The sequence below is a fragment of the Mobula hypostoma genome, chromosome 9, assembly GCF_963921235.1.
Source record: "Mobula hypostoma chromosome 9, sMobHyp1.1, whole genome shotgun sequence".
NCBI classification, from domain to species: Eukaryota; Metazoa; Chordata; class Chondrichthyes; order Myliobatiformes; family Myliobatidae; genus Mobula; species Mobula hypostoma.
The window spans coordinates 42,272,256-42,848,971 of record NC_086105.1 but is presented as its reverse complement, the minus strand read 5'-3'; the positions used below and the strand labels follow the sequence as shown (position 1 = coordinate 42,848,971).

Sequence of the window (576,716 nt, the reverse complement as noted above, 5' to 3'; positions counted from 1 at the left end):
GGAAGCAACGTTTTCAGTGCTTTCGTGGGTATCTCAGGATATTTATCCTTGACTTTGGTCCAGAATGCCGGCAGAGATGTTATGTCAAACATACTTTTCAGCCCGCCGTCAATTGCAAGCTCGAGGAGTTGATCTCCTTCCCACGCTGACATGGATGACGCGTGGGTAATGACCTCGCGTGTGTTCAAGCTCAACAGTGGGTGTGACAGGGAATGAGGAAAGGTGCAGCTGATTTATATCGCCAAATCATATCGTTTCTTCGTGGCCCAGTAGCGCATGCTTTGCAGCCCAGTACCGGTCCGCGGCCCGGTGGTTGGGGACCGCTGGACTACGGTATTAATGGATTTTTGGCTAAATTTGCCAATGATACAAAGATAGGTGGAGGAGCGGGTAGTGTTGAGGAAACAGAGAGCCTGCAGAGAGACTTAGATGGTATAGGGGAATGGGCAAAGAAGTGGCAAATGAAATACAATGTGGGAAAGTGTATGGTCATGCACTTTGGTGAAAGAAATAAACAGGCAGACTATTCTTTAGATGGGGAGGGAATTCAAAATGCAGAGATACAAAGGGACTTGGGAGTCCTTGTGCAAGATACCCTAAAGGTTAACCTCCAGGTTGAGTCAGTTGTGAAGAAGGCAAATGCAATGTTGGCATTCATTTCTAGAGGTATAGAATATAAGAGCAGGGATGTGATGTTGAGGCACTCATGAGACCACCCTTGGAGTATTGTGGGCAGTTTTGGGATCCTTATTTTAGAAAGGATATACTGACATTGGGGAGGGTTCAGAGAAGATTCATGAGAATGATTCCAGGAATGAAAGCGTTACCGTGTGAGGAACATCTGGCAGCTCTTGGGCTGTATTCCCTGGAGTTCAGGAGAATGAGGGGAGATCTCCTAGAAACATTCCGAATGTTAAAAGGCCTGAACAGATTAGATATGGCATTAGATATGGATTCAAGGACAAGAGGGCACAACAGGATTGAAGGACTTCCTTTTAGAACTGAGATGCGGGGAAATTACTTTAGTCAGAAGGTGGTAAATCTGTGGAATTCATTACCACGAGTGGCTGTGGAGGCCAAGTCATTGGGTGTATTTAAGGCAGAGATAGATAGGTTCTTGATTAGCCAGGGCATCAAAGGGTATGGAGTGAAAGCAGGGGAGTGGGGATGACTGGAAGAATTGGATCAGCCCATGATTGAATGGCAGAGCAGACTTGATGGGCCGAACGGCCTACTTCTGCTCCTATATCTTATGGTCTTATGGTCTTAATTGTTTGTACTTGTGTAACAGATGAGCTGGGATATCCCTATAGACACACTTCAGACCAACATGGAGGTTGAACAAACATCAATGTGGTAACGACTCTCATGTGTACCTTGCAAAGTGGATTTTCTGCACAGTTAGCAGCTCACAATAAAAATACAGATGGTAGGTTTACACATCTTGTTACTTTGACAAAGCAGCCAGCATGATCAAAGACCCCACCCACCCCAGCTATTCTCTCCTCTGCCACATTCCCTCAGACAGAAGATACAAAAGCTTAAAACCACCAGGCTCAAGGACAATTTCTAGTCTGCCATTTTAAGATTCTTGAATAGATCTCTTTTGTTTTAATGAAGAAAACTTGACCTCTCAGCCTAGCTCGTCATGGCCCTTGCATGTTACCTGTCTACATGCCTGGACTTACTCTGTAACTGCAACACTTTATTCTGCGTTCTGTCCTTGTTTTATTTCCCTTGCACTGCTTTGAGCTACTTATGTTCTGAAATGATCAGTGGTTTATTTTTATTACAGGTGCCTTGTTTATATGGCATGTAAACTAGGCACATGTAACATCAATAAACCAATTCCAATTCTGATTCTCCCTCCCATCTTTGCACCAAGATCACCTTCCATCATGTTCTGTAGCATCGCATCATGCTAAATGGGACCGATGTAGGTCAGATCCTGCTGCTTGTTACTGAGCATTCATGAGACACTATGGACCATCAGAAAAGCACACCCACAATTTCCAGGCCCCTGGAACAGTGCACCCCTCACTCTTCCATTACTTTCAAGCCAGAAGCTCAACAATGGTTCGCCAAGAAGTGCAGAAGAGTTTGCTGGGAACAGCATCAGATGTAGATAAGTAAGAGTGTGGTGCCAACCTGACGAAATGGCTGGACACCTAAGAAAAGCACACAATCAACTGAGCCGATTCATTCCACAACCAATGGTTCAGATCAAAGCTCTGAAATCCTGCCACAACAAATGATGAAGAGCAATTCATGATTCAACAACTAATAGGAAGAAATGTCTCTATTTTCGTAAATATGGGGACCCTGCACACATGCAAAAAACACCAAGGCCAATGTATTTATGACCAGAAGTGCCAGTTCTTCTCAGCTTACTCCTCAGGTTCCTACAGAAGATAATTGCAGCCGATTTTGAATTCACTGCACCTGATGTCAAAAAGTAGCTGAGAGCATTGGATGCAGCCAACTGTTGTGCTGAAGTCTGTGCCTTGGAAGCAGCCACACCTCTAACTAAGCCATTTCACAGCAGTTACAACACTGCCATCTGCCAGACAAGATGAAAATTGCCAAGGTGCCGTATATCCTGTTCACATATAAATGCAGGACATATCCAAGCTGCTAATTCCTTCTTGTGCACTCGTGATGATCCCAAAGTGATGCAATGTGTTATTGACAGTGCTATCAAGTTGTTCAGACTGCTGTAAAGGGGAACCTACTCTCCACTAACTTGTCACCAGGGCCCAGTATGAATTTTGCCGGGACCTTTCAGCTCCTGACATCCTCGAAGCCAAACAGGGACAGGAGACCGGATTCCAAGGCAAGTTGAGTGATTGCACAAGGCTGCACTTTGACAGAATGAGGCATCTAGAAGTTCCGACTGAACTGGAGTCAGTGAGCACCAAGGGGAGAAACGTCCACTGGTCAGGCAAAGGAAGATGGTTAGGGTTGTTGCAAGTTATTCATCACAGCTCTAGGAGATCATTGCTCAACTTTACCAGACCTGTGTCCTATGCCGTATTCTCTGCAGCTGCTTCATCAATGTTTTTCCTTCCATCATTAGTTCAGGGGTGGGGATGCTCGTTGAGATTGTGCAATATTTTATTCCATTTGCACCTTCCCAGCAAGTGGAACAGTTCATGGCCTGAATGTAGCACAACCTGGATAAAGTTCAAGCATAGCATGGTATGTGCCAGGAAAAATCCTCGCCATGGTAATGCCAGGCAATGGCCATCTTCAGCTAACAAAAGTCTATACATCTGCCTGTGATATTCAGAGGAGCTTTACCATCACTAAGGTCGGCTAAAGGACCTCTTCCGGGGGAGGTATGACCTGTTCAAAAATGACGGGTTGCACCTGAATCCGAGGGGAACCAATATTCTCATGGGCAGGTTTGTTAGAGCTGTTGGGGAGGGTTTAAACTAATTTGGCAAGGGGGTGAGAACCAGAGTGAAGGGACTCAGGATAGGACAGATGGTAAAAAAGCAAACATAGCGTGCAGTCAGACTGAGAGGAAGAGCAGGCAGATGATAGGACATAATTGCAGCCTGCAGTGTGGCTATCAGTGCATTAGAAATGCAGAATCAAAAAGGGTAGCAAATACAGTGCTCAAAGTGTTATATCTCACTGCACGGTTTATAAGAAATCAGGTGGATGATCTTGTCGCACTATTACAGATTCCTAGGTATGATATTGTGGCCATCACTGAATTATGGCAGAAGGATGGTTGTAGTTGAGAGCTGAATGTACAAGGTTACAAGTTATATCAGAGGGATAGGAAGGTAGGCAGAGGGGGTGGTGTGGCTCTGCCGGTAAAGAATGGCATCAAATCAATAGAAGAATGTGACATAGGATTGGAAGATGTTGAATCCTCGTGGGTTGAGTTTAGAAACTGCAAGGGTAAAAGGGCCCTGATGGTAGTTATATACAGGCCTCCCAACAGTAGCTGGAACCTAGACCGCAGATCACAACAGGAGATAGAAAAGGCGTGTCAAAAGGTCAATGTTATGACAGTTATGGGAGATTTCAACATGCAAGTCGGTTGGTAAAATCAGCTTGGTAGTGGACCTCAAGAGAGTGAGCTTGTTGAATGCCTAAGAGATAGCTTTTTAGATCATTTTGTCGTTGAGCCTACTAGTGGATCAGCTATACTGGATTGGGTGTTATGTAATGAACCAAAGGTGATTAGGAATCTTAAGGTAAAAGAACCCTTAGGAGACAATGATCACAATATGATTGAGTTCAACTTGAAACTTGATAGGGAGAAAGTAAAGTCTGACATAGCAGTATTTCAGTGGAGTGAAGGAAATTACAGTGGTATGAGAGAGGAGTTGGCCAAAGTAATTTGGAAGAAGATTCTGGTAGGGATGACAGCAAAGCAGCAATGGTGTGAGTTTCTGGGAAAAATGTATTCCAAAAATGAAGAAGTAATCAAATTACAAAATAGTACAAAACATGGCTAACAAGGGGAGTCAAAGCTAATGTAAAGGTAAAAGAGAGGACATACAACAAAGCAAAAATTAGCAGGAAGATAGAGGATTGGGAAGCTTTCAAACACTTACAGAGAGCAACTAAAAGAATCATTAGGATGGAAAAGATGAAATATGAAAGCAACCTAGCAAACAATATCAAAATGGATAGTAAAAGCTTTTTCAAGTATGTAAAAAAAAGAGAGATGACAGTGAATATTAGACCATTAGAAAATGAGGCCAGAGAAATAATAACAGGGGACAAGGAGATGGCAGATGAACTATATGAGTATTTTGTATCACTCTTCACTGTGGAAGACACTAGCAGTAGACCAGATGTTGAAGGGTATGAGGGAAGAGACGTGGGTGCAGTTACTATTATAAGGGAGAAGGTGCTCATAAAGCTGAAAGACCTATAGGTACATAAGTCACCCAGACCAGATGAACTGCACCCCAGGGTTTTGAAAGAGGTCGCGGTAGAGATCATGGAGGCATTATCTTTCATTAAAATTGAAAACGTCACTCCACTCTTTAAGAAAGTAGGAAGGCAGCAGAGAGGAAATTATAGACTAGTTAACCTGACCACAGTGGTTGGGAAGATGTTGGATTCAATTGTTAAGGATGAGATTATGGAATACTTGGAGGCACAGGACAAGATAGTACAAAGTCAGCATGGTTTCCTTAAGGGAAAATCTTGCCTGACAAACTTGTTGGAATTCTTTGAGGGGGTTACATGTGGAATAGATAAAGGGGATGCAGTGGATATTGTATATTTGGACTTTCAGAAGGCCTTTGACAAGGTGCTACACACAAGGCTGCTTACCAAGCTAAGAGTCCATGGTATTACAGGAAAGTTACTGGCATGGTTAGAGCTTTGGCTGATTAGTAGGAGGCAGAGAGTGGAAATAAAAGGATCCTTCTCTGGTTGGCTGCCAGTGACTAGTGATGTTCCACAGCATTGGGACCGCTTCTATTTATGCTGTATATCAATGATTTAGATGATGGAATAGACGGCTTTGTTGCCAAGTTTGAAGATGATTCGAAGATGGTGAAGAGGTAGGTAGTGTTGAGGAAACAGGTAGCCTGCAGAAGGAACTAGACAGATTAGGAGACTGGGCAATAGAGTGGCAAATGATATACAAGGCTGGAAAACGCATGGTCATGCACTTTGGTAGTAGAAATAAATGTGCAGACTATTTTCTAACCAGGGAGAAAATCCAAAAATCTGAAATGCAAAGGGATTCCTTGTGCAAAACAACCTAAAGGTTAACTTGCAGAAAGAGTCGGTGGTGAGGAAGGCAAATGAAATGTTAGTATTCATTTCAAGAGGTCTAAGATACGAGAGCAGAGATTTGGTGCTGAGGCTTATAAGGCACTGATGAGGCTTCACTTTGAGTATTGTGAGCATTTTGGGACTCCTCACCTAAGAAAAGTTGTGGATGTTGTGCAGTACATAACACATCCTTTTACAGACCAAAGCCTCCCACTATCTAAAAGTCGCAGGTCAGGAACATGATGCAATATCCGTCTGTTGCCTGGATACACTGCACCCACTCTTCAGAAATTTGGCCATGCAGAGACAAAAGGTTCTGCAGATGCTGGAAATCTAGAGAGACACACATAAAATGCCAGAGGAATTCAGCAGTTCAGACAGGAGCTATGGGGGGAAATGAGCACTGAATGTTTCGTGCTGAAACTCTTCATCAGAAATGTTAAAATGCCAAGGGCTTCCAAAAATTCGTTTGACAAACTGGGGTCGGGGATGTAAGTGCTCAGATCGTAGATTATCATGAGAGATTTGATGGTCCATTGCACTTTTACTTTACCTGTGTGTCACAGCTTTGAACATGAAGTACCATTTACACTAGTGCAAATAGCACCATCAATAATACCACAGAGAAATGTCAACTGTCATTTGATTCAGCGTGCAGATGGAAGAATTTTTGGAAGATAAATATGTCTTCACATTTAACAGTCACCATTCCAAAATAAAAGCCTGGTTAGGGAGGATTTGATTTTCTCTTTTTATTTACTTTCCATTACAGAGTCTTGCCTATATTAAATAATGCTGATTTATGAAAAAACAACTGTAGGAAATTTATACAGAGTCATTTTTCAGTGAGGGATCTTCATGCTAAGTGTCTGGTATTAATGTAATGTATGGATGAATGGATGGATGGAGGGACCTTGGCTGATCTTTCTTCCTCTGCACAGAGCTCAGTGGAGTTTTGTTAACCAGTGTCCTGGCTTAAATAAAATTAAATAGCATTGCCCAGCTATTCATTGTGGGTTTATATGGCTTCGTTGTGCATATGTAATTAATTTGAGATACTGTATATAGTGCAGAAAGCAGAATGTAGGGCTGCTATTTATTGTGCTGGTCTTATGTTTTGCATTAGTCAAGGGTTTGCATAATTTGAGATGAACGGAGTTTAAATTATTCTTAAATAAGGAGCTATACGAATATTCGTTAAACAAATAGGAATTGAGGGGCTTTTTCCTTTTATTTGAAAGTTCGAAAGACAATACTGTATGATATTTGAGACTCACTTTCTCTTTTTTATGTTTTGTAAATCCCTAATCAATGCTGATTTATTGTAATTGCACTCCCTATGAAACTGTAAAAGCTATCAATCTACATCCCTCCACCCTGAAATAAATTACCTTCTATTCATTCTTTGAGTTACAGAAATAAATGATCCTACTATTCGGCTTAATATTCCTCCAGGTTTTTTGCACCTGATGAATGTGTGAATACTCGAGTTAATTTAGCTGTTTTTAGAAGCAGTCACTACTGCCAACTTCAGTGGCCAATGCACGATACACCCTCATTTATTAACTGGCTGAAATGATATACAGCCACCGACAAATGCAAATTATGGCTTCTTAATGATATTATCAGTGTTTGCCCATTCAACTGATAAATGTAAACAGAACATATTATTTACATGTATAATTTTGCATCAGGTTACTTAGAATATTTTATAAGCAACACAGCATACATTATGAATAATAAACTGATGCTTTCAGTGTAAGCAAGCAATTTACTGTCTAGTTACTTACATATAATTTATTCCGGTGTTTTGAGCTTAAATCACCTTCAGGTAATAAGCAATTGACGGATAGAATTGATGCAATGGTTCCCTGCATTATTAAAGAGTTATCATTTTCAAATAATTTTGAAATAATTATGAAAATAACACCTGTGAAGGATACTATGGTTACTGGCATTGATGGTTGGTTATTTTTTACATGTAGCAAAATGCAAAAGATGAACCATTGCAATTGTGTTTTGGAATGAACAGCTTAGTTGAAAGGTTCAAAGTAAATTTATTATCAAAGTGCATTAATGTCATTATAAACAGTCCTGAAATTCATTTTCTTGTGAGCTTCCTCAACAAATCCAATAGCCATAATAGAATCAATGAAAGACCACAGAAACAAGGTGGACAACCAGTGTGCAAAAGAGAAGAAACTGTGCAAATGCAAAAATAATGAATGAATGAATGAATGAATAAATAAACAAACAAACAAATAAATTAAAAGATCAATAAATACATTCATACATACATTAATATCAGGAACATGAGATGAACAGTCCGTGAAAGTCCAGTGATGGGGCAAGTGCAGTTGAGTGAAGTTATCTCCCCCGGTTCAAGAGACTGATGGTTGAAGGGTAATAACATTTCCTGAACCTGGTGGTGAGAGTCCTGAGACTCCTGTACCTTCTTCCTGATGGCAGCAGTGAGAAGAGAGCATGACCTGGGTGCTGATGATGGATGCTACTTTCCTGCGACAACGCTCCCTGTAGATATGCTCAATGGTTGGGAGGGCTTTGCCCATGATGGGGACGGAACCGTATCCAGTACTTTTTCTCAGATTTTCCATTCAAGGGGATTGGTGTTCCTATACCAGCCTGTGATGCAGCCAGTCAATATACTCTCCACTACACAGCTATAGAAGCTTTTCAAAGTTTGAAATGTCATGCTGAATTTTCACAAAATCCTAAGGAAGAAGAAGTGCTGCTGTGTTTTCCTTATAATTGCACTTACGTGCTGAGCCCAGGACAGACCCTCTTATCATTTATATACAGAGGAACCTAAAATTGCTGACCCTCTCCGTCTCTGGCCCCCTGATGAGGACTGGCTTACGGGAATCTGGTATCTTCCTCCTGAAATCAGTAATCAGCTCCTTGGTCTTGCTGACATTGAGTAGGAGGTTATTTTTGTGGCACCACTCAGCCAGATTTCCAATCTCACTCCTATATGCTGCTTGGTCACCACCTTTGATATGGCCAGTGACAGTGGTGTCATCAGCAAACTTAAATATGGCATTAGAGCTGTTCTTAGCCTCACAGTCGTAAGTATAAAGTGAGTAGATCAGAGGACTAAGCACCTTTGCTGATGGAGATTGTAGAGGAGATGCTGTCAATCCAAACTGATTTGGGTCTGCAAGTGAAGAAACAGAGGATCCATTTGCACAAGGAGGTATTGAAGCCAAGGTCTTGTAGCTTATTGATTAGTTTTGAGGGGATGATAGTATTGAATGCCAAGCTGCAGTCTTATATATCTGATTGCATCATTACTTGTTACATGAAATCCACTTTGTGTGTCCATTTCACTGCTTCTACTCAAGGCTAACAGACCTGTTTATTTCCTTGTCAGTTGCCATTCAGTCAGTGCTAATCTCATCTCTGTTGTGTCACTTGGAGATCTGAGCAGATGATCATTTATTTTTTATTGGGAAATACAACGCTGAACAGGTCTTTTTGACCCAACAAGCCATACCGCCACTTAACCTCAGCCTCACTGCAGGACAATTTACAATGACCAATTAACCCACTAACTGGTATGCCTTTGGGCTGTGGGAAGAAACTGGAGCACCTAGAGGAAACCCACATGCTCAGGGGAAGAGTATACAAACTTCTTACTGAGCTGTAATGGTGTCACGCTAACCACTATGCTCCCATGGCTACCATGGTTAGTAGCTCCCTGTGACACTCTCAGGATGTGGCACTGTCTATGACCTCTGCTTTCAGGTAAGACATTAAGTCAAGTTGAAGATAAGACATTTTACAGTAAAGCTTGAAGATGACCAACAGAGTGCTTTCTGTGTCTGGAAACTTGCTGTCCACAAGTTGGCTATTTTCTTAATTTACTAAATATCAAATGAACAGCATAGTTTCAAAGCTTTTGTGATTCTGAAGGACATGGCAATAAATCCTTTCTATTTGTCTTCTACGTATAATTGGAACACTGTATACCAACCGATTACAAAGCTCAGGCACAATGGTTATAGCATGCCAATTATGCTTCCACACACAAGACATCAACCGATTCCATCAAAATAACAAGTATTTGCGATGCATCTGTCTAATGAATAAGAGCATGATGAATGGGAGCAAAAGTGAGCGGGCTCCACCATATGTTACAAATATGGCTCATCTAATCATACACGTAAATCCACTTCCCTGCACATTCCCCATAACTGTTGACTGACCTATAGGCAGAGATGTTTTTATGGACCTGAATATATTCAGTGAAATGCAACCTCCCCCCGCCACCCCTAGCAGCTCGTTGATGGAGAATTCACTAACCTCAGTGAGAAGATGTCCCTCTTCATTCTCATTTTAACTGGCAATCCCTTATTCTGAAATAATGCTTCCTGATGGTAGATTCCTCCAGTGAGGAAGATCTACCCCTCAGAATCTAAACAGCCTAGTTTCCTCCGACTCTCATGCTTGTGTAAGACCATCTGCAGTTTGTACAAGTTCAACTCACTCAACAACTAATGTACACAATCTCACAAGAGAAACTATTAACAGCAGGTATGATTCTTGGTCAGCAGGGACCGGTTGGACAAAGGACCTGCTTCCTTGCTGCACGACACTATGACTGTATGATAATGGTTTTCGGTTTCTGCAGGTCCCAATTATATAGATGACTGTTTATAAATAATCTGCAAATCAATGTACAACTCTCTAAGGAAACTTCATCAGCTATGTTGATTTGTCTTCTTTTAGAGCGCTTTATTTCTATCAATAATAAATACTACTATTGTTTGAGGAAGGTGAGTAATTGCTGATGAAGAAGTTTTAAAATAGTTTTAACTATCAACCTTTTTCACTATATTTATGGAAGAGCCAAGATTTAGGATCAAAACACCAGACTACAAAACGAACTCTATTGGAATTCAGTGTGGGAACAGCCCTATGTTTCTTCAGTAATCACATTCTTCAGCAGTACTTCAAAATGCTCAGTCCCACTAAATGTCCTTGAGGTGGTGAATTCAAAGAGATGAAACACATCGTATTCTCTTGATCTCTCCCAGCTGTGCCAGGAGCTGATGTCACCAGTCGATATTTTGATATGGCAAACTTTATTGGAGATAACTGTTTTGTTTTTAATGTGTGTTTTTAAAATTCATGATAAATGCATGTGCTCTTTGGTTTTGTGTTATTGAAAGCTTGTTTCTTTTAAAGGCCTTTGTAGAAATGGCAGAAGAGGTTTATCAGGATGCTGCTTGGATTAGTGTAAGGAGAAGGCATACAAACTTGAGCTGTTTTCTCTGAAGAGGTAGAGGCTGAGGAGAGACCTGATGGAGAGTTATAAGAGCTATTGATAAAGTAGGCAACTGATATCTTTTTCCCAAGTCAAAATGTCTAATATCAGAAGGAATGCTTTTAAGGTGGGTGAGGGGTAAACTCAAAGAAGGTGTGAAGGGGAAGTGCTTTACACAGAGGGTACAGGGTGTCTGGAATGCACTGCCTGGTGTGGTGCTGGAGGTAAATATGATAGAGGCATTCAAGAGGATCAGAGATTGGCACGTGAATGTCCAAAGAATGGAGGAATGTGCACGTTGTGTGGGCAGAAGGAATTGGATTGGATAGGCATTTAAGGAATAGTTTAATGAGTTTAATACAACATCATGGGCCAAAAGGCCTGTTCCTGTGCTATACTGTTCTACGTTCTACTGCCCAGGCACCTTCTCCCATCTTGCTTTCTTTAAGTACATGCATCTCCCTTCACCCTTCTTCCTTCACAAACACATTGCCCCACTTTGCTTCCTGTCAGGACTCAAGTCTGTTTTCCCAGTTTTTCTGTTGTATTAGCTCTGATGATGAGACCTCCCATACCAGTGCTTCTACTATATAAAAGCATGTTATAACCAAGCCCAGGTGCAAGAAAGGAGGTTTGGGCACAGGGCCAGCAGCCCACTCCAGTAAAAAACCCAAGCTACGGAAATGCAACAGAAGCTCCAAAGGCCTCACCTGTGGGAGGGGAAGGATCTTTGAAGATGGACTACACCTGGGGACAAGTTTAAAGACTTGGCCCAGGACAGGAGAATCGGTCAAGCTACTGTCGGTGGCCTTTGCCCCAATAGGGGGGAAGGGCTTAAGTAAGTAATAAGCTTTTACTGTATGTTTCTTTTTTCCTAAACTATGGCTTCCCCTACCCAATAGTTGGCAGCTACTTGGCCTCTGCAGTGAGACCTCATCTAAATATTGTGTTTGATTTTGGTCACCCAGATTTTGGAGAGATGCCATTAAGCTGGAAAGACTGCAGAAGAACGCACGAAGTGAGGGGTCTTAGCCCAAAATGTCAACTGTTTATTCCTCTCCTGACCTGCTGAACTTTGTGTGTTGCTCTAGATTTCAAGCATCTGCAGGATCTCTTGCGTTTAAGAGTGCAGAGACTTATGAGGATGTTGCTAGGACTTGATGGACCTGTTAGAGCAGAAGCATTTCATTTTGTTTGATGCCAGATTGGAAGTAATGAGGTGGATTATTCTGGGACTGGTTCATACCTCACTATCAGCCCCAACACTGACCTCAGGGCTGCACAGCTCCAGATCACCTCAAGGCTTCTTCATTGTGATCAGTCTGAAAATCTCACAACCACGGATTCGGCAGTGCAACAGATACAGCAATCACGCTCATGAATATGTACATGTCAGCTAATTATTATTATACATTTTGAAAGTATTTAATTCTATTCTTTCCATTGTAGTGCTTGTTGAGACTTGGACACAGCACAGCAGCGCTTCATTGCCTGTTTGCACTTGGCCTTGCCTGAGAAATTGGGCTGTCGAGTCAACTGACTCTGAAGACTAGCGGTATTCGTTTTATATTTAGTGATTCCTTTCAGCTGCAGAATAGGCTTTGTTTTCCATTTGAGTATTTCAGCTAACGGCCCTATTTGGCCTAATGCTTATTGTTTTCTTTTCCCTTTTAAGTCTGTTCGCATTAAAGTCTGTGATCTATCGAGCCGTTTCAATGTTTCTCACTCCGCACATGGGCCATATCGAAACCTGGTGACAGGAAAGTAGAGCAGGCAGGCAGTGACCATCATGTTGGCCTTGGGCTTTGCCACCAAAGGTCTTGCCAGACTGTTGGAATCTGTCTCACTGCTTCCAAAATAATGCTGAGGAACCCAGACACTAGGAAATAGTTGCAAAAGACCTGATTTAAAAGAAAACTTAATTTAATGACATTTTATAAGTTAAGATGCTGTTAATTAATTTAAAATAGTGAACAGAAATATCCAGTGAAAAAAATTGAACTTACCTTTATAAACAAGTGGGCCAATGCCATCCAAATTATTTATGAACTGAAGAAACGGCGATGAAGACTATTTGGACCCTCAACCGTGCATTTTTCCCAACTCCCTATTGAGTCAGGCATTAGGGTGGTGACAGGTGCCAGAGCAGCCAAGCTTCAGTGCATTCTTGTGCACTGCAGTTAGGATCACCCTTGTCCTACACACTGTGGTCCGCTGTTAATAGTATGCAGTCACCAGTATCATGTGTAGCTTGTATGTGTGAGGGTTCGACGTGACTTATATTCTCGTTCACACAGCTGCAAGGAAAGGTTTAATAAAGCCATAGATCTTCCCGTTTAAAGTGTGCAACATCACATCACTGAAAACATTGCCCGCACCATTTTGGTCTGTAATTATCTGTGGTAGCTGGACCGGAACGGAACAGGCTAATCCAACAGCCTACCTTTCTAAGGTACTGGCTGGGATTAATTAGCTGAAACACCAGGAAAGAACCAAACTGTGTTTTATTTATAAGGCTATCTGAAATAATTTATCTACAGTTCAAATATGTCTATGGTGCACATTCCAGAATGGTTTGCATTGGAAAATAGGATTTTGCTGAATCAGTTGAGTAATGCATTCTGACTTTACTCATGTAATAATGATAATATTTCACTTAATTAGATTTCACATCTACTTTTACATTATTGTTTATAATCCAAAAATAGATTTAATGCTTTGAAGGTTCACTTTTTTAATTATTCATTTCTTGCGTTCGACTATCATTTTAAAAGCTGAAAACAACCTACTCCTTTGAACAGAAAGCTACTTTTGGATATAGATCAGAAGAGGAAGTGCATTTCTCCCTTCATACCATATTCTGCTTCATTGCACTCAGCCAGGTAGAAGGGAAATAGTCACAACAGGACGCCAGTGTGGAGATGATCCTCCAGAATGATCCCAGGCAAGTTACATGGAAAGGCTGGATAACCTGCAATGAGTTCTCATGGAAACAAATATTCAATTATTAATTATGATAAATCATAATCTGCAGTACCACTTCAAAATAATCCAAATACATAGAAATAATGGGGAAAATCCTTCCTGGAGAAGTTCTGAGCCTTCATCCAGTTAAATCGCAGACATAAATCTGAGAGCTTCTGTGTGTGAGACGATGATGCCGACTTGAGCGACACACACAAATGCTGGTTCCACTCAATTCCAGATCATGGAGAAAGGCCAACAGTATGTGCAGAAAGGCTGAATTTGAACTAAGAAACTGGTAGAAATTCTATCACATTATGTTATCTGCACATACAATCCTAAATCTATCGCATTATGTGTTTGTTACCCTGCTTGTCCATTTTGCGGCCTCTAGGCAACCTACGGTTTGCAGCACACATAATGTGACCTTTTGCACATAGTGTGCCTTTCGTGCATTGAAGACCTTAATCAAAGGGTTGAAGTATTAATTAACAGGAGGCCAAATTTCCCTAGATCTCTGCCAGAAAGCCGGTGTGCAGATTTAACCAGGTGTCTTTTTTTATGATCGTCACTCTCAGGTGGAAGGCATACAGGATGTTTCCTCATCTCCCAACCTTTTCACTATTCTGTCACCCAGAGTAACCTGATCACCCCAACACCAGTCACCTTCCTGACCCCAATCACCTCCCTCTGCTTCATTGTCTCTCTTCACATTCCTCCTCCCATAATCCCCTCCCCATGAGGCTCTCTCCCTGCAACTTCACTTCCAGTTCTGGCAACCGCTCCCACACTCATTTGCTCTGAAGCCATACTCTCTCCAACAGCTGGGCTAATGGAAGGCAAGACTCTGCAAAAGAGTAGTTGTGCAAGGTTCATTCTTATACTACACATAATGCTCTGGACTTTTTGTATGATGATAGCCATTGCAAACCTCTCTCTCTCACGGAACTCTGCTGCATTCACAGTGGTGGATATAGCCCTGTCTATCAAAGGAAAATCCTTCCGCACCATTGAGCACATCTACAAGGGGTGCCGCTGCAAGAAGATAATGTCCATCATCATGGACCTCCAGCATCCAGTCCATACTCTCTTCTCACTGATGCCAAGGTAGGAGGTAAAGGAGCCTTGGGTTCACATCACCAGGTTCAGGAATTGTTCATACCCTTCAACCATCAGGATCCTGAAGCAGCGTGGATAACTTCACATACCTCAACACTGAACTGATTCTACAAATTATGGACTCAATTTTGAGGACTCTACAACAAGTTTTCAATATTATTTAATTATTTATTTTGCATTAATGCCAATTTGTCTTCTGCACATTGGTTGTCAGTTTTTGTTTGTGTGTAGTTTTTCATTGCTTTTATTGTACTCTTCGTTCTACTGTGAACGTCTGCAAGAAAATGAATATTAGGATACTATATTGGTTGTCATAGCCAGGGCTGGTAATTGGGATAAGCTCCCATTACCTATAAAGTGCTCCAAACTAACAGCCTCTGACAATCAAGTCCAACTCTTGGCCTTCACATTTGGCTTAGTTACTAGGCCCGGCAGAACTGTTTCTACTGACAAGAGAAGGGCTAAGGCAGACCACTGGCACATCAAATCCAGTTGCTTTGGGCAGGTGGGGCCTGTCAGCCTTGGACAGCAGCCTGCCTAGGAGATGGAAAACTCTGATTTTAAACCTCCGCTGCCTTGCGGCCATACCCACCCACAGGAAAGGCTTCTGGAGTAAACCCCGAGGAAGGAATCCAGAGCCGGACTCACTAAGGCAGTTTGATGTTGTTTACAACTTCACTCTGGCAATCTCTGCGATGACACCGGTGCCAAGCTGTATTGGCACTTGCCCTTCGCTTGGACTACATCAGTGACGTGGAGAGGGGGAACCCGCTGCATGGGCAACAGCCGTTTTTTCAAATCTTCCTGCCTAGGCTTGCGCCCAGGAGAGGACACTCCAGGATTGCTACTCACCATTGACACAACACAGGAGGCAGCAGTTACCAGTGATAAGCCACTGCACTTGATTGGCGTAGAGTGAGGCGCCAGAGGCTGCTTCTAATGGTGAGAGAGGTCCTAGGACCTCACTGGGCAGCTACTGCCCGACTCCAGCTGGGTAGTCCCCAGTCAGATAGGTGCTGCCTCACCACGGCCCACTTGCTCAGGCTCAGGGAACCCCAGCAAGTGGATCGATAACCTTACACCTGGCAGAAAAAGGAAAAGTCAGAAGTATCCGGCCCTCAAGATAGGTACTTGGAATGTATGGACCATGACACCAGGCCTTACAAAAGACCTGCAAGACCACTGTCATCAACAATGAATTGAGCAGACTGCAGATGGACATCGTCACGGAAGCCTTCGAGAGGAAGACTTCTCCTTCATCTGGCATGGAAAGCCATCAGAAGAGCCCAGGGGGCATGGTGTTGGCTTCTCCATAAGAAACAGCCTGGTTGGTGCCATCACACCACCAACTGAAGGAACTCAAAGACTGCACAGGGTTCAGCTTCAAACATCTGTGGGCCTGGTTAGCATTATCAGTGCTTATGCACCTACATTAACCTCTACCCCAGGAAACTAAGGACAAGTTCTATGATGAACTCAGCGCTGTCATCAAAGCAGCTCCTTCTCAAGAGCCACTATTCATTCTCGACGACCCTGCTGCCAACATGACCCCTGTGTCACTAACACCTTCCCCAACACCAAGCCTCAGCACAAAGTGTCATGAGGTCCAAGCATTGGCACCAGCTGGATCTCATCCTCGCAAGATGCAGCAGTCTTCAGACTGTCAAGCTGACGCGCAGTTACCAGAGTGCAGATTGTGATGCTGACCACTCCCTTGTGTGCAGCAAAGTAAAACTTCAGCCGAGGAGACTTCATCATTCCAGAAGGGAGGGGAGGCTGAGCATTGACACCAGCAATACTCATGACCCTGAAAAGAGAGCCATGTTTGAGCAAGCCCTGGAAGAAGCTCTGCATGGCTCTCCTGACATCAAGGTCAGCAAGAGAAGGGAAAACCTGTGGGACACCATCTACAACAGCAGTCCCCAACCACCGGGACGCGGACCAGTACCGGGCCGCAAAGCATGTGCTACTGGGCCACAAGGAAACGATATGAGTCAGCTGCACCTTTCCACATTCCCTGTCACGCACTGTTGAACTTGAACATAGGGTTTCCAACTGTCCCGTATTTGCCAGGACATCCCGTATATTGGGCTAATTTGGTTTGTCCCATACGGGACCGCCCTGGTCCCGTATTTCCCCCGCTAAAGTAGAGCATTCCTATGAAACCTTTCATGCCGAAATGGCGTAAGGCGAAGAAGCAATTACCATTAATTTATATGGGAAAAATTTTTCAGCATTCCCAGACCCAAAAAATAACCTACCAAATCATACCAAATAACAAATAAAACCTAAAATAACACTAACATATAGTAAAAGCAGGAATGATATGATTAATACACAGCCTATATAAAGTAGAAATAATGTATGTACAGTGTAGTCGGGAAGATTAAGCCAAAACCGATTTCTGGGAAAAAAAATTGGCACATACACGCATGTGCACGTCACATATGCACACATCACACATGCGCACACAGGTGCCCGCGCAAGGCTTCATGGTCATGGTAGTCTTTCCTGGGGTAAACAGAAGTGTCCCGTATTTGACTGCTACTTTTGTCCCTTATTTGGGAGTGAGAAAGTTGGCAACCCTAACTGTAAAAGACATGTTGAGGTGAGTTTAACCCTACTTGAACACCACACCCGCCGGATCGGCCGGTCCGCAAGAATATTGTCAATATTAAACCAGTCCGTGGTGCAAAAAAGGTTGGGGACCCCTGATCTACAATACTGTGATATCCACCTTCAGAAAAAAGGTAGTCAAGTCTGCTGACTGATTTGAAGCCAAATCTGAGGTGCTGTTGCCTCTGATAGAGAAGAAGAGAAAAGCACTGACATTGTACAAGTCCTCTCCTAGTGAGAAGAACCTGCAAGTGCTCCGGTCTACCCGGAACAAATTTCAACAGGCTGCCAGGCAGTGTGCCAATGACTACTGGCTCCAGCTCTGCTTCAAGATCCAGGAGGCTGCTGACATCAGCAACATCAGAGGAATGTATGACTGAATCAAGCAAACCATTGGTCCATTACAGAGCAAGACTGCCCCACTAAAGCCATCAACAGGAGAGGTCATCAAGGACAGGACACAACATATGGAATGCTGGGTAGAACATTACTCGGAGCTGTATGCCAGAGAGACTGACATTACAGAAAAAGCTCTGAACACCATTGAACCTCTGCTCACCATGATCGAACTTGATGTATACCCCACACTGGAGGAACTTAGTGAGGCACTGGAAGCACTTTCTTCTGGGAAGGCACCAGAAAAAGATGGCATCCCTTCCAAGGTTCTCGAATGTACCAAGGGCACCCTCATTGCAGAGTTGCACCAAACCCTCTTCCAGTGTTGGAGGGAGGGCAGTGTACCCCGAGGCATGAGAGATGCAAACATCGTCACTCTCTACGAGAACAAGGGTGACAGGAGCGACTGTAACAACTATCGCAGCATCTCTCTTCTCAGTGTTGTGGGGAAGCTTTTTGCTCGAGTCGCACTGAAGAGGCTCCATCTGCTCACAGAAAGGGTCTGTCCCGAGTCTCAGTGTGGGTTCAGAGCTGAGCAGTTCACTATCGACATGAACATGATACTCTCCCTCAAGCAACTGCAAGAAAAGTGCAGAGAACAGCAGAAACCACTCTACATCGCTTTCATCGATCTTACTAAGGCATTCAACTTTATGAGCGGAAAGGCCTCTTTGAGATCCTCGCCAAGATTGGCTGCCTCCCAGTCCTACTCAGTATCATCAGGTGATTTCATGATGACATGAAGGGCACCATAGTGTCCAACGGCTCCACATCAGAGTCCTTTAACGTGCAAACACGAGGAGATCTGCAGATGCTGGAATTTCAAGCTACACACATAAAAGTTGCTGGTGAATGCAGCAGGCCAGGCAGCATCTCTAGGAAGAGGTACAGTCGATGTTTTGGGCCGAGACCCTTCGTCAGGACTAACTGAAGGAAAAACTAGTAAGAGATTTGGAAGTGGGAGGGGGAGGGGGAGATCTGAAATGATAGAAGACAGGAGGGGGAGAGATGGAGCCAAGAGCTGGAGTCCTTTAACATCCTCAGCGGGGTAAAACAAGGCTGTGTCCTCACTCTGATGCTATTCGGCATCTTCTTTGCAGTCCTGCTCAAGTCCGCCTTTGAGGAGGCCACTGAGGTCATTTACCCCCGTTTAAGGTCAAGACTCAGAGCAAGGACTAAAGTGCAGATAAGGCTCCTCCAAGACTTCCTGTTTGTCAATGACGCAGCTGTCGCAACTCACTCACAGCAGGAGCTACAAGATCTCATGACCTGCCTTGCAGAAGCCTGCGGAGAGTTTGGCCTGACTATCAAGACACAGGTGATGGAGCAAGATGCCGACAACAAGCCGTCCGTTAACATTGCCGACTATGAGCTGGAAGACATCCACAAATTCACATACCTGGACTCCACAATCTCAGATAACAAGTCACTCGAAAGCAAGATCAACGAATGCATTGGAAAAGCAGCCACAACCTTCTCAAGGTTAACTAAGAGAGTCTGGGCCAACAATAAACTCACCATGAACAACAAATTCCAGGTGTACACAGCGTGTGTACTGAGCAATTTACTGCTCACCAGATAAACTTGCACCCTACACACAAAACAAGTGCAGTGACTCAACACTTTCCATATGCACTGCCTCAGAAGCATACTTGGTATCACCTGGGAAGACAAGGTTACCAACAACACAGTGCTCAAGAGAGCAGGCACCACCTCCATGTTCACTTTCCTCAAACAGAGGCGTAAGCGCTGGCTTGGCCATGTCTTGCACATGGCAGAAGGACCTTCTCTCTGGGGAGCTGGAGTCTGGAAAGAGGCCAACGGGAAGTCCCCAGCATGACCTCAAGGACCCTGGCATTAGCACCGCCACGTGGCAGTCACTCACCTCAGACAGGTGTGCCTGGAAGCAGGAGGAGAAAAACAGGCCTGTTGAGGTATAAGACCACTCTGATGCAGCAAGCAGAGGGAAAAAGAGCCCACTGATAGCTCGGTGCCCAAGCTGCCCAAGACATCAGAGCTGCCTCAGAGTTCTGCTGTACACAGTGTGGCAAGGACTATCACTCCCACATTGGACTCCACAGTCACAACAGACACTGCCCAACCCAGTCCACCAGAGGCACAAACCCATGATCCCCTGGGATCAACAGCTGCCTGTTGCTATTGTGACATGTACTGTATATATTTTAATAATGAATTGACTTTGAACTTGTAATTGTAGCCCCCACCCCCGGAAAGCCTCAGGATCGCTCAACTTGCTGTCGTCTAGGGAAACAGCCCTTAGCCCCTCCGAACAGGGTAATTAAGTTTGTGTGGACGCTGTGTGATGTACCCCACCCCACCAAATAACAGACAATACACCATATACGATTAAATGAATTACAGTTTATAGATATTACTGGAACGATATAATTAATAGAGATAAAATATAAAAGGAAAATAAAAGACGTCACACTTATCAAAGTTCAATCTCTTCATGCACAAACAGTTGGAGCTCTAGTAACGATCCTTTCTTCACCATTCGATCCCCTCTGACTACGTCGACCTGCCACCTGGGACCAACCACGGTGGTCGACCAGACGCTCCACACGAGTCTGTCTCTGTCTCCACTTTCCTCGCCGAAGACCCTGGACCTCGGACTCCTGCTCAGGGTCCGACCCCATTATCCAGCTCACAGCACCTTGTCCATTCTCTCTCTGTCCATCGCGACTTCTCTCCAAAAACCTGCACATCACAATAACTTACAGACACACTAGAAAGAATAACATCTATCCCAATTGGTTCATCGCTCTCTTATCAATAACGTAATCCAAACAAGCTGCTAGCAGGGGAACTTTCTCAGCAGTTAACATAACAGAGAAGCCATTTTAATCAGCCTATGCAGTAACATAAAAGAAGAAACCCCTACATCATTTTGAGCATTGGAGTGCCTCTTCTGTTGTGTCACAATTCTGAGATGAAGTAAACTGTTCTAGTCTCTCGACACTCATGCCTGTGTAGCTAAGCTCAGTTCAAGCACCACTGTTGTTGGTAGAACCTCAGATAGGAACAGTGAGGTGTACTGGAGTGTGATAGATCAGCTGGTGGAGTGGTGCCACAACAACAGCCTTCTGCTCAACATCAGCAAGACCAGCAAACTGATTGTCGACGTCAGGAAGGGGAAGTCAGAAAGACGCATACCAGTCCTCATTGAAGAAAAATGCATACCAGTCCTCACTGCAGATCAGCAGTGGAAAGGGTGAGCAGCTTCAAGACCTTAGCCATCAGTATCTCGGAGGATCTGTCCTGGGCCCGGCACGTTGATGCAATCATGAAGAAGGCATGCCAGCAGCTCTGCTTCATTAAAGAGTTTGAGGAGATTCAGTATGTCACCAAAGACTCTTACAACTTTCATTCAGATATGTCTATATATGGCCTCCTCTACTGCCATGATGAGGCTAAACTCAGGTTGGAGGAGCAACACCTCATATACCGTCTAGGTAGTCTCCAGCCCCTTGATATGAACATAGAATTCTCCAACTTCTGGTAATTCCCTCCCCTTCCCTACTGCTATCCCTATTTCACTCTGCTCCCTCCCCCAGCTGCCTATCACCTCCCTCGTGGTTCCACCTCCTTCTACTACCCATTGTGTTTTCCCCTACTCCTTCTTCACCTTTCCTGCCTATCACCTCCCTGCCTTCCCTCCCCCACCCCTTTATCTTACCCCTTACTGGTTTTTCACCTGGAACCCACCAGCCTTCTCCTTCCCACCCTCCCCCCACCTTCCTTATAGAACCTCTGCCCCTTCCCTCTTCAGCGCTGATGAAGGGTTCCGGCCCAAAACGTTGACTGATCGTTTCCATGGATGCTGCCCGACCTACTGAGTTCCTCCAGCGTGTTGTGAGTGTTACAACTTTCCATTGATATATGCAGAAGAGCATTCTGCATCACAGCCTTGTAGGGAGCCTCCAATGCACAGGATCACAAGAAGCTGCAGTGGGTTACAGAATCAGCCATCTCCTTCACAGGGACAACCCTCCTCACCACCATGGATATCTTCAAGGGGCAGTGCCTCAGGAAGGCATCATCAATCATGAAGAACCACCACCATCCAGGAACCTTGTTCTTCTCATAACTACCATGACGAAGGAGGTACAGGATCCTGAAGACCCACACTCAATGATTCAGAAAAATGTTCTTCTGCTCTGCCATTAGAATTTTGTATGGTCCATGAACCCATGAACAGCACTTGGGTTTTCCTCTCCCTTTGTACTATTGATTTATTTTTTGTCATTTATAATAATTTTATGTCCTTGCACCATATTGCTGCCACAAAACAAGTCAGTGATATAAATCAGATTCTGAAGCTAAAATAAGAAATATTTTTCTCTGCCACCACTGAAGTTGCAGAATAGGTTCAACAATCTGCATTTATAGACTGTGTTAAACAAAAGAATGCACCCTGTTATACCGCAGGACTGTAATGAGATATAAAAAAAAATCTACTGAGAAGAGTTTAGCTTGTGTACATTGAGCCCATGTGATTGTTCAAGATGTGATTGGTTGTTATAGAGTTACATAACTGAAGAATGAAGAGTTACAGAGCAGAGATGACCACCGGAAATGTTGGTGCAACAAAAAAGAAGCAGAAATCAAACCAAAAGCTGCTGATCAGATGAAGGCAGCAGGAAAGGCAGAAGTTCATCTTTGATGGGATGCCATAACTGTTAGCTTGGTTTTATTGTCTGTATGATTTCTCTCTCTCTCTCTCTCTCACTCTCTCTCTCTCTTTGAACTTTGAATTTGCCTTCGGCTAGATCAAAGACAAAACGTTTGGCATGGAGCTGAAAAAGGTGCAATCATGCGTTGGCCTTATTCAAGGGCAAGGTGCTTTTGTACTTCCTAAACATCTTAGGCTGCACAATAGGTTAAATCTCCCTATTGCACTGAATGGAAACTCTTCCTGCATCTAGTTACTAACCATCATCTGTGAAGAGAGCCAGTGGTTATTAATTGCCTTTCAGTGGGTTGAGTGCTTTAATAAAGATAGAATAAATCACAATGAGGCTTGTAATAAACAAAGTTAGATAATTACTCATTAACCTGAGGAGACATCACTGATTTATACGTTTGGAATAATCCTGGCATGCCAATTAATCTTGCATTGTCACTATTTTTTTTCACTTTATTCACATGCTGAGCACTTCATATTATCTTGCATGTGGCATCTGAAATATTAGTGGAGTAACGATGCTGCACTTGATAGCCAAGGTTTTGGTTTAGAGTCCAGCTAAATGCTCTTCAGAATTCCCAGTTGTTTCAGTACTCAGGTGAATGTTCCTGAATATGAACGTCTGAATTTTCAGAACTTGCAAAGGTCATAAATATGCTGTATTATTTTTTCCCCAAATATACAACAGAAAGACTGCACTACAGAATCCAGGTGTGAACTCCTGAAAGCCATTAAGGGCGCCAAGAGGCAATATCGAGCCAAGTTGGAAGCCCAGGCTAACCAGAGTGATGCTGGTAGACTATGGCAAATGAGATCACTGGGCGCAAAGAACAGGCTGGGAATATCAATAACTGTGGCGCTTCTCTTCTTGACGAACTTAACGTATTCTACGCAAGATTCGAACAGAAGAGGAGCGCCCCGCTCCCTCCGGATGAACCGGACCTGGTGGCATCGAGATTCATCTTCACCAAGGTTAGAAGGGCCTTCCTGAAGATAAATCCAAGGAAGACGATGGACTCAGATGGCGTCCCGGGACGGGTTCTCCAGGCCTGTGCAAGCGAGCTAGCTGGAGTGTTTGCTGACATCTTCAACTGCTCCTTGCTTCAGTCTAAGATCCCCTCGTGTTTTAAGAAGGCAACGATAATCCCGGTGCTGAAGAAGAGCAAGGTGGCATGCCTGAATGACTATCGACCTGTGGCTCTGACATCAATTGCTATGAAGTGCTTCGAGAGATTGGTTATGGCACACATCAACCACAGCCTACTGGTCAACCTCGCCGCTTTGCAATTCGCCTACCGGAGCAACAGGTCAACGGCAGATGCCATCTCTCTGGCCTTACATTCCTCCTTAGAATACCTGGAGAATAAAGACACATACATAAGGCTCCTTTTCATTGACTACAGCTCTGCCTTTAATATCATCATTCCAAATAAACTGATTCCTAAGCTCCGGAACCTGGGCCTCAACACTCAGATCTGCAGCTGGATCTTCAACTTCCTCACAGACAGGACCCAGGCTGTAAAAATAGGGGACAAGCTCTCCTCTATAATCACTCTGAGCACCAGTGCCCCACAAGGCTGTGTACTCAGCCCCCTGCTGTACTCACTGTACACCCATGATTGTGTAGCCAAGTTTCCATCAAACTCAATATATAAGTTTGCTGATGACACAACAATTGTAGGCCGTATCTCGAGTAATGATGAGTTTGAATACAGAGAGGAAATTAAGAACCCGGTGGCATGGTGCGAAGACAATAACCTATCCCTCAACGTCAGCAAGATGAAGGAATTGGTTGTTGACTTCAGAAGGAGTGGTGGACCGCACGACCCAACTTACATCGGTGGTGCGCAAGTGGAACAGGTCTAAAGCTTTAAGTTCCCGGGGTCAATATCACAAATGACCTGACTTGGTCCAACCAAGCAGAGTTCACTGCCAAGAAGGCCCACCAGTGCTTTTACTTCCTGAGAAAACTAAAGAAATTTGGCCTGTCCCCTAAAACCCTCACTAATTTTTATAGATGCACCGTAGAAAGCATTCTTCTAGGGTGCATTACAACCTGGTATGGAAGTTGTCCTGTCCAAGACCGGAAGAAGCTGCAGAAGATCATGAACACGGTGCACCACATCACACAAACCAATCTTCTGTCCTTGGACGCAGTTTCCACCGCATGCTGTCGGAGCAGTGCTGCCAGGATAATCAAGGACATGACCTACCCAGCCAACACACTTTTCATCCCTCTTCCCTCCGGGAGAAGGCTCAGGAGCTTGAAGACTCATACGGCCATATTTTGGGAACAGCTTCTTTCCAACTGTGATAAGACTGCTGAACGGATCCTGACTCGGATCTGGGCCGTACCCTCCAAATATCCGGACCTGCCTCTCGTATTTTTTTTTGCACTTCCTTACTTTCCATTTTCTATTTTCTATTTATGATTTATAATTTAAATTTTTAATATTTACTATCATTTGTACTCCAGGGAGCGGGAAGCGCTGAATCAAATAGCTAGTTCTAGTATCAGTTGTTTGGTGACAATAAAGTATAAAGTATTTATAAATCACTTTCTGATATAACAGTTGAATAATATTGTCTGGGGGAAGTCTCTCATGATAAGATAAAGTAAGCAATTAATATCAATGCCAGACATCCTAATCGATTAAAGTCTGCAACAAAAACAAGAGTGATCTTGGTTATGGGATTTTCAGGAGGAGAGGAATTTGTACGAATTGGCTTTAGGAGGAATATATGAGTGTGTCCTTACAATCCATGCCGTCAGAATCTCATTCCACCTATTGTTCATTGGCATGTGAGGATTGACAGTAAAGAAATCACTTGCGGCCACAGTATATAGCACTGGGCATCAAAATGTGTCAGCCTTGAAGAAGCAGATTTGTTACATTTTATGAGCCCAATCACTTTGATATCCATTGGTAATGTGACCATGTCCTGCTCTGAGGTTAATATTGTGGTTGCGTTAAGTGACAGACTGTGGTCAGGATGCTCTTGTTGAAACATGCTTTATCTCGCTGAAGCTCAGATACACAAATTCCTCGATGAACACCTTGGATCAAATGTCCCACTAAATGCCCCTCTCCCACACCTCCCGTGTCTCCCCTTCTGCTCATTGTCCCAATAATTCCCGATGCCTTCTCCCAACAGTGCCTCACAGAAATCAGAACTATTTAATTCAGTGACCATTGCACCAAACATTGGTGAATTCAGAAGCCAAAGGAAGGACAGGAATTATCAGTCACCCAACAGCAGTAATTAGTGTTTCCACCCAACGACCATGGTGGGGTCTATTCATAGTTTGTACACTTGTTCCAAGGTGAAAAATCAAAAGATAATGTTAGCTGGAGCATTGCACTCTCAGGTGCTTTTAGTGAGTAATAGCCATATGCATACTAATGTCCTCTCCAAGTAAAGATATGACTGCCACAGAAGGAAGTCTTTGTGAAGTAAACTAACTTCTGTGCGACTGAAGCAATGGTCACCAAGTCCATGGAGTATACTGGCTGCTTCACTTATTTTTAGCTAACTTCCATTGCATCCAAGTACATTATTCAGCCGGATAGACTTTTGACTTTTTATAATCTTAAAGGATTATTCCTTGGAAGGGAAAATGAAGAGGCTCAAATAAATAAAACAAACATACACAATAGCAGTTGTTTTTTAGGAATAAGGTCAATAAAATAAGATTAAATGATTTTCAAGTTAGAAGTCTGTTAAAATGGCTGCTTGACATACCTTCTAAAACTTGGATTTACCACATTTCCCTTTCCTTAGAAAGAAGATTATTTTTCAAGAGGACAAAATCAGAGTTATATAAGTACCATTCAGAAACACCGCCCCTTTTTTCTGGGTTCCTTAAGGTTGTTAAAACCAGGGGTGGTAGTGGGGATAAGCGCCAACAACCTACTAAATGCTGTACTCCCAACGGGCTGCGTCTCAAATAGCCTCTGATAACTATGTTCAGCTCCTAGGTTTCACATGTGGCTTAGCTACTAAGCCCAGTGGAACCATTTCTACTGACAGGAGAAGGGGTAAAGGCAGGTTAGTGGCACCTTAAAACCAATTACTTCAAGCAGATGGGACTCAGCAACCATGGTTGGCAGCTCATCTAGGAGAAATAAAACTCTGATCTCAAACCTCCACTGTCTTGTGGCTATACCCACTCATGGGGAAGGCTTTGGGAGTAAACCTAGAAGAAAAACCTGAAGCTGGAGTCCCTAAGGCAGACCAATGTTGAGTTCAACACTGACTGGCAACTCTTGCAACACCACTGGTGCCAAACTATATCAGTCTCTGCCGTTCCTTTGGGCTCAGCAGTTGCATGGAAGGGGAGAGTGTGCTACATGGGCAACAGCTTGCTCTCCATATCGTACTGCCCTGGCTTGTGTATCACACAGACAGCTGGAATGAAACATCCACGGTCAATCCTGACCAATGGAGGGGTGGGCCTAACATTTTTATGGACTTCCCTAGCAGAAAAATATTGAAATTTACTGAACAAAAGAGCTAATTAAACTATTTGGAAAATCTAAACTTGTAAGAAAAGACATTTCTGTTCTTAATGGAAGGTATTAATGGAAGATGTTTGTCTTTTAAGAATGTACATTAGTTTGTTTCGTATTAACACCTTTTATTAACTTATGAACAAAGTGTTCTGTTCAAACTATAATTAATTATTTCCATAACAGTATATGAGTTCAGTATCTATTACAAAGTAAATTTATCTTCAAAATGCCCAGACTAAAACAGACAAAACATGTCATGACAAAAATGTACTTGGTATGAGGGCAGCGTGAGCATTGCCTATCACGTTGGCAACACAATTGTGCAGCTAGTACAGTCACTGCCTCACAGTGCCGGGGACCGGGGCTCAATCCTGACCTCGGGGGTTGTATGGATTCCCTCTTCCTTCCCCTACATTGCTCTCCACAAGGATTCACAGGTGGTAGCTTAAACTGCCACTGTAAATCGCCCCTTGTGTATAGGTAAGAATCTGAAAGGAGTTGATGAGGATGGGGAGGGAGTAAAAATAAAATTAATGTAGGATTAGTGTAAAAGAGTGGTTGATGGTCGACATGGACTCAGTGGTCCTGATTCTGGGCTGTATGTCTCTATGAAATACAATCAGTTATGCCTATTATGGACTATTCTAGATCTCCATATTCATTTTGGCTGAAATTACTTGGAATTTTTTAAGGAGAATACGACCAACATATAAATTAATTTTAGTGGGGGCTCACTTATAAATTTCTGTTTTCCAAAGGAGTTTGCATATTTGTGATGTGCCTATGGTGGTTTGATGAGCAAGCTGCTCATTTTCAGACAAAATTGAATGTCCAGACAATTTACAATATACCTAAGTGGATTTCTGCATCAAGTAATAACAAATGCATTGCAAATCAATTTTAAAACTTGTTTACAAAACAGTAATACATCATGTAAAGTTCTCATGGTCTGGTGATTTAAGGGAATGGACAAGTGGATCAATATTTTCGAGGCATGTTGGAACACTGCAGTTACTGAATGGGAAGCACTTGGGTTGGTTTATAATCTTCATAATTACTTCATTTTTTCTGGCTGCAAATGAAGATAGAGACAACTTTAGGTGGGACAGTAACATAGCGGTTAGTGTAATACTGTTATAATACCAGCAGCCCAGGTTCAATCATGCCACTGTCTGTAAGGAGTTTTTTACATTTTCTCTACGACCTCGTGGGTTTCCTGCAGGTGCTTCGGTTGCCTCCCACATTGCAAACAAATTTGGCAGGGGGATGGGAACCAGAATGATAGAGAGAAGGAAGGGGAAAACAGAAATAAATCTAAGATAGTGAGCAGTAAAGATGTCAGGAAAGACAGGCAGGTGATGGGGCAAACTTGTAGCCATTGGGATGAGTTGCAGCGCAATCAAAGCGAAAAGCACCAAATACTGGTCTTAAGGTGTTATACTTAAATGCACGCAGCATAAGGAATAAGGTGGATGATCTTGTCGTACAACTACAGATTGGCAGGTATGATATTGTGGCCATCACTGAGACGTGGCTAAAGGATGCATGTCTCTGGGAGCTGAACGTCCAAGGATACACGGTGTATCGGAAGGATAGGAAGGATAGGAAGGTAGGCAGAGGGGGTGGCGTGGCTTTATTGGTAAGAAATGATATCAAATCATTAGAAAGAGGTGACATAGGATCGGAAGGTGCAGAATCTTTATGGGTTGAGCTAAGCAATCACAGGGGTAAAAGGACCCTGATGGCAGTTATATACAGGCCTCCAAACAGCTGCAGTGATGTAGACTACTAATTACAACAGGAAATAGAAAAGGCTTGTCAGAAGGGCTGTGTTATGGTAATTGTGGGGGAATTTAACATGCGAGTGGATTGGGAAAATCAGGTCGGCACTGGATCTCAAGAGAGGGAATTTGTAGAATGTCTGCGAGATGGCTTTTTAGAACAACTTGTTGTTGAGCCCACTAGGGGATCGGCTGTATTGGATTGGGTATTGTGTAATGAACCGGAGGTGATTAGAGAGATTGAGATGAAGGAACCCTTAGGAGACAATGATCATAACATGATTGAATTCACTGTGAAATTTGAAAAAGAGAAGCTGAAATCCGATGTGTCAGTATTTCAGTGGAGTAAAGGAAATTATAGTGGCATGAGAGAGGAACTGGCCAAAGTTGACTGGAAAAGGACACTGGCGGGAAGGACGGCAGAGCAGCAGTGGCTGGAGTTTATGTGAGAAGTGAGGAAGGTGCAAGACAGGCATATTCCAAAAAAGAAGAAATGTTTGAATGGAAAAAGGATGCAACCGTGGCTGACAAGAGAAGTCAAAGCCAAAGTTAAAGCAAAGGAGAGGGCATACAAGGAAGCAAAAATTAATGGGAAGACAGAGGATTGGGAAGTTTTTAAGAGCTTACAAAAGGAATCTAAGAACATCATTAAGAGGGAAAAGATGAACCATGAGAGGAAGCTAGCAAATAATATTAAAGAGGATACTAAAAGCTTTTTCAAGTATATAAAGAGTAAAAGACAGGTGAGAGTAGATATAGGACCGATAGAAAATAATGCTGGAGAAATTGTAATGGGAGATAAGGAGATAGCAGAGGAACTGAATGAGTAATTTGCATGAGTCTTCACTGAGGAAGACATCAGCAGTATACTGGACACTCAAGGGTGGCAGGGAAGAGAAGTGTGCGCAGTCACAATTACGACAGAGAAAGTACTCAGGAAGCTGAATAGCCTAAAGGTAAATAAATCTCCAGGACCAGATGGAATGCACCGTCGTGTTCTGAAAGAAGTAGCTGTGGAGATTAGCGATGATCTTTCAAAAGTTGATAGATTCTGGCATGGTTCCGGAGGACTGGAAGATTGCAAATGTCACTCCGCGATTTAGGAAGGGGGCAATGAAGCAAAAAGGAAATTATAGACCTGTTAGCTTGACATCGGTAGTTGAAAAGTTGTTGGAGTCGATTGTCAAGGATGAGGTTACAGAGTACCTGGAGGCATTCGACAAGATAGGCAGAACTCAGCATGGTTTCCTTAAAGGAAAATCCTGCCTGACAAACCTGTTACAATTTTTTGAGGAAATTACAAGTAGGCTAGACAAGGGAGATGCAGTGGATGTTGTATATTTGGATTTTCAGAAGGCCTTTGACAAGGTGCCACACATGAGGCTACTTAACAAGATAAGAGCCCATGGAATTATGGGAAAGTTACATACGTAGATAGGGCATTGGCTGATTGGCAGGAAACAGAGAGTGGAAATAAAGGGATCCTATTCTGGTTGGCTGCCGGTTACCAGTGGTGTTCCACAGGGGTCCGTGTTGGGGCCATTTCTTTTTATGTTGTACATCAACGATTTGGATTATGGAATAGATGGCTTTGTGGCTAAGTTTGCTGATGATACGAAGATAGGTGGAGGGGCTGGTAGTGCTGAGAAAACAGAGAGTCTGCAGAGAGACTTGGATAGTTTAGAAGAATGGGCAAAGAAGTGGCAAATAAAATACAATGTTGGAAAGTGTATGGTTACGCACTTTGGCAGAAGAAATAAATGGGCAGACTATTATTTAAATGGGGAGGGAATTCAAAGTTCTGAGATGCAATGGGACTTGGGAGTCCTCGTGCAGGGTACCCTTAAGGTTAACCTCCAGGTTGAGTTGGTGGTGAATAAGGTGAATGCAATGTTGGCATTCATTTCTAGAGGAATAGAGTATAGGAGCAGGGGTGTGATGTTGAGGCTCTATAAGGTACTGATAAGACCTCACTTGGAGTACTGTGGGCAGTTTTGGTCTCCTTATTTAAGAAAGGATGTGCTGACGTTGGAGAGGGTACAGAGAAGATTCACTAGAATGATTCTGGGGAATGAGAGGGTTAACATATGAGGAATGTTTGTCTGCTCTTGGACTGTATTCTTTGGAGTTTAGAAGATTGAGGAGGGACCTCATAGAAACATTTTGAATGTTGAAAGGCATGGACAGAGTGGATGTGGCAAAGTTGTTTCCCATGATGGGGGAGTCTAGTACGAGAGGGCATGACTTAAGGATTGAAGGGCGCCCATTCAGAACAGAAATGCAAAGAAATATTTTTAGCTAGAAGGCGGTGAATCTATGGAATTTGTTGCTACGGGTGGCAGTGGAGGGCAAGTTATTGGGTGTATTTAAGGCAGAGATTGATAGGTATCTGAGTAGCCAGGGCATCAAAGCTTATGGTGAGAAGGCAGGGGAGTGGGACTAAATGGGAGAATGGATCAGCTCATGATGAAATGGCAGAGCTGACTCGATGGGCCAAATGGCCGACTTCTGCTCCTTTGTCTTATGGTCTTATGGTCTAAATATTTCACTTTCTTAGAAGTTTGCCAATATTTGGAGTATCATCTAAAACTTTGACAATCCTATAGATATTGACTGGTTGCATCATGGCCTGGCATGGAAACACCAATTCCCTTCAAATGGAAAACCTACAACAAGCAGTAGATATGGCCCGGTCCATCAAAGTCCACCCCACCTTTGAGCACATCTACGTGGTGCATTGTCACAGGAACGGAGCATCCATCATCAAGGACCCCTGCCACACAGATTATGCTCTCTTCCCATTGCTGCCATCAGGAAGAAGGCACAGGAGCCTCAGGACATGTATCACCAGTTTCAGGAGCAGTCATTACCCCTCAACCATCAGGCTCTTGAACCAGAAGGGATACCTTCACTCAACCTCACTCGCCCCATCACTGAAGGGATCCCACAAACTATGGAAACACGAGGAAATCTGCAGATGCTAGAATTTCAAGCAACACACATAAAAGTTGCTGGTGAATGCAGCAGGCCAGGCAGCATCTCTAGGAAGAGGTACAGTCGATGTTTCGAGCCGAGACCCTTCGTCAGGACTAACTGAAGGAAGAGTTAGTGAGAGATTTGAAAGTGGGAGGGAGAGGGGGAGATCCGAAATGATACATGGAAACATAGAAACATAGAAAATAGGTGCAGGAGTAGGCCATTCGGCCCTTCGAACCTGCACCGCCATTCAGTATGATCATGGCTGATCATCCAACTCAGAACCCTGTACCAGCCTTCCCTCCATACCCCCTGATCCCTTTAGCCACAAGGGCCATATCTAACTCCCTCTTAAATATAGTCAATAAACTGGCCTCAACTGTTTCCTGTGGCAGAGAATTCCACAGATTCACCACTCCCTGTGTGAAGAAGTTTTTCCTAATCTCGGTCCTAAAAGGCTTCCCCTTTGTCCTCAAACTGTGACCCCTCGTTCTGGACTTCCCCAACATCGGGAACAATCTTCCTGCATCTAGCCTGTCCAATCCCTTTAGGATTTTATACGTTTCAATCAGATCCCCCCTCAATCTTCTAAATTCCAACGAGTATAAGCCTAGTTCATCCAGTCTTTCATCATATGAAAGTCCTGCCATCCCAGGAATCAATCTGGTGAACCTTCTGGTGATAGGAGAAGACGGGAAGGGGAGGGATGGAGCCAAGAGCTGGACAGGTGATTGGCAAAAGGGATACGAGAAGATCATGGGACAGGAGGCCCAGGGAGAAAGAAAAGGGGGAGGCGGGGGAAACCCAGAGGATGGGCAAGGGGTACAGTGAGAGGGACAGAGGGAGAAAAAGGAGAGAGAGAAAAAGAATGTGTGTATATAAATAAATAACAGATGGGTTACAAGGGGGAGGTGGGGCATTAGCAGAAGTTTGAGAAGTCAATGTTCATGCCATCAGGTTGGAGGCTACCCAGACGGAATATAAGGTGTTGTTCCTCCACCCTGAGTGTGGCTTCATCTTTACAGTAGAGGAGGCCGTGAATAGACATATCAGAATGGGAATGGGACGTGGAATTAAAATGTGTGGCCACTGGGAGATCCTGCTTTCTCTGGCGGACAGAGCGTAGGTGTTCAGCAAAATGATCTCCCAGTCTACGTCGGGTCTCGCCAATATATAAAAGGCCACATCGGGAGCACCGGATGCAGTATATCACCCCAGCCAACTCACAGGTGAAGTGTTGCCTCACCTGGAAGGACTGTCTGGGGCCCTGAATGGTAGTGAGGGAGGAAGTGTAAGGGTATGTGTAGCACTTGTTCTGCTTACAAGGTTAAGTGCCAGGAGGGAGATCAGTGGGGAGGGATGGGGGGAGAGAAATATGTGCTTAGTGGTGGGATCCCATTGGAGGTGGCGGAAGTTACGGAGAATTATATGTTGGACCCGGAGGCTGGTGGGGTGGTAGGTGAGGACAAGGGGAACCCTATTCCTAGTGAGGTAGCGGGAGGATGGACACAAACTATGGACTCACTTTCAAAGGCTCTTCACCTCATGATCTTGATATTTGTTGCTTATTTATTTATTTATTTATTTATAATTTTTTTTTTGTTTCTTTTCATATTTGCAGTTTGTTGTCTTTTGCACATTGGTTGTTTGTTCATCCTGTTGGGTGTGGTCTTTCATTGATTCTATTGCATTTCTTGTATTTATTGTGATTGCTCATAAGAAAATGAGTCTCAGAGTTGAATATGGTGACATATATGTACTACACTTTGACATTTACTTTGAATTTTGAGGATGTATGTGTTGTTATGTTAGTTGTTTACATTAGTATAATTCGGCCACTGGGCCAGATTGGTCTGTTACTGTTGCTGTATCTCTGTATTAAAAAATAACATGCAATGCCAGCCCAACTTCTAAACATAAACTAGTGAGGAGGCATTTAGAAGCTCAGAGATCTATAATGTAGCACAGTAATTTGAGAGTCATTTCTCTATTAAATAGTCAGTGTGGGGAGGTTCAGTGTTCATCACGCTGTACTATTGCACAAACCTGATTCATCTGAATTAAGATCACCTTGACTATCGATATACACATTCAGCATGCATAAAACAAAACCTTTCTTGGATTTCCTCATACTGGGTAAATCACAAATACTGTAACCAGTTCAAACTGTAATGTAGCAGCATTGTTATGCCCCAACTTACACATCAACCAGTATACCAACAATCTGACTAAGTTACTCTCACCATGATGGAACTGAACAATATCAGTGAAACTTACAGAAAACTCAATGCAAGACACTAAACCTATATTCAGTGTTCATAAAATGAAAAATACAGCTTATTTTATGAATGCCTAAGTCTTGTAAATGTTCCAAAATGTAACAATTCTATATTAGCAATAATAAAAGGTATTTAAATTAAGGTTAATTCAGTGCCCTTACTGATTTTCTAATACCTACATTATTTTTAAAGTAATTACACACAATTCAAAATAGTTTCTCTCAGGCATTTTGTTCTCTTTGACAATGATCCTCTGTAGCATTAGTTTTGTCATGATTTGATTACACTGTTATTTGCACATTGTCCTCATCAGAGACCACAAAACCATAGAAAAGAGTTATCCTTGATACAAAGGGGAGAAGGAGAAGGAGGAGAGGAAGAAGAAGAAGAAGAAGAAGAAGAAGAAGGAGGAGGAGGAGGAAGAAGAAGAGGAAGAAGAAGAAGAAGAAAAAGGAGAAGAAGGAGAAGGAGAAGAAGAAAGTGATAATGAAGATTAATAATAATAATAATAATGCTATTATTTATCATCAGATTCATTGTCAAAGAGAACATAATGCCTGAGAGAAGCTATTTACTTGAGAGTCAAATAAGGCGGTGCATATCCCATTAACGTTGCCACCAACTGTTCCATCAAAATGATGAGCTTTAATGATGTGCACTGCAAAAGATTAGACTATCATGTTTCACAGAATTTCATCAGTTGATGTGGATAAGCTGCTCTTTTCCATCGAGGTGTCAGTAGTATTTGTGCTGAATAAAGAATTTTGTTTTAAAATTCTTTGTGGAGCTCTGTGGCCAATGTTACCCCATCCACGACTGAAATCCTTATCTCTATCTATTCGTAGCATCATAAAATTATAGTGACACATAGGACAAGCTATTTGATCTGGTCTCACATGGGTTCCTAGTGGAGCAATTCTGATAGCCTCATTCCTCAGCTGTTTCCCTACAGCTTTGTTAATTATCCTGTCACAAAGGCAGCTCTCTTCTATGTCTCCCATTCCTGACAGGCACTGTATTCCAGCTGACTATCACAACACTTGAGGATTCCAACACCCGGGCTGCACGCCTTCTTTCTACCCCTTTTGAATGCTCACATACAGACCCCTTCACCCCCTTCCTTGTGCTGCTGACATACCTTCGCTCCCAGTCAAGCAAAACTTCAATTTAATAATTCTAAAACTTGTTTTCAAGTGCTTTAATGATCATAACAAGGACAGATGTCTTCAATTAAAGAAAAAAAAGCAACAAGATAGAACAGAAGATAGTGAAGGATGCAATGTTAAATAAGTGGCATCTGTGCAGAGAGAAACCTATAATGTAAATTCAATCAGTAACTCAGCATTTGGTCATTGGAGCAGAGAAGCTCATTGTGGAGATGGAAGTAAATAGTTTTGAATGTGGATATGTGGTCTGAATCTGTTCTCGGGATCAAATATGACATCCACATTCCAAATGATTTGTTTAACCCAGATGCCAGGAGGAAGAAGTAGGATTCAGAGGTCCAATGAGGTCCAAATCCAATGCAGTCACTCTTTAGCTAGAAGAATATTGTTCTCATTTCAAGCTGACTTTCGGACAAGAATATGAACAATCTGGAATAAACATGTAGAGAACGTACAGCTGTTCTTGGTAAATCATTATTATGTGACCATAGTTAACGTCAGAAATTTCACTATAATTTTATAAACTACCTGCAAACAAAGAGATGTGATATCTGGATATTTTAAAACCACTTTTGTTGTTGACCTGTGTCCTGGTAAACAAACAATGTTGACTTCAGAAGAAATGTGTCTCCTCTCCACCCACTTTTCATCAACAACTCTGGAGTTAGCACTGTTTCAACATTCAGGATCCTGGGCACCATTATTCCATCCTCCTCTGTTTATTACCTCAGTCACTGCACTGCACTGCGAACACTTTATACCACTTTTATAATGCAGTTTACACTGTAAATACATGCTGATATTTATGTATTTATGCATATTTTATTCCATATCCATATTTTAAATTCCAAGTTTATTTTTTATACGATTCTTTATTCCTATAATTTCTGGATGTTGTTTTTTGTTGCACATCATGACAACACACCTCAGCAAATTATTAATATATAAATATGTACTGTATATGGCAAATAAAGTTGATCCTAGAAGTTATTCCAAAGTGTAATTGAAAAGTGATTACTAACTGCGTAGGCTGGCTGCTCCTCCAACAAGTTAGATGCAGTACTTTCCACTTGTCTGGATGTTTTCCATTTCTGGCAAAACTTTCTAGCAACGGGACAAAGCAATCTCCTAACAGACAACTCCACAAGAGTTCACTTAGCATGCTGCAGCTGTAGCATACTCCTTCCTCTGATGACCACGGTGTGGATATGAAACATAGAAACATAGAAACATAGAAAATAGGTGCAGGAGTAGGCCATTCGGCCCTTCGAGCCTGCACCGCCATTCAGTATGATCATGGCTGATCATTCAACTCAGAACCCTGTACCAGCCTTCCCTCCATACCCCCGATCCCTTTAGCCACAAGGGCCATATCTAGCTCCCTATTAAATATAGCCAATGAACTGGCCTCAACTGTTTCCTGTGGCAGAGAATTCTATAGATTCACCACTCTCTGTGTGAAGAAATTTTTCCTAATCTCGGTCCTAAAAGGCTTCCCCTTTATCCTCAAACTGTGACCCCCGCGTTCTAGACTTCCCCAACCGAAGTCCCACCGAATTGAACAGTGGTTTCATACTCATGGTTCTGCTGTCTTTACACCTCTAGGTGGTATTGCAAGAGACTGTGGGCATATGGCTATTCCTTTGCTGTCGTTGGCCATAATCCTGGAAGCATTAACCAATAGCACTATGGGAGCACCTCCAGTTTGTGGACTGCAATGCAGGGCAGAACAGGAGGCACACTATTTCAGAAAGGACCACAAAGAGCGGCATTGCAAGTGACTTACACACCATGCAAAATAGCACAAATAAAACTGTTCTAAACCATGAGTGGCATAGTGTCTTACTCTCTGGTAATGTGGGTACAATCCAAAATTTCAGTGCTATTTGTGTGGAGATCGTATGTTCTCTCTGCAAGTATGTGAGCTTCCTCCAAGAACTCTGGTTTCCTCCCACGTTCCAAAGCTATGAGAGCTGGTGAATCGTCGTCGTCATCGTCGTGGCTATCCCACGAGGTTGAGGATGATGGTCTTTGTTCCATTGATCTATTTATGGGTTCACAAGTGGCTTATGAGTCCAATCTTGGCTTTGAAAGTTCTTCTGCATTCAGGACAGGTAGTTCCAGATGGCAGATCGGGCTTTGGTTGTTGCTGCCTCTCTTTCCATTTTCTTCTCTTTTCTTCTAATTCTGCACATCTGTTGGCTTCGAAAGTTGCTGTTCCTTCTCGGATGATGGCTTGCCAGAGTTTCCTGTCCTTGGCATTGGTTTCCCAATTGTTGATGTTGATGTTACATTTCTTCATGTTGGCCTTTAAGATGTCTTTGAATCTCTTCTGTTGTCCACCTCTTTTACGTTTGCCTTCTTTAAGTTGGGAGTAGAAGATTTATTTCGGCAGATGTTCGTCTTTCATCCAAACAACATAACCGCTCCATCTTAGTTGGTTCTTGATGATGTAGGCTTCAATGCTTGTTGTTTTTGGTTAATTTAGCACACTGACGTTGGTTCTTCTATCTTCCCAGCTGATATTTAAGATGTTTCAAAGACAGCGTTGATGGAACTTTTCAAGTGCCTTCAGATGTCATCAGTATGTTGTCAGGTTTCGGATGCATACAGGACCATTGGGATTACCACTGCTTTGCACACTAACATTTTGGTGTCTGTTCAGATGTCACGGTCATGAAAGACTCTTGTTCGGAGATGTTCAAAAGCTGTTCCAGCGCTTTTAAGGCAATGTTGGATCTCGTCATTAAAGTCAACATTGGAGGGGAGGTGACTTCCAAGATACGGAAAGTGGTCCACGTTTTCCAGGGTTGTTTCGCCAAATTGAATTGATGGTTCAATCCGATTTGTCTCAGTTGGTAATGGTTGGTAGATGATCTGAGTCTTCTTGAAATTGATGGTAGGTCCAAGTTTCGTGTATGCATGGTTGAAGGCAGTCAGAATCTGTTGTAGGTGGTTTTCTGAGAGAGCTGCAACACTGTTGTCATCTGCGTATTGGAACTCGATGAGGGAACTTATGGATGTCTTGTTTTTGGACTTGAGACGGGCAAGATTGAAAAGTCTGCCATCTGTTCTGTGGACAATTTCTATTCCTTCTGGGCTGGTGTATCAATTGGCCACTATAAGTCACCTTTACATGCACTACAAGAATTGGCTAGATTATGAGGAGGCTAAATGGCATTATGTTAACAAGTCCTTGATGGTCAGTCTGGACTTGGTTGGCTAATGATCCTGTTTCCAATTTAAATCCATTCCCCTGAATTTGTGCAGTTCAGTATTGCTCCCTGGTAAGTCTTTGTAGGGAACCAGATTAGCCATTTCAAAAATAATGGATCATGAAGTAAACAATTTCTTTCAATAATGTTTTGCAGTGATTAATCTTGGTTGGTTGGTTTGGTTATTATTATTGTCACATATAGTGAGGTACGGTGAAAAGCTTGTCTTGCAAACTGTTCAGACAGATCAATTCATGACACAGTGCATTGAGTTAGTGCAAGATAAAACAATAACAGATGCAGAATAAAGTCTGAGATTACCACAGTACATTTGTTATTAAACATTATAGACCAAATCCTTCAAATGCTCAAGGGTGAAGCATTTACATTGCAACAGGTTTACAGACATTGTTGTTATTATTTAAGCTTTTGAGAGAGTTCATAGACCTCAATATAAATATGAATGTTTGGTTCAGATAGCAGTATGAAAATTATATAATGAAAATGATTTATTTTTTGCAAATGAAAGCTCAGAAGTCAGAAATGAACAAAATAAACTAAATAACAATTAAGTTAATTCTCATTTCGCAGAGGAATTTATCCTATTCATTCTTAATTTCAAAGAAATTACTTTATACTGTGAAAATAAAACATTCAGTCCATTAATTTGGGCATTTTCTTGGAATATCACTCAGAAGAGGATATTGGAATTTAAATCAGGAATTAGCATTTACAGTAGCAAAAGAAAAGCACTTTGATTTGCATGGCATCCTTCTCTTTCAGAGATTTAATCTCTGGCTGAGCAGACTCGATGGGCCGAATGGCCAACTTCTGCTCCTTTGTCTTATGGTCTTAATCAGAGCCAAAGACAAGGTCATACAAATGATGACCATACATACTGTAGGTTAGAGATTTGGGGTTTCGTAGGAACCAAAAACAATTTTGGAAGATCAAAGAGATGGAAGTGTCTCAGATGACAATTCCAAGTATTGAGGGTCTGACTGCAAAGGGAGTAGAAGGTGCAGAAAAGAATATACTAGGGAGATGAAGAATTAAAATGTTTAAAAAACTGAGGAAGGTTCAAAGGAGAAAGAATATGAATGGTGTGTGGAAGTAGGGCGTAGCGATACCGCTAGCAGAGCTGCTCCCTCATATCCTCAGAAACTCAGGTTATAGCCTGACCTCCTACTGCAGTCTGTGTGGAGTTTGCATGTTGGCCATGTGACCACATGGGTTTACCCCAGGTGCTCTGGTTTTTACCACATCCCCGAAGTTATGTATGTTAATTGGCCACTATGAATTGCTCCTGGTGTAGGGTTGGTGATAGAATCTGGGGGTAGCTGAAGGGATTAGAATGCAGAGGATAGGAGTGCTACGTGAGCTGGCATTGACTCAGTGGGATGAATGGCCTCACTATGTCATATGGAAAAATGGAACTGAAATATGAAGATAAGTATTTGAATTTGAAGATGTTTTGGGAATGAGAATAGGTTAGTGTCCACAGTACTGATGGATGTGCATGACTTGGTGTGGGCCAAAACATGGCAACAGAGTTCTGAGTGTTTGAAGAGAGTTGATGTTTGGAATACACTTCGTGGTGTGTGTGGGAATAATGGGTTTAGTCATCCCAGTGTCCTGCTGATCATAATTGCTATCAACCCATCTGGATAAGGGGTCTGTTAACAAAGAGGCAGATGAGGTGGCAAAGGAGCAGATGTTAAGGTAGAGCTGACTGTCAGCTGGCAGACTGCCGGTGACTAGTGGTGTAACGCAGGGGCCATTGGTCGATGTGATACTTTTCACGTTCTACAGTACGTCAATGATCCAGATGATGGAATTGATGGTTTTGTGGCCAGGTTTGCTGATGATACAAAGATAGCCAAAAGGACAAGTAGTGTTGAGGAAGCAGGAAGACTGCTGTAAGAATTGGACAGATTAAGAGAATGGGCAAAGAAGTGGTAAATATATCCTTGTAACTCTTTTCACCTGCCTATTACTTCCCCAAGGTCCCCTCCTCCTTCCTTTTCTCCTCTCCTATCAGATTCCTTCTTCTCCAGCTTTGACATTTCCCATCTACCTGGCTTCACCTATCACCTTCTAGCTAGTCTCTTTCCCCTCCCTCCACCTTTTCATCCTGGCATCTTTCCCCTTCCTTCTCAATCCTGTAAAAGGGTCTCAGCCCGACATATCGATTATCTATTCACTTCCATAGTTACTGCCTGACCTGTTGAGTTCTTCCAACATTTTCTGTGTGTTGCTTTGGATTTCCAGCTTCTGCAGAATTTCTTGTTTTATGCAATGTTGGGTAGGGTATGGTCATGCACTTTGGTAGAAGGAGTAAGGGCATAGACTATTTTCTAAACTTGGAATGAATTCAGCAATTCGAGGTGCAAAGGGACTTAGGAGTCCTCATGCATTATTCCCTAAAGTTCAACTTGCAGTTTGAGTCAATAATAAGGAAGGTAAATGAAATGTTAGCATTCCCTTTGAGAGGACTGGAATATAAAAGCAAGGATGTAATGTTGAGACTTTCTAAGGTATTGGTCAGACTACATTTGTCATATGCTTGGAGCTTGGAGTACTGTGTTCAGTTCTGGTCACCTTACTATAGGAAGGATGCGGATACTATAGAGAGAGCGCAGAGGAGATTTACAAGGGATGTTGCCTGGATTGGAGGGCACACCTTATGAGAATAAGTTGAGTGATCTTGGCCTTATCTCCTTGGAGTGACAGAGGATGAGAGGTGACCTGATAGAGGTATAAGATGATGAGGGGCATTGATCGTGCGGATAGCCAGAGGTTTTTTCCCAGGGCTGAAATGGCTAACATAAGGGGACATAGTTTTAAGTTGCTTGGACATAGGTACAGGGGGACTGTCAGGGGTCAGAGAGTGGTAGGTGCATGGAATGCACTGCTGGCATTGGTGGTGGAAGTGGATACAATAGGGTCTTTTAAGAGCCTCTTAGATAGGTACACAGAGCTTAGAAAAATAGAGGGCTATGCGGTAGGGAAATTCCAGGCAGTTTCGAGAGTCAGCACAACATTGTGGGCTGAAGGGCCTGTAATGTGCTGTAGATTTCTATGTTCTATGTTTATAGAAATGTGTTTTAAAGCATGTTGTATGACAATAGCTACATATAAAAGAAACAGACAATGGTTTTCAGCATGAGGCATTATCATTATCAGATTCAGATTTAATATCATTGGCATTTGTTGTGAAATCTGTTGTTTTGTGGCAGCAGTGTGTTGCAATACATAATCATTTTTAACTGTAAATTGCAATAAAAATATCCAAAAATTAAATTAAGTAAGCAGTGCAAAACGAGAACAAAACAAAGTGTTCATGGGTTCATTGTCCATTAAGAAATCTGATGACAGAGGGGAAGAAACTATTCCTGTTCAGAAACTATTCCTAAAACATTAAGTGTATGTCTTCCAGGCTCCTGTACCTCCTCCTTGATGGTAGCAATGAGAAGAGGGCATATCCTGGGTGATGAGGATCCTTAATGATGGATGCCACCTTTTAGAGGCATTGCCTTTTGAAGATGTCCTTGATGGAGGAGAAGCTGAGTTTACAATCCCCGCTGATTTTTCCAGTCCTATGCTGTGACCACTGGTACCCTTGATAAATATGTTGTCAAAGTAATATTTCCATTTTTAAAACAGGATGTAAAATCTATTTTCACCGGCTATTTGGTGAGATGGACATAAATAGCAATACATTTTCATTTAACAAAGAACATAAAGATGCTTATTTTGCAACTGGATCAGATTCTGTTGAGCAGTCTACATGCCTTAATGGGCTGATGTCAAATAAAACTTATTTTTAAAGAAGAAAAGGACTGTGTTTTCGACTGCTGCTTTTAAAAGATTAAACAGGATGTGGAAGGGTAGAAATATGCAAACAAATCTGAATATAGGAGTTCTTGAAATGATGGCTTTGGCGAAAATATTATGCGGATCTGAGTATTGGAATATAAAGATGGACAAACTAAAGGCACTCAAATTTGGGAGGAAAAAAAAGTCAGATGTATATGCACTGTTAAAAAAATCAAATAACAAGGACAGAACTTGGACAAAAATAATGTTTATACTCAAAACCCAAGAAGCATTTGGTGAAGAATGGAAAGCTAGAGCTGCTGGATTTGTGTGGAAAGGTACATGAAACAACAGACTGAGGGTGACATGCCCTGAAAGAGGTAGAGATAACTTGAGGAGCTGGGCTGGTTCAGAACCAGTAATATTGAAATGAAATCATTTGGCAGGATTTAGTATTGCAAGGAACCCTCTATTTAACTAGCAATGCCTGCAAGTAGAATTATTGGCTAGTTCATGCTAATCATCCTCCAATAAGGTGTCACCACCTCAGAAATAGATCTACCTTTCTTCATGGTGTTCTCTTACATGTGTCTAAACTTCACAAAATAATGCAACATTAATAAAGCATCTAGTAAAGAGCTTGAAGCAAGTATGTTAAAATCTATGCCGGTTGGCAAAATCAAAGCTAATGACATTGACAATAATATATTAAATTGACCCTGATTTATTTTAACTTGATCTTTCCAGTGCTAAAGCAAATAGACTCATGATTCAGTGCAAAGAGCAGATTCTTCTTTAAAAGTTGCTATCTCTTTCAGTCATGTAGCACTGTTCCAAAGCCAAAGACACATAACTGTTAATAAGCTTTTCAGCTCAAAGTAAGTAGTTCCCATTGATGCTAAACCTTCTGGGACAAATCTTCTTATGACTGCTCCTTCTTAATTAGCGTTAAAATAGCTCCTGATTCTTGTGGGAGAAATTTTCAACCTACAGAATTTTCAATGGTTTAGAAAGAATCAGCTCACATTAAATGCTGGTTGTTAAGTTTTAACCACCTGCACATTAATCTCAGTATATCTTTAGTCACTATTGAGCCTTTGGGAAAAGTCCGCAGAGTACTGGTATCTGCTTCTTTTCCATGGAAATAATCATCCGTTATTATTGTCTTTGATTCAATATTATAGTTTGCTTAATTGTGAACATCTTTTCTTGGAGAAGCCAATACATAAGCTATATTTCGTGACGGGAGGTGGAAACCATTTCCATTTCAGGGTCGCACATTGGCACAGCCAGTAGAACTGCTACATCACATGGAGTTTGCACATTCCATGTAGGTTTTCCCCTTGTACTCTGGTATTATTCCCACATCCCAAAGACAGTGTATTAATTGCCCTGATGTCTAGGTGAATAGTAGAGTACACAGGGAGTGATGGGAGGGTGAGGAAAATAGATCACAGGAGAAATTAGCGGGGGAGTGGGACTCTACTATGAGCCAATATAGAGCTGATGAGCGCCAATATTGTAAGGACATAAAGAAAGATGCCTCTGACATTTTTAGATGTCTATAGGTTCTATTTCTTCAGTTAGTTAGTGCAGGATAGGCCCTTTAACCCTTTGAACCATGCTATCTGGCAACACCTGACAACCTTGATTAATCCTTAATGGAATCATGGGACAATTTACAAAGACTAATTAACATATTTGGTATATCTTTGGACTGCGGGAGGAAACCAGAACAGTTGGTAAAAACCCAGGCATTCCAGGGGATGACGTACCGAGACACCTTAAAAAGGTTCTAGGAAGACCAGTTGTCTAATCAGTTGTACCTATAGCCAGACATCATCTGAAACAGACAGTTCATTTCCTTTCTCCATTAAATTGCCTAAAAAAATTACCTTTCATTTCAATAAAGAATAATTCATCAGAGCAACACCTCAGGTGTTCAGAGAGTGAGTCTGTTCAGGTTCTTCTCTTCACCAAATGAATCCCAGAAAACTCAAATATACAGTAGAAAAAAAATATTTTAAGGTTTATTGACTCCAAATGTAAATAGAAAGAGAGTTTAAATTTAATAATTTTTTAAAATCCTCTTCGCTTTGTAACTCCAGAAATTAATTAATTGAAAGAAGAACACAGAAGTCTGAGATAAACATGCCTACTTCATTTTTTATTTTTGTGAGGCGCACCCTTAACGACACGGTGATGTGATGACGTAGCCATTCACGTACTTTTACATAGACCACTAATAAATCATGTGAACAACAATCAATATATTTATAATATTACTTAAATATTAAATACAATGGCTATAAAAGGTATTCACCCCCTTTGGAAGTTTTCATGTTTTATTGTTTTACAACAGGGGTCCCCAAACTTTTTTGCACCACGGACCAGTTTAATATTGACAATATTCTTGAGGACCCGCCGACTGGGGGGAGGGAGGGTGTTAATCACGACCGAAATACAGGCGATAAGTCAGCTATAAGTCACTTATAAGTGGCTAATACACTCAATTTCGTTTCTAAAGGGGTTTATTTAATGAATTTAATATTAAACACATAGCGCATATTTTCCTCGCATGAATACAGTGATAAGTCAATTATAAGTGGTTCCAAACCTCCAGGCCGCGGACCATGTCGCGAAGAATGCAGCAGTGGTCGGAATGCACCCAGCACATCTTTAAGTAAAAAGCCGAAATAAACAATCTAATTGATTAGGTGCTGTCTGGCACGTAAATGTCAGCCCAGATCAGAGGCGACGCAATCAGCAATCGCCTCTGAACTGGGCCGACATTTACATGCCGGGTGGCACCTAATTAATTAGCTTGTTTATTTCAGCTTTTTTCTTAAAGGTGTGCTGGCTGCGTTCTGGCTACCACCATACCGCTGCATTCTTCGCGGCAATGTATCGGTCCGCAGCCCGGAGGTGGGGGACCACTGAATTATAAGTCACTTATAAGTCAATTGCATCATAACATTTTAAGTAATGTTTGGATATTAAACACACAGCACTTATTTTCCTCGTATGAACTTATAAAATCATTGCGACACACCAATATCGCTGTATCAGTGGGAGCCCTGGTCTTGTTTTCCTGCAACAAGACGGTCTCATTGAGGGGTAATGGGAGACAGCGATACTCGAAGGGGGTTCCTTATGTCCAATCTATTCCACAATTTAGTTTTCATTGCAGAAAACTCCGCTTCGCAGCAATATGATGTTGGAAATGGAAGCAATGTTTTCAGTGCTTTCGTGCCTGTCTCAGGATATTCAGCCTTGACTTTGATCCAGAATGCCGGCAGAGGTGTTATGTCAAACATACTTTTCAGCCCACCGTCATTTGCAAGCTCGAGGAGTTGATCTTTTTCCCGCACTGACATGGATGATTCACCGGGGACATTCACAGATGGGTCACGGACCCATTCCTTTGCACATCTTGGGTCACTGATGAACTTGCATGCGCTAAAGTTCAACAGTGGGCATGACAAGGAATGAGGAAAGGTGCAGCTGACTCATATCGTTTCATATCGCCAAATCATATTGTTTCCTCGCGGCCCGGTAGCACATGCTTTGCGGCCCGGTGGTTGGGGACCACTGTTTTACAACATTGAATCACAGTGGATTTAATTTAGCTTTTTTGACACTGATCAACAGAAGAAGAATCTTTTGTGTCAATGTGAAAACAGATCTCTAAAAAGTGATCTAAATTAACACAGTAAATGGCAGGATACTTGGTAGTATGGAGAAGCAGAGGGATCTGGGGGTACATTTCCACAGATCCCTGAAAATTGCCTCACAGGTAGATAGGGTAGTTAAGAAAGCTTATGGGGTGTTAGCTTTCATAAGTCGAGGGACAGAGTTTGTGTCGCGAGGTAATGATGCAGCTCTATAAAACTCTGGTTAGGCCACACTTGGAGTACTGTGTCTAGTTCTGGTCTCTTCACTATAGGAAGGATGTGGAAGCATTGGAAAGGGTACAGAGGAGATTTACCAGGATGTTGCCTGGTTTAGAGAGTATGCATTATGATCAGAGATTAAGGGAGCTAGGGCTTTACTCTCTGGAGAGAAGAAGGATGGGCGGAGACATGATAGAGGTGTACAAGATAATAAGAGGAATAGATAGAGTGGATAGCCAGCGCCTCTTCCCCAGGGCACCACTGCTCAATACAAGAGGACATGGCTTTAAGGTAAGGGGTGGAAGTTCAAGGGGGATATTAGAGGAAGGTTTTTTACTCAGAGAGTGGTTGGTGTGTGAAATGCACTGCCTGAGTCAGTGGTGGAGGCAGATACACTCGTGAAGTTTAAGAGACTACTAGACACGTATATGGAGGAATTTAAGGTGGGGGCTTATATGGGAGACAGGGTTTGAGGGTCGGCACAACATTGTGGGCTGAAGAGCCTTTACTTGGCGTTACTATTCTATTTAATCCAATTATTAAACACAAAATAATTGATTGCATAACTATTCACCCCCATCAAGTCAGTATTTAGTAAATGCACCTTTGGCAGCAATCTATAAGTCTTAAGCCTGTGTGGATAGGTTTCTGCAATTTTTTCCCATTCTTCTTTATAAAACTGCTCAAATTTTGTCAGATTACATGGGGATCATGAGTGAACAGCCTTTTCAAGTCCAGTCACAAATTCTCAATTGGATTGAGGTCTGGATTCTGACTTAGCCACTCCAGGACATAAGCTTTGTTGTTTTTAAACCTTTCCTGTGTAGCTTTGGTTTTATGCTTGGGTCATTGTCTTGCTGGTAAACAAATCTCCCAAGTTGCAGTTCTCTTGCAGACTGTAACTTTTCCTCCAGGATTTCCCTGTAAATTGCTGCATTCATTTTACCCTCTACCTTAACAACCCTTCCAGAACCTGCTGCAATGAATCACCCCACAGCATGATGCAGCCACCACCGTGCTTCACGGTAGGGATGGTGTGTTTTTGGTGATGTGCAGCATTTGGCTTACACCAAATGTAGCCTTAGGTCTGATGGCCAAAAAGCTCAATTTTGGATTCATAGAAACATAGAAAATAGGTGCAGGAGTAGGCCATTTGGCCCTTCAAGCCTGCACCGCCATTCGGAATGATCATGGCTGATCATCCAACTCAGAACCCTGTACCAGCCTTCCCTCCATACCCCCTGATCCCTTTAGCCACAAGGGCCATATCTAACTCCCTCTTAAATATAGTCAATGAACTGGCCTCAACTGCTTCCTGTGGCAGAGAATTCCACAGATTCACCACTCTCTGTGTGAAGAAGTTTTTCCTAATCTCGGTCCTAAAAGGCTTCCCCTTTATCCTCAAACTGTGACCCCTCGTTCTGGACTTCCCCAACATCGGGAACAGTCTTCCTGCATCTAGCCTGTCCAATCCCTTTAGGATTTTATACGTTTCAATCAGATCCCCCCTCAATCTTCTAAATTCCAACGAGTATAAGCCTAGTTCATCCAGTCTTTCATCATATGAAAGTCCTGCCATCCCAGGAACCAATCTGGTGAACCTTCTTTGTACTCCCTCTATGGCAAAGATGTCTTTCCTCAGATTAGGGGACCAAAACTGCACACAATACTCCAGGTGTGGTCTCACCAAGGCCTTGTACAACTGCAGGAGTACCTCCCTGCTCCTGTACTCGAATCCTCTTGCTATAAATGCCAGCATACCATTCGCCTTTTTCACCGCCTGCTGTACCTGCATGCCCACTTTCAATGACTGGTGTATAATGACACCCAGGTCTCGTTGCACCTCCCCTTTTCCTAATTGGCCACCATTAAGATGATAATCTGTTTTCCTGGTTTTGCCACCAAAGTGGATAACTTCACATTTATCCACATTAAATTGCATCTGCCATGAATTTGCCCACTCATCTAACCTATCCAAGTCACCCTGCATCCTCTTAGCATCCTCCTCACAGCTAACACTGCTGCCCAGCTTCGTGTCATCCGCAAACTTGGAGATGCTGCACTTAATTCCCTCATCCAAGTCATTAATATATACTGTAAACAACTGGGGTCCCAGCACTGAGCCTTGCGGTGCCCCACTAGTCACTGCCTGCCATTCTGAAAAGGTTCTGTTTATTCCCACTCTTTGCTTCCTGTCTGCCAACCAATTCTCTATGCACATCAGTACCTTACCCCCAATACTGTGTGCTTTAAGTTTGCACACTAATCTCCTGTGTGGGACCTTGTCAAAAGCCTTTTGAAAATCCAAATATACTACATCCACTGGTTCTCCCCTATCCACTCTACTAGTTACATCCTCAAAAAATTCTATGAGATTCGTCAGACATGATTTTCCTTTCACAAATCCATGCTGATGTTCCAAGTCCGATGATTTCACCGCTTTCCAAATGTGCTGTTATCACATCTTTGATAAGTGACTCTAGCAGTTTCCCCATCACCGATGTTAGGCTAACCGGTCTATAATTCCCTGAAATTTCTTCCAGCTGACTTCAAAGTCTCCCACATGCCTTCTGGCAAACTCTAGCTGAGATTTCACGTGAGTTTTTTTTAACAGTTGCTTTCTCTTTGCCACTTTCCCATAAAGCTGTGACTGGTGAAGCATCCAGGCAACAATTGTTATATGCACAGTCTCTCCCATCTCAGCCCTGAATCTTGTAACTCCTCCAGAGTTGTCATAGGTCTCTTGGCAGCCTTCCTCACTAGTCCCCTTCTTGCACGGTCACTCAGTTTTTGAGGATAGCTTGCTCTAGTCAGATTTACAGCTATGCCATATTCTTTCCATTTCCTGATGCTTGAGTTGACTGTGCTCCAAGGGATATTCAGTGATGTAGAACTTTTCTTGTATTCATCTCTCGACTTGTGCTTTTCGCTAACCTTTTTGTGGAGTTGCTTAGAGTGCTGTTTTGTCTTCACGGTGTAATTTTTGCCAGGATACTGACTCACCAGTAGTTTGCCCTTCCAGGTACAGGTTTATTTTTACTACAATCAATGGAAACACCTTGACTGCTCACAATCTCCAAAAACAGATCTGCATTTAGCAAATTATGTGATTTCTTTAACCCAACTGGCTGCACCAGTGATGGTTTGATATGACATATTAAAAGGGGGGGGGGGGAGTGAATACTTATGCAATCAATTGTTCTGAGTTTTATATTTGTAATTAATTTGGATCACTTTGTATGGATTTACTTTGACACAAAAGAGTGTTTTTCTTGATCAGTGTCAAAAAAGCCAAATTAAATCCACTCTGATTCAATGTTGCAAAACGATAAAACATAAAAACTTCCAAAGGGAGTGATTTTTATAGGCACTGTACATAATACATGTCCCTACTAAGGTCTTAAACTAAGCCCTTAAACTCTTGAGTTAAGCTCTTAATCTAAGCTCTTAAACTACACTCTTAAACTCTTAAGGTAAGCGCTTAAATTTTTAAGATAAGCTTTTATTCCAAGAGTTTGTGAGCTTATTTTAAGAGCTTGCAAGCTTATCTTAATGGTTTACGAACTTATCTTAAGAGTTTACGAGCTTTCGGTTTTGATGTTACAATTTTGTTTATGCTCACTTTCATTCCTGACTGCAACTCAGTTGCATCTCTGGCTGCCGTTTCCATTGATACAGCGATTTCAACTGCTCTTTGAAATGTGAGTTGTTTTTCAGTTAGGAGCCATCTTTGAATGCTTTCTTGAAAGATTCCACAAATGAAGTGATCCCTCTAAGCATCTTTAAGCCCATCATTTTAGCCACATATACTAAAATGGAGTCCTCTCCCTTTCAATTCCACTTATGAAGCTTAAGGCTCTTGTATTACTTCACTATATCATCAAAGCTCATTTTGGCTGGTTTGGATGGAGTATTTAAACTTCTAAGCAAACTGTATGCGTTTCCACCAATAATACTCAGCAAAACTTGTTTCTCGTGGGTATAATGAGAGAGCTATGGATGGTGGTGAACCCAAGTGTAGAGCCAGGTCTAGAATTAACTCAGACTCAGACTTGAAATAAACAAGACAACACAAACAAAATCCAAAGACAGAAATCAGCAGTACTAAAAATGGAACTCCTATGATTGAGCACTGAGTGCTCAGCATGAGGCCTTTAAGTACAGACTTTCCATGAAGGAAAGTGGCAGGCAATAATTGGCAGTCTGAGTCCTAAAGGGACAGTGGCAGCTAACTATACTGCAGGGAAATAAAGAACCAAAATGTGGATGCCTGCAGCTATTTAGTCGGGACCATGACAGAACACCACCTCCAATGGCCATCTTCTGATGACCCAGGTTGATCAGGGTGGTGCTGCTGAAAGTCCTCTATCAGGTTAGTGTCCAGGATGTACTGTGAAAGAATACAGCTTTTTAACTTGTGGGCCAATTCCCTCCCAATCCACACTACCTTTTACCTCAAACAATGTGGGTATCCAAAAGTCACAGTATTGTGTGGGAGGGTTGTCCTTCATCAATTCTGGGAGGCGGAGGAGATTTGGGAACCGGGGTCAAGGGGCTAGAACTCAAGGGCTGAAAGCGGGAGATGTGGAGTATCGGGTGAATCCACATGGTGCTTAGTCGTTGAGACTATATGTAATTGGGTTGATTCATTGCAAGATTTTGAATGGATCAATTAACAAAGGGCCAATTTCTTTTGGATTCAGTCTGCATGGGGATATCTCTAGTTGAGAGCCAAACCAACTAACTGGGAAGAAGTGCTGGTCCCTGACTTCTCTGGTGGTCGGCCTGATCTTCTTGTTGCCACGAATTGGCCAATGTCTCTCTCAACATAACCCATTTCTGGTGACATTTCGGGACCAGATGGTCTGCTAATGGAACCCCACCCCACCTCTGCTTCCTATTCCAGGAACAGCAGAGGATGGTACCAAATTGGCATTTGAAAGGGGACACCACAATAGTTGATTGCTGAAGTGTGTTGTGCACAAGCTCTGCACAGATCAGGCCTGTCACATCAGGTGGGAGGGTTCCTCAAGGCTAGACATCTAAGTGTTCTCTTTAGGTCCTGGTTGACCCTCTCTGTATTTCCATTGGTCTGCGGATAGGATTGTTACAACACACCCACCCGACCATGCCAGCCTCTGGTGATTAAAAGCTCAAGCTCAATGAAATACGGATAGCTGACACAGTCCCTTTAAAGATTCAGGCCCGCCCTGCTAATTGGCATCAGGATCTTAATATGTAAAGAGCACCTGAACTGAAGTTTGGTGCCCAGTCATCAGCTCAACTTAGGATTCTCACCTAGCATCTAGTTTCAAACCCTGTCTTTGTTTCAGTTTCATATTGCGTCTCAATTCCTGTCTTGGATACTCCAGTACTTGGGTCCTAACCATCCTCGCCCAGGTCTCTCGTCATAGTACGATTGAGCCCAACACGGACCAAGGGGATATCAGAGCCTCTCAGCTGTGGTCAGCCACAGCAAGAAATTTTCTAGATAGAGCCAGGAGACACATGGCCTCCAGTTTGTCATACATCACCTATCACAAGGCGGACACCAGAGCTGCTAGCCGTAAGTAGAAAATTTCTGGACAGAGTCTCGAAATAAATGACCTCCTGGTCATCATGCGCCAACTATCACAAGAAGGAAGCCTGAGTCGCTCAGGTGAGGCTGTCTGTCATTCTGTGGAGCGAGTCCATCTTCTGACCCTGGAGAGATTCGCCAGTGACCCGGTCTCTTGCCGCGGCTTCCTCACTCAATGTTCATTAGTGTTGGAACTCCAGCTGTCCGAGTTTCCTTCAGAGCATGGAAAGATGGCCTTCATGATCTCTCTCGTGGCCTGGGCCACTGCGCATTGAAAGGAAAGGATGGAGATTTGCTCGGATTCAGAGGAATTCATGATCCCCATGAAGAGGGTGTTCCATCATCCTGCTGGAGCCAGCAGAGCCTTAGACTGTCTGATGAAGCTGCATCAAGGTAGTCAGTCAGCAGCGATCTATGCTATTGAATTTCGGACTTTGGCTGACGAGAGTGGCTGGAATGGGGAGGTCTCGGCCACTTTATATGGCCATAGACTCTGAGGTGAACTAAAGGATGCCCTTGCCTTGGAAGAGTTGGTAGAAGACTTAGAGCTTAATCCATCAGCTTCGATAATTGCCTGACAGAGCAAGATTGGGACTACCTTGAGATTGAAGAGGAATGGCCCAAGTCTGGCCTTAATGCATTGCAGTTCCATTTCCCAACCTCAGACGTGACCAGCCCATCTCCTCCTCAAGATCCTGTTGAGCCCAAGATCATGGCGAGCAGCCAATACTCCCAACCCTACTGATTCCAGTGTCACGCTGAAGGCGGAGAACTTCTCGGGAAGGAACCAACAAGAGGTGAATGCCTTTGTGTACTCTGGAGCAGCTGGTAATTTCCTGGACTTGGGGACCACCACTCAACTCAACAAAATTCTGCAGGAGCTGAACCAGCCCATGCCTGCAGCAGCCCTGGACAATCATCCTCTTGGTTCCGGGCAGATCCTGCAGCAGACCTAGTTTGTGCAGATGAGGACAGGGGAACATGCGGAGGACATTTGATTCTGTATCATCGATTCTTCTCACATACCCCTGATCCTCAGGCACACTTGCCTGCCCCAGCATTACCCTCTATGAACTGGAAGGAACCGAGGATCATTGTATGGTCCCGTCATTGCAAGAGGGTAAGTTTCATCTTGGTGTTCCAACCCCCAGACTCTCCCGAGACCAGCAGATGACGAGGAGGCAGAAGCCCAACAAGAGTTTATTTGTTATTAGGCAGACTTCTGATTGGGATAATGTGGAGCCTTTGGGAGACCCAGACCTGCTCCCTAGGGCAGGAAAGCCAGCTCCAGCCAACAGGACCGTGCGAGTCCCAATCCTGTCTAGTCAGGGGTGTGCCGGAACTAGAGAGAGACTGTCTCTAGATCAGGAGCAAGCCAAAGTGTCCAAGCAGTCTGGAACCCTAGCAGCCAAACTTAAGCAATTCGGTTGCTAGTCCCCATCTAAGGGAAAGGCTTCTAAACATAAACCCTTGGAGCCTAGTCCCAGAAGCACAAAGACCATTTGTAGCATCTTGTTGCTGCTGTCTGAGGATACAGACAAGGATTTGGACACTGATTTGGTCCGTTTTTCAACTAAAGACTCTATTGAACCTATGGAGGAGACTGAGGTCTGCCAAATCACCCCTGTCACCTAAGAATCCTCAGGAGTCATCCTCCGAGGGAGGTTCAGAGGTATTTGCAACACCTAAGCTGGTCGAAATCCCTTCCATCTACGAGGATTTAGAAGAGGTCTTCAGCAATGGAAAGGCCTCAACTCTTACGCCATACTGTTTCTACAAGTGTGCTATAGATTTGCAGCTGATACTTGTCCTCTGCACTCTCAGGCCCAGAGGGAAGGCTATGGAGGAGTACATAAAGGAGGTTGTTGCCCTGGGATTCACTCAGCCCTCTACTTCACCTGCCAGTGCAGGATTCTTCTTTGTACAGAAAACAGATGGGAGCCCACAACCATGCATTGATTGTATAGGACTGAATCGCATAATGGCCAAAAATCGTTACCCCCTTCCACTCATGAACACTGCCTTCAAGATTCTCCAAAGGGCAAGAGCATTCTCGAAGCTAGACAAGCAGACCAGATGTATGCACTCCGCATAAAGGAGTGGAAGACTGCATTCAACACACCAAAAGAGCACAGTCAGTAACCAGTCATGCCCTTAAGCCTCGCACAAGCGCAAACAGTTTTCCAGGCCGTTATAAATGATGTGCTTCAGGCTGCTTTCCATAAGTATCCCTTTGTCTATTTGGATGATATCCAAATCTTCTCAAAGTCCATGGAGGAGTATGTCACTCACACCAGGGATATCTTAAAGAGCCTTCTAGATCATGGACTTTATATCAAGCTGGAGAAATTCGAATTTCATATAACCATCACTTCATTTTTGGGTTTTATCATCTCTGATGGCAATCTCAAGATGGACTCTACTAAGACACGAGCAGTCAGACATTGGCCAAAACCATCCAGAAACAAATCCAACAATTTCTGGGATTTGTCGACTTTTACAAAAAGTTCATCAGGAACTTAAGCTCAGTGGCAGCTCCGCTGACAGCACTAACTAAGAGGTCCATGGGCCCTTTTGTCCGGACTACCGCAGCGGAGGCTGCTTTTGCAGAGTTCAAACAGCAGTACACAACAGCTCCCATTTTGGTTCACCTAAGCTGTACCTTCCCTTCATCACAGAGGTGGATGTCTCTGATGTCAGAGCAGGTGCAGTCTTGTTTCAACAGACACCTTCAGACAATAAACTGCAGCTGTGTGCATTCTTCTCCAGGTTGCTATCCCCAGTAGAGGTGAACTATGACATTGGAAATAGAGAGCTGCCCACGGTCAGGTTGGCTTTAGAGGAACGGCATCACTGGCTTGAAGAGGCCAAGAACCCATTTATCATATGGACAGACTACAAGAACCTGGCTTGTGTTCAGGAGGCCAAAAGACTGAATTCAGGCAGGCCAGGTGGTCTCTTTTCTTTAACCACTTCAATTTCATCCTTTCGACCGGGGTCCAAGAATCAGAAATCAAATGCCTTGTCTCATCAGTTCGGCCAGCCCGAAAGAGGAGCAGCCTACTGCCATTTTGCTGCAAGCTAAGGTGATAGTGGCAACTTGTTGGGGTATCGATTGTCATGGTCCGGTCCGTGAAGTCTGTATTCCGGTTCATGGTCCGGTCCGTGGACTTCGGACTCCAGGTCTTCCAGCTGTCCCTTGTTTGAGTTAATCATAGGCACCTGATTCCCATCTTTGGGCTTGGAATTTAAGTAGCCTTGGGGTGGAGTTTGGGCTGCTGGTTTGTCTTGTCAGTTCCCCCTTGGAGTAACCTGCTGATGGAAGGCTAGTGAAACCGTTTGTGATCTCTAGGCCTGGCTGGAGGACCACTGCTTCATGGAGCCTTGTTGCCACTTGTTGGAGTAGTCTTTGTTGTATGTATTTGGCTATTTCCTGGGCCAGCTGAGTGGCTGCAAGCCACTCTGAGCTAGGTAGAGATCGGGCTGTTTCTGTAGCCAGCTGAGGTTGCTGGATGAACTGAGATTCGGAGCTTCCCCGGAGCAGAGATGGAACTGTCTGTTGTTCTTTGGTGTTTGTCTCTTCTTGTCCTTGCCTCCATGGGGTAAGCCAGGCTGTTTTGCTGTTGCCCTGTGGGGGGAATCTGTCTTGTTTTTCTTTGCCTCTGTGGGGTAAGTCTGGCTGTTCTGCTGTTACCCAACAGGTGGTCCTGTCCCACCTTGGTGTGGAGATAAAATTGAGTCCTGGCTTGTCCATGGATGAGTCCTTGCTCTATGTCTATGTACTGTCCAATCTCGTATTAGTGTAGAGTTAAAGATGAGTCCTGGCTTTTCAAAGGATAAGTCTTGGCTCTCAGTTGATGTATAGTTCCCAGTCTGTCTCTGAGTTCTAGCCTCTGAGTTATCAGCCTCTGGATTCCAAGACCCCAGCTCGCAGCCTGCAGCCACGCTCAAGATCCAAGAACCCTAGCCTCGAGGGACCTGCAGCCAAGCTCAGTCCTCTAGACCCCAGCCACATCCTGTCCTGAAGCCATGTCATGTCCTTGCCTGGTTCTGAGGTCCAAGCCCAAGGCAAGACCCAGCTTCTGGGTCCTTGTCCAGTTTCGGGCCTAGAGTCAAAGCCCTGTCTCCTAGTCCATGGTTTCTAGTCCTGGTCCTGCCTTCCCTAGCCCAAGTCTGCGTTCTTGTCCTCGCTCCTTGCCCGGATCCTGTCATGTCCCTACTCTAGTCAGGTCCTGTTCCTTGTACTTCAGTGTCTGTCTCGTATTTGGGTCCGTTCCCGGCACCTCCCCGGTGTGACATCGATGCCATTGTTCGCAAGCTCCAGGCACAAGAGGAGATTCCCAAGAACGGTCCTTCAGGCTGTCTGTTCATCCCAAGTTCCATCACATTTCAGGTACTTCAATGGGGACACTCAGCAAGAATGACTACTCACCTAGGGATTGCCAGGACCATCGAGTTCATTGATAGAAGATACAAGTGGCCTGGAATAGTGAGCGAGGTCCGACAATGCATGCAGGCAGAACGAGGTGTGCGCAGAACAAGGAGCCCTGCACCCAACCTCAAGTGCTCCTTCATCCTCTACCTGCCCCTGACAGACCATGGGCACACCTCTCCATGGACCTTGTCACGGGTCTTTCATTGGGAAGACAGTCATCATGGTAATTATGGATTGATTTTTGAAGGCCTGAAAATTCATTCCCTTGGACAAACTACCATCCATGGTGGAAAAGGCAGAAATTGTCCTTCACTAGGCCTTCAGGATCCACAGACTTCCGGTGGGCATTATGTTGGATCACGGTCCTCAATTTGGTTCACGTTTTTGGATGGCGTTCTGTTCAACAGCGAGTCTTTCATTTGAGTTTCACCCGCAGCCGAATGGCCAGACTGAGTGGGTGAACCAGGATATGGAACAAACCCTGAGATGCTTGGCCTCAGAAAAACCAGATGAGTGGTGCGACCATTTGATGTGGGCATAGGTCGCCCTCCACTTTACAACATTCTGTGCATGGGATGTCCCTGTTTGAATGCCAGTTTGGCTATTCTCTGAAACTCTTCTCTAAGCAAAAGGCTGAGGTAAGGGTTCCTGTGGCCAAAAATATCATCCAACACTGCAAGGAAAAATGGACTAGGGCAAAGGGAATTTTGTTGGCCTTTACCTGGAAGTCTGAAATAAAGGGAACCCACAAGAGAAGACTGGGACCAGCTTTCCAGCCTGGGCAACAGGTCTAGCTGTCTGGTCAGAAGTTTCCTCTCTGAGTGGAGTCTATGAAGTTGGCACTCAAGTTCATCGAACCCTCAAAGTTCTCAAGAAAGTAAACCCACTGGCTTACAACCTGCAGCTCCCCAGAACCCTCAGGATCGATCCCACCTTCCACATTTCCAAATTAAAACCTGTAAACACCAGTTCTTTAGCCCTACCACCATTAGTCACATTACCACCCAGGTTTGTCGATGGGGAACTGGTCTTCACCATAAAAAGACTTCTGGATTCACAGACTGTTCTGGGTGTTCAACAGTTCCTCCTTTATGCCCATTGAGTTTGCTCCAGTACTCAGTCATGGCTGATCCTTTTTCCCCTCCTTAACCCCATCTCCCCGCCTTCTCCCCATAACCTTTGATGCCGTGTCCAATCAAGAACCTTTCAATCTGTGCTCTAAATTCACCCAATGACCTGGCCACAACAGCTGCCCGTGGTAACAAATTCTACAAATTCACTGCTTTCTGGATAAAGAAATGTTTCTGTATCTGTTTTAAATGGATGCCCCTCTATCCTGAGGCTATGCTCTCTTTTGCTAGACTCTTCCACCATAGGGAGCATCCTTTCCACATCTACTTTGTCTTGGCCTTTTAACATTTTAAAGGTTTCAATGAGAGTCCCCCCCCCCACCCCCACCCCATCCTTCTAAATTCTAGTGAGTACAGATCCACAGCCATCAAACATTCCTCATATGATAATCCTTTCATTCCTGGAATCATCCTTGTGAACCTCCTCTGGGCCTTCTCCAATGTCAGCACATCCTTTCTGAGATGAGGAGCCCAAAACTGTTCACAGCACTCAAAGTGCAGCCTCGCCGGTGTCTTATCAAGCCGCAGCATCACATCCTGGCTCTTGGGGAAACTGTGAATCCTGCAGATGTACAGTAGCATTAACTTGGCGATCTCCAAAGCCGATGGTCGTTGGGAAATGGGTACGAAGCAGCAGACCTTGGAGAATCGGTGTATGATCACCGGGAATACTGCATTACTGAGATTCTGGAAGACCAGTGACAAAGTCCATAAAAAAGGTGGGACCAAGAGTGAGTCGGATTGGGGAGAGGCTGAAGCAGATCTTGAGGTTATCCTCGAGGTTCTTTATGTCATGAACAGACATCACATGCTAAGACATATTCCCGGACATCTTTAGTCATGCCTGGCCACCTGTACAATCTTTTGATGAACTCTAGGGACCAAGGCCCCCCTGGATGCCCAGCCAGGTTTGAAGCATGCCCCCATTTGAGCACCTCCAAACAAGAAGGTTTGGGAACAAAAATACATCTGGGAGGACTTTACCCTGGTCTGTCCCATGTTGCTCTTGGGCTAAGCAAACTATTATGTTCCAGCAGATGGGTGCCAACAGTCTAGAGCCAGGGATTCTGGTTGAAGGATTCTCTCCTCCATTAGGTGCTCGGAACTGTTGCGAGAGGGTGTCTGGTCTCTGAGTTTTTTGGTGCTGGGTGGTAAATAACAAGGAAATTGAACCTATTAAAGAATAGGGACCAATCGGCCTGCCTGGAACTCAGCCTCTTTGCATCCTGGAGCTAGGCTAGGTTTTTGTGATCAGTCCATACCACAAACAGATATTTAGACCCCTCCAGCCACTGCCTCCACTCCTCCAGTTCAATGGCCAACAAATTCCAAAATTGCAAAAAACCCTCCTCTGCTCTGGAGTGAATAAAGCGTCTAGGGAATGTTGTTTTCAATTGGAGACCAAAAACATGGGAAGCACCACTCTGAAGGGAGTTGAACCAGGAATGAGGCTAGTAACCATCACAGCCCTACCTACGCTGGATGGACCCAGGAGTTTCCCAGCAGATCAGGACAAGATGTCCGATAATCTCCAGCCTCTCCACCGTAAATGCAGCACCTTTCCCCTCCTCCAGCTCGAGAGAGCCTGGTTCAGCCTATTTGCAAAGGGTCCTTGAGGCTGGGAGCGGCAGTCGGGGGAGGGGGGTGTGGAGTCCTAACCCAGAGAAAAGGAGAGGACAGAAAATAAACCATGGGAAAGAGTGTCTTCAGAATAATCCCCTTTGTCTATCCCTTCTCCTTTCCATTGATCAGTTACAGAGTCAAATCTGCAGGTACACAGGACTCTCTAGATCCTTCACCAGGTTGTAGGTTGCATCCTTTAGCTCGGCACTCAATCTCTTATGAAATAATGTTTCCATATTCCAATTGGCCTCTGTGGCCAATGTACAAAGTTCTGTGGAATAATCAGCCACAAACCAGTTGCCCTGGTGCAAATTGAGAAGCTTTGTTACAGACCCATGTCCTCCAGCAGGTGGATAGAACACCTTCCTCATAGTCTCTGGCACAGACAGATGAATCCTCCTTCCAGAGTGCAGTTGTCCAGTCATGGGCTCTTCTAGTAAGGAGTGAGCTGATATAGACTACCTCACTGCATTCGAACAGGAACTTGGATGGCTGCAACTCAAAGGCCAAGGAGCAAAGTAGCAGGAATCCTCAGCATATTTTAGGGTTACTGTCAGCCACGCAGGACCCAGTAGGGTGCATTGATGCCTCAAAAGAACTGACCAAGTTTCCAGCTTGAACATAGCAGGAACTGGCAGCAACTCCAGCCTAGCTCAGACACTGCCTACTGGAGTCAGAGTGCTTCTGAAGAGTGGTGAGGATCTCCCTGATGCATGTTGCCATGTCTGCCTACCATTGCTCCCTGGCAGGCTAATGTGGTTCATAGACATTCATACTCTGCTGGGTTCACAATGGCCCAATCATGCTGGAACAAGACAGCTATGGATAGTGGTGACCCAAAGTAGAAAGTAAGGTCTGGAATTAACTCAGACTCAGGATCACCAAGACAACACAAATAAAATCCAAAGTTGAACTAAAAATAGCAGCACAAGCAATGGAACCCCTACAACTGAGCACTGAGTGTTCAGCATGAGACCTTTCAGTGTAAACGTTCCAAGAAGAAATGTGGAAGACAATTATTGGTAGTCTGAGCCTTAAAGGGACAGCAGCAGGTAACCATACTCTGGGGAACTGGAACACCAAAACTTGGATGCATGCTGCTATTCAGTCAGGACCATGACAATGGGCTATTTCATTTACTTTAAAATACTGCTAAAATCGTTTAGTATACATACATCACACAGTACGATCGAAAGTGTCTGTCTTTTCGATGTAACCACCCATTTCTGTTTCTTTTTATTTATTATTATTAACACCCAGTACTCACTGTTTATGAAGCCGTGAATTTCGTCCATTTTCTGCCTTTTTTTTAACTCGACAGTCTTTCTCCTCTTCCAAAGTAACCACGCGCTGCGCTTTTTGTTTACTCAATTGTTTCTCTCCTTTTGCAAAGAAAATGTGCTGAGCTCTTATTAACTCAAACATCTCGCCACGTTTCAACAAGTAGGTAGTCATTTTAGGTTTGTTTTAAAATGTATTCGCCACCACCGTGACATTCTGTAACTCCATAAATTAATCGAAAGAAAAACATGGGAGCCTGGGGTAAACATGTCTATGCCACTTCTATTTTTGTTAGGCATGCATTTATGATGTGGTGGAGTATGCCATTCATGTACTCTTACATTTAACCCATAATGAATTATGTATAAAACAAATAATTCTTAATCAAGCAATATATGTACAATATTACTGAAATATTAAATACACTACAGTGTACTTTCTCTTAAATGATTATGTCTAACATATTCCTGCACTTTGAAGAAATCTAAAAGTAGTTCCTGGTAACAAAATGGCTAGTTTATTAGTATTGCATTAATATGCATGTAAGTTATTAAATATGAATGCAGGAAAGCAATGGGTTAGTAGAAATTTCTATGTCTGATCTGAGTTTGAGAACAAGGGATTCATTAATTTAAACTCCGAAGAGGTCATTGAACAACTGAATCCCATCCACCTTCAGAATGAATTAACAATGCTAGTAATGCAGGGTCACAGACCTGAAATATTAACTATTTCTCTTTCTCTGCCTGATCTGCTGAGTGTTTTAAGTATTGTCTGTTGTTTGTTACTGATTGCTCAGCAATTGCTGTTCTTGTGTTCAAAGTTCAATCAGCGTTGTACAAGGCCTTGGTGAGACCACACCTGGAGTATTGTGTGCAGTTTTGGTCCCCTAATCTGAGGAAAGACATCCTTGCCATAGAGGGAGTACAAAGAAGGTTCACCAGATTGATTCCTGGGATGGCAGGACTTTCATATGAAGAAAGACTGGATGAACTGGGCTTGTACTCGTTGGAATTTAGAAGATTGAGGGGGGATCTGATTGAAACGTATAAAATTCTAAAGGGATTGGACAGGCTAGATGCAGGAAGATTGTTCCTGATGTTGGGGAAGTCCAGAACAAGGGGTCACAGTTTGAGGATAAAGGGGAAGCCTTTTAGGACCAAGATTAGGAAAACCTTCTTCACACAGAGAGTGGTGAATCTGTGGAATTCTCTGCCACAGGAAACAGTTGAGGCCAGTTCATTGGCTATATTTAAGAGGGAGTTAGATATGGCCCTTGTGGCTACGGGGATCAGGGGGTATGGAGGGAAGGCTGGGGCGGGGTTCTGAGTTGGATGATCAGCCATGATCATAATAAATGGCGGTGCAGGCTCGAAGGGCCGAATGGCCTACGCCTGCACCTATTTTCTATGTTTCTATATCCTTTACTATATATGTACTACCATGCAATTCATTTTCTTGCAGGCATTCACAGTAATTTCAAAGAAACACAATAGGATTAATGTAAAACTGCACAAAAAAAAGGACAACCAACCAATGTTCAAAAGACGACAAATTGTGGAAAAAACAAAAAGGGAAAAAAATTATCCTGCAATGAAGGCAAATATATTATGACACAATAACATTATGGTATGTATTTGTAGTTTTCTTTTCCAACTGATTACACATTAGAAACAATGGTGTCTCTGTTTATTAGGATATATACATTATCGGACATTTCGGAGAGCAATTAAAATGTAGTCACTTTGGTGCATCTGGAGTCACATAAAGACCAATCTAGGTAAGGATGGTAGTTTTCCTGCAGTTAAAGACATTGGTGAATCAAATCTGTTTTATGATAATCCAGTACCTTCATTGCTACTTTCACTGATGGGCATTTTTTTTAGATCCAGGTTTATGTAATTAACTGTATTTGAATTCCTGAGCTGCTAAGCTGAAGCATTAGGATCCCTGTCCTCTGATTTATATTCATAACTTCGCAACTGCTCTGCTGCTGAAGACTTTTTGTTCTTCCAGATATTACGCAGCAATACCCTGAGCACAGGGTTTAAGCAAAATGTAACACAAACAACAAATTAAAATATTCACAAAGCAACAAGATGAAATACAAAAAGCTAAGTTGTCTCAGAAAATTTCAAGTGACCGTTAAGAGGACTAAATCATTGCATGTCCACTTGACTTAGTGATGGTTTGTGTCACCATATTAGCCAGAGAATCTTGTCAAGATCAATATATTTACTCAAAGTAAGGATGACAAGCCATTTGCACAATCAAGATCAACAGTTTCACTACTGGCTAAATGCTTATTGAGATGCACTTGAATGATTCAAGCACTGTTCCCAACCATTTGATGTGACTCAATTAAGCAATAGCTTTAAAGCTACATGATTTTATCCAGTTTTGTCATGCACTTGGAAGGAGAAAATAATGTCAAGGAATCCCTGTTCGAAATGTAAAGGGATTGATGAATTGGAACAGCTTGTTTAATTCTGGCCTGCATAGCTCTCTACATTAACATTACATATCTATTGTACTGAAAGATACTCAAATTTTCTGGTTACTGTTCTGTGATTGGTGGTTCTCTTTTAGTTTTACTTTACATCCCCACAATTGCACAACATCACTCATTTTAACAAAAAAATACTTTCTTCATTGGTGTGAATGTTTGGGCCTTCTGATCACTTAGAATTCTGTAAATTGATTGTGCATATACATTATGAAAAAGAAAAGATTGCTTTGTGATGTTCAACACTGTTAAAGGTTGCAGAATATCAATAGCAAAAGTTTTCAATCAAGAAAAAAAACAGAAAAAAGTTCTTACTTAACTTTAATATTATTTAATATTATTATTAATTTAAGATTCAATTCATAGGTGTGGTGAAAACATTAATGAACTGAATGTTTTTGAAATTAATACGGAGTACATTTTCTAACTCTTGGCAAAGGGTTTTGGTATCAACAGTATAAGTAATGTTTCCTTAAGCATCCTTTATCTTTTATGTTTTTATATCACTTTGATTTCTTAGAATTTCTCTGACACTATTTACACAAGGTCTTTATCCTGAAATATTGAAAAGAGTAATGAGCTAAATGTAAAATTCAACTCATCTGATTAATCCCAGTCCGGTCTACATTGGTCTGGCAGCAACTTTGAACGAGGTTAGGGAGACCAAAGCACACATGACATTGGGCTTCAATTTTGTACATGAGATTAATAAATCAGAAGCATTTTTGGGTGTATCCAAACAGCCCCCTGGCACAGAGAATTCCAAATTCATTAGTGTGCACAAATTTATGTTCCTTTGTTATATTGCCTCTGCCCGAAGCTCTCCATACATCTTTGTGAATGAAGATGAAAAATCTAGTAATCTGTTGAGATGCCCTGTCCAACCTCTAGATTAACAATCAGAATAACCTCAGGATAGAATATGACAGTTGCCTGTATCTTTGGATTATGGCTGAAATATGAGGTTTGAAAATAGGGACATGGTTGTCGTAGTGACAAATGTGTTTATGATTTGCAGAAATAAATCCGAAGCTTTATAATTGCAACAGAAGTTATAAAATACTGTGGTCTACAACCGCTTCAGCTTTGAACAGAGGGATATAAATGTAGTCATGCTTTCTAGTGATGATGTAATAAATAGACTTACATTAAATGTTAATCACAGCTTCAAACTCAGTAATCTCTGAAATGCCAAATAAAGCAAAAGCTTTCTTTATAATAACCAATATGAATGTGCTTATTTTTACTATAAACTGTAGGTTTTATGCTTCATTTCGGCTTACAAAATCACAATATAAACGTAACAGTGCTATAGTCCATGACAGTTAAGTTTATTTATAAAATGCAGACCACTACTGACATTTCCTCCTGAACTAACTGCTTTTTCCTTTTTGGTTTCAGATCCATATGTCATTGTCACTCAGTTTATATCCAGAGTTAAACCTTTGACCTCAGATTCTGCTGCATTGTGCTTTGAACTCAGGCATTTCAGGTTCCCTGCTCTTCCAAATTTCCTCAGTACATAAGAGGATATTCTTCCCTTGACCTATGCTGGTCCTCAGGGAAATCCTGTCAGTTCAATTCCCTCACACATTTCCCGGCAAATTTATTCTCTTTCACGTGCCCACCAGTTCTCTCCTGTTTTACTTTGCCACCCAGCAAGGGGTGATTTACAGTGACCATCCAGCCTAGCAGCATGTCTTTCGGATGTGGGAAGAAATGAAAGTATCCAAGGGAAAACCATGCAGTCATAGGGAGAATGTGCAAATTCCTCACGCAGCACCCGGGGTTGAGTTTGAACGCAGGTGGCTGGAGTTGTGAGACAGCAGTTCTACCAGCCACCGCGCCATTGTTGAAAAAATGAAAAGAAAAGTGTTGGGGGGGGGGGGAGGAGAAAGAATGAAAGAGAGGAAGAAAGAAAAAGAGAAAATAAAAGAGAGAAAAGAAAGAGCAAAAGAGATAGAGAAAAAGACAGAGATAGAAAAGGAGAAAGGAAGAATAACATACAGCCCTTCAACTGCCCTATGTTTGCTAGCACAGCAAACTTTCAACCTTGACTAATTGGCTGGCCGATTCCCATGTTTCCTGAAGCAAAATACTGTGCGTGCTCGATATCCAAGACAGCGAAAAGTGGGAGCACTCAGCTTATGAAGAGTCATCCATTAACAGAGTTAGCTTTTTCGGTCAACTCTTCTCATTTTAGGTGATTTCATTTTGGGTTGTAGTTGGTTAGTGATCCCTTATGATTGCTTGATTCCAATATTTTAGATCATAAAAGCAAGGATGCGACGCTGAGGCCTTATTGGTCAGACCGCACTTCAAGTATTGTGAGTTGTTTTGGGCTCCCTATCTAAGAAAAGATGTGCTGGCATGGGAAAGGGTCCAGAGAAGGTGCACAAGAATGATTTCAGGAATGAAATAGTGTAAGAGGAGCATTTGTTGCCTTTGAGCCTGTACCCGCTGGAGTTAGAAGAATGAAGGGAATTTTCATTGATCCCTATTAAATATTGAAAGGGCTAGATAGAGTGGATGTGGAGAATGTTTCCTATGGTAGGAGAGGGCACGAGAGGGCACTACCTCAAAATACAGGGATATCCCTTTAGAACAGAGATGAGGAGGAATTTCTTTGTACAGAGAGGTGGTCAGTCTATAGAATTCATTGCTATAGATGACAGTGGAGGCCAAGTCATTGGGTATATTTAAAGGGGAGGTTGATAGGTTCTTGATTAGTAAGAGTGTCAGAGGTTACGGGGAAAGGCAGGAGAATGGGGTTGAGAAGGATATTAAATCAGCCATGATGGAATAGTAGAGCAGCATTGATGGGTGGAGTGACCTAATTCTGCTCCTCCATCCTATGGTTCTATGGTCAGTCCTATGGTCAGGCCATACTTTTAGACATCCATTACGGTTTTCTTTGAAATATCAGCCCTAGTTCTCTCCCCAAAGACACTACTTGACCTATTGATTGTAACCAGAATTTCTGATTTTGGACCCCATAAAACTTGATACCTTTAGTGCTCAAATATTTACCAATTTCCAGTAAAATGATGGTGTCCTCGGACACAATGGCTTCTCTGGGTGAACCAAAGGTGTAAATGTTCATCCTTTATGTCTTTTTCATGATCGCAAGACTCTGCTGGATAACAAGCACACCAAGTACTGCAGGCCAAGCACACCAAGTACTGCAGGCCTACCCCACCAGTGAGTTACTGGATAGCAGTAGAGCTGGGCATGTTCCACACCATGTTGCATCCTATTTCTCCACCCAGGGAAGAAGGCATCAGTGTCACTGCGTGGAGGATGCGCGTGATCCAGTGGACGTTGTTTCATTTGACTCCATTCAACCTGAACTTGAACTACAGCCAGATTAATGGGCATCCAAAACTTGAGATATTGAAGTTCAATGGTTTACAATGCTCCTCACAGACATCTCATTTATGTCTTAAATAGTAGACCTCTTATTATAACGCTGCACACTTTATAGACTCCTTGGGTTGAGCATATACGCTCTTAGCATTTACCCTGTCAATCCTTCTGAAAATCTTACATGTTTTGACAAGATTACCTCCAGTTGTCCTGAAACGCAAAACACTCAAATGATTGATTCTCACATTAAAGCAACTAGGAATTGGTCAGAAATACTTTAATAGTTAATTTAATTTGTCGTATCCTGTGCAAGTAACAGTCCAGAGGAGAATCCGTTCAACACCACAAAAATTGGACAAGGAAATATATCTCACTAATCAATTGGAATGTTTAGCTCAGATCCAAGAAAAGTTGAAAGCAAGTTTGCATTAAGAAAAGATTCGACCAGCCAAAACACATCTTAGTCTAATTTGGGCACCAAGTCTACAAGTTAGTACAGAATGACTAATCGGCTCTCAGAAATACAGTGAGGTGGATGAACATGATTGTGATTTCTATATTACAAGAAATTTGTTACCATTTTTACACTTATATATAATACAATAAAATGAAATGATATATAATTCATATCTCTCTTTTATCTCACTGAACTGTAGTATCTTTTAGAAGGTTGCGGAAGTGTATATATGGATGATGCTGATATCCAATCCACGCAACATGAAGGGATGTGTTATTCCATCCCTGCCTCTCACAGAGGTCCGTCTGAAGAGTGAGTTATCAAAGTGAGGGACAGATTGTGAGTACCATGCTTCGGGTGAGAACACCAATGTTTGGACTTATAACTGTAACATCCTGGGAAAGGTTTCACTGCTAATGTAATGGTCTTTCTGCATAAGGTGTGATTGGGTTATGGTTAGAGATAACGGCTGCTTTGGAATGTGAGCCGTCCAGTGAGGGGAGTGCGTTTTCGTGCTGTGTGCCTGACACCAAGGTAATCTGGGTCTTTTGTTTGGCAGGAGAAGACACTGGACAGGAGAAGCCGTAGGAGTGGACTTGGAGTGGGGCCAGGAGTCAAAAAAGCCCATTGAAATCGATGGAGGGTCGTCAAAAGTGAAACCGTGAGCTCCAACATGTACACATTAGACGGTTTCATTTAAACAGGCCCTTTTCTTTTTGGCTTTTTCTTTACTAACTCCTTAATCAAATTAAGAATTATACGGCAAAATTGTTTAATTGTGTATGGTATACTGTCTGCTATTTCTTGTTACTGATTTGTAGCAAATCAGGCAGCATCCACCCAAACAGAGGGTTTCAGGTGAGCTTACACCTCAATCTCATGCGTTTGGCGGGGCCAGAGATTGTCTTCCCTAGAATTACACTGCCAACAGGACCTGAGTATTACATAACACAGTACTGAGAATATTACAGCACCGTGTAGGCCCTTTGGCCCATCATGTCATACCAACCTTATAACCTACTGTAAGATCAATCCAACCCTTCCCTCCCACATAACCCTCCATTTTTCTATCACCCATGCGCTTATCTAAGGAATTTTTAAAATGTTCCTAATGTATCTGCCTCTATCACCAACCGCACCCCTGTCCAGCAATGCGACCTCTGCCCCCACCGCTCTCTATGTAAAGAACGTACATTACCTCTGACATTTCACCCCACTTAGGACGTCTTGGGAGTTTTTTTTTTAACATCGATATCGGGCCCATGTGGAAAAGCAAACTTGTGGGCAACAAACTACATCACATCGGGAACAATCGTTTTTTTAATAACTACATGATAGAATATCAAAATTCCAGTCACTAGGCATGATCAGGCACTTAATTTACATGACAGGCTCCATTATACTGGTGCACCCCTCTGATCCTGTTGCACAAGAATATAGTGGAGGCCACAGTGTAGTAATGTTAAGTTGCAAAGAACAGATAAATGCCATCACTTTCTGCCATATTACTGACGCTTGAGTAATATCATCAGTTGTAAGTACACCGGTCCTTAGCATTTCGGCTACATCAGCCTATATTTGTGTACTGAGTACATATTGTATCACTCGGAGCACAGCAGGGAGTCTGAATGAATGCAAGCTGCGTTTCTGGAATTCTCATGAGCAAACATGAGATGCTGGAAAACAAGACGTATCATGAGGAAAAGGAAAACAAACCTGTGTGGTAATTTTACCCGAGGCTGCAGGAGTTAGATAATTGGGTGACAGTCAGGGAAGTGAAGGGAAGAGCTCAGATAGTAAAGCGCACCCCTGTGGCCATCCCCCTCAGTAATCGTTATCTCATTTTGGTTGCGGTTGAGGGGGATGACCTGACGGAAAATGACCATGGTGATCGAGTCCCTGGCACTGAGCCTGGTTCCGTGGTGCAGAAGGGAAAGAGGAAGATGAGGAATGCAGTAGTCATAGGGGACTCCATAGTGGGGGGAACAGACATGAGGTTCTGTCAGCCTGATAGAGATACCCGCACAGTACCAATGACATAAGTAGAAAAAAAGAGGAGGTCCTGAAGAGAGAATTCAATGATTTGGGTAGGAAGCTGAAAGGCAGGACCTCCAGGGTAGCAATCTCAGGATTGCTGCCTGTGCCACGTGGTAGCAACTGCAAGGATAGCATGATCAGGTGTATTAATGTGCTCCTTGACAATAGGTACTCCTTTTTGAGTACTGTTGGGGGGGGACAGCGTACCTGGGGGAAGTGACAGTGGCCAAGCCTCTGGCACAGAGTCCAGCCCTGTAGCTCAGAAGGGTAGAGAAAGAAATAGGAGGGCAGTTGTAATAGGGGACTCGATAGTAAGGGAGTCAGAAAGGCGATTCTGTGGACGCAGTCCAGAGACCCGGATGATAGTTTGCCTCCCTGGTGCCAGGGTCTGGGATATTTCTGATCGCGTCCAAGATATCCTGAAGTGGGAGGGTGAGGAGCCAGAGGTCGTGGTACATATAGGTACCAATGACATAGGTAGGAAAATGGAAGAGGTCCTGAAAGGAGAATATAGGGAGTTAGGAAGGGAGTTGAGAAAAAGGACCGCAAAGGTAGTAATCTCGGGATTACTGCCTGTGCCACGCAACAGTGAGAGTAGGAATGCAATGAGATGGAGGATAAATGCGTGGCTAAGGGATTGGAGCAGAGGGCAGGGATTCAAGTTTTTGGATCATTGGGACCTCTTTTGGCACAGCTGTGACCTGTACAAAAAGGACGGGTTACACTTGAATCCTAGGGGGACCAATATCCTGGCGGGGAGATTTGCGAGAGCTACTGAGGTGACTTTAAACTAGAATGGTTGGGAGGTGGGAATCAAATTAAAGAGACTAGGAGAGAGGAGGTTAGTTCTCAACAGAGGGATGGGAACAAGTGCAGAGAGACAGAGGGGTGTAAAATGAGGGTAGAAGCAAAAAGTAGTAAGGTGAAAAGTAAAAGTGGCAGGCCGGCAAATCCAGGGCAAAAATCAAAAAGGGCCACTTTTCAACATAATTGTATAAGGGCTAACAGTGTTGTAAAAGTGAGCCTGAAGGCTTTGTGTGTCAATGCAAGGAGCATTCGTAACAAGGTGGATGAATTAAAAGTGCAGCTTGTTATTAATGAATATGATATAGTTGGGATCACAGAGACATGGCTCCAGGGTGACCAAGGATGGGAGCTCAACATTCAGGGATATTCAATATTCAGGAGGGATAGACATGAAAGAAAAGGAGGTGGGGTGGCATTGCTGGTTAGAGAGGAGATTAACACAATAGAAAGGAAGGACATTAGCTGGGAGGATGTGGAATCGATATGGATCGAGCTGCATAACACTAAGGGGCAGAAAACGCAGGTGGGAGTTGCGTACAGGCCACCTAACAGTAGTAGTGAGGTTGGGCATGGTATTAAACAGGAAATTAGAAATGCGTGCAATAAAGGAACAGCAGTTATAATGGGTGACTTCAATCTACATATAGATTGGGTGAACCAAATTGGTAAGGGTGCTGAGGAAGAGGATTTCTTGGAATGCATACGGGATGGTTTTTTGAACCAACATGTCGAGGAACCAACTAGAGAGCAGGCTATTCTAGACTGAGTATTGAGCAATGAGGAAGGGTTAATTAGCAATCTTGTTGTGAGAGGCCCCTTGGGTAAGAGTGGCCATAATATGGTGGAATTCTTCATTAAGATGGAGAGTGACATAGTTAATTCAGAAACAAAGTTTCTGAACTTAAAGAAGGGTAACTTTGAAGGTATGAGACATGAATTAGCTAAGATAGACTGGCAAATGACATGTAAAGGGTTGACAGTGGATATGCAATGGCAAGCATTTAAAGATCGCATGGATGAACTACAACAATTGTTCATCCCAGTTTGGCAAAAGAATAAATCAGGGAAGGTAGTGCACCTGAGGCTGCCAAGGGAAATTAGGAATAGTATCAATTCCAAAGAAGAAGCATACAAATTAGCCAGAAAAAGTGGCTCACCTGAGGACTGGGAGAAATTCAGAGTCCAGCAGAGGAGGACAAAGGGCTTAATTAGGAAAGGGAAAAAAGATTATGAGAGAAAACTGGCAGGGAACATAAAAACTGACTGTAAAAGCTTTTATAGATATGTGAAAAGAAAAAGATTGGTTAAGACAAATATAGGTCCCCTACAGACAGAAACAGGTGAATTGATTATGGGGAGCAAGGACATGGCAGACCAACTGAATAACTACTTTGGTTCTGTCTTCACTAAGGAGGACATAAATAATCTTCTGGAAATAGTAGGGGACAAAGGGTCCAGTGAGATGGAGGAACTGAGGGAAATGCATGTTAGTAGGGAAGTGGTGTTAGGTAAATTGAAGGGATTAAAGGCAGATAAATCCCCAGGCCCAGATGGTCTGCATCTCAGAGTGCTTAAGGAAGTAGCCCAAGAAATAGTGGATGCATTAGTGATAATTTTTCAAAACTCGTTAGACTCTGGACTAGTTCCTGAGGATTGGAGAATGGCTAATGTAACCCCACTTTTTAAAAAAGGTGAGAGAGAGAAACCGGGAAATGATAGACCGGTTAGCCTAACATCGGTGGTGGGGAAACTGCTAGAGTCAGTTATCAAAGATGTGATAACAGCACGTTTGGAAAGCCGTGAAATCATCGGACAAAGTCAGCATGGATTTGTGAAAGGAAGATCACGTCTGACGAATCTCATAGAATTTTTTGAGGATGTAACTAGTAGAGTGGATAGGGGAGAACCAGTGGATGTGGTATATTTGGATTTTCAAAAGGCTTTTGACAAGGTCCCACACAGGAGATTAGTGTGCAAACTTAAAGCACACGTTATTGGGGGTAAGGTATTGATGTGCATAGAGAATTGGTTGGCAGACAGGAAGCAAAGAGTGAGAATAAACGGGACCTTTTCAGAATGGCAGGCAGTGACTAGTGGGGTACCGCAAGGCTCAATGCTGGGCCCCCAGTTGTTTACAATATATATTAATGACTTAGATGAGGGAATTAAATGCAGCATCTCCAAGTTTGCGGATGACACGAAGCTGGGCGACAGTGTTAGCTGTGAGGAGGATGCTAAAAGGATGCAGGGTGATTTGGATAGGTTAGGTGAGTGGGAAAATTCATGGCAGATGCAATTTAATGTGGATAAATGTGAAGTTATCCACTTTGGTGGCAAAAACAGGAAAACAGATTATTATTTGAATGGTGGCTGATTAGGAAAAGGGGAGATACAACGAGACCTGGGTGTCATTATACACCAATCATTGAAAGTGGGCATGCAGGTAGACAGATAGATAGATATACTTTATTAATCCCGAGGGAAATTTGGTTTCGTTACAGCCGCACCAACCAAGAATAGAGTGTAAATATAGCAATACAAAAAAACCCCAACAATCAAACAACAAAATGCAAACTATGCCAGATGGAAAATAAGTCCAGGATCAGTCTATTTGGCTCAGGGTTTCGGACCCTCCACGGGAGGAGCTGCACGTTCGATGGCCACAGGCAGGGACGACCTCCCGTGCCGCCAAGTGTTGTATCATGGTGGAATGTGGCTGAAGTCCAACAGTAAAAAGTTCAATATCCAGTCTACAAACACGTTCCTCGATCGTAATATGCCCTGGATTGCACCATCCGTTGTTAGCCAGCACAGTAAGCACCCAACTCCTTTACGCTTACCGCTCTCAGTGCACTTCCGGTCAGGTGGAACGGTATTACCCACCGAACTCCTCTTCTCCAAACGTCTCTGTTGTCTTGACCCAGTCCTCTTTCCTCGGCTTTGTGTTCCCCCTCTGCATCTTCTGTGTGTTTTCCTCCAGATTTCAGCAGGGGTGTCCGCCGCTCTGCTCGCTACACTGGCCGGCATTTGCTGGTCTGTGGAATACACAATGCAACCTTGCTTCTGTCCCACGTGTCAGGATGTAACCATTTCCAGCACTAAAGAAAACCCAAATAAAACTCTCTCTACCAGCGTGTTAGAGAGGGTGCAGCTTCGACGTGTTACTGTGAGAAAAAAAATACAAAAAATAACCGTAAATTAAAAAGGAAGAAGAAGAAAGTAAGAATAGATCGGAACAGCTATACCAGGCTGCATGCACGACCGGCGCATGTGCACGAGGTACAGCAGGCAGTGAAAAAGGCGAATGGTATGCTGGCATTTATAGCAAGAGGATTCGAGTACAGGAGCAGGGAGGTACTACTGCAGTTGTACAAGGCCTTGGTGAGACCACACCTGGAGTATTGTGTGCAGTTTTGGTCCCCTAATCTGAGGAAAGACATCCTTGCCATAGAGGGAGTAAAAAGAAGGTTCACCAGATTGATTCCAGGGATGGCAGGACTTTCATATGATGAAAGATTGGATCGACTAGGCTTATACTCATCAGAATTTAGAAGATTGAGGGGGGATCTTATTGAAACGTATAAAATCGTAAAGGGATTGGACAGGCTAGATGCAGGAAGATTGTTCCCAATGTTGGGGAAGTCCAGAATGAGGGGTCACAGTTTGAGGATAAAGGGGAAGCCTTTTAGGACCGAGATTAGGAAAAACTTCTTCACACAGAGAGTGGTGAATCTGTGGAATTCTCTGCCACAGGAAACAGTTGAGGCCAGTTCATTGGCTATATTTAAGAGGGAGTTAGATATGGCCCTTGTGGCTAAAGGGATCGGGGGTATAGAGGGAGGGCTGGTACAGGGTTTTGAGTTGGATGATCACCCATGATCATACTGAATGGCGGTGCAGGCTCAAAGGGTTGAATGGCTTACTCCTGCACCTATGTTCTATGTTTCTATGTTAATGTGTGGCTGAGAGACTGGTGTTGGGGGCAGGGCTTCAGGTTCCTGGATCTTTGAGGCCTCTTCTGGGGGAGGTATGACCTGTACAAAAAGGGCAGGTTATACCTGAACCCAATGAGGTGCAATATCCTAGCAGGCGCATTTATTAGAGCTATTAGGGAGGGTTTAAACCAATTTAGTGGGGGATGGGAAACAGGGTGATAGGGCTGAGGAAGGGAAAAACAGAAATAAATCAATGATAGCGTGCAACAGAGACTGTAGAAAGAACAGCCAGGAGGTGAGGCTTAATCAAAGCCAGTGGCATGAGTTACAGGGGAATAGAGGCGTGGTGCAGTAAAAACAGGAAGCAACAAATACTAGACTGAGAATGTTGTATTTGAATGCGTGCAGCATAAGGAATAAAATAGACTATCTTGAAATTCAGCTACAGATTGGCAAATATGACATTGTGGCCATCTCTGAAACTTGGCTAAAGGATGGCTGCCATTGGGAACTGAACGTCCAAGAACATATGATGTATCAGAAAGGAGTTGGTGTGGCCCTGTGTATAAGAAATAATATTAAATCATTAGAAAGGGATGACATAGGATTGGAAGGTGTAAAGTCTCTATGGGTTGAGTTAAGAAATGGCAAGGGTAAAAGGACCCTAATGGCAGTTGTATATAGGCCTCCAAACAGCAGCCAGGATGTGGATTACAAATTACAGCAGGAGATAGAAAAAGCATATCAGAAAGGCAAATGTCATGATAGTCGTTGGGAATTTTAACATGAAAGTGGATTGGGAAAATCAGGCCAGTACTGGACCTCAAGAGAGAGAATTTGTAGAATGTCTGAGGGATGGCTTTTTAGAAAAGCTTGTTGTTGAGCCCACTAGGAGATCGGCTGTGTTGGATTGGGTGTTGTGAAATAATCCGGAGGTGATAGAGAGCTTAAAGTTGAGGAACCCTTAGGGAACAATGATCACAATATGATAGAGTTCACATTGAAATTTGAGAGGGAAAAAATAAAATCCAACATGTCGGTATTTCAGAGGAATAAAGGAAATTACAATGGCATGAAAGAGGAACTGGCCGAAGTTGACTGGAAAGGGACATTTTGCAGGAAGGACAGCAGAGCAGCAATGGCTAGAGTTTCTGCGAAAAATGAGGGAAGTGCAAGACAGATATATTTCAAATAAGAAGAAATTTTCAAAGGGAAGAAAGACACTATCATGGCTGACAAGTAAAGTCAGAGCCAAAGTAAAAGCAAAAGAGAGGGCATAGAAGGAAGCCAGAGGTAGTTGGAAGCATAGAGGACTGGGGAGCTTTTAAAAACTTGTTGAAGGAAACTAAGAAGGTCATTCGGAAGGAAAAGATAAATTATGAGAGGAAGCTGGCGACTAATATCAAAGAAGATACCGAAAGCTTTTTTAAGTATATAAAGGGTAAAAGAGAGTCGAGGGTAGATATAGGACCAATTCAAAATGAGGCTCGAGATATTGTAATGAGAGATGCAGAGATGGCAGAGGAACTGAATGCGTAATTTGCATCAGTCTTCACAGTGGAAGATGTCTGCAGTATACTGGACATACAAGAGTGTCAGGGAAGTGAAGTTTGTGCAGTGAAAATTATGACTGAGAAGGTGCTCAGGAAGCTTAATGGTCTGAGGGTGGATAAATCTACTACACCTGATGGAATGCATCCTCGGGTTCTGAATGAAGTAGCTGGAGAGACTGCGGAGACATTAACAATGATCTTTCAAGAATCAATAGATTTTAACATTGTACCAGATGATTGGAAAATTGCAAATGTAACTCCACTATTTAAGAATGGTGGTAGGCAACAGAAAGGAAACTATAGACCTGTTGGCCTGACATCAGTGGTTGGGAAGTTGTTGGAATCGATTGTTAGGGATGAGATTACAGAGTACCGAGAGGCACATGACAGGATAGGCCAAAGCCAGCATGGTTTCCTGAAAGGGAAATCTTGCCTGACAAACCTACTGCAATTCTTTGAGGAAATAACAAGCAGAGTAGACAAAGGAGATGCAGTAGACATGGTGTACTTGGATTTTCAGAAGGCCTTTGACCAGGTGCCGCACATGACGCTGCTTAGCAAGATAAGAGCCCATGGAATTACAGGGAAATTACCAGCCTGGGTGGAGCATTGGCTGGTCAGCAGAAAACAGAGAGTGGGAATAAAGGGATCCTATTCTGGCTGGTTGTCGGTTACTAGTGGAGTTCCACAGGGGTCGGAGTTGGTACCGTTACTTTTTACGATGTATGTCAATGATTTGGACTATGGTATTAATGGATTTGCGGCTAAATTTGCGAATGATACAGAGATAGGTGGAGGAGCGGGTAGTGTTGAGGAAACAGAGAGCCTGCAGAAAGACTGAGATAGTTTAGGGGAATGGGCAAAGAAGTGGCAAATGAAATACAATGTTGGAAAGTGTATGGCCATGCACTTTGGTGGAAGAAATAAACGAGCAGACTATTATTTAGATGGGGAGAGAATTCAAAGTGCAGAGATGCAAAGGGACTTGGGAGTCCTTGTGTAAGATACCCTAAAGGTTAACCTCCAGGTTGAGTCGGTTTTGAAGAAGGCGAATGCAATGTTGGTATTCATTTCTAGAGGTATAGAATATAAGAACAGGGATGTGATGTTGAGGCTTTATAAGGCACTTGTGAGACCACACTTGGAGTATTGTGTGCAGTTTTGGGCTCCTTAATTTATAAAGGATATACTGACATTGGAGAGGGTTCAGAGAAAATACACAAGAATGATTCCAGGAATGAAAGGGTTACTGTATAAGGAACATCTGGCAGCTCTTGGGCTGTATTCCCTGTAGTTCAGGAGAATGAGGTGGGGGAATCTCATAGAAACATTTCAAATGTTAAAAGGCCTGAACAGATTAGATATGGCAAAGTTATTTCCCATGGTAGGGGATTCTAGGACAAGAGGGCACGACTTTAGGATTGAAGGACGTCCTTTTAGAACTGAGATGCAGAGAAATTACTTTAGTCAGAAAGTGATAAATCTGTGGAATTTGTTACCACAAGCGGCTGTGGAGGCCAAGTCATTGGGTGTATTTAAGACAGAGATAGATAGGTTCTGGATTAGTCAGGGCATCAAAGGGTATGGGGTAAAAGCAGGGGAGTGGGGATTACTGGAAGAATTGGATCAGCCCATGACTGAATGGCAGAGCAGACTCGATGGGCCAAATGGCCTACTTCTACTTCTATATCTTCTGGTCTTATGGTCTTAATTGTTTGTACTTGTGTAACAGATTAGCTGGGATATCCCTATAGTTTCAAGTCCTTGATGAACTGGGAGGGTGCTGAAGTTGCAAAGGCATTCATAAGCTTTAGATCAAAGTGTGAGCTAGCACTCAATAGTTTTCTGAAAGACACGGTTGTAGAGAAGATTAACAATGACTTTCTATGGATGGGGAGAAAGGATTAGATATAATCAAAAGCTGGTATATAAGTGAGATAGAAAAGTAAAATTGCTGATGGGAACATTGAACATTTTAACACTCCATGGGCTGAGATCTAATGGCCAAATCTATATACTTGAATCTTCAATCCTGAGGAAAGAAATAGGCAAACCAGCAGATTATCATCCTAAAAAACTTTGAAATACTGCCATTAAATACAAATTTAAGGAAATGGATGAAAGATTGGTTGTCCAATTTATTTCAGAATCAGGTTTAATATCACTGGCATATGTCATGAAATTTGATTCAGATTCTGAAATAAGATTCAGTGTACACAGTCAAGCAGAAGTTGAAGCTCACTATAATTTAAGTTGTACATACAGCCAGATCACAGGGGAATCCAAACCAGATGAAGATGCTGATTACTCAAGCAGACAGTTCAGTCCTGGGAAAGGAAACAGTGGTCACAGCAGTCCAATGAAAGAAACAAATGGAAGGGAACCTGACTGAACAAAAGCAGTAGATGTGGATCACTGCATGAACGCCGAGAGGAACAAAACATCTCGGCATCCAAATCAAAGTTCAAGCTCAACAACTGGGAAAAGATGCACAAATCAAAAGTTGGAACACACGTAGTAAATGGAGAAACGAGTGACAAGACAGATAATCTGATACCTCGTTTTGTAATTAGGGTAAGTTCAAAGGAGTGAACATGCCAATGGAATCAGTGCTTAAGAGGGTGATTATAGAAAAGAGAAATGAGTTACTGACAGTGCTGCTGATCCAGGGAGCTGTGCGTTGGGAAGCTGATGTGAATACCTGCTCTTTTGTGCTCCCACATTCTTGAATGGCTCAGTGTGGAGAGGCAGCCTGTGAGGGTGTGGGGACCATGGCTGGACCCTGGATGTCAAAGGGAGTGTGGGCTTTTGGTGGTGTCTCTCTGCACATTCTCCAAGTGTTGTTGGGGAGGGAGAAACAACAGCTTCCATCCCATCCAAAAGGAAGCTACGAGAGAGACGGTGGGAATGAGGTTGGGGTGAGGCAACATTCACACCAGTTTCATGGCACAGAAGTGCACAGGTCAAGTGGGTCTCATTTTTAAAATAAGAGGTATATGATCTGGAGCAGCGATCCCCAACCACCGGGCCGCAAAGCATGTGCTACCGGGCCGCGAGGAAACAATATGATTTGGCGATATGAGTCAGCTGCACCTTTCCTCATTCCCTGTCACGGCTACTGTTGAGCTTGAACACACGCGAGGTCATTACCCGCGCGTCATCCATGTCAGCGCGGGAAGGAGATCAACTCCTCGAGTTTGAAAATGACGGTGGGCTGAAAAGTATGTTTGACATAACATCTCTGCCGGCATTCTGGATCAAAGTCAAGGCGGAATATCCTGAGATAGCCACGAAAGCACTGAAAACGGTGCTTCCATTTCCAACATATTTCTGCAATGAATGCAACGAAAACTAAATTGCGGAATAGACTGGACATAAGGAAGCCCCTTCGAGTATCACTGTCTCCCATCACCCCTCGATGGATATTGGTATGTTGCAATGATTTTATTTGTTCATATGGGGAAAATATGTGCTGTGTGTTTAATATCCAAACGTTGCTTAAAATGTTAAGATGCTATTGACTTATATAACCATATAACCATATAACAATTACAGCATGGAAGCAGGCAATCTTGGCCCTTCTAGTCCGTGCCGAATGCTACTCTCACCTAGTCCCACTGACCTGCACTCAGCCCATAACCCTCCATTCCTTTCCTGTCCATATACCTATCCAATTTTTCTTTAAATGATAATATCGAACCTGCCTCTACCACTTCTACTGGAAGTTCGTTCAACAATTACTTCAAGCTCCCCTGTCCTCCCCTGATAATTGACTTATCACTATATTCATGCAAGGAAAATATGCGCTGTGTGTTTAATATTAAATTCGTTAGATAAACCCTTTTAGAAACGAAATTGAGTGTATTAGCCACTTATCAGCTATATTCCGGTTGTGATTAACACTCCCCCCACTCCTGAACAGAATCGCTAAAAGCGATTTGTAGGGAAAAAATCGACACGTACACGTATGCGCAAGTCACACATGCGCACTGGTGCCCGCGCAAGGCTTCATGGTCATTGTAGTCTTTTCGGGGTAAACACAATGTATTTGACTGCTACTCTTGTCCGTTGGCAACCCCACCCCCCCTCCCCCCAGTCGGCCGGTCCGCAAGAATATTGTCAATAATAAACCGGTCCGCAGTGCAAAAGAGGTTGGGGACACCTGATCTGGAGAACCAAATGCAGTATAAAGAATCAATTCCATGCATTGGAACAAGACAGAGTTCAAGGACACATTCAATCATTCAATATTCAAACTACAAGTCTGCATGGAGTGACTGGATGTGATGGTTCTCAGAGAACTGTGATTGTAGTGGCAGAGGCCAACATTTGCAACAAACAATGTCACATTCAGACACTAGAATGTGAAATTTGTAGAATCCACTGGCACCTTTAACACAGCTTTACATATTTCAACATTTACCTTTAGACCTCACAATAAGATGGAAAATGCTCCATCAAAAAATAGAGAATTATTTTCAATACAAAGGTATTTAATGGCATAGCAGATGACATTTAGCTGACAAAGATAAGTTAAATGCTGACAAATGCATTATAAAGGAAAAAATTCTGGTTTATTGGAACAGTAAACGTGATGGTAGTATCAGAGGAAAAAGAACTGAGAAGTTTTTAGGGATAATCAAATAAATAAATCTGTTCATTCCTCACATGTCAAATAATACAGGATATCTGAAAGAACTTTCAAGAGGAGATGCCAAAGGCACAGTCCCATGAAGCAAATTTCAAAAGAATCAGGGAAGTGTCATGTTTCAACAGCAATAGAACCTTTGCCTTGCAGATGGATTTTCCTTTTAAAGTCCTGGGAACAGCCCAGGAACAAAGTGGCAAGTGAATAACATTCAGTATGATGTGGAACACAGCAACAACTTTGTAATGATTTAGAATAATGATAATATATGTTCTACTTATTTGATCAACACTTGGAGATATGTGCAACTAACACAGTTAAAAATTACTTATGGAACTTCATTAAACAGTGTTTGTCATAACGGATCATTATGTGACAGGTGGAATGTCATTTCATCATGTGTATAAAAGAATGAGATTTTGCCATTGATGGAGAGATCATTGTTCATTGGCTGGAGTGGAAACTGGTGTCAAGGAACAAAACTGAAAAAGCATGTGTATACAGTTGCAAGTAAAAGTTTGTGAACCCTTTGCAATTACCTGGTTTTCTGCATTAATTACTCATAAAATGAGGTCTGATCTTCATCTAGGTCACAATAAGGGACAAACACCTAATCTGCCTAAACAAATAACATACAAACAATTGTACGTTTTTACTTCTTCTCATTGATACTGAGTACACCATTTAAACAGTCACAGTCTAGGTTCAAAAAATTATGTGAACCTCTGGGGTAATACCTTCTACTAAAGTTATTTGGAGTCGAGTATTCTAATCAGTGAGGTGAGATTGGACGTGCAGGTTGTAGAGGTGCCCTGTCCTATTAAAAAAAAGACACAAAATCAGATACTGATAGAGCCTGCTCTTCTCAAGAAAGTTATATTTATGTGCACCATGCCTCGATCAAAACAACTTTCAGAGGACCTTTGAAGAATTGTAGAGATGCATTAGATTAGATTATGGGGACACGCAGTCCTCTTTTATTGTCATTTAGTAATTCATGCATTAAGAAATGATACAATATTCCTCCGGTGTGATATCACAGAAACACAGAACAGACCAAGACTGAAAAACTAACAAAAACCACATAATTATAACACATAGTTACAACAGTGCAACAATACCATAACTTGATGAAGAACAGGCCATGGCACAGTAAAAAAGTTCAAAGTCTCTCGAAAGTCCCACACCTCACGCAGATGGGAGAAGGAAGAGAACTCTCCCTGCCATGCCCGACCACAGTCCGACACTGAGTCATCCAAAAACTTTGAGCTCCGATTGGCCCTCCGACACCGAGTACCGAGCACCATCTCTGCCGAACGCTTCGATCTCAGCCTCAGTCGCCAGCAGCAGGCAAAGCGGGGGATTTTGGGGCCTTCCCTCCGGAGATTCTCGATCGCACAGTAGCAGCAGCAGCGAACTGGGCATTTCAGAAATTTCTCCAGATGTTCCTCTGTGCCTTCTCATGTCTGTCTCCATCAAATCAGAATTGTGCACGGCATCCTACTTACAAATACAATATCATTTCACCGGAGAGCTGCTCGCACTGCATCACGCCGCCATCTTCTCCTCCTGCCCCCTTGAAGCTGGAAAAGGCTACAAAAGCATTTCTAAAGAACTGAGTGTTCACCAGTCCACAGTAAGAGAAATTGTCTAGAAATCGAGGAAACTCAATACTGTTGCTACTCTCCCTAGGAGTGGGCATCCTGCAGAGATCACACCAAGAGCACAACGTGCAATGTTGTAGGAGGTGAAGAAGAACCCAAGGGTAACAGCAAAAGACCTGCAGAAATCAAAAACTTGCTAAAGTCCCTGTTCAAGAATAGAGACGATAAGAAAAACACTGAACAAGAATGGTGCTCATGGGAGGACACCACTGAGGAAACCACTGCTCTCCAAAAAAAAAAGATGTTGTTGTATACCTTAAGTTTGCAAAAGACCACCTGGATGTTCTGCAACACTTCTGGGACAATGTTCTGTGGACAGTTGAGACAAAAGTTAAACATTTTGGCAGAAATGCACACTACTATGTTTGGAGAAAAAAGTGGACTGCACACCAACACCAAAACCTCATCCCAACTGTGAAGCATGGTGGAAGAAACATCATGGTTTGGGGCTGCTTTGCTGCCTCAGGGCCTGGACAGCTTGCAATCATTGAGGGAACAATGAATTCAAAATTGCATGAAGATATTGTACAGGAGAATGTCAGGGTAGCAGTCCATCACCTGAAGCTTAATAGAAGTTGGATGATGCAACAAGACAAAGTCCAAAACACAAGAATAAATCAACTACAGAATGGTTTAAAAAGAATAAAATTTGTATTTTGGAATGTCCAAGCCAGAGTTCAGACCTTAACCCAACTGAGATGCTGTGGCATGACCTGAAGGGAACTGTTCCTGCAAGGTATCTCAGAAATATTGATAAACAGAAACAGTTTTGCTGAAAGGAATGGTCTAAAATTCCTCCTCTCCATTATGCAAGTCTAATCAGCAGCTACAGGAAATGTTTGGTGGCTGTTATTGCTGCTAAAGGAAGTTCTACCAGTTATTAAATACAAGGGTTCGCATACTTTTTCCAGCCTGGACTGTGAATGATTAGACAATGTGTTCAATAAAGACAGGAAATGTACAATTGTTTGTGTTATTAGTTTAGGCAGATTGTGTTTGTCTATTATTGTGACTTAAATGATCAGACCACATTTTATGAGCAATTAATACAGAAAACTAGGTAATTGCAAAGGATTCACAAACTTTTTCTTGTGACTGTATTTGCTGTTGCCAGGGTTACGGAACAGCAGAAGGGATGTGTGAGTATTAGTTTTCTCTTCAGAACTGTTTACCTCCTGGACTCATTTAGCAGAACTTACCTCCAGTTAGGGGTAATTTACAATGGTTAATTGATCTACCAACCTGCATGTCCTTAGCATGTGGAAGGAAATTGGAGAACCCAGAGGAAATACATATGGATCAAAGGGAGAACGTGAAAACTCCACACAGAGAACATCCATGGTCAGAATTGGTCCAAGGTTTCTTGAGCTGAAAGATGGGAGCTCTGTTATATGTGTCACAATGTTACCAACTTAAAACACTCACACTGGTCGTATATCAAAATAGAAGAGCTATTTGTGGTTGCATATGCGTGTGAGAAGTTCAATAACTATCTCCTTTGGGAGGGAGTTTGCAGTAGAAAGTGATCACCAACTTGGAAAGAAAATCCAGTTCAGTGAACCAAAAAGTTTACTACCGGGCTTCAGGGTTAGGATTTCACTCTGAAATGCAAACCAGGATATGAAAAGGTGTTAGCAGATGCTCAGTCTCAATTGTCACCGCAGGGGAAGCACGAGATGTAGGTGCGATGGTGCTGCACACAGCAAGCATTAGACATGCAAAGCTGAGTGAAGTCAAAGAGGCTGACAAGGATGAGAAGGTACAGCTGTTTTCACAGCAAGGGGTCCAGAATGGCCCGAGAAGATGAAAGAAACACCAGCAGCCATATCACCAATGGCAGCTGCCGCAAATGTAACCTCTACAGCAATGGGAGTAAGTAACACAGCATCATTGAATTGAAGCCTCAAAGCAGTTTAGAGTGAAACGACCACAGTTTAACAAAATAGATTGTACAATGTCGGTTGATCAGGAACAATGTAGCAGGTAATGATGGAATTTAAAAATATATCATTCAGCTACAATATTAAATATAGGATTGTTAATTTACTGCATGACTGGGCAGGGAACTATAATGTATGTATACTATCTTGAAAAAGTTGTACTGCCTCACTCAGAGATGCACTAATTCTAGATACTGAATACACAGTGTTTCACTTAGAACATAGTACATGGAATCTGAACACTGTGAGCCATATATCTCAGTCTGGAACTCTAATTAATGAACTTTGTTCTGGAAAATGAGATATTGAACTTAATATTCTCCCAGCACATGCAGTTTACAAGTGGCCTAGCTCTTGCATACAGAAGTAAGTCTTAAATGCAGTATCTAGGCTTGTTCTTGTGACACTCAAAGGGCCTTTCCTGACCTACCGATCTGGCAGCGAAGAACCATTCGGGAGCTGTTCTTCCGAAAGCAAGATTTCTGTTTCATCCTCGGTGATCACCACCTCCTAATCCCTCTAGATCCTGTTCCTTTCCATTATTCTCCATGTCCCCTCCCATATCTCCATATGCCCTCTGCTCTTCTTCATGTCCTCATCTCATCATCATCTTCCCTTCATCTCCCTCCAACTTCACCTTAGTGTCCTCCCCAACCAAATCTCAAAGGCTTTCCTTTAATTTTGTCCCAATCACACCTGAATTTCCCCATCAGCAGGCCATCTTTTCACCCCCACTAGCTCTGCCCTTAACCTCTAATAAGAAAACATAAGAACATAAGAAATAGGAGCAGGAGTAGGCCATCTGGCTCATCAAGCCTGCTCCACCATTCAGTAAGATCATGGCTGATCTGGCCATGGACTCATCTCCACCTACCTGCCTTTTCCCCATAACCCCTAATTCCCCTACTATGCAAAAAAAAAGTTTCAGCTGCCCCCACCCCAATCTTCTTTCCTGGCTAGCTCTCTCAACAGTACTATCCCCACTGCCTTCAATTACCCCCACGACCTTCAGAGCCAATCTCCCACATTCTCCTAACTCCTCTCCCACCCCACCCTCTGTCCTCCGCCTTACTGAGATTGCAGGGGAATAGTCTACCATATGTCTTATGCTAAACTGGTGAACAAACCCCAGAATTATTAATGCTTATATTTTAGAAGATGGGACCCCCACAACCTACCACAGGCTGTAGTGAAAGTATTGAAGAACTTCCAGCTCCCTGTCTTTCTGTCTCCAGCAAAACCTGTTCCCTTAGGATTTGGTGGTTCCCTTATAACCGTGTCCAACTTCCTGAGTCCTCCTTGCTCTGGAAGCTCCAACAGGTCAGCTCTGATTGCACTATACTTTAGTTTACCAGCACCATCCGACAGGGACTTGGTGGCAAAATAAGAGATGGGTTTCAGTCATTAAAATTCCGTTCCTGTATCTGAAAACCTCAACTTGGATATGACACGGTACAAAGCAATATTGTTTAATCATCATGTGTTTTCATGAGAAGGAATCAATTTCTCGCTGGAAAAGCAATTGAACCTTGAGGGAAAAGTCATAATAGAACATGATTTCTCTTTAGCTGAGCATCGAAATTGGTAGCTGAGTCCACATTATTCATACTCAAACTATAGTAACTATTGGATTTCAGGCTCCTTTGAGAAAGCGTCAGATAGCTGACGTAGAACATAACACTGAACACTACAGCACAGTACAGTCCCTTCGGCCCACAATATTGTGCCAAGCTTTTAGCCCACTCTAAGATCAAACATACCATTCCCTCCAAAATAGCTCTCCATTTTTCTATCATACAGGTGCCTGCCTGCTTCTGCTATCACTCCTGACAGGCCATTCCGTGTACTCACCACTCAGTGTCATAAACTTAACTCTATCAAACCCCATACTTTCCTCAAATTGCCTTAAAATTACCCCCCTCCCCTCCTGGTATAAGCTATTTTCTCCCTGGGAAGAAGTATCTGGCTAACCACTTGATCTATGCCTTTTACGTTGGGAGGAGGAGAAGATGGCGGTGCAATGCAGCGTGCGTGGCCTCTCTGGTGATGTATATCTGTAATCTGTCAAGTAGGAGGCCTTGCACAATCCTGATTTGATGGAAGCAGACGGAAGAGCACGGAGGAACATTTGGTGAAACTTCCTAAATGCCTGCTTCGCTGCCGCTGCTACAGTGCGATCCGAAATCTCCGGGGGGGGGGAAGGCCCCGAATCCTCGGCTTTGCCTGTTGCTCGGCAGCCGGGGCCGGGGTCGAAGCGCTCGGCAAAGATGGTGCTCGGTGTCAGACAGCTGGTCAGAGGCTCAAAGTTTTTGGACGGACTCAGAGTCAGACTGCGGTCGGGTGCTTCCAGGATGCTGCATCGGCAAGTTTGTGGCGCTGGAAGCTCATGGCTGGGAGAGTTTTCTTCCTTCTACCGTCTGCGTGAGATGATGGGGCTATCGGGACTTAGAGACTTTTTTTTACCATGCCCATGGTCTGCTCTTATCAAATTACGGTATTGCTTTGCACTGTTGTAACTACATGTTATAATTATGTGGTTTTTGTCAGTTTTAGTCTTGGTCTGTCTTGTGTTTCTGTGATATCATACCGGAGGAAGATTGTATCATTTCTTAATACATGCAAATGGCAATAAACGAGGACTGAGTGCCCTCATAATCTAATCTAATCTAGTCATCCCATACATCTCTACCAAGTCACCACTCGTCTCTCATGTCTGGAGCCATTGCACAAAGCCTCTGCAATGACCTTCACCTTATATTCAGGGATGTACAATTCTTCTTACGGTCCAGAGAGCACAGAATCAGAGAAGCTTCTCTCATGTTTCTCCTAGCTTACCCTGCTGACACAATGTCTCCAGTGATGCTTATTTATAAAGAGCTGGCCTGGTTCAATCCAATGAGATCCCAAAGCCTTATTGTTCTGTTTGAAGGTGACCCCATGCAAACCTGAGATATAGATGACCACCCAAGATGTAGGGTGGGGGTGCTGTCAGAGGGAATCGGCAGCACAAGTTTCTCATCCTGAATCTATTAGGTAGTAATGGGGTGGATAGTTTAGAAAGTTGTCATGGGTTATTAGGGAATATGGACTGGTTGGTGGTGCAGTGGATAGTGTGGAAGGTTGTCGTAGGTTATTAGGGAATAGGAGGAGGAGAAGATGGCGGCGCAACGCAGCGTATGCAGCCTCTCCGGTAAATGATATCTGTAATCTGTCAAGTAGGGGACCGTACACAATTCTGATTTGATGGAGACAGACGTGAGAATACGGAAGAACATCTGGAGAACTTCTGAAATGCCCGCTTCACTGCTGCTGCTACTGTGTAGTAACCGGAATCTCCGGAGCAGAAGGCCCCAAGTCCTCGAATTTGCTTGTTTCGGCGACCGGAACTAGGTCGAAGGCGTTCAGCAGAGGATGGTGCTTGGGAGGCTGTATCAGAGGGGCTGGTCGGAGGCTCGAAGTTTTCGGATGGATAGACTCGGTATCGGCAGTGCTCGGCTGCTTCAAGGGCATCGGCAAGTTGTCGGTGCCTAGGAGGTTTATGGCAGGGAGTTTCTCCCTTTTGCCACCTGCTATCGGGGACTCGGGAGTCGATCGGGACATGAGACTTTTTTTTACCGTGCCCATGGTTTGTTCTTTATCAAATTATGGTATTCTTTTGCACTGCTGTAACTATATGTTATAATTATGTAGTTCTGTCAGTGTTAGTCTTTGGTTTGTCCTGTTTTCTGTGATATCACTCTGGAGGAACATTGTATCATTTCTTAATGCATGTATGCATTTCTAAATGACAGCAAAGAGGACTGACTGTTCTCATAATCTAATATGGACAGGTTGGTGATGTAGTGGACAGAATGAAGGTTGTTGTAGGTTATTAGAGAATATGGACTGGTTGGTGGTGAAGTGGATCGTGTGCAGTTTGCGGTTGGTTATGAGGGAATATGGACTGTTTGGTGGTGAAATGGATAGTGTATAGTTTGCTGTAGGTTATTAGGGAATATGGACTGTTTGGTGGTGAAATGGATAGTGTGTAGTTTACTCACTGTTGGTTATTAGGGAATATGGACTGGTTCGTGGTAAGGTGGATCGTGTATAGCTTTCTGTTGGTTATTACGGATGTGGACTGGTTGCTGGTGAACTGGATAGTGTGTTGTTTGCTGTAGGTTATTTGGGAATATGGACTGGTTGGTGGTGTAGTGGATAGTCTGCAGTTTGCTGTAGGTTATTCGGGACTATGGACTGGTTGGTGGTGAAGTGGATAGTGTGCAGTTTGTCGTTGGTTATTAGGGAATATGGACTGGTTGGTGGTGAAGTGGATAGTGTGTAGTTTGCTGTTGGTTATTAGGGAATATGGACTGCTTGGTGGTGAAGTGGATAGTGTGCAGTTTGTCGTTGGTTATTAGGGAATATGGACTGGTTGGTGGTGAAGTGGATAGTGTGTAGTTTGCTGTTGGTTATTAGGGAATATGGACTGGTTGGTGGTGAAGTGGATAGTTGGATAGTGTGTACTTTGCTGTAGGTTATTCGGGAATACGGACTGGTTGGTGGTGAAGTGGATAGTGAGTAGTTTGCTGAAGGTTATTAGGGAATATGGACCTGTTGGTGATGTAGTGGATCGTGTGCAGTTTGCTGTTGGTTATGGGGGAATGTGAACTTGTTGGTGGTGTAGTGGATAGTGTGTAGTTTGCTGTTGGTTATTAGGAAATATGGACTGGATGTTGGTGAAGTGGATAGTGTGTAGTTTGCTGCTGGTTATTAGGGATTATGGACTGGTTTGTCGTGAATGGATAGTGCGTAGTTTGCGGTAGGTTATTAGGGAATATGGACTGGTCGGTGGTGTAGTGGATAGTGTGCAGTTTTCTGTTGGTTATTAGGGAATATTGACTGGTTGGTGGTGAAGTGGATACTGTGTAGTTTGCGGTAGGTTATTAGGGAATATGGACTGCTTGGTGGTGAAGTGGATAGTGTGCAGTTTGTCGTTGGTTATTATGGAATATGGACTGGTTGGTGGTGAAGTGGATAGTGTGTAGTTTGCTGCTGGTTATTAGGGAATATGGACTGATTGGTGGTGAAGTGGATAGTGTGCAGTTTGTCATTGGTTATTACGGAATATGGCACTGGTTGGTGGTGAAGTGGATAGTGTGTAGTTTGCTGTAGGTCATTCGGGAATATGGACTTGTTGGTGATGTAGTGGATCATGTGCAGTTTGCTGTTGGTTATTAGGGAATATGTACTGGTTGCTGGTGAACTGGATAGTGTGTTGTTTGCTGTAGGTTATTTGGGAATATGGACTGGTTGGTGGTGTAGTGGATAGTCTGCAGTTTGCTGTAGGTTATTCGGGACTATGGACTGGTTGGTGGTGAACTGGATCGTGTGCAGATGGCTATTAGTTATTAGGGAATATGGACTGGTTGGTGGTGAAGTGGATAGTGTGTAGTTTGCGGTAGGTCATTAGGGAATATGGACTGCTTGGTGGTGAAGTGGATAGTGTGCAGTTTGTCGTTGGTTATTAGGGAATATGGACTGGTTGGTGGTGAAGTGGATAGTGTGTAGTTTGCTGTTGGTTATTAGGGAATATGGACTGGTTGGTGGTGAAGTGGATAGTGTGTACTTTGCTGTAGGTTATTCGGGAATACGGACTGGTTGGTGGTGAAGTGGATAGTGAGTAGTTTGCTGAAGGTTATTAGGGAATATGGACTTGTTGGTGATGTAGTGGATCGTGTGCAGTTTGCTGTTGGTTATGGGGGAATGTGTACTCGTTGGTGGTGTAGTGGATAGTGTGTAGTTTGCTGTTGGTTATTAGGAAATATGGACTGGATGTTGGTGAAGTGGATAGTGTGTAGTTTGCTGCTGGTTATTAGGGATTATGGACTGGTTTGTCGTGAATGGATAGTGCGTAGTTTGCGGTAGGTTATTAGGGAATATGGACTGGTCGGTGGTGTAGTGGATAGTGTGCAGTTTGCGGTAGGTTATTAGGGAATATGGACTGGTTGGTGGTGAAGTGGATAGTGTGTAGTTTGCGGTAGGTTATTAGGGAATATGGACTGCTTGGTGGTGAAGTGGATAGTGTGCAGTTTGTCGTTGGTTATTATGGAATATGGACTGGTTGGTGGTGAAGTGGATAGTGTGCAGTTTGCTGTTGGTTATTTGGGAATATGGACTGGTTGTTGGTGAAGTGGATAGTGTGTAGTTTGCTGAAGGTTATTAGGGAATCTGGACTTGTTGGTGATGTAGTGGATCGTGTGCAGTTTGCTGTTGGTTATGGGGGAATGTGAACTCGTTGGTGGTGTTGTGGATAGTGTGTAGTTTGCTGTTGGTTATAAGGAAATATGGACTAGATGTTGGTGAAGTTGATAGTGTGTAGTTTGCTATAGGTTATGAGGGAATGTGGACTGGTTGTTGGTGAAGTGGATAGTGTGTAGTTTGCTGTAGGTTATTAGGGAATATGGACTTGTTGGTAATGTAGTGGATCGTGTGCAGTTTGCTGTTGTTTATGAGGGAATGTGCACTGGTTGGTGGTGTAGTCGATAGTGTGTAGTTTGCTGTTGGTTATTAGGGAATATGGACTGATTGGTGGTGCAGTGGATAGTGTGCAGTTTGCTGTTGGTTATTGGGGAATATGGACTGGTTGGTGGTCAAGTGGATAGTGTGCATTTTGCTGTTGTTTATTAGGGAATATGGACTTGTTGGTGATGTACTGGATCATGTGCAGTTTGCTGTTGATTATTAGGGAATATGGACTGTTGGTGGTGATGTGGTTACTGTGTAGTTTGCGGTAGGTTATTAGGGAATATGGACTGCTCAGTTGTGCAGTAGATAGTGTGCAGTTTGTCTTTGGTTATTAGGGAATATGGACTGCTTGGTGGTGAAGTGGATAGTGTGTACTTTGCTGTTGGTTATTAGGGAATATGGACTGGTTGGTGGTGAAGTGGATAGCGAGTAGTTTGCGGTAGGTTATTAGGGAATATGGACTGGTTGGTGGTGAAGTTGATAGTGTGTAGTTTGCTGTAGGTTATTCGGGAATACGGACTGGTTGGTGGTGAAGTGGATAGCGAGTAGTTTGCGGTAGGTTATTAGGGAATATGGACTGGTTGTTGGTGAAGTGGATAGTGTGCATTTTCCTGTTGGTTATTAGGGAATATGGACTGGTTGGTGGTGATGTGGATAGTGTGTAGTTTGCTGTTGGTTATTATGGAATATGGACTGGTTGTTGGTGAAGTGGATAGTGTGCAGTTTGCTGTTGGTTATTCGGGACTATGGACTGCTTGGTGGTGAAGTGGATCATGTGCAGTTTGCTGTTGGTTATTAGGGAATATGGACTGGTTGGTTCTGATGTGGATAGTGTGTAGTTTGCTGTTGGTTATTATGGAATATGGACTGGTTGTTGGTGAAGTGGACAGTGCCTAGTTTGCTGTTGGTCATTAGGGACTAAGGACTGGTTGGTGGTGAAGTGTATAGTGTGTAGTTTGCTGTTGGTTATTAGGGAATATGGACTCGTTGGTGGTGAAGTAGATAGTGTGCAGATTGTCGTTGGTTATTAGGGAATATGGACTGGTTGGTTGTGAAGTGGATAGTGTTTAGTTTGCTGTTGGTCATTAGGCAATGTGGACTCGTTGTTGGTGAAGTGAATAGTGTATAGTTTGCTGTTGGTTATTAGGGACTATGGACTGGTTGGTGGTGAACTGGATAGTGCGTCGTTTGCTGTTCTTTATTAGGGAATATGGACTGGTTGGTGGTGAAGTAGATAGTGTGCAGATTGTCGTTGGTTATTAGGGAATATGGACTGGTTGGTGGTGAAGTGGATAGTGTGTAGTTTGCTGTTGGTTATTAGGGAATATGGACTGGTTGTTGGTGAAGTGGATAGTGTATAGTTTGCTGTAGGTTATTAGGGACTATGGACTGATTGGTGGTGAAGTGGATCGTGTGCAGTTTGCTGTTGGTTATTAGGGAATGTGGACTGCTTGGTGGTGAAGTGGATAGTGTGTAGTTTGCTGTTGGTTATAGGGAATATGGACTGGTTGGTCGTGAAGTGGTTACTCTGTAGTTTGCGGTAGGTTATTAGGGAATATGGACTGGTTGGTGGTGAAGTGGATAGTGTGTAGTTTGCTGTAGGTTATTCGGGAATACAGACTTGTTGCTGGTGACCTGGATAGTGTGTTGTTTGCTGTAGGTTATTAGGGAATATGGACTGTTTGGTGGTGTAGTGGATAGTCTGCAGTTTGCTGTTGGTTATTCGGAACTATGGACTGATTGGTGGTGAAGTGGATCGTGTGCAGTTTGCTGTTGGTTATTAGGGAATGTGCACTGGTTGGTGGTGTAGTCGATAGTGTGTAGTTTGCGGTAGGTTATTAGGGAATATGGACTGCTCGGTTGTGCAGTAGATCGTGTGCAGTTTGCTGTTGGTTATTTGGGAATATGGACTGGTTGTTGGTGAAGTGGATAGTGCGCATTTTCCTGTTGGTTATTAGGGAATATGGACTGGTTGGTGGTGAAGTGGATAGTGTGCAGTTTGTCGTTGGTTATTAGGGAATATGGACTGGTTGGTGGTGAAGTGGATAGTGTGTAGTTTGCTGTTGGTTATTTGGGAATATGGACTGGTCGTTGGTGAAGTGGATAGTGTGTAGTTTGCTGAAGGTTATTAGGGAATATGGACTTGTTGGTGATGTAGTGGATCGTGTGCAGTTTGCTGTTGGTTATGGGGGAATGTGAACTCGTTGGTGGTGTAGTGGATAGTGTGTAGTTTGCTGTTGGTTATTAGGAAATATGGACTGGATGTTGGTGAAGTGGATAGTGTGTAGTTTGCTGCTGGTTATTAGGGATTATGGACTGGTTTGTCGTGAATGGATAGTGCGTAGTTTGCGGTAGGTTATTAGGGAATATGGACTGGTCGGTGGTGTAGTGAATAGTGTGCAGTTTTCTGTTGGTTATTAGGGAATATGGACTGCTTGGTGGTGAAGTGGATAGTGTGCAGTTTGTCGTTGGTTATTATGGAATATGGACTGGTTGGTGGTGAAGTCGATAGTGTGTAGTTTGATGTTGGTTATGAGGGAATATGGACTGGTTGGTGGTGAAGTGGATCGTGTGCAGTTTGCTGTTGGTTATCAGGGAATATGGACTGGTTGATGGTGCAGTGGATAGTGTGTAGTTTGCTGTTAGTTATTAGGGAATATGGACTGGTTGGTGGTGAAGTGGATCGTGTGCAGTTTGCGGTTGGTTATGAGGGAATATGGACTGTTTGGTGGTGAAATGGATAGTGTATAGTTTGCTGTAGGTTATTAGGGAATATGGACTGTTTGGTGGTGAAATGGATAGTGTGTAGCTTGCTGTTGGTTATTAGGGAATATGGACTGGTTCGTGGTAAGGTGGATCGTGTGTAGCTTTCTGTTGGTTATTACGGATGTGGACAGGTTGCTGGTGAACTGGATAGTGTGTTGTTTGCTGTAGGTTATTTGGGAATATGGACTGGTTGGTGGTGTAGTGGATAGTTTGCAGTTTGCTGTAGGTTATTCGGGACTATGGACTGGTTGGTGGTGAACTGGATCGTGTGTAGTTTGCGGTAGGTTATTAGGGAATATGGACTGGTTGGTGGTGAAGTGGATAGTGTGCAGTTTGTCGTTGATTATTAGGGAATATGGACTGGTTGGTGGTGAAGTGGATAGTGTGTAGTTTGCTGTTGGTTATTAGGGAATATGGACTGCTTGGTGGTGAAGTGGATAGTGTGCAGTTTGTCGTTGGTTATTAGGGAATATGGACTGGTTGGTGGTGAAGTGGATAGTGTGTAGTTTGCTGTTGGTTATTAGGGAATATGGACTGGTTGGTGGTGAAGTGGATAGTGTGTACTTTGCTGTAGGTTATTAGGGAATATGGACTTGTTGGTGATGTAGTGGATCGTGTGCAGTTTGCTGTTGGTTATGGGGGAATGTGAACTTGTTGGTGGTGTAGTGGATAGTGTGTAGTTTGCTGTTGGTTATTAGGAAATATGGACTGGATGTTGGTGAAGTGGATAGTGTGTAGTTTGCTGCTGGTTATTAGGGATTATGGACTGGTTTGTCGTGAATGGATAGTGCGTAGTTTGTGGTAGGTTATTAGGGAATATGGACAGGTCGGTGGTGTAGTGGATAGTGTGCAGTTTTCTGTAGGTTATTAGGGAATATTGACTGGTTGGTGGTGAAGTGGATACTGTGTAGTTTGCGGTAGGTTATTAGGGAATATGGACTGCTTGGTGGTGAAGTGAATAGTGTGCAGTTTGTCGTTGGTTATTATGGAATATGGACTGGTTGGTGGTGAAGTGGATAGTGTGTAGTTTGCTGCTGGTTATTAGGGAATATGGACTGGATGTTGGTGAAGTGGATAGTGTGTACTTTGCTGCTGGTTATTAGGGAATATGGACTGGATGTTGGTGAAGTGGATAGTGTGTACTTTGCTGTTGGTTATTAGGGACTATGGACTGGTTGGTGGTGAAGTGGATAGTGTGTAGTTTGCTGTAGGTCATTCGAGAATATGGACTTGTTGGTGATGTAGTGGATCATGTGCAGTTTGCTGTTGGTTATTAGGGAATATGTACTGTTTGCTGGTGAACTGGATAGTGTGTTGTTTGCTGTAGGTTATTTGGGAATATGGACTGGTTGGTGGTGTAGTGGATAGTCTGCAGTTTGCTGTAGGTTATTCGGGACTATGGACTGGTTGGTGGTGAACTGGATCGTGTGCAGTTTGCTGTTGGTTATTAGGGAATATGGACTGGTTGGTGGTGAAGTGGATAGTGTGTAGTTTGCGGTAGGTTATTAGGGAATATGGACTGCTTGTTGGTGAAGTGGATAGTGTGCAGTTTGTCGTTGGTTATTAGGGAATATGGACTGGTTGGTGGTGAAGTGGATAGTGTGTAGTTTGCTGTTGGTTATTAGGGAATATGGACTTGTTGGTGATGTAGTGGATCGTGTGCAGTTTGCTGTTGGTTATGGGGGAATGTGAACTCGTTGGTGGTGAAGTGGATAGTGTGTAGTTTGCTGTTGGTTATTAGGAAATATGGACTGGATGTTGGTGAAGTGGATAGTGTGTAGTTTGCTGCTGGTTATTAGGGATTATGGACTGGTTTGTCGTGAATGGATAGTGCGTAGTTTGCGGTAGGTTATTAGGGAATATGGACTGGTCGGTGGTGTAGTGGATAGTGTGCAGTTTTCTGTTTGTTATTAGGGAATATGGACTGGTTGGTGGTGAAGTGGATACTGTGTAGTTTGCGGTAGGTTATTAGGGAATATGGACTGCTTGGTGGTGAAGTGGATAGTGTGCAGTTTGTCGTTGGTTATTATGGAATATGGACTGATTGGTGGTGAAGTGGATAGTGTGTAGTTTGCTGCTGGTTATTAGGGAATATGGACTGCTTGGTGGTGAAGTGGATAGTGTGCAGTTTGTCGTTGGTTATTAGGGAATATGGACTGGTTGGTGGTGAAGTGGATAGTGTGTAGTTTGCTGTTGGTTATTAGGGAATATCGACTGTTTGGTGGTGAAGTGGATAGTGTGTACTTTGCTGTAGGTTATTCGGGAATACGGACTGGTTGGTGGTGAAGTGGATAGTGAGTAGTTTGCTGAAGGTTATTAGGGAATATGGACTTGTTGGTGATGTAGTGGATCGTGTGCAGTTTGCTGTTGGTTATTAGGGAGTATGTACTGTTTGCTGGTGAACTGGATAGTGTGTTGTTTGCTGTTGGTTATTTGGGAATATGGACTGGTTGGTGGTGTAGTGGATAGTCTGCAGTTTGCTGTAGGTTATTCGGGACTATGGACTGGTTGGTGGTGAACTGGATCGTGTGCAGTTTGCTGTTGGTTATTAGGGAATATGGACTGGTTGGTGGTGAAGTGGATAGTGTGTAGTTTGCGGTAGGTTATTAGGGAATATGGACTGCTTGTTGGTGAAGTGGATAGTGTGCAGTTTGTCGTTGGTTATTATGGAATATGGACTGGTTGGTGGTGAAGTGGATAGTGTGTAGTTTGCTGCTGGTTATTAGGGAATATGGACTGGTTGGTGGTGAAGTGGATAGTGTGCAGTTTGTCATTGGTTATTACGGAATATGGCACTGGTTGGTGGTGAAGTGGATAGTGTGTAGTTTGCTGCTGGTTATTAGGGAATATGGACTGGTTGGTGGTGAAGTGGATAGTGTGTACTTTGCTGTTGGTTATTAGGGACTATGGACTGGTTGGTGGTGAAGTGGATAGTGTGTATTTGCTGTTGGTTATTAAGGAATATGGACTGGTTGGTGGTGAACTGGATCGTGTGCAGTTTGCTGTTGGTTATTAGGGAATATGGACTGGTTGGTGGTGAAGTGGATAGTGTGTAGTTTGCGGTAGGTTATTAGGGAATATGGACTGCTTGGTGGTGAAGTGGATAGTGTGCAGTTTGTCGTTGGTTATTAGGGAATATGGACTGGTTGGTGGTGAAGTGGATAGTGTGTAGTTTGCTGTTGGTTATTAGGGAATATGGACTGGTTAATGGGGAAGTGGATAGTGTGTAGTTTGCTGTTGGTTATTAAGGAATATGGACTGGTTGCTGGTGAACTGGATAGTGTGTTGTTTGCTGTAGGTTATTTGGGAATATGGACTGGTTGGTGGTGTAGTGGATAGTCTGCAGTTTGCTGTAGGTTATTCGGGACTGTGGACTGGTTGGTGGTGAACTGGATCGTGTGCAGTTTGCTGTTGGTTATTAGGGAATATGGACTGGTTGGTGGTGAAGTGGATAGTGTGTAGTTTGCGGTAGGTTATTAGGGAATATGGACTGCTTGGTGGTGAAGTGGATAGTGTGCAGTTTGTCGTTGGTTATTAGGGAATATGGACTGGTTGGTGGTGAAGTGGATAGTGTGTAGTTTGCTGTTGGTTATTAGGGAATATGGACTGGTTGGTGGTGAAGTGGATAGTGTGTACTTTGCTGTAGGTTATTCGGGAATACGGACTGGTTGGTGGTGAAGTGGATAGTGAGTAGTTTGCTGAAGGTTATTAGGGAATATGGACTTGTTGGTGATGTAGTGGATCGTGTGCAGTTTGCTGTTGGTTATGGGGGAATGTGAACACGTTGGTGGTGTAGTGGATAGTGTGTAGTTTGCTGTTGGTTATTAGGAAATATGGACTGGATGTTGGTGAAGTGGATAGTGTGTAGTTTGCTGCTGGTTATTAGGGATTATGGACTGGTTTGTCGTGAATGGATAGTGCGTAGTTTGCGGTAGGTTATTAGGGAATATGGACTGGTCGGTGGTGTAGTGGATAGTGTGCAGTTTTCTGTTGGTTATTAGGGAATATTGACTGGTTGGTGGTGAAGTGGATACTGTGTAGTTTGCTGCTGGTTATTAGGGAATATGGACTGCTTGGTGGTGAAGTGGATAGTGTGCAGTTTGTCGTTGGTTATTATGGAATATGGACTGGTTGGTGGTGAGGTGGATAGTGTGTAGTTTGCTGCTGGTTATTAGTGAATATGGACGGATTGGTGGTGAAGTGGATAGTGTGCAGTTTGTCATTGGTTATTACGGAATATGGCACTGGTTGGTGGTGAAGTGGATAGTGTGTAGTTTGCTGTAGGTCATTCGGGAATATGGACTTGTTGGTGATGTAGTGGATCATGTGCAGTTTGCTGTTGGTTATTAGGGAATATGTACTGGAGCTGGTGAACTGGATAGTGTGTTGTTTGCTGTAGGTTATTTGGGAATATGGACTGGTTGGTGGTGTAGTGGATAGTCTGAAGTTTGCTGTAGGTTATTCGGGACTATGGACTGGCTGGTGGTGAACTGGATCGTGTGCAGTTTGCTGTTGGTTATTAGGGAATATGGACTGGTTGGTGGTGAAGTGGATAGTGTGTAGTTTGCGGTAGGTTATTAGGGAATATGGACTGCTTGGTGGTGAAGTGGATAGTGTGCAGTTTGTCGTTGGTTATTAGGGAATATGGACTGGTTGGTGGTGAAGTGGATAGTGTGTAGTTTGCTGTTGGTTATTAGGGAATATCGACTGTTTGGTGGTGAAGTGGGTAGTGTGTACTTTGCTGTAGGTTATTCGGGAATACGGACTGGTTGGTGGTGAAGTGGATAGTGAGTAGTTTGCTGAAGGTTATTAGGGAATATGGACTTGTTGGTGATGTAGTGGATCGTGTGCAGTTTGCTGTTGGTTATGGGGGAATGTGTACTCGTTGGTGGTGTAGTGGATAGTGTGTAGTTTGCTGTTGGTTATTAGGAAATATGGACTGGATGTTGGTGAAGTGGATAGTGTGTAGTTTGCTGCTGGTTATTAGGGATTATGGACTGGTTTGTCGTGAATGGATAGTGCGTAGTTTGCGGTAGGTTATTAGGGAATATGGACTGGTCGGTGGTGTAGTGGATAGTGTGCAGTTTTCTGTTGGTTATTAGGGAATATGGACTGGTTGGTGGTGAAGTGGATACTGTGTAGTTTGCGGTAGGTTATTAGGGAATATGGACTGCTTGGTGGTGAAGTGGATAGTGTGCAGTTTGTCATTGGTTATTATGGAATATGGACTGGTTGGTGGTGAAGTGGATAGTGTGTAGTTTGCTGCTGGTTATTAGGGAATATGGACTGGTTGGTGGTGAAGTGGATAGTGTGTACTTTGCTGTTGGTTATTAGGGACTATGGACTGGTTGGTGGTGAAGTGGATAGTGTGTAGTTTGCTGTTGGTTATTAAGGAATATGGACTGGTTGGTGGTGAAGTGGATAGTGTGTAGTTTGCTGTAGGTCATTCGGGAATATGGACTTGTTGGTGATGTAGTGGATCATGTGCAGTTTGCTGTTGGTTATTAAGGAATATGTACTGGTTGCTGGTGAACTGGATAGTGTGTTGTTTGCTATAGGTTATTTGGGAATATTGACTGGTTGGTGGTGTAGTGGATAGTCTGCAGTTTGCTGTAGGTTATTCGGGACTATGGACTGGTTGGTGGTGAACTGGATCGTGTGCAGTTTGCTGTTGGTTATTAGGGAATATGGACTGGTTGGTGGTGAAGTGGATAGTGTGTAGTTTGCTGTTGGTTATTAGGGAATATGGACTGGTTGGTGGTGAAGTGGATAGTGTGTAGTTTGCTGTTGGTTATTTGGGAATATGGACTGGTTGGTGGTGAAGTGGATAGTGTGTAGTTTGCGGTAGGTTATTAGGGAATATGGACTGCTTAGTGGTGAAGTGGATCGTGTGCAGTTTGTCGTTGGTTATTAGGGACCATGGTCTGGTTAGTGGTGAAGTGGATTGTGTGTAGTTTGCTGTTGGTTATTAAGGAATATGGACTGGTTGGTGGTGAAGTGGATAGTGTGCAGTTTGTCGTTGTTTATTAGGGAATATGGACTGGTTGGTGGTGAAGTGGATAGTGTGCAGTTTGTCGTTGGTTATTAGGGAATATGGACTGGTTGCTGGTGTAGTGGATCGTGTGCAGTTTGCTGTTGGTTATTCGGGACTATGGACTGGTTGGTAGTGATGTGGATAGTGTGTAGTTTGCTGTTGGTTATTATGGAATATGGACTGGTTGTTGGTGAAGTGGACAGTGTCTAGTTTGCTGTTGGTCATTAGGGACTAAGGACTGGTTGGTGGTGAAGTGTATAGTGTGTAGTTTGCTGTTGTTTCTTAGGGAATATGGACTGTTTGGTGGTGAAGTGGATAGTGTGCAGTTTGTCGTTGGTTATTTGGGAATATGGACTGGTTGGTTGCGAAGTGGATAGTGTGTAGTTTGCTGTTGGTTATTAGGGAATATGGACTGGTTGTTGGTGAAGTGGATAGTGTATAGTTTGCTGTAGGTTATTAGGGAATATGGACTGGTTGGTGGTGAAGTCGATAGTGTAGTTTGTGTTAGGTTATTAGGGAATATGGACTGGTCGGTGGTGTAGTGGAGAGTGTGCAGTTTGTCGTAGGTAATTAGGGAATGTGGACTGGTTGGTGGTGTGGATAGTGTGTAGTTTGTCATAGGTTATGAGGGTATGTGGACTGGTTGGTGGTAAAGTGGATAGTGTGCAGTTTGCTGTTGGTTATGAGGGAATGTTGACTGGTTGGTGGTGAAGTGGATAGTGTGTAGTTTGCTGTAGTTTATGAGGGAATATGGACTGGTTGGTGGTGAAATGGATTGTGTGTAGTTTGCTGTAGTTTATGAGGGAATGTGCACTGGTTTGTGGTGTAGTGGATCGTGTGCAGTTTGTCGTAGGTAATTGGCGAATGTTGACTGGTTTGTGGTGAAGTGGATAGTTTGTTTATTTTTTATTGACATACATCACAGTGCCGGCTCTTCCGGCCCTTTGAGCCGCATCAACCAGCAATCCCCCAGTTCAATCCAAGCCTAATCACAGGACAATTTTCAATGACGAATTGACCTACCAACTGGTATGTCTTTAGACTGTAGAAGAAAACCAGAGCACCCGGAGAAAATCCACGCAGTCTCTGGGAGTACATTACAAATTCCTCACAGGCAGTGGTGGGAATTGAACCGAGGTCACTGGCACTGTGAGTGCTGCGCTACCTACGATACTGTGCCGCTCCAAAGGAAAGATTTTTTTACATGGTTAGATGTCACTAAGTAGATAGTAATGCTTAACCATTTGCTTGTGGAAAGGTCACTTGTCCCCTTCCATCCTTATCAAAGGGAGTGCTAACCTTCTCTCCTTTCATAGTGCCGAAAGTTGTTGTAGGGTTGTTAGAGAATATGGGAAACATGGACTGGTTGGTGGTGTAATGGATGGTGTAAAAGATTGTCATAAGTCATACTGGGATGTTGACAGGGTGTAGAGCTGCATCTGAGCAGAAACGTGACATATGGCATTCAGCCTGGAAAATTTTGATGAGATACACTTTGGAAGACGAAATTTGGAGGCAGAGTAGAAGGGTAATGGCAGGATTCTTAGCAATGTGGAGGAGCAAAGGGATCTTGGGGTCCAAGTCCATAGATCCCTCAAAGTTGCCATGCAAGTTGATAGGATGGTTACAAAAATGTCATGGGCCCCGCAGGCCTCTGCAGCTTACCGGACAACATTGACCCTCTAGGTTTCTCGAGCACCTATATTTACTAACTGTTATCTTAACTAGAGCCATCAAGCCCTAGTGCTTTCAGTTTAATCTTTTCAAGTTAATTTTTACTGGCATGGGTGTACTACATTCTATGATTTTTTAAAAGGCTCTCTAGTTAGCTCTTTTTCAGCATCCTACTGTGTTGTAGAGAATGATTTGGCTCGCTCAGTCATCTCTCCAAGGCTCTGTAGTATTCCTAAACCTAACCTCTAGTTTCAGTCTGTTCATGAGGATTCTACCATTCCTCCACTCCTGAGTTTAGCCTGTGCCGGTAACCAGTGTGACAGGGAGTCTGCTGAGCGCACACTGTGACACAGTGTATGGTGGGCTCATTTCCTTTAACTGGGGGATTAAGTTCAAGAGCTGTAAGATAGTGTTGCAGCTGCATAAAACTCTAGTTAGACCACACTTAGAGTTTTGAGTTCAGTTCTGGTTATCTCCTTATAGGAAGGATGTGGAAGTTTTACAGAGAGTGCAGTAGAGATTTACCAAGCTGCTGCCTGGATTGGAGAATATCTCTGAAAAGGAAAAGTTGAGCAAGCTAGGGCTTTTCTCTTTGGAGTGAAGGAGGATGCAAGGTGATTTGACAGAGGTGTATAAGACTATAAGAGACATAGATAGAGTGGACAGCCAGAACCTTTTTTGTAATGTGACAATGGCCAATACCAGAGGACTTGTTTAAGATGAATGGAAGAAAGTATAAAGGTGACGTCAGAAGTAAGTTTTTACAGAGTGGTAGGTATCTGAAATGCTCTGATGGTGGTGGTGGTGGTAAAGAAATGATTCAAAATGGACCTTTAACTGACTCTTAGATAATCAGCTGTATTTAAGAAAAATGGAGGATTATGGGCTGTGTAGAAGAGACGGGTGAAATTCCTCATGGAGTAGGTTTATCTAGGTCAGCACAACATTGTGGACCAAATAGCCTGTACTGTGTGGTACTGTTTTACCAGGTACATGTGAAAACCATGTTAGGAATATCAGGTTATCCCTCTTTCTCTTCATAGGCAGTTCTCTTGGGATTGAGGATTGCTAGCAGTCACTCCCACTTTGTGATTTCTAAGTTAACAAATAATGCCGTTGTAGGAACCCTTGACTCTTCCAAGAATTGGCAGAAGATGGCTAACAGGACAATTATGTTGGTGGTTCAGGGGTTCCTTCTGTCACTTACTCACGGCTTATTGTAATCCTGATGTATAGCCTCAGGATCATCAATTCTGTCTTGAATGCCCCTTGTCCAGCTTGAGTGGTCAATGGCCAGACTATTCCAGGAAGTGATAGTTTTTTTTTGCATTTCTTCACGGAAGCTTTCAACCATACATTGAAACTCTTTCTCTATTTACCTCATAGTATATTCTTGTGACAGAGTTTGGAGTAGACTCTGATTAGGGATTTTGGTGTCAGGCGTGCAAGTGGCACGTCTTCTCTGATGTAGCTGACTAAAGTCTAGCGTCTCAGTAGTGGGAGATTGGCCTGGGACAGCAGACTTTCGTTTGCTTGTTCCTCTAGTGAATTTATAGCAGCTCGCAAAAGCAGCATTGAGGTACTGTGGGCAGTATCTGCAAAACAACATATACTTAATGACTGATCAAAATTCCACCCAGTATTTTATTGGAGACTACAGACTTAATAGCAACCTTAAAAAGGAACAGAGACTGTGAGTTGAAGACGGCTGAGAAAAGTTTTTTTTACAAACAATTGTAATGCAAGTACACTATTACTGTTTTCTTAATCACCTGATTGCCCATGGAAAATTTGTAGAGTAGGAACAGCATCTCCAGGTGTTTATAAGCTCAGAGTCCTGCTAATCACAATACTTCAGTGAAAACCAATGAGAGCGAACAAATTTGCTTAAGATGCATGGGACGCAGGAAGGGTCAACACAAAGTAACATAAACTATAGAGTGTAAGACTTGTGATCCATCTGATACAGGGGCTGGCAAGGAAGGGAATGCTTTGTGTACTTGATGGAACAGGGTAGAGTAAATTGTGAAAGCTGAGGGATTAAAGGTAATGTAAAGTGAGGAATTACATGTCAGATTTGGAAACAAGACCAATAGTTGGGGGATTACTCACGGCTTGATGTATGATGAATGTATATGTATTCACATTTAGGTGTTTTCTTCTTCTTAAGCCCATCACCCCTGCTGGGCATAGACTGCAATCGTAGCTTGCCAGAGTCCTCTGTCCTGGACTGAAATTGGCTCCCACTTTCACTACACAACCTCATACACCGAGGTGAAGATCCTTCCTTCCAAGGGATGAAGTCTTTGGAGCTTCTACTGGCATTTCTGTAGCTGTTTGTTTTTACAGGATGGGGCTGCGAGATCCATGCCCAATCCCCCTCCTTTTGCAGCTGGGCTTGGGACCGTCCATGCTGGAGTTATTTAGGTGTCTGGCAACTCTTAAACCGGAGCAGATATGGAATATCACATTTACCTTTAGAAACAACAGCTACAATGTAAGATTTTGGTGAAAATGAGAAAAGTCAGTTTGAGTATACATCGGATAGGGAAATTCTAGCTGGTTTGCTCCAAGCCATCAAGAATGCCCAGCCTGAGGTAACTTGGGATGACTCATGACGGAAGTTTGTTGGTACAGAAGAGGTAATCTATATAAGATTATGAAACAGATAATTTGTAGGAAGGGGAACACCCAGAAGCATTTGGTTAATAGATAGTAGGCTGTGTCTAATTAGATGTGAAAAGGACGGTTAGATAGGAATCAATTGGCAGGATACAAACTCCTTTTTTTTGGGAGCAGACTTCTTCGGCCAAATGATCTAATTCTGCTCCTATGTCTTATGGTCTAAGCTCCATTAATAGTTAAGAGTACTTGTAGATTAGGAGGCCATTAGACATAGGGGCAGAATTCATCCCTTTGGTCCATCAAGTCTTCTCCACTAGATATACAGGCATTTCACTACCTCAGCCCAGTCGGAATTTGATCTAGGATACTTGGACATGACAGTACCATCAGTGTTAATGAAATTGTCTGTATTTTAGCAGGAGAAACAGCTTAAATTCCCTTTAGCAATGAGAAGGAGTCAGTGTTTAGATCCTATGAACAGTGGATTTCAACTTCTTTTGCACAAATGTGAGGAATCAAATCCAGTAAAATAAAAATCTAACACGTTTTCTTAAAATAAGTGGAAAGAAGACAGGTCTGAAATGAAGGATGTCTCTAGTAGAGAACACTTTAATATGGCATGACCAGAGACATTGCCTTGCTTCTGTCAGAATCAAAGGTGAGAAAGATTTCAGTCCTCTGGAGTTTTGGTTGATGTGGGGTTGGTTGAGAGTGTGCCTTTGCATGAACAATATCTTCCAGCATTCCTGAAATGTTTGACAGTCCGTTTGAAATGTATATGCTTACGTTTTATACTGCCCTGTATTTCTCTCTTGAGAGAGAGTCATATTTTGCTTCATAAGTAAAATGCTTGGCAACTCTGTGTTTAGTGAGAGAGAGAAAGAGAGAATGCATGGGTGTGAATGAAAATTCCCAGATACTGGGAGGAAATGTGAATTAATCCTGTATTCTGTAAAACCAAGTGTCTGCAATGCAACAGGATGCAACTAAACAAAAGATTCTGTGCTATTTAATGAGATGCTGCTGGATCTTGCATTGCACAAGGCAATGTCTCTGCATTTGTTCACTGTCCCATTCTGATGGCCCGCATTAATCAATCAACCAGACGGTTCACTGAACCATGAAACCACGTTAGCAATATGCTGCTAGAGATATTCCCTTTGTCCTATCCTGCACTCCCCCAATATTTCTGCAGATTAAAAGTTAACTCGCTTTCTCTTTGCACAGATCTGTCTGACTCAGCTGAGTAATTCTGGCATTTTTGAAGAGCTGTTAAAATTCCACTTTTATGATTTATTTGAAATATATCTATTTATCAGGTCCAGGGTGTATCATGATGCAGTATGATAACATTTTGTTGCACAGACGCACCCTCTGAATCCTTTCTCCCATAGAGAATGGGCCTTGGAAATTTCCAACTCCTGGACATTTTTCCGGAATCTCAACTTTTTACATTCAACCAGACAGGAATCCCTTTTCCCTTTCTCTTCCCCTTTTGATTTCTTGTTCCTCCTCTTATGTACAGACACTCCCGCTCTTCCCGTAGTACATGCCACAAATCCTCAAATACTCATGCATTACAATCACAATTTTGAGCTGTTAACCCTGCTTTGATGGTGCTATCTTTCAATTAGCACACAGGTGAGACAGGGCATTAGCACTGCTCTGACCTCTTCATGTGTTAACAACAGAAAGGCATCGCCAGATACTAACCTACTTACCTACAATGTACATTTAAGGTTGCAGATATCTCACTGTCACCTGTAAACTTGCAGATAATTAACCTGTCTCATGTTCAGGTACAAAGAATTAAACCAATTCTATAGGCTATACTAATGATGGAATCCAATGCAAAACCTTCATCATTCTAGACCAAATTTATACATCTCAAAATGTACGGTCAATATCACAACAGCTCAGATCTCAGATCTCAGGCTCTCAAATACTCTGGTCCAGTGTTTCCCATCTTTTTTTTAACCCAATGCCCTATAAAGCATATTCATACTTGCCAAAGCTGACCTAAAGCACCTTTATACTTGCCAACGCACCTCCTGGGCACAATTTACTTTCCAGTACCATCATAGTGTAAAAATATGTCTACCATATGCTAACATGAGAAAAAAATGGTTCTGCTTTAAATTTTTATATCTCCTTAACCCTAGTTTACACAGTACCTGTGCTTCAATATTAATCTGATGCTTGAGCTTGATGGTTTTAGCAAAAGTTGAAACATGTAACAATTTCCAAATGGTTTCTGACTTTGGGTGAGTATGTGGTTCACTGCACTGAAGCCTCCTTCAACAAGGTAGGAGGATGGAAATGCAATGAAGAGCAGTTTGGCTCTTCTCCAAAGCCAAACACAACAAAAGCCAACATTTTTGAAAAGCATTTTTGATTCTCCATCATTCTGAATTTTGATAATTTCTTCTTGCAAGCGCTCTTCCTGTTATTCCACCTTGCAAAGAAATAGGTTAATCACCCAGTCCGGAATTTCCAGATCATTCAAATCCTTGAATCAATTCTGAAAATCCTTCCTCAGTAATTGCAGGAGTAAGCAGTACTCTTCCAAAACATCATCTGTGAAAGAGAGTGCCATATTTTCCAAGCAGGGAAACTGTGATACAGGTTTCCCCCACCATCCAAAGGTAGAGCGTTCCTATGAAACGGCTCGTAAGCCGAAATGTCGTAAAGCGAAGAAGCAATTACCATTTATTTACATGGGAAAATTTTGTGAGCGTTCACAGACCCAAAAATAACCTACCAAATTATGCCAAATAACACATAAAACCTAAAATAACAGTAACATATAGTAAAAGCAGGAATGATATGATAAATACACAGCCTATATAAAGTAGAAATACTTTTCCACTATCATTACTGAACTGTTCGCTGAAGCAAAAATCTCATACAAGCGCCGTCGGCAGAAAATCTCACGCAAGCGCTGTTGGCAAGAACACTCTCTCCAGTAACCTTTAAGCTATGAAGCTGCCAAATCATACCAAATAACACGTAAAAATACACAGCCGATATAAAGTAGAAATAATGTATTACAGTGTAGTATCACTTACGGGAATCGGGAAGACAGTGCCCAGCACACGATGGTGTGTTAGACTTGTTGGAGTTCGGGTGGTGCAGTGGCCCCCACCCTCCGGGCCACTGAGCGATACATTGCCGCGAAGAACGCAGGGGTCCAGCGATAGCCGGGAGGTACACAGCACATCTTTAAGAAAAATGCCGAAACAAACATGCTAATTAATTAGGTGCCGCCCGTAATTGTCGGCCCAGATCGGTGCCAATTTCCAATTGTGTCATCTCTTATCTGGGCCGACAACTACGTGTCGGCGGCACCTAATTCATTAGCATGTTTATTTCGGCTTTTTTCTTAAAGATGTGCTGTGTGCCTCCCGGCTACCTTTGCATTCTCCACGAATCGGTATCTGTCCGTGGCCCGGGGGTTGGGGAGGTGGGACACTGGGGTGTCATCTCGTCACCTGTTTCCATTAGAGCAGGCAGCTCATCTTCTTCTATCTCCGCCCGTCTCAATGTCGAAGGCCGCGGTTCGTCATCTGCTGTGTCTGATGTGGAAGGCTTGCTTGACTGCTGAGCCTCGCGCATTTTTCTATCACACAGTTCTTTAATAAGGACTCAAACCATCCTGAAAATATCCCCTAAACCGACGTACCCTTTCAAAATTAAAGTCGTACTTTATCATTACTCATTCGGTTTCGATTGTTATCCTTTTTTCTTCCAATTGCATCAGCTCTTCATCTGTCAGTTCTTGGTCATGGGATGCCAAAACCTCTTCAACATCATATTCGTCAGCTTCCACAAGCCAAACTCACGTTGTCCGTACTTCATTCACCATGATCAAAACACTTAATTATGTCTAGTTTTACCGTAAGTGTAACACCCTTACGAGCTCTTTCAGGCTTTTCCGATACCATAGAACTCATCTTGTAAATGGCTGCTCACAGGCACGTGTTAAAGCAAAGCAGTTCCCAATCCGGGGAGAGCGGCTGCTCGGGGCGCGCTGCCTTTTATCGTGCACTGATTTTTTCGCACACTGATTTTTTATCGCGCGCTGAATTTTTTTTCGTAACAGTGAAAACACCTTCTGAAAGCGAAAATAGGGTACTAATGTAGGTTTTTCATTACAGTGAGGTTTTGTAAAGCGAATGTTCAAAAAGCGGGGGACACCTGTAGTCATCTTCTCCCAATGTTTTGCTTATATATTTCCAATTTTCTGATATAAGTGGACACTGCACATTTTGCCTGAATTAAATTGAAATTCTCACCCCATGGCTTCATACTTAGAATGTTCATTTTGTCATACAGATCAGCTAGGTATGCCACATCTCCACATAGAAATTCAATCTTGTTTCCCAAGCTGTTGTCGACTTTCAGCAAAATTCAACTGCACTGTCAAAATGATCAAAAAAAATGTTTTAAGCAGCAGCCTTTTGGCAGTCAATGCACTTCAGTGTGAAGAAGCAAGCATTCAAACTCTTCATCATTATCTTAGCATAACTGGTGAAATATTCTGCTATTTAATGGATGAGCTTTAATTTTGTTGATAGCAGATATTACTAGAGTCATGTTTGAAAAAAGTCGCTGAGGTTTTTGGCTGTGAGAAGTTGATGATGAATTGCAATAGATTGCAAACAGACTTGGAATTTCTTTTCTCGTAAATGCCACTAGACCAGCATGGCGACCTGTGGTGCTCCATCTGTTGCAGAAGAAATCATGTTCCTAATCAAAATACTTTTATCCTTAATATACCTTTTGAGCTCATTGTAGAATGATTCTCCATTGATACCTGTTTTTAATTTTTTACAAAAGAGAATCTTTTTATAAACTTTCCCATTTTTAATAAACTGTACATATGCCAAAAGCAATACCTTGTTGTCTCGCACAGTTGACTCATCCAGTTGTATTCCAAAATCTGTTTTTTGTAGCTCTGTGCATAGTTGATTCTCAATGTCTTCATTCATTTCGTTAGGGTGCCGCTTACCACCCCTGGACAACTCCCCTAGCACCCCCTTAGCAAACATAACCACCCCCATTGAGAATCACTGCTCTAGTCCATTTCTATGCAGAGCTTGAATAATGACAAATTTGTGCTTTAGTGTACTTCAATATTGCAGACTGTAAGTTCGTCAGATGATCCTGGATCGATCTGAGGGAGAGCTGGATTATCAGAGGCACTGTGTTGTAGATAAACCGAGGAAACACAGCACTGCAAGCAACATTGTTCTAAAGCAGTTGGGTGATAATGATCAAATAATCTGTTTCAATGATAAATGTTGGCCAGGACACTGGGAATATCTTTAATGTGCTTTTCCAAAACTGTTCTAAGTTATTTTTTAAAATAAACACTGTGTGACAAGAATACACATAGATTACGATGTAGCTGGCCTGTGCTGGCACCAGTGGAATCAGCAGTTGGTCTGCCACCTGTCTTCAGGAGAGAGAGAGATATAAGGAAAACAATGGAGCAGCACTTGGAGATGTTAATGAAGGGGAAGGAGAGCTGTCAAGAGCAGCTCCTCCTTTGAACCCTGAACTGTTTGAAGTGATGGACAGGTGATACCCCAGCAGGGGGATAAAAAGGGACAGGTTCACTAAGGCAGAACACACACGACACCCCGAGGTAACGAGACCCTGGAAGTGGTGCGTCTCTCACAAGTCGGTGGGAAGTTTTGGACGGCAAGTCGCGGGACAAGCCATAGACGCTCAGGATGGAAAGGCACGATCGGCGGGAACCTGGTGTGTGTCCACCCTTGCCTGGGTGCTGGGTTCACCGCAGGGAAACGATTGCATCTGGAAACGGAGGGGTCACGGTCGGTGACCTCAGATGACATCACAAAGGACTCGCCCGAAAGCTGACTGCGAAGGTCTGTGTGGAAGCCTTGAATATTCATTCATTTTTGCTCCCTCTCTCCTTCCCCCCACTGTCTGCGAACTGAACTGAACTAAATTGAACCGAACTTTGCGTCACTTTGAAACTGGTCATTTACCGCTAGACAACGATAGAGCTTGATTGATCCTGTCATCTTAATGCTGTGTACATGTATGTTTATCATTGCTGAACTGTTACATTCATTATCCTTTTGATTAGAGTACTGTGTTGCTTGTTTCCTTAATAAAACTTTCTTAGTTCTAGTAATCCAGACTCCAACTGCGTGATCCATTTCTGCTGGTTTGGCAACCCAGTTACGGGGTACGTAACAACTGTGAGCTTTGTTTTAAGATATCAACAAACAATTGGCTGGGGGAACTCAAAGCTGAGCAGCATCTGTGGGAAATTTCAAGTTCCTGGGTATCGACCTCTCTACGGATCTATCCTGTGCCCAATATATCAAAGCAGCTACAACAAAGGCACAAATTAGGAGTTTGAGGAGATTTAGTACACTTGCAAGTTTCTACAGATGTACCAAGGAGAATGTTCTAACTAGCTACAGCACTGTCTGGTACGGGTGGGCTACTGAACAGGATTGAAGCAAGCTGTAAAATTAATCAGTTCCATTATGGGTACCAGCCTCCGTAGTATCCAGGACATCTTCAAGGAGTGATGCCTCAAAAAGGCAGCGTCCATCATTAAGTGCCTCCATCACCCATGATATGCCCTCTTCTCATTGCTACCACTGGGGAGGGGGTACACTCTCAATGATTCAGGAACAACTTCTTCCCATCTGCCATCCAATTTCTGAATGGACATTGAACCCGTATACCCTACCTCATTACTTCTTTTATTTTTATTTTTGCACTACTTATTTAACTATATATATAGTTAAACAGTTAAATTAATGGTTAAGATTTTACTGCTAATGTGTAGAGTAGTTCACTTAAAGGCGTTCTGTAGAAGCAGTGTGTTTTGCTGGTTGTGTTTGGGTTATCGTTAACAATGAGGGGTTGCAATGTTCACCTTAGGAATGTCGAATCAGCCAGAGTACGATCTGTTATTTCTTGCTGATGGATAATTGCAAGTGAGCAGTAGTTACATAGTATTTACTCAGATCGTCGAAACATCCCAACTTCCCAGTTTTGGTGGAACCCAAGTCATATCAACCCTAGACGCACAAAGTTTGAGAAAGGTGGCTTTCGCATCACTGAGCCCAGTGGCTGTTAGCGATTGGCTAACAAGGTGTTTTTCTATAGACGCCCAGTAAAAAGGGGTTTCATGTGGGGGCTATCGACAGCCCAGATGATTTGCTGATGAGAATTTTAAGTTCAGTTCCAGTATTAGGGAAAGTTACAATCATGGAACAGCAGCTTGACCAAACAGCAAGCAAAGATGTCATTTTAGTTCAGACTAGCAATAACATGATGGGAGTGGATCTGCCTGGTACGACTGGGGCACCTGGAGAGGTTACAGACCATCCATACTCTTAGAGAAGAGAGGTTGCTGAATTGGAAGTTGGGTTTCCCATAGCTGAGGGCGGAAACTTTAAAGATAAGTTGCTCTTGTTTCTGCGGAGCGAGGGGAAGGTGTTGTCTGATGTGAAAGGTCTAATGAGTCCTTCAGCAGATGGTGAAAATTCTGAGTTGGTATCGACAACTGCGTCCCTGGTGGATGAATGGCAAAGTGCACCAACAAAGAGTCAAAGTTATCATAGGCTGAGAATGTTCTCAAGAGTGAAGCCCACCCCCAAGGAGAAGGAGGAATATGAGATTTGGGCAGAGCAGACATCTCAGTTACTGGATGAGTGGCAGTGCTTGATAATATGAAAAGACAGCAACTGGTCAATAGTCTGAAAGGTCCGGCTGCTGAGGTGGTGAGGTCCATAAAGTCAGAGAATCCATTTGCTACTTCCTCAGGCTACATGCAAGCATTAGAAAGCATTTTTGGCACGCTGGGAAGCCCAGCGGAGTTTATAATGAGGTTCAGATGTATATTCCAGGAGAAAGGGGAGAAACTTGCTGCCTACATTTTCCAGCTAGAGAGACAGCTGCTTTACTTGTGTCATAAAGGGGCCATTCAACTGGCTGAAGTGAATCAGTTAAGGATGGACCAAGTGGGGAAGGGCGCACAGTCACGTGACATGGTTGCTTTAAGCCTCCGAATATCTCATAAGACACATCCCCCTCCCTCGTTTGTTGAGCTGATCAGAGAAGTACGAGAGGAAGAAAACACAATGGAGGAACAGGAGGCCTCAGTCAGCAGGGCACAGTCCTCAGTAGTAGCCTCTGTTGATGAAGCAACCCTTGATGCCACACAAATGGCTGTTTTTGCAGGATTTTGTGAAGGATTTGACAGCCCAGGAATCTCAGTTGGTGTCAGCTGGTGCTGTCACCAAGCATAACAAGGCCGGTAGGGAGCTGGTCCACTGTTGGGACACACTAAGCAGAGCGCTGCTACTGAGCGGGGTCTCTTGAGCAGGGAAGCACTGGCATTTTCTGTTACAACTGTGGAAAGGATGGACGTTTCAAACCGGAGTGTGAAGGGCAGGGGAGGCTTTGGAAAGTGAACCAACAGTTCCTTAAATAGAAGGGGAAGTTAGGAAACCTCGGTGAAACCCAGTAAGGGAACAGCCTGGCATTTCAGGTGGAACACGTTCTAATCAATATATCAGGGAAAACACTAAAGTGAGAAAGCCTATTCCAGAAGGCTTGGTGGGGCCAAGCTTCAGTGTATTCCTATGGTTGAGGGTACTTATGCTAGGGCCATACTTGACACAGGTTCTCAGATTACTCTACCTTACAGATCCTTCCTCAACTGGTATTTGATGCATTTATCATTGACATCGCTCAATCCGCTAGAGCTTTAGGGCCTTAGTGCTAACGACTACCCACATGATAGTTATTGGTCATTGAAGCTGGTGTTTTTGGAGGCAGATATTGGAGAGCTGAGGCCCTTGGTAAGTTAGTGTTGGTCTGTCGGGACCCAGTTGAGATGGGTGAAGCTTCTATTCTTGTGGGTACAAATAGTCCTACTGTTAGAAGGCTAGTGCAAGGAGAGAAGTGGAGAGAGTTTGCTGAAAACCTTGCCCGGTGTTCAGAGCTTTTTCTGAGAAAGTGCAAGCCCAACCTTGGCCAGATGATGAGCACAAATGAGGGACTGTGTAGTAAACAGAGTGACATGGACCCCACACCTAGTAGGGGACTCTGCAACAAAGTGGGAGAAAAGAAAGACAATCAGTTGAGAGACCTGAATGGGACCTAACCACTGAATGTTGTACAGACTCAGAGGATGAGGAAATAGGGGTGTGCTATACGTTACCTCCCCAGAAATTGATGGAGATTCCTGAATCTCCCCACACTGACTCAGATGAAGCGGTGGTGGAGGGGAGGAGGGGGAGTACTAGCACTGGACAGGCAGACTCAGACTAGACAATGGAGGGAAGCTGGGCTCCAAAGTATTTGGGGATGAAGCTGAGCTCAGTAAGTGACAGGGGATCCCAATTGCTGGAAGATACGAGTAATGGACAGGGGGAGGCATCCCCTCGTAGACAGGAAAGACCCCAAGGTCTTGGGGCTGAAGGTGGGATAAGGAGGTCCCAAAGAGTCAGGAAACCCCCAGATAGGTTGGCATATGATACAACGGGGAAACAGAACGTTGTGTCTATCCCCTTAGTGAGATACGTCACTGCCATTTACAATTGGATTGGAGGTCCTGACATCACAAAATTCCTTTGAAACTGTGTTATTAATGATGGCTTGGTAAATTTCAAAGACATGAGGACATGACTGTTTTTGGTAGGGGGAGAATATAATGCCCTGGTTAAGATTTTACTGCTAATGTGTAGGGTAGTTCATTTAATAGTAGTTGGTAGAAGCAGTCTGTTCTGCTCGTAGAGAATGGTTTATCATTAAAGATAAGGGGTTGTGATGTTCAGCTTAGGAATGTCAAGTCAGCTAACTAGGATGGTGGAATTGGGAGAAGGTTCTAGAGCAAGCTGAGCGGAGAGGTTTTGTGACGGACACTGGGGTTGGTCAAGGTCTTTTCAGTGGGAGATGGAGAGAGAAGATCAAGAGATCCAGCAGTAGGATTTAATCCAATTGGAATGCGCAATTCAATGGAGCAAGATGGGAAATTCTGTCGGTGATCGGTGAATAGGAGTTAACTCCATGAGTAAATGGATACATCCAGCTTTTGGAAGATCTGAGCTCCAACCTTGTGCACATTTGACTGTTTTAGTTATAATGAGCCCTTAATTTTTTTTCATCCTTCCTTAATAACTGTTTGATTAAGTTGACATTCATAAATACACCTTCTTTGTAACTGTATGCAGTGTACAATCTGTTATTTCTTGCTGACGGATAATTGCAAGTGGGCAGTACTTACACAGTATTCATTCAGATCAGGGTGCAGGTAATTGAAACATCCCAACATCCCGGTTTTGGTGGGACCCAAGTCGTGTCAACCCTAGACGCACGGAGTTTGAAAAAGATGGTTTTCTCATCATTGAGTCCAGTGGCTGTTAGTGAGGGGCTAATGAGCTGTTTTTCTATAGACGCCCAGTAAAAAAGGGTTTTTATATATATGGGTCCCAGTGGTGGTAGCCCAGTAGGGGTTCTGTGCTGGACCCCTTGCATTAATACTACATCTGCCCACAAAAAACCTCTGGCTGAGAGTGACAAGAACAAAAAGAGTCATGCCAGCTTGAATGTCGACCGGATTAACAAGGTATGTGCCAATGATTGATGAACCGGGACCATCTGGTGAGAAATTGGCTACCGGAGCAAGCCATAGATGGACAAGATTGGACAACAAGGAATTAATGGAATGCCACCTTAACAGAGGATACATCAAGCACATGTGGGGACTCTAACAACAATGAAGACATTCACAGAAAAACAACTGGTTACCCAGCGATCAAACATATTCAACAGAAGATTGCTATATTGCTACCACATCTTGAATTGGAAGACATACAATCATGATGCACCACAGCAACATCACCACAGAACCAAGCTGATCAGGAAATACAAGTTCAATCCTCACCTTGGGGCATATCGATGCTGGCTGCAGCAATCAGAGAAGATAATAGCTAAACTGGCAACTATAATCAACAAACTAGGCTCCCCAGAGTTCGTGATAAAATTCCATCAGACAGCATGCTAGAAACAGGCAATGAAGCACTACTCACAATTGAAATCTCCAACATAACTGAGACAGTCCTTGAAATGCTGGACTACAAAATAAGATACAGTGCAGAGTGTTCTTATAACACCCCCTTCACCCCCAGAGATGGTGATTGGAAGCCAAGATGAAAACCACAAGGATGGAGCTCAGCTGACTGAGCTGCAGAAAGGTGGGAAGGCTACTAAGGAAGTACAGAGGTAAGTTCATAGCTGAAGCCCTGGAAACCGCCAAGCAACATTTAACAGCTCTGGCTATACCAGACTACAGAGGTGCACCAAGAGTGCAGAGGCCAAGCAAATAGATGCACTCTTCTGCAAAGAACCAGGAGGAGTTTTTGCAACACACATCAAAGTTGCTGGTGAATGCAGCAGGCCAGGCAGCATCTCTAGGAAGAGGTACAGTCGAAGTTTCGGGCCGAGACCCTTCGTCAGGACTAACTGAAGGAAGAGCTAGTAAGAGATTTGAAAGTGGGAGGGGGAGAGGGAGATCCAAAATGATAGGAGAAGACAGGAGGGGGAGGGATGGACAGGTGATTGGCAAAAGGGATATGAGAGGATCATGGGACAGGAGGCCCAGGGAGAAGGAAAAGGGGGAGGGAGGGAAAACCCAGAAGATGGGCAAGGGGTATAGTCAGAGGGACAGAGGGAGAAAAAGGAGAGAGAGAGAAAGAATGTGTGTATATAAATAAATAACAGATGGGGTATGAGGGGGAGGTGGGGCATTAGCGGAAGTTAGAGAAGTCAATGTTCATGCCATCAGGTTGGAGGCTACCCAGACGGAATATAAGGTGTTGTTCCTCCAACCTGAGTGTGGCTTCATCTTTACAGTAGAGGAGGCCGTGGATAGACATAACAGAACGGGAATGGGATGTGGAATTAAAATGTGTGGCCACTGGGAGATCCTGCTTTCTCTGGAGGATGGAGCATAGGTGTTCAGCAAAGCGGTCTCCCAGTCTGCGTCGGGTCTCGCCAATATATAGAAGGCCACATCGGGAGCACTGGAGGCAGTATATCACCCCAGCCGACTCACAGGTGAAGTGATACCTCACCTGGAAGGACTGTCTGGGGCCCTGAATGGTGGTAAGGGAGGAAGTGTAAGGGCATGTGTAGCACTTGTTCCGCTTACAAGGATAAGTGCCAGGAGGGAGATCAGTGGGGAGGGATGGGGGGGACGAATGGACAAGGGAGTCGCGTAGGGAGCGATCCCTGCGGAAAGCAGAGGGGGGGGAAGATGTGCTTAGTGGTGGGATCCCGTTGGAGGTGGCGGAAGTTACGGAGAATAATATGTTGGACCCAGAGGCTGGTGGGGTGGTAGGTGAGGACCAGGGGAACCCTATTCCTAGTGGGGTGGTGGGAGGATGGAGTGAGAGCAGATGTGTGTGAAATGGGGGAGATGCATTTGAGAGCAGAGTTGATAGTGGAGGAAGGGAAGCCCCTTTCTTTAAAAAAGGAGGACATCTCCTGTCTTCTCCTATCATTTTGGATCTCCCCCTCCCCCTCCCACTTTCAAATCTCTTACTCACTCTTCCTTCAGTTAGTCCTGATGAAGGGTCTCAGCCTGAAACGTCGACTGTACCTCTTCCTAGAGATGCTGCCTGGCCTGCTGCGTTCACCAGCAACTTTGATGAACATTGACTTCTCTAACCTCCGCTAATGCTCCACCTCCCTCTCGTACCCCATCCGTTATTTATTTATATACACACATTCTTTCTCTCTCTCTCCTTTTTCTCCCTCTGTCCCTCTGACTGTACCCCTTGCCCATCCTCTGGATTTTTCCCCCGCTCCCCCTTTTCCTTCTCCCTGGGCCTCCTGTCCCATGATCCTCTCATATCCCCTTTGCCAATCACCTGTCCAGCTCTTGGCTCCATCCCTCCCCCTCCTGTCTTCTCCTATCATTTTGGATCTCCCCCTCCCCCTCCCACTTTCAAATCTCTTACTCACTCTTCCTTCAGTTAGTCCTGACGAAGGGTCTCGGCCCGAAACGTCGACTGTACCTCTTCCTAGAGATGCTGCCTGGCCTGCTGTGTTCACCAGCAACTTTGATGTGTGTTGCTTGAATTTCCAGCATCTGCAGAATTCCTCGTGTTTAAGGAAAAGTTTTCACACAGTTCCAGAGCAACAACATGCCAGTACTTGAACCAACCAAAACGGCAAATGAGGAGTACTGGAAGAGTATATGGGAGAAAGGAGCATCACATAACACCAGTGCCCAATTGTTGAAAGACCTACAATTAAGCCTCTGCAATATCCTGGAGGAAGAACCAGTCACCATCACAGTGGTCGGTGTCCAGCAATGGGTAGAAAGTATGAAGAAATGGACATCACCAGGGCTTGACATGATCCACGCCTATTAGCTGAAGAAACTAACAGCATTACATACATGGCTGGCAGCTCAAATAAACCAGCTGCCTGAAGCAGGCTCCCATCCTAACTGGTTAACTTAAGGAAGGACAGTACTCATAATGAAGGATTCTCACACAGGAGCAACACCATCAAACTACTGGCCTATAATCTGTCTGTCAACAACGTGGAAGGTCCCATCAGGCATCATAGCTACCAAGCTGAAGGAAGGTGTGTGTAAGTTCCTGAGCCTTGCTCAGAGGGGGAGTGGTAGAGGGTCCAAGCACCAAGTAGACAAAGCAGTCATGAGAGACTCCAAGACCAGGCAAACCAACCTAAGCTCTGCCTGGATTCACTATCAAAAGGCATATGACTCAATGCCCCACACATGGATCCTGAAATGTCTGTGTCTGTACAAGGTCAACAAGACATGAGGGACCTTCATCAAGAACTCAATAGGCCATTAGAGGACAATGCTAAAAGTTAACTCAAAGCCAATAGCACAAGTGGCCATCAGATGTGGAATATACTAGGGTGATGCACTATCCCCACTGCTGTTCTGTGTAGGCTTGAACCCCCTCAGCCAGATCATCTCAAAGAGTGGATATAGGGACAGGTTCAAGAGTGGAGTGACCATCAGCCAACTCCTGCACATGAATGACATCGAGCTGTAGGCTGGAAGTGAAAGAGACATTGACTCACTAATCTACCTGATAAGGATGTACAACAGAGACATCGGAATATTATTTGGACTGAAAAAGTGCAGCTGGATGGTAGTGAAAAAGGCAAATTCATCAGGACTGAAGGAGTTGAGTTACCTGAAGGCCACATACCTGATGTACAGGACAGTTACAATACCTGGGGATTCTGCAGGCGCATGGAAGCCACTATGAGGACACAAGGAAGGCTGCAACACCCAAGTACCTCCAAAGAGTGAGACAGGTCCTAAAAAGCCAGCTGAAAGAGAAGAACAAGATCAGAGCCATCAGCACATTCGCCCCACCAGTCATCAGATACCCAGTCGCAATAATGTACTGGCCAATGTGCTGGAAGCCACTGACATCAAGGCCCAGAAGCTACCAACAATACATGGAGGATTCTATCCAAAGTCCAATGTTGATTGACTGTACACCCACTGGAACAAAGGAAGACGGAGACTTGGAAGTGTCAAGGCTACAGTCCTGGAAGAAATGCGAAACATCCACGAGAACATCCCCCATGGATGAGCTGCTCAAAGAATACGTCAGATGGCACACAGGGGAGATGAAAATGGAAGCGGGTGAGGCAGAGCCGAAGGACCAGAGGCCATGCCAGAACAAGCCACTGCACGGGATGTACCATCGCCAGATATCAGAAGCGGCTGACATAATGAAGTCCTACCAATGGCCGGAAATGGCAGGGTTAAGGGACAGCACAGAGGCGCTGCTCATGGCTTCACAAGAACAGGCACTGAGCACAAGAGCAATAGAAGCAGGGGTCTATCACACTAGACAAGACCCAAGATGCACACCGTGCAAGGATCTGCTGAAACTGCCCAGCACATAGTAACAGGGTGCAAGATGCAGGCAGGGACAACATACATTGAATGGCACAACCAGGTTTCAGGAATTGTGTACAGGAACAGCTGTGCTGAGTATGGATTGAACACTCCCTTGTCCAAATGGGAAACATCCGAGAACGTAGAAGAGAAAGACAGAGCCAAGATTCTGTGGGACTTGCAAATACAGGTAGAAGAACACACCATTAGGAACAGCAAGGATACTGCTCAGAACCCTTAAGCTCTTGGGCCTCTGGTAGAGGATCTGAAATTGAGAGAAAAATATACATACATACCACCAATAAGGGGCGAGAAAAAGAAATTTGCCAGTGATATTAAGCCTGATTCTGAAAGAAATTGTCGATATTTCAGGCTGAAACCCTGCATCCATTCCTCCCACAGATGCTGCTCGACCTGCTGAGTTCTTCAAGCAGATTGTTTGCTGCTCCAGCTTCCAGCATCTGCAGTCTCTTATACAGCATCTCCATGTATTTGGAGATTGCATCTCCGAGGGTATATAATATTAAGACAAACTATTTTTTTATACAGGAAAAGAAAAGAACATCAACTATTCTAACTAAGCTAAATAATCTTAGTCATCATGTCTGTAAAGGTATTTTGATGAAGGTTTGACCTGAAATATTAACAATTTCTCTTTCTGCAAATTCTACCTGTTCTACCGAGTGGTTTCCAGATATTCTGGTTTTATTTCAAACTTCTGTCATTTGCAGTTTGTTTTAAATATCTGATCTTTACATTATAATGTTAAGAGTCACAGCAGAGGAGAAAATGGGGGAAAATCATTACTGGACGTGATAAATACCTCAATTACAGAAACTTGTTTCAGGATCACTGGGTTAAACCAACCAACACAGTAACAGAGATAAAAAAAGTTAATGGTAATATTCATGTAATTGTTGACCTAGATAAGTACAGTGGAGTAGAGAGTCAGATAATGAAGCTGAAGTCAAACTAAGCAGATCCATTTTATTGCTGGAGATGAACTTTGTACTTCTAAAATCAAATGGAGGACAGGAAATGTAACCCTGCTTTGAAATTCATAAGCGAAATAGTGATTGTTGTTCTTATTTATTATTCTGGCAAGTGGCAATTTAAACACTAATGGGACCCGATGGAAATGGGTCATGCAAGTGGCATTATAGCAGGGAGTGGGTGCACAAATCATACAGCTGTGATTTGAATTAATGAAGTTGTCTTGCCACATTTAAACTGTGTAATTCAAAATACTTTCTTAATACAATGTTCCAGGAGTCAAGTTAATAATCAGATGCAATTCAAGAACATACTATAAAATACAGGGATATTTTAATGTAAACTGTGTGGAACAAACATTCAGTCTTGAGACATATCTGTTTTTCAGAAGTAGCCAAAACCAGCGCAATGCTCGGAAGCTGTTCTTGTCAGCAACAAACACCTTGGCCTGTTGATGTTGTTGTATACAGGAAAAAAATTAGAGGATAATGTTGTACTATCCTTTGGGCACATTCCATGAATATTTTAACATCAGTACAAGATCACAAGAACAATGTTTTATATAATTGGGTTTGTCAGAAAAGGGCAAACAAATTGAATTAGCTGTTAAAGTGAAAGGGAATGGTATTTTGAGACTGTAAATGCTTAGCCACTGCATTGGAAGTGGGGTGAGTGTACTGTACAACAACTAGTTAATTGTGCAGCAAAGTTGGTTTACCTGGAAAGGAATGTCTATATGAGAAGCAGAGAAAATAAAAGTCACATCAGCTTTTCCCAATAAATGCAGTTTAATCTCTTCAGAAAGATGGAAGATTTGGAGGATAGTTCCATACAAATTGAGTACATAAGGCAAGTCTCTTACAACAATGTAGTCATCAAGAGAAATTACTCAATTGCCTTCAGTCTTGAGTAATGGAGAATGGCATTGGACATCCATTCTGAGACTACTCAGTTACAACGTAAACACAAAATGCAGCCAAACGGGAGCTGGAGGGAAGCAGTAAACAGATTAGAAGATGGGGAATGGTTTCTGAACTTACCTATAGTAGAAAACAGAAGATTAGAATATATTAGTATGAAAGTGAGAAAGTTGGTTTGGAGAACCTATCATATACTATATCACCATGGCAAAGTTCAGTAGTTTATAAACTGGGTGGCAGGGTGGAAATATGTCTCTGCCAAAGGAGGTGTAAGGCGCTCCATCCCTCCGTAATCCTGCAGGTCACCCTTGAGCAAGCTGTAGCACTTGCTTAGCCCCCCGATCAGGGTCACGTGAAGCCATGGGAAGAGGTGGTGGATGGTCATATGAGCAGCTCTTACGCATCGCAAGTCCTGGTTATGCAACCACTGATGTGAGGCAGACAATCGTGGAAGATTATTGATAATATCTGAGGTCTCCAGTTTTGTAAAGACACGGCCCAGAAGACAATGGCAAGCCACTTCTGTAGAAAAATTTGCCAAGAACAATCATGAAAGATCATAATTGCCTACATCATACGACACAGCTCAGAACAAACAAACAGTAAACAGGCTGTTGCAGAATCACTTCTTGGTAGGAAACACCTTATCTAAATTAGAAAGAGGACTAAGGTAATGCTGCCAATTTATTCCTCAAAGGATGATTTGCTGTTGTTTGGTGATCATTGGGGAGTGTGCAGCAGAGATGAAAATGTACATTGTAGCACATAATCCTACCGGCCAAGAAAGAGTGAGAGAGAGAAAGGCTGCAGGAAGCTACATAAACCAAGCAATTACAGGCTTCTCAATGAAGTATGTCTAATTTATATTCTAAAAATGTCTCCGTTTTGCATTGTACTGGTTCAAACAAAACATTAAAATGAAAATCACAAATAATGATGTCTATTGCCATATTCTCTGGAACTAACTGTTTTGATTATGTGTGCCATGCCTCAGTGTGCACAGAATAATACCACCATGTCTAATTGTACAGAAGCTGCTGAGTGATCAGGAAACATTAGAACCAAGTTGATAAGTATATTACTCCAGTTAAGTGGTACCTAGATTCATGTATTGAATCCAAATAGATTGTGTTGCTTTTCCATCTGTCATAAATGGTGTCAGGCCTGTAACAGGCGGGCATCCCACAATCTCCAGCCGCAACCTGTCATGGTCCGGTCCATTAACTACTCCCCCACCGCGGCCCCCCCCCCCCCATCTTCCACCGGGCTCCTTGATTAGGGCACCTGATCTTCATCTAACCCAGCAGGATAAAAATCCCGGTTTACAGCTACTCGGGGCTGGTCCGTCACCGTAGCCAGGGTGGCGATGAATGTTCTGAGCTGCTAAGAATAAGGGACCATCTTCATGAGCTTCTCCATGTCAAGATTCGCATTATCAGTTGTTTCTTTTTGTCGTCTCGTGTCCAGCTGAGTGTTGCCAGCCGTTTTGCCGCTGCTCCGAGCCGGGATGCAAGTAGTCTGTCGTTGTTTGTCTGGCCCAGCCCCCGAGTCAGAGCTCCTCCTGTTTGTTGTCCCGCATCCTCTTCTGCATAAGAATTCTATCCTCGCTGCCCAGCTTTCCTGGCAACTATTAATAAACACACTTCTGTTAATGTTATTTACGTGTCTGTGTCCTGCTCTTGGGTGCGCTCCCTACGCCCCCTTGTAACAACCAGTTGCTCCTAGCCTTCAGCTGACTTGTTGCCTTGTAATAAGTATCTGTTTCTCTTGTTTTGAGGCCCCTCGTGGCTTGTTAGTTTGCTCTTTATTAGTAAAGTGATAGCTCATTGCTAAATTGTCTCCACTGCTCTGCATTTCGGTCAAGCTTCCTAAATCTCATGTCAGGATGAGTGAACCCTTGATTGACCCAGTACAGTTTGTTTGCCTGAAGTTGTCCACCAACACAAATACACAATCCAGAAGCAGCAAGTAACCATTGACCACCTGCTCACTGCTCTCACCCAACTCTCCATCCAGTTACAGCCACCCCCTCACCAGTCAACCTTCTCCCTCAGAGCCCCGGATTCTGCTGCCCGATCGCTTTGATGGATCCCCAGCCTGATGCCACAACTCCTTGTCCTCGTCCATCTTGTACTTCAAGCTGCAGCCATCTCTGTATTCTATGGACTGAGCCATGATTGCTCTTGTTATCTCTCTTGAATGAGTGAGAGAGAGAGATGGAACAATGGAAACACTATCTGCAATAAATATGAAGAATTCACCACTGAGATGCACTTGGTTTTCAACCATCTAGGCAGTGGAAGGAGGCAGCCGGCTGAAATTTCACCTGCATCAAAGCTCATACTCAATACTGGATGATACCTTGGAATTCAGGACCTCGAGATGGAGTGCGGCTGGAATGCAGATGCACTGCCTGCCCATTACCATCACGACCTTTCAGAGTGCTTGAAAGATGAGCTGTCTACCTGGAAGATGCCCACCTTCCTCGAACGCCACATTTCTCCGTGTTGACAAGCATCTTATAGAACAGCCCTCCCAGATAACCAGCCAGAACCTCAGTTCCATTCCCAGAACTATTTCAGGTTACAAGCCCCTCATCATCAACACCTACAGAACCCATGTAGTTAGGGAGAGCCCCCCTAACACCCCAAGAGCGTGAGCATTGGTGGAGAAAATGTGTGTGCTTACTGTGGAGCAGCCAATCACCCACATATCAAATGCCCATTGCTTCCGGGAAAACGGTACCAGGTGGAGATGAGGCACCTTCTATCTGGCACACTCCCCCCCCAACTCCCAGCCTCTTGTTCTAGCTCCATAGCCCAACTGACTGTCCTCCTTCACTCCCCAACAGCTCTACACAGACGGGTGGCTCTGGTGGATTCCGGTGCAGCAGTCAACTATCTGGACCAGATTCTGATTGTGCAGCTTGGACTTCCTACCAAGCCTATCTCTCAGCCCCTCTGCATCACAGCCTTTGGGGTCTGGGATGGTCAGACCATCTCACGGCCTGTGCACATGAGCATCAGAGAGAACTGCGAGTACATCTTTTCTTTCTTATCAACTCACCCAATATTCCTCACATCTTGGGTTACCCTGGTCTCTCCACTCACAACCCTGACTTCCCCTGGAGATCCAGTTCTGAGTTGTGGACCCACCTACCAGACCACTTGCCTCCAGCCAGTTTGCATCACCCCATAAATCTGTGGAAATGGAGAGAAACCCTCAACCTCACAAAGCATGCACAGAAAAACCACAACTCAGCCATTGCCATCTGCAAAAGGCAAGTCAGCACCCTGATGCCTCACCGTCCACACGAATGCGTGATCAACTTCCTCCTGGGCACCACCCATCACTGAGGTTGCCTGTTCTCCCTCTCCCCTCCTGAGACCGAAACCATGAATGACTATATTGCTGAAGCACTGCAGCATGGCTTCATTCAAAAATCCCAAACCCCAGCCGGTGTAGGATTTCTTTTTGTCAAAAAATGAAGATATGGGTCTCTGTCCCTGCATTGACAACCATGGACTCAAAAAAAAAAAAAAAAAAAAAAAAGTCAACTGCTAGCCTCTCGCCTTGATGTACAGCACATCTGAAACACTCCACAGGGCAGATCTTCACCAAACTGCAAACTGAATCTATGGAGCACATACAACTAGATCCACATCTGCCACATGGTTGAGTGGAAGAGGGTGTTTATAACGCTACAAATACTTGGTGATGCCTTTCAGAGTTTCCAACAGTCTAGCCCTTTTCCTAGCTTTCTTTCATGAGATCTTCCAAGACATGCTATATGGATTCATCCCCGCCATCCTTCTCCACCAATCTCCCTCCCAGCACTTATCCTTGTAAGCAGAATAAGTGCTACACATTCCCTTACACTTTTTTTTTTATAAAAAGATTAGATTATGAGGACACGCAGTCCTCTTTTATTGTCATTTAGTAATGCATGCATTAAGAAATGATACAATATTCCTCCGGTGTGATATCACAGAAACACAGGACAGACCAGGACTGAAAAACTAACAAAAACCACATAATTGTAACACAAACAACAGGAATTCTGCAGATGCTGGAAATTCAAGCAACACACATAAAAGTTGCTGGTGAACACAGCAGGCCAGGCAGCATCTCTAGGAAGAGGTGCAGTCGACGTTTCAGGCCGAGACCCTTTGTCAGGACTAACGAAGGAAGTCCTGACGAAGGGTCTCGGCCTGAAACGTCGACTGCACCTCTTCCTAGAGATGCTGCCTGGCCTGCTGCGCTCACCAGCAACTTTTATAATTGTAACATATAGTTACAACAGTGCAACAATACCATAACTTGATGAAGAACAGGCCATGGCACAGTAAAAAAGTTCAAAGTCTCTCGAATATCCCACATCTCACTCAGACGGGAGAAGGAAGAAAACTCTCCCTGCCATGCCCGACCACAGTCCGACTCTGAGTCGTCCGAAAACTTCGAGCTCTGATCAGCTCTCGGATACTGAGTACTGAGCACCATCTCTATCTGAACGATTCGACCTCAGCCTCAGTCGCCAGCAGCAGGCAAAGCTGGGGATTTTAGGGCCTTCCCTCCGGAAGACTCTCGATCGCACAGTTACAGTGGCAGCGAACCGGCGTTTCAGTAATTTCTCCAGATGTTCCTCTGTGCTTTCACGTCTGTCTCCATCAAATCAAAATTGTCCACAGCCCCTATTTAACAGAAACGATATCATTTTCATTGGAGAGCTGCACGCGCACGTCGCGCTGCCATCTTCTCCTCCCACCTGGACACTTCCATTCAGGGCCCCAGATAGTCCTTCCAGGTGAGGTGACACTTCACCTGTGAGTCAACAGGGGTGATATACTGCGTCCGGTGCTCCCGATGTGGCCTTCTATATATTGGCGAGACCCAGCGCAGACTGGAAGACAGTTTCGCTGAACACCTACGCTCTGTCCGCCAGAGAAAGCAGGATCTCCCAGTGGCCACACATTTTAATTCCACGTCCCTTTCCCATTCTGATATGTCTATCCTCAGCCTCCTCTACTGTCAAGATGAAGCCACACTCAGGTTGGAGGAACAACACCTTATATTCCGTCTGGGTAGCCTCCAACCTGATGGCATGAACACTGACTTCTCAAACTTCCACTAATGCCCCACCTCCCCCTCGTACCCCATCCGTTATATATTTAGTATACAATTCTTTTTTTCTCTCTCCTTTTTCTCCTTCTGTCCCTCTCACTATGCCCATCTTCTGGGCTTCACCCCTCCCCCTTTCTTTCTCCCTTGGCCTCCCGTCCAATGATCCTCTCATATCCCTTTTGCCAATCAACTGTCCAGCTCTTGACTCCATCCCTCCCCTTCCTGTATTCTCCTATCATTTTGGATCTCCCCCTCCTACTTTTAAAACTCTTATTAGCTCCTTCAGTTAGTCCTGACGAAGGGTCTCGGCCCGAAATGTCGACTGTACCTCTTCCTAGAGATACTGCCTGGCCTGCTGCGTTCACCAGCAACTTTTATGTGTGTTGCTTGAAATTCCAGCATCTGCAGATTTCCTCATGTTTGTGTTATATGGATATGTTTTCATCTACCTCAACAACATCCTGATCTTCTCCAAGGACACCAGGACCACGTCTAGCATGGCCATTCAGTCTTTCAGCATCTCCTTGAAAATCAAATGTACTGCAAATTAGAGAAATACAAGTTCCACACCCCAGTGATTTCCTTCTTGGGTTACATCCTTTCATCCCAAAGCCTAACCATGGACCCAGAGAAAGTGCGCACTGATGTTAAAGGCCCCCCACCACACTCCTTCAAACCGCTTGAGATTCTCCAACTCAACTGTTTTACCACTGTTTCGTCAGGTCCTATGGCCAAATCGCTGCTCCTCTCACCTCCCTCATGGATAACCTGGTCTGCTGCCACAGACCATGCTTTCGAGGAGCTCATGAGATGCTTCACACCACTCCCAGTCTGCCATCAAAACCCCTCTGGATCTTTTGTGGCAGAGGTGGATGCATCTGACATGGGCACAGGGGCCATCCTCTCCCAGCGACAACCAAAAGAGAAGACAAACTCTTGTGCCTTCCTCTTACACAAGTTCAACTCTACACAGCGCTGTTATGGAGTAGGAGACAGGGAGCTCCTTGCCAGTAAGTGGACTTTGGAGGAATGGAGACATTGGCTGATGAGGAACACCGAGTTCCTGCTGATTTGGACTGACCACCAGAGCCTTGTATCCATTCAGCAGACCTGCCAACTCAACCCACATCAGGCTTGCTGGGCCCCCCTTTTGAGCAATTCTTTTCAACATCTCCAACTGGCCAGACTCCAAGAACACCAATGTGAATGCTCTGTCACAACAGTTCGACCGGGCTGAAATGGAGATTGACTCTCAACCCATCATTCCATCCTCACAGATCCTTTCCCAGATCATCTGGGACCTTGAGAATCAGATCTGCCGGGCTCAACAGCACAAGGCTGCTCCAGCCGACATACCTGACAAGTCCATGTACGTGCTGGTAGCTGTGAGCTCTGAGGCACTTCAGTGGGTCCACTTCTCATTCCTCTCTGGTCATCCAGGGGCAAAATGGACCATGGATTTTCTGCAATGCAAGTTCTGATGGCCCACAATGATCACATTGTACGTCAGTTCATTGCTGCCTGCCTTCAATGTGCCCAGTCCAATTCCTCCATCAGCCCTCTGGTCTTCTATGGCCTGTACTGGTCCCTCAGTGCCCATGGGCCCACATCACTATGGATTTCATCATAGATTTGCCACCTTCTGGTGGGGCCATGGTGAGCATGATAGTGGTAGACCAGTTCTCCAAGGTAGCCCACTGCATTGCCTTCCTCAAAATTCTGTCAGCCGCTGAGATGCGGACCTTGTTCAGCAACACAGTTTGCCTCCACGGTTTCTCTCAGAACGTTGTGTGGACCAGGACAGACAATACTTTTTTTTCCCTGCTTTGGTGAGCTTCTGTTCCCTCCTCTACACCTCGATAGGTTTGTCCTCTGGCTATCATCCACAGACCAGGGATCAGTCAGAAAAAGTCAATCAGCAAGTGGAGAAAAGTTTCTGAGATGCTTTGCCGCCTCTAACCTTTCCACATGGAAGTAGTACTTGCTCTGGGCTGAACTGTCCCACAATCTACACACCTCTTCTGCCACAGAAATGTCATCCTTTTCTATGCTTCATGGCTACTAACCCCTATTGTTCTCTGTGGAGGAGTCATTGACGGCCCAGTCCACCGGGGTCCTAGTTCACCACTGGCAGAATGCTTGGGAATAGATCACAGCAGGCCATCCTAGCTGCCACCTGCACCCACTGGCTACTCTGGCTAGGGGGACTGTGTCTGGCTGTCCACACGAGATGTATCCCTGCGCACCAACTCCCACAAACTCTCACCCCAGTTCATTAGCCCCTTCAAGATCACCCATCGCATTAAAACAGTCACTTACCATCTCCAGCTGCCACTGTCCATCAGGATCACCCCTATCCTGCCTCAAGCCCATTGTCCATGGACCACTCAACACAGCTCAGCCTGCGTCTGCAGTATCTAGGATGGTGGAAGGTGGTCTGGGGTACACATCCACTGGTTAATGGACTCACGGTGTCATGGAAGGGGCATGCAGTTTCTGGTCAACCGGGAAAGGTGCAACCTGGAGAAAATGTCTTGGGTGCCATCTTATTTCATCTTGGATCTATTGCTCATTGAGGAGTTCCACTGGGCCCATCCAGATTGCCCTGAGCCGTCAGGTGCAGGCTGTGGGGCGGGGGGAGGGGATGGTGGGATCCAGTCAGGCCTGCACAGACAGGCACCTCCCAGTCTCCACGCAGCTAACAAAAGTCACCTGCCACTTGTTTCCAACTCATCACCTGCAGCCTATTTAAACCCAGCTTGCTTCCACAATCCTTGTCCATGCATTGAACCAGCCAGCCTCAACCAGTTGCCCCTAGCCTTCAACTCCCTTGTTATGTTAAGTATCCATTCCCACTTGTTTTATGGGCTCTCATTGCTTGTTATTTTGTTGTTTATTGTTAAAGTGATTTTAAAAAAACATGCAAAATATATAGAGAGGATATGTTTGGATCAAGCCTCCTCTACATTTCCTAACAAATAGCAATGCTGCTGATGAAATACAGACTTGGTAGGCCTGAAAGTTACTATAAAATTTTGCATAAGTTTCATTTAAAAATGACATGTTGCTAGCCAATAATTCAACAGTGCAATTCTGGCTTTCACGTAAAGCTACACAAGTTACACCTCTAACTTTGAAAGTCCATAAGAGCAGAATAATGCCATTTGGCCCATCAAGTCTGTTCTGCCATTCAATCATGCCATCCTTTATTACCCTCCTCAACCCCACTCCCTGGCCTTCTCCCTGTAACCTTTGATGCCATATCCAATATAGTACCTACCTTAAATACACCCAATGGCCTGATCTCCACAGTTGCCTGTGGTAACAAATTTCACAACTTCACCACCCTCTGGCTGAAGAAATCCCTCTGCATCTGTTTTAAATGGACGCCCCTCTATCCTGAGGTTGTGCCCTCTTTTCCTAGACTCCCTGTCATGGGAAACATCTTTTCCACATCTACTGTCTAGGCCTTTTAACATTTTGAAAGATTTCAATGAGATCCACCCTCATGCTTCTAAATTCCAGCGAGTACAGAACTAGAGTGATCAAACGTTCCTTGTATGATAACCCTTTATTTCCCGGAATCATCCTTGTGAACCTTCTCTGAACCCTCTCCAATGGCAGCAAATCTTTTCTTAGATGAGGAGCCCAAAACTGTTCACAATACTCAAGGAGCAGCCTCACCAGTGCCTTATAAAGCCTCAGCATCACATCCCTGCTTTTGTATTCTAGACCTGTTGAAATGAATGCTGACATGGCATTTGCCTTCCTCACCACGGACTCAACCTGCAAGTTAACCTTAAAGGTGTGTTGCACAAGGACTAAAATCTTGGTGCATCTCACATTTTCAGATTTTCTCCCTGTTTAGAAAATAATCTGCACATTTATTTCTATTACCAAAGTGCATGACCATGCATTTTACAACATTGTATTTCATTTGCCGCTTTTTTGCCCGTTCTCCCAATCTGTCCTAGTCCTTCTGCAGCCTACCCGTTTCCTCAACACTACCTGCTCCTGAACCAATCTTCATATCATCTGCAAACTTGGCAACAAAGCCATCTGTTCTATCATCTAAATCATTGATATACAGCATACAAGCAGTACCAACACTGACCCTTGCGGAACACCACAAGCAACTGGCAGCCAACCAGACAAGGATCCTTTTATTCCTACTCGCCGCCCCCTACCAATTAACCAATGATCTAACCATGTTAGTAACTTTCCCGTAATACCATGGGCACTTAACTTGGTAATTAGCCTCCCGTGTGGCACCTTCTCAAAGGTCTTCTAAAAATCCAAATATACAACATCCACTGCATCCTCTTTATCTATCCTAATTGTAATCCCCTCAAAGAACTCCAACAGGTTTGTCAAGCAAGATTTTCCCTGAGGGAAGCCACACTGACTTTGTCCTATCTTGTCCTGTGTTACCAAGTACTCCATAATCTCATCCTTAACAATTGACTCCAACATATTCCCAGCCACTGAGGTCAGGCTAACTGGTCTATAATTTCCTTTCTGCTACCTTCCTCCTTTGCAGTGTAGTGACATTTGCAATTTTTCAGTCCTCTGGCACAATGCCAGAGTCCAAAGATTTTTTTTTTTGAAAGATCATTGCTAATGCCTCCACGATCTCTAATGCTATATCTTTCAGAACTCTAGGGTGTAGTCACTTGGTCTCGGTGACTTATGTACCTGTCATAAGAGTGTGCTGAAGGCGGACCCAAATGCAAGATGCAGACACTGAAGTACTGGGAACTGCACTGGACTAGCGTTAGGTACGGGACAGGACACAGTCTAGGAGCTGGGACAGGAACACAGACTTGGGCTAGGACCTTGGCTAGGAAAGCTGGACCAGGACCAGGACCAGGAACTGGGAACTAGGAGCCTGGGCTTGGACTCTGAGCTAGAGACTGGACAAGGACCCAGAATCTGGGTCTTGACTTGGGCTCGGACCCCAGAACTAGGTGAGGACATGGCGTGGCTACAGGACTGGACGCAGGCTCAGGTTGGTTAGGCCCTTGAGTTAGGCTCCTCCTTAGAGCACAGGGCCAGGAACCTTCCAAGGATGGAGGGCCAGGATACTTTTGAAGGGCCAGGCCCCTTCCTTGGACGCCAGGCCAGGATGCTTACTGGGATGCAGAGCCGGAATGACCGCCGAGGTAAACCACCGAGGAAACTGTTAGGGATTCAGATGAAGAGGGGAAGGGAACAGACCAGCCTCAGGGTAACAGCAAGAACAGCCTGACTTACCCCACAGAGGCAAGGACAGGAAGGGACAGATCCCAGCATAGGATAACGGCAAAGACAGCCTGACTTACTTCACAGGGGCAAGGACAGGAAGGGACAGGTCCAGCCGCAGGGTAACAGCAAAGATAACCTGACTTACCCCACAGAGACTAGGACAGAAAGGGAGCTCAATCCAGGGTGGCTCCAAGTCTCAGGGCGGCCAGCAACCTAGGCTGGCCACGGAAACAGTCGAGTCCATATCTAGCTCAGAGTGGCAAACAGCCACTCAGCTGGCACCAGAAACAGCCAAATCCATACCACAATGACTGCTCCAACAAGAGACAACAAGGATCCATGAAGCGGTGGTCCTCCAACCAGGCCTAGAGATCACAAATGGCTGCTCTAGCCTTCCACCAGCAGATTACTCCAAGGGAATACTAACGAGACAAACCGGCAACCATACTCAACCCCAGGGCCACTTATATTCCCAGCCCCAAGACGAGAATCAGGTGCCTATGATTAAGCCCAACTGAAGCAAGGGAGAGCGGAAGACCCAGAGTCCGGAGTACACGGACCGGACCGTGAACCAGGATGCGGGTTTCACAGACCGGACCATGACAGTACACTTAGGTCTTTCAGCTTTTTGAGCACCTTCTCCCTTATAATAGTAACTGCACTCACTTCTCTTCCATCACACACTACAACATCTGGCAAACTGCTAATATCCTCCACAGTGCAGACTAATGCAAAATACTCATTTAGTTCATCTGCTATCTCCTTGTCCCTTGTTATTATTTCTCCATCCTCATTTTCTCGCAGTCCTATATCTACTCTCATCTCTCTTTTATTTTTTATATCCTTGAAAAGCTTTTACTGTCCACTTTGATATCATTTCTAGCTTGCTTTTATATTTCACCTTTTCCCTTCTAATGATTCTTTTAGTTGCTCTCTGTAGGTTTTTAAAAGCATCCCAATTTTCTATCTTCCCGCTAAAAGTCTGTTTTATCTTAATGCTGCAGATAAAGTTCTTTTTACAAGCAACAGTATTTATTGTCCTCCATTACTCAAATAGTTACATCTCTTCTTCCTAATGTTAAGCACATATGCAAAAAGGCTTTTCACCTAAGTGAAGTTTCACTTTAACAATCTAACGCGTTTGAGGGATCTGCAAATTCTTAAAAGGTTCCACCACCGCATACGTAAAATTATTAGACAGTCTCACCTTTACGAGAATGTAAAAAATAGAGGCTATCTTGAATCTTCATGCCTTTGAAGTTTCTGCAAGCATGCTTTCACTTCATCTGTACTTCACCATCCTTGTATATGACAAAAAAGTTTGACTGTGTGGCATACACTTCCCTGAGTTCGGTCTGCAATTTAGTGAGTTCTGATCTTGGTTTCACTTCGCATTCCATCATCCTGGACTCCACTACAATCTAACAACCTTTCTCATTCTTAAATATATTAGATGGTCATGCCTGCACTACTCTCTGGGGTATAGAATTCCAAAGAAACACCATTCTCATCTCCATCCAAAATAGGAACTGCCTTGCTCTGAAAAATTTTGTTTCTGTGGTTCATGGTTACCCTGTGACAGGAAATGTTCTCTCTTCATCTACATGTCAAGGCCATTCAGATGCTGAAAATTCTCAATAAAATCACTTCAGATCTTATAGAGAATAGACTCAATTTGGTCAACCTTCATCAGAGAATGAACTGAGTGAATTATTCCAATGCATGCATATGAATTAAGTGAGGGCAAAACTATAAACTGCACTCCAGAAGTGGTCAAGTACAGCAGTATTAAAACTTCTTCACAATTATACTTAATCACTTTCCATTAAAATCAACTGTTTCATTTGTTGCCTTAAATACTAGCTGTACTTGCCAGCTATCTCCTCTATTTTACACACAAAACATCCAGATCCCTATTTTGAATGGAATTCTGTAGTCTCTCTCCATTTTCAGATTTGGAGAGTATTTACCTTAGTTCCATTAGCTTTAATGATTAGCTTCACTCCCATTGAACTTTTATCAGAAGTGAGAGGCAACAATACAGCAAAGATAGATTGGGGTGATGAGAAACCTTTGCTTAACACAAGTCTTCACTGAGAATGGCTGCTCCATAGCCCTGTTGGTTAGTATTGTGGCTTGCATGCCGTTGACGGAGAAAGCATAAACTAGTGGTGTATTTCTGTGTGTGACTGAATTAGAAGAGAGTGTTCTACAGTCAGATGTTTAGCAACCTGCCCTATAGATTTTAACTCTTTGGCTCCCTCCTTTCTTGGTAAGGCCATTATATTTGTGGTTTTACAAGCCACAGGGACCTTTCCAGAATCTAGAGAACTTTGGAAGATGACGACCAATGCACCTACTGTCTCTGCAGCCACTTTTCAGACCCTAGGATGCTGGCAGTTGTGTCCAGGAGAACTTTAGTCCCATTTGATGTAACTGTGGACTGAGTTACTAAGAGACTGAAGCTGTTTTATATAAAAGGTCTTTATTCATCACAGCAAGTAGCCTCTTGGAGACACTCTCAATAGAATCTCCCTGAACTCAGATACAGTACCTATAAGAAGTATTCTCCCTGGGAAGTTATCCTGTTTCCTTGTTTTGCAACATTGAATCACAGTGGATTTAATTCATTTTTTTTAATATGTACTGATCAAAAGAAAAGGATTATTTCATGTCAAGGTGAAAATGAATCTCTACAAAGGGATCTAAATTAATTGCAAATATAAAACACAAAATAATTGGTTGCATGAAGTATTCACCCCCTTTAAAATGACACACCAAATCATCACTCATGTGGGCAATTGGTTTTAGAAGTCACATAATTAGATAAGTAGAGATCTGCTTTTGGAGACCTGTGTGCAGTCAAGGTGTTTCAATTGATTATAGTTAAAAATACACCTGTATCTGGAAGATCCAACTGCTAATGAGTCAGTACCCTGGCAAAAACTACACTACGGGGACAAAAGAACACTCCAAGCAACACCACTAAAAGGTTATTGAAAAGCACAAGTCAGGAGATGGATACAAGAAAATTTCCAAGTCACTGATAATCCCTTGGAGTACAGTTAAATCAATCATCAAGAAATGGACAGAATATGGCACAGCTGTAAATCTGCCTATAGCAGGCTATCCTCAAAAACTGAGTGACTGTGCAAGAAAAGGACTAGTGAGGAAGGTGACCAAGAGACCTATGACAGCTCTGGAGGAGTTACAAGCTCAGTGGCTGAGATAGGAGAGACTGCACATACAATAACCATTGCCTGGATGCTTCACCAGTCACTGCTTTATGGGAGAGTGGCAAACAGAAAGCCACTGTTGAAAAATCTCACATGAAATCTCCGTTAAAGTTTTCCAGAAGACACGTGGGAGACTCCGAAGTTAGCTGGAAGAAGGTTCTATGGTCTAATGAAACTAAAATTGAGCTTTTTGGCCATCAGACCAAATGCTATGTTTGGATTATGCACATTATCAATAACACACCATCCCTACTGTGAAGCATGGTGGTGGCTGCATCATGCTGTAGGGATGCTTCACTGCAACAGGCCCTGAAAGGCTTGTGAAAGTGGAGGGTAAAATTAATACCACAAAATACAGGGAAATCCTGATGGTAGTCTGCAAGAGAACTGCAACTTGGGAGAAGATTTGTTTTCTAGCAAGAGAATGACCCCAAGCATAAAGCAAATCGTACAGGAAAGGGTTAAAAACAACAGTTACTGTCCTGGAGTGGCCAAGTCAGAGACCAGACCTCAATCCAATTGAGAATTTGTGGCTAGACTTGAAAAGGGCTGTTTACGTACGATCCCCATGCAATCTGACAGAGCTTGAGCAGTTTTGGAAAGGGGAATGGGGAAAAATTGCAGTATCCAGACGTGCAAAGCTGATGCACCTTTGGTAGGCTGTAATTGCTACCAAAGGTGCATCTACTAAATACTACTTGAAGGGGGCGAATACTTATGTAATAAATTATTTTGTGTTTTATATTTGTAATTAATTTAGATCAATTTGTAGAAATTTTCGGTTTGACACGAAAGAGTCTTTATCTGTTGATTGGTGTCTAAAACGCCAAATTAAATCCATTGTGATTCCATGTTGTAAAAGAATAAAACATGAAAACTTCCAGGGGGGGGGGTACAATTTTGAAAGCTACAATGGTACAGTTTATTTCAATATTTGAGTCTAACTAATGGGTTTATGAATCATATATTTAAAATGGGAGCACACCACATCTGATAAGACAGCTTTCAATATTCAAATGCTTTTGCTGAGACAAAATAATTCACATGGTTGGTCAAAAGGCTTCTGAGGACAGGACCAGAAAACCCAAAATTAAAGTTGTGAGGGCTTACGGTCTAGTACACAAATACACACCATATATTGGAGGAAGTTAGCAAGTCAACATGTCTGACATGCTGAATTCCTCCAGCATTTGTGTGTGTTCCAGCATCTGTAGAATCTCTTGTGTTTATGAGTACACAAGTATCCTCATTATTTATAGAAAGGACAAATATGCCCATGACCATGTTTGATGTGCCAGTCTGGAAGCTCACACTGATGCAACAATAACTTATTGATGGTGTCATCTGGTTTGATGCATGCCAATTGACATACCCCCTTGTCCTGTATTTTGCTTTAGCATACAAGATCATCTCATGGTCATGTCAGTTTGCAAACTGTATCTCTGACGAACCTGTACTCTGTATATAGCACAGTTTGTTTACAAAGTTGACCTTTTGGTTTTAAACTAATTACTGCTTGCAATTTACATAAGAACTGAAAACTGGTTCTCACTTGAATTGATACTGAGTAAATCCTTAACTCCTGAATCACTAACACCATTCTCTAATAGATCATATTTCCTTACAACACAGAAAGAAGAGACTATTTGGCCCTTCAAGTCTATGCTGGTGATCCAGAACTATTGCAACAATTCCATCAATTCCATCATTTCCGTTCCCCTAATGATTTCCCTGTAACAAATTCTCTCTCAAATGCCCTTCAACTCTTCACCAATCAGGAGTTAGTTGCAGTGGCCAACTAACATGCTAGCTATCATATCTTTGGGATGTGAGAGAAAATTGGAGTTGGGCTTATGGTCTCATCCTGCAAACCAGAGTGGTAGCAAGGAGTGCATTTCAATTCCAAATCAGAATCGGGTTTATTTTCACCAGCATGTGTTGTGAAATTTGTTAACTTAGCAGTGGTAGCTCAATGCAATACATAATATAGAACAAAATAATAATAATAATAAATAAGTAAATAAATTACAGTATACATTTATTGAATATATTAAAAGTTGTGCAAAAAAAACAAAATAATATATATTAAAAAAGTGAGGTAGTGTCCAAGGGTTCAATGTCCATTTAGGAATCGGATGACAGACGGGAAGAAGCTGTTCCTGAATTGCTGAGTGTGTGCCTTCAGGCATTTGTACCTCCTGCCTGATGGTAACAGTGAGAAAAGGGCATGCCCTGGGTGCTGGAGGTCCTTAATAATGGACGCTGCCTTTCTGAGACACAGCTCCTTGAAGATGTCCTGGGTACTTTGTAGGCTAGTATCCGAGATGGAGCTGACTAGATTTACAACCCTCTGCAGCTTCTTTCAGTCATGTGCAGTAGCCCCTCCATACCAGACAGTGATGCAGCCTGTCAGAATTCTCTCCACGGTACATCTATATAAGTTTTTGAATGTATTTGTTGACATACCAAATCTCTTCAAACTCCTTATGAAGTATAGTCACTGTCTTGCCTTCTTTATAACTGCATCAATGTGTCGGGACCAGGTTAGATCCTCAGAGATCTTGACACCCAGGAACTTGAAACTGCTCACTCTCTCCACTTCCGATCCCTCTATGAGGATTGGTATGTGTTCCTCTGTCTAACGCTTCCTGAAGTCCACAATTAGCTCTTTCGTCTTACTGACATTGAATGCCAGGTTGTTGCAGCGACACCAATCCTCTAGTTGGCATATCTCACTCCTGTACGCCCTCTTGTCACCGACTGAGATTCTACCAACAATGCTTGTATCATTAGCAAATTTATCGATGGTATTTTAGCTATACCTAGCCAGACAGTTGTGGGTCTATAGAGAGTAGAGCAATGGGCAAAGCACACACCTCTGAGGTGCCCCAGAGTTGATCATCAGCAAGGAGGAGATGTTATCATCAATCTGCACAGATCGTGGTCTCCCAGTTAGAAAGTCGAGGATCCAATTGCAGAGGGAGGTACAACGGCTGAGGTTCTGCAACTTCTCAGTCAGGATTGTGAGAATGATTGTGTTAAATGCAGAGCTATAGTCAATGAATAGCATCCTGACATAGGTGATTGTGTTGTCCAGGTGGTCTAAAGCCATATGGAGAGCCATTGAGATTCCATCTGCCATTGACCTATTGTAGTGATAGGCAAATTGCAACGGGTCCAGGCCCTTGCTGAGGTAGGAGTTCATTCGAGTCATGACTAACCTCTCAAGCATTTCATCACTGTAGATGTGAGTGCTACCCGGCGATAGTCATTAAGGCAGCTCACATTATTCTTCTTAGGTGCCCATAGCAGTGAGAGGTCGAAAATGTCTTTGAATACTCCCGGCAGCTGGTTGGCACAGGTTTTCAGAGCCTTACCGGGTACTCCATCGGGACCTTCCGCCTTGCGAGGGTTCACTCTCTTTAAAGACAGCCTGACATAGGCCTCTGAGACAGAGTTCACAGGGTCATCAGGTGCAGCAGGGATCTTCACAGCTGTAGTTGTGTTCTCCCTTTCAAAGCGGGCATACAAGGCATTGAGTTCATCTGGTAGTGAAGCATCGCTGCCATTCATGCTATTGGGCTTTGCTTTGTAGGAAGTAATGTCTTGCAAACCCTGCCAGAGTTGTCATACATCCGATGTCGCCTCCAACCTCATTCAAAATTGTCTATTCATCCTTAAAATAGCCCTCCGCAAATCATACCTGGTTTTCTGGTACAGGCCTGGGTTGCCAGACTTGAATGCCACAGATCCAGCCTTCAGCAGATGACATATCTCCTGGTTCATCCGTGGCTTTTGGTTTGGGAATATACAGTAAGTCTTTGTGAGCACACACTCATCCACACAGGTTTTAATGAAGTCAGTAAAAACTGCAGCTTCCTCATCCAGGTTCGGAGATGAATCCCTGAATACAGCCCAGTCCTGCGACTCAAAGCAGTCCTATAGGCACTCCTGTGCTTCCATTGTCCATACCTTCTTGGTCCCCTCTACTGGTGCTGCAGTCTTCAGTCTCTGCCTATACTCAGGGAGTAGAAGTACAGCCAGGTGATCAGACTTCCCGAAGTGAGGGTGTGGAATAGCATGGTAGGCATTCTTGATGTTGGTGTAACAGTGGTCCAGTGTGTTGTTTCCTTTGGTATTGCAAGTGATCTGTTGATGGTAATTGCTTCGTGATTTTTTCAAACTGGCCTGGTTAAAATCCCCCAGAATGATGGTGAAGGCGTTAAAAGAGTGTGCTGTTTCATGCATGTTGATCCCATTGTTCAGATCATCTAAAGCCTGATTGACATTGGCCTGAGGTGGAATGTATACCACTACCAAAATGATCCTGGAGATCTCCCGTGTTAGGTAAAAAGGACGGCACTTAACTCCTAGATAGTAATCTTACCTACCACACATATCCACAACACTTAGCCCTTTTTATCCATCTTTATCTTGATTAGTCACGGATCAATCATTCCTCTCAAAGGAATATTTTTATTTTATTTATTGAGGTACAGTGTGGAATAGGCTCTTCGAGTTGTGCTGCCCAGCAATCCCCTGATTTAATCCTATTCCTGAGCATGGGTCAATGACCTACCAACCTACCAACCAGTATGTCTTTGGACTGTGGGAGGAAACTGGAGCACCCGGCGGAAACCAACGTGGTCGTGGGGAGAACATGATCAAGTTCCTTACAGGCAGTGATGGGAATTGAACCCGGGTCACCTGTAATGTAAGGCATTGTGCTAACCACTACGTTACTGTGCTGCCCCAGAATATATCTTAACTAATAACTATAAAATGTTTTATTAATTATCTTTCACTTCCTATTTATTATATATATACTGCCAGTCAATTTTAGCCAGATCTGCCTTCTAACCCTTGTAATTGCCTTCGTTTATGACACCAGTTCCAGCCACCAGAAAAGCTGAGATATGTGTTGTATTTGCATTAGCTGTGGGAGTCGATAGATTGTAATAGACATCTGTAACTAACCTGTTCAATGAGATAGAGAAGAAGAAGTTGAGGAAAGGAAGGAAGTCAGACATTGACAGGCTTTTTCCAGTGAGATTGGGTGAAATTAGAACTAAAGGTTAAGGGTGAAAGATAAAATATTTAAAAATTCTTAATTCAGTATTTAAGAATATTCAGAATCAGAATCAGGTTTAACGCCACTGGCATACATTGTGAAATTTGATGTTTTGCAGTAGCAGTACATTGCGATACATAATCATAAAAGCTACAGATTACAATAAGAATATATAAAACTTAAATTAAATAAATAGAGCAAAAAGAGAAAAAAAATTATGAGGCAGTGCTCATGGGTTCATAGTTCATTCAGAAATCTGATGGCGGAGGAGAAGAAGCTGTTCCTCAAACGTTAAATGTGTGTCTTCAGGTTCCTGTACCTCCTTCTTGATGGTGGCATTGAGAAGAGGGCATGTCCTGGCTAATTGGGGTCTGTAATGATAGATGCCACCTTTCTGATGCATTGCCTTTTGGAGATATCCTGGATGCTGGAGAGACTAGTGTCCATGATGGAGCTGACTGAGTTTACAGCTTCCTGCAGCCTTTTCCAGTCCCCTGCAGTGGCCCCTCCATAACAGAGCACAGTTCCTTCTAAGCTGTGTGGGTGCACACCTGCGCAGTAAGTGAAATGCTCCCATGCTCATAGCCATTGTTTCTGTACTGCTGGAATTTTCTTTTATATAATGTGAATATAATCGTGAAATACCCTGTAATTAATTATGTTACTGAATATAATCTATAAATTTTCAAAAAGAAAGTACCACCTTTACTTTGAAACATTTTAGAACTTCAACATATTTACATTGCCAGTGTTTCAAAGTTAAAACACTGTTATAAATTCTAACAATAAACACAGAATGGGAGTCATAAACTCATTGTTAATAAACTGGTGGCCAACTTCTAGAGCTGATTGCGAACCTGGACTCAGTCTGGTGAACTCAATGAAATGTAAATCCAGAAGCAGATGAGAAGTGGAACACTTCAATGATCTTATGAGGATTAGGACGTATCTTTCATCTGGCTGCAATATTAATCTGGGTGACATTTATAGGGAATGGATTTGTAATAAAGACAGACGAGAAAAAGTTTATGAAATGTGAAAGATTTTCTTTGTTGTATTGTATTTTATTATATGGTTCAATTAATACATAAAATCAGAAGTATGAAAATTTTCAATTTTCATTCTAAATATTCATAGTATGCATATTACAAAAAAAAATTAAAGTGCCTTGCTGTTTTCAGGCTGTGTAAAAATTTCCTGCTCAGAGCAATGGTTGATCCATGCAGCTGTAAAAAAGACTAGGGGGAATGTTGCCAGGCTGCAATGCAACCGGTTAGAATGCTCTCCATGGTACAAACCAGGTCTCCACAAACTCCTAATGAAATGTAGCCATTATCACTGTTGTGCCTTCTTTGTAATTGCATCAGTATGTTGAACCCAGGATAGATCCTCAGAGATCCTCAAAGATAAAAAGACATGAAAGCACAATCTGTCAGACTCAAGGACAGTTTCTATCCTGCTCTTAATACCATAAGACCATGATATAGATGTCACCGGGTTCAAATATGGCCCAAGTGCGGAGTGAGAGACACTAAAGTGGGTCGATAGTTCACAAAACTTTAATGCGAACAGTGTTAAAGGGGAAAATAAAACAATAAACGCTTGGCCAAACAGGGCCATTAACTAAAACTCTCAAGTGGGAAACGAAGCCTACACTGTGGCTGAAAAGAACATCTAATTATTAAACGAATTCCAGGAGTCTTCCGAGTCAGTTGACTAGACAGCCCAATTTCTCAGGCAAGATAGATGCAAACAAAAGAGAAGCGTTGCTGTGCTCTGTCCAAGTCTCGACAAGCACTACGACGACAAGTATGGAGTTAAATACTATCATGATTAAACAATAATTAGCTGACAAGTGCACATTCACAAGCACAATTGCCATATCTACTGCGCTGCCAAATCCATGGTTGTGACAATAGGAGCAGAACTAGGCTATTTGGCCCATCAAGTCTGCTCTGCCATTTCATCATGACTGATCCAATTTTCCTCTTGGTCCTAATTTCCTGCCTTCGCCGCATATCCCTTCATGTTCTGATCAATCAAGAATCTATAAACCCCCACTTTAAATATACGTAAAGACTTTCAAGTGAAGGAGTGGAGCTTAGAGGCTTTGACTCGAGAGGCTTCGATGAGAAGAGACGGAGGACAAGCTAACTCGCAGTTAGTTTTTACAATGTCTCCTGAGATGGTGATGTGCCTCTCATGTGAGATGTGGCAGTCTTGGGGGAACTCCCCTCTCCCGCAGAGTCACATCTGCCAGAAGTGCGTACGGCTGGGCAATCTGGAAGACCGTGTAAGGAATCTGGAGCAGCTGGATGACCTTCGACTCATAAGGGAGAATGAGGCAGTCATAGATGAGAGCTACAGGGAGGTAGTCACACCTAGGCTGTCGGAAGCAGGTCGTTGGTTGACAGTCAGAGGGGGGAAAGCAAAGGTGAGCAGACAGGTAGCGCAGAGCACCCCTGTAGCCATTCCCCTGAATAATAAGTTTACCGTCCTGGATACTGTTGGCCGGGACGACCGACCAGGTGTGAGCCACGGTGGCAGGGCCTCCGGCACTGAGTCTGACCCTGTGGTGCAGAAGGGTGGGATGGAGAAGAGGAGAGCTGTCATCATTGGAGACTCTATAGTCAGGAGAGCAGACAGGAGATTTTGTGGGCGTGAGAAGGACACCCGCATGGTTTGTTGCCTCCTGGGTGCCAGGGTCCGGGATGTCTCTGACCGGGTGCACGACATCCTGGTACGAGAGGGAAAGCAACCAGAAGTCGTGATACATGTTGGGACCAATGACATAGGCAGGAATAGGGATGAGGTCCTGAAGAGTGAGTTTCGGGAATTAGGCAGAAGGCTGAAGAACAGGACCGCAAGGGTGATGTTCTCAGGATTACTGCCAGTGCTACGTGACAGTGATGGTAAGAATTGGAGGAGATGGCAGTTGAATATGTGGCTGAGGAGTTGGTGCAGGGAGCAGGGTTTTAGATTTTTAGATCATTGGAATCTCTTCTGGGGAAGGTGGGACCTGTACAGATTGGATGGGTTGTGCCTGAACTCGAGGGGGAGCAATATCCTCGCAGGTAGGTTTGCTAGCATGGTTTGGGAGGGTTTAAACTAATTTGCGAGGGGGATGGGACCCAGAGCGATAGAGCAGTGAAAGAAGTGCATGGAGTAAAGCCAGATCTAACATACAGAGAGGCTTTGAGGAAAGAGAAGCAGAATAAACGGTGTAAAGACAGTAAGGTAGAAGGGCTGAAATGTGTGTACCTCAATGCAAGAAGCATCTGGAACAAAGGTGATGAACTGAGAGCTTGGATACATACATAGAATTATGATGTAGTGGCCATTACAGAGACTTGGCTGGCACCAGGGCAGGAATGGATTCTCAATATTCCTGGATTTCGGTGCTTTAAAAGGGATAGTGAGGGCGGAAAAAGGGGAGGAGGGGTGGCATTACTGGTCAGGGATACTATTACAGCTACAGAAAGGGTGTGTAATGTAGCAGGATCCTCTTTTGAGTCAATATGGGTGGAAGTCAGGAACAGGAAGGGAGCAGTTACTCTACTGGGGGTATTCTATCGGCCCCCTGGTAGCAGCAGAGATACAGAGGAGCAGATTGGGAGGCAGATTTTGGAAAGGTGCAAAAATAACAGGGTTGTTATCATGGGTGACTTTAACTTCCCTAATATTGATTGGCACCTGATTAGTTCCAAGGGTTTAGATGGGGCAGAGTTTGTTAAGTGTGTCCAGGATGGATTCCTGTCACAGTATGTGGACAGGCCGACCAGGGGGAATTCCATACTAGATCTAGTACTAGGTAATGAACCGGGTCAGGTCACAGATCTCTGAGTGGGTGAGCATCTGGGGGACAGTGACCACCGCTCCCTGGCCTTTATAATTATCATGGAGAAGGATAGAATCAAAGAGGACAGGAAAATTTTTAATTGGGGAAAGGCAAATTATGAGGCTATAAGGCTAGAACTTGCGGGTGTGAATTGGGATAATGTTTTTGCAGGGAAATGTACTATGGACATGTGGTCGATGTTTAGAGATCTCTTGTGGGATGTAAGGGATAAATTTGTCCTGGTGAGGAAGATAAAGAATGGTAGGGTGAAGGAACCATGGGTGACAAGTGAGGTGGAAGAAGGCAGCATACATGAGGTTTAGGAAGCAGGGATCAGATGGGTCTATTGAGGAATATAGGGAAGCAAGAAAGGAGCTTAAGAAGGGGCTGAGAAGAGCAAGAAGGGGGCATGAGAAGGCCTTGGCGAGTAGGCTAAAGGAAAACCCCAAGGCATTCTTCAATTATGTGAAGAAAAAAAGGATGACAGGAGTGAAGGTAGGACCGATTAGAGATAAAGGTGGGAAGATGTGCCTGGAGGCTGTGGAAGTGAGTGATGTCCTCAATGAATACTTCTCTTCGGTATTCACCAATGAGAGGGAACTTCGTGATGGTGAGGACAATATGAGTGAGGTTGATGTTCTGGAGCATGTTGATATTAAGGGAGAGGAGGTGTTGGAGTTGTTAAAATACATTAGGACAGATAAGTCCCCAGGACCTGACGGAATATTCCCCAGGCTGCTCCCCGAGGCGAGAGAAGAGATTGCTGAGCCTCTGGCTAGGATCTTTATGTCCTCATTGTCCACGGGAATGGCACTGGAGGACTGGAGGGAGGCGAATGTTGTTCCCTTGTTCAGAAAAGGTAGTAGGGATAGTCCGGGTAATTATAGACCAGTGAGCCTTACGCCTGTGGTGGGAAAGCTGTTGGAAAAGATTCTCAGAGATAGGATCTATAGGCATTTAGAGAATCATGGTCTGATCAGAGACAGTCAGCATGGCTTTGTGAAGGGCAGATCGTGTCTAATAGGATAGAGCCTGATAGAGTTCTTTGAGGAGGTGACCAGGCATATAGATGAGGGTAGTGCAGTGGATGTGATCTATATGGATTTTAGTAAGGCATTTGACAAGGTTCCACACAGTAGGCTTATTCAGAAATTTGGAAGGCATAGGATCCAGGGAAGTTTGGCCAGGTGGATTCAGAATTGGCTTGCCTGCAGAAGGCAGAGGGTGGTGGTGGAGGGAGTACATTCAGATTGGAGGATTGTGACTAGTGGTGTCCCACAAGGATCTGTTCTGGGACCTCTACTTTTTGTGATTTTTATTAACGACCTGGATGTGGGGGTAGAAGGGGGGGGGGTTGGCAAGTTTGCAGACAACACAAAGGTTGATGGTGTTGTAGGTAGTGTAGAGGATTGTCGAAGATTGCAGAGAGACATTGATAGGATGCAGAAGTGGGCTGAGAAGTGGCAGATGGAGTTCAACCTGGAGAAGTGTGAGGTGGTACGCTTTGGAAGGACAAACTCCAAGGCAGAGTACAAAGTAAATGGCAGGATACTTGGCAGTGTGGAGGAGCAGAGGGATCTGGGGGTACATGTCCACAGATCCCTGAAAGTTGCCTCACAGGTGGATAGGGTAGTTAAGAAAGCTTATGTGGTGTTAGCTTTCATAAGTTGAGGGATAGAGTTTAAGAGTCGCGATGTAAAACTCTGGTTCGGCCACACTTGGAGTACTGTGTCCAGTTCTGGTCGCCTCACTATAGGAAGGATGTGGAAGCATTGGAAAGGGTACAGAGGAGATTTACCAGGATGCTGCCTGGTTTAGAGAGTATGCATTATGATCAGAGATTAAGGGAGCTAGGGCTTTACTCTTTGGAGAGAAGGAGGATGAGAGGAGACATGATAGAGGTGTACAAGATAATAGGAGGAATGTATAGAGTGGATAGCCAGCGCCTCTTCCCCAGGGCATCACTGCTCAATACAAGAGGACATGGCTTTAAGGTAAGGGGTGGGAAGTTCAAGGGAGATATTAGAGGAAGGATTTTTTACTCAGAGAGTGGTTGGTGCGTGGAATGCACTGCCTGAGTCAGTGGTGGAGGCAGATACACTAGTGAAGTTTAAGAGACTATTAGACAGGTATATGGAGGAATCTAAGGTGGGGGCTTATATGGGAGGCAGGGTTTGAGGGTCGGCACAACATTGTGGGCCGAAGGGCCTGTACTGTGCTGTACTATTCTATGTTCTATGTTCTACGTCAGTAAATATACATAAGGACATTCCTCATTACTTCTGTCCTAAAAGGATGCCCCTCTATTCTGAGGCTGTGTCCTCTGGTCTTAAACTCTCCCACCAAAATAAACATCCTCTTCACATTCACTCTATCAAGGCCTTTCACTATCCAATAGATTTCAATGAGGTCACCCCTCATTCTTCTAGGGAATACGCGCCCAGAGTCATTAAACGTTCTTCATATGAAAAGCCATTCAATTCTGGAATTATCTTTGTGAACTTTCTTTGAACTCTCTTGAGTTTTAGCACATCCTTTCTGAGATAAGGGGCACAAAACTACTCACATTACTCCAACTAGAAAAAGTTTCCTTTATTCCCACACTTTGCCTCCTGCCAATCAGCCACTGATTTATTCATGCCAGAATCTTTCCTGTAATACCATGGGCTCTTAGCTTGTTAAGCAGCCTCATGTGTGGCAACGTGTCAAACGCCTTCTAAAAATTGAAGTACGCGACATCAACCAATTCTCCAATGTCTATCCTGCTTATTTCTTCTTCAAAGAATCCCAATAGATTTGTTAGGTAAGATTTTCCCTTGAGGAAACCATGCTGACTACGGCCCATTTTATCATGAACCTCCAAGTGCCCTGAGACCTTATCCTTAATAATCACTCCAACATCTTCCCAACCACTGAGGTCAGAATAACTGGCCTATCGTTTCCTTTCTTCTGGCTTTCTCCCTTCTTGAAGAGCGGAGTGACATTTGCAACCTTTCAATCTTCCGGAACCATTTTAGAATCTACTGATTCTTGAAAGATCATTACTAATATCTTCATGATCTTTTCTATAACCTCTTTCAGATCCCTGGGGTGTACATTATCTGGTCCCGGTGAATTATCTACCTTCTGATCATTCAGTTTCCCAAGAACCTTCTGTCTAGTTATGGTAACTTCACACATTTCATTCCCCTCTGACACCTGGAACTCCCACCTTACTTCTAGGGTCTTTCACAGTGAAGAATGATGCAAAATAATTATTCAGTTCTTCCTCCGTTTCCTTGTCCCCCATTACTACCTCACCAGCATCATTTTCCCACAGTCTGATATCCACTCTCATCTCTTTTTTACACTTTGTGCATCTGAAGAAACTTTTGGTATCCTCTTTAATCTTATTGGCTAGCTTACTTTCGTATTCCATCTTTATCCTCTTAATGACTTTTTTAGTTGCCTTTTGTTGGTATTTAAAAGCTTCCCAATCTTCTAACTTCCCACTAATCTTTGTTTATTATTTGCCCTCTCTTTGGCTTTTATGTTGGCTTTGACTTCTCTTGTCAGCCATAGTCGTGTCATCTTGCCTTTAGAATACTTCTTGCTCTTTGGGATGTATATATCCTGTGCCTTCCGAATTGCTTCCCGAAATTCCAGCCATTGCTGCTTATCCCTACTAGTGTTCTTTTCCAATCAACTCTGGTTAACTCCTCTCGGGATCAATAAAGTATATCTGTCTATCTATCTATGCCTCTGTAATTCCCTTTACTCCACTGTAATATTAATACGTCTGACTTTAGTTTCTCCTTCTCAAATTTCATGGTGAATTTGATCATATTATGATAACTTCCTCTCAGGGTTCTTTTGCGTTCAGCTGTCTAATCAATTCTGGTTCATTGTGCAACACCCAATCCAGAATAGCTGATCCCTTAGTGGGCTCAACCACAAGCTGCTCTAAAAAGCCATCTCACAGGCATTCCAGAAACTCCCCCTCCTGGAATCCAGCACCAACCTGATTTTCTCCATCAACACGCATATTGATTGTTGTAGCTATGACTGTTGTAGCTTTGCCCCTTTGCCATGCTTTTCCTATCTGCCGTTGTAATTTGCAGGTCACATCCTTACTAGCGTTTGGGTGTCTGTATACAACTCCCATCAGGGTCTTTTTACCCTCGCAGTTACATAGATCTACCTACAATGATTCAACAACTTCTGACTCTATGTCACCTTCTTATAATGATTTGATTTCATTTTTTACCAACAGAGCAAGGCCGCCCCCCCCCCCCCCCCGCCTTCCTGCCTGTCTTTTTCATACAATGTGTTATGCTTGGACAATAAGCTCCCAGCTATGATTTTCATTCAGACGTGATTGAGAAACCCTTGCAGGATCATCATACCTGCCAACCTGCAACTGTGCTGCAGGTTCATCTTCCTCATTCTGTATACTGCGTGCATTCAAATACAACACCTTCAGTCCTGTATTCACCCTTTTAGATTTTGTCTGCCTTTTACGTTGCAACTCATCCTGTTGTCTGCAATTTTGCTTTATCAGTGGTCTCTCCTCATTACACGTTGCTTCTGTTTGTGAAGCAGCTACTTCATCTTCAGCACTATTATCCGCCTTTCTTATGATAGTTCTTGCATTGAAATATGTGCAGCTCAGGCCACTGGTCACACCATGCTTAGCCTTTTGATGCCTAACTCTGTCTGAGGTCTTACCAACATCTGCCTCCATAACCTCTCTACTAACTGTTCTGGCACTCTGGTTCTCATCCCCCGGCAACTTTAGTTGAAACCCTATGTGCAGCATTAACAAACCTTCCCACCAGGTTATTTGTTTCTCTCCAGCTCAAGTGCAAATCGTCCCTTCTATAGGTCCTACCTTCCCTGGAAGAGAGCTCAATGATCCAAAAATCTTATCGTTTTCCTTCTACATCACTTCTTTAGCCACGTATTAAACTGAATAATCTTCCTAGTTCTGGCCTCACTAGAACGTGGCACTGATAGCAACCCTGAGATCACAACCCAGGAAGTCCTGCCTTTAGCTTATCACCTAACCCCATGAACTCCCTATGCAGAACCTTGTCACTTGTGCTACCCATGTGAATGGTACCTATATTGACCATGACTTGTGGCTTTTCACTCTCCCACTTATAAATGCTGAGGACTCAATCCAAGATATCCTGGACCCTGGCACCCGGGAGGCAACATACCATCCAGGAATCTCATTCTTGCCCACAGAACTTCCTGACTGTTTCCCTAACTAACGAATTCCCTATCACCACAGCCTCTTTTCCCTCCTTCCCTTCTGAGTCACAAAGGCAGAATCAGTGCCAGAGACCTTTGTTAGGTCATCCCTCCCCAACAGTATCCAAAGTGATATACCTGTTGTTGAGAGGGATGGCCACAGGGGTACTGTGCACTGGCTCCTTAACCCCTTCCCTTTCCTGACTATCACCCAGTTTCCTGTGTCCTGTACCATGAGTATAACTACCTCTCTATATGTCCTATCTATCAACTTTGCAGCCTCCCGAATGGTCTGGAGTTCATCCAGTTCCAGCTCCGACTTTTTAATGTGGATTACTAGAAGCTGCAGCTGGATGCACTTCTCGCTGTTGTAGTCATCAGGAACGCTGGTGGTCTCCCTGCCTTCCCATATCCCGCAAGTGGAGCTTTCAACTATCCTGCCTGGCATCTCTGCTATCCTAGCTGAGCAGAAATAATGAAGAGAAGGAATAAAGAACTTAATCTAGAGCTTTCATTTTCTTTGCTTTCTCTGAGTGAAGCCTCCCTTCACAGAAACCTCAAAGGGCTAAAGCCTCAGGATCACTATTGTGACTCTGTTCTCTAAGGTGACATCGACTGCAACGAAAGCCTTCCTTTAATGTGCTCTTGCCAATCAATCTCAAATGTTGATTGGTTGCTGGTCAAAGTTTATCAGACTCCCTGAATGGACCTCTCATCTTCTAAAGTTGAACTCTTGATCTCCCAATCTTTAGTGGCCCTTGCACTTTACTTGTTAACCTGCACCACACTTTCTCTGTAGCTGCAACACTATATTCTGCACTGTTTAATTTTTTAAAAATTACCTTAATGTATTTATTTATTACATGATCTGATTGGATGGTATTCCAGCAAAAGCTTTCCACTGTATCCAAGAACAAGTGATAATAATAAACCAGTTCTAACTGGAGAGCTCTTCCAAAGTTCTGACAGAGCCACTTTAAGTCAAGCAGATTCTCATACTCGATCAAGGATTAAACTTATTTGCCATACGCGTTTACAGGTATTACAAATTTGCTCTGGTGCGTTGATGCAACATGCACCAAAAAACACCATTCAATAATTATAAAAGAATAGAAGTTATATAAAATAAATTTAGAAGCATGAATATGGAATAACATCACCTGCATGGGGATGGGGGGTGGGGAACTAATATTTGAGCGGGAAGGTTTGCTAGTGCTGCATGGGGGAGGGTGGGTTTAAATTGGAGTTTCAGGGGAATGGGAATCAGAGTGTCAAAACAGAAAGTGGTGGTTGTGGAGAAAGATATTGTTAAGCCGATATACAAAGACAGGAATTTAAAGGTTGAGCTTGGTGAGGCTAATGTTCTGACATGCATGTATTTCAAGGCAAGTAGTACAAGTAGTATTGTAGGGACGGAGCATGAGCTTTGGGCATGGATTAGCACATGGAATTATGACAATGTAGTCATTAGTGAGACTTGGTTATGGGAGGGACAGGACTGGCAGCTCAGTGTTCTGGAGTTCTGTTTTAGATGCGATAGAGTGGGAGGATTAGCATTACTAGCCAGGAAAAAAATGTCATAGCAGTGCTCAGTCAGGACAGAATATAGAGTTTATCAAGTGAGGCTTTATTAGTAGAACAGAGAAAAAGAAAGGTATGGCCATGTTAATGGGATTATATTATAGACCACCCAACTGTATACAGGATTTAGAGGAGCAAATTTGTAGGGAGATCACAGACTCTTGCAAAGAGCATACGGTTGTGATGGTAGGTAATTTTAACTTTCCTCATATTGACTAGGAATGCCATACTGTAAGAGGGCTGGATGGGAAAGAGTTTGTCAAATGCATTCAGGGAAGTTTCCTTAATCAGTACATAGAAGATCGAACTATAGAGAGTAACATACTAGATCTCATAGTGGGGAATGAGACAGGGCAGGTGTCTGAAGTTTGTGTAGGGGAACATATTGCATCTAGTGATCATAATTATGGAAAACGATAGGTCTGGTCCTTGGGTTGAGATTCTAAATTGGAGAATGGTCGATGTTGATAGTATCAGAAAGGATCTGGCAAGTGTGGATTGGGGTAGATTGTTTTCTGGCAAAGGCGTACGTGGTAAGTGGAGGCCATCAAAAATGAAATTTTGAGAGTACAAAGCTTGTATGTTCCTACAGAATAAAAGGTGAGGAGAGCACATTTAGGGAACCTTGGTTTTCCAGAGCTATTGAGGCCCTGGTTAAGGGAAAAAGGAGCTGCATAGCAGGTATAGACAGGCAGGAACAAATGAGGTAGTTAAAGAGTACAAAAAATGCAAGAGAACACTTAAGAAGGAATTTGGGAGAACTAAAAGAAGACACGGAGTTGCTCTAGCAGAAAAGGCGAAGGAGAATCCTAAGGGCATCTACAGATATATTAAGAACAAAATGATAGCAAAGGGCAAAATTAGTTCTCAGGAAAATCAGAGTGGTAATCTATGTGTGGAGTTGAAAGAGATGGGGGAGGTCTTAAATAGATTTTTTTGCCTCAGTATTTACTCAGGAGATGGGCACAGAGTCTATCGATGTGAGGCAATGCAGCAGTGAGGTCATGGACCATGTACAGATTACAGAGGAAGAAGTGTTTGCTGTCTTGTGGCAAATTAGGGTGGGTAAAACTCCAGGGCTTGACAAGGTATTCCTTTGGACCCTGTGGGAGGTTAGTGCAGAAATTGCAGAGGCCCAAGTAGAGATATCTAAAACATCCTTAGCCACAGGTGAGGTGCTGGAGGATTAGAAGATAACTAATATTGAAAAAGGATCGAGTATTTTCCTGGCATTTCTGATGAATAAACTCTTCTCAGATTTCCAGCTGGGTACGGGTATCGAGTATAACTGACATTTCAGTGACAAACCCTGCCATCTTCATCAGGGATTTTCTGATCTTCAGAAGATCCATGATGAAAATGGCAGAGTTTGTCATCAAAATGCTACTTGTATTTGGCAGGAAGCCTGAGAAGAGCTTATTCGTCATAGCTGATATTGTTCCGTTGTTTAAGAAAAGATCTCAGAATATGTCAGGAAATTACAGACCAGTGAGCCTGACATCAGTAATAGGAAAGCAATTGGAATATATTCCAAGAGACAGGAATTTTGTTGTTCCTCCATCCTCGACGTCGATGAGGACCTCGACACCATTATAATGGTGTCCAGATTAGCATTTGATCTGGATTTAAGTGAGGGAGAGTTGCGCAGCATCAGCCTCACTCTCTCTTCCCAATTCCCATTTGGATCCAGTGGCAAGACAGAGTTGAGACGGCTGGAGATGGGACTAGGCGCAGTGGATGACCAGGACATCTTCTGTGTCTTGTCCTGCTCTACACGTTCCACGACGCTTGCAGAGACCGCCTTCTTGACCACTGGACCTTCCATTGGTCTCGTCTGCTCAATCCGCCGGAGTCTGTCTTCACATGCTGGGATAGACAACTCCCTATCTCACCGAGGGTTTGAGACCTGTCAGCTACCCTCACCTGGTTTAGCCGGCTTGTCAAAGCCATTGCTCGGGGTGTGGCCTCTGTCGCATGCAAACAGCTACAGCGAGCCGCAGGTGAAAGCTGAGTGCCAGGTGGGGACCAAAGGTGGACTAACCGCCTTGAAAAGGACACGACATGTTCGCCCACCAGAGGTGCTACCCCTCCCTGACACCCCATACACCCCGAGAGATGGGATGTATAAGCATTTGGATAGACTGGAACTGATGAACGGTGTGCTGCGGGGATCGGTGCTGGGTCCTTTTTTTTGTCATCTATATCAACAATATGGATGATAATGTGGTAAACTGGATCAGCAATTTTGCAGGTGACACCAAAATTGGGGGTGTACTGGATAGCGAGGATAACTGTCAAAGCCTGTAGTGGAATCTGCACGAGCTGGTGAAATGGGCTGATAAATGGCAGACGGAACTTAATGCTGACAAATGTGAGATGTGGAACTTTGGGAGGACCAACCAGGGTAGGTCTTACACAGTGAGTGGTGGGGCATTGAGGAAGAGTAGTAAAATAGACAAATCTGGGAATACAGTTCATTAATTCCTCGAAAGTGGCATCAAAGGTAGATAGGGTCATAAAGAAAGCTTTTGGAATATTGGCCTTCATAAATCAATCTATTGAGTACATGTTTTGGGATGTTATGTTGAAATTGTGTAAGACATTAGTGTGGACTAATTTGGAGTTTTGTGCCCAGTTGTGGTCACCTACCCACAGGAAAGACGTAAAATGAGATTGAAAGGGTGCAGAGAAAATTTACAAAGATGTTGCTGGAACTTGACGACCGCAGTTATAGGGAAAGGTTGAATAAGTTAGAACTTTATTCCCTAGAATTTAGAAGATTGAGGGGAGATTTGATAAAGGTATACAGAATTATGAGGGGTGTAGATAGGGTAAGTATAAGCAGGCTTTTTCCACTGAGGTTGATTGAGACTAGAACGAGAGATGATTGGTTAAAGGTGAAATGTAATTATTTTTAGGGGGATCATGAGGGTGAACATCACTCAGAAGGTGGTGAAAGTGTGAAATGAACTACCAGTGCAAGTGGTGGATAAGGGTTCCATTTGAACATTTAAGGGAAATTAGAATAGATACATGGGTGGGAGAGGTATGGAGGGCTATGGTCCAGGAACAAGTTGGTGGGCCTAGGCTGATTAATGGTTTGGCAAGGACTAGGTGGGCAGAACAGCCTGTTTCTGTGCTGTAATGTTCTACGACCATGACTCTATTAAATGTGTATATGTACATGCCAACATGTATTTACAATGCAAGCATTATAAAAAGTTGCTTAAAGTGTTTACAGTGTGGTTTACAGTGACTAAGGAAATAGATAGAGGGGTTGGGGGAGGTGACTAGAATAGTTGATCAGATTAACTGTTTGGAGAAGAAACTTTTAAAATGCCGGGATGTTTTTATTTTAATAGCCCTATTATAACACTTTTCAGGAGGGTGCTTTTGGAAAAGGCAGTGTCTGCAAAGTTTTTCTTGCTCACTTCTTTGTCCTGGACACATATAAGTGATGGTAGACTGCAACCAATGACCTTTTCTGATAGTTGTTTTCACCACATTGTCAGGATGCTCACGGAACCAGAGATTAATGGGTGACGTGAGCATGCTCCCTATGATGGCAGTGTAGAACTGCACCAGAATGTTGTGGGGAAGATGGAATTTTACCGTCTGCTACAAGAAGTACATCCCCTGTTGACCCTTTTTGTTAATGAAGGAGATATGGTTGTCTCACATGAGGGGCCGTGGAATGATGGCGCCCAGGAACCTGAAATTTGAAACTTGGTGCTACTTGGATTTCATGATTTAAAAAGTAAAAAGCCGATAGCCTGCTAAAGACTTGCAAAATATTCAATAAACGCGTAAAATAATGAGTCCCGAATGTATTTAGTGTAATAATTATGAATACAATATACTTTTGGAAAGGAAAATCTGTTTTAGCAACACTGCCCCATCCACCCTTGCACTCTTATTTCCATCTCTCTCTCTCTCTGCAGTCTCACAGCGGGACTAGTACGCTCACTACAAGGCAACAGCTCACTGTTCTAACTCTAGCCTAGCGAAACACGTGTCTAACTCGCAATAAACCGATTGCTTCCGGGTTCCCCCACGTCCTGCCTTTGGAAAGCGACTGGTAAACAGGAACCGATCGGTGAGTCTGTCCCCGATTCCTTCCGTAGCAAAAAGCGGCGGGAACAGCTCCTGGGGTTCAACTTGAAGCTGCTGTGCCGCTCTTGTATTATTTTTATTTTGGGCGGGCGAACGCGAGTCTTAGACGCAAAAACAAAACGAAAGAGGACAAAAATTCGGTGCAAGTATCCAAAACAAAGTACTGGAAGTGATTGCAGAGCAGCCGGAGTTGGTTTGTGGGTCACATTCTGGGCAAAGGCGTTCTTCAAATTGTGCCTCGGTTACGACACCCAACAGGATTGGATAAAACGTTGATTGCAAGCAAATAAACCATATTCATTGCAGCTAGTAGTTTAGCCGTAGTAATTAACTTGTGTAATGTTTGTGTGTGGCACATCCACATGGGCTGCGGTAACTCGCAACGTGGACAAAGGCAACTCTAGAAACGGCACCTTCTACCCGTAGTGAAGTCAGAAGCCGATTTATAAAGAGGGTGCTCACGGTCTGGATAATTTTCCCTATCACAGGGAGTGGAGAGCTGGGAATCATAGAATTGATAAGGAATAGATAGACGTCCTATAGCATTAATGCCAGTAAAGTGGTGCGGGAATGCAAAAAAAAAAGGACAACTTGGCCAGGAGTGGGAAAGGAAACGTCTCCGGTGCTTTACTGCTCTATTTTTCAGCAAAAAAAATTCACCCGGTCGGAATCCCTCTTCAACTCAATCGGTTAAAATAATGCAGGGGTACAAGGGTATAACCATTGTGCTTGCTGTTAGTGCAATTTCTTCAACATTTTTTAACTTGATAATCGCAAAAGTTAATACTTCACTTTAAAAGTAATGCATGGGATATGGGTGTTGCTGATAAGGCTTTCGTTCATTGGCCGTCTCAATGGTAGTATTTTTTACAACCTGTAGTGAAATCTGAAGAAAGACGACTGATAAATAAATTCAATTTTGATTGGTTGTTTTTATGTTTGTGGTTTACTTTGAACTGATATAGTAGTGGTTTCCAGATGTCAAAGCTGAAACATTTTAATAAAACTAATTAATCTGTAGCAAGTGCATTTTGAACTCTCATTTTCTCTCTATATTTCACAAATTTTATAATTCTGAAGCCTGATGATGATTTATTAAATTTCCCCCATCAAAGTTTGAGTAATTTCTCCTCAAATATTACTTTTTAAAAACTATATTAATATTTCAAATACTAATTACTAGTGTAACATTTTGGATGGTTCAATTTTGTATGAAGAAACTATCTGTCTGGCACCCCCTATTGTTAAATACTTTCAACCCTGGAAATGCCCTTCCACTGGGGGCGTTTTTGTGACTCCTATGAGAACCTTAATACAGTACTGGCTGCCAGCAGTGCCTCACATTCAGTTACAGTATGTTGTACCATCCCAGTTTATTTCATGGCAAAGTTTGTATTTATGCTGGCTATTTGTGGTAGTTGTGTTCATATAAAAGGTGGTAGTAACTATTTAGAACAATGGTTGTGTTCTTAGAGTTCATTGCCTTGGTTATTGGCCGTTTTATTAATTTTACTAATGTATTGCGTAAATTTAGACCTCAAAAGTTATGACTTTCACTTCATGTGTTGCCCAATACACCTTGAAGCTTTTTGCGATATGCCAGAAACTGCTGGCAGACTATGGAAGCTTTTACCTGTACTGTATCATATTACAGTCTTATTGCAGAAATAAAGTTTTGGGTCACTGCAGTATCAATCTGAAAAATTACCGTTTTTCATTTGTACGCGAGCCAGGCCAGTTTTGAAGCTGCTAAGTGAGTTAGCGGTTGCAGTTTGGTTTTCTGCCAGTTTTTAAAACGGTGTGCATTTAAAAAGCATATCTTCTCAAATCAGACTTTAACAGCAATTAACTCTTGCCTAGTGGATTGCATTTTACAGGACAATGTATTTTGAAATTCGTTGAAATTTCTTTGCCTTATAATTTTCTGCATACATAATGAAGAATTTTGCTTAATTTTGAACTGGTGAATTTATGTTTTTGTAATGTTTTCGTAATTTTGTCATGGTTTTCATTGCAAAATTGATTTTGGATGAAGATTTAGATATGATAAATGTTCAGTGTCACTTTTTTTGGATGTGAGTTCAATGTTTTTGATTTTACAGATATGTAACAATGTTGGTGAGCATCGTGTATGATTGCTAATTCATTTTTTAATAGACTGAAAATAGTGTGGATTACTGAGAGATGGACAGAATCGTTTGCAGGATCTAATGTGTTTAAAAAGGGTCAAATGAAAGAGAAGTGGCTGCTTTGGGATATCAGAAGGGCAGTAGCGAAAAAAAAAAGTACAATTATACTGAGAGCAAAACTAAAATCTGTGTGGTTAGAGGTAGTAAATTATGGGTCAGGCATAGTCATTGTCGTAGTCTTTAGGGCATCTACTAGTGACAGGGATGTAGAGAAAGAAAAAAAACACCAGCAAGCTTGGGAAATGACTAGAGCAAAAAGTTGAATTGACTCATGATTATTCTATGCTGATGTTAATTGGATTGAAGAGGCACAGTAAGGGAATAAGCTTGGACATTGTTCAAATGAGTTACTACATTGTCTTTTCACGTCTTGGGGTGTACGAATTACAATCAGTGTATTGAGAGTAGAGGAACAGCTGGGCAAAAACATTACAAATTGTAATGTAATGGAGGAAAATGTGATGAAGATCAATGCATTAAAGAAAGCTGGCTTTTGAAGATCTGGTAATAGAACTTGAAACTGCAGTGATATTGACTGACAGTGATGTAGACCAACAATGATCACTACCCCCTGGTTGTCTCCTCCTCCCTTTCTCCTATGGTCCTCTCTCCTCTCCTATCAGAGAGGATAGCCCTTGGCTGTTTTCAGCCACCTGGCTTCACCTAACACCTTCTCACTTGTCTTCTTTCCCCTTCCTTCTCAGTCCTGAAGAAGGGTCTCGACCTGAAACATCAACTGTTTATTAATTTCTATAGATGCTGTTTGACCTGCTGAGTTCCTCCAGCATTTTGTGTGTGTTGCTTTGGATTTCTTACAGACATATGCAGACTTTCGTCTGTTAATGAGAAACACATTGTTCAATGGTGTTCATGTAAACATCCCCAAAGAGTAAAAGCAGTAGTGAGACTTAAAGACATAATGAACAGAAGAGTATAAGGAAAGAGGTATTGGTTTACTATGTGGATACCAGAGGGTTGTATAAGAGAGAATATGAAGCGATTGGGAAATACAGTGGAATTATAAAACTAAATATTAAAATAGTTAAACGTTTTACAGACACATCTTAAAAGAGGAATGTGGAGTAGAAATGGTTCTTAATATCACTATATCACAAGCAGTGATAGGGAAGATTGTAGATATATTGAACATTTTGTTTCAGTACCTACCAGGGAAGTAGAATGGGTGGGCGTTGAAGATTGAGGAGAGATAAGTACACTCGAACAGAGAAAAGTGATGTATTACATGAGCTACTGAAAAGCTGAAACTCAAAGGGTAAAAATCCTTCCAGCCGAATTGCATTTATGCATTTTAAAGAATCTTAGCAAGTGCTGTCCGGGGCATTATAACACATTTGTTTGAGAAAGGAATAGTGCAGATTGCTAATGTAATTATATATACAAGAGGGATAGAATATTCAGGGAATTACAAAACTGTCAGAGTAATATCAAAATTCAAAAAATAATTGGATCTCCACGAAAGGAGGGATTAACAGAAGATCTAGAAACAAAAAGCATAGAAATACTCAGTGTGAGTTTCAAAAAGGATTATCTAGTTTGGTCAAACCTTTTTTTTGGAGGAGATAATGAGAGACTGGGCAATGTAGTGTTGTGGTTCCTCTAGATTTCCAAAAGACAGTTTAGTTTGGGATACCTTACTAACTAATGAATAAGGTCAGAGAATGTAGAATATTTTAAGGAGAATAGGAGCAAGTGACACTTGGCAATGAATAAACTCCAGAATGGACGAATAAGTGGATAAAGTTCAACAGCAAAGTGACATAGTTTATGAATATAGAATAGGGAGATCAGTTAGAATGCATGAGTCTGGATGGGATGAAGAATACAGGTTTCGAAATACAAAAAGGCACCCAAATTTGGGGGGGGGGGTTGGTTGGGAAACACCACTCTAATGTCTATTTCTAGGGGGAACTGAATTGATGAGAGGTGATGCTAAACCTGTATTGAACCTTGGTTAAACCACTTTAAGTGCACTTTATACTGTTCCAATTGCCTTGTTATAACAAGGGCCAGGGAGGCTCTGGAGAGCATGTGGAAATTTACAAGGAAAGGTAAGGACATGCACATGAGGAAAAAATGAATGGACTGTTCTCCTTTCTCTTGAGAAAAGAAATTTAAGAGTTGACGTAACCTAATAAAGCCTTTTAAAATCATGGAATAATTTGTATGCAAAGAAAATGTTTGGAGCAAAGAGCACCACCAACATAAAATTGTGATCATGATGTTCAGTGGAAAATCCAGGAGAAACCTTTTTCAGAGTGGTGAAAATGTGGAATTCACTGCCGTGGGGACTGATTAAAGTGAATAATATGAACAGTCTGGAGATATGAGAGAGACTGGAACAGATGAGAAAAGATAGGAGATGATTCAAATGTTTCAATTCTAGTATAGTTTGGTGGAGCCAAATAGGCTGCTTCTGAGCTCTATCCTATGAACCTGTTTTCATATCATTTGATAATGGTCTCCCTTCTCTTATTCTGTGCCTCAGCTAGGAACATCCAGATATTCCTTGATTTACTAAAAGATCATATTCTGTAAAAGTGTTGAAGTGAAATTTCAGGAAAGGATAAAGCATTTCTGAATTAGTTCCAATGTAAAAACTAGTTGAAATCTAGAGTTTGGAGTTTCTAAATGCTTAAGTATGTATTGAAGGAGATAACTGAAATAACATGTTGTCGTATTAGCGATTAAACCTCAAATTAGTTAAATAAACCCATGTAGCTTTTCAGGGTACTCAATAAATGAAACATATATGATCCTGAGCGGCAACATGGTAGTTAGGGAGGGAATGCTTCCTCTTGTGGGAGAATTTGGAACCACGACTCTTGTTTCAAGATAGAGGTTGTCCATTTACATCATTGAGGGTCTTGAGTCTCAGGAATTCTTCTTCATGTGCTAATGGAATCACAATCCTTTGTGAGGAAGATTTTTCATATGGAAGAGGGTGACAATGAATCAAGTAGACAGTGATTCAAAACTAATGTTGCCTTTAGATTGGCCATAATGATATTGACTACCAGTGGCTCACATCTGCTCCTCACCTGTAACATTTGTGAATAATAATGGTTGCTTTGCACATTGAGGTGCTGTTGGAGTAGATGAAAGACAAAGTTGTCCCTGATGATTGCATTATTATGCTGGTGGATCTGAGCTTGAACAAATTTCTAATGTTGATGGTAAAGGTTCTTTCTGTGATTAAGCTGTGTTTATTGGTAACCCGGCAACAAAGGTGTTAATGGACATCTGGATCGTTCTTTTCATCTAATAAAGCTCCTTACAACAATGTGTGGCATTTTCCATTTTGTGTTGGAATCACTGCCTTTTGAAGATGCTTTTTGTTTTCCTGATGTTGCATGGTGTATGGGGTGTCCAGGGAGGGGTAGCACCTCTGATGGGGGGCCAGGTGTGCTCTTTTTAGGGCAGCTCGTCCACCTTTGGTCCCCACCTGACGCTCAGCTCTCACCTGTGGCTCTGTAGCACATGCAGCAGTCACACCCTGGTAAACAGTCTCGGCAGGTGGGCCAAACCAGGTGAGGGTAGCCGATGGGTCTTTGACCCTCAGTGAGGCAGGGGATCTGTCTGTCCCAGCGTGTGAAGTCTGTCCCTGGCAGATTGAGCGGAAGAGACCGATTAATAGTCCCAACGGTCAAGAAGGCAGGCCAGCAGGTGATGGTGGAGTGCTAAGAGCACGAGAAGACACATAGACGTCCTGGTCATCCACCGCAGGAGGTGGTGATCTCTTTAAACTCGCCTGGCAGAAAGCAAAGGCAAACCACTGCTGTAACCTGCCAAGCATATGATTTCCCAATATGTCAGAGCGCTGTGGAGGGAAATCGTCCGCCAACTGGAAATTCCAGATGTGACTTATGACGACGATGTTGCAGAATGCGTTTGGAAGCCCCTCTTGTGTTGGGTTGTTTTGGTGGCACTCTGTCAATCTATAGAGCATTCTAACGTGTTGAATTACTGCATGGTACGGAAACTGTACTGCAGCAGACAAAATGCCTAAAAATGGGTAGTTGCAATGGCCCAACGCATCACCAGCCTACCTACCATTAAGAACATAGATACAGAAAGGTGGCGGAAAGGAGCCAGTAATGTCATGAAGGATCCCACCCACCCTGCTCATGAGTTTGTCTCCTATCAGGGAGGAGGAGGATATGTAGCATCCATACAAGACCCTAGGCTAAAAATCAGTTACTTTCCCCAATTAGTAAGGCTGTTTAACACCTCCATCTAGCAAACCACCACTCCACACCCCCAACCATCACTACTTTATCATTTCCTGTCAGTCACCATATGTACAGACACTCTTGTGCCTAGTGTCACTTTATGGACATATGGTCAATCTATGTCTATAAGTTATCTTAAATATTTATATTTATTGTGCTGCATTGGATCTGGAGTAACAATTATTTCATTCTCAACACTTGTGTGCTGGAAATGACATTAAAAATCTTGAATATTGAATCTTGCTCTTTCTATGGCATCTGTTGTTCCGACTCAGAACTCCTCACCAAGTGATTCCAGTAATGCTTCCTCTTCATCCTGTTCTTCATCAAAACCAGCCTTATTGCCTAGTAAATTGGTAAATTGTTTTATATACTGATGTACGGTGAAAGACTTGTCTTGGATTCCATCCCTATGGATAAATACATTACCATGGTGTACTGAGGGAGTACAAGGTAAAATAAAGTCTACCAGCTACAGAGAAAGTGCACTGTTGGTAGCCAGTGAGGTGCAGGGTCACAACAAGGTGGATTGTGAGGTCAAGAGTACATATTAACATACCAGGAAACATTCAATAGTCTTATAAAAGCTGTCCTTGAGCCTGCTGCTAGGTGCTTTCAGGGTGTTGTATCTTCTGTCTGATGGGGGTTTGTAGAGAAAGCCCAGGTGGATGGTATTTTTGATTATGTTGGCTGCTTCACTAGTGGAGGGGAGGCTGTGTCCACAACTCTCTGCAGTTTCTTGCAGTCACGGGCAAAGCAGTTGCCATGATACATCTGGGTAGGTTCCTTTCTATGGTGCATTGATTAAAAATTGGAGGAGATCAAAGGGTACATGTCAAATTTCTTTACCCTATTGAGGAAGTAAAGGTGTTGGCAACGAGACAATACCTCGGAGATCTTATTGGTTTGGTATTCAAAGTGAATTATGCAGACATACCATCTGTAAGTCCCTCATCCACCTTTTGTTGTTGTCTGGGTTATGTCCTCCAGGAGACAGTGAGGTAATCTGTTGCTTTCTCTGTGTCGTGCCATTTCCAGATTTCTTGAAAGGTGGGTTTTCATTGCTGCCTGACCCTGAAATGACGTGCCTCAGTAGTTGCAAGTGATATTAAGCTATGAAAGTAGTGATAGCGTCCTGGTCCATGAGTTGTAGCAATGAAATGATATTGGAGGCACAAATCCTAGCCGTAGGGTGTTAGCCATGTTCTTACTACTAACCATGGCATCTGTGATGACCATGCCTCTGCTTTCCACAACGTTGTTCGTTGAAGAAGGAGAGAACCAATTAGATAATAGTTTTGAAAGAGCGGTGCTGTCATACAGCTGGGTAGTTTATCACCACTGACTTTTTTTGGTAGGTTGTCACACCACCGGAAGAATGGCTTCAGGTTCTCTTGAGTGCCTGATCAAGACGGTCTTAACCTCTGTCATCCTTGATGCCTGGAGCAAGTGTTTATCTATCAAAGTGAACTTGCCCAAGAGTATCCTTTTCCAAAAGACCCTGTACCCTCCACATTAAACTCCTGTCTGGGGGGGGGGAGGTGGAAAAGCAACTTCCATTGATTTGTATAGCGCTTTCTTTTAAGGAAAAAAATGCTGTTCCAGTATCTACACTCACTGCATCCCTGGCAGGACCAATATTAAGAAGATTTCCTCACTTCTAGAAATGCTGTGACCTTCAACCCATTGGGACTTAAGACCATGAGACAAAGGAGCAGAAGTCGGCCATTCGGCCCATTGAGTCTGCTCCGCCATTTTATCATAAGCTGATCCATTCTCCCATTTAGTCCCACTCCCCCGCCTTCTCACCATAACCTTTGATACCCTGGCTACTCAGATACCTATCAATCACTGCCTTAAAACAGCCAATGACTTGGCCTCCACTGCTGCCAATGGCAACAAATTCCATAGATTCACCACCCTCTGACTAAAAAAAATGTCTTCGCATTTCTGTTCTGAATGGGCGCCCTTCAATCCTTTAGTCATGCTCTCTGGTACTAGACTCCCCCATCATGGGAAACAACTTTGCCACATCCACTCTGCCCATGCCTTTCAACATACGAAATGTTTCTATGAGGTCTCCCCTCATTCTTCTAAACTCCAAGGAATACAGTCCAAGAGCGGACAAACGTTGCTCATACGTTAACCTTTCATTCCTGGAATCATTCTAGTGAATCTTCTCTGTACCCTCTCCAACGTCAGCACATCCTTTCCTAAATAAGGAGACCAAAACTGCCCACAGTACTCCAAGTGAGGTCTCACCAGCGCCTTATAGACCCTCAACATCACATCCCTGCTCCTATACTCTATTCCTCTAGAAATGAATGCCAACATTGCATTCGCCTTCTTCACTACCGACTCAACCTGGAGGTTAACCTTAAGAGTATCCTGTAGGAGGACTCCCACGTCCCGTTGCATCTCCGAACTTTGAATTCTTTCCCCATTTAAATAACAGTCTGTCGGTTTATTATTTCTGCCAAAGTGCATAACCATACACTTTCCAACATTGTACTTCATTTGCCACTTCTCTGCCCATTCTTCCAATCTATCCAAGTCTCTCTGCAGACTCTCCGTTTCCTCAGCACTACTGGCCCCTCCACCTATCTTCATATCGTCAGCCATCTTAGCCACAAAGCCATCTGTTCCATAATCCAAATCGTTGATGTACAATGTAAAAAGAAGCGGCCCCAACACGGACCCCTGTGGAACACCACTGGTAACCGGCAGCCTAGCAGGATAGGATCCCTTTATTCCCACTCTGTGCTTCCTGCCAATCAGCCAACGCTGTATCCACGTATGTAACTTTCCCGTAATTCCATGGGCTCTTGTTAAGTAGCCTCATGTGTGGCACCTTGTCAAAGGCCTTCTGAAAATCCAAATATACAACATCCACTGCATCTCCCTTGTCTAGCCTACTGGTAATTTCCTCAAAAAATTGTAATAGGTTTGTCAGGCAGGATTTTCCTTTAAGGAACCCATGCTGAGTTCTGCCTATTTTGACATATGCCTCCAGGTACTCTGTAACCTCATCCTTGACAATCGACTCCAACAACTTCCCAACCACCGATGTCAAGCTAACAGGTCTATAATTTCCTTTTTGCGTCCTTGCCCCCTTCTTAAATAGCGGAGTGACATTTGCAATCTTCCAGTCCTCCGGAACCATGCCAGAATCTATAGACTTTTGAAAGATCATCGCTAATGCCTCCACAATCTCCACAGCTACTTCCTTCAGAACACGCGGATGCATTCCATCTGGTCTGGGAGATTTATCTACCTTTAGACTATTCAGCTTCCTGAGTACTTTCTCTGTCGTAATTGTGACTGCGCACACTTCTCTTCCCTGCCACCCTTGAGTGTCCGTTATACTGCTGATGTCTTCCTCAGTGAAGTCTGATGCAAAATACTCATTCAGTTCCTCTGCCATCTCCTTATCTCCCACTACAATTTCTCCAGCATCATTTTCTATCGGTCGTATATTTACTCTCATCTGTCTTACTCTTTATACACTTGAAAAAGCTTTATATACTTGAAAAAGCTCTTTGATATTATTTGCTAGCTTCCTTTCATAGTTAATCTTTTCCCTCTTAATGACCTTCTTGGTTTCCTTTTGTAAGGTTTTAAAAACTTCCCAACCCTCTGTCTTCCCACTGATTTTTGCTTCCTTGTATGCACTCTCCTTTGCTTTAACTTTGGCTTTGACTTCTCTTGTCAACCACGCATCCTTTTCCATTCAAAAATTTCTTTTTTGGAATATACCTGTCTTGCACCTTCCTCACTTCTCGCATAAACTCCAGCCACTGCTGCTCTGCTGTCTTTCCCGCCAGTGTCCCTTTCCTGTCAACTTTGGCCAGGTTCTCTCTCATGCCACTGTAATTTCCTTTACTCCACTGAAATACCGACACATCAGATTTCAGCTTCTCTTTTTCAAATTTCACAGTGAACTCAAACATGTTATGATCACTGCCTCCTAAGGGTTCCTTCACCTCAATCTCTCTAATCACCTCCGGTTCATACCCAATCCAGTACAGCCGATCCCGTAGTGGGCTCAACAACAAGCTGTTCTAAAAAGCCATCTCACAGACATTCTACAAATTCTCTCTCTTGAGATCCATTGCCGACCTGATTTTCCCAATCCACTCGCATGTTAAAATCCCCCACAATTATCATAACACTGCCCATCTGACAAGCCTTTTCTATTTCCTGTTGTAATTTGTAGTCCACATCCCTGCAGCTGTTTGGAGGCCTATAAATAACTGCCATCAGGGTCCTTTTACCCCTGCAATTTCTTAGCTCAACCCATAAAGATCCTGCACCTTCCGATCCTATATCACCTCTTTTTAATGATTTAATATCATTTCTTACCAATAAAGCCAGCCCTCCCCCTCTACCTACCTTCCCATCATTCCGATACACCGTGTATCCTTGGACGTTCAGCTCCCAGAGACATGCATCCTTTAGCCAGGTTTCTGTGATGGCCACGATATCATATTTGCCAATCTGTAGCTGTACGACAAGATCATCCACCTTATTCCTTGTGCTGCGTGCATTTAAGTATAACACCTTAAGACCAGTATTTGGTACTTTTGGCTTTGATTTCACTGCAACTTTATTGCACTGCAACTTATCCCAATGGCTACAAATTTGCCCCATCACCTGCCTGTCTTTCCTGACATCTTTACTGCTCACTATGTTAGATTTATTTTTGTTTTCCCCTTCCTCTGCTCTGTCATTCCGGTTCCCACTCCCCTGCCAAATTAGTTTAAACCCTCCCTAACAGCTCTATTAAACTTTCCCGCCAGGATATTGGCCCCCTTCGGGTTCAGGTGTAACCTGTCCTTTTTGAACAGGTCATACTTCCCCCAGAAGAGATCCCAATTATCCAAGAATCTGAAGCCCTGCCCCCTGCACCAGTCTCTCAGCCACGCATTCATCTGCCTGATCCTACTGTTCTTGCCCTCGCTAGCACGTGGCACAGGTAGCAATCCCGAGATTACTACCCTGGAGGTCCTGATTCTCAGCTTCCTTCCTAACTCCTGGAAATCTCCCTTCAGGACCTCCTCCTTTGTCCTATCTGTGTCATTGGTACCAACATGTATCAAGACAACTGGCTGCTCACCCTCCTCCTTCAGAATATTCAGGACCTGATCTGAGACATCCCGTACCCTGGCACCTGGGAGGCAACACACCATGCGGGTATCTCTATCAGGCTCTCAGAATCTCCTGTCCGTTCCCCTGACTATGGAATCCCCTACAACTACCGCATTTCTCTTCTCCCTCCTTCTCTCCTGCACAACAGCGCTAGGCTCGGTGCCAGAGACCCGGTCACCGTGGGCGTGCCCTGTCAAGTCATCCCCCTCAACAGCATCCAGAACAAGATATTTGTTGCTGAGGGGGACAGCCACCGGTGTGCTCTCCACTATCCGGGCATTTCCCTTCCCTCTCTTGACAGTGACCCAGTTTTCTGACCCCTGTAGCCTAGGGATGACTACCTCCCTGTAGTTCCTGTCTACCACCTCTTCACTTTCCCTGATAAGCAGTCGGTCATTAAGCTGCAGCTCCAGATCCCTAACACGATCTCTGAGGAGCTGCAACTCAGTGCATCTGGCGCAGATGTGGCCATCAGGGAGGCTGGAGGTCTCCCAGGATTCCCACATCTGACACCCTGAAGAAAGCACTAACCCTGCAGGCATGCTATCTAACTCTACAGGAATGAAACAGAAAAATAAGTCTACTCACCCACTTACCTCGCTAAACAGAGGAACTTTTTAAACCGTTAGCTTGTACTGTTAGCCGTGAGAACCCTGCTGTTCCTGTCTGTACGGGCCGATTCGTGAAAGGGGGGGGGAGAAAAAAAGTTAGTGCTTCGCTCTCGCCTTTTCCCGCTTACTGCCGAAGCCCGTTAAAGCCAAAGCCCTACACTCTGCTCCCACTTACTCTGCTGCCCGCTGTATAGGGTGGTCTCCTTTTTAAACTCTCTGCGCTGTCCTGTTGACGTCACGCGCCTGCGCAGTCTCGTCCATCTTGCACTCGAAGAAATTTTTTAAAAAACCTTCCTTCAGAATTCAGCTCCCACGACGCTCTGTAGTCCCGATCCAAAAGACAGCCGTTGGTAGCAACCTGCCTTTTTAAACTCTCCGCGCTGTCCTGCTGACGCCACAAAATAACCCCTCGTGTTATTTTGTGTCTTGACATTAAAAAAAATCGTCTTTTGGATTATCATCATACTTGAAGCAATGTTGTATACCATGATTTTTGCTCTCTTTTTGAACTACTTTATTTTTATGCATTTTTCATTGTAACTTACAGTAATTTATTAAATATTGCACTGTACTGCTGCCACAAAATAACAATTTTCATGACCTAAGTTAGTGATAACAAACATAATTCTAATTCTACTTCTGAATATGCTAACTGATTTAAGTCTTCTAACCACATACTTAACTCTTTTTCCGCCCAAAATGATCCCTGTAATATGTGGAATATATTTCTAGGAGCAATTTATTGGGAATGTTCTTGTTTGTTCCACTTTGAGATTATTTGATCCCTCAATAATGCAAGATTTAATAAATGGCTGATATCCACCAAGTGTTCACCTTTTCAAATTCTATTTGTTATACCCAGTTTAATATGAATAGTTTCTTGGAGGACTTGCACTCCTCAGAACTTCTGGGGCTTTGTAAATCTAGAGCATACACCCTGAAGAGTTATTTACCTCAGTGTTTACCCTAATGGTGTTATGGTGAATGTTTGTAAATAGATTTTGAAAATAGCTATCCCAATGTGTCTCAACCACCTTATTTCCCTGACAGTGGCAATGCAGGTAGATCAGGTAGTAAAGAAGGCACACAGCATGCTTGCTTTTTTTTTTGGTCGGGGCATTGAGCATGAACATTGACAAGTCATGTTGCAGCTTTATAAAACTTGGGTGAGGTCATGTTTGGGCTATTGTGTGCAGTTTTTGTTGTTGCATTGCAGGGAAGATGCGGAGGCTTTGGAGAGGGTGTAAAAAGGGGCTAATCAGGTTATTGGCCTGGATTTGAGAGTATTAGCGATAAGAAGTTGGACAAATTTGGATTCTTTTCTCTGGAGTGTCAGAGGCTGAAAGGCAAACTGATGGAAGTGTGTAAAACTATAGGGGACACAAGTTTTTTAACCCAGGGTAGAAATGTCACATAGATGAAGATATAGGTTGAAGGTGAGAGGGAGAGGGGGAAACTTTAGACAAGATTTGTGAGGCATTCATTTTTTTTTCATTGTCATCGAGCACTACAGCAGAGAAACAGGTCCTTCAGTCCATCTAGTCCATGATAAACATTTATTCTGCCTAGTCCCATTGACCCGCACCTGGACCGTAGCCCTCCCAATTTTTTTAAGCATCGTAAGTGCCTGGAATTTTTAGATTATGCGAACACTCAGTCCTCTTTTATTGTCATTTAGAAATGCATACATGCATTAAGAAATGATACACTGTTTCTCCAGAGTGATACCACAGAAAACAGGACAAACCAAAAACTAACACTGACAGAACCACATAATTATAACATATAGTTACAGCAGTGCAAAGCAATACCATAATTTGATGAAGAACAAACCATGGGCACGGTAAAAAAAAGTCTCAGATCTGAGTCGATCGACTCCTGAGTCCCCGATAGCAGGTGGCAAAAGGGAGAAACTCCCTGCCATAAACCTCCAGGCACCGTCAACTTGCCGATGCCTTGGAAGCAGCCGACACTGAGTCCATCCGTCCGAAAACTTTGAGCCTCCGACCAGCCCTTCCCATACACCCTCCCGAGCGCCATCCTCTGCTGAGCGCCTTCGACCTCGCCCCGGCCGCTGAAACAAACAAAGCCGAGGATTTTGGGGCCTTCTGCTCCGGAGGTTCTGGTTACCATACAGTAGCAGCAGCAGCGAAATGGGCATTTCAGAAGTTTTCCAGATGTTCCTCCATACTCTCATATCCGCCTCCATCAAATCAGAATTGTGCATGGTCCCCTACTTGACAGATAGCGGATATTAATCACCGGAAAGGCTGCTGCTGGGGGATGTGTTGGAGGCCGATGCAGTGGCAATGTTTGAAGCATTGATGGACATGAGCATGCATGGAGTGATATAGATCATGTGCTGGCAGCTGGGAATAGTTTAAATAGGCATCATAGACACTGTGTTTCTTTTCTCCGTTCCACATCTATATCCTTCTGGGAGCCTAGTCGTTCCGCTCCTGTACTCTTCTCAGTATCCTATTATTTATCAGAATTGGTTTTATTAATACCATATGTACCAAGGTACGATTAAAAGCCTGTCTTGCATACAGATCAAATCTTGTACTGAGGTAGAACAAGATTAAAACAATAACAATCCAGAATAAGGTTTCAAAGCTACAGGAAAAAAAGTGTACTGCAGATAGATAAAGTGCAGGATCATAACGAGATAGATCGAGAGGTCAGGAGTCTGTTTTATTGTACAAGAGTTTCGTTCAAGAGTCTGCTAACAGTGGGATAGAAGCTGTTCTTGAGCCTGGTGGAATGTGCTTTCAGGCTTTTTTTTGTATCTTCTGTCCGATGGGAGAGGTGAGAAGAGAGAATAGCCAGGATGGATGGGGGTATTTGATTATGCTGGCTGCTTTACTGAGGCAGCAAGAAATACAGACAATATACTTTTGCAATTGGAAGGTAATTTATTGATGATGCTGCAAATGTTTCTAGCATTGAGATAACGTGCATTTGAACTTGGACCTTTTAGTGCTTATTTGGATTCTATTTTCTTGTTATTGTGAAGGTTTCATGTGGACTTCCATGCAGACAAAGTGTTTCTCCTTCATCAAATGGCATCAGGATTTTTGACTTTCTCATCAGGAGACCATGGTCAGTATGGATTCACTGACAGTCAACACAGGATGCATGCTTAGCCAACTGTTGTACTCTCTCTACGCTCACAGCTCAAACGCCATCTATACATTCACCGATGGCACCACTTTGTTGTCATCTGAGATTCTGTCAACACCACTGTTGTTAGCAGAATCTCAGATGGCGACAGGGTGGTAAGTAGGAGCAGAATAGATTGGCTGATTGAAGGGTATTGCAGTTACACCCTGGTACTGAAAGTCAGCAAAACCAAAGTATTGATTGTAGACTTCAAGAAGGGGAAGTCCGGAGAACACAACTAATCCTCGTCGAGGGCTCAGTGGTGGAAAGGGTAGATAGAAGGGTGCCAACATCTCAGAGGATCGATACCGGACACCACATATTGACACAATCAGAACAAAGGATTGCCAGCAGTTATACTTAATTAGGAGCTTGAGGAGGTTTGGTGTGTCACAAAAGACTCTAGCTAATTTCTGACTGGTTGCATCACCGCTTGGTATGAGGTGCCAGTAGATTGTGAGCTCAGCCAGTTCCAGCAGGGGCACAGGTCTTGGCATCATTGAAGATATCTTCCAATCTGTGCCTCAAGAAGGTGGCATCCATCATGAAGAGCCCTAACCATATGGCACATTCCCTTTTCTCATTATTATCATCAGGGAGACCTGAAAACCCTGTTTTAGGAACAGCTTCTCCTCTCCCATCAGTGTTCCATGAATATTACCTTGCTATTCTTGTAATGCACTGTTTTTTTAATATATTGTAATATATAGTAATATTTTATGTCTGCATTGAACTGCTGCCACAAAACAACACATTTCTCGAAATATGTCAGTGGCAATAAACCTGATTCTGATTCATTACTCTTGCCTGAGTGATGCTACTTCAGTTAGTAAATTTCCCGATCTTTTGCTAACAATGGATATGAATGCATATAGCTTTACTTGAATTTCCCCAAATATGTCCAAAGCATAGATTAAAAATAATATCCCAGGAAATAGGACTTGAAATTATAGCTTGCATTAATTTGAATATGTGTTTTTAAATTGCAACAGCCAATTTGAATTATTAGATAATAAAATACAAAGGGAAGTCAACTATCAGAATGGGGTGTACATCACACGTGCAACCAGAATGTAAATTAATGCTGCATGAAGACAGCTCATAATTTTTTTGGCTGGGAGGCATGATCAAGATGTATGAAATATGGGTAATTGTTGATGTCAGGAGATTACTGTAGAAATACAATGAATTACAGGCACAAAAATATTCGGATTGTCTTTTATAGAAAAGTTCCTTTGTTTTTGTATTTGAATTTCCTCATCACTGCAATTCTGGTTGTCCCAGTACAGGAAGGATGTTGAGGCTTTGAAAAAGGTGAGGCACTGGTTTACCAGGATCTGCCTGTATTAGAGGGTATGACAAACTAAGGTTGTTTTCTTTGCAGCTTTGGAGGCTGAAGGGAGACATGATGGGAGTTTATGAAATACTGAGAAGCTCTGATAGTGTGGTCTTTTTTTCCCCCTCAGGGTAGAAATGTCAAATATGGGAGGCATTGCATTAAAGGTGAGAGGATGAAAGTTTAAAGGGCATGTGTGGGATAAGTTTTTGTTTAACTGATTGGTAGGTGCTTTGGTATTTTGTGTCTCGGGCTTGAATATAAATTTTCCCCATTCAAAGGCTACTCTCTGTATCCAGCATTGGAGGGCCCTTCCTCACTAAACATTTACTGTTTCTTACCCTGTGCTGTTCGCTGAAGAGTATCTCCTGCCTAAGGTAGACCAAAGTCTGATCATCAGTATGCTTCCTTTTCAGAAAACCTTTGTTTCTAATTCCCATACCACAGAACTAATTCTCTGCAACTTTTGAGGCTTCTTAGTCAAAGCACATTTTCCCCCTTCAGAAAGAGTCATGGAGCACTACAGTGCGGAAGCAGACCATTTGGCCCATCTAGACCATACCAAACTGTTATTCTGCCTCGTCCCATTTGACCTGGACCATAAACTCTCCATAGCCCTCCCAACCATGTTGGAATTAAACAAGGACTGTCTGATTAAATTATATCGTTTATTTTAAACCATATGACATAAAATGTTGTTAGAAGAGAGAAATAGTAAGTATAACTCAAGTGGTTGGATTTTATCGTTAAAATATCTCCAACAATAATGAGTTGTTTGAACGTGGTACAGAACATGGCTCATGATGTTGTGCCAACCTTTTAATCTACTCCATGATCAATCTAACCTTACCCTCTTACATAGTCTATACTCTTCATTTTTCTTTCAATCCATTGTGCCTATCTAAAAATATCTTAAATATTTGAAATTTCACACTTCGTTAAAATTCATCATATTATTAAGATTCACTTGCATTGGGAAGGACTTACTCTACTTTTAGTTAGAATAAAAACTGAAAAATCTCATTATTCGGTGGTCAGGCAGCATTGGTGGAGAGAGAAACAGTTTATGCTTCAAGTTGCTCATCTTTGTAGCAGGAAATGGTTTCAGATAAAATGTTTAGCTGTAGAGAAAGGAAAGAGCAAGAGAAAATACGGGAGATGGTTGATAGTGGAGTACAATATTAGATGACAAAATAGAAAGATGGTGCAAATGAAAGAGAATAATAGAGCAAGAAACAAGCAAAAGATTGTCAAAGAGAAGGTGAGAATGGGAGAAGCAGATACACTGGAAATTGCCAAAGGAAAATACTGGAGAAAATGAAGTAAAAATAAAAGGGTGGAATATTTGATAGTATGAAATTGAGTCTGGAAGGCTGTAATGTGCCTTGTCAGATGTGCTCTTCGTTGAGCACACATTGAGCTTAGCACTGGTGCTTGAGGTAAGAGTGAGAGGATGAATTAGTCACTGGTGACAGGGTCAGGCTTGAGATGTTCATTAAAACCTTTTGGCCATCCTGAGCTTGGGTTCCTCCATGTAAGGTGACTGATTACCACCAAGGGCAATGCATGAAATCAATTGCTGTCACATGTGAGGAATGTTTGGAACTTCAGGCAGGAGGGGGGCGGGGAATGTAAAAAAGCAGGTGTTAAATCTCCTTTGACCACATGGGAAGGCACCAAGGAGCTGGAGAAATGAATCGGGGAAATGAAGAGGGAATGGCCCCCTTGGAAGGGTGATGATTGTAGTTAATGACAGCACATTGGGGATGTTGGAAATTGTAGAGGCTGACTCTTTATGGAAACAGTAGAGTAGAAATTCAGCCTCCCCTCTGTGGACTTTGTCTCTGCTTCTCTTTGCCTCAGTAAAGTAACCAGCATAATCAAAGACTCCTCTCACCGCTGGACGTTCTCTCTTCTCCTCCTCCCTTCAGGCAGAAGGTACAATGGCCTGAAAGCATGTTCCACGGGACTCGAGGATATTTTCTATCCTGCTGTTATCTGACTCTTGAATGGACCTTTTGAATGATAAGGTGGTCTCTTGCCCTCACAATCTATCTCATTTATGATCTTGCAATTTATTGTTTATCTACACTGCACTTTCTCTGTGATGCTACACTTTATTCTGCGTTGATTTTGCTTAACGTTGTTCTACCTCAATGCATTATGTATTGGTTTGATCTCCATGAACAGTATGCAGGACAAGCATTTTACTGTATCTTGGTACATGTGACAATAATAAAACAATTAAAAAATGGGGTGAGGGAGGAGTGAGAACAGAAGGAGAGGAAATGGAGTGGGGGGGGGACTCCCCACCATGTTGGAAGGATCTCCTCCATTTGAGGTGTGACAAAGAGATGGAAGCCCTTAGTGAGCAGGCTGAGAAGATGCATAAATAGATGGCTGTGGAGGCAGTGGGCTGCAATGAATATTGGTTGTGAATAAAGAGAAGTTAGAGAAGGAAGGAAACAGAGGGAGAATTCGTGAAGGTGGTGGTAGATGGATAGAGGCATTTGTTTCAACTGGCTCCTCTAGGGGGCGAGTACCGAGCATCCTTCGTGTAGTTCAGTGTAAAGTCTCTTGCAGGGCATGGGCATGCTGAAGCTTGAGTGGAATCAATGCAAACCAAACATAAGCTCTCTCTGTGGCAGTGCATCTACTGACTCTAAAAGCTGGTGTTTGACATGTGGTTGTAGCACGAGTGAAGTTATCTGCTCTCATCAGTAAAATGGCGCAAGATCTAGGTTTGTGCATTTTATGTAATGATCATAGTAACATTGATTGTCAATTGTGAAGCAATGGACTAGGAGAGTGGCACTGCATGCTAGAGATCTGTGTATTGAAGTACTGTACTGAGGAGCTGCAGTACAAGAATATTGGTTGTGAAAAACATATATGATATTGTTGTTAGTATGGGAAATCTGACCTACAATTAAGAGAATGATGTCAAGGCAAAACTAATCTCCACAGCAAACTATAATGGAATTGTAAATCAGTAACTCGCTGCAGTTTGAAAATGATTCGGAAATTTTTTTTCAAGGCATGTTTCTTGGCAGGAACCACTTGTCAGTTGAGGTGATCTAAACCCCGAGTTTCCTGTTACCTGTCACATAAATTCCCCATCCTGCTTCTAGTCCTCAATCTTTGTGAGGACTATTGAATGCATGGGGAACAGTACCTCATCTAGCTAAGGCACTTTACAGCCTTCTGGAGTTTAGATAATGAACAAATTTGCCTTCGTTTCCTCTGAAAACTTGTGATTTTTTTTATTGGTCTTTTCACATTTACATTTAAGAACAATCTCTTGGTGATGAGTCAAGTTGCCATCACACTCTTGCCTTTCTTCACCATTGGTTCTTCACTTTCAACCCCCTCTGCTTTTTAACTGATCAACAATTGATCAGTTGAAAATCAGAGTGGACAGCTATGTATGGAGCCAAAAGAGATGGGGGAGATTTTGAACAGTTTATTTTTTTTGGTATTCACTAAGGAGAAGGATATTGAATTGTGTAAGGTAAGGGAAACAAGTAGGGAAGTTATGGAAACCATGATGATTAAAGAAGAGGAAGTACTGGCGCTTTTAAGGATTATATAAGTGGATAAGTCTCCGGGTCCTGACAGGATATTCCCTAGGACCTTGAGGAAAGTTAGTGTAGAAATAGCAGGGGCTCTGACAGAAAGATTTCAAATGTCATTCGAAATGGGGCTGGTGCTGGAGGATTGGTGTATTGCTCATGTTGTTCCATTGTTTTAAAAAAGGGTTCTAAGAGTAAACCCAGCAATTATCGGCCTGTAAGTTTGACGTCAGTCGTGGGTAAATTAATAGAAAGTATTCTTAGAGATGGTATATATAATTATCTGGATAGACAGGGTCTGATTAGGAATGGTCAACATGGATTTGTGCATGGAAGGTCATGTTTGACAAATCTTATTGAATTTTTTGAAGAGGTTATTAGGAGAGTTGACGAGAGTAAAGCGGTGGATGTTGTCTATATGGACTTCAGTAAGGCCTTTGACAAGGTTCCACACGGAAGGTTAGTTCGGAAGGTTCAATCGTTAGGTATTAACTTAGAACACAGTTGTGCCGACTCTCAGACCCTGCCTCCCATATAACCCTCCACCTTAAATTCCTCCATATACCTGTCTAGTAGTCTCTTAAACTTCTCTAGTGTATCTGCCTCCACCACTGACTCAGGCAGTGCATTCCACGCACCAACCACTCTCTGAGTGAAAAACCTTCCTCTAATATCCCCCTTCAACTTCCCACCCCTTACCTTAAAGTCATCCCCTCTTGTATTGAGCAGTGGTGCCCTGGGGAAGAGGCCCTGGCTATTCACTCTATCTATTCCTCTTATTATCTTGTACACCTCTATCATGTCTCCTTCTCTCCAAAGAATAAAGCCCTAGCTCCCTTAATTTCTGATCATAATGCATACTCTCTAAATCAGGCAGCATCCTGGTAAGTCTCCTCTGTACCCTTTCCAATGCTTCCACATCCTTCCTATAGTGAGGCGACCAGAACTGGACACAGTACTCCAAATATGGCCTAACCAGAGTTTTATAGAGCTGCATCGTTACATCGAAGTAGTAAAATGGGTTCAACAGTGGCTGGATGGGAGAGGCCAGAGAGTAGTGGTGGATAACTGTTTGTCAGGTTGGAGGCCAGTGACTAGTGGTGTGCCTCAGGGATCTGCACTGGGTCCAATGTTGTTTGTCGTATACATTAATGATCTGGATGATGCGGTGATAAATTGGATTAATAAGTATGCAGATGATACTACGATATGTGGCATTGTGGATAATGAAGTAGGCTTGCAGAGAGATTTAGGCCAGTTAGAAGAGTGGGCTGAAAGATGGCAAATGGAGTTTAATGCTGATAAGTGTGAGGTGCTACATTTTGGTAGAACTAATCAAAATAGGACATACATGGTAAATGGTAGGGCATTGAAGAATGCAGTAGAACAGAGGGATCGAGGAATAATGGTGCATAGTTCCCTGAAGGTGGAATCTCATGTGGATAGGGTGGTGAAGAAAGCTTTTGGTATGCTGACCTTTATAAATCAGAGCATTGAGTATAGGAGTTGGGATGTAATGTTAGACTTGTACAAGGCATTTATGAGGCCAAATTTGGAGTATTGTGTACAGTTCTGGTCACCGAATTATAGGAAAGATGTCAACAAAATAGAGAGAGTACAGAGAAGATTTACTAGAATGTTGCCTGGGTTTCAGCACCTAAGTTACAGAGAAAGGTTGAACAAGTTGGGTCTTTATTCTTTGGAGCGTAAAAGGTTGAGCGGAGACTTGATAGAGGTATTTAAAATTATGAGGGGGATAGATAGAGTTGACGTGGATAGGCTTTTTCCATTGAGTGTAGGGGAGATTCAAACAAGAGGACATGAGTTGAGAGATAGGGGGCAAAAGTTTAGGGGTAACACGAGGGGGGGACTTCTTTACTCAGAGAGTGGTAGCTGTGTGGAACGAGCTTCCAGCAGAAGTGGTAGAGGCAGGCTTGATATTGTCATTTAAAGTAAAATTGGATAGCTATATGGACAGGAAAGGAATGGAGGGTTATGGGCTGAGTGCAGGTCAGTGGGACTAGGTGAGAGTAAGCATTTGGCACGGACTAGAAGGGCCGAGATGGCCTGTTTCAATGCTGTAATTGTTATATGGTTATATATAATTGATTCTTTTGTTTTACTCACCCCTCTCCCCTCTGCATCTTAAATAAAATATTACCCATAACTGTTCTGGTTCCGATAAAAGCTTATCAATCTTTCTAACTGCAGATGCCATCAGACCTTACAGTATTTCAATTCTCTGTTTTATTTCAGATTATCAGCACCTGAAGGGCATTGATTTGGGGTTGGCTGATCTATTATTGTTGTTTGTTTCTGACGTATTGAGCTTTGGGTTTTTGAAGGCAGATCGATATTGTCAAATGGTTTCTTGGAAATGGTCTTTATAACTTAAGAGTCACTCCACAGACTATTAAAATGTGAGTGGCAGACAGTACAAATGATAAGAACTTATTGGAAATGCAGCAGGTTCAATAAAAGATGATAATTTTGTGTGCCCCCAAGGATGCTTGGTCAACCAGCCTAATATTGATAGGTCAGGTTGTTTTGCAGGTTAAACGGCCATTTGGCCATTTGTATGTGTTAGTGATAAGTTTTATTAGCCTAAGAAGAAACTGGTCTGCTTTGGGTAGAGCACGTGCTAAGTCCACCAGCAGTGCTCATTACTAACAAAAGTAAAAGAAGTTGAACAATTGAAAAATAACTTGACAAGTAGAAAAAATCATTCTGGTTTGAACTTGTCAATAGTGTTGAGTGCATTCATCTCCCTACTGACAACATAGTGGTGCCATTTAGCCTGTGGCATGGTTTTCCCCTTGATCCACACTGTCACTTGTGAAACCTATGGATGAAGCAGTAGCCCAACTAGTAGACCCTTTGCTCCAGTGACCCAGGTTCAACCCTGACCATGGGTGCTTCTCTGTGTGTAGTATGTGCATCCTCTCTGCCTGCATGCGTTTCCCTTGGATGCACCTATTTCCTCCCATAGCCCAAAGCCGTGTGGGTTGGTTAGTTGATTAACCCTTGTAACTTGTCCTTGCGGTGAATTTGGAAGAATATATTAGGATTAATGTAGGATTGCTGTAAATGGGGGCTTGAAGGTCAGCTCGGACTTGGTGGGCTGAAAGTCCTATTTCTGTGCTGTGTGGTCCCATGAGTTTTTTTAGGAATTAAAGTTTAGATTCTGTTTTTCCACTAGTGTATTCTTCAAACATCTGCTCTCAAATAGTCGCATTCTTCGTGCCTGTGATTTGTTGATTTCCGCGATTGATATGCAAAGTACCTTCCTTCTGATGCATTTTGTAAACCAGTAACTTCACTTTAACACAACAAAAAATGCATGGTTTTGAAAGCCCCTGCAGACTGGTTAAAGTCATTTAAATTGGATTAAAGTGAAATGTGTTGTCCTTTGAACAATGGGCACATCATATAGTTTTCTTCAATATATTTTAAGTGATGCAGGAATATTGAATATCAATGTGTTTTCCAGCAATCTGTAGTACATATGGATCAGAATTGCAGGAAAAAAGCAGCCAGCTGTTGGTGAGGAAGCTTCTTTTAGTATGTAGGCAAGTTAATGACACTGATGTTATTTTTACACATATATATTTGGAGTTCAGATAACTGAGAAAATCACAGCGGGTGGAGTCTGTACCAAGATCCTGTGAATTTTTTTCTTTTATGAAGGTGTTTTCTTGCAAAACTAAAAGTCTTGTTCAGGGTTTCTTCTGCTGTAATTGAGACCCAGGGGAAGGAAAGAGAAGCCATTAATCCTTGTTTTCTCCTTGACAATCTATCTGTTGGATAAAAATAAGATCAAATTACTGCAAATTGTGTGTAAGACTTCTGCGTCTCAAAATGTGTCTTTGGGGGTTAGCACTGCCAATCAGTTGTGGATTTTGAGAGATACATTTGTGCTCTGGATCATCTGAACTTCTGGGCTCTGCAGGCTGCCCTTTGGAATACGTGCTGTCCGTCAGCAATGCTCAGTTGTTGCACAGTTCCAAGTAAATTTATTATCAAAGAGTACGTATCTGTCACTATATACTACCTTGAGAATCATTTTCTTCCAGGGATTTACAGGAAAATAAATAAAATAAGAGTTTATGAAAAAGCTATGCATTATAAATACTAACAAACATCGAATGTGCAAAAGAAGACAAATCGTGCCATTAATAAATGGGTAAATAAATACTGTAATACTGCAAACTCGAGTTGTAGAGTCCTTGAAAGAAAGCCAGTAAAGTTGCGGGGTCGACTCAGCCTTGAGGTGCCTGAAGTTGTCCCCTCTGGTTAGGGGTCTGATGGTTGCAGGGTAATAATTGTTCCTGAACCTGGTGGTGCGGTACCCAAGGCTCCTGTCCCTCGTTCCTGGTGGCAGCAGGGAGAAGAGAGCGTGGTCTAGATGGTGGAGGTCCGTGATGGATGCTGCTTTCTTGTAGACAATGCTCCTTGTAAGTTTCATGGAGCCAAGCGTTAGCCGTACTGCCCCCTCTCCCATCTCTTCTCAGTTGAGGGTGTCAGTACCTGGACCATATTGAGGAACTGACATAATTTGATCATGGCCAATAAGATGTGGCAGCAATGGAATGGATCTGGTAAAACAAAGAACCTTTTGTTTTTGTTAGTCTTTGAAGTATTGAATTGAGTTATAAGTGGTGAGCTTTATGGTCTATTTAGTGTTGCATTAATGTGGCTCCATTTTTATATAGACTTTTTCAGCAGGTAGTTTCCCGGACAAAGTCTTGATAGTTGTTTCAGCTTGATTTGGGATTGGGGAGCTAGAGCTCAGGTTCACTTGGGTTGGTTTTGCTGTGGCCACTGTCGATCTTGGTGAATGGGGACAATGAAAAGCTTTGCTGGGTATATCTGGACAATACACATTGCTGTGTTTGTGTAAGGTTAGGATTCAGGATCCAGTGGATTCAGTGCTGGATCTCGCGCCACAAACCACTTTGCCTTTCTCTTTTAGTTTGCTCCTTAATATTTGAACGTTTGACCAATGTTTTTGGTTACCCATCCTGGTACGGGTTGGTGCCAAGGGTCATCTGATAATACTCCTGCAACTTTCCTTGCAGTGTTTCACTGAGGTGTGTGTAAACTTAATGGCTGTTTTCAAATGATGCGACAGGAAGAGTTGGGTGAGGTTGGCTTCAGTGTTTGCCCCCCAGGTTTGCCATTTCTGCATTTAATGTGTTTGCTCCAGGTAAAGTCCTCAGCAGCCATGTCTACAGTGCTCTGAGTGGTCTGAGCATTAGTCTCCATACAGCTCTCCCTTTCTCATTTGATGATCCAAGTCTCCTTAATACTGTATTGTTGTACAGAAGTTTCTTGTATAGCAGTTAGTTAACCCTATGTTTAATAGTGGAGCTGCAATTTCAGGCTTATTGACACCTTTTTTCGTGCTATGAAGCTCAAGAAAATATTTAATTAGTTTTGCTTTATGATGTGTGAGTTGTGAATTGTTCATTGGTCAACAGGTGCCGCATTCTAGCCTGGATCAGGGAGTTAATGGAGACTTTGTCTTTAAGTTTGAGAGCAAACTTTCAAGCTGCCCTGAGATACAAGTGGTTTGTGATGGGTTGGAGATGATTAATAGGCTCAGTGCAGATCTCCCCTGTAAGCAGATGGCTTTCAAATATAAAAGTTGAAAGTGTATAAAATATTTAGGTCTGTGAACAAAAGTTGGTATCTCAGGTTCATAACTTTGTTTGTCCTTATTGTACATTCATTTCTTCAGACTTTAGAAAAAAGACTATAGAAATGAATGTACAATGAGGTCAAGCCGCCTTCCATGACTGGGAGAATTGGATATTGGAGATTTTGTATCTGTCTATGGAATCTTTTAGATGAAAGTAACTGCATACTCTTCTGAGATGCAGGAAGGGAAGGCTGAGGTACAGGTGGAGATTCCCACAGGTAAATAATGATCAGATGTCACCGTAGTTTGGAAAAGGGTGAGGAAGTTATGTTAAGTGTTGAATGCAGGCACCTGCTGCTGTCACAACATAAAACTCGGGGTGGGGGAGGTCTACCATGTGGCTGTGTATCTGGGGTAAGGCAGTTCCACATGGTGTCCCTATTTTGTGGATCATCTCTACGCCGTCAGTTTCACATACTAATTAAAAGATGATTCTTTCCACAGTTTGATTTTGCATCCCGTCTCCAGCCTGGTATGCTTGATAATCAGCCTTTCAACTTTTCTGTGTAGCCCCCAGGCCAGCCTCAGGATCGCTCGGCTCGCTGTCGTCTCGGGAAACAGCCCTCGGCCCTGCCAAACTGGGTAATCAGTTTGTGTGGATGCTGTGTGATGTACCCCACCCTGCCCAAATAACAGACAATACACCAGATACAATTAAATGATTTACAGTTTATAGATATTACTGGAACTATATAATTAATAGAGAATAAAATATAAAAGGCGCCACACTTATCAAAGTTCAGTCTCTTCGTGCACAGACAGTTGGAACTCAGGCCCCTTCTTCTTCACCCTGTGACCCCTCGGACCACCTCGACCGGCCGCCTGTGACCAACCGCGGTGGTTGACCAGATGCTCCACACGAGTCCGTCTCTGTCTCCTCTCCTCGCCGAACGCCCCGCTCGGGGTCCGACCCCATTAGTGGACTCACAGCACCTGGTCCATCCTCTGTCTCTCTCTCCCGCCTTCTGCCCCAAAACCCCGCGCATACAATATCTTACAGTTACACCAAAAACATAACAACTATCGCAATTGGTTCATAACATCTTCTTATCAGTAACGTGATTCAATCAAACTGCTAGCGGGAAGGACTTTCTCAGCAGTTAACATAACAAAGAAGCCCTTTCAATTATAACATAACAAAGAAGCCATTTTAATTAGACTACGCAGTGACAAAAAAAAACCCCTTACACTCTCCCCCCACCAAATAAAGTCATGTCCTCATGACTTCTAAATAACTCGCCAACCAGTCCTATGGACACAGAAACCCATCCAGATACACACAGTGACATTGCTCCCCAAACAGTGGACCTTCCGCCCGTCCATTGGCGCTACATAGGCCAAACTATCTGAGAGCTTCCTAATCCTCTGAGACCTCCGTACCCCCTCACCTAAACCCTAAAGGCTCAGACACTACTAGGGGTACCTTGGGCCTGCTTGCCAACTCCTCTCTCACTCAGGCCACCATTACAACTTGGAGCCCCCTGTCCCGTGTCCGGAGCCCCACTTCTTTTCCTTTCTGGTCCTGCCGTAACTCAGACTGCCCACAGCTAGCCCTCCCAACTGCACCTGACTCAATGGGAGAAGGGCCAAAGGTCTCTTGCTCAATCACAGGGAAGTTAGCGAAAGGCAGCATGTACCACATGTCCAGCACATCATCCTTCGAATCCGTATTCTTCCTCATTCCCTCGATCGGTAGCTGCTGTTTGAGTTTCTGCACACTGAAACATTTAGCCGGGGCTACCCCTTCAGCCTCCTGCAGTGGACACGTCAGCTTCTTCGGGGACTCCTTCAACTCTCGCCACAGCCTCAGTAGTTCTGACTTACGGTTCTTGGCCATCTCAATCTGGGAGGCAGTTACCCCACCAGCTTCTCCCAGGTCAACTTTCAGTTTTTCCACTTCATTTAAACTGTCGATAGTCATCTTCAGGTTCCTTTCAAGCGTCCGCCTCCCTTTTCCGAGATCTGTCCTCCATTTCTTCACCTCCTCGGGAGTGTAGTCAAACTCCCCTCCCTGGGCTCTCAGTTTTCTGTTGGCCTTAGTCAGAACACTTCCTTGATCTCCCCCAACTTGTAAGTCTTCCAATCTCTTCTGAATCAACATCTTGAGTTTCTGCTGATCCCTTCGAAGATGGGTCATTATTTCTTCTCACTGGAGTAATTCATCAGTACATCACCGCAGTGTCGGCTCGGAATTCTGTTGCTCCTTCTCCATGTTGACAAGCGTGAATTCCAAGTCTGCAATGGTCGTCCCACAAGTGCGGCACTCAGTCTCCGGCCGGCATTTCTGAGCACTCAGTTCAGCGGTGCAAATCCCATCTCTCCCCTGTGTCTCATTCAGATTGACGACCTGGGTTTCCATCCCCAGGTCCACCACCGTCTGTTCCAACACCAGGAAGTTCAACTGGTATGTCGGGTCATTTTTCTCCCATTGCACCAACCTCCTCCGGCCAAAAACTCCTCCACATGCGACACTTCGCTTCTGTAGCCCGGGCTCAGCCACTCGCCTCGCCACATAATCCCCCCAGGCGAATCCAAGCTCTAGGCAGTCATCCACATACGCCAAAACTCCACACAACTTCACTTCCCCCATGGTCTTCCTCCTGCCCCGAGGGAAGGATGCAGGGGCTCCGGTTATGCCCTTGGGCATCTTTTCGGATCGGAAGAATCCTAGGGAACTAATAACGGCCGTCTCCGGCTCAACAGCCGCACTCCTCGGGATCTGGCAACATCCACTCCTCAGATCCAGCACATTAAACCACGTTGCATAATCCACACACCCACTGCCTACATCTTCCGTGGTGCCAGGGTCCAGTTGCCGTGACCTCTCTCTCACGGAGGTGTCTTCAGCGGTCAACTCCCCTCCCTCATGGTAGTTCGGAGCATCTACTAAGAGGGTCTCACCCTCAGCTACTTTCCCCAGGCCGTACCACCGCTGGGTCTCGTTTAAATTCGGTACCGGCTCAAGGCTGCTACACACGTCTTCAGAAGCAACTCGACACGCTGGGTGCCCAGACAATGCCCCCATGAACTCCACGGTCATTAACCAGTCATCGTCTTCTGGATAATTACTGCCACTAGTACCAATTATCTCCGATGCCCTTGCGGTTGTCAAGGGTAAATGCTTCAGACACTGGTTGTAAAGCGAACTGTACAACAACTTGACCTGCGCCCCGGGGTCGAAGATGGCTTTAGCATCGCTTCCCTCTATCCATAATGACATCCTGGGGCGTGGTCCCTCTAGGCCTTCAGGAATAGGGTCTTTTCCTTTCGGAAGTTCATTGGTACCTTGCTGGGAACGTGCTTCCCCAGAGGCCCAAGCCGCTCCCCCACTGGGCCTCCACTAAGTTTCCCGACACCTCTCTGATCAGCTGAACAACTGAAGGAGGGGTTGATTCCCTCAATTGATCCCCTTGGCACTGCAAGCAATTTAGCTGCCCTCCTAGCCAGAGAAGACACACTGAAAACTTTCCCCCCTTTTTCAAATAACTGACAGCTGTCACTATGGTGTAAGTGAACCTGACAGCTCTAACACCAGCCCGCCTACTTAAACTTTCAACCAATCCCTGTCGCTGTCCCTCAACCGAGCACTGCCACTCATCTAACAACTGAGAGATCCGCACCGCCCACGTCTCGCACGCCTCCGCCCCTCTTGGGGTGGACACTATCCCAAACGCCAGGCGGAGCCTGCCAGAACTAGAACATTTATTCGCAGACACTACCTCCAAATCAGACCACTCTTTCCTCTCTCTCCCAACAGCATGGACAGCCCCGAATTTCACCTCTAACTCGTCAATGCTAGTCTGAACTCGAACAAAGACCTCACCCACCACGCATGTCGCAATAACCAGCAAATAACCCACAGAGACACACATTACTGATTTAAACAGGGCAACCACACAGCATGCCAGTAGATCCAATCCCAGACAAGCCCCCACAATGTAGCCCCCCTGGCCAGCCTCAGGATCGCTCGGCTCGCTGTCGTCTAGGGAAACAGCCCTTGGCCCCGCCAAACTGGGTAATAAGTTTGTGTGGATGCTGTGTGATGTACCTCACCCCGCCCAAATAACAGACAATACACCAGATACGATTAAATGATTTACAGTTTATAGATATTACTGGAACTGTATAATTAATAGAGAATAAAATACATTTGTATAAAAGGAAAATAAAAGGCGCCACACTTATCAAAGTTCAATCTCTTCGTGCACAAACAGTTGGAGCTCAAGACCCTTCTTCTTCACCCTGCGACTCCTTGGACCACCTCGACCGGCTGCCTGCGACCAACCACGGTGGTCGACCAGACGCTCCACACAAGTTCATCTCCGTCTCCTCTCCTCGCCGAACGCCTCGCTCGGGGTCCGACCCCGTTAGCGGACTCACAGCACCTGGTCCATCCTCTGTCTCTCTCTCCCGCCTTCTGCCTCAAAACCCCGCACATACAATATCTTACAGTTACACCAAAAACATAACAACTATCGCAATTGGTTCATAACGTCTTCTTATCAGTCAACAGACATCAAAGTTGCTGCTGAATGCAGCAGGCAAGGCAGCATCTCTAGGAAGAGGTACAGTCGACGTTTCAGGCCGAGACCCTTCAGGACTGACGAAGGGTCTCGGCCTGAAACGTCGACTGTACCTCTTCCTAGAGATGCTGCTTGGCCTGCTGCGTTCACCAGCAACTATGATGTGTGTTGCTTGAATTTCCAGCATCTGCAGAATTCCTGTTGTTTGCATCTTCTTATCAGTAACGTGATTCAAACAAACTGCTAGCGGGAAGGACTTTCTCAGCAGTTAACTTAACCAAGAAGCCCTTTCAATTATAACATAACAAAGAAGCCATTTTAATTAGACTACGCAGTGACAAAAAATAGAAAGAACCCCTTCCATCTGCTTTTCAATTCCTTTGTTTTCATGCTTTAGAACCTCTGGTTGTCCTTGTATCTTAAGTATAGCTTTGTGATCCATGTAGTCACTGAGCCATTATTGTGATGGATGGGTTTTTGCTCTGTTGATGAAGCTTCCGATTATATGAGGAGCAAGGCTATGGGGGGGGGGGGAGGAGGGTGGTGTTGATATCTTTTTCCCAGTCACACATCAACTGTTCTTCAAATTGTTTCTTTGAGTTTGCTGTTCCTATCCTGTCTGCAGGTGGGAGTACCATTGAGGGTTTAGAATAACCTCTCATCATCCTAGGTAATCTTCAGATTTATCTTAAATTTCAATTCCTAGCCAGTACATGTCCAAAGGTAATCTCATTTCCTGCAGAGTACTTTATATCTAACTCTCCGAGCTTGTCATCACAGTGCCCAGTGCTTTGCTGGTCTTGCCATTTGCTCCATAATTGTTCTTGTTTCAGGTAACTGGAAGTTCTGTTAGGGAGCGTTTGACGAAAAATAAGTAATTTGCCTGTAGTTCTTGGGAGTAATGGGCCTCAATTCCCTGGTCCCTTATTGTCTTCTAATTTACATAAATCTTGTAATGCTGTTGTGATTTGGTGAGCTTTGATAGTCTTTGTGTTTTCATAAATCCACTTCTATAGAACAAAGGTCAAAGGTTCATTTTATTATCAAAGTATGTATGCAGAATACAACTCTGAGACTTCTCCAGATAGCCATAAAATACAGAAAAATGATGGAAGTTGTTGAGGACCCCCTCTCACATGAAAAAGAAAATGAAACAAAATTCGTAAACCCCAAACCCCCTAACTTCTTCCTCGCACAAAAACCAACAGATTGCCCACTGGGACAAGGCAGCTAAAACATCAAACCCCTAACCCCAAGCTCTTCCCATGCAAACAGACAGCAACAATAACAACACCAAATACCCATCTCCTCCTCCACCCCCCAGAAAAGTAACATATTGCCCACATGCCAATTGGCAACATGAAAGAAAACACAGGAAAAACTGAAGGAGACCAATATAAACTATAGTCCACACCGATAATAGTCACATTTATCTCAGAATTGTGAAAGCATCCTTCGTCAGCATTGAGGAGAGCCAACAGCTCGAACTCGCTCCTTCCATTGGCCTTCATCCACTGAAGTGCGGCCTCCCGTGGGGAGAGACCACCAGCCCGACGCGGCCACTCAACCCCCAGGCCGACTTGTTGGGAGTGACCACCGACCCAGCCTCCTCCGCATTCGCTTCGATGTTTCAATTTTCCTCAATGCCTCAGTTGGTGAGAAACGGAGTTGATCATAGCCCCACACCCTGTCTCTGGTCTCCTGTTTGGGATAGCTTATGCTTGCAGTCCTCGCCTGAAATTTTCTTGGGGACAGCAAAGCGCTAGATCAATTGATTGAACGCCAGACTGTAAGTCACAGGCTCCAATAGTTTTTGAAACACAATTAGGATTTAAAGAATAAGTAAAAGGCATGAAAAAGTGAAGTACTTGACTATCTGGAGGATGTTGTCCAAAGAATCGGTGTCCGCTGGTGCCAGCTTGACCGGAAGAGCAAAGACACTGACTGGAAGCTACACTTTCAGTTGCTTAAATAAATGAGCATTTGTTCAAACAAAATTTTCTTCTGGCATTCAGTCTGTATTTTAGTATCATTAATTGCAAAGAATTTGCCTCTGCACTTCTACTTAGACTAATTCCTGTCGCTATAGTCCCAGGCATTCAGAGAGATGTGTCACTGTTTTGGAATCCAGCGTGGCTCCTGCCATTTAATTACTTTTTTTTCGCATCACTTCTTGTCTCTTAATGGTGCCTGGTGGGGCTCTCCACATTGACCAAAAAATCCAGTCTAAAGCTTTGGACCAAATTGAGGCCCCCCCACCCCCCCCCCACCTTTGTAGATGCATATAAAGTCCTCTGGCTGTATCAGAAAAAGGGCAACATCTTGGCCAAAATCTATCCTTCAATCACCATCACTAACCAAAGTTATTGGAGCACAAGTACATTGTGGTTGTGGTACTTGCAAAGCAGGCATTGGTTGCAAATGTTTTTTTTAACTTTTACTTTTGGTGGTTGGGCAGTGGGGGGAGGGGACCTTATTTAACTGTGAAGTGTCCTTAGTTGTCTGAAACCATGAAGGTTGCAGATTCAATAGATAGAGAATGTATCAGGTTGACACTCGTCTTTTGGAATGGAAGGGTAGAGGGGAGATGGCACGCAGAGGTCACGGGAGTAGGTGGAGCAAAATCTGGCAAATGATAAGCGGATTCATAGAAGGAGCCTTACTGTCGAGCAGGTGCTCCTCGACCTGCTGAGATCCTCCAGCAGCTTATTTTTTTTTGCTTCAGATTCCAGCCTCAGCAGTCTCTTGTGAATTAGAATCAAAATTGTTTTGTTGCCAGTAAGTAAAACACACCAGAATTGATTGTGATTCGGTGCCAAGCATAAAATGCAGGACAATACTATAACAGACAACACTGCAGCAACCAGCAGTTTACAAGGCGATAGTGCAGCTACAAGAATCAAGAGTGAGCAGAATGGTCACATGCATCATTATACCACCTTGAAACATTGAATGTAATCTGTTATTTTTAGATGGCTGGTTACATGGTCGTTTCCAAGCTGTGCAGTTCCTCCTTCCACGGGCAGGTAGCATGGTATTGAAATGGTGGCATGGTAATGTAACGATTAGCAAAACGATATTAAAACTCCAGTGATTTGGGTTCAGTTCTCACTGCTGTCTGTAAGGAGTTTACGTTCTCCCTGCGACTGTGTGGGTTTCCTCAGTGTTCCCCGGTTTCCTCCCACATTCCAAAGAATTCAGCTCAATGGGTATGACTTCCACTGAGTCTGCAAAGGCAACTTTCAACAGCTTTATGCTGGGTCGGAGAATTAAAATTCCTAGCATCTCCAAGCCTGAATGCTTGAACCCACAGTGAGCAAAGCAGTTCTGAATTAACTTACTGCTCATTTCTCACGAGCTTTTAGTAACAAAATTTGCTGCTTTTTGAACACAAAGACATGCAACTGACGCTGTTTTTAAAAACTGATCACTTGAAGAACAGTGTAGTTTCTAATGGCCACGTTAGTACAAACGATTGACGCTAGTCAGAAGCTGTTCAGCAACAGTCCCCTGTCCGAACTAAATGTCGTGGTGTCCCAAATAAACGAAAGGGATCCTGGCTATTTTCTCGATTTTGTTTTTGTTCTTTAAGAGTTGCTCCAAATACGTGGCTGTCCTGATTAACTGATGGCCCAATTAACTGGAATGCACTGTATTCTGTTTGTTTACTTTAATATTTTGGCACTGTTTTTTAATTTGAACTTGCTTGGTTGATTCTGCTCATTGTTTACCTATATTCAGAGTTAGATGAGCAATCCTCGTACTGTGCAGATCTTAGCAACCAGGGTCCATTCAGCCCTCTGTTTCATAATTTGGCGTTTCTTTGGTCGGATGCACAAAATGCACACCATGTGTGGTGTTTCACCCTATTATTAAGGTATTTGACTTTCACTACTGAAGAGAAACCCTGTTCTATATTTTCTAATAAATATGTACAACCATTTTTGTTGGTAGCTGAACTTTGGTCTGAATAGCCAAATTCTGTTTCTATATCTTACGACTTATCCAGATCACCATTGTGGTGGGTGAGAGGAGACATCAGAAAATATTTTATCTTAAGCTGTTACAATCTTTTTCAGAGTTGATGCAGCACATGTTCTACTGTTGTTCTTTGCCAGAATGTCAGGTAATGGATTATATTAGTTAGTGCAATTACTTTTCTGTAGTTATAGGTTGTGAGCCAGACATGATTTGCCTGATGATAGAATTCTGATTGGGGGAGGTGAAGGGCTCGTAATTCCACCTCAACAACACACACAAACTGCTGGAGGAACTCGACGGGTCAGGCAGCATCTGTGGAAATGAACAGACAGTCAACGTTTCAGGCTGAGACCCTTCTTCAGGACTGGAAGGGAAGGGAGAAGGTGCCAGGGGAGAGCAAGAAGGATAGCTCAAAGGTGATAGGTGAAGCCAGGTGGATAGGAAAGGCAAAGAGCTGGAGAGGAAGGAATCTGATAGGAGAGGAGCGTGGACTATCGGAGAAAGGGAGGAGGAGGGGCAGGTGAGAAGAGATAAAGAGACCAGAGTGGGGAGTAGAAGAAAAAAGTTTTTTTTTACCAGAAGGAGAAATTGATATTCATACCATCAGGTTGGAGGCTACCCAGACGGAATATAAGGCGTTGCTCCCCCACACTTAGGGTGGCCTCATTGGGGCATAAGAGGAGGCCATGGACTGACATGTCAGAATGGGAATTGGAATTAAAATGTTTGGCCACCGGGAAGTTCCGCTTTTGGCAGATGGAGCGAAGGAGCTTGACAAAGCAGTCCCCCAATTTCCGACAGGTCTCACCATTGTAGAGGCGTGCTGCATCGTGAGCACAGTACACAATAAACTACCCAGCAGTCTCGCAGGTGAAGTGTTGCCTCACCTGGAAGGACTGTTTGGAGCCCTGAATGGAGGTGACAGAAGAGGTGAATGGGCAGGTGCAGCACTTTGGCCGCCTGCAAGGACAAGTGCCAGGAGGGAGATTAGTGGGGTGGGTTGAATGGATAAGGGAATCATGGAGGGAATGATCCCTGTAGAATGCGGAGAGAGAGAGAAAAGGGACGTAAAGATATGTTTATTGGTAGGATCCCTTTGGAGATGGCGGAAGTTGTGGAGAAAGATGTGTTGGATGTGGAGGCTCATGGAGGAACAAAAATCTTTACGTTGTGTCTCCGTCTAAATGTGCAATTTGTGGTAATTTGTAATAAATAGCATGCACAACAGGACATAGAAACATAGAAATACAATTGTATCAGCGGGAATTAATCAGTCTGATGGCCTGGTGGAAGAAGCTGTCCTGGAGTCTGTTGGTTCTGGCTTTTATGCTGCTGTACCATTTCCCAGGTGGTAGCAGCTGGAACAGTTTGTGCTTGGGGTGACTTGGGTTCCCAATGATCCTTCGGGCCCTTTTTACACACCTGTCTTTGCAAAAGTCTTGAATAGTGGGAAGTTCACATCTACAGATGCACTGGGCTGTCCACGCCACTCTCTGCAGAGTCCTGTGATTGAGGGAAGTACAGTTCCCGTACCAGGCAGTGATGCAGCCAGTCAGGATGCTGTCAGTTGTGTCCCTGTAGAGAGGAACTCTATCACCGTTAAGGCCACGAGAAGATGGAGTGTTTACCATTGCAACTTGAAAACCCGCTATAAGCACTCAAATGCATTTTAGTGTGGACTTTATAATTACAAAGTGCAAAAGCTTATTTGTGCTTTGATTTTTGATGATCTGTCTGTTTGATCAGTAAGCTTGATGTTATTTACAACAGTTAAGGCAGGAGTTGAGCAAAGGTTTGCTAAGAGTTGACTTTCATTCCTGGTGAAGGAAGCCAGTTGCTGCAGGGTTGATGAGAGAATCTCAGTCCCTTATAAGGGGAACATAACAAATAAGGAATGAATGATACTTGCAATATCACAACATTGACGTGGTTAGTAATGCCCATGCAAAGCCTGCACAGCATTTTGAATAAAAGTCAATCTATTATGTACCCCAATTGCTTAAAAAATGGTTGATTTGCAACATCTAGTAGCAAATTACTTCAGAATGTTTTCTTTCATTTAATTGACTCTGGACATGCTGTCTGAGTGGCAGTTTGACATGTCTTTGTGTTGAAAGTGCATCTTGCTGAAAAACTGTTCCTCTATCTGTGTGTGAATTTGGCTTCACAAGGCAGCCACGAAGTCCTTTTCAGTAGTAATGTTGAATTGTTTATGTTCTAGAAGCTTTTACCATCTTCTGAGCTTTGACCTTGGTGAGTGTCAGGGTAGCACTTTCAAGTGCCAAGTTGATTAATAACAGTTCTACCTCCGAGGTTGGAAGATTGAGGGTTGAATTCTTACATTATACTTTACTTGACATTTCACTGCAGCTCCCAGAGAATGCAGCATTGTTGGAGGTGAAGGTATTATTCATTTAAAACAATAAATGTCTTCTGTCTTTTCAGGTAAATGTTAAGGTTACCGTGTGATTATCAGGGTGGAAAAGAGCAGAGAGTTCTGAATTGCTTGGTTTGGCTTGCTCCCAAAGCTAATAGCTCAAAAGTGTTTTCATTGGTGTTTGTGGAAATATTGCACTTTTTCTTTAGAAATCATAAATGGAAGAAATTATCAAATGCATTTCTGTAGTAAAAAGGGAAACTTTAGGTCAGGCAGCATCTGTGCAAAGAGAAACAGCTAATGTTTCAGGTTGACCACCCTTTGTCACAATGAGGAGAGAGGTATAAAAAGGCGATTTTAAGATGCAGGAAACAAAGGTCTTTACTTGAAAAGTTAACTGTTTCTCTCTCTCCTTGGATGCTTTCTGACCTGCTGAGTCTCCTAGAACTTCATGCTTTTGTGTCTGATTTTCAGCATGTGCAGTTCTTAGTTTTTTTTCTCATTCGTTACTGTGGTGGAATAAAGGTTTATCTTCAAACACTGTTGTTTCTGGAAATAAGCAAGATTTTAAAATAAGTCAAAACTTTGAATCATGTGGTATTGAGTTAGTGGTCTAAAATAAAGTGTGGTACATTGAGACCTGCAGAGCATGCTCCCTTGAGAAGGTAGATTTAAAAAGGTGTAACTCTTCAACTATCACTTGGTAGTGAAGCAATTTTTTTCTGAATTGCTTGACATTAGATCACAAAACAATTTCAGAATACAAATGGGAGGTCAGTGGAAGATTATACCCAAGTATAACTTGAATACCAAGTGCTAGTAAGAATCCCATTTACCAGCATTTGGTCTGTAGATGACTTTGCCTTGGCAATTCAAATGCTAAATCTACATTCAGTGGCTACTTTATTAGGTACATCTCATTAATGTAAATATCTCATCAGCCAATCATGCGGTAGCATGTAAACATGGTCAAGACATTCATTTATTCCACCCAAACATCAGAATGGGCAAGAAATGTGATTAAGTGACCCCTTGTTTTGCCAGATGGGTGGTTTGAGTATCTCCAGTACTGCTGATCTCCTGGGATTTTCACGCATGGCTATCTCTAGAGTTTAGAGGGAATTGTGAGGAAAAACAAAAATGCATCCAGTTAGCAGCAGTCTGTGGGCAAAAATACCTTGTTAATGAGAGAGAGGTCAGAAGAGAATGACCAGACTGGTTCAAGTTGACAAGAAGGTGCCAGTAACTCAGATAACCAAGTGGTACAACAGTGATGTGCGTCTCTGAATGCACAATATGTTGAACCTTGAGTGGATGGGCTAAAGTAGGGGAAGACCACAAACATACAGGAATATGCTCTTGGGCACCTCTTGTACCTAATAAAGCGGGCACTGAATGTTTTACTACCACTGAAATGGACTTGCTTCCATTACCACCTGCACAATTTCTGCAGTCCGGATTCCAGTCATCCTCTGGGTAAAATAAATTCTTCAGTGGACTCCCCCGAAATGACATCCTCCTGAGGCTAAACTCATTTTGACATCTGTTATAAGGAAAAGTTTCCTACCATCTAACCTCTCTATGACCCTCATAACTTCGAAGACTTTAAAAATGAAAAGTGTTGCTCTACACCTTTCAATAATTGTCTGGTGGCATAAAGCATAGATTTCAATTTTACTGCAAACATAATTGCTCTTGCATCCTTAAAATTTTGTTGCTTCAGTTTGCTGCGTCCTTTCAGAGCAATTCCATTGTTTCTACAGGATTGAAGTAAAGGTGCACAGAACTGGTGCCTAGGTGAGATGAATTGTCACTGTAGTTCCTATTAAGATTATATAAACTAATTGATTCCAGTGACTCCTTGAAAATGAGTAACTTGAAACAGCAATGCACATCTGCATGTCAGGCATGGAAGAACTTGGGGAAGATCAGGTGATTGACCCTCTTGACCCCATTCCTCACAAGCTCATTCACTGTCCTTGCTGCATTTCATCTGCTCAGTGCTTTCACTTTTATATGTTAGATCATTTTAAAACAAGATGATTTTGTGAATACTCAAGCATCAGGGTTTACTAGGAGTGAGCTGTTGGATTGCAGTGCGATCGTTCACCCATTCCTCTTATTCGGAGAATGGAACAATGCTTTCTTCTCACGTGGCTGTAAAATTGAGCGTCTCCTATCCTTGTAAAGGGTCTCGATCCAAAACGTAGACTGTTTATTCTGTTGTATAGATGCTGCTTGACTGAGTTTCTCCAGCAATTTCTGTGTTGCTCTGATTGTCATCTGTTATATGGTTTAAAGTTGCGTTCCTTATTCAATTTATTTACGTCACACCCATTGACACAAAGCAGAAACACACAAAACTTGCTGGAGGAATTCGGGTCCGGGAGCATCTGTGGAGGGAAAAGAGCAGTTGATGTTTCGGGCTGAGGCCCTTCATTGACTGCTATTACAGTCCACGGATGCTGCCTGGCCTGCTGAGTTCCTCCGGCATTTTTTTGTGTTGCTCTATTCCAGCATCTGCAGTCTTTCTTGCGCCAACACTAAGCAGTATTTTGCCTAAGTAGCTCCTGTAAATACTAGGATTCTCAAATCTATTCAGAGGTTTTTAAAGTAGAAAATTTGCTTAGTTAAATAAGCTGTGATGGGATTTCTTTCACTGCAGTTGATATTAGAGGATGTATCAGGCTTTTACAGGCATCCAAGTCATTGTAAGCTGTTTCACATGCCTTCTCCAGCCTTGATAGGCAGAACCAGCAGGTTATCTCTGGTGGTGAGGGATCAGTGGTTGCTTATATTTTCCTGATTTTTTTTTACATGCTTCGGTTACAGTAAATCTCTGTTTGGAAATTCTGATAATCTGTTGCCGGCTACCTTGCTTGTACAAAATGCAACTGAAATTTTCACCTGTGGTGTGGACTTGGAGCACCAGGTATCCGTGATGTGGCTGGAGCTGTGGACTGGGGTACCAGCATATTTCCCACTGCCTTTCAACTCACCAGTTCACTGAAAATGTATTGTCTTACCATGTCGCTTGTTTATAACAAAAATAAAATAAATATTTTTGGGTATTTATAAGAGTAACATCCAATAGTCTGAAAAATCTGCTCCATAACCACCGATATCCAAGGTTGATGAATAATTGCATCTTTGAGATAACTTTTTTTTAAATGTTGCCCTCTCATATTGTCTTTGTTGCGGTTCATTTCAGAATCAAGTTTAATATCATCGGCATGAGGAATTTGTTGATCCTGCGCTAGCAGTACGTTGCAATACGTAATAATAGAGGGAAAAGGACAGTGAATTACACACTGTAATTCTCAATTTTTAGGTGCGTATGTGTATATGGTGTGTGTATATAGATATATGATATATATTTAAATAGTTAAATAACTAATGCAAAAAAAATGGTGAGGTATTGTTCATGGGTTCAATGTCCCATCCAGAAATCTGAAGTCAGAGGGGAAGAAGCTGTTCCTGAATCATTGAGTGTGTGCCTTCAGGCTCTGTCACCTATTCCCTGACAGTAGCAGTGAAAAGAGAGCATGTCCTGGGTGATGGGGGTCCTTAATGATAGGTGCAGCCTTTTTGATGCATTGGTCCTTGAAGATGTCCTGGTTGCTGGGAAGGCTAGTGCCCATGAAGGAGCTGACTGAATTTACAGCTTATTTCGATCCTGTGCAGTGTGCCCCCCCTCATACCAGACAGTGATGCAGCCGTTTAGAACGCTCTCCACGGTACATCTGTAGAAAGTTTTCAGTGTTTTTAGTCACATACCAAATCTCCTAATGAAATATAATTGCCGTTGTGCCGTACAGGCATAGTTGGTAGGTCTCTCGTTTTTGAGTCAAAAGAGAACCTAGTCACAGCCCAGAGATCTGTGGACAGAAAACAAGGTCATACTCCCAGTGCTGTACTGAGGATGTGCTTCCTGTCAGAGATGCTGTCTCAAGCCAATTGCTAATGAACCCTCCCAACTGGGTGTAAATAATCTTATAACATTGTTTTGAAGGAGATGGTGTGTGGGAGTTAGTTCAACACTGACTAGAAGGGCCGAGATGGCTTATTTCCGTGCTGTAATTGTTATATGGTTATATTGCCATTAGAAGTGCCGTTATAGGAGCTTGCTGAGAGCCTGCTAGTTGCTATTGGAACACTGAGAATTCTTCACACAATATTCTGTAAGTGTGAAGTGCGAAGAGAGAACTGAGTGTGGAATGTGAGCTACCTTTTTTCCTCCTTTCTCCATTTGGATGATCCAACCCATGGCGCTGGCTTCTTCCCTCTCAATTCCTTGCTGCTTTGAGCTTCCTTTCTAGTCATCTAGCTGCACCATGGCTTAGTCAATGGAAGGCAAACAGTCAGATGTAAGAAAGGACTCCTGCTACTTCATTTTCTTTCCCTATTATAACATGACGATGCACCTAGGAACAGAACCTTGTGTGACAGGACACCTCGTTGGGGTGTACACTTGAAGTTGGCTTTGCTCACGGGCAGACCAACTGCAGGACCTCCAAATGCTTCATTCTCCAAATACTTCATTGGCCTGAAGGAGGAAGGATGATGGCATCCTTCAGAACCGCAGAACGTAGACAGTGAAGGGACTTTGAAGTCTAATCAATATTTCAGGGATTTCATTGGTTGGAGATGTCTTTGGGTGGTGTTGAGGTTGTAAAGGTGACTGTGTTGCAGATGTTGGTTATTTCAGCAAACTGTTGTGAACCGAAGAAACAAATAGAAGCAGCACGTGCCCACCTGGTCCTTGAGCCTGTGTAATGCTGAATCAGGTTTTCGGGTCTGGCAAGTGAGACAGGAAACACTCACTGGCAATAAATATATTAATCATTTATTTACAAACAGTAAAAGTTTGATCAAACATCCATTTTCCCCAAGTTACAGAAACTACAAAGCTGAATATTCAACAGACATATATTCAACAAACATACTTATTTATTATAAGTGAGCGTAGAGCAAACCTTCCAAATGTTTATGTGCACCGATTGCCTTAACCAGAGAGAGAGAACAAGTCTCTTCCACGTGCTATTTTATACCCGGGATATTTGAAACTGGACACCCGGCAGCTAACCAATGGGAAAAGCAGCTGCAGTTTCTAAACTAACCAATCACAATGGAAGTGACCTTTGAACAGAGTAAACGGTGCCCTCCTGAGGACAATGCCCCAATATTTTATGTGATCATAGCTAATGTGTTCTTAACTTCAGATCAGAACATAATCATGCTAGATCTGTCTCTGCCAAATCTGCTAATCTCAGCCAGGTGGCACACAGCCACTCAATCCATCAAATCTATGTTGGCCCTCAAAGCTTTCCCATCAGTTCAATGTGGACACTTATTCTCCAGTTGCCTGCTGTCCCTCACAGAAAGGGTGATTTACAGTTGCCAGTTACCTAAAAGCAAGTGGGATGAAGCCAGAACACCCTGGGGAAACCAGAGTCTTAGGGAGAACCTTCAAAATTGACACCACCAGAGAGCACCAGAGTTCAGGATTGAACCAGTCACTGAAGCTGTGCGGCAACAGCATTAAACGTTGTGCTATTGTGCTGCGTTACAAGAAGGGCCCCATCAGCCTGGGGTCAGGCAGTCAGAATATACATGGAGGTCTTTTTATCCTTGAATTATAACAGTAAACTACCTAAAATGTTCTGCTTTTTCTCAATGCCTGCTGGAATATGTGACTGTGTATATTTGTGCCTTCATTGAGGTTATGTCTGGTGGTCTTTGCCATCCTTTGGCCTCTGGGAACACACTGGGTCCAGGAAACCTAGCGGAGGTCTCAGAGGCTAATTAGACGGCAGGAACAGCTGGCTAATAAGGAACGGACACCTACAGGAGTGGAAGAGAGGTTTAAAAAACACAGACGGGCTATTTTTAAAGAAAAAGACTGAAGATGTTGCAGCTCTGAACTGTAAGCTTCTGGCGCTGATGCTTTCTGAACTTTTTTTGGTCAGAACACAGAACAACTGATGTGCTCTGCATGTGATGGAATTTGAAAAGCTACAGCAACACTTGTAATGATTTCAGAATCAATCGAATTAGCACTTGAGCCTTCGAATAAGGACGAGTCAATAACTACATCAGCTGGATTCCTGCAGTGTTTTTAATCTGGAGTTTCTGTTAAGAAGTGCTGGTGTACCCACATGATATAATTGGGAAAATCTTCTGAGGTTTCTGAAAACAGATCTTTTATTGTTGTGAATGCGTATGCATAACTAGCTGGCGCTGTGCCTACAATGTCAATATTTTTGACAGAAATAGAAACTCTTCCCTATGTTTTTCCACTGTGCTTTGTGATGTTTATCTTGGCTCCCTCCTGCTTGAAATTGGTCAAATGAACTCTATTTGCGTATTTAGGGTATGTGACCCTGATGTCATTAAGTAAGACCATACTTGATCACGTTCTTAAAGTTACTTCCCTGTTTTTTTTGTGATTCCTTACGCGGAAGAATCTTCTGATCTTCGCCTGCAATATCTGTAACGAATGTGCAGAGCCCCCCTGGGGTAGAGCATTCCTAAGATCTGTAGTCCTTAAAAGAAAAACGAAATCGTCATCTTGTCTCAGTCTTAAATGATCAACTGCTCTCTTGTGACTGTTCTGTCATTCTGTGCATCTTGAGTCAGCGAAAGCATCCACTCAACATTCACCCCCCATTCACATCACTTCAGACTCTGGATTCCAGTGAGCAAACATCCATCTTTCTTGATTGCCAGGCTGGATTAAATTGCTCTTATTGTGATTTGCATATTTAAAAAAAACGGGTGCTGACGGATCTAATGGCTTATGGCTAGGATAGGCACTATCCTGGCACTATAGAACCGAAGAGTAATCAAAGGGTTATGTGAGCAGGCATTTAGCACTGGCAGCCACAGGTTACACACTACGAATTACCTGTTGCCTTAACCAGGAGTCCACAGTGACAAAGCTACAAACACCTCTTCAGAACAAGGCAGCATATGAGATAGGAGCTGACCCTCCGTGGGATTAGGGACAATATACCTTGAGCCATTTTCCCTCCTGATTTCCCCTTCCCCTGAAAATCCACTTATTATGGTCTACTTAGGACCCGCATTCTGAAAACAGGTTATTTTTAAGGAGTCCCATGAGTTGGAATTGAAAGAGATTCTGCAGATGCTGGAATTTCAGAGCAACACGCACACAAATGCTGGAGGAACTCAGCAGGAATTAACACCCAGTTTCTCAAAGGCAGTATTTCTGAATTAAGTGAACACAGTTTGATAGATAGAGTATTAAATGCATGGTTTAGAGAGTGCCGTGGACCACCACTGTTTCAATCCAATGGACTTCATGATTCTGGCATCCAAGACAGTGAAAAGATGGGGGGGGGGGGGTGCGTGTTTAGCTTGCTACGTGTACTTTACTTCAACAGGGTTAGTACATCTGGTGATGGCTGTGGATAGGGCCCGAAACAGGAGATGGGTGGGTAGGTTAAATGGTTTGGATATGGGGCAATTGTCAAATTTAGGGAGGAAAGTAAACAGCATAGAACAAAACGGATAAATAGTGGGTCCGAATGTAGACCAAACAGTTGAAATTCAAATTGAAGTGAGAGTGACTGCCCTTAATGTCAAGGCTGTATTTGCATCCAGGAGCCTTGGCATTACAGAAATGAATAGTAATCAGTGGGCAAACTCCCCATTCTTCCCTCAGTCATGGAGAAGTCCACCTGTCCCTCTTGACGGGTTATATTTATAAAGCTTATTCTAAAGTGTGTGGCTGCCTCTTGGAATAAAGTGTTCAGTTAACTTTTCCCTGATGACAGGGATCAAATCTTGGACGTCAGGTGATCAACTCTGAGCTGGTTCTTGAAGCTGCAGACATGATGTATCACATTGGTTTCTGTCAGCTTCTACAAATTCTACAGCTATAATGCATCATCTGTCCTTCCATGCTTGTCTTTTTGGGTGGGGGAGGGTGTAATTTACCTCACTGAAGTCCCTGACTCAGCAAGGTTGAGACTCAATTGATAATACACCTAGTGGGCACTGCATGCTGTGTTAACATGTGCTGTGACTTGGTAGATTTATAATCCTCAGTTTCATAAGCTAAGTCAACGACATCAGTTCACCAGTTACTCTTACACAGTTCCTTGGGATTGAGCATGAATTGGCCCTCCCGTTCCATAGATTCTGAGGTGAGTGAAGTTATTTGGAAATGGAGGCCCTTCTACAGATCAGCCAGGAGGTACCTAGTAGGAGGGGTGGCTGGATAGATTGAGGTTCAACATGCTTTCTGTATTCTCTTGGTTTATGCATGTGAGGTTCTCAGTGCTATCCTGAATGCTGGTCTTCCACATTGTGTAGTCATTGGGCAAAGATATCTAAGTCCAGGAGATGGTGGGGACCTTGCAAGAAGATCATTGTTGAAGCCCATGAGGACGTCAGGAGAGGAGATCTTCTCAAGCAATGCCTCACATACAGCCTGTTGACCCTCAGCCGTTTGGAACTGCACAGAATCCATATTTGAATGAGCTTCCCTGAAATCTGCCATGATCAATGTGTATTTAATATTTGATGCAGATGGGGCTCGTTAGCCATGGCTGGCAGCTCATTTAGGAGATGGAAGACTCTGATCTCAAACCTCCACTGCCTTGCGGCTATACCCACTCACGGGAAGGCTTCAGGAGTAAACCCTGAGGGAAATGTCCGGAGCTGGAGTCCTTAAGGCAGTCTTACATTGAGTTCGTTGTTGACTGGCATCTCCTACAACACCACTGGTACCAAACGGTATCGGTCTCTGCCTTTCCTCCGGGTTCATCAGATGCATGGTCGTGGTGGGGGGCGGAGCTTGCTCTCCATGTTGTACTGCCCTGGTTTGTGTACCTAGACAGACAGGACACAACATCAGCAGCAATATTTGAGTAATACTGTAAATATTTGACGAAGCCCTCAGCAGCAACAATATTTGAGTAATATTGTAAATATGCTGTGTAATTAACCATTCTTTGTTTTTTATATAATTCAATATGGTTATATGTATAAAGTACATTAATAGCTTACATCATCATGCCACCACATAATATGTGCACGCCTCGCTTAAAAGTAAAAACAAACTAAGACTCGCATCTCTTGGCTCCCTTGTTTTCCTTTCAATTAGTTTTATGTTTTGGAGTTATAAAACATAATAGTGGTGATAATGAAGTTTTAAGCTACTCTGTGGTGATTACTTCCCTGTTGAAGTGCAGTGAGATGTTTGAGTTTTAAAAAAAAACACAGCAAGAAAGAGTTGAGTTAGGAAAAAGTAAGAGCAGCATATTTTTTTCTTTGGAGCAGAGTGTTTTCTTCACAAATGGAAAGACAATAGAATTAAAAAAAAAAGTCAGAAAATTGAATAATTCATGGTTCATAAACATAGAGTACCAGGTGATAATCATGAAAAAAAGCACAGAACTGGTTGGCTACATCGGAAGGATTGACACGTTTAATTACACAACAGAAATCTGGATATTGTATATGGAACAGATTGAGCAGTACTTTAAAGCAAATGGGAAACAAATGCTAGTTTTGCTGAGTGCATTGGGTGGTAAAGCACACAGTTTGCTTAGAAGTTTGACTGCTCCAACCAAACCAGCCAAAATGAGTTTTGCTATATCGTGGAAGTAATGCAGGAACAATTAGAATCAAAACCATTGTTGATTGCAGGACGTTGTTGGTTTCATGAGCAGAAACAAAAGGAAGGGGTATCCACATGGCTGAATTGAAGAGATTGTCTGAGTTTAATGATGCACTGAGAGATCATTTAGGCTATGTCCACACTAGACCAGATAAATCCGTAACCGAAGCTTTTACTCTTCGTTTTGACCCTCCGTCCACACTGAAATGGAATTTTCCTCCTCCGAAAATGGATCTTTTCTAAAACACTTTCCAGAGTGTGTAAATCTGAAAACGCTGGTTGGGCGGTGTGTGTACGGGGTAACCGGAGCTTTTTACAATCGCTGTCATGACGTACTGGAACAGATGGTGGTGGCAGCATGGCATTTCATTGTTTTCTTGAACGCATATAGCGTTCTTTATAGCGGTCGAGGATGTTGTTTTTGGTTTGGCACGACTCCCAGTCCACGTTCTCCACTGCTTCGCTGACTTTGTAGTCGTTTGTAACTCGCAGAAGCAGCTCGACTTCGTCTGTCCAAACGAAGAAGTCTGGTCTGCTTTTTCCAGCAAAGTTTTTCTTTGTATTCCTCGAAGACATTGTTGAAAATTTTCTTTCACTGTTGTTGCAGGTACTCTAGTTTTTGACCAATGGAAATAGCACAACGCCGCCGCGGAAACGGAAATAATATACCTTTTCCCCTTGGCTTGTTTTCTGTAGATGTGTCCTGCGCATGCCCAATAGGAGGAGATTCGCCCAAATACCCGATTTAATGTGGACAGAGGTAGTTTGAAAAATGCTTGGTGTGGACACCTATCATTTTTACGCGAAACCAGCGTTTTCAAAATTATCCGGTCTAGTGTGGACGTAGCCTTAGTTTGTGGAGTTTTACAAGAAAGCATTCAAAAACGACTCATAACTGAAGCACAATTTGCATTTGAAAGAGCAGTTGAAATAGCTGTATCAATGGAAATAGCAGAGATGCAATTTTTGCAGTTAGGAATGAAAGTGAGTGTGAACAAGATTACAGTGACAAAACATAAGACTGCCTGGCTGAACAAATTGCATTACCATTGTCACATGGCCTCAACTAGACTAATGCAGATTTAAAGGTGAAACTTACAGAGAATGTAACCAAGTAGGACACATACAAAGAGCATGTTGGGCAGACAAATAAATGTACACCACAGGGAAGAGAAAAAAAACTTGTATGTGGTTTTAAAAAAAAGAGGAGGACCAGCATTGTGGGGATGTGAGTGGCTGAGACAACTACAACTTGGAGATCCATTCACCAGTTGCGTGGCACATCCTCTGCAATAGAGTCAACTGAAAGTAAATTATGAAAAGTATTGGGTGATGCCACAATTCTCTCCATGCCAAACACCATGAACCATTGCCCAACAGGGGCCAAACAGGTGTTGGTGCCAACCTCTGTGCCTTTGGTTGGAAAGCATATTGGACCGAGGAAGGACCATGCAGAGGGATTGTGAAAATGACAGGAGTAGTGGTCTGACTACAACAGTGTTTGTAGGCAACATGTTGGAGAAAACTGATATTTTAATCAGGCAGTACTTGTGAGACATGGCTTGATTTTAAGCTGGAGGAGAGTTCAAGGAGCTTCAGGAAAGCTGCAAGTATTCAGCTTTTGTGAGTATAAAAAGAATCTACTCTGTGTGCATGCAATGAACTAAGGTTAGAGCCTGAACTTCATGTGGGAGACAAAAAGCTGCTTGTAAAAGTAGATGGAAAGACCAAAGCTCAGCTGGATGAATAGAAAACCAAAAAGAAAGGAGTCAATGGAGATACAAAAAAAGAGGATTCGTCAGCTGATGTTGCAGTTGAAGAAACAGATGAGATTGTAAAGGGAGCAATGGAAGGATTAATACGAGAACAAACAATGAACTAAATGCACCTTCCAAGAGCTTTGACAAGTGGCCAGTGGAACTTTGGAAGTTTGGAGTGGAGGGGACTTCAGATAGGTCCACTGCCCAAGGATAAAAGGCAAAAGCGATTCGCGGCAGCGTAATAGAGCTTTGACCAGTGGTTAGTTGGCGTTTGAGATTGATCAGTAAGAGCAAATTAAAGGAAGGCAGGGGTAAGCACAGTGGTTGTCGTCGCAGTGGCAGTCGGCTCAGTGGACAGAGTCAGAGTGGCGATCTTGAGGCTTCACTCAGCGGAAAGAAATGCTCAAGTTTTTTTCCTTCTCTATATCTTCTCAGCTAGGACAGTAGAGATGTGAGGCAGGATAGTGCAATGCTCTTCTTGTGGGATGCGGGAGGGCAGGGAGACCTCCAGTAACCCTGACCATTACAACGTTGAAAAGTGCATCCAGCTGCAGCTTCTAACAAACTGCATTAAGGAGTTGAAGCTGGAACTGCATGAACTCTGGATCATTCAAACTCTGAAGGGGTGATAGATAAGAAATATAGAGAGGTAGTTACCCCCCCAAAGTGCAGGACACAGGAGACTGGACGACAGTCAGGAAGGGGAAGGAGGTTAAGAAGCCAATGCAGAGTACCCCCGTGGCCATCCCCCTCAACAACAGTTGTATTACTTTGGATACTGTTGAGAGGGGGCATGACTTAACAGAGGAAAATCACAGTGATCAGGTTCTGGCACTGAGCCTGCCTCTGAGACTCAGAAGGGAAGGAGGGGAAAAGAGAGACACTGTAATGATAAGAGATTTGTTAGGGGAATGGACAGGAGGTTCTGTGGGTGAGAATAAGGTTCCCAGATGGTATGTTGCCTCTGGGGTACCAGGGTCTGGGATATTTTGGATCGAGTCCTCAGCATTCTGAAGTGGGAGGGTGAAGAGCCAGAAGTCGTGGTCCATGTAGGTACCAATGACATGGGTAGGACAAGTGATGAGGTTCTGCATAGGGAGTTCAGGGAGTTCGGTGCTAAGTTAAAGGGCGGGACCTCCAAGATTGTGATTGCAGGATTGCTATCTGCACCATGTGCTAGTGAGGCCAGAACTAGGAAGATTATACAGTTTAATATGTGGCTAAGGAGTTGGTGTAGGAGGGAGGGCATAAGTAGATGATTGGACGCTCTTCCAGGGAAGGTGGGACCTGTACGGAAGATTATAGCTTGGAGTTTAATGTCCAAGAATACACATTGTATCAAAAGAGTAGGCTAGAAGGCAGAGGAGGTGGCGTTGCTCTGTTGATAAAAAATGAAATCAAATCATTAGAAAGAGGTGACATACGGTCAGAAGGTGTTGAATCATTGTGAATAGAGCAAAGGAACTGCAAGGATAAAGAGACTCTGATGGGAGTTGTATATAGACCCCTAACAGTAGTAAGGATTTTGGCTACAAATTACAATGGGAAATAAAAAATGCAAACCAAAAAGGAAACGTTACAATAGTAATGGGGGCCTTCTGTATGCAGGTAGATTGGGAAAACCATATTGTGCTGGATTACAGGAGAGGGAATTTCTAGAATGCCTATGTGATGACTTTTTAGAGCCGACTAAAGGATCAGCTATTCTGGATTGCGTGTTGTGCAAAGAACCAAAATCGATTATTGAGCTCAAGGTAAAAGAACCCTTCGGGGCAAATGATCATAATATGATCAAAGTCACCGTGAAATTTGAGAAGGAGAAGCTAAAGCCAAATGTATCAGTATTACCATGGAGTAAAGGGAATTACGGAGGCCTGTGAGAGGAGTTGGCCAGAATTGATTGGAAAAGACCACTAGGAGGGATGACTGCAGAGCAGCAATGGCTGGAATTTTGGGAAGCAACTCGGAAGGAACAGGATATATACATCCCAAAGAGGAAGAAGTCTTCTAAATGAAAGATGACACCACCATGTCTACAAGAGAAGTCAAAGCCAACATAAAAGCCAAAAATTAGTGGGAAGTTAAAGGATTGGGAAGCTTTTAAAAACCAACAGAAGGCACCAAAAAAGTCATTAAGAAAGTAAAGATGGAATGCGAAAGTAAGCTACCCAATAATGTTAAAAAAAGATATCAAAAGTTTCTTCAGATACATAAAGTGTAAAAGAGGCAAGAATGATATTGGACTGCTGGAAAACGATGCTGGAGAGGTAGTGATAAGGGACAAGGAAATAGTGGAAGAACTGAATAAGTATTTTGCATCAGTCTTCACTGTGGGAGACACCAGCAAAATGGTTGAAGTTCCAGGTGTCGGGGCAAGAAGTGTGTGAAGTTAGCATAACTAGATGGTAGGTTCTTGGGTAACTGAACGGTTTGAAGGTCGTTAAGTCACCTAGACCAGATGGTGTATACCTCTCGATCCTGTTGTACATACTATTTATTACAAATTGCTATAAATTGTACATTGCACATTTAGAAGGAGACATAGCATAAAGATTTTTATTCCTCATTTATGTGAAGGTTGTAAGTAATAAAGTCAATTCAATTCAGTTCGGAGTTCTGAAAGAGGTGGCTGAAGAAATTGCAGAGGCTTTAGTATGATCTTTTAAGAATCACTAGAATCTGGAATGTTCCAGAAGACTGAAAAAATGCAGATGCCACTCCACTCTTCAAGAAGGGAGAGAGTCAGAAGAAAGGAAACTATAGGCCAATTAGTTTGACGTCAGTTGTTGGGAAAATGTTGGAATCGATTATTAAGGATGACTTTATTACTTGGAGGTACATGACCGTAGTCAGCAAGGCTTCCTCAAGGGAAAATCTTAACTGACAAATCTGTTGGAATTCTTTGAAGAAATAACAAGCATGATAGACAAAGGGAAATTGGTATATGTTGTATACTTGGATTTTTAGATAGCTTTTGACAAGGTGCCACACACATGAAGCTGTTTAACAAGCTACAGTGGTTTACAGGAAAGGTTCTAGCATGGGTAAAGAAGAGGCTGATTCGCAGGAGGCAAAGAGTGGGAATGAAGGGAGCCTTTTCTGGCTGGCTGCCTATGGCTTGCGGTGTTCCACAGGGGTCTGCGTTGGGACAGATTCTTTTTACATTATATGTCAATGATATGGATGATGGAATTGATGGCTGTGTTGTAAAGTTTGCAGACAAGATGAAGATAGATGGAGGGGCAGGTAGTTTTGAGGAAAAACTGAGGTGCACAATGAAAGGGTTGACCATTTTCTAAATGGAGAGAAAATATAAAAAACTGAGGTGTAAAGGAACTTGTGAGTCCTTGTGCAGGATTCCTTAAAGATTAATTTGCAGGTTGAGTCTGTCGTGATGAAGGCAAATGCAATGTTAGTATTCGTTTCAAGAGGACTTAAATATAAAAGCAACGATGTAATGTTGAAACTTGATAAAGCACTGTGGCCTCACGTGGAGTATTGTGAGCAGTTTTGAGCCCTTAGTATGTGCTGAAACTGAAGAGGATTGAAAGGAGGTTCACGGAAATGATTCTAGATTGAATGGCTTGTCATATGAAGAGCGTTTTATGGCTCCGGGCCTGTATTCACCAGAATTCAGAAGGATGAGGGGTGACCTCATTGAAACCTATCAAATGTTGAAAGGCCTTGATAGAGAATGTTTCATCTGGTGGGAGAGTCTGAGACCTGAGGACACAGCCTCAGAATACAGGGGTGTCTTTTTAGAATGGAGATGAGGACGAATTTTTTTAGCTAGAGAGAAGTGAATCGATAGAATTCTTTGCCACAGGCAACTGTGGAGGCCAAGTCTGTGTGTATATTTAAGGCAGAGGTTAATTGATTCTTAATTGGTCACGGCATGAAGCGATATGGGGAGAGGGCAGGAGATTGGGGCCGAGAGAAAAGTTGGATCAGCCATGATGAAATGACAGAGCAGCTGCGATGGTCCCAATGACCTAATTCTGCTCCTATAATCTTATGGTCTTATGGTCTAAGATCAAGATACACAATCTAGAAAGAAGGAAAAGAAAGAGGGTGATGTTGTTCTATGGAAATGGAAGAGGATAAATGAGACTAAATTTCTTGAGAAGTGAGCAAATTCAGAGATGCTCACAAGAAACTAGAAGAGAAAGGAATGTGAGGAAAAAGGACAAATTGAAAATGAGAGGAGATAATGAATGCTTTTTTACGAAAGATTGTTTTTCCTAAAATCTCAGCTGAGGATCAAAAGATTCTCGATGCTCAAATTACTGAAGCCGAAATTCATAAAGCTATTTTTTCAATGCAATCTGGTAAGTCCCCAGGACTTGATGGCTAGCCCGTAGAATTTTATAAAAAATCTTGGAAAGTTGCTCTCTCCGTATATGTTGGAAATGTTTAAGGATTCTTTTGTGAAAGGTGACTTACCCTCTACTTTTTATGAGGCCTCTATTTCTTTAATTCTTAAAAAAGATAAAGATCTTACTGACTGTGCTTCATATAGACCTATTTCATTACTGAATGTTGACGCTAAGATCTTGTCAAAGAAAAATCGGTTGCAGAATATTTTGCGTAAAATTATTTGTAAAGATCAAACAGGCTTTATAAAGGGTTGTTATTCCTTTTCAAATGTTCGGAGACTACTTAATATTATACATTCATCCTCTTCTAAAATTCCACAATGTGTTGTATCTTTGGATGCTGAAAAAGCGTTCGACCGAGTCGAATGGAAATATTTATTCAATGTTTTAGAGAAATTTGGCTTTGGTGTTAAATTTAATAATTGGATTAAAATGATATATAAAGCCCCTATTGCTACTGTTGTTACTAACAATTGTAGGTCTCCTTTTTTTCAGCTTTCACGGGGAACAAGGCAAGGCTATCCATTAAGTCCTTTGTTGTTTAATTTAATATTAGAACCCCTTGCTATTGCTCTTCGTGAGGCTAAAAATATCCATGGGATATTTGAGAATGAGACCACGCATAAGGTCTCTCTTTATGCTGATGATTTATTGGTTTATATATCTAACCCTGACGAATCCATTCCTGCCCTATTAAAATTATTTAATGAATTGGGAGGTTTTTCAGGATATAAAATTAATATTAGTAAAAGTGAATTATTTCCTTTAAATGATTCTGTTTCTATATATGATAATACTCCTTTTAAAGTTTCAGACTCTTTTAGATATTTAGGTATTGTAAATATAAGGATCTTTATAAAGCTAATTTTGTTCCCTTAGTAGACTCTATGAAGTATTTATTTAGTAGATGGAGTCCACTTACTTTTTCCACTTGTTGATCGTATTCATATAGTTAAAATGATGATTCTACCGAAATTTTTATATTTATTTCAGAATATTCCTGTTTCTTTGACTAGGAAGTTTTTTGATCGGGTTGATTCTATTATCTTTTATTTGGAATAATAAAAGACCAAGAATTAGTAAATGTCATTTACAAAAATTGAAAAAAGGATGGAGGTCTTGCTTTGCCTAATTTTAGAATGTATTATTGGGCTGTTAATCTGCGATATATGTCTTTTTGGTTATACTGGGTTAATAAGATTGATTGGCCAATTTGGGTAGATCTGGAACTAAAAGTTGTAAAACAGTTTTATTTAACTTTGTTATTGGGGGCTCCTTTACCTATGCAATTAGGTAAAGTTGTTAATTTAAACTTATATCCTGTGATTAAGTATTCTTTACAAATTTGGCTCCAGTTCCGCGATTCTTTTAATCTTACAAAATTTAAACTTTGTAGTTTAATTTACCGAAATTACTTTTTTAAGCCTTCTTTGAGTGATCCAATTTTTCTGCTTTGGAAAAATAAAGGTATTAATTCTTTTTTGGATTTATTTAAAGAAGATAGATTGATGTCCTTTGAACAATTAACTGATATTCTCTTTCATATTCACACTTTTTGCAATACCTTCAAGTTAGAGATTTTTTACAAAAATATTTAAGTAATTTCCCTTACATATTGGAGGCTGACCTGTTGGATACTATTATGAGTATGAATCCTTTGATTAAGGGTTCTATTGGAAGAATTTATAATTTATTATTACAATGGGATAAGCGTCCTTTGTCTAAGATTAAACAGGATTGGGAAAAGGAACTCAATTTGACTTTTATGACAGAGGATTGGATGCAGATATTGAAGTTGGTTAACTCTTCTTCAATTTGTGCTAGCCATTCATTGATTCAATTTAAAATTTTACATCGTTATCATTTGACAAAGAAGAGACTTTCTAAAATCTTTCCTAATGTTGATAGTCATTGTGATAGATGTAAAACTGAGATAGCTACACTGACACATATGTTTTGGTCTTGTTCTATATTGGAACAGTTCTGGAAGTCGGTTTTCTCAACAATTTCTAAAGCACTTAAAATTAATTTACAACCAATTAAATTAACTGTGCTTTTTGGAATAGTTCCTCAAAATATTCATGGTATTTCTGTGTCTGACCAACATGTTATTGCATTTGTTACATTGATAGCTAGGAGGGCCATTTTGTTGAAGAGGAAGGATACATCAGCTCCCACTTTGTCACAATGGTTCTCTCAAGTGATGCTATGTCTTAGTTTGGAGAAAATTAGAAGTCGAACCTTTGAACCTTTATTTGATTTTGAGAAAAAATGGGGCTCATTTGCTCGTTATTATCATTTGAGTTAATTGATAAAAATTTTTCCACGATCTAATTGTAAATTTTTTTAGCATATTTTCTTTTCTTGCTGGCGGTTTGATGTTTATTTTTTAGAAGCTTTTTATATGACGCATGGCTCCAGGGTTGTACACCTAATGGGCTCTCTTTTTTTTTCTCACTTTCCTGCTTAGTAGGTTTTTCTTTTGTTATCACAAAATTTTGTTTTTAAGATGATTGTTTTTTTTTCAGGCATTGTAAGTGTTGTTACTTCGATGTACTCATGTTATTTTTCATATATATATATATATATATATATATCATATATCATATATATATATAATAAAAAGATTTGAAAAGAAAAGAAAGAAAATGAGAGGAGATGGAGAACATGAGTGAGAAAGCAAGACGTGGAAGTGAGGAAGAAGGTGAGAAAGAAAAATAGCAGGAATGTGAGTGTGGGTGATACTGAGACTGTGGTGGGGATCACGAGGGAACAGAGGATAAGAAAAGGGAACACGACCAAGAAAAGGATTGAGGATAGGACAAAGAGAAACCAGCCGGGACTGGGAGAGGAGCGTGGATCAAAGTACTGTAGATCCAGCGAGAAATGCCAAAAAGAAAAGAAGAAAGGTGTCCAGAGCTATCAGAACCTCCTCCTGCAGTCTGAGTCAACACCAACAACTACCATGGAGGAGGTTTCAGACCGTGAGATTATTTTCACAGCCGCAGATCTCATCTGCCAAGCAGTGACCTCCTTTGTCAAGAAAGATATTATCCAACAAGAGTACGAGTGCCTCCACAGTGATTAAATCTTTAGACTAGAATATATATATGTTAAAATGCATTCTCTATTGAGTTGGAGAGTATAGCTAAGCAGGGGAGAGGGGCGTTGTGTATTTCATATTTCAGTAATATTTGAGTAATATTGTAAATATGTTGTTTAATCATTCTGTATTTATTTCATTATGGTTATATGTACAAAGTACTTGAATTGCAAACATCATCAGGCGCCCATGTGATACTTGCAGTCTCGCTTACAATTAAAAATGAACTAAGATTCGCATTTCTTGGTTCCCCTGTTTTCCTTTCAATTAGTTTTGTTTCAGAGTTACAAAGCATAACAATAGACAATTGTGAAGACACTTTAGGCTTTCCGATTAAAAAGAACTTGAATTGAAGAGTATGACGTAGAGATCAGGGAGCCAAATAAGTACATAATTAAGATTTTCCCTGGACTGGAATGTCTACATTTGTCAAGGGAAAAGACATGCCTGTACCAAATACCAGATGTCTTTCTGAAAACCTCTGACCTAAAAAAAACTGCGGGTGGATTGAAGACAGGAGTTTCAGCAACCTGGTGACAACTTTGACATCTACAGGTCCATCAGTGACCTCAAAGCCATCCGTGGTCCAGAACCAAGACTCTACTCTAGCCAGGGTGGTGAGGGAGGCATGGTAGTGTACTAGTTAGCACAATGCTTTACAGTTCCAGCAACCCGGGTTCATTTTCCGCCACTGTGCGTAAGGAGTTTGTATGTTCTCCCCGTGACCGCGTGGGTTTCCTCCAGGTGATCCAGTTTCTTCCTGAGTTCCAAAGATGAACTGGTTGGTAGGTTAATTGGTCATTGTAAATTGTCTTGTGATTAGGCTAGGATTAAATTGGGGGATTGCTGGGCGGCATTGCTTGAAGGGCCGGAATGGGCTACTCTGTGCTGTGTATCAATAAAATAAAAAATATTGCAAGAATTTGCAAAGTTGTGAACGTAGCTAAGTCTGTCACAAAACTAGCCTTGCTACTACCTTGAGAAAGCAGCTAACATAATCATGGACCCCTCGCAACCTGGACATTTGCTCTTCTTCCCTGCTTCCATTCTCTATACTGCACTTTCACTCTATATGTAAAATGCAATCCTGCATTCTGCTTTTCTCATTGCTTTCTTGATGTAATTATGAATGACATGATCTGATTGGATGGCACATGAACGAAAGCTTTTCGTAGTATCTAGCCCTTGTAATGATAATAAGCCAATTACAAAACCTATCGAGAAAAGAGTGGCTGTCAGTGCCCATTGGAAGGGAAACTTCAAAGAATTCTTCAGCTGTGATTCTGTTATCATTGTGAGTGTTCTTGACCTGGCCTCTTAGGTAAAGTGTTGACGCTCATCCTGATTGACAAGCAGTCAAAAAGGCATACTCTTAACGAAAAAACAACGAGGCCTTGGAAACAGAGAGCAAATCTGTTGGAAATCCAAAATCTTGGTGGTAAAGTGCTTCCATCATAAATCCACAATCACTTCTCCATGTTAGGGATGAAAGTTTATTTTGGGAGCCACTGATCTGTGGTAATTATGACCGTCTTCAAAAGAGGAGATATAGTCACTGATGAGTGATGTCTGCCTGTTACCTTGCTGGCGTTTAGGGCAGCAGTGAAGGCCCTGTATCTCTGGTGCTGTTCAGGGCTTCCTTCATGAGGTCAGTAGCTTACTCCCTGTTTTCACAACTGTCAGTGATGCAAGTACCGGGTGGAGATTCAGGAGTACTGTCACACTCAAATGTAGAAGGATTCTTCATTGGTATAATAATATTGTTATGGAAGCAGCAATCAGGGTTGTTAGCCCTGAGCTGAACCCCTGAACCTGGAGGACTGGTGGACCACTCTTAGTCTGTCCTCTATCCTTTGACCTGTTTGGCATGGGTGACCCCACCAAGAGCCAAAGCACAAAGCCCTGACTCCAGTCAACATAGCTCTTTGGGTCGTTGAGGCACACAAAACTCCAAACCCTACGTCAAGGTTGTGTTCCTCTTGGAGGTCACTGATGACTATGGAATGCTTAATTCCCTGCTTCTACGGGAAAAGGGATTGCCAGAGTCCTTATTGGCCTCCTCCTTTCTGTGGGTGTTCTTGGGCCACAGTGTGCATTCCTGTCAGCATGTGACAGTGAAATTGATTTTCCCAGTGTACCAATCCAGGAAGAATGTGGGGAGCACTTTCAACTTCAGGGGTGGCTCTACAGTACTCCCTCCATCTTGTGTTAACTTCACTATTGATCCAGTCATTGAGTCTTCGACAGAATCTTTAAAGGTCAAATGGGGAGAACTGATAGAGAGGATCCTGCAGATGGACATCATTAAGATTTCCAAAAGGCTTTTGATGAGGTATCACATAAGAGACTAATGCATAAATTAAGAACCCAAGGTATTGAAGGAGGCACGTAGAATGGATTGAAAACTGACTCACGTGGAAAATTGATAGTTGGAATAAATGGGTCCCTTTCAGGCTGGAGGGTTGTAATCAATGGAGTACACTAGGGTTCTTGTTGAAACCTATTGAATGTTGAAAGGCCTTTGTAGAGTGGATATGGAGAAGATGTTTCCTATAATGGTGGAGTCTAGAACCAGGGTGCACAGCCTCATAATAGAAGGGTGTCCCTTTAGAACAGAGTTGAGGTTTTTTTTTTAGCCAGAGGGTGGTGAATCTGTGGAATTCATTGCTACAGATGGCTGAGTCGGCCAAGTCATTGGATATATTTAAAACGGAGGTTGATAGGTTCTTGATTAGTCAGAGTGTCAAATGGTACGTGGAGAAGGCTGGAGAATGAGGTTAAGAGGGATAATAAATCAACCATGATAGAATGGCAGAGCAGACTTGATGGGTTGAATGGCTAAATTCTGCTCCTCTGTTTGATGGTCTCATGGGACTATTTCTTAATCTGCAATTGTTTACTATTTAAATTAATGACATCAAGGAGGAAGGAAATGCCCAGTTTTGAAATTTGCCCATGATATAAAAGAGATGGGACGGGTGTTGCGATGAGCAGATTGTGGTTCCTCAGCGTAATATAGAGATTGAGTTGGCAAAAGCCTACCCAACGGGGAAGTGTGATGTTATTTACTTCAGTGAGAAGAATCAAAGGAAGGATTGTTGTCTCAATGGAGAAAGACTGCAAGGGAGTTGTTCTGAACGATCAAGGTGTTCTGGTGCATAAATCATCACAAAACATAAGCAAGCAGGTCTAAACAAAAATAGTTGAGAAGGCAAGCAGCGTTTTCTTGCAAAAGGAGTTGAAGTGTAAGAATGGGGCGACTTTGTAAAATTTGAACAGGGTATTGGTGAGGTCACACCTGGAATACTGTGCAGTGTTTTGGTCCTCTTATCTAAAATGGATAGAGTAGCATTGGAGGCAGTCTGGAGGAGATTCTTCAGGCTAATTGCTGGGGTAAAGAGGATTGTCATATAAAGATGCTGGACAGTTTAGGTTTGTGTAGAAGAATAAAGGGTAACTTTATTCAAGAATATAGAATACTAAGGAGTGGGTTGACATGGTAGATGTTGGGATGTTTTTATTAGGAGAGTCTTAAACAAGGAGAAAAAACTACGAGATAAGCAGATCAATCAGTTAGTCTCTCAGAAGCTGATAAACATAGAGTCAGAGTCCTAGAAAAGTATAGCAGAGAAACAGGCCCTTCGATCAATCTAATGGATACTGAAATCACTTAAACTGCTAACACCCATTGAACTGCACTGGGACCATAGCACTCCCTGCCCCTACCATCCATGTACCTATCCAAACTTTGCTTAAATGTTGAAATCAAGTTTGCATGCACCATTTGTCCTGGCAGCTCATTCTACATTCTCACGACCTTCTGAGTGAGGAAAATTCCCCCTCATATTCCCCTTAAATTTTTCACCTTTCACCCATACCAATGACTTCTGGTTGTAGTCCTACCCAACCTCCATGGAAAAACCATGCTTGCATTTACCCCATCAATACCCCGCATAATTTTGTATACCTCTATCAAATCTCCTCTCAATTTTCTATGTTCTAAGGAATAAAGTCCTAACCTACTCAATCTTTCCTTATAACTCAGGTCTTCCAGACCTGGCAACATCCTTGTAATTTTTCTCCGTACTCTTTCAATCTTACTTACATCCTTCCTGTAGGTACATGACCAAAACTGCACACAATGCTTCAAATTAGGCCTCACCAATGTTTTACACAACTTCAGCATAACATCCCATCTCTTGTACTGTACTCAGTACTTTGATTTATGAAGGCTAATCTGCTGCAAGCTTTCTTTACAGCCCTATCTACTTGTGATGTCACTTTAAACAAATTATGGCCCTGTATTCCCAGACCCCTTTGTTCTACCACAGTCCTCAATACTCTACCGTTCACTGTGCAAGACCTACCCCGATTGCTCCTACTGAAGTGTAACGCCTCACACTACTCTGCATTAAATTCCATCTGCCTTTTTCTAACCAATTTTCTGGCTGATCCACATCCTGCAGTAAGCCATGATAGCCTTCCTCACTCTCTGCTATACCCCCAATCGTGGTGTCATCTGCAAATTTGCTGATCTAGTTATCCACATTATTTTCAGATCATTGATACAGATGACAAACAGCAACGGACCCAGCACTCCAATAGTCACAGGGCTCCAGTCAGAGAGGCTACCCATCTACTAGCACTCTGCTTCTCCCACAAAGCCAATGTTTTACTACCTCATCTGGAATGCTGAGTGACTGACCTTCTTGACCAACCTCCCATGCACGACCTTGTCAAATGCCTTGCTAAATCCATGTAAACAACATCCACTGTCTTCTGTCATCTACTTTCCTGTTAACTTCCTCGAAATACTCTATAAGATTGGTTGGACATGAGCAACCACACATGAAACCATGCTGACTATCCTTAATCAGTCTACATCTATCCAAATACTTATATATCTGGTTCCTTTAGAATCCATTCCAATAACTTTCCTGCAAAAGATGTCAGTCTCACCGGTCTATAATTTCCTAGTTTGTGTTTAGAGCCTTTCTTAAACAATGGAACAACTTTGACCATTCTCCAATCCCCTGGTATCTCTCCTTTCGCTAAGGATGATATACAGTAAATATCTCTGCTAGGGCCCTGGAAATTTCTCTACTTGCTCCTGTCAGGTCTGAGGGAACAGTCTGTTGGGCCCTGTGGATTTATCCACCCTGATTTGCCCAAGGACAGCAAACATCTCTTCCTGTGTAAATTGTGTAGGGTCTGTGAAGTTGATGCTGCCTTGCTTCACTTCTATACACTCTGTGTCCATCTCTTGAGTAAATAGAGATGCAAAAGATTTATTAATGATCCCGCTCATCTCTTTTGGCTCCACACATGGATTACCATTCTGATCTTCCAGGAGACCAGTCTTGTCCCTTGCTATCCTTTTTCTCTTAACATATCTGTAGAATCCCTTAGGATTCTCTTTCACCTTTTCTGCTGAGGCAACCTCATGCCGCCTTTTAGCCCTCCTGATTTCTTTCTTAAGTGTCCTCTTGCATTTCATGTACTCCTTAAGCACTTGTTTGTTCCCATCTGCCCATACCAGCTCTGCACCCCCTTTTTTCTTAACCAGGGCCTCAGTATCTCTTGAAAGCCAAGGTTCCCTACACTTGTTATCTATGGAACTCTTGTGTTGTTGATTGTTGTAGAGAATCAGAATATTACATATATTTAAGGTAGAATTAGATAAATGTTTGAAAGATTGAGGATTGTTGGGAAACCTCACATCCGGCCAGGTACCAATTGCGCCAGATGCCACTTAGATTTGTCCCTATTTATGTTAGCAAGTCCAGCATTAGATTATTTGTTGAGCACTGGTTTCCTCCAGTGTGAATTTGAACTGGAGATCAAAGCTCACCAATATATCTGTTGTGGTAGATCATGGAAATTGTGTTACTGTGGTATTTAATCCATGAGCATGTTGAGCAACTTTGTTGGTATTACACTGCTGATTTGAGGAGAACTGAATGAGCACCTTGAGAAGTGAGTGCTGGGAGCTCAGACACCTTCTGTAGTCCACAGTGTGCTGCACTTTGCAAGCCGTGCATTTTCACACCATATGGTTGTTAAGGAGCTCGTCGGGCTCCTCAGTGGTGGCACTATTGGCAGCACACCATTACTGAGGCATCAGAATGACCATGGTGGAGAGCCAACTGCCAGAGAGTCACCTATGACTCTGTATCCCCTCAGGACCAACGACCAATGTGATTGCAGGTTCAAGTTTACTAAGGCTATCGTCCATGAGGTTTGTCACATTCTGTTGAAAAATCAACATCGCCATGATCCTCGGCTTCCTCACTACGTGACCTTTCCAACTGGCCATAGCTAGTCTCTGTCTGCTGCCACTACAACTGTGAAGAAACAGTTTCACTGTCTTGGCCACTGAGGAACAGGTGGCATCTCGGGCACTGATTTGCCAGCACGATTGCCTTCTTTTCACAAGTCCTGCCAGCCATTAACTGCACTCATTTATTTACTTATTTTATTTATTGAGATACAACGTAGAATAGGCCCTTCTGCCCTTTGGGCCATGCCATCTACCATGGGTTTAATGTTCAAGTAATCATGGGACAATTTACATTCACCAATTAACCTGTCAACTGGTATGTCTTTGGACTGTGGGAGGAAACCCAGGAGGAGAACACACACACTCCTTTTCAGCGACAGCAGCAGGAATTGAACCCGGGTTGCTGGTACTGTAAGTGGTTGTACTACTCCACCATGCTGCCACTCACACTGAACAGGACTCCCTTAATAAAGTGGATTTTTAGATAAACAGCAAAGGCTTGCATTCCTTCAACGAACAAATATTTATCGCAGAGATGTACGGCATAGAAACAGACAGTTCAGCCCACTGAGTCCATGTTGACCATCAACCACCCATTTTATACTAATCCACATTAATCATTCTTTTTATTTATCCCAAGTTCTGACCAATTCCCCCACATTCTGCAGCCTATCTACACAATGGGGGCAATTTACAGTGGCCAATCATCTACATCCCACCCTTTTGGGGTATAGGAGGGAGCCAGAGGAAAGTCACCTGGTAACAGGTACAATGTGTAAGTTCTAACCAGAGGGGATTCAAGGTCAGGATTGAATCTGCGTCACAGTCGTAGAGTGATACAGTGCACATATAGCCCCTTCAGCCCAACTTGCCCATGCTAGCCACGATGCTGAACTGAGCTGGTCTTGTTTGTTGACATTTGGCCTGTACCTCTCGTATCTGTCTCTGGATCTCCACTCTACTTCCTGCACTACAGTGCTCCCATAATCATAAGAAATATAACAGCTAGCGGTGTCCAGAGAGATGGATCTTGGGATGAGGAGGGGCAAGGGCGGTCCTCCGGTATCTTGTAAGTGTGCTCTCTAATCTCGGTGGCCAAGGACTCAAACTGTGGGAGACTTGTGGGCTCCAAGCTGGAAAGGTCAAAACGCTACAGATGTGCTAAAGATGAATTTTATTTATCTGCGTCAGTCCCCGCAGTACAGATGTGGCAAGGACGGTGTGATTTTGCACAGCAAACACTTGCAAACTGTGGAGTGCAGGAGGAGCAGGGAGAAGTCTCTGAGTCTGAAGCCTCATCAGGTGGAGCCTGGAAACCAGGAGCAGCAGATGTTCGAGTTATCTCCTGGGGTTGCCCCTGCTCAGCTTCCGTCACTTCATCTTCCAGCTGGGCCAAGGAGGCAGGCAAGGGCTGCCCAGAGTGTAAGAGGCTCCTGTACAGAAATGGTTTCAGCTCCTTCTGAAATCAGTCTCCCCACAACAAGCCCAGTGACCCATCCCGCACCACAGTCTGTCATGCCAACAGAAATCAACTGAAATCAGACTGCAGAGGCCAGATGGTTGATAAAATCCCTTGGCACTATGCTTGGCAGTGAATGAATGCATTCCCACTCCAATTACTTTAATGGCTTGGTTCAACATGTCTACATTTCCTGATGAGTGACACCTTGCTTAAAGAAACCTGACATCTGCTTAGAGAAATTTTCTCTTTGGGTCTGTGCTCTGCAGGCAGGAACAAGGTGTGCCGACCAGCTTGACTTGCATATTGTATGAGGTCACGAAATCTCTTTCAGCATTGCTCCACTTCTGCCAAGAAAATGCCAGACAACGGCTGTCCCCAACAGGCGAGAATCCAGTTGCCTACCCTTGACATTCATTGTTATTACCATAACTGAATATCCATCATCAATATCCTGAGGGTCAGCATATGCCTGGCTCCTCTGAACTCTATCCATCTTGACCAGCCTTGTGAGGATATTCTGTAAGGCAGGACAGGAGGTACAGGAAGACAGCCAGTATCTTTCTCCCAGCGTCAAAACGTCTAATACTAGAGGGCACACACTTAAGGTGAGAGGGGGACAGTTTAAAGGAGATTTCAATATTTTGTTTTGAGAGTGGTGGAGGCAGATATGATAGAAGCATTTCAGAGCCTGTGAAATAAACTGATGCGTGTGCAGAGGATGAAGGGATGTGGGCCATGTCAGGCAAAAGGGATTGGTTTAATGATGTATCATTAGTTTAATTAGTTGGGCACTATCTCATGGGCTGAAGGGTCTGTTCCTGTGCTGTACTGTTTTATGTTCTATGTGTCCTTGGCGTCCGAGACCAGAATTCCTATAACTTGCAATTAGATGAGCCGCATATATAATATGGCTTACAGGAGCAGGTCAGTTGGGTATCCCTACAGTCAGTGCCTCCTGATACTTTCAAAGCCTTACTCGTATCTACAAGGAATAAGTCAGGAGTGTAATGGAATACGTGTCTGGATGAGTGCAGTTCGGTGCTCAACACCATTCAGGGCAAGCAGACTGCCTGTGATCTCATCCATCACTCTGAGCATTTATCCTCTCCGCCACTGGGGCACCGTGGCCTCGGTGCATATATACTATAGAATAAGCTGCATTTACTTGTACAGGCTGCTCGGACTACCTCCTGAAATCTACTATCTCTGCCACTCAGGAGGTGATGAGCAGCAGACATTTGGAAACAGCTCCCCCTGCAGGTTCTCCTCCAGAGTACACACCGTCCTGACTTGGAGGGGAGCTATTGGTGCAGCAGGGATCCTTTCAACTGAGGGACTGCAGTTGTTGAATAGAGTACTTTACCACATTGGGGTGGGCAATGTGCTGGTCTGCCACAAAATGAAAACTTTACAAGAAAATTCAGGAGAGAGTGAGCCATGCAGTAAATGTCCAATGGCATGGATACAGCTCAAAAGTGGTCCCTTGGGCCTCTCAAGCTCTAGTCAACTATCAGCCACCCACTTACATGGATTTCACGTTATTCTCCCTTCCTTTCTATCAGTTTCCTCCAGATTCAAACACTTGTTAACACACTTGGAGTTATCTGGCACATCCTCTCCATGACCTACTGAATAAGCAGCGGAGCACCCTTTTGAACAGGCTCATTCAACTCCACTGTCAAAGCTCGTTACAGAAAATCTTTCCTACCAAATGTAATATACAACAGTTCACCTCTGTGTGAGAGGAGTACAATGGTCTCTGTTTTATTATTTCATACATTATTATTGCACGTTGGTAAATTATTGTGTATATTAATATTTTGTACTTTATTATTAGTTAAGTCTGCACACTGCTGTTTTAAATGCTGCTGTAATGAAATAAATTCCCACTTGGGAACAATGAAGTATTTATTATTATTATTATTACCTAATAACCCACACAACACAAACAAACCTGGCCAAACTGAGGATTTCTGTATGGAAATTCAGCAATGTGGGAGGTGACAGGAGCACCAGGTAGTTATAGGTTGAATATGCAAACTCCACACAGACAGCACCTGAGGTCAGGTTTAAACCTGGATTTCTGGTTCTGCAAGACACTTTCTCCACTAACAGTGCCACCGTATTGCACACTTGTGACTCAGAACCCCGTCCCAGCACCATTCTCAAAATGGTGTCCTCTGAGGAAGGGCAGGAAGAGATGTGTTCCTGAATGTCCGGGAGTGGAATCCCCACGTGAGCTGAATGGAAGACAAAGGTTCCTGAAGTGAGTGTGGCATCTCTCAGCCAATCGATGTGCTATAGCAGTACCAACATGTAATGACCTCTCAAAGTTGGTCTTGATGGGCACAGTTTGGAGTGACCATGCACATGCTGAATGTATGCAAGAAGAGTGACACTGCCAAATCTACCACATGGGAAGGACCATGGCTATAGGACCATGGGAATACCAGTGATACTTCAAGATCACACTATCCTGACCTGGAAGTGTTTTACCCTTCTTTCATTGCCATTAAGCCAATATCAGGGATGTCTTCGCCACCATGGTAACAATAGTTTAAGAAGGTGTCCATAATTATTGCCTCAATTTTCTGAAGAGCAGTAATTACAGACAACAAATATTGCAGTTACATCTGTAAATGGATTAACAAAAATGTCCTGCTCCTGTAATTTCAAATAAACCTGGCCAAATTGAGGATTTCTGTATGGAAATCCAGGAACAATTCCCTTTGTGTAATACTTGGAATACAAGTTTTGAGAAATGTAACAACAAAAGCGATAATAGAGAGGGATTGGCTGGTTGGCTTGTATAGGGAAGCTATAGTCATTGAATTATAGACATTAAATTAACTTTCAGTTTGTGCAAACAGCAAATCTTGACACCTTTCATCACAAATTAGCGCTCAGTAATCTCCTTGCGTAGTAGGTGATTGCTTGCAATTCCTACACCCACTTGAACTTCGTGGGTGTAAACTGTATAATGCAATTGCTCCAGAGTTTATGATTTATCATGTGATGTTTAGTTCCTGCAAACTTGTAAGTTCTGCAGCTTTGTTGACATTTACTGATTAACTATTGATGCTTTAGTTTAAAAAAAATTGTCATTTACAACTGACCATAAGAGAATGATCGCTTAACCCTTTCCTGACTGAATGCCGTCAAAAGGTATTTTTACCCTGTCTAAGTGATCGCAGATCTTGGCATCATAAAGCCCACCAAGTCGGAGTTGACCATCAAGCACCATTTATCTTAACCCCGTTTTATTCTACTCCCTTTCACATAAACTACCCAAGAATCTATCCTCTTTAATAGTTTGTGGGTAACTCAGTCACTAATTAACCTACCAAATGGAATAGCTCTCCCAGAGGAAACAAGGGTGAATGTGTAAGTTTCATAGACTTGACGCACAAGGTGGGAAGTGAACCTTGGTTTCTGGATCTCTGAGGTAGATATGTCCGTGTGCCACCCTCAATTGTATGGCACCTTCAACTGACTAGGTAAAGAGTGCATTATTCCTAGGGTGACCGGAATCATTATGTGGCATCCTTACCTCAGCCTACTATTCGTGTTCGTTGTGGGTTGCATGGTGGTGTAGCGGTTAGACTAGCGCTTTACAGTGCCAGCGATAGGAAGTTCTGGGGTCAGTTCCTGCTGCTGTTTGTAAGGAGTCTGTACATTCTCCCTGTGACATCATGACCTCCAGGTGCTCCGGTTTCCTTCCACATTCCAAAAGACGCATGGATTAGTAGGTGTTGTGGCTGATCGAAATCGCTGGAGAGACGCTGAAGCTGGTGATTATAAAGGTCTTTATTCATTATGAAAACCAGTCATTTTTAGGGAGACACTTTGAGTAGAGTCTTTCAAATGCAAAATACATCTCTTTTTTGTTTTCTCCTTAAGATCCAAAAAAGAGTCGATAATCCAATATAGCTACAATAGTTACAATGACATTGTTTACTTCAATAATTTGGGTTGACAATGCTTCCTTTGAATTATATGTCTACAGTGGCAGGTGCCTCTGATTGTTCAAACACCTTTGCTGGGACAAGGTAATTCACACAGATGGTCTGAAAGCTTCTGGGGGGCAGAAATCCCAGACACCCAAAAATTAATATTGTTAGGGCTGACTCTGAGTGCACAAATATCCCAACTATTAATTGTCTATACCAATGACCATGATTGATATATAAGTGACAACATCAATATGGTCTGTCAGCTTGAGCCCAAGTCACAATGTGCAAATAACTTAGCCAGTGTTGCCTGCTTTGATGCAAAACCCCATTGTCTTACATTTAGCTGTTGTTATGAGAACATCTCATGGTTATTTCATGTTGTAGACATCTCTTGAGCAGCCAGTCCCATACTGTGTGCCAACATCCTATTCTCTGGAGGCAGCACTGTGCAAAGTTGTCCTTTTAACTTCAGACTGATTATTGATTGCAATTTACGTTAAGAACTGAAGACTGTTTCTTGCTTGAATTAATATCGAATATATACACATGATTTCATAACTGAGTGTCATGACAGCAACCTTTCCCCCAATGGTAGCAAATTAAACAGCTGTTCATTGACTTCAGGAAGGGGTCAGTGCATATGCTCCTGTTTATATTGCTTCTGCTGAAGTTGAGATGTTGAGAGCTTCAGGTTCTTAGATGTGAATATCACTATTAGCCTGTCCTGGAGGAACATGTAGACGCCATGGTTCACTAGTTAGTGCAAGGTAGAAAACAATGTATCCAGATGCATCATAGCTTGGTACGGCAGCTACTCTGCCCAAGACCTCAAGAAACTGCAGAGAGTTATGAACACAGCTCAGCACATTACAGAAACAGCCTCCCCTCCACTCACTGCCTTGGTAAAGCAGCCAACTTACCCTGGGGATTCCCTCTTCCTCCCCTCCCATCTGGCAGAAGATACAAAAGGCAGAGAGCATGTATGATCTGACTCAAGGATGGCTTCTTTCTCACGGTTAAAAGCTACTGAGCCCTTGTACAGTAGGATGGATTTTTGATCTCTCAATCTACCTTCCTATGACCCTTGCACCTTATTGTCAACTGTACTTTCTCCGTAACTGGAACACTTCTACTACCTTAATGAATTGATTTGTTTGAGTGGGTACGCACAACAATTTTTTTCATTGCATCTCAGTACATTTGTCAATAATAGAGCAAATTACCAATTTACATGCAGCTCATTGTCCAAAAACCTTTTATTTAGGTTCATTCCTCTTTTCATCTCTGTCCTTAACTGTGTAAGTTATTATTTTTCAAATGACATATTCTAAATTGGTCCTGTCAGCCATGGACGATGAACACAGGATTTAAGGTTGTGTTAAACCATTTGAGTTCTTTCAGGGTAGAATTTTATTATGATCATGACTTAATAGGAGTGCACTTGAAATCTTTTAACCAGTATTGAATGAATGTGAGGGAACTTTGCAGATGATGATAAAACTGGCTGGAATCCTAAATCATTTATGCTTTCAATCAAGGAAGAACTTGTTTATAATCCTTGCTTTCCGCATTACCTTGTAGTTCAAACGATCCATTAAATGTCTTTTAAGGTGCAAGACCAAAAGAAGGATTAAATCCAAGAGAGGCGAGACTGATTACAACTGCAGCACGTGAGTGGAAAACAGGCTGCGTGCTCCATAAAGCCGAAATTAAGAGGAGGCCATTACTTTGGCACTCAGCAGAGTTTAGGTTAGACAATTGGCCTCATTCCTTCCTTCACCATAATTAATCAGGCGTGAATGCCCAGAGCACATGGTGTCTTAAGGTCTGATTTGGAACTATCTTCTCACTTTCCTTGCTTGATGTTTATCCATGTTTTGTTTAGACCCTCAGAAACCCATTGACCTTTAGAATTAATTTCTGTAAACTTGGAACCTTGGTTATATTGCTTGGTGGCATCCTGTAAGAATAATTTTAACCCCCTCCCCCTTCATTGCAGTCAGTACACGCACTGGGACCTGGATACAGTACTTCTTTCTGAAAACCAGATGGCAATTCATTGCCTTGATCTAGGAGAAGCAGGCTCAGTTAAATTGTAGAGTGAAAAAAATCCGAAGTCTTAAGAGTTGTGGTAATGGTGTTCTTTACGGTTTGAAGTCAAACTTTTCATTTTGATTACTCCCTGTTCAAGCAGTGTTTTGAAGAATGCTGACTAGGATTTTCATGCATTCCATGGGCATGTGAAACTAAATCTTTGTGTGTGTGTGTGTGTATGTATATGTATGTGCACGTGTGTATGTCTCACCTTGATTATGGTTGAGAAAATTAAATCTCGAGTGTTGAATTGAAACAAGTTTAGCAGTATGGACTATATCTTGCAACTTGCATTTCTAACTGACGTTTAATGCGACTTCACTGAAGGGTAAGCAGAACAAAAACTGATCAAAAGATTATCCAAAGAGAAGGAGCATTTTAAAAAGGACGTTAAGAAAAGCTTTGAGAATTGAAGTTACTGCTGATAGTGGAGCAAGGCTCGTGAGATATACATCTGAAATGGAAGAAGGTGGAGGTGTCAAGGTCATGTGTCAATCTACAAGAAATTGGAGGCACAGAGGAAGAAAACTGGAGGGCTGAGCACAAGGTCGGAGTTTTGTGGGAGGGAGGATGGCAGAATTGAATTACAGCAGCAAGCACAGACTTCAGCATTAATGTTTAATAGTTAAGACAAACTTTGAATTATCCAGATTAGAACAAAACTGTAGTTTATATAATTCACTGCGATTAAGGCACATGGTATTGAATATTCTTAATTAAATCCCATGCTTTGTGTGAATTTTCTTCTTATAGATTAAAGTTAGTACTCATTATACTGGCATGGTTGATGATGAGTGTAAAGAAAGACTGACTTGCCATGGACTGTGAAGACACACAGTTGCTGCAGGCACTGCAGAACAAGCCCAGGGGAAGGGAGTTGTTGCAGAAGACAGTATGGATTGGGAGGAGAGGGGGAAGTAAGCTGATGGAGGAACTCAGCGGATGGGGCAGCATCTGGAAGCAACGGACATTTCAAATAGAAGCCGATATTAGGGTGGAGTGTGTGGAGGGAAGGAGGTCGTATGTAGAAGTGGGAGGGAAGGGTGAGGCCGGGGCTGGGAAGGTGATGTGGACCCAGGTGTGGATGAGTTGTTGGGAAATGGAGCCAGGCGAAAGAGTAAGGCTGGTGGGTGGGTGATGGGTGGGAACAGATAGGGATGGACAATGGGCATATGGAACCAGGAGGGGGAAGAGTGATGAGTGGTACAGGAATGTTCATCTTTTCCATCCCTCCCTGTGCTCATCACCAGAACTCATTGTCCTCTCCTATCTATCAGCTAACTACCCATCCACCTAGTTTCTTTCTCCTTGGTTCCCATCAGAGATGCTGCTTAACCCAGTGAGTTTCTCCAGGTGTTTTTTTATTTGTTTTGTTTTCCCCATCCTGATACTGCAGTCTCTTGCCTCTTTAGCATGGGGAGGGATGTTGTAAACTTGTAAATTGGTCTATTATTGTCATATGTACTGTACCAAGTTACCATGAAAAACTTGTCTTTATACCATCGGTACAGATCAATTCATTACAACATTGAGGTAGTCCAGGGTAAAGCAATTACGGAGTGCAGGCTGGAGTGCAACAGCTACAGAGAAAGTACAATGTAAGCAAATGATTATGTGCAAAGTCACAGCAAGGTAGTCTGAGAGGTCAAGATTGCAGTTTTATTAAAGTTTGAAGTAAATTTACATCAAAGTACGTATATGTCACCTTGAGGTTTTTTTGCAGGCATTGTCAGTAGAATAGAAAAATATAATAGGAACAATGAAAGAACACTGACAAATAACCAATATGCAAAAAGAAGACAAACTGTGGAAGTAAAGAAAAATTAAGTATAGGAATATTACCGAGAACATAAGTTGTAGAGTCCTTCAAAGTGAGTCTGTAGGTTGTGTAATCAGTTCATAGTTGAGGGAAGAGAAGTTATCCACACTGGTGTAGGAACCTTAGAGTTGAAGGGTAATAACTGTGCCTGAACCAGGTGGTGTGGGATCTAAGGCTTCTGTACCTCCTTCCCGATGGCAGCAGCAAGAACAGAGCATGGCGTAGATGGTGGGATTCTTGATGTTAGGTGCGGCTTTATTGTGGCAGTGCTCCTTGTAGATGTTCATAATGCTTTGGAGAGAGAGCATTGCGTGTGCTGGACTGAGCTGTGGTGTTTTCATACCAGTCTGTGATGCAACAATATGGATACTCTCCACTGCAATTCTATAGAAGTTTGTCAAAGTTTTAGGTAACGTGACAAATCTGCGCAAACTTCTAAGAAAGTAGAGGTACTGTTGTCCCTTTGTGATGGCATTTATGTGTTGGTCTCAGGACAGATCCTCTGATACGTTAAAGTTAAAGCCAAGGAATTTAAAGTTACTGTCCCTCTCCCCTTATGGAGGATTGGTTCATGGATCTCTGGTTTCCTCTTTCTCTTGTCAATAATTGGCTCTTTGGTTTTGCTGACATTAGTGAGACATTGTTGTTATGATACTATTCAACCAGATTTTCAATCTCCCTTGTACATGCATCTTTCAGTAATTTAGCTGAAATATAATCTCTGTATTGTGCAGAACATGTGAATAAGTTCCTCTAAACAGCAATGTAATAACAACAGTATTTAGAGACACTGTTGTCGAGCATTATATTTAAATGTGGTACTTGACTAAATTTCCAGGAAAGATCACATGGAGCACCATTCCATGACTTTCACGGAGAAGATCAGCTTCTGCTCTGGAATTTGGTAGTAGGATCTAACTTTAGCTAGGTCTGCTTTAAATGGAGAACTTGCTCCTTTCAATGGCAATCCTAGGAAGGGTATTGATATATGAACAGAGGAAAGACCTTTGAGCATGTAAAGCAAAGGCACTCGTCTATTCCATGAGGCAATGTAGTAAGCATTAGGTGGATCGTGATACACTCTCAGAATTTGTAGACCAGTCTGTTTTAATAGCATTGGTTGATGTAAAGTCATTGGCAAAAGCATCTACTGTTTTTCAGAATGGTGTCAAATGCCCACCTGGGGGCTCAAGCCGTTCTCAGGGTTGTTATGCAGTATCAACTAGACGCCTACATGTGGTCTGTTGATTGACATCCTTCTGGGGGTAGGGCTTCAGATTCTTTGATCATTGGGATCTCTTCTGGGGGAGGTATAACCTGTTCAAAAGAGACGGGTTGCACCTGAACCTGAGGAGGACCAATATTCTCGTGGGCAGGTTTGTTAGGGCTGTTGGGTAGGGTTTAAACTAATTTGGCGGGGGGGGCGGGGAGTGGGAACTGGAGTGACGGGACTCGGGATAGGATGGATGGTAAAAAAGAAAAGATAGCATGCAGTCAGACTGTCAGGAAGGGCAGGCAGGTGATGGGACAAAGTCACAGCCAACAGGATGAGTATCAGTACATTAGGGATGCAAAATCAAAAAGGGTAGCAAAGACAGTACTCAAGGTGTTTTATCACAATGGATGGAGTATAAGAAATAATGTGGATGATCTTGTTGCATTATTACGGATTGCTAGGTATGATGTTGTGCCCATCACTGAATCATGGCTGTAGGATGGTGGTAGTTGGGAGCTGAATGTCCAAGGTTACACATTATATTGGAGGGATAGAGAGGTAGGCATAGGGGGAGGCGTGGCTCTACTGGTAAAGAATGGCATTAAATCAGAGGAAAGATGTGACATAGGATCAGAAGTTGTTGAATCCTTGTGGGTTGAGTTAAGAAATTGCAAGGGTAAAAGGATGTTGATGGCAGTTATATACAGGCTGGGAGGTGGACCACTGATTACAACAAGAAATAGAAAAGGCATGTCAAAAGGACAATGTTATGAAAGTCATGGGAGATTTTAACATGCAGTTCGATTGGGGAAAATCAGGTTGGTAATGGATCTCAAGAGAGTCAGTTTGTTGAATGCCTAAGAGATGACTTTTTAGGGCAGTTTGTCATTGAGCCTACCAGGGAATCAGCTATACTGGATTGGGTGTTATGTAATGAACTGGAGGTGATTAGGGAGTTTAAGGCAAAAGAACTCTCAGGAACCAGTGATCACAATATGATTGAGTTCAACTTGAAATTTGATAGGGAGAAAGTTATATGTGACGTAGCAGTATTTCAGTGGAGCAAGGGAAATTACAGTGGTACGAGAGAGGAATTGGCCAAAGTAAATTGGAAGGAGCTGCTGGCAGAGATGTCAGCAGAACAGGAATGACATGCATTTCTGGGAAAAATGAGGAAGGTGCAGGGCATGTGTATTCCAAAAGTGAAGAAATACTCAAATGGCAAAATAGTACAACCATGGCTGACAAGGAAAGTCAAAGCTAATGTAAAAACAAAAGAGAGGGCGTACATCAAAGCAAAAATTAGTGGAAAGGTAGAGGATGGTAAGTTTCTAAAAACCTACAGAGAGCAACTAAAAGAATCATTAGAAGGGAAAAGATGAAATATGAACGCTAGCTGGCAAATAATATCGAAGTGGATCGTAAAAGCTTTCTCAAGTATGTAAAAAAAATAAGAGATGAGAGTGGGATAATGGACCACTAGAAAATGAGGCAGGAGAAATAATAACGAGGGACAAGGAGTTGGCTGATGAACTAAATGAATATTTTGCATCAGTCTTCACTGTGGAAGACACTAGCAGTGTGCCAGATGTTGTAGTGTGTGAAGGAAGAGAAGTGGGTGCAGTTACTATTACAAGGGAGAAGGTGCTCAAAAAGCTGAAAGACCTTAAAGTACATATGTCACCCGGACCAGATGAACTGCACCCTAGGGTTCTGAAAGAGGCAGCATTAGAGATTGTGGCAGCATTAGAAATGATCTTTCAAAAATCATTGGACTCTGGCATGGTGTCAGAAGACTGGAAAATTGCAAATGTCATTCCACTCTTCAAGAAAGGAAATTATAGATCAGTTAGCCTAACCTCAGTGGTTGGGTAGATGTTGGAGTCAATTGTTAAGGACGAGGTGATGGAGTCCTTGGTGATACAGGACAAGATAGGACAAAGCCAGCATGGTTTTCTTAAGGGAAAATCTTGTCTGATGAACCTGTTGGAATTCTTTGAGGAGCTTACAAGTAGGATAGGTAAAGGGGAAACAGTGGATGTTGTATATTTGGACTTTCAAAAGGCCCTTGACAAGGTGCCACACCTGAGGCTGCTTACCAAGTTAAGAACCTGTGGTATTACAGGAAAGTTACTAACATGGTTAGAGCACTGGCTGATTGGAAGAAGGCAGCGAGTGGGAATAAAAGGATCGTTGTCTAGTTGGCTGCCGGTGACTAGTGGCGTTCCGCAGGGGTCGGTGTTGGGACCACTTCTTTTTATGCTGTATGTAAATGATTTAGATGATGACATAGATGGCTTTGCTGCCAAGTTTGCAGATGATACAAAGATTGGTAGGGGGCAGGTAGTGTTGATGAAGCAAGTAGGATGCAGAAGGACTTAGATTAGGAGAATGGGCAAGAAAGTGACAAATGAAATGTAATGTTGGAAAATGCATGGTTATGCACTTGGGTAGTAAAAATAAATGTGTGGATTATTTTCTAAACAGGGAAAAAAATCCAATGCAAAGGGACTTGGGAGTCCTTGTGAAGAACACCTTAAAGGTTAACTTGCAGGTTGAGTTGGTGGTGAGGAAGGCAAATGCCATGTTAGCATTCATTTCAAGAGGTCTAGAATACAAGAGCAGGGATGTGATGCTGAGATTTTATAAGGCACTGGTGAGGCCTCATCTTACAGATTTGGGCCCCTCATCTTAGAAAAGGTGTGTTGGCATTGGAGAGGGTCCAGAGGAGGTTCACAAGGATGATTCCAGGAATGAAAGGGTTATCATATGAGGAAAGTTTGAGAGGTCTGGATCTGTACTCGCTGGAATTCAGAAGGATGAGGGAGGATCTCATTGAAATCTTTCAAATGTTGAAAAGGCTAGACAGAGTAGATGTGGAAAGGATGTTTCCCATGGTGGGGGAGTCCAGAACAAGGGGGCACAGTCACAGGATAGAGGGGCGGAGATGCAGAGAAATTTCTTTAGTGAAATTCGTGGAATTTGTTGCCATCTGCAGCTGTGGAGGCCAGGTCATTGGGTGTATTTAAGGCAGAAATTGATAGATTCTTGATTGGACATGGCATCAAAGGTTATGGGGAGAAGGCCGGGACATGGGGTTGGAGGGGAGTTAAAAAAGGATCAGCTGTGATTAAATGGCGGAGCAGACTCGATGGGCCAAATGGCCTAATTGTGCTCCTATGTCTTATGGTTTTTGTGGTCATGGAGCCACAGTAACCCTTGGCCAAATTAACCCCTGTGTACAATTCATCAAGTAGCTTTTAGGTGCACAAAGTGAAGTGACTCAATCTTTAGTTTTTGCGGCAGCTATTTGAAACTGCAACCTTACACACTATGTGATGATCAGCAGGGAGGTACTTTACAATTCCATGGTACAGGATCTCAGTGCTACGTGAATATTTTCTATTCCCTGATCATCCTCCGTATTATTTGGCATGTCAAGTAGAAGATGGTAGCATTACCTTTTGCTTCATTTTCTCAGGCGTATCCAGCCATTATGACTTTTAAATGGAAATATATTCCTCTCTATTTCCACAGTTATTGTGGGGAAGGCAGCATCTCGGAGGGGAGATAGTTGCTGGGGATATATATAAAAGGCAGGTTTGTTCTCTTCATCCACAGTGAGGTGGATGAAAATAACTTGATCATGATTTATATTTGCAAATTCCAGTGAGTTATGACAATACCTGATCCTTCAATGTAATTTTTCAAAAGAAAATAGGTGGCCGTTTAGAACTGCTTTTCCTAAAGTGATTTCCTGGTGTCAGGGCTGTGTTCTAACTGTTTAGCGAAGCAGGATTGATTTACTGCAGGGGCAGGGGCAGGGGCAGGCTCTACCAACTGTTTGCCATTTTAACAGTGTCTGCAATCCATCACACTGTACCTTCCGAATCAGGCTGTTCTCTCCTCTGCAGGAGGAAGAATTGCCACAACATCACTATGAGTGATAGAAAAAATGAGGACTATGTAGGAGAGAAAGGTTTGATTGATCTTGGAGTCGGTTGAATGGTTGGCACGATATTGTGGGCCGAAGGCTGTATACTGAGCTCTAATGTTCTATTAGAACATTTGGTGGGCACGTGGTCAAGTGGTTAAGTCATTCGACTAGCGATGTGAAGGTCGTGAATTCGAGCCCCAGCCGAGGGCAGCGTGTTGTGTCCTTGAGCAAGGTACTTAATCACACAGTGCTCTGCAACGATACTGCTGCCAAGCTGTATGGGTCCTAATGCCCTTCCCTTGGACAACATCGGTGTCGTGGAGAGGGGAGACTTGCAGCATGGGCAACTGCCGGTCTTCCATACAACCTTGCCCAGGCCTGCGCCCTGGAGAGTGAAGACTTTCCAGGCACAGATCCATGGTCTCGCAAGACTAACGGATGCCTTTACTAATGTTCTATGTTCATGGACTAGATTTGTTCTCTTATAAATCTGATTTATTCATTGTCAGACTCTTTAACCCAATATCAGATGTACCACATGATGCTTCAACATTTGTTCCAGAACTGTTCCAAACTAGCAGTGAAACAACCTACAGAGATAAGTCCAGAAATATCAATTGTCCATTTCTCTCCACAGAGTCATTAAGTTCCAACAGCTTCCAACATGTACACTCTCTTGTGTCTGTGAGGATCTGTATCTCATCTTTGGAGAGCTTTGGAGGTAAGAATTCCATAAGTTTCAATAAAGTCACTTCTGATTCTTCTAAATCCAATGTAATTCCAGCTTATTAATCACTCCTAAAAGCAAACCTGTTCTCTCATAAACTAGCTTGGTGATTTTTTTTTGTTGCATTCCCTCTATGACAACTTTCTTTTTTAGATAAGAGAAGAACTCTCCACCAGGTGCAATCTCGCCAAAGCCCTGTCTAATTGCTGTAAGACATTTGTGTGCAAATCTTGTTGCAACTCAGGCCAACATTTTTGCCTTCCTAACTGCTTGCTGCATCTGTGTGTATGCTTGTGTCTTGTGCACAAGCAGAGCTTTTAACATTTTCCATTCTCTCACCATTTAACAATATTCTGCTTTTTTTCTTTGCATTGGAGAGGGTGACCAATCAGATTTCCACTTTCATATCCCATCCACCGTGCTCTCAGTCATTTTCTTGGTTTGTCCACATCCTCTTGCCCCGTGTGACTTTATATAGTGTCGGGGCCAGGACAGGCTGCAAAGTAGAGTTATCAAAATTAAGCAAGGAATAAAGGGTTTCTAACTACATGGAGATTCAAGAGAATGTGGGGTTCTACTTGTAGTAGAGAAGCTGAAGGGAGCATTAAAGAGGGGTGTTCAAAATTAAGTGTTTTGATTGAGAAGCTATTTCTGCTAAGCGATGGTTGGTAACTAGAGAGATATGGGAATAATCTTCCTGAAACTCAAAGCTGTTAGGATCCTTTTGAATCTGATTCTGTAATGGGTGTCATCGCTGTTGAATCACAATGTTGCACTGAACTGGTCCATTCAGCCTATTGAGACTGTACTGAACATCCAACACCCATTTACACTAATCCTATATTTATTCTCCTGTCACTCCCATTGATTCCTCCCACCTTCTGCCATTCACCTGCATGTTAGGGAGTATTTATAGTGGCCACGTAACCTATCAATTCTAATATCCAGAAGAAACGCATGTGGTGAAAGAGAGAATGTGTAAAATTCACACAGACTGGGGCAATGGGGTTATGAAATAGCAGCTTTGTTGGTGGAGCAAATGTGCCCAAAAGCATTCTAAAAACCAAGGGTGTTCAAAGTACCTTGGAATGCTCAAGTTTAAGAGGCAAGGACTGATTTACTTGGGAGCTCTTTGAAGGTAGCTGACACCAGCTTAGAGGGTCAATGGCATTCTATGCTGTCAATTTCTGTTTCCAGGCCTTTTGCTTCTCCTGTTTGTTGACATTTTGAGGACTTGCTGCCAGGTACCTTCGAACCGACCCTTTCTGCTTGAAGCACACCCTGGAGTCTCAGTCATGTTATTTTTTCCCACGTGGTACAAGATTGATTTTGCTTTGCATGAAGTTTGCCGAGAGATGTCCATGTCTTCACAACCTTCTGTTTATTCTTTGTCCAAGACTGGCTATGTGCAACTTGTGATCAAAGTTAGAGCTTGTATCACTCTGGGCAGGTAGAACTTCCCAGACTGTGTTCAATGGTGGATCAATACTTTGACTAAAGTAACACAAAAAGCACTCTTGAAGGGAAAAAGTGGTTTTTGAAAAGGAGAATATCCTGGAAATGCTTTTTTAATGTTATAAAGTTTGATCTTAATTTAAAGAAACAATTACATATAATATTTGATTCCGGCTCATTATAATAATTAATTTTGCTTATTTTTGAGACCTTGGATTCACTGACAAGCCCAGTATTGTTGCCTGTCCCTAATTGTCCTTGGTGGTGATGAATCAAGCCACTATATTTCTATTGGTGAAGCTGCTCCCACTGTGCTTTCGGGCAGGGAATTCCAGGATTTACACCCTGTAATACATCTATAAATCAGGGTGGCATGTGCCCTGTGGGCAATCTGCATGTGGTGGTGTTGCCCTGTAACGGCTGCCCTTGTGCTTGGTTGTAGCTGCTGCTGGTTTGATAGGTGCTGCCAGTGCAGCCTGGGTGATAATGGCAGCGCTCTTTGTAGATTGGTGCCCAGGGTAGCCACTGAGAGCTGGCAGTGGAGAGAATGAATGCTTACTTTGGTTGATGAGATGCCAGTCAAACAGCTTGTGTTGTTCTGGATAGGAATGAGTCTCTTGAGGGTTATTAGCATTGCAATTGACCAGACAAGTGGAGAGTATTTCATTACTCCCCCAACACACGTCTTTGTAGATGGTTGAAAATGATGAGTCACTAATTGCGGAGAACCAAACCACTAGCTGATGTTGTTGCAGCAATATTATGCATCTATTTCAGTTGAGTTCCAGGCTAGTGGTACCCCCAGGATATTGTTGGTTGGATGTGGCCATAGCAATGTCATTGAACATCAAGGCTAGGTAGAGGAACCTCGGGTCCCACTCCACCAGGTTCAGGAACAGTTATAACTCTCCAACCATGAGGTTCCTGAACCAGCGTGGATAACATCACTCACTACATCTCTGAATGGATTCCACAATCTTTGACCAACTTTCAAGGACTCTACAGCTCATGTTCTCAGAATTATTGATTTACTTATTTATTTGTTTTTTGCAGAGTTTGTCTCCTTTCGCACATTGGTGTTGGTTGGTGACCGCTTTGTGTAGGTTTTCATTGATTGTATTGTATTTCCCTGTTTTGCTGTGAATGCCTGCAAGAAAATGTCTCTAAAAGTTCAAAACAAATTTATTAACAAAGTACATATGTGCAACCCTGAGATTAATTTTTGTGCGGGCATACTCAATAAATCCATCATAGAATTAATCAATGAAAGACTGCACCAGCTTGGGTGTTCAATTAGTGTGCAAAATACAACAAACTGTGCAAATACAAACAAATAAGTTATAATAATATTAAAAAGCAATAAATATCGGGAACATGAGATGAAGGAGTCCTTGAAAGTGAGCCCATTGGCTGAGGGAATGTTTCAATGATGGGGCAAGTGAAGTTGAGAGAAGTTATCCCCTTTGGTTGAAGAGCCTGATGGATGAGATGTAATAACTGTTCCTGAACCTGGTGGCATGGGTCCTGAGGCTCCAGTACCACTTTCCTGATGGCAGCGAGAAGAGGGCATCACGTGGGTGGTGGGACTCCCTGATGATGGATATTGTTTTCCTGTGGCAGCGCGCCATATTGATGTGCTCAATGGTGGGGAGGGAGGGTGTTACCCATGATGGACTAAGCCATGGCCACTACTTTTTTGTAGGATTTTCTATTCAAGAGCATTATTGTTTCCATACCAGGCTGTGATGCAACTATACTCTCCACCACACATCTATAGAAGTTTGTCAAAGTTTTAGATGTCATGCTGAATCTTTGCAAACTCCTAAGGAAGTAGAGGCACTGCCATGATTTCTTTGTAACTGCACCTTGGTGCTGGGTCCAGGATGGGTCCTTCAAAATGATAACACAGGGGAATTTAAAGTTGCTGACCCTTTTCACCAAGGTATGATATGGTGACATATACGTACCTTGATAATAAATTGACTTTGATCTTTGAACATCTTGATGTTCATCTTGATTGCTTCCCATATGTGGATCAGGAAATCAACGAGAAGCTTCACCAATCTCTATCCAACCCATTTGATCACTCTCTGAGGCCACCAGTTTGGCATTCCACTCCATTGTCTTTTCTGCAAACACCAATGCCTTTCTGTAGCCAACATGAGGTATGGGTTAGACTGGGATATGAGTGTGGATTAAGCAGTGAATTCTTTTGCTGCAAAGCAGAAAAAGACTGGAATGGAGCTACGTACCTGGTTTAGAGAAGGTGTATTGTCACAGTGCTCCATCTTCAGGGCTGCCGAAGAAATTGCACAACTTTGCATCTTTCACTGATCTGGTCAGGACCTTGGCAATGGCACCATTTTTAATGGAACATCTTTATAAATCACTTAATAATGAGTCACGACTCTCCCCTCCCCATCACCCCTGCACTTTTCACGACTGCGCCTCTGACTTGAGTGATGAAGTTATTTCTCCAGCACGCCAAACAGCCAGACCTGAGGATTGCAGCTACCCCGTAACCAGAGCCGTAACCCACAGGGGCATCATCCTAACCATGTCTAATAATTACTGTGTAGCAAGCTGGATTCCTTCAAAATTAGCAGGTTTGGACTTGACCTTGACAATCTAATTTTATAATAGAGAACAGTATGCAGTGTTTTTGACACTGCATATGCTAATAGATGCAAGTTTTAACTTGCTTTTTAAAATATAAAATACAAAGTAAAGCCCATCACAATTAATTTCTTTGCTCCAGTGGGTATGAACTGTGTATCTGCCCAGGATATGATCTGCTCAGGCTGCTGATTTCTGATGTGGAAAAGTGGGGACTTGTTTGATTGACATTGGTGGTTTCCTCTGTCCTTTGTTAACAAAGTGGTTGCTTCCTAATTCCCAGAGCTGAATTGTCTTATTTTTCACAGTACTTCTCATGGATTCCTAGATTTGGGATACTTCACTCTTTCTGGTGCTGTTCCTAGATTCGTGGAACCAAGAGACCTCGCCTTGTCCTGCTATTGCTCCGAGATTCCCAGTGCTGGCGTTCCTTTCTTCCTTGCTCTCTACAGTGCTGCTCCAAGATTCCCGGAGCTGGGATTCTCCACCTTTTCCTAGTACAGCTGCTCGTTTCTCCGAGCTGGGATTGCTTTGCCTTCCACGCTGTTATCCCTGAATTGCTGGAGCTCAGGCACTGGGGTTGCTGCACTGCCCTTAGGCTGGGCAGCTTTGCCTTTAACACCACTGACCTCAGTTCTCCAGGGGCAGATTCATTAGCAGCGCCGTTCTCACGGTGCTGTCATTCTCTGCTCTTCGAGCTGCTTGTTGAATTCGCCTCTAGGTTTGCCTTTCCTGCTGGCAACTTTCTTGCTTCTCATAAGGGAAGGCTTCAGTGTTGCTCTCTGGGGACTCCAGCATCTCGTCCTGCTCTGTGTGTAGAGCTCCTCAGACCTGCGCGCTTTTCCTTTCCTCCCAAGTCGTGCAGCTCTCCACTGTCCCTGGGTTGCTCTCAATTTGCTCTGCAGCCTTTGAACAGGGTTTGGGAATGGTTGCTGAAGGATGATTCCATACTCTTCAGACTCCACACTCTTGTTCTGTCCCTTCCTCCTCATTCCCATCCGAGTGCCTGCCACTTTGGGGGACAGGATTTCTGGTTTCTTTAGGAGCAGTTCTGATTGGTGTTGCCTGGTCCCAGGTACCTTGTCTCTGCCAGTGTTTAGACGTGTTTGAATAGGATGGGTTTTGTGCAGGTGACCAGCCTCAGCATAGAGATTTCAGCATTTGGCTGTCTGGCAGTCAGATGTTTGCTCTTTCTCCTTTCTACTCTTTCAGCAGGTGATTGTTTCACAGAGAGCTGCTTCATTCCTTAGTTTGCTAGAGGTTTAGCACCCTCTGGGTTGGCTTGGGTAAAACCTAAGATTACAGTGGTGATTCTAGTAGAGACTCATGATAGCAGATAGATAACGTTGCCATTCTCGCCTGCCCTCTGTGCTGCCTTTAATGTTTTGAATATGTGTCCTGTGTATTCTCGATGTCACTGCTTCTCTCACCTAGACCTACCTGAGGAAGGTGAGGGCTTGAGGGATGAGTGCATTGATGGGATGTATGGATTGGACATGTGGAGAGTTTGCATCTTCTCTTGCAGGAGTGGGATGAAAGCCTCTCTCTCTTCAATGATGGCATGCTTCTTTATTCCGTCTCAAAAAAATCCTCAAGCAATTGTATCTGAGTACCCTCTCAGAAGTCTTAGAAAGATGTGCTCTCTCTGAAACCATGCAACCCAGATACCGCCGTCGAGAAGATTCCCCACACCCAACTGATACAAATGTGATTGGTCTTTTACACATTACACTCCTCTTGAATAACTTCCAAAGCCCTGACAGCTTAAAATTGCAGTTTTTTTCTTAGTACATGAAGCAGCTGTTGAACGATCTATCCAACCCTTGGCATTGAGTCTCTTCCTTTGCCAGGTAAGTAGTTTTATCCAAAGCGTTTACTGGTACAGTGACCCTTTAACAGACACTCAGTGAACACAGCCTGGGTTCCTCTTTGCAAATGAAAGTGAGCAGTCACTTTAAAGATTAGTTGTCTACTTTATACTTTATTTCCCAAATTTCAGCCCCCATTCAGTAAACTCAAGCACAGCAGTAGCAAGGCAGTGACCTGTTTTTTTTCTCTCTCCCTCCTCTCAGGTTTGTGCTAGACTTGCCCTTGGTTATGTTGTTGATGCTTTTCACCTTTTATTCAGGCTGTTTCATCAAGCAGCAAGCTGTCGTTAGTACTATGAAGGTGTACATGCTGTTCCTTAAATTGCTCTCTCAGTTGGAGGCTGCTGGCAATCAGAGCTTGTGGGGCAGAGTGAGGTGTATAATTATAATTTGATTTTTAGTTTTAACCATGAGGGCACTGATAACATTTGCTCTGCTAACTGTATGGAGTTCCTTTTATTTTACGTGTAAACATTACATTATTTTAATTTTGAAAAAAGGAAGGCCTTTTAATTCCCACAATGCACTTGACCCAACTCCTGTTGCTTCTTGTGGTGGACCGAGTTGCACAGCATGGAGAAAGGCCCTTCAGCCCAACAGGTCCGTGCTGACCAAGATTCCCATCTAGTTTGTCTCACTTTCCTGTGTTTGGCCCATATCCTTCCTATTCATGTATCTGTCCAATTGTCTTTTACCTCAACCACCTCATTGGGCAGCTCATTCTGGAATGGGTTGAAAAAGTTGCTTTTCAAATTCCTATCAAATCTGCCCATCCTCACCCTAAGACAATGTTCTTTTGTTCTTGATTACTTAACTCTGGGGAGGTGGGGGGGGGAGGTTGGAAAGGACTGTATGCATTCACCCTGTCTCTTCCCTTCATGATAATGTACATCTCCAAGACCACGATTCATTTTCCCATGTTCCGATGAAAGAAAACTTCCTAACCCACTCTGCCTCTGTCCATCACTTAGACCTTCAAGTTCCAGCAACATCTCTATAAATCTCCTCTGCACTTTTTCCCGCTTAATGAAATCTTTCCTGGGGTAGATTGGCCAAGGCTGTACACAGTATTCCAAACATGGCCTCACCAATGACCTATAGGACTGTGTAGAGTCAATGCCTTTCACGGACCATAAAACACCATTCAGAACAGTGTAGGTTGTTTGACTGATGATAATCTGTCTGTCTTGAAGGACAATGGAATCATTTGGCACTGGAGTTACCTCTCCAGGGCACGAGCCTAGGTGGAAGATATGGAGATCCTGGGGTGACTAGTTGTCAAGAACCCCCTCTCGGCCCCACCGGTGCAGTCCAAAGGAAAGTAAAGCAATATGTTTGGCACCAGCTTGGCTGCAGGAGCTGCCAGAAGGATGTTCAATGATGTCCATCCACCTGAGGGCTCCACTCCGGATTTTCTCTCTGGTGTTACGTACCCCGTAACTGGGTTGCCAAACTAGCAGAAATGGACCACTTAGTTGGAGTCTGGTTTAACAGAAATTAATAAAGTTTTATTAAAGAAATAAGTAACACGGTACTCTAATTGCAAGGATATAAATGCAACAGGTTAGCAATGATAAAACACACATGTACACAGAACTAGGATAATAGGAATCAACCAAGCTCTATCGCAGTCTCGGGGTAAAATGATCAGTCTCAAGTGACGCAGAGTTCAGTTCAGCTTAGTACAGTTCGCAGTAATTGCTGTTGTGCCATTGGAGAGAGAGAGAGAGAGATAGAGATATTCAAATCTGATTCAGCAGAACTTTGATGTTCTTCGCGGTTAGCTCTTGGGCGGACCCTTTGTTATGTCTTCTGTGGTCACCGACTGTGACCCCTCGGCTCCGGATACGATCGTTCTTCCGCGGTGAACCCGGCACCCAGGCAAGGGCGGACACACACACCAGGTTCCCGCCGATCGTACCCTTTCACCCTGTGCATCTATGGTCGGTTCCCGCGACCAGACCTCCAAACTCTCACCAACTTGTGGGGGCACACCGCTCTTCCAGGGTCTCGTTATCTCGTGATCTCGTGGTGTGTGTCGTGCCTTATTGAACCTGTTCTTTTTATTCCCCTGCTGGGCTATCGCCTGTCCATCAAACTTCAAACAGTTCAGGTTCAAAGCAACCGGTCTGTCAATATTCTGAAATGTGTTTCTTTCTCGTTAATCTCTCTCTTCTCTCTTATTAGCATTTTGAATGTTTCTCCATTGTCTCACTTATCTCTCTCATTAGCATCAATCTTCTGATAACTTGGTTTTTTCGTCACACTGGGTTTACTCTCGTATCCTTCGCCTCTGACGAGGCTGCCCAAGAGGCAGTGGGGCTATTCACCCATAGCTGGCGATCTTGTTCATGAACACCAAGACATGTCCACGTGCAGGTGGGCCTGCATGCTGTGTGTGCAGGGGTCTCCTCCCTGTCCTTTGTAGTAGTTCAGCCCGAGTCTGAAAGAAGTTCTGTTCCCGTGTGTCACCAGCAAGGAGGCACAGGGTGAGGCTTACTGTTCGAAAGGCTGCGTATTGGCTGGGAAAGACTTGTGCATTCAGCTCTCCGTTTTGTGAGACTGCTAGACGGAAAGCGAGAGCGACATGCGCTACCCACTACACTGGCACACTAGACGCGTCATAACAACCATTTGACAGCCACCCTCAACATTCATTACTCCCACTAGTGGCACACAGTGGATGCACTGTTCACTGTCTACAAGATGCACTGCAGTTACTTTCCCTACGTTATTCAGCTTTCAAACTCTTGCCACCAAGAAGAACCGAGGGCAGCAAGTGAGGGAGATGCCACCCACTTGTAGGTTCCTCTCCAAGTCGCACACGGCCCTGATTTGGAAACATATTGTCGTCCTTCACACCAGGACTTGGAGCCATCACCTCGCAGCTCCAGTGGGAGCACCTTCATCACAAGGGCCTCAGCTATTTAAGAAAGTGACTCATGCACCATCTTCTCAAGGGCAATTCAGTCTGGCCTTGCCTGCTGTGCCCTGATCCTGAAAATAAGTGTAGGAGAAGTGTCATCGACTCTTGCTGGGCATTGACCAGGCCCAGTGGTAATAGGAGGTCCAGGCCCCACCCCAAAACCTTGTGTGCAAGGCCTACGACGATACTTGAGTGCAGTAACTGAGGAGCTATGCAAGCCTAGAAGTTCCATAGACCTGTGAGGTATTTGAACTTGCTGGCTGCTTGCATACAAACCCATGCGCAGGTGTCTGTGTGCATTCTTCTGCTGTGGAGTTGGCTTCCAGTTGATTGGTGAAGCCCTGTGCAGTGGGGGAGACCTTGGAGTGATCCTGTACTTACATCCTAAACCTTGATATGCTTACTGACCAAAAGCTGATTTCTCTCAGGCTGAAATACAGAATGTTATAATCTCTACTTGCTTTCAATTTCTTCTGTGAGCTGACCCTTATAGTGGTAGTTTCCTTTTGCTCTATAGGCCATCCGAGATGGGAGCAATCCTCCTTTTCAAGCCTTTTGATTACTGATTTTAATCGGTCTCTGTGGCTTTTCCTAGCTTGAAAAATCCCCTTCCTAATCTTTCCCCATCTTCACATGCTCCTATTTAATCATACATTTGAGTATTTCCCTGAATATTTTCTTGGGATTTTGGTATCAGTCATGTTTTGTTCATAGTGCTCTTGGGAAATATTTTATCATGTTATTAATATAATTTTCCGTTGACAGCATCAACAGCCTTCTGACTGACAGGATTTTTATTCTCCCTTTTGTAGAAATCTAGCGGAGTGAATGACAAACGCTGACGCAAATTGAAACTCCTATTGGTTAATGGGGAGTTGCTTGCTAATAGACTTTTAATACCAAGGCATTTCACATGCATCCATCAAAATATTTCTGCCTAACAACTCAAATGGAACTGGTTGAGTCTTTTTAATAGCCTGGCTTTATTTGAATTGAAACTGTTGTTCATTTTTGCTGTTTCATTCTTAATTTTGTTTATGAATGTTCTCAAATGGGGATTTTCAACTAAATTTCTTATTGCTTTTCAGTTAATCAGTGGAACCAGGCATGCCACTTGTGCAGCTCAGAGAGTCTGACGGTCCCATTGAAATCCAGTTGTCTGGCTCTAGTGAGTGGATTGAATATGATAAACTACAGTTGGGATCCGCTCACATCGACAAATATGTTAAGGTGAGCCTCGTCCACATGCATCAGTGAGAATTAATTGCATCGTTCAGCCTAGTGCATTTCGTCACACCTTTTGAATATATAGATACGAAGGCTATTGGTTCAAATTCCTGTTTTTGACAGGTACATCACCCAGTTATGGATCACGGACACTGAGTCTTTCTGATTTATGTCACTTTTTACTGACTTTGAATGGATTAAGTATGTCAGAACTGCAAGAATATTTATTGTTATTCTGTGTGAGCACTTTGTGCAATAGATGAGCGATGGATCCCAATACAGTAAGGATGTGGAACCTTTAGAGAGGGTGGAGAAGCAGTTCGCCAGGATACTGCCTGGATTAAAGGGCATGTGCTGTAAAGGAAGTTTCGACAAACTTGAGTTATTTTCTCTGGGTGAAGGCAGAAGGGAGACTTGTCAGAGTTGGGATGTAATGTTGAAATTGTATAAGGCATTGGTAAGGCCAAATTTGGAGTGCTGTTTACAGTTCTGGTCACCGAATTAAAGGAAGGATGTCAATAAAATTGAGAGAGTATGGAGGAGATTTACTAGAATGTTGCCTGGGTTTCATCTCCTAAGTTACAGAGAAAGGTTGAACAAGTTGGGTCTTTATTCTTTGGAGCATAGAAGGTTGAGGGGGGACTTGATAGAGGTATTTAAAATTATGAGGGGGATAGATAGAGTTGACGTGGATAGGCTTTTTCCATTGAGAGTGGGGGAGATTCAAACAAGAGGGCATGAGTTGAGAGTTAAAGGGCAAAAGTTTAGGGGTAACATGAGGGGGAACTTCTTTACTCAGAGAGTGGTAGCTGTGTGGAACAAGCTTCCAGCAGAAGTGGTTGAGGCAGGTTCGGTGTTGTCGTTTAAAGTTAAATTGGACAGCTATATGGACAGGAAAGGATTGGAGGGTTATGGGCTGAGTGCAGGTCGGTGGGACTAGGTGAGAGTAAGAGTTCGGCACGGACTAGAAGGGCCGAGATGGCCTGTTTCCGTGCTGTAATTGTTATATGGTTATATGGAATAGTGGAAGAGACTCAATGGGCTGAATGGCCTAATTTTGCTCCTATGTCTTATGGTCTTGTCTTGCCAACACATCAATATTGTTCCTAAACTGGAGACAATTCTTTTTAATATCAAGCAATATCATCAATTTTTGAATCACTTGCAAACTTACTTGTCATACCTTCTACATTCACATATAGATCATTAATGCATATAACGAACAGCAAGGGTCCCTGCACTCATCCATATGGTACACCATTAGCTGGGGGATTTCCGATTTAAAAGCAGGTCACCACTCTCTATTGAATTTTATACTTGATATCAAACACACTAGATTACTGAAATGCACTTTTTATCTGCCTTCCAAAGCAGCCCATTGACAGTCTTCAACTCACTCAGAACACTGCTGCTGGTAAATTGTGAGCATGCATTGGCAGCGTGGAGGCACTTGAGGGCTGCCTAGTAAAATCCTTGCTTATTTGATTTGGCACAAATGGTGCATTTTTTTGTAATTTTTGATGTGCACGTTACAAATCAAGCTAATTTTTAATCTTTATCACTGACTTTGCCTATCTCTCCTGATCTTGAAAAAAGAGCCAATATTTTGTGTTCTCTGCTCCTCTGACACCTGTGACCAATGAAAGTATGAAAATTACTTACAGAGCCACTGCTTTGCCTTCCCTGGCAGCTTGCGTAAATCTCATCAGACTCCTAACATTCACCCACTAAAGCTCCAAGCCTTAATTAGCAAACTCCAGCCTCTATGCTCTTTAAGAACAAGGACAGCAGGCACATAGGAATGCGTCCATCTCCAAGAAAATGCTGGAGGAACCCAGCAGGCCAGACAGCATCTGTAGAAAAGAGTAAACATTTGATATCTTGGGCCGAAACCCTTCATCAGTACAGGGAATGAGAATATCAATTGGAAATGTGAAGCAGGCGGCTTAAGATGAAGGCTTTTTTTTAATTGTACTTTCGCTAAGGACTTGCAGCTGGGGTTTTTAATTCAATATATTTTCCATACTTCTCCAGAGAGGTGAAAAATAGTTGTGCTGAGGCTTTAAATGATTTTTGTTCATAAACCACAAATGTTTATGAGTAGCGGTAGATGAGGGTCACATTAAGAAGGAATGCTGCACAGATTTACAATGCAATAATAAAAACATAGCTCTACAATTCAAAGAAGACTCTCTGGCTTGTGTTTGAGTTGGTTTACCAGCAGCTAACTGTTGTAACAGAACTTGTTCTGGCTGCTTACACTCCCAGTGCTGTGACCGAGCACATGTTAGCTTAATCTCTGGATGGAATATTTTGCATTTATAATACTGTTGGAGATTAGTATCTTGGAACTATTCCCTCTTCATGCAACAGAAGCAGTGGACTATAGTAATTGGAGAATACTATTCACCTGATAATGGTCATTCACAGGTTTGTTCCTGTTGGAACAGTGTGTATTGGAGAAGATGCACTTCTTCAGAAGCACTAACATTAGGGAAGCTTCTGGTGTCACTATGTTCTCCAAGTACCAAACTAGTGAATAATCTTAGTGATGGGCACAAGACTCTCGGATTTGAATTCACGTTCTCAGACTGCAGTAGCTTTAAAGATTGCCCTCCAATTTAAATACGTCAGATTATGTAGGAACAGGGGCATATCTACAGAAAATAGCGCCTATGGCAAGCACTGAAATTGCGCCCCTGTCCAAATATCTGACGAACTTTACCATAATATCAGCTCAAAAATACAAGTCAAGCTCGTTAACAAATTATGGCACTACATGAAAATTTTAACTGCACCTTCCTTGCTTTCACTGATGCAAATTGGTCTATGATGTGATCAAAGTCGGTTTTTTCAGTTTCTTCTCTTTCTACACTCAGCAGAGCAAGATCACAGAGTCTGCCTTGACCCATGGAGGCTCTCAAATATGAAAGTATTAGTTTTAACTTGCTGAATGAACTCTCACAGCTGGCGATGGAAGCTGCGATGGTTAGCATTATCTGAATAGCAATGCGAAGGTTGGGGAAGACACGCTCATCTCCATACTGAACAATAAATTCAAGAAGCTCTCCAGGTCTTGATATTTTCATGTTGACCCACCTTGATAGCAACATTCTGCAATCCAAAATTTCTTCATATAACTGCTGTCCATTAACATCAGAGCTGTACAATTTGACCAAATTTTTGCCCTTCTTCTTTAGATCGTTACTGTCGGCGCCGTAACACAGTCCCTCCCTTGACATCGAGAAGGAAGCCAAACTTGGCACCAGTGTCGAGCAAACGAGCGAACCTTTCGTCCACTTCTCTGTGAAGATGGTCAAGTGTTCCCTTCATGATTCTTTCCATTTCCTCCTTGGCTGTTAACCCAGCGTCTCTCGAGTTCTCCTCAGCCATTCGTTTCTTTCGTCTCTGATGTCTTTCAGCTCCACTTTCCTCCTCCTTCGTGAAGAAACATTCCATGGTCTTCTTACACAATGCTCTGAAATAAGGCCATCCCAGTGCTTCTCACCCATGATAATCAAAGACAGATCATACATCTGAAGAAAATTCTTTTTTCACTATTCAAGGATGGCTTGTCTGACTTTAATAGAAACTGCTCGGTGGCGCCTCCCCTTCAAGTGGCGCCCAGGGCATGTGCCATACCTGCCATACCTTAGATACGCCACTATGTAGGAACTAACCTGTAGTTTAATCAGATACACTGGCTTGCAACTGTAGTTTGTAGGGAAGGAAGTTATCCATTGAGTCCTGATGAGGGGTCAGCCTGGAACCTCAACAGTTTATTCCTTTCCATAGATGCTGCCTGATCTGCTGAATTCCTCCAGCAATTTTTGTGTGATTCCTTGCACTTCCAGCATCTGCAGACTTTCTTGTGTTTGTAACCATTGATAGTGCTTATTTTTTAAATTTTGTTGTTGAAGTGTCATACTCATCTTACTTACTGTTTTATACAGATGTGCCCAGTATTTGCAAATCTAGTATTTGTTGCCTGTTGCCAACTTCATTTAAGAAGGTGACGGTGAGCTGCTGCGGAAGACAGCAGCTGCTGTGCAACAGTCTGGTTAGCTGGACCCTTTTTGAGGTATATGTATTGCAGTCTGCCTGGAGGCAGCACATTTCAGATTCTGAAGGACGTTAGTGAGCTGGACGGGGTTTTTATGACAGAATGGTAGTTTTAAGGTCACCATTATGTGGTCCAAGCCATGTTTATTGTATTTAAATTCCATAAGTGCCTTAATGGGATTTGAACTCCCTCTCTGCTGTATTAATCCAGGTCTCTGGATCTTAAATCTGGTAGTTTAACCACTGTGCCGGTGTTCCAATATTTGGTCATTAAGAGAGCATAGAGTCATAGACATGAGGAAGTCTGTAGATGCTAGAAGTCCAGTTGCACACCTCAGAAAGAGGCCATTTGGTCCAACATGCCCTTGCTGTCATTATTCATGCCTTCAATAACCTTGTCACCATTCAGCTTCCGTTTTAGTGGTTCAGCATGTTCTGATGCAATTTTCAATTTTGTACCTTAAAAATTGTCTTAGAAGTAGATTAGATTAGATTATGAGGACACGCAGTCCTCTTTTATTGTCATTTAGTAATGCATGCATTAAGAAATGATACAATATTCCTCCGGTGTGATATCACAAAAACACAGGACAGACCAAGACTGAAAAACTAATAAACACCACATAATTATAACATATAGTTACAACAGTGCAACAATACCATAACTTGATGAAGAACAGTCCATGGCACAGTAAAAGAGTTCAAAGTCTCTCGAATGTCCCTCATCTCACGCAGATGGGAGAAGGAAGAAAACTCTCCCTGCCATGCCCAACCACAGTCCGACCCTTGAGTCATCCGAAAACTTCGACTAGCATAGCGGTCACTAAGTTAACTTTTGTGTTAACATATGGACAAAGGGCTGGGGGTTTGAATAAGATGGCCGATGTTTGAGATTCAAAAGATTTGGAGGTGATTTCCTCTTTGGACAGGTCTTGACAAGTTGGACTCTGAGAGATCACTTCTCTTGGATGGAGTGTCCAGGCCTCAAGGCATCAGGAGTTGCCAATGGTATAGGGGTGACAGAAAACATCTTCACGCTTATGGTCAGAAACTATTTACCTCAGAACGCTATGATGCATAGTTACTGACCATATATAAGTAGGAATAGTATACATTATGGCAGAAACTTTTAAATTAAAGAATCAAGGAACATGATGGTAGCTGAACAAAATTGAGGATCCACTGTGATATTTAATGGGCTAAGGGCCATGTAGCTTCCATTTCGAATGTTATTAAGTGATATGGCATCAGTCCTGGATTTCAGGAGGAGGCTTAATGTGGTGTGCAGCTCATTTTAAGCTGCTTTACTCCAGTCATTGTAAAGGTGATTTTCTATAATGACACTGGTGGGATTTATTTTCTTCTTGAATTTGCTTTTTCCTGTCTAGAATCTCTTTGCAAGAACAGCAGGGAAGGATGTTTAACAAAACATCTTGAAAGCCATATGCAAGAAGGCAGTGACCAATTTTTAATTGGGGTTGTATCTTTCTGATTTCTAGGGAACAATTTCAGTGAAGTATTCACCGCATGAACTTGGAACAGGAGAAAAAGTTTTAAAAATGGTTTTGGAAGGTAAGCTACTCTTGGTTGATGGAGCAAATTCTAATTTAGAGTAAAACACAGGCATCGTTCTTTAAAGGAGAAAACAACTCACTTTGATGCATTAAAGTTGTTGTCATTCCACTAGTATTTGGTAACTTAAAATTACTGCACTTTTAAGCAGGATGCACGATTGATGCTGTCTATCTTAAAATGGTTACATATTTTCTAATTGCATTGAGAAACATCTCCCTTGAAATAAAGACCAAGGTTCGACCTTCCATTTCTATTTGTACTTGTGCACTAGAATTTAGCTATTTATATGAATGAACACCAAGTTCCTTTGACACTTTTGAAAAATTGCTTGTCTCTCATCATTGAAAAAGTATTATTGTTTATCTCTGGTCAAAAGAGGCAGCTTCACACTTTGAATTCTATGTGCCATGGTTATTTCTCACTCATTTATTTGTCTGTACAACTTCCTCTCTTCAGCTACACAATGTACTGTTCTATGTAGATAGCATAATTTAGAATTTTTGATATTCATCTCTTTATTCCAAGTCATTAATAAATGTTCCAGTAAGTCACCCAATAAGGTTACAGGTATATCTTTTTATCCTGGTCAATTACTGACTCAAGTCATAGTGTTAGAACAACCTCCAACCTAATGACACCTTATCACAAGCAAGAGGAAATCTGCAGATGCTGGAAAGCAAAGTAATACACACAAAATGCCTGAGGGACTCAGCAGGCCAGGCAGCATCTATGGAAAAAAGTAAACAGTCGACGCTTTGGGCTGAAACCCTTCACTAGGACTGGAAATAAGAGCTTAGGAGTCAAAGTAAGAGGTGGTAGGAGTGGAGAAAGAAGCACAAGGTAGTAGGTGATGGGTGAAACCACAAGATGGGGAGGGGTAAAGTAAAGAGCTGGGAAGTCAATTGGTGAAAGAGGTGAAAGTCTGGAGAAGGGGGATCTAATAGGAGAGGACAGAAGGCCATGGAAGAAAGGGAAGGGGGAGGAGTACCAGAGGGAGGTGATAGGCAGGTAAAGAGATAAAGTGAGAGATGGGAATGGTAGAGGAGAAGGGTGGGGGGTGATTACAGGAAGTTCCAGAAATTGATGTTCATGCCATCAGGTTGGAGGCTACCCAGAAGGAATATAATGTCTTGCTCCTCCAACCCGAACGGGTCCTCATCATGGCAGTAGAGGAGGCCATGGACTGACATGTTGGAATGGAAAGTAGAATTGAAATGGGTGGCCACTGGGAGTTCCCACATTTTCTGGCGGATGAAGCGGTCTCCCAATCTACATCCGCCAGAAAGAAAACGGGATCACCTGGTAGCCACCCATTTTAATTCCACTCCCCATCCCATTCTGACATGTCGGTCCATGGCATCCTCTACTGCCACTCAGGCTGGAGGAGCAATACCTTGTATTTCTTCTGGGTAGGATCCAACCTACCCGCCCATCAACTCCCTCTGGTGCTCTGCCCCCTTCCCTTCTATGGCTTTCTGTCCTCTCCTATCAGATTCCCCCTTCTCCAGTCATTTATCTCTTTCACCAATTGACTTCTCAGCTCTTTACTTCACCCATCCCCCTCTCCCAGTTTCACCTCTCCTTCCCCAACCTTCTTACTCTGTCTTCTAATCTCTCTCTTTTTCGTCCTGATGAAAGATCTTGGCCCAAAACGTTGACTGTTTACTCTTTTCCATACATGCTGCCTGGCCTGCTGATTTCCTCCAGCATTTTGTGATGACACCTTATATTCTGTCTAGGTAGCCTCCAACCTGATGGCATGAATATTGCTTTCTCTTTCTGTTTAAAAAAAAATTCCCCCTCCTCTCCTTTTCCTCCATTCCCCATCCTGGCTTCTCACTTCTTGACACCTGCTTATCACCTCCCCTGGGTCCCCTCCACCTTCCATTTCTAGTATGGTCCACTCTCCTCTCCCAGCAGATTCCTTTATCATTCCTACTCACCTGGTTTCACCTATCACCTTCTAGCTAGTCCTCTTTCCCCTCCCCCCCCCACCTTTTTATTCTGTCACTTCCTCCTTCCTTTCCAGTTCCGAAGAAGTGTCTTGGCCCTGAATGTCAACTGTTCACTCTTTTCCATGGATGCTGCCTGACCTGCTGAGTTTCTCCAGCATTTTGTGTGTGTTGCTTTGGGTTTCCAGCATCTGCAGAATTTCCCGTATTCAATTCTGGCTTCTTTTTTTTAGCAGTCTCGTGTAAGGATCTTTATTAAATACCATCTAGAGATCCAGATAATATAAAGTCCATGCTTAAACATACACATCATTGAGGTTAACTGGCCAATCTATCCTTTCTCTCAACTGTATATGCCACCATGTACCTGCTGACTTATCTGACTTTGTAAATCTTTATCTGCTTACAAAGGCTTATTCCTTTGTAGTAGCTAACCTCTTGCTCTAATCTATACCACATAAATTTACACTAATTCATACTTGCCAAAGTATCTGGTCAATGGAATATAAATACATAGGGGAAAAATAAAGTTTCAATTTGTGCTGCACAAGCTCTACTTCAAGCGGCATCATTGGAAGGTGAAATAAATGTTTTAGGTTTGACATCCATCAGAATTGGGAAAGAATGAGATGTTGGATTGAGAAACTGTAATTGGGGAGTTTTGAAACAATATAACTACACTTTCTGCAAGTATTTTACTAGTTCCCAAGAGAGCAAGAATGCCTTGAAGAGTTTTTGGTGGCTGAAAATTTTTCAGTGGTTCAAAAAATCTATCTGACTAGTGGTACACAGCAGCGTAAAGCTGTGTTGTGTATGTGAACACAGCCTTACCCCTCCCGCACTCTCAAACAAGGCTTTGGTGAAGAGCAAGGATCCAGCAGAATCAGAATCAGAATCAGTCTTATTATCACCAGCATGTGTCGTGAAATTTGTTAACAGCCGCAGCCGTTCAATGCAATACATAATATAGAAAAGAAAGATAATAAATAAGTAAATCTGTTACAATATATGTCTATTGAATAGATTAAAAAACGTGCAAAAAAAGAAATGACATGTATTAAAAAGGTGAGGTAGCATTCATGGGTACAATGTCCATTTAGGAATCAGATGGCAGAGGGAAGAAGCTTTTCCTGAATCACCTGAGTGTGTGCCTTTAGGCATTTGTACCTCCTACCTGATGGTAACAGTGAGAAAAGGGCATGCCCTGGGTGCTGAGGTCTTTAATAATGGACACTGCCTTTCTGAGACACCACTCCTTGAAGATGTCAAGTACCCAAGGCTAGTACCCAAGATGGAGCTGACTAAATTTACGACCCTCTGCAGCTTCTTTCAGTCCTGTGCAGTAGCTCCCCCATACCAGACAGTGATGTAGCCTGTCAGAATGCTCTCCATGGTATATCTATAGACGTTTTTGAGTGTTTTTGTTGACATACCAAATCTCTTCAAATTCCTAATGAAGTATAGTCACTATCTTCTATATAACTGCATCAATATGTTGGGACCAGGTTAGATCCTCAGAAATCTTGACACCCAGGAACTTGAAACTGCTCACTCTCTCCACTTGTGATCCCTCTATGAGGATTGGTATGTGTTCCTTCGTCTTACCCTTCCTGAAGTCCACAATCAGCTCTTTGGTCTTACTGACGTTGAGTGCCAGGTTGTTGCTGTGACACCACTCCACTAGTTGGCGTATCTCACTCCTGTACACCCTCTTGTCACCACCTGAGATTCTACCAACAATAGTTGTATCATCAGCAAATTTATAAATGGTATTTTGCTATGCCTAGCCACACAGTCATGAGAGAGTAGAGCAGTGGGCTAGCACACAGCCCTGAGGTGCACCAGTGTTGATTGTCAGCGAGGAGGAGATGTTATCACTAATCTGCACAGATTGTTGTCTTCAGGTTAGGAAGTCGAGGATCCAATTGAAGAGGGAGGTACAGAGGCCCAGGTTCTCTAACTTCTCAATCAGGATTGTGGGAATGATGGTATTAAATGCTGAGCTATAGTCGATGAACAGCATCCTGATATAGATGTTTGTGTTGTCCAGGTGGTCTAAAGCCGTGTGGAGAGCCGTTGAGATTGCATCTGCCGTTGACCTATTGTGGCGATAGGCAATTTGCAGTGGGTCCAGGTCCTTGCTGAGGCACGAGTTCGGTCTAGTCATGACCAACCTCTGAAAGCATTTCATCAAGTAATGCTTTCAGTGTAGATGTGAGTGCTCTCAGGCAATAGTCATTAAGGCAGCTCACATTATTTTTCTTAGGCACTGGTGTAGTTGTTGCCTTTTTGAAACAAGTGGGAATTTCTGCCCACAGCAGTGAGAGGTTGAAAATATCCTTCAATACTCCTGCAAGTTGGTTGGCACAAGTTTTCAGAGCCTTACTCGGTTCTTCCTCGGGGCTTTCCACTTTGCAGGGGTTCACCTTCTTTAAGGGCAGCCTAACATCGGCCTCTGAGACAGAGATCACAGGGTCACTGGGTGCGGCAGGGATCTTCACAGCTTCAGTTATATTCTCCCTTTCAAAGCGGACATAGAAGGCATTGAGTTCATCTGGTAGTGAAGCATCGCTGCCATTCATTGTTGGACATCTGATGTCACCTCCAACCTTGTTCGAAATTGTCTCTTCACCCTTGAAATAGCCCTCCGCAAGTCATACTTGGTTTTCTTGTATAGACCTGGGTCAGCAGACTTGAATATTACCGATCTAGCCTTCAGCAGGTGACATACCTCCTGGTCCATCTATGGATTTTGGTTTGGGAATATACAGTAAGTCTTTGTGGGCACACACTCATCCACAAAGGTTTTAATGAAGTTGGTAACAACAGAAGCATACTCATCCAGTTTCGAAGATGAATCCCTGAATATAGTCCAGACCACTGATTCAAAGCAGTCCTGTAAATGCTACTGTGCTTCCTTTGTCCACACCTTCTTGGTCCTCACTACTGGTGCTGCAGTCTTCAGTCTTTGCTGTACTTGAAGTACAGCCAGGTAATCAGCCTTCCTGAAGTGAGGGCGTGGAATAGCACGGTAGGCATTCTTGATGGTGGTTTAACAGTGGTCCAGTCTGTTGCTTCCTCTGGTATTGTAAATGATCTGTTGATAGTAGTTGTTTAGTGATTTATTTTTTTTCAGACAGGCCTTGTTAAAGTCTTCCAAAACGATGGTGAAAGCATTAGAGTGCCCTGTTTTGTGCATGTTGATCCCATTGTTCAGATCATTTAAAGCCCGATTGACATTGGCCTGAGGTGGAATGTATACCGCCACCAAAATGATCCTGTAGATCTCCCATGGTAGGTAAATGGACAACACTTAACTGTGATATATTCCCGGTCTGGTGAGCAGAATTGGGACAGCACTGATATATTTGTGCACCAAGAAGAGTTGATCATGAGGCATACTCCTCCACCTCTGCCTTTGAGAGACTCTGTAGATCTATCCTGACAGTGTATAGTAAACCCGTCGATCTGAATCGCTGTATCTGGCATGGAAGGGGATAACCAGGATTCCATGAAGAAAAGGACACAAACGGTCCTAACGTCCCTCTGATTCAGCACCCTAGCTCTGAGATCATCAATTTTATTCACAGTAGTGTACACAGATCAAAGCTTGCATCATTGAACATGCACAGCTGACATTGTTATTGCAGGATTCAGCTGATCTTTGGTGAAGAAGACTGAAACAGGTAGTTCAGGAGGAGGCAAGTGTGAATAAGTTGCCTGTGGGGCTGAAAGGCAGGTAGAAAGCATGAAAGGAGGATCAGTGTATGAGATTCATTGGCCGTAAACCAGGTCAGAACGATTGTCCTCAAATTGCATAGTCCCACACCTTGTTTGTCTTGTGAAGGCTGTTCTTCTGTCCATGCACCAGATCAATTGTTTTTCTCATTGGTGAGCATTGGTTTCCTTCAGTCTGATGGTGGTAAGGTTGGTGTTTTGTACATTTCCAGGGGTTGCACTATGAATAATTCTCCTCCTAATGTAGGAGCCGAATCACACGCCTGCTGTAGGAGTGAGCTGTTCATTTTTGCATTTCGTGTATGGCTGAATGTGCTATTCAAATGTGTTGAATTCTGCTTAATACCGTTATGTGTATTGGGACACCATCTTGTGTAAATATGTTCTCTGTAGTGGGGACTGGAAGTATATGTACATCTAATAAAATTCACAGAATGTTTTAAAATACAAGTTCTTTTGTGTATAGAGCAAGACTTTTGCATAATTGGAAAGAATTTGTTGGACTTTTGTCTTCAGTTTCATAGTCTTCCCCAATAAAATTTTGTGACATTTGTTAGTAAATATTCTCCTCCTCTTTTTCTCATAATTTTAACATTATTTTCTTCTCATTGCTGTCAAAATATACAATAAGCTTGTGATTCTTTAATGCTATTTATTTCTAGTCCAATTGTCTCTTCACCTTTTCACCTCTTTAACTGTTATAAGACTGTTTCTATTAATTGTGTTCGTTTGCTCACCAATGTGAGTTTTTTGTTTTCTTTCTGGTACTTAATGATTCCTACAGCTCTCCTGGTCTGCTGAACAATTGTCTTGCATTCTTGTAAATTTTATTATTTGTCTTGATACCATGTCTTTGTTAATTATGCAAACAACAGGAATTCTGCAGATGCTGGAAATTCAAGCAACACACATCAAAATTGCTGGTGAACACAGCAGGCCAGGCAGCATCTCTAGGAAGAGGTACAGTCGACGTTTCAGGCCAAGACCCTTCGTCGGGACTAACTGAAGGAAAAGTTAGTAAGAGATTTGAAAGTGGGAGGGGGAGGGGGAGATCCAAAATGATAGGAGAAGACAGGAGGGGGAGGGATGGAGCCAAGAGCTGGACAAGAGTTTGGCAAAGGGGATATGAGAGGATCATGGGACAGGAGGCCCAGGGAGAATGACAAGGTGGTGAGGGGGGGAACCCAGGGAATGGGCAAGGGGTATAGTCAGAGGCCCATCCCCTGGGTTCCTCCCCGCCCTTGTCTTTCCCCCTGGGCCTCCTGTCCCATGATCCTCTCATATCCCCTTTGCCAAACTCTTGTCCAGCTCTTGGCTCCATCCCTCCCCCTCCTGTCTTCTCCTATCATTTTGGATCTCCCCCTCCCCCTACCACTTTCAAATCTCTTACTAGCTCTTCCTTCAGTTAGTCCTGACGAAGGGTCTCGGCCTGAAACGTTGACTGTACCTCTTCCTAGAGATGCTGCCTGGCCTGCTGCATTCACCAGCAACTTTGATGTGTGTTCTTTGTTAATTATGCTTGCTTAACATCTCAAGTACCTTTTATAGGGTGTATATTGGTTTAGTAATGTTCCAAAATGCTGTTTTAAATACTTCCCACTGATCATTGTTTAATTAATCAAGCATTTCAGCATAAATTTCTGCTGTCAATTCAGTTCATCACTTCAAAATTTTATATTCTACTAGAATAAATCAATCTTTTTCTAAAATAGACAATAAGGAGTTTCAGCTTGATTTAAGTCTTGATACTGTTAACACAAATTTTTGTCAGGTCTTCCTTGATAAAGCAACTTAAATTTATGTACAGGAAGTTTTTTTTAAGTCAAGCCACGGATTGTGTTTGCATGAGCTTTTAAAATAGTTGAATATTATTTCAAGTGAAAGCATGGATAATTATCGAATTAAGATTTGATAAACTCACTACAAATAGCTGTTCATACATGACTTTAAACACTGATTGAAGTGGATACAAGAGTGGGGCATTTGCCCTTCAACTTGTTTCCTCATCACTCATAGTTTATCAGTCAAACACTGAGCTGTTTGTCACTGTTTTGATACTTTTGATTGACCAGGCTTCAAGGGGATTCTTGCGGGACAGTGCATTGAACTTTCAAAATAATTTTGATACCGTGTGCTTCATGAACAGAATTCTAATGTTGAGACTGTTTGAGACTTGCCTTTCAGAGGAAATAGTTTATCTTTAAGCTCTGTTGATTCTCTTAATTATCTAAAACATCTACTGTAAATGACCACTTGTACTTGAAGGGAACACACTGTCAATATATGCAATCTACCCTCCTATTTAACTTTTTTTATCTGTCATGCATGGAGTCATCTGAGAGCTTTATGTGCTCTTTCTGGGGGAGGGGTCAATGAAGGTGTATGCAGCACTTCCTTTGGTAATAAAGCATGTGGGTTTATGGTTACTATGTATGAGTGTTGTTGCACTGTTCCTGCAAGCTTTGCTTCTTTCGGCCATGACTGATCTGGCTAATCTCAGTGCCTCGTTCGCATCTCGCTCACAAGGTAATTTTTCTTATTGAGAATCTACCTGTTTTAAAAATGTTCTGCTTGCACTGCACTTTGAGGAACTGCATTCCAAACACACTCGGCCCCCAGGAGAAAATGTTTTGCCTCATTGCTTCCTTAAATGAGGCAGAACATTGTTTTTGAGCAGTGATTCCTACTGCCAGGTTTCCCCTCCTGGAGGCAGCTTCATAGCCATGTCCAAATTCATCCCGTTGAAGCACATCATGGACACGTCGTTTACAACCAAGTTCCCTCTCACCTTTCCAAATTCTAGATACAAACGGAGTTTGTTCAACTTTTCACTATAAGATGAACCTTCCAGTTCAGTTATCATTCTCATGAACCAACCAGAATTGCTTCAGTTGAGAGTACAAAGGGACAACAGTAATATTAGTATGCACAATACTCCATACGTTGCCTCATCCTCTATAAGTGAAGCAAAACCTGCTGCTTTGTGTTCAGTTCTCCTTGCAATCAATCATAACACTCTTTTGGCTTCACTAACTATTTGTTGTATTTCCATGATGTACAAAGGCTACCCAGATCCTTCTGCACCTCAGAATTCTGCACTGTCTCACCACTTAGATAATATTCCTCTTTATATTTTCCATGCCAGAGTGGACAGTTAGTTTGTCTTAGCACTTTATTTGATTTTTCACTTCATTTCTTTTCCTGCACTGCAGTTTTCTCCAGAATTGTATTCTGCATTCTATTTGCCCCTTTTGTGCTACATTTATATAACCATGGATAGCATGGAAGCAGAAAAAACTTACACTGTATCTCAGTGTATGCAACAAAGATAGACTTATAACTAATTTCGTATTTTCTACATTATACCGAATTTGACTGATCTTCCTCGGGTAAACCGCATAATGCCTTTCTTACAGCTTTATTCCTGCCTGTATTTTTATGTTCAGCTAATATGGCACCCTGGGTGGCCTAGTGGAGGTGCGCCTCTACCAAAGGAGGTGTAAGGCGCTCCTTTCCTCCGTTAATGTGCAGCTCACCCCCGGGCAAGGTGTAGCACCTGTTTAGCCCCCCGATCAGGGTCATGTGAAGCCATGGGAGCAGGTGGTGCATATAGCAAGTCTTGAGTATGTGCCAGGCAGACTATCTCTGAAGAGTATTGATAGTGGCTGGTGTCACTTGTTTTGTAAAAACACTGCCCAGAAAAAGGTAATGGCAAACCACTTCTGTGGAAAAAATTGCCAGGATCAGTCAAGGCCATGGAAAGACCATGATCACCCATGTGATATGGTATAGCACATAATGAAATGAATGAACATAGCAACCATTCCATTCAAGTCACTTAGATAAACTGCAGAACAATGAGGTCCCAGCACCAATCGTTAAGGTGTGCCACACGTTACATTTCCCAACAAAGAAAAAGACTAGTTTACCCCAACTTTGTTTCTTGTAGACCAATCATCTACCCACTCCACTGCATACTATACTGTGAGGTTTGTCTTCCACAAAAACCTTTCATGCCTCAACTTGTCAAATGGCTTCTGGAAATGAAGGTTTACGTCCACTTGATGAACTTTATCTACTGAACATGATTCACAGCTTTTGTGCTTCTCTCTCTTCAGACCAGTTTTCATAATTATTTCATTTGAATTGTAAAGGGCAGAAGAGATCATTCAATCCATTCAGTTTAAGCTTGCTTGATGGAAATGCAGTCCAGCTTGTTCCACTCGCCTAGTCCCCGTCCAACTTTATTTTCTTTCAAATATGTATGACCCTCCATCCCGAAGTTTGCTAGTAATCCATATCCACTCTCCATCACATGGACTACTGGAGATCGAACCACTTGTTCCAAAAATGTTTTGCTTCATTTCTTCCCTCTGCTTTTGCCAAACATTTTGTCTGTGCCCTCCGGTTGCTAATCCTTCAGCCTCTGGAACTCATTTCTCTTTATCTACTCAATTTAAGCCCCTGATTTCAGGAAACTGTACCGTAAAGTTGCTGAGGATGCAGTCGCAGGTTCTCAAGACGACTTTATTAACACTAAATCTCACCACTGCAACTATTTCAGTCCGTCTGTTTTAAAATATGCCCAGAATGTGTGTCCTGGACTGAACAGATGTTTATAAATGATTAGGGTAATTCCTTGGCTGTGTTATGCTTGTATTTTTATGAAGCCCTGTTTAAGATTGTGCTGGTTATATTGAACAGGCCCTCATTTTGTTCAGTCAAAGTCTGTCTATGTACTGTTCTGCATGAATTTCATCTGTCTTGTGTCTTCCTTCACTGCTCTCATTCTTCCAACCTGTCCATGTCATGTGACTATGCATGCAAGTTAACATTTTGTGACCATTACATGGGATTAATAAGAGAAATAAAGTGTGGAAAAATATACATCTCAACTCTGCACTTGGCACCACGAAGTGGGGCAGCAGAGATGACTGTGGGGAAGATGTAAAGGGAAGCTGCTTTCAAAATAATATATTTATACAACAGTCTGTTGGAATTTGAATACACTAGCTTTAAACTCATCAGGTGAATAGTGGCTGAAACTTTAATGATCAGATCGATAATTATTAGAACAGATTTATAGACGACACCGGCAGAAAGGGTAGCAAGTACTTTTCCTCTGTTTTCTTTCTTGGAATTGGTTTATTATTGTCACGTTTACCGAGATACAGTGAGAAGCTTGTCTTGATACTGTTCGTGCAGATCAGATCGTGATACAGTCCATTGAGGTAGAACAAGGTAAAGCAATAACAATGCAGAATAAAGTGTAACAGCTACAGAGAAAGTGCATTGCGAGTAAACAAAAAGGTACAAGGTTATAACATGGTAGATTGTGTGGTTAAGAGTATAAATTATTGCTCTAGGGAACCATTTAATAGTCTTATAAATAACAGTGTAAAAGTAGTTACGGAGCCTTGTATATGAGCTTTCAAGCTTCTGTATCTTATCTTTCTATTCAAAATAAAAGTCATTTGGTTCTATTGGGTCACACAAGTGAGGCTGGTCTATCTTTATCAATTTTCCTGCCAACCTTGATCACGTGACGTCATTAATCCAAAGAATAGTTTTATCATTTTAGCGTGCCCCTGGAATTTAAAAGTATGAAGACATGAACTTTAGTTAAGAAAAATCAAAAAGGCAGATTATTAGTTAAATAGAGAGAGTGACAGTGAAAGAAGTGTAGACCGTACCAGGTGTTTTTGTGCATGAATTACAACATATTTTTTAAAAAGCAGACAGGCCCAACAAGTCGTTAAGAGGGCAAATGGCAATTTTGTCTTCCATGCAAAGCTTTTAAGATAGGCAGGTATGCTTGCAGTTGTGCTAGTGAGGCCTTGCCTGGAGTACAGTGCCCGGTTATACTAAAGTCACCTCCTTTTAAAAAAATAGTAACGTTAGAGGCAGAAACAAAGGAGACTCCGCAAGTTACTTCCCAGAATGAAAGGGTTGTCAGAATCAGATTTATTATCACTGATATATGACATGAAATGAGTTGTTTTGCAGCAGTAGTGCAATGCAGACATTAAAAATCTGTAAATTACATAAATAAAGGTGGCAGAACAAAAGGAATAATAAGGTAGTCATCATGGATTCATGGACCATTCGGAAATCTGAAGGTAGAGGGGAAGATGATATTCCTAAATTGTCGAGTATGGGATTTCAGGCTCCTGTGCTTCCCCCCTGATAGTTGTAACAACAAGAGGGCAGTTGGCCGTCTTCTTGAGGCAGCAGCTCTTGAACTCTGTGCTTGGGCGTTTGTTCCTGTAATGGAGCTAGCTAAGTACCCAGTCAATTTGGGTTGGCAATAACATTCTGCCTCATTCTTCATCAGCACTGGTACACCGCAAGGTTGTGTGTTTAGCCCCCTGCTCCACTCAGTTTGCATTTCTGACTGTGTGGCTATGCACAGCTGCAATGCCATGTTCAGGTCTGCTGACGACATCACTGTCGTAGGTCGAATCAAAGGTGATGACGAATCAGCATATGGGAAGGAGACGGCAAATAGTGGGACATACTTGAAGGACTTGAAAAGCCTGATGGCCTACTCCTGATCCTATTTTCTAGTGATCCCTGTTAAACAGAATATGATCTGGTTACCTCATTTAATCAGTTATGCCACTTTGATCTAATCATTAGGGAAGGCCATCTGTGTTTGTCTATTTGTTGCTAATTGCCAATTCAACTCATTTTCGAAGCAGAATATTTCACTAAAACTCTGGCTCGTTCAGTTAGAGAACATGTTATTAATGTACACAGTGCTCAGCCTCGCCGTTGGTTCAGCTTGGCCTTGGAACTGGGATTTCTGTGATTAGGTATATTGTGTTGTCTCCTGTGTAACATGACTTATCTTTCAGAACTGTTCACAAAAGCTGTTCAGTTGTGTCCAGCTGCAGATTTTTTTTTTGTTTGAGCCACTGACTTAACTTCGTAAATCGGAGTCCTGACAGGTCACCAGTAGATGCATTTCATTGGTCCTTCATTCAACTCTGGAACGTCTGGACAGTGATGATACAAGCATCAAGCTGCTCTTCATTGACTACAGCTCAGCATTCAGCACCATAATGTCCATGAAACTCATCAGTAAGCTCCAAGAGCTGGGCCTCAATACCCCTCTATGCAACTGGATCCTCAATTTCCTCACTTGCTGATCCCAGTCAGTATTGATTGGCAACAACATCTCCCCCACGTTCACTATTCGCACAGGTGCAACACAAGGCTGTGTACTTACCCCTGCTCCACTCACTTTATTCCTATGATTGTGTGGCAAAGTACAGCTCCAATGCTGTATTTATTAGAAGTTGACGACACCATTGTTGTTGGCCAAATCAAAGGTAGTGACAAATCCCTGTATAGGCGAGGGATTGAAAATGTGTTTAGTGCCACAACATCCTCTCACTCAACATCAACAAAACCAATCGATGACAGCAGGTAGAAGCTGGAGGTCTGTGAGCCAGTCCTCATTAAGGGATCAGAGATGGAGAGTCAGTAATTTTAAATTTCTTGTCTCTGTCCTGGGACCAGCACTTAAATGCCAACACAAAGAAGACACAATAGTGCCTCTACTTTCTTAGTAGTTTGTGTAGATTTGGCATGTCACCAAAAAGTTTGACAAACCTGTATTGATGCACGGTGGCGTGTATCCTAACTGTTGATTAGGGCCTGTTATGGAAATACCAATGCCCAAGAATGGAAAAGCCTACAGAACTCCCCACAATTGACTACATTTACAAGGAGCACTTCCACTAGAAAGCAACATCCAGAGTCAAAGATCCCCTCCATCCAAGCCATGCCATCTTCTTGCTACTGCCATTGGGCAGGAAGTACAGAAGCTTTAAGTCCCACACCACCAGGAGAGGAACAGTAATTTCCCTATAACCATCATGCTCCCGAACCGGTGTGGATAACTTCACTCCCCACAACTCTGATCTGATTCCATAACCTACAGACTCACTTACAGGGACTCCTTTACACCTCATCTTCTCAGTAGTTTCTTTGTTTATTTGCACAATATGTCTTCATTTGCACATTGATTGTTTTTACTCTTTGTCTATGTATAGTTTTTCATAAATTCTATTGCATTTATTTGTTTTCCTGTAAATGCCTGCAAGAAAATTACACAAGGTAGTACGTAGTAACATATACGTACTTTGACTAAAGAAAAATTACTTTGTCTTTGACTTTTGCCTTCTATAGCTAATTTTTAGTAATTATTGTCATAGTACTGGCTTGTAAATCCATTCTGATTGGTGTTTTTGATTATACTTGTTTTAATTATCTCACATGCTAACCAGTTAGGTTAAAATAGATCCTAAAAGTATTGACTAACTTGTAAACTAAATACTTTGCAGGTTAAATCACTGCCTTATACCCTGGCAGCCTGTAGATGTGAAGTGTTTTCACAGGCTAGTGTTTATCCACGAGAGGACAATTTATTTACTTAGAGGTACAGCACGGATTAGCCCTTCCAGCTCGATGAATCGCACTGTCCAGCAATACTATTTAACCCTAGGACCCCAGGACAATTTACAATGAGCAATTAACCTACTAACCAGTACGTCTCTGGACTGTGGATGGAAACCAGAGCACATGGAAGAAACCCACACGCTCATGGGAGGGATGAGAAGCTTCTTGGACATGGCGTTGGACCTGAACTCCGAATTCCCCATCTCGCCATGTAGTGGCTTTGCAGGTCAATTTGCTGAACCAGTTCATGTGAAACTATTGACACTGTGATAACGTTAAAGGAAAAAAACATGTTAATCAGTTACCATTTAGCTCATTTTGAAGTGATGCGTTGCTGCAGATTTGAGGTGGATTGGTGGTTGAAAGCTGAGCTGCAGTCTGGAAGCTAACCCTAAGCTCCCTGTTTGAAATCATAGGAAGGAGACGACCCCTGGCTAGGCTTGGATGGGTTGCATTTGGCAATCTTTATCCTAATAAACATCACTGGAATCTGTGCTGTCTATCTTGATGGGGAGGGTAGTACAACAAACTATTTGAGTTTTGATAACTGTTGCTTTAATACTAATGTACATTATAGAGGTGTGGAGTCATACAGCATGGGATCAGGCCTTCCAGCCCAACTCATCCATGCTGCCCTTGTTGCCCAGTGAATCTGATATGCCTACATTTGCCCCAAAGCCCTCTATACCTCTCCTAGCCATGTATTTACAGCTTCTAGATGGCTGTTAAACATTGATAATGTGGTTGCTATTTCCGGCAGCCCTTTCCAGATATGCACCACTCTGTGTGAAGCAGCTGCCTCTGATGTCCCTTTTAAATCTCTCGCCCCTGATCTTAAACCTAAGTTTTTAGTACCCCCTGTCTGGGAAAACGATGATATGTTGCTTCCTAAAATGCTTCATCTCTCTGTTGTTGGGATTAAATTCCATTTACGACTGCCCTCTCCAACTTTCCATCTGATTGGTAGCTTGCTTTTCTTACTAACTGCAACACCAATTATCACATCACTTGCATACAAAAGGTGGCAATTCACACCACCAGGTCTATGCCAGCTCCCATTATCCTGATCAAAATAAATCTAAACCTATGGCTGCAAGTGTTCAGCATCTGTGCCAGGTCTAAATTTCAGCCTCAGTTTCCATATATTTCAGTAACTAGCCAAACTGCTTATAGTAAAACAAAATAGCAATATATACTAAATCTTGCCAAGTCGTCAATTACATATCAGCTGGAGTATTGAATTCAATGCTGTGTATCATATCAGCGAGAATGCTATAGCTTTGGAAGAGTTTAGAAAGTTATTAGAATAGAACCAAGGCAAACAGTAATGACTGGAAAAGATGGGGCTGCTTTTCCAAGTAAAGGTTAAGGAAAAATTGCTCGGGAGGTGTTAAAATTCATGTTGAGGTCAATGGAGTAAATGAAATGCTTTTTTAAAAAATGACAGAAACATTGTAAGAAGGTTAAACAAATTTTATAGTAATTAGGAAAAGTGTCAGATGAAATTTATTTGGACAGGAATATGGGGAAAAATTAGATTATTATTTTTGGCAGGAAAAGTAAAAGTATGATCAAATGATGAGACAGTAACGTAGTTGTGAAAACTCATGGTGTTTTGGCCCATTGCAAACATAGTGAGATTATGCTTCAGTTATATAGGTATCCATTAGGTCTGGACTACTGTCTATAGCATTGGGTTCTTTATTAAGGAAAATGCTTAAACAGACCACAAGAACAGTAGAGCACAAGAACTAACTCTTTGTCCTACGATCTTGTGCCAAATTAATTAAACTAGTTGTTGAATGTCTTAACTAATCCCTTCTGTCTATATCTCTCCATTCTCTGCACATTCATGTGTACCTACGAGCCCCTGAAATGTTACTACTGTATTTACCTCCTCCTCCACTCCTGGCATTGCATTCCAGGCACCCGCTACTCTCACTGTGTACAAAACTTGTCCCGCACATCCACTTTGAACTTGCACCCTTTCACGTTAAATGCATGCCTTCTAGTATTAGATATTTCAACCCTGGGAAAAATATACCAGCAGTCTACTATATCCATATCTCTTATAAACTTCTCTCCAGTCTCCCTTTAATGTCCAAAACTTGACTGAGTTATGCTTATTCCCCTCCATAGGTGCAGCCGGGCTTTCTGAGATCCTCCAGCATTTTTTTGTGATCTATATAAAGCAGGTTTATATTTTTATCTGGAGTGGAAATTGCAAAGGCTCTCTACTTTGATTTTGTGAATGTCTTTACAGTTAAAAATAAAGGTGTCAGCGTGCATTTTGCTTTGGAATCTCCGGCCTACACTGCAATATAATGTAACTGTAATTTCCTGTTCTTCTTAGAGTCAACTTTGCAGCCGTCAACAGCCAGCCAAGCTTCAATCAACACCTTTATATTTGGAAAGTTGGTGGGAGACTGTGATAGCATTCTTAAACAAGGGGTAAAGTATTTAACTTAACACGTCAACTGAGAGTTTAAAGATTTCGGGAAAGATTTATAAAAGAAGAACATGGTTTATGCGTATTCCGCTAGATGATTTTACAGAATGATTTGTTGAAATATAAGTTAGAAAAGACACTAACTTGGAGAAAAGATGTCCATGCTAAGGAACATAACCAGATTCTACATCTTCTGCATAACAAGGTCACCCTATATAGATGATTGGTGTTTTTGGGAGAAAGTATAATAATCAGGAGCCGTTACTATTAAACTAGTCATTGGGATCAATAGGAAATTGGGGAGAAAGTGGACACATTGCAGTTTTTGGAGATCTGAAATAAAACAAAGTGATGGAAATACACGGCTGGTCAGGCCACGTCTGTGGGAAGAGAATTGGAGTTAATGTTTCAAGTTGAATTGAGGAGGAGCTTCCATATTGCTGTCCTGGTAAAGAATTTAGGACTTGCTACAATGAGGAAAAACTGAGGGGGTAGTATGGATGTATTTAATGGGAAGCTATCTAAATGAAAGGGGATGGAATTGTTTTTTTGTTGATGCAGGTGGTAGAGCACGAGTAGAGACACCTACCTTTGGACCGAGTCACCTGTTTCTCTGTTGTAAGTTCATTATCGTTCCATGTAAATCAAGAAGTCATAGTGATTGGGGCTGGAGATTTCTATGGAGCATAGAACGAGTGCATTACAGACCAGTCACATTCCACAATGAAGAATAAGATCCATGCTAATTATGTGATCCTGCAAGCAAGTTTCAGTTCTCTCTAACTTATCTAGTTAGTAACTTGTGTCTCCTTCTGATTATAAATCCATGCCCCTCTTTGCAGCTTTACTTTCCCCTCTCGCTCTTCACGTCCCACTGCGACCTCCCAGCCCAATTCTGTTCTAATTTATGAGAGAAAAGCCAGTTGTCAATGGGGGTAAATGTCAGAGAGAGAAATTCTACACTGTTAAGCTCCTACAGCAGCATGAGAACTCTGTGGTTTACTGTGGGAGCTTTCTCTCCCCTTCCATGTTTAAATTAAACCCTGGCTGAGAAAACATTACTAAATCCACTGCATTGTACCACTAGATGATAGCTGTTCACTGAACCGTTCCTGCTATAAATTCTTCAGAAACTTGGTTCAGAACCTCAGTCGCTCAAGAATTAACGAGGTGATTAAGTTGCGAAGTAGAATTTGAGTGATGTTAGACCTGGATCTGAGAATCCCGCTGATTCTGTTCTCCGAAGAATTTGATGGGGAAGATCAAGGAATGCTTTTGTTTGGCTCATAAAGGAAAAACTAAATTCATCAGCAGGTTTTAGCAATGCAGGAACTGTAAGTATTTTTCTTGAGCTCAGGGAGGAGGCCAAGAATATTGGTTAGATAAAGGAGGGCTTAAATTAAAACCGTGGATGGGTATAAACTGTTGGTAAATTTGGAAAAAATGAACACATATTTGCTTATCTCAGTGTTATGGTTTGAAGACATCGACAATTTTGTGGCTTAGAGAACTGGATAAATGTTAAGGGTTAGTAGCAGTCTCCTTTCTGAAATGCTCACTCAAGGGCAGCAGTTAGAAATACAAGAGGGATATCTCGCTGATGGGTGAAGAGCAAATGTTTATAGAGGACAAGAAGTCAAGTGCTGGACTGTGCAATGTAAGAGCCATTCTATCTCTGGGGTTAGATCACTGTTGCCAAGGACCACACTCAGAAGCTAAGCACACTGCATGGAAATCATGGTGTCACTCTGTCTGCATCTGGCATCTAAACAAAGACAGCAGAGGAAGGTATCTGCTTTTAAGTCCATTGTATACTTACTGCATTAGTCAATGTTCACCTGCAGAGGATGGATTTTAATTTACCTGTTTGAAGGGTGACATGTCTTTCCTTCACTGTAATTTTCCCCTCACTCCACCTTTAATTGTTAAAGAAAATGTTAGATGATTGGTGCTTTCTGAAAATTACCGGTGAGTTATATTCTGTGTGTGTGAATGTGCAGCTTTCTAAGAACCCTTCAAGCTGAAGTGATCATTGATGCTTCATTATGAATGTTACCTTACTCAGCATGGGATCTTCCCCACATTTCCATAAATCAGATCACAGTGACTGTTCCTTGCTGCAGTTGAAGCCAATTGATCTATTGGGGGAAGTTGGTGACCTGCCAGGCCTTGTCTAGGAATATATGAGATTGCAGAACCTGCTTTTGATACCTGATACACTGGTGAGAACCTCAACTGGGCTTCTCAACCCAGATGGCATTCCAGCTATCATTAAAAGTGTGGATGAAGGTTTTGGCCCAGAACATTGACCCCTCCACTGATGCTGCATAGACCCACTGAGTTCCTTCTGTTGTTCCAGATTCCAATATCTTCAATCTCTGTATCTCCATTAATCTTGGTTGTATTGCCATTGACAGAAAAAGCCTGCTGACTTCCACCTGAACCTTTTGAGTTGGAGTGTCAGCAAGTGACGAGTTGTGGCAGAATCAATCAAAGAGCAGGAACAAGGAAATTCAAACTCTCTTGAGAGTGCACAGCGATTAATTGGATTTTCTAGGCAATTTGCTTGACTGCATAAGTCCCACCAGTGATATGAGACGTATTGACTGGTGTTATTGGTGGTTTTTCAATTCTGCAGTGCTTGCCTGATTGTTCAGAGGAAACCCGATTCAGTCTGTGATGAGAATGTATCATTCATCTCAGATCCACATCCAGGATCTTCCCTTCTAGAATGTGTTTACTTCCCTACAGCAACAAAATTCCATGGAGTCACAGTAATAGATGTTCAAGCAACAATGTAGGGTCTCGTCCCAAAACGCAAATTACCTCTTCCCCTCCACAGATGCTGCTCAACCTGGGGAGTTTCTCCAGAAGTTCGTCTTTTTTACTTCAGATTTCAGCTTTTGCTGTCTCCTGTGTCCACAGAGCAAGAGAATATGGGCCAAAGGGCTTGAGTCTGTACTGCTCATCAAGCACTTATGAACGTTAGTACCAAACATAGAGCTTTTCTCCCCCCAGATACCCAACAACTCCCCTCAGATTCCACCACTCACACTAGAAACTAATTTACAGTGGCCAGCTGCACTCTCTGGGATGTGGAAAGAAACCAGAGCATTGGGAGGGAAACCACACCATCATGGGGAGAATGGTCGAACTCCGTCCGGGCAGCACCGGATTCAGGCCGGAACCCGGGTCTCTGGTGCTGTGAGGCAGTGATCTGTGGCTGCGCCATTGTGATCCTCCATTGAACTGATTCTCGAAAAGTACATTGTTGGGGAAGTCCAAAGCAACACACACAAAATGCTTGAGGAACTCAGCAGGCCAGGCAGCATATGTGGAAATGAGCAAGCAGTCGAGGTTTCGGGCCGAGACCCTTTTTCGAGGAATCTCTACCACATTTTGCTAACCTACCAGGCATGTGTGTACACTCACTGAAGGGATTAGTAATATCTAAGTGAGCAGTCTCTGAATATTGAGTGGAATTGTTGTTTTAATACATTAGTGTTAAGAGCACCTGTGCTGTGTTAAGTATCTGTCTCACATTTAATTTCATGAATGAAAACACTTCGACTGTTTACACTCTGTTTTACATAGTGTCAAGGGAACATCAGTGTTAGATGAAAATCAAAAGAATTGCGGATGTTGGAAATCTGAAGTAAAAGCTGGAAATACTCAACAGGTCAGGCTGTATCTGTTGGAAGAAAACAGATAATAATTTGGGATAACACTATTTCCCTCCCCTTCCACAGATGAGTTTCTAGCAATTTATGTTTTTTTATTAATGTTAAAAGTTTGCTTTTGTGATATATGTGCATGGGCACTTTAGTTCTAGTTCTTACTTCTGTGTTTCTTAAAGGCTTGTAAAAAGCTGCACTTTAGAGTAGCAATTTTTTGGTCTCAATTTCCCAACTGTCATTTATTTTGATTCTAACTTGTTGGGGAAAATTGATAAAATAGGCTTTGTTTTTTTTTATTTCAGACTAAAAAGGAAGCAGAGTGAACTGAAGGAGGAGATGAAGGCTGTGTAGGAATTTGAGAGGGTAGACATGAAGACGTCTCCACAGAGGTTAAATCAGGACAAAGTTGTGGTTCTGGATGTGCTGGAGGGAGTACAGAGGAAGTTCAGGCCTGAATGCTGACTTGAGTGCAGGTCTTTAACAATGTGGGGTAATGGTAATTGTGGGGCTTGTATTCCCTGGAGAGATTCATGGCAGAGGTATATAAAATTAAAAGATTGCTGGAATTATTAAATACAAGAGGGCATGGGGTAAAGATAAGAGGAAGGCGTTTTAAAGGAGATTTGAGGGGGAAAGCTTTTTTTTTACAGAGAGTGGCTGCGGGTTGATGTGATGGAATCAGATACAATCACTGCATTTCAACAGGAATGGATAAGACATAAAAAGATCTGGATCTTGTGTGAGTAGGGTGAGCAGGACTGGTGTGGACTTGGAGGGCTGAAGAGCCCGCTTCTCTGCTACCTACCCTATGACTCTCTGTGAACTAATCTCTGTGCTACAAGATGATCTACCTTATCCCATGTACTGTGTGCATTCAAATATAACATCTAAAGTCCTGTATTCATCTCCCATTTCCGATTTTTGCTCCCGTACACATCAACTCATCCCACTAACTGTGATTTTGCCCATCATCTGCTTGTCCTTCCTCACAATCTCACTGCACACTGCTCTGACTTGTTTTCCAACTGCCCTATCCTCAGCCCTATCACTTTGGTTCCCAACCACCTACCAAATTAGTTTAAACCCTCTAAAGCAGCTCCAGCAAATCTGCCTGTAAAGATACTGGCCCCTCGGGTTCAGGTGTAACCTACCCTTTTTGTACAGGTCATACCTTCCCCAGAAGGGATCCTAATGATCCAAAAATCTGAAACCCTGCCCCCTGCACCACTTCCTCAGCAACTCATTCATCTGTATTATCATCCCATTCATACTCTGACCAGCACGTGTTACTGGAAGAAACCCAGGCAATACAACTCGAAGGTCCTGCTCTTCAGCTGTAGTTGATATGAGCAACTGAGCTGAATGTTAGAGATTAATTAGTGACAACTGTATAAGGGCACAAGAGAAGAAGGAAGAGAAATTCTGTATGTGGTAATGGATTTAAATTGTTGGGAGGAGCCTTGGGATGAAGGGGCTGTTTCTTTCCTGTCTGAACTTGGTAATATCCAATTATCTTAAGGAAAAAACTTTCACAATGGTATATTTTTTGAGGGTGGTGGCAGCAGGTGAATCAGTAAATTGAAATGCAATGTATTGGAGAAAATAAAACTTAAAGCTTTCTTCTGAAAGTGGATTGCTTCAGAAGTATTTCACAATATTTTCCCCAAATTGTATTTTGTTTACACTTGAATTTCATCATTTTAGAAAGTGATCGATATATTCCAATACACCCTTCTTTCTCTAAATTGTAATGATTTCTTCTGTTTCTCTTCCATTGTCTCTTTAGGACACGGTGGTGCTCAGGAATTTCCAAGTTAGTGAGTCCTCAAGTGCCAATAAGGATGGAAGGCATGCTTTTCAGCTCGAACTTTCAGATGAAGCAGGAGCCACTGTGTTTGTATGTTAAACTAACTAAAGTCTTTTGTGTACTTTTAGAAAGCTCGAAGTAAATTTATTATCAAAGTAAATATGTATCATCATATACAATTCTGGAATTCATTATCTTGCGGGAAAATGCAGTAAATCCATAAAATAATAACCATACCAGGATCAATGAGAGACTGCACCATTTTGCGGATTCAACCAGTGTGCAAAAAAACAATAAACTGTGCAAATACAACAAAAAAGAAATAATAATAATAATAAATAAGCAATAAGTATTGAGAACATGAGGTGAAGAGTCCTTGAGGTTATGGAACCTATGGAAGTGAGTCCATAGGTTGTGGGAACATTTCAGTGATGGGGTGAGTGAAGTTATCCTTTTTTGGTTCAAGAGCCTGATGATTGAGATGTAAAAACTGTTCCTGCACCTGGTGGTCTGAATTCTGAGGCTCCTGTACCTCCTTCCTGATGGCAGCATACCTGATGGTTAGGGCAATCGAAATAGTGGTGAAAGTGATAGCAATAGCTAGCAGTCAAGGTCACTGAGATAGGAGATGTTTACTCTAAACCTGAACATATGCATATTAAAAATATGTGTTTGCTGAGAAGCATGATGGCAGGCAAATGATTCTTGACATCTTCCCTAGAGCTTTAGCGGCAGACCAATCAACTCGAAGAGAGGGAAAAGAGTTTAAAAAAGGAGTGTTTCGCAGGGCTCGGTGCATTAGAATAGTGGGTATGACTGCGAGGTCAATTTTCGGTTCTGGGTGTCAGATGTGGGATGTCCAGGAGACTTCCAGTCTCCCGGATGGCCACATCTGCACCAGGTGCATCGAGATGCAGTTCCTTAGAGACCGAGTTAGGGAAATTGAGCTGCAGCTTGATGACCTTCGGCTTGTTAGGGAGAGTGAGGAGGTGATAGACAGAAGCTACAGGCAGGTAGTCACCCCGGGGTCACAGGAGACAGATAAGAGGGTGATCGTCAGGAGAAGGAAGGGAAGGTGTCAAGTAGTGGAGAGCACTCCTGTGGCTGTCCCCTTTAACAAGAAGTACTCCACATTTTGAGTGCTATTCAGCCATAGTTGATATAATAACCTTGATGTGTCAGGAGCAGGAATGGCTGCTGAGTGTGCCGGGCTTTAGATGTTTCAAGAAGAACAGTGCAGGAGGCAAGAGAGGTGGGGGTGTAGCATTGCTGATTAGGGATTGTGTCATAGCTGCAGCAAAGGAGGAAGTCATGGAGGAATAGTCTACTGAGTCAGTGTGGGTGGAAGTCAGAAACAAGAAAGAGGCTAGTAACTCTACTGGGTGTTTTTTTATAGACCCCCCAATAGTAACAGGGATATCAAGGAGCAGATAGGGAGGCAGATTCTGGAATGGTGCAATAATAATAGGGTTATTGTGATGGGAGATTTTAACTTTTCTAATATTGACTGGCATCTCCTCAGTGCAAGGAGTTTAGATGGGGTGGAGTTCGTTAGGTGTGTTCAGGCAGGTTTCCTGATGCAATACGTAGATAAGCCAACTAGAGGAGAGGCTAGACTTAATCTGGTATTGGGAAATGAACCTGGTCAGGTGTCAGATCTCATTGGGAGAGCATTTTGGAGGTAGTGACCACAACTCTCCTTCACCTTAGCGCTGGAGAGGGACAGGAGCAGACGATTTGGGAAAATATTTAATTGGGGTAGAGGGAAACAAGATGCTATTAAGCAGGAGCTTGGGAGCAAGTCTTCCCAGGGAAATGCATGGCAGAAGTGTGGCAAATGTTCTGGGAATATTTGAATGGAGTTCTGCAAAGGTGTGTTCCATTGAGGCAGGGAAAGGATGGTAGGGTTAAAGAAAATGGTGTACACATTATGTAGAAAATGCAGTTAAGGAAAAAAGAAAAACTTACAAAAGGTTCACAAAACTAGGTACTGTTAGAGCTCTAGAAAATTACAAGGTTGCTAGGAAGGAGCTTAAGAATGGAATTAGGAGAGCCAGAAGGAGCCATGAGAACGCCTTGGTGAGCAGGATTAAAGAAAATCCCAAGGCATTCTACAGGTATGCGAAGAGCAAGTGGATGATCCATGTGAGAATAGAACCAATCAGGTGCGATAGTGGAAACGTGTGCATGGGGTCAGAGGAAGTAGCGGAGGTACTTAATGAATACTTTGCTTCAGTATTCACCAGGGAAAAAGACCTTGGCAATTGTGGGGTTGATTTACAGTGGACTGAAACGCTTGAGCATATAGACATTTAGAAAGAGGATGTGCTGGAGCTTTTGAAAAGCATTAAGTTAGATAAGTCACCAGGACTGGATGAGATATACCCCAGGCTACTGTGGAAAGTGAGGGAGGAGATTGCTGCGCCTCTGGCAAAGATCTTTGCATCATCAATAGGGTTGGGAGAAGTACCGGAGGATTGGAGGGTTGCAAATGTTGTTCCTTTGTTCAAGAAAGGGAGTAGCGATAACCCAGGCAATTATAGACCAGTTAGTCTGACTGCAGTGGTGGGCAAGTTGTTGGAGAAGATCCTGAGAGGCAGGATTTATGAGCATTTGGAGAGACATAATCTGATTAGGCATCGTCAGCATGGCTTGGTAGAGGACAAGTTGCGCCTTATGAGCCTGACTGAATTCTTTGAGGATGTAACAAAACACATTGATGAAGGTAGAGCAGTGGATGTAGTGTGTATGGATTCCGGTAAGGCATTTGATAAGGTTCTCCATCCAAGGTTTCTTCAGAAAGTAAGGAGGCATGGGATCCAAAGAGACCTTGCTTTGTGGATCCAGAACTGGCTTGCCCACAGAAGGCCAAGGGTGGTTGTAGATGGTTCATATTCTGCATGGAGGTCGGTAACCAGTGGTGACGCAGGGATCTGTTCTGGCACCCTTCCTCTTTGTGATTTTTATAAATGACCTGGATGAAGAAGTAGAAGGGTAGGTTAGTAAGTTTGCTGATGACACAAAGGTTGGGGGTATTGTGGATAGTTTGGATGGTTGTTAGAGGTTACAGCAGGACATTGATAGGATGCAGAACTGGGCTGAGAAGTGGCAGATGGACTTCAAACCAGGTAAGTGTGAAGTGGTTCATTTTGGTAGGTCCAAACTGAAGACAGAATATAATATAAATGGTAAGACTCTTGGCAGTGTGCAGGATCTGAGATATCTTGGAGTCTGTGTCGGTAGGACACTCAAAGCTGCTGCGTAGGTTGACATTGTTGCTAAGAAGGCGTATTTGTGTTGGCATTCATCATAGGTGGGATTGAGTTCAAGAGTCATGAGGTAATGTTACAGCTATGTAAGACCTTGGTCAGAACCCACGGAGTACTGTATTTAGTTCTTGTCACCTCACTACAAGAAGGATGTGGAAACTATAGAAAGAGTGCCGAAGAGATTTACAAGGATGTTGCCTGGATTGGAGGGCGTACCTTATAAGAATAGGTTGAGTGAATTTGGCCTTTTCTCCTTGCAGCGACGGAGGATGAGAGGTGACCTGATAGAGGTGTATAAGATGATGAGGGACATTGATCGTGTGGATAGCCAGAGGTTTTTTTCCAGGGCTGAAATGGCTAACACGAGGGGGCATAGTTTTAAGGTGCTTGGAAATAGGTACCGAGGGAATGTCAGGGGTAAGTTTTTTTACACAGAGAGGTGGAATGCACTGCCAGTGGCGGTGGTGGAAGTGGATACAATAGGGTCTTTTAAGAGCCTCTTAGATAGGTACATAGAAAGATAGAGGGCTATGCGCTAGGGAAATTCTAGGCAGTTTCTGGAGTAGGTTACATGATCGGCACAACATTATGGGTCGAAAGGCCTGTAAGGTGCTGTAAATTTCTATGTTCTATGTTTATAAGGAAATAAATACCAGCGAGATCAACATCCAGTGGTTTACAATCTTCTAAACTTACACGCTGGAGGAACTCAGCAGGTCAGGCAGCATCCGTGGAAATGATCAGTCAACGTTTCAGGCCAGAACCATTGGTCAGGACTGTAGGGGGAAGGGGCAGAGGCCCTATAAAGAAGGTAGGGGGAGGGTGGGAACGAGAAGGCTGGTAGGTTCCAGGTGAAAAACCAGTAAGGGGAAAGATAAAGGGGTGGGGGAGGGGAAGTAGGGAGGGGATAGGCAGGAAAGGTGACCCCTTTGACTCTAGCATCTACAGAGTATTTTGTGTTTACGATCTTCTGAACTTCTCTTCTTGCAGTGCCTATGTAGGACGTGCATCAGCGCTGACAAATAGTAACATGAGACAGTAGCAACTCACACCTTTAAAAGAAAATTTGGAATAATCTTCAACACTAAGATTTTAAAGATGCTGGAAATCCAGAGCGCACACACAAAATGTCGGAGTACTTAGCAGGTCAGGTTAAGAAGCATCTGTGGAGAGGAATAAAGAGACAATGTTTCTGGCTGAGACCTTCCATTAGGATCACCTCATGAGTCCTAATGAGGGGGCTTGGCCCCAAAAGTCATCTCTTTATTCCTCTCCATAGATGCTGTCCAACCTGCTGACCCCCAGCATGTTGTGTGTGTTATCTTAGAATAGACCTCAGATATTTCATTAGGCAGAAAGTGATAGAGTTTTGGGAAATACTTCAGATATGATACTCTGTCAGGATCTTAACCTCATTTATGTGACATTTATTTGCTTTGCTGCAGTCTTTTTTTATGGCTGAGCTGTGTAGATCCAGCTTGCAGTGTTTTGGATTGGCAGCAGAGGGGGCCATTTATGCCCTGAGACCTCAGTGGGAAGAATGTTTTCTCCTTGTGCTGGTTTTTGACAGTGAACCACCACAGGTATAGTACTCTTTTCCATCACGAGGTTATAATTATGACAGAATTGGTCCATTTCTGATAGATAATCTAAAATGTCTTTCAGCGGTCTGGTGCCAAATGTGTTCGTTTCCCCTGTGATTCCAGGGTTTATACCTCATTCTTTTCAGTTCCATTTATTGATCTCTTTCTGTGAAGGACCCTTTGAAGCCAGTCTGACGTTTAACTTGCAATAATTGAACCTGTGTTCCTCTTGTCCAAGTCTATTCTTTTAATTTAATAGAATTTGACTTCTCCAAACTCTTAACAAACTTGGATGATTCTGCAAAGATGCCAGAACTATATATTCCAGCTTCTCTCAATGCTAGGTTTAACACTGAAGATCAACCTCATTGCTCTTCGCAAATTTCTCAGGGAAGCAAAATGCTGTGGATGCAGGAAGTATGAAATAAAGATAGGAAATTTTGCCAATGCACAACAAGCTGAGTTAATAGCTTGCAAAATGTATTGTCCTAAGAAGTTTCTCTCCATGCATGCTGTGTGACCTACTACGTGCTTCCAGAATTTTTCTTTTTATTTTTAATCTTACCTTCATCCTGATCAGGAGAATCACGTTAACATTTTCTATAGAAGCTCCAATAAATTTAATGCAAACATCTCTAATAGCAACAGTATGGCATTATTCAGCCCAGGGGCTGTAATTATTTTATTCTCACATTTGATGCATTTTTTTTTACAAAGTTATTTGTGAACAGTTTGTTACACTTAATCAATTTCCAAGCAACTATGCTCCCTTATATATCTGTACAATTTGTTCCCGGTTCACCTACTTGTAATTTATAAAATTGTCTATTTTATTGTTAAAGGAATTATAGAGTTCTTTAACCCAATTTTTTTAAACCTATCATATGTTCTTGTAATTTAGTCACCAGTATAGTAAATTAGTTTGCTAGAATTAAATATATGATAAAATATTGCTCAAGGGAATTACACTTATTCTCCTATTTTGTTCTCGCGGTGTGATTTATTCACATTGTGACAAATGAGGTGTGTTGTATCTGAATAACCTTGCACATTGTAGTTTAACTAGGTGGCAACTAGCTGTATTGATAAAAGGCAACTTTGTTTGGCAAGTTGCTTATTTGGCAAATCACTTTCTTTTGGTAAGAGGTGAGTGGAACTAAGTGATCAAATCCATATTGAACCTTGAAGACTATGTGATGTTTTATCAATGGATAGTGTTAGGCATCTCATCATCTTTCTAAACTGAAAATATACAATAGTAATCGCCAGAGGTACTTGTCTAATGTCATCTTTTTCTATAGCTTATGTTTTTTTTTCTCCCATTCACATACCAACCATATAGATCTGAAGGAACATTTTTCGAGGATGAGACATTAGACATAGGAGCATAATTAGTTACTTCAGCCCATAGTGCAAAATATGTTTTGGTATTTTAACTGAAGGTAGTTTTCAAGAGTTTTCTTCTAAGTCTACTTTATTCTCCAGTGCACAGGAATGTCGTGGATGCCACTCCATCTCACTTGGCCTTTGACCATAGATGTTCTAAATTTTCTGTAACTCAGTGTTTCCCAGCCTTTTTTATGCCATGGACCAATACCATTCAGCAAAGGGTCCCTGGACCCCAGGTTGAGAACTCCTGCTCAAACTGATGAAACCTTCGGTGCCTTTGAATGTGTACTTGGTTTTAGGGAAGTAGCACTGGGTTAGCTAATGAGGATTGTTTAGGTATTATAGGTTAGTCCTCATCAGTGAACTTATTCAGGAATTTCACACCATATCTAAATGGGATTATAATTTTTGACAAGCTTGCTAATTTTCATATACTAATGTGTTACTCTGATAATCTGGTATCCAGTTGTTTAGAAATCCTGATGGACTGGCACCTGAATCAGATATTAGTTCAGAAGCCAGGGTCCAGAGTGCAAATGGTTGCTTGTCCCGATCGGGGAATATTGGATGAACAGTATAGGTGGGGTGAGTGGCTAGAACTGGGGTTGGAATCCAAAACATTAGGCAGGATTATGGTAGGTTTGCAGCCAGACCTGTTCCCTTTAAACTCACTGGATTGACTGAAAAGTTTAACATAAGAAAATGAAATAAAAGTTCTGTTAGGTGTAATATCTGGTAGAGCAGTAAATCTGCTAGTTCAGCATGATAAAAGTCAAGAGTTTTATGAAGCCCTGAGAGCGGTGTATGGCCCTTCACACCAGGTCCAGAGTCCCTTGTGCAGTGCAGACGGTCAGGCGCTCTTCACAGTCAAGGCGTCCATCCTGAACCGGTGGTCAGAACATTTCCAGACTCCCTTCAGCACCAACCGCATGGTCCAAGACTCAGCAATTCACCGCATCCCACAACAGCCAGAGAAAGCAGAACTGGACAAGGTTCCAACCCTTGAAGAGACAGTCAAGGCCATAGAGCAGCTGAAAAGTGGCAAGGCAGCAGGAGTTGATGGAATCCCACCCGAGATTTAGAAGCATTGGGGCCCAGCGTTACACACCAAACTCCATGAGTTCATTGTCTGCCGCTGGGAACAAGGTAAACTACCACAGGACCTCCGTGATGCAGTCATCATCGCCATGTCTAAGAACAAGGGGGAAAAGTCCAACTGTTCCAACTACCGGGGGATAACTCTGCTCTCTATCGCAGGAAAAATCCTCACAAGAGTACTCCTGAACAGATTGGTGTGGCTTCAGAGCCAACAGGAGCACCACCGACATGGTATTTGTTCTCAGGCAGTTCCAAGAGAAATGTAGGGAACAGAACAAGGGATTGTATGTGACATTTGTCGACCTTACCAAAGTGTTCGACACCGTGAGCAGGGAAGGTCTGTGGCAAATCACGGAATGACTGGGATGCCCCCCAAAGCTCCTCAGCATGGTCATCTAGCTACATGAAGATCAGTGTGGCCAAGTCAGACAAAACAACGACCTCTCAGAACCCTTCCCAATAGGCAATGGAGTAAAACAAGGCTGCGTTCTCGCATCGACTGTCTTCACCGTCTTCTTCAGCATGATGCTCGAAAGGGCCACAGAAGACCTTGATGACGAGGACGGTGTCTACATCCGATACCGCACCAATGGCAGCCTGTTCAACCTGAGGCGATTACAGTCCCACACCAAGACATTGGAGCAACTCATCCGAGAGCTACTCTTCGCTGACGATGCTGCCCTTGTTGCCCACACAGAGACAGCCCTGCAGCGTATAACATCCTGCTTTGCAGAGGCTGCGAGCTCTTCGGACTGGAAGTCAGCTTGAAGAAGACAAAAGTTCTTCATCAGCTCGCACCTCAGGAAGATTACCACCCTCCCTGCATCACCATCGGTGAGGTCGAGCTGAAGACAGTCCACCAGTTCAGCTACCTGGGGTGCACCATCTCGTCAGATGCCAAGGTCGACAAAGAGATTGACAACAGACTGGCAAAGGCAAACAGCGCATTCGGCAGGCTGTACAAAAGAGTCTGGAACAACAAGCATTTGAAGAAAGGCACAAAGATCAGCGTGTACAGAGCCGTTGTACTGACTACTCTCCTGTATGGCTCTGAGTTGTGGGTCACCTTCCGTCACCACCTACGACTCCTTGAGCGTTTCCACCAGCGCTGCCTCCGCGCCGTCCATAATATCCACTGGAGTGACTTCGTCACCAACATCTAAGTCCTCGAAAAGGCGGAGGTCACCAGCGTCGAGGCCATGCTATTGAAGACGCAGCTATGCTGGGCAGGGCATGTCTCCAGGATGGAGGATCATCACCTGCCCAAGATTGTGCTGTATGGCGAACTCTCCGCTGGCCACCGTGACAGAGGGGCACTGAGGAAGAGGTACAAGGACTCTCTGAAGAAATCCCTTGGTCCCTGTCATATTGACCATTGCCAGTGGTCTAATCTGGTCTCCGATCGCGAGGCCTGGTGACACACCATTCACCAGTCTATCTCCTTTGAGAACGCATGCAGGGCTGGAATTGAGGACGAAAGGAGAAGGAGGAAGAACCATGACACAGCAGCTCCAAACCCAGAACAGAATTTCCCTTGCAGCCGCTGTGGCTAGGCCTGCCTGTCCCATATTGGCCTTGTCAGCCACCAGCGAGCCTGCAGAAGACATGGGCAGCCCCCTTTCTAAATCTTCGTTCGCAAAGCCAAGACATGATGATGAATATCTGGTAGTGCAGTAAATCTGCTAGTTCAGCATGATAAAAATGAAGAGTACAGGATTATTGGAGTTTAAAATTTAGAAGTAGAATTTAAGGAAAACTTTGAGGGAATTCCAGCAAGTTGGAATCAGGCATTTGGACACAATGTTTGTAAAGGAGCAAAGGCTATCGAGAATTTTACACATGGCAAGTTAGAATGCAGGGATCAGAATGTGGATAGAAAATCGAAGTGTAAGGGAGAGATGATGCCAAGAGAAGGATTATTTACCAATTTGACCATTTTAACTTCAGATACCAGTTTTCAGCAGATGGAGCATCTTGAGTGAATATTCTGCATGATGGGTTGAGAATAGACTTAGAGGAGCCACTGAGGTCAGAGCCAAGAGAGAGCACAACACGGTTATCAAGTTTGGAAACATGAAAGGTACAGCGAATGGTTTCAGTGTCAGAGATGGAGGTGATAGTCACAGCACAGAGGCCCTTCAGTTTACCAAGTCTGCCCATCATCAACCACCCATTCAAATGATAATCCTGCAGTATTCCTATTTTATTTGCCCACAATCCCATCAAGCCCCCCCCCCCACGTTGTATCACACATCCACACAATAGGGGCAGTTTACAATGGCCAATTAACCTCACAACCCACAGGCCTCCCTCCCGCAGTTTGAGAGAGGAAACTCACCCATGTAGTCACAGGCAGAGTATGTGGACTCCACACACCGAGAGGACCCAAGATCGGAATTGAATCCGGGACACTGGGCTCTTCTTCCACTGTGCTGTGTTAATGTGCTGATGATATCACATCAGGATTGAGCAGAATGCCAACGTTGTGAGGAGTCTAATACAACCCTGAGAGTCAGTGACCTGGTGAAGAGTTTCATTGGAAAGCCATGGAGTGCAAAATCAAATTAAATTCCTTGATCTAGCTTGATTTATTTATTCAGCGCAGGGGACAAGTAGGGGTTTAGAGAAAAAAGTCATAGGTTTGTAACTTTAAGTATCAAATATGTGGCTTTCCTAAATCATGAAGCTATTTAAATTTGGGGGGGGGTGGAGATAGAATTCCCCAAACACTGCAGTGTTGCAACATTATCTGTCATAAAAAACTGTTTAAACTGGATCAATCATGTTGATTGGTGGTCTTGATACTGACCTTTCCTTAAATCAAAGGAAAGAGTGCTACAGTAAAGAGTTTGTTTGTGTAAAATTATTGAATCTGTCCTGTAATTTGTTGACCTTCAGGTCTGTCTGGCATTCAGATTACCTGAAGGAAGCCTATTCACACTGGGCCTATTCCTGGTGACTTGAATGGCAGTAACCGTACAGCAAAATTCAAAGCGAGGTTTGAGATGCCCTAACTTAATTAATAACTCATTAATTTCCCTTTGACTGACAGAAGACAGCAGGATCGATAAAGCAACTCAAGCAGCTTCGCATGCTGAGCTAACTCGGTCATCAGGGCCTAATAATGGGTAACACAGCATTTGCTTGAAGCTTCTTCTATTTGATAAATACCACCAGATTCCAATCGCAAACAAATGTTTTCTGACCTGCTTTGATGGTGCATAATCAAGCCATTACTTAGTTTCTCTGCAATATTCAAGTCATTTATTGGCTAACCTACAGATTCCTTTTACTCGATCAGAATAGTTTCTGAAATGGAGCAAGGTGGAATCCCGATCTCATTGCACTCCTTTATCATATCTTAATGAATTTGGCAAATCAAAGTATTGATTCAATTAGGTGGGTTTAGAAGAAAAATCTCCAAAGAGCTCAGTTTGGAACTCAGAATCAGTGGATCCACTTTTAGCTGAGGCTAGTGCCGCCCAAAGCTGCAGTGTGTTTGTCAGCAGAGAGTTCTACCAGACCAGTATCTGCTCTGGCAGGTCACCCTCTGTAGGAAAATATTTCACAGAAAGCGATTAAGCACACTACAAAGCTCTTTGCACTCCATATCATTTTGTTCAGTCGTGTTTGCATATTTCTAATTTACATAGCACCATAGGCTAAGAAAAACAAAGGCTCTTTAGCCATGATGGAATTACCTCACTGAAACATGCTCGCCTCAGTGACCTCTGGTGATGCTGCAGCTTTGAAGGGAATGAAGTGTAATTGCTATGGAAAATAGTTTACAATTGGAAGAAATGTAAGCTAAAAGGGAAAGATTAACTTTATATGCCAAATAGACATTGATTCTGAGGTACATCCTCGGATGCGCTGGTTCACATCATCAATAGTGTTACCTGGGCTCATCGGGTGTTTTGGGTCTTTCATTAGACACTCTTCCCCCAGGCAACCCAGCCAGGATTGAAAAGGTCCTGGCTTATGTCCTAGCAGCATTGGTCCACGAGTCACACCTCTTGCTCCATAGCCATCCGGAGGTTTGCTTAGCATTTCCTGATGGCTCGTTTACTTTGCAGCCCCAGGTTCTGCACAGCGAGCAGCCAGCAAAAGCTCTACACGCAACCTCTGTTGGCTCGCATCGTGGCTCCACCCCTGTCTCTGGCATTGCTGTACTAACTGCTGCTATATGGCTTTCATACGATCAAATGCTTCCTCAATCTGGTCTTCCCAAGGAACTGTCAGTTCTACTATGACCACCTGTCCTGAGGTTTGCAGATGATGATGCGATGAAGTCAGGGAAATTCAGTAGCTTGCCAAAATCGATTTTCAGTTGCCAGTCAGACACCGTGGCGAGCAAGCCTGCCGGTGACCTGGGCTGAGGCTGTGGTTGGTCTCCAGCTTTGACAGAAGTTTGTGTTGGTGGAAGTGTCGACTGTTGTTAATAGTTGATGAGATACCACTGCCTTCAACACCTGGTCATGGGTTGTCAAATCAAGTTAGTGAGGTAGCCTGTAAGTAGGCACCAGCATAGCCTGCCCAAAACTCACTAACCCTAAAGGTACGCCTTTGGAATGTGGAAGGAAACCAAAGCACCGGGAGGAAACCCACACGATCACGGAGATAACATACAAATCTCCTTGCAGAGAGTGGTAGAAATCAAGCTCTGATCTTACAACTGGCACTGTAATAGTGTTTTGCTAATTGCTATTTAACCGTGTTGTCCTATTGGTCATGATGTACAGAATGTGAGTTGGATGATCCACAGCAGGGGTGCATAAAGAGCTGGCATTAAAACAGGGCGGTGATCAAGATTTTCAACTTCACGGCAGTTTCTCTTGAGTGAGGAGTGACTAATCAGCAAGAGGGACTCAATAGAAAGGGCCTATAAAAATAGCACAGATGTAAGTGGAGTGGCAATTCTTTGAGCAGCCATTCTTTTGAGTGTGCTAGTGTTTAGAGAGTCTTTGCCGACATCAGGCTTGGATGAGGTAAAGTATTTGTTAAGTTTCTCTCTTTCTGTTTTTATTTGTTCTTCCTTATCCACTAGGGCATAGTAGTGTTGTAAGAATAGCTCCAGGGGCAGTCTTTTGTTCTGCGTGTGGGACGTGGGAAGTCTGGGACCTCCAGTCTCCTGGGTAAACATATCTGCACCACGTGCACTGAGCTGCAGCTCCTGAGAGAATGTGTTAAGGAACTGGAGTTACAGCTCGATGACCTTTGACTGATGTGGGAGATTGCGGAGGTGTTAGAGAGGAGCTACAGGGAGGTCATCCCATGGTTGCAGGAGACTGGTAACTGGGTGACTGTCAGGAGAAGGAAGGGAAATGCACAGCCAGTGCAGAGTACACCTGGGGCCATTCCCCTCAATAATAAGTATAATATTGAGATTTTAGATAATATTGAGGAGGACGCAGTACCAGGGGGAGCCACAGTGACCAGGTCTCTGGCACCGAGTCTGGTACTGTGGCTCAAAAGAGCAGAGAGTGAAGAGGACTGCAGTGTTGGTGGGAGATTCCGTAGTAAGGAAGAGAGACGAGGTTCTGTGGGCACGATAGAGACATCTGGATGACATGTTGCCTCCATGGTGCCAGGATCAGGGATGTCTTGGGTTGGGTCCATGGCATTCTCAAGGGCGAGAGTGAGCAGCCAGAAGTCTTGGTGCATTTTGGCACCAATGACCTGGTAGACAATGTCAGGAGGCCCTGACGAGAGATTTTAGGAAGCTAGGTAGAAAGCTGAGAAACAGGACCTCCAGGGTAGTAATCTCTGGATTGCTGCCCATGCCATGTGCCAGTGAGGGTAAGAATAGTATGACTCGGCAGATGAATGTGTGGTTGAGGAACTGTGCAGAGGGCAGGGGTTCAAATTTATGGATCATTGGGATCTCTTCTGGGGAAGGTATAACCTGTACAAAAAGGACCAGAAGGGGTCCAAATATCCTTGCAGGCAGGTTTATCGAGTTGTTAGGGAGGTTTTAAACTAATTTTTGCAGGTAGATGGGAACCAGAGTGATAGTGCTGAAGATGAGATAGTTAGTTTACAAGCAGAGGAAATGTGTAGTGAGGAGAGATTGTTGATGGGGCAGAATTGCAGTCAACAGTATGGGGTGCAACGTGAAAGGTGGACAAAGTCGAAAAGGGAAAATACAGCACTGAAGGTGTTACATTTGAATGAGTTTAGAACACAGAATAAGGTCGATGAACTTGTAGCACTGTGACAGATTAACATGTATGATGTTGCAGGTATCAGTGATCATGGCTGAAAGAAGATTACAGCTTGGGAGCTTAATGTCCAAGGATATACATTGTATCAAAAGACAGGCAGGAAGGCAGAGGGGGCCGCATGGCTCTATTGGTAAAGAAGTGAAATCAAATCATTAGAAAGAAGTGACCTGGGGATGGAAGGTGTTGAATCATTGTGGATAGGATTAAGGAACTGCAAAGGTAAAAAGACCCTGATGGGAGTTGTGTACAGACCCCCAAGCAGTATTGAGGATGTGGTCTACAAATTACAACGGAAGATAGAAAATGCATGTGAAAAAGGCGATGTTACAATAGTCATGAGGGATTTCAATATGTGGGTAGATTGGGAAAATCAGGAGGTGGAATTTCTAAAAGGCCGATGAGATGGCTTTTTAGGGCAGCTTTGGGTTGAGCCCACTAGGGGATCAGATATTCTGGATTGGATTTGTGCAAGTAACTGGAATTGATCGGAGTTAAAGGTAAAAAAAAACCCTAGGAGCAAGAGAGCATAATATGATCAAAATCACCCTGGAATTTGAGAAGGAGAAGTTCAAATCAGATGTATTATTATTACAGTGGAGTAAAGGGAATTACAAAGCAATAGGAGCAGAGCTGGCCAAAATAGATTGGAAAAGAACACTGCAGGGATGATGGCAGAGCAGCAATGGCTGGAATTTCTGGAAGCAATTCGAAAGACATAGGATATAGATGACACAACCGTGGCTAACGAGAAGTCAAAAACAACGTAAAAGCCAAAGAGGACATATTATGGAGCAAAAATTAGTGGGAAGTTAGAGGATTGGGAAGCTTTTAAAAATCAACTGGAAAAAAAAAGTAATTAAGAAGGTAAAGATGGAATACAAAGTAAGTTAGCCAATAATATTAAAGAGGATATCAAAAGTTTCTTCAGGTATATAAAATGTAAAAGTCATGAGTTGATGTCGGACTGCTGAAAAATGATGCTGGAGGGGTAGTAATGGGGACAAGGAAATGGCAGACAAACTGAATAAGTATTTTGCATCAGTCCTCACTGTGGAAGACATTAGCAGTACGGAGGAAGTTTCAGGTCGGGGGTCCTGAAGTGTGTGAAGTTACTATTAATAGAGAAAAGGTTCTTGTGAACTGAAAGGTCTGACGTTAGGTAAGTCACCTGGACCAGGTGTTGTACACCCCAGGGTTCTGAAAGAGGTGGCTGAAGAGGTTGTGATAGAGATATTAGTAATGATCTTTCAAGAATCACTAGATTTGGAATGGTTCTGGAAGACTGGAAAATTGCAAATGTCAGTCCACTCTTCAAGAAAGGAGAGAGGCAGAAAAAAGGAAATTATAGACCAGTTAGTCTGACATCATTGTTGGGAAGATGTTGGAGTCAATTATTAAGGTGAGGTCTCAGGGTACTTGGAGACACATGATTAAAATAGGCTATTGTCAGTATGGTTTCCTCAAGGGAAAATCTTACCTGACAAATCTGTTTGAATTCTTTGAAGAAATAACAAGCAGGATAGACAAAGGAGAATCAGTTAACGTTGTGTACTTGGATTTTCAGAAGGCCTTTGACAAGGTGCCACACATGATGCGGCTTACAAGCTGCGAGCTCATGGTATTACAGGAAAGATTCGTGCATGGATAGAAGATTGGCTGATTGGCAGGAGGCAAAGTGTGGGAATAAAGGGAGCTTTTTCTGTTTGGCTGCTGGTAACTAGTGGTGTTCCGCAGGCGGCTGATTTTTTTCCCCACATTATATGTCAATCAATGATTTGGGTGCTGGAATTGATGGTGTTGTTACAAGTTTTGCAGACGATATGAATGTAGGTGGAGAGGCTGGTAGCTTTGAAGAAGTAGAGAGGCTACCGAATGACTTGGACAGATTAGGATAATGAACAAAGTAATGATAGAAGGAATACAGTGTTGAAAAGTGTATGGTCATGTGGTCATGCACTTTGTTGGTAGAAGAAATGAAAAAGTTGACAATTTTCTAAATGGAGAGACAATACAAAAAACTGAGATGCAAAGGGACTTGGTAGCCCTTGTGCAGGATTACTCAAAGGTTAATTTGCAGGTTGAGTCTGCTGAGAAAAGCAAATGCGATCTTTAGTATTCATTTCAAAAGGACTAGAATAGAAAAAAATGCTGACGTAATGTTGAGACTTTATAAAACACTGGTGAGGCCTCATTGGAGTATTGTGAACAATTTTGGTTACCTTATCTGAGAAAGGACGTTGTGAAGCTGGAGAAGGTTCAAAGGAGATTTCACGGAAATGATTCCAGAATTGAATGCCGTGTCATGTGAAGAGCGTTTGATGGCTCTGGGCCTGTATTCATCAGAATACAGACGAGAAAGCAGTGACCTAATCAAAACCTATCAGGGTGGAGAGAATATTTCCTATGATGGGAGAGTCTAAGACCAGAGGACACAGCCTCAGAATAGAGAGGCATCCTTTTAGAACGGAGATGAGGAGGAATTTCTTTAGCCAGAGAGTGAAGAATCTGTGGAATTCTTGATTGATCAGAGCTTGAAGGGATGTGGGGGAAATGCAGGACATTGGGGCCGAAAGGGAAATTGGATCAGGCGTGATGAAATGGCGGAGCAGACTCAATGGGCCAAATGGCCCAATTCTGCTCCTATAATCTTATGGTCTTACGTGATGTAAAGATTTAAAATGCAGATACTTCAAGGAGAGACGAATATGAAACAGGAGAGAGGAAGAACAGAATGCGGGGTGGAACAGACTATGGCCAACTGTCTGTGCAAACTCACCGAGGCCCGAAATATCGACTGTTTACTCTTTACCATAGATCCTGCCTGACCTGCTGAGCTCCTCCAGCATTGTATGTATTTTGCTTTGGATTTCCAGCATCTGCAGATTTTCTCATGTTTATTTAGGATTACTTAACTATTTTCACATGTTTTGTTTAATAGCGCTCTTCAAGTTATTTTGACTTGACTCATATTATTAAATATGTTTACTTAGAAGTTCTGTTTTTGTAAAACAAAAACTCCCACCCTATGAGAAAGGCAATCTTACACCTCTACCTAATTTCCTGTCAAGGGGAGAGTTTTGTGATGGAGCCTCATCATTATTTTTGTGGCTAGCTTACCACTGAGGCCTTATTGCAACTCACTAGTTGTCTCCCAAGTGTCAAATCTAACTCCCTGTGGCTCAACTTCTTTTAATTCTACCTGTGTCCATTGCACTAAATTCCTTGTTGGGGAAATTGTACTTTAATTATACCATTTGAAAACTTGCTCCCAAATTGCATTGATGCTCCAGTTGCCTATTTTCTGAGCCATTTTAATGTCAATGTTCATTTCAAACTGGTGATGAGGAGTAGAAGATCCCATTGTTGAAAACTTCTCATTGTCAAGTCCATTGTGAGAACATAGAAGGCACCTCGTGCCAACTTAAGGGTATGGTGCTTTGAAGGGTGCCTTTTGTGTGGTATGACTCTGATATGCTGTTGTACCACATATTGTAGGTTAGTGGAGAGTCACTGTCTTCAACTGTAAATGATGCTCTTTTTAGTTATTCTTGGAAAGGGATCAGCAGTCACTACTTCAGTGTTGAGTTTGGGATGTTGCTTCTCGAGGAGGTGGCAAAACAGTGGCCTGGTGTGAGGGATGTGGAACTGGAAGTTGAATGTGCCCGGAGATTTGTTTTATATTTGGAGTGTGTGGAGTTGTGCCTTAATGCAAATAACGTCATCAAGACCCCAGAAGGTGATACAGAACAAGGGAATGTGACAGTACTGTGGAGACTGGAGAAGGAGGAGACTGGAATGGGAATACAAGAAGGTTTTTATAGCAAAGCTGCAGAGATGTATAAAGGTGATATATTTTGGGCAACTAGTACATTATTAAGATTATCTATACAGGTGTCCCCCGCTTTTCGAACGTTCGCTTTACGAAACCTCACTGTTACGAAAGACCTACATTAGTACCCTGTTTTTGCTTTCGGAAGGTGTTTTCACTGTTACGAAGAAAGGCAGTGCGCGATAAAAGGCAGCACGCGCCCCAAGCAGCCGCTCTCCCCCGGATTCGGAATGGCATTGCTTAAACACGTGCCTGTGAGCAGCCGTTAGCAAGATGAGTTCTAAGGTATCTGAAAAGCCTAAAAGAGCTTGTAAGGGTGTTACACTTAGTGTAAAACTAGACATAATTAAGCGATTTGATCGTGGTGAACGAAGCAAGGACAAAGTGAGTTTGGCTTGTGGAAGCTGACGAAGATGATGTTTGAAGAGGTTTTGGCATCCCATGACCAAGAACTGATAGATGAAGAGCTGATACAAATGGAAGAGGAGAGGATAACAATCGAAACCAAACGCAGTAGTGAACTGAACGTGAAGCAACTGCGTGAGATTTTCGCTGCAGTGATAAAGTACGACTGTAATTTTGAAAGGGTATGTAGGTTTGGGGGATATTTGCAGGATGGTTTGAGTCCTTTCAAACAACTGTATGATAGAAAAATGCGCAAGGCTCAGCAGTCAAGCAGACCTTCCACATCAGCCACAGCAGGCGACGAACCTCGATCTTCGACATCGAGGTGGGCAGTCATAGGAGAAGATGAGCTGCCTGCCCTGATCGACGATGAGGTGACACCCCTGTGTCTCACCACTCCAACCCCTGGGCCCCGGACAGATACTGTACCGATTCGCGGAGAATGCAACGGTAGCTGGGAGGCACACAGCACATCTTTAAGAGAAAAGCCGAAATAAACAAGCTAATTAATTAGGTGCTGCCGACACGTAATTGTCGGCCCAGATCAGTGCCGATTTCCGATTGAGATAGAGATAGCCCAGGAAATTATAGATCAGTGAGTCTTACTTCAGTGGTTGGTAAGGTGATGGAGAAGATCCTGAGAGGCAGGATTTATGAACATTTGGAGAGTCATAATATGATTAGGAATAGTCAGCATGGCTTTGTCAAGGGCAGGTTGTGCCTTATGAACCTGATTGAATTTCTTGAGGATGTGACTAAACACATTGATGAAGGTAGAACAGTAGATGTAGTGTATATGGATTTCAGCAAGGCATTTGATAAGGTACCCCATACAAGGCTTATTGAGAAAGTAAGGAGGCATGGGATCCAAGGGGACGTTGCGTTGTGAATCCAAAACTGGCTTGCCACAGAAGACAAAGAGTGGTTGTAGACGGGTCATATTCTGCATGAGGTCGGTGACCAGTGCTGTTCCTCAGGGATCTGTTCTGGGACCCTTACACTTTGTGATTTTTATAAATGACCTGGATGAGGAAGTGGAGGGATGGGTTAGTAAATTTGCTGATGACAGAAAGGTTGGAGGTGTTGTGGATAGTGTGGAGCGCTGTCAGAGGTTACAGCGGGACATTGATAGGATGCAAAACTGGGCTGAGAAGAGGCAGATGGAATTCAGCCCAGATAAGTGTGAAGTGGTTCATTTTGGTAGGTCAATTATGATGGCAGAAGATAGTATTAATGGTAAGATACTTGGCAGTGTGGAGGATCAGAGTCCGAGTCCATAGGACACTCAAATCTGCTGCGCAGGTTGACTCTGTGGTTAAGAAAGCATACGGTGTATTGGCTTTCATCAATCGTGGAATTGAATTTAGGAGCCGAGAGGTAATGTTGCAGCTTTATAGAACCCTGGTCAGACTCCACTTGGAATATTGTGCTCAGTTCTCATCGCGTCACTACAGGTAGGATATGGAAATCATAGAAAGGGTGCAGAGGAGATTTTCAAGGTTGTTCCCTGGATTGGGGAGCGTGCCTTATAAGAATGGGATGAGTGAAGTTGGTTTTTTCTCCTTGGCGCGATGGAGCATGAGAGATGACCTGATAGAGGTGTATAAGATGATGAGAAGTATTAATCGTGTGGATAATTAGAGGACTTTTTCCAGTGCTTAAATGGCTAACATGAGAGGGCACAGTTTTAAGGTGCTTGGAAGTAGATACAGAGGAGATGTCAGGGTGAAGTTACGCAGAGAGTGGTGAGAGTGTAGAATGGGCTGCCAGCAGAGGTGGTGGAGGCAGATACGATAGACTCTTTTAAGAGACTCCTGGATAGGTACATGGAGCTTAGAGCAATAGAGGGCTATGGGTAATCTTTGGTAATTTCTATAGTAAGGACATGTTCGGCACAGCTTTGTTGGCCGAAGGGCCTGTATTGTGCTGTAGGCTTTCTATGTCCATGTTTCTATGTTTCTCCCTGTGTTTCCTCTGCAGTTTGAAACATAGTTTCACTTTAGTTCCAATTAAGAGTCCTTGACTTGAAACATTAACTCTATTTCTCTCCCAAGCAATGTTACCTGAGATGATGAGTGTTTCTAATACTTTCTGCCTCACAATGTTAAAGTTGCCTTTAATGTTTCAATGCTGTACCTGAATTGGTTACTATGCCATGTACAGTATAAACCTTTTTTTTGTATGAACAGTTCCACAAAGTAATTCTCACAATTAGATTATCTTCTTTTGGCATCATTGTGCTTTTATTTGATGATAAACCATAATTACATATTAATGAATTTACTAATCAATGGTCAATGATATTGCTCTTGAACAGCGTGGGAATTCTTTAATAAGAAGAGTAAAAAATGCACCATTTGAAATGCCAATTAATATTACTGCAGGTGCTTTTTATGTTACAGCTGTCCTACAGCTCTAAAGATTGAGTTTCAATTCTAACCTCCATTGCTGAGTCTGTGGAGTTTGCACGCTCCTCCTATGACCACGTGGTTACAATTTGGGTGGAATTTATGGAAATGTGGGCAGATGTGTCAGGGTAGAATTGTTGTAAGTGTCAGCACAGTCTCAGTGGGCCAAAGGCCCTGTCTCTATGATTTTGACTCTGACTTTAAAAAAACACAGGAATCATTTCAGGTGGCATGAAATTGAAAAGCAGCAACAACGTTATCTTAAACTTGATTAGAATTTCAACCAATGTGCTCTAAGTATGTACAAGAGACTTAATTAAAAAACATAAAAATAATATAAAGACATACTTAAGTAGAGTGATAATGCCCAATAAAGTATAAAGAAGCAAAGCAAATGGTGATCATTAAAATTATATGGAGATTAAAGAGATGAGGACAGAGAAATGTTATGACTGAAGTATCCTGGGGGAGTTCAGGAGAAACTCTTTTACCCAGAGAACAGTTAGAAAAGGCTGTCACAGGGACTCCTTGCATGGTAAAAAGGTTCAGGTACATTGTAAGGAAAACGGAACAGCTTTAGGAGTGAGAAAGATGTGTAGCTTGGAGAAGTAGCATGGGAAGATGCTGATTTTTGCATATTATGAACCACATTTATTAGTTAAGCCCAGTGGCTTTATTTTCTGTGTTGTAAGTTCCCTGGTAAGTATTGAATGCAGCTGGCAGATTTTCCTTTTTGATGGGATTACTTCCATTCACAGGACCTTACGGCTGATATTTCCAAGCTAACCTGCTCATTTTGTCTTTATTCAGTGCTCCTGGTCTGCACTGAGCTTGATGCTGCATTGATAATTTGGTACAGCTGTTACCTGTATTGCTAGAGCTCTTCTGTACGCAGTCTATAAATTATGGAAGCAAGAGCTCTCCCTTCTCTGAATTAATAGTGTAAACAATGCAGCTTAGAATCAGTAAATCCAACCTCACTCTGCCTCTGATTTTTCAACTGCATCTTTTATTCTTATTTATCTTTTATATTTATTCTCTTTTAGGTTTGTAGCAAAACTGGGCAAGAATCGGCACCGATCATCCAAAAGCCTAAGGTAATTGTCAGTTCAGCTGAGTAAATGTTTGTCCTCTCGAAGTATCATATGTATTGATGTCTTCCAAAGACTACTACATGGTTTATGACCAATGAAATATTTACAGCTATCAATTTCTTGAAGTTTTACGAAACTTTAACTGTATAAAATGGATTTGAGAACAAACACTTCCTTGTTTTGTTTCCATGGGAACTGGTTCAGTTAGATGCGTAGGATCAAAGTTTATTTTTTACAGCACTAGGAATGTGACCGAGGGGGAAACTAAATGTAAATGTATTAACTGCAATTCAGTTTTAGTCCAGTACAATCTGAGGCACTCCAAAAATAATATTCAAATTTGGAATCGGGTTTAGTATCACTGGCGTATGTTGTGGAATCGGTAGTCTTCACAGCAGCAGTACAATGTAAAACGTAATAATAGAAAAAAACTGTGAATTAGTGTGTATATGTATAGATATATATATTTACATTAAATAAATAGTGCAAAAGTAGAAATGAAAGAACAGTGAGGTAGAGTTCACAGGTTCAATGTCCATTCAGAAATTAGATGGCAGAGGGGAAGAAACTATTCTGAATTATTGAGTGTGCCTTTGGGCTCCTGTACCACCTCCTAGCTGGTAGCAATGACAGCAAGACATGACCTGGATTATGGGCGTCCTTAATGATACGCTGCCTTTTTGAGGCATTGTTCCTTGAGCTTGTCCTGGATACTGCGGAGGTTTGTGCTCATGATGGAGCTGACTAAGTTTACAATTCCTGCAGCTTATTTTGATCCTCGGATATCTTGGCAGCCTAATAACAAGTGATGGCAGGTGCGACACAGATATCAAATAGAGAATAGCAATGGCGAAAGAAGCTTTCCAAAAAATGAAGACCATATTAACAGACAGAAAGATGAGCACACACACTAAAAACAGAATACTGCAGTGCTACATCTATTTTATCCTGACTTATGGAAGTGAATGCTGGACCATTTCTCCAGCAATGGAAAAGAGACTAGAAGCAGCTGAATTATGGTTCTACAGGAGAATGTTAAAAATATCATGGACCACACACACATCAAATGAAAAAGTTCTCAGAAGAGCCCAAGCAGTTAGATCACTTATGTACGTCAAAAGCCGAGCCAGGTGGCTACACATCGAGGAAATGGAAGTCATCCAAAGAACGAGGGATAGATCTATATGGAAAACCATGGTTACCAACATCCGCATCAAATATGGTACCTAGACAGACAGACAGTAGCCCTCCCCCCCCATTCCAGATGGTGATACAACCAGTTAGAGTGCTCTGTACAGTATATCTATAGAAATTTGCTAGTGTTTTTGGTGATGTATTAATTTTCCTCAAACTCCAAATGATATAGTCACTGTTGTTCCTTCTTTGTAGCTGCATCGATATATATTGATTCCAGATTAGATCCTCAGAGATATTGACACCCAAGAACCCGAAATTGCTCACTCGTTCTACTTCTGATCCCTCTTTGAGGACTGGTGCGTGTTCCCTCGCCTTACCCTTTCTGAAGTCCACAATCACTTCTTTAGTCTTACTGACACTGGGTGTAAGGTTGAATTTGTGAAACCGCTCAACTAGCTGATACATCTTGCTCTTGTACGCCCTCTCGTCTGAGATTCTGCCAACAGTGGTTGTATTGTCAGCAAGTTTATAGATGGCTTTTGAGCCATGCCTAGACACTCAGTCATGGGTGTAGACAGAGTAGAGCAGTGGGCTAAGCACACATCCCTGAGGTGCGTCAATGTTGATTGTCAGCGAGGTGGAGATCTTATTTCCAATCCGCACATATTGTGGTCTTCCAGTTGGGAAGTCGAGGGTCCAGTTCCCGAGGGATCCAGAGGGAAACTTGGGTATAATCCCATCTCACCACCAGGTCACCCTCTCTCTCTAGCCCAAAACTCCATGCCCCTCAATCCTCCAGTCTCTCACCTCCATCTCCCAACCTTTCCCCTAACATCCCTCTCTCTGAAAGTCTCTCACCTACATCCCTAACCTTGTCCCAATTCCTGACCCTAATGTCCAATTGCCCACAAACCTTTTTGTCAAGGGCATACTAACTTGCCTAATCTACTGAGCTGATAAATACCTCAACAATCTCTTTACAATTAATGTAAAGCCAAGGTGGCAATTCTGAGCTGGGTGAAGTGATTCCAAATGCTATTTATTTAATGTGGAATCTATGGTATTTGAACCATCTTCTCTTCTTCATTCTCCTGTCAGAGAATAACAAGTACAAAATACCAGAATCATGAAAATTAGAGAAAAGAACACTACAGATGTTCAAAATCTGAAATAAAGTGGAATTTTTTGGAATCGCTCCGCAAAATAGGCTCTATATGTAGAAAGCAAAACAGAGTGAACATCGAAGTTCAAACTGTGCATCCGTCTGGCTGATATATGCTGCTCCGCATTCACAGGGATTCCTGTAAACACCAGTTGTCCTGAGTCCCAGGTCATCTTTGACCTGCATAAGCTGTGATTTGTGCTTCCTTGCGGGTTTGTGGATGGTACTAACCCGGTATTTCTTGAGGGTCCTGGCAATCCTTCCAGAAACCATGGAAATATAGGGGAGACAGGCGGTATCGATGGGTTCCTCCTCGTCGTTAGGTTTCCTGTTTTTCTGTCAGCCTTTTTAAAGGCCCGATTGATTTCTGTCACCTTGTATCCATTCTGTAGGAATGTCATGTGCAATCATCTTATTTCCTCATGGAGACTCTCCAGGTCCAAAGTAGTTTTTGCACGGTTAATCAAAGTAGAAAGAACCACTCTGCTTTGGGAGGTGTGTTGGTGGCTGTTATTGCTGAGGTCCGTGTGACTGGGTTTCTGATAGATGCCATGTCCAAGGCTACCATCCGGTTTCCATCATATTAGAATGTTCAAGAATGGGAGGCAACCATTCTTCTCCATCTCCACCATAAATTGAATGTTTGGGTGTGTACTGTTCAGATGGTCATGGAACTGTTGGAGTGCCTAGAGTCCATATGAAGTATCTGAGGAAGCATTTGGGGCATAAGGGTAATGTACTCAGAGCCCTCTCCTCAAAGTCCTCCATGAAGAAATTAAAAATAGATGGCGACAAGGGCAATCGCATGGCCGCTCTGTCTGTTTGTTCATTGTAGTTCTCCTTATAGAGGAAGTACGTTGATGTTCAGAAAGGTCAGTGGTACCTTTATCAAACCTTGACTGCAGGGGGACCAAGCTGTCCTTAATTGTTTGGTAAGGGTACCATTGACCGTGCGATGGAAATTAGGAGCATAGGAAGAGTATCTGTTTGGTTACCTGGAAAAAACGGCGGTAGTAGAACATTGCATTCGCAATGGCTATAAGTAATTGCTCTAAGTAAGAACTGGATTTCAATTGAAAACAAGGTGGGACAATGGAAACCTGATTGGAGGAGGACTAACCAATCAGGAGGTACGGATGACGGGGGTATAAATACCACTGGACTAGACAGGCCCAGGCATCAACCCTGATGGAGACAGCTGAGTCTGTCATCAGAACATTGGTTAAAATCGATACATGTACCTGTCTGGAAGCCCGAGACAAGTTTGTTCATCAGATACGTTGGACAAGCACTGGATCCTTTTTCAAAGTAAATTTATTATCAAAGTAGGTATATTTCATCATATACTACTTTGATTCTGTTGTAATTGTTATTCAGTGAATGACTGCAAGAAAATCAAAATCAATGAGAAACTACACACAAAGATTAACAATCAGCAAATGTGCAAAAGAGGACAAACTGTGAAAATACCAAACAAGCAAATAAATAAATGAAAAAAAAAAGGAGTATTACTGAGAACGTGAGTTGTAGAGTCCTTCAAAGCGAGTCCGTAGGTTGCGGAATCAATTCAGTGTTGAGGTGAGTGAAGTCATTCGCACTGGTTCAGGAGCCTGATGGTTGAGGGGTAATGATTGTTCCTGAACCTGGAGGTGAGGCCCGAAGGCTCCTGTACCTCCTGCCTGAGAGCAGTGGGAAGAGAGTTTGCCCTGGATGGTGGGGTTCTTGATGATGAGTGCTGCTTTCTTGTGGCAGTGCTCTTTGTACCTGTGCTCGATTATCGGATGGGCTTTTCCTGCGATGGACTGAGCTGTATCCACTACTTATCGCATCATTTCACGTTGTACCATCTTTCCACCTCATATATTGAAATTCATGCATATAAACAAATAGCAAGCATCTCATCAGTGATTACATTATACCCCACTGGTCACTGGGTTCCAGTCATGAAAGAAACCCCCTCCCCATCTTCACTCCAATGCTCTATCCTTTTTAGCAATGGATGAATGTCTCCTGTAGAGTGCAATTATTTTCCACAACGCTAACAATTTTTGTGTCTGCTGAAAACTTACTGAGCATAATTCCTTCTAAGTTTATCCATCATTTTCTGTTTTGTGCCAGAAGTTGTTAAATGCAATGTAAAAATAAAAGGTTAGTAGTAAGAATGTGAAAAAGAAAAAAACATGATCAGAGAGCGGGAACCTGAAGCACTTTTTGTCTTTAGGTAATTCAAAAATGCTAGGTATGTTTTGACGGTCATTACTGAGGTGTAGAGTCACATAGCACAGGAACAAACCTTTGCCTCACTGTGTCCTTGCCACCCATAATCTTCCCAATTATCAGCACCTAGTCCTTATGGACTTTGATAAAGTGTTCAACAACATCCCACATAGGAGACTGGTCCAAAATGTTAGAGCCCTCATGGTCCAGGGCAAGTTGGGATATTGGATGCACCTTTGCCTTGGTTATAGTGGGCATGGGTAATAGCTGAGGTTTCGTGATATGATTGGAACACTGTGACCAGAACTGTACCGCTGAGATTGTTGTTCATTATAAACATCAGCAATTCAGATATAAATATGGGAGGTATCCTCAGTGGGTTTGCAGAATGCAGAAAAATGTGGTGGTGTTGTTGAAACTGAGGAGGATAATCACACTCTACAGGCAATACCGTCGGATGGTAAAAGGGCAGAGTAGCAGGGTGAGAGTAGGGATTTGTAATGTGGCTGGAACCCAGTGACCAGTGGCATATCGTTTTCTTTGGAATCGAGGACGCCAAGGAGGAACTGATAGAGTTGATATATAGCATTGAGGGGCATGAAAATGGTAGATAGTTGGAAACTGTTCCCCACTGTAGTGGTATCTGAAGCTAGAGGTTGTAGGTTTAAGGTAGGGGTAAGAAGTTCAGGAAGAACTTCCTCAGCCCAGAGACTGGTTGAAATCTAGAGTGTCATGCCCAAGTAGGTGGGTAAGACTGTAAGGTATAGGAGCAGAATTAGGTCTTTTGGCCCAAAATATCTTCTCTGCCGTTCAATCATGGCTGCTTTTTATTTGTCATCTTCAGACTCCTGCTTTTTCTCCTTAACCCTTACCGCTCTTCTGAATTAAAGATTCAAAGTGTATCTATTACCATAGAATATAAAAAATTATACAACCTTATGACTTGTTTGCATTACAAACAGTGGCAAAGCAAGGAAGCTGAAAGAACCCAAGATCAACTCCCAGTGCCCATAGAAAGAGGAAAAAAAACAAAACATGCAAACAATAGAAGCGAGCAGCAATAACAGCGTTCTGAACCACATTGAGTCCTTAGATCCAAATCCCCGGAGTAGGCCCAAAACCTCAGTATTCGGTTCATCATGTTACTGGGGAAATCGCTGCAATGTTTGCAGACGTAAAGCACAGTAGCTGGGGGCCTTAGTGTCATGGAGAGAGGAGCCCCCCTGCCCCCCCATCTATCTGGGCCAGTGTTTAAATTGAGCAAACCTCCCACTGGGACCCAGGCCCCGCCTGCGTCAAATTGTTCTGGGCAGAGATTTTGCTGTTAGAGAAGCCGTTCTCGATCTCTCCAAATCGGCTCGGTGCTTAGAGCGATCCAACTTGCCTGACTCTCGATAGCCTGCCTTTCCTGTCTTTCCAGTCTATCCAGGCTGGTGTTTGGATTGTCCGAACAGCAGATTGTACCTCACAATAAGACCTGGATCTCATCGCAGCAAATCGCTCCAGGCCTAGAACATGCTGCCCTGCAATTCACTTCTGACCTGGATTTCGCTGCCGAAGAAGCCATTCTCGATCTCTCCAAATCGGCTCGGTGTTTAGAGTGATTTTCCCTTTCACCCGGGTTAGTTGGATGAGCATCAGACCTCCCCCATTCCGTCTTCCCTCCTCTGAATCGTTCACTCCAGCCAGCATGGCTCTAATGCCAAGGGCGTCGGTTTTGCAGTGCATCAGCAGGGCTTGTCTCTGGAGTTCATTTTGCCCTTACTCACCTCTTCATTGTTTGTGGTGATAGTTTACCACTATTTTCTTCAAAAAAAGTGTTATTAATTATGTTTTAATTGAATTCCCTTGCTTTCGAACCACTCGTAAGTTGTTGCATATCTTCGGTAACGCCATCTTAATTAGTTCCTTCATATCTCAGATTAGTGGGGGAGGAGAAGATGGTGGCGCGACGCAGTGTGCGCGGCCGCTCCGAAATGATATCGTATGTGTTAACTAGGGGGCCGTGCACAATCCTGATTTGATGGAGACAGACGTGAGAAGCACGGAGAAACTTCTGAAATGCCTGCTTCGCCGCCGCTGCTACTGTGCAATCGAGAATCTCCAGAGGGGAAGGCCCCAAATCCTCGGCTTTGCCTGTTGCCGGGGCCGGGGTTGAAGCGCTCGGCAGAGATGGTGCTTGGCGTTGGAGGACTGGTCGGAGGCTCAAAGTTTTCGGACAGACTCAAGAGTCAGCTGTGGTCGGGTGCTTCCAGGGTGCTGCATCGGCAAGTTTGCGGCACTGGAAGCTCATGGCAGGAAGAGCTTTTTTTCTTTCTTCTACCGTCTGCGTGAGATGATGAGACTTTCAAGAGACTTTGAGACTTTTTTTTTACCGTGCCTATGGTCTGTTCTTCATCAAATTACGGTATTGCTTTGCACTGTTGTAACTATATGTTATAATTATGTAGTTTTTGTCAGTTTTTCAGTCGGTTTGTCTTGTGTTTCTGTGATATCATTCCGGAGAAACATTATATCATTTCTTAATGCATGCATTATTAAATGACAATAAAAGAGGACTGCGTGTCCTCATAATCTAATCTAATCTAATTTAAAAGAATAGCCCTTTATTCCAAGGCTGTGATCTGAGATCCTTGACTCACCTAGTAATGAAAACAGCCCGTCTTTATCCACTCTACCCCAGGGCTTTCAATATTTGGTAGGTTTCAGAGATTGCTCCTCACCCTTCTGAACTCCATTGAAAACAGACCCAACGACATCAAATTCTTCTCATATATTAAGCGAATACTCTGATTCTCTCACAATATTGAAGAAGTATATAGTCGAACATTCTGTTGACAGGGCCTGGGAGGTTATGAACCAAGTGATGATAAATAGGATTCATATAGATTGATACTTGATAGTTAGCATAGAAATAGTGGGTCGAATGGCCTGTTTCTTTACTGTGTGTCTCTGTCTCTGAATATTATCATTTGAGTGTACTATTGCACGACGTTCCTTCTCTATCTCTCTTCCCTTTGTCCTACACAATGAAACGGTTAATCTATCTTTAGAACAGAATGATAACCAGAGGCTACTAAGTCAGACTCTTTCAGAATACCAGGCATGTGAACTCCATAATCTATATTAAATTGATGTGGTCCTAATGACATTCTATTGATCTGAGGCATTCACTGTTTTCCTCTCCTCGTTTACTGTCGCTCTCTATTTTCTTTGCAGTTTTCCTGCATCTGCACGATTTTGCGTTTGTTTTACTGAGTGTTATAATAAATATAGTGCCTGGAGTGAGAGATTGTGGCGTATTTTAATGTGTGTTTAATGAATGCTGAATCTGACCGAGAAGCAACAAACTGCTCTTTTTGAGCCACCCACCAGCCTAGCAGCTGTTACTGTGATGAAGATGATTTGTGCAAACAAAAATGACAATTCTGGGCTAAACTTGAATCAACAAAGGATGCTTGACAGTTGTGGCAGGGCTTGAATGCTATCACCTCTTATAAAGTAAAATTAAGTGGCATAGGCAACAACAGGGCTTAGCTTCTGAATGAGCTCAATGCCTTCTTTTTCATTTTGACCGTGAAAACATGAAGGAACCATCACAAGCTCCCACAGCTCCCAATGATCCTGCGATTTCTTTCTCTGAGGCTGATGTGCGAGCAGCATTCAGGAGGGTGAATCCATGAAAAGCATCTAGCCCTGATGGGGTACATGGCCAAGGTTTAAAGACCTGTGCTAATCAACTGTTTGCAGTGTTCACTGAGATCTTTAACCTCTCACTTTGGCAGTCTGAGGTACTCGCCTGCTTCACGCAAGCTTCACTTATTGCAGTGCCTAAGAAAAATGTGATAAGCTGCCTCAGTGACTATTGTCCAGTGGCGCTTACATCCACAATGATGAATTGTTTTGAGAGATTGGTGATGAAACATATCAACTCCTGCATGAGAAGCGACTTGGATCCTCTCCAATTTGCTTAATAGAGCAACAGGCCCACAGCAAATGAGATCTCATTGGTCCTTCATTCAACCCTGGAACATCTGGACAGCAAAGATGCATACATCAGCGTGCTCTTTATCAATTACAGCTCAGCATCCAATACCATCATCCCCTCAAAACTAATTAATAAGCTCCTGGACCTTGGCCTCAGTACCTCCTTGTACAATTGGATCCTGGATTTCCTCACTTGCAAACCCTAGTCAGTTTGGATGGGCAGCAACATCTCCTCTACAATCTCCATAAGCACAGGTACACCACAAGGCTGTGTGCTTAGTCCCACTGCTCTACTCACTTACAGGTCCAGTGCCATATTCAAGTTTGCTGGCGACACTGCTATTGTTGGCCAAATCAAAGTTGGTGACACATCAGCATGTAGGAGGGAGATTGAAAACCTGACTGAGTGGTGCCACAACAATTACCCCTTACTCAGTGTCAGCAAGACCAAGGAGCTGTTTATGGACTTCAGCTGGAGGAAACCAGACCATTCCTCATTGGAAGGTCAAAGGTGGAGAGGATCAGCAACTTGAAATTGCTTCGTGTCATCATTTCGGAGGACCTGTCCTGGGCCCAGCATGCAAGTGCCATTATGAAGAAAGCACGGTAGCGCCTCTACTTCCTTAGAAGTTTGCGGGGGTTCAGCATGGCATCCAAAACTTTGACAAACTCCTGTAGATATGTGGTGGAGAGCATATTGACGAGTTGCATCACAAGCTGGTATGGAAACACCAATGCCTTTTTAATGGAAAAATCCTACAAAAAAATCATAGATATGGTCCAGTACGTTATTGGTAAAGCCCTCCCCACCACTGAGCACACCTGCATGGAGCATTGTTGCAGGAAAGCAGCATCCATCACCAGGTCATGCCCTCTTCTCACTACTGGTCTCAGGACTCACACCACCCAATTCAGGAACAGTTATTACCCCTCTGGAACCAAAGGGGATAACTTCACTTAACTTCACTTACCCCCCATCATTGAAATAATCGACTGCTTTCAAGGACTGCTCTCGATATGTATTGGTTATTTTATTTATTATTATTTTTATTCCTTTTTGTATTTGTGCAGTCTGTTGTCTTTTGCATAGTGGTTGAATGCCCAATTTTGTGTGTTTTTTCATTGATTATGGTTCTTATTCTATTATGGAGTTACTGAGTATGCCTGGAAGAAAATGAATCTCAGGGTTGTATATAGTGACATGAATGTATTTTAATAATAATTTTATTTTGAACTTTGAACTTTTGAAAATGGTTTTGTGCAGGGAACTGGTGTTCACAAGCATTGCTTCTCAGTGTGGATAAGGCAAACTGAAATACCATGTTCAATAGTATTCAGTCAGAGCAGTGATGTACTGCCTGAGCATAGGAAACCAAATGAGCAAAGGTTCAGCTATGTAGCACACAGATCGAACAGAGGGTTCTGCAGAAAAACAGATGGATAACTCAAGCAAACCATCTTTTGCAGCTGAATCAATAAAGTAAATTTGTAGCAAATACAGGTAATCATAAATAGATAACTAATATTTCATTGTACCATACTAAGGTTCTTGAAAGCATTGAGCAGCGCTGCCAATAGATCTACAAATCCTAGCTCCGTGATCTCTCAGTCGTGAAGTTACTTCTCTATTTTTTCCAACCTTTTATCTTTATTTCTCTTTTGACTCTCAGAGCCAATATGCTGTTTTGATTTGCAATGAAAGCCGGGGTCTGTGATGCTAGTCCTCCATTCAGTGCAGTACAGAGTGAAGTCTATTGCACTTACTGAGCTTACTCGTTTCAAGGATGTTTGTCTCTTTTACCGTGGATAGCTCCGTTTCATACTAAATCTTTCGCGATGTGTGGCAAATAAATTGGTTGGGATTAGAGGCACATTGCTAACGTCTGTGTGAGTATTCAGTAAGACCATGGGAGATTTGGCATATGACTGAGCGGATGATCGTGGAAGAGGAGACAATGGGACAAGAAATTGTAAAGCTTAAAGCAGTTAATGCCTCTCCCGACCTACGGTAGCTTTCATTTTTTTTCCAGTCAAATTTATTATTACTGATTTGAATGACTGCCTGTAAGCAAGCAAATCTCAAGGTTGCATAACTTATACATTCTTTGTTAATAAATGTACTTCGAATATTTTGAATTTTGTTGATTTCTACCAGCAGTACAGTGCAAAGACATAGAGTTATTATAAATTACAAAAAACAGATAAATAGTGCAAAAATAAAGGAATAATGAGATGGTGTTTATCAGTTCATGGACCATTGATGGCAGAGAGGAAGAAGCTGTTTCTGAATGGTTTCTGTATTTTTTTTTCAGTTTGAATTATTCTACAAAAAGTAATCAGAAAGCAGCTGAAGAAGAGTGAGTACAATTAGGAGATTGAGTATTGAGTTCTCATGACCTGTAACAATTATAGTCAGCACTAATTTGCAAACAGTTGCTGGGGTTTTTCAAGTATTAGGTATTCATCATCATCATCAGGTACCAGGCCCAGTTTGAGTTTTGACTGCCATGGCCCACACACTCCTGTTTTGGGTCAAGTGGATCAATTCATTGGTATTCATTTCCAGTTCTCTGGCTGCTGTCTCCATCATCATTTGTCTTTGTCTTCCTCTTGCTTTCTTCCCTTCAATCTTTCCCATAATTGCCGTGCATTCTAACTCCTCTTTCCTAATCAAATGTCCAATGAAGTTACGTTGCCTTTTCATGATCTCATACATTATTTCTTCTTTTGTGTTTGCTCTGTTCATGACATCCTTGTTAGATATTTGTTTCGTCCATGATATTCTTTGCATCCTCCTGAAAGACCACATCTCTGCTGCTACAATTCGTTTCCTCATGTTACTAGATATTGCCCAACATTCTGAGCCATACAACATAACTGGATAAACGTAACATTTCAGTACTCTGAGGTGGGGTGTCATGCCTAGTTTAGTGTTGGTTAGTATACTGTTCGTTCTTGTAAAGGTGTCTTTTGCCATCCCTATTCTTCTGTTAATGTCCTAGTCGCACCTGCCATCTGACGTCACCCAGCTTCCTAAGTAGCAAAAGTTCTTTACTTGTTTTATGTCTTCCCCGTTTATTCTCAGCCTGCAGATAGGATTCTCCTTCTTTTTTGGATTATCGCCATACATTCTGTCTTTTTGCAATTGATAGACTCATTTTTGCAATTTCTTCAACAATTATATCAATTAAGTTTTGTAGTTCTTCCTCTAGACTTGCAATTAATGCAGTGTCATCTGCATATCTGAAATTATTGATGTTTTCACCGCCTGCTTTGATTCTCAAGATGTCTGATATTTTTTGTAATATGGTCTCACTATACACATTAAATAAATCAGGGGAGAAAACACACGCTTGTCTAACGCCTCTCTTGATTTTTGTAAACTGACTCACTTCTCCATCTATTCTTACAGCGGCAGTTTGTTCTCAGTACAGATTTCTGATTAGGTGGAGGTCTTTCGAATCTAGATCTAGAGTTTTCTGTATTTTTCAAATAACTTATTATGCTTCACTTTATCAAATGCTTTTGTGTAGTCGATAAAACAAACAAACAAATCGTTTTGCACTTGAACAGCTTGTTCTGATAGTATCCTTAACATCAATATTGCGTTTCTTGTACCTTTGTCTTTCACAAAACCACATTGTTCTTTGCCTATTTCAGCTACTTTTAGCTCTTGTCATCAAAATTCTTAAAAGTATCTTGGTGATATGACTCATTAAACTTATGGTCCTATGTAATTCACATTCTATTGCTCCAGCTTTCTTAAGAAGAGTGATAAATACTGATTTTTTCATCTCTTCTGGTATTATTCCAGTCTCATAAATGTCATTGATTAAATCAGTAAGGTTTTCAATTCCATAAGCTCTAGGGTGATAATTTGTTCTATTACTAATTCATCAGGACCTGCTGCCTTTCCTTTCTTCATCTTATTTATTGCATTACGAACTTCAGATTTTAAAATACTTGGACCTTCAATGTTTTACTTAATTTCTGGTTTTTCGCCTCAATTGTCTTCAAACAATTCCTGAATATACTCAGTCCATCTGTTAATAATCTAATCTTTTTCCATGATAACGGTACCGTCCTTTGCTTTCAAACATCCACCTGAAGAACAGAGGAGCTTTTTACCAGTGATAATCTTGATTTGTTGATGTAACCTTTGTGGATCAGTAATAGGGATTCTTTCTATTTGCTCACATTCCTATTTTAACCATTCTTCTTTGGCTTTTTGACATAAGCTTTTAATTTTTTCATCTGAGGACTGGACTTATATTCTATAGGATATGCTTTCTTCCATTAGATTTTTGATTTCATCTGTCATCCATTTATTCTTTGTGCTTTTTTCTTTTTAGGAATCACTGACTTTGCTGATCCTTTAGAGAGTTAAATTTCATTTCTACATGATTGTTATCATCTTCAACAGATTCTATTTCTAGACTTTGAAATCTATTCCTTACTTCAATTGTAAATTTTTGTCTTAAGTTTTCTTCTTTAATTAATTGCAAGTAGTTAAGAGATTGTTCAGAATTTTGCTTCTTTAGTTTTTTAAGTTTTACTATTACATGACATACGACTGGGTTATGGTCACTATTACAGTCTGCACCTGGATATGTTTTGCATTGAGTCACTGAGTTTCTAAATCTTTGGTTTATAGTAATAAAGTCAATTTGATTTCTAGTGTTATCACCTGGACTTTTCCAGGTTCCCAAGCATCTTGGATGGTTTTTAAAGTAGGTATTTATAACGACCTGATTATTCATCTTGCACCATTCTACCCATTTCTCACCTCTTTCATTTCTTTCCCCTAGTCCAAATTTTCCTATGGTATTTCCATCAGCACATTGTCCTACTTTAGCATTTAGATCTCCCATGACAATAACGATATCTTGAGATTTGCATCTATTCTTTGCATGTTCAAGCTCTTCATAGAATTTATCTATATCCTCATTTGTTCCATCTGTTGTTGGTGTATATACCTGTATAATTGCTAAACCAGATGGTTGTCCCTTGAATCTAACAAGGAGCACTCTTTCTGATATTGCCCAATGTCCTGAAACACTTTTTGCCATGTTTTCATCCATAAGAATTCCTACTCCATTAATATGGCATGTTCCACAAGAATAAACTAGTGTTTTATTTCTAATCTGACATTTTCCAGCACCTATCCAATGAACTTCGCTAATTCCCATGATGTTAATCTTTAGTCTTTCCATTTCATTTATCACATTGTCCAATCTTCCTGCTTGATATAGGGTTCTTACATTTCAAGTGGCAACAGTTTTCTTTTGTGTTGCATGAATTTTATGAGCAGTAGCTTTATGACGGTCGGGGATCCCCTGCTGACCAGAATCAACCCTACTGAGCGAGGCATCTTCAGAATTGTCTTGAAGATCCTCTTGACGCTGTTGTTGTGTGATACATTTTGTGAGTTTGACCATGGTTTTCTTAGCAAATAGCAATGGTGGTTTGCTATTGCCTACCATTGGGCAAACTGAAGAAATTGCCATTTCTCTTCCTAAATGTTCATCCGCCTATACTATAGCCGTTGACATTTGAGGTCGTAGCTCATCCACCTTCTCCGTCATAAGTTCAGTTACTGAACCTGCTGGATCTGCCGTTGGCCTTCGCTCGTATCCTGATCAGGAACCCTTGCAGGTGCTACCTTTCTGGGTCAGAGCGTCCCTGGGAGCAATGAATGACTAAGGGGTAACTCCACTTTCCCCAAAGCTCTGGAAGTCCCCAATCAGAGCCTCATCACTGGTTGCAGTTTAGAGTCATACCCAGGACTACATTAGGACTACATATAAGTATGTTAATACTTATAAATTCTGCAGCATTGGAGCTTGGGTTATTTATTTGGACGGTCTAGTTGTTAGTTGCCAACTAGGTGCAAGTTCAGGCCAAAGCTGAAATGATCACTGAAGATGGAGATGATGTGTTAGAATTTTTAAACCCGCTTACCTTCAAGAATGTGAAGTGCTTCTGAGTTTCTGTGGATAAGAATTTGAAAGGAAGGGTTGTATCGGAAGACATGAACTGCCGCTGGAAGATTGAGGGAATCTCAATTCACTGGAGATGTGCCACTTGATTTCCTAGTCTGTGATGAAACTACTTGTTTTCAGAGCACTCTAAATGGGTGGAATATTTTGAGTTCTCTTGTCACATCACGGCCAATTTCCTGTTCAGAGAGGTAGCTTTAGATTTAGACTATCTGCTGAGGAATTAGATTGCATAATTATCAAAGTCAAAGTAGATTTATTGTCTAAGTACTTGAATGCCACCATATACTACTTTGAGATTCATTTTCTTTCAGGCATTTATAGGAAAATAAAGAAATAGAAAAGAATTCATGAAAGCTGCACAAAGACTGACAAACGGCCAATGTGCAAAATAAGACAAATAGAACAAATAACTAAATAAATAATGCAGATGCTGGAAATTCAAGCAAAACCCTTCAAAGTTGCTGGTGAACGCAGCTGGCCAGGCAGCATCTCTAGGAAGAGGTCCTGACGAAGGGCCTCAGCCCGAAACGTCAACTGTACCTCTTCCTAGAGATGCTGCCTGGCCTGCTTCGTTCACCAGCAACTTTGATGTGTGTAACTAAATAAATAATATCGATTCAGTGTCTGTTGGAGCGTTATCTGGTATTACTGGGTGTGTGATTGGTGCTCAGAGTTAAATTGTATGACGTCTTCTCATAAACAGTCTGTCAGGATCGAGGAGGTTGTGCGCTTGCTCCTGTTTTGTGGCTTTGCTGACGAGACCAATGTGGGAAATGCAAACTCTTCTGAGAAAGAGAGAGAGAGAGAGAGAGAGAGAGAGAGTGTGCTAGGTTTCTGATGAAAAGGGTGAGCTGCTGTGCTCCTTTACTGCTTGTATGGAGTTTCTATATCCTCTTGATGCACGGGCTCCATATCAACCTGAACGTTCCTGCTTCAGCTTGAGTAATAGTGGACCGGAGATCCCCGGGTCCCAGTAGGATTTTCAGTGTCTGGATTCCCAAGGAGGAGAACTCCAAGAACATCGAGCAGTTTCGCGTCATCTCCCTGCTCAGCGTTGAGGGGAAGATATTTTACAGTGACGTTACCCTACACCTAAAGGAGTACCTCCTGAAGAGTCTCTACATTGACTCCTCAGTGCAGAAGGCGTGATAATGCGGGTTCCAGTGTGCCTAGAGCATACAGAACTCATCATTCAGAAGCTCAGGAAGACAAGGGAGATCTCACCGTGCTCTGGCTGGACCTCACAAATACGTATGGTTCCATACCTCATAAGATGGTTGAAGACGCCCTATAGTGCCACCATGTCCCAATCAGGACCAGGGAACTCATTCTGGACTATCCAGTAGTCTAAGAGTCACCTCTGGGACAGTCTCATCTGATCAGCATCGCCTTGAGAAGGGGATCATAACAAGATGTGCAGTGTCTGTGATCCTCTTCTTGGCGACAAATACATTGGCCGAGTCAGCAGAGGTAGAGTGCAGAGGCCTATTGTACAGGTCTGGTGTCCATCAGCCACCTGTAAGAGTATTCATGGATGACATGACTGTAACAATAATGTCAGTGCCAGGATGCAGATGGATCCTCCAGTGTCTAGGGAAGCTCACTGCTTGAGTAAGGATGAGCTTCAATCGTAGAAATCAAGATCCTTAGTATTTAAGAGAGGAGAGGTGGTTGACAAATTCCGCCTTAACCTGGGAGATGCCGAAATTCCAAGCCGATCAGAGAAGCCAGTGAATATCCTTGACAATGCTCACCGAAGGACCCCGCATCTGTTGAAGCAGCTGGGGGAAGAGCTGCAACAATGGTTGACTGCTGTGGACAAGTCAGGGCTGCCGAGTACATTCAAGGATTGGATTTACTAGCATGGTATTCTCAGATCCTGTGGCCTCTGCTAGTCTATGATGCCCCACTATCAACAGCTGAGACCCTTGAGAGAAAAATCAGCCAGCACCCACGGAGGTGGTTGGGTTTGCCTAGGAACCTAAACAAGATCGCCTTGTATGGGGAGAAAAACAGAATGAAGCTCCCCACCAGCAGTGTGAGTGCGGAAGTCACGGTCACCCGTGCAAGAGAAGTGCTGCAATACAGAGAGTCCAGCGACCCGAAGGTCTCACACACTGGCATTGAGGTGCGGATGGGCAGGAGGTGATGAGCACAGGATGCCGTTGAGCAAGCCGAAGGACGGCTGCACCCTAGGGTGCTGGTGGGCTCAGTGGCATCGGGACAGGCCTACTAGGGTTGCTTCCCAACAGTCCGCCGTGATAGGGTGCAAGGAAGAGCGAGGCGCCGGCTGGTTCAGCAGGAGGTGCGAGCTGCCGTGGAAGAGCTATGTGCTGGCAAGATTGTTGATATGTGGCAACAAGGCGTGTGGACAAGATGGGACCAGGTAACGGGGTGCAACGTCTTGCGGGGGGAAATTTGGTGAGCTGAACCCCACTGCATCGAGCTCCAGATCCAGTCGGTCTACGATGTCTTGCCCAGCCCAGCGAACCTCTACTGCTGGGGTGAGGCCAAAACACCAGCATGCTCCCTGTGCCAAGGGAAGGGGACACTGAATCACATCCTCACCTGCTGACGACAGTGACAGGCATCTTGTGCATAGCCATCGCCCAGGCCAAACACCGTCGTCCAGCAAAGCAAGCAATTGCTTTTATTAAGGCAGGGGAGAAGGCTCAGAACTAACCTAAGGTACCTGCTGGCCTTCAAGGAACAGCAATGGACTGGCAATTGACAGTCGAACTATGGAAACAGCACAGATTCCCTGAGTACATCTCTACCATGCTTAGGCCAGACATAGTGCTGCTGTCAGAGCCATCTAGACAGGCGTCATGTTAGAGCTGACCATTCCCTGGGAAGACCGGATGTAGGAAGCCCATGAAAGGAAAAAGACAAAGTACTAAGACTTGGAGGGGTGCCGCATCAAGGGATGGCGGACACATTCTATGCCTATAGAGGTGGGCTGCAGAGAGCTTGCTGGTCAATCCCTCTGCTGAGCCGAAAGCTGGGTGGACATCTCAGGAGCCCAGAAGAGGAAAGCCGTCAGGATTGAGCCTCGAGATGGCTGTGGATCAGGAGGAGTGATCCGTGGCAGAATGCTACTCAGACACAAGTTGGAGTTTGATCAACCCGGCTGGGTCGCCCAGGCAAGGGTGTCTGATGTTGAAAGACTCAAAGCACCCTGTGACCCCTGATGATGTGTCTGAGTGCATCACAAGATGTATCGTTCCATCAAGAGAGCTTTAAGCACATACTTGAATCTTTCCCTCTGTCTTGTAAACCCTTCCTGCGACAGAGCTCAGGATAAGAGCGTTTTGGGAGATGACACTAGGCATGCCAACAACTGCCCCGTGTAGCCTGTTAAATGTACACATCGCTCACTGCTGGGAACGGTGGCCTGGGATAAGATTAGTTACTGAGTTTGGAGGATTTCACAAGGATGCATTACTGGTATTTGTCCAGTGGCTTTGGATGCCACCTATTGCTTGTCTAGACCTTGAGAGCATAAAGGAGCACAGGGATCATTGCTGCCTTGCAGACTATGAACTTTGTGTCAGGGCTTGTGTCTTGATCTAGAAATATGCCATCCCTCAACCAATCAAATCTTGTGCTGGTAAGTTTCCTGAGCGATGCTGTCCCTGAGATGAGAAGTCTGGATGCCACCATGTCAGATGGCCATGTGGTGATGAGGGAAGTAGATGGAGGACCTTTGTCTTGTGGATGTCAAGGCCTATCTTCCACTGTGCTTCAATAACTTTGGACCCGGCCTCTCAATGTGTGCAAACACGAGCATTGTCTGGAGTTTGGCTAATGTTTCACCATCAGGGTAATTACTTTGCATTTAGTACCCTTACAGTGGCTCTTGTGTGATTTGAGACCTGGTGTGTGCTGGGGTTTGAAGATTGATAATAGTACCAGCGATTTTTAAGGTTGTATTCGAAGCACCTGTCTTCTCATCATCCATGTGGCGTATTTTGCTTGTGGCAAAAGCAGGTAGTTATTGCTTTCATTTTATTATAATTGAACAGTTGGTCAATGGTCAGCATGCTGATCTATTAAAAGCTTCATTTTTGCTTTTAATGAGTACAAAATGATGAGTTACCTCAGGCACATTCATCATGAAAGCATTTACTAATAAAATGTTTCTCATCATATCAGTTATAGTTGGTGGCAGGGTAAGATGTAACAAGGCCAACCATGTTTACACAGTGACAGCAATGAGATTTGATTTGAGCTAGAAACTACGAACTCTTGCTGTTAAGCTAAAATCTTGCATTGAAATGTGTCAGTTTTAAAATGCCCTAAATCACTTTCCAGTCAAGGTGACATTCTTGAAGAGTAGTCACTGCTGTAGTGTAGAAACGTGTCAGCTAATTTTCTTGCAACAAGAATTGTGCTGTGATAGCTCTCAATTTATTTTAGTGGCGTACGTTGATGCGCTTTCCGTATCTAATAAAGTGACCACTGAGTGTACCTTCATGGTCTTTGGCTGGGATGGCCCATCCACTTCAAGGTCGATGTGTTGTGCCTTCAAGGTTGCACACCACTATTGTAACATGTGGTTATTTGAGTTACTGTCACCTTCCTGTCAGCTTGAACCAGTCTGGCCATTCTCTTCTTCTGACCTCTCTCATTAACAAGACATACTCATCCACAGAACTGCCACTCACTGGATGTTTTGTGGTTCTCACATGACCCTCTGTAAACTCTCGAGAATATTTTGCATGAAAGACCCAGAGGATCAGTTTCTAAGATACTCAAGCCACCCTGTCTGGCACCCACAATCATTCCACAGTCATTTAGATCACATTTCTTCCTCATTATGATGTTTGGTCTGAGTGACAACTGAACCTCTTGACCATGTCTGATGCTTTTATTCATTGATTGGCTGATTAAATCTTTATATTAATAAGTAGATATACCCGCTCAATGAATCCAGTGAGTGTCGATTGATTGATCAGGACACTGTAATGTACTTGATCGTCATGGAAATCATGGTGAAAGATCTCTTGTATTCAGACGGGGCTTCAGGTTGAAGTGGCGATTGATGGAGCAGATTGGATTTTCATGCTTAAACCTCGAAAGGTCCATCAGGAAGGGGAGAGAAATCCACGAGCAGTGTGGGAGAAGAAAACGCGACATTTTATACATCAAGAGTTCTGAGCCGTCATCTCAGCAGCGAAAGTTCAAATACCGCCAGCACAAAGCCAGAAGTTCAAGTTCAATTAAATAAATTTAACACATCCTGAGAACAAATATTTAAACAAAATAGCATTTTTGATTCAGTGGGCTGAGGATTGGCTGAGTAGGTCTGAGAATGCAGTACATCTCTGGGGTCTCAGTCACTTTTGTACCAAGACAAAAGGTGTTTATTTTTGTCTTTTTTTAAAAAAAATTGCTTGAGGACATTGTGTATTTGGACTTGTATATCTGCAGTAACAGGTAATTTCAGAAGACAAGCAAGAGGATCAGTCTCAGGTGTGTGAAAGAATTCTTGCCTCTGGGGTAAAGTTTGTGGGTTTCAGTCCTGTTCTAGGAGTTTGAGCATGTAATCTAGGCTGACACTCCAGTGCAATACTGAACAGTAATGTCTTATAATTGCAGTGTCAGATTAGAGCACAGCCAGCCCTCTTGGCTGTAAATGGCCCTTGAGCAGGATTCACAGAAAAGTAAGGAAGTCCCAGTCAATAACTATCCCTCAACTCTGATCATTATGCTCACTGTGACTTCGCTGTTTGTGGGAGCTTGTTGTGCAAAAATTAGATGTGGTAACCTCGATATTGACAAGAATTCAAAAGTACATGGTTCATTTGACAGCTAGAGGTGTTGTTATTTTTTTTAAATGGCTTTTTTACTATCACAAGACAATGCTGGACATTAAGAACTTCAAGTACTGCAGATCTACCCCATCAACGAATTGCTCAGTGGCGTAGGAGCTGGATTGGTGCGCACCACGTTGCTGGTTGCTATGTAGATGTGCCAGGGTTGGTGCACGAAAATGGTGTGTAGTTTAATAGCAAGTGATTGTCTTAGTTTTTTTTTGTGATTGCGAAACCCTGTTGGACATCGTTAATGTGAAATGCTGCAGGTCTACTTCAGTGGTTTATTGGCAGGACTGATGGCAGGGGAGCTTCGTGGCTTTGTTTGTAGTGCGACTAGGCCTCATGCCACGGTGTTGCCTGTTTCAGCCACTCAGAAAGGTGACGACGGAGGTGGTGTGACATGGTGTCCATGCTGGTGCTGGTACTGCCATCTAGTGTTCGCTGGATGAAAGGCAAGCTGGATTACGTTCGTCTGTGGACTGCGGGCTTGTTCTTGCTGACAACGTCAATGGACTCTGATTTGGGATATATTATATTTTTTGTGTGACTGTATGTTTTCTGCTATCTTATGTGTGCTGCATGTGCCTTGTGCTGTGTATGACTATCGGTCCTGTGTTTTGCACCTTGGTCCCAGAAGAAAGGCTTTTTCATTTGGCCGTATTCATGGGTATTCATGTATGGTTGAATGACAATGAAACTCGAACTTGAATTAGAAACATCCTGAACTTGAACAAGGTACAAAATAACTCGTAGTTCTATGATTTTATTGAAGGGATGAAAAAAGTATTTCTTTTAGGCAGGTGTAACTTTTTATGTTAAAAATTCAAGTATGTTGTTGAAAGCCTTAACGTTGAAGGACATAGTTGTGTAATAATGATGAAATTGATCCAGATGATTGTGTTATTCCTTACTGTAATTTTTAAACTAGAAATTTTATCACACTTTCAAAAGTTAATGGAAGAGACCCTGAAGATTTTTGACAGGATGGATGTGGAAAGAAAATTTTGTGGAATATCTAGAATTGAGAATCATTGTATAAAACCAAGGGGTTGCACATTTAATATAGTAATGAGAGATTGTGAGTCATCAGAATTCTCCATCAAAGGACAATATAAACAGAGGTTTTAATTTTTTTCTTTCTGGCAGAGGTAGATAGATTCTCAAAAACTCTAGACAACCAAGATTTTGCTCCCTGAATGCTTTTGGGTGTACCTTATGGATTTTTGGCTGCTGATCATGAAAGTCACCATGAAGTTTCCCTATCAGGCACCATTTTTTAAAATAACCTATATTTGCTATTTCAATTCATAATTCAAGTCAGAATAATTAATGCCAAGATTAAGGAAGGCATTTTTGTTGGTTCACAAATCAAAGCAGGTCATCAGTGACAGGCAATTTGAAGAACTTCTAGTGGGACCGGAGAAAATCGCAGGAAGGCATTCAAGTATGTGGTTGAACATTTTCTTGGCAACTCCAGAGCACCAAACTACATGCAGCTGGTTGACGACATACTTCAAGCATGCAAAATCATGAACTGCAACATGTCACTAAAGATTCATTTTCTGCATTCCCATTTAAACTTCTTCCTTGCAAATCTTGGCATTGTCAGTGATGAGCATGGTGGACGGTTTTACCAGGACATCGCAGTCATGGAGAAACGATATCAGGACATCTGAAATCCATCAATGCTGACTGATTATTGTTGGACACTTAAGTGAGAAACCTCAGACACTTAAGTACAAATGAAAATCATCAAAAAAACATTTTTAGCTTAGTTGAACTTTTGTAAAGTGTCAACACCGTTATGCAATTAGGTGCATTATATTCAATAAAAGTTATTTTCTTGTTTCTCCAAATTCCTATGTGATCCAAGAAGTATGAAATTATGTTTGTGTTCAGTTTCACAAATATAAACAAAAAAAATTTCTGAGGAAGCAACACTGTGGGAAAAAAAATTGTTGTTTAGTGTAAGCAGTGGTGAAGGGTTACAGTGGATATACGGCAATGTTAAATTGAGGTCACAGCCAGATTAACCATAACCTTAGTGAATTATTGAGCTCCCTTTGAGGGGCTGAATGGCCCACTTCTAATTCGTATGTTGCATTGTAATTGAATGGAAGAAAAGTTGTTTTTTTCTATGAAAGTTTCATAGAAATGTGTAAATGTTGTACATGGTGAAAGCAGTAATGGGAATGATTTTAGTGAGAAGCCAGTGAATCATTTCTATCCCCAGGGCTGCCAGCGGCTCTTCTGTTTATTTCATCGATCAGCTGATCTGAAGAGCTTTGCTACATGTACATTATGTTTGTTCTTACAATTTTCACACAAACCACTAATGACCTGCCTTGCGTTGTTGCAATTAAGTTGCCGTTATTATTCCACGTTGCCGTTATTATTCCACTTTGCCGTCATTTTACTACAGACAGCCGGTTAGCCAAAATCAAGTTTTGTACTCTCTCAGGTGGCCAAGTTGGGCCGATCGATTTGAGAACGTTGTAGAATACAGTAAGTCTGAAATTATTTTTATGATTTCTTTATGTAGGTTCGATTATGTGATTATACGTACATGCCACTAAATATGATCAAAGATGGAGTCACTGTAAACGTGTACGGTGTCGTGAAGTTCTTCAAGCCTCCATATCGCAGCAAAGGAACAGGTATGTAAGATCTTGTAATTTACATGAGGTCAAGATATACAAGGTAAATTGCAAGTCTTCAAGGTGTATAATGAAACACTGTAAACTGCCAATGATAAATTCTATGAACAGTTAGAGGAACAGTTAGAAATGTGATAAATTCGGGCAATTCTGCTGGAAATCTTGACCAACACACACACACACACACACACACACACACACACACACACACACACAGCAAGTCAGGCAGATTCTGTGGAGGGGTATAAGCTGTCCACATCTCAGGCTAAAGTCCTTCATCAGAACTGGAAGGAAAGGGGGTGGGGGTAGAAACCAGATTAAGAATTTGGGGGCAGGGGAAGGAATACAAGATGGCTGGTGAGGGGAAAGTGTTGGGTGCTTGGGGGAGGGGGTAAATGAAGCTAAGAAGCTGTGAGGTGATAGGTGGAAAAGATGAGGGGCTGAAGAAGGGAGACTCTGATAGGAAAGGACAGTGGAGCATGGAAGAAAGGAAAGGAGGGAGGTGATGGGCGGATGAAGCAAAGAGAAATGGCAAGAGGGAAGCCAGAAAGATGAATAGAAAAAGAGAGAAGAGGGAGGGGATAAAAATTACTGGAAGTTTGAGAAATCAATTTTTATGCCATCATATGAGATGTTGCTCCTCCAACCTGGGCATGGCTTCATCTTGGCAGTAAGGAGGCTGTGGACCGACATGTCGGAATGAGAATAGGAAATTGAAATGGGTGGCTACTGGGAAGTTCTGCCTTCCATGGTGGACAGAGCAAAGGAGTTTAACAAAGCGATCCCTCCCCAGTCTACGTCAGTCTCTCCGGTGTAGAGCAGGACGTACTGGGAACACCGCATACAGTAGATGACCCCAAAAAATTTGGAGGCTGAAGTGTCTCCTCACCTTCAAGGACTGTTTTGGGCCCTGATGGTGGTGAGAGAGTAGGTGAAGCAGCAGCTCTAGCGCTTGTGCTGCTTGCAAGAATAAGTGCCAGGAGGGAGATCGGTGGAGACGGACAGTGGACAAGGGAGTCACCTAGAGAGCGTTGCCTTTGGAAAACAGAAATTAAGGGTGGGCTGGGGAAGATGTGCCCAGTCGTAGAGTCCTGTTGTACATGGCAGAAATGACCAGGAATGATATGCTGGATGTGAAGGCTTATGGGGTGGTAGGTATGGACTAGGGGAACCTTATCCTTGTTCTGGCAAGGGGCAGATTGCGTGAGGGCAGAAATGTGCAAGAAATTGAGGAGATACGAGTGATGCCAGCGTCAATGGAGATGGAAGGGAAACCCCATTTTTCTCAAGAAAAATGACATCTCAGATTTTCTAGAATGGAAAATTTCATCCTGGGAACAGGTGTGACAGGGGTGGAGGAACTGAGAAAAGGGAATAACTTTTTTTTGCAATTGACAGGGTGGAAAGAGATATAGTCAAGATAGCTGTGAGAGTCAGTAGGTTTATACATAGTCATAGTCATACTTTATTAATTCTGGGGGAAATTGGCTTTCGTTACAATTGCTCCATAAATAATAAATAGTAATAGAACCATAAATAGTTAAATAGTATTATGTAAATTATGCCAGTAAATTATGAAATAAGTCCAGGACCAGCCTACCGGCACAGGGTGTCTGACCCTCTAAGGGAGGAGTTGTAAAGTTTGATGGCCACAGGCAGGAATGACTTCCTATGACGCTCTGTGCTGCATCTCGGTGGAATGAGTCTCTGGCTGAATGTACTCCTGTGCCCACCCAGTACATTATGTAGTGGATGGGAGACATTGACCAAGATGGCATGCAACTTAGACAGCATCCTCTTTTCAGACACCACCGTGAGAGAGTCCAGTTCCATCCCCACAACGTCACTGGCCTTACGAATGAGTTTGTTGATTCTGTTGGTGTTTGCTACCCTCAGCCTGCTGCCCCAGCACACAACAGCAAACATGATAGCACTGGCCCCACAGACTCGTAGAACATCCTCAGCATCGTCTGACAAGATATCAGGAGATGGAGACAGCAAGAACACGAAAGGGAAAAGGTTACCACAGATACTTGAGGGCAAGGTGGAAGTTGGAGTCAAAGCTGATAAAATTGAGGAACCCAGCATGGGGGCAGATAGCAGCAACAATGCAGTCATCGGTATGGAGCAGAAAGAGTTAGAGAGCGTTACCAGTGTAGGGATGGAACATGGATAATTCCACATGGCCAACAAAAAGGCAGGCATAGCTGGGGCCCGTGTGGGTGCCCATGGTTACCCATTGGGTTTGCAGTTGGCTTACAAGTTTTACCAGGTGTAAAGATCTGGTAATGTCGGTAACCCATTGCTGAGGTGGCAATTGGATGGGCAAGTTCTGAGCTCTGCGGCAGAGGGAAGGACTATGTCCTTGTGGAGAGGAGGAGGTGGTGTTGAGTGGCTGGTGTAAAAAGATTGGAGACAACAGTTTATAGCAAGCAGTATGTTAGTAGGACACTGGACATGTCAGACTGGTGAAGGGTTGTGGCTGTGGGGACATTGCAAGTGCCGTGATCACACAGGGTGAAGCGGGTTGCAGTAAGTAGTTTGTTGGGCTGGGATCTGGAAGCAGGGGCGGGGGAAGAGCATTTTATTCTCCACACTGCAACTCCTGCCTTTCTCACCCCCAGCTGGGGAAACCCAACTAGTGAAACCTGAACTAGAAATTAAAAGCATCAGGCACGTAGCTTCAATTACATATGCAAAGCAAGTCTGTGTGCATGTTCCACCGTCTGCATTCAGAGACTGGTTTGGATCATGTTAGAAATTTTATCTTCAATTTATCTTTTCGCCATGTGCTTTTGTGGGTTAAAATTACTCTCAGAGTGAGTGTGTGTGTAATCCCCCAGCAGAGTGAAACTTGCTGCCTACAAGCTGATTATCTTGTGTGGTTTCAGAATTTCTCATTGTGGTTGCATGGTGTGAGGGCGACGGGGGAGATGTCACCTGCTGCAGAGGATGTGCTTCTGATTGAACCTGGCATGACCCAGAGGACAGTCTTCATGGCACAGTCGGTCCTCATTACCTCTGTGCTTCCATAGCGAACAGGACTGCATGCCCTTCACCATAAAGTTCACTGTGAGGCAGAGAAATAGCACGAGTGAATAAAATTCATCAGGGTACGGCAGTGGTATCAGGCTTTGAGTAATTAGGCTGTCTCTTTTGCGGTTGCTGGGGTCACTTCTTGAGACCCTTCTTGAACTGGCTGCTTAAAATTGTCACCAGGGATGCAAGCCGGAGTGTGCCCAGTTTGGGGTATTTTAATGTTATTGTTCCTTAGCTGATTGAATAAATGGGATTCATGCTCTTGTAGCATTGTTTGCATCTCCCCTTGAAAAGCCCTAATGTAAGGATTATGACACGTTCCACTGGGGGTGGGAAAAATACTTACTCGGCAGAAGGCAATGGCAAACCACTGCTGTAACTTGCCTTGTATGCGAATTCCAACTACGTCAGAAAGATGTGGGAGGAAGCCGTCCGCTACCCGGAAAAATTCCGGATGCGACCTACATTATTATTACAAGGATTATGGCGTTCACTTTCCATGGGAACCCCGGACAAACAACATGGAGATACTTTTCAAGCAATCTGTTTTGTTATTGCTAGTCAGAAGACAAATGTCAGTCAGGACACTGGAATAACTTCCTGCCTTCTTTTCAAAACAGCAGCATGTGATTTTTATTTTCAAATTGCCTTAGGAATAAACTTACTGCAAAAGATGGCAGCTCCAACATTGCAACACTTGCATGTGCTGACTATTTTCAGGAAACACAACCACCAGCCTCCCCCCTCCCCCCTCTGATCCCAGCTCTCATCCGTGCCGGGTCTTTACCATCCCCTCCGACCTTCAACTGTCGGAGGCAGAGCGCTCTGTTCTCAGTAAGGGCCTCACGTTTGTCCCCCTTCGCCCACACCTCAGCGAGTTCCGTGTTCGCCACGATGCGGAACTTTTCTTCCGCCGTCTCCGTCTACGAGCCTACTTCTTCGGCAAGGACTCTTCCACCCCCACCGATGACCCCTTCTCCCGTCTTCAACCCTCCTCTTCTTCATGGACACCCCGCTCTGGTCTTCTGCCTGCTCTGGATCTCTTTATTGCCAACTGCCGACGGGACATCAACCGTCTCGACTTCACCGCACCTTGTCCCCATTCCAACCTCACTCCTTCGGAACGCTCTGCTCTCCACTCCCTCCGCACTAATCCTAACATTATTATTAAACCCGCTGATAAAGGGGGTGCTGTTGTAGTCTGGCGTACTGACCTCTACCTTGCCGAGGCACAGCGACAACTCGCGGATACCTCCTCTTATTTACCCCTCGATCGTGACCCCACTAAGGAGCACCAGGCCATTGTCTCCCACACTATCAACGACTTTATCCGCTCAGGGGCTCTCCCATCCACTGCTACCAACCTTATAGTTCCCACACCCCGCACTTCCCGTTTCTACCTCCTACCCAAGATCCACAAACCTGCCTGTCCTGGCCGACCTATTGTCTCAGCTTGCTCCTGCCCCACCGAACTCGTTTCTGCATACCTCGACACTGTTTTATCACCCCTTGTTCAATCCCTTCCGACCTATGTTCGTGACACTTCTCACGCTCTTAAACTTTTCGATGATTTTAAGTTCCCTGGCCCCCACCGCTTTATTTTCACCATGGATGTCCAGTCCCTATATACTTCCATCCCCCATCAGGAAGGTCTCAAAGCTCTACGCTTCTTTTTGGATTCCAGACCTAATCAGTTCCCCTCTACCACCACTCTGCTCCGTCTAGCGGAATTAGTCCTTACTCTTAATAATTTCTCCTTTTGCTCCTCCCATTTCCTCCAAACTAAAGGTGTAGCTATGGGCACCCGTATGGGTCCTAGCTATGCCTGCCTTTTTGTTGGGTTTGTGGAACAATCTATGTTCCGTGCCTATTCTGGTATCTGTCCCCCACTTTTCCTTCGCTACATCGACGACTGCATTGGCGCTGCTTCCTGCACGCATGCAGAACTCGTTGACTTTATTAACTTTGCCTCCAACTTTCACCCTGCCCTCAAGTTTACCTGGTCCATTTCCGACACCTCCCTCCCCTTTCTAGATCTTTCTGTCTCTGTCTCTGGAGACAGCTTATCCACTGATGTCTACTATAAGCCTACTGACTCTCACAGCTATCTGGACTATTCCTCTTCTCACCCTGTCTCTTGCAAAAACGCCATCCCCTTCTCGCAATTCCTCCGTCTCCGCCGCATCTGCTCTCAGGATGAGGCTTTTTATTCTAGGACGAGGGAGATGTCTTCATTTTTTAAAGAAAGGGGCTTCCCTTCCTCCACTATCAACTCTGCTCTTAAACGCATCTCCCCCATTTCACGTACATCTGCTGTCACTCCATCCTCCCACCACCCCACTAGGAATAGGGTTCCCCTGGTCCTCACCTACCACCCCACCAGCCTCCGGGTCCAACATATTATTCTCCGTAACTTCCGCCACCTCCAACGGGATCCCACCACTAAGCACATCTTTCCCTCCCCCCCTCTCTCTGCATTCCGCAGGGATCGCTCCCTACACAACTCCCTTGTCCATTCGTCCCCCCCATCCCTCCCCACTGATCTCCCTCCTGGCACTTATCCGTGTAAGCGGAACAAGTGCTACACATGCCCTTACACTTCCTCCCTCACCACCATTCAGGGCCCCAAACAGTCCTTCCAGGTGAGGCATCACTTCACCTGTGAGTCGACTGGGGTGATATACTGCGTCCGGTGCTCCCGATGTGGCCTTTTATATATTGGTGAGACCCGACGCAGACTGGGAGACCGCTTTGCTGAACATCTACGCTCTGTCCGCCAGAGAAAGCAGGATCTCCCAGTGACCACACATTTTAATTCCACATCCCATATCCATTCTGACATGTCTATCCACGGCCTCCTCTACTGTAAAGATGAAGCCACACTCAGGTTGGAGGAACAACACCTTATATTCCGTCTGGGTAGCCTCCAACCTGATGGCATGAGCATTAACTTCTCTAACTTCCGCTAGGCCCCACCTCCCCCTCGTACCCCAGCTGTTACTCATTTTTATGCACACATTCTTTCTCTCACTCTCCTTTTTCTCCCTCTGTCCCTCTGAATATACCTCTTGCCCATCCTCTGGGTCACCCCCCCCCCGTCTTTCTTCCCGGACCTCCTGTCCCATTATCCTCTCGTATCCCCTTTTGCCTATCACCTGTCCAGCTCTCGGCTCTATCCCTCCCCCTCCTGTCTTCTCCTATCATTTTGCATCTCCCCCTCCCCCTCCAGCTTTCAAATCCCTTACTCACTCTTCCTTCAGTTAGTCCTGAAGAAGGGTCTCGGCCTGAAACGTCGACTGCACCTCTTCCTATAGATGCTGCTTGGCCTGCTGCGTTCACCAGCAACTTTGATGTGTGTTGCTTGAATTTCCAGCATCTGCAGAATTCTTGTTGTTTGCAGTTGTGTAAAATGATGTCACCCTACAATTCCTCTGGAAGTCTTGAATTTTGGAAGCCTTTGGGAGAAGGGGGAAAATTGGCCCCAAGTGTCATATTGAAGGCAGACTTCTGTCTATAAATGTGCTGCTCAAGTGTTGGGTAAGGGACATGCAAAGGTGTGCTTCTCCAGGCCTGAACCTGGCCATGCGTTTGTTGCCTATAGTCTTACTTCACACTTGGATTATGCTCAGAGAAAGTCAACATTGTCCAAGTAAAACTCACAGTTGCCTTGAGCCTTGAGAACACCAACATTCGAATCCTAGCTGCATCCAAAAAAAAAATACTGTCCATGAATATTCTTGCCCATTTAATGTATGGCCTACAAGGTTTATTGAGTTAACAATACGGCTGAGTTTCAGGCCCCACCATCACTCTTCCTGATTTTGTGGCTGTGTCCAAGTTTGGTGGTGCTAGAAAGTTAGTGAACCCCGTAAAATTTTCTCTATTTCTACATAAATATGGCTTAAAATATGATCAGATTTTCACCTAAGTCCTAAAACTCGATAAAGAGAACCCAATTAAATAAATAACACACAAACATTATACTTGTTCATTTATTTATATATTCTGTGCCAATAGAACCTGAATATTTGTGGAGTGACATTTTCCTTCATATGCTTCACTTCTGAGTGTTCTTTGAAGTTAGTGCAAGGCATGGAATCTCAGGGAATCTGAATCTAAACAATGCTGAATATAGTGCAGTTCATGCATGTAGACAAATAAAATGCAAGGGCTCCGACAAGGTAGATTGGGAGATCAAGAATTTACCTTTTAGAGTCTGAGATGTCTGTTCAAGTGCCTGATAACAGGGCGATAGAGCAGTCCTTGGATCTAGTTAAAGCTTTTGTATTTTTTAACTATTGGGAGAGAGAAGAGAGAATTTCTAAGGTGAGAGAGGTCTTGATTATATCAGCTTTCCAGTGATGGTGTGCATTGTAGACAGAGCCAGTAGCAGGGATTATTCAACTCTCAGTGGTATCCTTTTGCCGTGAGCAGAGCAGTTGCCGAACCAAGCAATGATGCATTCTGACCAGATACTTTCTATGATGTATCTGCAAAAATTGGGAAGAGCCAACGGGAACATGTTGAATTTCCTTAGCTTTCTGAGGAAGTAGAGATGTTGGTGTGCTTTCTGGGCATAGTATCCACATAGCTGGTCTAGAATAAATTGTCTTTGAATTGTGTTCAGCAATTTTAATAGTATTTACAAAAGAAATGGCACCATTCCATTTGTGGCCCCCTGATATGGGCTTTGTAATGGAATCTAGATGAGAGGGTCCTCTCCTCTGGTACAAAGGAGGAAGTAAGTGTCGATCCTGACCCTCACACAATTAACTTCTCATGACGCGAGAATGGGGTTCTAGAGGGAGATGGGAAGTTGTGGGGAAAGGTTGACAGCAGAGTGTAAAGTGGTCAAGGAAAAGACTGGGGAGATGATGTGATGGGATAGGTGAATATCATGGCAATTAAAAGAGGAGGCTGTGGAACAAGTTGGTCAGCAGCCTGGATGGGAAGGAAGAGGTGGTGTTTGGGACTGGATGACCAGCAGGAGGTCATCATAATCATCATCATCATCATCATCATCAGGTGCCATGCCCAGTTTGAACTTTGACTGCCATGGCCCACACACTCCTGTTTTGGGTCAAGTGGATCAATTCATTGGTATTCATTTCCAGTTCTCTGGCTGATGTCTTCATCATCATTTGTCTTTGCCTTCCTCTTGCTTTCTTCCCTTCAATCTTTCCCATAATTACCATGCATTCTGACTCCTCTTTCCTAATCACATGTCCAATGAAGTCATCTTGCCTTTTCATGATCTCATACATTATTTCTCTTTTTGTGCTTGCCCTGTTCATGACATCCTCATTAGATATTCGTTTCGTCCATGATATTCTTTGCATCCTCCTCAAAAGCCACATCTCTGCTGCTTCAATTCATTTCCTCATGTTACTAGATACTGTCCAACATTCTGAGCCATATAACATAACTGGATAAACGTAACATTTCAGCAGGAGGTAGAGGTGAAATTGATTCACATTGGCCGTGGGCACTGGATACTCCTTAGATTTGAATTGATTTTTTTAAGCCAGTTTCTCAGATCCTCTGTGCCAGGCAGTATTTAGTGGGCTGCTTTCTGTTTGTTGTTTGTTTCTTCTATTACATCTCACCTAGAGTTTACAAGATGGATTTCCACCTGAGCATGAGCTACCAGTGTTACCTTGATTCCACTCTTGGACACAGTCTGACTGCACAATAGTCAACCTGAGCAGCAGTGGTTTAAACATACCTACTGTGCATTTTTATTGGTTCTTTGTTGAACCCAGTGACTAGAGCTCTGAGGGAAAGTGGTGAGAATACAGATGTGTCTCGTCTGAGAGAGCAGTGGCTCCTCACTCGAGCAGCGAGCAGCTGCGTCTGGTGGCAGTGGGTGGTGCGTTACCTCAGTGACACCCGGGGCGGAGATTGCAGACACCGACTGTGGCATGGAAATGATTCTAATCATTTTTGCAGGCCGTAATTAGAGAGCTGCTTTGCATTTTAAAAGTATCCATTAAGGCGAAGCTGTAGGTCAAGTTGATTGAGTGAGTTAGCTGCAAAGGCTGTGTTTGTTTCAATTGCTGGGATAAAGCTAAGCATAAATACTGTGTCTTTGCCTCCTGGTGTGTTTTTTAGTTTCCTGGGGGCATTTGCACTCAGGAATGCTTCGAGTGACAACTCTATCCACAGAAATAAAATAGAAAATGTTAGAAACGCTCTGCAGATCAGTTCAAAGTTCAAAGTAAATTTATTATCAAAGTACATATATGTCACTATATACAACCGCAAGATTCATTTTCTAGCTGGCATTCACAGTAAATACAAGAAAAACAATAGTATCAATGAAAGACTACACCCAGCAGAATGGACAAACACCCAATGTGTAAAAGACATCAAGCTGTGCAAATACAAAAAGAAAGGAAAAAAATTAATAAATAAGCAATAAATATCAAGAACAAGACATTGGACACTTAAGCGCGAAGCCTCAAACATTGAGTACAAACGAAAATAATCAGCAAAACAATTTTAGCTTAGTTGAACTACTGCAAAACGTCAGCAGCATTATGGAATTAAACATATTATATTCAGTAAAAGATAATTTCTTTTTTCTCCAAATACAACTAGTACTGAAACAAGTACATGTACGTGATACAAGTAGTCTGAAAGTATATTTGTGTTCAGGTTCAAGTAGTCTATCACAACAACAAAGAATTTCTGAGGAAGCATCACTTCCGGAATAATATGCGGTCCGGTGTTATGAATCCTTGAAAGTGAGTCCATAGGTTGTGGGAACAGTTCAGTGATAGGGTGAGTGAAGTTAAATGAAGTTATCCCCACTGGTTCAAGAGCCTGATGGTTGAGGGATAATAACTGTTCCTGAACCTAGAGGCAGCATCTGTGGGTAGAGAAAATGTTTTAGATTTGAGAGCCATCATCAGCCCAGTTCTGATGAACATAAACTGTTTAATTTCCACAGATGCTGCCTGACCTGCTGTGTGTTTTAGTAATGTTTTCTTTTCACTTCAAATTTAATGTATCTGCAGTTTGTTTTTATATTCGACTCTGTTTACAGATTTCCGGAAGAACTTAAGCAGGTCAGGCAGCACCTATGGCGGGAAATTAACAGTCGATGTTTCGAGCTGAAACTCCAGTTGAGATGAAATGTCTCAGCCCTAAATTTTGTTTATTTTCCTTCAGAGATGTTGCCTACCCTGAGTTCCTCCAGCATTTTGTGTGCATTGCTCAAGTTTTCCAGAATCTACAGATTCACTTGTGACTTTATTTACAGATTTGCTGCTCATCTTCTTTGGAAGTATCAGACACATTTTTACAAATGATTGCTCTATGCTGGTCTCTAATGAACGCTGGGAGTTCCTGGCCAGGAATCTTGACTGTAGGTTCAAAATGATAGAGGCACATGACCAATGAGCAGTTGTTGGGGGCCATCTCCCGGAGTAAAATAACAAGGTGGCCTGGATTGTAGACTCAATAGTGAGGTGCTGGTGAGTGCAAGATAACGGTTAGAAAATATGCAAGTGATTACAGTGGAAGGTGATAATATTGCAAGGCAGCTTATTACAAAAAGAATTATTATTATTATTATTTTGAAACCCTTTGGATTTTGAAATTATAATCTGAGTGACAATTTGCACATATGAAATTAGTATTTTTAAGACAAAACTATTATACAATAATTAGACCACAGCATGTCATGAAAAGTTCTGCCCTTCTGTAAGAAAATATACAACATCCTGGATTGTTAAAGCAGGAGGAACTATTGAATGCATGAAAGCCCCTGGTTTCTGGAGGAGAGAACTAAAAAAGCACTGGCTGTGCGCAATTTGGGAATTGTGTCTGACATTTAGTGCTTAACTGTATGTGTGCTGTTTCGATGGTGCCCCAATTCCTACATTACAGCAGGCAGCTGGGAACATCTTGCTCCTATTTCTTACTGAGTTCCAGTCTGGTGATTAACTGGAGCAGCAGATAGAATGTTTTTAGCAGTTTAATTAAGCTTTCTGCCACAGGTTTCCTTCTGTCTCGAGGGCATTGGCTTTTCAACTGTGCAAAATTGCGGTTGTCAATTATCATTTGGGACCCTCTGTACTGGCTGTAATTGCCCTTGGACTTGATTATTGAGAAGTCACAGCCTGCAGCCCAATGTCCATGGGTGTATTCTAGGTACAGTTCCCTGGATTGGGATTGATAATGAGAGCACTTGGCTGATTTTTTTTACTGCAGTAACATGGGCACTGACTCTCGCCTATGATCTGGCCTGAGACTGGCATGGATTCAGGCCTTTCAGGACTGTTTGAGTCATTGAGTACTGGAAGATATAATTGTTGAATAGAATTAAGTATTTCCACTTGGGAGTCAGAGTAATACAGCACGGAAACAGGCCCATTGGCCCAACTAGTTCATGATGACCCTAGCATCCTCCCTGCTAGTCCCATTTGCTCATGTTTGGCCCATAATGCTTGAAGCCTCTCTCCTCTATGTACCTATTCAAGCGGCCCTTGAATGTCTCAACCACTTCCTCTGGTAGCTCATTCAAAGTACTCACTGCCTTCTGGGTAAAGAATTTACCTTCTCAGGTCTCTTTAAAAATTTTCCACTTTTAGCTTGTATCTCTGTCCTCAACTTTTGGACTCCTCAACCTTGAGGAAAAGAGTATGACTGTCAGTCTTGTCCATATCCTTATTAATTTATAAATCTTATGTGAGGATCTGGGTGACGGGGAGATGATACGCCTCTACCAAAGGATGTGTAAGGTGCACCTTCTCTCTGCTGGTCTACAGGTCACCCTTGGGGAAGGTGTAGCACCTGCTTAGGCACCCGATCAGCGTTATGTGAAGCTATGGGAGCAGGTGGTGGATGGTCGATGAACAACTGGTGCATATCACAAGTCCTGGTTATGCGACCACTGATGCCGGGCAGACAACCTCCTGAAGTGTATTGATAATGGCTAGGGTCATGGTCGTAAATACACTGCCCAGAAGAAGGCAATGGCAAACTACTGCTGTAGAAAAATTTGCTGAGAGCAGTCATGGTCATAGAAAGAGCATGATCACCTGTGTCATATGACATAGCATATAACAAACAATTATGAGGACATCCCTTGTTCTCTGCCTCTCCAGGGAATAAAGATCCATTGTGGTCAACCCCTCCCTAGAATTCAGGCCCTCTAATCCAGGCAGCATCCTCGTAAACCTCTCCTGCACCCTCTCTGCCTTGACAATGTAACAAGGTGGCTACAACTGTACACAAGGCTCCAAGTGCAGTCTCATCAACGACTTGTACAACTGCAGCGTAATGTCCCAGCTCCTAAACTCCATACCCAGATTGATGTAGGCCAGCATGATAAACACCTTCTTTGCCACCCTGTCAACTTGGTTAATCAGTGCACTGCATTTAAAATGAAGTTGGTAAGCTAATATGGATAGGTGATTAGTGGAGACACCTTGCTGGGCAGACCTCTGAGAGTTCATCCCCAGATTGTGTTGTCTCTTAAATAATCCATAAGGTCATAATTACGCTACTGAATATTTCCAGTGATGCTTTAGAGATCGTTGACATATAATTAGTAGGTAGATTTGTCGATGACTTTAAAGATATCTGCTCTCTCCATGAAAAATGTGGAAGACTTTGCCATACACCAAATGTCTTTTACCGATTTTCAGGACTGTGTTATGTTGTTGGTACTGGGTTCATCATTGGCTGCGGCTCATTGGGTATTTGACTGTCATTTTTGTTGCGTACTATTGGAAGATCATGTAATCTGAGGAAGGAGTGCTTTTGATCTGTGCTCTTGCTTGACCCTCTCCTGATTGACTAATGAAAGCTTCAGCGAATTTGAACCTCCATTATTTAGAAAAACAGAAAATTATCAATGCTATAATCCTAATTATTATGTTTTTTAATAATCTAAGCACCATTATGTTACAGCACAGAATGAATAGCAGCAAGAGAGTTACAATGGTTGCTCAAACTAATTACTGCTCCTTCAGTCCATGAATCCCGATAATCTTTGATCAAGGAGAATTGGATTGTCACAGGAGTTCTAACCCAGTGCACAGGATTTCATTGCCCTGAGTATCAATAAGTGCTAATCATTTTTTTAAATCTCTAAAGCCTTTTATGCATCCACAGTGACATGAATTCACAAAAGTCAGAATCATAAATAGTATGGCTCTTATTTAAGTGTTTGCTTGTGACAAGTGGCAAGCTAATGTAAATTGCCTGGGTTTTAACACAAAACTAACTGGAAAAACACAAACAGACTTCATATAGAGGCAGGTTAAGAAATGAACTTTCCCAAGTGGAATTCAGTATGTAATGCTCTGATTAAGGAACAAAAAATATAGAGAATACACTAATTGAAAACAAATGGAAGAAAGCAATGACTACTGAGATGTTTCAAGAAATATTGATGCAAAGAAGGGTCAGACTAAACTGTTGAATTAGGAGAATCAATTCAATGAACTGGATAAGGAAATGGCAACTGTGAGAAGAAATTCAATAAGATTGCAGAACAATATGTTAAGATGGGAATGAAAGGATTTGCCCTCCAAAGAAGCTAGAACAAGAAATGTAAAAATGTGCTTGCCTTTTGGAACCAAAACAATGTTTTCCAACTCTGCAAGTTACTTAAATGCACCAGCACTGAAGTTTAGTTGGAGTGATCAGGGAGGGACATCCTTTTCAAAATTACTTACAGCTGAGTGTTCTCAGGGCTGAGAAATATCCTTCCAGTACGTTGAAGGCTTCCAGGTCATGAATAAACTCTTCTCAAGCTTCAAGCTGGTTACAGGTATTGATTATAACTGATGTTTCAATGAAAAACTCTGCCATCTTCTTTAGGGATGATGCCTGGGCAAGTCTAGTCTGGTGGTATTTATACCCCTGTATTCCATTGAATTTTAACAAAGGCAAAGGTCGCGCTCTAAGTAAGAACTGGAATTTAATTGTAAACAAGGTGGGAGAGTAGAAACCTGATTAGATGAGGACTAGCCAATCAGGAGGGACGGAATACAGTGGTATAGATACCACTGGTCTAGACTTGCCCAGACATCATTCAACACGATTCTAAACTATTCAACCTGATTGTTTTGACCTTCATGTTATAAGCACGTTGGAAGCTTTTCAGCTTTGGGTTCCATTGCAAGGAAGCAGCCTGTCTGAAAGAATTGTAAGGATGGAATTAGTTTGAAATTTCTTGCAGATCAGGTACATGAAGATAAGACATGTAATATCCTTTTGATGAGTGGCATAATGACAAGCAGAGAGTCATTGATGGCCTGTAGACTGTGCAATGAGTAACACTTTTTGAAATCTATTCAAGTCAGAGCTGTGTGAATGATGTGTCAGATTAAAAAAAAATGTTTTTCAGCTGTCCAAAGCAAATATTTAATTCCATGGTTCATGCTGTATTGAGTCTAGTGTAAATGATCCTTGTCTGAACACCTCCCACTTTTTCTATTTATAGCTCTGGGTTCTCTTTCATTGACTACGTTTCTCTCATCCTGAGGAAATCTTTGCCCTAATAGCCTTAGCCACCTCACTTTCCTCATAGCCATCTCCCATCTTGTGCAAACTCACTCTCACCTTGCACACTACCAACTTTATTGTGGTAATCCCTCTGTCAGTTTTGTACTGTGCCACAGAGCATCTACCATCTGTGGATGGGAATGGACAGTTCAGATGAAGGGGCTGAATCTGAAACGATGACTGCCCATTTCCCCTCATGGGTGCTGCCTGGCTCGCTGAGTTTCTCCAGCATTTTGTTTGTTCTTCAGATTCTAGCATCTGCAGTCCCTTGTGTCTTCAGTAAGGGATCATCAGATGGATCAGCTAAGTATATTGTTAAAAACACTCAGATATTTTTACAGAATTACCATTTTATGAGGCTACTTTGGGCTCTGCGAGGTGTCTATTTCCAGCTGTTCTGATACACACAGGGATATCATGCAACCCTGACTCTTCACACTCTACATAGGGCAGTTGTCAGCTGCTGTGCACGATCACTGCCTCTGGGTATATGACTGCTTTAATGGAGGGAAGGGTATATAGATAATGGAATAACTGTTCACCAGTCAAGTCCCATAGCCGTAAATCCACAAGACATAATTAATTAATCTAAAAGTAAAGGATTGTAGATGCTCGAGCTCTTATATATAAACAGTGCATGATGGAGATTTTTAGCAGGTCAGGTAAAAAGAGAGTTGATGGTTCAAAGCTTTCATTGGGAGCTCTGTTCATCTCTGCCAGGATGCTGGCTAACCTGCTCTGTATTGTAGTATTTTCTAATTTTATAACTATTAACAGTGGGATTAAACAACCTATATCTGTCCTTGTCCAGCAACTATACATACCGCATCAGAATTATGGTCTTTACTGCACTGGGACAACTGATTGCATGCTGTAGTTACAATGCCTAAAATTCTCCATTTTGCTCTATATTGCAATGGTAACAAATTAATTCTATGAATGTATGCTGTAACATTTTCACTGTTTCAACTCTGTTCTTCCTCAAATTATTATTTAAGTGTAATGTATAACTAATATTTGAAGCTAAATGAGTAGATACTCCTGAAAGGCTATTGGAATTTGTGGAGCTTTCCTGTGTGTACAGGTTTCAAAACATGCAACTTTAATGCAGTAACATTTCTACACAAACCATCTGGATGTTATTTTTAGCAGAAACAGTGAAAATAAATCAGCCAACAGATCTCTCCGGTATTTAGGATTTGGTCATTTGGATTTCTTTGGTGTTGTGCAATGAACCAATTTTGGATTTGGTGTTGTGCAATGAACCAGATTTGATTAGGGAGCTTAATGTAAAAGAACCCTTCGGAGTAGGTGATCACAATATTATAGAATTCACCCTGCAATTAGAAATACAGAAGCAAATAGAAGCAAATGGAATAAAGGGAATTACAGAGGCATGAGAGAGGAGCTGGCTAAAGTTGATTGGAATGGGACACTAGCTGGGATGATGGTAAAGCAGCAATGGTAAGAGCTTCTGGGAGTAATTTAGAAAATACAGGATCATTTCTTCCCATGGAAATACGAGATTCTAAAGAGAAGATGAGACAACCGTGGCTGACAAGAGAAGTCCAAGTCAGCATAAAAGCAAATGAGAAGGCATAAAGTATTGCAAAGACTGGCATGGAGATAGAGGATTGGGTAACTTTTTAAAATTAGCAGAATGCAACTCAAAACTCAAGTAGATGGGAGATGATGAAATATGAAGGTAAGTTAGCTAGTAATATAAAAGAGAATAATAACTTTTTCAGATATATAAAGAGTAAAGGAGAGGCAAAAGATCAGAGATCACAGGGTCCCAAGATGCTGCTGGCACTCTCACAGCTGTATTTTTATTCTCCCTCTCAAAATGTGCATACAAGGCATTGAGCTCATCTGGGAACAAAGTATCACGGCCATTCATGATATTAGGTTTTACTTTGTGGGAAGTAATGGCCTGCAAACCCTGCCAGAGCTGATAGGCATCCGATTCTGTCTCCAGCATCAATCAGGATTGTTTCTTCGCCGTTAAAATAGCCTTCAGTGGGTCAATTGGGGCTTGTAATGTTCTGGATCACTGGTTTTGAGTGCCAAAGATGTAGAAGGATGGACAAAGGTAGAGCCAGTACTTGGATTTACTTGGATTTTTAGAAGACCTTTGAGATGCCACAAATGAGGTTCCAGAAGAAGATAAGAGCCCATGATATTACAGGAAATATACTAACATGGATTTAAGATTGACTGACTGACTGACAGAAAATAGAGCAGGTGATAAAGAAGGGCTTTTTCTGCTTAGCTGCCAGTGACTAGTGGTGTTCTGTGGGGACTATGTTGGATCTTCTCCTTTTCCTGTTGTACGTTAATGATCTGGTTGACAGAATGGATGTCCTTGAGGCCAAGTTTGTAGATTGTTGGAGGGGCAGGTGGTGTTTAGGAAGCAGGCAATCTGCAGAAGGACTTGGACAGATTAGAGGAATGGGCAAAAAGTTGGCAGATGAAACACAGCATACAGAAGTTTATGGTCATGCATTTTAGTAGGAAGAATGAAGACGTAGACTTTTTCTAAACAGAGAGAGCATTCAAAAATTGGAGGTGGAAAGGGATTTGCGAGTCCTAGTGCAGGATTCCCTAAAGGTTAACTTGCAGGTTGAGCTGGTATTAAGGAAGGGAAATGCATTGTTGGAATTCATTTTGAAGGGATTCAAATATAAATGTAAGTATGTAATGTTGAAGCTTTATAAGGTGTTAGTCTGATCCCATTTTAAATGATGTACTGGTATTGAAGAGGGTCCAAAGAATGTTTATGATAATTATCCTGGCTGTTGAAAGGGTTAGCATATGAGGACAATTTGATGGCACTGGGCCTGTCCTTGCTGGAGTTTAGAAGAGTCGGGGGGGGGGGTGGAATGTATCTCATTGAAACCTTCCAAATATTGAAAGGCCTAGATATAGCAGATGTAGAGAGGATGTTTCCATGGTGAGAGAGTCTAGGACCAGAAGGCATGCCCTCAGAATAAATATATGTCCCTTTAGAAATAGGAATGAGGAGGATTTTTGTTAGGCAGAGGGTGGTGAATCATTGGAATTCGTTCCCACTGATTCTGTGGAGGCCAGGTGTATTTAAAGCAGAGGTTGATTGGTTCTTGATAAGGCCGTCAAAGGTTTTGGAGACCAGGCAGAAAATTGGGGTTTAGAGGGAATAATAAATAAGCAATGATTGAATCGCAGAATGTCTTAATGTGTTAAATTCTGCTTCTGTGTCATATGGTCTCATGTTTATTGCTTTTCCGCACTACGTGCCTGAACGTTGAGTTCTTTTTCTGGAGTGGAGCACATCTACGCCCATCCCTGGTTGACACACATCATTCCAGAAATATCACCAGATACTTCCAGTTGCTGTTCATTCACGTTCAGTGGTTTCAGTGTGTCAGCGTGTCAGTGTTGTGTGGTGTGGGACGGCATTAATCCACAGAACATTTGGAACTGAGACGGAGGAAATCAGGTGAAATTGTTTCAAGAACAGACATCATTGAGTGGACAGTGGATGGCTGAGTCTTCACATAGAAACCCTGAGTTGAGGCCAAGTTGGGTATATTTGCATTTATCTTTGTGTGTAGACTGGGCATATGTTTGAACTGGTAAGAAGCACCTGTCTATGTGAAAAACTTAATTAAAATTCAGCAGCACTGACCAGTTGTTTTCCTTTACTGAGTTTCACCATGGTAGAATGCACAATGCCCAATTAACTTTAATCATTGCGGAGCTGGTCTTGTAGATAATTTAGCCGCTAAGCTAAAATGCTCGGCAGGAAAAGAGCAGCTGGTTCATCAGGCCGGCCGCACACTCATTAACATCTTCCTTCCTTTCCCCAAGCACACACAAATACATATGTGCATACACACCTCATTCATCCTGCATATGTTAGCTGTTATTTCATTTCCCTCTCATGAAGCAGTGCTTCCAAATCTACACTCAGAGGCCACTTTGTTAGGTGAATCTGTACATCTTGTTAAATGCAAGAATTTCAAAGACTTTCAAAGTACATTTATTATCAAAGAATGTATAAATCATACACCTTGAGATTTGTTTGCCTACAGGCAACTGCAAAGCAAGGAATCGAAGAACCTAATTTAAAAAAGAAAGACAGGGTATAACCACTGCACAGAGAAAGAGGGGAAAAAAACAGACACAGACATGCACATCAAATGACATCATTTGGAACCAGCTTCAGTCCTTAGTTCCACTCCCCAGAGCAGACAGAATAGGCCCAAGCCTTGATCTCAGTTCATCATATTAGCAGGGCAAAAACGCCACAAAACTTGTAGAGAGACAAACGAACATTGCGAGAGAGCATGCGAAATCAGCCTGACCCACACCTCTGGTTCTGACACTTGGAATTTCTGGACTATCTGGACCAGTGTTTAAATTGTCCAAGCGCTGGGCATTGCCTCACTCTTGGACCAGGATCTCAGCACAGCAGCATGCTCAGGCCACACAGCCTGAAGCCATTCTCAATCTCCCCAAATTGGCTCAGCGCTTGAAGTGATCCAACCTCGCACCTGGGTTAGGTGGTCGGTACGAATCAGCTCAATGTTGTGTTTAATCAACTCAGTGCATGAAAGCATGCAGATATGATCAAGAGTTGTAATTGTTGTTCAAACCAAACATCAGAATGGGGAAGAAATTTGATCTAAGTGACTTTGGTCATGAAATGAATGTTGGTGCCAGACAGGGTGGTTTGAGAATCTCAGAACCAGCTGATTTCTGGGGGTTTTCATGAACAACATGAGTTTACAAAGCATGGTGCAAAAAAACAAAAAAAAAATCTAGTTGGCAGCAATTCTGTTGGTTAAAATGTTTTGTTAATGAGAGATGTCAGAGGAGAATGGCCGGACTTCGACAAGCTGACAGGAAAATAACAGTAACTCAAATAACCACACATTACAACAATGGTGTGCAGAAGAGCATCTCTGAACACACGGAACTTTGACTCTTGAAAGGGATGGGCTACAGCAGTAGAAGAACACGAGCATACGCTCAAGTGTCCATCTTATTGGGTACAAGAGGTACCTAATCAAGTAACCACTGATTGTATTGCTTGTTAGTTTCTGCCTTAATCTGTTTTTTAAGCAGTCTCCTCCACGGTCAACTTCAGTTTTGTGGGGTCCCATGTGAAATTGGCAATGGTTGTAGTACACGCAAAATGTTGCAGGAACTTAGCAGATCAGTCAGCATCTATGGAGAGAAATAAACAGTCGCTATTTTGGGCCAAGACACTTAATCAGGACTGGAAAGGAATGCAGTGGAAGCCAGAAAAAGTTAGTGGGAGGAAGGAAAGGTACTAACTGGCAGGTGATAAGTGAAACCAGGTGGGGGGTGGCAGGAAGGTAGGTCCTTTCCCTCCCCCCACTCCCCCAGCCACCACCTTCTTATTCTGGCTTCTTTCCCTTTCCAGTTTTAATGAAGGGTCTTGTCCAAAATGTTGACTGTTTATTCCTCTTCATTGATTTTGCTTGACTTGCTGAGTTCCTCCAGCATTTTGTGTGGGTTACTCTGGACTTCCAGCATCAGCAGAATCTTGTGTATTTCTGCTTGGTAGTGGTGAGTGGTGTTTGATGTTCAGTGGGTGGGATATTTGGAATGACTCACAACCCCTCCATGTCCTCTTAATGTTGATACTCAAGATTTCCATTTTGTGGTCACAGGGCAGGAATGAGAAGAATCATTGGGGAACTTGCAGCCTTCAAAAGAGACTTTGAGAATACAGTCTTCCATTTCCCACTTTACTTCACACTGTTAGACTGCAAAATGTGGCGCAGATTCACCTGTTGTAGTAAAGAGCAGGAAGCTGCCTGTTTTTCATCAGCATTGCTCTAATTGTAGTGTGACTGCAATCAGTCTGCAAAAAAATAATGCAAACTGGAACTTAAAAGAAACAACAAACAAGCATTAGATGTGGTAATTATCCCCAGATCAAGCTTCACAAATTGAAAGTCTGAACCTCATTTAGCATCATTAACCAGACATTTGGCCAGCCAGAGCAAGCAAACAGAAGCAGCAACTGGCTGCAGTTTTCTGTCTCCCAATGCAGTTGTTAATGCCAAAAATCATCGACTGAAAGGGATCTACCCCCCCACACCCGCCTTTGCATTTTGGATTTTGTATCTGCAGCTGCTTCATCAGTGAAAGGCAGCTCAGGATGAGGATGTGGATGAGTGAGCACAATAAAAAGTTAAAGGGTTAATAGATGTTGCAATGGCATGATAAAGTGCTTTGAGAGACTGGTTCTATCACATCTGAAATCTTGTCTGCCCACAATTTGCCTATTGCACCAACAGGTCTACAAAGGATGCCATCTGCATGCAACTTCACTCTGCCCTGACCCACCTGGACCGCCCCAATTCTTACATCAGAATGCTGTTCATTGACTTTAGTTCGGCATTCAATACTGTGATCCCCTCCAAGCTGATCGCCAAACTTCGCCAGCTTGGTATCAGCTCATCCCTCTGCAATTGGACCTTGGACTTTCTGACTAATAGACCCCAATCAGTTAAGTTAGACAACCTCTTCTCCTCCATTCTCACCCTGAATACCAGCGTGCCAGGCCAGCAAACATCTTAATTTTATGTGTATTCTCGTCACACTTCCCCCCTTTAAGGATTTTTACCGGGAGGTAAAAATTACAAACATGAATACATTATTTGATACATACACAAATATACATCTTTAACAGCTATTTGGCTAACACAGCGAGTTTGAAGCTGTCAACACCTTGACAGACAGTCATCACATTTTCTGTTCCTTTTACACGTGTTATTAATAATCCCTTAGACCAGGCTCCAACTCAGCAAACTTCATAGTGGCCAAAAACACTGATGAATTGCAACCAATGTAACCTCTCATTTGGTTTTGTCCCGGACCACAATAACAAGGGTCGTCCCATTCTGACTCAGTTTTCTCTCGCAAGGGCTTAGTAGGAGGGGGACGGGTATTGACCGCAGAGTTATTGCAAAACTTCCTGCAGTACCCCACCATCTCCAAGAGCCTTCTGAGGGCCCTCTTGTCTGTCGGGGTTGGGAGGTCAGCGATAGCCTGCACTGTAGCTTGCATTGCTGCCAGCTGCCCCTGTGTCACCACAATTCCCAGGTAAGTGACCCTCATGTGGCCGAATTCATTTTTTTCAAGGTTCACTATCAAGCTGGCTTCAGACAGCCGTATTAAATTGCCAATACACACCTCTGTGTTCATCAGCCCTTTAGTCACTGAATTACTCAATATATATGAGTGTTCTTTACTAGGCTGCCCTATTGTAACAGACATCACCCAACGTCCCAGTTCTTTGCATTTCCACGGGACAATCAAACCCACGGGTGCGAGTCGTTTAATTACTTCTGCTAAAGATTCGCTTTGTTCGGGGATTAAGGGAGAGACCTTATCAGTAGACCTGGCCAAAACAATAGCCTTCTCCCATCTGATCGATCCCATACTAATCTTTTCAAAATGTTTTTTTTCTCTTATCAGGGGGCCCCTAGCTTCTTTGATTTCCACGCTAACACCGACTAGGTTTGTTAGCATATCAAAAGCCGGTGACCGTCTCAGTTCGCGTCGGTCATGATCAATAACATTTTTCCCCCTGGGCAGCCGGTAAATCTCTTTCATGATTCCACCAACTGTTTCCTCCAGCACCGCAAAATGTCCACCGGGGGGTACCTCGTGGGCCATGTTAAAAACCCCATCCCCATAACTCTTTTGCACCACCCCCCACTCCTCATCTGCGGATACTGTACTTGATTTCCCTTTCTTCCTTAGCACTTCCTCCTCCGCACAATAGCCTACTAGTTCCCTTGTCCAGGCTGTGTCAGAGAGAGCGGTCTTGGCAAAAACCATCAGCCCCTCGTCTCGCTCCTGCCTCTGCAAAAATTCTTTCCTGGCTACTGCTACGTCCGTCCCAGCTCCCTCACTACCTCTTATCTCACTACACCCTGTCTCATACAAGGTTGGCAGAAATGTTTCAGCTAAATTCACTATCGCGGGCTCGTGATGAACCTGTGAGTCCATGGATGGGGCCTCAATGCTGGCAGGCTGACCTGTCAATCTCACGACTGGGAACACGATTCCTCCGGCGATGTCATTACCGAGCAAGACTTCCACGTCTTTCATCGGTAATTCGGACCTCACCCCGATCGTGACTAGTCCAGAGACCAGGTTGCTCTGTAAGTGTATCTGGTGCAAAGGGACTGACTCTGTCCCTTCCCCAACACCTTTGACCTCTACCTCCCCAGTCTGGGTCTCTGAGCTAAACTCCAATACACTCTTCAGTATTAGTGACTGACACGCTCCCGTGTCTCTCCAGATCCGCACTGGAACTGGTTTTAACCTCTCCTTCACTGACACCAATCCGGCCGAGATAAACCTCTCGCGCCCTTCCTGGACTTTTTCAGACCTGTCCTTCCGTAGCGATTTGCTTAACAGCTCGATACAGCCATTCAAAATTTCCGCTTTTCCTTTCCCCGTCTCCTTCCTTGGGGCAAAGCACCTGGACGCAAAGTGTCTGACTTTCCCACAATTATAACAGACGACCCCAGGAGACTTCCTACCAGACTGCTCCCGGTCTACCTTATCCTTTTCACTAGTCCCCGGCTTACTTTCTGACTTTTCCGGCGGACTCTCCCCTCCGTCCTGACTACCCTTCTGGTAGCCTTTACTCGGGGCAAACTTCATTTTATGCGTCAACGCATACTCATCCGCTAACTTAGCAGTTGCGGCTATCGTGGCTGCCTCTTTCTCATCGAGGTAGGGTCTCATACCCTCAGGGACACAACCTTTAAACTGCTCAATCAGGATCAGTTGTAGCAGTCTGTCATAATTCCCCTCTACCCCCTTCGAGGCGCACCAACGCTCACAATATGTCTGCATCTCACGGGCAAACTCCAAATACGTGCGGTCCCACTGCTTCCTCGCATTCCGGAACCTCTGCCGGTATGCCTCTGGGACCAACTCATAAATCCTGAGGATGGCCTCTTTCACCACCTCTAATGCCTCCAAGGTCGGCGCCTTTATAAATTCCTCAGCCTCCATTTCTGCTGTTTGTCTTGTCTTTCTTTCGGGAATTTTAACCCAATCAATTTACTCCGTCCCAAATTTAGCGTTCAAAATCCCGGACGAGCCCCCACTTATGTTACGTACCCCGTAACTGGGTTGCCAAACCAGCAGAAGTGGATCAATCAGTTGGAGTCTGGATTACTAGAACTAAGAAAGTTTTATTAAAGAAACAAGCAACACAGTAATCGAAAGGATAATAAATGCAACAGTTCAGCAATGATAACCACACATGTGCACAGAATTAAGATAACAGCATCAATCAAGCTCTATCGTTGTCTAGGGGTAAATGACCAAATTTCAAAGTGACTCAAAGTTCAGTCCAGTTTAGTAATTCAGTTCGCAGTAATCGTTGCCATGGCGATGGACAACGTGGGGGAAGAGAGAGATAGAACAGGAACAACTGATCATTCAGCACGGCTTCACTCACAGACCGGCGAGATGGCTCACAAGCAACTTTTGGGCGGGTCCTTGGTGATGTCACCTGAGGTCACCGACTGTGACCCCTCCTCCAGATGCGGTCGATCCTCTGCAGTGAACCTGGCACCCAGGCAAGGGCGGACACACACCGGATTCCCGCTGATCGTACCTTTCCACCCTGGCCGTTGTCCGGTACCTCTCACCGACTCGTGAGAAGCGTACCGCTTCCAGGGTCTCGTTACCTCGGGTGGCGTGTGTGTCCGCCTTAGCGAACCTGTCCCTTTTTATCCCCCTGCTGGGGCATCGCCTGTCCACCACTTCAAACAGTTCAGGGTTCAAAGGAGGAGCCGCTCCAGACAGCTCTGTCTAACACGTCCCTTCATTACACATCTCCAGACGCTGCTCCATTGTTTCTTATCTCTCCTTCCCCTGAGGGCAGGTGGCAGACCACTTGCTGATGTCACTGATGTTAACCCAGGCCAGCAAACATCTTAATTTTATGTGTATTCTCGTCACAACTTTCAGACATTACTCTGTATTACTCAATGCTTTTAACGATACTCTGTAGAAGGTTTTGTCTACTTGCCTTCCTCTGCAGCTTTTCTTTCTCTCTTACCACATCCAATAAAATCGCCTTCATAGACCCATCTTCACAGCCTTAATTTTTCTGATGCCAGCTACACTTTGATTTTTTTTTCTGTTAATTTTTGCTCCTTTCTTATGCTCTTTGCACACAAATAGCTCAAGATGTGCATCAGAGAAATGTAATGCAAAGTCCAATATCTGCGTGCTTAGTGCAGATTATCAATGATAATTAACGGTGCATTGTTTCCAATTGACATTTTTAAAATTTCTGCCTCCATAATTCCATTAGGAAGTGCTACTGCTTTTGCCCTCATGTTATAAGAAAACCTATGAAAATTCACCTCAGATTTGATTTTTAAAAAGATGGTATTTTCAGCAGCAGGAATCTCTGCCCCCACCCCCTCAATATGCTTCTGATGTCTGGACTCTCAAGGACTGCAAAGGTACTACCAATGTTGCAAATTCCATCAAATTCACTGGATGGGTGAAGCAACAATGGTATCTTCTCCCAGTCAGCTATGTTGGTAGGCCACATGATTCATGTACCCGGCATCAGACCGCCCCCCCCAGCCCCAAAACTGATGCTATGTTTTGAGGTCAGTCACTGGTAAAGGTTGCAGGGACCGAGGTAAAAGTTGTGCTCAATATCTTCTTGAAGAAATTAAACATCCCTGCAGACTATTGGCTCCGGAATGCTCCAGGTGGAGAAGGAGCAGTGGAAACAATCAGGTTAACATCCCCACTGCATAAGGAGATCTGTGTGAATGGATGAATGATTACGTTACCTCCCAGACTGCACAACCACTCTATCAGGCACAGAATGTTCCGTGGGAGCAAATGGAAAGGCTATACGGAATTTGTGTTTGAAATAACGGGTTTTATTGAAAACTGGTGCGCATCAGGCGACCAGTCAAAGCTGATCTAGCTGAGCATGGTTTTGGTACAGCTTTCACATTTGCAGTTGACCACACTACCAGTAAAACTACATTTTGATAACAGAATGGTGGTTACAGAAAGACATAATTAAGTAACAGACTTGGTCCTTATTACAGAATAAAATGCTTATCCACAGGTCCTACAGGATATCCAATTTTTTATTACAACAATTTAATTACAACATAATTAACAAAATTCTTGAAACTTGTTGTCACTGCTGCATTCCATGTCTGTGCTTCTAGCTTTGTCTGTGGTTCCCTGTTACCAGATTAGCACAACGCACATCTCTATTTACTAGTTATTAGCCCTTGCTATTCTTTCCCCTACAAAATGCTCGAAGAGTTTATGTTGCCCAGGACCCACAAGACCAGAAAGGAAGTATGTCATCTCCAACACCAAGGAAGTGCTTGGAAACAAGACGTCAAGGATGCTAGTGCAGGAACTAACAATATTTTTTCTCCTTTTTCCTCATTATGAAAGTGCAGAATGTTGAAAAAACTTGTCTTTCTTCACAGTGGAACCAATCAGTGTTGGCTATTCACACTGCACTCAAAGCTACAGTGACATTTCCACCTCAGGTAGAATTTTCACATTCTCCTAATGGCCTGTGAGTTGTTAGGCTATTTAGACACCATGCCATTTTGGTAGGTGAGTGGTAGAATCCCGATAAGAGGGGATGGGAATGTGGGGAAGGAAAGAAAAAAGTTTAGTGTAAATCAGGGGTTCCTAATCTGGAGTCATAGACCCCTTGCTTAATGGTGTTGGACCATGGCATAAAAAAGGTTGGGGACCCCTGGTAAAAATGAATGCTTGATGGTCCACACTGACTGCTGGGTTTGAAGGACCTGTTTTGTTGCTGTGTGATTGATTTTTGTACACTAATTATATAACAAATTAGTCTACCTTGTGCCTGTATATATCTGAGGATCCAGTACAGGAAGTTGCAATTCTGGACAATAGGGTGGAAAATCACAGTGAAAAGGCTTTGCTCTCTACTCAATTCGGTTCGACAAGAAAGGATGGAGCTGCTTTCGTTTAAGGCACTTGAACCATTTGTGATATTTTAATGGTTGCTTTCTGATTAATAGTTCAGCTCGCTTCTTGGCATAATTGGTACATTTTACCAACTCTGTGCTTGAAGCAAACATGTGCTTCTCACCATGAATAACAGGTCAGGATTATTTTAGCCATTAATTTACACTACTTTATCTTATTTCCTTGCTACCTTTCCTCAAGCATTTAGTTGACACCTTTGGATGCTTCCTGTCTGTTTTATGAGTACTTGGGATTTAGCAGGTGAGATTGCAAAGGAACTCAAGTGTATGTTGGAGGAAAGGCCAAGGGTACAACACCAAACCCAACAAGGCTTCTGTCTTTATAATTGCTGGATGAAGCAGGCAGTGCTGAGCTCAGACTAATAATTTAGTGGGGAAATGAAAGTTTAAAGGCGCGTTCAAAGTATCATCATCATCATCAGGTGCCGTGCCCAGTTTGAGCTTTGACTGCCATGGCCCATACACTCCTGTTTCGGGTCAAGTGGATCAATTCATTGGTGTTCATTTCCAGTTCACTGGCTGCTGTCTCCATCATCATTTGTCTTTGTCTTCCTCTTGCTTTCTTCCCTTCAATCTTTTCCATATTTACCGTGCATTCTAACTCCTCTTTCCTAATCACTTGTCCAATGAAGTTATGTTGCCTTTTCATGATCTGACACATTATTTCTCTTTTTGTGTTTGCTCTGTTCATGACATCCTCATTAGATATTTGTTTCGTCCATGATATTCTTTGCATCCTCTTCAAAAATCACATCTCTGCTGCTACAATTTGTTTCCTCATGTTACTAGATATTGTCCAACATTCTGAGCCATACAACATAACTGGATAAATGTAACATTTCAGTACTCTGAGGCGGGTTGTCATGCCTAGTTTAGTATTGGTCAGTATACTCTTCATTTTCATAAAGGTGTCTTTTGCCATCCCTATTCTTCTTTTGATGTCCAAGTCGCACCTACCATCTGATGTCACCCAGCTTCCTAAGTAGCAAAAGTTCTTTACTTGTTTTATGTCTTCCCTGTTTATTCTCAGCCTGCAGATAGGATTCTCCTTCTTTTTGGATATCACTATACATTCTGCCTTTTTGCAATTGATAGATAGACCCACTTTAGCACTTTCTTCAACAAATATATCAATTAAGTTTTGTAGTTCTTCCTCCATACTTGCAATTAACACAGTGTCATTTGCATATCTGAAATTATTGATGTTTTCACCACCAGCTTTGATTTCTAAAATGTCTCTTATATTTTGTAATATTGTCTCACTGTACACATTAAATAAATCAGGGGGGAAAACACACCCTTGTCTAACGCCTCTCCTAATTTTCATAAACTTACTCACTTCTACATCTATTCTTACTATGGCTGTTTGTTCCCAGTCCAGCTTTCTGATTAGGTGGAGGTCTTTTGAATCTAGATCTAGAGTTTTCTGTAATATTTCAAATAACTTACTGTGCTTCACTTTATCAAATGCTTTTGTGTAGTCGATAAAACAAACAAACAAACAAATCTTTTTGCACTTGAATAACTCGTTCTGATAGTATCCTTAACATCAATATTGTGTTTCTTGTACCTTTGTCTTTCACAAAACCACATTGTTCTTTGCCTATTTCAGCTTGTATCTTACTTTTAGCTCTTGTCATCAAAATTCTTAGAAATATCTTGGTGATATGACTCATTAAACTTACGGTCCTATGTAATTCACATTCTATTGCTCCAGCCTTCTTAGGAAGAGTGATAAATACTGATTTTTTCATCTCTTCTGGTATTATTCCAGTCTCATAAATGTCATTAATTAAATCAGTAAGGTTTTCAATTCCATAATCTCTAGGGTGATAATTTGTTCTATTACTAATTCATCAGGACCTGCTGCCTTTCCTTTCTTCATCTTATTTATTGCATTACGAACTTCAGATTTTAAAATACTTGGACCTTCAATGTTTTTCTTAATTTCTGGTTTTTCGCCTCGATCGTCTTCAAACAATTCCTGAATATACTCAGTCCATCTGTTCATAATCTCATCTTTTTCCATGATAATGGTACCGTCCTTTGCTTTCAAACATCCACCTGAAGAACAGAGGAGCTTTTTACCAGTGATATTCTTGATTTGTTGATGTAACCTTTGTGGATCAGTAATAGGGATTCTTTCTATTTGCTCACATTCCTATTTTAACCATTCTTCTTTGGCTTTTTGACATAAGCTTTTAACTTTTTTATCTGAGGACTTATATTCTACAGGATTTGCTTTCTTCTGTCTCCTTTCTTCCATTAGATTTTTGATTTCATCTGTCATCCATTTATTCTTTGTGCTTTTTTCTTTTTTGGGTATCACTGACTTTGCTGATTCTACCAAGGCATCCTTTAGAGAGTTAAATTTCATTTCTACATGATTGCTATCATCTTCAACAGATTTTATTTTTAGACTTTGAAATCTATTCCTTACTTCAATTGTAAATTTTTGTTTTAAGTTTTCTTCTTTAATTAATTATAAGTAGTTAAGGGAATGTTCAGGTTTTTGCTTCTTTAGTTTTTTAAGTTTTACTTTTACATGACATATTACTGGGTTATGGTCACTATTACAGTTTGCACCTGGATATGTTTTGCATTGAGTCACTGAATTTCTAAATCTTTGGTTTTTAGTAATAAAGTCAATTTGATTTCTGGTGTTATCACCTGGACTTTTCCAGGTCCACAAGCATCTTGGATGGTTGTTAAAGTAGGTACTTATAATGACCTGGTTATTTATCTTGCACCATTCTACCCATTTTTCACCTTGTTCATTTCTTTCCCCGGTCCAAATTTTCCTATGGTATTTCCATCAGCACTTTGTCCTACTTTAGCATTTAGATCTCCCATGACAATAACAATATCTTGAGATTTGCATCCATTCTTTGCTTGTTCAAGCTCTTCATAGAATTTATCTATATCCTCATTTGTTCCATCTGTTGGTGTATATACCTGTATAATTGCTAAATCAAATGGTTGTCCTTTGAATCTAACAAGGAACACTCTTTCTGATATTGCCCAATGTGCTAAAACACTTTTTGCCATGTTTTCATCGATGAGAATTCCTACTCCATTAGTATGGGATGTTCCACAAGAAAAAACTAGTGTTTTATTTCTAATCTGACATTTTCCAGCACCTATCAAACGAACTTCACTTTTTTCCATGATGTTAATCTTTAGTCTTTCCATTTCATTTATCACTTTGTCCAATCTTCCTGCTTGATATAGAGTTCTTACATTCCAAACGGCAATAATTTTCTTTTGTGTTGCATGAATTTTATGAGCAGTAGCTTTATGATGGTCGGGGATTCCCTGCTGACCAGAATCAACCCTACTGAGCGAAGCATCTTCAGAATTGTCTTGAAGATCCTCTTGACGCTGTTGTTGTGTGATACATTTTGTGAGTTTGACCATGGTTTTCTTAGCAAATAGCAATAGTGGTTTGCTGTTGCCTACCGTTGGGCGAACTAAAGACATCGCCATTTCTCTTCTCAAGTGTACATCCGCCTATACTATAGCCATTGACATTTGAAGTCATAGCTCATCCGCCTTCTCCGTCATAAGTTCAGTTACTGAACCTGCCGGATCTGCCGTTGGCCTTCGCTCGTATCCTGAGCAGGAACCCTTGCAGGTGCTACCGTTCCAGGTCAGAGCGTCCTTGGGAGCAATGAATGACTAAGGGGTAACTCCACTTTTCCCAAAGCTCTGAAATTCCCCAATCAGAGCCTCATCACCGGTTGCAGTTTAGAGTCATACCCAGGGCTAGTTCGAAGTATAACTTTGTTGAAACTAATAATAAAATTTAATAATAAAAGCACAATAAAAATAGTTTGTAAGAAATTTCAAATATACTAAAAGAAAAATAATAGAAAATAATATGAAGTAACTTGCTTATTATCTGACAGAGTGGACCTAGTTAATGAAACTTGAAGAGCAGAATATTGTGTAAGGAGATTTGAAAGGTAAATAAAATGTCAACTGTACATTTTATTGTGAAAGTTTGACAAAGCTGTGATTATAGACCTTAAGTGTGTCAATTTCAATGTCTTCTAAGGGCAAAGGAAATCTGCCGATGCTGGAAATCAGAGCAATGCACACAAGATGCTGAAAGAACTCAGCAGGCCAGGTAGCATCAATGGAAAAAAGTACAATCAACGTTTTGGGCTGAAACCCTTCGAACTTTCGGCCCGAAATGTCGACTGTACTTTTTAAAATAGATGCTGCCTGGCCTGCTGAGTTCCTCCAGCACTTTGTGTGTGTTCTAAAGGCATTTCTGTAAAGATTTGCTCATGTATGATTTTAGGCATTGTGCATTACATGTTGTTCTGCACCAATTATTTTTGAACATTTTGAAATCTTTTTAATTTTGAAATATGGATGTTAGTGATAATTAATACTAAGGGTCAGAGAATTCACTAAGTAGCAATGCCATTCACAATTTTTTATAATCTCACATATCCAAAAAAAAAGAGAATTTCACAGAATTTTACTGTGAAGCCAGTTCGTAAGTAGCATTAATATAACTTAATGGACGGCATGGAAGCATCGCGGTTAGCATAGTGCTGTTATAGCGCCAGCTACCAGAGTTCAATTAATTTATGTCTATAGGGAGTTTGTATGTTCTTGCCTTGAGCATATGAGTTTCCTTTGGGTTTTCTTTCCGGTTTCCTTCCACATTCCAAAGACATACGGGTTAGTAGGTTAATTGGTCACATGGGGTAATTGGGCAGTGCAAGCTCTTTGAGCCTGAAGGGCTGCCCTTCTAGTAAATAAATAAATAGATAACTCATTGAATTCCTTTGATTGTGCTGGAAAAGGCTTCAGTCAGTACACATAGTCTGCAGATATGCACTGATCACAATGTGGAGATCCAAAACTTGGTGAGTGTTTTGTAAACCACGGTAAACACAGATGCTTTGAGTTACGTTGCTAGTGCAAAATCTAGTCAAAAACATCTATTTATCCTCTTGGCAATCAATATCTGAATCTTAGGAGCTCTGCCTCTACTAACGGTATGATATGGTCTTTAGTTAAATTTAAATACCAGAGGAAAGTAGAAGTATTTATTTATTAAACTTAATAACAGCTAAACCTGTGACAGATTTCAACAATGTTTAAAAGGGACAAAATAACACATGGTGCCTCATCAAAGTACGTAAGAATTTGCATGTCCAATGTGAAGTGTGTACGAATCAGAATCAGGTTTATTATCACCGGCATGGTCATGAAATTTGTTAACAGCTGACTAAACTTGTGTTTCCTAAAGTTCTTCACACTGAGGTTTTGTCAAGTTATTTCTAGATTAGTTTTAGATTAAATACATTTGATAAATAATTAATGGTTAGGATAGTCAGAGGTGAATATTTGGTCTCCTTTTTTTCCCTCAAGCAATTTTCTTCAAATAAAGACAGAACAACTTCTGACTGACTTGTTCACCCTTCTGAAAGAACGCTTATTTGAAGACAAAAGGCCGGTTGCTAACAGCCTCTCACCTAAGTAGTTGATATCTGTTGTCAGCTACTTTGCAAGTGGAAGTCGTTCACTTTGCAGCTTGTTCTTGCTGTGTGAGTGAATTGTTGCTGAAGTTCATACATGGATTTTATGTGAAACCTTGCTTCGTGTGGGGCAGGAGCAGTGCACGTTCAAAGTGAAGCTTTGTCAATGTACTGAGCTTCTTTCAGTTCATTGTGATTCTAGCAGTGTGAGGCTGACTGCTAGAAGGAGGGAGGAAGGCTTGCTCAGTTCCTCTGCTTTTTCCACATGTCCATTCATTCCAAAGCTAAAGTGTGAGCATTAATATTTAAGAGAGCTGAGTGGTTGCCTAAATCACTTTAAACTCCATTCTGTGGTTTAGAAATCGCAGAGGATACGGTTTGAGTTATTCTGTGAAGGCGCTGAAATTCACTCTGGGGAAACGTAAAGGAAGCAGGCGCAAGGATGAAGCATTCTTAAAAGTATGGGTGCAGGCAACGGAACCGGTTTAGCTGCAAATCCCATTGTTGTTTGCAACACTGATGCTTTCCACATTGGAGATCAGAGCTTTCTCTATGGAGCATTTGTGTAACAGAACTATTTTTCCGTCAGTCAACTTTTACAGACTTTTCGAAGCCAGGTTCGGTCCAGCTCAACCAGCACATTCAGTTTCTTTTGAAGTGCAAGTCCTGTGTGTTCCAAATCATTTGGCACCCCTGATAGTGTAGGAATGCAGGTAACTGGCCCAGCAGCAATTCCTGTTTTCTCCTCTGGTTTATTCTTAGTGTACTAGCCTTCCCAGTAATTTTTCAAATACTCCCTTTGGTTCTTTTCAATTTCACCCTGTATTTTTTACACGTGTAACCCTCTCATCGGGCTCATACAGAAACTTGGTTCGTTAGCTAGCTCTGCAATCAGCCTCGTGACTCAATGGTGGGAAAGTCATCTTTCATAAACAATATACGTCTAGGGTCGCCATGATTTGGGGTTTAACCAAACAGGAATATGGTGATGTTCTGATTAAAGAAACTTCAATTTGAGCGAATGCTGTGTAAATGCTGCCCAAACACAATTGTCAGTTGAGAAAAAATAGCAGATCGTACTCCGCATAAATGATAAAGAAAGAATCTTTACAAATTTCAGCTTTATCAACCAGTTAATAGGAAAGTACACTCCATATTCCGAACTTCCCTCGAAGTCAATCTCGAACAAACTGGCTGTCCCTCAGAAATATTGGTCCTACCTCCTTGGAGCCATTCAGCTGCACAAAGCACTTCATGCAATAGGGACTCTCCTTCCAACGGCTTTCTGTCCCCCCCCCACAGCTCCTGCCAAAAGACCCCAAGCTGGACTACTGTCCGTTCCAAAGCTCACTCTGTCCTGCTGTCTCTAGAACTTTCTCCAGATCCCACTATCCTGATTGGCTGACGCAACATTCCTAAGTTGAACATCATAGTGTCTTATCTCTGGCCAAAACCAAAACATTTTGCCAGCAAGACACACTGATTTTGCGGAAAACTGCTGAAATGGAATACTTGCAGCATGGCAGTAGAGATCTTAATGATGGCATTACACACATATGCAGGCTTTGTGTATTGTTCATCTCACTGCAATAGTAATAAGTTACGCTTGTTGTTTGTTTTTCCTATCTTGTTTCTTTCCGTTTAGATTTACTGGACCACCCTCACCCTCCCCCTTCTTCTTTCACACCGAATTAATTTTTCTTTGTTGGGGTTATAGTTAGTGCAGGTCTTCACTGCATCTTTGAATTTCTCTTGTTGCTCCAATTTAGGATCATATACTGTGTCTAATCCATGGCTGCTCAATACCTCAGTTGAGAAAACTTGATCTTACGTTGATATTGAAGCTTTTATTCTGCTCTGTCTATGTTCCTGTCCGTAGCTGTGTAAAACCATGTTCCTCTCTGCCAAGTTCATAAGACTATAAGACATAGAAGCAGGATTAGGCCATTCACCCCATCGAGTCTGTTCTGCCATTCCATCATGACTAATTTATTATCCCTCTCAACCCAACTTCCCTGCCTTCTTCCCCTAACCTTTGACACCCTTAATAATCAAGAATCTATCAATCTCTGCTTTAAAAATACCCAGTGACCTGTGGCAATGAATTCACCAACTTCTGCCTAAAGAAATTCCTCCTTATCTTTGTTCTAAATGGACGTCCTTCTATTCTGAGGCTGTGCCCTCTGCGCCTAGAGCCGCCCACTTTCAGAAGCATCCATTGCATATCCACTCCATTTACTTACTTAAGTCCATTGCATCTACTGGGACATAGGCCACCAACAAGAGCTCGCCAGCGTCCAGGGTTGCTAGAAGTTTGATCAACCCTGTGTCTTCTGTTTTCACCACACAACTTCATACACCTTCCAGGCAAAGATACTTTCTTTCCAAGGGATGAAGTCTTTGGAGTTTCTGTTGGCATTTCTGTCACACTGGATTTATACAGGATAGCCCCATGCCCAATCCTCCTTTCTCAGTAAGGCTTGGGACTGTCTGTGGCGCAGTTACACTGTATTTGGGCCTTTCAATATTTGATAGATTTCAATGAAATCTCCCCCCACTCCACTCCCCATTCTTCTAAGCTCTGGGGGTAAGTACAGGCCCAGAGCCATCAAATGCTCCTGGTACATTAAATGTCATTCCCAGAATCATTCTCATGAACAACTTCTGGGTCCTCTCCATGATCTGAGAAGGTAGTGGACCTGGCCTAGGGGACAGAAATGCTGGATCATGCCAGTATTTTTCTTATTCTATCTGATCTGAGCCACACTCTTTGTTCCAGCAAAGCCCCCAGGTGCAGTCATCGTCTTGTGCCCTGCTCCCAGCAATTCAGACTAATCAAGTGCAACATGGGATTTTATTTATTTATTGAAAAAGAAATTTGGGAGAGGGCTCCAGTGGCAAGACCAGCATTTATTCACGATCAAGGAGGAAATGTGTGGCTATTGCCGACCTGTGTCTCTCTCAGCTTTTGTATTGATCTCATAAAAAATCCTGAAACCAGGAATTTTAAACTGCTATGTTTCAGTAAAAGGAACGGTGCCAATGTCATAGATGTCTTACTGCAGGAGTCCCCAACCTTTTTTGCACTGCGGACTGGTTTAATATTGACAATATTCTTGTGGACTGGCCGACCGGGGGGGGGGGGGGGGCTGCGGGGTAGGGTTGCCAACAGACAAGCGTAGCAGTCATATACGTTGTATTTACCCAGAGGAAGACTACAGTGACCATGTACCCTTGCGCGGGTACCAGTGCACATGTGTGACCTGTGCATGCCTGTACCTGCCGATTTTTTTTCCCCCCTGCAAATCGTTTTTGCCGATTCTGTTCAGCGGGGGGTTGGGGGCCGGAATTAACCATGACCAGAATATCAGTGATAAGTGGCTAATACACTCAATTTCGTTTCTAAAAGGGATTATCTAACGAATTTAATATTAAACACACAGCGCATATTTTCATCGCATGAATATAGTGTTAAGTCAATTATCTGGGGGACTTGAAGTACGTGTTGAATGAACTTCCAGTAGAAGTGGTAGAGGCAGGTTCGATCTTATCATTTAAAGAAAAATTGGATAAGTATATGGACAGGAAAGGAATGGAGGGTTATGGGCTGAGTGCAGGTCGGTGGGACTAGGTGAGAGTAGCGTTCGGCACGGACTAGAAGGGCAGAGATGGCCTGTTTCCATGCTGTAATTGTTATATGGTTATATAAGTCAATAGCATCATAACGTTTTAAGTAACGTTTGGATATTAAACATACAGCACATATTTTCCCTCTATGAACATATAAAATCATTGCAACACACCAATATCGCTGAATCAGTGGGAGCCCTGGGCTTGTTTTCCTGTAACAAGACGGTCCCATCGAGGGGTGATAGGAGACAGCGATACTCGAATGGGGTTCCTTATGTCCAGTCTATTCCGCAATTTAGTTTTCGTTGCATTCATTGCAGAAAACTCTGATTCATACAGATATGTTGGAAATGGTAGCAACGTTTTCAGTGCTTTCGTGGCTATCTCAGGATATTTAACCTTGAATTTGATCCAGAATGCCGGCAGAGATGTTATGTCAAACATACTTTTCAGCCCGCCGTCATTTCGAAGCTCGAGGAGTTGATCTCCTTCCCGCGCTGACACGGATGACGCGTGGGTAATGACCTCGCGTGCGTTCAAACTCAACAGTGGCCATGACAGGGAATGAGGAAAGGTGCAGCTGACTCATATCGCCAAATCATATCGTTTCCTCGAGGCCCAGTAGCGCATGCTTAGCGGCCCGGTGGTTGGGGACCGCTGTTTTACTGTCTTCAGCTCTCTCCACATTTCTTAGAAATTTTTGCATTAGTAAATCATTAAACAACAACCGTCTTTTTTTCTGCTTGGAAAAACGTTTAGAATCATCATAATGCAGCATGGGCTTAGGCCCGTCAGCTCACTGAATCCGTGCTGACCATCAAGCACCTTTGATACCAATCCTGTTTTTCCTACCATGTTCCCATGACCAATTCAAATTCCACCACTCTCCTACATACCTGGGGCAATGTGCATATCAACACGCATGTATCTGGGATGTGGGAGGAAGCCAGTGCAGCCAAAGGAAACGCATGCGGTCCACAGGGAGAGCACACAGACTTGTACAGGCAGCAGCGGAGGTCGAGATTGAAGGTGGAGTTCCGAAGCTCTGCGATAGCAGGTCAAACATATTGTCATACGCACAAGCACTGTGAGGGGCAAATGAAATGAAAAGCTTGCATGCAGCAGCGTCGGGGTTGCATGGATTCAGCCAACACACAAAGCATAAATTATCCATCAACTGATAACAAATTATACAAGGCAATGACGAAAAGACTCAATTAGAAACCTGTCCATGGTAGAGCAAGAGATGGACTATAGTTTCTGTTGCTTGGGTAGGATTAGGGTTGAGCAGGTCAGTTCAATAATCCGAAAGTTATGGGAAAGTTCTTCAACAGCAACTCAACTAGCTATGCCATGATGATTTTTATTCATGTTGTCTTTGTACCTTCCACATCCCTCTCTGCCTTCTCAAATCAATCTGTGACTTCCTGAAAAGTGCTCAGCCTTGTGGATACAGTATATGTATTTAAACAGAAATGCTTAAAACACTCCATGTCGTAACAAATCTTGTAAGGGAATAAGAATTAATGTTTCAGATTAGACACCCTTTGTCATGAAGAGAGTGTGAATGTTAGTCTTGTTGCAAAGAAGGCTTGGGGTGATGTATAGAACAAAGGAACTATCTGTGATAGGGTGAGACTATGGCTTTTAGAGAGTGATCTAGCAACCTGTAGAACTTTGACTGTTCTATCTGGCACTTGTCCCTGCAAGGAATCACTAAGTCCCTGCTTGATGTAGGCTGTGCATTATGTTACATTGCCAAGTATTAGGTTGCAGCCAAATGATCAACTCGACAGGTGTGTAAAACTGTCTGGAAAGCAAGTAAAGTTGCAGATGCTGGAATCTGAAGCAAAGTTAGAAGTGCCGGAAAAGCTCATCCTGTCAAGCAGCATCTGTGGAAAGAGAACCCAGTTCATGTTTCAGGTCAAGAATAATTTCTCAGAACTGAAGTTTCCTCTCTCCTGCCCCCCTCCCCCTTCTCCACCTGCCTCTTTGTGATTGGTTATCTACATAGGGACAACGAGAGGGTTCTTCCTCCGGGTTAGAGGGCTTTTGTTTTCATTCTTACTCAAGATCTTGGTAAAATCTAATCAAATGTCCAAGTGTAGCATAGACATGGAGCAGCTTTGTCAGAAGTATCAGCTTTTGAAAGAGATGTTTTATTAACCCCCCCCCCCCGATTCAATGGCACTACTTTGGGGAAAAAAAAGAGCAGAGACAATATTTATCTGTCAAAACCATCACTAAAATGGATTATTAGGTTATTTATGTCATTGTTATTCCACTTCTGTACTTCAGCAAGTTCTTAATTAGCTGTGAACTACTTTGGGATGTCCTGAGGTTGTGAAGAATGCTATATGAATCAAAGTTAATTCCTTTTATTATTATTATTTAACAGCAGAGTGCACAATGTGCAAGTGTCTTTTAATTCACATTGATTCAACTGGCCAATAACTGACTTTTCCTATAAGAAGAATAGTATTTGTCATAGTTCCGACAGGCCTGTGAATTGCCCATTTACAATTCGCTGGAAGCATTTAAACTTTTCAGTTTGAATCGTCTCTTGGAATGATGCTCTGGCTGAAGTTGCAGTAATTGAGTAGGTAGACTTGATTGCTTTGCAGTTTAATTGCCTGGCAGGTTCACTATATATAACCCTGTGGAGCCATTTGAATTAAATGACAGCTGGTTGTTAAAAAATTACTGCTCCTGTTGATCATATTTCAAAATACACTGCTCAAAAGAATAGACAAGAAATGGGATTGATTACGGCCTTTTTTTTATATGAATAAGTCACATATAAAAGAAACTTAACCCAGTTTAGATAGTCCTAGGGGGAGTCATCCCCGTTGGGAGCTTGGACCCACATTTCTGAGCACTATTAACATCATTATTTTGACAAATTGCCATTGACAAAGCAGCACACCTAATTCATTCCCGTATTTAAGAAAGCATCGAGGGCAGTCCAGAGGGATTCATGAGGCTACGTCCTAGGATGAGGGTTGACCTATCATGGAAGGTTTTTAGAAAAAGAAATAGATCTGCCCCCGTTGGAATTTAGGAATGAAGAGTGATCTAATCGAAACAGAAGATTTTAAGGGGTTATGATGGGTTAGATGTTGGGATATTTCTACTTGTAAGACAGCCGTGATCAAGGGGTTGTAGTTGGAGGATAAAGGATGATCATTTAAAATTGACATTTGTGTGAATTTCTTATCACAGAGACGGTGGGGAATCTTTGAGATTCTAAATTTTGGAGAATTTTCAGCTCACTGTGGCCATGCCGACCATTAAGTACCCACAGTACCTATTTGAATTCCATTGATTTGCAGTTTACTGTGCCTTGGCATGTCAAGTGCTTGTCCAGATGTTGCTAAGCAGTTTTAAGTGGTACCTGCCTCTACTACTTTCTCAGTCCATGAAATCCAGATTGTTACCACCTTCTTGTTGAAAACATTCTCTGTTTGATTCCTTTCAAACATCTTCTCGTTACGTTACCTGTTGGCCCACTGGTCTGTGATGCTTCTGCCTTGGGGGAAAAGGTTATTACCATCTACCCTACCTACAATTGTACGCATCTATCAGATTGCTCCTCAGCCTCTTCTGTTCCATGGAAAGCAAACTCGGCCTTTCTGTTCTCTTCTCATAATTGAAATCTTTTATCCTAAAAAATATCCTGGCCACTCTTCTCTGCACCCTCTCTTGTGCAGTCGCATCCCTTCTTATAGTGTGGTAACGAGAACTACACACAATATTCCAGCTGTGGCTGAAACAATATTTTTTCCAGGAATATCCTACTCCCTACTCAAACTCTGTCCTTGTTAATGAGGAAAACATCCCCTGTACACCTTTTGCCCCACTCCATCTACCTGTGTTGCTGCATTCAGCGTGTTTGAACTTGTACATATGGTCCTTTTGTTCATTATAACTGTGTTGCTCTGAGGGATGAAACTGCCAAGCAATTTCAATGGTCGGCTCTGGCCGGGGGATGGATCTGAGGGATACAAACACAAAGGATTCTGCGGATACTGGAAATCAAGAGCAACACACACAAAATTCTGCTGGTGTAACTCAGCGGGTCAGGTAGCATCTATGGAGGGAAATAAACAGTTGATGTTTTGGGTTTTATCAGGACTGGAAAGGATTGGGGAAGAGGCCAGAGTAAGAAAGTGGGATGAGGGGATGGAGTACCAGCCGGCAGGTGATAGCTATAATCAGGCGAGGGGGTAGGTGGGGAAAGGCAGGATATAGTCAGAAGTTGCAAGGTGATAGGTGGGAGATGTAAAGGGCTGAAGGACAGGAATCTGATAGGAGAAGAGAGTGAACTAAAGGCAAAAGGGTAGAGGGAGGGGCAATAGAGGAGATGGTGATAGGCAGGTGAGAAGAAGAGAATGGGTAAGAAGGGATCCAGAATAGGGAAAGGAAAAGAAAGCCGGGGGGGGGGGGTAGAAATTGTCAAAAGTTGGAGAAATAGATGTTCATGTCATTAGGTTGGAGGCTACCCAGACAGAATATGAGGTGTTGCTCCTCCAACCTGAGCGTGGCCACATTGTGGAAATAGAGGCGGCCATGGACTGACATGTCAGAATTGGAATGGGAAGTGGAATTAAAATGGGTGGTTTGAAAGCATATGGGGGGGGGGTAAATTCAAAGGTGATGTATGTGTGGGTTAAGTTTTTTTACACACGGTCATCGGTGCCAGGGATGGTGATGGAGGGAAATATGATAGAGGCATTCAAGAGGCTTTTAAATGGAATGATGTGTATATTGTGTAGGCAGAAAGCATTAATTTAGTTGGCATCTGATTATTAATTTAATTAGTTGGCACGACATTGTGGGATGAATGGCTTGTTCCTGTGCTGTACTGTTCGATGTTCTCATGCCCGGACACCACCGTCCATTCTGCTTCCTTAAAGTATTTCTCCTTCCACCCTGCGTCTTCACAAACACGTTGCCCCATCTTTCATTCCTTTCGGGACTCCATTCTGTTTTTTTCCAGTTTTTTTCTATTGTATTAGCTGTGATGGCGAGACCTATCATACCAATGCTTTTACTATATGTTTCTTTTTCGTAAAGTGCCCCTTTTCCTCTCCAGTTGTTGGTGGGGCTTACCCTTTACAGTGAGGCATCATCCAAATATGTTGTGTTCGTCTTTGGTTACCCAACTTTAGAAGGGATGCCTTTAACCTGCAGAGTGCAGAGGAGATTGATGACTGGGACTTGGGGGATTTAGTTATAAGAGCAGGTTAAGCAGGTTGGGACTTTTCTCACTGGAGTGTAGGAGAATGAGGAATGATCTTATTGAGGTGTATAAAATCATGAGGGGCAGAGATCGGGTCAGTGAGTAGACTTTTGCCCAGAGTTGGAGAATCAAGAACTAGAGGGCATAGATTTTAAGGCGAGGGGGTAAGATTTAATAGAAACACGGGTGGTCAGTATATGGAATGAGCTGCCAGAGGAAGTGTATGTTAGCAACATTTAAATGGTACTTGGGCAGGTGCATGGATGGTAAAGGTGTAAAGCAGGACGTTCCCAACTTTTTTTCTGCCATGGACTAATGGGCTGGGAACCCCTAGTTTAGAGAGATATGGGTCAAACACAGGTAAATAGGACTAGCTGCAATGGATCTCTTAGTTTGGATGGACCAGATGGGCTGAGAGCCTGTTTCTGTGCTTCATGACTCTAAAGAGAGTCAATAACCTGGAAGATCCAATTAAGAGGAATGATCAAGACCAAACATATCAATAGATGAAGTCATCGCAAATGAGAAGTGGCAGTGTTTGATTACAAGAGGCTTCATAAAGCTTGTCTGAATGTTCCAATAAAAGTGCCAGCTGTGCCATCTTTGCAGTCAGAAAATGAGACCATTGGTTTCTCAGCAGGAACTTTTAATAAGTCCCCTCACATTTTCCTTTCTTCATGAACGTTGCAGACCTATCCCCTCCTTGTGACTGTAAGTGCTCAATAAAAAAAGGAATCATTTCTATTCATATCAACATTAAATCTCAGCATGACAGTGCACGGTTTAATATCTGATGTTTGCTCTTTCAGTTCATAATGTTGAACAATCATTCCATGGATTTCTTTGTTGGCAATGCTGCCGGACTTGGCCAGATTGTACGCTTCAAACCCCCTGAAGGTTGATTAATGAAGCAAGCTATGACAGTGGTAAATATATTGAATGGGAACTACTCCTTAGCAGCTAGGCTGAGACATTGTTGTAAGAGTGTGGAATAGTCTTCACTCTTCTGAATTTGCAACGCCTGAGCACAGGATGTTCAGTGGTTGTAAAAGACGAATCTAACATTCCAGAAGGAAGGTGCTTGGGATGTTGAGGGTAGCCTATGGAGGTAGGGAGGAGTAGGGCTGATGAGGATGAGATAATGCCATATTTAAGTTTGCTGTTGACAGCACTGCTGTAGGCCGAATCAGAGATGGTGACAGGTCAACATATTGGAGGGAGATTGAAAATCTGGCTGAGTGGTGCCACAACAACAACCTCTCAGCAAAACCAAGGAGCTGATTATTGGCTGAAGGAGGAGGAAACTGGTGGTCCATGAACCAGGGCTCATCCTGGGATCAGAAGCAGAGAGGATCAGCAATTTAAAATTCCTCAGTGTTATCCTTTCAGAGGACCTGTTCTGGGCCCAGCACGTAAGTTCAATTATGAAGAAAGCACAGGAGTACCTCCACTTTCTTTGAAGTTTGTGAAGATTTGGCATGATTTCTCTAATTTTGACGAACCTCTGTAGATGTGTGGTGGAGAGTATATTGACTGGTTGCAACACAGCCTGGTATGAAAATACCAATGCCCTTGAATGGAAAATCCCACAAAAAGTAGTGGATATGGTCCAGTCTTTTATGGGTAAAGACCTTCCCACTATGGAGCAGATATACACGGACCGATGTTGCAGGAAAGCAGTGTCCCTCATCGGGGACTCCTCACCACCATGCTGTCTTATTGCTGCTGCCAGGAGCCTCGTGACTCACACCACCAAGTTCAGGAACAGTTATTACCCCTCAATCATCGGCCTCTGAAATCGAGGGCATAACTTCATTCAACTTCACTTGCCCCACCATTAAACTGTTTGCACAACCAGTGGACTCACTTTTGAGGACGCTTCCTCCCACGTTCTCAAAATTTATTGCTTATATATTTATCCTTAGTATTATTTTTCTTTCTTTTTGTATTTGCACAGCTTGTACACTGTTTTTGCACACTGGTTGTCTCCCTTTTGGTGCAGCTGTTCATTGATTCTTTTATGATTATTGCATTTTTGTGTATGCCAGCAATAATATGAATCTCAGGGTGGTATGCTGGTAACAAATATTTACTTTGATAATAAGTTTGCTTTGTACTTTGAGACTTCAGTGGGAAAATGAGTAAATACAGGAAGAAACTTCCATAAATCTGGAGCCTGTTGTCCCAAGAAAATACACTCAGTTGTCACTTTATTAAGTATCTCTTATACCTAATAAAGTAACCACTGAGTCTATGCTTGTGGTCTTCTGCTACTATAACCTATCCGTTTCAGTGTTTGACGCATTGTTCTTTCAGAGATTCTCTTCTGCACACCACTGTCTTGATGAAGGGTCTTGGCCCAAAATGTTGGCTGTTTACTCTTTTCCAAGATGCTGCCTGGCCGACTGAGTTCCTCTAGCATAATGTATGGTTACTTGAGTTATTGTCACCTTTCTGTCAGCTTGAACCAATATGGCCATTCTCTTCTTATGACTGCTCTCATAAACAAGGAATTTTTGCCTGCAAAACAACCGCTCGCTGGATATTTTGTCTTTATTGCACCATTCTTTGTAAATGCTAGAGACTGTTGTGCATGAAAATCCCAGTGGATCAGCAGTTTCTGAGATACTCAGACTATCCCATCTGGCACCAGCAATCATTTCATGGTAAAAAAAAAGCGCCAAATAGATCACATTTCTTCCCCATTCTGATGTTGGATCTGAACAACAATTGCACCTTTTGATGATATCTGCATGTTTTAATGCATTTAGTTGCTGCCAACTGATTGGCTGATCAGATATTTACATTCAGGAGCAGGTGTACCTAATAAAGTGGCCACTGCGTGTATATTTGGCATATAAGCACTTCAGTAATCCACTAAAGTAAATGTTTTCAAAAATAAAGTCATTAGTGAGGAAACCTTTTTTTTTCTCTCTAACTACGCATTTAGAATGAAATAAATCTCCAGATGCCTTTTAATTTATGTGCAGTGAGGTTTATAATTGATGGGACACCAGGTTCACTGTGTTCAAGCTAGCATTATAATGAGCCAGAAATTCTGGAGGCTGCGTGAGACCATTGTGGATATCTATCAGTGCAAGTTTCAGCCCATCTCTCCCCAATTGTGTTAAATGAGACGAGTATGGAATTGGTTTCACGGTAAGCTTCTAATATTCTGCACATCACTGTGTGGGCAAAACAGGAGCTCCAACACCTTGTGGCGACATGCTTCACGTTCCTTTCTAATCAGTGATTTTTCCCTTGAGGAGTGACATCATGAAAGCTGAAGCTTTTAATTTGCTTGCTTATTTGAGGGAAGGAAGGCAAGCAGGCTGAGATAGGTGAACACAGTTCCTTTTGTTTTTGTTGGTTAAATTTTACTATAATAGATGAGGCCAGGGTCGTTCAGTGATGTGTCACACAGAGGGGAACATAAAAACAGAATGCAGATGTTTGAAGATCTGAAATAAAAGCGGAAAATGCTGCAAACACTCAGAGAGTGAGACACAAGAGATTCTGCAGATGTCAGAAGTCTTGAGCAATATACACAAAATGCGTGAGGAACTCAGCAGGTCAGGCAGTAGCTGCGGAAACATAAGCAGGGTTAAAACAAGGTCTGAGATATTTCTTCAGAACAGGGAAGGGGGAAAAATTAAGTTAATTTTCAGTAACAGAGAAAGTGAAATAAGGATGGGTGGGACAAAGTGAATTATCTCTGGTGGGCAAAACGCCAAAAGGGTTAATGCAGCAATTGAAGCACATTATGCTTCTCAAAGTTCAAAGTATCTTTTATTATCAAAGTATGTATACATTATACAACCTTGAGATTCGTCTCCTAACAGGCAACCATGAAACAAAGAAACCCAAAAGCACTTATTTAAAAAAAACAGTCAAACACTCAATATGCAGAGAAAAAAAACACAATTCATGTAAATAATAAATGCAAGCAAATAGCGTTCTGAACTGAAGTCCACAAAGAGAATCTGTCTATAGTTCAGCGCAGGGCACCTGTTATGTGTTACCAATAGCATAGCTGTGGAGTGCTTCAAGCAGGTCAAGCTATACAAGTGGCAAAAGAAAAGCAGCCCAAATTGCAAGTTGACTGGCAAAAATAGTCAGAATTAACAGAGAGAGAAAGACTGAGTGTCCTTAAGGTGGTGAATTCCATATTAAATCTGGGTCACAGCAATATGTCCAGAAAAAAGAGGAGGTGTTGTGACAAGGTAACACAGGGCTTCGATGTAACTGTGTAGTGGTGAAGAGTTGAGGAAAATGGAAATGGAAGTTAAAAAAAAACTCGTACTGCAAGTTCACTACTGAGCTTCTGCCTCCAGTTAGTCCAGGGGAGGCAGTGGCTGTGGTAGCTGTCTCCCATCACAGCAGTAGTGAAGTATTTTGCCTCTGCACCAAGCAAATGTGGCTTTCTGGTCTCCCACTCACAGTCAGTTTTGAGTTACTGCTTTTGTAAAAGATTCGTATATGTATTTCTGACAAGGGTGAGGGCCAGACCTATGTGAAGTATCTTATCAATGCTGCATCCAGCTATGTGGTGTGAGGCTGGTGCTAACTGAGGTTCTGGGAACTGGGGCCAGTGTGTCTCTACTCCAATAAGAGTCAGCTGCTTCGGGAGTGATGGCAATGTGAGACCATCTAGCTTACTTGCTACCCTTGTCCGAACTCAGCTGAATCCCATTGGCTCATCATCCCTACGTTTACTGGATTACTTAGGAATGCGGGATCACCTGCTTCTGATGATGGCTGTGGATTTGGCCATCTAGTGTAACACTCTGAAATCCACCCATAGTTCCCTCCTCTTTCCCATAAAAACCTCTCCGGTTCTCTTCGACGACAATCAGAACTCATCGTGCCGTTACGAATTTGCTTATTGTCTGAATGGGCAGATGCAAACCTAGTGGGTTTGCTGGTCAACAAGTGGATAAGTGCAGCAATATCTCACACTCTTTCCCGCCACCATCTCTCAGTGAGGCACAGTCAGCACACACTTTAGAATGGGCAGGGTAACTCCAACAGCCATTTCTTACTTTTATATATCCCAGTCATTTTAAGTTTGCTGTTGATCATAGATCAGTACTAAAGTCATGGTTCATCAATCACACAAGAGCAGCTTGTTATTCCTGCTATACGTAATTGAAATTCCTGGTCTACTCATTCCTCAGAAATAGCGCTTTCCAGCAGAATATCCGAGCTGCTCTGTTGTGATTAATGAACCATGACTTTAGTACTGATCTATGCTCAACAGTAAACTTATAATGACTGAGATATATAAAAGTAAAAATGTACAAAGAGATCCAACCACCAAACATATCTTTACCTCTCCCTGCACTCTGCTTTCTGCAGGGATTGCTCCCTCTATGAGTCCATTGTCCATTCGTCTCTCCCCACTAATCTCCTTCCTGGCAGTTATCCCTGCAACTGGCCATAGTGCTACACCTGCCCATTCACCTCTTCCCTCACCTCCTCCCTCACCTCCACTCAGAGCCCCAGACAGTCTTTCCAGGTGAGGCAACACTTCACCTGTGAATGTTCTGGGGTTGTCTATTGTGTCCGGTGCTCCCGATGCGGCCTCCCCTGCACTGGTGAGACCCGTTGTAAACTGGGGGACAGCTTCATTCAGCACCTCTGCTATATCCACCAAAAGCGAAACTTTCCGGTGGCCAAACATTTTAATTCCAATTCCCATTCCAGTTCTGACATGTCAGTCCATGGCCTCCTCTTGTGCCAATCGACAATAGGTGCAGGAGTAGGCCATTCAGCCCTTCGAGCCAGCACTGCCATTCACTGTGATCATGGCTGATCATCCACAATCAGTACCCTTTTCCTGCCTTCTCCCCGTATCCCTTGACTCCATTATCTTTAAGAGCTCTATCTAACTCTTCCTTGAAAGAATCCAGAGAATTGGCCTCCACTGCCTTCTGAGGCAGAGCATTCCACAGAAGCACAACCCTTTGTGTGAAAAAGTTTTTACTCAACTCCGTTCTAAATAGTCCACCCCTTATTCTTAAACTGTGGGCTCTGGTTCTGGACTCCCCCCAACATCGGGAACATGTTTCCTGCCTCTAGCGTGTCCAATCCCTTAGTAATCTTATGTGTTTCAATCAGATCCCCTCTCATCCTTCTAAATTCCAGTCGCTCCAATCTTTCAACATATGACAGTTCCGCCATCCTGGGAATTAACCTCGTGAACCTATGCTGCACTCCCTCAATAGCTAGAATGTCGCAACACCTTATTCCGTCTGAGTAGCCTCCAACTTGATGGCATGAATATCTATTTCTACTTCCGGTAAAAAAAAATTCACTCCCCCTCCCCTCCCCTCTTCTTCTATTCCCCACTGTAGCCTCTTGCCTCTTTTCACCTGCCTATCACCTCTACCTGCTGCCCCTCCTCCTTCCTTCTCTCCTATGGTCCACTCTCCTCTCCTATCACATTCCTTCCTCTCCAGGCTTTACACCTTTCCTACCTTCCTGGCTTCACCTATCACCGTCTAGCTATCCTTCTTCCCCTCCACCCGCCACCCACCACCCGCCACCTTTTGTTCTGGCATCTACCCTCTTCCTTGTCAGTACTGAAGAAGGGTCTCAGCCCGAAAGATTGACTGTTTCTTCATTTCCACAGATGCTCCCTGATCTGTTGAGTTCCTGCAGCATTTGTGTGTGTGTGTGTGTGTGTGTGTGTGTGTGTGTGTGTGTAGCTTTGGATTTCCAGCATTTGCTGACTATCTTGTGTTTACAAAGCAATTAAATTCTGGATAGCAGTCTTTTGTAATGTATGCTAAGTATAAAATCTGTTGCTATTTCCATTTGTGTTTCTGTATTGAAGCAGCCAAGGATACAGCTACCCAGAAATGCTGATGTAGCCTAAACGTATAAATTGGATTCAATAATGACTTTTGATTTCAAACTGCTTTTGGTATGCCAGTAGGAAAAATAGTGCAGTGATTAAAAAAAATCCATTACTCCATTGAGCAACATGAATATTTTAACACGCTGTGATCTAATGTAATTTCCTTTAGAAAGACCAAAGTGAAATTATGATGGATGCCGCAGATTGGAAATAGGAACTGGGAGTGCTGGAGATGTTCAGTAGATAAGCAGTGTCTGTAGGGAGCCAAACCGCGACAATAGTGATGATAGTGAACAAATGGGACCAGCAGAGATGTGCATCTTGGTCTGCATGAAAAACTTTAGTCTGAAAGGCCTCTTTCTGTTGTTACTCTGACATCAAGAGGGGTATTTTTCTGACCGGTGTTGAAGTTTGATCTCCTCACTTATTGTGGAGTTCCTGCGCAGTGAGCTGCCTTCATCGGAATGTAATCTTCGTTGGCTGACATGATTTCCAAGCTGATGTGGGGTGCATTTTGGGTTTTGGAAAGTGTGGGAGCATCTATTGATGAATTACTGGATACCTATGAGGGGCTTTGGTGTGGTGGTGCTTCGAAGCGGAGGGTGCTGTTCCTCCAGCCTGTTCATGCATGTGCATTTGCCCCCAAACAGTCTTTTATCTCCCTTGAGCTGCCAGGTCACCAAATACTTGGCTGACCTGTGTTCAACTGGTATTTTTGAGCCTTTCAGCACCAGTCAAACATTGTACAGCATTAGATTTTACTCCTCAGAGTAAATTAGCTCTCTGTTCTGCACCGGTCTCCTTTCGACCTGGACAAGATTAATTTGGGTCCTACTTAAGAATCTCAAAACAGATAGAATGTAGATGAGTATAGTACAGGCCCTTCAGCCCACGATGTTGTGCTGACATTTTATCTTTAAAAAAATCTGAACCCAAAGCCCTCCATTTTTTTTCATCCATGTACAGTGGCATGCAAAAGTTTGGGCACCCCGGTCAAAATTTCTGTTCCTGTGAATAGTAAAATGAGTAGAAGATGAACTGATTTCCAAAAGTCATAAAGTTAAAGATGAAACATGCTTTTCAACATTTTAAGCAAGGTTAGTATATTATTTTTGTTTTGTGCAATTTTAGGGTAGAAAAAAAGGAAAGGAGCACCATGCAAAAGTTTGGGCACCCCAAGAGATTTGAGCTCTCAGATAACTTTTACCAAGGTCTCAGACCTTAATTAGCTTGTCATGTCTATGGCTTGTTCACAATCATCACTAGGAAAGGCCAGGTGATGCAAATTTCAAAGCTTTATAGATACTCTGACTCCTTAAACCTTGTCCCAATAAACAGCAGCCATGGGCTCCTCTAAGCAGCTGCCTAGCACTCTGAAAATTAAAATAAATGATGCCCACAAAGCAGGAGAAGGCTATAAGAAGATAGCAAAGTGTTTTCAGGTAGCCGTTTCCTCAGTTCGTAATGTAATTAAGAAATGGTAGTTAACAGGAACGGTGGAGGTCAAGTTGAGGTCTGGAAGACCAAGAAAACTTTCCAAGAGAACTGCTCATAAGATTGCTAGAAAGCCAAATCAAACCCCAGTTTGACTGCAAAAGACCTTCAGGAGGATTTAGCAGACTCTGGAGTGGTGGTGCACTGTTCTACTGTGCAGCGACACCTGCACAAATATGACCTTCATGGAAGAGTCATCAGAAGAAAACCTTTCTTGCGTCCTCACCACAAAATTCAGCGTCAGAAGTTTGCAAAGGAACATCTAAACAAGGCTGATGCATTTTGAAAGCAAGTCCTGTGGACTGATGAAGTTAAAATGGAACTTCTTGGCCCCAGTGAGCAACGGTATGTTTGGAGAAAAAAGGGTGCAGAATTTCATGAAAAGAACACCTCTCCAACTGTTAAACACGAGGGTGGATCGATTATGCTTTGGGCTTGTGTTGCAGCCAGTGGCACGGGGAACGTTTTACTGGTAGAGGGAAGAATGAATTCAATTAAATACCAGCAAATTCTGGAAGCAAACATCACACCGTCTGTAAAAAAGCCAAAGATGAAAAGAGGATGGCTTCTACAACAGGATAATGATCCTAAACACACCTCAAAATCCACAATAGACTACCTCAAGAGGCGCAAGCTGAAGGTTTTGCCATGGCCCTCACAGTCCCCTGACCTAAACATCATCAAAAACCTGTGGATAGACCTCAAAACAGCAGTGCATGCAAGACGGCCCAAGAATCTCACAGAACCAGAAGCCTTTTGCAAAGAAGAATGGGTGAAAATCCCCCAAACAAGAATTGAAGGACTCTTAGCTGGCTACAGAAAGCGTTTACAAGCTGTGATACTTGCCAAAGGAGGTGCTACTATGCAGGGTGCCCAAACTTTTCCTTTGGGCCCTTTACCTTTTTTGTTATTTTGAAATGCTAAAAGATGGAAATAAAAAAGTTTTCTTGCTTAAAATATTAAAGAAATGTGTCATCTTTAACTTTATGCCTTTTGGAAATCAGGTCGTCTTTTACTCACTTAGCTATTCACAGTAACAGAAATTTTGACCGGGGTGCCCAAACATTCGCTTGCCACTGTATCTGTCTAAGAGTTTCTTAAATGCCCCCAAGTGCATCTGTCTCATCCAGCATCGCTGGTAAGGCTTTCCACACACCCACCACTCACTGTGTAAAAAGTCTACGTTTGACATCCCCCCCATATACTTTCCTCCAATCATTTTAAAATTTTGGGAAAAAATCTCTGGCTGTCCACTCTATCTATACCTCTTATCATCTTTACACCTCTGTCCAGTTATCTCTCATCTTCCTTTGCTCCAAAGAGAATACCCCTAGCTCATTTAACCTATCATCATAAGACTTTCTCTCTAATCCTGACAGCATCCTGGTAAATCTCCTCTGCACCATTTCTAAAGATTCCACATTCTTCCCATAATGAAGTGGCTAGAAGTGGTCTCCCAGAGCTTTATAAAGCTGCAACATTACCTCGCTGCTCTTGAACCCAAACCCCCAACTAATGAAGGCTCACACACCATACGCCATTTTAACCAGGGTCTCAACTTGTGTGGTAACTTTGAGGGATGTTGTCTAACGTTCCAGTGGACAGTTTCTTGACTCCAAGTTGCAAAGAAGTTTTGAAGCAATCACTACACGATCTAGATGATCTTGGCTCTGATTTGTCGGGTGTGCAATATATGTAAAGCCACAAGCCAATGGCTGATCAATGGCTAATATTAATGGAGTCAGTGAGGGGACCAAGTGTAGTATCTCAATCAGCGCAAGAGGTGGTTCATTGGTGACGCAGTGGGAGGTTTAAAAAGAGCTCAGTCGTTTTTGGCGGGCTGCAGTCAATGCGAGAGGTCATTCATTGGGGACACACTGCAAGGTTAAAAGCAGCTCAAATGCTTTTGGCTGTTTTCAGCAGGTGGTTGTTTGTTGGTGGTACAGCACGAGGTTAAAAAGGAGCTTGGGTGCTTTCCGCCGGGCTGCAATCAGCATGAGAGGTCTTTCTTTGGTGACAGAGTGCAGGGTTTAAAAAGAGCTAGAGTGTTTTTTGGCTCTTTCTGGGCAAGCTGTAATTAGTGCAAGAGATTGCTCGTTAGTGATGCAGCGTGAAGTTTAAAAAGACTTCAGGTGCTTTTGGCTCTTTTTGGCGCGCTGTATTCAGCGTGGGGGCCAATTAAAATAAGGAAGGTGTAAATGGTGTGGCCATTGTGTGAGTGGGCCAATGTTAGAGTGGTCAGGCTTTGGCTCAGCAAGCTCAGGCGAGAACAAGCTTGGACAAGCAAAGGCACAGGCTCTAAGTACGTTTCCAGTCATTTTTGTTTTCTTTTAGTACGTGGCTAGTGCACTGAGAATGGGTCTGGAAGTAATGGTATGTTCTTTGTGTCAGATATGGGAACTCTGGGAGACCTCCAGTCTCCCTGATTACTACATCTGCACATAGTGTGCCGAGCTGCTGCTCCTTAGCGCCAGTGTTAAGGAATTGGAGCTGCAGCTGGATGACCAGTGAAGAGGTGATAGATAGGAGCTACAGGGAGATAGTCACTCCTAAATTGCAAGAAGCAGGTATCTTGGGTGACTGTCAGGAGAGTGGAAGAGAATTGGCAGCCATTGCAGAGTACCCCTGTGGCCTCTCCCCTCAGTAACAAGTATCACACTTTGGATACTGTTGGGGACGGGGGAGGAGACAACCTACCAGGGGAAGCTGCAACAACCAGGTCTCTAGCTCTATGGTTTGGAAGGGAAGGGAGGAGAAAAGGAGGGCAGTAGTGACAAGGGATTCAATAATTAGAGGAACAGACAGCAGATTCTGTGGATGTGAAAGAGATACCTGGATGCCCTGTTGCCTCCCAGATGCTAGGGCCAAGGATCTCTGGACTGGGTCCATTGCATTCTAAAAGGGGAGAGTGAACAGCCAGAAGTTGTGGTACATTTGGTTGGAAATGGGAGGAGGAAGACCTGAAGAGAGAGTACAGAGTGTTAGGCAGAAATCTGAAAAGCAGGACCTCCAGGGTTGCAATTTCTGGATTGCTGTCTGTGCCACCTGCCAGTGAAGGTGAAAATAGGATGATTTGGCAGATGAATGTGTGGCTGAAAAGTTGGTGCAGGGGATAGAGTTTCAAATTTCTGCATCATTGGGATTTCTTCTGGGATGATCTGAATAAAAAGGACAGGTTACACTTGAACCCAAGGGGGACCAATATCCTTGCGGTCTTATTTGCTAGAGCTGCTGGAGAGGTTTTAAACTGATTTGGCAAGGGTGTGGGAACTGAGTGATAGGACTGAGCATGGGGCAGTTGGTATACACCTAGATACAATTTGTAGTTAGACTGTGAAGAAAGACTGGCAGATAATAGGGCAAAATTGCAGTCAGTGGAATGAGTTACAGTGACAGAAGGCCAAAATCAAAAAGGGTAGTGAATACAGGTCTGAAGGTGTTATATTTGAATCCATGCAGTATACTGAATAAGGTAGATGATCTTGTAGTGCAGTTAGAGATTGGCAGGTGTGATATTGTGGCATCAATGAATCATGGCTGAAAGAAGATCATAGTGGGAGCTTAACATTCAAGGATACTTACTCTATCAAAGGGACAGGCAGGTAGACAGAGATGGTGTGGTGCAGATGAAATAAAATCAAATCCTTAAAAAGAAGTTATATAGGATTGGAAGATGTAGAATCCTTATGGGTAGAGTTTAGAAACTGCAAGGGTAAAAAGACCCTGATGGGAGTTATACACATGCCTCCAAACAGTAGCCAGGATATGGGCTACAAATTACAATGGGAGATAGAAAAGGCACGTAAAAAGGGCAATGTTACAATAATCACGGGGATTTCAATATGTAGATAGATTGGGAAAATCCGGTTGATGCTGGATCCCAAGAAAGGGAATTTGTAGAATGGCTGCGAGATGGCTTTTTAGAAAAGGTTGTGGTTGAGCCCCCTAGGGGAACAGCATTTTGGGATTGGGTGTTATGTACTGACCTAGATTTCATTAGGGAGCTTAAGGTAAAGGAACCCTTAAGAGGTAATGGTCATACTGCAGTATGATAGAATTCACCCTGCAGTTTGAGAAGGAGAATCTAAAGTCAGATGTATCAGTATTACAATGGAATAAAGCGAATTAAAGGCGTGAGAGATGAGCTGCCCAAACTTGATTGGAAGGGGATTCTAGCAGGGATGACAGCTGAACAGCAATGGTTGGTGATTCTGGGGGAAATTTGAAGGGTGCTGGAAGTCCGCAGGGACTTAGGAGTCCTCGTGCAGGATTCCTTAAAGGTTAACTTGCAGGTTGAGTTGGTGGTGAAGAAGGCAAATGCAATGTTAGCATTGATTTTGTGAGGATTAGAATACAAAAGCAGGGATGTAATGCTGAGGCTTTATAAGGCAGTTGGAGTACTGTGAGCAGCTTTGGGCCCGTTATCTAAGAGAAGATGTGCTTTCATTGGAGAGGGTCTAGAGGAAGTTCACAAGAATGATCCCAGGAAACATATGAGGAAGGTTTGATGGCTTTGGGGTTGTAGCTGTTGAAGTTTAGAAGAATGAGAGGAGAAGTTTAGAAGAATGAAAGGCCTAGGCAAAGTGGATGTGTCGAGTATGTTTCCTATAGTGGGGGAGTCTCGGACCAGAGGGCATAGCCTCAGAATTGAGGGATGTCCATTTAGAACAGAGATGACGACAAACTTCTTTAGCCAGAGGGCGGTGAATCTGTGGAATTTGCCACAGATGGCTGTGCAGGCCAAATGTTTGAGTATTTTTAAGGAGGAGGTTGAAACGTTTTTGATTGATCAGGTCATGAAAGATTACAGGGAGAAGGTTGGAGAATAGGGTTGAGAGGGATGATACATTAGCCAGGATGGAACAGCCGAGCAGACTCGATGGCCTAATTCTGCACCTGTGTCTAATGATCTTATGCAAGATTGCTGGTGGCACGAGGCAATGCAATAGTATGGATTCTAAGAATAGTACGGCAAGGTTGCAAGTGGATATAAACTGGCAGAGCGAACATGTGGAGACGTGGAATGTGGAGTATTGGATGGAAAAATGTGAAGCTATCCACTTTGGTGAAAAAATTAAAAGAGCAGAGTACTTTTTGAATAATGAGAGGCTGAAAGTGTTGCTGATCAGTAGGATCAAGTTTTCTTCAGAATTAACACAGCAGTAATAGTGGGCAATTGAAGGGGCAAACACTGTTAGCCTTTGTCCGTACACATGTATACCACCAAATGAAACAACGTTTCTCCAGACTAAGGTGCACAACACAGCACATAAAGTAATATAAGCAGAAATAAATTAACAATTAACAAGTCAATAAGTAAACAGTATATGCTTCTGGCGCTTCATACGTGATGAGACCTGGATGGTGGCAGGGAGTTCAGTAGTCTCACAGCTCGGGGAAGAAGCTGTTACTCATCTGAATAGTTCTTGTCCTGATGCTGCACTATTTCCAACCTGATGGTAGGGGCTCAAAGAGATTGATGGATGGCTGGGAGGGATCATTGACAATGCTAAGGGCCCTGCATATGCAACACTCCTGATAAATATCTTGGAGGTGTGGGAGAGAGACCCCTATTGATCCTTTCAGCTGTCCTCGCTATCCTTTGTAGGGTCTTGTGGTCAGATGCCTTGTAATTCCCAAACTAAATGCCAATGCAGCTGGTCAAGTCACTCTTAATAGTGCTCCTGTAAAAATTGGTTAGAATGGTGGTGGAGATGTGGGGCCAGTTAGTGGGCACCTCGCTCATCTCAAGAAGAGATGCTGCTGTGCTTTCTTGTCTAAAGCGGTGATATTGAGGAATGAGGTGAGATCATAGAGGAGCAGTTTATTTCCAGTGAGGAGTGGTCAGCCTGTCCCTTCCTAAAGTCTACAATAATCTCTTTTGCCTTGTTGACTTTGAGATTCAAGTTGTTGTGCTTGCATCATTCTACCAGCCACTCTCCCGCCTCACCGTACGTTGTCTCGTCATTGTTGATGAGGCCGACCAGTTGTTATGTCATCGATTTGAATTAGATCTGGCAGTACAGCCATGTGTGAACACAGCAGTGCGGTGAGCATGTGCAGCCCAAGGCATACCGGTGCTTAGTGTGATGGAGCTAGAGGTGTTCCTGCCAACAGAGTTCATCTTTCTGTCAAAAAGTCCAAGATCCTGTTACAGAGAGGGGTGTTGAGACGCAACAAAGGCAGTTTACCTACCAGCTCTGAAGGATGATCATATTAAACGCTGAGCTAAATTTAGTAAACAGCATCGTGGCATATGAGGATTATTTTCCAGGTGTGAAAAGGACGGAGTGGAGTCCAGAGACTATGACATCAGCAGTGGAATGATTTGAGCATAAGCAAACTGGAAAGGGTTCAGTGTAGTGGGAGGATGGGATTTAATGCAGTCCATAACCACCTGCTCAAAGCACTTCATTATTTTTGAGGTCAGTGCCACTAGACAGGAATCGTTAAAGCAGGTTACTGTCACCCTCATGGGCATCGGGACGATGGTGACTGCCTGCGGGGATAGTGGACTGTTCCAAAGAGATGTTGAAGATGTTTGTTAGAAGCTCTGTTAACTGTCCTGCATAGTCCCCTAGCACCTGACCAGGTATGTTATCGGGTCCCGCAGCTTTACTTGTGTTGTCCCTGGCTCACATTGGTTGCAGTCAGACAGAGTGCCTGCTCCTGGGGGTGGGGGGAAGAGAGCCTTTCTCACTGACACATTGTTCTGTTCATCAAATCATGCATAAAAGACATTCAGCCTGTTAGGAAGCAAGGCCTCACTGTCATTGACACACAGGATTGACTTGTAGTCAGTTATTTTCTGAATGCTTTGCCACATGTGTGTTGTGTCTCTGATGTCACAGAAGTGACTGGATATTCTCTGTGAATAATCACGTTTTGCCTTCCAGATGGCACTGCAAAGCACAGCTCTTGTTGACTTTAGAGCCACTGAGTTATCCCTCAATCTGAAGGCAGCGTCCGGGTGTCAGCAGTGCCCAGACCTCTGCTGTCAACTATAGTTTCTGATTTTACCTCGAGGAGAATTGTGCTGAAATTTGTAGGGTCCGAGTGTAAGCTCACCTCGGACTTTTCTTGCAGGTTTGTAGTGCTTACCTGGGGATGGGTGACCCTTTAGAGGGGTGCACTGAGGGCCACCCACTTAGCTTATTGAATAGGGGAGGACTGTACTTTTGGGAGAGGTTGAGTAGACTGGCTTGTAGTCTTTGGATTTTAGAAGGTGGAGGGTAGTCTCTTTGGAAGATATGGGTTTTTGACAGTGCTGTCCAAGGTGACAATAGGGTTGCCATTTCCTCTGATTAGGATGTTTGGAATTGGGGTCATTATCTCAAAATTATAAGCTGTCCATTGCGGACAAGGATAGGAGGAGATTTCTCTACTTGGAGGATGCCAAGACTTTGGAATTGTCTACCCTATTGGGCTTGGAGGCTCAGATGCTGATAAAGAGAATCAAAACAATTGGGGTTGAAGCAGAAAAGTGATGCTAAGTTAAAATTCAGCTGTGTTCTCTAGCTGGTGGAGCAAGACCAATTGGCAGAATTGATCTCTACTGCTTCCATTTCCTCTATTTTCTGTTTCCTACTGAAATGGGAAGTTGGTGACCTAGGTATTATTGGCAATGTATGTTATACACCTAGGAGCTGTTTCATGGCTGCTCACTCAGCATACAGCACAGGAACAGGCTCTTCTGCACTGAACACTATGTTGAATTAAACTATATCCCTTCGACCTGCATGTGATCCATATCTCTCCTGCATGTTCATGTGTTTTAGCTAACAGTCTTCTAAATGCCCCTATCGTATCTGCTTCCACCACTACCCCTGACATTCTGTTTCAGGCAAAAAAACACTTGCCCACACATCCCTTTAAACTTTCCCTTCTCTCACCTTAAATGCATGTCCTTTTGGATTTGACATTTCAATTTTGGGAAAAAAGAAGATTCTGACTGTCTACCCTATATCCGTTTCTCATCATTTTATAAATTTCTATCAGGTCATTCTTTACTCTCCAGTGTTCCAGATAAAACAGCCCAAGTTGGTCCCAACCATTACTTATAGCCGGTAACCAGACAACATCCTGGTAAATTTCTTCTGTATCTTCTCCAAAGCCTCCACATGCTTCCTATAATAAGGGCAACCAGAACTGCATACAGTACTCCAAGTGTGACCTAACCAAAGTTTATATAAATGTAGCAAGACTTCTTAACTCTTGTACTCAGTGCTCTGACAGCTGAAGGGAACCATGTCCTATTTATCATCCTGTCTACTTGAGTGGTCACTTTTAGTGAGCTATGGACATAGGCCACAAGGTCCCTCTCTACATGGGTGTTATTAAGGATCCTGCTATATACTGAATACTTTCCCCTTATATTTAACATCCCAAAGGGAAACCCTTCACACTTGCTCAGATTGACCTCCATAACATGCTTCTGAAACACAGCTTGTGCACTCCTGTGTTCAACAGCAGTATGCAGCAGGTGTGTGTATGATAATAGTTACTGATCTCTTTAGAGCAGTGAAGTTGGATTATTAGCTGGTTCCTCCCTCATGTACCATTAATATGTGTATTGTAACAAAGTCACCAAGGAGATGCTGAAGCGTTATTCGGCAAAAGTAGATATCAGGCATCATATTGAGAAACTCTTGGAAGAAGAGGCGTGCCCAACCCACTATTACATGACATTTTTATACGCTAAAGATCAAAGGTAACAACAGGTCAATTCTATAGTTAGAATGTATCTATAATGCTTCCTTTGAATTGCATATAGTTTTCAAACACCTTCTTTGCACCACAGTCCAGACACCCAAAATAAATGTTAATCCCCACTAACCCTAGGTTGCATTCATGCATATGCAGGTAAGTGAGGTCCTGGTGGAGTGTTTGCTTATTTGCAATTGACCCCAACCTACAGCTCCAAGAATCCCGTTGTTCTGAGCTGCATTTTAGTCAATCTGCAATCTACATTCAAATCTGAAGAATGGTTGCTGTTGAACTTAATATTTGCTATATGCCTTCATTCTAGAATGCACTCGAACATGTGTATTGACTTTTAGGAGGTGCCCTCTGCAGGTTAGGCTCCTATCCATTGTTACTCCCACATGCACCAATTTGTCTGGAGGAGGGGGGAAATGTTCATTGTCATTAGGTTCTCTCAATTCCCACAGGACCACAGTAATGTGGTGTTCTCCACTTAAATGAGCATGAATTGCTACAGGTACAGGAAAGAGGCTTTCTATATTTGGTCCAGGCCTGTCAGAGATGGGCCTGGCCAAGCCATCATCTGCACTGTTGATCTATTGTAGAATTTGATACTGAGTCTGGAAGGCTGCATTGTGCCCAGATAGAGGATGATGTGTTGCTCAAGCTTGTATTAGGACTCGTTGTAACAGTGCAACGGCCAAGCACTGATAGGACAGAGTGGGATGAGCTTTAAGGTCATTCCTGTGGGTTATGAACCTAATGCGGGTATTCTGTGAAATAGTTTATCCAATCAATCCTCATTTTGTTTCCTCTTCTTGGTCTGAACTCTTCAGCTACAGGAAACAACCTCCTCCGATGGGCCGAATGGCCTACTTCTGCTCCTTTGTCTTATGGTCTTAACCACCATCAGTCACTCTCAGAATTGGCACAGGTTGATGAGATTGCCTCTTGTTCTTCTAATCTCCAGTGAGTGTAGGTCAATTTTATTCAATCTATCTTCGTAAGACAGTCCCAAGGAATCAACTGGGTGATTGTATGCTGCACTATCACCAAACCTCAGGGCACACACAGCAAGTTGCAAATCCTTGGACACCCATTTTGGCACAGGACAGGTATCATATACACAGTTTTAATATTTTGCCTGGCAGCTTTTTAACATTTTGTAGTTCGTGCCACATCAACTAATTCCACTTTGCAGTGCACCTTTGAGAATTGAACTTGGCACTGCCTCTCCCAATTTCTTGTACTGTGATCATTGTGTGCAATGCAACTTGTTACAAGTTGCCCGTGAGCATAATTGCAATGCGATTGGACAGCAGAAAGGCAAATGATAGCTTCCACCTTTCTTTAAGTTTACTGGTTGGCATAAAAACGTAAGCTATTAACCATTAAATGAGAACATGACACCAACTGATTAATGCTTGCAGAGTAAAATCATTATTTGATTTGCAAGTTGCTGAGGGCTAATGGTGGAAGTGCTAATGTATCAATAAAAGAGATTTATTTGTTTTTCAGGGCAGAACAGAGTGAAATACAATAGTGCTCCTGTTACTGAGGGTATGGTATCTCTATAGAATCATTCATTGTGCACGTTATTCGCTGTCTTGCGACTACCTTCACCTGTTTCCAAGGAGATTGCTCATGTGTTTATTCACTCAGTGGAATGCTGATGGAAAGCAAACCCACTGGAGTGTTTTTTCCTATCTTCACTTAGAGCGTACTTTTCTGTGTAAAGTGCTTTTATTTCCCAGACCATTCTGGATCTTTTCACTTAATAGCTAATCATTTCTGTCTGGTTCACTCTTACAAGGCTGGTTTTTATTTTGTTGAGTTCTTGTCTGTGGTTGTTTTAGCATTGTTGGAGTAAGCAAGAGTGACGAACTCCCTCCACATTTCACTCAGCTACTCAGGGTTGTACTCCAAATCAATGAAGATGATTCTATTCTCTCTAGAGTTACCTTGGTTAACTCTGGATACCAATTAACCTGGTTCTGTTTGGCGTTAAATGTCCCAAACTGTTTTATGAAGCAATTCCCAACAGAAACTGGCACAAAATGAAATAACATTAGAACATAACCAGAGCTCAGTATAAGGGACGGATATTAAACAGTGCCTTACAGTATTATACAGGGGAGGTGAGGATTTAAAGAGCATGCTTTGGGGATTGGATGATTGAAATCGGAGCCAGCAATAATGCAGCAATAAGAATTTGGTGATGTGGAGGACGTCAGGTAAATCTCAGTAGGATATAGAGATGGAGGTTACAGAGGTGAGGAAGCTTGAGGTCATGGAAGCATTGGCATATGAGGATGAAAATTTTGAAAACAAAATTGTTTGAAGTGGCAGGGCAGGAAGCAGTCCTGATCGCTAATCATAAGAGTCTGGAGTGAGGTAAGATGAGAGACTGTTGCTTTTGAATGAAGATGGAAGAGAGGAGACTAGTCAGAACCATTTTAGAGAAGGGAAAAACACTTGGATGGGGGGGTGGAGGATGAGGGGTGGGGTTGGCAGCAATTAGGCTGTTGTGAGAGGGAGGTGAATGATGTTAAAAGGCTGGTAGTGCGCAAACCATGCCTTGGAGGAGAATGACATTGGAATCACAGCCTGACCAAGGTAATGTAGAATGTTGAGATTGGTAATGGTGTGAAATTAAAAAAAAGTGTAAACTGATGGCAGTGGTGAAGAAGGTCAAGGAAGGGAGTAAAGCTGGTCCTTTTGAAGGTAGGTATTATGCTTCATTGACCTGAAATGTTGTCACTTCCTGATGCAGTCGTGCTGAATCTGTCAAACACTTTCATTATTTTCAGTGTTTATCTCATATTTCCAGCATCTGCAGGATTTAACCCGAGACAGTGTCTAGGTAAGAGAGTGAGTTCTTGGTCTAAGAATTGTAACTCATTTCAAAAAAAAATGATTGTTTTAGTATTTCCAAGGCATGGATCTTTGTGTCCCTGTGTTGTGATAAGTAACTACGGGTATGGATTAAGATTTCTGCGATCATCTGTGAATACCAACAGAACTCTACTAACTAAACAGTCTTCCATGGACCTGCATCAAAGTGGTGAACTTAAACCACAGTACATTATAAAACGTTGAGAAGAAAACCCTTCATTGCAATTCAAAATAGCATCAGTGAGTACATTTTATATGTTCCCAAGACGACTTGAGAAATTTTTGCGTGTTCAGTCAGTAGACAGATGTTGTATTGTTTAAGTCATCATTTTAAAAATATTTTAGGATATCCAACGCAATAAAATTGATAAATAGATCACAGAAACATAAATAATTCTGATGTTAATGCCATAAACTTCCAGGCTGTCAATTTTCATGTGAATCTCAGATTTATTGATAGCGAAATGTATATAGGTTTGTAATAGCAATGCATATAAAGTGCTGGAAGAACTCAGCAGGTCAGGCAGCTTTTACAGAGTAAATAAATAGTTGACTTCTTGGGTTGAGACTGTTACGTACCTCATAACTGGGTTGCCAAACCGGCAGAAATGGAACACTCGTTGGAGTCTGTGATTACTAGGAACTAATAAACTTTTATTAAAGAAATAAGTAATACAGTACACTAACCACAAGGATATAAATGTAACAGGTTAGCAATGATAGTATACACATATACACAGAAATAGGGTAATAGGAATCAACCAAGCTCTATCGCAGTCTAGGGGTAAAACAATCAGCCTTAAGGTGAAGCAGAGTTCAGTTCAGTCTAGTGCAGTTCGAAGTAATTGCTGTTGTTGTACCGTTGGGGAGAGAGAGAGGGTGAGAGATGCAGTTGGTTTCAGGCAAACCTTTCGATAACTTCTGATCCAGCTGTGGTCACCGACTGTGACCCCTCTGTTCCGGATGCGATCGTTCTTCCGTGGCGAACCCAGCACCCAGGCAAGGGCGAACACACACCAGGTTCTCACCGATCGTACCTTTACACCCTTTGAGCCTCTGACCGATTCCCGTGAACCGGTCCTCCAAACTCCCACCAACTTGTGGGGCACACTGCTCCTTCCAGAGTCTCGTGGCGTGTGTCTTGTGCCTTAGCAAACCCGCTATTTTTATCCCTCTGATGGGGTATCACCTGTCCATCAAACTTCAAACAGTTCAGGTTCAAATCAAATGGTCTGTGGCAGACACCAACATCTGAATTGTGTCTCTTTCTCGTGAATCTCTCTCTTCTCTCATCAGCATTTTGAATGTTGCTCCATTGTCTTTCGTTATCTCTCTCATTGGCATCATCCATTCTGCAGCTCTGCTTGGCTTCACACATGACAAGACCCTTCATCAGGACTGGAAAGGAAGGGGGAGGAAACCAGAATAAATAAGTGAGGAAGGAGGGTGTAGAGGAAGGTATACAAGCTAGAAAGTGATAGGTGAAGCCAACTGGTTGGGGTATGGAGGGTTGAAGTAAGATGCTGGAAGGTGATAGGTGGAAAAGATAAAAGGCTGGAGAAGAAAGAATCTGATAGGAAAAGAGAGTGGACCATGGGAGAAAGAGAAGGAGGAGATACCTTGGGGAGGTAATGGGCAGGTGAGAAGAGAAGAGGGAACCCAGAATGGGAGTGAACGAAGAGGGAAGGGTGAGGGGGAGAAATTATCGGACATTAGAGAAATCGATGTTCATGCCATCAGGTTGGCAGCTACCCAGAAGGAATATGAGATGCTACCCCTCGAACCTGAGAGTGTCCTCCTCTACTGCCATGATGAGGTCACTCTTACCATGGTAGTAGGACTGACATGTAGGAATGTCCAACACTCTCAAGTCTGCGTATTTATGGAAACGTGATCTACATATTTATAGTAGAACTACTGGTTTTGGGCATATAGTCTAATTACGCAACTGCATTAGGAAATGTTGTTTTGCAGTTCTGAAATGGGAAAGCTAGTTGATCTTAACTGCCTGCTGACTGTATTTTCATAATGATTAAAGTTGATCTTTTAGTTTGAACCTTAATTTTATTTTATTTCTGTTTAACCTGTTATTGTTTCTAAAATGTACACTTTTAGGTACACCTGCACACCTCTTAATGCAAATATCTAATTGGCCAATCTTGTGGCAACAACTCATTGCATAGAAGCATGCAGACATGGTCAAGAGGTTCATGTCAAACATTAGGATGGGAATGAACTTTGATGTAAGTGATTTTGACTGTGGAATGATTGTTGGTGCCAGATGGGGTGGTCTGAGTATCTCAGAAACTGCTAATCAGCCGGGGTTTTCACACACAGCAGTCTCTAGAGTTTGCAATAAACAAAACAAAAAGAAAATCCAGAGAACAGAAGTTCTGTGGGTGAAAGTACCTTGTTACCGAGAGAGGTCAGGGAGAACGCCCAGATTAGTTCAAGCTGAGAAGAAGGTGCTTGTAACTCAAGTGACATGTTACAACAGTGGTGTGCAGAAGAACACTCTGATTCCTTGACATGGATGGCTACAGCAGCTGAAGACCATGAACATACACTCAGTGGCCACTTTATTAGGTACCTCCTGAGGGATACAATATAAGTGATACAATAGTTTTATTTGTTCCATATCCGCTTCTCACTGCCTGCTGTGGAATTGTGTTCAGTTCATTTGCCTGAAAGTCTAATCCATCAGCTGCCCAGATGCAAAATGTTGACCCAGCTTTGACACTAAGTGCAACAGGTCAAACCGTGTCAGAATAAAAGTTGCCATATCTGAAAACAACACAAGTAGACTCATTAGTGACTTCTTGAGCTATTAAATTCATCCACAACACCTCAAGCATCACATTATAATGGACTGGGAAGAATAAGAAATTCTGTTCATTTTCTTTGGTGCTGTTAAAATGCAAGTTTGAGTTACATTATACAGTCACTAGTTTCCTCTTGCAATGAGTTTAATGACAACTTTTCAGTTGATTTGGCAGCTTGTCAGGACCACCACTTTTCACATAGTCATAGTCATACTTTATTGATGCAAGTTTGAGTTACATTATACAGTCACTAGTTTCCTCTTGCAATGAGTTTAATGACAACTTTTCAATTGATTTGGCAGCTTGCCAGGACCACCACTTCTCACATTGTGTGCAGTGTGCTGCCTATCTAAGTCCATTCCTTCAGTATTGAAATGAGCACATGGACACTGGTATAAAGAGAGACATGATTGCTCTTAAAAGTATATAGCTAATTAACTATGGTATTTCGGAGTTAGATTAAAACAGTATATTTTAATAATTAAGTATTTTTAACATTCCTATTTTGAAGAATTTATCCTATGCCTCACCCACTTCAGATAGTTTGACTGGTGCAGTCGGAAAAAAAAAGTTTGCCATCTTTTAAAAATCTGCTGTCTAAATTCTTTAAAATGCTCAACAAAAATAGATTTTAATCTGAGTTGGTAGAAAGGACAGATATAGCACTGCGATAAGTGGACTCTGGGTATCTAGCTGGATTAGATGACTTAACAAATGGGGCCAGAACAGTATGCCATGGATTTTCCCCATACAGCAAAGATCAACGAACTGATGAAGCATAGTATGGTTGTGTGATAAGTTGTGGAGATAGGAGAAAAAAATACAAAAAGAAATTGATGGGAAAAAATAGGCAAAACTGATAGATTTAAACACATGAAGGTGAGAACTTCCATTTTAGGACACTGTCCATTTTTTTTGACTGTTAGTTAAATGTTGCAGAACCAGAGATATAGGATGAAATTAACATAGCATGCTAAAATGGGATGAAAAATGTAAAAGGCTAATATTGTACACTTGCTCATAAGAGAAGATGCAAGGTCCATGATAGACAACATATGGTGTATAGGGTTAGGGTGGTGATATCTAGATTCTGACAAATAAATTAAATGGTAACAGCCACAGTGTGTTGGTGAAAGAAGGAGCAAATCTCCTAATGACTGTTGCGATGCTGGTCAATGGGCACTTCTTTGTACTGGATAATGTCAAGTCAGCTACATGTTGTTGGAACAAAATTGTGTTCCAACCGGAAGGGAAGGGAGTTAGTCATCACAGGGTACTCAGATCTGACCTGATTTGGTAGCTGCAAAAGTTATTAAGATGCTTCTGTTGAGCTTCTGTCAATGGTGATTCTCAATGTACTGATGATGGGGGAACTTGGGATGATGGAAATGTCACTCAATATCAAATGTGTCGTTAATTTGAGGTTGCTGGTAAGGAGCGAGTTCTTTATGCTGAGGATGGTGTATGTATGGAATGACCTGCCGGAGGAAGCGGTTGAGTCAGGCACAATAACATTCAGCACACACTTGGACAGGTGCACGGATAGGAAAGGTTTCAAGGGATATGAGCCATATGCAGACAAATGGGTCTAGCTTAGTTGGGCATTCTGATCAGTGTGGCCAAAGGGCCTGTTTCATTGTTGCATGGTTCCAAGACCTGTGTCCCTCTTGTTGGAGGTGGTTTAGTCTCCCATTTAAAATATATAGAACATAGAACAGTACAGCACAGTACAGGCCCTTCAGCCCACAATGTTGTGCCGACCCTTAAACCCTGCCTCCCATATAATCCCCCACCTTAAATTCCTCCATATAGTCTCTTAAATTTCACTAGTGTATCTGCCTCCACCGCTGACTCAGGCAGTGCATTCCACACACGAACCACTCTCTAAGTAAAAAACCTTCCTCTAATTTCTCCCTTGAACTTCCCACCCCTTACCTTAAAGCCATGCCCTCTTGCATTGAGCAGTGGTGCCCTGGGGAAGAGGTGCTGACTGTGCACTCTATCTATTCCTCTTAATATCTTGTATACCTCTATCATGTCTCCTCTCATCCTCCTTCTCTCCAAAGAGTAAAGCCCTAGCTCCCTTAATCTCTGATCATAATCCATACTCTCTAAACCAGGCAGCATCCTGGTAAATCTCCTCTGTACCCTTTCCAATGCTTCCACATCCTTCCTATAGTGAGGCGACCAGAACTGGACACAGTACTCCAAGTGTGGCCTAACCAGAGTTTTATAGAACTGTATCATTACTCCGCAACTCTTAAACTCTATCCCTCGACTTATGAAAGCTAACACTCCATAAGCTTTCTTCTCTACCCTGTCTACCTGTAAGGCAACTTTCAGGAATCTGTGGACATGTACCCGCAGATCCCTCTGCTCCTCCACACTACCAAGTATCCTGCCATTTACTTTGTACTCTGCCTTGGAGTTTGTCCTTCCAAAGTGTACCACCTCACACTTCTCCGGGTTGACCTCCATCTGCCGCTTCTCAGTCCACTTCCGCATCCTATCAATGTCTCTCTGCAATCTTCGACAATCCTCTACACTATCCACAACACCACCAACCTTTGTGTTGTCTGCAAACTTGCCAACCCACCCTTCTATCCCCACATCCAGGTCGTTAATAAAAATCAAGAAAAGTAGAAGCCCCAGAACAGATCCTTGTGGGACACCACTAGTCACAACCCTCCAGTCCGAATGTACTCCCTCCACCATGATCCTCTGCTTTCTGCAGGCAAGCCAGTTCTGAATCCACCTGGCCAAATCTCCCTGGATCTCATGCCTTCTGACTTTCTGAATAAGCCTACCGTGTGGAACCTTGTCAAATGCCTTACTAAAATCCATGTAGATCACATCCACTGCACTATCCTCATCTATATGCCTGGTCACCTCCTCAAAAAACTCTATCAGGCTTGTTAGACACAATCTGCCCTTCACAAAGCGATGCTGACTATCCCTAATCAGACCATGATTCTCTAAATGCTCATAGATCCTATCTCTAAGAATCTTTTCCAGCAGCTTTCCCACCACAGACGTAAGGCTCACTGGTCTATATTACCCGGACTATCCCTACTATGTTCTTTGAACAATGGGACAACATTCGCCTCTCTCCAATCCTCCGATACCATTCCCGTGGACAACGAGGACATAAAGATCCTAGCTAGAGGCTCAGCAATCTCTTCCCTCGCCTCGTGGAGCAGCCTGGGGAATATTCTGTCAGGCCCCAGGAACTTATCCGTCCTAATGTATTTTAACAGCTCCAACACCCCCTCTCCCTTAATATCAACATGCTCCAAAACATCAACCTCACTCATATTGTCCTCACCGTCATCAAGTTCCCTCTCATTTCTCTTTATGAACCTGTATATGGTAAGAATCTACAATCAACCTGAAAATCCAGGAGGTGTACAGTAGGGTTGGTCAGCATTCTCAGTGGGAAAATTTATTTTGCGTGCGAATATTCAGATTTCTGAGGAAAGCTCTCATTTGGGCTTTTAGCTTTATTTTAGTAGTCTCTGGTGGTAGCCTCGGAGTTAGAAGCTTTGTACAAGTCCCACAGCGCTAGGCGTATAATCCAGACAAAGGAAGTGCTGCACTGTTAGTAGCCTTGGCAGGTTAAACTTTGGCCTATGTCTTCCTTCATATGCCGTAATGTTAGATCAAAATGTAGGACAGTCTTCCACAGAATGAAAGAGCAAACTCTGAAAATGAAGTGGAACATAAATAAATTCATTGCAACTGAGTAAATCTATAAATATTTATATGAACCTCTGAGTCATTTGATTAAGGAGACTCATGGCATGGAACCTTGCTCTAGTAAATACTTACTTAGAGAAGCAGATGCCCCTTATTTACACTCTCTTGAAACCTCGTACAAAGATGTTGAGCTGCATAAAATAACCCAAATGCTGTTCTCTTACTGAAGTGGTCAATGTTGAATGTAATAATGGGAGCTACTTAATATTGGATCTTACTGTGAGATATTGTGGATTTAAGGCTGAGAAATACTATTTTTTGTTTCAAACACATAGGTGCCTAATCCAGGAAGCTGTGTACATAATTGTTCCCATGGGTTCTGATGTCTGATGCGATAGTGGATACATATGTCAGCCAGCAAGTGGTTAGCACAGGAGAATAAGTGCTATTATGTTAAGTTGTCATTTAGAAGTAGACACAAAAACCCCAGGCATTAAAATTCAAAAGGTTAATCTAATGACTTCCTGCTGTTTTTCTTCACAAAGTGGAAATTAATTTATTCTGGGACCTGCTTTCATTGGTCTTTTGGGAGTGAGTACATCAAGTGCTTTAGAAACACACAAAGTTACAAACTTGTATTCATTTTTTAAACTTTGACAGTGTTCCTCTATTCCTATGGAATTTGCTTGTTGACAATGCAAAACATTTGTATTTTATACTCCAATTTTCTCAAGCATCTCTGTTGAAAGTCCAATTTTAGCATGGACTAAGGAGTTTTGCTGTGTATTTAAGAAGTCTTTGGAATTACTTTAACAGTGTTTTCAATGGGAATTCTGCAAATTGGAATGCTAGTCTCATTCACTGGGGGACCAGGATATTGCACTATCGTGGGAGATACATTCATATCATCAGTTGATCAGATTCTGAACTTAAGCATGAAAGGTGATAGTGTGAGGGGCTTTGAGGAGATTTTGAGATTGCAGGACTGTTTAGATTCATAGATTCATAGAATAGTACAGCACAGTACAGGCCCTTTGGCCCACAATGTTGTGCCGACCCTCAAACCCTGCCTCCCATATAAGCCCCCACCTTAGATTCCTCCATATACCTGTCTAGTAGTCTCTTAAACTTCACTAGTGTATCTGCCTCCACCACTGACTCAGGCAGTGCATTCCACGCACCAACCACTCTCTGAGTAAAAAACCTTCCTCTAATATCCCCCTTGAACTTCCCACCCCTTACCTTAAAGCCATGTCCTCTTGCATTGAGCAGTGGTGCCCTGGGGAAGAGGCACTGGCTATCCACTCTATCTATTCCTCTTATTATCTTGTACACCTCTATCATGTCTCCTCTCATCCTCCTTCTCTCCAAAGAGTAAAGCCCTAGCTCCCTTAATCTCTGATCATAATGCATGCTTTCTATACCAGGCAGCATCCTGGTAAATCTCCTCTGTACCCTTTCCAATGCTTCCACATCCTTCCTAAAGTGAGGTGACCAGAACTGGACACAGTACTCCAAGTGTGGCCTAACCAGAGTTTTATAGAGCTGCATCATTACATCGTGACTCTTAAAGTCTGTCCCTCGACTTATGAAAGCTAACACCCCATAAGTTTTCTTAACTACCCTATCCACCTGTGAGGCAACTTTCAGGGATCTGTGGACATGTACCCCGAGATCCCTCTGCTCCTCCACACTACCAAGTATCCTGCCATTTACTTTGTACTCTGCCTTGGAGTTTGTCCTTCCAAAGTGTACCACCTCACACTTCTCCGGGCTGAACTCCATCTGCCACTTCTCAGCCCACTTCTGCATCCTATTAATGTCTCTCTGCAATCTTTGACAATCCTCTACACTATCTACAACACCACCAACCTTTGTGTTGTCTGCAAACTTGCCAACCCACCCTTCTACCCCCACATCCAGGTCTTTAATAAAAATCACGAAAAGTAGAGGTCCCAGAACAGATCCTTGTGAGACACCACTAGTCACAATCCTCCAATCTGAATGTACTCCCTCCACCACCACCCTCTGCCTTCTGCAGGCAAGCCAATTCTGAATCCACCTGGCCAAACTTCCCTGGATCCCATGCCTTCTAACTTTCTGAATAAGCCTACTGTGTGGAACCTTGTCAAATGCCTTACTAAAATCCATATAATTCACATCCACTGCACTACCCTCATTCATATGCCTGGTCACCTCCTCACAAGAACTGTATCAGGCTTGTTAGACACGATCTGCCCTTCACAAAACCATGCTGACTGTCCCTGATCAGACCATGATTCTCTAAATGCCTATAGATCCTATCTCTAAGAATCTTTTCCAACAGCTTTCCCACCACAGACGTAAGGCTCACTGGTCTATAATTACCCGGACTATCCCTACTACCTTTTTTGAACAAGGGAACAACATTCGCCTCCCTCCAATCCTCCGGTACCATTCCCGTGGACAACGAGGACATAAAGATCCTAGCCAGAGGCTCAGCAATCTCTTCTCTCGCCTCGTGGAGCAGCCTGGGGAATATTCCGTCAGGCCCCGGGGACTTATCTGTCCTAATGTATTTTAACAACTATAACACCTCCTCTCCCTTAATATCAGCATGCTCCAGAACATCAACCTCACTCATATTGTCCTCACCATCATCAAGTTCCCTCTCATTGGTGAATACCGAAGAGAAGTATTCATTGAGGACCTCGCTCACTTCCACAGCCTCCAGGCACATCTTCCCACCTTTATCTCCAATCGGTCCTACCTTCACTCCTGTCATCCTTTTTTTCTTCACATAATTGAAGAATGCCTTGGGGTTTTCCTTTACCCTACTCGCCAAGGCCTTCTCATGCCCCCTTCTTGCTCTTCTCAGCCCCTTCTTAAGCTCATTTCTTGCTTCCCTATATTCCTCAATAGACCCAGCTGATCCTTGCTTCCTAAACCTCATGTATACTGCCTTCTTCCACCTGACTAGATTTTCCACCTCACTTGTCACCCATGGTTCCTTCACCCTACCATTCTTTATCTTCCTCACCGGGACAAATTTATCCCTAACATCCTGCAAGAGATCTCTAAACATAGACCATATGGTTTGGAGAATCACTTGCACTAGAAAGACCTGGGGCAAGCCTTCTGCCAAATATTTAATCTTAGATAGAGTGAACCAAACAGGTGTCATTGGATAGTGACTGTCATGTTTGAACCTGTTAGTCCTTGAGATTGCTTGCTTGTTGACAATGCCAAGCACTTATATTTTATACCCCAGTCAATAAAGAAGTCTCCATCCAGATTATCCATACTGCTTCCTAAAGGTGATGATGTAAGAGTCTTCAGCAAACTGTCATATTCCCAAAGTAACATTGGTTCAATGTTGCCACAGTATAACCCAGTACTCGCGATTTATGAATTATAGCATGAATTCTTAGCTTTACGATTACACTTCTGCTGCTTAGAGAACAAGTATCTAAAATGGATGTGAAATCGTTAAGTTTCCAACCTTTAAAACTGCAATGCTCTAAAATCTACTATTAAAATGATTGCTGAATAACAGTAGGTCAGTCTCTTAATTATTCATGCAATAGCACTTTGCATTTGACGTATGCAACGATATTGTAGTTGAATTAATTTACAGGTGGAAACTCTCCAGTCCAAAATTCTGTGATGTGACAATTCCTTTGGTCTGGCACGTTGTGAATCTGTACTACAGATTTGTACTAATTAACTAATTCTTAGATCTAACTATGATCTGTGCTAATCTGTAGCTCATTAACCTGCCAGTTCAATGTTTGCATTCTCAGCTGACAGTATTTCCAGTTTACTGAAACTTAGGGTTTAGGACAACTTTCAGAGCTCATGACCTCATGAATACATCTGTACTTAAAACAAGCAGTTCTCCTACTCAGAGGAAGATGATCAAGGGCAATTTCTGTAGTCCAGCACCTGATAGGTCCCAAGGGTGCTGGATTAGAGAGTTTCAACCTGTCGAAGTCTGGATGATTGATCTGGAAAAATAAGTTCAAATCCTGCCATGTAATTTAATTTCATCAAATAAAGTAAATCTGTAATGTATTATCACTCTTAGTAAGTGCTGGCTATGTAACTACCAGGCTTTAGTAAAATTATGTTTGCTTATATAATTTGGAAGGAAATCTAACATCTTGATCTATCTTAAATGTGAATTATGTAATGTGGTCAATGTAACAGTGACTTCCAGAGTTCCAAACCAATCTGTCAGGTTCAAGGGCAGATATTTCCTTGCAATAAATTCTCGCTGTACAATGTCACATTCTAGTGAATGAGTGAAATAAGTCTTGTGTCTGAGAATTTTAATCATATAAACTACCAGAGATTCAACATTTTGGCAGGCAGCTTGACTAATTAATCGGCACAAAATGTGGAAGCTGTAAAAGGGAGCACTGAAATTCCATCTTAATTTTTTTCTGGGGCATTTTTTCCCAAAAGAAAATCAGCACTCCTGCTTAAAATGCAACAGTTTGTAGCTTGGTGTTGCCTGGTTATTTACTGGTATTACTGAAGAAGGAAGCCTGTAACAAGGGTTATAAAATATTCCAGTGATCTGAACTTGGGGAAGGGATGTTTGCAGATTTCAGCTCCTCTCTGTGTGGACTATGTGCTTTCTACGTTACCACTCGGCTAATTTTAGGGTATTCTCCCAATACTAAGTCTTTTCTTTCGAAAATCAACTTTACTCATAAAAATACATGGAGGAAGTCGACACAATCAGTGTGAATTTTTTTATGTTCATAGTGTCATCAAATCAGTACATTCACTGTGCCGTCAAATCAGCTCATTCTGTTTATAAGGCCCTAGTGACACTCGTATGGCATTTTTAAACATGTTTTTGAGATGCTATTAAGCAGTACCCAATCCCTCAGTATCCAATGCCAACACGATATTAGACTGCAGTCCCTTTCTACAAAGCCTTTCAGTTGGCTACATCGGGCTTCAGTAAATTCCTTAACATATACAACTGCAGACTAAAATATAGCAGTTGGCAGCATTCATGTACAGACGTTTTGTTGCATTGAAGATGAACTTGTTTTAGCCGAACCAAAGAGTATCCTGCTGCAAGCTGATGATCTATTAGCAGCATTCAGTGCTTTCTTGGTATGTGTCCCTGGGAACTTCTCATAGTGTTCTATAACACAGTTGATGGGGACAAACCAAGATAAGGGCCCATGCATCGTTTTTTGGGTCTTCTTGTTAGAAGCACAGTGCACAAAGATGTGCACCGTCATCTTCCCCATAGGAGAGCAGCAAGTACTTCATAATCCCCCTGACTAAAGAAAGCCAGATTTCTTCTTGTTCAGCTTAACGACGTGAACAAATATAAATAAATAAATACTATAAACATGAGAAAGGCTGCAGATGCTGGAAATCCAAAGCAACACACACAAAATGTTGGAGGAACTCAGCAGGGTCAGGCAGCGTCGATGGAAATGAATAGTCAGCGCTTTGGATGAGAAGGAAGGGGAAAGATGTCAGAATAAAAAGGTGGGGTGAGGGGAAGCAGGCTAGCTGGAATGTGATAGGTGAAGCCAGGTGGGCGGGAAAGGTCAAGGGCTAGAGAAGAAGGAATCTGATAAGAGAGGAGAGTGGGCCATAGGAGAAAGGGAAGAAGGAAGGGATTCAGGAGGAGGAGCAACACCTCATGTTCCATCAAAGTAGCCTACAATCAGATGGCATAAACATCGATTTCTCCTAGTAATTTTTTCCCTCCTTCCCTCTTCTATTCCCAAATCTGGCATCTTACCTCTTCTGAACTGCCTATTACTTTCCCCTGGTGCCCCTTCTCCTTCCCTTTCTCCTATGGTCCACTCTCCTCTCTTATCAGATTCCTTCTTCTCCAGCCCTTGACCTTTCCCACCCACCTGGCTTCACCTATCACTTTCCTGCTTGCCTCATTCCCCTCCCCCACCGAAACATCAACTATCTATTCATTTCCATAGATGCTGCCCGACCTGCTGAGTTCCTCCAGCATTTTGTGTGTGTTGCAATAAATACTCTATATTTTACCATGCCCTTTTAACTGAGTGTGATCACACTTTTGCAGATTACTGTTCTACAGTCACCATAGTGGACCATTCAGAAGGAAAACTCCATTGTGTGATTTTCAACGGGAATCCTGATCTGCTTCCTAAAATCTACAAAGTTGGCGATGTGGTTCGTTTCCATAGAGTGAAGGTGGGTTTGTTTAATTGCTTTGTGTGTAGTGAGCATGAAAACTAACAGAGAAAAAATAATTCCACTTTTGGAAGAACTTTTGTGTCTTGCAACTTCAAAACAGCCCAAAATATTTTATAAGTGTTGAAGCTGTTTTTGAAGTGTGGTTGGTATTATGTGGAACTAGACAACGGGGTGACCCGTTGGGGCACCCGTTGAGAGAAGGGTAGTGCAATCTGATGTGACCGGAATGAACATTAAATTTTCTGGAATGCTATTGGTATCGCTTTGCTTTGGAAACTGAAGTAGAAAACCTCAGTTTATTAAAGAAGAATGACATGTAGCAAAGCAAATAAAGCTCCTCCTCGTTTAATGAAGGACACGTTTGATGGCATCTTTTCTGGTTTATCTACCACCCTTGTGCCTCTCATTGTCATTCTGGAGACATGCAGTCCTTTCATCCCCCGTCCCTTCATCTCTTCTGCTGTTTGTTGTTTGTCTCTGATCCTGGAGACGTGCATGCCTCTCCTCCTCTAGCTCTTCTTGTCTCATCTTTTTTTGTCCTGACACTTTGATCCTGGAGTCATGCGGCCCTGGCCTCATCCGATTCTTGTTCTCTCCCTCTCCTTGCCGCTTCCCGATGACATTTGGCACCATCTTTTGACCATAATGTCCCCCTTCCTTTCCATGCGGCATAATTAGGCTGACCATTTTTTTTACCCTAATGCTGGATAGAAGATCATCGTCATCATCATCATCAGGTGCCATGCCCAGTTTGAGCTTTGACTGCCATGGCCCACATACTCCTGTTTCAGGTCAAGTGGATCAATTCATTGGTATTCATTTCCAGTTCTCTGGCTGCTGTCTCCATCATCATTTGTCTTTGTCTTCCTCTTGCTTTCTTCCCTTCACTCTTTCCCATAATTACCATGCATTCTAACTCCTCTTTCCTAATCACATGTCCAATGATGTTACATTGCCTTTTCATGATCTCATACATTATTTCTCTTTTTATGGGTGCCTCGAAGTATGTCATTACAATAAGATTTAATTATCTCTTATTGATGCGTCTCAATTAGATCTGTCCCAATCCTGCACATGCTGATGGTGATTAGCAGAATGTGACCCCTCGAAATAGAGCAGCCCTGCCCTTTTGCTCCGGTAGATGTGCACTGCTGAGGCTGGCCGTGCGCATATGTTGGGCTGTCGCGTCCCTTTTCCATGATGGCCGATCGGGTCTCGGGTGAAAGGGAGCCCGTTGATTTTTGGCGAATGAGCAATTTATACGATTATATAACCCTGAACTTTGCCTGCATTCTGTAAGTTAGCACATTTTAATTCGATTTAGCCAAAATAAGTGCTGCTGTAATGCACTGTTTGCGCTAATTGGAGGTCACAAACAGAAAAGTAGACAGACAGAACATGAGAATTTTAGTAGTATATAGATTTATGCTCAGCAGGATTACCTGTGCAGCAGTTGGATAATCTGCTGTAGTAATTTAGCTGATGAATATGTATTGGCCAAGTGATTTACTGCCTTATCTCCACAAAGCTAGCCATTTTAAAACTATCCAGGAAAAGAGTGCTGTTGAATAGATTGATTATAATGAAATTATGTTGAAAACATTCAACAATTGCAGAAAAACTTGAGGCTGGAGAAGTTGGTGGCAGTCCAAAACAAAAGCAGAAGTTAATATGCAGGCATCACAGAAAGCTAAGAGTAGCCATTGGGCTCCCCAAGCCTTCTCCGCCATTCAGAGGCTGAGGTGTATCTCACTTCCATGCAGCCATGTCAGCTCCACATCCATGCCTTGTAATATTCTCCAAGGATCACCACCTTGTCTTTGTGAAGGGGCTTGTGAGTTCCTGAGATCCTGCTGTCTGGTGTTTAGCTGCTGGTAGGGTCACCCTTGGCAGTAAGGTCAAGGGGGAGATTCCAGACAAAGAGTGATCCAATCAAGATCTCAGTGGTGGGCCTGGTGGAAGATGATGACAGATCACAACAGGCGGAGGGAGACTGCAACAGTAAGGGATACCCAGTCGTCTGGCATTCCATCCCACTTGGACCCTGACTGCAATCTGTCAAAGACCACATAGTGGCTGCCCATGCCTCAGCCTCTCCACGTTAAACAAAGTCACACACAAGTGTCCTCCATTAAGGGAATCTATCCTAACTTCCCAGGTTAAGAGTCGTGTTAGCAGAACATCATACTCGATTCGAGTGATCAGACTACTACTATCTGTACCATTCACACAATTGGAGTATTTAGTGAGCTGCTATTTCTTGTGTGATAGTTCTATACTTCCACATTAACAAAAGTGTCATAATTTCTCTCATGATTTTCGGGTGATTATCCTACCCTGGATCCTCTCGTAAACATACATTCTACGAGTTTTTTTTCAAAATCCCAGGATCATCAGTGAACTCACCCCTTGATCTGCAAAGTGGCATCAACACAGACTAAGTCACTAGTTTATGGAATCTGTCCTCAGTGTCTAACCTGTAGAACCCTGTTATTATTCTGGTCAATGTGCTGAGTTAATCTGGTAGACTCAAATATGAAGTGGATCCAAAATTGAGAGAATCTGGTGCCAGACTCTGGAGTGACAGAAAGGGAGAATATATTTTCAGAGTTGAGACTAAATTAATATATTTTAAGGCAGGGAAAAAAGTTTTCTCGGATGTTTCACCAATAAAATGCCATTGTGATGAATTTAAAAATGCAAACACGAGGAAATCTGCAGATGCTGGAATTTCAAGCAACACACATAAAAGTTGCTGGTGAACGCAGCAGGCCAGGCAGCATCTCTAGGAAGAGGTACAGTCGCTAGGGGGAGCAGAGTGGTGGTAGAAGACCTAACCAGTTCCCCTCTACCACCACTCTGCAGTGGAATTTTGCAAGAGACAGGATGAGAAGAGGAATATCCTGATAGCTGTGAGAGTCAGTAGGCTTATAGTAGGCATCAGTGGATAAGCTGTCTCCAGAGACAGAGACAGAAAGATCTAGAAAGGGGAATTAGTCCTTACTCTTAATAATTTCTCCTTTGGCTCCTCCCACTTCCTCCAAACTAAAGGCGTAGCACCCGTATGGGTCCCAGCTATGCCTACCTTTTTGTTGGCTTTGTGGAACAATCCATGTTCCAAGTCTATACTGGTATCTGTCCCCCACTTTTCCTTCGCTACATCGACGACTGCATTGGCGCTGCTTCCTGCACGCATGCTGAGCTCGTTGACTTTATTAACTTTGCCTTCAACTTTCACCCTGCCCTCAAGTTTACCTGGTCCATTTCCGACACATCCCTCCCCTTTCTAGATCTTTCTGTCTCTGTCTCTGGAGACAGCTTATCCACTGATGCCTACTATAAGCCTACTGACTCTCACAGCTATCAGGATATTCCTCTTCTCACCCTGTCTCTTGCAAAAATGCCATCCCCTTCTCGCAATTCCTCCGTCTCCGCCGCATCTGCTCTCAGGATGAGGCTTTTCATTCCAGGAAGAGGGAGATGTCCTCCTTTTTTAAAGAAAGGGGCTTCTCTTCCTCCACCATCAACTCTGCTCTCAAACGCATCTCCCCCATTTCACGCACATCTGCTCTCACTCCATCCTCCCGCCACCCCACTAGGAATAGGTTCCCCTGGTCCTCACCTAACACCCCACCAGCCTCCGGGTCCAACATATTATTCTCCGTAACTTCCGTCACCTCCAACGGGATCCCACCATTAAGCACATCTTTCCCTCCCCCCTCTCTCTGCTTTCCACAGGGATCGCTCCCTACGCGACTCCCTTGTCCATTCGTCCCCCCCATCCCTCCCCACTGATCTCCCTCCTGGCACTTATCCTTGTAAGCGGAACAAGTGCTACACATGCCCTTACACTTCCTCCCTTGCCACCATTCAGGGCCCCAGACAGTCCTTTCAGGTGAGGCGACACTTCACCTGTGAGTCGGCTGGGGTGATATACTGCATCCGGTGCTCCCGATGTGGCCTTCTATATATTGGTGAGTCCCGACGCAGACTGGGAGACCGCTTTGCTGAACACCTATGCTCTGTCCACCAGAGAAAGCAGGATCCCCCAGTGGCCACACATTTTAATTCCACATCCCATTCCCATTCTGACATGTCTATCCACAGCCTCCTCTACTGTAAAGATGAAGCCACACTCAGGTTGGAGGAGCAACACCTTTTATTCCGTCTGGGTAGCCTCCAACCTGATGGCATGAACATTGACTTCTCTAACCTCTGCTAATGCCCCACCTCCCCCTCGTACCCCATCCGTTATTTTTTTTTTTACACACATTCTTTCTCTCACTCTCCTTTTTCTCCCTCTGTCCCTCTGACTATACCCCTTGCCCATCCTCTGGCTCTCCCCCCCCCTTTTCTTTCTCCCCAGGCCTCCTGTCCCATGATCCTCTCGTATCCCCTTTGCCAATCGCCTGTCCAGCTCTTGGCTCCATCCCTCCCCCTCCTGTCTTCTCCTATCATTTTGGATCTCCCCCTCCCCCTCCCACTTTCAAATCTCTTACTAACTTTTCCTTCAGTTAGTCCTGACGAAGGGTCTCGGTCCGAAACATTGACTGTACCTCTTCCTAGAGATGCTGCCTGGCCTGCTGCGTTCACCAGCAACTTTGATGTGTGTTGCTTCATTGAGGATCTGATGCGGAGGCAGAGTGATAGGAGTTTCCAAGCTGCTATGGTGAAATGCAAGCAACACCCACAACATGCTGGTGGAACGCAGCAGGCCAGGCAGCATCTATAGGAAGAGGTACAGTCAATGTTTCGGGCCGAGACCCTTCGTCAGGACTAACGGAAAGAAGAGATAGTAAGAGATTTGAGAGGGGGAGGAGGAGATCTGAAATGATAGAAGACAGGAGGAGGAGGAGGTATGGAGCTAAGAGCTGAAAAGTTGATTGGCAAAAGGGATACGAGGCTGGAGAAGGGAGAGGATCATGGCGCGGGAGGCCTAGGGAGAAAGAAAGGGGTAGGGAAGCATCAGAGGAAGTTATAGTGAGAGGGACAGAGGGAGAAAAAATAGAGAGAAAGAAAGGGGGGGAAATAAATAATGGATGGGGTAAGAAGCGGGGAGGAAGGGCATTAACAAAAGTTAGAGAAGTCAATGTTCATGCCATCAGGTTGGAGGCTACCCAGACGGAATATAAGGTGTTGTTCCTCCAACCTGAGAGTGGCTTCGTCTTGACAGTAGAGGAGGCCGTGGATGGACATATCAGAATGGGATGTGGAATTAAAATGTGTGACCACTGGGAGATCCTGCTTTCTCTGGCGGACAGAGCGTAGGTGTTCAGCGAAACAGTCTCCCAGCCTGTCTCTCCAATATATAGAAGGCCGCATCGGGAGCACCGGACGCAGTATATCACCCCAGCCGACTCACAGGTGAAGTGTCGCCTCACCTGGAAGGACTGTCTGGGGCCCTGATTGGTGGTGAGGGAGGAAGTGTTAAGGGCATGTGTAGCACCTTGTGCACACATGCCCTTACACTTATGCAAGCTTGTGCACCCAGGTCAATCATCCTGTGTGTGGGACTAGGATCATTGAAGGCATAGTGGCCACAGTAGGCACAGATAATGGATATGTGCAAAAGACTGGGGACAGAATTGTTCAAGAGATCATTACACAGACAAGAAAGAAAAGGGCCAGGGAAGTGTTTAGACTTGAGGAACAGAACTTAAGATATTAAAATGGAATATTATTGTAAACTGATGAGAGAAGGGAAATTGGTAAATAGTGTGATTCAGGCAATTGCATTGGACTAGCTTTTAATTTAAACACCGGCACAGATAGCCGCAAGCCCGAGTGTCGGACACGGAGGTGAGGGTCGGGCTGATTTTGCTTGCAGTCCTACGAATGTTCATTCATTTTTCCGCGGTGCTGAGGCTGTGAACTGATCCGGCCGCCGTGCGTTTCTGCCCAGCTGTTGTGAAAAGTGGGGACCGAGGCTTGGTCCTACTCCAGCTGCTCCAGGCATGGATCTGAGACTCAGTCTGGTTCGGGATGCTGTTGACTTGCTTCTAGTTGTTTCCATGATGTGTGTTTTTTCCCTCTCAAAAACAACAGTGATTTTTGGTCTTTTTTAAAATTGGGTTATTCGAGTTTCTTACTTTGTGTCTATCTATAAGCAGACAAATTTTAAGGATTATAATTTATACATTCTTTGATAATAAATGTGTTTTGAATCTTTGAATTTTCACAAGCTTGTGGGAAGTGTAAATATTTTAAGAATACCACCATCTAAAGGATTTATTGATTTTCAGGCTGAGTAGAGATGAAAGGACAGAAGAAGGAATTCTTTGTGATGCATGGTGTTGGATGTCAGCTTAAAGCTGAATCAAAGCACTTCAGTTTATCAGAGGCCACAGGTGTGGGTTGGCTTCTCTCTTGGTGATAATAAGTCTTTCAATGAACCCAGATAGTCTTAGAGATAACCAGACAGGGAATCAAGATGCAGAGAGATAGCTGGTTGCGAAGAGAGAAGAATTGGAGGTTGCTCTTCCCTCCAGGAGAATCCACAATTTGAAAACTCTGAGTTTTATTACCGGATCTGTCCATAGTGCACAAATGTCATGGTTCTCCAACCAGTTCAAGGTTCAATAAAACACAATAACATTATTGGCTTTCTTCCCCCATTCTGCATTTCTCAGTTCTGAACTATTCCTCTCAAATCCTGATAAACACTTATTATACAGAAGCATGCAAATTTCTGTTTCCAGAAAAGGTCATGTTAATTTCAGTGGTGTTCAGATCTGACATGGATGGATTTACATAAAGTGCCTACATTTTGCAAATCTTCCTAACAGCTAATTAATATTAATACCTACTGCTAAATGCTGACATTAAACATTGATGCTCACTTACTCCTGAATAGCACTGAACGTTTTGAAAACAATCTGCAGAAAATGAACCGAAATCTTTCTCCTTAAAACATTTTTTATTGAAACATGCTTTGCTCCTGTCTCTTTGGGAGTGTACCAGATATGGTGGGAGGAAAATGAGCAGAACAGAATGAGAGTTGAGGCCACATAACAACACAGATTAAACTGAGTGGAAGTGAATGGATCAATTCCCATGGATATTTTACTTTTAACTTGTATTTCCTGTTAATTCTCTTTGTATCTGCTGAACAAATACACTGTCAGTGTTGAAAAGAAAATAGTCTTATTCCCTGATCAGTGCAGGAACAAAATATGACCTATCCACAAATTAATTATTTGTGAGAACAGAATGGTTATGTTAGTGAACCAGTCATTCAGAGGCCTGGACTAATGATTCAGGGACTGGTTCAAATCCCACCACAGTAGTTCAGAAATATAATTTCAGTTAATTAAATACATCTGGAATTAAAACACTACTTTCATTAATGGTGACAATTAAAGCCACCAGATTGTTGTAAAAATATAATCTGATGTCCTTTAAGGAAGGAAACCTGCCTATATGCCAAATAAGTCACTGAGATGTGTCAAGTCTGCTAACAGAGTGCTTTCTGCATCATTCTGCTCAGTGGATGTGATTGTGCCAGTGGTGAATTCAGTCTGCGATGTTGTCTCATTAGTAAGTGGAGCTTGCACCATAATTGCGGGAAGTGTTGTCACAGAGTAGCTAAGCACAGCAAATCAGTCAGTCATAGAATGCTGTTGAGACTGGTTCACATCCTACACTGAAGGTCTTTATTGGTCGTCAGTAACACCACCATGGTCAAACTGAATCCTAATCAACAACATGTCTGTGACAAGGAGACCAGCACAAGAGGAGGCCACTTCATCTTGTCCTCACCTCATCAACCATTACTTGTGGACATTATAGCAAGGGTGGTCACTGCCTTGTGGAGAGGAAATCCTGATGTCATACTGAAGTCACTTTGCAATGTGTTCTTTACACAAAAATGGGCAACTTTGATGCTCTGCAACCTTATGTTATATTCCTTAGCTAATTTCATTTGTGTCCTGCCATTGTTCATTTAATCCCAGGAGTTCTAGTTTTGAGAACAAATCAGTGACAGATTAAATAGTTCAAAAAAATAATGGGCTCACAGAAGTCTGAGTGGCTGCTTGTTAGGAAGTGGTCTTTCTTGACAAATATTGATTTACATTGGTGTCTCACATCACAGAAACAAGCCTTTTGACCTGTTACGTCCACACTGCCCATCAGGCATCCACCTACTCTTACTCATTCTATGCTGCTCACGTTCTTATCATTTCCAACCCCCAGGTTCTATCACCAAGCTACACACTAATGGCCAATTAGCCAGTCTCATCTTCAGTGGGGGAAGAATTGGGACCACATTGAGGAGATCAATGGGGAGTCCCTAAATCTGTGTTGCAGCAGCTGGGTTTTACTAAATGTGTTGTTGTACTGCGCTCAATAACAGTACCAGACAAAGGCTGCTGGTTGCATGAAAGACAAGCTTGCATTGTTCTAGACTATTTCAAATGACTGAATATTAACCAGACTGCTCAGTAAAGCAATAAACGTTTGAAGATGTCTTTTTTTCCATGAAATTTCCATGGTTAAATTGTGTCAAATGCAAAGAATTGCAGTTGAAGGACCGGGGATCATTGTCCCAAGTTTCACCAGGGGTCAAGGGAATAAAACAGTGGCTGATTTAGGCGAATGTAGCCTTGCATTCTGGGTGGTTTGTGTGAGGTGAAAGAGATGAGGAAAACCACTGTTTAGAAGTCCTAGAATGGATTTCCAAATGATTCCTGCAGATTCCTCACGTTTTGAAGGTCAAGCAAAGAAAACCTCCAAAATTCAGAACGATGAGGAAGAATAGGAAGAAGAAAAAATCTGTATTTTTATAACAACTTATTCTTAAGCATTGATCCATTCTTTGGACTGAAGTGACTCACTCCAGGTCACCCAGGTTCTCAGGATTCTAGTAATAACTGTCCAGGAAACCTTCTGCAAAGCCCGTCCTTGCACTACTCTCCCAGGTGTCTTGCATATATGTAACATTTTGGAGCAGAAACTGAAGGCAAAAAAAAATAGTTATGACCTACTTATGCAGTTTGCTGTGATTTTTGTTAACGAAGTCTGCAGAAGGTATTCTACTGCTGAGTGACATTTTTAAATGAGATTATAAAGTGTTACAGTCAAAAAGTACTGTGATTATATTTTCTTGAATCTGCATCACGAGATATGCATAAATGATGGTTAGAAGGCTTCATACTTTAATTTTCAGAGATAAAACAAGACATAAAAAGCAGAGAAAATATATTTGAATATGTTTTATATATGAGTTGTATTAAGTTATTGTAGAATTTATTAATGCAATACATTTGTGCTACTATACTGCAGTTATTAGAGTATATGATTTAATCACTTTTAATGTACATTTAATATTAATGTAGAAAAGTGGTGTGAATATAATTTTAGAGATAAGTGTGGTTCTTTAGAGACCAGTGCTCAAGTGTGTCTCAACAAAAACTCACCTCTAATGTAGTAAAAGATGCTTGGTAGGAACATTATTTTAACCTGAACCATAAATCTTTGAATAATTTGGAGTGTTGTAATGAAGCAGAGGATGGAAGACAATGGGAGAGGCTTTGAGAGAAAGCCTTTACGTCTCCAGTGGACGTGGGGTTAGAAGGCCATGCCAAAACCTCTGGGATGTGGAATTGGTGGAGATTACGGGGAAAAGAGGATATATTTCTTTGGATACCAACAGTTTGTATACGGCTTACATACTTTGATAATAAATGTACTTTGAATCTTTGAATCAAAAACCAGGACAAGAATGTTAAAACTTGTGTGGTGCTGGGCCAGGAATGAATGTAATTCAGAAATAGAGACTGGGGCCCGGGGTACTGTAGGCCAGTTTTATAGCGCAGTGCTTATGTAGGGTACAAAATGAGAGCCTGGTCAGTGCTTTAGAACAGCTTTGATGTAACAAAAACATAGATGACACTTTGAATTTCAGATAATACCAGAGAAGAATGAAGTAGAGTGATATTATCATATCTTTGTATGCTACAGACAGAGGCCTGTTGGTTTATCCAGTTTATGCCAGGACTTTCTGTCACATTGCCCCACTAATTCTCCTGTAATCACAGTTACAGAGCATGGAAACAGGACCTTTTTGTCCAGTAAACCCATAACTATCAGCCACCCTTAAACATGAATATTAATCCTGTACTTTATTATTTCCCCCCAACATTCTCTGTAAATCTTTCCCCCTCCTCTAGATTTCACCACTTGCTTATATACAAGGATCAATTGGCAGAGGTGAATGAACCAATTGACCTGCACATCATTGGGGTGTGGAAGGAAACGAGAGCATCTGGGCATAATTCCTGCAGTCATGGTGAGAATGTGCCAATTCCACACAGGTAGCACCAGGCCTCAGGATGGAGTCCGAGTCCTTGGAGCTGTGTGGCAGAAGCACTAACTGCCTTGCTGGTAGTATTGCCGATTTTGTCTACTCTTTTTAAAAAACAAAGGAGGAAATATGTAGACACCGGCTCATTTTGAAGTCAACTCTGGTCCAACCTCAGGTACTTATCAAAGAGAGGGAAGGAGCTGGTCGTTATAGACCAGGAGCTTTATGAGAGGGACCAAAAACAATGGTTATGGTTTTGCTGATATTTCTGTTTATCCAGGTCAGGCGGTGTGACAAATTATAATCGTGGAGTAGCTGAGGGAGATTTTGGCAAGAGAGTGCTAGGTGTCTGATGTACACTGGAATGGTGGAATGTGATGTGTTTCAATCATGTTACCGTGTGGGAGGGGAGTCGTCAAGTAAAGGGCTTGAGAATGCTGCTCCACTGGATAATACTTGTAAATTAAATACAGAAGGTTAGTATGCAGGTACGGCAAGTAATTAGGAGGCAAACACAGCATTGGCCTTTCTGCAAAAGCAACATGGCCATGACTTAACCAACCCTGGTGACCACATTGACAATGTACAGTTTTGGTTCTCCATTCCTAAGGAGAAATGTACAAGAGCATGCATGTGCTGACAATTGGAACAAAAAGGATTCAGTTCAGAGAAGGTTAATTTGGCATTTATAAAAACAGAAAACATTGTAAAAGCTCGGCAATCAGGCAGTATCTGTGGAAAGAGGACATTTTGTGGCTGCAACTCTACACCACAGCTCATGATAAAGGGTGATATATGTTCCTAAAATATTGACTGCTTCTCTTTCCACAGGTGCTATCTGACCTGCTGAGATTTCTGTATTTATTTCCTATTTCCAGCACTTGCAGTTTTTTGACTGATTCCCGGAATTAGTGAAAACAAGAGCAAGAAAATGTTTTCTGCTGAGGAAATCTGAGCATCTAGGTACTAAATTAAAAGAGCACCACAAAGGTAATAGTCGCTGGATTGTTGCCTGACCCATGTGCAACATGGCACAAGGTTAATAAAATCAGAGAGTTATAGCTCTTTGATGTGTGGGAGAAGTGTGTTTGAATCTGTGGGAAATTGACACCAGTAATGGGGAAAGAGAATCTGTTCCAATGGAACAGGCTCCCTCTGAAACATGCTGGGATTAGGGTCCTGGCAAATCACATTACTGGGGCTGACGACAGGGCTTTAAACTAAATAGTAAGGAGATGGGTTCAACAGCTTGGAAAAAATATAAAGTATAAGGGAAGGAGAGCGCAGGAGAAGTTGCTGAATTCTCCAGGATAAAGGCTAAGACGAGAAGTTTAGAAAGGTCAAAACATTTAACTTCAAGCAACATGGAGGAAAAATTGAGAAGAAAGATGGTGAACACAGGACTGAAGGTGTTGTATTCCAATGCACACGGTTTATAAAATGAGGTAGATGATCTTCAGAGCTCAGGTAGAAATTGGCAGGTATATTGTGGGCATCAGAGTGGTAGTTGGAAGAAGACCACAGCTGACAGCTTACCATCGAAAGGACAGGTGGATGGGTAGGGGGAATGGAGTGGCTTTGCTGGTAAAAATATGAAATCAAATCATTGGAAAGAAGTGGGATTAAATCAGAAGAATCCTTGTGGATAGAGTTAAGAAACCGCAAGGGGTAAAAAGACCCTGTTTCTGAATAATAGCCAGAATGTGGGTTACAAATTAAAACAAGATGGAAAAGCTATGTAATATAAACAAAGTGAGGGCATACAATATAGCAAAAATTCGTGGGAAGCTAGGGGATTGGGAAGTTTTTAAAACCTAACAGAAGGCAACTAAAAAGCAGTAAGGCATGAAACCATGAACTATGAAGGTAAACTAAAAATATAAATGAGGAATACCATGCTTTTCAGGTATATAAACAATAGAAGAGTGGCAAGAGTGGGCATTGAACTGTTGGAAAATGATGCCAGAGACACAGTAACGTAGAACAAAGAAACGGTGGATAAACTGTTTAGTATTTTGTGTCAGTCTTCACTGTGGAAGACACCAGCATCAAGCCATAAATACAAGGGCAGAAATAAGCATAGTTGCTATTACTTCCGGATCTAGAAGTACAGCCCGGTGATTGGAATGTCCAAAGTGTGGGCGTGGGGTGGAAGTGTTTTTAAAGGCGGTATAACAGTGGTCAAGTGTGTTGCCCTCACTGGCCCCGCAGGTGGTACATTGGCAGCAGTTGTTTGGAGATTTCTGCAAGCTGCCCTGGTTGAAATCTCCCTCAATGATGGGCAAGGCATCATAGTGCATAGTTTCATGCTTGTTGATTACGTTATTCAGCTCCTCCAGTGCTTGCCTGACGTTGGTCTCAGGTGGAATGTACACCACTTCAAGGTGATGGCCGAAAGCTCTCTTGGTAGGGAGCCTACAGAAGAGCTTGGATAGATCAGGAAAATGGACAATGTAGTTAAAAAAAAATACAGCACAGGGAAGTGTGTGGTCATGCAGTTTGGTGGAAAGAATAAGGATGTAGACTATTTTCTGAACTGAGAGCAAATTCAGAAATTGGAGGTGCAAAGGGTCTCGAGTGTCTTATTGTAGGTTAACTTGCAGGTTGAGTTTGCAATATGGAAGGCTAATCTGATGTTAGCATTCATTTCAAGAGGATTAGAATATCAAAGTATCTTATGAACCACTGAGCATTTACTAGGCACTTGAAGTATTGTGAGCAGTTTTTTGGGCTCATATCTCAAGAAGCATGTGTCGGCATTGGAGTGGGTCCAGAACACATTTGCGAGGATAATCCTGGAAATGAAAGGTCCCCTTACTAATCAATCTGCCCGGTGACTTGGCCACCACAGTCGTCTGCGGCAATGAATTCCAAGTTTCACCAGCCTCTGACTAAAGAAATTCCCCCTCTTTTCTGATCTAAAGGGGCATCCTTATATCCTGAGGCTTGCCCTCTGTTCCTAGACTCTCCCACTTTTGGAAACATCCTCTCCACATCCACTCAGAGCCTGATAATATTCAGTAAGTTTCAAACGCCACCTCCACCTCCGCCACTCACTCTTCTGACCTCCTGAGAGTACAGTCACAAAGCCATCAGACACTCCTCACACGTTAACCCTTTTATTCCCAGGATCATTCTTGTTAAGTTCCTCCGGACTTCTGGACACTCTTCAATGCCCACACATCCTTTTTTAGATATGGGGCCCACATCATGTAAGGTTGGTTGTTGCTCATTACACCATCAACATCTCCAAACACCCGCACAGACTCTGTTTTCAAAACCACATGCTCAGAATCGTACTGTGCCTGTATATGTACATAGAACCATAGAAAATCTACAGCACAATACAGGCCCTTCGGCCCACAAAGTTGTGCTGAACATGCCTCAACCTTAGAAATTACTAGGTTTACCCATAGCCCTCTATTTTTCTAAACTCCATGTACCTATCCAAAAGTCTCTTAAAAGACCCTATCATATCCATCTCCACCACCGTTGCCAGCAGCCCATTCCACGCACTCAGCACTCTCTGCGTAAAAAAACTGGCCCCTGACATCTCCTCTGTACCTTCTCCCCAGCACCTTAAACCTGTGTCCTCTTGTTGCAACTATTTCAGCCCTGGGAAAAAGTCTCTGCCTATCCACATGATCAATGCCTCCCATCTGTGTGCAGACACTGGAGCATGAAGGAAAAAATGAGCTGACCTTCATTCATTAACAGAGAGAAGCCCTCCTCTGAGTGAGCCTGACTGCTGTTCCCCTGTGGCGGTTAATGCAGGGCAAATTAAAGAGTCGCAGTTGGAGAATGAAAATCAGTGCAGTAACTAAAGTTCTTCCAATTAGTCCTCCTTTGGGACTGCGCTCTAATCCACTTGCATAAAAGGTGTAATGAAGTGGATCTAATTTTCTTTGGAATGGGAATTAAAAATGCAAACAACTGCAAATTACATGCCAAGCCCAGTTATGAAAAATGAACCATAGTGCCACCTATAGGTTTAAGTGTGTACTTTGTTGTGTTTGGAATCTACAGGTGGCCTTCACTGAGGCTCCCGAGTGATATCTACAAAGCTTTGTGAAAGAGTCACTGAATGAATGCTTTAATGAAGAGTCAAAACCCCTGGGCGGTCAGTGGATGCAGGTAGAGGAACTGTTGCCTCATTGCTCCTCGGCATCCTGGGTTCAATTCTGACTCTCTGGATTTTGCATGTTCTTTCTGTCGCACTGTGCCGTGCCAGAGATGTGTGGATTGACGGGTGACTAACGTGGGTGAGCTTTAGAGTCTGGGGAGGTTGAAAGGAATATGAAGAGAATAAAATGGGATTAGAGTAGATGGGTGGTTGATAGTTGGCACAGACTCAGTGGGCCGAAGGTGCTGAGTGAACCCATCGCTCTCTGACTCTACCTCTATGACTCACGTATCCCGAATCAGCCTTGTACGAGGAATGGCATCCCATGTGTTTGAATAATTAGGAGGCGCATTATCCAAGGTTGGAAGGGGTGGAGTGGATTTTCCTGGAGTGGCAGGAGGATCGTCCCGGGATGTAGAGGGTAGGGAGAGTATTCTTTTTGGATGAATGAGGCTGGAGAGAATTGACCTAGAGTGGAGGAGGTAGGTGTGGATTGTCCTGGGATGGAGGGGGTGGGGGAGGGTCGACATGAGATGGAGGAGGTGGGGTGGGGGGTGTTGAAGGTTGTCCTGGGATGCAGAAGGTTGGGGAGGATTGTCCTAGGATGGAGGTGTTGGAGAGAGTTGTCCTGGGATGGAGGAGGTGGGGGAAGATTATTCTGGGAAGGAGGAGGTTGTCTTGTGTCAGAGGAGGTGGGGTGGATGCCCGAGGATGAGGAGGTGAGCAAGAATGATCCTGGGATGGAGCAGGTGGGGGAGGATTTTTCTGAGATGTGAGCGGTGAATGGCTAAATTATTTTTGGTTGGAGGAAGAATCACCATACCAGTTGAGGTATTTTTATTATTATTTTTATTAAGTAATTCTGGAATTAAAAATGTGCTATTTGAAAATGTGGTTGTTAAATATCTGCTGTCCCTGCCTGGTCTGGCTGGATATAACTGCAAACCCACACTGATGTGACTAACCCACAGCTGCTGAGAGAAATGGCTTAGCAAGCAGCTTGAGGGAATCAATGACCTTGTCACTGATGCCGCATACTGTGCAGGAATAAAGAAGGAACCTGCATCAGGCTGTGTAAATTGGAACAAACAATTTATGACAAATCAGGTCCACAGTACAAGAATGCTTATTAGTGACAGTGTAATCAACCAAGCTGGAGCTGATTGGCTCTTGCCCCTGTCAATTAAGTGGAGTGGTTGAACTAGGATAGGATTTGTACCAGTGAATTCCATGTAACTGTGCTGCACTTACTGCACTTTTCTTGAGGAATTGCCCTGCTATTATCGGCAGGAGTTGCTATAATTTGTATTGTGCTTTGTTTTTTTTTAAGTAGTCCCAGCTTGCTGAGAACCAAATTCCAACCGACTGACAAATTAGAAGGGGGGACAATAGTTAAAGATAAGGAGAGCCAGAGAGAAAATGTTAAAGTAATTCATTATTTAATCAAATATTAATAATAATGGTTAAATTCTTGAGGAATGAGACTTGATGCTTGTAACATTTGATTATCAGTGTGAAAGCAGTTTTAACCAAAATTATATTTGTCTTTAAAAATGTTTTCCATCACAATGCAGAAACCTTAACATTTTAAAAAAAAGTTATTTTCAAACAGAAATCCTGCCAATATGTTAAATTATTGGCAGGATTTCTAGTGTATTATGCTTGGACAAGGGAGATTACGACAGGATGAGGGAGGAGTTGACCAAGGTTGATTGGGAGCACAGGCTATTTGGTAGGACAGTTGAGGAATGGTGGAATGCATTCAAAGACATTTTTCACAGTGCTCAACAAAAGTATATTCCAGTCAAAAGTAAGGACAGTAAGTGTGGGAAGAGCCAACCTTGGATAATGAAGGAAATAAAAGATAGTATTAAATTAAGAGCTCATGTGTACCAAATTGCAAAGAGTAGTGGGAGACTGGAGGACTGGGAAAACTTTAAAAAGCAACAAAGAACAGTTAAACAAGAAATAAGAAAGGGGAAGATAGAGTATGAAAGGAAATTAGCACAAAATGTAAAAACAGATCGCAAAAGTATTTATAAATATATAAAACGGAAGAAGGTGGCTAAAGTCAACGTAGGTCCCTTGGAAAATGAGAAGGGGAAATTGATATTGGGTGATAAGGAAATGGCTGAGGCATTGAACAACTATTTTGTGTCAGTCTTCACGGTGGAGGACATGTCTAATATGCCAAAGAGTGATGTTATGGATGAAATGGGAGGTGCGGATCTCAATAAAATCATTGTCACTAAAGGGACAGTGATGAGCAAACTAGTAGCCTGAAGGTAGATGAGTCCCCGGTCCTGATCGGATAAATCCCAGGGTGCTGAGGGAATTGGCAGAGCTTATAGTAGACGCGTTGGTATTCATTTACCAAAATTCTCTAGACTCTGGGCAGGTCCCGGCGGATTGGAAGACAGCAATTGTCACGCCACTTTTTAAAAAAGGATGTAGGCAAAAGACGTGCAACTATAGGCCAGTTAGCTTAACATCTGTAGACGGGAAAATGCTTGAAGCTATCATTAAGGAAGAAATAGTGAAACATTTAGAAAGGAGTGGTTTCATTAGATAGACACAGCATGGATTCAGAAAGGGCAGGTCCTGTTTGACAAACTTACTGGAGTTCTTTGAGGACATAATGAGTGCAGTGGATAGAGGGGAACAGATGGATGTTGTATACTTGGATTTCCAGAAGGCATTTGATAAGGTGCCGCACAAGAGACTGATAAATAAGATACAGATTCATGGGGTCGGAGGAAGTGTATTGGCATGGATAGTGGATTGGTTAACCAATGGAGGGCAGAGAGTTGGTATAAATGGGTGTTTCTCCGGTTGGCAGTCAGTGATGAGTGGGGTGCCGCAGGGGTCGCTGCTGGGCCTGCAGCTGTTTACCGTTTACATTGATGATATGGAAAAGGGGACTGAGTGTAGTGCAGCAAAATTTGCTGATGACACTAAACTGAGTGGAAAAGCAAATTGTACAGACGATGTGGAGAATCTGCAGAGGGATATAGATACGTTAAGTGAGTGGGCCAAGGTCTGGCAGATGGAATACAATGTTGGTAAATGTGAGATCATCCACTTTGGAAGGAATAATAGAAGAGCAGATTGTTATTTAAATGGTGAAAGATTGCAGCATGCTGTTGTGCAGAGGGACTTGGGAGTGCTTGTGCATGAATTGCAAAAAGTTGCCTTGCAGGTACAACAGGTTATTAAGAAGGCAAATGGAATGTAGGCCTTCATTGCTAGAGGGATTGAATTCAAGAGCAGGGAGGTCATGCTGCAACTATACAGGGTACTGGTGAGGCCACATCTAGAGTACTGTGTGCAGTTCTGGTCTCCATACTTGAGGAAGGATATACTGGCTTTGGAGGCAGTGCAGAGGAGGTTCACCAGGTTGATTCCAGAGATGAAGAGGTTGACCTATGAGGAGAGATTGAGTCACCTGGGACTATACTCTCTGGAATTCAGAAGAATGAGAGGGGATCTTATAGAAGCATACAAAATTTTGAAAGGGATAGATAAAATAGAAGTAGAAAAGTTGTTTCCATTGGTAGGTGAGACTAGAACTAGGGGACATTGCCTCAAGATTCAGGGGAGAAGATTTAGGATGGAGATTAGGAGAAATTGTTTTTCTCAGAGATTGGTGAATCTGTGGAATTCTCTGCCCAAGGAAGCAACTGAGACTTCTTCACTAAATATATTTAAGATATAGTTAGATAGATTTTTACATAGTAGGGGAATTAAGAGTTATGGGGAAAAGGCAGGTAGATGGAGCTGAGTTTACGGACAGATCAGCCATGATCTTATTGAATGGCGGGGCAGGCTCGATGGGCCGGATGGCCTACTCCTGCTCATATTTCTTACGTTCTTATGTTCTAAATGCTGTATTTTAAGAACTTAATTTCTCAGAATGTGGCAGACAATTAATTGTCAAATCAGCACTTACACACTCAGAAATTTAGTGTCATCAACCTTGATATCAACCACTTCAACTGGTCCCTGGTTTTGATATATATAAACTTCGCAGTGATTGCAGCGATTGCATTGACATCAGATCATACAGCAACTACAAGGGATTTTGTCGGCTTTAAGAAAAACAGATCAGTTCAGAGTTATTTCAGTATTTCATTTGGGAATCAACTTCAGAATCACTTCATCGTCGTTATAATTTCAATTCAAGTCTATCAGCTCAATCTGCCAATGGTCAAGAACTTTGTCAACATCATCTGGGATTTGATATTCACTAAATTTTAAGCCGTATTTCAAAACAAGATGCTTAATGGTCCAATCCTCAAGATCTGCACAGTGAGGTGTACCTGATTCTGTAAATTAATATTTCAAAATCTATTTTAAAATTTTAAAAATCTCTCGATTGTTTACAATCAGAAAATCTGTAGATGTTGGAAATCAAAGTAGTGCAGGCAAAATGCTGGAGGAACTCAGCAGGCCAGGCAGCATCTATGGAGATGGGTAAGCAGTTGACATTTCAGGCTGAGACCCTTCATCAGGACGGGAAAATAGAAATGAGAAGTCAGAGTGGGGGGAGGAAAGGAAGAGGTACAAGGTCATAGGTGATAGATGAAAACAGGAGGGAAGGAGAGGTAATATAAAGAACTGGGAAGTCGATTGGTGAAAGAGTTAAAGGGCTGGAGAAGTGGGGAATCTAATAAGAACAAATGAACATAAGAAATAGAAATAGGAACAGGATTAGTTTGTCTGGCCCATTGAACCTGCTCCACCATTCAATAAGATCATGGCTGATCTGGCCGTGGACTCATCTCAACCTACCTGCCTTTTCTCCATTACCTTTAATTCCCCTACTATGCAAAAATCTATCCAACCTTGTCTTAAATATATTTACTGAGGTAGCCTCCACTGTTTCATTGGGCAGAGAATTCCACAGGTTCACCACTCTCTGGGAAAAGCAGTTCCTCCTCATCTCCATCCTAAATCTACTCACTCGAATCTTGGGGCTATGTCTCTAGTTCTAGCCTAGGGAACTTTTCTGCCTCTATCTTATCTATCCCTTTCATAATTTTATTTTTCCATAAGATCTCCTCTCATTCCAGTGAGTGCAGTCCCTGGTGACTCAATCTCTCCTCATAGTCTAACACCCTCATCACAGGAATCAACCTGGTGAGCCTCCTCTGCATCGCCTCCAAAGCCAGTATATCCTTCCCCAAGTAAGGAGACCAGATCTGCATGCAGTATTCCAGGTGCAGCCTCACCAGTACCCTGTTCAGTTGCAGCATAACCTCCCTGCTCTTAAGTTCAATCCCTCTCGCAGTGAAGGCCAACATTCCATTTGCCTTTTTGATAACCTGCTGCACCTGTAAACCAACCTTTTGTGATTCATGCACAAGCACTCCCAAGTTCTTCTGCACAGCAGCATGCTGCAAGTTTTAACCATTTAAATAATAATCTGCTCTTTCATTTTTCCTTCCAAAGTGGATGACCTTGCATTTACTAACATTCTACTCCATCTGCCAGACCCTTGCTCACTCACTTAACCTATCTATATCTCTCTGCAGACTCTCCGTATCTTCTGCACAATTTGCTTTTTCACTCAATTTTATATCATCAAACTTTGATAAACTTCGGTTGGTCCCCTCCTCCAGATTGTTAATGTATATCGTGAACAGTGCGGGCCCAGCACCGACCGCTGATTGCCAACCAGATTAACACCCATGTATCCCAACTCTCTGCTTTCTATTGGTTAACCAATCCTCTATCCATATGAATACATCACCCCAACTCTATGCATCCTTATCTTATGGATAAGTCTTTTATGTGGCACCTTATCAAACACTTCTGGAAGTCCAAGTAAATAAGGTCCACCTGTTCCCCTCTATCCACTGCGCTCATTATATCCTCAAAGAACTCCAGTAAGTTTGTCAAACAGGACCTGCCTTTGTGGAATCCCTGCTGCGTCTGCCTGATGGATCCATTTCTTTCCAGGTGCCTCGCTATTTCTTCTTTAGTGATAGCTTCAAGCATTTTCCCAACTACAGATGTTAAACTAACTGGCCTATAGTTACCTGCCTTTTGCCTACATCATTTTTTAAACAGTGGCATGATATTAACCATTTAACAATCCACCGGGACCTGTCCAGAGTCTAAAGAATTTTGGTAAATCATCACCAATGCCTCTACTATAAATTCTGCCATTTATTTCAGTACCCTGGGATGCATTCCATCAGGACCAGGGGACTTATCTATCTTCATGCCCACATGTTTGCTCAGCACTACCTCTTTATGATAGCTATTGTATCGATGTCCTCACCTCCCATCGCATCCATAACATTTCTCTTTGGCATGTTACTTGTGTTCTCCACGGTGAAGACTGACACAAAATAGTCATTCAAAGCCTCTGCCGTTTCCTCATTACCCAATATCAATTACCCCTTCTCGTCCTGCAAGTTCACTTTAGCCACCCTTTTCCGCTTTATATAATTATAAAAACTTTTACTATCTATTTTTATGTTTTGTGCTCGTTTATTTTCATAATCTAGTTTCCCTTTCTTTATTGCTCACTTAGTGGTACTTTGTAGCTTTTTAAAGTTTTCCCAATCTTCCTGTTTCCCACTACTCTTGGCGACCTTGTATGCACAAGCTTTTAGTTTGATGCCTTATTTTATTTCCTTAGTTATCCAAGGCTAGCCCTCCCCACCCTTACTGTCCTTGCTTTTAACTGGAATATACTTCAGCTGAGCACTGTGAAAAATCTCTTTGAAAGTCTTCCACTGTTCCTCAACTGTCCCATCATATAGCCTGTGTTCCCAGTCTACACTAGCCAAATCCTCCCTCATCCCATTGTAGTCTCCATTGTTTAAGCATAATACACTGGTTTAGATTGAACTATTCCATCCTCCATCTGCATGAGAAATTCAGTCATACTGTGATCACTCTTTCCAAGAGGACCCCTAACTGCAAGATCACTAATTTGACCTGTCTTATTGCACAGGACCAGATCTAAGATAGCACATTCCCTTTTAAGTTCAGTAACATGCTGTTCAAGAAAGTTATCATGGATACATTCTATGAAGTCCTCCTCAAGACTGCCTCAACCAGCTTGATTCACCCAATCTATGTGCAAGTTAAAGTCACTCACGATAACTGCTGTTCTGTTCTTATAAGCCTCAGATATTACTCTGCTTATTACCCGTGCCACTGTAATGTTATTACAAGAGAGGACAGAGGCTATGCAAGAAAGGGAAGGGGGAAGAGCACCAGAGGGAGGTGATGTGCAGGCAAAGAGACAAAGTGAGGGAGGGAAATGGGAACGGAGAATGGTGAACGAGAAATGGGGGGCAATTATCAGAAGTCCGAGAAATCGGTGTTCATGACTACCTAGTTGGAATATAACGTGTTGTTTCTCCAACCTGAATGTGACCTCATCTCGACAATAGAGGAAACCATGGACTGACATATCAGAATGGGAAGTTGAATTGAAATGAGTGGCCACCGGGAGATCCCGCTTTTTCTGGCAATGGAACGTAGGTGCTCGGCGAAGCGTTTTCCTAATCTACGTCGGGTCTCAAATTGTTTACTTAGTCAGAACTGTAAACCATTATAAAATGTCCAGTGTTTGGCTACAGAATTGTTAACTACCTAGCCTACCTGGCCTTATTTTGAGTATAAAGCACGATCTTAGAACTGTACTGTGATTTGATGAGCTCTTTTACTTGGTATTTTGCTCGGTGTTTATTATGAGTGATCGCATTGGGAAAAATCTTTATTCAAATAATAGAGCCTTGCTTGTTTTTGTTTAAAGGGGTGACTTTTTTGGATGGAGTAATGTCCATTCAGGAATAAAGAATGTTTGGTTGCTGCAATTACCTTAGGATACAAATTCTTCCACGCACATTGTACTGCCTGAATTGGCAGGAGTTTGCAGGTCGCATGGGAGAAACAACAGCTCTCTCTTAGCATATCACTGATTCTCATTTGGCAGAGCTTCGGATATTTTAAGTAATGAAATCATTGAAGTATGCAAATATGAATATGAAGGCATTAAAATATTTTAAGCTTCAAAAATCCTGAACATTAGAAATGGATTTGTATAAAGTCTGGTGGGTTTTAATTATTGCAGAAATCTGCAATTTGTTGTGATGAATAAATTGCTTCCAGATTAAGTGCTGAGTAAAATGCTGCAAATGAAAGTTTTGGATACTTATTGCCCCTTTGGGTTCATGCAGGTTATGTTAACTTCCCATTGCACATTAATTGGCAAGCGTGTTGGAGGCTTTCTCTGTGCAGACCTTGGCATAATGCAGGCTGTTAACTTGCCCTGCTGCTTTACCATTGACTTCTTCCTCTTGCCCATTTGTGTCGTCTTGTCGAGCCTCACTTATTTTGCTTTTATTGATAGGAAGGAGTGGTATTTTGGCTGCACCTTTCATGACTCCCCCAAGGCATATCAGCATCAATAAGCACCATTAAAGCATTGTTACTATTGTAAAGAGGAAATCTAATGTGACAGTCAATCTGCATACAGACCTAGAAACAGCAAAGCAATAATAACCTGCTCTAGTATGTCAGTAGAGTGTTAAATATTGGCTGGAGAGTTCCCTTGTGCCATAAGACTTTTCCGATTTGTCAGAGGGAGCAGACTCTCATGGCTTAACTTGAAGGTCAGATCAGAATCCTTTGCTTCTGACATCTGCCCAACCCACTTAGGTCAGATATATGTGCAGAGGAACATGACAGAGTGGTAGAATCTGAAGCAGAATGCAATAACTTTTATTTCTGTGCAAACGGGAGCAGAATGTATTAGTTGATTATATAGTGTAACAAGCATGATTCATTTCTGACGGCCACTTATGATAAAGCTGTGTACCACTATCTCGCCACTTCTGACAGATTTTGAAATCTGCTTTGAGTTTCTAATATGTTTCCAAATTAGATCAGCATTCAAGGTTTAATTCTATGATTACTTTTGCATCCATAAAATCTTCACGTTCCTTGAAAGTCTGTTATCAAGACCTTCAGGAAATAAAAACAACTCATTATGTGGAGTGAAGCATTCCTTCTGTGCTTTTTTTCAGACTATCTTGATACTCAGCGATTTGATTGAACTTTTTATGTGGTAATGGATGTTCTGCTGTGTAACTTGGTGATAAACTGCAGGGTTGTGTTTGGAAGGAAAAGTTAAAAGTTGATTTAGGACATCTGCTAGCTTTCTACATGAATGATGGAAATGGATGTTATATGCATGGATAAAATTCCGCCTGTTGATAGCTGATCTGGTTTCCTCTCTCAGCACTGAACTACTGATGAAGTAACAAGGAATTGTACATCTCATTATTTTGTGAAGAACCAGTAATTAAGGAAAAATACTCAAAGTTTCCTTTTCCTCAAGATGTGATGATTATATTGTAAGCATTAAATTTGCAAAGAAGTTTTTTATCAATCAGTTTTAACACAAAGGGCTTTGGGTTCATGCATAAGTTGTCATTGAAGCTATCTTGTGAATGAACAGCAGATATATAAGGAAAAATATATAATGCACTGTTCTATTCACTATAGTCTTTCTTACAATAGCACACATTTATTCAGCAAATTGTCCCCTGCTACAAACACTCCATGAGAGATGGAAGAATGCTTTGCATGTCTCTGCAGATAATGATTTGCCCCCTAAACAACAGGAATGTACACCTCCATGTACTTAAGTCAGTTTTACCTTTTGGACTTTAGAAATAAAATGTAGGTGGTATTGTTTTTCAGCAAATTATCAATGTGGAACAGGTTATTCAGGTGTAAATTCAGGCATAACGTTCAGGCATGAAAGAAGGTTGGAATGCTCCGGTTGAAACGTTCCTGAAGTCGTGGTGAAATATTGATTTTGATTTCATTAGGAATGTGTAATACTTACAATTAATGAACGCTTCACACTAAATCTTCTGTAATAATGAAGAATCAGGCTTAGCATGAAGTGGAATACATCAACTTGCCGCCTTCATGTTTAGGAATTCATTATGTGAAATGATAGCACATTCTAAAACTTGGGAGTGTAAAAAAGGTTTAGCAACCTACAGGAAGTAGAAATAGGAAAAATAATTCATGCACCATCTACTTGAATTTCATATCAATGCATTTTATTTACTATGCATTTTGGTTGCATATTGCTTCCCTTAAATCATGGTGAGATTCTTTGGTTAAACATTCTCCTGGTTTGGTTACTGTTCCCAAAGTGCCATTTTAGTTTCAGACAGGGCTACTTAATTGTCGGGAATGGAAGGGCAGAGAGATTTTCTTTCCCTCATTTATATCACCTTTGTAAAATTCCTTGTTAGAGCTGATGTTGAATAAACTGCAACAAGCTATCGTATAAGCCAAGACCCCTTCCTCCCTTTACATAGTATTAATTATTCACCAGTTTTGTCCCAACTAGTCTTCGAATGCCAATTAATTGTGTTGAAAATGAAAAATACCTTCAGAACTTTATTTGGGGCAATCAATTTAATTAATTCATTAATTAAATTTAAGACAAAATATATATTCCAAAGACCTAGTTTTTTGATAAATACATCTCATGATGCTGTGAACACATCATCAGTGATGCAGTCTGGGGTTATCAGATGGGTCTTTCAACATCAGACACTCTCACATGATCAAGCCACACCTTGTGCTCAGATAGCAGGTGCTGCAGGTCCCCATGGACTTGCTCTCTTCATTCAGAACTATCTTGAGGCTTTCTCTGCTGCCATGGTGGTGTTACCGATCGCCCTCTGCCTCCTTGTACCAGCGATTCCCAGTTTGCTGAGGGCTCTGTAAAAAGGCTGTTCAGAAAAGCCCTGGCAGCCCACTTCAACGGCCATGCACTTTGCCTCTGACACTCGCTGACCGGTTCCTCGTATCTGGCAAGCTTCCTCACATGGGCCTCCTCCAGACACCCCTCCCATGGCTCTGTTACTTGTTAATGAAAAGCTGTTTTAAATGGGCCATTTCTGAAAATGTAAAAGCTTTTAGATTTTGCTTTCATGAATTAAAAATACACTCGTACTTTTTAAGAATTTGTCCTGCATTGTTTTATCAAAAGTAACAAATAATGCATTAATTAAAATATTTTGTTGGTTAATCTTAGATACATAAGTTTTCTGGGATCAGGTTAATTTTCTAAAAATTCAACCATTAAAAGCAAACAAGCAGGACATAAATAGTGTCTGAGAAGCATCATGCTTCTTCTGAATTGCTGTCTTTCACTAACATTCCTAAACCGCAGAGTTTGAAAGTTTAGCAGAAGTCTACAGAGTGGCTCTGATCTTTAGCTGGGTAGGGTGTCATATGTAGCTATATAAATGAACAGTTAACACCCAGCCAATGAGTTTATTAATGACAGAAGAGTGGCACGCTGCAGCTTTGTCCTGCAGAAGAACATAAAATCATCTTCTACATATATATGTTTCACAAGATTGATAGTGTGGAATCTTCCATTATCCATCTTAATGGAGATACTCCCAAAGCCCAGTGTTCAGGTTATTGTATTAGCCTAGAATGGCTTGGTACACATTCATTATTTGTCCATTGCTGCAGTAGGTCTATTAACCATATCTCCTTCATACTTTGTCAGTCATACCTTGGAAGACTTCATCCACTGGTCCCTAGTTTTGGCTAGAATTTGGTCTTCACATTTCACAGTGTCTGGGTAGAGTTAAGAAGACCCATGCACCACTGACCTTAAATGACAGATCATACCTGGACTGAGAAGTGATACTACAACTTCCCCAATTACATGGGTGGTAAAGTAATGCAACAGGTTCTGGATTGAAGGCGTCTGGATGTTGTGAGGTCTTAGTCACAATTAAGTGGGATGAAACAGAAAAAAGGACGAGAAATTTGCATCTTTTACTATCTCAGGATATTTGAGCTTTTTGGCTAGCAAGATCATTTGTTGTGTTTGAAAGAAAAGGAGCAATGCTCCTTGCAGGAACTACTGCTTGAGAAGGTTTCAATGAGTAAGTTTCTAATGAATACCTATGTCCATAGAATTCTAATCACCAGCTTTTAACTTAAGACTTTGTTGACTACTAATTCTGTGCGATTGTCTGTAATCTACCTTGTTTCTCATTTATAAAAAAAATTAGGGTTTCTCGATCTACCACCCATGCCATTAATCTGTTCTACATGTCATCCAAACAACAAATGATTCTGCAACTGGGGCTAATGGGGCATCAGAGATGTCTATAAATACTAAATTCAGATTGATTTATTTATCACGTGTGTATATTGAAATGTACAATGAAATGTGTTGTTTGCATTAACAACCAGCACAAACTAATGATGTTAAAATGATAAAGTTAATAAACTGTTTGGTATTAAATAGGTATCATATTATCTATGTATAGATTCAAGAATTCAACCATGAACTTCAGGCCGTCAGTACCCCTGGTTTCTCAGCCTTGACATTTGATGGAACTGTGGGAGCGCCCATTAAACCACGGACATCCAGCAAGACATACAATTTCACATCTACAGACCATCAAAAGGTGGAGGAACTGCGCAGATGGGCAAATGCAAACATTTCCATCCTCAACACAGCGGTCAAACTCTCAGAAGTCAAGCCTGCTGAGTATTTTGACTTGACCTGTCAACTTGTTGCAAAAGCTGTAGTGGATCGATCTGCTGTTATGCTGAAGGTAAGGCGAGAAATGTAAATCCCTTCTCTGTGTCATTGGAAGGCAGGATGAGGCTTAAACAGATCCCTTGTCTTTGCCAGAACCAAAAGTTAAAGGGTCAAAGTTTGTCCATTAATATGTTCACGCTATCATATTGAATTAACTGCTTGATCATTTACAGTCGTCATGTATGCTTATGGCTGGTGCCCAATTGGAAAGTAATGTAGACTGCTGCAATTGTCTCTGCCTTTTGTCCCTCCCTCCCTTCCTTACCCCTCCCCCCCCCACCTACTTCTACCTCTACCTCTCCACTCCCCCTCCCCTCTACCCCTTCACCCATCTCCTTTCTCTCTCTCTCTCTTCCCCACTCTCTTCCCTTCTCTCTTTTTCTTTCTCTCCTTCCTCTCTCTCTTTCTCTCCTTTCTCTTTCCCTCTCCCTCTCCTCCTCTCCTCTCTCCTTCTCTATCTCTCCTCTCTCCTTCTCTCTCTCCTCCTCTCTCCTCTCTCTCCTCTCTCTCCTCTCTTTCTCTCTATCCTCTCTTTCTCTCTCCTCTCTCTCCCCTCTCTCTCCCCTCTCTCTCCCCTCTCTCTCCCCTCTCTCCCCTCTCTCTCTCCCCTCTCTCCCCTCTCTCTCTCCCCCCTCTCTCCCCCTCTCTCCCCCTCTCTCCCCCTCTCTCCCCCTCCCCCCTCTCTCTCCCCCCTCTCTCTCCCCTCTCTCTCCCCTCTCCCCTCTCTCTCCCCTCTCTCTCCCCCTCTCTCCCCCTCTCTCCCCCTCTCTCCCCCTCTCTCCCCTCTCTCTCCCCTCTCTCTCCCCTCTCTCTCCCCTCTCTCTCCCCTCTCTCTCCCCTCTCTCTCCCCTCTCTCTCCTCTCTCTCCTCCTCTCTCTCTCCTCTCTCTCTCTCCTCTCTCTCCTCTCTCTCCTCCTCTCTCTCTCCTCTCTCTCTCCCCCTCTCTCTCTCCTCTCTCCTCCTCTCTCCTCCTCTCTCTCCTCCTCTCTCTCCTCCTCTCTCTCCTCCTCTCTCTCCTCCTCTCTCTCCTCCTCTCTCTCCTCCTCTCTCTCCTCTCTCTCCTCCTCTCTCTCCTCCTCTCTCTCCTCTCTCTCCTCTCCCTCCCCTCCCCCTCCCCCTCTCCTCCTCTCTCCCTCCTCTTCTCTCTTTCTCTCTTTCTCTCCTCTCTCTGTCCTTTTTGTTTATCCTTCATTTAATGTGCTAGAGTTCAAAGTAGGTGAGAACTGGGGATAAATGGAAATGTGCAGCTGGCAATCCAGTCAATTCAGCCGCTGAGCAGGATGGAGAAGCCAAGTGACTAAATCTTGCTCCAAATCTGTATGATGATATTGTCTCAGTGCCTGCTTTCTTTTTCTGATGCTGTAACGCGTTATTCTGGTGGCTGCAGCCTGGCTGATGGATGTCTACTGCACTGGAAGCTCATCAAACATTCCATTCAGGCCCAGAAATAAGCCAATGTATCACTTATCACACCATTTCATTAGTGGAAAATGTGAGCTCCAAGCCTTATGTAAGTTTCCTCTGTGCTCCTGAACATTTAGGCACATCTACCCATGCACCCCAAGTATCCTGCCCAACAGCTGCCTGGTAATCCCACCAACATCATTAACAATGCAGTACTGTGTAACATCTCATTCAGCCTTCTTGGTGTTCCCTACTCTATCACAGCCAAACCACTGGACATTTGTGGTAGAAGCTTAAAATACCACTTCCAATAAAAAAAAATTGTTTAATCCAGGAGTTCCCAACCTGGGGTCCATGGAACCCTTGCTTAATGGTATTGGTCCATGGCATAAAAAAGTTTGGGAAACCCTTGTTTAATCAGTGTATGGTGGTTAAACCTGAGAGTAATAGCAAGATGGTTCAAATGCTGCTGTTCAACTATGAGAACAAATCCAGATTTCTGAACAGGTATCGCTTTTAGCATGACATAATACACCAGTTGTTTCCATACTTTTTTCAAAATATTTCACAAATAAACAAGAGCACTGCCAGGTGGCTGAAGGGAAAGGGGCAAAATAATGTCCCCAGCAAGTATTTCCTGCACTGTTCATTTACAGTCAAGCAAGTTCCTAATGCATAATGCAGTTGGCCAATGCACTGGCTATTTATGTTCAAGCTCAAATTTAGAATCTGCTGTCAAAAGAGAAGATGTAAAAAAAATATTCTGGTTTAAGAAAAATACAACCTTGGAGTTTGCAGTACTTTGGACTAAATACTGATGCTTGTAAAAAGACTGTGAAGATGTACACTGGGTGTTCAGATGGATAGATTGAGTATGTATGGATTTGTACTATATCGATCTCCCCTTGTGTGTGTGGGTGCCAGGTGCAGTTGCATTGATACAAATTCATCAGAAGACAATGCTCAGTATATTCTGTACCAAGTTCTATAGGTTGAACAATTGTGTAACAGTGAATAGAACCAAAGCCACATGTCAGTGCACTGTGTGCTAGTCTGTGCTGTGCTGCAGGAAGAGTGTAGCAGATGTCCTTTTACAGTAGTAGCCCTGCACTTCTGCCTGCGCCCTGCACTTAGCTAATAGCAGTCAGCCCCTTTTCAGTAATATTGGCGATGAAGAGAATTCTGTTTGGGTGTAGCTTAAAAAGGTAAGAAACTCAATAGAACCAGGTGTTGCTTCAAATTCCTGAGGATTCCTTTCCCTGCTATCTCAATACAGTCTTTGTTCCAACCTCCTTAGCCAAGGAATTGAAGGATAAGTAGACAACTTGGGCATGATGTTTAATGAATCATAAGGCAAACTGAGAGAGGTCTTTAGGAAAATATGAGTTCTACAAATCCTGGGGGTGGAATGTCGAGGGCTGACTAAGTTTTGAGAACTTGCTGAAATATGTTTTGGAAAGGTGTTGGAATGAGTGCAAAAATCCCAAGGAATAGCATCAGAAACTGGAAGTGCAAAATGTAAGAATTTTTTCCAATACTTCATCAGTGAGAGGACAGAATGAGGATCTATTCGAAACTAAAGTCTGTGCACTGGAGGATGAGCACAAAGCCATGGAGAACAGTGATTCAGAAAGGAGGTTGTAGCAACAATGCACAATGTGACCATAGGTATCTTTGAGAAGTGCTTTTGGATAGAAGACTTAAAGTTAAGCTTAAAATTGTGAGGATTTAAGGTAAAGCTGGTGAGTGGACAAAAAAAAATACTTCGAGGGCCAGTGTTGTTGATGGGACACCAACAAAATTGAGGTAATACCCAACTAAGATGATGGGTAGAATTGAAGGAGGCAGCCCTGAAGTTGTAGAATGATTTGGACAAAGTATGTCATTGGGCAGATAAAAGTTAATGCAGACAGGAGAAAGGACCTGTGAATGATACTTAAAGTTCTTAAGGAGAGTTTGTTTCTATATGTGGGAGCAGCATCGGTTTCCCGACACCCAGCTACCTAAGAGCAAGCAGGAATGAACTTGAATCAGATTAAATATCACTGGCATACGTCCAGTTAAGTGGTGAGTTCAAAGTGAAGTTAAAGGAAGGACAACAGATATCGTCAAGATATTTGTGCCCTTATCCAGTCAGGTGGTACATCCTTAGGGATGCTGTGGAAGAAGTCTTGACAATGCATCTTCTGATGGTGCACATGGTGGTCAGGTCCAGTGGCAGAAGGGAAGTGAATGTTTAGGGTGGTCAATCAAGTGGTATGTCCAGGGTTAGATTGCTTCCATTCATTGTTTTGAAAATCATTGATGTGGAAGAAAGGAGCATCAGTAAATTGCTGAGCAACATAGATACAGTTACATAACACATTGAAAACCAAAGGCAGTGAATAAAAGTCAGTGATGTGACTTCACTTACAGTGGTTAAAAAAAAGTCATTTTTTTTTAACCATGTCCAACTATTGATTAATCTATTCAGTGCAATAAGTGTAGTTGAAGCACTCCAGCTTAAATATAATCAGAGTGTTGAAACTAGATATAAGCAAAACTTTATAAATCATGTTTGGGAGCCTATTGATGTCTTCAACTGCCAATCTGTAGGGTTTGTGAATACTTCACTGGCTTGAATACAAGGCCATTCCATTCTGAATTAATCAGATTACTTTAGTTACAATAATTAATTCAGAATCAGGTTAAATATCGCTGGCACAGGTGTCTTTGCAGCAGCAATACAATGCAATATATAATAGAAAAGAGATGAATTACAGTAAGTATATACATATTATATATAGTGTTACGTACCCCGTAACTGGGTTGCCAAACCAGCAGAAATGGATCACTCAGTTGGAGTCTGGATTACTAGAACTAAGAAAGTTTTATTAAAGAAACAAGCAACACAGTACTCTAATCAAAAGGATAATGAATGCAACAGTTCAGCAATGATAAACACACATGTACACAGAATTAATATAACAGGATCAATCAAGCTCTATCGTTGTCTAGGGGTAAATGACCAGTTTCAAAGTGACGCAAAGTTCAGTTCAATTTAGTTCAGTTCAGTTCGCAGACAGTGGGGGGAAGGAGAGAGAGAGGAAAACGAATGAATATTCAAACAGCTTCCACACACAGACCTTAGCAGTCAGCTTTCGGGCGAGCCCTTTGTGATGTCATTTGAGGTCACCGACCGTGACCCCTCCGTTTCCAGATACGATCGTTTCTCTGCGGTGAACCTAGCACCCAGGCAAGGGTGGACACACACCAGGTTCCCGCCGATCGTGCCTTTCCACCCTGAGCGTCTATGGCTTGATCCTGCGACCAGCCGTCCAAAAACTTCCCACCGACTTGTGAGAGACACACCGCTTCCAGGGTCTCGTTACCTCGGGGCGTCGTGTGTGTCTTGCCTTAGCGAACCTGTCCCTTTTTATCCCCCTGCTGGGGTATCGCCTGTCCATCACTTCAAACAGTTCAGGGTTCAAAGGGAGAGCTGATCTTGACAGCTCTCCTTCCGTTACTCTCTCCCGTTACTCTCTCCCGTCCCTTCATTAACATCTCCAAATGCTGCTCCATTGTTTTCCTTATCTCCCTTCCTCCTGAAGACAGGTGGCAGGCCAACTGCTGATCCCACTGGTGCCAGCACAGGCCAGCTAACATCTTAATCTATGTGTATTCTCGTCACAATAGGTAGTTTAAAAAAGTAGCGAGGTGGTGTTTATGGGTTCAGTGTCATGCAGAGATCGGATGGCAGAGGGGAAGAATCTATTCCTGAATCATTGAGTGTCAGCCTCCTTCCTGGTGGTAGCCATGAGAACGAGGCATCACCTGAGTGATGGGGTCCTTAATGATAAATGCTGCCTTGTTGAGGCATCGCTGCTTAAAGATGTCCTGGATACCTTGATGGAGATGACTAGCTTTACAACTCTCTGCAGCTTATTTCAATCCTGTGCAGTAGGCCCCACTAACCACACCACCCCCCGCCCCACCCACCATACCAGACAGTGATGCAGTCAGTCGGAATACTCTCCATGGTACATCTGCAGATATTCATGAGTGTCTTTGATGGAATAGCAAATTTCCTCAAACTCCTAATGAAATATAGCTGCTGTGGCATCTTTTTTGTAACTGCATTGATATGTTGGGCCCAGGATAGATCCTCAGAGATAGTGACACCCAGAAACTTGAAACTACTCCCTCTTTCCACTTCTAATCTCTCTATGAGGACTGGTGTGGGTTCCCTCGTTTGACTCTTCCTGAAGTTCACAATCAGTTCTTTGGTCTTACTGACGTTGAATGCAAGGTTGTTTCTGTGACACCACTCCACTAGCTGATATATCTCACTCCTGTACGGCCTTTCATCATCATCTGAAATTCTGCCAACAATAGTTGTATTGTAAGCAAATTTATAGAAGGCATTTGAGCTGTGCCCAGTCACACAGTCTTGAGTGTAAAGGAAGAGAGCAGTGGGCTGAGCACATATCCCTGAGGTGCACCAGTGTTGATTGTCAGTGAGGTGTGGTGTTATTTCCAATCCGCACAGATTGTGGTCTTCTGATTAGGAAGTGGAGGATCCAGTTGTAGAAGGAGGTGTAGACGCCCAGGTTCTGGAGTTTTTCGATCAGAACTGTAGGATGATTGTGTTAAATGCTGAGCTGTAGTCTAGGAACAACATCCTGATATGGATATTTGTATTGTTCAGGTGATTCAGGGCTGCCTGAAGAGCCAGTGAGACTCCATAGACTTAGTGTGACGATAGGCAAACTGCAGTGGATCCAAGTCCTTGCTGAGGCAGGAGTTAATTCTAGCCATAACCAATCTCTCAAAGCACTTAAATTTGAACTTGTGTTTGTATTGAATCTGGACAAAAGTCTATTGAATGAATTGTAAATAGTAATAGTCTCAGACTGTGTACCTGGTTAATGCTAAATTGCAAATGCTGCTCATAACCTGGATCAAGATTTTCTTCCACTTTTTTAAATGGTAGCTTTGGAATAATCCTATTACAGCAGAGTTCATGTCTGTGGAGAATTCACAACGGCATGATTGTAGCTCATGAAATAGGTACAGGATCAGGAACTTTGATATGGTCCACCTTTCATTAACATTATGAATGATCCTCTGTGTCATTCTCCGGTTCTATTCCTCATTTTCTTGATTCCGCTCATGCTCAGAAGCCTCAATCCTTCTTTTAAATGAGCACGGCGACCGACCCATGCAGTCCTTTGGGGTACAGACTTCCAAAGATTGACCAGGAGGAACTCCCATCTTAGTCCCAAATGGCTGACTCCATATTTTCATCTGTGTCCTCAGTCAGGGGAACCATCTTCCTTACATTTTTACCGGAAGGAGCAATCAATATTTATGCCACCAGTTTGGAGGCAGCCCAGACAGAATATAAGGTGTTGCTCCTCCACCCTGTTTCTGTAACAGTTTTTTTTACCAGTTAGGGTTGTCAGCAAACAGACATGTAACAGGCAGTAGCTAACTAGCTAACTCCTTCACCTTGAGGGTGGCCTCATCATGGCATAAGAGGAGGCCGTGGACCGACACGTTGGAATGGGAATGGGAATTAAAAAGTGTTGGAAAGGGAATGGCCATAATATGTCCTTTCAATCACTTATTTCATTGCTTGTAAGTGACTTGTGTACAACACACCTGATTCCTTTGAACGTCAGTGCTGCTTGTGCATTTAACAAATGCAGATTGAACCTCTCTAATCTGGTCTCTGTAATCTGGCAATGTCCGTGTCACCATGTTTTGAATTGGTAGTACAAATCTACACAAAATAACTAATTCTATGTAAGATCTAAAGGTAATTAAGATCTGTACAGTAATGAATTAACCTACCACTGCAACTGTAGTGATCTCACCCAACAGTGTTTCCGATATACAGAAACTTTGGGTTATGAACAGTTTTGGGAACCTTTATGCGACTAGTGGGAATTCAGGCCAACAGTTTAGAGGAAGATGAATGGATTTCTGTGGCCTGGAGTTCCTGTGGCTCTACACTAGCCATGTACCAAGGGTGCTGGACTAGAGAGCTTCAACCTGTATTTTGTTCTCTGTTAAGTACATGCAAGCAGATGACGTTCACACCTTTCTATATTGTAATCTGTTTGTGGAGTGTTCTCGCCCATTCTCTCAATTTATTCTTCCAATTTTTGTAAAGAAACCTCTTCCTTCCTGCGACATCCCAGACTAGTTTAACATCACCAGCAAACCTGGAAATATGATGCTTAATCCCATCAAATTATTGATACTGTTTGGGAATAGAGTCACAGAAAGTCATGCAATACGGAAGCAGATCCTTTAGCTCAGTGAGTATGCATGTGGCTTCAAGCACCCATTTATATTCATCTCATTTGTATTCTCTCCACATTTAAAAGTCTGTCACCATTCTAGTATAGTTGGGTACTAAGTATCAATCCCCATGGTGTCACAGCCTGTGTCGAATCACAGCCTGCACCCTGAGGACCATCGAACGTATAATCTGGTATTCAAATTGTGTTGTAAAACAGTGGGGCTTCCTATATGTTGAGCATGAGGATACTTAGTGTCATAGAGTACAACAGCACAGAAATAGGCCGTTGGCTCATCTAGTCCATGCCAAACTGTTATTCTGCCTAGTCCCATACCTCTTCCACTGACATACCTCCAAGCTTCTCATAAGTGAACCCGCATACACCACTTCCACTGGCAGCTCATTCTGCACTCACATCACCCTCTGAGTGATAAAGTTGCCCATCAGTCTTCCTTTAAGTATTTCATCTTTCATCTCTAACATATAACCTTTAGTCTCGCCCAACTTCAGGGGAAAAAAGACCTGCTTGCATTAATCCTATCTATACCCATCATATCTCCCCTTATTCTCTTAAATTCTTAAGAATAAAATTCTAACCTATTCTATCTTTCCCAATAGCTCAGGTCCTCAGATTCCAGCAACATCCTTCTAAATTTTGCACTCTTTCAAGCTTACTGATATCTTACCTATAGGCAGTGTCCAGAAATGCACACAATATTCTAAATTTGGTCTCACCAAAGTCTTAAAAGCCTTGCAGAGGGTGGTTAGGGGAGCAGAGAAAGTTATTGGGGTCTCCCTACCTTCTGTCCAAGACCTCTTTCAGAGTCAATGCCTCCAGAAGATACGGTACATCATTAAAGACCCCTCACACCCCCTCTCCATGAAACGTTATAGGAGCATCAAAACTAAAACCACAAGGCTACTAAACATCTTCCTCCCACAGGCAGTCAGACTGCTAAATAGCTGCTCCACCTGGCTCTGCTTTGGACACTTTTAACTTGCACTGGACACTTATAACTGATTTAACTGACATGTGACTGTTGTGTTTTACTATTTATTGTTATGTTTATTATTTAGTGTTGCGTTTGTTATGTTATGGATTGCACTGCCCCTGAGGAACGCTGTCTCATTCTGCCCTGCAGAGCTGATGTATGGTTAGAATGACAATAAAGTTTTTTGAATCTTTTGAATCTTGAAAAACTTCCCAAATCACAATATAATGCTACAACTCATGTTGAAATGGCATGCAATCTTCATGAAGCTTATTATTTTTAAGGCCCATTTTGCATTTGGAGATATCACATCAGCCTTATCTCTGGTAGGAAATCAGCTCAATGAGATGAACTGTGGTCAAATGACCTCCCTACTGTGATGGTTGAAGATACAGCCTGCCAGGGTACCATGTGTTATACTGCACCATTTAATCTAGCAAGCTGTGTGACCAAACAGAGTAGTGCACTTGTGTCAATATTAGGTTCAGCCAGAATTCAGTCTCCAAGGGATGGTTTAAATGAGCTGTGCTAATATTGAAGACTGTCAGCTGTCTGGATGGAATGTTTAACAGCTTCTCATACAAGCTTGGTGATGCTTTTTTTTTGTATCATTAAACCAGAAAAAATTCAAAGCACCCAGCATACTGAACCAAAAGGGCTCTGCGTGCAGGGCAGAGCTTGGCCCGGAACCATTCTTGTGTAGTTATTTGCATCAGATAGCATGAAAGGGGCAATTGTGATAGTAACAGATGGCCAATGAACCTCATTCCCAGAATCCTAACCCACAGATGTTTCCTTTCCTAATATTTACCCATTTCCCACTGGAAAGTTGTTGTTCACTCCTTGCAGACAGTGATATGTAAGGAATGTCAGAAACATTGAGCAGATCACCCAGCATCAGTTGAATAACATTTTACCTCAATGACTTCCTCAAATAAGTTTGCCAGTCCACCAAAAGTGGAACCTCCCAGTGGCCAAACATTTTAATTCCCATTCCCATTGCTGTTCCGACATGCCCATTGTACCACGAAAAGGCCACCCTCAGGGTAGAGTAGCAACACCTTATAGTCCATCTGGGTGGCCTCCAACCTGTTGGCATGAATATCAATTTCTCTTTACCATTAAAAAAAATGTTTCCCTCCCCCTCCCCTCTTCCATTCCCAACTTTGGCCTCTTACTTCTTCTCACTTGCCGATCACTTCCCCCTGGGTCACCTGCTCCTTCCCTTTCTCCTATGGTCCACTCTTCTCTCCTTCAGATTCCTTCCTCTCCAGCCCTTTTACCTTTCCAACCCACCTGGTTTCACCTATTACCTCCTATCCTCATTCCCCTCCCCCAACTTTTTATTCTGGCGTCATCCCTCTTCCTTTTTAGTCCTGAAGGGCCTCAACCTGAAATGGTGATTTTTTAAAATTCATTTCCATAGATACTGCCAGACCTGCTGAGGTCCTCCAGCATTTTGTCTGTGTTGTTCTGAATTTCCAGCATCCGCAGAGTTTCTCGTATTTAAAATTTATTTTAAGTTGCATAGAGGGAATGGATAGGACAAAAGAAATATCTCTGATAGGATGAATTTTCTCTGAGGGAGATCTTCCCTCCACAGCTTTGAGCCTTGTTACCTCCCAGCCCTGAACCTCTCTACTTGCTGGAGAGGCACAAGTCCAAATATAGTGGATGGAGGGGAATTCAAGTCTGTATACAATGGGTTGGGGAAGAGTGCGGATGAAAGCCCATGTACGACAGATGGAGGGGAGTGCCGATCTCCATAAACTATCCCTTGTCTTGATCAGAAAGAACAGGGGAAGTTTTGTCGAGGAAAGGAACAGTTAGATTAGAAGCTTCTTGATCAGATTATAATGCAGCACAATGTTCTAAAATAATCAAGGGAAAGGGATATGAGTTGCTATTCTTATGGAGCCATTCTATGGCAGCAGATGAAAAGACCGCAGAGCCTTAAATAAAACGAACCACACGACGGAGAACCTGATTCGATTTATTACTCATACGAAGATTGAAATTCTGTTTTGCAAGCTGTGCTGTATTTCATTGCCAAACAAAAATGATTAAGTAGCTGGCGTGCTTTAACAAAATATGAACGTAGGACCTGCATTCTGACTTCTGGAAGACAATATTAGGCATAGCAGCTACTGGCTTCAAGTTCAAGCAAGTAACAGGAAATGATCTGTGCGTGCCTCAGCACGGGCATCAGTTTGATAAGCACTTATTAGTAGCAACACAGTCCTAGTCTAATCCATCAGCATATCAGAGTGCTTGAGTATTGGACAGATGAACCGCAGAGCGACCAGCTTCCACTTGGTGCCTAATTAACACAAGCACAACTTAAAGAAAGACTTAGACTCAAGAATGCCGTGAGCAGAAGCAGGAGAGAACCCTGCCCAGCAGCTCCAACAAACCTGCCTGCGAGAATACTGTTTCCCCTGAAGTTCCAGGAGCAACCCATCCCTTTTGTACAGGTCATACCTCCCCCAAGAAGAGTTTCCAATGATCCAGGAACCTGAAGCCCTACCCCCTGCCGCAGCTTCTCAGCCATGTATTAATCTGCCAAATCATCTTTTTTCTACCCTCGCTGGCATGTGGCAGAAGCAGCAATCCTGAAATTACTACCCTGGAGATCCTGCTTCTCAGCTTTCTATACTGGCTCTCTAAATTCTCTTTTTAGAACCTCTTTGCTTTTCCTTCCTACGTCATTGGTACCGATATGAATGAAGACAGGTGGCTGCTCTCCCTCTCCCTCCAACATGCTCTGTACGCGATCCAAGACTTCCCTGACCTTGACACCTGAGAGACAATATACTGTTCGGGTATCCCATTCACATCTATAGATTCTCCTGTCTGTTCCCCTGACTATTGAGTAACCTATCATACACATCCCACCTCTCCTAGAAGTTCTGGGAGTCTCCTGCATGTTAATAGTGGCTCCCTGATGCCTGCAAATTATATACAATGTCCTGGAAATCAGTGAGAGAGAGAGAGAGAAAGAAAAAGAAAAAAAAAAAAAGCGCCAGAGCCTGACATTCATACTCTCACCACTGGCCTACTCCCAACAATGCCCACACCACTTGTCCCTTCTGTACTTTAAAACAAGCGTCGCCAACCTGTGAGAAACATCATTGCAATGGCCTGCTCCTGCTGCTGATTGGGCCGTTGGAATCTATGAAGTTGTCTCGGAATATTGTATTATTCTTCTGAACCCTGGAGAATGGAGGCCCAACCTACTCAATCTCTTCCTTTGTCAGAGACCCACGGACTAGGAGCCACTTCTTCATTACACTTTCTCATTGAATGAGTGTCTCTTTTTTTAAAATAAGGACTCCAAACCTGCATGCAATACAACATGTCATCGCCTCACCAAAGTTTCAAAGGTCCATTTGTTATCAAAGTCTGTATGCAGCATTCAACTCTGAGATTCGTCTTCTCCAGATAGACATGGAACAAAAAAAAACCATGGAAGTTATTCAAAGAAAAGCATCAAACCCCCTCCCCACCCCGCACAAAACAAACAAATCTCACAAACAGCAACACGATCATCAACCCCTACCCCATGCAGGAAAAATAATGTATCGTACTGTAGCGGTGTGCTACACACAGCGCTAGAATAACGACACGTAGTCGGTGAGTTGTAGTTGCGAAAAAGCAGTTTATTCAAATTTCATGGCCTCCTTTAAAGCCTTCCCGTTCCCGCTCTCCCTGGGCGGGACTGCTGTGGGGAATGCACATTCGCAGACCCTTCCCGCGTGTGGGTTTTTCCCCCTGCTGGTGAAGATGGCCTGGTGCCCTTTTTGGGGCCGGCCTCTCTGTCAGCGCGCGCCATTTTGTGAGTCGGTTCGAGTGCGCTGGAAAGTGGGTCGCCACAGTACCAAGCACCAACAAGAACAAATACCAAAACCTCAACCCCTACCCCAGACACAAAAAAACTGGCAAATTGTGTCAAACAGCCACAAGAAAGAATGGGCAAAAATGCAGAATGCAAAAAAATCATACTAAAAGCTAAACTGTTACTCACACACAAACTCTCCAATAATAAGACCCAGCATACCATTTGCCTTTCTAATTTTCTGCTATCCCTGGATTAGCTCTCAGTGATGTGTGTGAAAGATCTCCCAAATGCCTTTGAACATCAGTGTTTCCCACCATTTAAAAAAAAATACAGGGCTTTTCTGCTTTTTCTATCAAATGAATGACGCCATATTTTTCCAGATGGTACCCCTCCTGCCATGTTGGTGTCTACTTAAGTCATCTTCAAATCTGATGGACTGTGTAAGTAAAAAATAAAGCAAAGATGTTGCCTTTTCACTCAATTTATTTATATCATATCCCTCATCTGTTAAATCCTATGGTGGTCGTAAATGTACCAATCTCTTCCTTGAAATATGTTGAACAGGCAAGTATCATTTCCATCCACGTGCAACAAATCCAAAAGCATAAACCCTCTGAATATAGAACCTTCTTATTGAAATGGCTTGCCTCTTATTTTTAAGCACTGCTTCTAGACATACCCACCAGATGTGATGCAATATAATCAGTTAATTGATGATCCGTAATTAATGGGTCTTCAGGGTAGTGATCACAGTATGATTGGAATTTAAATAAACTGTGAAGATATTATAGTTTCAGAATCAGGTTTACTATCGCTGCCATAGGTCATGAGATTTATTGTTATGCAGCAGTAGTACAGTGCAATACAGAACAATTGCTATAAATTATATTAAAAATATGTAGAAAATAAATAATTCCAAAAGAGAGCATAATAATGAGATAAACACGAGGAAATCTGCAGATGCTGGAAACTCAACCCTCCCCTTCTCACTTTCAAACCAGCAGTTATGGTTGAAATGACAATAAGAGCGACTTGACTTGACTGAAGGCATCGCCTTCTGAAGCAGTCCTCGATGGTGGGAAGGCTTATGCCCATGATTGAGCTGGGAGCTGGCTGTCTCTGCAACCCACAGCAGCCTCTTATAATCCTATGCATTGGCAATTGGTCAGCATACTCTCCATGGTACATCTGAAGAAATTTGCTAGCGCTAATGAAATATACCCACTGGCAAGCCTTCTTCATAAATGCATCAATATGTTGCAAGCAGCTAGATCCTGTGAGATGTTTAGACCCCAGGAACTTGAAGCTGCTCATCCTTTCCACTGCTGACCCCTCAACGAGAACTGGTCTGTGTTCTCCTGATTTCCTCTTCCTGAAGTTCACAACGATTTTTTTGGTCTTACTGACATTGAGTGCAAGGTTGTTGTGACACCACTCAATAAGCTGATCTATCTCACTCCTGTATGCCTCCCCATCACCATCTGAAATTCTGCCATTGACGATTGTTTCCTTGATGAATTAATTGAAAGCGGTTGGAGCTGTGCCTAACCCCACAATTGTGGGTGTAGAGAGAACAGAGCAGTGGGCTAAGCACGCATCCCTGAGGTTTGCCAGTGTTGATTGTCAGCGAGGGGGGGATGTTATTTCTGATCTGCACAGGCCGTTGTCTCTCGGTGAGGAAGTCAGGGATCCAGTTGCAGAGAGAAGTACAGAGGCTCAGGTATTTACTGCTTGTTAATTAGTACTGAGAGTGTGATTGTGTAGAACATTGAGCTGCATTCTGATGTCGGTATTGCTATGGTCCAGATGGTCCAAGGCCAAGTGGAGATCCAGTGAGATTGCGTCCACTGTAGACCTGTTGTGGAGATCCAGTGAGATTACACCCACGGTAGACCTGTTGTGGAGATCCAGTGAGATTGCGTCCACTGTTGACCTGTTGTAGGAGACCCAGTGAGATTGCGTCCACTGTTGACCTGTTGTGGAGATCCGGTGAGATTACGTCCACTGCTGACCTGTTGTGGAGATCCAGTGAGATTACGTCTACTGTAGATCTGTTGTGGCAGTAGGCAACTTGCCGCAATTTACCTACTTGCTCAGGCAAGAGTTAATTCTAGCCATGTCCAACCTTATTTCACATCTTATCACAGTAGATGTAAGTGCTACTGGGTGATGGTCATTGAGGCAGCTCACCCTGCTCTCCTTGAGCACCGGTATGACTGATGCCATTTTTCAAGTACGTGGGGAACATTAGTGAGAAATTAAAGATGTCCCTGAGCAGTCCAGCCAGTTGGTTGGTACAAGTTTTCAGCACTCTGCCAAGTACACCGTCGGGGCCTGATGCCTTGTGAGGGCTCACTCTCCTGAAAGAAAGTTGATCTAAGACTAAGATTATACAGCTAAAGAAAACATGCTTCAAAGATGTGGGTTATGAGTTGGTGATGATAGCTTGTGAAGAACTGTAAACAAGGAATGGATAATGTTTAAAAAGTGAATACACAATTTATAACAAGGCAGTTTATACATCCTTTAAGGGATATGTCATCTAGTAGTGTGAACAAGAGCAGTTAAAGGCATTGTTAGAGCAAAAGAAAAGGCTAATGTTAGCAAAAAGGCCAGCAAGCTTAAGAATTGAAAACATTTCAGAATTCAGCAAAAGAGGAACAAGGTATTGATCAGGAAAGAAAAAGCACATTTGAGAGTAACCTAGTGCGAAACATTGAAAAAGATCGTATTAGCTTCTTGGGTATGTAAAAATGAAAAGGTTAATATTGTGACCTTATAAATAGAGAGAAGAGAAACCATCCTGGGGATAGGGAAATTGAGGAGAATCTTTTTGTTTATCATCATGGAAGAAGGTCTGAAAATCTCCTGAAAATAGTGGTGATGAGCAGGTCTAGAGTGAAGGAGATGCTGAAAGAAATTAGCCTGAGGCTATGTCCACACTAGACCGGATAATTTTGAAAACGCGAGTTTTGCGTAAAAACGATAGGATTCCACACCAGGCATTTTTAAAAATATCTCTGTCCACATTAGAACAGATATTTGGGCGAATCTTCTCCGACTGGGCATGCACAGGGCACACAGAAAACAAGCGAAGAGGAAACAGTATACTTGGTGTGCGTTTGTCCAGTTACAGACTAGAAAAACTTAAAAGGAATTGCTCTTGGCTCTTGCGCGGGAGGACTTAAAACTAAAAAAAAACAAATACTGGAGCGTATGGAGGCAACCGACAGGGAATTCACGGACAGTATGACCTGGCTGACGACGAACATTGAAAAACTGACTAACTCTGTTGCATTAATAAAGCACCTTGTTAAATGTATAAAACATCTGCATCAGTGTTATCTTGTATTTCCATACAACGTTACATTAGGCTGTTACACATCTATTGTCAGAGAAGTACTTGCATTAATAAGTAAACCATCTTCATACAAGCAAGGACAGAAAACAGGGCAAAGTGAGTATACTTATTTATTCAGTAAGCTATGGGTCAAAGTATTTGGTGAGTACATTTCTAACTCTTCTGTCTTCAGTCTCGTTGCCGTCTGTTCTGAAATTGTTAGGTTGTATGGGAGGTTGCGTTCAAGAAAACAATAAAATGCCGCACTGCCGCCATCTGTTCCGGCTCGTCATGACAGCGTTTTAAAAAATATCCGTTTACCCCGTCCACACTGCTCTGCACAATCAGCATTTTCAAATTTACACACTCTGGAGGGCGTTTTAGAAAATCACTGTTTTCGGCGGAAGAAAGCGCCGTTTCAGTGTGGACTGAGGGTCAAAACGAAGAGAAGTGCCTTTGATTACGGATTTATCTGGTCTAGTGTGGAGGTAGCATGAGTTACAAGAAACATATTGATGAAGGTAGAGCAGTAGACGTAGTGTCTATGGATTTTAGCAAGGTATTTGATAAGGTACCCCATGCAATGTTTATTGAGAAAGTAAAGAGGCATGGGATCCAAGGGGACATTGCTTTGTGGATCCAGAACTGGCTTGCCCACAGAAGGCAAAGAGTGGTTGTAGACGGGTCATATTGTGCATGGAAGTCGGTGACCAGTGGTGTGCCTCAGGGATCTGTTCTGGGACCCTTACTCTTTGTGATTTTTATAAATGACCTGAATGAGGAAGTGGAGGGATGGGTTACTAAGTTTACTGATGACACAAAGGTTGAGGGTGTTGTGGATAGTGTGGAGGCCTATCAGAGGTTACAGCAGGACATTGATAGGATGCAAAACTGGACTGAGAAGTGGCAGATGGAGTTCAACCCAGATAAGTGTGAAGTGGTTCATTTTGGTAGGTCACATATGATGGCAGAATATAGTATTAACGGTAAGACTCTTGGCAGTGTGGAGAATCAGAGGGATCTTGGGGTCCGAGTCCATAGGACGCTCATAGCAGCTGCGCAGGTTGACTGTGGTTAAGAAGGCATGCGGTGTATTGGCCCTCATTAATTGTGGAATTGAATTTAGGAGCCGAGAGGTAATGTTGCAGCTATATAGGACCCTGGTCAGACTCCACTTGGAGTACTGTGCTCAGTTCTGGTCACCTCACTACAGGAAGGATGTGGAAACCATAGAAAGGGTGCAGAGGAGATTTACAAGGATGTTGCCTGGATTGGGGGGCATGCCTTATGAAAACAGGTTGAGTGAACTCGGCCTTTTCTGCTTGAAGCGACAGAGGATGATTGGTGATCTGATAGAGGTGTATAAGATGATGAGAGGCATTGATTGTGTGGATAGTCAGAGGCTTTTTCCCAGGGCTGAAATGGTTGCCACAAGAGGACACAGGTTTAAGGTGCTGGGGAGTAGGTACAGAGGAGATGTCAGGGGTACGTTTTTTACTCAGAGAGTGGTGAGTGCGTGAAATGAGCTGCTGGCAACGGTGGTGGAGATGGATACAATAGGGTCTTTTAAGAGACTTTTGGATAGGTACATGGAGCTTAGATAAATAGAGGGCTATGGGTAAGCCTAGTAATTTCTAAGGTAGGGACATGTTCAGCACAACTTTGTGGGCCGAAGGGCCTGTATTGTGCTGTAGGTTTTCTATGTTTCTATGATAATTAACGTTGTTGAAAATTGAGAGATTCCCAGTTGTAATGCATTCCAAGTGTTTAAAGTGCTGATAATGGAGATATTAGATGCACTGCTTGTAATTTGTCAATTCTGGAATAGTTCCCAGAATCTCAATATTTATAACATGACAGGGTGGGAAAATGCGGATCTGTAGACCGGGGTAATGCTAAAATCTGTTATTGTGGATTTGATAGCAGCATGCTTAGAAAATTATAACATTGGACAAAGATATTACGGAATTATGAGAGGGAAGATCATGTTTGACAGATTTGTTGGAAGTTGTGTCTTCCAAAATATATGAGGACAAACTAGTAGTGTATTTGAACTTTCATTTGGTGGCCCACAGAAATGTTGTTTTTCACCCATAAGACAAAGATGTTTTGATTGTTTATCAAGATTATGGAGTAAAGATATAATGCACGAAAGCTGGCACTGTGGGAAAGAAGCACCCATGATCTTACTGAATAGCAGAGAGCAGGTGTGAGGGGCCGAATGACCTACTACTCCTATTTCTCACGTTCACGTGTGCAAGGCAAACATCCATACCCAGCACTTTGTCTAATCCTTTTCTATCCCTCTTCCTTTCAACCCAGTTACTCCACATTTGAATCCATTTTCCAGCTTATTCCTCCCATTGATTTTCACTGCCTTAGCAATAATTACAAGCCCTGCAAGGCCACTCTGTGTTGCCGATGATGGTTGATGTTGAATTGCCAGCCGCAAGCTTAGCAGTTCTTTGTGAGTTACATCAGGGCATTTGGTGTAACATTTGCTCGGAACTCCTCAAGCTCTATCTTTCTCTCTAGACTTACGTAACTATTGAGAATGACTTTTATTTTAATGTGGAGGGGCACAGAGGTACCAAAGGAGCTAGGGTTGAAGTCCCAAAGATATATCATTACTTGGTATCAATTGCCTAGGCATTGACAGACAATACCAGTGAGTGGGGGGAAGGTCTGAGCTGAGTGTACATGAAGAATGGATAGGTTGGAGAGCAGGTGGATCAGTAGAGCCAGCTGTAGTAGTAATAGCAACAGCAACATCACTGGTGTTGAAGAAGTTTCAACAAGCAATGGTTCGGCCTCCAAATAAACCCCTTCAGAAAAAGGGTCTTCAACATGAAATAGTAACTTTGTTTCTCTTTCCACAGCTGATCCCTGATCTGATGTGTTTCCCACAGTTTCTGTTTTTATTTCAGTTTTTCAGCATCTACAGGTTTTTTTTTCAAAAAAAATTATTATGAAGTTCTTCCTTACTTAATCCCAGAAACATCCTCACTCACTGGTGGAAATAGGGAAGTCATAGTCATAGTCATACTTTATTGATCCCCAGGGAAATTGGTTTTTGTTACAGTTGCACCATAAGTAATTAAATAGTAATAAAACCATAAATAATTAAATAGTAATATGTAAATTATGCCAGGAAATAAGTCCAGGACCAGCCTATTGGCTCAGGGTGTCTGACCCTCCAAAGGAGGAGTCGTAAAGTTTGATGGCCACAGGCAGGAGTGACTTCCTATGACGCTCAGTGTTGCATCTAAGTAATGAATCCTTTCCAGCCTCAGAGCAAGGGTTTACTCCTCCCCTCCCCCTCTGGACTCTTCTGATGCTCTTATTAATTCAACACAAGCCACTCTGAGATACACAGTCCGCTAAATAAACAGTCACTTCCCTTTGAGTCTGAATAGATTTGGAAAATAAAATCACTGAAGCCCTCTGAAAGATTGATCATCATAATTTAAATTTTATTACCATTCTATAAAATATGAAGCAGCCTTTTATTGAAGACTACATCATGTTCTATGCTTCAAGCATAAAGTATTTAAAAAAAGATTAAAATGATGGAAACTATATGATCAGCCAGTTTTGTATGTACCAATTTAAATTGATCCTGACTGGAGTGGCATTGAATCTATAGTGATTGGAATAAGATAATGGTTCAGGTTCAGATTAGTTTACTGTCATATCCACCAAGTTGCAATGAAATTCTTTGTTTGCATGAAATTCACAAAGAAAGCATGCAAATGGTAATAATAAATACAGTGATGGACCCCAAACAATGAAATGGTGCAAGGATGGTAATGCAACCTCAACTGTGTATCATCCATGCAGAATCAACCGTTGGAAACTCTGTAGAGCAATCCAAACCTCAGGACTAGGAATTTAATTCTTAATTGCACTTTTGAACCTGAAGGCATCTCCATCTAAAATGCAATATAAGACATTTAGTTCAGGAACCTGATAGCAGTTGAGAAGAAGTCGTTCTAGAGTCTGGTCGTCTGTGCTTTCAAGTTCCCGTGTCTCCTCCCAGAAGGCAGATAAGGGAAAAGCCAAAATGATAGACATCCACGACTATAATACTAGCCTTCCTGAAGCAATAGACCGTGAAGGTGGATTCGATGGAAGGAGGTGATGTGCCTGTGATGGACTGTCCAGAGTTCCAGAGCAGAGCGGTTGCCGTAACAGGCAGAGATACCACCTGCTGGGATACTTCTATAGCGCATCTTTAGAAGTTTGAGCAAATTCCTGTGGACAGACTTTAATTTATTCATTGCAACCTACATTGTTGCACAAGTGTAAGTAACAAGGATTTCTTAAATATAGATACATTTTAGATAGATGTCCTTCAGGTTCGAAAGTACAATTAAAAATTCCTGGTCCTGGGATCTGGATTACTCTACAGACTTTCCATTGGTTGATACCAGTTGATGTATTATCCAGTTCAAATCGACATCAACTCTGGCATCTTCTTGATGTCTTAGAACCCTGTGTTTCAGTCAGTCAGAGGATGTGGCAAACTAGAGGTACTCACAGAATAGGTGTTGCATCTGTGATGAATATTTGTAAGATCAAAACCCAAGTCATGAATGGGCAGTCAAGGTGCCGGAGGAAATGAGTCGTTGAAATTATATCTCTCCAGTGACATCACTGATGAGTTGTCCGAGCTTCAAGTTCATGACCGGTGGCACCTACGATATCTTCTTCCAATCTCAATCCTCAACACCCTACTACAGTGGAGCATAGATCCCAACCAAAACTGACTCAGAAAAACTTCAGAAACATTGTCACTTCACCAGGTCTGCATGATCTAAAAACTAATGTCAAATACTGTTGTGCTATATGGAAACCACATTGTTTTTGGACTGCTTTGGAATGACTTTGGAATGGGTGTGTGTGATTAGTGCAGTCTGTATATTCTCCCTGTCACTGAGTGCATCGATTCCTCCCACATGCAAGTTGGAGGTTAATTAGCCACAACATAAATTCCCCTTAGTGTATAGGTGAGTGCTTAGATTCTGGGAAGAGTTGATGAGAACGTGGCAAAAACAAAAACTGGGATTAATGTAGGATTTGTGTAGATGGCCAGTGTGGATCCGAAGGGCGGAAAGATCTGTTTCTGTTTATAATTAGTTCCATGTATCCATCGAATGGAACTAACATCGTAAACCAGTGAGTTGTTTGTTATGTCTCCCCTCTCACTGTGAATTGGAGACATCTTTTTTCCCTTATTAGAGAGAGAGAGAGAGAGCCTGTGGTATGTCGAATGCCAGGTGAACAAGTATTGCAAGTCTGTGTCTTTATTGTTGCTTTGCTCACGCTTGAGTGCTCAGTGGCGGGTGCCAATCTTTTTTTTGCTGGTGGGGGGAGGAGGGATTGTTGCTTTACTGCCGCTTACACGCGGGAGGGAGGGAAGTTGGGGATGTTGGGGCTCTAACGTTTAACTGGCACTCATTCTTTGTGGGTATGCCTCTGTTTTCATGAATGGTTGCAAAGAAAAAGCATTTCAGGATGTATATTGTATACATTTCTCTGAAATTAAATGTACCTTTGAAACTTGGTGGCAGGTTAGAGTGGACTGTTGAAGTGAGTAAGAATTATATGGGTCTAAATGTCTTTATGCATCCTATCGCTTTGGTGAAGCACCTCTTGACAGGTTTTGTGCTAAATCAATGCCTTCAGAAAGCAAATCTTGCTTGTATATGAATGAATCCTGCAGAGAAATATTCACTTAAAGAGAATTCGAATATGAAGAAGAGTGAGGACATTGCAAAGAAACAGTTTATAATCTGAAAAATTACAACAGGAGTAAATGAGTTCAACTACATGTGGATCTAAAACTGAGATTGGAGCTTGCAGGCAGTCAAACAGAGATAAATACTGGAGTAGGGATAGTTGAGCCAAAGGGGCTATTGACTCTATGACCACATAAACAGAGGCGCCATGTCAGCATAGGAAATCAAAGAAAACTAATAGGAAATAAAAAAGAGCAAAGTATTCCAAGGTAAACTGAAGTGGGGAAATAGACCTTGAAGAGAAACAATCTGAGATAATCAAAGCTTAATACTTCTACTTAAGCTAGTAGGGAGTTAATCCTCAGGACTGTCTTTAGTCCAATCCAACAAACTAATTAAATAATTAGGAAATAGGAAAAGCAGGGCTAGTTTACACAAAAGTCCAAACGTTGTGTTTCGTTAGGAAGCCAGGCTTCTTTAGTAGTTAGTATTCGAAACCACTATTTCAGATTGTAAGGAATGCTAAACTTGGAAGTGCCCCCGGAGATGACAGTGCTGCCAAATGCCTACTGATTGCTTTGCAGGCAACATGGAAATTGGTGCCGTCCGCTTATTGTAGTGGTTTCTGCCTCCAGCCAACACTAACCGCAGTTTTGATCGGCAATGCGTCATTTGCATGAGTGGACATCTACAATTATAGCCAACCACTTAAAGGGGAGATGCTGTGGTTGGACCATGTATTAGTAGGAACTAATCTGACCCACAAAACATCAGGGAGTGTAACAGCAACAGAAAGGCTCAGTGTTTTTATATTGTGGCTGTAGGGTGGAAACGAGATGCTCTGTGTCTACAATGTAGTAGAATGTGCAAATGTGTTTCTCAGGAACGTTGCCAATTGATTTGGTACTGAACCCTTTGGAGATATTAGAGCAGATGTCTGAAGGTTTTCTCAGGGAGCTTGGTTTCAGGGAGGATCATAGACAAAGGAAGTGTGGTTTGAAGTTGAGGGAGAGAATTTCAAGGCGGATTTCCTTGGTAGTTCGAGGAATGGTTCATATAGTAAAGTGATTAGATTCAGGGCTGATGAAGAAGCCAGGGATAGAGTCCAGACAGTTATCTTATGGTTGTAGGGCTGGAGGTCTGTTCAGTCTTGCAAGATCAAAGAGGATGTTAACTGATCTATTGTGCTCCATAATGCAGTGATCTAACTGTCAGGTCTCCCTCTGGCACAGTTTTACTACATGCATATAAATGCCATGCTAATAAAGAGAGCATACAGACGGCTCTGACACAGTTATTTTTTGTATTTAAAAGGGGACTTGTTCATTAACAATCCAAATTTATTGTGCAGAAGTCTGTCATGTTTCTTAAATGCATGCACAAATATTCCAGTTTTCTTGCGTATAATCTAGACCAAGAAAATTGTTAACAGCTTGCAGCAGCTACTGCTTACATAACAGTCCATCTGACCAACCAATCACACTGCCCCTTGTATTGCACTGTAAATCATCCCAATGATCTATTTGCTTAATGTGTGATTGCCTCTTCAAGCTGTTTTGACATTGAGATTGACAATTTGAATGCTATTACTATGCTAAGTCTATTTCTAAAATTGCATAGCAATGCCATTTGTTTTTGGCTGATTTGCATTTATCTGTATTACATTTTATGCTATATTTATGTAACTGATCCTCAAACATATTATCAAAACCCTGGCACTCTCTTTTAATTTAGTAGGCAGATAATGGGCTCTTGTATCTTGATTAGTCTTGTGATTGGAACCCCATGTGGTATTGAACATCCCTTTCCACAATCGGACATCATATCCCTCAACAACAATTGTGATACAAGGGACATCCTTGTGGAGAGAATACTCAATGGCTGAAAAAGTTCCAATCATACAGAACCTAATCAGGACTCAAAAAATCTTGCATGGTAGTGGCTGCTTCCTCAATTTCTTTCACCACCAAGGAAAATATGGTCAAGCAAAGAGATTTCTTGAACTTCATTATTGACCACACAGCCATTTCTTCATTTCAAATTACCAAGTAAATCTCCAAAGTATTTTGGTCATTGCAAGTCCATGAAAGGCACAAAATATAACTCTTTATTTCCATACCATTTTAGTTTTCTTTTTGTTTCTTTCTGCAGTGACCTGACAACATACTCAGTAGCCACTTTATTAGGTACACATGCTTGTTAATGCAAACATCTAATCAGCCAATGATGCAGCAGCAGCTCAATGCTTATAAACATGCAGACATGGTCAAGAGGTTCGGTTGTTACACAAACCAATTATTAGAATGGGGAAGAAATGGAAGTTAACTAACTTTGACTGTGGAATGATTATTAGTGCCAGATGGGGTGGTTTAAGTATGTCAGAAACTGCTGATCTCCTGGGGTTTTCCAAGTACAACAGTCTCTCGTGCAAGGATTCCAAACATTCTTTATGCCATGGACCAATACCATTAGGTAAGGGGTCCGTGGACCCCAGCTTGGGAACCCCTGCTCTGGAGTTTACAAAGAATTGTGCAAAAAAAACAAAAACATCCAGTAAGCAACAGTTTTGTAGGTGCAAACACCTTGTTAATGAAAGAGGTCAGAGGAGAATGGCCACACTAGTTCAAGCTGACAGGAGGGTGACAGTAGCTCAAGTAACCAGGCATTACAACAATGGTGTACAGAAGAGCATCTCTGAATGCACAACACTTTGAACCTTGAAGTCAATGGGCTATTAAAGCATAAGACCACATCAGGTTCTATGTTCACTCCTGTAACTAATAAAGTGGTCACTGAATGTAAGTCACCAGTTTTCTCCATTGTTTTTTTTTTGGAGGTAATCATTAAGCAATCTTACTGTGGCTCTTGTTCTTTCATTTCTCAAACTGCTCTCAAAACTCGAATGGACCTGGCCCTTGGTTCAAAGGTCAATGGTGCCATTCTAGGCCAGGTTTTGCAAACCAATAGCCCCAGAACAAGGGTGGCCATGGTTGTGATAGAACAAAAATAGTGCAGTAATGAACCTTTGATGCTGTACGAAAGAAGGACAGTAATCCACTGTCAGATACATTGGAGAAGCCTGTTTTCTTGTTAAAAGATTTGATCAATCAGGCTTGTTCCAGTGAGCTATGGTTAAAGCACAGACACAACCTTCACGAGAAATAAACAGCAAACCATATTTCCATTGAGCTTGGCCTCCAAAGACAAGAAAGGATGAATTAATGGATGCTTTTATAGTTTAAAGTTGATGCATTAACAAGGCTTGACAATGAAGGTGATACACTCTGTGCAAATGTATCCAGGCTTGATGATAAATGGAAAACAGCGTCTGAAAGGCCACAATCCGATTGACCTAGAACCAATCCTATAGCAAGCTATCTGCTAACTTAATTAACCCTTACATTTCTGTTAAAACCTGCCTGGACTGTATTGAAATTCACCAGTGATTTACTGTTTCCTATCAGCTAGGACCTATGATATTAATGTTGGCAATAGAAAAAGCATCCTTGAAGACAGTGAGAACTAAATGCAGAATGTGAATTAAGAAGCTGGATTAGATACAGCAGACAAATCCTGAACTGAGGTCTTGTCGTATCCTTGACCAGACTGGAGAGCTTGCTGTAGTTGCAATCTTGAAGAGCCGCCTTATGCACGAGAGGGAGGGATGAGGATTAGGCGATACAAGGATCTACAGCTGTCTTGCTTGCCAAGCAAACAGCCACGGGGAGCATGGGTGAGATGCGAGGAAGGTTGATGTCTTTGCTGCTTGGGGGTACACTCACCTAGCTTGTCAGTACTAGCTGAGAAAGACTTGCATTGATTTAGCAACTTTGGTGACATTTCAAACCAAGTGAAGTAGTCACTATTAATATCAGTAAGCACCAGCAAGCTCCAACGTGCAGATAGATAAAGCTCCAAGGATAATTTGTTTTAAAGAATTAACATTGCAGTGGTCATTGCTTTGAAGGTTCAGAAATTGAAGGATCTCAAACACTTTTGATGTGCTGTTATCACCAGTGCCCAAATGTTTTCAAGGAGTCTGGAAACTGGAGCTAAAAGTACAGAATCTGCTTTGAATTATCGATATCCAGTCAGATATGATGGATTTTCCAGCAGTAGAGCTTACGGACTTTGGCTGCACCTTAAATCTTGGATCACGTTGAATCTCTTTCTTGTAGACCAGTAAATCCGAATGGGGTCAGTTACATCTCCTAAGGGAGCATTAGGGAAAATAGAAATTGTTGGGGGGGTCATTGAAGATTCTTGGGGAAGGGGCAGTAAGCAGCACCCTAACTTTGAGGCATGAGACCTGACCAACCATTAGTAGAACTGGCACTTCCAAATAAAAGGATGAGGCACTGGAACACAGGGTAAACCATAGCTCTTCACGCGGTGAGCATTGGTCATCGCAATGCATCTGAAACTCGGCAATCTCATCTGATTTTATCAATCAAACAGACATTATTGGGGTGCCTAAATTAGCAACCAGGGCACCTAACAGTTCTGCTTGACTCGCGGCACGGAACGAGATCATACAATTTAACAGTTGGTAAGTCAAGTACACCCTCTCGCCTTTCTCTACTGATCTATGGAAAACAGGTCATGCAATGATACAGCGCTGGCTGGAACCAAACGGTGAAATAGAGCCAATCAGTGAACCTGCTGACCCTGAGGATTCCTCTTGAGGTGTTCAAAGCGACCTTGGCTTCATATGTGTGGTCAAGAACCATTTTTGAGGGTTATGAAACCTAACGTGATTGGCCAGTCATGCTATTTAGAATAATATAAAGATAGCTTGCCAAACATCAGCTCTATCTTTGACCACCATTCAGAATCCAATCTGAACCCTTGTCATCATAATTTGCGCTGCTGTGATAGTCTTTATCTTTGCCTCACCGTTTCTTTGCATGCCGCTACCATCGTTCCATCCGTGTCAACTCACTGCCATCATCAACATCCGATAGGCATTCCCAGTTTGTGTTAATTTTTTATTTTAATTTAGTCCCGTTAGTGTGCCAGGAAGGTTAACAATGACAGTAGTCTCATTGTTTCTTATAGCATTTCCAAAGTGATAGCAAAGCGTGTAAAATCTTATACAATTGGTGAAAGATTAATATTGCCTGCTGTGTCAGAAGTGCTCACCACCATTCTCAAAATAGATAGTATTTTAAAATCAATTCTTCTGTGTGATAATTCTGTAGCTCATCGTATAACGAAATGAGTGAAGATACTGAGTATCAACTATGCACAAAGCTACGAAAATGAGAATTTGGCATACAACTGGTTGAGTCAACTATGCGAGACAATGAGGCATTGCTAATGGCATATGAACAGTTTGTCAAAAATGGAAAAGCTTATAAAGAAATTCTACTTTGGTAAAACATTAAAAGCCGATATCAATGGAGAATTAATCTATGACAAGCTCAAGATCTATATTGAGATAAAAGTATTCCAGTTAGGAACATGATATCTTGTGCAACAGATGGAGCATCATATCTGGCATGTTATCATGCTGGTCTAGTGGCATTTATGAAAAAAAGAAATTCCAAGTCTGTTTGCAATCTATTGTAATTCATCATCAACATCTTGCAGCCAAAATCCTCAGCCAGTGTCTTTTGTAAAGCATAACTGTTGTAATATCTGCTATCAACAAAATTAAAGCTCTTCTATTAAATAGCAGAATATTTCACCAGTTGTGCCAAGACGACGATGAAGAGTTTCAATGCTTGCTTCTTCACACTGAGGTGTGTTGGCTGTCAAAAGGCTGCTGCATAAAATGATTCTTTGATCTTTTTGACTCTATGGTTGAATTTTTACTCAAAGTCAACAAGAGCTTGGGAAACAAGATTGAAATTTACGTGGAGATGTGGCATACCAGCCAATCCATATGACAAAATGAATATTCTAAATATGAAACTGCAGGATGAGAATTTCAATTTAATCCAGGCGAAAAGTGCAGTGTTCACTTTTATTGGAAAATTGAAAATCTAAAGCAAGCCGTGGAGGGAAGAATGTTCTCACAGTTTCCCTGCGTGGAGAGTATGGCACTCTCTTTCACAGAGGGTAATTTGCAACTGTGCTGCTTACACCTGCAGTCACTGATGAAGGATTTTCAGGATCGATTCAAGAATTTGAATGATCTGGAAATTCCGGAGTAGGTAATTAACCATTTCTTTGCAAGGTGGAAATATGTCGGCTTTTGTGGTGTGTAACTACACTATCGTACAAAGTTTCCTGGTCTTTGGAGAAGAACCAAACTGCTCGTCATTGCATTTCATCCTCACACCTCATTGAAAGAGGCTTCAGTGCAATGAACCACATACTCACAAAAAACAGAAACCGCTCGGACATTGTTACCTGTGGGGACTTAAAGCTTTTGTTGTCACAACTTGAACCAGATATTTCAACTCTTCTAAAAGCCATCAAACTCAAGAATCGCATTGATATCGAAGCTGCTGTACAATTCAGAGGTGCTGTATAAGCTCAGTTTAATGACAAATTAAAATTTTAAGGAGAATCATTTTTCTTATGTTGGCATATGGTAGACATGTTTTACACTATGGAGGTGCTGGAAAGTATTTTGTGCTTAAGAGGGGCATTGGCAAGTATGAAGGTCCTTAAAGGGTGTGTTGGCAAATATGAAGGTGCCTTTGGGGGGGGGTGTTTGGCTAAAAACAGTTGGGAAACACTGATGTAGACAATGGCAGGCAGCAGAAATCAGCCAGCGTGGAATTACTAAGCTGTGTGTGTGTGTGTGTGTTTGTGTGTGTGTGGTAAAGTACACTTAAAGAGTCACTTTGAACACTTCTGCCCTAAACTATCACTTTGCAGAGATACTTAAGATAATCCACTCAACCACAACTGATAGTTATTGTCAATATGGGTTGACAATGAATGTCATCCACAAAAGCTACATTGTGTTTTATAGATGGTAGCAGGCAATGTGTGCCTAATGAGTGGATGAATGTTTCGGATGGAGGACGGGTGCTAATCAAAGTGGCATTTAGTTGCTGGAGTCGCAGTCATCCAGGTACATCCAAAATATGCCAGCATGTTCCTGATCTGTTGATGGTGGAATGTTTTTTGACAGGCAGGAATTAAGTCATTCACTGTAGAATATTCTTCTACCGTTTATAGCTAGTCCAGTTCAGATTGGCTGAACTGAGGACATTGATCAGAGCTGACTCAAGCCATTAACTGTGTTGTCTCAGTGTGGTGTCATACCCTTGGATGACAAGGGTAGATGATTATACGCTCCTGTCGGAGATGGTCATTGTCTGGCACTCTTGTTGTTACAGATGTTATTTGCCACCTACCAGTTCATTCCTGAATCTTAGTACACGTAGGCATGGGCTCTTTGCATGTTGAATGAACACTTTGCACTCAGTGGCAAATGATTCCACCTATTGGAACAAGATCACCAACAAGAGACAAATCCAGTGCGTATCTCATTGCTCTTAATTGAATTGTCCCACAAGATATTTTACATCTGCCCAAAAAGGACAGGCAATGCCTTTGTCAAATGTCTCGTCAGGAAGACAGTACCTCATTTATTACGGCACTAGACTGACTGAGTTATGTGATCAGGTCTCTGCGATGCCATTTGAACCCACTACCTTATAATTTGACCGTGAGTGATGTGAACTGTATTTGGCACTCTGGTCTTTGCACAGAGCATTGTGTAGGTGGAATGTTGCTTAGCATCATCACCACAGGGATTATAGTCACCCTCATCATCGTCGCTGTGAGCTGATGTCAGGACATCAAATGAGCAGTTTCTAGCGCTCCGTGCAGATTGCTAAAATGCTTAGAATGTCTTACTCGCAGAGAGAACAAAGACAAATAACATTGTATAAATCTGAGAAAAAAAAGGCATAGCTTCACTTTATAAGCCAATAGGCAGAAAGATAAACAGAAAAAAACAGAGGAGGGAGACCTTTCTGAAGAGTGAATGCCCCCTCAATTCCCTTGCCTCCTCTTCCACAGAGTTAAAGGCAGGGATTGTCATCAGCCAAGTGACTGCAATCAATGTGGATATTTGAATCACCTATACCAATTACTTAATACTTTGTGCTATTGCGGTGTTGATTTCAATTACTTTAAGCACAGACCAGGAGCAAATGAGAGAAGCTTCTGGTGTGTGTGTGTGTGTGTTTCAGATCTATACAGTGAGTACATTCAAAGCAACACACATAAAATGCTGGAGGAACTCAGCAGGTCAGACAGCATCTAAGGAGAAGAGTAAACAGTTAACGTTTTGGGCTGAGAGCATTCGTCAGGACTTGAAAAGACGATGAGAAGTCAGAGTAAGAAGATGGGATGAGGGGAGCAAGAAGTGCAAGGTGGTAGTTGTGAAGGGGAGGAGATGAAGTAAGGAGCTGGGAAATTGATTGGTGAAAGAGATAAAAGGCTGGAGGAGATGAAACCTGATAGGACAGTGTAGAAGATGAAGGTTATGGAAGAAAGTTAAGAAGTAGGAGCACCATAGAGAGGTAAGGAGATGAGGTGAGAGAGGTATGGAGGTAAAGTGAGAGAAAGAGAAACAGGAATGTAGAATGTTGAGGGGGTCAGTTACTGGAAGTTTGAGAAATCGATGTTTATTCCGTCAGGTTGGAGGCTACTCAGATGAGTTGTTGCTCCTTAAACCTGAGTGTGGCCTCATTGCAGCAGTAGAGTAGGCCGTGGACTGACATGTCGGAATGGGAATGGAAAGTGGAATTAAAATGTGTGGCTACAAGGAGATCCAGCTTTTTCTTGCGGATGGAGCTTCGGTGCTTGGTGAAGTGGTCTCCCAGTCTACATCAGGTCTCACCAGTATACAGGGGGCCACACTGGGAGCACTGGATACGGTAGATAACCCCAACAGACTCACTGGTGAAGTATTGCCTCACCTGGAAGGACTGTTTGGGGCCCTGAATGATAGTGAGGGAGGACGTGTAGGGGCAGTTTGCAAGGATAAGTGCCAGGAGGGAGATCAGTGGGAAGGGACAAGTGAACAAGAGAGTCACAAGGGGAATGATCCCTTTGGAAAGCAGATGGAGGGAGGGGGAGAGAGATGTATAAACGTTGTACTTGGTGGAGAGAAGTTACAGAGAATTTATGTGCCAAACGTGGAGGCTGTTAGAGTGGTAAGTGAGGACAAGAGGAATCCTATCCCTGGTGTGACAGCAGGAGGATTGGGTGAGGGCAAAAATGGAAGAGATCCTAGTGAAGGCAGGGTTGATACTGGAGGAAGTAAAGCACCTTTTTTTTGAAGAAAAAGGACATCTCATTAGTACTGGAATGAAAAACCTCATCCTGAGAGCAGATGCGGTAGAGACAGTGGAACTGAGAGAAGGGGATGGCATTTTTACAAGTGACAGGGTGGGAAGAGGTATAGTCCAGGTAGCTCTGAGAATCGGTGGGTTTATAAAAGATATCGGTGGATAAGATACCTCCAGAGATGGAGACAGAGAGATAGAGAAAGAGGAGGAAGGTGTTGGAATGGATCAAATAAATTTGAGGGCACGGTGGAAGTCAGAGACAAAGCTGATTTAGTTGCCAAGCTCATCATAGGTGCTGGAAGCAAGTTGACGAGCTCAGCCTGGGTACAGGAAGCAGCAACTTTCTGTCTTCCAGAGGGATCACTTCCTAATTGACTCCCTCGTCACTTTCCGCTTTTGTGTGGGTTGCTTTTGATTTTCTCATGTTAGTGACTGCATTCACTGAGTTCTTGTAGAAAACTAAACCTCAGTGTACCGGTGACAGTGCTAAGAATGAAGGACATTTTAATAACCCTTGTGTAAATGGTCAGTCTTTGATGGAGCAAGTTTTCCAGCATTGTTCATTGTATTCCCACCCCACCCCGGCCTCTCTTTCAACCTTGATTTCCTTTCCTTTACTTTTACAGACTTCAGCAGCTTCCGTCTGAAGCTCTGGAATTCCCTTCCTCTCTCCTGCTTTAAGACAATTCATACAATCAACCCCTTTCACCAAGCCTTTGGTCATTGGCGCAGTATCTTCTTACATAGCATTGTATCAACTTTACCTGTAGCAAATGCTCTATATAAATACAAGCTGTTCCAGTTGTGTTGCTTTTTGCACTGGGTTCCCCACAGAGAAATTCAAAAGCAGTTGTGTAGCATGACCAGCTGTAGAGAATGTCTTTACTTGCTCTGATACAGAGCCCCTTTGAGGATGAGTTAATCCCTTTATGATTATATGGTTAGCTGAATGTTTTTCGCTTATGAATTGAAATTAGGATATCAATAGACCCAAGTGGAGTTCACTGCAGAATAGAAATAGAAATTTTTTTCCAGTGTTATATAACTATGTTGTGTTTTTATCTTGGTTACGAAATGACAGACTGCTTTGAGTGCCACACTTTGAGAGCATGGAGAGTCATTCTCCCATTTCAGTGGAAACCTGAAATAAATACAAGGATGCTGGAAATATTCAGCAACTCGGGCACCACATTTAGAGAAGCAGAGTCGACCTTTTGAATTAATGATTTTCTAAGTTCTTACTACACTTGACTCACTGTGAGAGTGCATTTTGCATACAAATACAATGTCTTTGCAGCAGGAGAAGGCCCCTCTGGAGCCTCAACTCCACAGTAGCCTTCCCCACCATTACCTCACTCACCACCTACCCATTTATCAATAATCTATCTACCTCTATTCAAAGACCTTTTCCTTCTCTTTGAGAAAGCAAAGTCCAAAGACGCTCAAACTTCTGCGAGAGATTTAACTCCATTTCTCTCTTAAAAGGGCAGTTCCCTATTTTTAAGTATTAAGTCTTCATCTTAGATTCTCTCCCAAATTGTTTCTTCCACAATCCTTTCAACATCAACCTGTCAGTTCCCCTCAGATTATTTAATCACGCCCCTCACACTCATCCAAATTCTGTTGGATACAAGCAGATATAAGCCAAACCTAGACAGCCAATCTTCTAACTGCTATTATTCTATTAAATATTCTCTGAACTGCTTGCAATGCATTAACATCCTTCCTGAAATAAGGAGTGCAGTACTATACTCTAAATATAATCTCCCCTGTGCTGTGTGTAACTGAAGCTTGATCTCCCAATTTTGGTATTTAAATTTCATTGCAATAAATAATAGCATTCTGTTCATTTCCCTTATTACATCGCACCTGCTTATTAAACTTGTGCATGTCATGAGTTAAGTCACCAACATCTTCCTGCTTCTCAGAACACTGTAATCTCTCCCCATTTAGGTATCATGCTGTGTTTAATTTTAATTTCATAGCCACATGAAAATTTTTACATTTTCCCAAATTGTACTCCATTTGCAAGATATTTGCCCACTCACATATCTTGGTAGAATCATTACATCATCTTCAAACTTTATTTGCAGGTGATCTTTGTGGACCTTTGTGTACCTTTGTGTCATTTGTATAAAACTGGCAATGATGTATTTAGCCCCTTAATTCGTGATTTATGTAAGTTGGAGAATAATTGAGGCCCCAGCACTGATTCTTGTGGCACTCATTATGTCTTCTGAACCATTTCTGCACATACTCCTCTTCCTGCTGGTCCTCTGATCTTCTGGCCATGTCACTCTGTTACTTCCGGCACATTAACTTCCATTTTCTGCAATAACCTTTGCACTTCATTATATGACTTCTGGTAACCCAGGTATAAAATATCTACCTTGTACCCACTGCACATAGTATTTCTTCAAAACACTCTGATAAACTCGTCTAACATTGTTTTCCTATTACAAAACCACGTTGATATTGCCTGATACATAGACATGCTTTTTTTTTTGCATGCTATTTTGAATGTGCTGTGTGTGTTTTGCACCTTGGCCCAGAGGAACACTGTTTCATTTGGCTGTATTCATGTATGGTTGAATGATAATTACACTTGAATTTGAATTTGGATTTTCAGTGATCCACTGTTGGTGCTTTTCAATGAATGATATTTGCCAAGAATTTTCCAATGGCAAATGTTAAGCTAAATGGCACCAACAAAGTATGCACGCTTGAACTAGGGATAGCAATTAGTGATGGAATTGTTTCTTACATGAGATATTGTTGAGATCTGGAGATGCTGGTAATACTGCATGTATTATCCATTCACACTTATGCTGAGAATTTGTTGGTGAGCAACTGGGTTTCAAATTCCTGGGATCTGGGATTAATATCTCAGAGGGCCCTACACAGTGATGCAATCACAAAGAAGGTACACAGTGGCTCTACTTCATTCGGAGTCTCCTGAGGAGATTTTGGTATGTCATCAAAGACTCTAGCAAATTTTTGCAGATGCGTGAATGGAGGGCACTTAGAATGGTTGCATCCCCGCCTGATATGGGGGCTCCAATGAGCAGGTTCGCAAGAGGCTGTGGAGGATTGGGGACTCAGCCAGCTCCATCACAGGCTCCAGGTTTCCCATCATTGAGGACATCTTCAAAACTCATGCCGATGATAATGGCTTGCACTTTACTGCTGACACAAAAAAACAACAAATTTCACGACATAAATCGTAAGACCATAAGAGGTAGGAGCAGAATTAAGCCAGTCAACCCACTGAGTCCACTCAACCATTCAAACATAGCTGATTGATTTTCCCTCTCAACCCCATTCTGTTGTCTTATCCCTGTAATCTTCAACATTCTTGCTAATCATGAACCTATCAAACTCTGTTTTAAGTATACCCAACAACTTGGCCTCCACAGCTGCCCATGCCAATGAATTACACAGATTCACCACCTTCTGGCTGAAGAAACTCTTCCTCATTATTGCTCGAAAGAGTTGTACTTCTGTTCTGAGGCTGTACCCTCGAGTATAAGACTTTCCCACATCCTTTCCACACCTATTTTGTCTAGGCCTTTTAGTTTCAGTGAGATTCCTCCCACCCCACTTGGTCTGAACACTGGTGAATGCAGGTCCAGAGCCATCAAACGCCCCTGTTATGTTAATCCTTTAATTCCTGGGATATTTTCATAGACCTATTGTGGATCCTTTCGAATGCCAACACACCCTTTCTTAGATATGGGGCCAAATCTTCTCACAGTACTTCATATATGACTGACCAATGCCTTATAAGGGCTCAGCATTGCATCCTTGCTTTTATAACCTAATCATCTCAAGCTGAATGCGATTATTGCATTTTCCTCTCTTACTATCAACTCAACCTGCAAGATAACCTATGGGGAATTCAGCACAAGGACTCTCAAGTCCTTTTGCACCTCCAACTTCAGAATTTGCTTCCCATTTAGAAAATAGGTTATGCCTTTATTCCTTCTACCAAAGTGCGTGACCATACACTTTCCTACACAGTATTCCATATGTCACTTCTTTACCCATTCCCCTAATCGGACCAAGTCCTTCTGCAGTCTCCATGTTTTGTCAGCACTACCTACCTCTCCACCTGTCTTTGTGTCATCTGCAAATCTGGCTACAAAGCCTTCAATTGCATCAGGTCATTAACATAGAATGTGAAAAGTAGCAGAACCAAAATGACACCTGGGGAACATTATTAGTTAACAAGTACAGACCAGAAAAGACCCTCTTTATTGACTCCCTTTGCCTTTTGCTAGTCAGCTAATCTTCTGTCCAGCCTGTATCTATCCTGTGATACCAAGGGCTCTTACCCTGTTCAGCAGCCTATGTGTGTCACCTTGAAGCTCAATCAGGCTTCATTCATACCAGCGCTTAAGAAGAACGGAGTAACGTGCCTCAATGACTATTGTCCAGTGACACTTGTATCTACTGTGATGAAGTGCTTTGACAGGGTGCTGATGAACTGAGGAGCAACTTGGATACACTCTGCTTTGCCTCCTGTCACAACAGGTCAACAGCAGATGCCATTTCATTTGCTTTTCATTCAACCCTGGAACATCTGACATTAGGATGCTCTTGATTGACTACAGCTTGGCATTCAATACTATCATCCCATCAAAACTAATCAATAAGCTCCCAGACCTGGGTCTTAATACTTCCTTGTACAACTGGATTCTCAGTTTCCTCACCTGCAGACCCCAGTCAGTTTGAATGGACAACGTCACATCTCCTCCACAATCACCGTCAGCACAGGTGCACCACAAGGCTGTGAACTTCGCCCCCTGCTCTATTCACTTTATAAGACCATAAGACAAAGGAGCAGAAGTCGGCCATTCAGCCCATCGAGTCTGCTCTGCTTATACTTATGACTGTGAAGCAAAGGACAGCTCCAGTGCCATATTTAAGTTTGATGACGACACCACTGTCGTTGGCTGAATGAAAGGCAGTGACAGATCAGCATATACTGTGGGAGGGAGATTAAAAACCTGGCTGAGTGATTCCACAACAACCTCTCACTCACTGTCAGCAAGACCAAGGAGCTGATAATTGACTAAAAGAGGAGGAAACCAGAGGTCCAGGACCTGTTCTTCATCAGGGGAATTGGAGGCAGATAGGGTCAGCAACTTTAAATTCCTTGGTGTTATCATTTCAGAGGATCTGTCCTGGGTCCAAATATCATTACAAAGAAAGCATGGTAGCACCTTTATTTTCTGAGGAGTTTGCGAAGATTCAGCATGTTATCTCGTACTTAGACAAATTCTGTAGCTGTGTGGTGGAGAGTATACTGACTGGTTGCATCTCAGTCTGGTATGGACGCACCGTGCCTTTGAACAGAAAAGCTTGCAAAAAGTAGAAGATATAGCCCAGTCTGTCATGGGTAAAGCCCTCTCCATCTCTGAGCATATCTGAATGGAGTGCTGTCAGAAGAAAGCAACATCAGTCAAAAACCTTCACCATCCAAGCATGCTCTCTTCTCGTTGTTGCCAAAAGGAGGGTGGAACAGGGGCCTCAGCTCCCACAGCACCAGGTTCAGCAACAGCTATTACCCCTCAACCATCAGACTCTTCAAACAGAGGGTATAACTTCATTCATCTTCACTCACACCAACAATGAACTATTCCCACAACACATGGACTCATTTTCAAGGATTCTTCATTCATGTTCTTGATATTTATTGCTTATTTATTTACTATTCTTATTTTCTTCTTTTTCTATTGACATAGCTTATTATCTTTTGCATATTGTTGTTTGTCCACCTTGTTGTGTGTGGTCTTTCATTGTTTCTATTGTGCTTTTTTGTACGTACTGTGAGTGCCCACAAGAAAGTAAGTCCCAAGGCTGTTTATAATGACAATATATACTTTCATAATAAATTTACTTAGAACTTTGAACCTTGTCAAAGGCTTTTGAAAATCCAAGTAAACTGTTTCTGTGTCTAACCAACACATTATTTCCTCAAAGGATTCCATCAGCTTTGCCAGGAAAGATGTTCCCCTTCAGGAAACCATGTTGACTTTGGCCTATTTTCTCATGTGCTTTCAAGTACTCCAAAGCCTTATGCTTCGTAATGGTTTCTTCTATTTTCCCAACCACTGAAGTCAGGCTAACTGGCCTATTATTTCCTTTTTTGTTGTTTCGTCTCTTCTCAAAGAATAGAGTGACATTTGGAATATTCCAGTCCTGCAGAACCATTCCAGAACCTAATGCTTCTTGAAAGATAACTTCTAATGTCTCCACAATCTCTTCAGCTAACTCTTTTAGAACCCTAAAGGTGTATTCCATCTGGTCCAGGTGACTTATCTACCTTCAGCTTCCCAAACACCTTCTCATTAATAATAACAGCTACACTCACTTCTGCCCCTGAAATTCACGAGCTTCCAACATGCTGCCAGTGTCTTCCACGGTGAAGACTAATGCAAAATATGTCTTAAGGTCTAAAATAAAAATACTTATTCAGTTCATCTATCATTTCTTTGTTTCCCATTACTACCTCTCCAGCATAACTCTCCAGCTTTTCTTTTTCTATTCATTTAGTAGACTCTTTTAAATTATTGGATAGCTGTAGTAAACCATGTAACTGGGTTACCTGTCTGGATACGCCCCTCTGCTGACTGCTCCTGTGGCTCCTCCCACAGACCCCTGAATAAAGGTGATTGTGTCACTGCTCCTCCCACTGTCCAGGACAGACATACAGCATGGATGTGGATCTATTTTATTGTTAATAAAAGCCTTTCAGTATTTACTGTACTTCCAGTCTTTTGGAGTAATTGATAGTGCATCAATAGTTCACCTTCATAATTTTTTTTTTGCTTTTTTATTTGCCTTCTGTTAGTTTTTAAAAGCTACCCAATCCCCAAGCTTCACAGAAGGTTTTGCTATATTTTTTGTCCTCTCATTTGCTCTTTTTTGCAGTCTTTGACCTCCTTTGCCAGCCATGGTTCTCCTTCAGTTATTCTGAATGTCAGTGACAATAAACCTGATACTGATTCTGAAATTGCTGCCCTTCCTATGGCAATAGTGACATATAACACTGCACTGCCAAAGGTCTTTAGTAGATGTTCATCAGTCAGAGCTTTGGGTATAAACATTTGGTTGTTGTGGTGAAGTTGTACAAGATATTGATGAGACAAATTGGGCATATTCTCAAACAAGAGAAAATCTGCAGATGCTGAAAGTTAGAGTAACATATACAAAATACTGCAGGAGCTCAGCAGGCCAGGCAGCATCTATGGAAAAAAGTACAGTCGACGTTTCGGGCTGAGATCCTTTAACAGGAATTAAATTGACTTTATTACTTACAGCCTCCATATACATGAGTAAAAATCTTTACGTTACATCTCTGTCTAACAGACAATATAACATAGAAATACAACTTTATCAGCGTGAGTTAATCAGTCTGATGGCCTGGTGGAAGAAGCTGTCCGAGAGCTGTTGGTCCTGGCTTTTATGCTGCAGTACCGTTTACCGGATTCTAGCAGCTGGAACAGTTTGTGGTTGGGGTGACTCGGGTCCCCAGTGATCCTTCGAGCCCTTTTTACACACCTGTCTTTGTAAATGTCCTGAATTGTGGGAAGTTCACATCTACAGGTGCGCTGGCCTGTCCGCATCATTCTCTGCAAAATCCTGCGATTGAGGGAGGTACAGTTCCCATACCAGGCAGTGATGCAGCCAGTCAGGATGCTCTCAATTGTGTCCCTGTAGAAAGTTCTTTGGACTTGGGGACCCATACCAAACTTGTTGAACCGTCTGAGGTGAAAGAGGTGCTGTTGTGCCTTTTTTGCCACACAGCTGGTATGTGCAGACCATGTGAGATCCTCGGTGATGTTTATGCTGAGGAACTTAAAGCTGTTCACCCTCTCAACCCCAGATCCATTGATGTCAATCGTGGTTAGCCTCTCTCCATTCCTCCTGTAGTCCACAACCAGCTCCATTTTTATTGCGACATCGAGGCAGGGGTTGCTTTCTTGACTCCACTGTGTCAAGGTGATGATTTTTTCTTTGTAGGCTGCCTCGTTATTATTTGAGATAAGGCCAAACAAGATAATGTCGTCAGATTGGAGCTGTGGGTGGCGACACAGTCATGGATATACAGAGAGTACAGATGTCACCCGCTTTTCGAACGTTCGCTTTACGAAACCTCACTGTTATGAAAGACCTACGTTGGTTCCCTATTTTCGCTAACAGAAGGTGTTTTCACTGTTATGAAAAAAGACAGCATGCGAAAAAAAGCAGCGCGCGATAAAAGGCAGCACGTGCCCCGAGCAGCTGCTCTCCCCCGGATTTGGAACATTCTCGCTGGCATTGCTTAAACATGTGCCTGTGAGCAGCCGTTTGCAAGATGAGTTCTAAGGTCTCGGAAAAGCTTAAAAGAGCTTGTAAGGGTATTACACTTAGCGTAAAACTAGACATAGTTAAGCATTTCGATCGTGGTGAACGAAGTAAGGACCAAGTGAGTTTGGTTTGTGGAAGTTGACGAAGATGACGTTGAAGAGGTTTTGGCATCTCATGACCAAGAACTGATAGATGAAGAGCTGATGCAATTGGAAGAGGAAAGGATAACAATCAAAGCCGAATGCAGTAGTGAATGGACCGAAAGTGAAGTCGTCGAGGAACTGAACGTGAAGCAACTGCGTGAGGTTTTCACTGCAATGATAAAGTACGACTTTAATTTTGAAAGGGTAGGTCGGTTTAGGGCATATTTGCAGGATGATTTGAGTGCTTACAAAGAACTGTATGATCTAAAAATGTGCGAGGCTCAGTAGTCAAGCAAGCCTTCTGCATCAGCCACGGCAGACGACGAACCTCGACCTTCGACATCGAGGCAGGCAGACATAGAAGAAGATGACCTGCCTGCTCTCATGGAAACAGATGACGAGATGACAACCCAGTGTCCCACCAGCCCAATCCTCGGGCCGCGGACAGATACCAATTCGCGGAGAATGCAGCGGTAACCGGGAGGCACCCAGCACATCTTTAAGAAAAAAAGCCGAAATAAACAAGCTAATTAATAAGGTGCCGCCCAGCACGTAAATGTCGGCCCAGATCAGAGGCGATTGCCGATTGCGTCGCCTCTGATCTGGGCCGACATTTACGTGCCGGGCGGCACCTAGTTAATTAGCTTGTTTATTTTGGTTTTCTTACGGTTTTCTTAAAGATGTGCTGGTTGCGTCCCGGCTACCGCTGTACCCCTGCATGCTTCGCAGATCGGTATCGGTTTGCTGCCCGGAGGGTGGGGGCCACTGCACCACCCCAACCTCTGACGACTCAGCCTAACACACCATCATCAGTGCGTTGGGCGCTGTCTTCCTAATTCTGGTGAGTGATACTACACTGTACATACATTATTTCTACTTTATATAGGCTGTGTATTTTTACGTGTTATTTGGTATGATTTGGCAGCTTCATAGATTCAGGTTTACTGGAGAGCACTTGTGCTGTGTTTCTGCCGAGAGCGCTTGCGTGAGATTTTCGCTACGGAGAACAGTGCGGCAATGATTGTGGAAAAGTGCTTCTACTTTATATAGGCTGTGTATTTATCATATCATTCCTGCTTTTACTATATGTTACTGTTATTTTAGGTTTTATGTGTTATTTGGCATGATTTTTTAGGTTACTTTTGGGTCTGCGAACGCTCACACATTTTTCCCATATAAATTAATGGTAATTGCTTCTTCGCTTTACGACGTTCCGGCTTACGAACCATTTCATAGGAACGCTCTACCTTCGGATGGTAGGGGAAACCTGTAAGGGAACGGGGGCTTAGGACACAGCCCTGAGGGGCACCTGTGTTGAGGATCAGAGGGACAGAGGTGAGGGAACCCTCTCTTACCACCTGCTGGCAATCTGACAGGAAGTCCAGGATCCAGCTACACAAGGCAGGGTGAAGGCCGAGGTCTCTGAGCTTCCTGTCAAGGCTGGAAGGAATTATGGTGTTGAATGCTGAACTGTAGTCCAAGAATGGCAGTCTCACGTATGCGTCCTTCTTCTCCAGATGTGTAAAGGCGGTGTGTAGAGGTGTGGCTATTGCATCATCTGTCGATCAGTTGTGTCGGTAGGTGAATTGTAGGAGGCCCAGTGTGGGAGGACTGGAGAAAAAAAGTTGAGGAGTAGATTTGAAAGGTGGGGGGAGGGGAGAGAGTAACTCCAGGTGAAAGCTGAAACTTGAAGAGGGAGGGATGAAGCAAAGAGCTAGGAAGCTGATTGGTGAAAGAGGCAGGCCATGGAAAAAAAAAGGTGGGGTGTAGCACAAGAGGGAGTCAATAGGTGGGCAAGGAGATAACATGAGAGAGAGACAAAGGGATGCGAAATGGTGAAGGGGTCAGGCGTGGAGGCATTACTGGAAGTTTGAGAAATCAATGTTCATGCCATCAGGTTGGAGGCTACCCAAATGGAATATAAAGTGTTGTTCCTCCAATCTAAGTATGGCCTTATCCCGACAGTGGAGGAGGCCATGGATGGACATATCTGAATGAGAATGGGAAGTCAAATTAAAATGGGTGGCCACTGGGAGATCCCACTTGTTCTGGCGAACGGAGTGTAGATGCTCGGTGAAGCGATCTCCCAATCTACGTCAGGTCTTACCGATATACAACAGGCCACACCGAGAGCACCGAACTCAAATGCTATGACTCCAACAGAGGCACAGGTGAAGTGTTACCTCACCTGGAAGAACTGTTTGTGGCCCTGGATGGCCTAGGAATTGACAGCGAGAGAGTTAGAGCCCTAACATTGACCAGAGTTTCTCTAAACTTCACACAGAGAACTTTTCCCAGTGAGTTAGATTTCCAATCCCAAGCACCTGACAGCAGCTGATTAATCAGGTTCAAAGGCACAATCGTAGATTATTGCACTGCTTTCCATTGACCAGATCATTTATTAGCTGGGACTTGATGTCTTTTTAAATAATTTAAATGTGAACAGCATAGTTTTACTGTGCATTGCTCTTGTCTGTAAGACAGTCAGTGTTGATGCTGTCATTGTAATTGATAGGTCTAGTTCAAAATAAAAATACTCAATTCCTTTCAAAAATACAATTTGTTGAATTGGCACCTGAGACTGAGCTTCTACATTGTGTGTGATCTACAGGTTAAAGAATGTGTTTGTGTCGGCATTGCTGTTGATCTGTAATATTGAACAGGACATTGATACAACCTAAGGCTGTAAAACGTGATATCCATCTTCATTTTAGGCCCAGTTACAAATGAAACAAACACCTAACAATATATTTGGATAAAAACAGAGTTGTCTTCAATCTTTTACAATGACTGCACTCTATTTAAATGTCATTTATAACAATGACACACAACCAGTTTGCAGCAACCACAATCTTTGAATTATTTCAGGCACAGGTCCTCATTTGGCTTCCACACCTTAGCTCTGCCCACCAGTACCTTAACAAACAAGAGAAAATCTGCAGGTGCTGCAAATCCAAGCAACACACACAAAATGCTGGAGAAACTCAGCAAGCCAGGCAGCATCTATGGAAAAAAGTAGTCAACGTTTCCTGCCAATGGGTCTCGGCCCGAAACGTCAACTGTACTCTTTTCCATAGATGCCTGCTGGCCCACTGAGTTCCTCCAGCATTTTGTTTGTCCCACCAGTACTTTGTCAAGTTAAGTTTATTGTCTAGTGCACAAGTACGGTGAGGTACACACACAATTGAAAGCTAGCCTGCAGCAGCATCGCAAGCATATAGATTAGAAAACACACTGAACATGACTTAGGTACAACTGATGCATAGTTCATACGAAAAAGATTTTAAAACGTTACATTAGTTCAAAAATGCAATTAGAAACAAGTCCATGCTAGTGCAAAAGGTGGTCTGTAATGTTCATTCATCGAGGTAGGATTGTGTTTTTCGGGGCGGATCAAGAATCTGATTGAGGGCTGTAGGAAACTGCTCTGAAACTATATGAGAGCATTTGGCGTGTCTGGTGTCCTTGATTACAGGGAAATACCAACTATGAAATGGGCATGCACTCAACTAAAAGCATAAGAGCATTCATGTTAGTTTATTATGAGAAGTGTTATTGTTTTTGTATTGGATAAAGAATAAAATGCAGTAGAATTATTTTTATAAAATTATCCATTTTGGCCAAACTACACGAAGGCTTGCACTTGATGTCAAGTGCTATTGTAACAGGGAGTCGGGAGTACAGCAGGCTAGAATGTTGGTATATTCTTTACTATGTTAGTCGTTTATAGTGGGAAGTTAAGTGAATTTGTGCATAATAAAGTTAAAGTGATTTTCTCCAACAGGTCTGGGATGGTACCAAATGCCCACACCCATTGAAGCTGGTCCCAGTGGCCAGGGACGCCCTGGAAGGAGATCTCAGTGAAATCCGTGGACTGAGCCAGATGACTGTGGACGTGCTGGTGTACGATAATCACATCAGAGTTGCCAACTCCCTCAAGGTACCCTGTCTGCATGCCGATGGTGTCGGGTAACTGGCAGAGAAATAGGAAATGGCAGCAGTCAGAACTGACGGCTTCTGCCCAGTGGGTCATTGACCTGAACCATCCCTGTTTCTCTCTCCACAGATGCTGCCAGACTTGCTGAGTATCTTGAACATTTTCTGTTAATATTTCTCATTTTGCAATTACAGCAAAGAAGGGGGCAGAGTAAGGGGGAACTAAAGCCAGAGATAACTAATGAATCACACATAATCTGACAAAAATTATAAACAAAGTATATAAGCATTGCATTTTATTGTGGATGAATTTATGCTGATTTCATATGACTTATCATTTCATAAGGAACATCAACAATAAGCTGCTGTGGTAATCCTTGTAAACATGATCCATAAAAATCCATTGTGTATGAGCATATCATAAAATGAACTAGAATCCTTAGAAATGTTATGGGCAGACAATTGATAACAAAATAAAGCATTACCAAAAGAGAGAGGGAGAGATAGATACTTTATTGATCCAAAAGGAGTTTACTGTACAGTGTCACAGTAGCATTACAAGTGCACAGATATAAATAATAGAAGAAAAGTAGAAAGAATGAAAAATAAATTACTTCAAACAGTCTTAACAGGAGGGGGTCATCACTTCCCCGGCTGTAAGTTGACTTCTTATAGAGCCTGACAGCCGTGGATAAGGTTGACCTCATATAGCACTTTTTGGAGCAACACACTTGTCTTAGTCTATTACTAAAAGTGCTCCTCTGTTCAGCCAAGGTGGCATGCAGAGGATGAGAGACATTGTCCAGAATTGCCAGGATTCTCCTTAGGGTCCTTTGTTCTACCACAGCCACCAGTGTGTCCAGTTTGACTCCTTTAACAGAGCTAGCCCTTTTAATAAGTCTTTCTTATTGAAAGGAGGATGGAAAGAGATTTCAAGGAAGTAATATACGCAAAATGCTGGAGGAATTCAGCAGGTCAGGCCGCATTTATGGAAAGGTATAAAGAGCTGACGTTTTGGGCCGAGACCTCATCAGACCTTCCTTGAGAAGGTAATGCTTGTAAGGGATATCATAGGTCAAATGAGAAACGCCAAAGCAGCAATGGTGTATATTTTAGTAATCATTCAGATTTGAATCTACTGTTAGAGAACAATATCCCCTTCAATCTGGAGCCAACAGGGACGGCCCAGTAGGACTGACAGTAGCTTGTGGTATTGTGGTCTCTGCCCTCCTTGCTCTCCATTCCTCCTGCTCTGCTTCCCTGGTGGAAGCTGGAATGGTTTATACATTAGTGTGAGGAGAGCGATACTGGATCATAAGCTGCCTCACTTTCCAGGAGGTGATCATGCAAGAGTAATTGCTATAGAAAATCTCATTTTATCCTGTTTCCATTTTGCTTCATCTAAATAAAGAAGTTAATAAATTGTTCACTCAGTATTGGTTACAGAGGTGACGGTTTGGTCCAACTGTGAAATGAGACTGCATTTGGTTTCTGATCAGTCGCCATAGTCAGCAGGACCTGGATCTTTCCCGTCCATTTTTGTTTTGCCCACTTGGTATGTTCTTGAATATATGGCTCGTGATCTTTCAGTGTTTTTTCTGCAGTGAGACACCTTCCTGCTCCAGACTGTGGCCAGCAGATCTGTTATTTATACCAGCGATAGTTCTCTGAAATTCTGTCAAATTACCCTGTGTCCTGCTTGCTGGAAAATAGTTTCTGCTATTTGTGCTCATTTACTGCCATTGAACGTGACCTGTGATCCCAGGTCGCGCAGGATGACAGTAACGTCTCGATCGACCATCGGCGTCTTTGGCAAAGTCTCATTATTCTGCCTGCTGAGGCGATGTACTGATGCCATATGCTTAGAACTGTGAAATGATAGACCTAATTCCAATCCAGAATCACTGCTAGGTCACATCACCTTTTGTCCACTTTCAATAGACCCACGTGCATTGTCTTTAATCATCACATTTAAATTGTTGGTAAAGAGAATAAGAATATTGTTTCGAAGAATGGGCAGACTGATGGGGATCATAATACCTAAAGCCACAGAGGACTGAATTGGCCACTTGGCCTCTCAAACCTATTCAGTCAATTAGTAAAATCATGCTTGACTCTATACCATGTTACCTTCTCCCATTTATGCCATGTCACTTGATACCTTTCAAATCTGAACTCTTATCATTCTCAGTGACTGAACCCCCACAACCCTCTTGGACAGAGAATTCCAAAGGCTCACTGCTCCCTGGGTGGAGAAATTTCTTCTCATCTCAGCCGTCAACAGACGAGGCCATATTTTAAGATGCTACCTTCTTGTTCAGAATGTTCCAGTAAGGAGAGGATAGAGTCCCTACAATTACAAAGGGAGTTGTTGAGACTCAGGTCTAGGAGTTTGGAGAAGAGTTTGCATGGAATTATGGTATTGAAGGCAGAGTTGTAGTCCATAAGACCATAAGATATAGGAGTACAGTTAGTCCATTTGGCCCATTGAGACTGCTCTGCCATTTCATCATGGCTGATCCAATGTTTCCCTCAGCCCCAATCTCCTGCTTTCTCCCTGTATCCCTTCATGCCCTGACCAATCAAGAATCTATCAACCTTGCCCTTAAATATACAAAAAGACTTGGCCTCCATAGCTGTCTGAGGTAAAGAGTTCCACAGATTCACTACTCTCTGGCAACAGAGATTCCTCCACATCCCTGTTTAAGAAGGACAGCCCTCTTTCTGAAGCTGTGTCCTCTGGTCTTAGACACTCCCACCATAGGGGACATCCTGTCCACATCCACTCTAACAAGGCCTTTCACTGTTTGATAGGTTTCAATGAGGTCACCCCTTGTTCTTCTGAATTCTAGTGAATACAGGCCCAGAGCCATCAAACACTCTTCATATGACAAGTCATTCAATCCAGGAATCATTTCCAGTTTCAGCACATTTTAACTAAGATAAGGGGCACAAACCTGCTCAGAATACTCCAAGTGAGGCCTTAGCAGTGCTTTATAAAGTCTCAACATTACAACCTTGCTTTTATATTCTAGTCCTCTTGAAATGAAGGTGAATATTGCATTTGCCTTCCTCACCAGAGACTCAACCTGCAAGTTAACCCTTAGGGAATCCTGTACAGGGACTCCCAAGTTCCTTTGCAGCTCAGTTATTTGTATTTTCTCTCCACTTAGAAAATAGTCAACCCTTCCATTTCTTCTACCAAAATGCATGACCATACACTTCCCAACATTGTATTCCATCTGCCATTTATTTGCCCATTCTCCTAATCTGTCTAAGCCTTTCTGTAGCTTGTTTACCTCCTCAAACTACCTTCCCCTCCACCTATCTTCATATCGTCTGCAAATGTTGTAACAATTCCATCATCCAAATCATTCACATATAATGTAAAAAGAATCAATCCCAACACAAACCCCTGTGGAACACCATTAATCACTGGCTGCCAACCAGAAAAGGCTCCCTTTGTTCCCACTCCTTGCCTCCTGCCCTTCAGTCACTGCTTTATCCATAGTAGAATCTTCCTTGTAATACCATGGGCTCATGGCTTGTTAAGTAGCCTCATGTGTGGCCTCTTGCCAAAGGCTTTCTGAAAATCGAAGTACACGACATCAACCTATTCTCCTTTGTTAATCCTGCTTGTTATTTCTTCAGAAAATTCCAACAGATTTGAGGAAACCATGCTGACTACGGCCTATTTTATCATGTGCCTCCAAGTACCCTGAGACCTCATCCTTAATAATCAACATCAACATTTTCCCAACCACTGAGGTCAGACTAACTGGCCTATAGTTTACATTCTTCTGCCTCTCTCCCTTCCTGAAGTATGGATTGACATTTGCAATCTTCCTGTCTTCAGGAACCATTCTTGAATCTATCTTTACTAATGCCTCCACAATCTCTTCAGCCACCTCTTTCATGACCCTGGGGTGTCGTCCATCTGGCCCAGGTGGCTTATCTACCTTCAGTCATTTAGGTTTCCCAAGACTGAGTGTCCTCATAATCTAAAAAACCTTCTCTTTAGTTATGGTAACTTCACACACTTGATGACCCCTGACACCTGGAACTTCCACCGTACTGTTAATGTCTTCCACAGTGAAGACTGATGCAAACTATATCCAATAAAGAATGGTCTAACAGAGGTGTTGTTGAGCTGATAGGCATATATCACCACACCTGATGATTTCTGGCTGGGTTTTCACTGAATATTCTGAAAGTGAATTGGTGTTCTGAAAACAGCCTAGCGTACATTTGTTCATTTTGCAGCGTTTCTTTAATCAGCTGGTCAGTTCATGGCCATGGTAACTCTTCAAACCTCGGTAAGGACATTTGTCAGCTGGTCAGTTTTTGGCCCAGTTAACTCTTTGAACTTCAGAAAGGACTTTTTGACAGCTGGTCAGTTTACTGTCTTGATTAACTCTGAACCTCGGGAAGAACTCTTTGACATTTGGTCAGGTTATTGTCATGGTAACTCTTAGTACCTCAGTAATGACTGTTCGTCAGCTAGTCGGTTTACTGTCATAGTAACTCTTTGAATCTCAGTAGTACTGTTTGTCAGCTGGGCAGTTTACTGTCATGGTAACTCTCCGAAACTCAGTAAGGACTGTTTGTCAGCTGGTCAGTTTACTGTCATAGAAACTCTTCGGAACTCAGTAAGGACCGTCCGTCAATCTTGCAGTGATCTGGGAATACTGTTTGAATGCTTGTGTGTCTACCTATACCACCTGTGTATGTATATGCATATGTATGTGTAGATGGGTATGTATGTATATGCATGTGTATGTGTAGATGGGTATGTATGTATATGCATGTGTATGTGTAGATGGGTATGTATGTATATGCATGTATGTGTAGATCAGTATGTATGTATATGCATATGTGTGTGTAGATGGGTATGTATGTACTGTATGTGCAAGTGTGTTCCTACCAATGTCTGTGTGTGTATGCATGTGTATATGTGTGTGTACGTATGTGTATTTGGGTGTGTGAGATCAGTTTTGCTTTGAAGCGTTGACATGAGGAGAGCAGAAGCGATGGGCTTGGCCCTGATCGATCCCCTCCTGTTGGTTTTCCATGTGAAATCACCATCGGACTGACGGCTCAGTCAGTTCCAAAGAATGAATTTGTGGGTATTAGAGGAATCAGGGATACAGGGATAGTCAGGAAGTGCTGGGACAGAAAGACAGACACAGTCTTAGTGAAAGTGCAGCATGTTCGAGGGATTAAATAGTTTCTCCCACTCGGTGTTCTGCATTGAATTTCTTCCTTCTCTGCAGTTACTGGCACAACTGGACTCTTGTGCTGACGAAATGTACATTTTGGACCTGTTTCTTCAAACAGATCACAAACTGCTAGTAATGCCTTACTTCTTGTTTAATTCCAGTGGGGTAGTCATATGGGTTAGGTACAGACCCAAAGGGCTGAATGTGCTCCCTTTGAACTGCCGTGGTGTCCTATTCATGACAAAGGACAGAGCTGACTGAAGCAGACTGCCTTGTTTACCTTCCAGGGGTGCAGCCCCTCTCTATGGCTTCAGCACCATGGTTCACTCGGCCGTGGGGGTGGGGGGCTGGGAAGGGCAGAGGGAGATGGGTTGGAGTTCAGAAGGCTTTGGAGAATGCACTGGGGTAGAGAAAAGTTCGGAGGGGCAGAGAGACAGGGACCGATTCGGTATTCATCGTGCAGCTCTGTCGCCCTCTGTTGAACCACATGAGCAAGAACTGGCACACAGTCAGACACAGGAAACCAAATCATCCTCTTTCCTCTTTCATCGTCCTCTTTCCCTTTCTCCCATGGCCCACTGTCCTCTCCAGATTCCCTTCACCTCTTCCATCTATCTCCTTCCAGCTTCTTACCTCATCCCCCCTCTCCCAAACCATCTACCCACCTTGCCCCTCTGAGTTTCACATATCACCTGACAGTTTGACCTCCTTCCCCTCCCCCGCCTCCTTATTCAGGCTTCTTCCCCCCTCCCTTCCAGTCCTGATGAAGGGTTTTTGTCCCAAGATGTCGTCTGCATATTCCCCTCCATAGGTGTCATCTGACCGGCTGAGTTTCTCCCACATTTTGAGTGTGTTGCTCTGGATTTCCAGCATCCGCAGAACCTCTTGCCATTATTTTATCTACTTAGCGATACAGCGGGGGGATAGGCCCTTGCAGCCTTTCGAGCCATGCCACCCTACAACCCCAGTTAACCCTAACCTAATCACGGAACAACTTGCAAAGACCAGTTAACCGACCTGGTACATCCTGAGACTGTGAGAGGAAGTGGGAACACCCAGGGAAAGCCCACCCATTCCATGGGGTGGGCACTCGGAGACTCCTTACAGAATGGCGCCGGAATTGAACTCTGAACCCTGGAACGCCCCGGGTTGTAATAGCGTTGTGCTAACCACTGCGCTACTGTGCCGCCCAATAGTAAGCAACAATGCTTTGCTGCTCCAGCATTTTGTGTGTGTCGGACGCAGGAAAGCACAGCAGGAATCACTCCAGTCCCTGCCTCCAGTGCCTTCACGTGTGGCACCACCAGCCATTTAGTTTTAGGCCGGAGAGCTTCGGAGGGGCTGAGATCCTCAGGGGACAAAGGGCTGAGCTGGGGTAATGGCCTCAGCAGCAGAGGTGGGGTGAAGGGGTGACAGTCGGCGTCAAGCAGGCAGAACCAGGCAAGACCGTGTAGGATCAATTATAGTCACAGAGTCCTACAACACCAAAAGAGGTTCTTCAGCCCATCTGGTCCACGCTGAACAAGATGGCCATCAAAGCTAGACCCATTTGCCTGCATTTTACCCGTACCCCTTTAACCTTTCCCATCCATGTACCTGTACAACTGTCTTTGATGTATTGTTACTATACCCAGTATTGTACACTTCTTACAGCTCATTCCATGTACTCATCACCCCCTTGCTACAGAAGTTGTCCCTTGGATTCCTTTTCAATCTTCCTCCTCCCATCTTAAACCTAGTTCTTGATTCCCTTTCCCTATGATAACACTGTCTATTCACCCCGCACCTTCCTATCAGCACACCTTTAAGTCTCCTCAGCTCCAAGGAATAGAATCCTAGCTTCTGCAACCTCTCCCGTTAACACAGGTCCTAGAGACCATAAGACATCGGAGCAGAATAAGGCCATTCGGCCCATTGAGTCTGGTCTGCCATTCTATCATGGGTGATTTATTATCCTTCTCAGCCCCATTCTCTTGCCTTCTCCCCGTAACCTGTTACCCTTACTAATCAAGAACCTATCAACTTCTGCTTTAAATATACCCAGTGATATGGCCTCCACAGCCGTCTGTGGCAACAAATTCTGCAGATTCGCCACCCTCTGGTTAAATAATTTCCTCGGCTTCCTTGTCCTAAATGGACGTCCCTCTATTCTCAGGTGGTGCCCTCGGGTCCTAGACTCCCCCACTGTAGGAAACATCCTCTCCATATTCACTCTGTCTAGGCCTTCCAATATTTGATAAGTTTCAATGAGAATCCCCCTCATTCTTCTGAACTTCAGACCCAGAGCCATCACATGCTCCTCATATGTTAACCCTTTCATTCCCAGAGTAATTCTCATGAACCTCCACTGTACGCTCTCCAATGCCAGCAAATTCTCGCCTCTACATCCTCCCCGTGGAATCCAAATTTCATAGAATTGACTTCTGAAGCTTAACTTTGTGCTTGCATCTGAATGGGCTTGTCTTCCTCTCCATGTTCCCAAGGGGAACGGTGGGCTGGATGAGAGATTACAAACTGAAATTATGCATTTAACTGGTGTGATGTACTCACTGAGTTGAGTGGTGAGGTGACGCTCGCTGCTTTGGTTGAAACACAACCTCGAGCCAACAGAGGCCGCTAGAACCACACTGTGCAACGTCATTGGAAGTCCTCCTTGGGCCAGGCTCTGTCCAGCTGCTGAAAGCTGAGACGTGCTCTCAGTCCTTCTTTAAAGGAGCCGTAATAAACTTACTAAGAGCTGGTAATATTCAGCCAGTCAGGCATCATCTGTGGAAAGAGAAATAGAGCAAACGTATCGAGTTGAGTTTGTTAACTCTTTGATGGCTGTTTAACAAGCTCAGATACTGAATTAATTAAAACTGAGCTGATGGATTTCTGGGTGTTCAGGGAATCAGGGGACTTACGGATATGGTACAAAAAGGCACAAAGGTGGAAGGTCAGTCATACTCTTGAATGGTGAAGGAGGATCGAAAGGCCAAATGGCCTTCTACTCCTATCTGATTGTTGTTAATGAATTCCTGGCAGCAAAATAATGAAGTTCTCCAGCGACAGGAAATGAAACGGACTGCCATTCTAGTTACTAGTGATCACCATGAGTCTTGACTCATGGAGGTACTGTAACGTGGAGGTAGTGTAATGAAATTAGCCCTTAAATGCTACGTAGAAAAGACATACTCTGGTGTGCGTGTGAATGTGTGTGTCTGTGTTTGTATTGGAGACATGGGTTGCTGAGGGACAGGAGCCATAGGTCCTGCACCACTAGGTTCAGGAATAGTTACCCTTCAACCAAACAGGCTCCTGAACCAGCATGGACAACTTTAAGTCACCACAACCTCTGGACTCTACAACTCATTTTCTCAATGTAATTTATTACTCGTTTCTTTTGTTTTTATTTGCATAGTTTGTCTTCTTTTGCACATTGGTTGACAGTCGTGTAGTTTTTCATTGATTCAATTGTATTTCTTTGTTCTACTGTGAATGCCTGCACGAAAATGAATCTCAGGTTAGTTTCTGGTGACATGTACGTATTTTGATAATAAATTTACTTTGAACTTTACTTTGAATTCATATCACACCCTTGGTAAGTGAACTTGATTGTAATTAATCCAACACTCCCAGACTGAGAATGTATTTGATTTTCAAGATAATTAGATGGAACACAATGCATTAAATGATTTTTGTAAGTAGTTTTTTCTTATCCCACGCTCCCCTTTCCTTTTCTAATTGAACATGACTTGTTCGCCATTAGTTACAACTGCTATAAGTTCTGGTTGAGTTACTGTAAAAGCAGTGGCTGATATGTAGGTCTCTAGTGACCTCTGCTGGCGGTTGGTTGTATTGCGTTTAATGACCCCTTGTTGGTACTCCTGTCTCCTATGTCAGAATCAGAATCAAGTTTAATATCACTGGCATATGTCTTGAAATTTGTTAACCTTACTACAGCAGTACAATGAAATACTTGATAAATAAATATACAGAAAAAAACCTGAATTACAGTAAATTGTAATTGTAAATTACAGGTTGGGTGATTTTTCCTCGGATAAGCAATGACTCAGTAGTCATTTTTAAAACGTGAAGAATATTGGTGAAGCAGAGGCATTGAGTATCATTTGCAGGCAGGACCAAAGTGATGGTCATCTTTCACTAATACTCACTAAGAGATCTGAGAGGGAGCCCCATGGAGCCGTAGCAAAGAGCGATCTCATGTGGCTGCATCTCTTGTTATTTTAGCTCTTCCCTTCCAACTATCCAGGAGCCCAGACGGTCTCAGCAGTTGAAGCAGTGATTGATTCACTTGCACGTTTTTCAATTTGCTTACTGCATTCGATGTTCACAGTGTGACTTCCTCTAAATTGGGGGAAACCGAATGCAGGTTGAGTGATCACTTTATAAAATGCCTGGTTTTAACTCGATCACTACCTACAGACACTCAGACTCACAGACACACACTCACTCACACACTTGGACAAGTACCCAGGTAGAATGTGCACAGACAAATGCACCCACAGGACCAGAAGACTAAAACTATCGGCCAAAAATCTTGCTGCTCACTCACACAATTATGCTTATTCATTACCAGGGTGCATTATTCATCTCTCCCTCCCACTCCGTCTCTGTTTGTGTCTGTCTCTGTCTGTCTGTCTCTCTCACTCTCTCTCTCTCTCTCTCTCTTTATCTATCTCTCTGTATCTCTCTATCTCTCTCTCCCTCACACACACACACACACACACACACACACACACACACATTCCCTCTCCCCTCTCCCCTCTCCCTCCCCCTCTCTCCCCTCCCCCTCCCCCCTCTCCTCCCCCTGCCCCCTCTCCTCCCCCTCCATCTCTGTCTCTCCTCCCCCCCCTCAGGCCATCAGACTGATTAATTCACATTGACACAATTGTATTTCTAAACTATATTGACAGTTCTGATATATATCTTACTGTACATGCTATTTATTACAAATTACTATAATTTGTACAATGCACATCCAGAGAGAGATGTAACATAAAGATTTTTACTCCTCGCATATCTGAAGGATATAAGAAATAAAGTCAATTCAGATTCTTCACCATTCCTGAGAATTACTGTACTAGTTAACCCACGCTTCTTCTCTCCCTCCCAACTCCATCCCCAGGGTCTGTGTCATTGACCCCCCCCCACTCCATCCCCAGGGTCTGTGTCATTCCCCCCTCCCCACTCCATCCCCAGGGTGAGAGTAGACAACGGTCTGTTTCATCGACCCCCCCCCAATTCATCCCCAGGGTGAGAGTAGACAACGGTCTGTTTCATCGACCCCCCCCCCCAATTCATCCTCAGGGTGAGAGTAGACAACGGTCTGTTTCATCGACCTCCCTCCCCCACTCCATCCCCAGGGTGAGAGTAGACAACGGTCTGTTTCATCGACCCCCCCCCACTCCATCCCCAGGGTGAGAGTAGACAATGGTCTGTTTCATCGACCCCCCCCCCCCCACTCTATCCCCAGGGTGACAGTAGACAACGGTCTGTGTCTTCCCACAGCATATCCTGCTGTTCGCTGTTCAGTATTCAGGAACTCCTCCAAGTAATCAAAGCAAGGAAGTTTTTCAAATCCACCACACTTGGCTGAACATTACATGGAACCGAGTTTATTTTTGTTAATGAGAATGCTGTTATAATTTATAATTGAGAGCAACCATGAATTGATGGTAATCCTTTTAAATGGGCCTGTGATTGAGCTAATGTGGGCCCTTGTGTATTTTTGTATTGTATTTAAACAGGCTTCTTTATGCAGTTGATTACAAGAATTTGACTGAATTAATGATAAATTTAGGCGGATAAGTATCTTTGACATTCACTGCAGATTTTCTCAAAGGACCTCTCAAAGTAAATGTTTGGTAATGAAAGTAAATGACAGATGCCAAGTTATTGATGGTTGGTTTCACTTTGATTACATCATTAAATCCTATGAGTTAAAATTGCTTGGCAGTGAGTTTGTGTTTGGGAGATAATTCATGCTGAGGTCACAGCATTACCTGGCCAGGGTGGTTTTACTTTGTCGAGGATACTGAGGGTCAATGGAGCAGCTTTGAGATTGTTTGAAAGGTCATTCGTGTGTGGTCTTATCTTTCTTCATTTTCCTTAGCCTTCTGGACAATTATTGATGGAATTAGACCTTCCAGATAAATTGAAGATCTTTCACTGTGATGCTAAGGCTGATGTTTTGCTAATACATTTAAATCTGGTTAATTCTCCTCTTTCGTCAAAATCCTGGTCAGGCTGAAGGTCTGTAGGGCAGGGGTTCTATCTGGAGTCCATGGCCCCCTTGCTTAATGGTATTGGTGCACAGCGTAAGAAAGGTTGGGAGCCCTGCTCGAGGGTCTGTTCCAGAAATAATATTCTTAACTCTGGTTTTAACTGAATCTCCTGCATTTTGGGAGAAATCTAGTGTATGGCCTCAGGTCCATTCCTGAACCTGGTCCATTTTCCAGTGCTCAGAGTTGCCCACGGTGACCTAGCTGGCACAGTGTAAGTTTTCCAACACAGATGCTCAGAGCTTGCTCTGCCACTTTGAAGGACAAAAACTACGGGCCAAAGGTCTTGCTGCTCACCCAGACATCGTACCTTTTCATTCCTGGGGTGCATTACTTGCCTTTCTCCGCAGTGATCTAATCTGCTGTGCTTCACCACAGCAACGATGTCATTCAGGCCCACCCCCATCACTCTGGTGATCCCACCAGCAACCCCGCTCTGCCTCCCGGCCTTGTCACTCTGCTCCTTCTCTGGCCAGCCCACCTCAGCTTTCAGCCTCCGTCATCGCCTTCTGCTTATACTCGTCTGGAAACCTTACCCGAAAACTTAAAGACCCACAGCTTCAGGTTCAACAACAGCTTCTTCTCCACTGCCTATAGGCTACATAGAACATACAGCACATTACACAGGCCCTTCAGCCCACAATGTTGTGCGGACCCTCAAACCCTATGGTTCGTGAATCACACTGAGAAACTTGAACTCAACCATGGACTGTATTTCCCTCAAGTTGCCACTTTGTTTATGGCCATGCAAGCTGTATATTATTTAAGTTTGGTGTAATTTGTATAGAATGTACTGCACTGCTGCTGGAAAAAGCCAATTTTCATGGCATTGATACTTGGTGTACGTATGCCCACGACAATAAATTTGAACCTGATAATGCTGCTTCTTACACCCACAGAGTATTTCCCACAGTTGCTTCTGAAGTCAGCCACCTCCATTCTTTGCCTGCTGACACTACCCAGTTTCATAGCGCGCATCATTCACTGGTTTTCTTTTAATAAGTCTTCGCCATTGGGTGCCCTGAACAAATCCATATATGCAGCAGCTCCAGCACACTTCAGTCCCTTCTGTCACTTCAAAGGAAATCGATCCTTAGTCAGACATGGCTTGTCTTTCACACGTCCATGCTCACATCTCTTGATCAATTAAACTGCATTAGAGGGTAATGTGACATGCTCCTTGGAGCTACTTTGAGGAAGGGAAGGAGTCTTATCCATCGTGAGAGGAGTCCAGGACCAGAGGGCACAACCTCACAAAAGGGATGTCCACTTGGAATAGAGTTGAGGAGGAACTTCTTTGGTCAGAGTGGTGAATCTGTGGAACTCGTCACCTCAGGCAGCTGTTGAGGCCAAGTCAATGGGTAATTTAAGGCAGGGGTTGATAGATTCTTGATTGGTCAGGGGAGAAGGCAGGAGATTGGGGCTGAGAGGGAAATGGATCTGCCATGATGAAATGGTGGAGCAAACTTGATGGGCCAAATGGCCAAATTCTGCTCCTGTAGCTCCGGTCTCGTGGACCTGGCCTAATGTTTATATTCACCCACTATTTCTGAAGCGAAGTGGTTATTTGTACCTCATTACAATGCGATCTGTGGGAGCTTGCTGAGTAAGCATGACTGTGCTGCCTCCTGCCGCTTTGAAGTGTGGTCGCCGTTAGTGATATTTCATTCTCCGTGAAGCCCCTCGGGATGCTCTGGAAGGGATGGTGCTCAGCTTTATATCTACAATGTTTAGAATCAGAATCAGATTTATTATCACCGGTATGTGTTGTGAAATTTGTTAACTTAGCAGCAGTTCAATGCAATAGATAATATAGAAAGAAAAATATAATAAAATAATAGTAATAAACAAGTCAATCAATTACAGTATATGTATACCGAATAGCTTAAAAATCATGCAAAACACAGAAATAAAATATATTAAAAAGGTGAGGTAGTGTTCACGGGTTCAATGTCCATTTAAGAATTGGATGGCAGAAGGGAAGAAGCTGTTCCTGAATGGCTGAGTGTGTGCTTTCACCTTTTCTCTGAATGGTTTGTATAGTTTTCCTGCCATCGGTGTTGAACTTGGTGGCTGTGGCTTCTTATTTTATCCCAGCCCCTTTTCTTCTGTAGTGCTGCACCATGAGGCACTCTATATCCTTACCCCTCTGTCCTTGGACGATTGAAAGATTGTGACCATTTCCTCCCATTTTGCAACTATTGCTGTTTTCAGTAACACAGGAAGTATTCCAACATGGGTGGGGGACCTACAAGCAAGTCTTCTCTATACACTCTGGTGGGCCACGTCCTCAACTACCTCTCAATATAACAACACCATCCACTTCCTCTCTGAAGGCAGATCCAGAAAGTACATTTAATACTTCAGTAATATCCTGATAGAGTCGTACAGAAAGGAAACGTGCCCTTTCTCCCTCAGGGTCTGTGCTGACTATCAAGCACCCCATTTGCGTTAATCCTGTTTTAGCTCCCCCATTAGCTTCACCCAAATTCAGCCAGTCATACACGTTAATGAAAGGCAATTCACAGCTGCCAATTGACCTACCAGCCCACGCGCCTTTGGGATGTGGGAGAAAACCAGAGCATCTAGGGGCAAACCCCACACAGTCACAGAGAAAGTCAGAGCTATATTTTATCTCATGAGGGGCAGAGATATGGTGAAAGCACATCGCCTTTTTCCCAGGGGCGAGGGTGCTAAAATCGAGGGCATCAGAGGCCAGAAATTTGAAAGGGACATTAGGGGCAGCTTCTTCACACGGTGTGGTGTGCACTTGGAATGAGCTGCCAGAAATAATGGCTCGGGCAGCCACATTAGTAACATTCAAAAGCCATCTAGGTAAGTACATGGGCAGGTGGGGCTAGCTCACTAGGTAACACAGGCTGCACTGGACCAGCTGAGCTGAAGGACTTGCTTCCCTACTGTGTGACTCTCTAGAAGCATGCAGACTCCACACAGACAGTGCCGATGGGCAGGATTAAACTTGGACCAGTGGAGCCATGAGGTGGCAACCCTACCAGCTGCGCCTGGATATCCTCTTCCTCAACAAAATAAATGTCTCTATCTGGCTCACTATTCAGTCTAAAAACATTTAAGTGTCGAAGGAGTGATTAATAATCTGGAGCTGATAACGAAACTATGAAATGATATTTAGCAAGTTCGTCAATCAAAGGATCCGACCTTCCAGGTCGCGGAGGAAATAGGAGTAGGAGTTGGGCCTCTAGGTATCTGAAGCCTGCCTGGCCATTCAATGTGACTTGCTCCATTCCTCTTCTCCAGTTCCCCATAGAAAAGTCACCTTCTTCCTCTTCAAATGCATTCCCTCCCCCATTATCTGTTGGGGGCATAATGTTGTGGTAACTAAAATTCCCCCTCAGATATGTGTAAACACTTGGAGAAATGAGTTTACAGAGAATATCCAGATTCAGATTTATTTATTTTTCACATGTACATTGAAACATGCAGTGAAATGTGTTGTTTGCATTAACAACCAGCACACCCAAGGTTGTGTTGGGGGTAGCCTGCAAATTTTGCCACTCACTATGGTGCCAACATAGTATGCGCACAATGTTCAGCACAACAACACCAAAACAGCCCCTTTTATCCCTTCCAGCCACCCCCGCCCCACCACTCACTCACAGAGAGGTGTCCAACCCCAGGACAGGTTGCCTCTGAGCCTCCAGCCTCCAGTACCTGGCACGGACTTGCAGACCCTAAGGCCTTGTTCATCAGGCCTCACCATCCGGACTTGCTGTCTTCGGTCTGTGACTGATGCCCTTTTGAAGCAGGTGGCAGCGCTGAGGTGCTGAGGATGTCCTTAAATGATCCAGCCAGTTGGTCAGCACTGGATTTCAATACCCTGCGTAAGACTCATTGCGTCTAGTGGTATGGTCTCGGGGTTGGCTCCCCCTCCCCAACCAAACTTTAGCACTCTTGTTTGGGTGGACGCTGTGCCTTGTGTCCCCTGTGTGACATCAGAGCTCCGAAATAACATTCAGTCCACAATGTGCGGTTAAACAATTAAGATTTTATATTTAAGTATGGGGTTAGTAGAGAAACAAAAGAAAAGGAAAACAAATAAAAGGCGCCAATAGTCTCATAAATATGTCCAGTGCACAAACGTTGGAGCTCACGGATTCTCTTTTGCTGATCCTCCTTCGCTAGTCGGCCCCTGAGCTCCTGCCCCGAGCCCAGGCCCAGCGGGTCCGGCAACCGTCTCCTCAAGCCACGTCTTCTCTCTTCATCCTCCTCGCGCCTTCTCCTCCAATCCCGCGCAAACTAACAGCTTTCACACAGACAGAAAGAATAACGTCTATCCCAATTGGTTAGCAAATGAATACAAGTCCCGTTATCACTAATTATAATCCAAACATGCTGCTATAGAGAACCACTGTCTCAGCCGTTAACAGTACAGAGAAGCCATTTTATTCACCTTAGCAGTAACATAAAAGAAGAAACCCTTACACCTGCCAGGCCTACCTTCCCTCCTAGGTCCAACACATTGAAGGAATCACGAAGGCGCACCAACAGTGATACTACATTAGGACTTTGAGGAAATTTGGTATGGCATTAAAGATTCTAGCAAATTTCTATAGATGTGTAGTGGAGAGCACTGGTCTGGTTGTATCACAGCCTGGTGTGCTGGATTGAAAGAGGGTGCAGAGGGGTTTGAACTCAGCCAGCGCCATCATGGGCACGGGCATCTGCACCTTTGAGGACATCTTCAAAAGCAGTGAAGGAGGGATCCATCACTGAGGACCACACTATCTGGAACATGCCCTCTTCTCATTATTACCATTGGTTAGGGGGTACAGGATTCTAAAGACTCACACTCAATGTTTTAGGAGCAGCTTTTTCTGTACGTAATCATATTTCAGAGTGGTTCATGAACACTACCTCATTGTTATTCTTTTGCACCGTTTTTTCAGCTTACAGTAACTTTTATGTCTTGTACTTTACTGCTGCCACAGAACACTAAATTTTATAACATATACCAGTGATAATAGACGTGATTGTGATTGAATGTAAAGTATATATTTTATTCCATTTGTTAAGTTTGGCAGTGAACCGTTTATTACCATATAGGATTGATAAGGGAATTTAGACTTAAGTTCAGTTTATCACCAGAATATCAAATACCAGATAACCGAGCAAAATAACATGAATAATGGTTGTTTATTTTCCAAAACCATTGCAGCTGGGAACATACCTGAAAATCCACAACATTCACGCAAAGCTGACAGCAGCCAGCGCCGAGAAGCGGGACGAGAGTCTGGACGGAGGGCCAGAGATGGAATTCCACCTTCATGGGGGCACGTCATACGGACGAGGGATAGTGGTGCTGCCAGCAGACTGCAGTGACGTTCAGTGGCTGAAGCAGTAAGTTACAGGGCAGGTTGACAGGTGAAAAATGTGAAGCTCCTCAGTGTTCTTTGTCCCACAGGTAAAGGGGGTGGGCTGGAATGTTCGTTACCCAGTCTTGCAGTGGGAGAGCAGTTGGTCCCTTTGTGCCTGGTGCTGTTTTTTTAGGAAGTTTTTGTGCTGGGTCAATAACACAGAGGTCAGAGGATCCAGACCACCCTCTGCCATTTGTGAAGACAAGAGACTGCAGGTGCTGGAATCTAAAGGAACACACTAAATTGTGGAGGAACACAATGGGACAGGCAGCATCTATAGAGGGAAATAAACAGTAGGTATCTCAACCCAAGATGTCAACCGTTTATTCCTCTCTGTAGATGCTGCTTGACCTGCTGAGTTTCTACAGCACTGTGTGTTACTCTGCTGTTTGTGTTCCTCTAGTCTCCCCTTTCAAATATCTGTTTAGTTCCTTTGTGTAGACCACTGCTGATTCAGATTCCTTCATGAAATCCACACCATTGCAACTTGGCACCTTTTAACAAAGCCTCATCTCCCTCTGGTCTTTATCCAGTCAGGTAAAGTTGGTGCCCTCTGCTTTTATGACAAATAACCTCCTATTGGCTGCTAGAAGACAGGAAAATGATAGGAGCTTCTCCCAGCCTGCCAGTCATGTGATCCTTTATATATCCTTATATAATTATTGTCACATCAGTCCTGAGCTGTTCTGTCATGTTGCACTGGGTGTGAGAGATTGCATGATTTGAACATGTACCTCCTACATAGAGCACCTCTGGCCATTGAGGACCTGATATAGTCTATTATGTGTCTCCTTCTAGTATCAGTCTTCCTCTGAGAAAATGGCAGCACTACCTGGATTGCTGCTGTTTGCACAAATGGGTAAATCAGTTTATTATTGTCACGTGGACTGAGCTACAGAGAAAACCTTTGCTTTGCACATCCTCCATACTGATCGTTTCACTGCGCTGCGCATCGAGGTGGTAACAGTGCAGAATAAAGTGTAACAGTTACAGAGAAAGTGCCATGCAGGCAGACAATGAATCACAAGGCTCTAACAAGGCAGACTGTGATGATAAGATTTCATCTTTAACATACAAGAGTTCTTATGACAGCCAGATGGGGGTTGTCCTTCAGCCTGTTGGTCCGTGTTTTCAAGATTTTGTCTCTACTGCCTGATGGGAGTGGGCAGGATAGAGAACGTCCAGGATGGCTGTGGTCTTTGATTATCTTGGCTGCTTTATTGAAGCGGCAAGAAGTGTAGACCATTCAATAATCTTGTAACAGTGGGACAGAGGTTGTTCTTGAGCCTACGTCCTTCAGGCTTGGTATCTTCTGCAGGATGGGAGGGGAAAGAATGGAGAATTTCTTGGTGGGGGTTATCTTTTGATGATGCTGGCTGCTTTATCAAGGAGGTGAAAAGAATCCATGGAGTGGAGCCTGGTTTCCATGATGGGCTGAGTTACAGCTCTCTGTTGATTCTTGCAGTCACGAGCAGAGCAGTAGCCATACCAAGCCATGATGTATCCTGGTAGGATACTTTCTATGGTGCATCAATAAGAAATGATGAGGGTCAAAGGGGACATGCTAAAGAGCTAAGGGGAAAGAGCTAATATATCAGTTAATTGTTCTGACATATACTGAGGTACAGTGAAAATCTTTGTTTTACATCAATGCAGATCATTTCATGATCTCAACATGTACATCCATCATACATGATGGCATCACGCACCAACAGTATTGATGAAACAATGTAGTACATAGGCAAAGCAAGTCCAGTTTAGATTTAGAGCTTGACCATGTATAATGAGAACAGTAAGAGAAATGGCCAAGATTGGGAGTGTACAACAATGTCAGTGGATTGTGGGGCTAGTGAAGGCTACAGATTTAGGAACAGGGTGGCATTAGAGTGAGTTAAATACAGAGAAATGTGGTTTAGCTGTGAGGCCAATCAACCTGTCCACTACCATAATATATTTTCAGTTTAACAGTTGTCTAACACTAGGTTAATGATGTACCCATCGCACTAAGGACTCATTGTGCCACCAATAAGAAGGCTAACTTAGGAGTTTAATTCTGTGGTGTCAACAAGGTACAAACTGCTGAAGATGGTTTGGGACAATTCTTCGTTCCTCAGAGCTATTGTTAGGTAAACAAAAAACAGGACAAGCAATCACGGAACTGGTGATAGTGATCACCTTATCCTTTTCCACCTCCAGCCATACTTCAACCGCCGAATGGAAATTTCACAAACCACATACTGTCACGATCACTTTTGTCTTATCAGCCATCACTGCCTTAGCTACAATATTTCACTTTTTGATTCTACCTTTGAATCCGTGGTCCCTATTAAAGCCATCACTCTCACACACTGGTCTCTGCCCTGGTACTTAACCCCTATCTCTGTGGACAGTGATTTGAATGGACTTGGCTAACAACTGGTTCTGATATGCAGTCAGATTTGGCTGGAATGTAAAGAGAAATCCATCTTCTTTTATCTGATTCTCTAATGCAAACTATTTTCACATTGGTCTTTCCTCTCTGCAACTTCTGAGCAGAGAGTTCACTTAAAAAGCCCTTTACTATTGCTGCAGGGTGATAAGTTTGTCTTTCTCCCCCTTGTTTTACAATCCCATCTCCACCAGCAAATGCAAGAAGCTCATGATTGGTTTTGTTACTGAGACTGAGCCTGTGTGACCAGCTGCTCCTCCTTCTCCCATGCCTCCTCCTACCCCACCAGCCTAACTTCCCTGTAAAGTTCCTCCTGCCCATGCTGTGAATTTTGCTTGTCTCTAATTTCTCTCCCATTTCCACTTGCACTTCAACCATTCAGATAAACCACTTCTTCCCTTGATCCTGATCCCAATGAATGTCACCTCCTGTCCACCCATGCTAGTTGATATTTTAATCATTCTCTTTCTTAAAAAGTGATTTAATGTTCCTTTCAATTCTTCACCAACAACCCTTCCTCATAAAAACAACTGTTGACTGCTCTGTCATTGTAATTCCTTTAAACTCGTGTCCATCCTCTAAGTTACTGAACTTGGTAACAAAGTGTAGAATATACACAGGACCTTCAACCCACAATGTCTATGTCAAACATAATGTCAAATTAAACTACATCTCTTCTGCCTGTACATGTTCTATCCCTCTATTCCCTTCATATTTATATGTACCTAAGAGTCTCTTGAATGCCACTATCATATCAGGCTTGACCACTACCCATTGGAGCCTTTTCTAAGCACCTACCGCTCTCAGTGTAAAAATAATATCTTCCCTGCACTTCTCCGTTAAACTTCCCCTTCTCCCTTAAATGCATGTCCTCTAGTACATGACATTTCTACCCTAGGAAAGAGATACTGAATGTCTCACTATCTCTGTCTCTCATCATTTTATAAATTTCTATCAGGTGCTCCAGAGAAAGCAACCCAAGTTTGTCCAGCCTCTCCTTGTATCTCATACCTTCCAAAGCCTCCACATTCTTCACGTAATGCTTCAAAGCAGTGCCTACCTTTCTCAGGATTCTGTTGATTCGTCTGGCTGATGTACTGAAGTAGTTCCATCAGAGCCTAGAATAACCACTCATCTGATTGTGACTTGCCTACAATCTCCCTCTGGCACATTGTGCCTCACTAGCCTCTTAGCCAAGGGTTCCCAACCTTTTTTATGCCATGGACCAACAAGGGACCATGAACCACAAGTTGGGAACCCCCTGGACTAAGCCCTTTTCCGATGGTGTCCCTTATTCTAGTTCTAGACAAGAGTTCCACTAACAGTGGCTTCTCTGGTATTCATTCTTTCTCCCCACCAGCAACTCGTCCAACATGCAGCCTCATCCAAAAGTATGGTCTCATTTTCCACGTGAACACTGATACCATCCAGCTCTCTTTCCACCAACATCACCTTTGTCCTTATTCAGTTTTATTCATTGTTAGACTTCCAGAGTCCTTGTGATTATCATCAATTTGCATTAAGATAATCATTGTCTTAATTTACCTAACTTATTTTTTTGGCATATTTTGTCTTCTATTTGCCGTGATGGAATACATTTGAAGTTATTTATTTTTCTTTCAGATCTTTAGAGTCAGCACTTCCTTCAAATCAGGATAGCATGGACGAGTTTGTGCAGATGGAAATACTGAACAGTTCAAGTGGACCTTTGGGTGAGCGGTTGACCTTATTGTGTACCTCTACGGACTTCCATGCTTTACAGGCTTGTACTGTGAAAGGCGCAGGATATTGATAAATCAGCAAAACAAATAACACAAGCTTTGTGGATTGTCCTTCATATGTTCGCTGGTACAGAGCCAAGAATTGTAGATCGGTAGTGGCTTTGATAGTCCTGACTGCAGTGCTCAAAGTAAGATCCGGCCAGATAGCATGAATGGAATGCTTTAATACTTGAGGGTATTAATTAATCCATTAGGCTGAGGAAAATTAGGGTAATCTGTGGCCAATCTATGGGTCAGTGTTGGAATTTAACATTCACATGTGCAAATGATTCTAAGTACACTTTCCCATTCTGTTCCTATTTCTACTTCCCTCCTTCATCTGCTTCAGTGTGATCTTCAGGTTCTGCACCCTGAAAGTGAATCCTACATCCTCATACTTTAACAAAGAAAAAGGTTTAACCTGCCCAGTTTTGTAAATCAAGTGTAATTTTGCACAAAACTTACAGAAATGGGCTCTTTCCAATCACATTTTTATTTTAATACACACAAAATGCTGGAGGAACTCAGCAGACCAGGCAGCATCTATGGAAAAGAGTAAACAGTCAACACTTTGGGCCGAGACCTTTCATCAGGACGGACATTGTTAATTTCCCTAAGATCGGAATTGTCCAAACAAAAAAAAATTATTGTTTTTTTAAACATTCCTAACTACATCTTCACAAATGAGTCAATGTCCCCATTGGATCAAGATGGACTTTCTGAAACCTCAAAATCCTTCCTATGGTGTTAATTCTACTTTTGAACACCATACTCCAATATCATACCTTAATGTAGATGCCTCTTTCGCATTTGTTTGAGGTAAAAGCCAGAACTCTACTGGAATTTTCTGGACTCAACATTCCAAAGTAATGTTGTTGACATCTTAATTATGGCCTTGGTGCTCAGTTCATAACTTATGCATGTTGATTCCAACTTATTTCTTCCATTATTAACTCCAGAAACTTTTACAAAAGACAGTAAAGCTCTTTACAATGGACACTGTTATTAAAGGTTTGTCACGTTTGCTTTGTCATTCCTATTGAGTGTGAGAGACCCCACCAAGAATTTTCCTGAAGTAGAAGAAAATAATGACAGGAAAAGAATGTTGGAGTTGGAGGGCAGGAGGAACACATTCTGCCCTGCTTTATGTGGAACCTTATGCCATCTACCTGGTTGTAAACACAAGGGTGCTCTCAGTCTATGAACTGAAGCTGATATACCAGAGAATCAGTTTGATAGTACAGCTTAGACCATAAGATATCATCATCAGGTGCCATGCCCAGTTTCAGCTTTGACTGCCATTCCCACACACTCCCGTCAAGTGGATCAATTCATTGGTATTCATTTCCAGTTCTCTGGCTGCTACCCTGGGACAGAGATACTGAATGTCTCACTATTTCTGTCTCTCATCATTTTATAAACTTCTATCAGGTGCTCCAGAGAAAGCAACCCAAGTTTGTCCAGCCTCTTCTTGTATCTCATACCCTCTGGTCCCAGTAACATAAGATATAGAAGTGGAATTAGCCCATCTGGCCCATTGAGTCTGCTCAGATCCCAAATACTCTTGGACACAGATGAGAGGAACCACAGAGTGTGGAGAGTTAACACAGTTCTGCTGATGATACAATGCTCAGTGCTCAGATTGCGAGAGCAACTGGACTGAGAGAATGGAGGCAGAAGACTGCTGCCCATTGGGCTATCAGTGCTGGTGGAGAGGGCGCATGTTCCAGGTCTTAAGTTCCAGAGAACAGTTAAGGTCTTTGCCATGTGAAAGTCAGCAGATGATTCTCTGTAGCTGCTTTACAGCCACATTTACTGGGCAATTGGTTAAGAGATACCAGGGTGTGTTTGTGAAATAGCCTTCATTCTGCCTCCTGGGTTCATGGACATAAAGTGACCTCAGGAGAAGATCAATTCAGCCACCCGTTTGGTTCTCTTTTACCTGTCTAACTGTGTAGCCAGAGCTTTCTATCTATGCATTATTATTACCACCTGTTTTGAGTTGACAGAAACCTTTACTATTTTGAAATCAAACTCTAGTGGCCCCTGAGGGCATCTGCACTGACAGTTCTGTCATTATTTACAAAGTGAGCGATAAAGTGCTGCAGTCACAATCTGTTCACGGATGAAGATGGTGGGTGGGAAGTTAGGATAAGCAGGGCTGTCGGATCAGATGAAATAGGGGTGATCTATAAGAAGGGAGAGCAGACCTCTGTGTCTGTATTGAAGCTGACGCTTGCAAATTGGTTTTCAAAGAAAATATTTTAAATCAGTGACTCATAGTTCCAGGTGGAGATGAGAGCTCATGTATTTGTGAAGTTAAATTACTTTTGTGCTTCGGAACAGTGCTGCTCTCCTTGCCAACTAGCCTTTATTTAATTTGGATGATAAAGGATGTACTTCGAGTGGCCCAGTAATTAAATGCTGTTTGAAAGCCAATATATGCTCTCCATAAATCAGAATATTTTCCAGCACAGAAACATGCCACTCCCTTGTTGCATAGTGTGCATCTAAAAAGCTGTAGGGGGCAAGGAACATGCTTGTGACAAAAGTGCCAGGTAATGCCAGCATCTAACAAGATTGAACTTTCACCCCCTGACATTCAACAACATTGCCATCACTGAGCCCCTCGCTATTAATAGCCCGGCCGTTATTTTTGGTGAGAAACTGAACTGGAACAGCCAAGTGCACGGTGTTGCTATAAAAACAAGTTAGAGACAAGGAATCTTGTGGCGAGTAACTAGTCTGGTAGCTCCCCAAAGTCTGGCCGCCAGCCACAAGGCTCACGTCAGGATTGTGTTGGAGTACTCTCGATGCCTGGATGAGTACAGCCTCAACACCATACAGGACAAAGCAGCCCTCCCGATAGGCACCTCATCCAGAGCCGTTCACTCCCTCAACAACATACAGGACAAAGCAGCCCTCCTGATAGGCACCTCATCCAGAGCCGTTCACTCCCTCAACACCATACAGGACAAAGCAGCCCTCCTGATAGGCACCTCATCCAGAGCTGTTCACTCCCTCTAACGTAAGACCATAAGAAGTAGGAGTAGAATTAGGCAGTTCGGCCCCTAGAGTTTGCTGCATCATTTATCATGGCTGATCCCTCATCCCTCTCAACCCCGTTCTCCTCCCTTCTTCCCGTAGCGTTTGGCCCCTTGATTCATCAAGAACTTATCAACCTCTGCCTTAAATCTACCCAATGGCTTGGTGTGCACATTTGTCTGGGGCAATGAGTTCCACAGATTCACCACTCTGGCAAAAAAAAAAATCATCTGTGCTCTAAATGGGCATCTCTCAATTCTGAGGCTGTGCCCTTTGGTCATAGTCACCCTCACTAGTGGAAGCATCTGCCCCCCATTCAATCCATCTAGACCTTTCAATATTCAATAAAATGAAATCTCCCCTCATTCTTCTGAACCCCACTGAGCACAGGCCCAGAGCCATCAAGTACTCTTCATATGTTAACCCTTTTATTCCTGGTATCATTCTCATGAACCTTCTATGGACCCTCTCCAATGCCAGCACATCTTTTCTTAGATAAAGAGCTCAAAACTGCCTATAATTTTTGTTTTTCTGTCTCGCTGCCTTCTTAAAACATGGAAGGACATATGCAACTTTTCAGTCCTCAGGAACCATTCCAGAATTTAGTGATTCTTGAAAGTTTACTACTAATGACTCCACAATCTCTTCAGGTACCTCTTTCCGGAAAATGGTGCTGAAGTGGTAGTAATGGGGGACAAAGAAATGAGGGAAAAACTGAATTAGTATTTTGTGTCAATCCTCACTGTAGCAGACTCCACAGTATGTTAGAAATTCAAGAGTATCAGGGCAGAAGTGAGTGTAGTTGTTATTTCTAAGGAAGTGTTTGGGAAGCGGAAAGGTCTGAAGGTAGGTAAGTCATCTGGACCAGATGGAATACACCCCAGGGTTCTGAAGGAGGTGGCTGAAGATACTGTGGAGCCATTAGTAGTGATATTTCAAGAATCTCTAGATTCTGGAACATGTCCAGAGGACTGGAAAATTGCAAATGTCACTTCACTGTTCAAGGAGGGAGAGAGGAAAAGAAAGGAAACTATAGGTCAGTTAGACTGACTTCAATAATTGGGAATATGTTGGAATCCATTATTAAAGATGAGGTTTTGAGGTACTTTGAATTGTGTGATAAAATAAGCCAAAATCAGCATAGTTTCCTTGAGGGGAAATCTTGCCTGACAAATATGTTGGAATTCTTTGAGCAAATAACAGGCAGGACAGACAAAGGAGAGTCAGTATATGTTATTTACTTGGATTTTCAGAAAGCCTTTGGCAAGGTGCCACACGTGAGGCTGCTTAACAAGATAAGAGCCCATGGTACTACAGGAAGGATACTAGCATGGACAAAAGATTGGCTGACTGGCAGGAGGCAGAGAATGGTTGACAGTTGGTGACTAGTGGTGTTCTGCAGGAGTATGTGTTGGGACCGCTTTTTTCATATTATAGGTCAATGATCTGATAGCTTTTTGGCCAAGTTTGTAAATGATAGGAAGATAAGGAGAAGGGCAGGTAGTGTTGAGGAAGCAGTGAGTCTGCAGTAGGATTTAGACAGACTAGGGAAATGGGCAAAGAGTATGGTCATGCACTTTGGTAGAAGGAATAAAGGCATAGACCATATTCTAAATGTGAAGAAAATTAAGAAACCAAAGGTGCAAAGGGACTTGGGAGTCCTCATGCAGGATTTGCTACAGGTTAACTTGCAGGGTGGTAAGGAAGGCAAATGCAATGTTAGCATTCATTTCCTTAGGACCAGAATATAAAAGCAAGGGTGTAATGTTGAGGCTTTATTCGGCATTGGTGAGACCTCACTTGAAGCATTGTGAGCATTTTTAGAAACATAGAAAACCTACAGCACAATATAGGCCCACGAGGCTGTGCTGAAACATGTACTTACTTTAGAAATTACCTAGGCTTACTCATAGCCCTCTATTTTTCTAAGCTCCATGTACCTAACCAGAGTCTCTTAAAAGACCTTATCGTATCCGCCTCCACCACTGTTGCCAGCAGCCCATTCCACACACTCAGCACTCTGTGTAAAAAAACTTACCCCGACATGCCCTCTGTACCTACTTCCAAGCACCTTGAAACTGCCCTCTCGTGTTAGCCATTTCAGCCCTGGGGAAAAGCGTCTGACTATCCACACGATCAATGCCCCTTATCATGTTATACACATCATCTTTTATGCCCCTTATCTAAGAAAAGATGCACTGGCGTTGGAGAGGGTCCAGAGGAGGTTCATGGGATTAATTCTGGGGGATGAAAAGTTAATGAATGAGGAGTATTTTATGGCTCCGTGCCTGTACTCACAGGAGTTTATAAGGGTATGGGGAGGATCTCGGAATCAGACTCAGGTTTAATGCCACCAGCATATGTTGTGAAATGTGTTGTTTAGCGGCAGCAGTGCATTGCAATACATAATAATAAAAACTATAGATTACAACAAGAAGTGCAGGTTATAAAAAATAAATTAAGTAAGTAGTGGAAAAGAGAGGGGAAAAATAAAGGAAGAAGTGTTCATGGGTTCATTGTTCATTCAGAAATCTGATGGTGGAGGGGAATAAGCTGTTCTTGAAATGTTGTGTGTGTCTTCAGGCTCCTGTGCCTCCTCTTTGATGGTAGAAATGAGAAGAGGCGTGTTCTGGGCAATGAGGGTTCTCAATGATGGATTCTGCCTTTTTGAGGCATCACCTAAAAACTCATTGAAACCTATCGAATACTGAAAGGCCTAGATAGAGTGGATGGGGAAAGGATGTTTGCTATAGCGGGGAGTCACGGACCAGAGGAAGCAGCCTCAGGATAGAGCGATGCCTCTTTGGAGCAGAGATGAGGAGGAATTTCTTTAGCCAGAGGGTGGTGAATCTGCAGAATGCATTGCCACAGATGACTGTGGACACCAAGTCATTGGATATATTTAAAGTGGAGGTTAGTAAATTCTTGATTAGTAAGAGCTTCAGAGGTTATGGAGAATGGGGCTGAGTGGGATAATAAATCAGTCATGATTGGCCAAATGGCCTAATTCTGCTCATTTGTTTTATGATCTTATGATCATTCATTAATTGGTATATTAATGAAACTTTGTTGTTTACAGCATGTCAAGAATTCTCACCAGATTGCGTAGAGCGATGCCATCAGGAATCTGCTACAGGTTGGTATCAACAGGTAGCATGTGCAAACTGAATTTGTTTTTGGCCCCTTCACAGGACATCCTATATTTGAACTGTAGTTGTTCTCTTGACCTATGGTGACTTTGTTGTCAATATCAGTCATGACAAAGTAGCTAGCATTCTCTATTCTGCATCAAGAGTTTTGGAGGTGAAACATAATGTGGTTATGAGACTGTTTGAAAAGGTAATCTCACATTAGGGTCAATTAGATTGGAAACATCTTCTGTGACTCCAAAGTCTTTCTGAGCCTCAGTTCTGTCACTGTGATCATACGTTTTCTCGTTGTTGGACTGTTTATGGAGTGGGGTGTAGGGTCTCTGCTCACCCGTTCATTCTGAGTTCAAAGAGCAGAGGGAGTGATAGGTGGTGCAGCATTTCACTAAGCCTGATGAATTCAAAGAATACATTGGCTTATTCAGACATTCATACTGAAAGAGGAAGGTGCAGAAATGCTTCGACAAGAATCACCAAGATTTCTTATCCCTTTGAGGCTCTTAATGCTCTCTCTGTTTCTGCTGAACTGATGTTCATGTTGAATTTCCATATTTCCTTACAATATAGAATGAGGCTGTTTCAGTCCTTTGGGTAAATGCCAACTCACAGGTCAATCCCATTCCCCAATTAATTTTCCTTACCATCGGTTCTCCCATATTCCCATAAATTCCCCCCAGATTCTACTACTCACTATATTGTAAGGCACTTTGCAGAGATGAATTAATCCACCAACCTGCATATCCTATGGTATGTAGGAAGAAATGAGATATCCAGGGGAAGTTCTCATTGTCACAGAGAGAATGTGCATACTCCACACAGCACCAGAGGTGAGAATCAAGCCCTGGTCTCAAGAGCTGTTGTTCCATCTATGCCACTGCACTGCTCTAGAAAAATTTGCGCTGCCCTCCAGTAGTTTTATTATCTGATTTCATCATTGTACTTATTGAATCTGCATTTTCAAGATCTCTGTGTTACAGTGCTCACAGCTCATCAGCACATCAGCACAACCTCACTTCGAGATGTTTTGGACAAAACAGCTCCTTGCAAACATCGCATTAGAGCTAAACTCGTGAATTATGAACCCAGAGCTCTCTACCAGTCAGTGAAACTGTATTGTCCCAAGTGTCGTACACTGTAAGTACTAACAGAGCTGCATGCATGCAGTGAAATGTAATGGATTGTTATGGGTATGGTGATATCTGTTTGCTTTTATGTAGATAAATAAAGCAGAGTCCTAATCCCTCGTTGAACCAGAAGTATTTCAGATATAATAAGCATTTTTGAGGCCCAATCTGGAGTTTTGTGTACAATATTGGTCTCCTTATTTCAGGAAGGATGTAAATGAGTTAGAAACAAAGTTGTAACCATTGGAATTTCAAAGAATGAGAGGTAAATTTATTAAAGCGAAGCAGATCTTAAGAGATCCTGACATGGTCAATATTGAGAAGATTGTGTGTATCCATAGTACAGCCATTACCTACAGCTTTCTGCTCTTGATTAGCTTCCATATCTAATATTATTGTGATGTTTGGAAATACAGTGGATTCCAGTTAATTGGGCCACTGGTTAATAGGGGAAACCGCTTATTTGGGACAATTGTTAAAGAAGAAATCAAGTCGAGAAACTAACTGGGATTCCCTTTGTTTATTTGGGACACTATGCCACTTAATTGTGATGGGCGACTGTTGCTGAACAGCTTCTAACTAGCCTCAGTCACATTATCTTGTGTGGCCTTTAGACACTACGCTGTGCTTATAGCGAACACTTTTTAAATAGCATTTGTTGCATGTGTTTGTTCAGAAAGCAGTGTCTTTTTCACTAATAGTTTGCAAGAAACAAGCAGCAAGACAATTTAGAACTGTTTTGCTCATTGTGGTTTCAGCCATTCAGGCCTTCAGACATTACATCTCTGTTGTTTTTTATATACTTGAAAAAGCTTTTTCCATCTACCTTGATTTTGTTTGCTAGCTTGCTTTTATATTTCATCTTTTCCCTCCCAATGATTTGTTTAGTTGCTTTCTGCTCGTCTGTCTTCCCACTAATATTTGCTTTGCTGTGTGCCTTCTCTTTTGCTTTTACATTAGCTTTGACTTCTCTTGTTAGCCATGGTTGTACTATTTTGCCATTTGAGTATTTCTTCATTTTTGGCATACATCCATCTTGTATCTTCCTCATTTTTCCCAGAAACACAAGCTATTGCTGCTGTGCTGTCATCCCTGCCAGCATCTCCTTCCAGATTACTTTGGCCAACTTCCTTCTCACACCACTGTAATTTCCTTTACTCCACTGAAGTACTGCTACATCAGACTTTACTTTCTCCCTATCAAATTTCGTTGAACTCAATCATATTATGATCACTTCCTCCTAAGGATTCCTTTACCTTAAGCTCCCTAATCACCTCTGGTTCATTACAAAACACCCAATCCGGTATAGATGGTAAGAATGGGCTCCATCACCTCTGCCCCTCTGATCCTCAATGCAGGTGCCCCTCAGAGGTATGTACTAAACTCCATCCTTTACTCTCTGTATACCCATGACTAAGTTTCCACCCACAGCTCTAATCTGGTAATTAAATTTACAGATGACACTACACTGATTGGCCTAATCTCAAATAATAATGAGGCAGCCTACAGAGAAGAAGTTATCACCCTTTGTTGCAAAAACAAAGGAGCTGGTTGTGGACAACAGGAGGAATGGAGGCAAGCAACAATGTATCTAGGGGTGAAAGAGTGAACAACTTTAAGTTCTTCTACATACGCATCACCAAGGATCTCACATAGTCTGTACATACCGGCTGTGTGGTGAAAAAGGCACAAGACCGCCTCTTTGACCTCAGACGGTTGAAGAAGTTTAGTATGGGCCCCCAAATCCTAAGAACTTTCTACAGGGGCACAGTTGAGAGCATCCTGACTGGCTGCATCACTGCCTGGTATGGGAACTGTACTTCCCTCAATCACAGGACTCTGCAGAGAGTGGTGCGGACAGCCCAGCACATCTGTGGATGTGAACTTCTGACTATTCAGGACATTTACAAAGACAGGTGCGTAGAACGGGCCCGAAGGATCATTGGGGTCCCAAGTCACCCCAACCACAAACTGTTTCAGCTGCTACCATCCGGGAAACAGTACTGCAGCATAAAAGCCAGGCTCTGGGACAGCTTCTTTCACCAGGTCATCAGACTGCTTAATTCATGCTGACACGACAGTATTTCTTTGTTATATTGACTATCCTGTTGTTCATAATATTTATTATAAATTACTATAAATTGCACATAGCACATTTAGATGGAGATGTAATGTAAAGATTTTTACTCCTCGTGTATATAAAGGATGTAAGTAATAAAGTCAAGTCAATTCAATTCAATCTGATCCCCTAGTAGGCTCAACAACGAACTGCTCTAAAAAGCCATCTTGTAGGCATTCAATAAACTCACTCTCTTGAGATCCATTACCAGCATGATTTTCCCAAATGACCTGCATGTTAAAATCTCCCATGATTATCATAACATTGACTTTTGGCACAGCTTTTCTATTTCCTGTTCAAATCTGCAGTCCATATCCCAGCTACTGTTGGGAGGAGGCTTGTATATAACTGCCATCAGCCTCCTTTTACCCTTACAGTTTCTTAACCCAACCCACAAGGATTCAACATCTTACGGTCCTATGTCACATCTTTCTACTGGTTTGATGCCATTCTTTTCCAGCAGAGTCACACCACCCCCTCCGCCTACCTTCCTATCCCTCCAATATAATGTGTAACCTTGGATATTCAGCTCCCAACTACAACCATCCTTCACCCATGACTCAGTGATGGCTACAACATCATACCTGACAATCTGTTATCCTGCGACAAGATCATCCACCTTATTACTTACACTCTGTGCATCGACATATAAAGTACTGTATACTAATAGCAGGAATTAATATACTAATATTAGGAACTAATCCACAATTTTACAATACTGTAGTAGAATTGTTTGTGTTCTAATGTGTTCTCTATTTCATTTTAATGCACACTTTATTCCTCAGTAACACAGTAGTTTGTCTTTATTACGCTTTTTAACTATTTCCTTGAAACTTCGGCTAAATAGGACAGCCGCTTAATTGGGCCAAAATCCCCTGGTCCCGATGTGTCCCAATTAACCAGAACCCACTTTATTTGATTAATTAGCTAGTAATTAGAATTAGTTGTTTTTCGATACCATGTTATGTGGAGATCTCCACAGCCGCAGTAATAACTTCCAGTTCTCATTAGGATCACTGACAAAGATTAACATCTATTGCAAACCAGAAGGTAGTAGAATATTAAACATAAAAGATTCTACAGTTGCTGGCAATCCGGAGCAATGCAGACAAAATGCTGGAGGAACTCAGCAGGTCAGTCAGTATCTATAGAGAGGAATAAACAGTAAATGTTTCGGGCTGAGATCATGAAGCATGATAGTAGAATATTGATAATGCAATTGCAGAATTGTTGCTGAACATGATTGGCATGGTTTTATTTTTCCAGTACATGAAATTAAACATACAAATAGATAGGATTAGAGGAATGCTTTGCCAAAGGTTACCTTTCAAAGTATTTGGAGTGTGTCAATCTCAGTGAGAAAATCTGAAAGAACAATCTCTGGAGAGGGTAGATGGAGTTGATGCCAATCCATTGAGGGAGGGTGACAGCCTTCCGTTGACTGGAATTTAGGATTGCAGCCAAGGAGTTGCAGCCTATCTGTTGTAGGAATGAAAGTGCTTCTCTGCTGAATTACAGAAAATACCATTCAATGAAGAAAAATTACAGGAAAGCTTTATAATGCAATATCTGAGTGTCTGGAAATCCTGATGATTGACGCACTGTTTCCACATTCCTTATGAATTTAACAATTACTTAAATTAACATTTTTATAAACTCAGTGGGACCCTATTTCCAGCACTTCTGATGAACTAGCAGGTGCCCCATCCCCAGGCTTCTTCTAAACTCATTGGGGCTCTGTTCCCACATTCCCTTTAAGCTCACTGGAACCCTTTATCCCTTTTAAATTCATTGGGACTCCTTAACCTGTACTCCCTTTAAACGCACCTGCTTTTATTGCCAGTGTTCTTTTTAAAAATACGGGGGGGGGGGGGTTGCAATTTCCATGTTCCCTTTAAATTCTTTGGGATTTGTTTCTTGTGAAATTTTTAAACTTACTGATAGATTCATTATGTTACTGTGAAATGTTGGAGGGAGAAACATAAACTAAGAATGGGTTGGAGTGTCACTAATATCGAGTAGTCCAGAAAGTCTGCCAGTCTGGCATTGCCAAAGCCCTGAAGAAGCTGGATTATTAGATTTTTGTAGTGGATGCTTGTCTATTTTTGGAGAGTTAGAGAGACTACTAGTTGGAAATTAAACACTAGAGGAGTAAAGTCACTCTCCAACAAGACAATCAGTGAGATGTCCATTCCGCCTTCTGTTGTTGCATCCGTCATTATAAACTTTTACTTCCAACAGATTTGAGGGTGTTTTTATCTCTGCAGATCCTTTATCTCAGCACTTCGGAGAAGTTCTCAGGATGTTTCCAGGTGCTGATTTTTGTTTTGAAGTGCAAAAGTACAGAGATAACTGAGTTTGTTTGGAATAATTTTTCAATTATTATGACTAGTTTCTTGTAGAAAATTAATATTTAAAGTTGGTCTGGATCATATTTCAGGCATAATTGCCTTCAATTCAAAGGTTCTCCTTAGCATGATGTGCTAATGAGGTTGTCAGATTAGCCTAACTGTATTCCCAGTGTAATGAGAAATCCTGGCAGTAATGTGAAGTTCATTAAGGTTTTCTAAACTCATGAGTTTAAAGAATTGGATGCAACTTGAATGAATAAGTAGGGCAAGAGAAATATATTGGAATTCCTTGCTGAAGAGTTTTTAATGGCAACATTTTAACCGTTTGCTTTTGCTGTTCTTATTTGTGGGCTATGGTTTGAAGCTTCATTTTAAACATGATTATTGAAGAATCCATGATCACTGTTTCCTTGTGGATTCATTTCGCAGGCAGGAGATTCCAGATGACGATGACATTGATGCCTTGTTGCAAGATGCTTGCTGTGCTGGTGCCTCATCTGGTTCCCAGCCACATGATGCAGGGTGGTATGAAACAACTATCTGGGAACAAGGAGACCAAAGGCGGCGTCAGATCATAGTCCGCTTCGTGAAGACAAACAGGTTGCACAGGACTCCAGAACGATCCACAGTCCTGGTGGAAAGTAAGTTGATGATAGTATACCGTACTCATTGTGATGCAAGCATAGAGGGGCACTGTAAACCATTAAATGGCATTTGTTTTGGTGCCAGAATTCCACTGCAGTCCGCTATGCATGCACTTCTGACTGTAATGTTTTATTGGTGTGTAAATTCAGTCCCATAACTCCCAGCTATGGGAATTGGAGTCGGCCCATGTTCTGTATGATTGAAAACCTATGAACTGCTCCTGCAATATGCATATGCATGTTTTAAGGCGGGATTGAACTTGACCGTGGTGGTTTCAGGGCTGGTTAACCTTTCCTCTAATAATCGCCCTCCAGTTTGTGCATCAGGAGTTGAAAGTTGGGTGGGATACTGGTGACCTACTGATACATGTAGAGCCAGAGGCAAGGGGAGGGGAGAGGAGCCAATGGATAAAAAAAAACACTCCATCATCAATTATTTATCATATCATACAACTATAGGCACTTGGTAGTTGAAGAAATGGGTTTCATTCACACCTGCCTCCATTATCCAAACTTGTTATCAGGATCAAGCCCCTTGTGACCTACCCCCTAACCCCTCTTTTAAAGCCACTGTTAGTACCGCTCCAGGATGTGTTACTGAAGAAGATTGTTTTTAATAAAAACCTGGCAATTCTGTGGTTCAAATTTTGAGAAGTTCAAACTATACCAGAAGCCAAAGAAACAAAAGGCATTGATCGCCCATGAGTTTACAATAATTATATATTAAATTCCATTATATTCATGGACTTTAACTAATTCTCAGCAAGAAACATTTGTACCATCTCTGTACTTTTCACATTAGTAGCTGAATTAGCATTTTACACCCTCTCCTCTCTGCTGTAGTGACTTGCGACAGTCATTGACAATATACTGTAGGGCACTGATGATTTGGAAGGATCATTTACATATAGCGTTAGCTATTTCAGTTAAAATTAGTTTTTCTGAAAACAGCTGTTTCAGTGTAATGAAGAAAGTTAAACACATGGGAAAGCTGAGATATTATTCAGTCGGTAGTGATTATTTGGATTAACTTGCTCCCACAGATGGACTATAAACATGAGCTTTAGTAAGCACTTTATTGAGTTTTATTCAGAACTGCTTGCATTGCTAAGATTCCTGTTTTATCTTTTTCTTTTAGGGGTAACTCTGAATGAGTTGTACCACTTCTCGGAGAAGTTTGGAAATGTCATTCCCACCACGTCCAGTACTGATCACTTGATACTAAATGACCTTTCCGTTCCTTTCCTGATACAAGATGGGAAATGGCATTATGGGTAATCCTTGTTAAAACATGGCTAACCTTATCAACTTTAAATGGCTGCACCTTCCTCACTCATCAAATTAGAACCTAACCATAAGGGAATAGTATGCTAATTTATTTTCAACACTGACATTGTGACATTTTCCTTTGATGATCTTGTATGGCCAATAAGTTATAATACTCAACTCTCTGGCAGTTGTGGAAGACAGAAATCATGTACTCTCTAAGGTGAAAGACATTATCAGTGAAAATGTGTTTTTGTTTTATAAAACCTTTTACAATCTTTTCTCACATTCTGTAACACATCATGTAGGTCAAAATCATTACACAACAGCACATTGCTTTGATGGATCAAATATGCAGTTGTAGGAGATGTGAATTAAGTTGATTCAGCTTCTCACTGACTATTACTTGGCAACTCAGGTGTGTGCTTAGTAGGACTAAATTAGATGGCCAAATGAGGATTGGCACACCAAGCAAAAACTATTGTGTAACAATGTACTTTCATGTACTTGTATGGGTGCATTCTTTAAACCATTACTATCTGAGACATTCAAATTACAAAGGAATATTTTTTAAGCTTTGTATCTATGAGTCAATTTCACACAGTCTGCTCAGCCCATATTAACTAAACAAAGTTAATATGGTTTCTGGAAATTACTATTTGTATTTAAATATGATTTATATTTCCTTGCATGGAGAATTTGATTACATTCTTAAGCTTGAAAAGAAAACAGAAACAAATTGCTTTAAGAGCTATCACCGATTCGTAAATGACAAATAGTTTGCTGTGCATTTGACGATAAGGGCTCTTTAGTTTTTAGCTTGCTTCCTAAGAGGTGATTTTACTTTCTTCCTTCAGCTGCAAGCAATGCTCTGACCCACAACCAGTGAGTGCTCTTCAGTCCCTGACTCCCAGTGATTCATGGGAGCTAACAGCAATAGCCAAAGGTAAGCTTTACCACTCCAAGGCAGGAGGTGTAGGGATCTCATAGCAACGGAGATATAAACCACCAGTGACAGAAATCTGAAACAAAGACACTATATGCTACAACAATCAGCAGGGAGTGGGTCAAGGAGCCTTCATCAGAATGAAAAAACAAATGTGTTTTAAATTGAGAGAGGTGGAGAGGTAGAGGGAATGGTTTTGGTGGCTGACCAGTAACAAATTGCTTTAAAATCTACTATTTGGAGTCCGAAAAGGAAGTGAAGCAAAGTGAAACAGGATGGTCCAATGACATTTGTAGAGAGAACGGAGTTACCTGACATTGTACAATACTATATTACTCCCAAGAGCTTTAGTGCATCCTGTCAAAAGATAATGTGAGCTTATGCTGGCATTACTGGAGCAGTGGACAAGGGCAAAGACAGAGAGGTTAGATTGGAATTTGGGTGAAGGAGACAGAAAGCTCTGATCATGTAGCCTGAGCGTTTGGTGTCCATAATGCAGAGGAGACCACATAATGAGCACTAAACGCAGTACACCAAATAGGATGAAGTCCAAGTGAACTGCCCCTTCACCTGGAAGGGTTGTTAGGGTCTCTGACTGGTGGGAAGCAGAGAAGTCAAATGGTAAGTGAATAGGGCGTAGGAAGGAGAGTGGTTGGTGGAAATGAATGGGGGACCAGGGAGTCATGGAGGGAACAGTCCTTTCAGACAGGGAATGTGTTAATATATCTGCTAATGGAATCCCACTGGAGGTGGCAGAATTTCACAGGATGGTCCATTGATTGTGGAAGCTGGTGAAATAGAATGTGAGGATAGGAGGAATCCGATCCATATTCTAGCTAGAAGGAAAGGGGATGGAAGCAAAAGTACAAAATAGAGAAGAGTCATGGTTGGGAACAAGATTGACTACTGTAAAGAGAAAACCACATTTAAGGAAAAAAGAAGACATCTTAAAGGTACTGTTGTGGAAACTCCATCAGAGCTCACACAATCTTTGGCACTTAAGCGAATACCATTTGATTTGCTTAATTTCCATTCCTGGTGCTCATATTAACTCATCTTATTAATATCTTCCATCTCCTGGGAGTGACTTCATCCCGTTCAAATCTTGTGATCAGAGACACCTTTAATCCCCCTGTCTTCCTTTATTTTCCAAAATCCTTGAAGATGCTCCCAAATCCAACTTGCTCATTGCTCTAACTCCATGCCCAAACCTTGTCACTGAATGGCCCTTGATTAATCTGACAGGATCTATCCAGTAGCAGACCATCCCTCTTCATTTTTTTTACCTTTGAACAGTAATCAGCATCATTGGCTGCATCTTTCTTCTCTAGTGCCCTGTTCCATTGTCCAGACTCACTTCATCTGCTTTCATTCTTATTATTTGCAACTACAAAATCATCTCACTCTATTCCCCATACCTTCGATGTTCCCTGAACACCAGGCCTTGACCAGTTACTGTATCTTGCTTGATCAAACGCCTCTTTCCCTGTTCTATCTTCTACCATGTTTGATATGACCAGCATCCATTTCCATGGAAACAGAAGGTTTATCCCACTGATACTGGGAGGTCTGAAAATTGTGGGACTAATTTTCTGCCAAGGTCTCCGTGGATCTACCAAACAGGGGCAGTAGCATTCTATTCCGCTCCGCAGAGCAGCAGCCATGTGAAATCTGTGCTACGCCAATGGTCCCTTGTACAATAAGGCAGTGTCGGCACTAAGGCTGGAAAGTCTCTCACTCTCCAGGCTTTAGTTAACCCGGCTGACGTAGAATCAAAAAAATCATTTGTCAGGTGGAAAGTAAATAAAGACTTATTTGTTTTTATTAAGGCTGCTTAAATAATCTTCATTGTTTTAAAGTGTATGTACCTCAGTCTTTCAATTACTAAATGTCTAGCACTAAGAGTGCAGAAGTGTCAGTCCAGCCGAAAGCTCTGAGGTTTATGTAACCAAATCACAAACAAGAGAAAATTTGCAGATGCTGGAAATCCGAGCAACACACACAAAATGCTGGAGGATCTCAGCAGGCCAGGCAGCATCTATGGAAAAAAGTCAATGTTTTGGACTAAGACCCTTCATCAGGTCCTGATGGAGGTTTATGGTAATGCTGATTGCATAACAATAAGGTGAGGATTGTGGTGGTTGGGTGTGAGCCCTAATTGATAAATATTAACAAACTATCTCCTCTCTATGAAATGGGATATCAGTCCTAAATCACAGGTAGGAGATAGTTTGTGCTGAAGTTGAGTACTATCTGGCTGGACATGAGATGGAGGAAGCATCTACTAACCTTTTCTAATTAAATAAGGTAATTGAAGTTTTTTTTGCTACTGCATTCAGAAGCTTGGGGTTAGATGCCGATCATCGAACTCCAACATTATTTGCTCTTGTTGCCTTTTGAGCAAGTCTTCCATTTAGCACTCATTGAAACCCTGAAGAATGTGTATCCTGCTCTGACTCTGAAGCTTCTCTTTCCAGGGCAAGTTCCCTTCCTGCGCAATCATATTGGCACCTGCCATTATGAGCTGCAGATGACTTTTAGAGAGCGTAGGATTGCATTAAACTCAGCCAGCAGGTGACAGTCTGCTAAGTGTATTTACACTATTTTACAAATCATCAGTTTTTGCCTCAGCTGAACTGAGATCACTGAACCGGGAGAGACAATCACCTCACTATGAAGATGTGATTTCATTTTGTTAACAGGAATCAAAAGAATACATATTATAATAAATAGTTAATAACACCTGCTGGCAGAAGTTAATGCAATCCTATGTTTGGGCAGTTTGAATGGTTTTACTACACAGTGGGAGACCATTCAGTCCAACCTGTCTTTGCTAGGTCATTGCTACCCTTCTCCTGGATTTTGTTTATGTTTTTCCAGCTGAGATTGAAGTAACTTCATGCAAACCATTCCAGATTATAGCGAGGTGGGTGCATCAGGGTTCCTGGTCACACACCCAAACTCAAGCAGAATCTGGTCCATATTAACATGCAGTCTTTGCATCAGTTTTAGGCATCCAAAGGCTGCATTATGTTTTCGTCTTGAAGTTTACACTTGATGATGGAACGGGATCACTCGATGCATTTTTGTGGGATGAAGCGGTAAGTCAGTCTTTGATTTTTCTTGTTAATGAATTACTGACTTCAGCTTGCTTCTAAAGACTTGCTTGAAAATCCCACTTCCTTTAAGTTTTAGATAAACTACAAGTACTAACTGTAGACCTGTCAAGTAATTTGCCAAACCATGGCTCAGAGACATCAGGTGGGAAGTTAAGTGCTGCCAGCAGGTCTGTGGGGAAGGGAACTGAATACGTGTGATGTTCAGAGGTCATCGCCCACCCAATCACTAATCAGGTCTGGATCTGTGTGACTGGTGACTCAGGGAGTGCAGTGAGGTCCATTGCACTTCAGAGAGTGACGGTCAGTGATGTGTGATGTAGTCCACAACTACTAGATGTAGTATCATAAATACTGGTTAGCAGCCTGGTTGCAGGCATCCATCCAAAAATGGGTCAGGATCAGCCACTTCGTAAAAAAACAAATGAAGGTCAAGTGAGAAGTTATTGGTGAGCAGGAATTCACATGTGGATTATGCTACCTACCTCCCTTTAACAGTAACTTTAGGAATAGCTACTGTGGCCAGACAGGATTTTGGGATACTGAATAAGTATCAGGCTTGAACATGTCTGAATAGATTTGCGGTATGGGTCTTTGATGTACACAAACTTTACAGAGACCATTTCACACCTCACACCTCTATTTAAAATTAGACCACCACTCTGGGAAGCAGCAGCCACATTTTGTGTTGCAAGTACGATCCTATTGGTCATGTGAAAGAAACTGTGAGATCCATCAAATCCAGATACCTTAGCATTGACCCAATGGGAGAGGTGCATGACCTATATTTTGTTCCCAAAGACAGTGGGCAACACTCAACAGCATCCTCTTCATTGCCTCTACATACTTGAAATAAAATACCAACCAGGACTTTACCCAGTATCCTGGCCTGTGGGCCAAATAACGTTCAAGGTAGTTTTAACTCCTCTAACCTAGAAATAAAGATCAGCACTTGTCTTTTCTTATGACCAAACCAGTTTGTGGCACACTGAGTGCTTGGTGTATTTGAACTCCAAATCTCTTTGTTCTTCTACCCAACCTAGACTTACACCTTCCAAGTAATAAATGACCTTTTCTGACCAACAGGCACCACCTTGTTTTTGAACCTTCTTCAGTAACTATTTGCCCATTGAATGAGTTGTTAATATCCGTGCTGATTTGCAGAGATTCTAAGGACATGGCCAAGGTACACCATCTGGGGCAGGTGTTTTCCAACTGCTCTGGAGAGCTGATCTAGCCCGTTTGGGCGGAAAGGCCTCTTTCTATGTTGGGAGAAAAAAAAAGTGGCAAGAAAAATTTCCCAGATATTCCCCCACTTCTGGAATTCATTCTCTGTGAATCTAAGCATGTCAGGGAATGAGACAAAAGTAATTGCCTTCAGGGTGTTGCTTTATAACTAAAATATATTTTCATCAAACATCCCTATCCCACCCATTCCTCTCCAGGTTAGTTATTCCAATATGCACTATGATGTGTGGATTTGTTCTCTCCTTTTCGAGGTTCCTGGAACATCCTCCGTTGTTTATTCCAACATGGGCCAGTGTTTCTCCTCCCCCTCCATGTTCTTCTCTGGGAGACATCCATTACCCTACCTCATGAACAAGGCACTTTTCAGGATTGTTACCTCTAGAGACAGTGACTGTGCCCTAGGTATAGAATCCTCTTTAACTGCTATATGGGTAATCTGCTCCCGTCACTGTTACCCAACTCAGCTTACTTCCTGGATAACCTTCCACGTCACAGTACATAATTGGTCTTGTGGCTGATCACCCTGTAGTCCATCTCTTTGTGCACCTCAGATAATGAGTAAGTACTGTCTGTAGAATAGGCAGAGTGTCATCACATAAATCTCTGCAGCCTGTTTCCCTAACAGTAGCGCCTTATCCTCCTGAATCTGATTTAATACTCATCTGTAGCTGTATTCTCAGTAATTCTATCCAGAATTTCTTCTCCTATCCTGATGTGGCTCAATAACTGAGGTAGAGGGCTCAAGGTTGAGATGTTTCCCGATGATGTGTTTGTTCAAGATAGTTTTATTCACTCTCCCACATTCTCTACTACAAAACTGCAACCTGCCCTGCCATTATCTTAGACCAGCGTAATTCGACTTATTAAAATCTTATTCCAACAACTATTCGAACTTACTTAAAGTAGTTTAACATGTTAACAAGTCCTTTAATCGTTGGGTGGCGGGGTGGAGATGCGCCTTTACGAAAGGAGGTGTAAGGTGCTCCTTCCCTCCGCTAGCTAGCAGGTCACCCTTGGGGAAAGTGTAGCACCTTTTACCCCACCCCCACCAGTCAGGTCACATGAAGCCATGAGAGCAGCTGATGAATGGCTGTGATAGCAGCTGGTGCATATCTCAAGGCCTGATGCCAGGCAGACAGTCTTTGAAGAGTATCGATGGCTAGCATCACCCATCTTGTAAGAAGGCAATGGCAAACCACTTCAGTAGAAGAATTTGCCAAGAACAATCATGATCAAAGACTGTGGTCACCCATGTCATACGTCACAGCACATAATGATAATGATGAATGTTCACTATTCAACCACCTCGTATAGTAAAAATTGTTTTTTGTTCTTCCACTTTGCCTAATTTATTCATGACCAAAACTCTTGAGTTTCACAATGTATGGAAGCATTATTTCAGGAAACTAAGCTGCAAGCTCCACGCTCAGTGTACTAACAACTCCACCCCCCCCCCCCTGTAGTTATCCAGCAAAAAACTCTAAACACGTCATCCCCACTAACAGTTCCTATTAACTTACAACTGACACAGGCAAGCAGAAACTTTACTATTGTGAAAGAAACCAGTGATTGTCAAAAGTTAAATGATAAACATTGGCTACTAAACTTAAGTAAGTGCCATACCTAAAACTCTTAAAATAGCTGTACTCATTAAAACCTGTAGAAGTATTTTGTGGGACAGGACTCTCTGTTACTTCCATCATCAGCAAGTGGATCAGAGGGAGATGCAAAGCACTAATCCACTTCAGACTACCAAATGAAGCTGTAAATTATGAATCTTCAGCCTATATTGCCTGTAATCATCTGTTACTCATTCATTATTTACAAATGAAGTAGGATAATTTTTTTAAAAATCACAGATGCACAGCCGGTTACTGGTCTGGCATCATCAAGCTTCACTCTAACTGAACTGGAACAAGAGTAAACAGTCTGTCATGAGAATACTACACAAAGGGAAATGCTTGTGAAATGCAGCATGTTCAATTGGTGATTTTCCATTGAAGTCATGTTGACTATTTCAAGTTTAGAAGTGAAATACTTCCAAAGAAGCTAACCTATATCATTTGCAAAGAGGGCCAGAAGTCCCTTCTTTGTTGGAGTGTTTTTGAAGGGGAATGTGGACAATATGGTGGTTGTCCATTACGTCCAACGGTGACAGGAATTCTGTGCGGGAGAGATTTTAAAGTGGAGAAGCCGTTGCACTGGGGCAGTTCCACTCTCTTGACCTCGGAAGTCCGGGTCCAGTGGTACGAACAAGTCAAGTCAAGTCGCTTTTTATTGTCATTTCGACCATAAACTGCTGGTACAGTACACAGCAAAAGCAAAACAACGTTCCTCCAGGACCATGGTGCTACATGAAACAACACAGAACTACACTAGACTACCTGAAACAAGACAAAACTACACTAGACTAAGTGAGACAACACAAGGCTACACGAGACTACGTAAGACAACACAAAAACTACACTAGACTACAGACCTACACAGGACTACATAAAGTGCACAAAACAGTGCAGGGCAGTATAATAAATAATAAACAAGACAATAGGCACAGTAGAGGACAGATTACAATATAATAATAAATGATGTAGATGTCAGTCTAGTCTCTGGGTATTGAGGAGTCTGATGGCTTGGGGTAAGAAACTGTTGCACAGTCTGGTCATGACAGCCCGAATGGTTCGGTACCTTTTGCCAGATGGCAGGAGGGAGAAGAGTTTGTATGAGGGGTGCATGGGGTCCTTCACAATACTGTTGGCTTTACTGGTGCAGCGTGTAGTGTAAATGTCTGTAATTGCAAGAAGAGAGACCCTGATGATCTTCTCAGCTGACCTCACTATCCGCTGCAGGGTCTTGCGATCCAAGACGGTGCAGTTCCCGAACCAGGCAATAATGCAGCTGCTCAGGATGCTCTCAATACAACCTCTGTAGAATGTGGTGAGGGTGAGGATGGGGGGTGGGAGATGGACTTTTCTCGGCCTTCGCAGAAAGTAGAGACACTGCTGTGCTTTCTTGGCTATGGAGCTAGTGTTGAGGGACCAGGTGAGATTCTCCACCATGTGAACATCAAGAAATTTGGTGCTGTTAACGATCTCTACAGAGGAGTCATCAATGTTCAGCGGAGAGTGGTCGCTCCGTGCTCTCCTGAAGTCAACAAACATCTCTTTTGTTCACATTCAGAGACTGGTTGTTGGCTCTGCACCAGTCCGTTAGCTGCTGCACCTCCTCTCTGTATGCTGACTTGTCGTTCTTGCTGATGAGACCCACCACGGTCGTGTCATCGGCGAACTTGATGATGTGGTTCGAGCTGTGTGTTGCTGCACAGTCGTGGGTCAGCAGAGTGAACAGCAGTGGACTGAGCACACAGCCCTGGGGGACCACCGTGCTCAACGTGATGGTGTTGGAGATGCTGCTCCCAATCCAGACTGACTGAGACAAGCATCACAACCTGGGGTCTTCTAGTTTGTGGACAATATAGAGCAGTGGTCCCCAACCACCGGGCCACGAAGAAACGATATGATTTGGCGATATGAAATGATATGAGTCATCTACACCTTTCCTCATTCCCTGTCACACCCACTGTTGAACTTGGAACACCACCACCCGCACCCCCCATCGGCCGGTCCACAAGAACATCATCAATATTAATCCGGTCCGAGGTGCAAAAAATGGTTGGGAACCCCTGATATAGAGAAGAGGCAATTGATTAGAGAATAAAAGCAGGAAGATTTACTATTAATTGATCCATTAGTGGTGGAGCACCTTTCTGTTGTTAGAAACATTTCCAAGTATATTTATAAGAATGAATATAATATTTATATTTATTTGACTTGAAGTTAGCAGGCTCACGGTTATGTTTTGTGTTGACCTGTTGTATTCTCAGTAATTTGTGAACACACACCCAGGTCACTCTAATTCTGCAGCTCCGTGGGATCTTGACATTTTCCAATACTCATATAACAGCAAGGTGGAAGCTGTCCTTGAGCCTACTAGTACGTGCTTTCTTGATTTACACTTTTTCCATTTACACTGGGCTTCTCTAAGCTCCTGAAGCATGGTCTTGAGGTTCTCGGTGATATTCTTAGTGCTCTTTCTCCAATTTAAGCATTCGTGGACCAAAGTTTCCAAAGAGTCTTTTTCACTTCTTCATAAGACCATGTGATTATAAGACACAATGTATGATCACTCTCATTAGCTTAACCAAGTTCCTCAAAAATTTGATAAAGTTGATTTATTTTCCTGTGTAAAAAAAAAACACATTCCTATGCTTCCTAGTGATTTCAACAGCTGGTTTTAAGTTTTTCAACCCAGACCATGCTCCCTGGCTGCAGTGATTACTGATTCCACTATTCCCTGTGAGTTGATCCAAAATAATAAATGTCAGCACCAAACATCTGTGGCTTCAGTGTGTACTTTGACTCATCAAAGAACCTGATTTGCTCAGAACAGCATCAGGAAGGACGTTGTATTTTTTTTAAGGTCCAGTGTGGTTGATAATTAAGCTGAGGACTCAGCAGGTAATAGGAGTCCAATTAAATGTGCCTCATTTGTGCTTGCAGGAACGATTCTTTGGAATTCCCGCAGCTGACATTGTGATCAGTGAAGTACTTCAGGAAAAGCTAAGAAGAATAATGAGCATGTTGTGTCCTCCAAAGTCAGATCCAGGTAACGGGGCTATAGAGTGTGCACATATTAATTAATCTCCACACTGGAGTTGGTAGGGGGGGGGAGGGAGAATTCCTGGCAGAATCCAATGAAATTTGTATTTTTTCTTGTGCACACGCATACACACAAAGTTTCAGACAAGATACAGCATTTTAGCACAATACAAACTAAGCATAATTCCCGTGCTTCAATACAAATTGTAGCTGAGTGACTGTGCACTCCACATTCTAATCATTACCAATTCACCCGTGGACAAAGCCATCAACTTCAGGGATTGTGAAGGAACATTACAACTTTCCTGAGAGGATCCAGCTGCAGGAAGTAAACCTGTTGAATTGTAGCAGCCTTGCACTTCATGTCATTTGGAAATTAGCATGTCTGAATCCTTTGTTGTCAGAAAAGTAATAATAGGATTGGTCAGAGTCCACATTGGATATTTAAGATTTCCCATAGATGTTTGTCAGATCTCTTTAAATTTTTTTTTGAAATTCTAACTTAAGGAATAGATAAAGGAGAGGCAGTTTTATGATGAGCATTTAGAAAAGCCTTTGATAAAGTGCCACTCAAGAGATGATTAAAGAAATTAAAGCACATGATAATGGTGGAAATCTACAGAGGATTGGTTAACAGAGAAAATGGTTAACAAGTTACTTTCAGTTTAGGAGACTGATTACCGGAGTGGGAGACTGGGATCATTGCAAGGCTCCAGCTGTTCACACTCTATATTGATGATTTGAAGATTTGGTTGAGGGAACCATAGTGCAGTGCATCCAAATTTGCAATTGATAGAAAGCTTGGTGGCTTTGTGGGACAATAAAAGGAAGCAAAGAGATTTCAGCAGAGACAGAGTGTGTGAGGCAGCAAGGATATGGCTAACGGAATACAGTGTGGAAAAATACGAAAAATAAAAAAATAGAGTGCCACGGTATTGTAGTGGTTAGTACAACGTTATTACAGCTCAGAGTTTGGAGTTCAATTCCAGTGCCATTTGTAAGGAGATTCTATGTCCTCTCTGTGAACACGTGGGCTTCCTCTGAGTGTTCTGGTTTCCTCCCACAGTCCAAAGACATACTGGTTAGTAGGTTAATTAATAATTGTAAATTGTTCTGTAATTAGGCTAGGGTTAAATATGTGGGTTGGGCTGGAAACAGCCCATTCCGTACTGTATTTTTAGTTAATTAAAAGGCGTTGGTGTTCAGAAACATCTGGATATCCTTGTAAACTGTAGCCCCCCAGCCAACCTCAGGGTCGCTCGGCTCGCTGTCGTCTAGGGAAACAGCCCTCGGCCCCACCAAACTGGGTCATTAGTTTGTGTGGATGCTGTGTGATGTACCCCACCCCGCCCAAATAACAGACAATACACCAGATACAATTAAGTGATTTACAGTTTATAGATATTACTGGAACTATATAATTAATAGAGAATAAAATATAAAAGGAAAATAAAAGGCGCCACACTCTCTTCGTTCAATCTCTTCGTGCACAAACAGTTGGAGCTCAGGACCCTTCTTCTTCACCCTGCGAACCCCTCGGACCACCTCGACCGGCCACCTGGGACCAACAACGGTGGTCGACCAGACGTTCCACACAAGTCTGTCTCTGTCTCCTCTCCTCACCCTGGACCTCGGACTCCTGCTCGGGGTCCGACCCCGTTAGCGGACTCACAGCACCTGGTCCATCCTCTGTCTCTCTCTCCCGCCTTCTGCCCCAAAACCCCACGCATACAATATCTTACAGACACACCAAAAGCATATCAAATATCCCAATTGGTTTGTAACACCTTCTTATCAGTAACGTGATCCAAACAAACTGCTAGCAGGAGGACTTTCTCAGCAGTTAACATAACAAAGAAGCTATTTTAATTAGACTACGCAGTGACATATAAAAAAAAGAAACACCTTACAAAACAAATTACTGAAGATGCAGCTGAACAAGCAAACAGGAAGGCACACCTTCTGGGCCTTTATTTCAATAGTGGAAACTTTCTTGCTCTAATTAGGCCCATGGTGTGACCATAACTAGCATATCTTGTGCAGATTTGATCTCCCTCCCTGAGAAAGGACACACAAAAAAATAAAACTGCAGGTGCTGGAATCAGAAACAAAAACAAAAATGCTGGAAGATCTCAGCCAGTCAAGCAACATCTGTGGAAAGAGAAACCAGTCAACATTTTAATTCAGCATCCCTTTCTCAGACTAGCTTCTCATTCCACAGAATGGGAATGCTTGTCTGACTGAGTTCTTCCAGCATTTCCATCTTTGATAAGGAAGAATTTGATTGCTATGCACAACATGGAGAGAAGGTTCACAAGATTGTCTCCAGAGTTGGCAGTTGTGTCCTATGCTTGTACGCTCTTAACCTTAGAGAGTGCAGGCCTGGAATAAACTCTCCTGCACAGTCTTCCCTTCTCCCATAAGCTTTCCCACTCTCCCATACTCTCTCTCTCCTCCCACACACCTGCATCCTCTCCTGCCCTCCCCACACTCCCAGACTTCCCTTCGCCTTCCCTCACACAAACTGATTTTCTCCTCTCGTGCTCTCCCGTTGCTTCATTCTTCCTGTTGCTCCATTTTAAAAATTCTGTCACCTCCCCTTCTCTCGCCCCCTTGCCCACTCTCTCTTCATTACTTCTATTAAAAAATAAATGCTCCAAGTAATTAATTAATTGCAATGTTTTTTTTAAAATTGCCCTTCCTGATAAATGTCAGTCAGACCATATTACCAAATCAATGCTAAGCATGCTGACATCTTTGTTACCTGTATACCTGCAGAAAGCTCTCCATGGCTGGAATGCTGCCTCAAGTCCTATTATGTCGGGGAAGGCTTGGAGGAGAAGACGTGCTATCAAGTGTTTGATACCACATTTGCAGGATTTGAAGAGAGCTAACATTTCATGAACACATCCTGAACCAACTTTACCGAGAGTGAGCCCTAAAGTATTTTAGTATTTCTTACTGTATCAAAGACATCTTTATCCTTCATCAGTTAGGGGCGGTTACTATCCCTTTCACGTTTCTGTACATTATTTCCTTAACTAGGATAATGGATGAACATCAAACCATTATAATCTGTAAGGATGTAGACTGGAATACTCTGAAGTTATAGTACCTTCCCAGCTCTGCCGATGTATTTCCTTATAGTAACACACAGAAAATGCTGGAACAACTCAGCAGGCCAGGCAGCATCTATGATAGATAGATACCAGAGATACCACCAGCATATTGTGTGTGTTGCTTGGATTTCCAGCATCTGCTGATTTTCTTTTGTTTGTGACACTGTATTTTCTTATGGTTGAGTTTCTCTCCGCTTAAGTGCATGATTGTCCGCTGCCAAGTATCAATAAGAATGGATTCTTTTTATAGAACTACTGAAGACAGACAGATTATGAAAAAAGCCATGGTTCATCATAAAGCTTAGCTTCACTGCCAACCTTTTTAAACATAAGTCGTTGCTGGCTAGCTCAGTAACTACATGTTCACTTTAGACAATCATTGCTCAGTTTCTCACTAATCATAAAACAGTAATGTTTATTCCTGAAAGTTGTTTTAAACTTTCTCCCTCAGCACCTGTATTATCTCTTGTAGCTGTCATTTAGGGATTTGTTCTGGATTGTTCACTTTATAAGGATTGTTTTATGCTCCTTTATGACGCACACAATTGTATTTTAATACGGTTACCCACCCACTGGCTTTATCCTTCACTAGTTCTCTTCATGCTTAAAAGACACTGCACATTTCATGCAGCCCATATTCAGTCGAATTGTGGAATCTGAAGCACCTTCCTGCAAATTTGTTAAGCAAATTTGTAAGATGTTTGAGTTCTTTAGAAGTTGGGATACCTTGCAATATTGGTGAACTGTAGTAACTTCAGATGACTTCATGACATGTCCAGTATATAGATATGGATGTATATAAAAGTTTCTTAGCCTGAAATTTAATTTCACAGTTTGTTTTGCTACATAGCATTGAATTTCAGATTTTGTTTCTTTTTTTAATCTATTTTAAAAGCCTTGAAATGGACTGTAAAGGAATTTAAACCATGAAATTACATCCAGAGGAGTGCAGTTTCCAATATAACTGTAATCGATGGAGCAGCACGGGTGTCACCCCACTGTGCAATGAAGACCAAAACCAGTAAAATACACAGTGACTGCAGTTTGCAGCTGATCGGCCACCAGGGGGCAGGTGACTGCGCTCATTGCATAGAGAGATGTAATTTGGGGCAGTACAGTCCCTCCGAGCAGCTCGCTCCAGCCTGGTAATTATATTGGAGAAATTATTCATTGGAATGTAGGAGAATAAGAATCTTATAGAGGTGTATAAAATCATGAGGGACCTAGATAGGGTGAATGCACACAATCTTTTTCCCAAAGTTGGAAAATCAAGAACTCGAGGATATAGTTAAGTGAGAGGGGGAAGAACTAATGAGAATGTGAGGGGCAACATTTACACCAGAAGGTATGAATATATGGAATATATGCCAGAGGTAGTGGTTAAGGCAGGTACATCAACAACATTTAATAAACATTTGGATAGGTACATGGATAGGAAAGGAGGGATACGGGCCAAACACAGACAAATGGGACTAGCCTAGATAGGAATTTTGGTTCACCTAGACCAATTAGGCCAAGGGGTTGTTTCCATGCTGTATGACTCTTTACCTCTCTAAATCCTAACCCAATGGACACTGAAACATCCATGCAAACTGCACAGAAATACTACTGGCATAAAAGGGAGGGAGTGGGAAGCTTACAAAAAGAATAAAGCTGCAACACCATCAGAGATGCAAGCAATAACTTAAAATCTGACAGCTATAAAGAGAGGAAGCAAGTGTGATGTACACGCAGAGAACATGACACAAAAATAGCTCTGTAAGGCATAGGTGCAGAATTAGGCTGTTCGGCCCATCAAGTCTGCTGAGCCATTTCATCATGGGTCAGATGCTTCAGTGGATTCACCCGCCTGAAGGATGCTCTTGCGTCAGTCTCAGAGACAGAAATCATAGCGTCATCGGGACTCAGGGAGTTTGTAAAGGTGCCTCCATCTTCAGGAGTGAACTGGTATAATTGTGTGCCATGGTAGCTTGTGGTTAATGCAACATTATGATGTCACCACGTCCTATGTGAGCGCTTCACTTAAAAAAAATTAAGTAGAAAAGTATCCTGGCTCCTGTGTTTTTCTTTCAATTCGTTTCTGGAGTTATAAAACATTACACGGATGTTTTGCTATTTGGTGTTCAATTCTGGTACAGTCTGTAAGGAGTTTGTACATTCACCCCATACACCACGGGGTTTCTGCTGAATACTTCAGTGTTTTCCCACAATTCAAAGATGTGCTATTTAGCAGGTTAATTGGTCATTGTAAATTGTCCTGTGATTAGCCTAGTGTAAATAAGTGGGTTGCTGGCTGGTGCGGTGGGTTCAGCTGAAAGGACCTGCTCTGCAGTGAATCTCTAAGTAAATAAAACAGTCACACTTAAACGTCTTCCCATAGAAGCAAGGGAGAAGATGTGAACTTCTGTTTGCTTAAGAAAACTTGACAGGTTTTGCACAGGGAGAGTGCCAAAGGCAGCCATCCAGTCCATCGTTGCTGTGCTCTCTCTTTGAAAGAAATGTTGGTCTAATCTCAATCTCCTCCTCGTGTAATTTGGAGAAAACATTTTATCATTAGACATCGGTACTATAACCAGGCTGATAGGGATTAAAATAGGACACCTTATTACATCCTGGGTGCTCCCACAATGTATGACTCTTTTCATTCAGTTTTAAATGGCAGAGACCACAGGAACAGATTAAGGACATTTGGCCCATAAAGTCTGCTCCACCATCAATTATAGCTGACCTTTTACTCTCAACACCATTCTCTCACCTTCTCCCTCCAGCCCTTCACCGCCTTTCCACCAAGAACCTATCAATCTCTGCCTTAAATACACCTAGTGATGTGGCCTCCACATCCTCTGTGGCTATGGCTTCCACAGATTCAGATGACAGAATCTTCGAAGCAGGGAACAAAAGAGAACATCAGCTCTTCACAAAGCAAGCAAATTCTTCCTCATTATGGTTACCGACAGGGTTGTGTGAAAGGAAAGAAATGAATATTTTTAATACACTAGTAATTCAAATTATCAACTTAATTGAGTTTCCAATGGATATGATATAATTGATTGTTGATACTAAAATTTGACCTCACTCTTCAGTCTTCCTGCAGTTTTATGGCTTTCAGCATTCCTGTGTTAGATGTCCAATTCCTCTCTACAAAATTAGAAGTTGTCTTTCAAACAGAATATTACTCGGCCAGATTTTGTCAGCCTGCGGCTCTGTTCAGAACTGCCAGTATATAATGGTGTGAATGGAAGCAAGATCAGCATTCCTGTGTGGACGTGAATGTCAGATTAGCTGGCGATTTTATATCCGTACTCTGATATTGGGCTCCATAATTCAGCAGTGAAGGGTAATTTTGCAATAATCCTCTGCACTTATGCTGGCGAATCTTCATATTGAACCTTGCACCAGAATAGACCATTTGAGTGCTTCATGAGAGTTAAGTGTTAAAGCTATTCTCATTTTGAACTTATTAACTTCAGTAAGATGTTTTTTTTTAATTCTTTTATGTTCTTAAGTGGCATTTTAGCTTTTAATACTGAAATATAATGTGTATATATGTTATATTCTTACAATTTGAATTTCAATAGCTTTTAATTAATAATGTTTGATTTTAGTTTATCATGTTTGGCAAGTTTGACAATGGTTAGACTATTTTATGACTGAGCTTTTCCTGTTCCCTTTATATTGGATTTCACACAGGCAGGTCGAAGCTGCTGTGAGAACATTGCCACTGAGGACTGACCTAGGACTTAAGTTGTTACCAGTGGGTTTTCGGAAATGTAGGTTTTGACATTTATCCTAGGTTGGTGGGATCGGAATCAGGTTTAGTATCACCATCAGGTGTTATGAAATTTGTTAACTTTACAGCAGCAGTACAATGGAATACATGATAAATATGGAGAAAAATTGTATTACTGTGTGTGTGTAATATATTAGTTAAGTTAAGATAAATAGTGAAACAGTGAAAAAAAAGTAGTAGATTTTCTCTTGTTTATGAGGTAGTGTTCATGGGTTCAGTCGGATGACAGACAGGAAGAAGCTGTTCCTGAATCACTGAGTGTGTGCCGTCAGGCTTCTGTACCTCCTTCCCGATGGTAACAGTGTGAAGAGGGCATATCCTGGGTGGTGGGGATCGTTAATGATGGACACCGCCTTCCTAAGGCACTGCACCTTGAAGATGTCTTGGATACTACTGAGGCTAGTACTCATGATGGAACTGACAAATTTTACCAGATTCTGCAACTTACTTCAATTTTGTGTGATCACTCCCTCCCACCACCTCCCCCCATACCAGATGGTGATGCAGCCAGTCATATTGCTCTCCACAGTATATTTGTAGAAGTTTTCAAGTGTCTTAGTTAACAAACCAAATCTCATCAAACTCCTAATGAAATATAGCCACTGTCTTGCCTTCTTTACAGCTGCATCGATATGTTGTGTCCATGTTAGGTCTCAGATATTGACACCCAGGAAATTGAAATTGCTCACTCACTCCAATTCTGATTCTTCCACAAGGATTGGTTTCTGTTCCTTTGTCTTACCTTTTCTGAAGTCTCATAATCAGCTCTTTGCTCTTGCTGATATTGAGTGCAAGATTGTTGCTGCGACATCACTCAACTAACTGAAATTATCTCACTCCTGTACACCCTTTCTGAAATTCTGCCAACAATGGTTGTATCATCGGCAAATTTATAGATGACATCTGAGCTATGCCTAGCCACACAGTCATAGGTATAGAGACAGTGAGCTAACCACACATCCCTGTGGTGCGCCAGGGTTGATTGTAAGTGAGGTGGAGATATTATTCCCAATCCACGCAGATTGTGGTTTTCTGGTTAGGAAGATGAGGATCCAGTTGCAGAAGGAGGGACTGAGGTCTGGATTCTGTAGCTTTTTGATCAGGACTGTAGGGATGAAGGTGTTAAATGCTGAGCTATAGTCAATAAACAGCATCCTGATGTAGGTATTTGCATTGTCCAGGTGATCCAAGGCTGCGTGGAGATCCTTTGAGATTGCATCTGCTGTAGACCTATTGTGGCAATAAGCAAATCGCAGTGGGTCCAGGTCTTTGCTGAGACAGGTGCTGATTCTAGCCATGACCAACCTCTCAAAGCATTTCATCACCGTAGATGTGAGTGCCACTGGACAATAATCGTTGAGGCAGCTCACGCTGCTCTTCTTGGGCACTGGTATAATTGTTGCCCTTTTGAAGCAGGGTGGGAACTTCTGGCTGTAGCAGTGAGAGCTTGAAGATGTCTTTGAGCATCCCCATAGTTAGTTGACACAGGTATTCAGAGCCTTACCAGGTACTCCCATTGGGCCCTGCACCCTCTTGAAAGACAGCCTGACGTCGGTCTCCGAGACTGAGATCACAGGGTCATCGAATGCTACAGGGTGGGGAGCCGAAAGCTGATTGTAAATTGTAACTCTTTGAGGTAGCAATAGTTTAACAGCCAGATCCAGGCAACAGTATAAGCATTTCACTTGGTTTAAAAGGTTCAAAGAGACCAAGCAATATGACTGTCAATCCAGAGTGAATATACTCAATTAGCAGTGAATTCACCCTGTAACTGCAGTAATAGAGTTTACAAGACATTGAATGGAAGTTCTCCAGGTGGAGGTTTATCACTCTCATAGGGAAGCTTGTTCCTTCCCAGATAAGAGGAAAGAAATCAGTTCATCCACAGCCATTCCCAAGGATAAAATGGATTAAGATTTGGGAACATTGGTAACTACAAGTAAAAGAAAAGCCAAATTGGTGCAAATGTTGAAAATCTGAAATAAACAGAAAAGGTGGTAAACACTCAACAGGTCAGCAAGCATCTGTGAAGACAGAAAGAATCAGGTTGATGATCTTTTAGTAAGTTCTGTAACAGATGTTTTAAGTATTCCAGGGAAGGCTACGTTGTCCAGCTCGATTGCAAGCAATTTACAAAACAAAAAAGCATGTACATTTTCACACTTGGTTCAATAGGTGAATTCTGGAAACCTATCAACAACATTTGGTCAAGTTCAGCTTAAAATGTTCTTATTGAACAACTTAATAATATCTTCATGACAATAACTTAAAATTAGAAAACACCTGCAATGTAAAATGCCCAAAGCTTTTCAAAAGCATGATTACCTAACAAGATTTGACATGATGCCAGAGTAAGTGCTGTAAGGACAGGTCATCTAAAAGAGAATTGTCAGAGTAGGTTTTGAGAAGTGTATTGAAAGAAGGGAGAAAAGCAGGGATATTTACAGGGGAAATTTCAAATTTAGGATATAGGAATAGGACTGCTAATGCTGGAATGAAGAAATTCAGTAATGTACAACTGTTTCTCTTTGGAAGGCAGCAAAGAATGTGGAGTAGATTACAGTGCTGAAAGAGATTACAGAGTACAGGAAGCAAGGTAATATGGAGAGATTTGAAAACAATGAGAATTTGGTGGAATGAACACCACAGTGGTAGATGAACGAGACTCGATCATATTTAGTGCATGAACAGTAGAGCTTGAATGAACATGAATTAATGGAGGATTGCCACATGAGCTTTGGGATCACATGCTTCCTTCCAGTACTGGCATTAACAGAAGCATGAGGAAGGCAGGCAGCATGAGCTAAGTTGAGGCAGAGTGGAGATGGCCAAGACTGTTGATGTAGTTATCCAGGTAATTAGTTAATGATGGCAGAGAGGTTATTTCAGATCACCTGGTACTGGAGGGACTTGTGGTCACTGCTGCTGAAGCAGCTGAGCTGGACTGGGTTCATCAGCAGCAGGTTGGCAACTGTAATTTTCCCCGCTGTGTGGGTAAGTGGTAGATTCTAGAGGGGAGTTGATCAGAATATGGGAGAAATAAAATGGGATTAATCTAAGTGGGTATTTAATGGACAGCACAGATGAGAAGGGCTGAAGGGCCTTTTTCCTTCCCTTCCTCCATTTCCTTGGGATAGATAGGGATACCTGAACAAACGCAGCAGCCATTGAGGCCATTGGAAGTGGGAGGTCCTCGTGCATATAGTGCTAAGCAATGCTCCACCCCTCCACCTCCCCTCACCAAAGCTTCACCTGCTGCCAAAATTATCATGAGTTTGAAACAGCTTTAAAACTTCTGTTATTCAGATACATTTTTAAACTTTGAAGTTTAATGTAAATAATAAAAAAAGTTGAAACACTGATATTTTAGGAAAAATCTAAATCATTTAAAGTACTAAAAATAATTAATTTGAGACATCTTTTCCTCCTACTCTACAAGCTTGGGAGCCTTCATTCAGGGAAATGTTGGCTCTGGTCCATCTAGCTGGGAGCATCCAAATGCCAACAGTTGTCTTTGAACAGTCAGCTACACCCTGGATGATTCAGATTGGTTAATGGGCGGTAAACAGGCAAGCTTTTACTTGTAATATGCCAGAGGTATCATTGGTGGGACGCCAGATATTTGCAGGTTATGTTAATACTTTGTTCAATAGATTACTGATCATACATGGGTGGGAAATAACTTGAGAAGGTGGTGTCTCAAGTTACTCAGGAAATTTATATGGAGGAAGAGGTTAAGGAAGGAAGATTTAGTTAGATATTGTGATGTTTGCATTTCTTTTTTTTAATATAATTTTTATTGAGTTTTTGAAGTGATTACATAGAAAGATAATGACTACCCTCCCCCCTCCGCTTAACCCTACCCCCGTATATATACCTCTAGATGGAAAAAAAAGAAAAAGAAAGAAGAACTGCCTGGATATTGGAGGGTTTCCACATGCTCCATGGGATTCAGAATAAATTTAGTATATTTATTTATTACTTTCCCCAAGGGGGTGTTTGCATTTCTGTGCTTACTGCCCATTACATAGTTATAGTCATACTTTATTGATCCCGGGGGAAATTGGTTTTCGTTACAGTTGCACCATAAATAATAAATAGTAATATAACCATAAATAGTTAAATAGTACTATGTAAATTCTGCCAGTAAATTATGAAATAAGTCCAGGACCAGCCTATTGGCTCAGGATGTCTGACCCTCCAAGGGAGGAGTTGTAAAGTTTGATGGCCACAGGCAGGAATGACTTCCTATGACACTCTGTGCTGCATCTCGGTGGAATGAGTCTCTGACTGAATGTACTCCTGTGCCCAACCAGTACATTATTTAGTGGATGGGAGACATTGTTCAAGATGGCATGCAACTTAGCCAGCATGGCACCTTACACTACTGGCAATTCGGTCAGCAATGAAGATCCTCCAACTCTGTCTGTCCTTGTCCTCTCAGATGTAGAAGGATTCTTCATTGCTGTTTCTGTCACAGTTTTGTCTTAGCAGTCAAGGTTGTTAGGCCTGAGCTGACCCCCGAACCTAAAGGACCAGTAGACCACTCTTGGTCTATCCTCTACCCATTGACCTGTTTGCCATGGGAGACCCGACCAAGAGCCAAAGACTCCAGCCAATATAACTCTCCAGGTCACTGAGGCATGCAAGCCTCCAAACTACAACAAAATTGTGATCCTCTTGAAGATGTTTCTGTGAACATCTCAATAAATCTCATTAATTGTCCATTAAACACCCATTTACACTAATCCTATTTTATTCTTCCCATATTCCAATGACCATTAGTAGTTTTTAGTAATGTTTATGTATTACAAAGTTACCACACAATAATACTTAGTAATCTCCTATTTTTCTACATCAGCACCAGCAATTGTCAGCTTTCTTTCATCAGGCAGGTTAGAAAAATCACTAATTTTATTTAGAGAGACATTATGGTTCTACAGGAGAATGTTGAAAATATCATGGACCACACACACATCAAATGAAGAAGTTCTCAGAAGAGCCCAAGCAGTTCGATCACTCATACCAACAATAAGAAAAAGACAACTCAGATTCCTAGGACACATCATGCGGAAAGATGAACTAGAAAAACTCATACTCTCTGGAAAGATTGAGGGGAGCAAACCTAGAGGAAGATCTCGGCTTATGTACATCAAAAGCATAGCCAGGTGGCTACACATCAAGGAAATGGAAGTCATCCAAAGAACGAGGGATAGATCTATATGGAAAACCATGGTCACCAACATCTGCATTGGATATGGTACCTAGACAGACAGACATTTAGAGAGACAGCGCAGTAACGGGCCCTCTGGCCAACGAGCCATGTGCCCAATTAATCTACTAACCCACATGTCTTTGGAAAGTGTGAGGAAACTGGAAGAAGCATGTGTGGTCACGGGAGAAAGTACAAACTCCCTAAAGACAACGGCAGATTTGAACCTGGGTCACTAACGCTGCAAATAGCATTACGCTCATGGTATGCTACCGTGCTCTCCCAAATTAACTTATTGACCAATGAACCTCTAAATTATGTTCCTGGGATGTTCTATAAACCCTGCTCGAGTGCTCTCCCTCTGAAGGCACACTTGATGCTCACTTGAATATCGTTTAAAATTATGTATTGATGTTCAAGGGTTAACTTTTCACGTACAGTATTCTGACTGAGGCTACTATGTGCAGAGCTGACGCCCATTTATAAGTGTACTTTGGTTTTGTGTATTAATAAACAGAAGTTTAATATTTCCAGACGGAATTCAAAATGAATATATAAAAACATAAAAATAACAGCTGGTTTGGAAAACTAAAATACCTGCCAGATTGGAACTTGATTTAGTTACGGTTATCTGTGAAACTCTTTGGCTGGGTGTGTTTTTTTTTGGAGGCTATACTTGTGTTACCAATGCGTGCGAAGACATGTTCTATGTTCTACGTGGGTTCTCACCCACGAAAAGCAGGAGAGCTGCCAAGTCCCCGAATTGCCAATTGATTCACTGACATCCCCGAGTTAAAAGTTTGACAAGCTTGTTTTCTCTCTTTTTTCAGTCAACAGTGCCAAGAAAGGCAATGTGTGTCTCTTTAAGGGCACTGCTGGAGGAGGGGAATATTTAGGCTGTTGCTTCTAAGTACAGAGGCTTGTATTTCACAGGAGGGAGCTGTTGGCACATTATACGCGCTGAAGTGTTTCTCGGCGATGGGTTGCAACGACTGTAATTGAGTGAGCGAGTAGACCCGAGGACTGTCAACACGCCAGGTGGACAGAGTAGCCGAGTGCAGACCTGTGCTGCTACTCCACGAGTGCCATGGGAGAGACGGTGAAATGACGCGGTCACCGATTCCCTTTCAAATGGGCGCGGAAGCAAGTTCGGCGAATTTATTGCTTCACACGGTGCCGGCCGAGAAGAGTGTGTCATTGACAATGAAGACTTGCAAACTGATCTTCCAGCCTGATATGAAGTGTTTTGGTTCGGAGTGACGAAGTACGGGAGTGTCGTCGTTCTACCGACCGAAGCGGTGTCCAGAGGCAAGTGAAGAGCGTCGCTGTGTCCAACACATACTCACACCGAACCCCCCGCCCCTCGACCGCGGCTGCTGGCGTCTGAGTCGTTTCCTGGTGGATCTGTTCTGACACTTAGGGATTGGAGAAATTCCAACCTCCGCGACGAGTTCCCAGGAGAATACTGTGTACTGTCCATCACACCCCCCCCCCCACCCCACCCCAAAGTGTTTGGTGAGCCCCTTCTCTCCTCGGGCTCATTCACAGGAAGCCAGAGAATCTTTGAAAGACGCCGGGAGCGGCAACAAAGTAAAAGTACAGTACGGTTCAGAGACGAAGCAACCGACTAGCCGTGCGGTGGAGTGCGATGTCGGGCATTGGAGATGTGATGGGGAACGGATGAACGAGGGGACCCAGCAATGAGCCTGTCACTGCTCGCAATCGCTTGCCCAACTGGTCAATGGACAGAATTCACTTGCAAAGAACTGAATCGTGAACTGCCAATGTCTTAATCGGTGCGAGGAGTTCTGGCTCGGGTTCTGTACGTTTTGCACTGTCACTTGGCCCCTGTTCGGAAGCAGGATGCGGCGCTGGGTGCTGGCGCTGGCTGTGCTCTGGGCAGCCTCCGTGACAGGCACCCTGAGCGAGGGGACCGGGAATTCTGCGCCGAACCTGCAAGCTGCCGGGTCTTCTGGTCGGCGGGGAGGCTCTGGAGTTGCTCCCACACTCGGGCTTTGGAATTGCTGCCCGGTTGACCGGTCAGGGTCTGTACGCCGGCGAGACTCCGCCCGCTCACCTCTCAAGTATCAGTGGGACCTATCAAAGGCCCTCCGCTGGGACTCAAGCGAGACGTTACCCGGGGCGATAGTGCAAGGATCTCGGGGGGAACGCGGGCCGGGTGTAAAGTTTGATCCCAAGGGAAATACCCTGTCGGAAAGCGGTGCAGTCGGAATTAGCCATGCCCGCGAAATGGATAGGCTATTCCCAATGAGCACGAGTGGAAGGTCTAAACGAGGCACGGGTGGGATTAAAAACAATGGCCAAACAAGAGGCAAGAGTCAGCAAGAGAGCGGCTTGCAGCCTGGCAACAACTCGGGCTGGAATGGGGTGCAGGAACGGGAAGCAGCGATGCTCTCTCTCAACTGGTCGGCGGATAGCTCAAACATCCATAGCGGAGCAAGTTTCATCAACACCTCCTTAACCCTTACCTCGGAGGAAACTCCGGGCGTGTTGTCCCTCCATGGACGAGGCAAGAGGCGGCAGCTGAAGAACCCCTTCTACCCTGTGACCGAGGATTCCTATGGAGCCTACGCTGTCATGTGTCTCTCCATTGTTATCTTCGTGATTGGCATTATGGCGAATTTGTCCATCATGTGCATAGTCTGCCACAATTATTACATGAGGAGTATTTCCAACTCCCTGTTGGCTAATCTGGCTTTCTGGGACTTCCTCATCATCTTTTTCTGCCTGCCTCTGGTTATATTTCATGAACTGACTAAAAAGTGGCTGCTTGGAGATTTCTCATGCAAGGTGATCCCTTATCTTGAGGTGAGGAAAAAAAGACATCTTTCCAGAATTTTACACTTAGTTTGAAACTACTTTCTACACAGAAGCGGGCTGAGCGTACTCACCCGAGTGTACACTCCCATAACCCATTGTGTTCTCCCCGCATTCTTATCAACATCCCGCACCCCCAACTATAATACCACTCATTTCAGCCCGGTCCCCATAAGATCACAGCAGGCAGGTTTTGTGGTGGCCAATTAACCATACTAGCTCTGCGCCTATTGTTGGGAATATGGGAGGAAACCGGATCACCTGGGGAAACCCATACGGTCATGCAAACTTCACACAGACAGCACAGGGGGAGACAAGGTTGAATCCAGGTCACGGGAGCTCTGAGGGCTGTCCTGCTATGCCACCTATGCAGATTTTTGGAATATGGGTACTGGTCTGAGTATATTGTCTGTCCACTGGTGCCTTCCTGCCATCTACACGATGGTAGTGGGCTGGCTTAACCAATCAGTCTGTGCGTTGAAGAGTCGCGCACAGCATTCTTAGGCACAAATTTCCCGGAGAAGCAACGGCTCTTGAATAGGAATCCGCTCAGTATAGGTACTTGTTACCAAAGAGCATGAGGTAATCTGATCTAGATAGCCATCGTCGTTCTGTGGAGTGGTGAAAGACTCCGCTTCGTGCAATGTACAAATACTGTACGAGTAAGGTAGTAAACTGGCTTATTATCTTCACTTGTTACTGAGTTACGGCGGAAAACTTCGTTTACATGCTATCCCTACAGATCATTTCATTGCATCACTACCTCGGGGTTGTACAAGGGAAAGCTAACAAAATGCATACAAATAATATGATGTAAGGCCCTAATGGGGTAGATTGTGAGGTCCAAAGTCCATCTCTAGGAGACCATTCAATAATCATAACAGAAGGATAGAAGCTGTCCTTGAGTCTGTGCTTTTGGCTTTTACATCTTCTGTAGGAAGGGAAGGGGAAAGAAGAGAAAAGTTTCTGGGTGGGTAGGGTCATGATTAGGCTGGATGCTTTATCAAGACAGCGGGAAGTGTGGACAGAGGCCATGGAGGGGAAGTTGGTTTCTATGATATGCAGAGGTGTGTGCATAGCTTTGCGGGTTCTTATATTGTAACATGTCAGCTGTTTTACAGCAGTGCTGAGGAGGGATTAGAGGCGTGCGCATCAGGTGTGGTTTCACAGAATTCAGATTCCTAGAGCATATACTCAGTGGCTACCTTGTTAGGTACAGGAGTGGAACCTGGTGTGGTCATCTGCTGTTTTACTCCATCCACTTCAAGGTTTGTTGTGTATTCAGACGTGTTCTTCTGCACACCACTGTTGTAACACGAGGTTATTTGAGTTACTACCGCCTTCCTGTCAGCTTGAATCAGTCTGGCTATTCTCCTCTGATCTCTCTCATTAACAAGGTGTTTATGACCACAGAACTGCTGCTCACTGGATTTTTTTTTTGTTTTTCGCATCATTCTCTATCATCTTTTGTGTGTGATAATCCCAGGAGCTCAGCAGTTTCTGAGATACTCAAACCACCCCATCTGACACCAATAAACATTTCACAGTTAAAGTCACTTAGATCACATTTCTTCCCCATTCTGATGTTTGATCTGAACAACTGAAACTCTTGACCATGTCTTCTTGCTTTTATGCATTGATTTGCTGAGACATGATTGGCTGATTAGATATTTGCATTAATGAGCAGTTGTATAGGTGTACCTAATAACGAGGCCATGAGAATATGCTTAAATAAAGGCTAATAAATAGAGTCATATAGCAGGGAAACAGGCCCTTCAATCCACTGAGTGCATATAACCATCAAGTATCTACATGCACTAATTCTACTTTAATCTATTATTGTTCTCCTGTTATTCCCATTATTTGACCACTTACCTACACTAGGGGCATTTTACAGTGGCCAATTAACCCACTACCTGCACTTCTTTGCGATGTGGGTGGAAATTGGCGCACTAGGGGGAATCTGTATGGTCACAGGAAGAATTAGCAAACTCCATACACACAGCATCAGAGGTTAGGGTTGAACCTGGGGTCACTGTAGCTATGAGGTGGTGACTCTTCTGACTGCTTCACCGTCTTGATAATGGAAATCTTTCCTCTTTCCAAGCTCTGGTCTTCGACCGGAAGCGTTATCAGTTTCTCTTGCTATAGATGACCTATTGAGCTTTATTTCTCTCTAATACAGACAAGCAAGACTAATGCCGAGAAGTAGATATGCATGGCATCATTCAGTTTCTCAGTGAAAATGACAGCTTAATGCCCAAGGGGCAGTTAAATCCTAACTGATGTTTAAACAAGGTAGTGTTTTACAACTGGAAAGAAAGCAGCTTTATCATCAAAAAGAATAATCTGCTGTGTGGAGTTGTTATTTTGCTTCACTTGGGTAATAGCATAGCAGAAGAAAAGCTTTAACATTCACTAAGATGGAATTCATTTATGTTAGTAATCACTAAATTAATCACTGCCACAGCTGTGTGTCAGTAAATAGGATGCAAAAGCAAAAATTAGGAATCTCACCTATAGTTTATTAAAATGCATGTATTTGTCTATAGTTGTGGAATACATTTTGCAGGCTGATTTATGTTAATGCTGTTTAAACAAGTTAAGGCTTTCAAGCATAAAGAATCAGTCCATGCTGATTGATCCTATGTTAAATGAGTCCTGAAGTAAAATATAACAGAATTAATTACAGGTTTTACTGGTAATAATGGGGCACGGCAGGAGGATTCTAGCCAATTATGGACGAAATTAGTCGATATTTTGTTGAGTTGAAACGACTGAAAATCTTGAAGTGATCTCATCTCAGTGATGTTCAGCTGTGAAAGCTGAATACAATCTATTGCCACCACCTCAGAAAAGGGATCTTAACATCCTTTTCAGTCTTCGTGTATGATTCATCTTCTATACAGACTTTTGCAATTCTGCTTTAAATGTTGTCTGCCAACAATCCACCATCAATTTGTCACGTACAATACCACTTTCTCATTTTGTCAGCTTAGAAATTCTGAATGATCTGTCAAGTATAGTTTATTTTTTGACACTATCTTTTCAAATGCAGAAATGGGATATGTAGTTTATGAAGTATTTTGGAAAAACTCAGATAATTCACATTCCCATTGTTGAGAAATCCCAATGTTTTGACATCTGGCTCCCCAACCCAGTTTCCTGTACCCTGTCTAAGCTTACCAGTCCCACTTTCACACTCTTTGTAAACTCACTGTGGCCCCATACTCACTCTCCTTTTAAACTCTGTGGATCCCGTTCCTACTCTGTTTACCCTGTTCCTCCCCTCTGTTCTACTTTGCAACCAGGAAACCTTCCACTGCCCCACTTCTTCCACATTCTGAGGAAGAGCCACTATCTTGAAACTTTGACTGGCTGAGTTCTTCAGTGTTTCTCCTTTTGCTTCCGATTACATCTCCTACAATTTTATTTATTTCCCAGGACCCTGTCCCTACACTGTTTTTAAAATTCATGGGTCCCATTCACACTCGTTCTTTAAGCTCACAGGTTTGCCCTCCCAAACGCCCTTTAAGTTTACCTGGTTCACCATATAACATCTTTTAAAAAAGTCAAATTAAATGTGCGCTGTTATATTAATAGGGGTAATATCCAGTTGTCTGAACTGTACAATTGGATATTACTCGTATTTATAGGAGTAAGAGAGGCATTTGCCAGAACTCCCCTCTTACTCCCATGGTCCACTCTCCTCTCATATCAGATTCCTTCTTCTTCAGCCCTTTATCTTTTCCATCTATCACCACCCAGCTTTTCACTTCATCCCCCCTCCCTCACCTGCCTACCTTCCCCATCACCTGGCTTCATCTATCACCTTCCAAGTTCTCCTTCCCCTCCCCCCACTTTCTTATTCAGGTTTTTACCCCCTTTTCCTTTCCAGTCCTGATGAAGATTCTTGGCCCAAAACATTGATGCTTTATTCCTCTCCATGGATGCAGCCGAACCTGCTGAGTTCCTCCAGCATTGTGTGTGTTACTCGGCATTTCCAGCACCTGCAGAATCTCTTGTGTGGCTGAACAATTTGCAGTTTGGCACCAGCAAAGTCACAAAGGTGCCGGATTTTCACAGTTTACGGTAATATTTCTATCATAGTGTCATAAACACGACAGCACAGAAACAGACCCTTTGGCCCAACTAATCTGTGCCCAACTATTAATCTGCCCAGAACATCTACCTGCACCTGGACCATAGCCCTCTGCATTCCTTCCATGTACTGAACCAAATTTCTCTTAAATGTTGAAATCAAATCAGCATCCACTACTTCTGCTGGCAGCTTGTTCCACACTCTCACATCATCTGAGTGAAGAAGCTCCCCATCATGTTCCCCATAAACATTTCACCTTTCACCCTTAACCAATGACCTCTACTTTTAGTTTCACCCACCCTCAGTGGGGAAAAAAGCCTGCTTGCATTTACCTTATCTATACCCTGCCTAATTTTCAAGATCCAGTGTGATTATCATTGAACCATACTGCACATGAATACAGCCAAACGAAACAGCGTCCCTCCAGAGCCAGGGTGCACAGTACAGTACCAACAGTTATACACAGTACAAGACATATATAGCACAAACAGGAGGGTGCAGGCCTTGAACCCAGCATAGAGGCTTTGCTACACCACCTCCGGCATCTCCCCTCCCGGACTGCTGCAACAGGCAAGCCTAGTCCCCACTACAGCCAAGGCCACGCAGCTTCCCCGCCGTCTGTCATGACAATAAACAAGGGAAATGGACATGCTGTATTTTACATTGCCAATGCCAACAGTGTCTTGTGATCGCAAGAGAAACATCAGAGACAATCAATCACTGTTAGGATACACAACACCTTCATGCACCCACTCCGATGCCTTTCTGTAGTGACCACTAACACGATCCACACCAAGTCTTGATCAGAGATAGTGTCACAGCTGCAGAAAAGGAGGAAGTCATGGAGGGGTTGTCTATGGAGTCTGTGGGTGGAAGTTAGGAATAGGAAGGGGTTAATAACTTTGCTGGGTGTTTTTTTATAGACCACCCAGTAGTAACAGGGACATCGAGGAGCAGATAGGGAAACAGATTCTGGAAAGGAGCAATGTTGTGGTGGGAGATTTTAATTTCCCAAATATTGATTGGCATCTCCCTTGAGTGAGGGGTTTAGATGGGGTGGAGTTTGTTAGGCATGTTTAGGAAGGTTTCTTGACACAATATGTAGATAAGCCTACAAGAGCTGTACTTGATCTGGTATTGGAAAATGAACCTGGTCAGGTGTCAGGTCTCTCTGTGGGAGAGCATTTTGGAGATAGTGATCACAATTCTATCTCCTTTACCATAGCATTGGAGAGGGATAGGAGCAGGCAAGTTAGGGAAACATTTAATTGGAGTAAGAGGAAATATGAGGCTATCAGGCAGAAACTTGGAAGCATAAATTGGAAACAGGTGTTCTCAGGGAAACATACGGAAGAAATGTGGCAAATGTTCAGGGGATATTTGCATGGGGTTCTGAGTAGATAAGTTCCAATGAGGCATGGAAAGGATGGTAGGGTACAAGATCCGTGGTATACAAATGTGTTGTAAATTTAGTCAAGAAGAAAAGAAGAGTGTACAAAAGGTTCAAAAAACTAGGTAATGATAGGAATCTAGAAGATTATACAGCTAGCGGGAAGGAGCTTAAGAATGAAATTAGGAGAGGCAAGATGGGCCATGAGAAGCATTGGCGGACAGGATTAAGGAAAACCCCAAGGCATTCTACAAATATGTGAAGAGCAAGAGGATAAGATGTGAGAGAATAGGACCAATCAAGTGTGACAGTGGAAAAGTGTGTATGGAACCGGAGGAAATAGTGGAGGTTCTTAATAGATTATGAAGATACACAGTCCTCTTTTATTGTCATTTAGTAATGCATGCATTAAGAAATGATACAATATTTCCTCCGGTGTGATATCACAAAACACAGGACAGACCAAGACTGAAAAAGCTAACAAAACCACATAATTATATCATATTTACAACAGTGCAACAATACCATAACTTGATGAAGAAGTCCATGAGCACAGTAGAAAGTTCAAAGTCTCTCAAATGTCCCACATCTCACGCAGACGGGAGAAGGAAGAAAAATTCTCCCTGCCATGCCCGACCACAGTCCGACTCTGAGTCATCCGAAAACTTCGAGCCTCTGATCAGCTCTGCGACACCGAGTACTGAGCGCCATCTCTATCCGAACAGTTCGACCTCAATCTCGGTCGCCAACAGCAGGCAAAGCCAGGGATTTTGAGGCCTTCCCTCTGAAAGATTCCCGATCGCGCAGTAACAACAGCAGCGAACTGGCGTTTCAGAAATTTCTCCAGATGTTCCCCTGTGCTTTCACGTCTGTCTCCATCAAATCAGAATTGTCCACAGCCCCTATTTAACGGATACGATATCATTTTTCACTGGACGGCTGTGCACGCGGGGCGCACTGCTCTCTCTCCTCCCACCTTCGCTTCAGTATTCACTATGGAAAAGGATCTTGGCGATTGTAGGGATGACTTGCAGTGGACTGAAAAGTTTGAGAATGTAGGTATTAAGAAAGAGGATGTGCTGGAGCTTTTGGAAAGCATCAAGTTGGGTAAGTCACCAGGACCAGATGGCATGTACCCCAGGCTACTGTGGGAAGTGGGAGAGATTCCGGAGGATTGGAGGGCTGCAGATGTTGTTCCCTTATTCAAGAAAGGAAGTAGGGATAGCCCAGGAAATTATAGGCCAGTGAGTCCTACTTCAGTGGTTGGTAAGTTGATGGAGAAGATCCTGAGAGGCAGGATTTATGAACATTTGGAGAGGCATAATATGATTAGGAATAGTCAGCATGGCTTTGTCAAAGGCAGGTCATGCCTTATGAGCCTGATTGAATTTTTTGAGGATGTGACTAAACACATTGATGAAGGTAGAGTCATAGATGTAGTGTATATGGGTTTTAGCAAGGCATTTGATAAGGTACCCCATGCAAGGCTTATTGAGAAAGTAAGGAGGCATGGGATCCAAGAGGAAATTGCTTTGTGGATCCAGAACTGGCTTGCCCACAGAAGGCAAAGAGTGGTTGTAGACGGTCATATTCTGCATGGAGGCCGGTGACCAGTGGTGTGCCTCAGGGATCTGTTTTGGGACCCCTACTCTCTGTGATTTTTATAAGTGACCTGGGTGAGGAAGTGGAGGGATGGGTTAGTAAATTTGCTGATGACACCAAGGTTAGGGGTGTTGTGGATAGTGTGGAGGGCTGTCAGAGGTTACAACGGGACATTGATAGGATGTAATACTAGGCTGAGAATTGGCAGATGGAGTTCAACCCAGATAAGTGTGAAGTGGTTCATTTTGGTAGGTCAAATACGATGGCAGAATATAGCATTAATGGTAAGTCTCTTGGCAGTGTGGAGGATCAGAGGGATCTTGGGATCTGAGTCCATAAGACACTCAAAGCTGCTACGTAGGTTGACTCTGTGGTTAAGAAGGCATATGGTGCATTGGCCTTCATCAATCGTGGGATTGAGTTTAAGTACTGAGAGGTAATGTTGCAGCTGTATAGGACCCTGGTCAGACCCCACTTGGAGTACTGTGCTCAATTCTGGTCGCTTCACTATAGGAAGGATGTGGAAACCATAGAAAGGGTGCAGAGGAGATTTACAAGGATGTTGCCTGGATTGGGGAGCATGCCTCATGAGAATAGGTTGAGTGAACTTGGCCTTTTCTCCTTGGAGCAACAGAGGATGAGAGGTGACCTGATAGAGGTGTACAAGATAATGAGAGGCATTGATCGCTTGGATAGTCAGAGGCTTTTCCCCAGGGCTGAAGTGGCTAGCACGAGAGGGCATAGTTTTAAGGTGCTTAGAAGTAGGTTCAGAGGAGATGTTGGGTAGATTTTTTACGCAGAGTGGTGAGTACATGGAATTGGCTGCCGGCGGTGGTGGTGGAGGCGGAAATGATAGGGTCTTTTAAGAGTCTCCTGAATGGCTAGGAAAATAGAGGGTTATGCATAAAGTCTAGGTAGTTGTAAGGTAGGGACATGTTTGGCATAGCTTTGTGGGCTGAAGGGCCCGTATTTGTGCTGTATGTTTTCTATGTTGCTCCAATTCCACAGCTTGCTGGTGGGGTAGATGGGATAGACCTTAATGTCCATTATTGTCTTGCAACCGTAAAAATGACAAAAAAAAAACACTTGTTGGCCCGAGAGAGGCTGCTGCATCTGAATACGCCGTGATCTTACCTATAATTGTGTATACATCTATCAAATCTCCCCTCATTCACCTGCGCTCTAGGGAATAAAGTCGTAACCTATTCAGCCCCATAACTCAGTTCCTCAAATCCTGGCAACATCCTTGTAATTTTTTTCTGCACTTTTTCAGTATTATTGATATCTTTCCAGAGGGAAGGTGACCAGATATGCACACAGTACTCCAAATTAGGTCTCACCAATGTCTTATATAACTTCACCATAACATCCCAACTCCCGTACCCAGTACTTTGACTTCTGAATGCCATTGTGCCAAAAACACTCTTTATGACCCTATCCACCAATGGCGCTACTTTCAAGGAATTATGGATCTGAATTCCCAGATCCCTCATTTCTACCACGCTCCTCAGTGCCCTACCATGCACAGTGTAAGTCCTACCCTGGTTGGTCCTCCCAAAGTGCCATCTCACTTTCCATCTGCCATTTTTCAGCCCATTTTTTCCTCTGATCCAGATCATATTACAAGCTTTGATAGCCTTCCTCGCTGTCCACTACACCCCCAATCTTGAATCCACCTGCAAATTTGCTAATCCAGTTTACTACATTATCATCTAGATGATTGATATACGGTAGATGACAAACAGCAACAGACCCAGCACTGCTCTCTGCGACATACCACTAGTCACAAGCCACCGGTCAGAGAGGCAACCATCTGCTACGACTCTCTGGCTTCTCCCACGAAGCCAATGTCTGATCCATTTTATTAGCTCATCTTGAATGCCAAGCGACTGGACTAACCTCCCATTTGGGACCTTGTCAATGGCCTTGTAGTTCATGTAGACAACAACAACTTTCCTGGTAACTTCCTCAAAAAACTCTACTGACATCAATTAGACATGACCTACCATGCACAAGTCCATGTTGGTTATCCCTTCTCAGTCTCTAATTATCCAAATACTTATATATCTAGTCCTTTGGAATACCTTCCAATAATTTATCCACTACTGATGTTAGGCTCATGAGCCTATAATTTCCCAGCTTATTCTTTCAGCCTTTCTTGAACAACAGAACATTATCCATCATCCAATCCTCCTGTGACTCATGCATTGCTAAGGACATTTTAGATATCTTTTGCTAGGGCCTCTGGATTTTCTGTACTAGTTTTCTACAAGGTCCAAAGGAACCCTTTCATCACCCCTGGGGATTTATCTATCCAAAATACCTCAAGACAGCAAACACCTCCTCCTCTGTATGGGGTCCACTGCTATTTTGCCACACTTCTATAGACTCCATCTCCCGAGTAAATACAGATGCAAAAAAAAATCATTTAAGATCTCCCTTATTGCTTTCCTTTAAAATCCAAACCTCTGTAGTAAAAGCAGTGACGTGTGCTGAGAGGCGATTTACTTTTCTTCTGTCTTGCCTGTTGGAGACCTGCCAAGAAGAGCAAGGATGCATCCTTTGTGCATTTTCCAGGTCAGTGAATCATAATCAAAAGTGGAAACCTGGCTGACTTCCCTTTCATTGGGATAGGAGTACAGCTGCTGCGGTACAATACATTGTGAAATAAAAGTAGTTTCAGCAATTGATTAGGCACATGTGTGTTTTTTTTTCTTGTCAGCAAGATGTGATGCATAGGTGGCTGCAAGTGTGGAGGTCTCAACTTTTTACTATTCATATTATGGATTTGGATGAGGGCACCAGAGGTGTGCTTGCTAAGTTTTCTAATGACAAAACGGGAAGTAGGAAAGTAAACTGTGAAGGAGTAATAAGGTGGCTACAGAAGGATATAATTCGTTAAGTGCATGGGTAAACACCTCATATCTGAATCATACTGTGACCAGTTATGAAATTGGCCATTTGGCGGAAAGATTGGAAAGAAAAGCATGTGAATCTAAATGGTGAGCAATTACACATTTCCGAGATGCATAGTGATCTGGGTGTCATACTGCAGAGTTTTTCAAAAGGCTAATTTTTAGGTATAGGAAATAATTGGGAAATCTAACTAAATGTTATTGATTATTGCAAAGGGAATTAAACACAAAGGTAGGAGGTTATGCTATAGCTATAAAGGGCGCAGGTGAGAGCTCAGCTGTGGACAGTATTGATGTCATTTTTTAAAGGAAAGCTGTTAACATGCCAGAAGTCCATTTCTAGAACATTTTGTTGTTGGTGACCTGAATAGGAGTGTGGGTAGAATGGGGGAGAGGAGTGGGTTAGTCTTATGAGGAAAGATTAGACAATTTGTGCTTGCATTCATTGGAGCCTACAAGACTGAGGCTGCTTGTTTGATCCTGAGGGGTTTTAACATTGGGCATGTGGAAGGATGATTGTTTGGCTGATTAGATATTTGCAGTAAAACTATAAGACATAGGATTAGTATTAGGCCATTCAGCCCATCAGGTCTGTTCTGCCATTCCATCATGACTGATTTATTATCCCACTCAACCCCGTTCTCCTGTCTTCTCTCCATAACCTTTGACACCCTTATTAGTTAAGAACCTATCAAACTCTGCTTTAAATATACCCAATGACCTGGTCTCCACAGCTGTCTGTGGCAATGAGTTTCACAGAATTACCACCCTCTGATTTAAGAAATTCCACCTTATCTCTGTTTTAAATGGACATCCCTGTTGTCTGAAGTTACACTGACTGGTCCCACACTCTCCCACTGTAGGAAACATCCTTTCAACATCCAATCTATCTAGACCTTTGAATATTCAAACAACAGGAATTCTGCAGATGCTGGAAATTCAAGCAACACACATCAAAGTTGCTGGTGAACGCAGCAGGCCAAGCAGCATCTATAGGAAGATGTCCTGACGAAGGGTCTCGGCCTGAAACGTCGACTGCGCCTCTTCCTATAGATGCTGCTTGGCCTGCTGCGTTCACCAGCAACTTTGATGTGTGTTCCTTTGAATATTCAATAGGTTTCAATGAGGTTTCCCCTCTTTCTTCTAAACTCCAGTGAGTGTAGGCCTGGAGCCATCAAATGCTCCTCATATGTTAACCCTTTCATTCCTGGAATAATTTTTGTGAATCTCCTCTGGACCTTCTTCAAAGCCAGCGCATCTTTTCCTCGATAAGGGGCCCAAAACTGCTCATGATACTCCACATATGGTCTGACTAATACCTTATAAGGCCTCAGCATTACATCCTTGCTTTTATATTTCATCCTCTTGAAATAATTGTTAACATTGCATTTGCTTTCCTTACCATTGACGCAACCTGCAAATAAACTTGCAGGGAGTCCCTTTAATCCTCTGATTTTTGAATTTTCTCCCGGTTCAGAAAATAGTTTGCACCTTTATTCCTTCTACCAAAATTCATGAGCATACACTCTGCAAAACCTTATTCCATCTGCCACTTCTTTTGCCCATTCTCCTAATCTGTCTTGATTTCTTCTCTGGATGCCCTGCTTTCTCAACAGTATCTGCCCCTCCACCTATCTTTGTATTGTCCACAAACTTGGCCACAAAGCCATTAATTCTGTAATCCAAATCATTGACATATAACATGAAAAGAAGCTGTCCCAACACTGACCCCGTGGAATAGCCAAGCAGAAAAAGCTCCCTTTATTCCCACTCTTTGCCTCCTGCCAGTCAGCCAATCTTCTATCCATGCTAGTACTTTCCTATGATATCGTGGGCTCTGCTCTTGTTAAACAGCTCATGTGTGGCACCTTGTCAAAGGCCTCTGAAAATTCAAATAAACAATATCCACTAACTCTCCTTTGTCTATTCTGCCTGTTACTTCCTCAAAGAATTCCAACAGGTCTGTCTGGCAAGATTTTCTCAAAGGAGACCATGCTGCCTTTGGCCTATTTTATCATGTGCTTGCAAGTACCCTGAAACCTCATCCTCTATAGTGGACTCCAACATGTTGCCAACTACTAAAGTCTGGATAACTGGCCTTTAATTTCCTTTCTTTTGTCTCCCTCCCTTCTTAAAGAGTGGAGTGACATTTGCAATTTTCCAGTCCTCAGGAACCATTCTAGAATCTAGTCACTCTTGAAAAAACATTTCCAAGGCTTCCACAATCTATTCGGCTACCTCTTTCAGAACTCTGGGGTGTAGTCCATCTGGCCCAGGTGACATCTACCTTCCTATAAGCAGGTGTACCTAGTAAAATGGCCACTGAGAGTACAAAGTGGTATTAATCAACTTGCTGCATAAACTGTGCAAATGAGATTGAGAAACTACTATATATCTGTAACAAGTGCAAATCTATTCGTAGAATAGTTTTGAATACATTACCAAATGGCTGTGCTAATGACATTAAAATACCCAGGTTAGGATTCAATGGGCAAGTTGGGTTGTACCAGGCTGGTATGAGGTATGTAATTGCAATCTGTGATAGCTTTCAGCCAGATCAGTGCATGATTATTATCCTACAGTGCAACAGAAACTTTCCTTCAAAAGCATTTCTCTGGATCTAAAGATCTTGGGAGTATTCTGAAAGGGTCATGAACTGCATTATGATTGCAAGTGTTTCTTCTATATTCCAGTTGCATAAATGTATTACAATGTAGGTTAATAACTGTGCCCCCTCATTTATAGCTTCATTTCTGTCAGTCAAACAGCCAAGTAAAACCAAGTACGTTTGTATAAGAAAGACCATTATCTGACTGGAATCCATTCCCAACCCCTTTACATAAACTTTCTCATTTTGGCATCTATTTTAATAACAAAACAATATATTTACCCTATCTTTTGTTCAGCAGAACATAACAGTTTTTAAGTAAAGTGGTACTTATTGATATTCAATTCCAAACTTAATTTAGACCAATTTTCAGTTATGCACTCAGTATTTTTAAAAATGGTAATTGGTGTATATTTTGTTTAACTTACCTTTACCCCTGGGTGGTTTGCTCAGCACCAACTGAGTTCCTTCTGCATTGAAACTGATTACAGTCTTGCCTTGCAATAATGCATGTACGTTAGAACATTCTGTTTCATAGTTCATTCCTTTGTACAAGAGATCTGTCTTTTTGTAGTACTTCTGATGAAAAATATTGCGTATTATTCAAAGTTGAACACAGTATATCTCGTGAGCTCGAATGTGCACTATAAGACTCAGCAAATAGCAGACGTTTCTATTTTACACTTATCTTTGAAATGTCATTGGATCATAAAATTTAACACTTTGTCTTTTCCACAGATGCTAAGCAGTTTCAACATTTTCTTCTCACCTCCAATTTCGAACATCCGCAATATTTTGTTTATCTTTGACCTTACAAATATGATAGAATATCAGCTGAAGACTATTATCCATTTTCATTGGAAAATTTGCTTTGTTGAAGTATCTTGACATTGTAAGTGACCATTAAGGAAAACAAAAGAATGGAGCCTCATAGGGCCACAGCTAATCAGACATGCACTCAAATATAAAATAGCCTGTTAACCTTCAGTGATAGAGTTTTTCTGTCTGAATTCACTAGCTGTTCATTGAAATAAATGTCAATAAACTGTAAACAAATAAACTCAAAAGTAGAACATCCCAGTGTTGCCTAAATGTTTAATCAAAGTCTGATTCCTCAGGTGAAGCATTGAATGCTGTCATGTGCCCATGCAGTGGGTCCTGGGTATGCATTATTTCTTCAGAAGAAACATTTGAAAGGGATGAAGGGGTGGAATTTTGTTAAATGTAGAAATGCAGCATATGATGTCAACATAAATACTGGCTTCATGAATATGTATCGTAATTGGATTAACCTTGGTTCTTTGTGGCGGTGGTTCCCACTCCTGGGGCTCACTTAGCGACCGTTTTTCAATATCTCAATGACGCGGCCTAGAAGAGGAGCGCACCTTTGGGTTTCCGAGGCTTCGCGGCCCTGGGGATGAGCCAGTTCTGTGCCGGTGCCATGGACTGAAGCATCGCAGGAGAAAACGGAACATCGGGAACAGCGGATCAGCTGTCTGGGGCTCTGTACCCGGATCACACTCCCTCTTTCTCTTGTTGGTGGGGAAGAGCTTGTTGCTGGTCCTCAAGTCAGAGAACTCAGGGGAGAAAAAGCAATGCGACAGACTTTAACACCATAAATTGCTGAGTGAAACCTCACTCTCCCTTTACTGGAGAGGGAGAGAGCTTGCGCTATATCAATTTGTCAGATGAACCATTAATTTTTTGTTATACTGCAGATTGTGGTCTTTCTTGGGGGCTTTGCTATAGCATGCTTGGTGGGTGGAGGGTGCTGATGCTTTTTGCTGAAATAAGTGGGGAGAGGGAGGATTGATTCTTTGCCACTGTTTGTGTGTGGGGGTGCTTTGGGGTTCTGAGGTTGTTCTTTACAGTCATGCACTCCTTGGGGCACCCTTCTGTTTTAGTGGATGCCTGTGAAAAACAAGAATTGCAGGTTGTATATTGTATACATTCTCTGATAAATGGAACTGTTGAACTCGTGATAATGAAAAGTAGTACAGAACTTTAAGAGGTAAAGCATAGAATCAATCTTTAATGGTTGTATAAATTATAATCATTACACTTCTGTGCGTGAAATTCCTCATTAATGATTTGAGCAGAAGTGTTGAGGGTCCGCTTACTATCTGTGTCATCCTCTCCTTTCAATTAGCTTCTATTTTATCTTTCACTGTTCAAGAGATGTTTAACAATGTGAGTTTGGTGAGAAGTTGAGAAGTTCTGGTCAACGATATTGTGGCAGGGGAATATGCCTCAATTTAAATTCCATGCTGAAAATTATGACTTCCATTTGTGATAAGAGGCAGCGGAACGTCAAAGGAAATCCACGCCAACAGATTTAAGTGTTTAGACTCCTCTTACCCTCATTAAGAGTAGCATGGTGGTACATTTCATTGAGCTCCTGCTTCACAGCTCCTGTAACCCTGACCCCAGCTGCCATGTTGTGGTGCAGGAGATGCATGTTCTGCCTGTAATTACATAGCTTTCCTCCCAAGTCCCAAAAATGTGTGGGGTTGGGAGATTAATTAGCCACTGTAAGATGCCAAGATGCCCCTTTTGTGTAAGGGAGTGGTTGAATCGGGGGAGAGTTGATAAGAACATGAAGAAAATGAATGAATTTGGGTAGGATTAGTACATAAATTGGTGCTTGATGGTTATCATTGACTCAATGGGCTGAAAGGCTTGTTTCCTTCTATCACTCTATGACTCTTGATCTCTCAAAGCATCACAATTTTGTTTGGAATTCTCTGCCCCAGAGAGCTGCAGATTCTCAAAAATTTAGGTTATATATTCTGAGATAGATACACTTTTGAACTGTATCAATATCAAGGATTGTGGGGATCAGGCAGTGAAGTGAATTGACAGCCAAAGATCAGGTCGCTCTGAAGAATTTTTGACCTGAAACACTAACTTTTTCTCTTTCTGCAGGTGCTGCCAGACCTGCTGAATATCTCCTGCATTTTCTGATTTTATTTCAGCTTAACAGCATTTGTGATTTTTACCATTCATCTCATAGAGCATCCTCATTCATGGGAAATATTTGCAAGAAGGTGACAATGTAGTATTTGTAATTTATTCATCTAGTACCACACTCATTTATTCAACACCTGTAGTCAGACCAATGTATCTAATATTCAAAGGATTTGCCAGCATCAGTAGGTCAGTTTATTTCGATTAAGTGCGAAGCACATCTCACTGCTTTCTGTCATTACGGCAGCCGAATACTTCACACTAGAGTTTTTAAGCATTTGAAGCATCATTAGCAGTAATGCTACAATTTCTGCTGATGGAAATATTGTCATTTAGAGACAATCTGATTGAAAAGCAGTACCATTACTACCCTCATCACTGTTGAAGAATTTTCATTGCCTGTGTGTTGAATTAACAATCTTGGTAGTGAAAGGATATTTGAAGCTGAGTAGGATTACGCTAATGGCCCACAATACCATCATGTTCCTGTAAAGGTTGCCAACATCCATTTGTTGCAAGTCTTTCCGTCTCACCTCTTGCGGGAAGACTAAATGAAATAAGTATTTATGTAAATATACTTATCCAAATTTGCTTTATTATGGAAGAGTACTGTTAAGGATAGTTTTAACAATAAGAGTGATAAATTAGCAAAGGTCAATCTGTTGTATTAGCCAGTCTCTGTTGCTTTCCCATTTTGCACAAGATGGGAGTGTCTTCAATGGTATTGACTATCTCCATCTTGTGCTGTGAACATGTATAGTAAGGCCTGTCTTCATTAGCCCTTGGCAATTGACCTTGAAATAGCAACGAGGGGCCTTTTTGAGCTCCTGCAGCTCTTGTGAAATACTCTAACAATACTGTTGGGTACTGAGTACCAAGTTATTGATGAGCAACAATAAGAGAGCAGCTAGCAGCGCATAAGCAGGCCATGAAGGCATATGACTGAAAGGGGAATCTGAAGATTTAGATGAAACTCCATGCACCTGTTGCTCAACTTAGCACAATCCTTCAGCTCAACATGTCCAAGCTCTGTTTTTCATAATCCCCTTTTCCATTACTCGCCCCTTAGCCCTCTAGAAGGTAGCAAGTGATTCTTAAATGTTGCAAGGGTATCTTCCTCTCTGACAGTGCATCCTTGATTCCAACCGCCCTGCGGGTGAGAAAATACTTCCTCAGACCTCTTCTGAATATCCCAGTCCTCACCTTAATTCTGTGTCCTTTGGTTATGGGCAGGTCTATTAAGGCGAGAATAAAGATTTCATCATCTACCCTATTTGAGCCATTCATAATTGTGTATACAATAGTCAACTTTTTGCCACCGTCAAGGAAGGCAAACGCAGCATATCCTCACATCTTCAACACACCATTCCAGGTATCACCCTGGTAAATTTCCTCTTGTATCCTCTCCAGAGAAAGAATGTATTTCCAAACTTTAGAGGTTATGGCATTGAAAAGTACTGTTAAAAATTTCTTGGCAAGTTAATACATGGCCTATAGTGAATGGCAAAGTGTAGCAATGATAGAGGAAGTGAGTACTTCAGGCCGTGAATGTTCTCGTTAAAGAGCATTTCAAGTTAATGTTTGCGGTGTCTTAAAGCACATTTACTGCTACAGGACAATGATCTAAAATGCAGATATTTGGGACTAAATAAATGGTTTGGAAAGATGCAATAATTGCTTCTGAATAGATGACAAAGAATGAAGTCTTTTAGAATGACTTAGAGTGGCAGGTCTACATCAATCACACTTGAAGCAGATCTGATCTTGGCTTCCAGAATATTTTTATTTAATGAAGGTATTGCATTTATGTCAATGAAAATTGACTTCAAACTCTCAGTGCAAAATTAGACGATCTCAGCTAGCTCATCAGAGGATAATTCTGTTTTAATACCAGGAATAAAACTTGGAATAACTTCTTGATTTTAAATGAATTGTGATAAGAGTATTTGGAAAGAAGAATTCACCGATGTGCACCATTCTTGACACATTTCGTCAGACTCCATGTTGGAGACGTGCAAAAAGTTTAGGTGGACAGTTCTATTTAGTACTGAGATAAAACTGCATTGATGTGTCTAAATCAAGGGTTCGCGACCTTTTTTTATGCCATGGACTCCTACCATTAATGAGGGGTGCATGGACTCCTGGTTGGGAATCCCTGATCTAAATAATGCTAGTTTTAGACTCACTATTAAACCAAAACCCTCACAGGTAAAAAAAAATATGCTCTCATAACATTATTCAAAGATTTCTCTTGATTCTCCACCCATATGATGATTATGATTATGAGGACACGCAGTCCCCTTTTATTGTCATTTAGTAATGCATGCATTAAGAAATGATAAAATGTTTTTCCAGAATGATATCATGAAAACACATGACAAACTGACTAAAAAACTAACAAAAACCAAAAAAAAACAAGAAGTTTATTAGTTTCATAAACATAAGCAGAAGAAACAGATTACCGACTTGCTGTCACAGTGCACCTTCAAGAATCAATTGTTCTGTTAAATTGACGGCTACATTTCCTACATCTACAAAAGTATAATATTTTCTTAATCCTAAAGCACTTTTGACTAACCTAAGGTTATATGTATAGGTTATTATTTTGTAAAATATTCTGATAATACAGATTTACTTCCATATTTTAGATCTACTTAAGAGTATATGGTTTTTAATTCATATTGAGGTCACAATATGTAATAAAAGTATCAAAACATGTTAACAATTATTAGTCCAAGAAATTACACCCACTTCTATGATAACTATAAGTAGTGAGGAGTTGGTTGGTTCAGAATTTCAAATGAAACATTACTGACCGGGGATGTTAAGTCTGTTTCTCTGCAGATGCTGCCTGACCTATTGTGTCCTTTCATTTGCTTCCTTTTTCAGATTGCCAGCATGTTGTAGTTTTGGAATTTCAAATTATTTATTACTTCAATTAAGATAAAAAAAAGGTAATTTAATTATTCCAAGATCACTGGAAATCATAAATGGCTTCTCACTTCTCCAGTGCTGACAAAGGATCATTGACCTGAAACATTAACTGTGTTTCTCTCTCCACAGATGCTGCCTGACCTGCAGAGTGTTTCTGCAACTTCTGTTTGTCTTCCAATTTCAGTTCCTGATTGTAATTTCACCATTTGTGTTCCAGATATTGTATCATCTACTTCTTTATAAATTGCCCTTATAATTTCAGATCTGTTCACCCAGATAGCCCCAGAGTTGCTTCCAGTAGTTCATAACAAGGATTATGAGAGATACTACGGAGGTTACTGACTACCAGAATGATCAAGCATAATGCATATTGATTGCCAGTAAATTAGAATGTGCTATACTTGCAAAGCAACAGAATGTGCTTAGAATACCAGCTAACAGAGTTTGTTCAGACTAAAAATCATCACAGATCAGTAAGGTTATCAGCCAGCAAAAAGTGATTTACCATCCTACAGTAAGCACCAGGACTACCGGCGAACAAAATACATCACTACCACAATAGTGTGCCATCTTCAAGGTGGCCATCTTAAAAGGGATTCTCTTTTTCTGAAATAAAGAACACAATGTACAGTTTCCCACAAAATTCTTTGTTGCTATGGTCAGACATTCTCAGTCCAACCCAGCCCCTTATATGATTTCCTGTTATGCCTGAAAGATTCCTAAATCTCTCTGAAAATCAAAATCTCTCAGTACTCGTTTCTACAATTTTTACTCCTGTTTCTTTTACCAGAGTGGATGATGTTAAATTTTCCTGTCGATTTCCTTGTGGTTCTTCGGTCTCCTCCCACATCCTAAAGATGTGCGGATTAGTAGCAGGTCACTGCCCAATGATGTTTGCCACTAATGCATAACTGAGAGATGGAATTTGGAATATTGAGTATTTGGGTTAAATTTTAAAAAAGGACTAATGTAGGGTCAGTGAAAATAGATGGTTGGCATGGACTTTGGGCCAAAGGACTTGTTACTCTGCCCTGTCTTTGACTCTAAGTCCATCTGTCCCTCTTTCCAATCATCCAGCTGTTCCCATCGCTTTCACTCTTCCCACCTCCTATTTCCATCCATTTCTATTTCATTAGCATTCTCGTTGCCTAAGTCCCTGAAATTTAGAATCCTTCTGACAAGTATTCTTGTAAAAAGAGAAAACAGTGCCAAATTGAAGTAATATGTTAATTATATTAGTACAGTCTAATACGTGTGTATATTATGAGTATGAACCTATATGTAGACAACTGTGTGCATACCCCTCAACAGGGATGTCTGTATTCACCTGAGAAGGATATTCGTACATATGTACACCCAGTTTAGTATGGACGTGTGTGGACTTGAATGTAGGCCCATATGCGTATCTAGACGCCAAACTATGTGCATGTGCACTGGAATAGGAGACTCCATGTGTAAGACCAAGCACAAAATGGTAGATGTGCATCTGAATCTGACCCCACCTAAACACCCATATACATGGAGCAGTTGCTATGTGTGCTCATCTGAATACCAAGCTATGTGGACCAACCTAATGTAAATTAGGGCTTTCCTGAGCAAAGGTTTCAGTCACCTCGGGCTGTGCAGCTAACACCAAGGGTTACATATGCGCACTTGAGTTTATATTGTGAAGGTTGCAAGATCTCACGATATCGGGTTGATGTAGTAAACTTGTGTTGCTGGAAATTTCCTTTTCTGAAGGCCTAAAGGGAGATTTAAAGGAAATGAGAATGACAATGTCACTGTGGGGGTGTTATTACTCAAAAGGCACAAATATTTGGTAGTTGCAGAAGAACCAAGAGTAAAATAACGAGACATTGCATGAAGGATTTGTGGAAGCTGAATTAATGACATTAAATTGAGAACTGGAGGAGTCCTTGAAGGGAGAAAAATTACAAGCTAGTGGGTAAAGAACAGGATTCTGGGATTGTTGGACAACTCTTTCAAGGAGCTAGTATGAGTGGCTACAGTTGCTGCTGAAGTTTTAAGTCAAAGTTCTGGTATTCCTAGCCATCAAAGTGACTGAGATTAAATGCTTCTCCCTCAGCACAATACTGAGCAATATTGTTCAAATATTGTAATATATATCTTTATAGGTATATATAAAGGTGTGTATATATACAGTGGCATGCAAAAGTTTGGGCACTCCTGGTTAAAATTCTGAATAGTTAAGTGAGTAGAAGATGAACTGATCTCCAAAAGTCATAAAGTTGAAGATGAAACATTCTTTTCAACATTTTAAGCAAGATTAGTGTATTATTTTTGTTTTGTACAATTTTAGCATGAACAAAGGAAAGGAGCACCATGCAAAAGTTTGGGCACCCCAAGAGATTTGAGCTCTCAGATAACTTTCACCAAGGTCTCAGACCTTAATTAGCTTGTCATGGCTATGGCTTGTTCACAATCATCATTAGGAAAGGCCAGGTGATGCAAATTTCAAAGCTTTATAAATACCCTAACTCCTCAAACCTTGTCCCAACAATCAGTAGCCATGGGCTCCTCTAAGCAGCTACCTAGCACTCTGAAAATTAAAATAACTGATACCCACAAAGCAGGAGAAGGCTATAAGAAGATAGCAAAGCGTTTTCAGTAGCTGTTTCCTCAGTTTGTAATGTAATTAAGAAGTGGCAGTTAACAGGAACGGTGGAGGTCAAGTTGAGGTCTGGAAGACCAAGAAAACTTTCCGAGAGAACTGCTCGTAGGATTGCTAGAAAGGCAAATCAAACCCCCCGTTTGACTGCAAAAGACCTTCAGGAAGATTTAGCAGACTCTGGAGTGGTGGTGCACTGTTCTACTGTACAGCGACATCTGCACAAACGGACATATAAATAAGCCTTATGCATTTTGGAAACAAGTCCTTTCGACTGACGAAGTTAAAAATAGAACTTTTTGGCCACAATGAGCAAAGGTATGTTTGGAGAAAAAAGAGTGCAGAATTTGATGAAAAGAATACTTCTCCAACTGTTAAGCACAGGGGTGGATCGATTATGCTTTGGGCTTGTGTTGCAGCCAGTGGCATGGGGAACATTTCACTGGTAGAGGGAAGAATGAATTCAATTAAATACCAGCAAATTCTGGAAGCAAATATCACACCATCTGTAAAAAAGCTGAAGATGAAAAAGAGGATGGCTTCTACAACTGGATAATGATCCTAAACACACCTCAAAATCCACAATGGACTACCTTAAGAGGCACAAGCTGAAGGTTTTGCCATGGCCCTCACAGTGCCCCAACCTAAACATCATCAAAAATCTATGGATAGACCTCAAAAGAGCAGTGCATGCAAGATGGCCCAAGAATCTCACAGAACCAGAAGCCTTTTGCAAAGAAGAATGGGTGAAAATCCCCCAAACAAGAATTGAAAGACTCTTAGCTGGCTACGGAAAGCACTTACAAGCTGTGATACTTGCCAAAGGGGATGTTACGAAGTACTGACCATGCAGGGTGCCCAAACTTTTGCTTAGATATATTTATAAAATGAAACAAAATTAGCATTAAATAAATGATGATTCTTACTTGAGAATTTTATTTCTGCAATGTATGAAAGTAGACCGGTAATGTTTTTCTCATGACTGTTTCTCTGACAGGTTGCTTCCCTGGGAGTCACCACCTTCACTCTGTGCGCGCTGTGCATTGACAGGTTCCGAGCGGCCACCAACGTGCAGATGTACTACGAGATGATTGAGAACTGCTCGTCGACGGCAGCCAAGCTCGCTGTGATCTGGGTGGGCGCCATGCTGCTGGCGCTTCCCGAGGTTGCCCTTCGGCAGCTGTTAACCGAGGAGATCACCTCCTCCTCCTCGATCGTGGATCGCTGCGTTGTGAGGATATCTCCCAAGCTGCCGGACTCCATTTACGTGCTGGCACTTACATATGACAGTGCCAGAATGTGGTGGTACTTTGGCTGCTACTTCTGCCTGCCCACACTTTTCACCATCGGGAGCTCCATTGTGACTGCAAGAAAAATCAAGAAGGCAGAGAAGTCCTGCGCCAGAGGAAATAAGCGTCAAATTCAACTTGAGGGCCAGATGAACTGCACTGTGGTGGCGCTGACTATCCTCTATGGCTTCTGTATCATCCCTGAAAACATCTGCAACATTGTGACTGCTTACATGGCCACTGGGGTCTCCCAACAGACGGTGGACCTTCTTCAGCTCATCAGCCAGTTCCTCTTATTCTTTAAGTCTTGCGTGACCCCAGTGATCCTGTTCTGCCTCTGTAAGCCCTTCAGCCGTGCCTTCCTGGACTGCTGCTGCTGCTGCTGCGAGGAGTGTGGCCCCAAATCGTCCACTGTGGCCAGTGACGACAACGACAACGAATTTACCACCGAGCTCGAGCTTTCCCCATTCAGCACTATACGGCGGGAGATGTCCACCTACACTTCTGTGGCCACACACTGTTGAAGCTTGGTGCCTTGACCTTTAACTTCTGGGACAAGTGCCCTCTTTTGCCATGTTTCGTCATCGTCTGGGAACAAACTTGACAGCACATCCCTTCCAGTGTGACCCAGCTTGACCAGAAGGCTTTGCAATTGTATATTCTGCCATATCATGTCAGATGTGCTAATGAGGTGGCGTTGGCAGTTCCCAGAGATGCAATGGAATGGTTGCAAGGCTTGGCAACTTGGCTGCAGGGGAGGAGAAGGAAGCTTGTGGCAGGATTAGAATTTATGGTTTATTTTCCATCCATTCAGCATACTTCAGAACATGTTGCACTGCCATGCTGAGTCAAGATCACGTGATCTCTAATCCATGCATTCAACAAAAGCTTAAAGGTGAAGTCTGTGAAGTGTGACGTGCATAGGGAATTATGTGAACTAGCTAACATGCTGTATTTTGTTATATAGTAACTGCAGTCAGCTGTCATCCTTTGACCATCTGGTTTGTAAGATTTAATGTTGGAAGCTGTGTACATGAGCAGTTCAGAGTTCTGACTCTCCCGATGTTGACAATATATGGTTCCTATTTTGTGAAGTTGGTTTTGTAAAATCAAGTTGTAAATCAAAAACATAATTTTACGTTAATAATCCTCCATATGGGCTCTGTAACCTTTTTTTTTAAGATGTTTCCTTGCAAATAAAGTTGTAAGTTTAAAAAAAGATATCTTTCTTTCATTAAGCCCTGTCCTTATCACTGTGCGTCAGTTGTGTTTCATTTGCTGGGCCAAGACATAAGATTCAGAGTGGAGATCTATGAGCCACCTTGGCAGGTGATGACAGGTACAGTGGTAATGTCAAGAGTGGCGATGACATGATGATAACAGTGCCAATGACATCATAATATCCAGATTAATGACAATGATGTGACATTAATGGTAATGACATGCTAATAACAATGGCAGACAAATTTACTGCTATGCTTGAGTTTCTGCCATTGAGCACATTTCAACAGACAATGTTTGTTTACACATCAGAGGTATTGCACTTTCAAAATCTTGGTGCAATTTTGTTGACAAACAAAACATGGACATACAGGCCTGTGGTAAACCATATATACGTTGTAACTGGGTTAACTGTCTGGACACGCCCCTCTGCTGACTGCCCCTGTGGCTCCTCCCACAGGTTCCTGTATAAAGGTGTTTCGCCTTGCCCCTCCCCCTCAGTCCAGGGGCAGACACTCACTGTGGAGGTCGTATTGTACAGTGAATAAAATTGCTCACCTTCAATAACTCTGAAAAACTGAAGTTGGGTAAAATACTGAAAGGCTTTTATTCGCTGTACAATACGCCCTCCGTGGTGAGTGTCTGCTCCTGGAATGAGGGGGAGGGGCAAGGCGAAACACCTTTATACAGGATTCTGTGGGAGGAGCCACAGGGGCAGTCAGCAGAGGGGCATGTCTGACAGTTAACCCAGTTACAACATATATATGGTTTACCACAAGGCCACCATGAGGCTTTTGCTATTCAGGTAAAAGAGGTTCCTGCTCTCAGGATTCACACATCACTATCTAAAAGATGGAGATACAAAATAAAGTATTTGTGTGAGAAAAATAAATTGAACACATTTTTTAAAGTTTGCATTTCTTCACATTATGTGCGCACCATGCAACTTCTTGTTAACTCAAAATTGCAATGCAGAATGTTTTCTAGGAACTCAGCCACCTCCCTACCCCTCCTGTTGTGCGGGAGTTGTCTCTAGTTTGATATCTTGACCTTGAAATCAAGGGCAGTGGGATTTCTTTGCCTAAGCTGGCCACATCGAGTATTGAGAACAAAGTATCAGGTGCAATTTGCTAAAAGCAATTTAATTGAGGTGTTCAAAATAGTGGGATGTTGTGATAGAGTTGTTCGAGAGAGATTGCTTCTGCTGGCAGGAGATCAATAAGTAGAAAGCAACTTGTTAAGATTAAGATCTAGTTGAAATCAAAAAGCCATGTGGGGGATGGGCAAGGGGAAGTCTGCTTCAATGATGTGGAGTTCAGTGTTGGAAAGGCCAATGAACAAATTTCAAAGGGAAATTGGATGGGATTGTGAAGCCAAACGAAATGGCATAGGGTTGCAAGGAAAGTGTAGGGGAGAAAGGATGGGTGTCATACAAGTTACTGAAACATGGAGTGATGAGCTGGATGTCCTGTCTGTCACTGGACACACCAACAAACAAAGCAGCCTGATACCACGTTGTTGCTGTTAACAGGAAGGTGCTGGTGTGTGGTAGGCCTGGTAAGCTGCTGACATAATGGCCCTGATTAAACAGTCTGTTGATTAAATAGTCTGATAAAGAGGGTGCAAGTACTGGTCTTTAGAAGTTAGGACCAACCACCCTAAGCTTCCTTCTAAAGGGGAGAGGAAGGAGTGGCTTAGAACCAATCTATGATGGTGTCATGGAGTCACAGAGCACTGCAGCACAAAAACAAGCCCTTCGGCCCATCTAGTCCAAACTATTACTCTGCCTAGTCCCATTCACTGCATCTGGAACCTAGCCTTCCATACCCCTCCCATCCATGTACTTATCCAAATTTCTCTTAAATATTGAAATCAAACCTGCGTCCACCACTTCCACTGACAGCTCATTCCACACTCTCACCAGCCTCTGAGTGGAGACGTTCCCCTCAGGTACACTTTAAGCATTTCATCCTTCACCCTTAACCTATGATCTCTAGTTCTAGTCTCACCCAACCTCAGTGAAAAAAGCCTGCTTGCACTTTTCCTATTCATACCCCCCATAATTTTACATACCTCTATCAAATTTCCCCTCATTCTCCTATGCTCTAGGGGGTAAAGTCCTAAACTATTCAACCTTTCCCCATAACTCATAGGTGAGGTATACCTCATAGGTCCTGTGTGGAGATTAGAAATCTAGGAGCAGTGACAGGTGGGGAAGAAAGGGTGGGCAGTCGCAGTATGAGACCTAGAGGGAGCCCACCAGCTTCTCCCTGCTCGCATGGAGTACAAAGAGCTCAAGGATTGGGATATCTTGCTCCAATGATATTGACCTTCCCTGAAACACTGACTAAAGGTCTTATCACCCTATCTAAAACAGGTTACACATGTAATAGAAAGTGGGCATTGAAGGAATGCCAGGTTGATTCCCACTTTGTTCTATTAGGGGCAAGTAAGCAAAGTGAATCTATATTCTGAATTGTGTAAGCATGGGAGATATTTGACCTTTATCAACTTCCTACGTGGCTTGATAATGCAGTTGCAGGGTTAAAGTTTCTCCTGATTGGGGAGTTTAGAATTGAAGGTCACGGTCTTGAGGCAAAGGTCAACTATTCAAGACAGAGATAAGTTTTTTTTCTTGAACAGGAGAATGGGGAATCTTTATAATTTTCTGCCCAGTAGAATAGTGGAGCTTCATTCATTGAGTATATACAAGCCTGATAGAATTTTTACATTATGTGGTGAGTACAAGATATTGACACAGAGGTAAAAGATCAGACATGACCATGAATGGCACACTCCTGCTTCTAATTCCCTGGCCAGACAGCACCTTCTGCTTTGGTCTCAAGATCCAGCCTCCTCAATGGGTTAAATTTGAATCATGGCAACAATGATGTCATCAGCAAGTAACTTAGAAATCCCTGTTCTCTCCCCTATCCAGCCACCCCGCAACCCCCCGCCATGCTTGACCACCTGCCTTTTCAGGAGCTCATCTCAGCAGCAAGATTGATGACCTTGAGTTTACCTGTCAGCTGTGAAGAAGCATTGATTGGATTGCTCAAATAATATTCTTCACATCCCAACCTCCTCCCATTCACAAAGAAGAAGTGGCTGACAAGTATTAAACCTGAGAATATTATCTTTCTCGTACAGGAACCACTAAAAAACACACTCAATGTCATACCCTATTAGGAAATTAGCACTGTCCTTCAGATGGGTTGTCAACTGCCAGCTTCCAAGCTATTAGACATCTAAATGACCTAGAAAGGTCATGGGTGTGCATGGTAGAAACTGTGAGGGTTCCTTCAAGGGCATTAATCTGTGCAAATCACTGGAAAATAGATTACACATAATAACAGGTTTAGCTGTGGAATATGTAGATGGAGCCTTTTATTATCAGTGATGTCCCAGTCTAATGGTTGGCACCCTGGGCCCTTGGCCTTGAACATCACTTCCATACCCCAGTTTACCTTCCACCCATTTCAATGCAAATCACAATGTTGACAGTTGGTGTACTAATGATCAGACTGACTGCTGAGAATCTCTCTGAAGTAAAACGTCAAAATTGCATGCAAGTGAAAAATTTCTCAGAGCAAGCCAGTTAAAATCTTAAGAGTTTCATTATTGTATGTGTTTCTCACTGTTAAGACCAGCTGCTGACATTCAGCGTACTCTGATGTAAAGATATAACCCCATATTTGAATGTGTTTCATAAGTATCAGTGACATTTTCAATGCTTGACTGTATGATAGTTGTTTCAAGCTGCAGTTATTTGATGGTGGTGTACTTTAGCTTCTTTAGATCAAGTTTCTGCTTTCAATCTCTTTAGATTCTTGAAGGTTCAGAAGTACTTTGGGAAACAATGAAGTCACCAAAGTTGATATGATCCACCACAATATGCACCATCTGTTCAGATGCGTAATCACTATTGTAAATGCTATGTAAGTGTGGGATGAAGACCTCCTACCCAGATGTGAAGCTGTGCTGAAGTCATCAACCTATGTCCTGCTTTTCTTGGTCCCACATTGTATTTACCCATGCAGATATTTGTTCTTGGTAATTGGTTTAATAATGTCACGTCTACTGAGGCACAGTGAAAATCTGCATGCTACTCATACACATTATTACAAAGTGTAAGTATGTCAAGGTAGTATAAAGGAACATTCAATCACAGAATGGAGAATACAGTGTTACCGTTACAGAGAAAAATGCAGTGGTTGAATAAATAGAGTGTAATGACCATGATGAAGTAGACTGAGATATCAAGAGTTTATCTTTAGCAAATGAAGTCCATTTAAAAGTCTTGTACCAGTAGGATAAAAGCTTTCATTGAGCCTGGTGGTGCATACTTTCAAGTTTTTATATCATCTGCCTGCAGGAAGTAAGCAGAAGAGAAAATTACTGCAATAAAATATGCCTTTGTTTATGCTTGCTCTTTCTCCAAGGAAGCAGGACATGCAGACAGAATCAGTGAAGGGAAGGCTGCTTTTCATGATGCCCTGAGCTGTGTCCACAGCTTTTTGTGTTCTTGAACAAACAACCGCCATACAAACTTTGATACATACAAATAGGATACTTCCAGTGGTGCACCTATAAAAATAGTTGAGTATCAATGTGGGTATGCTGTACTTCCTCAGCCTTCTAAGGAAGTCAAGCGACCCATGGCTGGTGATATTCATATCTAGAAACTTCAATCTATCAACTATCTCCAGCTCAGCATCATTGAAGTATTCATATTTTTGGGAAAACTTTCATTTTCAAATTCATAGTGAAATCTGCCTCCAGTATAAATGTTTTATTCTGTGTGATTTCACTTGTTATTTTGATGTCTACAAATTTCCACACCAGACTTAAACTTGAAAGGTTGAACATCTATAACATATTAAAGCAAATATGGAAAGTGCTATTTAAGAGATAGCAAACTGAGAAGAAATCTATCATGATATGACTGTCAGGAAGAATCCATGGAATTAGAATGATCTGGAACTTTTAGCCTGAGAGACTGTTGGAAATTCTTACAATAGTAACTTTCAGAAGTGAAATAGTTACAAATTTGAGGGAGAAGGGACGTAGGACTTTGAAGTGAAAAGGCAGGAGAATGTGATGAATTGAATAGCTCTTTCAAAGCATCTAGGGAGGCTCAGCAGACTGAATTCTCTCCTAATGTTGTAAAATTCAAAGTAGTTTCAACATTGATATGGGTAATTAGCATGACTGTGGAATGTAACCAAGCAATACTTCCCAAAAAACTTCCAAATGTCATCCTGAACTTTGCATTGAGCAAAAAAATCTAAAACACAAGTTGGATGCAAAAATAAAATTATTACTGAATAGGATATGTCTTCAGTTGTGTTTTGATCATAATCTTTGTTCCTCACTCTTCAGAGTCATCAGAAACACTCAGTAAGGGAGGTAACATCTCCCTTGATGTGCCTGTGCCTTGACCTCTGTGAGTCCTTTAATGCCAAAGTAATTTGGGAGACTATTTTTATGGGACATTTTATTTGCTAAATTTAATGTGTTGTATCTCTGAAAAATAAATTTTGTGCTTGGGAAATATTGTGTTGTTTTGTTGATTGTGTTGTGTGACACATTTTAAAGTTCCCAATGGATTTTATGAGTTTATCTCCAAAATCACTTAAAAATAGCCTGAAAACAAATTGGTTGTGATGATAGCAAGCTTGAAGGGGCCAGAAGTCCCAGTTTTAAACCTGTGAATTAATCAATGCTTACTAATTATTTGACTTGTTCTTGTGGAAGTGTTGGCTGGAGTATGACTTCACAACATTCCGGAATTCAATACCTTTGCAATGTAGTCTCTGTTGTAACCTAAGGAACATGAATAACCTAAGCAAGTATAACTTTACATTGAATTGTTAAGTGTTTGAGAAAATCAAGGGATTGTAGAGGATAGAATTTGGAGTCAAAAAGAAACTGCTGGAAGAACTCGGTGAGTCAGGCAGCATTTGTTGGGAGAAAGGTATTATTGATAGGCCCTAATCAAGCTCTTAACCCAAAATATTGACAAAGCCTTTTCCTCTTCTCCCCACCCCTGGCAGTTGCTGCTCAGTGCCCTGAATTCCTCAGGCAGTTTGTGTTCTTTTTCGCTCCTAATTTCTACATTCTTTGGAATATGTACGCTTTCATTGTACCAATTATTATAATTTTGGACTCACTCAGGTCAGTATCCAAAGGTATGAAGCTGCTAAATTGAAAATATACTTCAGCTAAAGTATGAAGAAGGTATAATAGTTCCATAGGACATGCTAAGCCTGGCTTTGCAATAAGGTTCATGAAGTGTCATACCGATGCTTCCTCCAAGTGTTTGGTGCCTAACTTTTCAGTTACATGCCATTCAGTGCTTGTGCCACAGGTGATACAAACACCAATGGACAGTGAGGTTAGAATTGCAGTATTACAGAAAAAATATATTGTTTACAAAGGAATGGAGTATAAAAACAGAGAACTCTTGGTATAGATGTGCAAGCTATTGGCAAGGTCAAATTTGGAACAGTGATAATATCTAAGGTATGAGGCACAAATACTGGAACAAGTCAGAGAGGGTTTACTATGTTGATTCTAAAATTGAACTGATTATTGTATGAGGAAAGATTGGACAGATTAGATCTATGCTGCATGAAGTCTAAAAATAAGTGAGGTGACCCTACTAAACAAACAGGATTCTGAGAAGAACTGTGAAGATTCTGAGGGGTGTTGTGAAGTGGGACTATTGGGCAAAGTTTCAGAATATGGAGACACCCGTTTAAGAAAGCGATGAGGAGGACATTTTGTTTCTTTCTCTCTCAGTGGGCAGTGTATTTCCTGAGAGCTGTGAAAGCTGTATCAGTGGTCAAGGTTGACACCTTATTGGCTATGGAGGTGGGGTCAAAAGGTCATGGAGATCAACCAGGAAAATAGGAGCTGAGACAAAGATGAGATGGTTGTATTAAATAACAAAATAGTCTCAAAAATTCCTATAACTGATTCCTCTCCCCTTTTGCTCATGTTCTCATTCTAATGGAATATGAAAGTGGAAATGACAAATTACAACTGATTTCAACTTTAACACATTTCATAATGTAAATTGTAGACCATTATAATGCAGCATTAACTAATAGCTGTTACAAAGCAGCTATTAATAATTCATGTGAGAATTCATCACACCTGAACAAATGAAAAATAGTCTTAGATTTCTTTTGATTGATGCAATATCACAAACATATAATTTCTTATGATTATGGCCTCCAGGAAGACCACTGAATTTTAATTTTAATACCACACAGCTTATCAAAATTGATCCAGGTCAGGCCTAATTTCCACCTCTTCCATCAACATCCGGTCAGACTGATTTATATCAATCTGCCCATTGCTGTGAGATCCTGTCATTTCTAGCTGTTGCATAATGAAGGTTTGGAGAATTTAGATCCGAAAAAAGACCTAATTTGCACAAGTTGGCAAACACAAGGAGATCTGCAGATGCTAGAATTTCAAGCAACACACGTAAAAGTTGCTGGTGAACGCAGCAGGCACTAGCTCTTTTTTCAGTTAGTCCTGACGAAGGGTCTCGGCCCGAAACGTCGACTGTACCTCTTCCTATAGATGCTGCCTGGCCTGCTGCATTCACCAGCAACTTTTACGTGTGTTGCACAAGTTAGCCTTCCTTTGACCTTCCCATATTGTGTAATCTGAATTGAAATGTTGTGTAGTTGGAACGCCAACAGCACTTTCCCATTAAAGTATTATATGTGGATGAATGCTCTATGAGACTTAAAACTTATAATTGCACTATGGTAAGAAGTACCAGAGTAGTGCTCGAACCATTATAAGTAGCTTCAATTACTCTATCCTAAGAAAGCCAATTTTTCTGTTTTTAAATGCTAAGCAGTGACCTACCGCTAGAAAATCAGAGTCTTTTATGGCTATGAGATGAAAATCCAAGCTTGGCTGGATTTTGCACATTGCCGTGAATAGCCAGTTATTCTTGCTGTTAAGAATTTGTGGAACATTACTCCAGTTGAGTTATATCCATCGGAGGTGAGAACACAAGGTGAAAAAATAGACCCAAACGCCACTCTTGTAACTGTTGAGAGCACTAAGCATTAAAATAAAAGCGAAAATGAGGCAATATTCATGGGGCCAAGCAGCCTATAGTGACAGACCTAACATTTCATGATGATGACCTTTTTCTCAGAATTAACAGACATTTTCTTTCCTGAAATACAAGTATGAAATAAATCCATTCCTGTTTCTTAATAGCTTAGCACATTATCAGATCTGAATTGAGAAAAGAGGAGGAATATGTAATATTATTATCGAAGAGGGAAAAGTCAATATACATGATGGAAATGTTAAAGAGGGGAGATGAATAATAAGACGTCCATTCGCAGTTATCCTAACTCACACAAATTTGTTTTCACATGGTGGCATGTAATCTCATGATAATAGCTCCTCTTTTCCCAAAGTAGCAGGATAAATGTTGTCATTTAATGGAGAGTTGACTGGCAATACATTAACAATGATCACATCATTAGGAAGGGACTTGTACTGATAATTAAAAAAACTTAACTTTATACTGCACATTTAATTTAAGTTTACAATGCAAATGCAGCAAGTACTCAAAAATAACAGGGAGGTTAATATCAAGCTGCCATCGGAGAGTAATGGTGTAGTGGTGCTGTAAGTATTCCCAAATAAAATGACATGAGGCATCTTATGTTGAAGAAAAACCATAACAGCTCATTTATTGTACCTCAAAATCTGAACACGAAGCGCAGCAACAGAACTTCACATAGTACGTCATCGTGTAAGACATGCCTCTTAAAGTGAACCCCAACTCAATGTCAGAGGATGTGAATTGTGTACTTTTCCACCAATTACACTACCATACAGTGCAAGTTGCTTGATGATGTATTGTCCAATTCATGGTGTTGGATTACGTGCACACATTATGGTCCAGAATTTTTGACAATGCCAAATTTCTTTTCTGTCCTAAGATGGTGGAAAGTTTTCTTATTAATGATGGGGAAAATAACCAAATTCATTATTTTATGAGTAATTTTTGAACTATTCGAAGACACCACTTCTTGATCAACAAGCCCACCAATGTCCAAATTATCAGCTCATTTGATTGCAATCAGAATAAACATTCACTGTCAGCTAAATCATGGTGTTGCCAGAGCTCCATTCTCATTTTTTTCTAATATTGGAAGTAGCAGCTGATGGAAATTGGTGTAGATGCAGGAAAATGAACTGCTATTTGATTTTGATGGGAGCTAAGCTATAGCTATTATCTTCAGTTTCCAGGAAAGACCCACAAATTATAGAGCAGAGTAATTGCTGCTTAGTGACAATTAGTTCACAATTCCCTCTTTCTTTTGCACTGTGCACAGCAAGTCATGCTGAAAACCTGAACATTGTTGTTGACCCGTTTTAATTGTGGTTCCATTGTCTCATAATACATTTCTAATTGCCCACAATGTGTAGGATTACATTGCCGAGAAAAACGTCTGAAGCAAAAGTCCAATTAAATAGCTGGATTTTACCATGGCAAAAATAACCTCAAACCTTTTTCATAATACTTTATTTATTCTTTAATTTATGCTGGTCCCACACATGTCACATTTACTTAAGTTCATTTATCAATGCAGGGTGAAGCCAACCATGGACCTACAAGATTTGTGGAGGCATATTATCCAAGCTGTCACTCAAGTGTAGCTCTTTGGGTACCTGTTTGTGTAAATGGATCCACTGCGCCATCTGTGCAGACAAGTTCACTTGCATTATTGATGAAAGACGATTTCAGTTGCCTTAGTTCTGATCCTACTTTATGCTGTTCTGTTTCTAGAGAATACAAGAAATGGCCAGAATGAGATATATATTTAAAAAGCGATTCAAACCATTGGAGCTTTTCAGTTATTCATTGATGTAGCAAGTGGCAGGCACCGCTTTTGAAGTGGAAATCAAAAAAACATCTGCAGTGCTGGAAAACTAAAACAGAAACAGGTCAGGCCACATCGATGGTAAGAGAAACATTTCAGGTCAGGGTCCCTTCCTCAGAACTGTAAAGGAGACATAAACTGGGGGATCAAGCTGCAGGGAGCGGACTGGAGGGGGATAACATAAACTGCAGGGAGCAGAGTGGAGGGGGATGTCTCTGATAGGGTTCATGTGGGATGACATCATTCCAGCTGAAGCAGTGATTCCCTTGCATGTCCACCTGTCTGATACACTGCATTCAGTATACACAGTGTTGTATCCACTACATTGGAGAAGCCGAACACTGATTGGGTGATTGCTTTAATGAACACCTCTGTTCAGTCCACCAGGGTGATTCTGAGCTCCCGGTACCTGCCATTTTAATTCCCCAACTAACTCTCAAAATGACTACTTGGACTATGGACTATGGAGTCATTTTCAAGCACTTTGTTATCTTTTGTACACTGATTGAACACCCAAGCCTTTCATTGATTCTATTAGTGTTGTTATTCTTTTTTGGATTTATTGAGTATGCCTGCAAGAAAATTGATCTCAAGGTTGTGTATGGTGGCATACATGTGCGTTGATAATAAAGTTACTTGAACCTTGAGGCTCACTCTAAGCTTGAAGAACAGCAGCTCGATTTCTATTTGGGCCTGATGCCACCTTCTGGACTCAGTACTGAATTCTGCAACTTCAGGTAACTTGATTTCTCAGTCTGAATCGGTCATCCAGGTGTGATATTAGCTTGTTTCTTCCCCCCCCACCACCCTTTTTTCCTTGCTCATTTTGTTTCCTCTTAATTTAATGTCCGGAAGTGGAAGACCTTTTGCTCTTCATTTTGCGACTCCTACATTGCTTTGTCACCGTTTTTTAGTTGATGTCCTCACTTTCTAATCCACTCCTCCTGCTCACTGGATTAACAAGAGGATCTTGATTGCAGTTTATCCTCAAAGTTCATCTTGATTTTATCCTATCATTGGTTGGCAGTAATGGATTTTGTTGAAAGGCCATGATTCCATGAGTTCAAAGCACTTGGGAACTTGCTAAGCTCATGGACAGCACAACTGTAGAAGCACGTGTTCCATGTATTTGGGTCATATCATCACACACATTGAAGCTCATGGTGTACATCGAGTACCCATTAACACTATTCCCACTTTATCTTCATCAGCTTCCCCACCCACCCCCACCCAATTCACACTAGGGCCAATTTACATGGTGGTTGTCTGTTACGTCTGATGAGGACAGGAAACCTGTGTAGGAGAGTTTTTAATGTGGAAAAGCCGTTCAACTGAGGCACTTCCACTCTATGAACCTCAAAAGTCCAGGAACAGTGTATCATAAACCTGTGGACGACCATGGCATCTTCTGTGCCTTATCATGCCCTCCACTCTTCCCAGAGCATAACAGTACCGCCTTTTTGGCCATTGGATCTCACTGTAGATCTATCCACCCAGTCCACCTGTCTAGGACAGGCATGTCCCTATCTCACTGGGGTATGAGGCCACCAGCTACCCTCACCTGGTTTCGCCCATCTGTGAAAGCGGTGTACGGGGTTGTGGCAACTGTCATATGAAAACAGCTATTCGGAACCACTGGTGAGAGTAGAGTGTCCAGTGGGAACCAAAGGTGAGCGAGCTGCCCTGAAATGGATACAACAAGTCCCTTCACCAGAGGTGCTACCCCTCCCTGGACACCCCACACAACTTACAGTAGCCAATTAACTTACCAACTCACTTATATTTGGGATATTAGAGAACTGGTGGAAACCCATAAAGTGACAGAGCGAGCTTGCAAACCCCACATTGATTGTACCAAGTTCAGGTCCCTAGTTGCTGGAGCTGTGTGCAGCCAGTCTGAGCGTTGCCACTTTGCTATCCTATAAGAGGCCAGCCCAGAAATCTGTGCTGGCACCTGGGCTGGGCTTGTCCTTTACACTGGTTTGTCTATAATCTGTTGTGAGTTGGCTGTTTTCTCATCTTCCTCGTGGTCCTGAAGAAGGGTCTCGACCAGAAAAGTCGACTTTCTATTCATTTTCATGGATGCTGCCTGGCCTGCTGAGTTCCTCCTGCATGTTGTGTGTGTTGTTTTGGATTTCCAGCATCTGCTTCTGTGCTTATGTTTTCTCATCTGCTCCCTCTCTGGTGCTACCATTGTGGCGACCCACTTTCTAGCACACATGAACTGGCGCGCGCCAGCAGAGAGGCCGGCCCCAAAAAGGGCGCCAGGCCATCTTCACCAGCAGGGGGAAAATCCTGCGCGCGGAAAGGGTCTGGGAATATGCATTCCACACAGCAGTCCCGCCCAGAGAGGGCGGGAACGTGAAGGCTTTAAAGCAAGCCGCGAAGTTTGAATAAATCTCTTTCATCCCAACTCTAACTCACCGACTACGTGTGGTTATTTTAGTGCTGTGTGTAGCGCACCACTACAATTGGTGACCCCGACAGCCCAAATGATATTTGGACCAGAGATGACCGACGCCGCATCTGTTCACGCAGTTTCGTTAAAACTGTCAAGCTTTTGGGCGCTGCGACCCCGTCCATGGTTCGAACAAGCAGAAGTTCAATTCCACATTTGGTAGATAACCTCGGAGTCCACTCGCTACTACTACGTGCTGAGCTCCCTCGACCAGGAGACAGCTGCACAAGTTGAGGAGTTTATACAGTCGCCCCCGGAGGACGGCAAATACACAGCATTCAAAGCCCTGCTCGTAAGGACTTTCGGACTCTCATGGTGTGAACGAACTGCCTGCTTACTGCACCTGGATGGTTTGGGAGACAGGCCGCCATCAGCATTAATGAACGAAATGCTGGCCCTGGCTGAAGGACACAAACCCTGCCTCATGTTTGAGCAGGAGTTCCTAGAGCAACTGCCCGAGGACATATGCCTGCTGCTGTCCGATGCAGATTTCAGCAACCCCCGGGAGGTGGCGGCCCGAGCAGATGTGCTGTGGAATGCCAGGAAAGAGAGAGGGGCGTCTGTCGCACAGATCACCAAGCCGCGTGCCCAACGGCAGACCAGACTAGGCCCGGCAGCAGAGCCTACAAAACCCGGCGACGGGAGTGAGGAGCCCAACGAACAATGGTGCTTCTACCACCAGTGGTGGGGCACAGAGGCCTGCCACTGCAGACCGCCCTGCAAATTCCCAGGAAACGCCAGGGCCAGCCGCCGCTGATGGCTACAGTGGATGGCCATCAGGACAGCCTCCTGTACGTCTGGGACAAGCAGTCGGGACGCCGCATTTTGGTCGACACCAGAGCGGAGATCAGCGTCTTACCTCCAACGAGTTACGACACCAGCAACAGAGAACCAGGACCCACCCTGAGGGCCGCAAATGGCAGCACAATACGAACCTACGGCACCCGCACGGTGCGGCTACAGTTCAGCTCCAGCCGGTTCACGTGGGACTTCACACTGGCCGCCGTGGCCCAACCACTCCTGGGGGTGGATTTTCTGCGAGCCCACAGCCTGCTGGTCGACCTGCAAGGGAAGCGATTAGTCCACACCAAGACTTTTCAAATGTTCTCCCTGGGTGAAACACAGTTGCCAGCCCCACACCTGGACTCCATCACGCTGTCTGATGACGAATTCACCAGGGTCCTGACGGATTTCCCATCAGTACTGACACCGCAGTTTACGGCAGCCATGCCCAGACACGGAGTACAGCACCACATCCCGACCCAGGGACCACCACTCCATGCCTGTACTCGAAGGCTTCCCCCGGACAAGCTCCGACTGGCGAAGGGGGAGTTCAAGAAGATGGAGGAATTGGGGATCATACGACGGTGCGACAGCCCATGGGCCTCCCCCCTGCACATGGTACCCAAGGCAACGGGGGGCTGGAGACCATGTGGTGACTACCGCAGACTGAACGAGGCTACAACACCAGACCGCTACCATGTGCCGCACATTCAAGACTTCGCAGCAAACCTACATGGCGCAAGGATCTTTTCCAAGGTAGACCTCGTCCAGGGATACCATCAAATCCCGGTACATCCGGACGACATCCCCAAAACAGCACTCATCACCCCGTTCGGACTTTTCGAATTCCTCCGAATGCTGTTCGGTCTAAAGAATGCCGCACAGATGTTCCAGCGGCTAATGGACGCGGTGGGACGCGACCTGGACTTTGCATTCATCTATTTGGACGACATCCTCATAGCCAGCAGTACTCGGCAGGAGCATCTGTCCCACCTCCGCCAGCTCTACTCCCGCCTGAGCGAATTCGGCCTTACAATCTACCCAGCCAAATGCCAATTTGGACTCGACACCATCGACTTCCTGGGCCACAGGATTACTAAAGACGGGACAACCCCTCTGCCCGCCAAGGTAGACGCGGTCCGCCACTTCCCCCGACCCAACACAATCAAAGGCCTGCAGGAATTCGTGGGTATGGTGAATTTCTACCACCATTTCCTCCCCTCTGCAGCCCGAACCATGTGCCTCCTGTTCACTCTGATGTCGGGTAAGGGCAAGGACATTACCTGGGACTAAGGCTGCAGCCGCTTTCGTTAAAACCAAAGAAGCCTTGGCAAACGCCGCGATGCTAGTGCACCCCAGAACGGACGTTCCTACTGCCCTCACGGTGGACGCATCCAACACAGCAGTCGGTGGAGTGCTGGAACAACTCATCGAGGGTTGCTGGCAACCCCTGGCGTTCTTCAGCAAACACCTACGACCACCTGAACTCAAATACAGTGCTTTCGACTGGGAGCTATTGGCACTATACCTGGCAATCCGGCATTTCAGTTACTTCTTAGAAGGTAGGCCCTTCACCGCGTTCACAGACCACAAACCACTTACCTTTGCGTTCACGAAGGTGTCCGACCCCTGGTCATCCCGCCAGCAGCGACATCTGTCCTACATCTCCGAGTACACGACGGACATCCGGCACGTCTCGGGAAAAGACAACGTCGTGGCGGACGCACTTTCCAGACCGACCATACAGGCCCTGTCCCAGGGGGTGGACTATGCAGCACTGGCAGAGGCACAGCAGGCAGGCGCTGAGATCCCCAGTTACAGGACTGCAGTCTCCGGTTTGCAGTTTCAAGACCTCCCCGTAGGCCCAGGTGAGAGGACCCTACTATGTGTCGTAGCTACCGGCCAACCCCGCCCCGTCGTCCCAGCAGCCTGGCGCTGGCGGGCTTTCGAATCCATTCACAACTTAGCACACCTCTCCATCAGGACAACCGTCTGGCTGGTCTCCAACAGGTTCGTGTGGCATGGGCTTCATAAACAGGTCAGTGAATGGGCCAAAACGTGTATGCAGTGCCAAACGGCCAAGGTGCAGCGGCACACCAAGGCTCCACTGCAGCGGTTCAAACCCACCCGCCGGAGGTTCGACCGCATCCATGATGTGGATATCGTGGGGCCCCTGCCAGTATCGCGAGGAGCGCGGTACCTCCTAACTATGATAAACCGGTTCACCAGATGGCCAGAGGCAGTCCCACTCACCAACACCACCTTCCAATTCTGCGCCCGAACACTGATCGCAACCTGGGTAGCCCGCTTCAGCATACCGGCCCACATTACCTCCAACAGGGGCGCCCAGTTCACCTCCAGCCTGTGGTCAGCTATGGCCAGTCTTTTAGGATCACAGCTACACCACACAACTGCCTACCACCCACAGTCGAATGGACTAGTGGAGCGTTTCCACCGTCACCTGAAGTCGGCTCTCATGGCCCGCCTGGAAGGGCCTAACTGGGTGGACGAACTTCCCTGGGTCCTGCTCGGAATCCGCACGGCGCCCAAAGAGGATCTACACACCTCGTCGGCCGAGTTGGTGTACGGCGTGCCCCTGGTCGTCCCAGGAGAGTTCATACCAGCCCCAAGGGGGCAAGAGGAAGAACCCACAGCAGTCCTGGACAGACTACGGGAGAGGCTCGGTAACCTGGCCCCCATACCCACTTCACAGCACGGACAGAGCCCGACCTGCGTACCCAAAGACCTGCAGAACTGTAAGTTTCTTTTTGTACGATGGGGCGGACACTGGGCACCGCTACAGCGGCCCTACGAGGGGCCGTTTAAGGTGATCAGGAACAATGGGTCCACGTTCATGCTGGACATTGGGGGGAGAGAGGAGGTTTTCACGGTGGACCGACTCAAACCGGCCCATGTGGACTTGGCGCAGCCGGTCCAGGCTTAGGCACCGCGGCGCAGGGGCAGACCTCCCAAACAGAGGCCGATCCAGACTGTGGACATTGGCGAGGAATCGCCGGTTCTGGGGGGGATGGGGGGTTATGTGGCGACCCACTCTCTAGCACACACAAACCGACATGCGCCGGCAGAGAGTCCAGCCCCAAAAAGGGCGCCAGGCCATCTTCACCAGCAAGGGGAAAATCCACGCGCATGAAGGGTCTGGGAATATGCATTCCCCACAGCAGTCCCGCCCCAGGAGGGCGGGAACAGGAAGGCTTTAAAGCAGGCTGCGAAGTTTGAATAAATCTCTTTCATCACAACTCTAACTCACCGACTATGTGTGGTTATTTTAGCGCTGTGTGTAGCACACGGCTACACCATTTCACTTCAAAGGGAGAATAAAAGCAAGCTTGCAATAATCAAGTTGAGGCTCATGTTGAAGATTATTGTCATCCAGCCATTCACGTGTGTACCACCAAACGAAACAACATTCTCCAGACCAAGGTGCACACAGCAACACGTAAGGTACATTACCACAAACAGATGAACAAGTAATAAGGTGCATTTATGACACAAATCAAAAAGTAAACAATATACACTACTGGCACTTCACGTGATGAGCCTCGAGGGATGGCAGGGAGTTCAGTAGTATCACAGCCTAGAGAAAGAACAGTCCCTGTCCTAATGCTGTGGTACATCCTGCCTGACGGTAGGGGGTCAAAGAGAATGCTGAATTGATGGGAGAGATCATTAACAATGTCAAGAGCCCTGCCTATGGAGACCGCCTGATAAATATCTTGGATGGGTGGGAAAGAGACCTCAGCAGTCCTCATCAAACTTGCTAGGGTATTATGGTCAGCTTCCCATAGCAGATGATGACGCAGCTGGATGGGGAGAGGGAGGCCTTCCTCACCAGCACATCATTACGTGCATCAGACTGTACAGGAAAAAACATACAGCCTATCAGGAAGAGAGGTGTCGCTTGTTGACATGCAGAGTGGACGTGTATTCTGTTATAAGCTGAATGTCCTGCCACACATGCCTCGTGTCTCTGGTGCCGTGGAAATACTGTATATTCCCTGAATAATCATGTTTTGCCTTCCTGATGATGCGGGAAAGCACAGATCTTGCTGATCCTGAAAGCCGTCATATCCCCTGATCTCTCGGCAGTATCTGGACCAATGCTGGCAACCATGGCTTCTGAATTGCCCTCACACAGATGTGCTTGATAACATCCTCAGTGCACTTCTGTATGTAGCCAGTCACAGATCACTCATATTCATCGATGTTAATATGATAGTCATAGGTAGCTACGTAATGTAACGTACAGCTCTGCTAGCTGATTAAAAAGCAACCCATCCTAATGCAATTTTACAACAAAAGCTGTTTGAATGAAAACACAAGCAATTCAGCAGATGCTGGAAATCCAGAGGAAGAAACCTAAAAAGTGCTGGAGGAACTTAGCAGTACCTCCCAAAATATTAGCTGTTCTTTCCTCTCCATAGATGCTGTCTGACCTGCTGAGTTCCTGCTGTGTTTGATCAGCTGTTTAAATGTGTTTTGCATCTGGGATCTCTGCCTACATCAGTAAGCTTCAGACCTTAATGAACGGAAAAGAAATATTTCCTCATATTCCTCCCCCCTGACCTTCAAATCCTTCAACCAAACACTATGACCCTTCTGCTGCAGGAAGCAGATCTTTCCTCTTCACCTAACTCCCTCCTAATGTTTTAGATAACATTGAAAGTAATATTAAATTTAGAAAAGAAGAAGAAGAAAGCCCTTAACTCCGAGTGGAGTCATCGGGACGCCGTCATGACGGCGTTCTTTTTGTTTTTTTTTTAGCAGGCTTTCATATTTTTACGAGGCCGAGTTGCTAGCTCGATGCTCAACCCAGCACGGATGGAAAGCGTGCAAGGGAGCTAGATGGATTCGAACTCGGGAGCCTTCGCTCTGAAGTCCGGCGCTGATGCCACTACGCCACCAGCCGGCAGAAATTAAGAAAAGGAAACAGTGAAAACATTGGCTGACCAGTAGTGCGAGGAAGATCAACAACAAAACCTTCATTATAGGAATAGAAATATCATGAGTATTTATGGGGCAACACTTTAAATTAAATGTATTCCATTTTTTTCACTAGTTTAATATTTGAACCAGGATGCAGCCATCTGTGGGTGGAGATATTGTGTATCACCAGCTTAACTGGCACTCGGATAACGGAGTGGAGGAGCACAAATCTAATGCAGCTGAGTTCAATCTCTAACTGGAGGCCCATGTTGTCAGTAGGAGCAGATTAGGACAATGGGAGATCTCAAATGCCACCCAGGGAGAGGAGAAGAAACTAACAATGACTTGAACAAGTAAATGGGTGTTAGGGAGAGAAAGAAGTTAATAAATCAGAGGGAATTTAATTTAACTTAATTTACAATTGAATGGGGTCAGCGGCTTTCTCCAATGGCAAAGATATGACAGCACTCACAGGAAGACAGTTCAGCTCTTCCATTATTTAACCACGATGAAAGAAAGTTAATGTTACAGGAACAGGACAGCCCTGACAATTGTTGGCTGTTATTCAGAAGCAGGTTAATCAGGATGGTAAAATGCCATGAATAGGATGAGGGCTCATGCACAAACCTTAGAGCCGTGTTGCTTGGCTGCAGATCTGGCTTGAGAGATAAAGGTCAGCCCTGTATTATAAAGTGATGGTTAATTAAATTAAATGTCTTCTATGCGTTGTCTATATCCATCAACAGCACGCTGAGAGTTTTGGAGTGATGCAGGAGAAAGTATTCTGGAAGCATTCTTTGGTCTTTCAAAGGTTCAGCTGGACAGCTGAGTTGTATGGTTTGCCTACTTGTTTCACTGTCAGTCTGAGCATTCAGTTTTGCATCAGGAGCTGAGAGACTTAACATATGAGCAGTGTGTGGTCTTCTAATTAAACCTCTCCCTGTCTGTCAAGATTTAGATAACTGGCAGAAGTGACATTTCATTGTGTTTTTCATCAAAATTTCCCATACAGCCCCATTTGTAAAAAGTCTTTGTAAATACCAATATGAGTATTTGGCATTGTGAGTCACAGTGGCCCTGGTTTGTCAGTGGACTATTGCATATACTGTACTAAACTTGCCATGTCATAGGTGAATAGGAAGGGGAGAGCATAGCTTTTATAAATAGCTACACCAAAGACCTCAGTGAGTATGACTGAGCTCAGGAATCAGCTTGTATATCAAATGAATGGGCACGTTGTTGCTATGGAAATTATTTTGGACTTTAAAAGAGGAAGTGATATAATGAGACGTAAAACAAAGAGCAAGAAAAAGTTATTCCAAGTGGTGACCAATGAAGAAGCATATGTCGCATTGACGGACGTTCTTGCATCATGTTTGTAGATGTACAGAAACTGGAAGATTACTCTCACCAAAAGCCTTGAGAAATGACTGAGACCATTGGGCCGACCGGGGTCAGAAGTAGGGGAAGACAGTTAATGATAGGTTTCGTTAAAAACTTATCATTTCACCGCCTTTTTTGGATCATGTCCTTTATGAGAGGTCTGTGTGTGAGCTTTCAGTTAAAGAAATTCAGTGAAAGGTGCTATGCGAACAAATCCTGAGATGCAGACTTGAGGGTGAAAATGATGTGTTGTGAGAAATGGCATTTTAACTGCCCTCATTGAGAAGTGAAGGATCAAGTTTGATGAAGGACTTTCCCTGAGCTCAAATTCAGAAACAAACAATCCACAAGGAGGATTAAACATTAACAATGATAAGGTGATCAGGGAGACCCTGAAACCAGCTACTAGACTAATGCTGTCCTTTAAATGTGCTAAGGTAACTGGTATTTAATTATTGCTGTAAAGAAAGAACAGGGAAGCAGAGTGATAAGTATTTTTAAATATAGAATATGCTATTTTCTCTGTATCTGTGTGTGTGTGTGTGTGTGTGTGTTGCGTTGTGATCCTTTTGGACAACAGTCATACTGTGTGTCTGCTTCTCAATTAACATAACAGTTTCACAGACAATGTGGAACATTTAGCTTTACACTGGGAGCTTTGAGATTTGAGGTAGGTAATCAATGTGCTATCTTATAAGTAAACTAATGCCTGATCGGATTCATAGTCACTTCATCTTAATTCGTTCTGAATACATTACATGACACTTCATTATTTTCTACTTTCAGATTGTGTAACTGATGGTTTAAGAATAATTTAAACACAAACCTAAGGTGCTAAAAGTTCCACACAAAATATTCCAGAAACCAATAAAAACTGAAGTGTAACATATACTGAAAAAACTGCCATGATATCATAAACCTGAAAACCGTACAAAACTCCATACGAGTAAGAGCTGCTACTACACAAGGAAGTCCCATTAGCACAGAGCTAAGTGAGGGAAAAGAGATAAATCACCACATTCAATTCAGTTAACTTGCTTAACCATTTCTGCATGCATTCAGGGACTTCAACAAATTTTGATCTTGACCAGTGCCGACATGCTGATCCATCCCAGTGTTTCCCCACTGCACGATACCTCTCTGTGCACACTGGAAGCAAAGCAGACCCCAGGCTACTGACCTAGATATGATGTAGAATGACCAACTGCAATATGGCAGAGCGAATGGAGCACATTTTCAGAGAGGTCTGTAAAGCTCTTTTAACATTCATTGCAGAACTAGTCCAAACACAGAAAATAAAATCAGAGAAAAAATATGAAAGTCAAATAAAAATTGATGGAATTCTGTGTTTTGAGAGATAACGTCCTGTTCAATGGCAAATATGCCAGTTTTAAAGATTTGAAGAAGATTTGAAAAAGCAAGAAAAGAAGGGAAAATCTTGACATTTAACTTCCTATAAAATGTAAAGTGTACTATAAATAAATGCAAATGTAATCTGACTGAATGAATTCCCTTCACTCTGTGTAAGATGGTTGTAGCTTCTAAGTATCTCTCCAGATATCTGAGTTTAAACTCCAAGCAAGCACTCCATCACACTGTTAGGTGTCCCAGCCTATGGATGAAACATAATTCCCAAGGCTTTATCTGTGTTCCCAAGTGGATCAGAAATGTCTCCTAGCACTACTGAAGAGTAGTAGAGTTCTTCTGGTGTCTTGCTCAGTAATTATCCATCAACCAACACGATACCAATGTTTTAATAAGAATTCATCACACTGGTATTTGAGGACAATGGCAGATGAGTTTCCCATGTTACATCATTGTTCTTCTTCTTTTCTGTGCCTTGTGGCGCATTGGACAGCAACCGTGCTGTTTCTTTATCTTTTTTTTCACGAGGCCAAGTTGCTAGCCCAACGCTCAAGCCAGCACGGATGGAAAGCATGCGGGGGTCGACCGGATTCGAACCTGGGACCATTCACCTTGAAGTCTAGTGCCAGTGCCACTATACAACTGGCAGGCATTACATCACTGACTGTGATCAAAATATGCTCAGGGGTGAAATGTTGTAAGCCTACCTTCCCATAACTTTTTTTTATAGCAGCCCAATTCATCCTTGTGTCGCTACTATGGGAAGGGTACTCTGTTCATGTGAAGACACAACAAAGACTGCAGGTGTTGGAAGTCTTGAACAACACAGACAAACTATTGGAGGAACTCAGCAGGTCAGACAATATCTATAGAGGGAAATGAGCAGCTGACATTTCAGGCCAATATCCTTTATTAAGATTTCACATGAACACCAGATATTACGTAAAGCTGTGCACCACATGTTCCAGATTTGACGGAAGATTGCAAGCAGCCTGTTGCAAAGTGAAGAAGCATTTTTTTCCTGCATCACAGTTGAATTTTAGCCTGAATTGAAATCTCAAGGATAAAAACAAACCCTTATAGTACATCATGAAACTTTTCCATAGTAGCAGGATATTAACACAATGCATTGTCTTAATGTCTTGTTTTTGGTGTTCACTCAATGGATGATGATCTGCTGGCTTGGTGGGATGCTATAGACACCTGCATGTGAATGCAGGACTAGGTGTATGGGCCTTGTAGCAGGAAATGGACATATAAATTCCAGCTCCTTTAGATTCAGGCTGTATGAAGTGCTATTACTTTTTACTATTTCTCCTTGATATGAGCTGGCTTCTAACAGAATTCCAGAAGTCATTTTGAAGACTCAACTACATAGTTGAATTCCAAATGCATTTTGGCCTGTAATGAAGGGTTCTGGTTAAACAGGTGCAAGAGTGAGCTGGCTCAGACAAACTAAGGGGCTTGACGGTGTAAAACAAATTCATTTCTTCAGTTCAGAAGAGAAAAATGTTCTTCCAAGAAAAATGCCCCCATTAGTAATTTTGTCAGAAAAACCTGGAATTGTTCAATAAATATTTCAATGTATACACTACAATGACAGTTTTGTGAGGTGGGAGTTATTGTCATAAGCAAGACCACAGAGACTTAATGTTGCAACAAATTCTTCTCTCACTCTTGTTTCTAAAACAAAATTGCTTTCAAATATTTCATTCCCAGTTGAGTCCAGTTGTTCTTTCACAATGAAAATAGAATTGTGCCCAAGAAAACACATTGTAATGTCCTGACAGCTTCTGAATGAGATATATTTTCCCTCTTCATTTATTGTATTTGTATTTTTTCAGCAGGTAATTCATTGCAAGATTAGGTCTATAAAGTTGTAACTGGCACAGGTTTAGTTGGTAAGCTTTACATCTCCTGAAGAAATTGTTGCTTTCTGTTGGATGATTTGATGATTTGCGTTTGTTGGGATAGGGAGAACTTCACATGTGAGGTTCACTTACAAATGGTAGGTAGCTATGTACCCTTGAACCTTTAATGACTTCCAGTAATCCAGATAAGTAACTTTCCTACATCCTGAAGAAAGGACATTGACTATTTTTCCCTTTTCACAGATCCTCCTGACCTTCTGAGCAATTTCCTGCAATTTCTATCTTACTACAGGTGTCCAATAATATTTTACCTTTGAATTTATTATTCTTCATGTGTGTCATCTGGACACAGCTGTTCATCTATATAAGATGTATCAGGACTGAACTAAACCCTCAGATGATATGGGTGTATCCACTTGATTGGAATTGCTACATTGAACTGAAGGATAATGCCAATGGTAGAACCTTTTTGACTGTCAATCAATAAAAATAAAAGGTAGTAACTTTGCCCCAGGCGGCTGTGAAGGACAACACTGAGCCCCAGAGGAGACCTACTGAAGTGCCTGCAGTCATCTCTGAGGCTGAAGCACGCAGGTGTTTCCAACGAGTGGACAATCGCAAGGCTGCAGGACGGGACAGCATCTCAGGGCGGGTACTCGGGATGTGCATGGCACAAATGGCAGGTGTGTTTACAGATATTTTTAATCTTTCCCTCTCCCAGTGTAGAGTGCCCTCCCGCTTCAAAACATCCACCATTGATCCTGTAGCTAAAAAGACCAAGGTAACATGTCTGAATGACTGGCGTCCTGTCGCATTCACCCCAATAATAAGAAAATGTTTTGAGAGGCTGGTCAAATGCTACTTCTGCAGTATGCTACCACCCACACTGGACCCCTTACAATTCGCCTACCGACAAAACCGATCGACAGATGACACAATAGTCACAACTCTACAAATCGTCCTTACACATCTGGAGTGGAAGAATGCTTAAGTGAGAATGCTGTTCTTGGACTACAGTTCAGCATTCAACACCATAATTCCTTCCAGGCTTGACAGGAAGCACAAGGACCTTGGCCTTCACCCTGTCTTGTGGAGCTGGATCCAGGACTTCCTGTCAGATTGCCTGTAGGTGATAATGGTGGGCTCCCTCACCCCTACCCCTCTGACCCTCAACACAGGTGCCCTTCAGGGCTGTGTCCTAAGCCCCCTCCTTTACTCTCTGTACACCCATGATTGTGTCGCCAGCCACAGCTCCAATCTGCCGACACTACATTGATTGACCTAATCTCAAATACTAACAAGGTAGCCTACAGAGAAGTCATCACCCTGACACAGTGGTGTCAGGAAAACAACCTCTCCCTCAATGTTGCAAAAACAAAGGAGCTGGTTATGAACTACAGGAGGAATGGAGACAGACTAACCCCTATTGACAGCAATGGATCTGGGGTTGAGAGGGTGAGCAGCTTTAAGTTCCTCGGCATACGCATCACCGAGAATCTCACATGGTCTGTACGTACCATTTGTGTGGTAAAAAAGCACAACAGCGCCTCCTTCACCTCAGACTGGTGAAGAAGTTTGGCATGAGTCCCCAAATCCTAAGTACTTTCTACAGGGACACAATTGAGAGCATCCTGACTGGCTGCATCACTGACTGGTACAGGAACGGTACTTCCCTCAATTGCAGGACTCCACAGAGGGTGGTGTGGATAGCCTAGCACATCTGTAGATGTGAACTTCCCACTATTCAGGACAATTGCAGAGACAGGTGGGTGAAAAGGGCTCAAAGGATCATTGGGGCCTCGAGCCAACCCAACCACAAACTGTTCCAGCTGCTACCATCTGGGAAATGGTATCACAGCATAAAAGCCAGGACCAACAGGTTTCTGGACAGTTTCTTCCACCAGGCCATCAGAATGAATAATTCACACTGATACAATTGTATTTCTATGTTATACTGATTGTCCTGTTGTACATACTATTTATTACAAATTACCATAAATTGCACTTTGCACATTTAGTCAGAGATGTAATGTAAAGATTTTTACTCCTCACGTATGTGAAGGATGAAAGAAATAAAGTCAATTCAATTCAAGAATCCCATGGGATTATATTGAATTGTTACTTGAAAAGGTTTTCTGTTTACAAATTGGAGGTAGAGTTCTGATATTACTGCTGCATTTGATTGGTTGTGAAGTACTTAGGCATGTTGTGAAACTGCTATTTAAACACATTTTTTGTATTGTAAATAATGCATGTAAAATCTTGTTCAGTACAAGATTAATCCTCAATTATATAATCATGGTATTTGCAGGTCACTCCCATTAACTCAGACTGCTTTAGTTGAATAATTTAATTTGCTTGAACATAATCTTGTCCTTCCGTGGTTTTGGTGTGAGCCTTCGTTGCTTCGCACCTCATGTCTCAGGAGTCACCTCTCAGCAAATTCTGACATTGATGATGAAATATACCACTGCCTTCCATTCACCAACAGAGCCTTTGGTTGATTGAGAGAAAAGGTATTTAAAGATCAAGACCTCAGACCTGGCAAAAAGTTCATGGTCTACTGAGCGACTGTGATGCAAACCATGAGACCTGGACTACCTACAGCAGGCTTTCCAGGACAATGGAAATAGTGGTGTCTCCACTAAATTCCAAAAATTTGGTAGAAAGATAAATGGACCAATATTGGAGACCACTTTCCAGCCAGCACCAAAGGTATTGAGTCCTGGTTACAATCATTTAGCTCCCTCCATTAGGCTATGTTGTTTGTGCATCCAAAAGCAGATTTGCTAAAGAGTTCTGAGCTCTGTCATGGGCAATGATCGCCATTTGAACACAGGGAAATATAAAAGGAGACACAAGAGAGACTCCTGATGCTGGAAATCTGGATAAATACACAAAAAAATGCAGCATGTATGGAGGAAGATGAACAGTTGATGTTTTAGGCCAAGTCCCTTCAGCAGGACTGGAAAGGAAGGTGACAGAAGCCAGAGTAAAAGAGCAAGGGGAGGAACAGGACCCTGCAGGTGTTAGGTGAGTCCAAGTTAAAGGGGGAGAATGCAAATAATATCAGAAACTGGGAAGTGATAGGTAGTGAAGGCAAATGGCTGTGGAAGAAAGGATCTGATACGAGAGTAGAGTAGAGGATGGAATAAGGGAAGGAGGGTGGCAACCAGAGGGAGGAAGGATGCAAGAATGAGCTCAAAGCCTCTCCCAAAGAAATGTAACAACCTCGCTGACTCTTCGGAAGCTCTGGCCAATGACTGGTCAAAGTGGATAATGTGCAGTTGTGATGGCATTGAGAAATTTGAGTCCGTACACCTGGAATGCACAGAGGTCCTGTATGAATGACAGAAATAACAGGCCTCTCACAAGCTATAAACCTACATGTCCAGTCAGTTGATAACTGCCTCATCTGAGGAAGTAATCAGCCATTATAAACTCAGCGTGGAAGTGAGTCGTTCTGAACCCCGAGGCACTGCCTAAGAAGGAAACTTCTTCTTGGCTGGTTCATATTGATGACACCTGTAATATTACATTGTTAATGATATCGAACAACTGTACAAGCACAAAGTCTGAGATGTCTTCACTGCTCATTTAATTGATTTTCTTCACCCATCTCAATAATTTCAGGCAGATTGGAGAAAACGCTGCTCAGGTCAGACTTTCCAGGGTCCTTTATTTGCACTGGTAGGTGATAACGATTTGCATGTACTTGATAATTTTCTGTATCTGTGGTGAATTGCTTGAGCAAACTCACAGCTCCTGAAACACGTTGAGATGGCACATCGAATGTAATTAGACCAGAGTTCAGCAAATATTCCAGCATCAGACTCTGGCACACAGTTAAGCATATTAACACCATATGGCCATTCCAGTTATCTAACCTTTCACATTTTTCTACAGCATATTGATTTGATTGAAATGACACTTGCACTAACATACAGAAAGGATTTTTGCCAGCCCCATGAGATATTTATGCATTCAGAATAAATCAGTTGCAATTTTATGCTTTTGGCTGTTAATAATACATACTTGTTCACCTTAATAATTTGGTGGAAAGTTTTACCTAGCCTATCATGCTATGACATACAGCGCCTATCAGATTTTCTGGATGAGCTTCTAATGTCCATGACACTTTAGCAAGTTTATCTCAAATTAGGCTGCAGTCGACTTTTTGCAGGAGTGAACTATATTTTAGGGAGATGTTTTTTTTAAGCAATGTGAGTCAAAGAGTGAAATACTTCAGTGATTTTAAGATATCTCACAAACTCAATAAATAACATCCCTGAACGTTTTGACAATTGATTCTGATATGACAAATTAAATTATGCAAAATAAGCTGATCTGAAAGCAACTGCTAGAGCATAAGAGTTCGATTCCCTCAAGTAATTTAGGAGGAAGTTCACTCAGGTTGATTCCAGAGATGATGGGGTTAGACTATGAGGAGAGATTGAGTTGCCTGGGACTGTACTCACTGGAATTCAGCAGGATGAGAGGAGATCTTATAGGAAGATATAAAATTATGAAAGGGATAGTTAAGATAGAGGCAGGAATGTTGTTTCCTCTGGTAAGTGAGACTAGAACTAGGGGACATTGCCTCAAGATTCGGAGGAGTAGATTTAGGACTGAGATGAGGAGGAACTGCTTTTCCCAAAAAGTGGTGAATGTGTGGAATTCTTTGCCCAAAGAAGCAGTGGAGGCAACCTCAGTTAATACATTTAAGACAAGGTTGGATAGATTTTTGCATAGTAGGGGAATTAAGGGTTATGGGGAAAAGGTAGGTTGGTGGAGATGAGTCTATGGTCAGATTAGCCATGAGCTTATTAAATGGTGGAACAGGCTTGATGGACCTACTCCTGCTCCTATTTCTTATATTCTTATGGGACTCGTAAAGTGCCTTCTTTATTGTTAGCATGTGGTATAAATAATGTATTACATTCCTCTTTCTTGGTTTTTTCAGATTGTCATAGCTGGGGACAAGCTCCCACTACCTACTAAATGCTTCCAATGGCATGCGCCTCAAATAGCTTCTGACAACCATGTCCAGCTCCTGGCCTTCACGTGTGGCTTAGCTACTAAGCCCAGCAGAACCGTTTCTACCAACAGAAGAAGGGGCAAAGGTGGGTTACTGGTGCCTTAAAACCAGTCACTTCAGGCAGATGGGACTCACCAGCCATGGTGGGCAGCTCACCCAGGAGAAGGATTACTCTGATCTCAAACATCCACTGCCTTACGTCTACACCCACTCATGGGGTAAACCTCGAGGTAAAAATCCAGGGGTGGAGTCCCTTAGGTAGTCCTATGTTGAGGTTATTGTTGACTGGCAACTCCTTCGATGCTGCTGGTACCAAACTGTATTGGTCCCTGCCATTCCTTTGGGTTCATCAGTTGTGTGGAGAGGGAGATCTTGCTACATGGGCAACAACTTGCTCTCCATATCGTTCTACCCAGGTTTGCGTACCTGCTCAGCTGGGATGCAATATCCATGGTCAGCTCTGACTGACAGAGGCCATCACTTCACCCTCACATTCCTCTTCCTAGTGGATGCCTTGCATATGCATCTCTGGCAGAGTTTCTGGATGCCAAGGAAGTCTGAAGATATGTGTCAACTCAGTTGTTTGCACTCTTACTACTGAAAGTTACAGGGTCACAGCTATTTTCTTTAAATCACCACCAAGACAAGGTAAGCCATCATTTATTACCCATTCCTATCTTCCAGTGAGAAATCGATGAGGCGCCACCTTCTTCAATGACAGTAGGCCTTCTGGGTGCACCACAGCGCTGATAGGTTAGGAGGATGTTAAGGCCATAAGCAGGCTTCTCTTGTCAAGTCTGATGCTCAGCCAGTAGAGTGGGAAAATTTTAAAAAGAAGACCGCCATATCCAGCGGGCAGCGTTCGGAGTGGGCAGCGGAGTGAGAGGTAGCAGAGTGATAGGGCTTTGGCTCAATGGGCGTAGGCGGTAATGAGACGAGGTAGGTTCACCTGTGTTAATAGCGGAAAGGAAATAGTATGTGCATGAGGCCAGTTTTCTGTGCTCGGTGTCAGATGTGGGAGGTCCTGGAGACTCCCAGCCTCCCGGACGGCCACATCTGCACCCGGTGTGTTGAGCTGCAGCTCCTAAGGGACCATGTTAGGGAACCGGAGATGCAGCTGGAAGACCTTTGTCTGGTCAGGGAGAGAAAGGAGGTGATAGAAAGGAGTTATAGGCAGGTGGTCACACCGGGGCACGGGAGAAAGACAAGTGGGTAATAGTCAGGAGAAGGAAGGGGAAGAGTCAGGTACTAGAGGGTACCCCTGTGGCTGTACCCCTAGACAATAAGTACTCCTGTTTGAGTACTGTTGGGGGCGGGGGGATGTCCCACCTGGGGGAAGCAACAGTGGCCATGCCTCTGGCACAGAGTCTGGCCCTATGGCTCAGAAGGGTAGGGAAACGAAGAGGATGGCAGCAGTGATAGAGGACTCTATAGTTAGGGGGTCAGACAGGCGATTCTGTGGACGCAGGAAAGAATCTAGGATGGCAGTTTACCTCCCAGGTGCCAGGGTCGGGGATGTTACAGATTGCATCCAAGATATCTTGCAGTGGGAGGGAGAACAGCCAGAGGTTGTGGTACATATTAGTACCAATGACATAGGTAGGAAAAGGGAAGAGGTCCTAAAAAATACTATAGGAAGTTAGGAAGGAAGTTGAGAAGCAGGACCATAAAGGTAGTAATCTCCGGATCACTGCCTGTGCCATGCGTCAGTGAGTATAGGAATAGAATGAGGTGGAGGATAAATGCCTGAGGGATTGGAGCAGGGGGCAGGGATTCAGATTTCTGGATCACTGGGACCTCTTTTGGGGCAGGTGTGACCTGTACAAAATAGACGGGTTGCACTTGAATCCCAGGGGGATCAATATCCTGGCGGGGAGGTTTGCTAAGGCTACTGGGGAGAGTTTAAACTAGAATTGTTTAGGGGTGGGAACCAAACTGAAGAGACTGGGGAAGAGGCGGTTGGCTCACAAATAGAGAAAGCTTGGAGAAAGTGTGGAAGGAGGATAGGCAGGTGATAGAGAAGGGACGCGCTCAGACCGACGGTTTGAGATGTGTCTATTTTAACGCAAGGAGTATTGTGAACAAAGCGGATGAGCTTAGAGCATGGATCAGTACTTGGAACTATGACGTGGTGGCCATTATAGAGACTTGGATGGCTGAGGGACAGGAACGGTTACTTCAAGTGCTGGGTTTTAGTTGTTTCAGAAGGGACATTGAGGGAGGCAAAAGAGCTGGGGGCGTGGCACTGTTGATCAGAGATAGTGTCACGGCTTCAGAAAAGGTAGACGTCATGGAGGGATTGTTTACGGAGTCTGTGTGTGTGGAGGTTAGGAACAGGAAGGGGTCAATAACTTTACTGGGTGTTTTTTAAAGGTCACCCAATAGGAACAGGGCTATTGATGAGCAGATAGGGAAACAGATCCTGGAAAGGTGTAATAATAACAGAGTTGTCATGGTGGGAGATTTGAATTTCCCAAATATTGATTAGTATCTTCCTAGAGCAAGGGGTTTAGAAGGGGTGGAGTTTGTCAGGTGTGTTCAGGAAGGTTTCTTGACACAATATGTAGATAAGCCTACAAGGGGAGAGACTGTACTTGATTTGGTATTGGGAAATGAAACTGTTCAGGTGTCAGGTCTCTCAGTGGGAGAGCATTTTGGAGATGGTGATCATAATTCTAGCTCCTTTACAATAGCATTGGAGAGAGATAGGAACAGACAAGTTAGAAAAGCATTTAATTGGAGTCAGGGGAATTATGAGGCCATCAGGCAGGAAATTGGAAGCTTAAATTGGGAACAGATGTTTTCAGGGAAAAGCACGGAAGAAATGTGACAAATGTTCAGGGGATATTTCTGTGGAGTTCTGCATAGGTATGTTCCAATGAGACAGGGAAGTTATGGTAGGGTACAGGAACCATGGTGTACAAAGGCTGTAATAAATCTACTCAAGAAGGAAAAAAGCTTACAAAAGGTTCAGAGAGCTAGGTAATGTTAGAGATCTAGAAGATTATAAGTCTAACAGGAAGGAGCTTAAAAAGGAAATTAGGAGAGCCAGAAGGGGCATGAGAAGGCCTTGGTGGCAGGATTAAGGAAAACTCCAAGTATGTGAAGAGCAAGAGGATCAGACATGAAAGAATAGGACTTATCAAGTGTAACGGTGGGAAAGTGTGTGTGGAACCGGAGGAGATAGCAGAGGTACCAAATGAATACTTTAATTCAGTATTCACTATGGAAAAGGATCTTGGTGATTGTAGTGCTGACTTGCATCAGACTGAAAAGCGTGTTAATATGTAGATATTAAGAAAGAGGATGTGCTGGAGCTTTACGAAAGCATCAATTTGGATCAGTGGCTGGAACCGGATGAGATGTACTCCAGGCTACTGTGGGAGGCAAGGGAGGAGATTGCTGAGCCTTTGACAATGATCTTTGAATCATCAATGGGGACAGGAGAGGTTCCGTAGGATTGGAGGGTTGCAGATGTTGTTCCTTTATTCACGAAAGGGAGTAGAGATAGCCCGGAAAATTATAGACCAGTGAGTCTTACTTCAGTGGTTGGTAAGTTGATGGAGAAGATCCTGAGAGGCAGGATTTATGAACATTTGGAGAGGTATAATATGATTAGGAAAAGTCAGCATGGCTTTTTCAAGGGCAGGTCGTGCCTTACGAGCCTGATTGAATTTTTTGAGGATGTGACTAAACACATTAATGAAGGAAGAGCAGTAGATGTAGAGTATATGGATTTCAGCAAGGTATTTGATAAGGTACCCCATGCAAGGCTTATTGAGAAAGTAAGGAGGCATGGGATCCTAGGGGACATTGCTTTGTGGATCCAGAACTGGCTTACCCACAGAATGCAAAGAGTGATTGTAGACGGGTCATATTCTGCATGGAGGTCGGTGACCAGTGGTGTGACTCAGGAATCTGTTCTGGGACCCTTACTCTTCGTGATTTTTATAAATTACCTGGATGAGGAAGTGGAGGGATGGGTTAGTAAATTTGCTGATGACACAAAGGTCGGAGGTGTTGTGGATAGTTTGGAGGGCTGTCAGAGGTTACAGCAGGACATTGATAGGATGCAAAACTGGGCTGAGAAGTGGCAGATGGAGTTCAACCCAGATAAGTGTGAGGTGGTTCATTTTGGTAGGTCAAATATGATGGCAGAATATAGTATTAATGGAAAGACTTTTGGCAGTGTGAAGGATCAGAGGGATCTTCGGGTTTACTGGGTGTTTTTTAAAGGTCACCCAATAGGAACAGGGCTATTGATGAGCAGATAGGGAAACAGATCCTGGAAAGGTGTAATAATAACAGAGTTGTCATGGTGGGAGATTTGAATTTCCCAAATATTGATTAGTATCTTCCTAGAGCAAGGGGTTTAGAAGGGGTGGAGTTTGTCAGGTGTGTTCAGGAAGGTTTCTTGACACAATATGTAGATAAGCCTACAAGGGGAGAGACTGTACTTGATTTGGTATTGGGAAATGAAACTGTTCAGGTGTCAGGTCTCTCAGTGGGAGAGCATTTTGGAGATGGTGATCATAATTCTAGCTCCTTTACAATAGCATTGGAGAGAGATAGGAACAGACAAGTTAGAAAAGCATTTAATTGGAGTCAGGGGAATTATGAGGCCATCAGGCAGGAAATTGGAAGCTTAAATTGGGAACAGATGTTTTCAGGGAAAAGCACGGAAGAAATGTGACAAATGTTCAGGGGATATTTCTGTGGAGTTCTGCATAGGTATGTTCCAATGAGACAGGGAAGTTATGGTAGGGTACAGGAACCATGGTGTACAAAGGCTGTAATAAATCTACTCAAGAAGGAAAAAAGCTTACAAAAGGTTCAGAGAGCTAGGTAATGTTAGAGATCTAGAAGATTATAAGTCTAACAGGAAGGAGCTTAAAAAGGAAATTAGGAGAGCCAGAAGGGGCATGAGAAGGCCTTGGTGGGCAGGATTAAGGAAAACTCCAAGTATGTGAAGAGCAAGAGGATCAGACATGAAAGAATAGGACTTATCAAGTGTAACGGTGGGAAAGTGTGTGTGGAACCGGAGGAGATAGCAGAGGTACCAAATGAATACTTTAATTCAGTATTCACTATGGAAAAGGATCTTGGTGATTGTAGTGCTGACTTGCATCAGACTGAAAAGCGTGTTAATATGTAGATATTAAGAAAGAGGATGTGCTGGAGCTTTACGAAAGCATCAATTTGGATCAGTGGCTGGAACCGGATGAGATGTACTCCAGGCTACTGTGGGAGGCAAGGGAGGAGATTGCTGAGCCTTTGACAATGATCTTTGAATCATCAATGGGGACAGGAGAGGTTCCGTAGGATTGGAGGGTTGCAGATGTTGTTCCTTTATTCACGAAAGGGAGTAGAGATAGCCCGGAAAATTATAGACCAGTGAGTCTTACTTCAGTGGTTGGTAAGTTGATGGAGAAGATCCTGAGAGGCAGGATTTATGAACATTTGGAGAGGTATAATATGATTAGGAAAAGTCAGCATGGCTTTTTCAAGGGCAGGTCGTGCCTTACGAGCCTGATTGAATTTTTTGAGGATGTGACTAAACACATTAATGAAGGAAGAGCAGTAGATGTAGAGTATATGGATTTCAGCAAGGTATTTGATAAGGTACCCCATGCAAGGCTTATTGAGAAAGTAAGGAGGCATGGGATCCTAGGGGACATTGCTTTGTGGATCCAGAACTGGCTTACCCACAGAATGCAAAGAGTGATTGTAGACGGGTCATATTCTGCATGGAGGTCGGTGACCAGTGGTGTGACTCAGGAATCTGTTCTGGGACCCTTACTCTTCGTGATTTTTATAAATTACCTGGATGAGGAAGTGGAGGGATGGGTTAGTAAATTTGCTGATGACACAAAGGTCGGAGGTGTTGTGGATAGTTTGGAGGGCTGTCAGAGGTTACAGCAGGACATTGATAGGATGCAAAACTGGGCTGAGAAGTGGCAGATGGAGTTCAACCCAGATAAGTGTGAGGTGGTTCATTTTGGTAGGTCAAATATGATGGCAGAATATAGTATTAATGGAAAGACTTTTGGCAGTGTGAAGGATCAGAGGGATCTTCGGGTCTGAGTCCATAGGATGCTCAAAGCAGCTGCGCAGGTTGACCCTGTGGTTAAGAAGGCATACAGTGTATTGGCCTTCATTAATTATGGAATTGAATTTAGGAACCGAGAGGTAATGTTGCAGCTACATAGGATCCTGGTCAGACCCCACCTGGAGTACTGTGCTCAGTTCTGGTCGCCTGACTACAGGAAGGATGTGGAAGCCATGGAAAGGGTGCAGAGGAAATTTACAAGGATGTTGCCTGGATTGGGGGGCATGCCTTATGAAAACAAGTTGAGTGAACTCGGCCTTTTCTCTCTGGAGCGATGGAGAATGAGAGGTGACCTGATAGAGGTGTATAAGATGATGAGAGGCATTGATCATGTGGATAGTCAGAGGCTTTTTCCCAGGGCTGAAATGGTTGCCACAAGAGGACACAGCTTTAAGGTGCTGGGGAGTAGGTACAGAGGAGATGTCAGGGGTTAGATTTTTACTCAGAGAGTGGTGAGTGCGTGAAATGGGCTGCCAGCAACGGTGGTGGAGGCAGAAACAAAAGGATCTTTTAAGAGACTTTTGGATCGGTACATGGAGGTTAGTACAATAGAGGGCTGTGGGTGAGCCTAGTAATTTCTAAGGTAGGGACATGTTTCGCACAACTTTGTGAGCCGAAAGTCCTGTATTGTCCTGTAGGTTTTCTATATTTCTATGAATTCATAGCAGTCCATTTCAATGGATGCTGCTCTAGTCTTTATAAATAGTTGAGATTTGGGAGCAGTTGGTAACAAAACCTTGGCAATTTGCTGCAGGGTACTTCATCAGTGGATTCAGTTACTGTCACAGTGTGCTGGTGGTAAAGAAAATGAATGTTAAGATGGAGGAGGAGAAGATAGCGGCGTGACGCAGCTTGCAGCGGGCACTCGGGTGGTGATGTCTGTTATTTGTCAAGTAGGGTGCCATGCACAATCCCAATTTGATGGAGACAGACGAGAGAGCACAGAGGAACATCTGGTGAAACTTCTGAAATGCCTGTTTCGCTGTCACTGCTACTGTGTGATCCAGAATCTCCGGAGGAGAAGGCCCCGAGTCCTCGGCTTTGCTTGTTGCTCGGTGGCCGGGGCGAGGTTGAAGCACTCGGCAGAGATGGTGCTCGGCGCTCGGTGCTGGAGGGCTGGTCGGAGGCTCGAAGTTTTCGGACGGTCTCAGAGTCGGCTGCGGTCGGGTGCTTCCAATGCATCGGCAAGTTTGCGGCGCTTGGGGGTTCATGGCAGGAAGAGTTTCTCCCTTCTACCGTCTGCGTGAGATGATGGGGCTATCGGGACTTGAGACTTTTTTTACCGTGCCCATGGTGTGCTCTTTATCAAATTACGGTATTGCTTTGCACTGTTGTAACTATATGTTATAGTTATGTGGTTTTGTCCGTTTTAGTCTTGGTTCGTCCGGTGTTTCTGTGATATCTTTCTGGAGGAACATTGTATCATTTTTAATGTATGCATTTCTAAATGACAATAAATGAGGACTGAGTGTCCTCATAGTTTAAACTAATCTAAATCCTGGATGGCGTTGATCCCCTTGAGTGTTGTTGAAGCTACATGCATCCAGATAAGTGAAGAATATTCCATTCTATCCTGTAGATGGTGGAAAGTGACCCAGCTACGATCCTGTGAAGATTAAAGATTAGCTTTATTTGTCACTTGTATGTTAAAGCATTCAGTGAAATGCATCGTTTATATTAACGGCCGATGCAGAGCGAGCACATCCTCAGCATAGCCTGCAAGTATCACCATGCTTTTCGCACCAACATAGAATATCCACAACTTACTTATTCCTAAGTAGTACGTCTTTGGAATGTGGGAAGAAATGAGAACACCCAGAGGAAAAATATACCATCCTGGGAAGAGCATTCAAACTCCTTATAAACAATGGCGGGAATTGAACTGAGGTCTCTGGTGCTGCAAAGCATTACATAACCACTCTGCAGATATCATCTCTATTACTATTCTCCAGTTCCTTACCACATCCCAAAGGTGGGTTCATTGGCCACTATTAGTTACCTCTACTGTATGTGAGTGGCAGGAGAATCAGAGTGAAGCTGATGGCCATCGGCCATGTGAGAGTGAGTAGCTTATAGAGGAAGCAGTGGGGAACATGTACAAATTGTCTGAAAGTCAGGGAAGTGGGATCCTTCTATGTCATATGAATACATAAAAAAGTGAAAGGCTTGGGATGTCTGGAGATTAGTGAGGAATTGTTGGGTTCCCAGTCTCAGACTTGTTCTTGAGTATATATTTCACTGCACCAATTCATTTTTGGTTAGTGGAAATCCTCTGAGTGTTGATGCCTGCGGGACATGGCAAATGTTGAGATTTTTAATGTGAATAATACTTGTTAGGCATTTTCTTGTTGGAAGTGGTTATGGCCAAGCTCTGGTGTAACATGGATGTTACTTACCACTTATACCCTACCTGTCTGTGTTGGTTACTTCATTATCTGTGGGCTTTCAAATGAATATTGTACAGCATTTACCAACATTCACCACATTTAAACTTACTGGGAAATCCAGGTCATTGATGAAGAGAGTGCCTACCCTGTGAAATTCTTGCTGCAATGTTTTGGACCTCAGATAATTAAACTCTTAACAATCGTGAATGTTTTCCCTTGTGGTACATACATAGAACTGGCATCCTTTTGACATTGTCTTTATGCTCTAGTGCAGTGTAAGGGGGGTGTTGCCTCACTAGAGGTGCTGATTCTAATATAAGATGGAATGTGGAAGAGTTGTGTGCTCTTCCAGGTATCTGTCAATGGT

The 576,716-nt window shown here is 42.8% G+C and overlaps 2 protein-coding genes and 1 non-coding gene across 7 annotated transcripts; 2 read left to right on the top strand and 1 right to left on the bottom strand.

The window, feature by feature from the left end:
• Positions 1-99,950: 99,950 nt before the first annotated feature.
• Positions 99,951-100,075, bottom strand: LOC134352407 (U6atac minor spliceosomal RNA). The gene has a single exon (XR_010019404.1). It is a non-coding gene; the product is annotated as a U6atac minor spliceosomal RNA (small nuclear RNA).
• A 53,213-nt stretch (positions 100,076-153,288) lies between these two features.
• pot1 (protection of telomeres 1 homolog) lies at positions 153,289-508,329 on the top strand. 5 transcript variants are annotated; one of them, XM_063058161.1, is made up of 22 exons: positions 153,289-153,350; positions 230,504-230,587; positions 240,547-240,688; positions 246,247-246,319; positions 262,832-262,929; positions 268,391-268,501; positions 289,663-289,713; positions 312,577-312,691; positions 386,225-386,355; positions 413,135-413,425; positions 456,562-456,717; positions 473,411-473,592; positions 477,661-477,749; positions 483,922-483,978; positions 484,969-485,125; positions 490,015-490,226; positions 491,368-491,503; positions 492,353-492,441; positions 495,448-495,542; positions 501,362-501,467; positions 504,239-504,391; positions 508,270-508,329. In XM_063058161.1, the coding sequence occupies exons 3-21, from the start codon at positions 240,566-240,568 to the stop codon at positions 504,352-504,354; spliced, it is 2,388 nt and encodes a 795-aa protein (XP_062914231.1). In that variant the 5' UTR covers positions 153,289-153,350; positions 230,504-230,587; positions 240,547-240,565; the 3' UTR covers positions 504,355-504,391; positions 508,270-508,329. The 5 variants fall into 5 exon arrangements, with proteins under 5 accessions (XP_062914231.1, XP_062914232.1, XP_062914229.1 ...); XM_063058162.1 differs by lacking the exon at positions 508,270-508,329 and adding an exon at positions 505,475-506,589; XM_063058160.1 differs by lacking the exon at positions 508,270-508,329 and adding an exon at positions 193,429-193,548 and having other exon boundaries at positions 153,327-153,350; positions 504,239-506,589.
• Positions 508,330-514,528: 6,199 nt separating this feature from the next.
• LOC134351679 (prosaposin receptor GPR37-like) lies at positions 514,529-540,044 on the top strand. The gene is made up of 2 exons (XM_063058164.1): positions 514,529-516,410; positions 538,564-540,044. The coding sequence occupies exons 1-2, from the start codon at positions 515,445-515,447 to the stop codon at positions 539,377-539,379; spliced, it is 1,782 nt and encodes a 593-aa protein (XP_062914234.1). The 5' UTR covers positions 514,529-515,444; the 3' UTR covers positions 539,380-540,044.
• The last annotated feature ends 36,672 nt before the right edge of the window (positions 540,045-576,716 follow it).

Coding starts and splice junctions, on each gene's coding strand:
- pot1 (XM_063058161.1), top strand. CDS start 240,566: ATGCCACTTGTGCAGCTCAGAGAGTCTGACGGTCCCATTGAAATCCAG. Junction 456,718..473,410: donor GAGTTGCCAACTCCCTCAAG/GTACCCTGTCTG, acceptor AAACCATTGCAG/CTGGGAACATACCTGAAAAT. Junction 483,979..484,968: donor CCATCAGGAATCTGCTACAG/GTTGGTATCAAC, acceptor TCTGTGTTACAG/TGCTCACAGCTCATCAGCAC.
- LOC134351679 (XM_063058164.1), top strand. CDS start 515,445: ATGCGGCGCTGGGTGCTGGCGCTGGCTGTGCTCTGGGCAGCCTCCGTG. Junction 516,411..538,563: donor AGGTGATCCCTTATCTTGAG/GTGAGGAAAAAA, acceptor TTTCTCTGACAG/GTTGCTTCCCTGGGAGTCAC.